The sequence below is a fragment of the Anomalospiza imberbis genome, chromosome 15 (assembly GCF_031753505.1).
Source record: "Anomalospiza imberbis isolate Cuckoo-Finch-1a 21T00152 chromosome 15, ASM3175350v1, whole genome shotgun sequence".
NCBI classification, from domain to species: Eukaryota; Metazoa; Chordata; class Aves; order Passeriformes; family Viduidae; genus Anomalospiza; species Anomalospiza imberbis.
Window position 1 is genome coordinate 15,155,309 of NC_089695.1, and position 541,130 is coordinate 15,696,438.

The 541,130-nt window shown below is 54.1% G+C and overlaps 42 protein-coding genes, 2 long non-coding RNA genes and 1 pseudogene across 100 annotated transcripts; 25 read left to right on the top strand and 20 right to left on the bottom strand.

The window, feature by feature from the left end:
• The first annotated feature begins 2,769 nt into the window (after positions 1-2,769).
• CPLX2 (complexin 2) lies at positions 2,770-18,320 on the top strand. Of its 3 annotated transcripts, none has more exons than XM_068206100.1 (4): positions 2,770-2,896; positions 15,957-16,067; positions 16,554-16,729; positions 16,901-18,320. In XM_068206100.1, exons 2-4 carry the CDS (start codon positions 16,037-16,039, stop codon positions 17,096-17,098), a joined length of 405 nt encoding a protein of 134 aa, XP_068062201.1. In that variant the 5' UTR covers positions 2,770-2,896; positions 15,957-16,036; the 3' UTR covers positions 17,099-18,320. The 3 variants fall into 3 exon arrangements, with proteins under 3 accessions (XP_068062201.1, XP_068062199.1, XP_068062200.1); XM_068206098.1 differs by lacking the exon at positions 2,770-2,896 and adding an exon at positions 7,339-7,442 and having other exon boundaries at positions 15,960-16,067; XM_068206099.1 differs by lacking the exon at positions 2,770-2,896 and adding an exon at positions 13,860-13,908 and having other exon boundaries at positions 15,960-16,067.
• A 1,006-nt stretch (positions 18,321-19,326) lies between these two features.
• Positions 19,327-23,034, bottom strand: THOC3 (THO complex subunit 3). 2 transcript variants are annotated; one of them, XM_068206091.1, is made up of 7 exons: positions 22,993-23,034; positions 22,288-22,446; positions 21,776-21,932; positions 21,063-21,267; positions 20,567-20,728; positions 20,377-20,477; positions 19,327-20,060 (listed from the first exon to the last, which is right to left on the bottom strand). In XM_068206091.1, the coding sequence occupies exons 1-7, from the start codon at positions 23,017-23,019 to the stop codon at positions 19,897-19,899; spliced, it is 975 nt and encodes a 324-aa protein (XP_068062192.1). In that variant the 5' UTR covers positions 23,020-23,034; the 3' UTR covers positions 19,327-19,896. The 2 variants fall into 2 exon arrangements, with proteins under 2 accessions (XP_068062192.1, XP_068062193.1); XM_068206092.1 differs by lacking the exon at positions 22,993-23,034 and having other exon boundaries at positions 22,288-22,510.
• Positions 22,521-30,993, top strand: SIMC1 (SUMO interacting motifs containing 1). 3 transcript variants are annotated; one of them, XM_068206081.1, is made up of 10 exons: positions 22,521-22,712; positions 24,081-24,788; positions 24,968-25,188; positions 25,837-25,906; positions 26,312-26,457; positions 26,919-27,074; positions 27,548-27,676; positions 28,631-28,787; positions 28,866-28,950; positions 30,222-30,993. In XM_068206081.1, the coding sequence occupies exons 1-10, from the start codon at positions 22,611-22,613 to the stop codon at positions 30,440-30,442; spliced, it is 1,995 nt and encodes a 664-aa protein (XP_068062182.1). In that variant the 5' UTR covers positions 22,521-22,610; the 3' UTR covers positions 30,443-30,993. The 3 variants fall into 3 exon arrangements, with proteins under 3 accessions (XP_068062182.1, XP_068062183.1, XP_068062184.1); XM_068206082.1 differs by having other exon boundaries at positions 24,971-25,188; XM_068206083.1 differs by lacking the exon at positions 22,521-22,712 and adding an exon at positions 23,209-23,356 and having other exon boundaries at positions 24,084-24,788.
• Positions 30,994-31,658: 665 nt separating this feature from the next.
• On the bottom strand, positions 31,659-38,615 carry KIAA1191 (KIAA1191 ortholog). The gene is made up of 7 exons (XM_068206093.1): positions 38,458-38,615; positions 38,190-38,380; positions 36,764-36,887; positions 35,467-35,591; positions 34,336-34,442; positions 33,897-34,033; positions 31,659-33,437 (listed from the first exon to the last, which is right to left on the bottom strand). The coding sequence occupies exons 1-7, from the start codon at positions 38,483-38,485 to the stop codon at positions 33,229-33,231; spliced, it is 921 nt and encodes a 306-aa protein (XP_068062194.1). The 5' UTR covers positions 38,486-38,615; the 3' UTR covers positions 31,659-33,228.
• Positions 38,616-39,181: 566 nt separating this feature from the next.
• Positions 39,182-41,481, bottom strand: NOP16 (NOP16 nucleolar protein). The gene is made up of 5 exons (XM_068206097.1): positions 41,322-41,481; positions 41,097-41,208; positions 40,428-40,497; positions 39,807-39,913; positions 39,182-39,559 (listed from the first exon to the last, which is right to left on the bottom strand). Exons 1-5 carry the CDS (start codon positions 41,426-41,428, stop codon positions 39,416-39,418), a joined length of 540 nt encoding a protein of 179 aa, XP_068062198.1. The 5' UTR covers positions 41,429-41,481; the 3' UTR covers positions 39,182-39,415.
• Positions 41,482-41,572: 91 nt separating this feature from the next.
• HIGD2A (HIG1 hypoxia inducible domain family member 2A) lies at positions 41,573-42,227 on the top strand. Its single transcript, XM_068206101.1, has 2 exons — positions 41,573-41,735; positions 41,922-42,227. Exons 1-2 carry the CDS (start codon positions 41,621-41,623, stop codon positions 42,086-42,088), a joined length of 282 nt encoding a protein of 93 aa, XP_068062202.1. The 5' UTR covers positions 41,573-41,620; the 3' UTR covers positions 42,089-42,227.
• A 1,420-nt stretch (positions 42,228-43,647) lies between these two features.
• Positions 43,648-50,103, bottom strand: CLTB (clathrin light chain B). Of its 2 annotated transcripts, XM_068206095.1 has the most exons (6): positions 49,789-49,972; positions 48,190-48,233; positions 46,952-47,069; positions 46,569-46,680; positions 46,144-46,197; positions 43,648-45,657 (listed from the first exon to the last, which is right to left on the bottom strand). In XM_068206095.1, the coding sequence occupies exons 1-6, from the start codon at positions 49,970-49,972 to the stop codon at positions 45,486-45,488; spliced, it is 684 nt and encodes a 227-aa protein (XP_068062196.1). In that variant the 3' UTR covers positions 43,648-45,485. The 2 variants fall into 2 exon arrangements, with proteins under 2 accessions (XP_068062196.1, XP_068062197.1); XM_068206096.1 differs by lacking the exon at positions 46,144-46,197 and having other exon boundaries at positions 49,789-50,103.
• Positions 50,104-50,765: 662 nt separating this feature from the next.
• Positions 50,766-65,096, top strand: FAF2 (Fas associated factor family member 2). The gene is made up of 11 exons (XM_068206102.1): positions 50,766-50,931; positions 56,745-56,813; positions 57,223-57,357; positions 57,846-57,922; positions 59,073-59,211; positions 60,502-60,587; positions 60,668-60,759; positions 62,170-62,347; positions 63,246-63,417; positions 63,573-63,716; positions 64,284-65,096. Exons 1-11 carry the CDS (start codon positions 50,869-50,871, stop codon positions 64,464-64,466), a joined length of 1,338 nt encoding a protein of 445 aa, XP_068062203.1. The 5' UTR covers positions 50,766-50,868; the 3' UTR covers positions 64,467-65,096.
• Positions 65,097-65,930: 834 nt separating this feature from the next.
• RNF44 (ring finger protein 44) lies at positions 65,931-84,022 on the bottom strand. 7 transcript variants are annotated; one of them, XM_068206085.1, is made up of 11 exons: positions 83,812-84,022; positions 71,856-72,036; positions 71,253-71,469; positions 70,577-70,744; positions 70,227-70,403; positions 69,881-70,042; positions 69,679-69,803; positions 69,425-69,512; positions 69,162-69,283; positions 68,971-69,070; positions 65,931-68,761 (listed from the first exon to the last, which is right to left on the bottom strand). In XM_068206085.1, the coding sequence occupies exons 2-11, from the start codon at positions 71,960-71,962 to the stop codon at positions 68,699-68,701; spliced, it is 1,329 nt and encodes a 442-aa protein (XP_068062186.1). In that variant the 5' UTR covers positions 71,963-72,036; positions 83,812-84,022; the 3' UTR covers positions 65,931-68,698. The 7 variants fall into 7 exon arrangements, with proteins under 7 accessions (XP_068062186.1, XP_068062185.1, XP_068062191.1 ...); XM_068206084.1 differs by lacking the exon at positions 83,812-84,022 and adding an exon at positions 72,158-72,359 and having other exon boundaries at positions 71,856-72,127; XM_068206090.1 differs by lacking the exon at positions 71,856-72,036 and having other exon boundaries at positions 83,812-83,968.
• A 1,229-nt stretch (positions 84,023-85,251) lies between these two features.
• CDHR2 (cadherin related family member 2) lies at positions 85,252-95,319 on the top strand. Of its 2 annotated transcripts, XM_068206059.1 has the most exons (32): positions 85,257-85,497; positions 85,962-86,020; positions 86,387-86,452; positions 86,544-86,683; positions 86,888-86,941; positions 87,142-87,231; positions 87,829-87,918; positions 88,214-88,336; positions 88,414-88,557; positions 88,685-88,760; positions 88,957-89,063; positions 89,143-89,373; positions 89,461-89,616; positions 89,842-90,009; positions 90,278-90,339; positions 90,423-90,663; positions 90,763-90,999; positions 91,278-91,347; positions 91,435-92,049; positions 92,292-92,363; positions 92,637-92,686; positions 92,800-92,951; positions 93,146-93,248; positions 93,328-93,416; positions 93,617-93,691; positions 93,806-93,883; positions 93,963-94,023; positions 94,131-94,255; positions 94,426-94,539; positions 94,650-94,727; positions 94,831-94,891; positions 95,104-95,319. In XM_068206059.1, the coding sequence occupies exons 1-32, from the start codon at positions 85,406-85,408 to the stop codon at positions 95,221-95,223; spliced, it is 3,999 nt and encodes a 1,332-aa protein (XP_068062160.1). In that variant the 5' UTR covers positions 85,257-85,405; the 3' UTR covers positions 95,224-95,319. The 2 variants fall into 2 exon arrangements, 1 of the variants encoding a protein (XP_068062160.1); XR_011004384.1 differs by lacking the exons at positions 93,963-94,023; positions 94,131-94,255; positions 94,426-94,539; ... (1 more) ...; positions 94,831-94,891; positions 95,104-95,319 and having other exon boundaries at positions 85,252-85,497; positions 93,328-93,394; positions 93,806-93,871.
• Positions 95,320-95,513: 194 nt separating this feature from the next.
• GPRIN1 (G protein regulated inducer of neurite outgrowth 1) lies at positions 95,514-100,717 on the bottom strand. 3 transcript variants are annotated; one of them, XM_068206061.1, is made up of 3 exons: positions 100,486-100,714; positions 99,002-99,095; positions 95,514-98,800 (listed from the first exon to the last, which is right to left on the bottom strand). In XM_068206061.1, exon 3 carries the CDS (start codon positions 98,758-98,760, stop codon positions 97,372-97,374), a length of 1,389 nt encoding a protein of 462 aa, XP_068062162.1. In that variant the 5' UTR covers positions 98,761-98,800; positions 99,002-99,095; positions 100,486-100,714; the 3' UTR covers positions 95,514-97,371. The 3 variants fall into 3 exon arrangements, with proteins under 3 accessions (XP_068062162.1, XP_068062163.1, XP_068062161.1); XM_068206062.1 differs by lacking the exon at positions 100,486-100,714 and adding an exon at positions 99,997-100,389; XM_068206060.1 differs by lacking the exon at positions 99,002-99,095 and having other exon boundaries at positions 100,486-100,717.
• Positions 100,718-108,776: 8,059 nt separating this feature from the next.
• On the bottom strand, positions 108,777-113,265 carry SNCB (synuclein beta). Of its 2 annotated transcripts, none has more exons than XM_068206065.1 (6): positions 113,244-113,265; positions 112,474-112,601; positions 110,991-111,029; positions 110,522-110,640; positions 109,666-109,755; positions 108,777-109,519 (listed from the first exon to the last, which is right to left on the bottom strand). In XM_068206065.1, exons 1-6 carry the CDS (start codon positions 113,246-113,248, stop codon positions 109,487-109,489), a joined length of 414 nt encoding a protein of 137 aa, XP_068062166.1. In that variant the 5' UTR covers positions 113,249-113,265; the 3' UTR covers positions 108,777-109,486. The 2 variants fall into 2 exon arrangements, with proteins under 2 accessions (XP_068062166.1, XP_068062167.1); XM_068206066.1 differs by lacking the exon at positions 113,244-113,265 and adding an exon at positions 112,747-112,917.
• Positions 113,266-113,672: 407 nt separating this feature from the next.
• Positions 113,673-115,250, top strand: EIF4E1B (eukaryotic translation initiation factor 4E family member 1B). 2 transcript variants are annotated; one of them, XM_068206063.1, is made up of 7 exons: positions 113,679-113,780; positions 113,934-114,019; positions 114,129-114,224; positions 114,340-114,403; positions 114,589-114,702; positions 114,805-114,944; positions 115,061-115,250. In XM_068206063.1, exons 1-7 carry the CDS (start codon positions 113,763-113,765, stop codon positions 115,173-115,175), a joined length of 633 nt encoding a protein of 210 aa, XP_068062164.1. In that variant the 5' UTR covers positions 113,679-113,762; the 3' UTR covers positions 115,176-115,250. The 2 variants fall into 2 exon arrangements, with proteins under 2 accessions (XP_068062165.1, XP_068062164.1); XM_068206064.1 differs by having other exon boundaries at positions 113,673-113,780; positions 114,589-114,944.
• A 9,208-nt stretch (positions 115,251-124,458) lies between these two features.
• On the top strand, positions 124,459-137,611 carry UNC5A (unc-5 netrin receptor A). Of its 3 annotated transcripts, XM_068206072.1 has the most exons (16): positions 124,459-124,631; positions 132,711-132,932; positions 133,072-133,215; positions 133,292-133,395; positions 133,507-133,687; positions 133,801-133,968; positions 134,157-134,321; positions 134,408-134,596; positions 135,012-135,311; positions 135,403-135,490; positions 135,570-135,738; positions 135,816-136,049; positions 136,145-136,294; positions 136,389-136,553; positions 136,638-136,813; positions 137,022-137,611. In XM_068206072.1, exons 1-16 carry the CDS (start codon positions 124,517-124,519, stop codon positions 137,179-137,181), a joined length of 2,730 nt encoding a protein of 909 aa, XP_068062173.1. In that variant the 5' UTR covers positions 124,459-124,516; the 3' UTR covers positions 137,182-137,611. The 3 variants fall into 3 exon arrangements, with proteins under 3 accessions (XP_068062173.1, XP_068062172.1, XP_068062171.1); XM_068206070.1 differs by lacking the exon at positions 124,459-124,631 and having other exon boundaries at positions 132,353-132,932; XM_068206071.1 differs by lacking the exons at positions 124,459-124,631; positions 133,801-133,968 and having other exon boundaries at positions 132,350-132,932.
• Positions 124,640-126,171, top strand: LOC137483179 (uncharacterized; annotated as a pseudogene).
• A 63-nt stretch (positions 137,612-137,674) lies between the features above and the next one.
• On the bottom strand, positions 137,675-143,087 carry HK3 (hexokinase 3). 2 transcript variants are annotated; one of them, XM_068206067.1, is made up of 19 exons: positions 142,984-143,087; positions 142,704-142,856; positions 142,533-142,584; positions 142,297-142,459; positions 141,831-141,979; positions 141,525-141,674; positions 141,120-141,411; positions 140,858-141,041; positions 140,533-140,688; positions 140,180-140,413; positions 139,787-140,091; positions 139,570-139,709; positions 139,307-139,426; positions 139,127-139,222; positions 138,905-139,004; positions 138,599-138,782; positions 138,370-138,525; positions 137,968-138,201; positions 137,675-137,847 (listed from the first exon to the last, which is right to left on the bottom strand). In XM_068206067.1, exons 1-19 carry the CDS (start codon positions 143,085-143,087, stop codon positions 137,706-137,708), a joined length of 3,114 nt encoding a protein of 1,037 aa, XP_068062168.1. In that variant the 3' UTR covers positions 137,675-137,705. The 2 variants fall into 2 exon arrangements, with proteins under 2 accessions (XP_068062168.1, XP_068062169.1); XM_068206068.1 differs by lacking the exons at positions 140,858-141,041; positions 141,525-141,674; positions 141,831-141,979; ... (2 more) ...; positions 142,704-142,856; positions 142,984-143,087 and having other exon boundaries at positions 141,120-141,224.
• A 1,593-nt stretch (positions 143,088-144,680) lies between these two features.
• Positions 144,681-184,529, bottom strand: UIMC1 (ubiquitin interaction motif containing 1). 6 transcript variants are annotated; one of them, XM_068206074.1, is made up of 13 exons: positions 184,305-184,529; positions 179,776-179,933; positions 171,730-171,817; positions 166,597-166,721; positions 165,094-166,251; positions 161,542-161,606; positions 158,971-159,059; positions 157,980-158,059; positions 154,590-154,758; positions 149,070-149,148; positions 147,433-147,553; positions 145,618-145,681; positions 144,681-145,169 (listed from the first exon to the last, which is right to left on the bottom strand). In XM_068206074.1, the coding sequence occupies exons 2-13, from the start codon at positions 179,923-179,925 to the stop codon at positions 144,916-144,918; spliced, it is 2,442 nt and encodes an 813-aa protein (XP_068062175.1). In that variant the 5' UTR covers positions 179,926-179,933; positions 184,305-184,529; the 3' UTR covers positions 144,681-144,915. The 6 variants fall into 6 exon arrangements, with proteins under 6 accessions (XP_068062175.1, XP_068062174.1, XP_068062176.1 ...); XM_068206073.1 differs by having other exon boundaries at positions 184,189-184,528; XM_068206075.1 differs by having other exon boundaries at positions 171,730-171,814; positions 184,189-184,527.
• A 45-nt stretch (positions 184,530-184,574) lies between these two features.
• ZNF346 (zinc finger protein 346) lies at positions 184,575-193,027 on the top strand. The gene is made up of 7 exons (XM_068206094.1): positions 184,575-184,732; positions 184,904-185,007; positions 185,094-185,189; positions 186,988-187,138; positions 188,624-188,863; positions 191,351-191,444; positions 192,713-193,027. The coding sequence occupies exons 1-7, from the start codon at positions 184,672-184,674 to the stop codon at positions 192,816-192,818; spliced, it is 852 nt and encodes a 283-aa protein (XP_068062195.1). The 5' UTR covers positions 184,575-184,671; the 3' UTR covers positions 192,819-193,027.
• A 606-nt stretch (positions 193,028-193,633) lies between these two features.
• On the top strand, positions 193,634-203,694 carry FGFR4 (fibroblast growth factor receptor 4). Of its 2 annotated transcripts, none has more exons than XM_068206079.1 (17): positions 193,634-197,683; positions 198,641-198,910; positions 199,015-199,104; positions 199,227-199,393; positions 199,478-199,601; positions 199,883-200,073; positions 200,186-200,324; positions 200,408-200,601; positions 200,856-201,001; positions 201,144-201,265; positions 201,365-201,475; positions 201,607-201,797; positions 202,203-202,325; positions 202,402-202,472; positions 202,744-202,881; positions 202,949-203,054; positions 203,141-203,694. In XM_068206079.1, the coding sequence occupies exons 1-17, from the start codon at positions 197,611-197,613 to the stop codon at positions 203,285-203,287; spliced, it is 2,403 nt and encodes an 800-aa protein (XP_068062180.1). In that variant the 5' UTR covers positions 193,634-197,610; the 3' UTR covers positions 203,288-203,694. The 2 variants fall into 2 exon arrangements, with proteins under 2 accessions (XP_068062180.1, XP_068062181.1); XM_068206080.1 differs by having other exon boundaries at positions 198,698-198,910.
• Positions 203,695-210,115: 6,421 nt separating this feature from the next.
• NSD1 (nuclear receptor binding SET domain protein 1) lies at positions 210,116-272,286 on the top strand. 4 transcript variants are annotated; one of them, XM_068206103.1, is made up of 23 exons: positions 210,116-210,722; positions 212,007-212,650; positions 227,595-227,727; positions 230,642-230,814; positions 232,734-235,323; positions 238,708-238,829; positions 238,972-239,266; positions 241,025-241,134; positions 242,204-242,273; positions 242,603-242,721; positions 246,338-246,481; positions 246,896-247,019; positions 247,825-248,025; positions 249,419-249,598; positions 249,968-250,124; positions 250,419-250,624; positions 251,176-251,288; positions 253,765-254,034; positions 255,310-255,426; positions 256,601-256,742; positions 257,139-257,245; positions 260,370-260,574; positions 263,512-272,286. In XM_068206103.1, exons 1-23 carry the CDS (start codon positions 210,131-210,133, stop codon positions 265,815-265,817), a joined length of 9,120 nt encoding a protein of 3,039 aa, XP_068062204.1. In that variant the 5' UTR covers positions 210,116-210,130; the 3' UTR covers positions 265,818-272,286. The 4 variants fall into 4 exon arrangements, with proteins under 4 accessions (XP_068062204.1, XP_068062205.1, XP_068062206.1 ...); XM_068206104.1 differs by having other exon boundaries at positions 232,734-234,684; XM_068206105.1 differs by lacking the exon at positions 210,116-210,722 and adding an exon at positions 210,838-210,997.
• An 81-nt stretch (positions 272,287-272,367) lies between these two features.
• RAB24 (RAB24, member RAS oncogene family) lies at positions 272,368-275,080 on the bottom strand. Of its 2 annotated transcripts, none has more exons than XM_068206108.1 (8): positions 274,899-275,080; positions 274,454-274,522; positions 274,254-274,332; positions 274,056-274,123; positions 273,858-273,957; positions 273,446-273,496; positions 273,282-273,345; positions 272,368-272,848 (listed from the first exon to the last, which is right to left on the bottom strand). In XM_068206108.1, the coding sequence occupies exons 1-8, from the start codon at positions 275,013-275,015 to the stop codon at positions 272,713-272,715; spliced, it is 684 nt and encodes a 227-aa protein (XP_068062209.1). In that variant the 5' UTR covers positions 275,016-275,080; the 3' UTR covers positions 272,368-272,712. The 2 variants fall into 2 exon arrangements, with proteins under 2 accessions (XP_068062209.1, XP_068062210.1); XM_068206109.1 differs by having other exon boundaries at positions 272,368-272,777; positions 273,283-273,345; positions 274,899-275,075.
• Positions 275,081-275,124: 44 nt separating this feature from the next.
• On the top strand, positions 275,125-276,928 carry PRELID1 (PRELI domain containing 1). The gene is made up of 5 exons (XM_068206110.1): positions 275,125-275,300; positions 275,557-275,782; positions 275,862-275,975; positions 276,199-276,277; positions 276,661-276,928. The coding sequence occupies exons 1-5, from the start codon at positions 275,209-275,211 to the stop codon at positions 276,795-276,797; spliced, it is 648 nt and encodes a 215-aa protein (XP_068062211.1). The 5' UTR covers positions 275,125-275,208; the 3' UTR covers positions 276,798-276,928.
• A 149-nt stretch (positions 276,929-277,077) lies between these two features.
• MXD3 (MAX dimerization protein 3) lies at positions 277,078-278,515 on the bottom strand. The gene is made up of 5 exons (XM_068206111.1): positions 278,285-278,515; positions 278,184-278,213; positions 277,966-278,080; positions 277,701-277,866; positions 277,078-277,618 (listed from the first exon to the last, which is right to left on the bottom strand). Exons 1-5 carry the CDS (start codon positions 278,476-278,478, stop codon positions 277,509-277,511), a joined length of 615 nt encoding a protein of 204 aa, XP_068062212.1. The 5' UTR covers positions 278,479-278,515; the 3' UTR covers positions 277,078-277,508.
• Positions 278,516-278,854: 339 nt separating this feature from the next.
• Positions 278,855-284,054, bottom strand: LOC137483213 (lateral signaling target protein 2 homolog). Of its 3 annotated transcripts, XM_068206137.1 has the most exons (12): positions 282,570-284,054; positions 281,956-282,096; positions 281,743-281,880; positions 281,447-281,649; positions 281,275-281,364; positions 281,076-281,165; positions 280,856-280,957; positions 280,315-280,772; positions 280,127-280,240; positions 279,872-279,970; positions 279,622-279,737; positions 278,855-279,542 (listed from the first exon to the last, which is right to left on the bottom strand). In XM_068206137.1, exons 1-12 carry the CDS (start codon positions 282,951-282,953, stop codon positions 279,411-279,413), a joined length of 2,067 nt encoding a protein of 688 aa, XP_068062238.1. In that variant the 5' UTR covers positions 282,954-284,054; the 3' UTR covers positions 278,855-279,410. The 3 variants fall into 3 exon arrangements, with proteins under 3 accessions (XP_068062238.1, XP_068062237.1, XP_068062236.1); XM_068206136.1 differs by having other exon boundaries at positions 278,855-279,734; XM_068206135.1 differs by having other exon boundaries at positions 278,855-279,737.
• A 126-nt stretch (positions 284,055-284,180) lies between these two features.
• FAM193B (family with sequence similarity 193 member B) lies at positions 284,181-292,186 on the top strand. The gene is given in 11 exon segments (XM_068206133.1): positions 284,181-284,449; positions 284,451-284,658; positions 285,895-286,134; positions 286,799-287,021; positions 287,204-287,413; positions 287,698-288,112; positions 289,043-289,238; positions 289,630-289,866; positions 290,379-291,384; positions 291,480-291,555; positions 291,816-292,186. Coding segments are annotated over 11 exon segments (3,162 nt in total). The 5' UTR covers positions 284,181-284,195; the 3' UTR covers positions 291,913-292,186.
• Positions 292,187-292,248: 62 nt separating this feature from the next.
• On the top strand, positions 292,249-298,415 carry DDX41 (DEAD-box helicase 41). The gene is made up of 17 exons (XM_068206147.1): positions 292,249-292,416; positions 292,502-292,600; positions 292,691-292,850; positions 292,931-293,005; positions 293,338-293,398; positions 294,092-294,228; positions 294,391-294,463; positions 294,639-294,792; positions 294,888-295,024; positions 295,200-295,362; positions 295,451-295,582; positions 295,757-295,828; positions 296,048-296,144; positions 296,470-296,619; positions 296,744-296,815; positions 296,923-297,033; positions 297,243-298,415. The coding sequence occupies exons 1-17, from the start codon at positions 292,393-292,395 to the stop codon at positions 297,377-297,379; spliced, it is 1,854 nt and encodes a 617-aa protein (XP_068062248.1). The 5' UTR covers positions 292,249-292,392; the 3' UTR covers positions 297,380-298,415.
• DOK3 (docking protein 3) lies at positions 297,993-301,015 on the top strand. The gene is made up of 5 exons (XM_068206154.1): positions 297,993-298,128; positions 299,431-299,724; positions 299,826-299,919; positions 300,005-300,177; positions 300,259-301,015. Exons 1-5 carry the CDS (start codon positions 298,072-298,074, stop codon positions 300,973-300,975), a joined length of 1,335 nt encoding a protein of 444 aa, XP_068062255.1. The 5' UTR covers positions 297,993-298,071; the 3' UTR covers positions 300,976-301,015.
• Positions 301,016-301,100: 85 nt separating this feature from the next.
• Positions 301,101-318,063, top strand: PDLIM7 (PDZ and LIM domain 7). Of its 5 annotated transcripts, none has more exons than XM_068206141.1 (22): positions 301,101-301,277; positions 302,519-302,625; positions 305,967-306,118; positions 306,427-306,457; positions 308,064-308,080; positions 308,677-308,831; positions 309,167-309,203; positions 309,795-309,833; positions 309,938-310,092; positions 310,438-310,474; positions 311,117-311,155; positions 311,270-311,424; positions 311,771-311,807; positions 312,280-312,318; positions 312,448-312,593; positions 314,411-314,447; positions 315,367-315,425; positions 315,510-315,744; positions 315,821-316,001; positions 316,157-316,277; positions 316,751-316,866; positions 317,146-318,063. In XM_068206141.1, exons 1-22 carry the CDS (start codon positions 301,163-301,165, stop codon positions 317,230-317,232), a joined length of 2,097 nt encoding a protein of 698 aa, XP_068062242.1. In that variant the 5' UTR covers positions 301,101-301,162; the 3' UTR covers positions 317,233-318,063. The 5 variants fall into 5 exon arrangements, with proteins under 5 accessions (XP_068062242.1, XP_068062244.1, XP_068062245.1 ...); XM_068206142.1 differs by lacking the exon at positions 301,101-301,277 and adding an exon at positions 301,406-301,874; XM_068206143.1 differs by lacking the exons at positions 312,280-312,318; positions 312,448-312,593; positions 314,411-314,447 and having other exon boundaries at positions 301,113-301,277.
• A 2,695-nt stretch (positions 318,064-320,758) lies between these two features.
• Positions 320,759-332,024, top strand: DBN1 (drebrin 1). The gene is given in 16 exon segments (XM_068206146.1): positions 320,759-320,964; positions 325,113-325,168; positions 325,269-325,381; positions 325,555-325,629; positions 325,708-325,854; positions 326,013-326,090; positions 326,175-326,326; positions 326,480-326,543; positions 326,668-326,727; positions 326,883-326,997; positions 328,111-328,248; positions 329,298-329,429; positions 330,459-330,961; positions 330,963-331,022; positions 331,096-331,198; positions 331,280-332,024. Coding segments are annotated over 16 exon segments (1,953 nt in total). The 5' UTR covers positions 320,759-320,878; the 3' UTR covers positions 331,351-332,024.
• Positions 332,025-332,129: 105 nt separating this feature from the next.
• On the bottom strand, positions 332,130-336,902 carry PRR7 (proline rich 7, synaptic). Of its 4 annotated transcripts, none has more exons than XM_068206161.1 (3): positions 336,582-336,894; positions 332,891-333,537; positions 332,130-332,788 (listed from the first exon to the last, which is right to left on the bottom strand). In XM_068206161.1, exons 2-3 carry the CDS (start codon positions 333,192-333,194, stop codon positions 332,373-332,375), a joined length of 720 nt encoding a protein of 239 aa, XP_068062262.1. In that variant the 5' UTR covers positions 333,195-333,537; positions 336,582-336,894; the 3' UTR covers positions 332,130-332,372. The 4 variants fall into 4 exon arrangements, with proteins under 4 accessions (XP_068062262.1, XP_068062263.1, XP_068062260.1 ...); XM_068206162.1 differs by having other exon boundaries at positions 332,130-332,761; positions 336,582-336,893; XM_068206159.1 differs by having other exon boundaries at positions 332,130-333,537; positions 336,582-336,902.
• On the top strand, positions 334,693-382,005 carry LMAN2 (lectin, mannose binding 2). Of its 2 annotated transcripts, XM_068206155.1 has the most exons (9): positions 334,693-334,825; positions 377,939-378,055; positions 378,136-378,254; positions 378,337-378,454; positions 378,705-378,784; positions 380,271-380,432; positions 380,740-380,854; positions 381,249-381,368; positions 381,512-382,005. In XM_068206155.1, exons 1-9 carry the CDS (start codon positions 334,708-334,710, stop codon positions 381,670-381,672), a joined length of 1,110 nt encoding a protein of 369 aa, XP_068062256.1. In that variant the 5' UTR covers positions 334,693-334,707; the 3' UTR covers positions 381,673-382,005. The 2 variants fall into 2 exon arrangements, with proteins under 2 accessions (XP_068062256.1, XP_068062257.1); XM_068206156.1 differs by lacking the exon at positions 334,693-334,825 and having other exon boundaries at positions 377,882-378,055.
• On the bottom strand, positions 338,212-353,778 carry GRK6 (G protein-coupled receptor kinase 6). 2 transcript variants are annotated; one of them, XM_068206152.1, is made up of 16 exons: positions 353,646-353,778; positions 350,593-350,688; positions 347,983-348,095; positions 347,600-347,677; positions 347,298-347,398; positions 345,971-346,063; positions 345,623-345,686; positions 344,882-345,022; positions 344,029-344,219; positions 343,233-343,270; positions 343,006-343,095; positions 342,711-342,919; positions 341,790-341,927; positions 341,430-341,567; positions 341,156-341,290; positions 338,212-339,637 (listed from the first exon to the last, which is right to left on the bottom strand). In XM_068206152.1, exons 1-16 carry the CDS (start codon positions 353,695-353,697, stop codon positions 339,587-339,589), a joined length of 1,728 nt encoding a protein of 575 aa, XP_068062253.1. In that variant the 5' UTR covers positions 353,698-353,778; the 3' UTR covers positions 338,212-339,586. The 2 variants fall into 2 exon arrangements, with proteins under 2 accessions (XP_068062253.1, XP_068062254.1); XM_068206153.1 differs by having other exon boundaries at positions 338,212-340,386.
• LOC137483201 (alpha-2Db adrenergic receptor-like) lies at positions 356,140-358,541 on the bottom strand. Its single transcript, XM_068206114.1, has one exon. It carries the CDS (start codon positions 358,064-358,066, stop codon positions 357,038-357,040), a length of 1,029 nt encoding a protein of 342 aa, XP_068062215.1. The 5' UTR covers positions 358,067-358,541; the 3' UTR covers positions 356,140-357,037.
• On the bottom strand, positions 358,880-363,119 carry SLC34A1 (solute carrier family 34 member 1). Its single transcript, XM_068206112.1, has 13 exons — positions 362,950-363,119; positions 362,622-362,741; positions 362,298-362,480; positions 361,817-361,945; positions 361,596-361,739; positions 361,375-361,486; positions 361,088-361,283; positions 360,794-360,889; positions 360,579-360,678; positions 360,182-360,349; positions 359,911-360,027; positions 359,639-359,763; positions 358,880-359,533 (listed from the first exon to the last, which is right to left on the bottom strand). Exons 2-13 carry the CDS (start codon positions 362,725-362,727, stop codon positions 358,979-358,981), a joined length of 2,031 nt encoding a protein of 676 aa, XP_068062213.1. The 5' UTR covers positions 362,728-362,741; positions 362,950-363,119; the 3' UTR covers positions 358,880-358,978.
• RGS14 (regulator of G protein signaling 14) lies at positions 364,937-372,228 on the bottom strand. Its single transcript, XM_068206113.1, is given in 17 exon segments — positions 364,937-366,072; positions 366,338-366,452; positions 366,670-366,728; positions 366,910-366,991; positions 367,296-367,422; positions 367,547-367,623; positions 367,721-367,924; positions 368,001-368,125; positions 368,212-368,332; positions 368,493-368,642; positions 368,803-368,946; positions 369,385-369,477; positions 369,584-369,738; positions 370,680-370,701; positions 372,023-372,088; positions 372,090-372,185; positions 372,187-372,228. Coding segments are annotated over 17 exon segments (1,908 nt in total). The 3' UTR covers positions 364,937-365,842.
• Positions 372,444-377,010, top strand: LOC137483204 (ADP-ribosylation factor-like protein 3). Its single transcript, XM_068206115.1, has 6 exons — positions 372,444-374,089; positions 374,448-374,591; positions 374,681-374,797; positions 374,892-374,942; positions 375,687-375,872; positions 375,951-377,010. Exons 1-6 carry the CDS (start codon positions 374,072-374,074, stop codon positions 375,996-375,998), a joined length of 564 nt encoding a protein of 187 aa, XP_068062216.1. The 5' UTR covers positions 372,444-374,071; the 3' UTR covers positions 375,999-377,010.
• Positions 378,578-394,585, bottom strand: NHP2 (NHP2 ribonucleoprotein). Of its 2 annotated transcripts, XM_068206166.1 has the most exons (5): positions 394,400-394,585; positions 394,226-394,295; positions 394,050-394,155; positions 393,399-393,556; positions 378,578-378,590 (listed from the first exon to the last, which is right to left on the bottom strand). In XM_068206166.1, the coding sequence occupies exons 1-4, from the start codon at positions 394,545-394,547 to the stop codon at positions 393,431-393,433; spliced, it is 450 nt and encodes a 149-aa protein (XP_068062267.1). In that variant the 5' UTR covers positions 394,548-394,585; the 3' UTR covers positions 378,578-378,590; positions 393,399-393,430. The 2 variants fall into 2 exon arrangements, with proteins under 2 accessions (XP_068062267.1, XP_068062266.1); XM_068206165.1 differs by lacking the exon at positions 378,578-378,590 and having other exon boundaries at positions 393,274-393,556.
• Positions 382,274-384,913, top strand: B4GALT7 (beta-1,4-galactosyltransferase 7). Its single transcript, XM_068206157.1, has 6 exons — positions 382,274-382,432; positions 382,604-382,957; positions 383,444-383,669; positions 383,892-383,975; positions 384,144-384,248; positions 384,412-384,913. Exons 1-6 carry the CDS (start codon positions 382,386-382,388, stop codon positions 384,565-384,567), a joined length of 972 nt encoding a protein of 323 aa, XP_068062258.1. The 5' UTR covers positions 382,274-382,385; the 3' UTR covers positions 384,568-384,913.
• Positions 387,347-393,059, top strand: N4BP3 (NEDD4 binding protein 3). 3 transcript variants are annotated; one of them, XM_068206150.1, is made up of 5 exons: positions 387,347-387,687; positions 389,758-390,201; positions 390,383-390,937; positions 391,126-391,383; positions 391,631-393,059. In XM_068206150.1, exons 2-5 carry the CDS (start codon positions 389,788-389,790, stop codon positions 392,201-392,203), a joined length of 1,800 nt encoding a protein of 599 aa, XP_068062251.1. In that variant the 5' UTR covers positions 387,347-387,687; positions 389,758-389,787; the 3' UTR covers positions 392,204-393,059. The 3 variants fall into 3 exon arrangements, with proteins under 3 accessions (XP_068062251.1, XP_068062250.1, XP_068062252.1); XM_068206149.1 differs by lacking the exon at positions 387,347-387,687 and adding an exon at positions 387,965-388,126; XM_068206151.1 differs by lacking the exon at positions 387,347-387,687 and adding an exon at positions 388,790-388,812.
• Positions 394,586-396,267: 1,682 nt separating the features above from the next.
• BRD8 (bromodomain containing 8) lies at positions 396,268-420,005 on the bottom strand. Of its 10 annotated transcripts, XM_068206122.1 has the most exons (27): positions 419,874-420,004; positions 419,503-419,599; positions 418,637-418,706; positions 418,326-418,375; positions 417,316-417,438; positions 417,106-417,186; positions 416,609-416,673; positions 415,900-416,036; positions 415,264-415,479; positions 413,876-414,017; positions 412,525-412,734; positions 411,833-412,113; positions 410,890-411,345; positions 410,451-410,544; positions 410,194-410,240; positions 409,638-409,852; positions 409,283-409,375; positions 409,037-409,105; positions 408,154-408,331; positions 407,413-407,517; positions 406,453-406,497; positions 400,602-400,874; positions 400,000-400,203; positions 398,611-398,756; positions 397,825-397,911; positions 397,436-397,504; positions 396,268-396,490 (listed from the first exon to the last, which is right to left on the bottom strand). In XM_068206122.1, the coding sequence occupies exons 1-27, from the start codon at positions 419,890-419,892 to the stop codon at positions 396,268-396,270; spliced, it is 3,795 nt and encodes a 1,264-aa protein (XP_068062223.1). In that variant the 5' UTR covers positions 419,893-420,004. The 10 variants fall into 10 exon arrangements, with proteins under 10 accessions (XP_068062223.1, XP_068062225.1, XP_068062224.1 ...); XM_068206124.1 differs by lacking the exon at positions 412,525-412,734 and having other exon boundaries at positions 419,874-420,005; XM_068206123.1 differs by lacking the exon at positions 406,453-406,497 and having other exon boundaries at positions 419,874-420,005.
• On the top strand, positions 398,755-403,280 carry LOC137483230 (uncharacterized). The gene is made up of 2 exons (XR_011004400.1): positions 398,755-399,405; positions 401,799-403,280. It is a non-coding gene; the product is annotated as an uncharacterized lncRNA (long non-coding RNA).
• Positions 405,247-406,028, top strand: LOC137483231 (uncharacterized). The gene is made up of 2 exons (XR_011004401.1): positions 405,247-405,371; positions 405,405-406,028. It is a non-coding gene; the product is annotated as an uncharacterized lncRNA (long non-coding RNA).
• A 571-nt stretch (positions 420,006-420,576) lies between the features above and the next one.
• Positions 420,577-430,851, top strand: KIF20A (kinesin family member 20A). Its single transcript, XM_068206134.1, has 18 exons — positions 420,577-420,775; positions 421,229-421,318; positions 421,439-421,558; positions 422,008-422,146; positions 422,242-422,429; positions 422,511-422,655; positions 423,366-423,566; positions 423,797-423,908; positions 424,005-424,076; positions 424,609-424,752; positions 424,835-425,000; positions 425,264-425,428; positions 425,997-426,136; positions 426,233-426,335; positions 427,000-427,207; positions 427,592-427,683; positions 427,948-428,085; positions 428,946-430,851. Exons 1-18 carry the CDS (start codon positions 420,620-420,622, stop codon positions 429,216-429,218), a joined length of 2,652 nt encoding a protein of 883 aa, XP_068062235.1. The 5' UTR covers positions 420,577-420,619; the 3' UTR covers positions 429,219-430,851.
• Positions 429,285-450,736, bottom strand: SFXN1 (sideroflexin 1). 2 transcript variants are annotated; one of them, XR_011004397.1, is made up of 12 exons: positions 450,578-450,711; positions 442,508-442,682; positions 441,736-441,906; positions 440,633-440,731; positions 439,247-439,322; positions 438,616-438,701; positions 437,271-437,398; positions 436,736-436,785; positions 434,983-435,091; positions 431,624-431,673; positions 430,936-430,983; positions 429,559-429,660 (listed from the first exon to the last, which is right to left on the bottom strand). XR_011004397.1 is itself a non-coding variant. In XM_068206163.1 (11 exons), exons 2-11 carry the CDS (start codon positions 442,669-442,671, stop codon positions 429,564-429,566), a joined length of 969 nt encoding a protein of 322 aa, XP_068062264.1. In that variant the 5' UTR covers positions 442,672-442,682; positions 450,578-450,736; the 3' UTR covers positions 429,285-429,563. The 2 variants fall into 2 exon arrangements, 1 of the variants encoding a protein (XP_068062264.1); XM_068206163.1 differs by lacking the exon at positions 434,983-435,091 and having other exon boundaries at positions 429,285-429,660; positions 450,578-450,736.
• An 8,517-nt stretch (positions 450,737-459,253) lies between these two features.
• Positions 459,254-468,061, top strand: DRD1 (dopamine receptor D1). Of its 3 annotated transcripts, XM_068206117.1 has the most exons (3): positions 459,254-459,375; positions 463,354-464,156; positions 464,877-468,061. In XM_068206117.1, the coding sequence occupies exon 3, from the start codon at positions 464,885-464,887 to the stop codon at positions 466,244-466,246; it is 1,362 nt and encodes a 453-aa protein (XP_068062218.1). In that variant the 5' UTR covers positions 459,254-459,375; positions 463,354-464,156; positions 464,877-464,884; the 3' UTR covers positions 466,247-468,061. The 3 variants fall into 3 exon arrangements, with proteins under 3 accessions (XP_068062218.1, XP_068062219.1, XP_068062217.1); XM_068206118.1 differs by lacking the exon at positions 459,254-459,375 and having other exon boundaries at positions 462,993-464,156; positions 464,829-468,061; XM_068206116.1 differs by lacking the exon at positions 459,254-459,375 and having other exon boundaries at positions 462,994-464,156.
• Positions 468,062-541,130: the final 73,069 nt, after the last annotated feature.

Sequence of the window (541,130 nt, forward strand, 5' to 3'; positions counted from 1 at the left end):
CCACAGTGCACCCTCCGTCTCTCCAAGCTGATATTCCCAACCGGAGGAAGCTCAGGGGTAGGGATGCTCATATGTGCATGGCAAAGCAGCCATCCCACAGCTGCAGCCTCTCCATCCCTCGGTTTCCACACTGGTGGCATGGAGACAGCCCCAAGAGTTCTCTGCCTGGCAGGGCTTCCTCTCTCGGAGCCCTGTGGGCTCCCATCTCGGCAGGGATGCTCTGTGCACACAGGCTCCCGCCAGAGCGACGTTCCTGTCCTGCTCCACATCCCCAGGGCTGACTGTCCTGGTGTTTCATGGGGCGCCCAGCCCTGGTGCAACCGGAGGAACGGGCTGAAAATTAGGGATTTCCGTCCTTCCAGAGGAGGATGCCGGCAGAGGATGAAGGCAGAACTACACTTCCCAGAGTGCTCCTGGCACTGCCGGGGGAAAGGCTGAGGGACCCAGACACCAGCTCCTCCCTGCTCCTATATTATTCTCCTTCTTGTTTATTTGTGGGTTTTCTGCACTTAACTGTCCGCCTCATCCACTTAATTGGGGGATTATTGCCACTACCTGCCCGCCCGCCAGAGCCCAACTCATTACTGGGGTTTATTTATTAGCAGCGAGGCAGCAGAAACGCACCCTGCAGCTCCCTCCTCTGCTCCTCGGGCACAGGCAGCTGGAGGCGATGGAGGAAGGCGAGCAGGAACCAGGATGGGCCAGCGACAGCGGCTACAGTGTGGCCAGGACCGGGTCAAAGCCAGCCTCTGCCACGCACGGAGGCATCGCAGCAGCCTCCTGCGGCGCCTGGCCTGTGCCTGGGACACCGCTGCTCTTGGCAAAGCAGAGCAGGAGGACCAAAAGCCTGGCTGCTCTTTAAAAGTGTTCCCTGAGCTCGGGAAAGGCCAGTCGCACAGCGCTGTCCTTCCGCTCGCAGCAGGGGACCCCTCACTCGGCACGGTGGCAGCTGAGTGACAGCCGTGTGGCAGGGCGATGCCATCGGCTCACCTAAGCCCAGGGCAGGGAGGCGACGAGGCCACTGCCCCCTGAGCCCAAGAGGAGCCAGCAGCGCCCACGGCTCCTCTCCAAACCGCTGCTCCCATTTCCAGGCGGGAGAATCTGGGGAAAATGTGGGACAGCAGGAGAGAGCTGCATATTGAGCGCTTTGATAAATAAAACATGTCGAGAAGGCAATCAGAGCTGCCCACTTGGCTGCAGCAGCTCTGTCTGCGGCGGCTGCATGGGGGGAATTCACAAGTGGTGCCACCCCGGCCGTCAGGTCGCCAGCCCCGGCGCTGCTCCTCTGCTCGCATCCAAGTTTTGCAGCCTCAGCACCGAGGGGGATTGATTTATTCATCAGCCTCTCCATCCCGCAGCAGCCCTGCAAGAAGGAGTGGTGCAGTGAGCTGCTGCGTGATGTGACGAGCAGCACGGCGGAGCAGGGAGGGATAACCAGAGGTGGCTCCCGGATGACCCGCATCTGACCCTGCCGTGATGCCTGGTGGAGAGAGGATTCCCCGGGGTGGGAAATGTGAGCAGCAAACTCCCCTGGGGCCATGGTGCTGGGCCCTCCCCGGGCATTAAGACACAGCTGTCTTGCACCCCCTCGTCAGGAGGTAGAGACAGGACACCCCCTTGTTCGGAGAACGATCAGAGATCCCAGAGGCCAAACAGATTGCAAAGACAAGTTGCAATGCAAGGAGCCCACCCCAGAAAGCAACAACTCCAGAGCATCTCCAGGGCTTGGTGGGAGCTGTTTTGAGCATCCACAAACCCAAAACAAAACGTAGGGGGGGAAAGGGCCTCAGCTGCCTACCAGGAACACGAGGGAGCAGCCTGTGGAGAGGGACTGGGCAGGGGGGGAATGAGTTCCAGCCTCTCAGGCCAGTGGGGATCTTACAGTCCTCTTGACCATGCTCTGCACCAATCCCTGAAACAGAGTTTTGGCTTCTTAAAGCCAAGAGGCTTGCATTTCTCACACTCCCTCCTCCTGCTGTTCCCTACCCCATGCAGCAGCACGTGGCCAGCCTGCCCATATCCCCATCCCATGGAGCTCGGCAGCTCCCAGAGCATCCCCTGCTCCAGCCTCTCCACCTCCTCTGCTCCCTCCTGGCTTTTCTGTGAGCCCTGCAGGCTCCAGCGGGCTCACGGCTCTTCATCATCCCCATCCTCAGGACACCCTGCGAGAGAACCTGGGCAAGGCCTCTATGCTACAGGGATCTCTGATCTGGGGAGCACTCCTGGCACCTGAGACACCCAGAGGTGCCCTGTCTAGAGACCCCTCCTCTGGAGGGGTTGGCAGTGCCATGGGAGAGGAATCACCAACTCAGGGGGCAGAGAAGCACCGGGGCCTGTGCGGAGAGAGCAAATATTAGAAGGAATTGCTGGATGGGGGGAAACAGACAGATCCGGGGGGTCCAGAGGGATGGCTGGGGAGTGGGGGGAATTGCTGGGTACTGGAGAAACGGGTGGCCAAGAAATGGGGTACTGGAAGACACAGTTACGTACCGGGGGTGGCTGTCATGGCACTGGGGGTGCAGCTGTAGGCACAAGCGGTACTGGGAGGGACGCCACGTACCGGGGGTGATGCGGGGTGAGGGGGGCACAGCCGGGTTGCAGGGGCGGATGGGTGAATAGCGGGGGAAGAGCATCTCGGTACTGGAGGAGCAATTACCGGGTACCGGAGGGAACCCGCCCGGTACCGGGGCGGAAGGCTGGGCCGGGGGCTGCAGCCCGGGGCGAGGGGCGGTCCGGAGGCGGGCACGGAGGCGGCCCCGCCCGGGAGGCCGTGCGGCGGAGGGGGAGCCAGCACCGGGCCCCCCCTGTGCCGCTACGGCTCCCGCCTCCCTTCCGGCGGCGGCTCCTTCTCCGCGCCGGGGGCGGACGGGGCGCACCGGAGCCGCGCCGAGCCAGCCAGCCAGGTGGGTGCGGGACCGGGCCGGGCCGTGCCGGGCCCGCCGTGCCGCAGAGCCCGGGGGGGCCGGGCACGGGCGCGGGGATCGGCCCGCCGAGCCTCCCGGGGCCGCCGGCTTATATAACGGGGCGGCGGCCGCGGAGCGGCGGGATGCGGCATGCGGGGCGGGATGCGGGGAAGGACGCAGGTGATGCGGGATGCGGGGAACCGTGCAGGTGATGCGGGGTGCGGGTGCAGGATGCCGAGCTGAGCGGCGCGACCCCGGGCTGCCCACCCGCAGGTCTGGGGAGGGGGGACACGCTGGTGTGCAGGGGATGGCAGGAGAAGAGCTGTCAGCCCCGGACCGGGCTTTGGATACCCGCTCCAGACCTTCTGTGCCTGGCCATGCCCTGCGCGGGGGCTCCGCAGAGCGGGGCTGTGGGCAGGGAGAGGATGAGACCTGATCCCGCCGTCACCCCCTGCCCGCAGCCGGGAGGCTCCGCGCTCCTTTCTGCCGTGGGGATCTCCGGTGCCTGCCGGACTCTTCCCATGCCTCCCCATCAGGGGCTCCCTCCTCCACCCTGCTCTCCACGGCTAAGTCCAACCACTCGTGGAGCATTCCAGCTTCACCGTTCCCAGTCCCCTGGGATTCATCCCCTCTCCCCTCTGCACTGTCCCTACAAGGCACCTCCTAAGCCCCACACTCCAGCCCCTCTCCCCGCCGTGTCCCCAGCACCACGGCTGCAGCACACGGGCAGGTGGCTGCCGTGATCCAGGCCTTGGCAGCACGCGGTGGCAGTGCCACCCGCATGGCACGAGCGTGACCGGGCAGCCACTGCCCGAGGCTGGCAGTGTGGTGAGTCAGAGCAGAGAAGCAGGGCTGGCACCGTCGCTCAGAACAGGGCTCAGGGCTCAGGGCTTCTCCCTGCAACCAGCCAGGCTCCGTAGTCAGGCTCCACCAGCTGCTGGCCAGGGCTGGTGAAGGAACCGGAGTGATTTGAGTCAAGCTGAGGTGCTGGGTTTGACAAATCGAGGATGAGGAAGGATGGGCTGGGCTCAGGGAGCAGAAAAGTGTCCTCCCTGCCAAACCTGCCCTTGTGCCTCAGAAGCTGCAGGACCCCGAGGGTTGGCAGGACAGGCTCCAGTATGGAAACAAAGGAGCTCAGTCCCCATCCAGTAGCACTGTTCACAGTGTCTTACCCTCACCCTCCTGGGGAAACTGGAGACGGCTCAGCTGAGACAAACTGGCACAGAAAAATGTCTCAAAGTCTCACTTGGCTGTGGGCCGAGTGTTTGTTTCTTCGATTGCCTTGCTTGATGACATTAGTATTGAAATGACCCTGAGCAGACAGAGCTCAGAACACCTCACAGCACTGGAGGATGATTGTGGTTCACACCTTGGCTCTTCCCTGGGTTTCTGCAGAGGCTGCTGCCAGGCAAAGCCCACCAGGCCCATATCAGGAGCCAAGAGGAGCTGTGTTGAGTTGCCCAGCCTGGTTTATGCTCTGGAGATGAGAAGTCCCAGCAGAGGTCCAGTCCTGGGGAAGAGGCAGTGATCACTGGCAGTATGGCACATCTCCATTCCTACCCCTGGGCACCAATGTTCCCCTGTGGCCTGGAGCTCTGGAGGTCTGGTATGGCAGGAGAGCATGGTCACTGCAGCCCAGGCTGCTGCCTCTCCCACTGGCACTAAGCCCAAGCCCTTGGGCATCACACACTTCCCCAGCAGCCAGGGCTGGACCCAGAAGATCTTCCCCATGGCCAGAGGATCTCTGCTCTTGCCCACAGCCTCTGTGTTCCTGGCCAGGCCTTCCCATTTGTTCTTATGCCAGCATCATCCTGGAGTTTAAATGATCCTTCTCCCTCCCCGGTGTTTATTCTCCGGGTGTATTTATAGAGAGCAATCAGGCCTGCTCAGCCAGGGTAAACAAGCTGTGCTCCTGCGGGCTGCTCTCGCCTGAGCGCTCTCTGCTCGCTCGTCCCAGGAGCTTTCCCCTCTGCCTCTCCTGGTCCCACGGAGCCTTCCTGCCTGAAGAGACCCAGACCATCTCCCTTGTCCAGCTGTGGGCTCTCCAGGCTGTGCCCAGGAGCCACTGTCACCTTTGCTGTGTTGTTCTGCACTACCCTGCTCCTCCTGCACGCAGCCCGACCAGCAGGTCCATCCGTCCCTAACTGGTGTCACCAGCCCCTCTGTGACAGTCACCAGAGGCTCAGAAATATTGCTTATCTCAGTCAAATCCCAGAGCCCCACAATGGTGTGACCCAGTCTGAGGCAGGAGAAATTGTGCAAGAGGTATTGAGATGTTTGAGGCTGAGGATCTCTGCTTTTTGAAGGCAAGGCAGGTCAGCTCAGGTACAGACCTCAACTGGGGAATGCCTCTGGGGGCTGCCCAGTGTGGCATGGCACAAGCAGTGCTTTCCCCAAACACTGTGACTCTGAACCCTCCTTCTCACCTGCTGCCCAGACAGGAAACTGCTGCCAGACCCAAGGCAGGTCCCAGGAGCATCTCCCTTAGGCAGGAAAGTGCTTTGAGATGTGCCCTGAGTTTCTCAGCCCATGCACCTCACTGCTCACCCTCCTCCTTCCCCAGCCTCCCCTCCTCTCAGACATTTGGACAAACTCAGCTATTCACACAGTGTGCTGAGAGCTGGATGTGACAAAGCAGAAGAGCTGTGGACTCACTAATGTCTCATCTCAACCATTAAGTTTTCCCTGGATACTGTGTCTTATGTCCAGACTGGATCAAAACATCCCTGCCAGCACCTGGGGACACTGCTGTCCCTGGAGCTGGGGGTGTTCTGGCACCATCACCCTGCTCTGCTGTTCCCTGTCCTCTGCCTTGGCTGTGGTAGGTGTCTGGCTGCCTGGACAGACAGACAGACTGAGCTGGTGCAGCTGCCCAGGTGAGATGCATCTTCATGGTACTGGCAGGTTCTGCCTATTGCAAAGGACATAAAAAACCTCTTTGGTCTGGCTGAAATAAAAAATACCCTGTAGGGATGGGAGCAGCACCCCTCAGGGATCTCTGCATTCTCTCAGCTGCCTGGGCAGGGTGTTCCTGCTCTTCCCACCCTCTGGGGTTTCAGCAAATAAATCTCTGCTGATCTGCACCCCAGGCCATGGCCAGCAGAGCCAATCTGATTCTGTCCCAGCCCAGCTGTCTCCTTGGCACGGCGCTGTCTGGAAAGCAGACGCCCCCAGGAGCACATCCCTGCAGCTCTCTGCAGCCCATCTCACCCTGTTCCAGAGCCTTCTCACCTCCCAAAGGAGGCAGTGGTTGTCCCCAGCAAAGGTCACCTTCACGCTGCTGCTGAGCCCTTTCCAGGCTGAGCTCTCAGCACTGCATTTCCCAGGGCACCAGTCACCATTCTGGGGTCTCCTCGGAGGTCCCACTGGGACCAACCTCCCCAAACCCTGTTCCCAGGGGCTGTCAGTGTCTCCTGCTCCCAGGGCTGAAATGAGGCAGCCCTGCTCTGTAAAGCTTTTAAAAATGCAGGCTCCATCCACCCCAGCCCCTGCTCCTGCACAGCGTCGGTGTTTGCCTGTGTTTCCCCTGACTCCCCTGGGTCATTTATTTATCTCCAATTTGCCAAAGCCTCCCTCCTTCCCTAGGGTGGAGGAAAAGCCTTTGCTTGAAGTCAGGATAAATTTGTCACTTCCCCAGGAACCTGCTCCTCGAGTTGCAGAGGAGAAATCATGACAGATGTCACAGTGACATGAGCCACACCACAGGGACAGCCCACCCCAGAAACTGCCAGCGTGGCACCCAGAACCCTGGTACCCAGGTACCCTGCACAGCCCCTGCCCAGGCCAGCATCCCCCTGCATCTCCCCAAGCATCACAGGGGGATTTCAAGGACATTTGAGGAGGGATGAGATCCTCAGACAGAAGTTTCCTGAGGTCCAGCAGGAGTGGGGAGCCCAAAGCAACATCAGGCTTCCTCCAGTTGCTGAGTCTGAGCAAGGACTTTTGTCTGGTGGCTTGTTTTAACTTGCCATTATGTTCTCCAAAGAAGAAATTCATCATGTGCAACCTAAAGAAGGCAGAGCTAATGTGAAATTTTAAAACCCTTGAAGAGTTGAGAGCCCTCTAAATTTTTAATGAAGGCATCTGAACTGCCAGGTACCTGCAGAGATGGCCAGGAGCCCTCTGCCAGCAGCAGAGTAGGTACCCCTGATCCAGGAGAGGACCAAAGACTCTGATGAGCTGCCACCTCCTGCAGCCTTTCACCCTCTGCACGCCCTGCTGGGCTCCCACCTGCAGGGAGATGGTGGCTCTGGGCAGCAGGTTGCTCCCATCCTTGGAGATCGGGATGCAGGGAGCACACAGACCCACCCAGGTGGAGGAGAGGGCAGCAAGGAATGGTGTGCTCTGTCTGCCCCCCATCAAGTGGTTCCACTTTCTCTATGCCACCGGGTGCTGTGGCCTCTCCACGGCACTCATGCTCTCGCTGTCGGTGTCTCTGCAGGCCCTGCTCTCCCTGCGATGCCCAGCCACCCCCACGAGGTCCTTGTCCCCCTGCGTTAGGTGCTGAAGCAGCAGACTCCTGGTGCTGCACACACCAAGGTAGGCAGCGCTGTGGCTCTTGGGGGGCTGGGGGGCCATTTCACTCCCCGTGGTATGGGGGGCACAGCACAGCCATGGGACGGATGGGGAGGATCAGAGGTACCACCTGGGGCTGCCTCAGTGGAGCCAGTCAGGTCACCCAAGATGGGGGGGTCTCATCTTGGTGACACTTTGATGCAGGCAAGTGGCACCTGAAGCAGCTCACGACCAGGCAGAGGCCGTGGGAGTGAGGACCAGCTCAGGCTCTTGGCAAATGCTGGGCACGGTCCCACCTGGAGACCATGGCAAGTGATGGTGACTGTGGAGGTGGCACAGGGCCAGGGGTTTTTTTCCTTTCTTCTTCTTTTTTTTTTTTTTTTCCATTTGAAAGCCCCCAGATGGGAAAGGTACGAGCCAAACCCCTCTGAAAGCAGCCAAGAATGAATTTTCTGGCCCAAGCCCCAGCAGCTCTTGGAGCAGCACGGTGCCTGTCCAGCATCACACCACAGCAGAAACCCAAACCCCGAGCACAGGCAGGCTGGGGGAAGTCTCAGCTGGGTTGAGCAGCAAGCCCCACACCCATCCCAGCTGCTCCTTGGTGTCCCCACCTCCCCAGCCAGGGCAGCTGAGGCTCATCCTGCTCCCACCGAGCTGCAGCTTGGCCTGAGCCCAGCACCCAGATGTCCCCCGGCACGCTGCCATGGAGCCCCCCACCATGCAGCCATCTGCTGCCATCAGGGTATTCCCCTTCCCCTTACCCAGCTCTGTTGTCCAGGCCATGGGGCATTCTGGGCTCCCAAATCACCCCTCTCACGGGATGCAATGAGCCCTTCCCCCACAGAAGGCAGATGCTCTCCCAGAACCAGGCTGGGAGTTTGGGTCAAGCATCCCCGCTCTTCACTTCCTCCCACTCCCCAGCACTGGTAGTACAGAGAGGGGTCAAAGCACCCCAGTCTCTGTCCTCAACTCAGGTGCCCCAAAGAGCCTTCAGGATCATTGCAAAAGCAGCACTCTATCAGCATGAGGCTGAACCTCATGGGGGGAGCAGTGCCAAGGGTCTCATTTTTTAGGGTGTTTTGGCTGGAGAGGGGACAGGTGGGGGCTGCCATTGCTCTGCTGTGACCTGGATGCCCAGCCTCGAGCCGGTCACACCCTTGTCCTTCATGTCTTTTTCCTGTCAGTGAAATGAGGGTGGGTATAACCACTTTGAGCCTTTCTGTGGGGAGTGGGTGCCCAAATCCCATGCTGACACAGAGCCAGGAGATGATCCTTGTGCATCCACTACCCACACAGTCCTGACCACCTCAGTCACTGGTGCCTGCACGGGCCCTGTCAGTGTGGCAAGGATGAAAATCCATGTGTGCGCAGGGTGAGGCGCTGGAGAGGCAGCACAGGGGCTCAGGGGGCTTTTGTGTGCTTCCCAAGCAGTGTCTGGTGTGCGGCGCCCAGCTCGGCTCCGCACCGGCCCCTGCAGAGCTGCGCGGGTGTGCGTGCCTGCCATAAATATTGATGGGGTGGACTCGGCGCCAGTGTGCCCTTGTAGAGGCAATGGGGATGGAAATGCTGTACCTGCTGCGTGGGCAGGGCAGCGCAGCCCAGGTGAGAGCACCAAGGTGAACGCAGTGTCTATTCCTCAGGGAGGTGGGATCCATCCTATACAGGATGGGGGCTTGGAAGCGGCCAGGTGAGTAAGGCCAGGGGTCATAAACCTGTTTGGGGTGCTGGCCAGACCTGCAGTGAGCTTTAATCTGGCAGCTGAGTCTGCAGCAAGCCACCACAGCCTGTCCCCACACAGCCACACCAGGATAAACAGCGAGGGGCTGCAGTGCCTCTGTTTAATAATGCACGGCACAGAGGCACCGGACACACGCTGGGAGTCAGGAGCTGCGGGGATCAGGAGTCACCACTGCAGCATTCAAGTGGCAAAGTCATTCCAGCAGGGTCCCCCTGGCACTCACAGGTCCATCCCAGCGTGCCCCAGCGCTCATGTGGACTCCTTGGGGTTCTGTGTGGCTCTGAGACCGGTGCCGGGTGAGCAGAGCTCCACATCACAGGACACAGAGCAGCGGTGGCAAAGCCAAGGTGCTCGGTCACACCGTGGCTGACATCCCAGCCACTCTGGAGTCTTCTTAGCTGGAGCCTGGAGCTGGGTCCCTGTCCCCTTGGGAGGTCTCGCTGGGAGATTCATCCCCTGCATCACTGTGTGACCCAGATGTAGGCGTAGATGGCAATTTTGGGGAGCTCTGGAGGGCTGAGCAGCACTGGGAGCACCCCTCTCTCTCTGCTGTCCTCCTGGGACGCCGCCATGCTGGGAACAGCTGGAAGCCACGGGCTCAGTCCTCTCCTCAGCCCATCCCTCCGTCAGTCAGCCGCAGCCTGCCGGCTCCAGGCGCGGCTGGGACCAGCAGGTGCGTGACGGGGCCCACAGGCGCCCGCTCAGCCGGCTCCTGTGAATGACCCCCCCGGGGACAGCCCTCGTGGCGTGCAGATCCGTGATCCGGCCCCACCGACCATCTGCTGTGGCAGCTCCCTGCCACCCACTGGCTCCCCAAACCACACTGCACCCCGCGGCACGGAGAGGGGCAGGGATGAGCTGGAGGTGCCCAACGCACCCCGTGTCCAACGAGGAGAGGGCAGGCAGCTCAGCCAGAGTGACAGTGACAGGGCTGTGGCAGCAATGCAGATGGGCAGTAATGCAGATGGACCCGTGTCGTGATGCAGGGGAGCAGCAGCAGCCACAGTGTCTGTCCAGAGCCCCTCTGGCTGCAGGGGTGCACAGGGTGGGCAGCAGGATCCCCCTTCAAGCCAGCCAGCAAAGCCCAGAGCCAGGGAGACCTTCAGGGCTTGGGGCTAGCAGAAGTTACCCCATAAGGGTGGTTTTTGCCCATTTGCTCTGTCCCTCTCTGGTGAGGTCAGGGGGCCCTGCCACCGCGCTGCTGCCACAGCTGGGAGCTTCATGGTGGAGCGGGGGTCAAGCTATGGCATGAGCCCACCTCCCTCCCCACCAGCCCCAAGGCTCCTGGTGAGTGCTGAGCAAACAGTGAGACCACATTCGCACCCCGTGTCTGCCATGGGTGTGATAACAGCTGAGTGGGTGCTGGGGTCTCTCACGTGTGCTGGGGGGGTCTGTGACTTGCTGCGGGGGCAGAGTGGTGGCCCCGGCGTCCCCAGGGACTGGATGTGGGTGGCTCTGAGCAGCACAGACTCTCCTCGCCCTGAGCACAGCATGAGGGAGTGACGCCGGGTCCCCCCTGTCCCTGAGCAGTCTGTGCTCAGCCGCGGAGCTGGAGGGGCTGTCTGCAGACTGATCCCACAGCACGGCTGTTGCCTGTCCCTGTCCCTGCCCCTGCCGGGTGCCAGCCCCAAGGGACCAGAGCTGCTCTTCAGAGGCTGCAGCTGCTGCATGTTTTGTGCTGCCTCTTCCTCTTCTCCCCGCTGCTGTTTTTGTTTTGTTTAAGAGGCTGGGTTACGAATTTTAAACAGGCTCCTGAAAAACCCAATTACCTCCAGAAGACAACCTGATAAAAGCTGCCTAAGTGGCACTGTGGAAATCGCCTTGTGCAGCAGCTGAGGGAAAACCAACATAACAAAGCCTTTGGAAATGGAGTTAACCACTTTTAATCCCTCGGTGCAATGAGAAGGACCAATAATTATTTTCTGCAAAGATGTTGTGGGGTGAATAAGCGAAATAACTGCCCAGGGCTAATGGGTGACAGCAGGCTAGGCTGGCAGTGCTGCAGGGATGGGTGCAGGTATTCCCTCTGCCTGGGAGCTTTGCAAGGGCCCACAGAGGCTGTGACCTTGCAGGGTCCCCATCTGGCTGTCAGGGGACAATGGGGACGATGCCAGCAGGCAGGTGCCACTCAGGCATTGCTGACAGCAGATGCTGTGGCCGACGTGGTGGCACCAGCCAGCCCCGTTCCCTCCCTGGGCGCCAGCATGGAGCGGAGCACGGAACTGCTGGGGCCCTGGCACCTGTGCTAACTCCACAGAGGCGACTTGCAGGGCTTGGCGGTGCTCAGAGCTTCCTCCTCCATTTGGCTACGGTGCTGTTACCCAGCCCCTCACACCTCTCCACATCCCTTCCCTTCCTGCCTCCCCCAGCAGCTCCAGGCAGCCACCCAGCAGGTGACACTGCCCAGGATGATGCCAAGGAACAGCTGGGCCCAAAGGAGTGCCCGCACTGGGCACAAGCACCAGGAGCATCCCCCAAACACCAGCCGGAGCTAGCTCAGCTCTGGGACTGTGGGGCTCCCCTGGATCCATCTCTGTCCCACAGCAGGGGTGTGCAGGGCAGGAGGCAATGCCCAGGGCTGCTGGCTGCTCTTCCCATGGGAACCTGGCCAGCAGGGCAGAGCAGGGTGCCCACCAGCCCAGCAGCTGTGGATGCACTGCCGGCACTGGCAGCTGGAGCTCTGGGGCGGGTGGCCTCAGCTCACACGAGCCTCGTGCTTCCCGCAGCAGCAGGGACGGGGGCTGCTTCGCCCACCTCCCCCTGGCCACCCCACACCCCACGTGGGGACAGTGCTTGGGGACAGTACTCCAGGCCCCTGACTCCCAAGAAAGGCAAGCCTGACTTAGCACTGGGCATTGGCACAAGGGATGTCCCTGCCAGTTTGGCCCCAGCTGATACTGGGAGCAGTCCTCTCTGGCACACTGGGATCTACTGGAGGAGGATGTGCTTAATGAGCCGAGGCATCTCCAAAGATTGAAAGACTCAAGGACCCATCCCAGGAACAAAAGGAGGCGTTTGTCAGGCGCTGAGAGACGGGCTCGTTAATTCCTCCTGGCTGTCACACTTATCTGTAATGAATTTGTGCTCCGCTGTATTATTTTTAATACAATAGGAGCGGTGCCGCCCGCCCACCGCCCGGCTGCCGGGAGCGCTGACGTCAACGCCCGGAGCAGGGCTGCCGCAGGACGGACGGACGGACGGACGGACAGACGGACGGGCCAAGCACAGGCCTGTCTTGCCGCCCACATGCCCGTCCCACCAGCTGCCAGCAGGCAGAGCGGTGCTGGGCACGAGGGCAGGAGGCTTTTTTGCCTTGGATGTGGAAAAAGGAGTTGGTCAATGCCAGGCTGAGGGCTCGGGGCTGGTGGAGATGGATTGTGCCAGGGGGTGTTTCTGGAGCAGTGAGAGCGGGTGAACAAGAGGGACAAGTCTCTGATGTGCTGTCCCTGTGCTGAGAGTTGTCCGGGGGAGCCGGTGCGTTGAAGCTGGAGCTGGCAGCGGGTGCGCACACAGATCTGTCCGTGCATCTCTGTGGAGGTGGCACTTGCAAGCCAGTTTTGGCCCCCCTGGCTGCGAGATGTCCCCACATCCTGCATCATCCCCAGCCTTCCCGCAGCAGCCCCAGCAGCACTGGCAGCATCTCCACAGCCCACCCCAAGGGGCTTTTGGGGGCAGCTGCAGCCTGTCCCAGCTCCCTGCAGCCTTCCACGTTTAGGGGGGGACATCCCTGAAAGGACCCCGAACCCAGACCCTCTCCAGCACCCTTCTGGGCCCCCGCAGGCTGCTAGTCCAGAGCCTCACTCTTAAACACCAGCTATCCCAAAGCCCGGCTCCAAGTACCACTAATGTGATTCGCACAGGGCTCATCTTGTCTCTAAGATCCCAGAGCCGGATTAATTAATCAGGAGGCACCGGCTGCCATTCTGAGGAGCACACACCGTCCCTATGCATCGGGACAAAGGAGCCGGGGAGTCCAGTCCCGCACTGCAGGGGAGGAACACAGGAGGGGCTGCAGGAGCCCACCTCCCTTCGGGCAGGTGCAGGGGGGCCAGGCGGGGTGGTGCACCCCATTTCCTGCCCGGGAACCCTTCGCTGAAGGGGGTTCTGAGCTCCGTGGGCATCATATCTTCGATGCCACCGTAGACCCCCTCGGGCATCCCCTCTCTGAGCACCCCAAACCTGCTCTGGGAGCTCCGCGGGGGGAACAGCACCAAAAATCCAAAGCTAGGGCCCCCGAGCGGCAGCTCTTGGCGGAAGGGGGAGGGAGGGTGACATGATTTATCAGGGACTTTAATTAAACTCCCGCAGCCGCCCCGCATCGCTGCAGAGGAGGGCCGGGGAGCTGGGGGTCGGGGGCTCGAGTGAAGGAGCCGGGGGTTGCGGGACGGGGGGACACCTCCGGCTGATTATTGCCTCGTTTCGCCCGCTAATTGCCGCGGCGGTGAATCATTAACCCCGCGCAGGAGGCGCTTGCCCCGTCCCTCCGCTGCGGGAGCGCGGGGTGCTGTCCGAGGGGGCCCCGTCCGCACCCTGGCCAGCGGTGCGGGGCTCCCCGAGACGTTTCCCGGGGGTCGTGCGGCGTTTCCCGGGAGGGGTCCCTCATCCCGCCGCCCCCGCGGGGGCCGGTCCGCGCGGTGGCGGGGGGTGTCGCTCCGGGCGGGCCCACGCGTGCCGCCGGGGGCGGGAGGGGGCCGGGCCGCGGCGGGGCGGGGCGGGGCGGAGCGGCGGCAGCGGCGAGCGGCGGCGGAGCCGGTGAGTGCCGGTGCTGAAGGGACAGCGCCGCCGCTGCGGCACCGGGCGGCCCCGGGCGGCGGGCGGGGCCCCGCGCCGCAGACACCGGGATGGGGTGGGGGGAGAGGGGTCCCCGCGGCACCGCGTCCCCGGCGCGACCCTCGCCCCCCGCGCGGTCCCGCCTTCCCCGTGTCCCCGCGTTCTCCCTCCTCCCTGGTGTCCCCTGCGGCCCCGGTGCGTGTCCCCCGACCCGGGTTCCCCCCTCGTCGTCCTTGTGCCTGCGCCCCTTCCCCCCTCCCCCTCCACGGCGGCGCGCCCCCCGGGTCCCGCACCCCGCTGCGGTCCCGGTGTCCCCCGCATGCTGGGTGTCCGCTATGTCCCGTGTCCCCGCTGTCCCCCGCCTTCCCGGCGCCCCCCCGTGTCTCCTGCGTCTCTGCAGCCCGTGTGGCCCCGGTATCCCGGTGCCTGCCGGTGTTCCCCCCGTTTGCTCTGTTCCCCCTGCGCCGCCCTGCACCTCCCGATGTCCCCCAGGTACCCCGCTATCGCTACGAGCCCCCCCCCCACCCCGCGGCGCGACCCCAGTGCTCCGGTGCTCCCCATGATCCTTGCACCTTGCCTACGGCCCCCGTGTCCCTGTGTTCTCCGGTGTTCCCCCGTCCCCGGTGCCCCCCAAGCCCCCACTGCAGTCCCAGGGCTCAGCACTATACTGCCCAGAGGAGACCCCCGCGTTGTCGCGGGGTCCCCGGGGCTGGCAGCACCAAACTTCCCGGGGTCACAGCTCGTGCAGCGCTTCCAGCCCCAGTGGGGTTCTGGGGAGCCGGGGTGGGGGTACCCACTGGGCTGCGGCACCCACCGGGCACGTACACACACAAACACACACGCTGCAAACTGCACCCCCAGGCTCCAAGCACAGCCTGCAGCACCCCACTCACACGGGGCACGTGGGGGGGCACGGGCACCCCCCCACATACACCCTCTGCCTGTAATCCCCCGCATGCACACACACACGGAGCACACAAGCAGCCTGCAACACCCCCACACATACACACACGCGACACAGTCTGCAAATTTGCGTGCACAGCCCCCTGTGCAGCCTGCAAACCCACAGACCTGCACACACAATCCCCCCACACTCACACTAACACATCCTGCAGCACCCCCCGAGTGTGCAAACACACGCACACCCGCAGAACAAACACCCAGCACACAGACACAGCCCACAACCCTGCGTGCACACACATCCGCAGAGCCCGCAGACCCCAAAACCCGCACACGCTCAAAGCTTGCACGCAGGCTGCAAACCCGCACATCACGGGGGCACACGCGATCTGCAGCCCCACAAACTTATGCACACACGTGTGTGCACGCACCCCGCATGCAAACACAGCCAGCAGGCACCCGCAAACACACCTCTGGAGCAAACACAGCCTGCACGCAGAGCTCACACGCAGCGTGCGCACCCGCTCCGTCCTGCACAGGCAGTGCCCCTGCACGGTGTCACCCACCCGCAGCACCCGCATGGATCACACACACAGTCACAGGCTGCTGCCTGCAACCCCTGCAGCCCCCAAGCACTGCCGCAGCCCGCCAACAGGCTCTTCCCCATCCCTCTGCAGAGCACTCGCACTGCCGTAGACACACACGCACACACAGCACCCCGGGTCTGGCCGTGCCACGCTGGCACCCCCAGACAAGGTCTGTCACCCCCTCCTGCAAAGCAGGGGCACACAGTGCATGGTGGCATGGTGGGTCCCCATCCCACCAGCCCCCAAGCAGCACACCAGGGTTCCTGGTGCCACACCAAGGGCAGAGCTGAGGTGGAACACCCCTCTGGAGTGCCTGCCTTGGTGCCTCCACAGGTCCTCAAGGCCAGAAGGGATGTAGGGAGGGGGCTGAGTGGAGCAGGCACAGTCACTCTCTGTCTGCAGACCCCAGAACCTCCCTCTGCCCATCCTGGAAAGCATTTGTGCTGAGGATGCAGAGGGTGCAAAGTGCAGCCCCAGAGATCATTCCATCCCTCAGCCTGGGCAGCAGAGAACCTTAGAATGTCCTGTCCTTCTCTGCCTGCACAGGTGGCCCAGGTCAGCAAGCCCGGACAGCGGTGGATGAGCGCTGGGCACTGGCCTAGCCACACGCACACACCGGCACCATGGACTTCGTCATGAAGCAAGCGCTGGGCGGTGAGTGGGAGCTGTTCCCCCCTCAACAGTCCCCTCTGCCAGAGCAATGCTGGCCCAGCACCCCAGTAGCACAGTGGGAGGGACATGGCAAGGGGACAGAGTCACACAGAGAGCCACCGGCAGTGGGGAGCTGCTGCTGGACCCCTCCAGGTTTCCCATTTCCAGTGCCGTCAGCGGCTGCCTGGGGAATCCTGCCTCTTCCTCCACGAAGTGGGATTCCCCTGCAGATCCCCTGGGTACTGAAGGAGCTGCTGGCATCTCCCCCAGCTGACACTGAACTAGGGCAGAACAGCCAGCCTGTGGCACTCCCCATCCCCACTGCCTCCCGAGCGTGCCTGCAGCCCGCTTCGACACAGGTGGCCCTGGGGATGTCCCACGTCCTCCTTGCCAGGGGTCTTCTTGCCCTCCCTGCTGCTGCAGAGGCTTTGGCAGCAGCACCAGGCTGCAGCACCCTTGAAGACCAACAAAGGGTCTCGTTATGCACAGGGGCCACCAAGGACATGGGGAAGATGCTGGGGGGCGAGGAGGAGAAGGACCCCGACGCGCAGAAGAAGGAGGAGGAGAGGCAGGAGGCCCTGCGCCAGCAGGAGGAGGAACGGAAAGCCAAGCACGCCCGCATGGAAGCGGAGCGGGAGAAAGTCCGGCAGCAGATCCGTGACAAGGTGGGCACACACCTCCCCTGTGCCCGCCCCTGCCTGTGGCAGCCGGGGTGGGGCTGGGACAGGGAGCCGGCATGGCCGGGAGGAGGGTGGCCCAAGTCGGTGGCGATGGGCACGGGGCACAGCGCAGGCAGTGCCCACTGCCTGCCCTGCTGAGAGCCTGTGTCCTCTCAGTACGGGCTGAAGAAGAAGGAGGAGAAGGAAGCAGAGGAGAAAGCTGCTCTGGAGCAGCCGTGTGAGGGCAGCCTGACGCGCCCCAAGAAGGCGATCCCGGCAGGCTGTGGGGACGAGGAAGAGGAGGAGGAGGAGAGCATCCTGGACACCGTCCTCAAGTACCTGCCCGGCCCACTGCAGGATATGTTCAAGAAGTAACGGCACCGTCAACCCTGCCATAGGGTGCTGGGGCACGGGCGCCCTCTCTCCTACAACTCCTCCATCAGTTCCCTCGGCCCCGGAGAGGGGGTCCCCACACCCCCTCCCATCCCCTCCTGCCCTGTCCCCCAACCAGACCAAAAGCCCGCCCCGTCCCGTCCAGGCAGGGCCCCCCCACCACGCCAAAGGGGAGCAGCCCTGGCCGGACAGGGCGAACCGGGACCAAATGCACTGATGTAACCTCGCGGCAGGCTAGGCCCTACCGGCTCCCCCGGGGTGGCTCCTCGTGCCCCCTGCCCTGCCCCTTCTGTTCTCCCAGGGGACCCCAGCAGGCGTCTGCTCGCCTGTCCCCGTCCCCAACACTGCCATCCCCCTGCCCCCTCCTGCCCTGGGCCAAGCCCAAAGCACAAAGCCAGGCGCCCTGCCCGCAGCTCCCCCATCCCCGATCGTCGGGCACGGGGGTCCCCCGGGGCTGCCCGGTGTGCCCCTGCATCGGGGGGTTGGAGGGGACCCCCCTCCCCGCATCTCTGGCCCCATAGTTAAAGCCATATCAGTTAGACTGCAATACTTCAGCACCGGGAGGAGCGGGCGCCGCGCTCCGCCAACCGTGTACAAAGGCACGCGCGGGGCAGGGGCCCCCCTGCCTCGTCCCCCCGTCCCCGCCGCTCGCTCGTCTGTGTCTTGGCCCCGCTGGCCCCCGTTCTCGCATTAGTGTCTCTGTGCCAGGGTGTGCCCCGTCGCTCCATGCGTCCTCGTGTCCGCTGCTCAGACTCCCACCCCCGAGTCCCCACTGTCCCCGGGGGCCACCCGCGGCGCCCCTCGCCGTGCTGCTGGGACCCCCACTCTGCCTCCTGCAATAAAGCCAGCGCGGGGCCGAGGGCTGCCGAGCCAGTCCTGGGCTGGGAGTACCCGGCTGCCCTCACCTGATGCTGGACACGTGCGTCCCCAGGCCTGGGAAGGGATCCCTGGGCAAGTGCCCTGGGATGTCCCAGGAGCCGCTGCTTGCACCCCAACGGGGGGAGGCAGGGGCACACCCTCATCCCGGCCCGTCTCTTGCCACACCGTTCTCCCCCTCCCTGTGCTTCTTCAGCCACGGCCCCCAGCCGCTCACCAGGGCCCTCCCGGGAGGTGGCGGGCAGCTCGGGGCCCCACAGACATGCTGTGACCATCCTGCTCGAACTAGTCTTTGACGAACTAATAAAATAAAGGGATTTGTACATTGCTCCGGCCTCTTCTCATCCCTTGCTTTCCTGGCCCCCACGTCAGCTCCCTCACCCCCCCAGCCTCAGGGTTGAAATGTGGCAGCTCATCACACATGGGCTGGCCCCCAGCCGGGCCTCTACAGGTGCAGGAAGCAGCCACATGTGGCTCCCAGAGTCCTGCTCATTCCTGCTGCCTTCCTACTCCACAGGCATCTGTCCTCTCTGGGGTTGGGACAAGACAAAAGGGATGTCCCACAGACATACCATGAGGGTTTCTCCCCCTTGCCTCTGACTCCAGGATTTCCCTCAATCAATGACTGGGGTAATACCCAGGGGTCCAAGGGCTGTTTCTGATGGGTCACAGCATTCCGCCACTCCAAGAGAGGAACATGAGGCTGTGGGCATGGTTCACCTCATACCCCCACACCAAGGCAGAGGCCCTGGCAGTGCCCAGGCTTGGCACAGCTCGGGAGGTTTCAGCTTGGTGCCAGCCTCAGCTCTGACTGATGTGCCATAATTTACCAGCAAAGAGCTCAGCTGTTACCCAGGCAGCATCAGCAGAGCAGTCACCCAGAAAAGCTTCTGTCAGAAGGAAATATGAGGGTAGAGAACAGCAGAGATCTCACAGGCAAGGTCTCCATCACAGGCAGGCTGTGCCCTGTGACCCGGCACGATGGTGCGGGCAGGGAGAAATCCCCACAGCCCTCCCTGGGCAGTGGGGACAGGGCAGGGGAAGGGCTCTGCCCGGGGCTGGTGGCCGTGGCGTGGAACCTGCAGCGTCCTCCATGTCCCGATCTGAGCAGTGTCCCCGCTGTCACCTGTCCCCACCGTGGGGACGCAGTGCCCCCTGGTGTGGTGACAGCGCAGGACAGGCCACACAGAGAGCGGGGACAGGCAGCGGGGACAAGAGGGACAATCCTCGACAGACCCCTCTGCCAGGGCCTTGCTATGGCCAAGGGAAGGAGGCAGGGGAAGGGAGAGCAGCTCAGCACCCCCCTTCTTCCCCTTCAAATAGCCACAGGCACCTTCGTTAAGGAAGAGGATTTATCAAAATTAGAAAAAGACACCACAAATATTTTGAAAAAGTCCCAGCTGGGAAAACATCTACATGTTCAAACCCCCCACCCTCCCCTCATTGCCCCAGCGCAGGGAAGGGACATGGGATATCTGGGAGGGGGAGAGGCAGGTTGTGCTCCCGGGGCTGCCCTTGCCTCCAGGCTTTTGGGGACAAGGGGACAGTCACGTATCTCATCACTGCTGGGGAGCCTGGTCAAAGCAGAGCACCTCCCATGGGAGGCTCCTCAGCAGCCACCTTCAGTGAACTGATTTTCTTTGGCCACTTGCCTTTGGAACAAGCCCCCCACGCCCCAGAGAGGAGGTGGCAGAAGGGGACCTTGCCAGAATCCCCCCATTCTCCCCAGCACACAGCTGCCTGTTTGTAAAAGCTCCCAAGAACAAGACACACCGAGCTGAGCCCGAGGTCACAGCCCTGCCAGGCTGGCAAGGAGATGAGCCAGCTCCTTGCACCACCTATGCTATCTAAGCTCCCACCCTCAAGGGCAGGCAGGTGTTGCCTCCCTGGGTGCAGCAGCTTCATCAGGAGTCGTTGGGGAGCCCGAAAAGCTTGACAGTGCCGGCCTCCCGGCTGCTGTCATATTTGCCATCTTTGTCGTCACAGGCGAAGGCCAGCAGTGGCCTCTTCGGGTGCCAGGCCACTGTGAAGGTGGGGGACTCACACTGCACCTCCCAGAGCTTCTCTCCTGCATGGAAAAGGAGCCACGTCAGCCTGGAGAACCTCCAGCCCCCTCTGCTGCTCACCTCCCCAGAGCCAAGCACCTGTTGCTTCCCTCAGCGAAGGGAAGAGGCAGCACAAACGCTGCTCCAGCGCCTTTTAGTCACCCAGTGACAAGGTACAGACATGACAGGCATGTCTGCCACAGACTACTGAGGCAGAGGCTCCCCCTCATGGCGTTCTGCTCTGCACAGGAAAGCTCTTCCTTAGCAGATGGATTCTCCCGGTGTCCTTCCAGCTCTACCAGCACTTCTCCATCCAATTCCCCAAAATAAAACCATTACCTGTCTCCACCTCAGCAATGTCAATGAAGTGATCTTCTGATGCCGAGGCCAGCATCTTCCCATCGTGGCTGAAGCTCAACGTGCGCACGGGCCAGTCGAGCCTGCAGCAACCGAGGGGAGCACACAGTGAGGCACTGACACCACAGTCCCCAGAGAGGGGGGAAAACAATTTTGGGACAGCTCTACCTACCTGGAGAAGCACCTCACACACACCAGCTCATCCACATCCCAGAGGCTGACCAATGCATCAGCACTGCCTGTGGCAAAGTACTTCCCCATGGGATCAAACTTGATGCAGATGCAGTTGGAAGGATGGGCGTTGATGGACTGGATGGGTTTCAGCTCTGGGTAGCTGTGGAGGTGAGGGAGAGGGCAGAGAGCAAGTGAGAGAAGCACAGGGATTCCCTAGAGCAGGGCAGGCATGAGGCACACCAGGACTGGAAGCAAACCCTGCTGAGGCAGGAGACACTGAGCATCCAGTGAATGAGGCAAAGCATCAGGGACCATTTCGGGGAGCTGAGCCAGCCCCCAGCTATGGCAACCTCAGCTCCAGGCAAGCTCATTCCCACCACAGGGCAGGGGATTGCTGTGATGTGGGGCTCAGGTTTCCCAAAAGCAGCAAAGGCACTTGCAAATGACTGCAGCCAGCCCAGCCAGCCGGCCCACCAGCAGCCACGGGCACCTGCCTGAGGATGTTGATGCAGCCATTCCCATTGGTGAGGAAGAACATGTTGTTATCGTTGTTCCAGGAGATCTCGTTCACCTCAAACTTGAACTGTTCCTCAGCTTTGGAGCGATGTGTCTTGGCGTCAATGAAGGTGACCACATCATCCTTGTTCCCCACGGCAATGGTCTGTCCATCAGGGCTCCAGCAGATGTTGATGTTCTCACCTGAAAGGACAGAAAGGCAGCAGGTCCCACTTCCACTCCAAACCATTCCCAAATGGGAAAGACTACCAGTTGTTCAGTCTGACACACAAACCCTGCACAGTAACTATCCAGCAAAACCAAACTTGTGAGAAGTACAACTTGAAAACAATATGCCACACCCCATTTCAGCCAAGATGGGACCACAGTAACCATCACACAAGGTCATGCCAAAGATCTTCTGAATCCAGTCATCTCTGAGATCCAGAAAAAGCAGAAGACAAAATTAAATACTTTTGAATAAACATAAGAACATGGCAAGTTGCTAGCACCATATTTCAGCAGTTCTACCAGTCCTGACCCCACAGTAAATCAGCCCTCACATGATGAGTGTAATTCATATATAAAGCAGTTAGCAAAGATGTCCCAACCAGAAATAACCACAGGAAAGGTTCAAAGCTCTGTGCCACTGCAGATGGGCCCAACACAGCTGAGGTCCTGCCAGGACCCAGCCGGGAAGGCAGGGACTCACCTTTGGTGTTGACAGTGGCGATGCACTTGGTGGTGCGGACGTCCCAGATGCGGATGGTTTTGTCCCCTGACGCTGTGACAAACAGGTCAGGGTTGCTGGGGTGCCAGCAGAGCTGATCCACGCTGTCCCCGTGGCCCCGGTAGTTGTTCTCCTTCACCTGGAGGGAGAGGGCAGACGACGTGAGGGTGTGCCTAGCTCTGCTCCCACTCCTGCCACATCCCTGCACGCCGCATTCCCCGCTGGGATAGATCAGGAGCCGCGCCCGGGGCCGGCCAGGATGGGGAACCCCGCCAGGCACCAGCTCCTTTCCCGGCCCGCAGACCCGGCCTCCGCTGTCCTTGGCGATGCTCCTGTTCCGGCGCACACCGAGTACCCACCCCCAGGCCCGGGACCGACCACCGGGACACACTCCCGCTTCCGGACCCCAGCCCAAGCAGCCGCAGCCGGGGTACCCAAGGGCTCCCGGTAGGGATCCGCACCGCCCCCGCCCGCCCGATGCCGGCGGATCTCACCAGCCGGTCCTTCTCGAGCACGAAGACGCTGGCGGTCTTGTCGAAGGAGCCGGAGGCGAGGCGGCGGCCGCAGCAGCTCCAGGCCACCGAGTGCACCTTGGCGCCGTGCGCCGGGAACTCGCGGCTCCGCGTGTTGGCGCGGAACAGCTCCTGCATGGCCTGCACGTAGGGCGACAGCGCCATGGCGGGGCCGCCGCCACCGCCACCGGCACCGCGACCCCCGCGCGCGCCCCGCCCCGGCACCGCGCCTGACGCCACTTCCGCCGCCCCCCCGCGCCCGGCGCGGCCCCACCGGCGGAGCGGAGCCGCCGCCCGCCGCCCAGATGGATAACAACGTGGTCCTCGTCAGCGATTCGGACTCGGAGGGCGCCCGCTCGCCGCTGCTCCAGCCCTGCCGCTCCCGCCACTCGCTGCCCGCCCCCGCCGTGAGTCCGTGACTCCCGCCGGGAACGGCGCCACTGCCACACACAAGATGGCGGCGCTGCCATGGCGGGCGGGCACGGGAGGGGCGCACGGAGAAGCAGCCTCGGGGGCAGTGGAGGGGGTGGGCGTGAGTTCCGCGGCCCCGTCCCGTCCCAGCCGCGTCCTCAGGGACCTCCCAGCCTCTTCCTGGCCGGGCTCGGGTCCCCCGGGCCCCTCCTGTCAGCAGAGCCCCGTTCCACAAGCGTGCTCCCCGCAGGGGTCCCAGCCTCCTCGGCCATATACCTTTAGAAAGAGTCCGGTGCCTGCCATAGCGTGTCGCGGTGCCCTCGCTGCGCCCCGAGAAGGATCCGGCCCTGCAGGGCCCAGCGCCCGGAGGGGTCCGGCCGCGGGATGCGGTGGGGCGGTTGCCGCCCCTGTTCCCCGTGCCGTTCCTCTGCCCCGCTCCGCCGCCGGGTGCGGGGCCGGTGAGGTCGTGCGGCGGCGGTTCTGGGCACGAAGCTCGGGCTCGGACGGGGAAACGGTCGGTCCTCAGCCCCGCACCGCTGTCCCGGGTCCTGAGGCGGTTGGAGCCCTGCAGCTCCCTCTCCCCGCAGCCCGCTGGGCTTTGCACTCCCACTGGGGAAGGCAGCAGCTTTGAGTCGGGAAAGTGGATTTGAATTCTCTGCTAAACGTGTTCCCTGCTTTGAGGTGCTGAGGGCCATGTTTTTCCCAAGAGCAAACAGGCTCTGACCCCTCCTGGGCCTTCCAAAAGCTTGGGAAGTGCAGTGTGTGTCCTGCTGCTGGTGCAGGCACAGCTGCCTCCCCTACCTGTTCCTGCTGCCCCCTGGATCCTGCATCGCCCAGCGAGGCCTGGATGGGAATCCCCACAGTCTCAGGGCTGCTGTAGCTCCGACTGGTGCTACAGGTGTAAAGACAGCTTTGTTTCCTGCCACTCCTGTCCTCCAGAGCAGGGAATGTGCCATAGAAAAGGTGGCAGGGTTTGGATCCAGTGCTGTTCCTGCCAGTGCCTGGGTACAGGAGAGCTCCCTGTGCTTCCATTGCCCTCCCTGGACATGCCAGTAGGTATGGCATTTCCCTGTCATGGGAAGGAGCTGAGCAGGCAGCCAGGTCTGCTCTGAGTCAAGGCACAAGGACATGAGCCCTGAAGAGAGTGGGGAAGAAGAGCCTGGGTTGTGCTTAGGCTCAGCTGTGCTGCCAGGGGAGGCTGATCCCAGAGCTCAGGGCCACAGGCCCCTTGGACAGGCAGAAGGGTCTTTGCCCCTGTTTTTCTAGGCTGGTGCTCTTTTCCCTCTTGGACTGGGACTACAGTGCCATCATAGCAGAGGCTCCTGGCAGGACAGGACATTAACACTGCTGCTCTGTCCCCACAGGAGATCATTGACCTAACCTGCGAGGATGCAAACACAGACCCAACGCCGACGAGCAGCCTCACCTTCATCGATCTGACCAAGGACATGTGCAGCCTTCTCCACTCCACCCTTGGTGCTGCTCAGAACTCCAGAAACGCTGCCCCAGCAGCACACACGTCCCATCCCCAACTCTGCCCTGCTGCAGAAAAAGAAATGCAGGCAGTGCCAGAGCCGAGCCCTGCACCAGCATCGCACAACACTTCTGTGAAGCTCAGTTCCACCGTGGTCACAGCAGAAACCATGGAGAACCGCAGCTGCCTTTCTCCTGTCTCTAGGCACCACAGCTGGAGCTCGGAGCAGGATTACAGCACTACCGCCTTTAACAGCAGCTTGGACTCAGACTGCCTGTCCCCATCTCCCCCCAGCCTGGACAGCAACAGCAGCATGAGAGTTGATGGCCCAGAGGAAGATCCTCCCCAGCCCTGCCAGGAAAGGAACCTCCCCCCAAGGCTGAGCCCTGCCCCAGCCATTCCTATAACACCAGGAAAGCCCCAAAGGTCTTTGCCAGAAGCAAGTAACTTCCCACCACACCAACCAATCCAGCAAGCCACCCCAGCCAGGACTGATGCTGACAGCAAGGCCTTGCTGGACAAACTGCACAATTTCAGCAGGAGTGGAGTCCAGCACCTCTTCCTCCAAGGCATAGCACCCAACAGGGAAACAGAGAAGGTAAATAGGGTTTGGAGCAGCCCCTGTGGTAGAGGATGGAGCAAGGGCAGCCCCTGCTCTCGTTTGCCAGGCAGTCAGGGGCTCTGGTTATTGCAGTTCCCTTCACAGTGGGCCCCACATCACAGCTGGGTTCCTCTGTGTCTAGGGAGCTTTCACCCATTGTCTTGCCTTGTTCACAGCAGAAACCTGGGCTCATCCCCAGCGGGAAGCTGAGCCTGGTGCACACCACCATGGAGGAGAACAGCCTGGAGGGCACCTTATATTTCCTGAATGAGTTTGTCTCCTGCCAGCACTGTCCCCCCAAAGAAATCATGTGCCATCTGATCAAACAGATGCTGTTGGACACCCACGAAGGGGAGATCCTGAATGACATCTACACACTGCTGATGAAGATCCAAATGTATGTGTTCCCCTTGTCCCCTTGTGCCCCCCGCCGGGGCCCTGGGGCTGGCTAGGTGTTCCCAGGGGTCTGCCCAGCATAAGGGTTATTTCTCTGTGGTGTTCACCCACAGAACAGGGAGTGATTTCCCCTATAACCCAGGATAATCCTCATGCGAACACAAGCACATTCTAGGCTCTCTGAGGGTGGGTCAGGGACAGCTTGTGACACATGGGAGCCCTTGGGGACAGAAGAGTGTGTTGGCCTTGCCCTGAGGCACAGGTCTCATTCTTTACTGCTGTGACATGGCAGAAGGGCCTTCCCTGGACTACAGCAGTACCAGCAGTGGCTGGAGCAGCTTCCTTAGCTCCCTCGGGCCTCCCATAGAGCACAGAGAGGTACAACGTTTTATGAGGCCACAGGCCTAGGAGTCCTGGGCATCTCCTTGAAGTATAGCCCCTGTCAGGTGCTTCCAAAAAATTAATGTGTTATGGGGAGGAGAAATGGTGAGGGCAAAGATGGAGAGGGGAAGGCAGGGAAGGCACCTGAGCAAGTGGGGGTGGGAGTGGCTGGGGAAGGGCTAAGGGCTGGGGAAGGGCTAAGAGGCTGCCGTGCCTCCAAGCAGATGGTCAGGCAGTTCAGCACAAATGGACATGGCTGTCCTTGCAGGCTCCATCCAGCCAACATCACCACGGTGGGATGGGACTGGACACTGGTGAAATTCATCATGGAGCACCAGGTACTTGGCACCTTGTGTGTCACATGGGGCAGGGATCATCCAGCATATGCTGCTTGAGGGTGAAATATTCCTAAGTGCTTCCTGTGGCTGTGCTCTGCTGCAGAGCTGGCCAGTCCAAGAGTGAGTGCCAGCTGGGAATCCCACATTTATCCACAGTGCTCCCTTAACCCTTTGCACAGTTTTAGGCAGGTTGTCCCACTGAGGAAGGCACAGATAAACCCTCTCTGGGTCACAGCACTAGTGCAATGCCCAGCAATGCCCTTCAGGGTCTTGCATGAGCCAGGCAGCTCCTTCTACAACTAACTCCTCAGTATGTACATCACTACACTCTCAAGACAGCCAGCTTCCCTGGTGTTTCTAAGCCTGTGGCCCCACCACACTCATGTGCTCTCCATCTGCCCCCAGGAGAAGCCCCCTGGCTGGCTCCTCTTCCTGCAGTACGTGGTACAGACCCTGGAGGATGACTTCCAGCACAATCTGAAGTCACACCAGCTGCAGAAGTCAATTGCCAAGAAAATGCTTTCATGTGACTTGTGCTTCAGCAATGTCAAGTAAGGGACACCTCCTTGTTCTCTAACCAGAAGCTGAGAGGCACGGGCTTAGGGAACACTTGTCAAGACGACAGTCAGACTTTCAGACTTTCCAAGAAGCAGTCTTGGGAGACAAAGGGAAGTGTAGGGCTAGCTATAGGGACTAGGAAAAGATTTACAAAAGCAAACCACCACAGATAATACAAGGCCTTTCCAGTCACAACAGAATGGGCTTTTCCCAGGGATGAGATCAGATTTGCATTGCTCAGGACAGGACTAAGAAGGAGGCAGTCTTGTAGGCAAGTGTACAAATCAAGAGAGCTCCTCTGTTGAGCTGTTCAACAGAGGTACTCCCTAACCTGTCCAAGTGGGTGGAACATACTCTTCATTCTCAAGGCCTTTCCTCAAGCTCCAAGTGGATCTAAAGGCCAGAACGCAGCAAACGAGGCACATCCCCAATAAAATTCTTGTTTCTGTTCCAGGGAAGTGGTCGAGTGGTTGGTGGCAGCAGTTACAGGAGTTGGGTTCTCCCAGCCCCGGGAACAGCTGCAAGAAGCCAGGGCTGAACACAGCTCATCTTCACCAAGGCTGGCCGGCACTCAGACAGACCAGGCCCAGACAGCTTTCTTTGCCCAAAAGTAAGCTCCAGAATCCCAAACTCCCTGCTGGCACTATCATGGACCCAAGTCAGGCAGAAGCCAGAGTCACTCTCCTGCTGTCAGTTCAGGGAAGCCAGGCTGTACCTGGGACCAGCTTTGCTGGTTCTTCTTTGGGTTAAAGACTTGGTGAGCAAAAGACTCTCACCTGGTAGGAAACTGGCTCAGTGTCATCCTCTTGCATGTAGTGCAAGGCTGGAGCTTGTGTCCCACAGCTCAGGCAGCCCATACTGCTCCAACACTCAGGAGAGCCACCAAGACCTCCTGAGGGTCAATCTGGGGATGAGCTTTGCTTGCAAAACCATCAGATTCAGAAGCCACCAGGAGACACCAAACCTGGCCCACTGCATTCCCATACCCCTCACCGCACAAGGCTGAAGCAGGGGCCACCCCAAGGCTTGCTTGGCAAGCTGAGGGGCAGAGTCCCCCTGTGCTGACTGTCCCCTCTCACCCAGGACGATGCTCCTGCTCCAGCGGATGTTGTCCATGGCAGTGGAAGTGGACAGATCTCCCACCTGCAGCTCCCGTAAGATTGCAGACGACATATTCCCGTTCATACTGAATATCCCCCTGAGGAGCCAAAGGTGAGACAAGGATGTGCAAGGCAGCATTTGCCTGGGTGAACAATGGTCTTATTCCCAATTCACATCCAAGTCTGGATGCATAAAGTTTTACAGGGTATAAAAAGACAGGCCAGCCATCAAGATCATGGCTGTGTCTCCCATGGAGAGGCAACATCACCAGCTGAGCAGATGATGTGTTGCTGGAAACACGCTCAGGTGGTGTTTTGCTGAGAACAGTCAATTCTCCCACTTGTTAAAGTTGTGACCTTAAAACTGTAAAGAGGGTCTGAAAAGCAGTACTGTGCAGCACAGCCAAGCACTGGCAAAGACATCACTGATTCCCATGAGCAACCAGGTAGTCAGAAATATAATGCAGTTCCTACAGCTTTGCCTTGACATCCTTTGTTTGCTTCTTTAAGAAATGCAAATGTGAAGCCAAAGCACAAGGGCATGAAGAGACCACTAAGCCCCCAAGCATTTCAAACCCATATTTCAATGCCCAGCAAGCAGCCCTTCACACCCTTTCAGCAGACCTCTGTGCACACACCAGGTATAAACCAAGCCAAACTGACTCTAACAAAAGCTGTCACTTTGCCCAGGACAGATATAGACTGTCTACTCCTGACCCCACCCCCACCCTTGCTTGGCTGGGCTCCCTGCAAGTCAGCAGGAACGAGCCATTGCCACACAGGCTGCTGGGCAGGGTGAAGTGAAGCAGCTCAGTTTGCTTTAGAGACTGTACTCACCTCCAGCTGCTGCAGGCCACACCTGAGGATGAAAACATGGCCATGGCCAAGCTTCATAACAAATGTCTCTCACCACATCTGGTGGTCTTCCTTCCAGGGCATGGCTGGGTAGCCCCTGCGGTCACCCCACATCTGCACTAGGTCAACAGGACAGCAGGAGCATGCTGGAACAGTTGTCTCTGGTCAGGCTGTGCTGTGTCAACCAAAGTAAATTCCTTTTGTGTTCCAGGGAAGCTCTATTAAACACCATGGAGAGCCAGCTCCTGCGCTGCAGACTTCTAGAGCTGTTATTCCAGCATAGTTGTGACGTGCCCACAACATCATCCATGTCTCTGGACAAGGTCCTGTACTTCCTGAGCCACTCCTCTGTACTGCCACAATTCCAGGTATTCAGTCCAACCTCTCCTTTGACTTGTTTTCCTCTGAGAAAACTTCTAACAACCAAATACTGTCTCCTGTCCTAGGATGAAACAGCAACATGGCAAAGGTGGGATGAGATGCTGCAGTACTTGAGTTTGCTGCTGCTGAGTTACCATGGTGTAAAACTGGGTAAGCAGTGCTTGTTCTGGCCCTAACAGTCTCATCAAGAGGCTGCAGCAGAACAGCCAAATTCCTCTTCCTCCTCTCATCACTATTGGACCCATGCCCACTGAATCTTAGAAAGACAGTGTGCCTCCATCCATGATAGTAACTATTCCCAGCAGTCAAAGAAGTGATTTTGCATTAATCAGAACACCCACCTTGCTTTGCCAAGTTTAGCCCCTGCAAAATAGCCTTCCTAAAGGAAGGAAGCACTTCCCAGCACGGGACAGTACACAAGAGGGTGTTTTATACCCACTGTTGTCCAAGTTGCTGCACAGTGGGTGGAAGAATAGCGTGGTTTAGGAAGAAAAGCAGAAGGTGGAGGGATCATAGAATATCCCAAGTTGGAAGAGAGACACAAGAATCATTGAACTCCACTCCTGGAGCTCTGGCAGCCTTGGAGCCTTGACTGTCCCCTGGGAAGCCTGTTCAGTGCCCAACCATCCTGTGGGGGAAGACTTTTTTGCTAAGAGCCAACCTAAATCTCCCTTGGCACATCTCCAGTCATTCCCTTGGGTCCTGTCACTGTCCTACAGAGCAGAGATGGGAGCTGCCCCTCCCTCCTGAGGAAGCTGTAGACCCCAGTGAGGTCTGATCTGTTTCCTCGAGGTTGAACACAGCAAGTGACCTAAGCCACTCCTCATTTGGCTTTCCCTCTAGACCCCTCAGCATCTCTGAAGCCCTCCTTTGGGCAAGCCAGGACACTTTCAGCACTTAGTAAACTCTGTAGGGAACACTACCCACAGCAGCCATGGAAACAGCAGCAATTCTGACCCCAGGAGAGTGGCACAGTCACAAAACACTCTGTAAAACTCTGTATTTTGCCAGAAGTCTCTTCTAACTTCATGTGCTTTAGCCCAGGGTTAAGGCTGTCAGGAATGAATGCAGAGGAATCCACCATCATATATGCAAAGTCTCACTCTCCCTGAAGTCCTAGATAATAATCACTGCTGTTGAGCTCTTTGGAGACTCCTTTGCAGCTGCCCATTTTGCCATTCACACAGAAGACAAGGATTATACAAGCCTTGCCCCTTCCCCATTCCCTGGGCTCTCTCTGCATGCCAAATGAGCTCCAGGAGGGACCAGTTCCTTCTTCCCAAAGCCTTGTGCAGAACTATCAAGGATAACAAAAGGGTCAGTCCCATTTCCAGCACTGCCTGTGGCACACTGGGGTCCATCCCAGCAGCTCAGGCAGCCCTTTGGGTGTTGTCTATCCCCACCAGTATTTCCTCTTGCAGAGCACCTGCGGACCTCTGTCAGTGACCGGATGAAACTGATTGCTCAGAAAGCCAAGCCCAGGCTCCAGGACAGTGATGACATCAGCCAGCTGGACATTCAGCTGAAGATGAATGACTTCATCAGCAGAATGCAGAAGACCCTGGGGGAGCCTTTTCCCCCACAAATCCAGGAGAAATTGTTCATGCTGCAGGAGTTGTTCTTAATTGTCACTGCTGCCTGATGGAGACAACCACTGCAGCAAGGAGGACAAAACTTTGTGTTCTTAATATAAAACCCCCCCATCTCATGCTGCAAGCTCAGCATCATGGGGGTTGGTTTATACAGTTCTGTTGAAAGACGTTTGGTTTACATTGTCTCAGAATTGCCATTCAAGTTTGCCTTGTTATGCATTTTTACAAAGCACTTTGTACTTTAAAAAATGAGTTTTTCCATGTTTGCTAAGACACTTTTGTCTTGATGCCAGCACTGCCCAAAGGAAGTCTTTTCCCCCACAAATCCAGGAGAAATTGCTCATGCTGCAAGAGTTGTTCTTCACTGTCACTGCTGCCTGATGGAGACAACCACTGCAGGAAGGGGGACAAAACTTCATGTTCTAAATATAACCCCCCATCTCATACTGCAATCACAGCATCACGGGGGTTGGTTTGTACAGTTCTTTTGAAAGATGTTTGGTTTACATTGTTTCAGAATTTCCGTTCAAGTTTACCTCATGCAATTTTACAAAGCACTTTGTAGACTTTAAAAAATAAATTCTTTTCATGTTTGCTAAGACTCTTTAGTCCTGGTGCCAGCACTGCCCAAAATCCAGAGCTCTGTCAGATCACACCACAAGGCCACACTTTAAACCCCAGCCTTCCCAATCTGTGAGATTCACCTGTGTCATCAGAACCACAGCAGCAGTCTGTACCTCAGTACCCGAATCTGTTCCATGACCTTGAGCTCAGCTTACACTCCAGGAGCACAGGGAACTCCAGCATTCAGAGCTCAGACTTCCCCAGCCCAGGTGAATCATGTGCTCCATCAGCAGTACTTTAAAGGGCAGCTAAGAACTCTACAACACCAAACCACAACTTCCCAGAGGGGAACTGGACATCTCTAGAGAAACACCAGCCTAGTCCCCACACCTGTGCCCACCTCCACAGTACAGGTGGAAACCCAGCACACAAGAAACAAGAGACAAAATCTCAGGAACATGAATTTGGATTGCTCAAGAAAACACAGATTTCATGTTTAGTTTCATCTGCACAAGCCCTAAGGCAGAACTGAGCCTGGCAGTAAACCCAGTCTCCCTGTGAAACGGGAGTTTGTGAGCAAATATTTCACCCTAGTGAGGTGCTGCCAGAGCCTTATCCACCAGAACCTTGACCTCAAACTCACTGGACAGCCCCAGATTTCTCCCACAGATGCTCTGCCAGCACCAACACACACTGTGGACCTTCATTCCACTAGGATTTTATTGTCCTGTAACAAACAAAACAAACATACACATTAGGAGACATGAATACAGTCAAAAATAAATTAATGTCCAATGAGAGCCTGATTGCCAAGGTGCAAATGAGTGGTGACAGAAATGCTCGTTTGGGTGGGGGACTTTCACACAACACATCACTGGCAGTGCTGCTGAAGGTTGAGAGAAAGCAGTGCTACAAAATGTGCTGCTTCAGACGGGCCAGCAGCCAGCCAAGGGAACCAACCCTGTCTCACCCTCCAGGGAGAGCGTTTGGTTTAAGAAGTCAGAAACCCTGGAGCTCAACAGTTACCACCTGTTAAGTAACCTCTGTATAATGTCCTGGCAACAGAGAAGCTTCCACTTCCAGATGCAAGGCTACTGCTGGCTGAGGGACTCTGCTGCACAATCGTGAGATCAAGAGCAGACCTGAGGAGACCCATTTGCCACAGCAAAGGTGAGGATTACCGAGCAATGCTGCCTATCATGCTTAAGGGATTAGATGGTAGGCAGGAGTTCCTTCCACTTTTCCTGAAAGTCGGTGTTAGCTGTTCCTAGGAACTGGTTCAGACTCGGTCAAGGATCACATCCAGCTGCACCTTAGCAGGGAGGAATGTTCAACCTTGGTCTGCCCTCAGTCCTCCCCAGCCCTGCAGAACACACTTAATGCTGATAAAACAAAATACCCTGTCTGAGAAGCGTTTCCAGTGTCTTATACATTCTACACGGTTCTAGGGAAAAAAACAAACCAACAAACACAAATCAAGCAGCATCCAGAGTGCCAGAACACGTGCAAATCTGCTGTCTAGAACACAGGACCGTGCTGTTTTGCAGAACGAAGAGAGGAGGATTACTTGTTCAAGCCACACCAGCTTTGATTACTTCCACCTTCTTAGAGGAACATAAAGAGTTGGAGGAAAAGGAATCCTTCCTCATTGCTTCCAAGCTCCATTAGATTCTGCTCCCTGCCTTTCCAATGAGAACATCTTAGAATGGTCACTATTCCCTTTTCCCTTCAAAAAACATTCCAAGAACAAAAAACATGGTCACACTGGATAGTGAGGGAGTGCTACATTTATACTGACCTACCACATACCCCATCTTCCTTCTGGCAGTTAATGGTCCAGTTTTCAGTCCTTGCTTGTTCACATCATTTTCTGCTTGACCTCTTGACAGAACCAGTCCTCCTGTGGGTCCTTCAGCACTGAGCAGGACAAGACAATCACATTCCAGGTATACAAGCCAGGTGCTCACACACCACATGGAATCCTGTCCAAAATAAACATGGTTCAGGGTTTCACTGTGGTGTTGTGTACTGGGAGGCACATCCAGAGCAGCCTGGCAACCCAAACCAGTGCAGTAGACAGGATGGTTTACATTGGTGTAGGACTGGTGTAGGAGTTTTTCCAAGACTGGCTTTAGCAGGACAATCACAACTGTTTCTTTTTCTGACATGAAGAGCTGGAAAGGGAGACTTTCCTAATTTACTGCAGCACACAGGACAGGGAAGCAGAGCCTAAGACACCCTGTAGCCTGCTAAAGACACTGGAAGCCTTCCTCTAGAACCCAGTGGGAGTGAGCACGTTCAAATCCCGAGGTTTGATATTGTGGGAACGTGGAGATTGTTTCCTCCCATCTGTGCCTGGAATGTCCATTTTGGGTGGCTTGAAGGTGACTGAATCCTCTGTCATCCTTGTAGCCTGAGCACGCATCAGCTCCATTGGGGATGGCTTCTGGGCACCCTTATAGGACTGAATGGTAAATCCTCCTGATGAAAAAAAAAACACAGTAAGAACTAGGAAAAAAAAATGCCAAATGCTTTTCCTACTGCTGCCAGGATTGAGCAGTGTCACTGACACTCAGCACCACAGACAGCCTATGCAAATTCCAGCAGCTTCATATCATCTGAAGCCTATTCCATATCAGGGGTTGGCACTTCCAGTACTGGTTACATCACATATCAGAGAAAGAGTAAAAAGCTGTCACCTTCACACCCTGCCCCTCCCACTGCAGCTCACCGCAACTTATTTCTACTTCCAGATCCTTGGCACAGGTTTTACCCAACTGCTCTATATTTAGGCAGAGAAATTATATGACTAACACACATTCCCAAGGTGGTCCTGGAGAGTAACAAGACAAGCAGGATAAGACTCCAGAAAGAGCCAGCAAGTCTGTTGTGTGACAGTTCCCCCCTTGCTCTTGGCAAGGCAGATTTTCAAGGACATACCTGCATCACTGGTCGACTTCTGGACAGCTCTGGGTCCAAAAAAGCTCCATCTTTCAGATGGCAATCTGTCCCCACCACCTTCCATAGCAAAGTCCGAGCCAGTGATAGAAGTAGAGGATCCCTGGCTAAACCAGCCCCTAAGGAAAAAAAATAATTGAGATGTTTAAAACATCAGAATAAATACTTCAAGTGACTCCACTATGCCAGGAACTTTTCATGTAGTCAAAAGGGGCAATTTAAGAAATCTTAATAGGTTTGTTACCACCCAGGATAAGCTATGCATGCTCAAGCTCCACAGGCTTCCAACATTTGGATCTACCCAACACAAATCCTCATCAGGCTCTAAATTTCACCCTGTGCAGTCCCTCAAAGGATACAAAGGTTATTTGTAGCAGCTCCCACCCCAGCAGCCTGTAGGAAACCAAAGGAGGCAGAGTACCTGTTTCTGTGCCGGGGGGAGGAGTGGGGGGTGCTGCTTGGAGTGGACTGAGCAGAAGAATTCTGTTTGTCATCTTTTGCTGTCTCTCCATTCTGCAGTTTTAGGTTCTGCCAGGAGAGGCAAGAGAAACAGAAGCAACACAGCTTAAATACTGGACATAAGGAACAACACCCAGTTTTTTCACCAAAATCAGACCATTGTTTCTATCGCAGGTGATAAAGAATAACCTAAAGTTGTATCCAGTATTACAATACCTACATATACTCCCTTAAGTTTCTCTCTCCACATCAAATATTAGCATTTTTAGCATTCACTTCAGGCTACAGAAAGGAACAGCAGCACTCATAGGTACAAGATCAGAGATACCAGACCCTGTAAAGCAATTAGTGTACATCAGGATGGAAACACTGCTCTGGAACAGAAATGAACCTGGGCACAAAATAAACAGGAAGTGGGTGTATGCAAACCACATTCTTACAAGCTGGACAGTACAAACTGAACTTTGAAGAAGTCATTTGAAGGGTAGTTACAGTTCAAACACAAAATACACAGGGTACCTTGTAATGTTTCCTGTGGCTATTCAAGCCACACTAATGCAATTCATGGACGCAGTTACTGAAACTTTGGCCTCGTGGGAGGACACTGGAAGGGTTGACTATTTAACTCCAACTGCAAATTTTTTTTTAAGAGCTCAGCAGCCCACAGTAACATCTTCATTCAAGACTTTTGTTTTCTGTAAGATACATCTGGTAATTTCCACAATGGAAATGCACAGTTTAAAAGTTCTCTTTGGACACATAGTTGCAGAATTCAACTGCAGGGAACCATTCAAAAGTACAGCAAGAAATCAGATTGTACAGGGTTGTCCCCACTTGGAACGACAAATGTCATAGTTTGATATGACAGTGAAATGTGACAGATTTGAGAAAAAAAAAGCTGTTTAAAAACTACAAAGGCTAATGTTAACTTTAAAATACAACTGGGTAAACTTTTCTACACAATGAGCTAAAAGCTTTCAGAGGAAGCAGCTTAAGGAAAGTTTTGGCAACACACTCCAAAAGTAATGTCACCAGGTAAATGTTAAGCCAGACACATCCTACATAGAGAAATCCAATGAAAAACAAGGCTTACATGGACTGCCTCAGCCACTCGGTGGTACTTGGTCTCCTCAGTGGTGAGGCCTTTGTGGGGTGTGTAGCCAGCTTCCCTCAGCCCTGCCTGCTGCTCAAAGCGCTGGATGCTCTCCTGAGTCTGCTCTGGAACACACACGAGCACAAATTCAAACTGAAATGCCACCACAAGCAGTTCCAGCAACTGAATGCAAACCCTTTTTTCATCATTCACACATTGTAACAAGCTGAGGCAGAAATATGAAGCAGGTGAGATATTCTGACTTGAAAACCACCCTGAGACACAGGGCTAAGTCAGATGAGCAGTGATTTGTCCCAAATCACCAGACATATCACAAATGCAACACCTGTAATTAATCCCATCTCACCCCAGACACTGCATCATTCCTACTCACAACTTCATCAATCTAGGAGAACCCAGTAAGTTGGACACTAAGTGTCCCATTGCATTCAAGGGAGCCTTGCAGGTCATGTTTTAAAGACTCCCAGTGATGTGATTTTAGAGCGGGTGAAATAAGCTATTTCAGCCAGACACAGAGCCAGCATCTACTACACTCATATCAACTTCAGTTCTGAAAAACAATCACTTCCTCCAAACCCCAGCATTAAGATGTTCATTCCCAAGTGGAAAAAGTCAAAAGTAATCAGAGCACAAAAAGGTTAGCGGAAAAGCCCATTGTCTTCTTTAAAACAGATAACACTTCCCATCCTAAAGTTATTTTCAGATCCCTGTTTTTTGTAGCTGCTGAAAGAAGAGGCAGCGAGGCCAGATTAACACAGAAAAAATTCATCTAATTGCAAAAGGGCACATCACCTCTGCAAACATAAGTGACCCAATTTTATTTTAAAGCATCATTATTTGTGTTTAGAAGTGCTGCAGTTAGCAAGGCAGCTGCTGCTATTAACAACATCAATGCCAGCAAGTGCTCCATTAGCACAGTGTGTCAGCTCCCCTCACTACTTGGGTTAATGGTAGAGCTCTGCCTGTCATTCAGAAATAACGAGTTAATAATCAAACAGAGCAGCAGCAGCCTCTGCACTCCAGTAACATGTACTGCAGTGTCCTGTCAGCAAACAACAAACTCTGCACTCCTACCCCTGGAAACACAGAAACACCACATGTGGCCTATTCCCCAGTTCCTTGCTTCCTTCTAGAAACATCCTCTGAAGAAAACAAACACAGCACCAGCGCAGAGCCAGTCTGAACCCAAGAGTTCTTCAGGAATTACCCTGAGACATCACCAAGGCATCACCAAGTGCCCAACCCACACACGAGAGCATGAGAGGTGAGTTCTTACTTGTGATGAGGGAGTTCATGATGATGTGAGTGGCCTTGGCCTTCACCACAGGCACCTTGTTCACGCTTTCTGTGGACGACGAAGGAGTTATGACAGGCTTCATGTTGGCATCCCCTTCCTCATCCTGTGGGGAAGCAGCAGGGGACAGTTTGAGATGGGGAGGTATCTCAGCACCTGGCCAGGACACATCTCTAACTACACAAGTGAGACAAGGCCATGCTGCTCTGGCAGCCAGCCTTCATCCCATGGGAGAAATCCCTATGCTGTGCACACTGCAGCCCAGGAATGGTCAGAATCTTACACTCATGAATAAGTGACTTGCATCCAACATCTGACATCTACCAGGCTCACAGCAAACAAGTTGTTAGTCCAAGTACAAAAAGGTCAACAGGAAAGAAACCAGAACATCTGTTCTGCTCCTAAATGCAAACTGTATTTCAAGGTCAACTGGGCAAAAGCACCAAAGAGCACCTTCCACAGGCAGCTCGAGCACCAGCTGTTCACAGAGTGGCAGTCACAGAGCAGAGCCTGGGGTGAACAACTTGTTTTCCCACCTCATTCCTTATGTTTCTTGCTCACTGTGTTGGGTGGTCATAGTTTGACCACTGACCACTAGACCCCAGCAAAGAAACAGAAAAGAAATGCTAGAAAACAAAGTATCCTGTGAAACACTGATTTCCTCCTCCCAACACAGGAGTTCCCTACTGGAGAGTCTACTTTTTGTACCAAACCACAACTTCTGGTTGCCTCCCACAAGAGATTTAAAAACCAAGGAGGTATAAAGCAGAGGTTAAGCTCAAAGGGATACAGAATTAAGCTCCTCCATCCAACAACATTTAGCTTAATTTCAAACTTAGAAAACACCTTTTAAATGTAAAAGGGCTGGTCCTGCACTCAAACCATAGAATCCCAGAATGGTTTGGGTTGGAAGGGATCTTAAAGATCGTCCAGTTCCAATCCCCCACCATGGTGGGGGGACGCATTCCACTAGAGCAGCTCGTTCAGAGCTCCCACCAACCTGGCCTTGAACACGTCTAGGGAATGGGACAGCCACAGCTTCTCTGTGCAAACTGTGCCAGTGCCTCACCCTTACTGTAAAGGATTGACATCCAAACGAAACCAGCCTTATGCTCTAGTTTAATTACACCTGGTTGCTGGAATTTTCTTAACCACAAACACGGAGGAGACGCTCAGCACACGCTTGTCCCAGCCACATCTCCATGTGGCCAGAGCAAGGCCAGGCAGCAGTGCCGGGCTCTGTCCCCAGCCCCTCCCGAGGGTCCTGCTGCGAGGGCAGGGGGGCAGCGCCAGTCGGGCAGGAGGGGTGTAAGGACGGGGGGAATGCTTGGGAAAAGGGGGATGCCAGGAGACGTGTGCCAGAGCTGCGGGGTACCCCAGGACATGCCGGGGCCAGCCGGGCCCGTACCTTCGAGAGCTCCTGGTACTTGCGCTCGGGGATGACCGGCTGCTTCCAGAGCATGCTGGCGCACAGATCGGCGGGCGGCGGCGTCATGGGCGCCGTGTCCTCCAGGGCATCGTCGTAGCTGAAGGCGCGGCGGGGAACGCCGAGGGGCAACGACATCCTGCCCGAGCGCGGCCCGCCGCCCGGCTCCAGCGCTGCGGAGAGAGCGCAGCACTCAGCGCCCGCCGCCGCGCCCGACCGAGGCCGGCGGGGAGCGCGTGGGGAACCTTACCGGGAGCGTCGGGCTTCCCAGAGCTCATGGCGGGGGCTCAGCGGGGCTCGGCGAGGGGCAGCAGGGCCAGGCCCGGAGCGGCCATAGCGGCGCCTCCGCGAGCCGCCTCAGCCGCAGGGTGGCGGCGCCTGCGGGGGTGCTCTTATAGGGGCGCGGTCTCGCGAGACGGGGTGGTTTCGCGCGGGGCACGCCGGGAGGTGTAGTTCGGGGGGAGAAGGCGGGGTTTGCCGGACACGCGGGTCCCCAGCGCACCCACGGCACCCACGGCACCCACGGTGGCGGGGTTGAGGTCGTGTCCTGTCCTCCTGCAGACAGCTTGCTGGGTCAGCCCGCAGCGCTGAGTCCTGGAAAACCAATCCTGGAAGATGGCAAGCCCATCAGGGAACGGGAGTACGTGGCAGGCAGTCTCACTGTGACAGCTTTTCTACAGCTGCTTCTCCCTCCATCAATGAAAGGTGACCTCTGTGCTGCCCTCCAGTTCCTCGGCAGGGAAGAGACCCCAGCCTGCTCTCCTCCCAAGCTGCAGGCACAGGGGAAGGCCGCAGCACATGGCCCTGCTCCGACTTACACTCCCTACCGGACAATCGGCAAAAGTCCGAGCGCTGCCCGCACCCAGCCCTGTCACCGCAGGGCAGGACACGTTCCCAAGGCCAACATCACACAGGCTGGCACCGGGAGCTCTCCAAAGCAGGACTGCACCAAGCAAGAGCCCACAAAGAAGACATTCACAAGCAGCTAGAAAGAGTAGTTTATTTTAGCAAAGCTAAAGAAATGCTGGCTGCCACACAGAAAGTGAGCAGAACAGCACAATCAGAGCCGGTGCCAAAAGAGTCTTTCATGGATAGTTAAACCCTCTCTGCCTAGTGAGGGTTCTTCCTCCATCACCAGAGGCTTTTTCAGTTTGGAAAATATTCATGTCAAGCCTGCACTTGTAGGTAAACCTGAGGAAAAAGAGCAGTCACTGCACTTCCATTTTTTCTGGCTTGAGTGATGCAATGAAATCCTTGTACTCCTCGGGATAGAAATTCTTGTACACATTGATCTTCCTCTTAATCTGTTTGGGAGTATCCTGGTAGTAGTTCTTCTCATCCCGAGCCATTTCCTGTGACAAAGGAGAAGGTAGGTCAGAGGAGCAGCCCCGAGAGCAAACACCAAACCAGCCCACCCACACCAGTGTGATCACTGCCTGACTCAGACAGGGAACTGGCCACAGTTCAAAGCATCTTTTCCCTTAAGAATCAGCTGACTGCAAAACAGGATCCAGGACAGAGAGGATTAGCAGTTCTCATGCTGCTGATGGGAAGATCCAGGAGTGAATCACTCCAGGTGCTCCTTGCTCTGGAATGTACCTTGTAGTTCTCCCCGTGGTTCTGGATCATGTATCGCACATAGTCAATGAGGTCTCGTGAGAGCGTGTTCGACTTCTTCTCAGGGAGGCTGGCCTCCAATTCCATCTCTAGGCAGAGGGCAGAGGTAGCATGAGGGAGGGGAAGGAAGCAACAACACCTCAGAGGTCCCCAACCTCCCCCTAAGGTCGATTCTAGCCACACAGCTTGGCTGCTGGTGCACGCAGGGACGTTTCCCAGCATGTTGGTGCAAGAAAATGGCCCAGACAACAGCCCTCTGCTCGGGCTGCAGGCATCCAGGCCTGCACTGCAGCTCTTCTCCAGCTCACATAGGAGGAGCAGAGCCTTTCGGCCCAGGCTGCAGAGTGTGACTGCTCAGAGCTGCCCAGCCCACCACTGAAACACCAGGTACTGCCTCCATGGCTTCTTGTCGCCCTGGACCCGCGCACCAGCTCATCTCGCAGTGACAAGAGCCCTCTTGAGGCTGCAGGGACAAACACTGTGGAAAAGACATGCTCCTCCACAAGACTGGATAAGAAATAACACCCTTCCCTACCCCTGGCACGGCACAGGAGGACAAAATAGCCCACAGGGGCTTAGGAGAGCCCCAAATGCAGCACTGACCATTCACCACGTACGGCTTCCGCACTATTTTCTTTCCTGGCTGTTGTCCATCGCTTTCCACTTCCATCCCCTGAGTTATAGCAGAGAAAAGACAAATGAAGAAAAGCCCAATTGGAAGAGTGCTGTGTCCCCACACATTGTTCCCAAAACTCCAAACTGCTTCTACATGGCTGCAAGGGGCAGGAAATCCCAGCTGGCTGAAGCAGAGCCTTACTTGTGCCATTAAAGCGGCTTGTGGGTAAGGCTGTCAGCTGAGAAACGCTGTGTGAATGGAGACAAATGGCAAACAAGGTCATTCCTACTTCTTCTTTGAGCTTCCTGGGGCCACCTTTCACCTGAAAACATTGCCCTCTTACGTAGATGGGCCAGGCTAGCACTGCTGTACACAAAGAGCCCTTCTTTGTTATCAGGAGCAACTTGGCTGCAGCGTTCCCAACCCCACCTGTCTCTGGCAAGTCCCAGGACTGACGTTTTTTATATTTATTCTGAAGTCCATTATGTCCCCGGAGCTCTGTAGCTCGTTCCCACGCCAGGATCTTGGTGAGATAAGCGTGCAGATCAAGATAAGAAACGTGTCCAACCACCAGCGACTTATCCAGAGCCACCTGCCCAGTGCCGCGAGGATACCTCCCCCCACAGAGGAGCGGTCCCGGCCAAACCCTTCCTTACCAGCAGCTTCTTCGGGATGGGGACAGCCTTGTTGGGATCCTCGGCCAGGCCCATCTCGGCCAGGTTCTGCGCCACCGACTTGTGCGGGTCCCAGGCATGGCGGATGTGCGAGCTGCGCAGGGACAAGCGACATCACGGCTGTGTCCCCCTCCCCACCGACACGTGCAGCGGCTCCCGGCCGCCCTGCCCCAGCCCACGCTCGCCCCCCGCGTCCCCGGCGCTCACCAGGCGATGCGGGGCGCGGCGCGGCGGCGGGCGCTGCGGTAGAGCCGCTTGCGGTTGAGCTTGTAGGAGTATTTGTGCCGCCGGCTCTTCCCCTTGGCCTTCGGCATGGCGGACACGCGCGGGCTGGCCACCGGGCTGGCCACCGGGCTGCCGGGCGCGCCCCGGCGCACCACGGGAAGTGTAGTTCCGAGACAGCAGCGCGGCGCGGTGAGTGAGCGCGTCGGACTGCAAGCCCCGGCATACACTGCTCCGGAGGCGGGGCTACGGCAGCCGGAAAGGGCCTTGCTGTCACCTTGGCCATGGCGACCGGGCCTCCCCCGCCGCTGGAGCCCATCCCGCTGCCCACGTTCCCTGAGGAGGGATTCACGGAGAAGTTCCTGCGCAAGACCCGCGAGAACCCCCTGGTGCCCCTCGGTGAGGGTGGGGCGGGGGGTGGCGGGACGGAGGCTGAGTGAGGGACGCGGGCTGGCGCGATGGCCGCTGGTGAGGGGCCGGTCCCTCAGCCCCCGGCCGGCTCGGGTTTGGGAGCGCGGTGGAACCGGCCCGCAGCGCTCAGGCCCGGGGACAGCCGCGCCTCACAGTCCCCGTCCTTCCCCGCAGGCTGCCTGTGCACCGTCAGTATCCTGGTGTACGGAATCATCTGCTTCAAGAAAGGCAACACTCGGCGCTCCCAGCTGATGATGCGGGCGCGTGTCATAGCCCAGGGCTGCACCTTCGCCGCCCTGCTGGGGGGCATGGTGGCCACGGCTATCAAATCCCGACAGTGACATCGGACAAGCGTCTACCAGCAGCCCCGGCTGGCAGGGTGGATCCTGGCCGCGGATGGAGTTTTCTGAGAGATTTTGTGATGTCTCGGTAGAGCCAGTTCTGGAGCACTGGAAATGGGGTGAATACATTCTGTGATTAACATGTAATTTAGGCTGTGGCTTTTTTTTGTTTGTTTGTTTGTTTCCCCAAGAGCTCACCCTCCTGCAGCACTACATGTCACTAAGGCTCACCACCCCTGTCAGACTTCCTGCTTGATGCTGTCACAGGCTGATGAAATTGTGTCTTCTTGGTCATGGTCTGAGGTGTGGTTGTAATCAGGCAGTGACCAGGACAGAGTCCCTAGGCAGCGGGGGAGGCACTTTGGGAGGTTTGTGTGACCTGTTCAATTGAACCTGGTGAGTAATAAAGTGAATTGCAGTAAGATTCTGACTGATACTGGATTGCAGAGCACTGAGAAGCCATAGCAGTAAACAGTGCAGGGAGAAAAAGGAGTAGACATGGCTATCATGAAGCTGTGGTGATGTAAGAAGAAACAAGACATTAAACTCCCTGTAAAAACAAGCAGAGAACTCACATTTCTGAAATGGGGTCTGGCTGTGTTCTCTGTGATGTGCTGCCGCTTCGGGTGTTCTTGCCGGGGAGTCAGCAACACCTTCTTCTCCAAAGGACATGCACTGCCTGTGTCCTGACAAACATGGTGCCACTGTTGGCTTTGGATCACACCAGGGGGTTTGGTGATCCGCAAGGCTTTGCTCTCCCATGCCAGGGCCATAGAGCTGGGAGGGCATGGGGCCACAGTCTGTGTTCATTGCACTGTGGCTGCAGCAGCTCATACCTGCAGGGGAAGGGGCACAGACACCTCTGTCTGTGCTGAAACACCTCACCAAGCAGCCTGGGCTGTTCCCAGGTGTTGTTCTGTGAGTTGGTGCCTGTGCCCAGAGTCCTTGTAAGGATGTTCTGAGGGGTAAACCCTCTATCTGCAAACAAGCATGTGGATTGTCCTGTCTAGAGAATTGTGTTGGTGGGCTTTGGTAAGGAGAGAGGGCAGGCTCTTGCTCACCAGAGCTGATCTCTGAGTTGTAAGAGTGGGCAACAAGCCATCGCCAGTGCTGAGCAGGGTGAGGTCCACCTCAGCACGGGGAGCCCAGGGCCTGTCTTCCCTCTCTGGCTGCCTGCACTGGACATCTTTCCCAGAGGAAACTGCTTTTGGCTGCCTCACTGGCACTTCCAGCCCAGCCAGCTTGGGGCAGGGGTGTGAGGAGCAGCAGGTGGGCAGATCCATGAGCAGCTGGAGAAGGGCACAGTGGACAGGGGAGTAGCTCAGCCTGTTTGGACAAGCCAGAGCTTGCAGTTCCTTGGGGACAGAGCCAAGCCCCAGGTCCTGCTGCCACTGCTTTGGCCTCATCCGAACACAAACCCTCCAGCCTTCCCCTCACTCCTTTCTTTTCCTGTAGGATGTTTCTCCTCCAGCCCCCATCCTTTCCACACAAGGCAGTGTGGCTGTAGGTTCTCCTAAACACAGCATACATCCCTAACGCAGAAAGACGACAGTGCCCTGTAGGATTGGAGATGTTGGTTTATTGTAACAGGTAATTTGGACAGTCACAGATACCAAAGCCGAGGGGATGTAGAACAGCTGTGGGCATGGCTTCCCGAGAGCTGCCCCAGCCTGACATGGAGCACATGGCAGCTGGGGCACCCAGGGGCCCAGCTGCCTGCAGGGGCTGGAGGGACAGAGCACAGGGGAGGCATATTGCACCCCCACAAGTAGCCAGGGGTGCTTCCCGCTGCTCTGCAATGCAAGGCTGAGGCAGGCAGCCGAGTCCCCAGGTGCCCTGCAGCACAGCAGAGCTGCCTACACATGCTGGAGCTCAGGGGGCCAGGCAGGAACGATCAGCCCTATGGGCAGGGGGCACAGTCCCAGCACACAACACCGAGTGATTCCCTACACACCCATTTACCTTCCCAGCCCACTGGTGAGACCGTGCCCAAGCACCCCCCGACAGCTACAGCAACAAGACTGGTGGCATTCAGGCCCTGGAGCCACAGCTGCAGGGCGGGAGAGCTCTGCACACTTGATTTCCAGCTGAGCAGGGCTCTGCAGAGGGGCTCAAGTGAATGTTTTGTGGGCTCTGCTCTGTGTTCCCCAAAGCTGCTGCAAGCCCTTCCCAAGCCCTCAACAGGCCAGACCCAGAGCACCAGCTCAAGGCTGTCCCTCTTCTGCTACCCAGAAGTTTTGCAGGTTCCCAGGACTGGTGCCATCCCTGCCAAGCAGAGGAGAAGTTCGAGCAGGGAGCAGGACTGAGGCATCTCCCCACACTGCCTTAGGTGGGCAAATCCAGGGGGCAGAGCAGCTGCAGACAGATGTGCAGGTTGTTCTCAGGGCCAGTACAAGCCCCAGCACCAGAACTCTGCCCAACCCTGCTCGGGGCCCCTGGGTTAGGAAGATGGGGGTTTGACCTGCCCAACAGCAGCTGGACCTTCCTACCTCCTTCCCTGCAACTACACAGCCTCCATCTCCCATTCTGGTAGCAAGGGAAGGAGCAGAGCAAAGGCAAGGGTCCCCCAAAGCCAGGCATCCCACATTCCCAACTGCTGGTGTTCATGGGGGAAGGACAGGAAACATCCTGCACACTCCCCCCATAGTCCCTTCCCAGTGGCCCACACCACTGTGCTGCCAGCACTGCAGGATGGATGGAGCTGCAGCAACTTTTCAGGGCATAGCCAGGCTGGGCAGAGTTCTGACGGGCTTGGGGCAGCCGCTGGCAGTCCAGGCCCAAGCTGGGCGCCTGTACTGACATTGCTCAGTCCCTGCCAGTCTGGCAATGCCATGCTGCAGCCATGCTCCCTGCAGGACCCAGCAGTGTGGAGACAAGCCAGGGCTGTTTCTCCACCCTCCCAATTCTGCTCCAGCTCTGCTCTAAATCCCATGGGAAAGGCAGACAGCAGCCCGGGATCCCATTGGGATCCCTGCCTCAGGGCTAGGACTGAAGCCTGGACATGGGGCTGCCAGGACGGCTGCAGGCAGGTTTATTCCCAGCACAGGGGTGAAGTGGGGAACACAGGATGGGCTATTCCCTGCTCATTTAGCCAGGCTCTCAGACATAACCTCCTGAAGAGCGTGGGATGGGCCTTCCCCACTAACTCAGCTCTGCCACCCAGTGCCGCTTCCCGGGGAAATGCCACAGTGATTTATAAATAAGTGTAAAAAGAGACCAATGCACCTTTTAAGCAAAGGAAAACCATGGGGAGAGTTATACAACCAGTGACTCGAGCACAGCCGAGGCGCAGATCAGGGAGCAGGCAGTGGGAGGCCTTTCCTGGGCCAGCCCCTGAAGCCACCTGGCTCAGTGAGCCCAGCCATGCCCGCTGTGCTCCCAGCTGTGCCAGGCACAGCTAACGGGACAGGGGCGTCTGTTTGAGGGAGATGAGCACCGAGCGCATCCGCGAGACATCCTTGCTCTGCTTGCTGCTCTTGGGGTTGAAATCACACAGCTGGGCCACCTTCTCCCACTCAGAGCCTGGGGTCTCCTCCTTGGACTCCTTCAGAAATGCTTCCTCCGAGGCCCTGCAAAGATATTGAGGGTTGTCACTGGCAGATCCCTTTCCAAGGAGGCTCTTCCTTCTGTCTTAAAAACCCCTGTGTCCCTGCTTCCTGTCCCTTTACTCCAGCTGATGAGCTCAGTGTCCTCTGGGACCGAGAGACACACATTGCTCAAGTCTGCCTTTGGATGCACTCACCTAAAACATCACTCATCCAGGGGTGCAGCAGTATCTGCCTGCTCCCAAGACTTCACCCCCACAGAGCCATCCCCAAAAAGGCATAAGAGCCCACAGCTTTGCATCATCAACCAGCACCCACAGAGGCATTTCTAGGCGCTCCACTCATCTAAAACTCCACCATTTGGATACACTCAGCTGCATCATCCTCCCTCTGGTACCTCACCAGCCCAGTACCTCCCAGCATCCCCCCTTCCCTTGGCTGGACAGGCAGTGCTGGAGGTGGGACCCCCAGAGCTTGCGGGGCAGGATATGGTCTGTAAGAGGCACATACACGTAGCCAATGACATCGGCGTCCGGCTGCTGGTAAAAGGCTTTGTCAGCGATCCTAGCCCCGGGCACAGAGAGAGAGAGAGTGGAACGGAGGCAGGCAGAGGGTTAGAAAGAGAGAACAGAGGGGGTTAGTCCTCCCAAAGAGTGACCCACACACTTCAGCACACCAGGAGAACCTGGAGCCCAACCCTGCCCCCCTGCAAGCCCCCTGCAGGGGCAGGAGGCACCAAGATCCCAGGTTGATCCCAGTGTGGTTCCAGCCAGAGTGGCTATGCACAGCCACCAGAGCTACTCCAAGACCTGGGGTCTCTCCCCTTGCTTGGCAATGCTCTGTCCCTGCAGGGCTGGACCCCACTCTGGGGAAAGAGGCTCTCAAACATTCCAGGAAGGCAGACAGTCCTTTTGACCATGCTGACCCTGACACACCTGTTGTTTGCTCGGTTCTTCTCCATCTGCTCATTCTGACGCAGGTTCCACTCCTCCAGGTCCTTCTTGGCCTTCTCACGCCATTCCTGCTCAGTCACCTTTGATGCCGCATCTAAGGCCCGAGTGAGACAGAGCCCATCAGCCACACTGGCACCTGCTGGATGTACTGAGCAGCCCCTCGGCAGTCAGGACAGCTGCAGCCCCTCAGACCTGTCCCCAGTCCCCACCAATACCGACCAAAAAGCACCACTGCCCTAAGGATAGCAGATCTTTGGCAGGGGCACAAGACATCTCTCTGGGATACAGCAGGGTCACCAAGAAGTGAGGGACCCCTGACTGCCATGTCACAAGCACAGGGGGCTACACATGGCCTTGGGTCTCACCCAGCTCCTCCAGGCGCTTCTTCTGCTCCTCCCTCCACTTGCGGATGCTCTCGGGTTCCTGGGTCAGCCGGTCGGCCTTGGCTATGGCTGCGTAGGCATCCGTGGGGCCGTTGGACTCCTGCAGCACATGAGCACCTCACCATCAGCACCAGTGCCTGCAAGAGCCCAGCCCAGCCACCTCCAAGGGCTGGCAGCAGTCGGGACTCCACACTCCCAGCACTGACAAGCCAGGATAGGAGGTAGGAAGGGTGACAGCTTGACACATGTGGGACAGTGTTCCCAAAGTGCTGCTCAAGCTGCTCTCCCAGCCTCAGGCCCTGTCGCCTAAAGCCTTCCCAGCATTTCTCTCCTTGACTTGCTGCTCGCTGCCACCGCAGCTGTTGTATCCTCCAGGCAGCCCCACTGCACAGGGCAGACACTGGCCTCGGAACTGCTCCCCAGGGACTCCCTGGCCCTCACTGGGGTCCAGGCAGCTCCGGGACCGAGCTGCTTCCCTCATGTCTGAGCTGAAGGCCCTGCCAGGCCCAGCTCCTCCCCTAACACCTTCCACTGGCCAGATGCCCAGTCTGACACCAAGCTCAGCAATGGGATTACAGCTTTTTTCCAAGATCCTCAATCTAATTAAGTCTGTCCCATTCCTGATGCGATTATCATCCTGTAAACCAGGCATGGGCAGTGCAAATGCCCCACTGCTGGGCACCAAGTTGGGTAAAGGGCTTGTGAGATGCTGGCACTGCTGACAGCAGAGCTAGCCTTCAGGCTTCCAAAGGGATCTGAGACCCAGGTGGGTCCCCCAAAAAGCACCTGGCCATGGGGCAAGTGGTATTCATGGGAGATCCAAGCCCCATGGCAGCCCTATCCTGTCTCTGACCTCTGTCAAGAGATGCTCCTGCCTGCCCCAGAGGCCTCCAGAAGCTAGCCAGGCTGGAGAGAGGGGACCTCTTGGGGAATGGACGATTTGTCACCTGCTCTTAGGGCCCAGGCATTCCTTCATGGCACAAGCCACCTGCAAACAGATGTGGGGCAGACCATGGCAGGTGAGACACATCTTCTCTTCAAAGAGAATGGAGCAGCCAGGACTCCCACAGGAGACCCAGACCTTTCCAGGAGCACCGGAGCTGTTCTGCAGCTGGATAGCAAACTCCAGTCAATGCTGGGGGCAGAGCAGCAGATTGCTGGCCTCATACCCACCCAATCTTCCTTAGCAGCCCTGGGCCAGCAAAAGGCTGAGCTCTCACCTGAAAGACATCTCCATTGACAGTGGCTCCTCCATTCTGGAAACCTGTTTGAGAAAAAGGAAGAGAGAAGGAAAAAACACAACTATGGCAGCTGCAGGTAATCCCAGATGGGCTGGTGTTCATGAAACTACATCAGATCAACTCCTGGGAGTTTGTCTGTGCATTTTTCAGCCCAGCACACCCATGGCACAATACCCTCCCAGTGTCCTGTCCTTGATGGGATTCAGCAAGCACCTCTCCCTCTCCCACACGAACTTCTGCAGGCGTTTACATCTTTATGGTGTTTTCACTGGTGTTTAATCTTATCTGAAGATTAGGGAAACTGCTCCAGCACAAGACTGACACAGGCTGCTGCTCTGACTGTAGAGACACAACCTGACCAACCCCAACCTGCAGAGGCTGCAGGACACAGCTGATCCAAGAGCTGCCAGCCAAATGCCAAGGCAACTCTCCAGGGACATGGTCCATGGAAATTCTCCTTGTGCTCCACCAGGACAGGAGGGCATGCCTACAGGCCGAGGTCCTTAGGAGCCCACCTGGGATGAGCTGCAAGGTCAGGGTTGGTAATGAGGCACCCATCCGCCCACACAGCCCCAGAGAGCTGCACACCTGGGTCACAGAGCCAGCCCAGGCAGGGGGCTTTCTGCTGCCAGGAGAGAAGAGGCTTTGAAGGAATCACACTCCAGGCCCTGAGCTTTCCCTAGTGACCAAGGGCTTCTCCTGGCCAGCCAGCTGCAGGCACAGACACAGTGCAGCTCAGGCCAGCACTGCCCCCAAAGTGCTCAGCCCCATGACTACACCCAGCTCCAGCCTGTCTAACTGCATTTATCACTGTGGCTGTCAACACCTCTCCAGGCCCAGATCTGCCTCCATGGCCCTGTGTGCAGAGCTCTGAAACCACTGCTCCACACACAGCATGAGGAGACTCTGTGAGGCTGGGTTAGGGAAGGAGTCAGAGCCCTGTGGCAACAGTGCCCCCATGTCCATACAGAGAGCAGACGCCAAAGCCCCTGCAGACTGGAGACAAGAGAGCAGAATTAGCACATTCTACCTGCAGGGCCTGGGACCACAACGTTCCCAATGGCAATGTCTTCCATTTTACATCCCAAAGGGCTCTCCTGTCTGTGGGGACAGTGACAAGGCTGTCATTGCTCCTCAGTGCCGCCTGGATGCCTTTTACACTGCCATAGCTAGGAGCACTGAAACATGGAGTCGGGAGTCCATCCAACCCGGGAAACCCAGTACAAGGGGGAGAAATCGCCCCATGGCTAGCACATCCCAGCTCAGGATTCACCCCACATCCTCGAGGCTCGAGAAGCCCTTCAGGCACAAGCACAGGCCCAGACGACCTTCGCTAGGATGCCAACCTGGCCCACAGGATCAGCCCGCCACCGGCCCAGGAGGGGCAGCATAGACCCCATCACCCACCGGGGATGCCGTGCATCCCCCGGGGACCCCAGCCCCGCGTGGATGCGGCCCGGAGGACCCTTCCCCCCATTCGGGGCAGAAGGGGGCACAGCCCTCCGTTACCCCACAAGGTCGGGAGCCCGCCCGCACCCGGCGGGAGCGCAGCCGAGCGGCCCCCGCGGGCGTGCTCACCCTGTTCCGGCGGGGCCGCCTGCCCGCCCGGGGCGGCGGCCGCCTCGCCGTCGGTCGGCCCGAAGCCCTCATCGTTCTCGATGCCCGCGATCTCGCTCTCCTGCTGGGCCAGAAAGGCGGCGGCCGGGTCCTCCTCGGCGCCAGCGCCCTCAGATGAGGAAAAGAAGCCGAAGTCGTCGGCCATGACCGGCCCGCCCGCGCCGCTCCCGGTCCGGCTGCGCGGCTCGGCTGGGCTGGGCCCGACTGCGCCCGGGCGGAGCTGTCGCTGTCACTGCGGCGGCGGGCGGGGCAGCCGCGCTGACATCACGCCGGGGCGGGCCCGCGGGCGCGTCCCGCCTCCCGCCAGCCGCAGCGGGCACGGGGAGCCGGGGCTGCCCGCCTGCCTCCCCCGGGGCTCGACTGGCCGCGGTGTCGCCGCGCCGACCCCTCAGGCGGGCGCTCGTAGCTGCGGGTGGGAGCGGGACCCCTCACAGCCTCCTCCATCTTAGCGGCCGCCGCCATCTTGGGCCTGGCGCACGGGCGGCCCAGCGGAACGAGGGGTGCCGGGCAGGAGCCACCCGGCGGGATCAGAGGTAGCGGGCAGGACACACCCGACGGGACCGGAGGTGCCCGGGCAGGTCCCACTCGGTGACCGGCAGCCCCCGCGGTGACGGGAACACAGCCAGTTCCCGGGCGTCTTCGGCTCATATCTCCCCCGCCCCCCTTGGGCTCAGGGCCCGCTCCCACAGCAACAGGCTGCCCGCTCATCCCCGGCCTGTTCCGGGAACACCCGAGCAGCGCTTGGCACGCTTCGGAACCCCTCGTGTGTCCGCCGGGAACACCCGAGCGCTGCTCGGTACACTTCGGAGCTTTACGCGTGCCCGCCGGGGACACCCGAGTGCGGCCAGCGCTGCCGATGGGATTCGGGCATCTCCGGACAGGCCCTAGAGCACTTCGGCTTTGTCCGGAATGCGGCCCCGCAGTTCCGGCAGCGGCCCATAAACAGCCATTGGCCGCGCCGCGCGGGGCTGGCGTGGAAGTGTGGGCGGGCGACGTCACTTCCGGAGAGTGACGGAGCGGCGGGTCAGAGGCGGCAGCAAAATGGCGGCGCCTGAGGAACGGGAGCTGACGGCGGAACAGACCGAGAAGCTGCTGCAGTTCCAGGTGCCGCGTCCCGGGGGGCCCGTGCCGGCCGGCGGGAGCGGGGGAGGCGGTGCATGGACACGGAACGGGCTGAGCTGGGCCCGCCCCGCCGGCGCTGGGGGGTACGGGGCTCACAGAGCCGGATAGGCCCGTCCTGGAGCGGGGTGTCGAGCTGGGCATGAGGGGTCGGTGAGAGGAGAGACACCTGTGATCCCAGTCCTGGCCGGGGTGAGTGAGATTTCCGTGCCCCTAACACTTTGTCGGGGCGATGTTCTGTCGTCGCTGATAGGGGAGGCGAGAGGTGGCTGCTCAGTAAACTCCATGCAAGAAAAACTCCTTGGTAACTCCCGGCCATTTTAATTAGTCTGAAATTTTTCCTTGTCGTAGCTGGAGAGCCTTTCCTGGCACCGAGGGAGAGTTATCCAGTGGGTTTCTGTGGAACATAGTCCCTGTCCCTCACGAGTGGGTAACGCCGCTGGAGACTGTAATGATCTAATCTGTGTCTGCTACACAGCACAGGCAAGGTCGCTTAACCTTTGGTTTGCGAGGCCTGGGGCTGTGTGGCAGATGAGTGATCATAAACACAGTCTGAAGATGTGGTTTACTGGGGAGAAAACAGTGCTGGGCAGCTGAAATTCTTAGGGTTGCTCAGTGATGAGTAACTAAATGTGCTGAGCAATGAAAATTACCTTCAGGTGTCTTGGGTTTGTTTCTGAGCTGTAGGGCATCATGTGGCATCCCTTGGATTGCAGTTCTTTTACAAATACCGTGATTACTTTTAAGAGTGCTCTGTCTCCTTTTGTTCCTTTACATTATTTTTTTGAAGACTGTGCCTTGGAAGTTTGGTGTGATGTAACTGTAGATTTAAAGGGACTCCAGGGGCATCTGACCCTGCCTTCCCCAGCTGAGACAGTGCAGGTGTTCATCATTCCACACATCGACTTCCCAAGCCTTCACCTGATTCACAGCCCCCTGACTTAATTACCATGCTCAGGTGTTTTCCCATGACTGGACCCATGAGGAAATTTGCTTTACAGATGTCCCCTCTAAAATCTACTGCAAATGGAGCTGTTTGGGCAGTCAAATTAAACACAGACTAAAGGTACAGAGCAGTGTTAGTCATTGCTGTCCCTGTGCTGCCTGGTGAGTAGGTGAGGGGTTTGCACATAGAAATGTCCCATTCTCTTGCTGTGAGATATCCTGGTTTTTGCTCATCTGCTTGGTCTGGACAGGTAGGACCAGCTGCTCTCACTGCTGCCTCTGCTGCTGTTTTCAAACCCCTGTGGGTAGCTGTGAAGTGAAATAATCCTGTTTCCCAGTGCTGCCTGGTGTTGTCATGGACAGAGGGCTGCCAGGGAACCAGGAGGAGGGATTCATGCTTTAGTCCAGCTTCCTGCCAAGCTCTGGTTTGAGGTACAGGGAAACACTCCTCAGGCTGTAAAGGGGAGAAATTTTTTCAGTTAGACCACTGCTGTGCAGAGCCAGATGTGAAAGCTGTGGTCCAGAAGGCTTGGACACCAGCCAGAATCCTCCCTCTCGTGTCATCTGGGGTGTGTTGGATCAGCTTTCTCCAGGGCTAATGACAGACCCCACTGGTGATTCCTTCTCCTCTGATATGTCACATCTAGCTGAGAAGGGCTCAGGTGTGAGTCCTGCTGCTTCCTCAAAAGTAAATCAGTCCACTTGGAAGAGATTTTTTTCTCAGACTCTAATAGGAAGAATGAGGTGTTTGGAGAGATTAGGTTAAGTGTCATTAAAATAATTTGTACATTGCTACAAGTCAGCTTGGAAAGCCTTCAGGGACCCCTGCTGAGTTTGCAGGGAACAATTCAGTGTTTTCAAGGATAATTTCACACTTTGTGATGTGCCATCATAAGTAGGCTGTACAGCATTCCATGGTGACAGAGCATTGCACTTCCACAGAAGGTTATATCCCACTGCACTGTGAATAGAGCAGCAGAGCAGACCAGGAAAGAAGGCAGGATGACAAGGATGAGGTAAGGAATAGTAGAAGGCCCTCAGTGAAATAGAGAGCCAAAGGGAGGGAAGCATTGAGCAAGGACTGCTATTCACCTAGTAAAAAGCTGGTTGGGGTGAAGGTGCTGTTGCCCTAAACTGTTTAATGTCTGCTGGAGAATGCACCTTTCCAGGCAGAGGTGAATGTGCTGTCCTGTCCTGGCCCGAGCTGTTGGGCACAGTTCTGTGTTAGTGCCTGCTCTGCATTAATTCCACTGATGTTTGTGTGGTGGGTTCTGTAGTGCTCATACAAACAGCTTTGCTGGCAGAATGCTGAAACCAGCAGCTTCCTTCTTGTGGGCAGGGCTGGAACAGGGCAGCTCTCTGCACCATGCTGGGGCAGGTCAGTAAAGGAAAAAAATCAGTAGAGAGAACTGGGATAAACTTGAAATGAAAGCAACGAAGCCTCTTGTGTGCTTTCAGCCTCCCATTTACTGCCAGAGAACTGGCTAATAAAGTAAGAGAATAAAAGCATCTAATTTTTTCATCTGTCAAGACCTCGCTGTCCTGACATTTGGAGAGAGAAGTTTGTTGTGAACAGTTTAGGAAAGCTGTGGAGATGTGGTTCATTTGGGAGATGGAAGAAACGGCAGAGCAGCTTTTGTAGGATCTGGATATTGATCTGTGCCCATTACACTTGGGCTGATGTCTGATATTGTAATGTGCTAATGTAATGTAATGGAGTGTTATTTTCAAGAGAGTTGGCACTCATATAATCTCTGACTTCAGCTGGGGAAAACAGAATGCTCAAGGCTGGATATGGCTCTGATTTAGGGGAAGGAGGAAACATGAAACTCCAGGCAGCTTTCCCACTCAGTATATCCATCAAAACCCTCAGAAAGACATTTGCTGTGATATGCAATGAGAACTCTTGGTTAAGGCATTTTTCCAGTTAGAACTCAGATGTTCTTTACCGTTGGAAAGTAATTCTCTGGAATTTGGCAGTGGGTTGGGAAGCAAGAGCAGTGCCAGTTAGTCCTGTGGATTTGCATCTCCTGTGCTGTGTTTCAACATCAGAGCGTATCTGTAGAGGCGACGGTTTCGTAAGTCCACTTTACAACCTTTGTCCACTCAGGGGTATTCCTTCTGCTTTTGAAGCATGAAATTGTACTTTCCGCTACTTCAGTATTGAGAAGATTCTGAGCGGTCTCAAAGGTGAGAGATACAAATAATTACCTCCAGCAAAAGCTTCCTTATGCTTTACAATAACACTCTTGCTTTGGTGGTTGAGAAGCCACTACTGAACTTTTCTGGCATTTGTGGAATTTAATATTTTGTTTATTGAAATACTGGCCACTATGTTGAGCTTGGATTTATTTGAAGGTTTGAGAGTGCTGGTGTAATGGGACTAATTTTAACTACTTATTTCTGTAAGATCCGTGCTCTTAAAGGCAGCTAATAAGAGATCAGAGCAGCAAGGCTTGAAGATGCTGGTCATTCTCTTAGCCCTGATGATACTAAGAATGTGCTGGTGTGCCATATGTATAAGTTTGCGGCTGAACAAAGCTCACCAGAGATGCTGAGGCAGTGGAAATAATGGGGAGTTTCAAGTTTCTGATCTGTTTCCATGACTTGGTGATGCAGGGGCTGTAGGAATGTCATGAGGGTGATAATGACGAGTATCAGTGTTTGCCAGCAAGAGTCTCTGAAGTGGCGGTTGAACTGTGGTCCTGCCATTCCTTTCATCGGGCGGGGGTCATTCTGAACCCTGCTGTGTCTCCAGAACATGGTGGAGCACATCAGAGTAACAGACAGCAAGGTGTTGAGTGTGAAAAGCTGCCTTTGCCAGGCAGTTTTTTCTGCAGTGTTTAATTGTGAAGCCTCATTGATCAGACAAGTGGCAGGAGCGCTAGGCACTGTCCTGCTTGGAGTGGCTTTGTCACTTCTGGTTTGACTTGAGAGCAGCTGAATTAAAATGCTAAGGAAAAAGAAATAAAAGAAAATTCACCTCCCTGGAGAGCTGGTGTAGAAGACTGAGAAGTGACTAGAGCTGCCTGTCACTGTGGTGGTGGTCAGGAAGGGTGAAGTTGGCTGGCTCTGGTGTCTTTGTGGAACTCAGGTCTTGCAGATGCTGCAGTGATTCAGTGCTTATTAAATGCTCGTTGATAGCTCTGCTGCTTTCTGACCTAAAACTGCAGAAGAATTTTGCATAATTTAAAAAGGAGGGAATGCTCTTAGTGCTCACAGATAATCCAGGCATTTAGAGACAAAGGTGTAAATGAGTTTCTGAATCTTGTAAACTTTGTAAACACCAATTTCCAGGGTATTGAGGAGTGGTGATCAGAAGACTTTCATGGCTCTGGAATAAACACATTGTGACTCCACTGTAAAATCAATTCATTGAGTAGGTTGCAGGTGCCTTTAATGGTGTCCTTATAAAAAGACAATGAAGTGCCTGCTGTAGGAATTCAGGTTGAAAAAATAAAGCCAGAATGCGAAACAAATTGAATAAAAAAATTTAAAAAAATAAAGTCAGGATACAAACCCTAGATTTTACTCTGTGAAGCACATCTTTAAAAAAAGATAACTAATCTTAAACATTAAATGATGAATCGGAGTAATAATCAAAGGTATTCTAGCAGCAACAGCTGAGTTCACTGAGCTTTATTTCTTCTATGAAATCCAATTCTGCAGTGTTCCCTTGCGAGGCTTGCGGCAGACTTACTTTTTAATAAATATTTATACACCACTGAACAGAGACTTCAAGTGCTTTTTTTTCCTGAAGTTCTGCAGTCTCAATGCTTTAAACAGTCTGATTGGTTCTGTGCAGCAGAATGAAAATGATTTTTGCCCAGTAGATTGGAGAGAAGGTGATGATCTGGAGACTTAATGAGAAAGAAGCCAAGAAATGCTGAAAAGTTTGAACTGAGCCCAGAGATTGAATAGGGCATTTGTCCACAGTGTTTGTTACTTGGGTGGAAATGGCATGTGGAATGTATGAATGGGGGCAGGGAGGGGAATAGATGCACCATCCTTCTCCAGTAAAAAAACAATTCAGTGCATTCTTAACTGGTCAGCCTGTCAGGAGTGCATCAGGGGCTTTTCAAGGAAGTAAGGAAAACATCTGCTCAGACCTTAAAGCAAGGGCAAGGGGGAGAGGTGTTTCTCTGGCATAGTGACAGGGGTGTTCCCTTCAGCAAACGTTTGTCCCTGTTCAGGAGGCATTCATGTAGCTTCCTGTAATAAGACACAATTGTTTGATCTCCTGTGCAGAAATTCTGATTGGCATGGGGCTAAAATACACCCAGTGGCTTTGAGGTTTGTCGGTGTGTTTGGACTGTTTTCTGTTTCAGGCCCTGTGTTGGACTGTTCCTGCTTTTTTTACTACACTGTTTACTATACTTTTCTTACTTCCCCTGTGATGCTGGGAACATCACCTTCAGTAATGCCTGGCTCATTTTGGTTTTAGTTTCTGTTTATGCTGGCAGTGAGTGGAGTAACAGTCATCTTGAGTTTTCAGAAAGGCTTTGTCTGTATTTTGAGTTCAAGGTGATGTTTGAGGACATTGGCCTGGCACATCTTTTCAGAGTGAAGCCTGTGGGCAGTATTGTGTTCAACCCTTGACTGTGCTGAGTGTTGTTGTAGTGACAGACCTTGGGCACGCTGGGAGTTGGCTGGTGCTGGAAGGGTGCAAAGGCCTGTTTGAGGCCTCCTGTGTGTTTATGGGTCACTCTGTTCTTGAACTCAGAGCAGGGCACTTAAAAAATGGGCATTGTGATAATGTGCTGTGGTAACTCCCATCTGTGCTCGTGCATCGTTAAGAGCAGTCAAAATGCAGCCCTTCCTGGCACTCATCTCCTTTTATTCTCCTTCTTTAGGACTTGACTGGCATAGAGTCCATGGACCAATGTCGCCACACACTGGAGCAGCACAACTGGAACATAGAGGTACCACTGAAAATGCTTGTAGCAGTTTCCAAGTACCTGGATTAAATGCAGCCCTCTGTGGGAGTGGGGGGCCCTACCAGTAAGATTAATCTGTCCCCCCCTGGATTTAACCGAGTAGCTCTCAAGAGCTGTATCTCCACACCTCTGGTTTCAGCCAAACACAGCAGAGTCATTATGGCTCTGAACAATCCCTTGACTGGCACACCATGTGGCCTCCCATGGAGCCTGTGTGCTGGCTGCCATGGAGAAGGCTTTCCACATGGAAAAGAGCACTGGTAGTTGCTGTTTGTCAGGAGTTGTGCTCATCCAGTGCTCTGGGGCTGTGGACAAGTAATACCCACTGTTACTGTCCAAAGTATAAAAACCATAAGATGCCTGAAACCTCCCTTTGCTCTTCCTTATGTCAAAGGCAGCTGTGCAGGACCGACTGAACGAGCAAGAGGGTGTCCCAAGTGTCTTTAATCCTCCTCCACTGCGGCCGTTGCAGGTCAATACAGCTGACCACAGGATCTACAGCTACGTTGTCTCAAGGCCACAGCCAAGGGCAAGTTATCTTACAGTGGATTTTCTCCAGCTTCTTGGCTGACTATGAATACAGAGCTTGCAAGCAGGGAAAGAAATTGTTTTCTTTGCATGCTATTACCTCCTTTCTAAATATTTTGTCTTACAAAAAAAAAAATGTAGATCTGTTCCTTCAGTTTCTGTTACTGCTGTGGAGATTTTCTCCCTGCTGTGATTCACAGTATGAGGGCTTTTTTTTTTTTTTTTTTTTTTTTTTTTGTCGTAGACTGTCTTGCTGTGGTGTAGTGAAGTCTTTTGATCAGTTGAATTGGAACAAAGGACTGTCCCCTCCATGTGGCAGTAATAATGTTTTTCTTTTTTGAGCCCCCCTTAAATGTGTATTAACTAGAATACAGTATCAATTACTTTCATTAATGTTTTACAAACAAATTTGCACAAGCACCTGTAAGATTTGATGCTGTTAGTCTTTTTGTAGAGTTAAGAAAATTAATTCCATATTTGTAATTGCAGGGGCTGTTAGGATGGGGTTACTACTTCATAATGCTTCCATTCCGATTTACCTATTACACGTTACTTGATATATTTAGGTAAGTCCTTGTTTGTGCTGACTCACTTCTTGACTGCATCAGGGAACACACTAGCTCGGATTTGGCTGGATCTCTTGTCACATAGATCTTTAAGCCTCATGGCAGATTTTCCATTTGTTTGCTTAACTGGCATTATCTGTAGCCTTGTAAAGTTCCTGTGCTGTTTAGTAAGAAATAAATCTTGTCGCAGAAAAAAGAGCACCTTGCAGCTCTGTAAATGAAATGTTTAATTGGATCTCTAACTCCACTCAGCTTTACAGTCTGAGTGCCACACAAAGGGGTTGCAAAACAGTGTCCAGATGTTTGGTATTCTTGGACAAACACCAGAATCATGTCCCATTGGGGTGGGCCACAGGTTAACCTGCCCTAATTCCTGGATGTTATTTGGCAAAACCCAAACTGTAACCACCTCTGTTTTATTCCCTTTGGTGTCTTTGACTCTTCTCCTTTACTGCCCCAAAGCACTAATTCTCCTTGTCTCCTTTACAGCATTGAGAGAGGGAAAAGGGAATGGCAGTGGCGGTAGATAGTCAGCAGTCCTGCCATCTGCCCCAGTTTGGCAGTTTTCCCTGTTGTATTACATTTTTTCCCCATTAAAGGCATTTCCAAAGTTCAGTGTATCTTCTGTGCATCAGTAGAACTAAACAACACTTACATCTGCCTTGCAGTGAAGCTTTTTCAGCTTCAGAGGAATGACAGTTTCATAGGACTCGTAGTGTAATGTTCTCTTTCTGCAACTCTTTGTGCATTGAAATTGTTAGTTCTGGATTAGCAGAAATGCAGTTTTCAAAGTTATCTGGCCAAAAATGTGTGGCTTTTAACAGCCCATCTTTGACTAAATTCTTCAGACCTCCTACTGTTGGTGTGGCTTATGCTTGATGCTTCAGAGGAAGCTGAAACTGTTTAATCACACAGAATTCAGATCCTTACTGATCCCTGGCATGAGATGAATCTTCATTGGGGGTTGGTTCTGTAGCAGTGTTATCCGTTTGGAGCGGATATCAGTTTAGGTCCAGATTATAAATGTTCAAGGGTTTCAGCTATGACTTTTTTCCTCTTTGTGAATCCCAGTGACTACCTGTAGAAAAGAAAACCTGTGCCTCAAGAAGTCAGTGAGCTGAATTTCCAGTGTCCTTTGCTTCCTTCCTAGGTTTGCTCTGCGTTTTATACGCCCTGATCCTCGTAGTCGGGTCACCGACCCAGTGGGTGACATTATTTCATTTATTCATATGTTTGAGGAAAAATATGGGAGGATACATCCTGTCTTCTACCAGGGAACTTACAGCCAGGTCAGTGTCATGTGTTGGTGCCTAGATCCTGAGGGGTGGTGATTTTGCCACATGGTATCAGGGCCTACTTGGCAAAATTGCTTTTCATCTACAAGCCCAGTGTTTATCCCCAAACTCACTTAACAGGGTAATGGAGAGCTAGTGAACAAGTGTATTGGGAAACCAGTGTCTGCCAGGCTTGATGATTTGCCAAGCCTGCAAAGTTGGAAAGCAAAGCTACTCTGGCTGTTCTTCGACCGTCTGTGTGACTCTGTAGCTGACAGCTTTTCTTTGTAGTCCTGCCTTTGTTTTTATAAACTGGTGTGCTGTGCCAGAGTCTGTCCTTCTGTTCACCAAACTGGGATTAACTGCCTGGGCTTGTATCACAATGCAACTTCACAACAGTTCAGGGCCTCAAAACTGAGAGGGAGCCCCTAAGAAATTATGGGAGGTGAGTGTTCCATATATCAAATCTGAGGGGGCTCTCTGTAGAAGAGGAATATCCCCATGGACACTGCCTCTTGCACAGCTTCTCTCAGCCTGGCCAAGGGAAGGGTCTCCTGCAGAGCATCCCATCAGACCATTGGATCAGCACAGCTTCCCAAGCACCCGGGGAAAAAAGTGTCAGTGCCTGTCTGCTCCACACTGCACAGTGATGGAGCTTACTGCCTCTGCAGCTCTTTTAGGCTCCTCTGTCATTCCTGGAATCCAGACTCAAGTAATTGTGGAATGGTTAGGCTACCAAATCTCAGTGCCAGTAAAACAGCATATTGTGCACTTATCCTGTGGTCTTGTTAAAAACGCTCTTGGGTGGGTGGAATCCAGACACTACAGATGTGCAAAGGGAGGGATTCTTTTCTTTGTTGTCTGTTTTTTTGGGGGGTCTGCAGCATTATTTATTACCTGTTTTAGTAGAATTTTCATTTGGTGTGATATGAAGATTGTGTCCTGTGCAGGCTCAAGGGAGAGCTCAGCCTTGGCCATTGTGAGTCCAAGGGGTGAAGGAGGTTCTTCACTGCTAGCTGAGTCTGGTGAGGCAGCTGAGGTGTCAGCCCGTGTCATTGCCTACCCAGTTTCACTCTGAGTTCAGTGTTCCCCAAAGCCACACCCTGAGAGGATATGAGAGAACACCACTGTAGCCCTCTTAAATAAAGGCTTATTTAGAAGGTCTGACAGGTTCATCCTCTGCTGCTGCTTCACTAAAACCACTCTAGTGGCAGAGTAATGGCCTAGGTCACACAAGCCTTGTGGGTGCTGCATTCCCCTTGCCCAGAGACCAAGTAACTTTACCTCCTCTGCTCTTATGCCAAGGCACTGAACGATGCCAAGCGGGAGCTGCGCTTCCTGTTGGTTTATCTTCATGGAGATGACCACCAAGACACAGATGAGTTCTGCCGGTAGGTAGGAGAATTTCCCAAATAGTTGTCTTCGCACTTGAAATGCAGCTTCCCTCACATGGTTTCTTCTCATCCCCCAGCAATACACTGTGTGCACCTGAGGTCATCACCCTCATCAACACTAGAATGCTCTTCTGGGCTTGCTCAACCAATAAACCAGAGGGATACAGAGGTGAGTGTGTCCCTCCTGGGCTTTACCTGTCCCCTCCTGTCTCTGGAACAAGCCAGATGCTGTTTGACAAATTTACACGTGTGGAACACTCTCTTGCCTACTTGCACAAAATACAACAGATTTCAGGATTGCATGGGAAAATAGAGGTGTTGGTTTCCTGGGATATCTCAAAAGATTTGGATGCCAAGGAAATGCATTCTGATCTTCACCTCCACCGTTCTGTGTGTTTCTGGGCAGTTGTAGTTCTGTGCTTATTGCTGTGGGCTTTTAGGCTGCTTTCAGTGCCTTGGCAATGGGAGTTCGTGGGTGTGTGCTGGGGATAAACTGAGTGTAGAAACAAGTATCCAACTAGATCTGTCCTTAACACTGGCTCCTGTGACGCCTGAGGCCAGGAATGACTTGTTAGGTGCATTCTTTCCCTTTCTGAGACAGTCACCTTAATCCACACCCAATCTCTGTGTCTCCTCAAAAGCCCACAGTGTTTGAGAGCTGTTGATACCTGGCCAGACAGCAGTTTGGTAAGGGTTTGCTGCAAGTGGAGCCTTTTCCCAAAGTTCTGTTCATGGCTCCTGTGTTGTTTCCACCATTTCCGTTTCATGGTCAGGAAAACGCTACATTTGGGTCACTCTTGGCTCCACAGTTCTGCTCCCAGTTATCAACAACTTGAGAGAACAGCTGTCTGAGGAGACAGTCTTTGACTTACTCCTATTTCGTTGCTGCAGTGCTTTGGAGTCACAGCCTGGGAAGCAGAGCTGGAAGGGATCATGGCCTTCCATTTAATCCCTGAGCTGCTCTGATTTTGTTTGGGAGGCTCCACTGGTAACAGAGGCTCCAAGTTGCATGATGTACCATGTGTTTTAAGGAGGGCATCAACAGCCATATATGAACAGTAACTTAAGCACATCATCTGTTCCATTCCCTGATTCAGACAGAGCCTGCCTCCAGCAAAGCCAACCTAAATTTGTTCAGAAATGTTCAATGTGGACATACTGCCGTCTCCCCCATGACAGTTTCTTCCTGAGTCCAACCATCTCCAATCACCTGAGCAAGTGTTTCCATGTGCTTGTCCTGTGTTTCTCTTCCTGCATTTCAAACCCATGGCTTTGTCCCATTTTGAATGGACGTTCAGAGCCATTTACTTCCTTCCTGCTTGAGTTAAAAGAGCCTTTTTTGGTTACTTGAAAGCTTGTTTTTTTTCCCATCAGTCTTTGTGCTCCCAAGCCATTTCCTCCCTTTGCTAACTTACAGGGTTTAATTTTCAAAATGGAGCCTGAGGCCTTTTTTTTTTTGCCTTGGAAGAGAGAATGTCTGGGGAAGGTGCTTTCCTTGGCCTTTAGTGATGGGAAACATTTGTGCTGTACCCTTGGTGGCCCTGGTGGGTGGGGTGGTGACGTTTGTGCCTGTTCCCAGTGTCCCAGGCCCTGCGGGAGAACACGTACCCGTTCCTGGCCGTGATCATGCTCAAGGACCGCAGGATGACCGTGGTTGGGCGGCTGGAAGGCCTCATCCAGGCTGATGACCTCATCAATCAGCTGATGTTCATCATGGATGCCAACCAGACATACCTGGTGTCCGAGCGCCTGGAAAGGTAGGGTGGGACCAGAGCTCCAGTAACAAAACCATGTTGAGGCAGGCTCTGCTCTGTCCCCTTCCTCCCTCCAGACACCGTGTGCAGGCACATAGCTCAGCACCTCTGGTTCTGTGACACAGCCCACGGGCTCTCCTCCCTCCAGGGGGATCATCAGTCCATAAATTCAGGCCATCTTATAGCCAGGGAGCCAGATGTGTTGCACACACAATCCCACCACTGAAAGGTGGATGTGAGTACTCTGTTCTCTGCAATTGGAGCACACTTTTGGCTTGCTGGAGCTTTGCAGGGAAAGCTTGGACAATAGCCAGTAGGATCCGAGTGGGAGCAAAGGCATTGCAGGCAGGAGAGCTGGTGTCCATAGCCAGCTGGTGACTGTGTGCTGCTGGCTGGGCTGAGCTCTGGCTGCTTTTCTGGTGGGGCCTCACAAGTCCCTGGTGACTCTTAGGGATGAACAGGTTGCATCCAAAACAGGATCCTACAATTTAACTTCCTGTCTGTCCCTCCTCTGCCCCACACTGTGTGTGAGGACCCAGTAACATGTTCCAGTTTATGAAATGTGCAAGGAGTTACCTGAAGGAGATGAAATCAGGAAGAGTCTCAAATATGAGTCAGGAATCTTGGGCACTGTTCTTGTGCTGTCTGTCAGCTCTGTCAAGCTGCAGGACTTCAGAAGCCTTTTGAGTCCAGCTCTACCCACCCTTGGGAAGCAGTTTGATTGTGAGGGACTGTGGGGACCTGGCTTGGCCTTTTGGGAGCTTGTGGTACCCCAAGGCATTACCTGCTGTGTGCTTCTATGAGTTGGAGGCTGTCCCTGCACCCTTGGGTCTGCCTTCAGCCTGCCATCCCCTCACTTTAGGGCCTGTTAGACCTGACCACTTCCCACTTGTGTTTGCAGGGAAGAGAGGAACCAAACCCAAGTCCTGAGACAGCAGCAGGACGAGGCATATCTGGCATCTTTACGTGCAGACCAGGAAAAGGAGCGCAAGAAGAAGGAGGAAAGGGAGAGGAAGAAGAAGAAGGAGGAGGAAGTGCAGCAGCAAAAACTGGCAGAGGAGAGGCGGCGACAGGTGAGAGCAGAGGGATTGCAGGAGGGGCTGCAGTGTCCTGTGTGTCTTGGCCTGCAGTTGGAATTGCTTGTCTTGCTTGGGGCTTGAGCATCCTTCGAGGCACAAAGGTCAGTTGAGTGCACAGCCATTGCTCCTGCTCCCTCCTTGCCTTGCAGACCCTGCAGGAGGAGAAGGAGCGGAAGTCGGAATGCCTTCCTCCAGAGCCGCATCCCGACGACCCAGAGAGTGTCAAGATCATTTTCAAACTGCCTAACGATTCCAGAGTGGAGCGGCGATTCCACTTCACACAGTCACTGACGGTGAGCTTGGGGCAGAGCTGAGGGCCTTGCAGAGCAAGGGGGTGAAGAGACTTGCAGGTGGCTCAGCAAAGCTTTTTTTCCCTTGGACTTGCCAAATGGTGACCTTTGCTGAGAGCCTTGGCAGGCAGAGCTGCTCCTTGGTAAGGAGAGTGCTGTGGGGCCTGGTTCTACCAGCTTGGAAGAGGACAGAAAATGGAAGAAGCTTTCTTGGCTTCCTGAAAGGCTGGAAGGTGTCTCTGCCCATGACAGGGCAGGGTGGGACTTAGATGATCTTTAAAAGTCCCTTCCAACCCTTACCATTCTCTAATTATATAGAATATATATATATGTATTCTATTATAATTCCACTGCTCCCTATGAAATAAAAGTGTAGGAAGAGTCAGAAACAGTGTCTGTTCTCCTCCGTGCTCTGTGCCAAGCCCGGGTTCACGTGTTCCAAGGAAATGGCTGTCTCGGGTCTACCGTGCAGTGATGGTGCAAATTTGGGAGCCTTCCCCACATCAGGGATTTGCTCTGGCTGTGTCACTGCTCCCCCAGCTGGCAGTTATTTCTGTGCTTCTTTCCCAGGTGATCCACGACTTCCTGTTCTCCTTGAAAGAAAGCCCTGAGAAGTTCCAGATTGAGGCCAACTTCCCTCGCCGTGTCCTGCCCTGCCTCCCTACAGAGGAGTGGCCCAACCCCCCCACGCTGCAGGAGGCCGGACTCAGCCACACGGAAGTCCTCTTTGTGCAGGACCTCACGGACGATTGACACTTCTTTTTGGTTTTGTTTTGTTTGTTTTGTTGTTTCGTTTTTTTTTTTTTTTTTCCAGAAGACACAAAACGGAAAGAGAAATTCATATTATTATTATAATACAATATTTTTTTTAAAAGACTGTGTACAAACGAGGGATCAGAGACCACATGGCCTGTGCCAGCTGTGCTGCGTGTGTGCGCTGGCGAGAGGACGCGTGCGCACAGCCATCCCCTGCACCGGGGGGCACGCAGGGGGAGCTGGTGCTGCCCCTCTGCCCTCCCTGGGGAGGAACAGGAATGGCAGCTCTTGGTAATTATTGCTTTTATTGATGACAATAATAATAAAACCCCAGCAACCCAACATCTCGTGAAGATTTGATACTCTGCTGCTCCTGAGAGACACAAGACCGAGCACCGGAATGTGCTGGGAATGGGGTGGGGGGAAAGGGCTGGACAGACTCTCTTCAGCTTCCCTCTGTGTATAAATACTGTTCTTTTAATATTTCTCTTGCTTTGTAATGACCAAAGGAGATTGGGGTTGACTATAGTATTAACTTTTTGATAAAGAGCTGGTTCGATTCTTACCCATGTGGGGCCTTGCCCAGGGTTCTTAGCCTGCGTAGTGTAATAAACTCTGCCTCTAGCATGTCTGTGCTGATGCTTTCTGCCCAGGCCCCAGGGAGGGGGTGAGCTGCTGCGGGACTTGTGGCTCCCAGAAGTGCGGGTGCACTCAGCTCCTGGTCTCCCACTGGTGATTTTGTGCCCGTGGAGCTGTTGCGTGAGAGGAGGGCGTGCCCAGCGCAGGGGCTGGCGGGGCTGGGGCTGCTGCTGTGCCACCTCCTGTGGCATCAGCTCTGGGCTGAGGGAGGGAGGGAGCTGATGGGGCTGGGTCACCCCGCGTGGAGCAGGCGGAAAAGGGAGGCGAGTGTAAGGCTGGTCCCTGCCAGAGGTTCAGCCAGGGCTGGGGAGCTGTGCCATCAGCTGCCCAAAGGCAGTGGTAGCAGCCTGTTCCTGCAGTGACCTGCTCTGGAGCCGAGAAATGGTTGGGGGTGGAAGGAATCTCAAAGCACATCTCACTCCACGCCCCTGCCATGGGCAGGAACACAGGGATAGCCTCTTCCCTGGCCCAGCACGGGAATGCTGGAGGGTTGGGATGGAGGAGAGGTGGAAGGTGTCCCACTGCTGTGGCTGGAGCCACCCAGGGAGCTCTGCTGTCCCGGGGTAGCAGCCAGGAGGACTTTCCCATCTCTGTGCAAGCGGTGAGGGGTCGCTAGGTGAGAAGGAGGGAGTGTGTGGTGCTGCTCAAAACCAGATCCTGCTGGGGCAAAGCATCCAACCAGTCCCTGCTCCCAGCCTCGGGCCCTCCTGGGCTCTCCTCCAAGCCTCTCTCCAGGGCCCTTCCAGCTGCAGCAGCTCCTTCCCATCCCTGGCCCCCACACTTCCCCTCAAGCCCCCATGGAGACAAGAGCTGGGCCCAGTGTGTTGGTATACATCATACATTTATTAGTGAATATCCCTCTCAAAATCAGCCACAACATTAAAAAAAATAATGATTGCACTACTTGGTCAAGCAGAACTAGCAACTTTCATTTTAAAAAAAGTACAAATCTGTTAAAAATTTCAATCAGTATAATACACATATATATAATACAACATACTAGTTATGTTAAATGCTACAAAACCAATATGATTCCAATGGAATGGAAAAAAACAAACACTTTTAGAGCTTTAAGAACCTTTTTTTTCTATATATTAGCCTTTTTTCAAATACATACATGGGAAAAATGAGGTAACTGTAAAATGTGCAAGTAACAGAGCAAAAAAAATTATATATATATATTTATATATATATATATATATATAAAAACTTTCTAACACAGAACACACGTCCTAGCACCTTCCGGGGAGCCGCGGGGAACGCGGGGGTCCCACCGGAGGGCCCGGGGACTGGTATAATAGAACAGTAAACAGTCCACTATCCCACCACAGGAATTCATTGGTAAACAGTGGTATCTACAGCGCAGTCAGCAATCACAAACACCCTAAATAATTGTTTTTTAGTATTTTTTTTTTGTCATTTTTTCTTTTTGTTATTTTTTTTTAAATGATACTTTTAGCTGCTCATTGGAATAAATTCTGCAGCACACGAGCTGTGAGCTTTCGAGTCGCCGTCAAAGGACCGTAAGGCTTTCCTGGCTCCCTGGGCACCGCGAGGGCGGGAGGGGAGGAGGGGGCGTCTCCGGGGGCGCGAAGCCGGGGACTCCTTTGGTTATCTGTCACTGAGTGAGGGACGGGGAAGGGGCCGGGGTCCTGCCCAAGGGGCACCGAGCCCAGCGGTGCCGGCACCCGTGCCACGGCAGAGCAGGTGGCGCCGGGCCGGGGCCCTTGGCCTCGATGCTCCGCACAGAGGGCGGCCGCCGGAGAGGTGGGAAAGGGCAGCGAGGGGGAGCTGGCCCGTAGCCCCCCACTGCTCGCCACCCCCCGCGCCCGACCGGGCAGCGTCCGGGGCCGGCCCACCGGTGGCTGGCACTGCCCTCTGGCCCTCAGCGTGGGGAACACCACCGTGCCCAGCCGTGTGCCAGGCGCGGCCCCTCACCTCGCACCCGGCCGAGCCACCGCCGGGGGCCAGCCCCGCGCCTGCCCCCCGCCCCGCGGGGAGCCGCCCCGTCCCACCCCGGTCCCTTGCACACGCCGCCGCCGCGGGCGCGGACCCCGCGGGGACGGCCCTGAAAGTCTCACGGTCCTGCTGTGGCGTTGCGGACATGTGCAGTACAGTGCATGGCAGTATCAGCTGAGCACAAAAACCCCTCTCCCCACCCCCCTCACCCCACAGCCGGCTAGACGTAGCCAAGACCACGTTCCAAGCTGGTCAGACATGCATGCATATTTGTGAACATTTACATAGGGCTGGCGTCCGCTCGGAAGCTCCCAGGCGTCAGCGACGCGCCAGGAGGGGAGGGCGGTGCTCTCACCACCACCCCTGCCACCGCCTCCCGTCACCCTCCTCGCTAATTAATCATGCAAAACAACGGCCACGCGGGATTGATGGAGCCGGGCGGCGGCGTGGCGGCTTCTCCCCCAGCGCCTGCATGGGCCGGGGGGATACGGTGGCAAGGGGACCGCTCACAGCTTCCCCCGCACCAGCCGGGCCAAGGCCAGGGTAGCACTGAAAATACTCCACGAAGTTATGAATAAACCCCCCCCCGCTCTGGGGGCCGCAGCCCAGCCGGCCCCTCGCTGCCCACCGGCCGGGGAAACCACGCCGTCCAGCCAGCAGGACGGGGCACGGGGCTACCTTGATTTACGTTGTCGGGACAGAGATACGAGCAGGAGCCGGGGGCCGGGCAGCACACCGGGGACACCACATGCCCAAAGCCCTAGGGATGAGGCTGGTGTCCCCTCCTCAAGCTTGGCTGCCTTGCGGGATGCCACATGGCCTGGCCCCGGGAGCGGCGCTGGCCAAGCACAGGGGAATGAACAGGGAGAGGGGCCAGGGCTGCGCCAGCACCATCCTCCCACTGGCGAAAGACCCCAAGCAGCCATAGCCCTCTGGGGCTCCCCCAGGGCAGCCGAGGCAGGAGAGAGGCCGTGCCAGGCTGCGCACAGGAGCAGGGACAGAGGCGTTCCTGCCTTTCTGCCCCAGCCACGCTGTGGGGTTGCTGGTGTCCCACCTTGGCCACACTCCGCCAGCCACCTCCTCCAGTTGTCCCCGGGGCCGGGGTGCTGCCGGCATCAAACCCCCAGTGCTCCTTCCTCTCTCCTCCCCTCGTCCTCCGAGAGCAACGCTGAGGGAAAGCCGCCTGCGTGCCCCTAGGGCAAACGGCCAAGGAACCAAAAACATGACAGAAATGAAAAGGAAACAAGGGGGAAAAAACCTATCGTAAAAAAAAATAGTGACAAAGGGAAAGACCACTAATTCCCTAGGAGAGTACAAAGACCTGGAAAGTGATGGAGCAACAACAGCGTCTTTGGAGCGCAGAGGGCATGGCCACGCACCTCCCACCTCCAGCACAACACGATTCGGGGCCCTGGGAGCGCAGCGGGCAGGCGTCCGGCTGAGTCCGTGCCCCGGCGGGGAGGAGGAGGGCTGGCCGGGAGCCCAGAGTGCTCAATGCTCACCACATCTGAGGAGAGGCTTTGGGGAGGGGGGGTAAGCGCAGGGTCAGGCCCTAGCAGCGGGCAGCAGCCCCCGCCCCAGCCCGGCGTCCTTGTCCTCTAGCGAATTGTGCGGCACAGCGCCCGCCAGCCTCAGTCTGCCTCCCGCTGCACCTCCGACGCATCCGCCCGGCAGATCGGGCACGTGCGGTTTGCCTGTGGGCAACGAGAGACGGGGGCAAGTGAGCGGCGCTGCTGGCAAGGCTGGAACCACATCCCAGGAGTGCCTCATCCAGCCCTGCACAGTGCTCGGCCCCAGCTCCCAGTGCATGCAGGGCACTGAGGCCACCCACAAGGCAGCAGCACCCTATACCCACAGCATCCCGAGAAGCCACTGCACTCCCCAGAGCGGGCACAGGCAGTACCTTTAACCATTTGTCGACACACTTGGCGTGGAACTCGTGGTTGCAGGGCAGGACGCGGAGAAGCTGCCGGGCCTCAAAGTCACTGAAGCACACAACGCACCTGGGGGAAGCAGCCATCAGTACAACCCCACTGCCGGCCACGGCCCCTGACCCCCGTCAGGGCCCCCCACGTGCACCCCGAGCTCACTCACAGGGTCTGCTCAGACTGGTGGCTCTCGGGGTTGAAGCGGTAGGACGGGAGGTGCTCGATGTCTGCTTTGGTGAGTCCCCGTGGCTTGGCCTCCCCCAGCCGCTCGGCCAAGTTCAGCAGTGCCTGAAGGGAGATGCAGAGGCCGGCTCAGCTCATCTCCTGTCCTGGCACAGCATCCCTCCAGGCTCCCCCCTCCCAGCAGAGCAATCAGCAAAACCCCCAGCTCTCCCATCCCGTCAGCATGAGGAAGCCAAGCAGACGCACCTCATAATTCTCCATCTCCACATCATCCACGTCCAGGTCTAAGCTGATCGTGGGCCCCACGGCTGTTGGCGACACAGGAAGCATAGAACTGGGGGGGAAGGACAGGGCAGTCAGCATGGGGCCACAAATCCCAACGTCCACCCTGGCACGCCACAGGGTGAAGAGCCCCCTGTGCCAACACAGTGCCACTGTGGCCCCCATCCACAGTGCCACCCCTGCCCTACGCATCCTAGAATATCCCCACCAGTACTCACAGGAAATAGGGCAGGAAGCTCGGATAGTAGGGAGGAGGTGGCGGAGGGGGTGGCGGTGGGGGCAGCGCCTGTTGCAGCCGGTACCGCTGGGTGTTCAGCCGTCGGGGCATCATATGGGGGTATGGCTGCAGGGAGACATGGGGCACTCAGATTTATGCCAGCCCCACAGTGTTCCCAACCCCTCCCCTGGATGGGGACTCACCACGCCAAATGGCAGTTCTTGGTGCAGCGGGTCGTGGGGGAGGTAATGCAGCGGCATGGAGGGCGACAGCGTGGGAGCGTGGTGAGACGGAGGGTATGTGAAGCCTGCGATGGGGTGCTGCTCCCCTCGCAGGTCCACGTCATTGTCTATCCTCTGCAGAGGCTGCGGGGAAAGAGTCAGGCTGGGAGGAGCATCCCAAATTACACCTCCCCAACGCTATGAAGACAGAGGCACCCTGGGCACCCTGCCCACCACCCCCAGCTTAAACCCCCAGGGTTGCAGAAGGACAAGACCCTAGGGTGGTGGGTGCATCACGTCCCCAGTCGGTCCCTCCACCCCAACTCACCATACGTGGATGCTGGGCTTGGAGAGGTACAAACTGCCCCAGGGGGGCCATGTGGGGCGGCTGGTGGGGGGGCACTGGCGGCGGGGGTGGGTGTAGGATGTAATGGTCGCTGGAGATGATGGGGGGGAATGTCTGGTAGGAGACGGGAAGTTGTTGCATGGCACATGCCTGAATCAGCTGTGGGGAGAGATGGAGAGAAAAACAAGGGTCAGACACCCCTGCCCCCTCCCCAGGGCCTCCAAAGGACCCTGTGCTCCCAGAAACTTGCACTACAGTGGGCTTGGGTACCCACAGGACCTCTGGGCACTCACAGCCCAGGCTGTCCCCAGGTGTCCCCTGCTGTGACTCACCGGGGGTGGGAGGCAGCAGAGCGGGTAGTGCTGTCCGCTGAACATCACTGAGCATGCTGGGAGCTGCTGGGTGCTGCACCCAGGGATGTGCTGGCCAGCGTGGATGGGGAAGCCTTGCGTTGTTACGGTGGTAACCGTGTAGGAGAGAGGGACAGGTCCCTGGTGCACCTAAAGACAAGGTGCCAAGGGCACAGTCAGGGTACAGCCCTGTCTGAACTGTCCCTGTCCTGACAGGGTCACAGCAGGACACCGGGCACTCAGCACTGGGACAAAACACCTGGCATGCCTATCCCACTGGTGTGGCCAGAGGGACGGGCTGAGTGAGGGCTCAACTTGAGGGAGTTTTGAGCCCTTCTTTCCTCCACACAGACAGGCTGACACAGCCTCCAACACATCACCATTACCATGGATGATGATGACAGTTGTCACATGAACAACCCTACAAGGGGACTGTCCCTAGACCCTGGGAGAAGGGACCACCCTGGACATACCCACAAGGCAGAGGAACCCCAAGATTTAAATCTCGGAGAACCAGAGCACCAGCAGGCTTAGGGCTGGGTGATCCCAGCAGCAAGTGGCCAGAGGGGACCCAAGGACATGTCACCACTCCAGACAACAGCCCAAGGAACACCACAGGATCACACTTAGGAGCGGGGTTGGGGGCTGCAGCACCTACCTGGTCATGCAGATCCACCATGAATGGGTTCTGGTGGGGTGGGTGAGCGGCTGGGTGAAGCATTCGTGGCGGCGTGCTGGGAAGAGCGTAGGCGCGGGGCTCATCTACAGGGATGTGCGGCTGCTGGGGGAAGGCAGGGTGCACCTGGGGCTCATCCTGGCCCAGCAGGGTTGCCAGAGGTCGATCGCGTCGTCCCCACTGACGCCTGGCAGAGGGGCTGTGGGGCCACGGCAGGAGAGAAACAGAGCAGGAGTGACCCCCCAAGCCAGAGGGGCACAACAGCCCCAGGCAGGATGGCTACAGGAGGATCAGTGCCAGCCCAGAGTGAGATGCTTAGGGCATTGTGCCAGGCCACGTCAGGCCGGACAGCTACAGAACCAGCTTCTCTGCTCACCCTGCGAGTGCCCTGTCAGTGTCCGCAGCATAAAAAGGACCCCTGCTCCCCAGGGACCCCTCATTTGGGCCAGGTGGATGTGCTTCCCTGTCAGTGTCCCCCCAAGCCCCACTGGGAGCCGGTGCCTTGCCCCAGCAGGACCAGAGAACCGGTCCCACAACCCCGTGTGCCACAGGGGACAGGGCTCCACACCACCCTGCAGCCCGTACCTTCGCCGGAGGTGGTCGGGGCTGCTGCAGGGTCCCCCCGAGAAACGGCGCTGGGCAAAAGGGGCAGAGGGCGGCCGCCTATTCACTGCCAGTTCCCATGGTCGCATTGGTGACGTCGGGAGGCGGATGGGCACACGGGACCTCAGGCTCCAGGCAGGGCAAGACACCAGCACCTTGAATTCTGCAAGAGGGACAGCGGGTCATGGCACTGTCCCGCCACCGCTCAGGCTGCTGCTCCATCCTCACAAGGATGGTGATGCTCATAGCTGGAGCTCTTGCTGCTCCTCCACCTTGAGCTGCACCCACCCCATCTCCTGGGCCTGGATATGGCCCTGAGAGGGGCTAGGAAGAGCCTGTCCCCAGCTGCCTTGTTACTGTTCCTCCCCTTCATGGCCAGAGTCACCTCCCATGCACAACACAAAGAGAGAGAAAGACTTATTTTTGCACTTATTTTTGGCACAGAGGAAAGAAAGTGATGAAGAGCCCTGTGGCTGTGGCAGCATCCCAGCCTGCTCACCGGCCAACAGGGAGCCTGAGCATGGCATTGGGGAGTTTCCAGCAGGTCCTTGATGCTGCTTTGGGGGGTGCTCTTTGTTACTGAGCTCCTGCACATCCCACTCCGGAGTGACACTGCTACCCCAGTGACCAGCACAGGGGCTGGTGGTGGCAGCAGGGCTCATGGCCCTTCTCTGTCAACTCCCTGCTGCAAACAGGGCACAGCCACACATCCCTATCGAGCAGGGAACAAGCATGGGCTGTGCTGAAGCCAGGGAGGCAGCTCTGCTCCCCCAGATGCTCCCCAAGGCAGTGGGCAGTGGGACTGCCCTGGCACTGCCCCATCTCCCCTCCTCCACCCAGCCTGACTGGTGTTCCTGCACCAGAGCTCCCAGGACACAGCTCAACCCCTCAGCCCCAATGAACCCTGACACTGCACAGAGGAGACATCTGCATTTGGGGCTGGGCTTCCCCAGACTCCGCTTTCCCAGGTCCAAAACAGCCTTCCTTGCCTCCATGTGTATCCAAGATCCTCCCTGGGTACCCTTCCATTGCCCAGCTTCCTTCGGCCTCCACAGCATCAGGCCAGCACACGGCAGCAGCCATGGCCTTGGCACCACACACACGCCCCTACATCCAGCTCACTGCAGGCTGGTGAGGTCCCCCCCAAAGCAGCTTCTTCAGCTCCACCTCCTCCTCAGTGCCCATGGCAAAGACACACCAGGGACAGGAAAGACACTCCGGGGACCTGGAGCCAAGGGAATGCTGCTCAGCAGGGGGATCTCAGCCCAGCAGGGAGAAGCTGCAGTGTCACTTTCGGGTAATGGCTATCAACAACCACTGGGACAAGTCCTGTGCCACACACAAGTCTCTTATTAACCTCACCTTCATTTCCACACTACTGTGGAAGCGGAAAGCAAATTTCTCTCTTTGTTTTGGTAGAAAAAAGGAAGAAGAAAAGCAAAAGCCACAGGCTGAGCCCTCCCAGAACCTGTGACTGTCACCAGGGAAGGGGGTGTGCCTGACCAGGAGGTTCCTTCCACAGCGAGTTTATTCTGCCCACCTTGAAGCTCTGCCCAGCTGCAATATGCCCCTAAGTGGGCTGGGAGCCAGAATGCAGCAACAACCCAGGTTTAGCCCCACTCTGAAGAAGCCTCCCTGAGGTGCTACTGCTTCCAGTTCCACATCCTCACTCTTGGAGCACACGTGGTGCCAAGGCCCTGTGTGATCCAGCGGGCACCTTCCAAACCAGGCACCACAGGACTGGGCTTGAGGATGGGCAGCACGCCCGCAGAGGAACACTGAAGCCATACAGGGGCTTGCCTGTTCCTGGGACCTCCAGAGCAGAGGGCTGCCTGCGCTCCCGGAACCCCACAATGGCATCCCGAGGCAGGACGGCACCCCGGACTTGCAGGACAGCGCTGGCCTGGCCCTCGTCCTGCCACAAGCAGCACCCGTAAGGTGCTTACCCACCTTACCCACAGGTACCTCCCGTCCCAAGCGGGCACACCCGGCTCCCTCCGCACCCGTGGCTGGAAGCCAGCGGCCACTCCGAGCAGGGTGACCGTGACCCCGCGGAGGCCACCGCAGCTCCGAAACGAAGGGGATCGCGGTCCCGCAGCCCCTCCGAGGGGCGGGGGGAGGCGGCTCCCGAGCCCCGCCGAGAACAAAGTTAGCAGCGCGCCAGCGCTCACGCCCGGTGCCATCTGCTCGGGCACAGCCGGGCTCCGGGGCTGCCGGCGGAGCCGCCCGCCCTGGGGATCCTGCCACCCCGCTGCCACCCACCGCCGGCTCTGTCCCGGCACCCCGAGCTCTCCCGTAGCCCCTTCCCCGCCGTTCCCAGGCGGACGCCGCCAGCTCCCCCGGGAGCGGGGTCACCGCTGGCTCCGCCGCACCGGCAGCCCCTTCGGAAGGACGACCTCGACTCCCAACCCCACCCCCAGACCCGACCCAAGCCCGACCCTCGGTGTCCGGGACGGCGGCGCTCGGTGGGGCGAGCAGCACAACCCGGAGCGCACCGACGGAGCGCCCCACCGTGCAGCACCCCGGGGAGGCACCGCGGCCAGCGGCAGCCGGGAGCGCACCCCAGCCCGCGCCCCCCGCCGCGGAGCTCTGCCGGTGCCGGTGCGGATCTGTGGCTTTAAGAGCGGCCGCTCCGGGGCCATGTGCTCGGCGCCAAACAAAAGCAATAACAAAGGCGGCCGCCGGACCCCACCGCCGCCGCCCGGGGCAGGTGCCGTCGGGGGTCCGGGAGCGGCCCCCGCCCCCGCCCCGCTCCCGCCCCCCCCGGCCCGCACGTACCTGCACCGATAGCCTGGGCCGCCGCTCCGGTGCCGCTGCGGCGCCCCCGCCCCCTCCCTCCCGCCGCTCTTTGTTCGCCGACGCCGGGCCCGGGCCTGCCCCCCCCGCCGGCCCGCCGCCGGCCCTCCCCTCCCTCCCTCCCGCCCGCCTCCCGCCGGGCCGGCCCCCTCCCCGCCGCCGCTGTTTCCGGTGCCTCTTTGTTTTCCGCGGCGCGGGGCGGCCGCGGCGGGCCGGGGTGCGCGGGGGGTGCCTGTCCCTTTAAGAGCCAGCGGGACGCACCGGACCGAGTGGCAACGCTCGGGGGCACCGGGGGCGCGCGCGGGGGCACAGAGGGGGGGACAGAGGGGGGCGCCCGGGGCACCGGCGGGGGGGGGCGGCGCGGCGCGCGCGCGTCCCACGTGACCAGGCGTGTCACGGTCCGCAGCCATCTTGGAGCGCGGGGCCGCCACGCGGGGCAGCGACCCCCGTCCGGAACCACCGAGGTGGGCCCAGAACGGAGGGCACCGGGCATCCACCGCCCTTCTCAAGCGGCCTGGTGACGCTTTTACCGGCCACCTCGCCCCGCTGGGATAAGCCTTAATAAGGGCTGGCGGCACCGTACCTGCGGCTGTGCCCCCGCATCACTCCCGGGCCCCTGCTCACCGGGCTGGCAGCTCCGTGGGCCCGCTGGGCCGCGGGGACGGCAGTCGCGTGTGCTCGGAAGTCGCCGTGCTTCTGTGCTGGTGGACAGAAAAACCCGGGGGTGGGGAAGCAGAGGCTCAGCTCCCCACCGCCTTCGGCGCTCCGACGGGGGCATGGAGGAGCTACTCCCCTCCCGCTTAGGACATCGAACCCTTTGCCCGCACCAACAGCTCTCCCAGGGCATCTGTAGCCAGTTCAAACTTTTACGCACCAGAAAAGCCCCTTTTGCTTCAGAAAAGCCTCCTATTCTCTCACATTAATTAAGCAAGAAGCTGGAACTCCTCGGACCATCTCCTGCACCTCTGCAGCTCACCTGAGCGAGTCACCCGGCTGGTGGCTAACGCTGAGAGCTGGACGCCGAGAGGCAGAGCCACCGGCTCTCCGGGAGTTGCACACCAAGAGGCCGAGCCACCGGCTCCCCGTGTGCCCCAGCAGCACCGTTCAGGCACCAGTCAAATCCCCGTGCTCAGGACAGCACATCGCAGCAGCTTCACTGAGCGCCAGATGCTGCATCAGAGCCAAATTTCCCCCGGTTACAACGCACACTTAGAAATTCCCAGGTAGGCGAGCGAGCCAGCCGGCAGCCCTGATGTAATGCCTATAAACCAGCCCTCCCCTGACAGCTGGGCTTTAAAGTGCTAACAACCAAAAGGGAGCTAATTAATTTGTAGCATCACCCCTTTCAGAGAAAACCTCAGACTGACGATTTAACAATTCAGTAGCTCATTGCTGCGATGAGCAGACGGATTCAGCTTTACTAGATTTCAGCCCTGTGCCCAGGTCCCTCCAGGCCCCTCTCAGGGCTCTCACCTCTTCACCCCAAATCCAGGCGTGCAGGAGGAACTACACCAGGCTCAAGGATCTTCCGGGACATACAGCATTCTGGGGCAAGATCCCTCTACCATGACTCTCAGTAGCACCACGGCCAACTGCTTCTGTCCCCATGGTAGGGGACACACAGGACAGGAAGGCAGCAGAGCAAGGCAGACCTGTGATGGTGTCAGAGCCACGCACTCAAGCAAGAACTCCAGCAGGAAGAGCCAAAGCACTGAATCAGCCCAAACCTGAACAACCACCCTCCAGGTCTGTTCCACTACAGCCTCTTTGCTTCAGGAGCTGGGGACTACACGGAAGCGAAGGAAAACAGCACTCTGTCCTTTGACCTTGCTATTGTTTGTAGGCAGAGGTAGCACTTCACAGGACTGCCAGGACACGGTCTGATCCTGGGCAGAGCACCGGCAGCAGGCAGAGGCCACAGATGGTGGATATCTGTGCAGACACTCCCTCCAGACCCGTTCCAGCATCAGCAGCTTCCCCGTAGGCAGCAGCTATTGATGTCCTCAGGACGGCATCAGGAGAAGCCATCGATGGAACACAGCTCACACGCTGCTCATGCTCCCTGCCCAGTCCGGCTGGATCATTCCCCTGGCACAGCCACACTGCACAGGGCTGTGCCCAGTGAGGACAGGGCACCACACGTCCAGCGGCAGGATCAGAGTGTGGGGAAACAGCTCTGCCCACACTGTCTGAGGGACACAGCCATGCACACAGACTCCAACATCACACTGCTCCAAGTACAGAGCTCTGCCTGAAAAGCCATGTGAGGGGCCCAAAGGATGCTACAGCAAGGCTGGTAAGGCTGGTCAATGCTTCTGGGCCAGGACAAGGGATCCCAGTCCAGCCACAGAGACTTGTGACACCCCTGGGACAGCCCATAAGCTTTAGATAGCTCTCTACATGCAGGGGCTGCTCAGGCTGAACCTGGATGCTCTACAGCTGACAGGTGGCCCATCCTTTCCTTCTGGATAGCCAGGGGCCAGCAGGATGAAGTCTCCCTGAGCCCAGGCTCTTTAAGAGACCATCTGCTGCCACAGACATGCCACCTCCCTTGCCCCATATATAGGTCAGGTCTGACACAGGATTACCAGGGTGATCCAGTGGTGAGAGCTCATCTCCCACTGGAGGCTTGGTCTGCCCTGTGCTCTCCCCAACACTCAGCGTGCCAATTCTTCACCTCCACATGCTCCTGGGCCTCTCACACAAGTCCACGGAGAGAAAGAGGCCCCAGATCCTACTCTTTTCTCCCCAGGGCCTAGGAAAAAAGCATGAAGAAACTGGCACCACAGAAGCCCTCAGACTGCAGGGAGGGAGGAGCAGCGGGAGTGTCCCTACCCTATCCAAGGCCCAACACAAACACCAGAGGACATGGGACACCCCAACATCAGCAGGGTGAAGTGCTTCTTCACAGTGGAGATGGGGGAGCAAGGAGCTCCCTCCCTGCTCCACACTCCCGGTGGAGCTGAGTTCACTGGCAGTGGAGGCAGGACGCCTCCGCCGTGATCACACGCCACCCACTCCCACCCCCGGGCTGACAGCACTCCCATCAAACGCCTCCAGCCACACACACGTGGAGGATGCTGACATGAGGAGCGAGTAGCTGCACAGGCAGCGGAACTGATAACGCCCAGTTTCCTGTCGATCTCTCCCACGTGGATTCTCTGATGTCTAATAGCATGGCTGAGCTGCACTGCAGAGGGAGAACTAGCAGCACCTTCCTCCCCAAGAGCCAGAGCCTGTAGCAAGCCAAGACCTCAGAGGCAGCATCCACACCTGACACCTACCCCAACTGACACCATCCGGCAAGTTCAAAGCCAAGTGAACACAGATAAACAGTAAGCTTGCAACAAGCCATCATTTCCTTAGGACAGGGTAAATAATCTGCAGAGATCTCCACCTTCCTTCATTTGCCCTAGAAACACCAGCACGACCTGAATAGCATGACCAGAAGGCTGCAGGTGCAGCAACTGGATCCAGCTTGGCCACCTCTGTAGTTCAGCAGCATCAAGGAATGGGCTGTGTCCTCCTCTCCCCTGGGTGGCCTCTTTTCCCCTGAACAGAAGCATGCTGAACTACACACACCTCTGTCTGCCCAGGCATCTTGCAGCAGCTACTTACAACAGCTCAGTTGCACATAGGTGGAAGAAAAAGAGCAAATGCCACTATGTCCATCCCCAACCTGCTGCCTGGCTAGCCTCCCTGGTCCTTCCTTTCCTTCCTACTATGAGACACTGCTCTTCAGGACTCTATACTCCTCTGCCCTTCACTTTTAGTTCTCATTTCAGACAGCCCTTTCCTAAACCAGACCCAGTCTCTCCTGGGACAGAGCCAGCACAGGGAGGAGGGATCACTCATCTTTCCCTTCCCCACACAGCATCCCTGAAGTCCCTAGCTCATCTGTCACCTCTCCACAAGCATCTCTCTGAGTCCAGCCTGCTGTCTACATGCTGTGGACAGTGTTAATGGCATGTGCCAAGTGTGCCAAGTGTTAATGGCATGTGCCGAGGGCAGGAGGGGCCAGGCTCCAGACACCTTCCCCACTGCTCTCCACTGCGCTCAGTCAGAACAGCTCCTGCAAAGGGATACAGGCAGAGCCAGGACCTGGTGGATGGCAAAGAGCAGTTTCATTACCACTCAGCAAAATGAAGCATCTCTTGAAAGTGCTAGTGACAGTCAGGAAGTTAGGCTGGGTGGTTTGTTTTGCATTTTAAGAAGCCTGCAGGGACACCAACAACCTGCAACGATCATTTTCAGAAAGGAGCTCAGAGAAACTCATGATTTTCAGCAACCATTTACCCTCCCTTGTCCTTGATTAAAAATTTGCCAAGAGGCTGCTTACAAGATGCACCAAAACAGGAAGTGACCACTACCCTAAATGCAAAGGAGGTTTGCTGCAATATGTCCCCGTACATCACTCAGAGAACCCCACACCAGTGCCTGAGGTTGGTTTTAAGAGCAAAAACATGACTTTCAAGCTGACAGCCGCTGCACACAAAGCACAACTGTGGTGATAAGAGAGCAGCCTGGGGCACAGGAGCTGCCTGACCTCTGCTACAGCTCTCAACGGCAGATTTTTATTGTTCGCCACTTTCCCAAAGCACAGGCATGGAGAGAAAACCAACTAAGACACTCAAAATGCAAACGCAGCTAGGGAGCCCCAACAGCACAGCAGGGAAAAGACAACCTGCTGGAGGGGACCATGCCTCAGCATTGCCAGGCCTGGGGGAAGAAGGACCATAACATGGGCCCTCCCTTCCCAAGGGCAACAGCAAGAGATGCCAGAGGCCTGGATCACCAAGACACAGGCTCTCACAGGCTGAGAGAAAGCAGCTCCTAACACACTGCATGCCAGTCCTCTGCTCTGCATAGTTGAACTAAAAACCGTCATCCTGCTTTCCAGGGTAGCCAAGGAAGACCCAGAACTACAGCTCTGAAGCCAGTGAGAGCAGGTCTCCAGGGACCAGCCTGCAGCTGGAAAATAACATTCCCAAGGCCTGCAACGAGCACTGCTTGTTGGGGACACTGCTCAACCTCATCCTCTGCCATGCACAGAGCAAAGTGTGGACCCCTCCCAAGCCACCCCACTCCAGAAAATCCATATATGCCACACTGGACATGGGACCCATGGTCTGCTTGCGCCCTCCAGGAAACAGCTCCTGCCCTGAAACACTGAGGATTTGCAGGTGCAAGGGTGGAGGAAAGGATAAGCACCATGGTGCAGCTCTGCTGCCCAGAGGGTCAGCAGGCTCTCAGTCAGCAGCCAGCCAAGGCTGGCTTCTCCCAACACCCTTGTGAGCCGACAGCACAGATCCACACCACTCCCCTCTGGAACTGACCTGTCTCAGGCAGCCACGCAACATCCTCATGGAGCTCCATGACCGCAGGGCTCAAGGCTTGGCTCTCCCAAGTTCCTGCATCAAAGTCAGAGGGCTCTGGGAGAGCTCCCCAGCACCAGCAGCTTCCTTGGATGTTTTAGCAGCCTCTGGACACATCAGACTGGCACCCTACAGGCTGTGCCTGCAAGGTGGGTTACACAAACCTCTTGGCCAACTAATTACCCACACACGGCAGGTGATAAACCATGTTTCTCCAGACTGGTCCAAGCAGGGAGCCAAGGGATGATGGGAAAATGTTGTGCCCCAGCTCCTCAATAAAGAGGTGAAAACCCCAAAAGCATCCAGAAGCCAGGCTTTTCTGCTGAAGACCAGCGCCGTGCCGCCTGCCACCACCACCACCTCCCGAGCCGTGCCCTGCGGCCGGCCTCACGTGACAGTGGAGTGGATGCACACAGGAGGAGTGGCTGTAGTGACAGCGTTACAGCTTGTGTCCAACACACAGCTGAGCCCAGCAAATCCCAGCGCTCTGCAGCTCTCCTTTACAAACTCCACACACTGCGCAGGTACATGAGCGTCAGTGAGAGCTCAGTGCCCACAGCCCCAGGAAAATGACACCTAGAGAGAGACAGCCCAGTGAGTACAGGGCTCCTGAACTCTCTGCTGTCCACTAGCACAAGGACTGGCCCACACCAAGCCCCAGGGACCAAGGATGGCGTTTCTTACACCAGCCCTTACACCAGAGGGGCCAGCCCCTCTGCTACTTCAGCACACATACTCCCAGCAGGAAGCAGGGACACCCAGCAGGATAAGCAAGACTTCACCCCACCTAACTCTGCTCCGAGTGACTTTATATCATTCCCCACTCTACCCTGGGTGGCAGGACTTAGGCAGTTCTGCAGACAACCTGGGAGAAAAGTGCTGCGAGCTGAAACCCAGCCCTTACCTGCCAGCTGTTATTTCATTCCTCTAACAGGACCATAAACCAAGGATAATTAAATCTCTCCTAAACTCTCTTCCATTTAAAATAAAAATCTATAGTTCCTATTTCATTAGCTGGCTCTAGGTTTTACAGCTTGATCAATTCCCCTCATAGGGCCCTTGTCCTGGACAGGCAGATGCAAACACGCAGCTTCCATGGTGTGGATCAATGGGATTCGCAAAGTCTCCTACCCCATTCCTTGTTCATCACTCACCAAAGGGAGCCACACAGCCCAGAAGGTAGGGCCAGTGTTTCACTGCTCAGGGGAACACCACTGCTATGCATGGCTCCAGAGGTCGGAGTGTGCACCTGGCAAGAACAGAGGCAGCAGCGACACTCCCTCTCCAGTGAAGGGCCCCAAGAACGCAGCCATGACCCTAAAGGCGAAGCAGCCCAGCAAGGCAGCAGGGTGACATCTCCCTGTTTGCTCCACAGTGAAGAGGGACAGGGCTCAGCTCCCACAGCTGACAGCTGGAGTCAGAACCCACCACAAGGAGCTGGGAACCAAGAGCAGCCACCACCTCTCTGACCTCCCTGCACACAAAGCGGAAGAGACTCGTCACTGAGACCCAGGCACACGGGCTCAGTGTTTCCTGCCCTTCCCAGCCCTCTGCTGCTGCCCTGCCACACAACACCTTCCCCCTGCCAGCCTGCCAGCCAGATGGCTCTCGCCACCCCTGCAAGCCTCTCCCTCCACGGCAGCAGGAGCTTCCAGTGCCTGGCAGCAGATGGAGGGACCACAGCAGTAGCCAGAGTTGCACCGAGAGCATCTGGGCAGAACCCACGGAGTGGACATCAGAGTGCTGGGCAGCCCTTGGCCAGCACCCAGGTGCCCCCCAGCACCTATCACATAATTTCCCTCTGTTCCAGGGGCATATCCCTTCCTCCCTCCCACCTTTGCACAGCCAGAGCGCAGCAAGTTGCCACAGTCTGAGTCCCGTCAGTACCAGGACACACTTTGGTGGCTGCCACAGAGGGAAGGTCTGGCAGCCCCAGTGGCAGTGAGCTCTGCCCTGGCCACACAATGCCAGTGATGGACAGACCACACCACCAGGGCCCAAATCCTGATCTGTACTAAAACCAGCTGGAACTTGCCAGGGGATATCAGGACAGAATTCTCTCCACCACTTGGAGAGTGCCTAGCTCCAAGCCAGGCTAGGGGAACAAAGCCTTGCCATCCCACTGAGACTCCTTGCATGGCTGCGTGCAGGGAGGTGGCACTGGAGCCTCCCAAACACACACAGGTGCCTCCTGCCTCACCTCCCATGCCAATAGCTGCCCTGTCTCCACTGGCACCGTGTCCCAATGTGGGGGGGGGGAATGGAGGGGCCACATTTCACCTGCTAAACGTAACCCACTGCTCGAGGGGTGTGACACCACCCGGCCAGCCCCAGAGCAGACACCTAAAGGTGACAAACAAAGGCGCCCAGCAGGCACTCCGCATTAGCAGTATTTTTAGACACCACTATGGAGCCGGCCTTATTATTTTCATTGCAACGTGCATAATTACCCACCATGCACCGCAGTGACATCAGACGCAGCCGGCTCTCCTCCGACAGCTGCTCCTCCTCCCGGGGCTCCTGCCTGGCCCCGGGGACCCACCTGCCCCGCCGGGCTCTGCCCTGCGCATCTCCCAAGACCCCACCTCGAGGGGGGCCTCGAGGTCCTGGGGCATCAGAGCCGACATGGGCACAGGTGATAGAGGGACAGAGCAAGGCACTGGCACAGGACAGCGAGAAGGCAAGCCCAGGGATGATGTCTGGAGCTGCAGGCACACACAGCCAGTTGTGCTGGAGCACGGGGCAGGTGCAGAGCTGGTGGACAAGGTACCAGCACAAAACAGAGCCACGCTCCTGGGAAGAGGGGTTGTCCCCAGACAGAGGAACAGCACCTGCCTAGCCACAGAGCTCAACTCCTGCCCGGGAGAGCAAACCCTGGAGTGCATCCCAGCTGCCCACAACGTGGTCCTACACGTCCTCCGTGGGACAGGGCTGCCATGGGCCCACACACAGCCCACGCTGCCAGCACAGATCCTGCCGGGCCGGCGGCACGGCTTGTGCCACTGACACCATCCCCGGTGCCACTACCCCCACCCCGTCACCTCGGGCTCATTTGTTTCCTACCTCCTCTCCAGGGACAACTTTCCGAAGAGTTCCACCACTTCCCCTCCCGTCCCCTATCCCACACCGGAGCTTGTCCCGAGCTGGCACAGTTTACCGGTCCGGGGTAACGGCGGACGGGACACCGCGAGGTGCCAAGCGGGACGAGGACACAGCCAGTCAGAAGCCCCTGACTGAAGCCAACCAGCCTCAGCAGAAGCCCCTGACTGCCGCCCAGCCGGCGTCGCGGGAGACCCCAGGAAGGGGCTCCGGCCGGAGCAGGCTCGGAGAGCCCCCATGGGCAGCGGCGCTTCGGCTCCCTCCCCGCTGCCCCCCGGTCCCCGCGGGGCTCCCCCAGCGCCGGGGGCTCCTCCCACCGCCCTGCGGCTGCACCGGGCCTGGCTGCGCTCTGCGGCCGCTTCCCCGAACCCCAATACCCCGGCAGCCGCCACCTCCGCCCGCGCCGGCCATCCGCCCCCTCCGCGCACCGGGCCCGGCCCGGCCGCCCCGCCGCACCGGGCCGCGCTCGCTCCTCCGCCCGCCGCACCGGGCCCCGCAGCCCTGCATCCGCCCCATCGCTCTGGGCCCTGCCCGCCGCCCTCCCAGTCCCGCTGCCCCGAGGCTGCCCTCCCCCTTCCCCCAGCCCCGGGCCCTGCCCGCCGCCTCCCCCTGGCGCCCCGGCCCTGCCCCGCACAGCCCGGGCCTGCGGCCGCCGCCGCGCCCCGTACCTTCGGGAGGCGCGCCCCCGGCGCTCGGTGCCGTGCCCCGGCGCTGCCCGCCCCTCAGCCCGCTCGCATGGCGCGGCGGCCGGGCCCGCCGGGCTCCGTGTCCGTCCCGGTGCCGGTGCCAGTCCCGGTGCCGCTCCCGCTCCGGCCTCAGCCCCGCCTCATGGCGCCCCCGCGCCCGCCGCGCCGATGGAACCGGCCGAGCCGCGCTGCCCCCCCTCCCCGCGCAGCACCGCCTCCTCCCCCGCGCCGCGCCGATGGGCGCGCCCGCCGCCGCCTGCCGTAATGAGCCCAAGAACGGCGCCGCTAAACTGCGCGGCGGAGCTCTTCGGCCGTAATGCTCCGAGTGGCAGCGCAGCCAACGCCACCGGGACTGAGCTGGGGAAGATCACAGGGATTAGAGAATCACGGAATCAGTTAGGTTGGAAAAGATCTCTGAGATCATGCAGCCCAAACTATGACCCAACACCACCATGTCAACTAGACCATGGCACTAAAGTGCCACATCCAGTCTTTCCTTAAACATCTCCGGGGCGGTGACTCCACCACCTCCCTGGGCAGCCCATTCCAATGCCTGGCAAACCTTTCCGTGAAGAAATTCTTCGTGATGTCCAACCTAAACCTTCACCGGTTGCTAGGGGGAAAAGGTCGACTCCCACCAGGATACAACCTCCTTTCAGGAAGTCGTGGATGTCTCAGGACAGCCCTGGGAGTTGTGGAAGTGCCCCAGGACAGCAAGGAGCAGTTTGCAGAACAGTGTCCAGCACCAGGCCCAGGAGTCTCGGGGGAGGCACCTCGGGATAGCCCTGGGGGACTCTGGGGGTAACCCCAGGCAGCTCACGGGGTGTCTGTGAGAATGTCCTGGAGCAGCCTTTGCAGGAGCTGGGGTGGTCCTGGACCAGCTCAGGAGAGGTTTGCTAAGGGGTGGTCACAGCCTGTGCCCTGTAGCCCCTTTTCTGGGGGTTCTCTGGGTGTAGGGTGAGATGGGAACCTCAGAGCAGGCTGAGTGTCTGGGAAGACTCCAGAGTTTCTCCAGTGTCCAGGCCCCGTGGGTTCCCCAGGGAATAAGGCCATGGACGCGGGGGTCCAACAGGCTGCCGTGCCCCCCCACCGCCACCTCCCAGCCCTTTTCTGCCTGAGCAGAGCTGGACAATCCACCCTTGTCCCTAGCGGGTCTGAAGTAGGTCAGGGAGGCTGGGCCAAGCTCCTGGGGAGGGGAGTGGGTGGCAGGGGGCGCAGAGGGCCCCAGGCACCCGCCCCAGTGGCCATACCACAGGATTGGTGCCCACCCCCTGTCCTGGTAGGACCCCAGTGTCCCCAGCCCAGGGGATGCAGGGCATTTCCCTTACCCCCCTTTGGTCTCCTGGGGAGGTTTGGGATCCCTCTGCATCCCTGCAGGCTCCGCGCCCCTTCTGGGAGCTGGGGTCCCATGGATGCAGGTTGGGGTGGCTGAATCCTGAGGGACAGCACCCAGTATGGACACCTGGGGACTTGGTTTTGGGGAGTGAGCCTGGACCTGAGCTGGGTGGGAGCTGTGGGATGAGAACAAGGAATACGGAAGACAGGAGAGGGATTTCTCACCCCTTAATTGCAGTTAATGATTGATGAACATGTTTACTGCAGGAGGCAAAGGTCTGGCAGTGTCAAGATGCGAGTGCAGAGGCAGCATCCCCAGGGACACAGCCACAGGTAAGGGATGTCAGCCCCTATCCCGGCCCCCACGGGCACCTTGCTGCATGGAGGGGAGGTGGGGGTGTCTGTCAGCTCTGGAGCTGCCCACAGACCCTGGCACAAGGAGGGAGACACCGTGGTCGTACCATGGGTTACTCTTGGACTCCAAGCACTGCTTGGAGAGGCCCCATTGGGCACGAGCAGTGGAGCCTCCAGCCATGCCCAGGACAGGCTCCTGGGGTCCCCCAGGCACACCTAAAGTCTCCTCTACCTGGAGGTCAACCCTGTCCTCGCATGCCATGTCCTCAGGGAGCCCATGCCCAGGAGTGCAGTGTGGAGCCTGGTGTTGGCTCACCAGCCCGGCTCAGCAGAGGGGACTGTCCCCAGCAGCACCTCTCCTGCCCTGGTGGCTGCTCCCCAGGAGGGATTTGGGGGGCAGGCCTCAGTCTCTCAAGTGCTTGTTCCCTGGTGTGTGCCCACAGGCATCCTGGCAGGATGGCATGGCGCTCTTTGGTGCTGCTCCCCTTCCTCCTGGCAGCAGGTAAGGACTCCTCTTGGTGATCTGGCACGGGTGGGTAGGAGGTGTTGGAGCTGCTTTGAACCCCCAATACTCTTTCTCCATTCCCTGGGGGAAGCTGCAACCCCAAAACAGCTGCCTGCCCCACTGGAGATCAAGGGCAGGGCAGGGCTGGACAGTAGGGAAAGCGTGGGGGCTGCAGCTGGAAGAGAAGCGTGGTCTGGAGGTGTGGGATGAGCACAGGGCCGAGAGGGCTGGGGGTTCCCCTGCCTGCCGTGGAGACCCAAACCACGGCTGGGAGCTGGGGCTGGAGCTGAGGAGGTGCTGCCAGACGTGGGTCTGCCAGCAGAGCCCGGCACGGTGATGGTGCTCAGCTCCTCTTCCCTGCAGTTTCCGGAAACACAGTCCCCATCATCAACGTGACCATCTTCTACGTGCCTGAGGACCTGGAGCTGGGTGAGTAGGGCGGTCTCGAGAAGGGCCTGGGGTGTCAGAGGAGTGACTGGGGGGGTTCTCGGGCAGGGGCTGACACTGCCTGTGCCCCCAGGCCAGTTTGCTTTCCAGCTGGAGGCTTATGACCTTGACAACGACCCTCTCACCTACCAAATCGGAGGGACAGATGCCTTCTACTTCTCTGTTGACTCCAAATCAGGCAGAGTGACACTGAGGAACTCCCTGGACCGTGAGGTGCGGGCAGAGGATGGGGTCAAATGTCCCTGCCTGAGTGGGAGTGTGGGGGTATGGGGATGGAGGGCAGAGCCTGTGGGTCACTCCCTGGCCTCAGAACCCAGCTCCTGGAGGGGCAGTTGTCCTCACAGAGGTTGGGGCTTAGCCATCCAAGGATTGAGCTTCACATTGGCCCTGACCAAGTCCTTCCTTGTGTCCCCTCAGCTCCAGGCCAGGCTCACCATCATTGCCAGAGTGTCGGATGGTGTAAATAATGAGGTGAGTGCTGGGGCAAGGGCTGGGTGGCTGCAGGGGGAAGGGAGCCCCCATGGACAAGGCTCAGTGGGAAGGCAATTGGAAGCGGGTGGGTGATGCTGGCTGGCTAGCCAGGGCGGGCATGGGATGCCAGAACTGCATCCAGCTCTGCTGGCCACCATGTCCCACACACCCATCCTTGTGCCCTCTCTGACACCTGGTAGGTCTCAAAAAAAATCACCATCATCGTGGAGGACCGCAATGACAACGCCCCGGTCTTCCAGTACCTGCCATATAATGCCATCATCGCTGAGGTACCGTTCTGGGACCTCCCAGCCCCCACGGGCAGCAGGGCAGGGGTGCTGGGTGGCTCTTGTGGCATGGGTGTGCCAGCAGTGGGACAACAACAGGCTGGGAACAGTGTGACCCCACACCTGGGTGTGTGGTGACAGTGTGCCTGGGTGTGGGGTTGTCCATGGTGCAGCCAGCACCTGGGAGCACTCTGTCACCAGGGCAATTCCCGATGGGAGCCTCTGTGTCACCCTGAGACGCTGGAATGTGACTGGGACTCTGCCCTTGCAATGAGTTCAGGGTGTGCCCAAGCTACCTGTCAGCCCAGGACACCGTGACACTGGATCAAGGTGTAGATGGGGCATGGGGCTGAGTCCGACCCCCATCCAGCAGCTCCAGGGCTGGGGTGTAGCCTCTGCTCCCAAGGGACCCCAGGGAGGGTAGCGAGGGGGTCCAGCCTCTGCCCAGCCTGAGCAAGGGCAGCAGCTCGTCCCTGTGTGTCCCTGGCACTGGGCAGTGCCTGCAGCTCTGCTGGGCCACAACATGCCAGGGCAGGGCTGGCAGGGTCCAGGCCCAGCATCAACCCCTGCTCTTCCACCACCACCCCGCTGTGTGGCCAGAACACGGGCGTGCACAGCATCGTCTACACCGTGTTTGCCAACGACAGCGACACTGGGAACGCCTCCAAAGTCAGCTACGGCATCGAGGAGGTGAGCACAGAGCACTGTGGAGTGGGTCACACCATAGCCAAACCCCACCCCTGGGCCACCCCTGTGGTGCTGAGGTGCTGGGGGACACGGCCAGGGCAGACCCATATCTCTGGGGGTGCAGGGAGGTTTTGGGCAATGGGTGCAAGGTGCTGAACAGTTTCAGGCTGGGGATGAGCCAGGTGGTTGGGGGTCCCCATGGATCAAGCCTGGCAGAAGGATGGGGACAGAGCCCCCATCTCTGCTAGGACACCTCTGCTCCCTGCCTTGGTGACATAGGCTCATGTCCCCTGCTCAGGTGATCCCAGACAACATGAACAATCTCCAGCTCTTCTACATCCTGACCAATGGGAGTGTGGTGCTCAATGGTTCCCTGGACTATGCCAAGAATACTTTCTACCAGATCAAGATCCTCGCCCAGGTGGGGACCATCCAGGCTGGGGGTGCAGGGTTGCCAGGGAAGGGGGCTGTGTGACTGCCAGGTGCTCTGCTCCTCAGGATGGCGGGGGATTGCTGCACAACAATTGGACCGTCCAGAAGAGCTTTACTTACCTGTCCCTGACCATTAAGGACGTGCCCAACCTGGACCCACGGTTCCTCAATGAGCCCTACTCGGGCTCTGTGCCTGAGAATTGCGACCTGGTCAGGAGCCTGCCTGCCCCAGTGTCATGTCCCTGCCCCTGTCCCTGCCCCTGAAGTGTCTGGGCCACCAGGCCTGTGGGCAGCTGGAGATGTCATAGGTCCTTCCCTGATGGCCATGTCCCCACAGGGCACCATTGTGCTGACTGTCACCGCCATGGACCAAGACACAGGGGTGAATGATAAAATCTCCTACATCATCACCAGTGAGTGATGGGGCAGAATGGGTCAGGCAGGGGATGACACAGTGGGATGAGCAGGAGGGGTGGTCAGGCAGCAAAGGGTACCCTGGAAACTAGTTCTGGGCAACCAGGCTCTGCTAGCCTGACCTGCTGGCAGAGAGAGGGCCAGGCCTGCCATTCCCAGTGGCTACCACTGGTTCTTGCTGTCCCCTTGTCCTAGATGCCAGTGTTCCTTTTGTTATCAATAATACAACGGGCACCATCACCGTGAGTGAGCCCCTGGACCGTGAGCAGCTGCCAAGCGAGGAAGTGCTGCTGGAAGTCACAGTGAGTAGGGGATAGCAAGGGGAACCCCATCCTCTTCCTCTCCCTGGGCCCCTCCAACCTGCTCTCTCCTCCTCCCCAGGCACGTGAGGAGCACCTGGATATCCACGGCAAGGTGGCCCAGACCAGCACCCTAGTGACAGTCTTGGTGACTGATGTCAATGACAACAAGCCCCAGTTCTACAACTGCTCCCTGTCCAGCTGCAACTTCTCCGCCAGTGCTCAGAACCACTTCACGGGCAACATCATAGAGCACTCCTCCACCAGACTGCCTGTGTCCAACCTCAACATTGTTGCCTATGACCCAGACAAGGTAGGAGCCTGTCCATGGTTCTGGGTTGTGGTGCCTGTGTCTGTCCTTGCTGCGCCACTCACCCTTGCTCTTGTCCCTCCCTGGCAGGGCATCAACAGCAGTTTTGAGCTGAGCCTGCAGGGTCCGAATGCCAACGCCTTCACTGTGTTCCCCACAACGATTGTGGGTGCAGGGGAAGTCCAGATCCTGGTGCAAAACTCATCCTTAGTGGACTACGAGATAAGCCATGTCATGGTGGTGCAGGTGGGACTTGTAGGGCTGGCCTGCTCTGTGGAGGCAGTTCCTGCTCCCTGCATCCATTGGGGCACAGTGGGGACACGGCCCTTGGCTTGCAGAGTTCAGGAGCTAAAGCAGAACAGGGCTCTGCCCTGGCAGTTTGTTTGATGCAGGGGAGCTGGGCGGGAGTGTGACAGGTCTCTCTAATGTTTGGGGACTCATGTGAGACACAGTCCCTTTTCAATTCTGCAGGTCATTGCTAATGACACGGGGAACCCTACAGACTGCTGCTCCACGGCCACCGTGACCATTGACCTCATCGACAGCAATGACCATATCCCTGAGTTCCCCCAGAGCACCTACACCCTGAGTGTGATGGAGAACAGCCCCGATGGCACCGTCATCTCCCCAAACATCACGGTCGGGCACTGAGCAGGGAGTGGGCACACCTAATACCCCCAAGCAGTGCACTGGTCACACCTAGCACTTCTAGTATAGCTTGTGCTGAGGGCACTGATCTCTCCATACACACAGGAAGGACTCAGGGCTAGTGGGTACTCAAGGGTGGGACCCCTTGCCTATCAGGGCCACATTTTTGGGGTGCTCACTGCCAACAGCCACTGCCCCAGACTCATCACTGCTCTGAGGGCTGAAACAGATTGACCAGATGGTTCCTTCTGTCTTTTAGGCCTATGATCCAGACAGCGGTGTCCTGGGCCAGATCACCTACCAGCTGCTCCCCGAGACCATGTACGTAAGAGCAGAGCCAGCCACAACCAGGGCATCTTCCTGGAGAGTGGGCTCCAGGCCTAAAGGCTCTGTGTATGCCACAGCCGTAACATCTTCACGGTGAATGCCACCACCGGGGCACTGCTGGTGCACAACGGGAGCTTGCTGGACCGGGAGACTCGCTCCATCTACTATGCCAACCTCCAGGCCAAGGATGGGGGCAACCTGGTGGGCACTACCGTGCTGGAGATCACCGTGCTGGATGCCAATGACATGGTGCCCGTTGTCATTGGCTCCTACTTCATCTCAGTGGAAGAGGGGCAGAATGTTAGTACACAGATCCAGGTATGTACCAACAGAGGTGGGGGGTTGACAGGGCTGTCAGAGGGGAGGCACTGTCCCCAAGGTGCCCGGCAGCCCTGTTCCAAATGCTGATCTTTTCAGGCCATCGACAATGACGAGCCTGACAGCCTCAACAGCAAATTGGGCTTCATGATCTTGCCAGGACTGTTCAGCGACAACTTTACCATCAATAGAGACACAGGTGAGATGCACAGCAAGGAGCCACTGGACCGCGAAGCCTTGGAAGATGAGCGTGGACAGATGGTGGTGACAGTGATGGTGTATGACCACGGCAAGCCACCGCTGAACACCACGGTGAACGTCACCATCACCGTGGGGGTGAGCCCTGGGCACAAGCAGGGACATGCTGGGGCAGGCTGGGGCTTGGAACTGGGATGGATGGGCAGGGTGGGGCTGTGGAATCCCTGGCTGTGGCAGAGGTGCCATGTCTCCAGGCTTTCTATGGGGGCAGAGTGAATAGCTGATGCAGGGAGGCAGGAGAGGGCTTGTGTAGCTCCTGCCTGTGGGCAGGCAGGTGCCCACAGTCCTGTCCCCAGCTGGCTGTGGGGAATCCTGTTTCCTGGAAGGGCTACAGCCACGGGCTTTGTCTTCTGCAGGACCTGAATGACAACATTCCCGTGTTCCTTAACCAGTCCTATGAGTTCTCAGTCTTTGAAGACTCTCCAGGTAGAAGTTGCATGGCCAGGTTTGTGGGACCAGCAGTGGCCCTGGGTCAGTGCCCATTGCCCACTCAGTGTCTGTCTCCACCTGCAGGGTCCTTTGTGGGTGAGGTGGAGGCCACAGATGCCGACCGGACAGAGATCAATTCCCGCATTTCATTCCGACTTGAGAGAGGCAGTGGCTCCAGCAACTTCTTAATCCGCTCAACCCGCCTGGGGCCGGGGAACTACAGTGGGCAGCTGTCCGTAGACCCTGAGATGTCCCTGGACTATGACACGCTGCAGCAGAAGTTCTTCACCCTGGCAGTGCTGGCAGAGAACACGGCTGCCGACAATGCAGGGGACAAGGCCAACGTCTCAGTGATAGTCCACATCCTCGATGTCAATGACGAGTCCCCCACCATCCTGCCAGACTCACTGCAGGACGCGTCGGTGGCTGAGAACGGGACACAGCAGGGTCTGATCCACACGCTGAAGGCCTTCGACCCTGACACCAACCACTCGCTGGTCTTCGAGGAGCTGGCAGTCGCCTGCTTCAAGGGGGACAGCAGTGCTGAGGACGTGTGCTGGGACTGGTTCGTGCTGGCACCCAATGGCTCAGTGCTGGTGAACAGCTCGGACATCGACTACGAGGTGTGTGACAGGGTCCTACTCACACTGAGGGTGGAGGACCTGTACACTGAGAAAGGCAACCGCTACAGCCAGAACGGTACGGCCCCACTGCCCGCTCCTTCCACCACCACCAGGCATGGCAGGTGCTGGGACCTGCCTCTCCCACCTCCCTCGAGAAGCTGTGGGCAGCGGGGCGGGAGCTGGGTGGCTTGGCTACAGAGGGAAGGTGTTCTTTTGACGTGAGCCTTTTGGGAGAACAGAGCTCCCACAGGAAGCAGAGGATGGTGCTGCAGGGCTGTTCTGTTGATGATCAGAGTTCTGCTTTTGGGACATTTGCAGAAACCCTGAGGATCATCATTATTGATGTGAATGACAACGTGCCAGTCTTCGAGGCCATCTCAGAGACTTTTGGTGAGCAGCTGGGGTTGGCACATCATGTGGGCTCCTCGCTGCACCCACACATGCCCTGCCACATTCACCAGCAGCAAGGATCTTCCCCAAGCCCGGGGCAGAGCTGAGCAGTGCGGGGGCCAGGCTGGGGTTACTTAGTGCTTTCCATGAAGGCTATGGGGCCAAGGGCAGCAGTGGGTGCTTGGAACCCTGGGACTGTGTGGGCGTGGGGTCTGCAGCGAGTCTGGCTGCTCACCAGCATGACTGCACCATCCATTTGTCTGTTCCTGGCAGTGGTTGTCCCCGAAATCTCTCCTGTGGAACTGCAAGTGGCTACTGTGAAGGTGAGGAGCTGCCTACCTGTATCTGTCAGTCCGTGGAGCCTTGTTCACTTGTCCCCACCATTAACAGGCCAAGGCCATTCCCACCCACGCTCCTGCCATGCCTATCCCTGCAGGCCACAGATGCTGACTCAGGGCTGGGGGGAACCATCACCTTCTCCATTGTCAGTGTGGTGCTTGTGGAGGACAACGGGGTCAGTCGGCCCTTCGAGAACCTCTTCGGGGTGTCCACAACACCTGACAAGGGTGCCTACATCGGGAGTATCCGGTGAGGCCATGGGTCTGGGCTGGGGTGGGAGGAATGCAGCTCAGCTCCTGCCTGCTGCTGGGCCAGCATGGGCTGGAAAGGGGACGAAGCCTTTCTGGAGTCCTGCCTAGGGATGGAGGTAGCATGGAGCTTGAGGGATGGCAGGGGACATCCTGTGCAGTGCAGTGGGATCACTGATGTCCCTGTCCTCACAGAGTGGCCAGCAACCTTGATGAATCACTGAAGGGGCAGTACAAGGTGACGGTGGAGGCTGAGGATGGTGAGGAACCGGTGCACAGAGCACAGACCGTGCTGAGTGTGAGTGTCACCCCCAACCCCCAGCCCAGGACACCACGCACCCAGCCCAGCTCTGCTCACCCCTGGTCCCCCCACACAGATCTTCACGGTGGATCAGAGCTACCGCGTTCGGCTCCAGTTCGTGACAACGGTGGAAGAAGTCCAGAGTAACTCCGAAAATATTAAATTGTAAGGGGTGCTGGGCCGGGGCTGGGGGTGCACGGCTGGACCCACCAACTGTGTCTCTCAGCTTCATGGACTGTGAACAGGGTGGGCCAGGCAGGTCCCCACCAGCGGAGGGGGCTTCAGGGGGTCCATCTGCTTCCTGTGCCCATGAGCAGAGCAGCAGGATGTCCAGCCCAGCTTCCCCCCTTCTCTCTTGCTCCTAGGGCCCTGACCACCGTGACCAAGGCAGCAGTCTACGTGGTGGCCATCCGAAGCATAGAGGATACCCGTGACACCCAGTGAGTGGTGGTGGGGAAGGGGACATGTTGGTGGCGTCAGGGGTGTCACTGTGGGGCAGGGCACTATGCCCTGCACCCCAATACCACACTCCCCCCATCTCTGTGATTCTGCAGTGTGGATGCCAAGTCGGTGATGGAGGCCTACTTCGTGTACAGCAATGGCACTGCCCTGGATGTCAATGACCTGAGCATGTGAGTGCTGGGGTTGTGCACGGGCACTGCCACGTGCTGGAACCAGCCCAGCTGCTCACACCTTCGCTTTCCTTGGCAGACTCATACAGTCCGATCCGGTGGGCTTGGCTGAGCTGGTGAAACTGGGCCTGGCTGTCATTGTGAGTGGGGCCAGGCAAGGGGCACGGGCAGAGGGCAACAACCCCTTTGGGGCTGGCTGGGGGGTTCCACTGGCTGGAACTGTGCCCTCACCCCTGCTCTGTGCCAGGGCCCCGGGGAGGTGACAAAGCCCACCAAGGAGGTGGAGCTGATTGGCATTATCGCAGGACTGGCAGCATTCCTGCTCATCTTCATACTCATCATGACCCTGGTTTTGGTACTCACCACCAGGAGGTACTTCACTGCCCGCACCCCCCCTGCCCCCCATCTACCACCCCCCACTGCCCCCACCCTCACCAGCACCCCCTGACCCATCCCTATCCTCCAACCCGCTTCTGCCCACCCCATCCCACAGCCCAGCTCCTCCCTGCCCCTCTCACCCACCCCATCCCTGGGCTTTGCAGCTACAAGAGGAAGCTGAGTGCCATGAAGGCTCTGAAGGTGGCCACAACATTCAACCCTGCAACAGCACAGCAGGGAGCTGGCATCCCCGGGACCAACCAGTACAACGCTGAGGGGTGAGTGGGGGGCTCCCTGCAGCAGGTGGGGAGAGACCAGGCTTGTCCCCACATCCAGGGGCTGCAGTGCCCCAAGGGGCAGCACTTACCTGCCACCCATCCCTGACCAGGGCCAACCCCATGCTGAACCACCCGCTGGATCCCTCTCACGACCTGGGCTTCCACGAGGACTCCATCTCTGTGACCAGGTGAGCTCTGTGGGCAGGTCCCAAAGGCCACAGGCTGTCACCTCATACCTCACTTCTCCAGTGCCTGGGTCCTTTTTAACCTCCCACCCTCCATTCTCCACAGCACTAATTCCCTGGATGAAAATACAGTAAATGCACCAGCAGATGACAACTTTGAGGTTGAGGTACGTGTGCAAAGAGCTGCCAGTGCTTGGCACCTGGGAGTCCTGACAGAGCACCCTGCATCTTCTTCTCTCTGCTGTGGTCCCCAGGGCCGCATGGACCCCTTGTGTCCTTTACTCTGCACCCCTCAACAGCCCTCAGCTCCCGGGAAGGACGGGTGTCCCTGCCCTACATCTCTGTCCCCATCCCTCCTGACCACACTTTCCTCCTGCAGCAGGTCAAAATGCAGCCAACAGACCCCACAGACAAAGAGGTGCTGGTGGCTGCCCTGAACCTGAAGAAGCCCACCAAAACAGCGTACCTCAACACCACCTTCACCACCACGGACTTGTGAGCGGGCTCACAGGGTGCAGCGGGGCCAGAGCCGGACTCAGGCAGCTGCTTCAGTGTTGATATGTTCAGTGTCTGGCAATAAAACTGTTCCACAGGGGTCACAGTGTCCTGTGGTCATCAGCACAACTGCCTGGGGGGCTCAGTCAGCTTGGAGTCATCTCTCCCAGCATGAAGTGCTGGTTTTGGGCCAGCTGGTGCCAGAGGGGAGGTGCCACTGTGCTGCTCAGCCGGGCTTCTTGTCCCCAGGACCCTCTCTGCCCCGGGGGAGGGAGGTGCAGGCAGCCCCTCGAAGAGGTTTGTGCAAGGTTTTATTACCCAACATCCACATTGACAGACTGATCCATTGATCCTCCCGCCCCTTCCTCCCCCCGCCCCACCCCCAAAAGAAATGAAGAGGAAAAAAAGAAGGAAATAGGTGATGAAGCTGCAGCACTGGTGTGCCACAGCTTGGCAGTGTGGGGCTGGAGGTGAGCACGGCCTGGGGCAGGGTGGCAAGGGGATGCCCCAGGGCTCCTGGTCTTCCTGGCATGGCCATGGCACCGGTCCCACAGCCCAAGGCACTGAGCAGAGCCAGGTCCCAGTGAGTGCCACGGCACAGAGTGGGCACTTGCCACAGCCCTGGCTGCCAGCTGGCACTTCAGCAAGCCCTTTGCAGCCCCACAGGGACAAAACAAGCCCAGGATGTACAGTGTGGGTTTAGGTGGGCAAGACTTCACCTTAACGAGGGAAAACTGTTGCAGTGGTGACTCTGGCACCTTGAGCCCTCCTGCACTTCTGCCCAGAGGAGATGGTGCAGCTCTCCAAGCACCCCTTGTTTGCAGCCTCCTGCCCATCAGATGCTGGATTCAGGCCTGGGCACCCCTTGCCGCTGTGGCACTATGGGGCTGGTCCTCTGTATGGGGCCAGGCTGGGGGAGCCAAGATCCACGTCTTGGCAGGACATTGAGGTGCTGCCAGCCACAGGGATGTTGGCCCAAGCACAGGGATATTCACCCCCCTGCAGACTGAACCTTCACTCCCAATGCTCTTCAGCCTAGCAGAGCACAGGCAACGTAGGAACAGCGTTTGAAGAGATGGACTCAGCCCCACAGGCCACCGTGGGGGAAGTGGCTCCAGGCAGGATGTTCACGGCTGAAAGTGTCTCTTAAAAAGCTCCAAAAATGCAAACACAGTTCAGTAAAAGCTCCCCTCCCCCCCACCCTGTAAAACCCCAGCTGTAAAAAGTGGCAGCGTTTTGCAGTCGGCGCGTCCCCAGCTGCCGTCGGAGAGGAGAAGCCAGCGGGCCCAGCGGGACACGTGCCCATGTCCCCAGCACATGGGGCCTTTCCAGCACCACTGGGGCAGCTGGACAGGCCTGGAAGCAGGGCAGGCTTCATGTCCACCACCAGCCGTGGTGAGGATGTGCTGCTTCCAGGCAGGTGGAGCTGGGGGCCATGGGGACAGACTCCCGAAGCACCTCCAGCCATGGTGACAGGGATGAGCAGCTCTGCATCACACACGTGGCTGGCCCCTGTCTCTCTCACTTGAGATCTGTTCCTGGTGCCTTATGTGGCCACATCCTCCCAGCTCCAGGGCACCCACAACATGGCAGTGGGTGAGAGAGAACAGGGAAGTTGAGGGATTGGTGCTTGCCATGGGTGGCTGTGGGGACCCACACATGCACAGCCACAGGCTTGTTGGAGTGTGGCCAAGCCCTGGACAGGCAAAGCAATGGCAGGGCGATGCACCGGTGTCTCTCCAGCATCGGAAGTGATGCTGCTGCTGGGGGTGCCAGAGTTCAGGGCAGCCAGCAGCACGCACCCTGAGCCATCTTCAGACCTGTGCCACGGGCAGGAGACACACAGGAGCAGCTGCCTCTGACTGGAAAGAGCCACGTGCTTCCTTGTGCTGAAAAAAGCCACGAAGCACAAAGACAGGGCACCAGTCTCATGTCCCAGGGCACCTCCATGGGGCTACACTCATGGGGGAACCCCAGGCTGACAGGGAGGACCCCAGGAAAGGAGATACCTTGTCCCAGTGTGCAGTGCTCCATCACCACCACAGCCCTGCACACTGGCACCGGGTGTCTCAGGACGCCAGGGCAGGGACCCATCCCCATTTCCTCCAGAGAAGCCCCGAGGCACCCCCACCCTGCCAGCATAGGCAGGAACTCACTCCATGGCAGGGCCGGCGCGGGAGCAGCACCGGGGCCGCCGGACGTTCTGCAGCAGAGCCCGAAAGACACTGGGCTGCCTCTTGGCCTCGCCTTTGCGGGGCCCTCCCTTGACGGAGCCGGTACGGGTGGTTTGCGGGGTCACCACCACCTGCCGCCCGTGTTCCTCAATCTGCTTCTCCAGGTGCTTTTGGATGGCCATGCCCAGGACCTCCACCTCCATGGAGGCCCCATACACCTCCCACGTCATCCCCTTCTCATCCCAGCTCACCTCCCGGATGGGCTCCGGAGGCTCCTCCTCCACCACCTCCGGCACCGTCCCCTTCACCTGCACCTCAGGATACGAGGTCTGCGGGGACTTGGCCACTGGTGTCATCGGCCCAGTGGCCACTGAGCGGGTCTCCACAGGCATGGACACCTGCATCTCCGCGTCCTTCTTGGAGGGCTCGAGGCGTGGGGCTGCAGAGGCTGTCTCTCTCTTGGGGAAGGTGAAGGCAGCAGCCCCACATGGGGGGCTCATGGGGCTTAAGGCCACCGACACCAAGGACACACGGCTGTCCACTTGCGTCCCCATGTCTTGTGTCCCAGTGTCCTGGGGTGGGGTCACTTCAAAGGAGTAGGATTCACAGAGCTGCTTGGCTGTTTGGGGCTGCTGGCTGCTCCCAGCACCCACATCCTGGACTGAGCTCCTCTCAGCTTTGCCCTGGCCACGAGCAGTGGAGCTTGGTCCTGCCTCACTTCGACCCCCAATCCCCGCAGTGCTGGTGCTGGGGGGGTCTGCTGTGCATCCCTGGGGGTGCTTGGGAGCCTCACTGCTCTTTGTCTGGGGAGCAGCACCCAGGGATGTCCCTTTGCTGTCCTCGGGCTGTTCCTGGCTTGGAAGCTCAGCTGTCCCAGTGCTTGCAGTGGGCTCCACAAATGCCACATGTTTGGCAAGAGCTGGCATGCTCCCCGTGTCCTCGCTGGTTGCCTGGAGGCAGGGATCAGAAACAGGGGAAGTGGGGGCTGCATCCTCCTTCTGGGTGTTGGGGACCCCCATCCCTGTGGGACCACAGGCAGAGGCAGCACTACTTGGTCCTCCGCAGCTCCCTGTTGCTACTGCCACACTCTGCTCTGTGCTGGTGTCCTGGAGAATTGTGCCAGGAGTTGGTCCTGCTGGTGATGGCACCTTCTTCTCTGCCACTGAGTTGGCCTTGGTGCCCTGAGACTCTGCCTCAGCCACGCAGCAGGTCCTCATGGCACGGGCTCCCGCAGCACAGCCGGAGCCGGGCAGGCACTCACCTGCCACTGGGCAGCCAGGGGAGCTGGCACTGGGCTCACAGGCGTCCTCGGCCCCAGCCTGGCGGCTCAGCACCTGCAGCCCCTCGGGCTCCTTAGCGCTGCCCATGCCCAGGGAAGGCTTCTCCCATGCTAGAACCGCCACGGGTCTGCAAGAGAGAGGATGGGGCAGTGAGGAGCCAGCAGCACCTGGACCCGCATTACAACTCAGCTGCTGACTGTTTTCTCCATGCCACCCCTGACAGCAGGTTGGGTGGCCACCTGGAGCACTCACTGTCCCTGGCACAGCCTGTGTGGTGGCACACGGTGCCCAGGCGCATGGGAAGGGAGCAACAGTGGTGGCTGCCTACCGTAAAAGTCAGCCTTCTCCCGGCGCAGCAGGACCGGGAGCGGGATCCAGGCGTTGCTGTGGCTGGTGGAGCGGGGGACGCGGTGCAGGCACCCCTACAGAGAGAGCGTTAGCTGGAGAATGGTCCTGGGCACCAGGCTGAGAACCGGGGGGCTCAGCAGCCCCCTCCTATCAGTGGGAAGCTGGGCGCAGTGAGGGGTGAGAGCAAGCTGGGCCTGGGGTCCAAGGGAGGTTGTAGAGAAGGGCAGGAGCACAGGGCAGCCCAAGCCCTTCCCTCTCCACTTGAGGGGAACACGGTCTAGCGTCACCTGGCTGTCCCCAAACCCTTCCGAGCCCCATGTGGCAGAAGCAGGGCAGGAAGCCCCAAAAATTCCGAGAGCTCCCCAGCTCTGGCAATGCCAGGGAGACCCTGCAGAGCATACATCCCGCAGGCGTGGGGCACTCCGTGCCTCCGGATACGGCCACTCGTGGGTCCCGAAAAGGGCAGAGCCGAGCGCAAACAGCTGGAGCCGAGCGAGTTCCCCCAAAGGGAGGCGACAAGAGCCGGGAGCAGGCGGTCACCGACGTCCCCCAGCAGTGCTGAGCCCGGAGGCGATGATCCCCGCCCCGTCTGTAGGATCCCAGCACCCCTGCCCCGACAGCATCCCGATCCCGCGGGATCAGCACCGTGCCCGGTACTGAGGCGCCGCGAAGGAGCTGCGAGCCCCGGCACACGCGTGTGCACACGCACGGGCACGCACACGCCAGCACATGGCCACGGGCACACCCGCACGCACGGACACGCGTGTGCACGCCCCGGCCCCTCTTCCCCGGCCGAGCCCCGGACAAAGCCGCCCCCGCGGCAGCCCCGGCCGGGGGAGGCCGACCCGCCCCCGCCGCCTGTCCCGGGGCTGCACACCACCCCCAACCCCCCCCCCACCCAGGGGTGCCGGTACGGGGCGGGCGACGGCAGCGCCCGACCCGGTCCCGCCACGTGCGCCCCGGAGCCGCCGGTACCTGCGGCGGATCCTCCCGCCCGGTCCCGTCCCGTCCCGTCCCGTCCGGCCCCGTCCCGCTCGGCTCGGCTCGGCGCGGCGGCGGCAGCGGCGGCGAGCATGCGTAGGGCGGTGGCGGCGGGGGCGGTACCGTGCCCCGGGCCGCTCCCCCCGGCTGCCGCCCGCCCCGGCACCCCCAGCAGCAGTGGGGAGACGAAGGACAGCCGGCTGCCGCGTGGGGAGTGGGGGTCCCGGCACACCGCATGTCCCCCGGTGTCATCGCTGTCACCACAACGGCCTGCCCTGGGAGCCCCCCACGGTCCCACAGCCCCCCCGGTACCCCAAGCATCACCACGCCGAGCGCCCCAGGGACGAGCATCCCGGCACTCCCCCCTGCACTCGGGCACAGCAGGACACACAGCCGGCACCGGCAGAGTCAGGGGATCCCAAACCTTAGCGTAGGTCCCGCGGGTGGGAATGACAGCAACACAGAGCCCAGTCCCCCTCCTACCTGGTGATGGAGACGGCCGCTTCCCTCCCGGGCATTACCGGGGACGGGGCTGCGCCCCAGTCAGCCCCAGGGACCGGGACAACGTGCCAGCGTGGCGGGATGGAGATGGGCTCCCGAGTACCCCTCGCCGGAGGGTGGGGGAGGACGGGGAGGGAAGAACGGCCCCGTCTAGCTCCCGGCAGCGCTTGCCTCTGCTCCCGGGCTCAGGCTTTGTCTAACTCCTTCCCACGCACTCCCGCTCGCGCTGCGGGGGGGAAGGCGGCCTGCTCGCCTCACCTGCATCCTTGCATCCCCCCCTAAAACCTCCAGCATAACCCCCAAACTTCCCACTGCCCCTCATCACCCTATGGGACCAGGCTCCCCTCCCCGACCCAGAGATGTCAGCACAGAGACAGGAGCTGTAGATCTATAGGGTCCGGAGGGGTGCGTGCTAAGGTTAGGCAGGTTTCCCCATCTTGGAGATAATGTTAGCACCAGTCCCCCAGCCCTACAGATCTATAGGGTAAGGCTGGTTCCATGGGAGCTGGCACACCTGGTTGCTTGGAGACAAGGGAGGTTGGAAATGCTTCTTTCAGTAAACAGCCAGCCTGGAACAAAAACCCGAAGGCTAAAAATAGGGAGGCAGGATATGGAAATTAAATAAAAATCCTTGCCCCCCTCCCTCTCTGGGGCAGAGCGAGGCACCGCAATGTCACCAATGGGCACTCCAGTTAGATGGCTGGAGAGAGGCTGGAGTGGGAAGTGTATCCCTGCACCCATTAATGTGTCCCCTCCTCAAGGTGTTTGTCCCCACACCCGGTCCTGCGTGCTGGTCCCAGTCCTGCAGCATTGACTGGACCCTACTGCATGCCTGCAGCGGTGGGGGAACTAACTCACTGTGAGGCACAGGTGTGGGGTCACGTCCTATGGTGCCCTGTATGGAGTCAGACCCAGTTCCCAGCACATTCCTTTTCGGGTCCAAGGGACACCATGGGCTGGGGCAAGTCCTGGCAGAGGAAGGGACAAACGCCCCCTGGCCTCTGGCTGGGACTTTACTGCAGGCAGGAGGCTGCGGGGTCACATCCTGCTGCCATTTGCTTCCACCTGCCTCTCTAAGCTCCGCCGGCAGCGTCTCTCCCCATCCCCATCGGCATCTTGCCACCAGCGTGTCCCCATCCCAGCAGAGCTGGCTGGGGGTTGGGGGGAAGGGGGGGTTGGCCATGGGAAACATCTTTCCCTCCCCGCAGGCAGCCTTCATCCCAGGCTGGCTGCCTTCTCCTCCTCCTCTCCCCGCCCGGGCACCTCAGGGCTGGCAGGAGAACAATAGCGAGGAGGATGAGTAAGATGGTCCCCATTGCCTTGGCAACGCACTCCCGCGCTGCCGGCTCGGGAGGAGCCAGGCAGCTGCCTGAAAAGCGCGTTCTCCCTCGGCGGAGGGGGTGCTGGCGCAGGTAGCACGGCACCCCCTCCCTGGGCGCCGTGGCCCACCTCCCACGCCGCACGGGCAGCGCCACGTGAACGCACACCGGGCTCCCCCACAGCCGCCGGCGCCCGCACACGCCGGAGCGGGCAGCACACGCGTCCCGCGCTCGGCTCAGCCCGAGCTTGGCTCCACGGCCTCCGGCTCTCCGGTGCCCGGCTGTGCCAGGGAGCGGTGGCACACAGCGGGCAGGGTCTGGAATGTGACCCCTGCGGCAATGCCCGGCAGCAAGGAGAGGGGTTCCCACGGCCTCTTCACGGCCGCGTCACCTTCACGCACGGCTGCCCACGGTATCGGCGGGCAGAGGTGTCGGGGGTGTAGGCGGTGGGGCGTTCGCAGATGGCAGTGGCAGGGGATGCCCAGGGGCACCAGGATCCCATCTCCAGGCACAGCCATGTGTCTCGTGCTGTCCCCCAAGTCATGTCACCAGCAGGAGGACCCTCAGCGTGCCCAGAGCTGTGAGTGCCTTGGGGTGACAAAGATGTTAGCCAGAGATCCAAAAGCACCAAGCACCCTAAAACCAGCACTGTTTTCCCATCTGCCTTGGTATGGATATGCTGGGGGGGGATATCTGATCCCTGCTAGCACCTCATGTCCCAGGTGCCCCAAAACACAGCCCCTGCCACAGCCCCGTGGGATGGGAGAACACTGCACCCAGGACACTGCAGCCTGGTGGCTAAGAACATCATTCAGGAAGCTCCTGGGTACAGACAGGGATATGGCCCCAGGGCCAGCTGGGGGCAGAGGCAGGGACAGGGGAACAGAGAGGCCCAGCTCTGCCAGCTGCTCTGTGCCACTGAGAGGGACCCAAACATGGCATCAATCAGCCAGAGCTGGGTGGTGACACTGGGGAACAACCTAGCCACACATTTCATCTCTCAGCACAGGATGAGGGAGGGCTCTGGAAAAGAACCAGCACAGAGAATCATGTAAGCAATGAATGGTTTGGGTTGGAAGGGATTTTAAAAATCATCGAGTCTCAGCATCCCTGCCATGAACAGGGACACTTTCCACTAGATCAAGTTGCTCGGAGTCCTATCCAACCTGACCTTGAACATTTTGAGGGATGGGACAACCACAGCTTCTCTGGACAACCTGTGCCAGGGCTTCACCACTCTCACAGGGAAGGATTTCTTTCTAATATTTAATCTAAATCTATCCTCCTTCAGTTTAAAGGCATTCTCCCTTGTCCTATCACCCTTGTAAAAAGTCCCTCTCCAGCTCTCCTTAGGTACTGGAAGGAGCTCTAAGGTCTCCTCAGAGCCTTCTCCAGGTTAAACAGCCCCAGCTCTCCCATCCTGTCTCCACAGCTGAATGCTCCTGCCCTCTGATCATCAATACAATCATCTATTGCAACCAGATGCTGCTATTCCAGAAGAGCAAAAGCCTTTCCTACAGTGCCTCTGTGCCTTTGTGGTAGAGAGGCAGGGACTCTTCACTTCTTCTCTCTCCTTTCACAGGGGTTCATTTCAGCAGCTCAATCCACGCCGATGAAGTGAAAGCCCGGGCTGCATTAACAGCACACAAATGCACTGTAGTGGGTAAGTACAAAGGGAGCATAGAGCACATGGTGACTTGGGCATGGGATGGGGCCACGAGTCAGAAAAGCTCATTAGGTTCTGTGAAGAACAGCAAGTCTTTGGAAGTGCAGGGTGCTCCTCTGGGCACAGACGAGTGAGGGCATGTCTTGTTGCAGAATACACCACTGGCAGCCTGGAATGCTGGTGTTGATCAGGAAGTGTCAAGCATCGTGCTCCTCAGATGCAGTTGCTGTGCCTGGGTTGTCATGGATTCAGCTCTGGCTGGTGGCATTTGTGGCAGGCTCAAGGTCCATATCCCATCCTGCCTGCAGCTCTGCTCTGCAGAGGCTCCATGGCATTACCAGGGAGCCGTGTGTGGCATGGGGAAGCCGTGGCCCCTTGCCTGGATTCACCAACACGGTCACGATTGCCAGAGTCACTTCCTCCCCCTGGGGAGCAGCTGAGCTGGCAGAGAACATCTGTCTGCCTTACCCAGCCTTTTCCAGATGTTCCTTTTTGTGTTGCCATGGTGGGTGTGAGGATGAATCCAAGGAAATACTGGGTGAGTTCACTCCTCGTTTCCCTGCCGACAGCCCATAACTCACGCTCCATTTGCACAGCCCTCCCTCTCCGGTGCTGATATGCTCTGACGAGTAGGGGGAGATGTTTGTAGTGAGTAACACTCACCCAGCGACTGTGAAAAGCAGCTTGGGGAGGGAGAGGGGGGTGAACTCTGGTTTATGGGTCGGTGCATCTGACCGGAGACACGCTGAGGGAGCCTGGAGTGGGGATGCTCCCACCACTGCCTGCTGTGCTGGGGGAAGGGGCAAATCAGCAAGGGCTTAGAAGGGCAGTGAGCAAAGGGAGCAGGAGTTCACACATCTCTTTTTTCCATTCCTGGGTCCCCAGCTGCTGTGACTAAACTCCCTGGAGCCATTAGGCGGGGCAGGACAGCTGCTGGATGCTATACTGAGGCTCTGTGATTTTTCCTGGGGCCTGTAGTAACAACTGTGTTATGCTGTTCTTGCACAGGAACACGAGCTTAAGAAAACAACAAGGCCTTTTACTGTAGAAAAGGCCAGGAAGGAGTTTATAGGTGGTGGGTTTGTCCTGGCTCTGTAAGCAGTGTGTGCTGGCAGCCAGGGGAGCAGGCAGCAGCTGCCTGGCCAGGGAGATACAGAGGCTCCCACCGTAAGTTCCTGTCACTGTCCCAGTGCTCCACCAGCCCTTCACACCTTACTTTGCCTGCACTGAGAATCTGGAGTAGAGGGACCCTCAGGCTGGTCCTTCTTCTGGGCAGGGGCCTCACTTGGACATTATCCTGTACTCCCACTGGCCTGCTCAGACTCAGGGAGGAGTGAAGGTTTCTCCTGCCTCAGCATGTGAGAGAGAGTTCAGTGAGTGCAGATCACAAGGCAAAGACCTCTATATTCCCTCCTGGTAAAGGCCAAGGCAAAGACTCTGTGAAAGCCAAAGCCATTCACGCCTCAGGAAATCTGGGGTGGCCCTGGGATATGGGCAGCACCACACTTTGGTCAGGGGACTCCTTGGTGTGTCCAAAACCATGACCAGCCCGTGGAAATCACCCAGTTCTAGACGTGCTTTGGTTGGAGCTCAGCAAATGAGTTGCAAGACAAGATGTGGCTGATTTTTCTACCTCCACAGGGCCTGGGATTGGTGTGCTGGCCCCTGATGTCAGTACTTGGGGAGTGGGAGATGGATAGCAAACATCTACACCCGCTCAGTAGGGCACTGGGTAAACTGACAGCACCGGTTTGGAGCCTGAGAGCTCGGTGGGACCCTGAGAGTACCAGCACTGCATTTTCTCCTCTCCTCCCAGGAAGGACCTTCCTCCTCTTCCCTGCAGACCAGGTCCAGCTCACAACTGCGGTGAGGTGCTTCCCCCTGCTGTAACTCCAGGAGCTCCTGCTCTTGGCCAGGCGCTGCTGCTCTGATCCAGCGCCCGCAGCTGCCCATTCCTGAGGCAGTTGACAGGGAGGAATAAACTGGAAAACACACAGCTGAAGTGCTGCTGGCACTCTGTGTATCCCTCCAAGCCCTCTCTCCTCACAGCAGTTCCCTCCCCCGTGGAAGAGGCTTTGAACCAAGGCTGCACCCTGAGCTGCTGCCCACAGTACCCTCGGGAATGGCCCTGTCTATGCTGATTCTTTTTCTTTGCACACATCCTTCTGCTTCGCTGATACAGCTGATACAGCAGAGAATGAGACAGCTGAAAACCTTGACTACTCTGTGGATAGCTCTGCTGAGTTTTGGGACTCGTTTTGCAGTGTCAGTTTTGCTTTTAGGAGCTGTACCAAGCTGGTAAGAGCTTCGGGGCAAACAGTGGAAAATCCTCTGTGCCAGTAAGGAAAGTTGATCTCCCCCATGGCCCTGCTCTGTGCTGGTGCTGTGGCAGCCAATTGCACGGGAGTGTGAGGTGCAGGATTGCTCAGATTGTGCCTGGATGCTGCGTGGTGCCCACCAAGGAACTGTTTCTCTCTGTATCTGTATTCTATCGGGATTGGCTCTTGGGAGCTGAACAGCATGCTGTGCTTGGAACACCATGTCCAGGAGCTCTGGAGGTGATAAAGACAGGATGAGCTGGAAGGTGAGCAGACTCTGCTTTTCACTACCCTCTTACCAGAGATCTCTATCCTGCCAGGTCCTACTCTCTATCCAGCCAAAACATTCACCAAGAACAGCTATGCTGGGGTTTCTATTTGTGCTTTGCAGCAAAAGCTCCTGAGAGGGAGCTGTTACCAGCACAGAGGGTCAGGTTAAATGTTTGTCCCCACAGCTTCCCTCTCTCCACACCCCACATCTCTGCTCTGTGTCACTGTAGGGCTTTGGCAAAGTGGGCTGAACACCTGCACAAGTCTGGTGCCTGCTGTATTTGTGTGGGGGACACAGATAGAGCCATCTACGATTCCAGAAGGATCAGCACCAAGGCCTTATAAGAATATGAGCAGGTGCGTTGAGTCCTTTCATCCCAGTCCATTCTTTAAGGGGTGGTGGTCAGTGCCTGTCTCTGAAATGCCCACAGAGAAGGTGGCTGTCCCTCATGTCCTACAGACCCAGCTCTGAGAGCTGTGCTTAACACTGTCAGGCTGGGAACAGGACTGTCCTGCACATTCCAGGACCACAGCACCATAGCTGGCTTCCCAAAAACAGATCCCTATGATAGCAGCATCCCGGAGATGTCTCACAACACCCTCATCCCTGCCACTGTTGAGAATCAGCTCAGAAGGGAGAACACATCCCAGAGCAAGCAAATGTACAGACCACTTGTGCCACATGCTCCTGACAGACCCTGCATTGGTGTGTGAGTGCAGCAGCACAGCTGAACTTTGGCTTTAGGAATTCAGCAGCCCAGGAAGGTGCCATTTCACCACACTGATACCTTGCCTGCCGTGCCAGAGGGATGGAGCATGAGGTGGAGGTAGCAGGTTACATAATTTGGGTGAAGGAAAGCCCAAACCCTTCCATTTGCTGGCAGGGAGCAAGGAACATTGGAATGAGCTTGGCTGGCTCTTCTGCATTCTCAGTCTTCATTGTTTTATCAGATCTTCCCAAGGGCAGAGGAGATGATGCTCTTGAAGGTACTGGGGTGTCACCATGTTGGCACTGAAAATCATGGGCAGCAGAAAAAAGTGAGCAAATTATATTTGGACAAATACCAGCTTCCTCCCACCACTGTGTGTAGGACTGTCCTACACCATGGAACAGTCAGCCAAGGTACCTGAGGGCTCTTTGCCTCACCCATCCTTGTTCTTGGGCTCTTTGTCTTGGTACAGAGACCTTGGCTGTATTTGAGGGGTTCCCACCCATGGCACCTCATCACAGCTCCTGGCAGGTCAGCACAAGGCCTGGGTTCAACTTCCCACAGTGACTCCATCCATCTCGGATAAAGCCTCATGCTCAGCAGTGCTCCTTGCTGTTGCTGGGTCCCTGTCCCTCTCTCTGGTCCCACAAAGCTGCGTACCCTATTTCCAGGGTTGTGCCAGGCTTGTGCCTGGTGCTCACACCTGTGGCACTGCCTGCATGGGGACCTCTGCCCCCCTCTTGCTGCCAAGCCCTCCTGGCAGACCTCACAGCTTTCCCCTCTCTAGAAAATGACAGCCATGACTGCAAGTACAGCCCAGGTGTGGACAGGGAACCCAGAGCAGGTGTTCACTGTGTACAATGAGGTCAGCTGCACCTACAGACACAGCACCCAAGGGAGCTGCCCTGGTGAGGGTCACATCCTGCTGTGCAGGGGCTGTGCACTGAGGGGACACCCTGCTTCCTATAAAGCGCTGGTTTGAGCAAGTTCTCTCCCCACTCTCTGGCTTCCAGCTCTCCCAGGCACGGGCCTGTCTCCCCCTACACTGCCTCTACCCCAGCCCCTTTACAGCCTCCCTGGCACTGGGGCAAGCCATGCTGCTGCTGGTTTGGGTCTGCTTGTCCATGCATTGCAGAATTGGACAAGGGAAGGAAAAAATGTTCTAGGGGAACAGCCAGCCAGCCCCCAAAGAGCTGTCTCGGTCCTTCCAATAACACACACAGTGAGTGCTATGAGCACTGCTGCAACCAGAGCCAGGGTAGGATTTGCTGGCGTCAGCAAACCTGTTGTGAGTCGGTGCTGACTGCTGCAGCTTCACTCCTCGCTGGCAAAGCTGGCGAGCCAGCACAGGTGGGGGATCTAATCTGATATTCATGGCAGGGACACTCAGCCCAGCCTCTCACCCCAGCTTGTGATGCAGTCAAGGGGCTAAAGGCTAGCTGGGGGCCCAGGCTGCGTTGGTGGTCCTGCCCTGGGAGAACTGAAGACCCAAGGACGGTGCTGTGGGGTGGGCACAGGACACCCTGCCATGGCAGACATCCCACAGAATGTGTGACGCCCACCCACCTGCCCTGAAGGTGGTGACACTGCATCTGAACAAGCTGTGGGTGACAACCATCTCCCTTGCCCCTGGAGGGGAGCAGGGGCATGTAGGGAGGGGTGAAACAGTGCTGGAGCCCAGGGCTCTGTCTACTCTGGCTTGTTGTTCTCAGCCCCACAAGGCCCCCTGCAGATGCAAAGCCCTGCAGACAGGCAGGTGGTATGGGGACACTGCCTGCACCCAAGTGTCAGCCAGAGTCTGGCTGGAGTCAGGGCACAGTGACCTGCTGTGATGCAGCAGCCAGCAGTCAGAAAGGCATCTTGTCCTCATGAGCAACCAGTCCTACCCACTCCCACAGCACCAGCCCCATTCCTCTTTCCAAAACTACCCCTGTCACCAAAGCACGGGGCCAACCCCTCCCCAGGGACCCCACAACCAGGACCAGGGGGCTACAGACAAGAGTTGGCTTTATTCACGGACACGGGGGCAGCTGTGTCACTGGCAGCTGCCCTCGTATTGCACATCCAGCGACGGGGGAATATCCATGCCACGTCACAACACAGCGTCGGCACTATGGGACCTCAGGGGAGGCGCAGGCACCGTCACCACCCAGCAGGCTGGGGAGCGGGCTGGGGCGCCAAGGGGTCACAAAGGCAAAAGACCCGTCCACCCATAGATAGAGATATATATATATAAAAAAAAATAGTTCCACGATGACCAGAGCAGAACCACAGGGACACGCGTGCAAGCGAAATGTACAGCAGCCCGCGAGCAGGTGAACATGCTTTGTACACACACAGACACGCCGGGACGCAGCCGGGGTTTATGGTGCTGGGAGGGAGACAGAGCCATAAACCCGGGCTTCACACACACACTCACACACACACACACCGGCCCCTGCGGGCAGCACCCACGGCTCGGGCACGCGCCGGGGCTTGGGGGCTTGGACACAGCGGGTGTTTCTCACTGCTAGACATGGTACGGAGACACGGACACGGTCCCTTGGAACGGAACTGGAGGAAGAACTCGTGAGCGAACGGGGCAGGGGCACCCCTGCTCCTCCCCGGCACACAGGCACCGGCCGGGGCTGGCTGGAGAGGAGCAGGGGGCTACCGGCGGTTCGTTGTGCTGCTGGTGGAAGAGGCAAGGATGGGGGTCCATTATGCCTCTGGCTCGTATTCCTGGTATTCCTCCTGTGGGATGGGAAAGGAAAGAGCCAGTGAGAGAGTTCAGGTGGGGCACAGAGCCCCTCTCTGCCTCCAGCCCAACACCAGCTTTGCTCTGGACAGTGTACTGACCACTGTCACACTGTGTCCACTGTGCCACCCTGTCCCCTCACCTGTGGGGGTTCCTCGTAGTTCTCCCCCTCTGGCTCCAGCAGCGGCTCGACCAGTGGCTCCTCCACAGCCTCCTGGGCCACCTCCTCTGCCTGAGAGTGAACCAGGAGGTCAGTGCCACACACGCACACACACACACACACACAGCACACCCACCCTCCCTGCCCCTGCCAGACCAGCAATGCACCCAGGATACAATGGGCGCCATGGAGAGCCAGTGGGACCCTGGGCAGCAGCCCAGCTGGCTGGAAGGTGGCATGCACAAGTCTGTGGGAGCAGGGGCTGTGTGTGTATGTCCCTGTATACCCTATTCCCAGCCCCAGCCTCGGGCAGGCAATGAGTGCTGCACCACGTGGGCCTCGACAGGCTCCAGGCGCTGGCAGGGCTGCGGGAGCATCCTGCATCCCTGGCAGGGGAGGGCGGTGCTGGGTAACCCCTCCCCGGGGCTGGCAGGCGGGAAAGGGGGGCAGCCAATCCCCCCTGTGCAGCAGCGGTGGCGGCGGTGGCCTCATTTCTTCAGCTGATGCTATTTTGGGCTAAGCTGGAAGCCAACGGCTCATGGGGCGGCGAGCTGGAACCCGCTGCCCCTCCCGCAGCTGTCAGGTCACCTCGCAGCCGCCGGAGTGATGCGCCGCAGGCCCAGGCCGCCGGCCGCCATGCCAGGCTCCACGCGCGCGCACGTCCGCAGACGCCGCGCACGCTCGGGGCCGCGATGCCCGCCTGCCCTGGGCACGAGGAGACCACCTGGGCACCCTCGTGGTCTCTGCTTTGGGACTGGGGAACAGCCAAAGGGCTCCTCGCCAAACCCGGGGATGTGCCAGCCTCCCCACGGGCACGGCAGTGCCTGGGGACTCTCACCTTCAGGTCTGCAGGGAACTCTTCCTTCTTCACCAGCCCGGTGGCCGCCGCAATGTTGCCAGCGCCGGAGAACGCTGCTTCGCCCAGCTGGGACGCCTGCTCCTTGGCTTTCTCAGCCACTGCAAGAGCCAGGGGTGCCCATCAGTACCCCCCCCCCATGCCAAAAAGGGTGCCCCAGCTGTGGCTTCATGCCCTGCACCACCCACGGGGGGAGCTGGTGGGGAGATGCTGGGCAGCATCAGGCTCTTCTCACTTCCTTGCCCTGGTGGGGAGGAGAGAGGGCCATGACACTGCTCTGCAGCTGGGCAAGGAGTGTGAGCAGCCGCTGCAAATCCTTGTTTGCCGGCCCTGTTATGTAAGAGGCTTTAGCAGAGTGACATCAGCCCCTCAATTAGCCTCTGATCTCGTTAGTGTGGCCACATTCTCAGGGCCAGAGCAGTACCGCGGCAGGATGACAGAGGGGCCGTACCTGAGGTTACGCCTTGCACCACACCTTGGGTTTTACTCCCTGGGGGTAGAAAGAGACAGAGATTGGGTTAGAGGGACCGACAGCTGGGCTCCAACATGTGCCAGGCCCAGGACCCTGGCAGGGCTCTGAGCCAGGGCAGCAGCCTGTCCACACCCCATGCCAGGGTACCTGGGGGGCTGAGCACTTGCCTGGCTCCCCTCAAGGCTCCTGTTGTCCCTGCAGGAGCCAGAACTGGGGCAGCATAGGGCCACCGCCACGTGCCAGGCAGGGCAGAGACCCCAGAGCCCAGCACTGTGTCTGGGCACAGCCAGGCAGGGTGAATGTGAGCCATGGTGCTGAGAAAACCCTTCCACAGGATCCAAAACCTAGGGCTGGTGCCAACAGAGCAGGGGAAGCCCCACACTGGAGTGCCCGCAGTTGGGTGCTGCTGCTGCCTGTGCTGACCCTGCCAGGCTCTCTCAAGCAGAGCAACACCACCCAGGATACCCCACGGAATGGGAGTGGGGTGTCTAGGATGGAAGGAAATGTAGGGGCTGGGCAGCTCCTGTAGGATGGGGCCTCAGGCTGTTCCTTGAGCTGCTGGACCCCAGTCCAGCAAATACACCCTAGCAAGGATGGGGGCCCAGGGCGGGCACCCACCACTGCCCAGGGGAACAGTTTTGGGGCCTCAGCTCTCCAACAGAGCTTGTGCTCTCTGGAGCAGAACAGAGCCTCAGCCCTGCGCTCTCCTCCCTCCCACTGCAAGCAGGGTTGGCCTCAGCTCCCTCCAGGAGCATTCCAGCACCACAGCCAGGCACACAGACTGCCCAGGAACTGCTCCTCCTGCCAGCCATGTCTTCTAGGACTTGGCTCTGAAGAAATCCCACCCTCAAGGGGCAGCACGGAGGGACCCCTCAGTCACCAGCCGGGTGCAGAGGAGATGCCGGTGTAGGATGAGCTCCAGGGCATTGCCTCTCCAAGGGGGACAAATGTGGTCCACACCCCCCTACCCCAAGAGAGGCACATCCCAACACAGAGGTCACCACCTCCACCTCTGCTTTCCTGCCCCAAAGCATCCCGGGCACAGAGCTGAGAGACCCTCAGGCTCAGACTAGGAGCTGCAAGGGGTCCAGCCCCCTAAGGTTCCATCCCTCAGCATGGGGACCAGTCCCCGACTCTACTCCTGCCTGCAGAGCCCACTCTCCTGCCCTGCAGATTCCCGGTGGGCAGCGAGGCACTGCGGGCACCGACCCTCTGCCCGGAGCACTCCGCCGCAGGGTGGTCGTGGCAGGGAAGGAGCAGGGGAGAGGGGAAGCGGGGCCGGGGACAGGTGGGGACGCCGGGGGGACGGCAGGGGGATGGGCAGGAGGACGCAAGGGCAAACGCAGGAGCAGGCAAGGGCGGGCAGGGAGGGCCGGCAGGGGCAGGCAGGGACGAGCAGAGATTAGCCGGGGGTGGCAGGCAGGGGGCAGGCAGGGGGCAGGCAGGGCAAGCCGGTCCTTACCGACATAGAGGACCCCTTCCTTGGTCTTCTCCGCGGCTTCGGCCACCCCCTGCTTGGTCTTCTCAGCTGCGGCGACCACCCCCTCCTTGGCCTTGGACAAGCCCTTCATAAACACCTCCATGGCGGCTCTGCGGGGAGAGGCCGCAAGGCTTCACCCCGCCCCCGGCCCCGCGCCCGTCCGCCCCGCGCATCCCGGTCCCGCGCATCCCTTCCCCGCGCATCCCTTCCCCGCGCATCCCGGTCCCGCGCCCCCGGCCCCGCCGCCCGCCCGACCTGGCTCGCTGTCGGCGGGGACGGGCGGGCCGGGCCGGGCCGGGCCGGGCTGCGGCGGGGCGGGCTCAGTGCGGCTGTGCCGGGGCCGCGCTGCGCTGCGCCGCGCTGCGCCGTGATGCGCGGGGGGGACCGCGCCGCGCCGGGCTGCGCCGGGCTGAGCCGGGCTGAGCCGTGCTCGGCCGTGCCGAGCCGTGCCCCGCCGCCCCGCACCGCCCGCACCGCCCCGCACCGCTCCGCACCGCCCCGTACGGCAGCGGCGCCCCCGGCCCTTCGCCGCCCCAGCCCCGCAAGCTCCTTCCCCGCACTGCGCGGCACCCCGGGACAGTCGTTCTTCCCATCCCCATCACTCATCGTGATCCTACCCCATGCTGTCCCCATGCTATTCTGTCCTGACCCCCACCGCATCCTATCCTACCCTCTCCCAGTCACATCTCCTCCCATTCCTTGTCCCCATCTCGTCCCGATCCCACTGCTTTCCATCTACAGGCTGCATTTACCCCATTCCATCCTTATTGCCATCCAACTCCCTCCACATTCCACCCTGTCTCTATGCCATTCCCATCCCCTCCTCCTCATGTCCTCTTCCCACCTCATCCCACCCCATTCCCATCCCACTACATCCAGTTCCGCACCCATCCCCTCCCCATCACATCCTGTCCTGACTCCATCCTCCCCATCCTATCCCTACCTCCAACCTGAAGCTATCTCACCCTCTCTGTGTACCATCCTGCCCCCACCCATACCACATCATGGGCCCCACACATGGTGCCAAACATACACAATTCTAGTCCCTCATCCTGATCCCATCCCACTCTGAGCCCCTGTCCTCATCCTCCAGCTCCCTGCCCTAGAGAGGGAACCCCCATCTCTCTGCTCCCCAGGAGAGGCAGACTAGCGCCGTCTCCCAGGATACCACCCTCCCACCCCACCAGCTGCAGCTGGGAAAGCTCCTCATCCCACCTGCCTGTGGGTACTTAAGAGCCAGAGGCTGGCCGGGAGAGCCTCTGCTGGTCAGGATGGCTACAGGGGAGCAGGTGGGTGCTCGCCCTGTGGGCTGGGGAGGCTGTAGAACACAGAGAGCCCTGCCAACTCTCGGGGTGCCCAGTCTAGGAGGTAGTGGAGGGGCTGCAGGCTCCCTGCTGGGCTGGTCATGGGGCTCTTCGGGGCTGTCCCACTTTCCCCTGCAGAGGCAGCAGGAGCGACGCCGGCAGAGGGCTCGGCAGCAAGAGCTGCTCCCGGCAGAGATCCTGGGCAAGCACCCCCTGCAGAACAGGTATGGGAGGCCTGGCCATGGACAGCCTCTCTCAGCACTGGGCTGGGTGTGGGGGGGCTGGAGGGGGCCTCTGGCACTGTTGAACACCCCATTTCCCCTCTGTCCCCAGATGGGCACTCTGGTTTTTCAAGAATGACAAGAGCAAGATGTGGCAGGCCAACCTGCGCCTTGTCACCAAATTCAGCACTGTGGAGGACTTCTGGGCGTGAGTGTGCAGTGGGTGGGCACGCCCGCTGTGTCCCTTCTGGAGATATTCTGGTGGGTGAGTCTGAGCCTGAGGTGCCTATTCTCACCTGCTTCTGTGCCTCCATCTAACACAGGCTGTACAGTCACATCCAGCTCGCCAGCAAGCTTACAGCTGGCTGTGACTACTCCCTCTTCAAGGTACGACACCCCATCCTCAGAATCCCCCCAGCACCCAGCATTATGGGGGTGCACGGGGTGCTGGTAAGGCTGTCAGGATGCCCTGGCCATAAGGTGGGAGGGGAGGTCTGGCTGGGTGTTCGCAGCTCCCCAGGCCAGCTCTGGCCAGTACTTGGTGCCCCTGACTGTCCCTTGCCTGCCTCTAGGATGGCATTGAGCCCATGTGGGAGGACAGCCAGAACAAGCGTGGTGGGCGCTGGCTCATCACCCTGGCCAAGCAGCAGCGGCACACCGAGCTGGACCGGTTCTGGCTGGACACAGTGAGTGCTGCCCCACTCGAGGGTCCTGGCTGTGGTGTCGCCCCTGCCCCAGGGCTGAGCCCCAGTGGGGACTGTCCCAGGCTCCCTTTCTCCTCCCAACAGCTGCTGTGCCTCATTGGGGAGATGTTTGATGAGTACAGCGACGAGGTGTGCGGGGCCGTCATCAACATCCGCACCAAGGGGGACAAGATTGCCATCTGGACCCGGGAAGCGGAGAACCAGGAAGGGGTCACCCACATTGGGTAATGCAGCTTCGGGGGAGACTGCACAGGGGAATAAGGGCTCCCCCTGCTTGGGGGAATAGGCCCAATGGGAGAAGTGGTGCTGCCCTGTTCATGCATCCCCTTCTCTCCTCCAGGCGTGTCTACAAGGAGCACCTGGGCCTGTCACAGAAGGTGGCCATTGGGTACCAGGCTCACGCAGATACAGCCACCAAGAGTGGCTCCCTTGCCAAGACCAAGTTTGTGGTGTGACTGTGGGGAGAGTGGGGAGTTGCCTACGAAGCCCCCATGTTATGTCGGACAATAAATTTCTGCATATGAGCATGATCTGTGTCGCCAGGGCTCTTGGCAACCTGGGGTGGCTCCTGTTTGTTGGGACACTTCCGGGGAGGGAGATGATGATGTGACAAATCCTGGCCCCTCCATTCTGGGTGAGTGGGGCCAGGAGCACAGAGCTGGCATCACGGTGGGCTTGGGACACTGCATGTGTCCCCTCACCTCCCCTAGAGCCTGCGACCAGTGTCCCTCTCCCTGAGGCTGTGGGGGTGTTTCCTGTGTTTTGGGGGGCCCTGGATAGCTCCCAGAAGAATGGTATTCTATCCTCCCCTGGCCAAGGCATGGGCACAGCTCACTGCCCTGAAAACCTGGGCATGGGAGGGATTACTGAGGCCCAGCTCATCTGTGTCAGCTCAGCCTGAGGAACTGGTCCACTTTTCTCCTAAGTCCCTGCACATCTGTGGGACAAGGGTCTGCCTTCTCAGGAAGATCAGTTTCCCAGCTGAGGGCTGGCAGTGTCCCTGCAGGGTGGGTGTTGGGCTGCAGCACAGCGTGGTCCCATGCTGCATCCCCTCCCACAGACACTTGCAGCATAGGTGCTATGAAGCTCATTTTCTTCCCAAGGTTTTGTTGGTGCCAGACCTGCAGGTTCACAACCTCAGTCTTTTGAGCCCTGGGACTTTGCTGGCTCCTCCTTTCCATGGCTCATGTCTTCTGCTGTCCCTTCTGGTGGTACTGGCCTCCCATACTCTCTTCCAGCCCCACCCCACACTCTGTCCTTTAATCTTGTATTTGTGTGTTTGATTGTTGTCTTCGTGCTTCCCTGCCCAGTCAGATTCCAGAGGTGGAGCTGTCTGCTCACCCCCTGAGAATGGCAGCAGCAGTTCTGCCCTCACTGCAGCTCTTATCCAGGATATCCTCCATCCTCTCCAGCAGCACCCAGTCTCCATCTCAGCCCAGGGCTGCACCTTGTCCAGGGCCACATGTCCAGCCTAACTGTGTCACCTCATCATCCCAGAGCCACGGTTGCTTGTCCCCTGCTGTGATGGCTCAGTGCTGCCCTGCCTGCAGACAGGCCCTGCAGAGACCTGGTCCTGCAGAAGGATGAGGTATTGACCGCTCTCTGCTCTTAGAGCTGGTTGTGACCCGTCTGGTCACAGCTTGACAGGCAGCCGGTGTGGCTGTGTCACCCAGGGTCTCGACTGCCTGCAGTGCAGCCTGTGGGGCTGAGCCCTGCATTACCCTGCAGCTGCCGTGGCTGCAGAGAGCTGTGTCCCTGGGACTCGGCTGCCTTTTTCCAGGAACATCAGCCTTGCAGCTCCCCAAGGGCAGTGCAGGGCCCTCCACCACCCAATATTACTCCTGTTCCAGGCAGAGGATGATGCTAGAGGCTGAAGACAGGAGTTCATCCCTGGCAGGTGCTGTGTCAGGCCATGTTCCTGAGTCCCTGCATCGTGTGATGGCTTTGGGTCATTTCTCTGTGCAGGTGCAAGGGCAACAGCACCGCACTGCCCTCCCTGGCAGGGCCACGGGGCTGGGGAGGCCTGCAGGCAGCAGGACTGCGATGAAGGGATGCAGTATGGGGGTCAGCACCCCAAACTTGGGGTGCTGCAGGCAGCAGGACTGTGGTGAGGGGATGCAGTATGGGGGTCAGCACCCCAAACTGGGAGTGCTGCGGGCGGCAGGACTGCGATGAGGGGATGCAGTATGGGGGTCAGCACCCCAAACTGGGGGTGCTGCGGGCGGCAGGACTGCGATGAGGGGATGCAGTATGGGGGTCAGCACCCCAAACTTGGGGTGCTGCAGGCAGCAGGACTGTGGTGAGGGGATGCAGTATGGGGGTGCTGCAGGCAGCAGGACTGCGATGAGGGGATGCAGTATGGGGGTCAGCACCCCAAACTGGGGGTGCTGCAGGCAGCAGGACTGTGATGAGGGGATGCAGTATGGGGGTCAGCACCCCAAACTGGGGGTGCTGCAAGTGGGGCTCTGCCCCTGCCCACGGGTCCCGCACGGGCATGGCGTGCCGGCAGCCCGGGTGCTGCCTGCGCTGCCTGTACCGCCGCGCCCTCGCCACGCGATGGTGCCGCTCGCCCAGCCTTGGCCGGCTCCGGCGCGGCAGGGACGGCAGCCTGCCCTGCCTGCGGCGGGGTCCCTGTCTGCTCTGCCCTGCCCTGCTCACGTTTGGGTCCCTGCCCAAAGTGGGGTCACGGCGCTACCTCAGCCCCCACCCCAGAATGAGATACAGGCAGGGCCACGCGTGGGGCTGGCAAAGCTGAAACTGGAGGAGGGCTTGCTGAGACCCCCTAAAACGCACAATTAATGCTCCTCCCAAGCAGTGACAATGTCAAGTGTGTGAGAGGCAGGGCATGTCTGTCCCTCTGTCCCTTCAACCTACTGCTCTGTCTCACATGGCCCTGTCATCGCCCCCCTCGTGGCTCTCGGGCACCCTGCAGCCAGGCTGTCCTTGTGCCCATACCTCATCGAGGGCGTTGTGCTCATGGGGTGCCCTTGCCCCATCACGTCACAAGGCCAAGGTTAACTGGAGCAGGAGGGGGTGCAGAGGCTGCTGCACTGCTGTGGTTCATCACCATTCTCATGTAGCCACAGTGGGATTTCTTTTGATTGGAAAAATAATAGGAGCCATTTATCTCCATGGTTTTATGGGTTCCCATCAGCTCTGCAGCCCAGCCAGGCTAGGGGGCTGGCAGTGCCCACCCAGAGCCTGCCCTCTGGGAACACAATGACCTTCATCCTCAAGTTTTGCACCCCACAGTCCCTGTCTGAGGGCCAGAGGGTGTGGGGGGGGGCACAAAGTCACCCCCTGGGTAGGCACAGCAGTTGCCAGGAGCCACACAGTGAGTACAGCAGTGCCAGGCTGCCCCTGGCCTATCTCATGCTGGGCAGCTGTCCCAGCTGGCAGCCGAGCTGGCAGCCCTGTCAATAATAATAATTAAAAATTAATACTAATCAAAAGGGAGAGGCAGATGGCAGCAGACATGCGGCAGGGCTGGAGGTGGGGGTGGGAGGCAGGGCAGACAGAGGGGCCTGCAAGGACAGGGGTGGGGGGGCCAAGAGTGCTGTGGGGTGTAGTGGGGATGGGAGGTGCAGGTCAAGGGACCCACGTGGCACAAGAGGGGTTGGGGATATGGGACTGGGGTTGCTGTGAGGCACAGCAGGAATGGGGATGGACTGTGCTGCTGCAGAGATGGGGTCCCGTGTCCCCCTTTCCATGCAGGGGTTGTGGGTCTGTGGTGCTGGGTGCCCATCTGGGTCACCTTGCCAGCAGCTGGTGTGCAGCCATGGCCAGGTACTGCCAGTCCAGCTTCTCCCTGAGCCACCAGCTCCGGCAACAAGGACAGATCCTGCCCCCGGCACACGTCTGGTGCAGACACCCATTCTTGCAACCAGTGAGTGCTGCAGGGTTAAAATCCCCCAGAAAACTGGGGAAGGAGCTGCTGGCTCCGTGCAGGGTGCGTGGGCCGGGGAAGAACAGGCAGCGCTGGCTCACCGTGGGAGTGGGCAGGCAGCGCGCCTGCCGGCGCTGAGGCTGTGCCACGCTGTTCCCGCAGTGCCTGAGCCCACCTGCCTGCCCCGTCACCCAGCCAGGGGCCACGGGGGAGCTCTGGACCTTGCAGGAGAGGTGAGGGCACACAGGGGACCTCTGTCCCTGGTTACCGCCAGCATCCCCATGCATTCCTGGACTGGAGCTCCCCGTGCCCTCCCTGCCAGGCCCTGGAAGGGCACAAGCTGCACCGACCCTCCATTCAGAATCACGGTGGCGTGCAAGGAGGGGTACCCAGGGTGAGGGGGGGGTACAGTGCACCGTTCCCATGACAACCTCCCGGCAGAGACAGCAGTCGGTGCGGGAGATGTGGGAGGCGAGGGGCCTGTGGACCCGCCGGGCATGGGCTCCCACGCCTGGCAGGACACAGTGGGGCACAGCAGAGGGGCTGCACCTCTGGTTCTTGCTCCCACGCTTGGGCTCTGCCTGCTCCATCCTGTTTCTTGCAGCTTGGGACAGGCAAGCATGGCACTGCTGGCGCTGGGCTGCTGCCGTCCAGCTACAGCTGCACGGTGGGGAAGTGGTTAAATGCCTGCAGGGCTGTCCCCAGTGCCAGCAGCAGAAGAGGCAAAGACGGGGACAGTATCTCCTGCCCTGCGCCTCAGGGAGCCTGTACCTGAGAAGGGTCCTTTGCTGTCACTTCTCATCTGGGTGGATACCAGGCTCTGCAACACGGCTGAGCACTCTCCTTCCCCGCAGGGACGGGTTGGCACTTCTCGCTTGGCAGAGGCAGGCGGGGGGAGTGGGCGGGTGGGATGGGGACAGGGATGGGGACAGGGACAGGAGCTGTGTGGCCACAAAACTGCAGGCATGTCTGCAGCACGGGGCTGTGCAGACAGTGCCACCACCCCTTTGGGGTGGGTTCTGCTTGTCCTGTGTCGTGGCCTGGGTGCCACCCAGATGGCTGGCACGTGCCCACAGAGCCTTTGCCTCCACGCGTCACCGTGTCCACACTGTCCCCCAGACTCTGGTACTGCCCCTGCCCCCATCCCCCTCCCTCAGCTCCCACAATGGATGCCGCCAGCTCCGAGGGACCACCCCGCACCTCCCTCAACACAGACGCATCCAAACATTAGCACCACCACGTCCTGCCAGCGTGGCACGGGGACCAGCCTCTCTCCCGGTTCACAGGGGAGCAGATGCCAGCCCTGAGGCTGCCGGGACACAGGGCACGTGGCAGTGCCGTCCTTTCCTTCCTGGCCCTGTGCAGCCTGGTGTGCCCTCACAAGGGGCTGCTGATGCTGCACCCACAGCCACCCCCTTTCGCGGGGCCGGGGGTGCCATGCTCCTTGCATGCCCCAGCTCCACAGCTCTGGCTGGGAGGGCTGGAGTTTCCCGGGCGGTCGATGTGCCCATCGATCCCGCACAGCTCTGCCGGCTGCTCTCCCACCGCCCTGCTAATTAATTGGCTGCTGCTGCTGCAGCTGCTGCTGCTGTGGGAGTGCTGGGTTGCTTGGGCTGCCTGCACCCTGCCCTGCCAGCGCCCTCCTGCCAGCACAGGGGCTTTGCCCAGCACCCACTTCCGACCCACCCCAACCCACCTGTACCACAAAGTGGGGGCTCCGTGTCAGGCTGGGCACGGTACTGACTGGCCCAGGGCAGGGTGAGGGGTACAAAGGATGGCTGGGGACAGCAAATGGCCACTTGCAGCCCACAAGCTGCCCATGCCCAGAACAACCTCACACTGCTCCCAGCTGTGACCTCCCCAGCCTGCCCCCAGCCTGGTGTGGGGACAGGGATGGGGACAAGGACGCTGCCTTTGTGCCAATCTGTAATGAGATTTCTGCTTGGCTGCCTGGATAAAAAATCCCACCCAGAGGATGCGAAAAGCCTCTCCAAGCCCCAGCAGCCTCCTGCCCCTGCTCAGCCCAGACCATACAGAGGTGCCCCTGCCCCAGCACCCACAGTGCCACCCGGGGGGCATCTACACCACCTCCACCCAGGAGCCCCCACTGCAATGCTGGGAGTGGGGCACCCATGGGATGTGCAGTCCAGGGGCTTCTCTACCTATTTATCCCTTTGCCCCCTGTCCCAGCCCATGCTGGCACTGGTGCAGCCTCCCTGTGCCCAGGCTGGGGGTGCCAGGCCCACCCTTGGGGACCCGAAGTTGCATGTCAGCACCGTGCCCACTGTCCTGTCGTCCTGGGTGCCAGCATCTGCATCCCAGTGCTGCCAGATGTCGATTCTCTGTGGTGAGGTCCTGGCACCCTGGTACTGTGTCTGCAGAACTTGTGTTTGCAGTGTGGCACCACACTGTGCTTCTGGCCACCTCCTTTTCCCCCACAGCAGCAGAAAATCCAACTCCTCAAAGAGTGGGGAGTGACTCTGTGGGTGCTCAGGGCTACAAGGAACAGGCTGTGCCCGATGGGCTTTGCTGCACTTCCTAAAGGAGCCCTTCCCACCCCCAGCACCGTGCGTCGTTAATCGACTCTTGCAAATGGCTAATTTTGAAAATCCTCTTATCAGAATTAGGTCCTCAACATCCATATTTATTTACTTTTCATTTTCATAATCTTTCTGCTCCTTGTGTGGCTGGGGTTGTTCTCACTGGCTCCATTTCTGAGCATCCCTGTGCAGGATGACACCTGGGATGTCCCACACCGTGCCACGTTACCCCAAGCCAAGCTGTCCCGTGCCATGCTGTGCTGTGCCAGGCTGTCACCTGTCTGTTATACAGCACACATGTTCCTCACACCTTTGGCTCTGCCAGTGACACCATCAGCACCATCAGCTGGAGCACCCTCTTGTCCCATGTCCCGCAGAGCCCAGTCCCTGCCTGGCGCCAGGGCAGCCACATCCTGCCCGTGGGTCCCTGCATTATGCATTGTTTATCCGGCAGCACCTTCCCTGTTTGTAACTCAATTAAGCAGGCACGGGGTTGCTAATACAATGGTGTTTAATATTCGGCTTCCTTAAATACCACAAATGGATAGGCAGGCAGCGCACGGGCGATCCATTATACATGAGCTCAAATATCTACTTAAATATTTGATGGGAGTTTAGAAAATCTCAGGGCTGGCCTTGCCCGTGGCTGCCAGGGCTGGGCAGGAGGTCGGGCACAGCACAGGCAGGGGTTTGCCAGGCCCTGTGGTGGTGGGAGCTGCCTCACCCCTGCTGGCCCAGACAAAAGTGGCACCTGGGGCATGCGGTGAGAGGTGAGCAGTGCCAGGGAGGTGACATCCCTACGGGGCTGGCAGCTAAAGCCCACAGAGTCTGGGTGTACCACTGCTCACCAGGTGATGCCCTCCCCCCACCTCCACCTTAATCCAGTCTTTTTCAGAAGAAAGCCCTGACACAATGGCTGTAGCACGTGGCTGAGCCATGACCGCAGAACACTGGAGAGGAGAATTAATTTTTAATTCCACCTTAATTACTCTGAGTAATAATCCATTTACAGCACCCAGTGGGACCAGGGTCTCTGGCGTCCCCCTGGGGCTTGCAGAGCACCCAGATGCTGAGTATGTGGGGTTGGAGGCACTGGGCCAGCCAAGCACTGCAATCTTCTCCTCAAAGCCTCTGATTCCCGTGGCTCCCCATGTGCTGCAGCCCCTCACACCACCCTGGCAAGTGGTCAGGGGTCCCAGATGCCCCCACGGGCATGAGCCAGGCAGACATTGACCCTTGGCAGCAGGACTCAGGGCTCTGGCAGCTGTAGAGCAGGATCTGGCTCATCCATCCCCTCAGTTTCTCCTCAGCAAGAGGGAAAGCAAGCGGAATTAAAAGTGATCTCCTCAATCTGTATTAATTAGAGTTTATTCATTCGTCAGTGCACCCTGCCACTTCTCCATTGATGACCCAGCCATGCTGGCCTGCAGTGCAGGAGGGACATTCAGGGTGACACCACACAGCCATGGCATGGCCCCTCCGTGGCACTGAGCAGGACCAGCACATGGCAAGGAGAGCTGAGAGAAGCAGAGGCTGGACTGGGCACCCCCAGCTGGGCACTGGGACAGGGAGGATGCAGTGGGTGCCCAGGGGGTGGGAGTGTTGTTGCTGGCACTGCCGGCACAGTGCCAGGAGCAGGAGCTGGAAGCCATCCCAGGAGAGAGGTGCAAGGAGCAGATGGGGCTGGCATCGCACGTGGGACCCCCAGCCCCCTCCCCACCGCGCTGCCCCAGGGCAGCACCGTGCTGGGTACCCACCTCAGGTGCCATCTGCACTGGGTACCCCCACCTCGCCCTGTCCTGCTGCTTGCCTGGGGGGTTTGGCCACCATGGGAGCCCGAGCTGGGGGTCCCAGCGCTGCGGGGGAGCTCGCCCCGGTTCCCATGGCAGCCCCCCAGAGCTCATGTGCAGAGCGGTGACTTCAGCAGGAGCAGATGGAGCCGCAAGGAGTAAAAACATCCTGTTTCCATGCAAATGCCATCAGTAATAACGAGCCAGCCTGAAGGAGGGCTGTTATTGCTGAGCCAGAGCTCTGCTTACAGGGGCTGGGGCTCTCTCCTCTGCCACTGGCCCCCACCATCGTCCGGGCAGATGTCCCGGGGCTCGTGGATCTGCTTGGGGCAGCATGGTGGGATGAAAATGGGCACCCACGGGTGTCAGCCCACAATCGCTGCCCTACATGGCTGGTCCAGGACTGCATTGGCACAGGAGGTCCCGGGAGGTGTTTGATGATGGGAGATGGCTCTGGACTCGTCCCAGAGAGGTGCTGGCAGTGGGCTCGACTCTGCCTGGCACTGCCAGCATTGCACTGGGGTGGAGGGAGGCCACAACACAGCTGGTGCCACCCGGGAGAGCTGTGCTGGCTTCACACATGCTTCAGCTCTTGAAGGCATCAGAGCAGTTGTTAATTGTTCCTGATGCCACTAATGAAATTATTGCTGCACGACACTGGGAGCCACTGCCCGGCCCCTGCTGCTGTGGACAGGGCTGCTCAGCACAGCTGCTGCAGGCTTTGGTTGCCACAGGGTTTGGGGAGCACCTCGGTGCAGCCTCAGCCCCCTATGACTTTGTCCCTTGCCCACACTGCAACTGCCCACTGGTGAGGCAACGCTGCGTGTGGACACCTTGGCAGGGTGCAGGGAGGGGACAGAGAGGGAAGGGGCCACATCCTGCAGCTGCATCCTCTGAGAGAGGCCAGTGTGACTGAGCACGGGGTACCGTTAGGCCAGACCGGCATGTGTGGCACTAAGGTGAGGTCCCACAGGTGACCCATGCTGCCGCAAAGATTGTGGTCCCTATTCTGTGACATTTCCCGTGGGGTGCCAGGCTGGGCTGGGGAGCATCCCTGGGCATCACCTGGTGGTGCAGCAGGGGCTTGGGGTAGAGTGGGGTTTGGAGGGGAGACGAAGCGTGCAGCAGGTGTGAGCTGCCGGGGGGTGTCCCGGGGGGTGCAGAGCCAGCGGGCGTCCCGGAGAGGGGAGTGACGCCGTGCCGGGGGATGCGCCGTGCCCGGGGGGGGATGCAAGCCGGGGGAGCGGCGCTGCTCTGCGCTCGGGGACGGTGCGGACCCCCCGTGCCGGCTCGGGTGTGTGCAGAGGCGGGGGGTGCAGTGCCAGCGGGGGGAGCGGTGCCGGCGTTGCGGGCGGGGGGCGGCGGCGGGGGCGCGCCCAGCTGTTGCGCCGTCCCTTCCGCGGGCGGGTCCGCGCTCCCGCCCCGCATTGGCGGCGCCCGGGCGGAGCGGAGCGGCGCGGCGGCGGGCGGCAGCCGCGGCGGGGCCGGTGGCGGTGGCGGGGGCGCCATGGCCCGCTGAGGGCGGCGCGGAGCGCGGCCCGCCCTGCTCCCTCGCCCCGCAGCGCTCCGCGGGGCGCGCCATGGGTGCGCGGCCGCCCCGCCGCCGGGCCCCCCCCGCCGCCGCCGCCGCCGCTGCCGCCGCCGCGCCGGGGCCGCTCGGTGCCCTGCTCGCCGCTGCCCTGCTCGCCGCCGCCGGTGAGTCACCGCCGCCTCCCGCGGGCACCGCGCTCTGGGCGGGAGGGGGGGACCGGCGGCGCGGCGGGGACCCGGCACCGAGACTGGGCGCCGGGCAAGGTCACCCGGGGAGCGGCGGCGGGTGGGTGTCCTGCGGGACGCCGGTGCCCTCACGGGGACGGCGGCCGTTCGTTCGCCGTGCGGGATGCCCGCTGGCTGTGGGAGGTTCGGGTGCTGGTGGGGCGCCCTCCCGGAACGGGGATGTGTCCCCCGCCCCGCGGCGGCCACTGCCGCCCCCCGCCCCTTGCCCAAGCGTGGCCGCACACGCGTGTCCCGCCGGCACTGCCCCGGACGCTGCCCGCACTCGGTGGGGCTGGCGCTTCCCGCCACGGCTCCGCTCCCCGGGGCCCTGCCAGCGCCGGGCAGCGGTGTCCGCAGCGCACCTGCCCCACGCGTGGCGTCCCTGCCCAACGCACAGCATCCCTGCCGCTGGCACAGTGTTCCTGCCGCTGCCATCACTTGGCCGGGACACGAGGGACCGCGGTGACGGGATAGCCCAGAGGGTGCTGTCACGCCGCGGGGGTGCGCGTGGGTGGTCGTGACGCGGGGAGTATGCGGGACTGTATCGGTGGTGCTGCAGACGCGGACGGTCCGGAGCACGGCTGCCCCCGGCAATGCTCCCCGGGGCAGGACCCGGCAGGAGCGGGAGAGGCCGGGTGGACCCCCGGGGCTTGGTCGCTCCGGCGGGCGGTCCGTGGGGTCGGCGGCCGGGAGTACGGTGGGTGCCCGGGGCTGGCGGCCGCTGGCAGGTGTCACGGCAGACGGGAAGTGGCGGCTGCAGACAAAGGACCAGGCTGGGGGCGGGGAGCTGCGAGAGGCTGGACGTGAGCTCTGCGGGGAGCCCGTGGGGGGGACGGGACTTCCCCTCTGCGCCCGAGGGTCACGGCCCCCTGACCCTCCACCCGCCAGCAAAGATGTCCCTTAGCGTGGTTTCAGTGCCTTGGTGGGCACGGCAGACACCCAGAGGGGGCTGCAGCCCCAGTGCTGCCTGAAACCGTCTGGGCATCCCCAGGGACCCGGCGTTCCCAGCATGGCCCCGTCTGCAGGAGGACGCTGCAGAGACGGCGCGGTGGGTGGGCACCTCTTGGGTGCAGTGGACCCTATATGGAGGGTGCTGGGGCACCCAGCTGGGCATGGACCGCGGCTGTCCTCACGGCACGCTTGGGAACTGTGAGGATGGATGGAGATGGGGGGGCAGAAGGGCAGGGGGTGCACCAGAGCACCTCACGCCAGCCCTGTGACAGGAGGTGTGAGGAGCCCGGAGGTGCCAGCACCGGCTCGGGCAGTGTGGTGTGGTGCCGGTCCCCATCGCTCGCTTGGCAGGCAGCTCACAGCCGGCCGCGGCGCAACTGAGCCCAGTCACCTGTGCAGCCACTGCTTGGCACAAACGGGGCAGGCTGGGCCTCTGCTCCAGCCTGGCAAGGCATGGCACAGCATGGCATAGCATGGCACAGCGTGGCATTGCACAGCTCTCCTCACCAGGGTCCTCAAGCCACGGGTTGGGGACCCAGGTGTCCAGGCAAAGGGCCCCTGCCTGCTGGTGGAGCAGCATCCCTGGTGGTGGGCTGCCCGCCCGCTGGTGCCCGCAGGGGTAGGGAGAGAACAGCAGCGAGGACTGGGGGCCACCCATGGGCAGCAGTGAGGGGCAAGCCCCCAAGGTGGGGAGCTGCCCTGCTCGGCTGCTGCACCGGCAGGTGGGCAAGGGCAGAGGGGCAGGGTCCTTCCCAAGAGCTGCCCCTGACCCAGTTGTGCTGTGGGCCCTTCCCCTTGGCATCGTTGCAGCCCGTGCCAGGCCCTAGCACATCTCCTGCCCCAGCCCCTCAGGTCAGGGCCATGGACTCTGCTCTAACCGCACACGAGCCACGTTGTGCTGCTGACTTCCCGGGGCTGCCAGGGACCCCTGGGCTCCAGCAGACAGCCCCCAGCCACTGCACTCCACAGCCTGATGCCCCACAGCCTGGCACCCCAGGTCATTGCATCATACATGACCCTACAACCTGTGCCTGGCTGGGCACTGGTGGCTCCATGGGGCGGGCAGGAGTGCAGGGTGGCAGGCAGGGCTGGAGTGTGCCGGGCGCCGGGAAGCTGCCGTGCCGGCTGTCAGCAGGAGCACGCGGCAGACGCAGCCTGCCCAGGGCTGTTTGTTCTGGCTCGGTGCCACGCGGGGCTGGCACTACATCAAACCGTGCGGAGCCTGGCAGGTGCTTGCGGGAGGGAACCGGGATGCTGACGGTGCCACCAGGGGCTGGGCACCCCCGGAGTCACCACGGGCACCTCATAGCCTGGCCCACTGGGGTGGCCAGCAGCACACGAGACCACCCTGTTATTGATGCCGGTGCCCAAGGGGTGTTGGCATGGAGACTGAGTGCTGTGCATGACCCACTGTCCCCCCTTCCCTGTGCCCAGGGGTGCACCCTCCATGCCAGCACTGCTCTGTCAGCACAATCGCTGGTCCATGTATTGCATGTCTGTCCATGGGAAGGCTGAGGTGGCCTGGCTCCAGACTGGGCACTCCGGGACCCTGTCCTCCTCCAGTCAGTCCCAGTTGCCCAGTACCCCTTGGCTCTGCCATCTGCCTGCTCTTTGGGTGCTGCTCCCGGGGCGGCGTCAGGCAGGTTGGTCCCCATGGGCCCCCAGACCCTGCTCTGCCGGGGCTCCTGCAGGATGGGGTTCTCAGGCCCCAGGTCCCTCAGACAGCTCTTGCTGCCAGACGGTTATGAGGTGCCAGGGCTGCCGTCGCCACTGGGTGACACCCGTGGGTGAGAGGGGAGACACTGTGGGGCTGGACACTGGCACCTGGGACTGTTGTCCCCTGCCCGTTCCGATGGGATGCAGGACTGAGGTGACCTTGACACTCCTCCCAGGGGGCCAGGGCTTGGACAGAGCTTTTGCTTTTCTCACTGTCAGTTAAAGGAGAGCCAGGAAATCCTCTCACCTTCCCGGGATCGAGACCCCAGCGACAGCTCCCACACGTTGCACCGGGCCAGTCTTGTGCCTTCCACCATCCAAGTGCTAGACTGGGTTGGGGGACGCACTCATCCTCCACTGAGCACGGGACCCCTTCCCCATGCCGTGCTGCTGAGAGGGGCTGGCAGGTCTTGGCACGAGTACTGCCGGCACAGGGGGTCTGGGGTCTGTAGGGCTCTTCAGCTACCCAGAGCTGGTAGGGAACATGTCCCCTCTCAGGCTCTGTGTGCCTGGGGAAGAATGCCCGGCACTGGATGCAGGGGCTGGTAGCCCTCAAGCAGGCAGAGGTGGTCCCTGGGGAGGGGCTGCCACCTCCGCCTGTCTTTGGTGGCACTGGTACCATTGTCCTCAGACTCCGGGCATGGTGCAGCGGGGTTCATGTGCGGGCACAGCCAGGGCGTGCAGCCCTGGGCGGGCGCTGGGAGCCCTGCCCGCCCTGGCACATGCTAATTGCATGTAATGGGGAGAGCAGTATCAGCTCAAATCCGTAATTAGGCAGCTCCATTGTCATGCAAACCCGCCTAATTCATTCACAACCAGCACTCGCTTCATCAGCGCCCAGACGCTGCCAGGCACTCACCGGGAGACAGACACCTCCACCCAGCCTCCCCCGTGGCCGTAGGGCTGGCACACGTGGGCCACACGCCTGAGGGGCCTGGACGATGGCCAGCTTGTGGGGACACGCCAGAAAATTGGGGACACGGTCCAGGGTAGGCGGGGGCACCCCCGGGGACACGGTGCCCATTGGAGCACGGAGGCCGTGTTGGCATCATGTGCCCATAGTCGCATCATCCCCAGTGCTCAGCACGCACCAGGCTGGCCAGGAGCCAGCTCCTGCTGCCCAGCATTGGCATCCGACCCTGCTGGCTCTCTGCCCAGCCGGGGCTGGCACTGGCACCCGCCTGGCATTACTGTGGGACTGTGTGGGGTGGAGGGGTGGGCGCAAGGGAAGTGTTTGCCGATGTCCTGGTGCCCCAGGTGAGGGTCAGAGCAGCTGGGCAGTGCTGTGGCCCATGGCTGGGGGGGTCTCCCAGAGACAACACCAGCTGATTGTGCCTCAGAGCCAGCCTCTCCCAGCAGCATGGTACCCAGCTCAAAGCCTCAGACGAGCTTTTTGATTGTGGTGACTTGTGCCAGTTCCCTTCTCTGCACCCTGCAGAGAGCAAAGTGCCAGCGACGGGGACCCCTGCGTGCAGGGTTGGCACCCCCAGGCTCTCCTGGGAACAGATGGGCACCCTCTGCCCTCCCCCTGATGCCCACCCTTCCCTCGTTAAGGCCGGAGCAATCAGCAGCAATTAAGGCTTTAATTACCTGATGCTGGGACGCAGAGTGCCAGCAAAGTGCAGGGAAATCTTTCATGTTAATGGTGTGCCAGGCCTGGCACGGCCACGATGGATGGGGCACCAGCTGGGAGCAAATCTGCCGGCCACAAAGCCCACGGGTATTCAGGGAGGTCCACCGAGGGGCACAGTGGTGGAGGCAGGTGCTGGCATTGAGGTCCCCACGCTGCTGTGGGGAACCCCAGAGTGGCAGCAGCAGGCAGGGAGCATGGAGAGGGTGGGGGCAGAGGGAGGATGGGGTGGGATGCCCCTTCGGGGGTGGCTGATGTGGTGGGCAGCAGTGTTGATACAGACCCATGCCATTGTCCCACTGCAAGCAGCCACCTGCTCCCTCCCAGGGGCAGCTGTGCCACGTGGGCACCCACCGGCCGTGCCGGTGCTGGGGCTGGCGCTGCCGCAGCCACCGGCGGGCAGCCTCTCCTCGCCAAGAACACGCTGACCTTCTCAGTGTCTCCCCGCGGCAGGCACAGAGGCACCCACCAGGCTGCTCCTGGCACCACTGGGGACTTTGGCACTGTCACCCAGGCAGGATCAGCCCCTTGAGGACCAGAGGGACCATACTGGGGCACCCACTGGAGCCTGGTGTGTTCTATCAGTGCCCCCCCACCACCACCCCCCCAAAATGGGCAGTTCAGTGTCCTGTGGTCTCTCCTTGACCAGTAACACCAGCACACCTGGTATTTCTGCTGCTGGGGTGCCCAGGTGGTCCGGTGAGAGGCTGTGTGACCACCTGGGGTGGCAGGAAACAGGAGGAGCTTTGTATATGGGGGGCAGGAGCAGCTGGGGGTCCCACAGTGCTGTGACGAAGGTAGGGGTGGGTTCCCAGAGCTCACAGCGGGTGTCCCCATCCCCTCTGCACCCTGAGCTGGGTGTGGCAGACTTGTTCCCCAGCCCACCATCCTTCCCCTGCGTCAGGCACCACTCGTTAGCCCACATGTTGGGGGGGATAATTGATATTAAAGCTCTGCTTAGTGCACCGACTTTACTGGCTCAGATTTATCGGCGCTGGAGCAAACTGTGCTCCCAGTCACTCCTTTGGCTGCAGGGAGAACGGCCGAGGCTGTGCCACGGTGAGAGAGGGGCGAGGGGTGTGTGGAACCCAGGGCCCCCCCAACCCCGTCGGCTCGCTCCCCGTCCCCGCCGAAGTTCCCCGGTTCCCTTTGCCAAGGTGACATAAGCATCTCGCCTGTTTCCATGGCAACGCAGCGGCAGGTGAGCGCGAGGCGGATGCGGGAGCCGGCACGCGCCACATGGGGGGCCGCTGCCCACAGGGCACCCACGCTGCGCCCGCACCCACGGGCTGGGGGTGGGGGCTGGGGGTGCCAGGCTGTGGGGGGACCCACAGGACGCGGGGGGCCCGCAGTGCATGGAGGTGGCTGCAGAGTGCGGGGCACCGGTGGGGTGCAGGGTGCCTGTGCTGCGGGATGTGTCTGTGGTGTGGGAGATGCCCACGTTGTGAAGAATGGCTGTGGAGTGGAGGGGTCCACAGGATATGGGGGGCCCACAGCGCATGGAGGTGGCTGCAGAGTGCGGGGCACCGGTGGGGTGCAGGGTGCCTGTGCTGCGGGATGTGTCTGTGGTGTGGGAGGTGCCCACGCTGTGAAGAATGGCTGTGGAGTGGAGGGGTCCACAGGACATGGGGGGCCCACAGCGCATGGAGGTGGTTGCAGAGAGTGGGGTGCCCATAGGATGTGAGGTGCCCACGGAGTGTGTGGCATCCACAGTGCATGAGATCCCCGAGGTGTTTGGCATAACTGTGACGCGTGGGGTGGCCATGGTCCATTGGATGGTCACAGGGTGCGTGAGGTGCTCGTAGAGCGTGCAGAGCCCACGGTGTGTAGGGTCGTCATGAAGGGGGTGCCTGTGGTGCATGGGGCACCCAGACCACAGTTCCCCTGCTCCCTCACAGGGCTCCAGGCTAGCTCCAGCCTCCTGGCTGTGCCACGTGGTTCCATCCATGCCCCACACCACAGCACAGAGCCTCACCAGTGCCTGGCACAGTGCTCAGCAGCAGGACATCCAGGGCTGGCTCTGCCGCTCACTGCACATCCCCACCTCTTTTGCTGTCCATGCTCCCCCCGCTCTGCCCACAATGCACCCAGCACCCCGCTTGGGTGAGCAGCTGCGGGGGCTGCATACCCATCCTGCCTCCTCCATGCCTTGCTGCTGGTCCCAGGCTTCCTGCGCCCCTCCACTCAGCCGTGATGGATAGACACGCAGCTCGGCAATCGCTGTACTCATTTCACGTGTGATTAAAAAGCTGGTCCCGCAGCACAGTTCAACCGGCGCGTCTGCTACAGCCGCCCGGGCGGGAGGCAGCCGCGATGCTGTGCAGCAGCAAACATGGCATTTCATAAATAAATTGGGTTTATTTACCCAGAGCCCACATGCCAGCATGCGTAGCGCAGTATGGGCACCCGGAGCGCCCGAGCAGCAGGCACAGCGGTGGGACCCGCGGGTGATGCAGCGAGCTGTGCCGCAGCCGGCACGGGGACAGCCCCGCGCCGGGGACCGCAGCGCCTGTCCGTGCCGTGACCCCCGGGCCGGCCCCAGGCTGCGGCTGGGGGGGTCGTTAAACCAGTGAAATATGAGACGCCTGTATATCCCCGACAGGAGTTTTAATTAAATTAATTGCCAGTGACATTGTAAAAGTGCTGATGGGGTAATAACCGGCGCGTTATGGTCGCCGTTTATCTTCCCCGCGTAAATTAGCTGCCGCACCTTGCCCGTCCCGGCGGGCATCGCGGCGGGCTCCTCGGCACCCACTCCCCGGCTCCGAGGGGCCTGAGCCAGCTGGGGGGAGCGGCAGGGCTTGGAGCCTCCCTGGGGGACTCAGGCAGGGCCCAAGGGACCCCCGTGTCGCTCGCGTTCCCGTCACGCAGGCGGCCGTGCCGGGCGGGAGCCAGCCGCGGTGGGCACAGGCAGTGGGGTCCCACGGGCACATGGGGAGTGGCTGGTGGTTGCCAAACGAAGGTACTTAATTACTGCGCATTCCATCCCATTTAATTGCTTATTAAATCCTAACCAGCCAATTAGCAGCAGCAATTACAGCTTCATTCAGTGACACAATCGCTATTTTATCGTTTGTTAATCAAATGCTTATTTAGGGCCTTGGTTTATTAACTCTTTCCACAGCAGGCACCGGCGGGGTGGGGGGGAGAAGAGACACCTGCCCTTGTCTGGGTTGGGGGATGTGGATATTGTGGGACTGTGCCATGTGTCATATCCCCAGCACTGCTGTCCCCCTGGGGGTATGTGTGTCCAGCACTGAGCCATCCTCACCACCCTGGGGACAGCCAGCCCCCATGTGGGTGTCAGTGGCACAGGACAGGGCACACTGCTGTGCTACCCTGCCCTGTCACCACGGCTTGTCCAGCATCCCTGTGCCACTCTGGGGTGCAGCAGGGCAGGATGTGGCCCCTGGTCAGTGCCTCACAGCGTGCTGGAGAAGGGGGTGGCAGGCGCCCCGGAGGCGTGAGCGATGGCCCTTGTTGGTCACACTACATTTCCTTTTCATTAGTGCTAAGCGTGGACATGAGGGATCGGCAAGGGTTCAGCGGGCGCAGCCACTGCGCGGCTGCTTTCCCTGATGGATGGCAGGGTGGGAGAGGGCTGCCGCACTGCTGGTGGAAGGGACAGCGGGAAGGCACAGGGCCACCAGCATGTGGCTGTCCGGCGTGGGTGATGTCCCAGCCAGGGCACGTGGAGGTGGCCGAGCCCCATCTCCCCACAGGTGCTCAGCAAAGCGCAACCGTGGCCAACCCAGCATCTGGCGCATCCTCGGACCTGCTGCCACACTTCCAGCTGGAGCCAGAGGATGTCTACATTGTGAAGAACAAGGCAGTGAGCCTGGCCTGCCGTGCCACCCCTGCCACGCAGATCTACTTCAAATGCAATGGCGAGTGGGTGCACCAAGGTGACCATGTTACGCAGCACAGCACCGACCGCAGCACTGGTGAGCGCCAGCAGGAGCGGCGGTGCCAGCCCCACTCCTGGGAAGCCACATGTGCCACTCTTGGCGGGGCTTGCCTGGGGCTGGGGCATCAGGGACAGCTCCCAGCATGCCAGTGTGACGTGCCACTGTCCGCTCCCAGGGCTGCCAGTGATGGAAGTGCGCATCGAGGTCACCCGTCAGCAAGTGGAGAAGATCTTTGGGCTGGAGGAGTACTGGTGCCAGTGCGTAGCCTGGAGCTCCTCCGGCACCACCAAGAGCCAGAAGGCTTTCGTGCGCATCGCCTGTGAGTGTCTGCAGGTGTCTGGACAGACTGCGGGGCGCTGGCCCCAGCCCCCCATCTCACCCCTGTGCCTCCCCAGATCTGCGCAAGAACTTCGAGCAGGAGCCGACAGCCAGGGAGGTCTCCATTGAGCAGGGCATTGTGCTGCCATGCCGCCCTCCCGAGGGCATCCCCCCTGCCGAGGTGGGTTCCTGCAGCTGGGTAGGACAGGATGTGGCTGGGGATACCCCTCACCCAGGGCGATGATGTGTGTGATCCCAGGCAGGCACCCTGTGACATCCCTGTGCCCTACAGGTGGAGTGGCTGCGCAACGAGGAGCTGGTGGACCCGGAACTGGATGCCAACGTCTACGTGACGCCAGAGCACAGCCTGGTGCTGCGTCAGGCCCGCCTGGCCGACACCGCCAACTACACCTGCGTGGCTAAAAACATCGTGGCCCGTCGCCGCAGCGCCTCCGCTGCCATCACTGTCTACGGTATGGCCCCTCCACACCAGTCCCCACCATGCTGCCCTGGTGTCACTCTCCCTGTCCTGTCCCTCCCTGCGTCCCCTTAGCGGCAGGGTGCTGACGGGTCCCTCTCCACCCAGTGAACGGCGGCTGGTCGACGTGGACACAGTGGTCAGGCTGCAGCACCAGCTGTGGACGGGGCTGGCAGAAGCGGAGCCGGACGTGCACCAACCCCACACCCCTCAATGGGGGTGCTTTCTGTGAGGGCCAAAATGTGCAGAAAACCGCCTGCACCACCCTCTGCCCAGGTACCTGCCCTGCCCGAGGCACCGCCACCGCCCCGTCGTGCCGATGCTGCACTCCCCACTGCGCCCATTGCAGTCCCTGTCCCCACCAGATGTCTTGTCCTCCAATTCCCCTATGTGTGCGTCTCTGCCAGCCCCGGGGCAGGGAAGGGGGGTGGCAGCAGGGCGCTGACCCCAGGCTGTGCCTGCAGTGGACGGTGCCTGGTCGGAGTGGAGCAAGTGGTCAGAGTGTGGGGCCGAATGCACCCACTGGCGCAGCCGCGAGTGCTCGGAGCCAGCGCCACGCAACGGAGGCCGGGATTGTCATGGCCCCGAGCTGGACACCCGTAACTGCACCTCTGAGCTCTGCACCCACGGTGAGCATGGTGGGGATGGCAGGGTTGTCCCCTGGGAGAGGGGACCGGGGGGGTGACCGTGTGTGCTGATGCCCTGCCCCACACAGCTGCCCCCGGCGCAGAGGATGTAGCACTGTACGTGGGGCTGGTGGCCGTGGCCGTGTGCCTGGTGCTGCTGCTGCTGGTGGGGGTGCTGGTGTACTGCCGCAAGAAGGGGGGCCTGGACGCTGATGTGGCTGATTCCTCCATCCTCACCGCCGGCTTCCAGCCCGTCAGCATCAAACCCAGCAAGGCTGGTGAGTGAGTGTTGCAGGGACAGTGCACCCACACTGAGACATGGTGTCCCTTGGACCTGCAGGTGGCCATACTTGCCAGGGGGTCTCTGGGCAGGGGCTGCCTGCTACAGGGCATCCCTGGGTGGGGTTCTGTGCCCTGTGGGGTCCTTGGTCTCGAGTTGATTCTTTCCCTTATGGGATCCCTGACCTAGGGACAGGAACTCTGCATCTTAGAGTCCCTGACTGTGGGGTCAGTGTTCTGTGCCACATAGGGTCAGATCCCCAGGGGTGGTGGCTGTGTTCTACGAGGTCCTCACTATGGGGCAGAGACTGTGTGTCCCATGCCCTCTCGAGCTGACTGTGCCCATGTACCATTGCTGGGGACCCCCTGTTTCCACCTTGCCCCGGCGCCACAGTCGCTTGCTCTGTGCTGCAGACAACCCCAGCCTGCTCACCATCCAGCCAGACCTCAGCACCACCACCATGACCTACCAGGGCTCGCTCTGCCCACGCCAGGACGGCCCTGCCAAGCTCCAGCTGCCCAATGGGCACCTGCTGAGCCCGCTGGGTGCTGGACGGCACACGCTGCACCACAGCTCGCCCGCCGCCGAGGGTGCTGACTTCGTGGCCCGGCTCTCCACACAGAGCTACTTCCGCTCCCTGCCCCGCGGCACCAACAACATGGCCTATGGCACCTTCAACTTCTTGGGGGGGCGGCTCATGATCCCCAACACAGGTACAGCGGGGTGGGGATTCCAGAGCACTGCCCAGGCCAGGCAGGGTCCTCATGGGGCTCACCTCCTGCCCGCACCCCCATTCCCACCCAGGGATCAGCCTGCTCATCCCACCCGATGCCATCCCGCGGGGGAAGATCTATGAGGTCTACCTGACCCTGCACAAGCAGGAGGAGGTGAGGTAGGTGCTGGGGCTGCTGAGGCACGGGGCTGTTGGAAGGGGTTCTGTCCTGACTCAGCTGCCCCCATCGCTGCCCCAGGCTGCCCCTGGCTGGCTGCCAGACGCTGCTGAGCCCCATCGTCAGCTGTGGCCCCCCCGGGGTCCTCCTCACCCGCCCCGCCATCCTGGCCATGGGGCACTGTGTGGAAGCCAGTGCTGAGAACTGGAGCATCCGGCTGAAGAAGCAGTCGTGCGAGGGCACGTGGGAGGTGAGCAGGGGCGAGGGGTTTCAGGGATGGAGGAGGGACAGCCACGGCTGAGCTGCATCTCTGCCTGGGTGCCGTAGGACGTGCTGCAGCTGGGCGCTGAGCCGTGCACAGAGCTGTACTACTGCCAGCTGGAAGCGCAGGCTTGCTACGTGTTCACGGAGCAGCTGGGGCGCTTTGCCCTGGTCGGGGAGTCCCTCAGCATGGCGGCTTCCAAGCGCCTCAAGCTGGTCCTGTTCGCGCCAGCCGCCTGCCCCTCGCTCGAGTACAACATCCGCGTCTACTGCCTCAGTGACACCCAGGACGTCCTCAAGGTACCGCTGTCCCCAACCTGCCCGTCCCGGCTTGGAGCGAGAGCTGTGCTCCTGGTGTGAGGCATCTCCTGCCTGACTGCTGCTTGTGCTGGCAGGAGGTGATCCAGCTGGAGAAGCAGCTGGGAGGGCAGCTGATCGGAGCCCCCCGGGTGCTGCACTTCAAGGACAGCTACCACAACCTGCGCCTCTCCATCCACGATATGCCCAGCTCCCTCTGGAAGAGCAAGCTCCTCGCCAGCTACCAGGTGAGGAGTCTGGCCGGTGTGTGGGGATGGGGATAGAGGTGTAGGGAGATGTCCCTGCCACTCTGACACCCCCAGCTCTGTCACCCCACTGCAGGAGATCCCCTTCTACCACATCTGGAGCGGGCTGCAGCCCTTCCTGCACTGCACCTTCACCCTGGAGCGCCTGAGCACCAGCACCTGTGAGCTGGCCTGCAAGATCTGGGTCTGGCAGGTGGAGGGAGACGGGCAGAGCTTCACCGTCAACTTCAACATCGCCAAGGTGAGGGCAGGACTGGGCCACTCCTGGGGGTGGCCATAGGATTGCCTCACATCCCTTTCCCTCTCTGCTTGTGGTCTTTCCTAGGACACAAGGTTTTCAGACTGGCTGGTCCCCGATGAGGTGGGCACCCCGGCTCTGGTGGGCCCCAGTGCCTTCAAGATCCCCTTCCTCATCCGCCAAAAGATCATCAGCAGCCTGGACCCGCCGGGCACACGGGGAGCCGACTGGAGGACGCTGGCACAAAAGCTCAACCTTGACAGGTAATGCAGACTGAGGATAGTGCTGGGGATGGGGTGGCATGGTGGATGGGGGCAGGGGTTCTGGCCTCATCCTGCACCTATGGATGGATGCTGGAATGCTGTGAGATCCCAGGAGAGGGCTGCTGAACAAGATGAGGTTAGCATGGGGTTGATAATGGGATGTGGAGCTACCTCTGTGCCCTGACGTGGTCCCTCTGTTCCCTTCCAGCCATCTCAGCTTCTTCGCCTCGAAGGCCAGCCCCACAGCCATGATCCTCAACTTGTGGGAAGCACGGCACTTCCCCAATGGCAACCTCTCCCAGCTGGCTGCTGCCGTGGCCGAGGTCGGCAAGCAGGAAGGTGCCCTCTTCTCCGAGGCTGAGTGCTGAGCATGGCGGGTCCCAGGGGACCACTACCATGGGGCTAAGGGGGCCCTGGCTGGCCCACCAGGCTCCTACTGCCCCACAGCACACAAGGAGGGCTACTTGGCCCCCTTGGGAGGGCAGGATGTACCTGCCCCATGGCAGTCAGGCCCCTCCAGCACTGTGGCAGCGGGACTCAGCCCAGCCCTGGGGGTCCCAGAGCCCCCAGATGGGGGACTGGGGGGGCACTGGGTGTGCGTCGTGCGTGCGGTGCCGTCGTGGTGTCTGCGTGTGGGGCCAGGCGGCCCCGGGCCCCGTGCCGTGTTGTGTAAAGCCCGTTTTTTTAATTCTGTATTAAGTGCATTCAAGTATTTACACTTGGCCTTATGTACATAGCGGTGCCGCGGGCGGGGGGTCTGCCGGACGTGAATGTAAATAAATTCGATATATATTGCTACGTGGGGCTGTGCCCAGCCATGCGCTGCCCCACGCCCCTCATGATCCCCCCAGAAGTTGGAGGTGCAGACCAAAGAGCTTTATTGGAGTGGTGGCTATTCCATGGCGTTGGCAGCGCGATTGGCCACAGCTGCCACGAGCGCGGCCCCTTTCCCCGACCCGTCCTCTGAGAGCAGGAAGGACACATTGCAGTTGGGTGCCAGGTCCTTCAGTGTCTTCTGGAGGTTGTTGGAGAAGCTAGGCAGGACAGAAGGGGAGGGTGAGGACTGCTGCTCCCACCCTATGCACACCGTGCCTCCCACCACAGACCCCTTCATAGGGCAAGGATGCCCCATGAGTGCCTGCCATCCCACTCACCATGGGTGCAGCTTGTACAAGGTGCCATCCACCCCAACAGTGACAGACAGTTCATCCAGGCCCCGGTTCTCCCGCATCTTCTCCACCACAGCAGCCAAGCCAGCAGCACAGAGCTGGGCCGCGCGCAGGGACACGGTCTGGCACACCTCCCGCATCAGCACGCTGTCCTCGAAGGTGGCATCGAGCTCCAGTTCGTTCAGGATGGCCCGTATCTGCCGCAGGGCCAGTCCATTGCTGCTCCGGACCAGTGCCACTGTTAGCAGCAGAGTCCCCAACCCCATCACTGTCCCCATCCCTTAAGCATCACCCTGTCTATGCCACATCAGTGTAACCTGGCTCCTCTCCTGGTGTTCTGATACCCCCACCCTGGATTCAGGGAACCCAAGGGAGCCCAATACTCACAGCTCGATCATAGAGAGGAACTTGGTCTTGAAGATGTCCTTGGTCTGGAGTTTGAGGCAGGGTTTGCCTTGGAACAAGAGCTCTTTCTCTGTCATTACCATCAGGATCTGACGCACAATCTCGCCCAGGTACATGCCGCTGATGAGCTTCTCAAACCTATCCAAGGCACAGCCTGAGCTAGGCACAGCCACCCGCTCCCAGCCCCCTCTGCCCCAGGGCCCTCACCTACCTCTGCTTGCCCGGGTTGATGGTGCTTTCGTCCACCACCTTGTCAAAGTGGGTGAGGAGATGGTCTAGGCAGCCGTTGTCCCCAAAGGCTCCCCACTCCATGTTGATGCACATGCGGCCCTGGTCCCCCTCCACAGTGCCCACGTTCCTCATCTCCTCCATGTAACAGGCATTGGTCCCGGTCCCTGCAGGCCCCATGCTGGTGTCATCCCCATCACAGTTCTGGCAGAGGCATGTGGCCATGCCACGTGGGGTAGAGGGGTGATGAGGAGACGGGGGACCTCCTGGATGCAGAGGTGCTCCTCACCCACAATGAGGCCGATTTCACATTTGGGGTCATCATAACCACAGGCCATCATGGTTCCCACCGTGTCGTTGACCAGAGCCACCACCTGCATCCCTAAGTGCTGCCAAATAGGAGATGGGGACACGTGGTCTAGTGGCACCCAGACAGCTCCTGGGGCTGACACTGCCTGGATGCAAGTCCCCCTACCCTGGGGACAGGGACAGGCCACCAGACATTCCCTACCCGTTTGCGCTTGGCAGCATCCCGCAGCAGCTGGACAACGTCCTGTCCCACGCAGCCTGAGGCACTGAAGCCTTTGGTCCAGGTCAGCAGCAATGCCTGCAAGAGTGGCAGATCAGGGGCCAGGGCAGCACACATCCTGAGGTCCTTCCCACCATCCTGGTGCTGGAGTCACCCCCTCACCTTATCCAGGCCCACTTGCTGGCAGGGGAAGGAGAAGGTGAAGCCGAGAGGCATCATCTGTGTCACCAGGTTCTGCTTCATCTGGAAGTCTATGATGCAGTCCATGATGTGGTCAAAGAGCTGTGGATAGTGGCCATTGTCAGCATGGCCTAGGCTGGGGCAATGCTGGGGGGTCTCTCCCAGCCCCATCATGGCCCCATGGAGAGCAAGTAGGGAGGCAATGCCCACACCCTCGCCCACTGGTCACAGGTCCTCAGCCTCACCTCCTCGCCAGTGCCCTGCATGATGGCAGCTGGGATGACGTAGATCTCGCTGGCCATGCTGATGCCCTCCTCTGTCACGCGAACCACCAGCACACGGAAATTGGTCCCCCCCAGGTCCAGCGCCAGGAAGTCACCTTGCTCTGCAGGGAGCCAGCACAGTGCATTAGCAGGGCCACAGCCTCCTCAGCACCCCATTGCCAGTGTCCCTGTCCCTTACCAGTGCCATCAGGTGTGTGAGAAACGTAAGTGGGCAGCATGCGGACAGAGGCAGTGGCATTGGTCTCCTTACACAGGCCGCGTTCCATCTCCTCCCTCATCAGTGCCTGCACTTTCTCCAGGTCATCGCGGCTGAGCCGTAGCGGGGCCAGCACCTCGTTCACTGCACGGCGCTGGGCTGCCAGGCGCAAAGCCACTGCTGTCACCATGGCCGCCCCCCGCCCAGAGCCATCTCTCGAGGGCAGGAGGGTGGCCATGCACTCAGGGGACAGTAGCCTTGACACACTCAGCAGGATCTCCTCAAACCTACCAAGGATGAAGAGGATAGCATGGGCTAGGTGTGAGGCATCCCACTGGGGTAGCACCCCACTGGGAGCCCTGTGTTCCTCATCACCTGGGGTAGCCCGTGAACAATTCTCCTTCCACCCCCACGTTGACCATCAGCGTCTCCAAATCCCGGGTCTGACACATGTAGCTGAGGATGGCAGCCAGCCCAGTGGCGTGGAGTGAGGCAGCACGCCCCATCACTGCCCGGCAGATCTGCTGCACCCGGCCGCAATCCCGCTCGCTTGGCTGCAGCCCCAGAACCTCCAGAATCCTCCTAACTTCAGTTATGCTGTCCTCATTGCTAGAAGACAGATCACAGCCTTGCAGCAACCTGCAGGTTCACCAGCCTGCAGCCAGGAACACCCATCCATCACGCCCCATCCTCCCACCCATAGCAGCTCCTGGTCCTCAGACACTCACTTGACGATCTCCAGAACATGCTGCATTGTGAATACTCCCTTCTCCTTCAGGACAGCAGCATTGGTCCCAGTGAAGATAGCTTTCTCAGCAGTCAGGGCAATCAGCGCGTGCCTGACAATCTCCCCTAGGTACAGGGTGCCCACCATCTTCTCAAACCTGCATGGGTTTGAGCCCACATGGGAGTCAGTCATGCCTCCCTAGCAGCAACCCTTGGCCCTTTAAGAGCACCCAGGAGCATTGCAGGGGAATGTGTGCTCCTGTTGGTGGAGCCTGACATGCTCAGGGATAGATGGGGAGCCTGTCCTTTCTGGGGGAGAAGGAGCACCTCTTCTCCCCAGGGTTGGAAGATTCCTCATCCACAGATTCATCATAGGGTGTGAAGACATCATTCAGGGTGCCGTCATCCCCAAAGCAGCCCCATTCAGTGTTGACACACATCCGCCCGCTGGTCTCGTCTGTTGTTTCCACCAGGTACGCCTCGGCCATGAAGCAGCAGTTGGAGCCCTTGTCTGCAGGAGCGATGGGGCTGAGCACCAGCACGGCCCCCCAGACCCACCACCATGGCACACACGGTGCCCAAGTCTCACCTGCAACCATGGCGACCTCACAGGCTCTCCCCTCCATGCTGCAGGTCATCATGGTGCCCACAGTGTCATTCATCAGGGCAACAACTTCCACACTGCACAGAGGGCCAGGAGTAGATTGAGAGGATTTCCTGCCCCTCCATGGGGACAGCCAAAAGCCACCCGTCTCATTGGCCTCCACCTCCTGCTTATCCTGCTTATCCTGCTTATTGATGGCTGACTGCAGCAGCTGCACCACGTCCTTCCCCACCACACCACTGCAGCTGAAGCCCTTGGACCAGAAGAGGAGTTCTGCCTGTGGAGAGCATGCGGCAGAGCCATTGACCTTTGGCACCAGAGGTGTACCACCACCTCTCCCCACTGCTGCTGTGCTGTGGTCACAGCCTGGGACAGGGCTCTCCCCCTCACCTTGTCCAGCTGCGTCTGCCGGCAGCTGAAGGGGAACACAAAGCCCAAGGGGAGGTGTAGCTCAGAGCCGTTGGTGTCAGAGCCGTTGGTGTCAGAGCTGATGGTCTCGGCCAGGAACTGGGACACGCATTGTGCAATGAAGTCAAAGAGCTGCAAAGTCATGACAGGGTAAGGGCTGCTCGCCTTGCTCAGTACCCAGGCTGTGGAAGGCAGCCTTGAGCTCCAACACCAGCCCGGAGCCCTGCCGAGCCTCCGTGATGCTGGGCAGCCCAGCACCAGCCACCCTTTGCCATGGCCTCCTCATACCGCTTCACCCTCGCCCTGCATGATGCCCTCTGGCATGTCAAAGATCTTGTACATCATTTGGGGGCTCATGTTTCCATCTCCATAGAGGGTCACCAACAGGGTCCGAACCTGGTTCTGGCACAGCTCCACCACCAGAAAGTTGCCCTTCTCTATGGGGGAAAAAAGGCAGCGTCAGGCAAAGACCTTCCTTGTGGCAGATCTCCCAAAATCTGCTCCTTGTCCTGTTCCAGGGACAGTCACTCACCCATGGGGGAAACTCCTGAGAGCCTGAGACTCTCAGAGGGGCCAAGGGAACAAGCTTCTGGCTACTGCCCCTTCACTGGGGAGTGGCAGAGGAGAAGCTTATGGACCTCATAACTAATCCAAGAGTGCTTTATCTCTCCCCAGCACCCCCAGGGTCAACTCCAGTGAGGTGTGCAGGGTTGCCAGCAGCAGAACATTTCATCCCCAGGCTGGGCTGCCTTACCAGTGCCGTTGGGAGTGGAGCAGATGTAGGTGGGCAGCATCCGCACTTTGGCCTGTGCATGTGTCTGGCGGCTCAGCCCCTTGCACATGTCCTGCATCATGTGGCCCTTCATAACATGCAGCCTCTCCAGTGGGATGCTGAGCGATCGCAGGGCTCGTTGTATCTGGGGATGGTGCATTAGGGCAGAGGTGCAGAGGCTAAAGGCAGGGAATGACTGGAGCAGGGATGAGCCTTACCGGTGTGGTGTGGGAACTATCACGGCGATGATTCAGATTGTTCCCTAAGAACCTGCATGGAGGGAGGCGGCATGTCACCCACTGAGCTCTGGCCTGCAGGACAGGAGAAATGCCTGCCCTTGCCCAGGCACACAGTGGGGCTGGGGGCCCTGTACCCAGCTCTGCTCCCACCTGCTGTCTACCTCCATGCTCCATGAGGGGTCCATACTTTCGTCCCTGTGCAGTATCTTCACACTGCCTCTGCGGTTGTGGAGGAGGCAGCTCTGCCCCATCACGGTCATAGGGCCGAGCATGGGGGCGGCGGAAGGAGAGGGTCCCCACAACCTGCAAGAGGCCAGAGGCTGATGTCTCCCCCCTGCAACAGCCTGAGGGATCCGGGGAACCTGCGCGGCCCCATCCCCGGCCCCACAGCGGTCTCCGCAGGGCAGGAGCCGCTCACCGGTCCACGTACCGGCTGTCCTGCTCCTGCGCGCCCAGACTTTGCCTTTGGTCTGCTCTGTCTGCCCCGCCGAACCGGCCATTCTGGGACCTGGGCTGGGTGCTGCGACTGCCCATGGCGGCGGGGCAGGGGCCGGTGTGTGGGGCCGGTGTGCGGGCCGGTGTGCGGGGCCGGTGTTCGGGGCCGGTGTGTGGGGCCGGTGTGCGGGCCGGTGTGCGGGGCCGGTGTTCGGGGCCGGTGTGCGGGCCGGTGTGTGGGGCCGGTGTGCGGGGCCGGTGTGCGGGGCCGGTGTGCGGGGCCGGTCTGCGGGCCGGTGTGCGGGACCGGTGTGCGGGGCCGGTGTGCGGGGCCGGTGTGCGGGGCCGGTGTGCGGGACCGGTGTGCGGGGCCGGTCTGCGGGACCGGTGTGCGGGGCCGGTGTGCGGGGCCGGTCTGCGGGCCGGTGTGCGGGGCCGGTGTGCGGGGCCGGTGTTCGGGGCCGGTGTGCGGGGCCGGTGTGCGGGGCCGGTCTGCGGGCCGGTGTGCGGGGCCGGTGGTGTGTGGGGCCGGTGTGTGGGGCCGGTGTTCGGGGCCGGTGTGCGGGGCCGGTGTGCGGGGCCGGTCTGCGGGCCGGTGTGCGGGCCGGTGTGCGGGGCCGGTGGTGTGTGGGGCCGGTGTGCGGGGCCGGTGGTGTGTGGGGCCGGTGTGTGGGGCCGGTGTTCGGGGCCGGTGTGTGGGGCCGGTCTGCGGGCCGGTGTGCGGGGCCGGTGGTGTGTGGGGCCGGTGTGTGGGGCCGGTGTTCGGGGCCGGTGTGCGGGGCCGGTGTTCGGGGCCGGTGTGTGGGGCCGGTGTGTGGGGCCGGTGTGCGGGCCGGTGTGCGGGGCCGGTGGTGTGTGGGGCCGGTGTGTGGGGCCGGTGTTCGGGGCCGGTGTTCGGGGCCGGTGTTCGGGGCCGGTGTGCGGGGCCGGTGTGTGGGGCCGGTGTGCGGGCCGGTCTGCGGGGCCGGTGGTGTGTGGGGCCGGTGTGCGGGCCGGTTTGTGGGGCCGGTGGTGTGCGGGGCCGGTGTGTGGGGCCGTTGCCGCCGCCGTTGCCGCCGTCCCCCTGGCAACAGCCGCGCCCCGCGCCGCCATTGGTCGCCCCGCCGCGAGCCGGCCCCGCCGCGGCCAATGAGCGGCGCCACCGCGGGCCCCACCCGCGGGAGGGGCCGCTCCCCGCTCCCCGCTCCGCGCTCCCGGCCGGCGGCAGCGCGGCTTAAGCCCGGGCTTTAATGAGCTCCGCAGCGGCTCGTCCCGTTAATGAGGCATGGGTCGCCCTCCTTCGTTCCCCGTGAGGGGATCTTGGAGCAGATCCCTCCAAGGCTCGGTGCGAGGCAGGCAAAGCCCCGCTGCCCCGGGGAGCGGGCGTACGGCCGAGGCGCCTGGGGACAGGGAAAGCCACCAAGGACACGGGGACACCGCGGCCGTGGCTCCTCCGGTCCTAGCATCCGCTGACTGCGGCTGTCAGCTGGCACCAAGGTGCCCTCTGCCAGTCCCGGCTGGGAATGTTAGTGCTGTGCTGCTGCACAGAGCACAGGCCACTGCAGCCCTGTGCCCTGAGCCCCCCCACCAACCCCAGCTCCAGGAGAGGCCCGGGGAAGCGTGGTTTGGGACCCACCGTCTGCTGCTCCCCCTCTCCTCCCACAGGTGCCCTCCCCTTCTCCAGAGAAAGCCAGCACAGCTCTGCCGTGGTGCTGCAGTTCCATAAAAACATACATAAATATATTTCCATTTCTGTAAGAGAGAGCAAAGCTGCACAGGCACCTATAAAACACACAGTCACTTCACCCAGCGCTCCCAGCACAGGTCATATAAAACATATAAAAGGGGAGCAGGAGACAAAGGCTGCAGGTGAAGCAGGGGTACAGTGCCAAGAAGACCCTCGCTGGGACACAGGGGGCTGCTGGGGGTCCCTGCAGCATTGCCACCCTCAGAACTTGTGCCTTCTCCGGCGGCAGCCTTTGGGCCGTTGCTGGCTGCCTGCATGGAGAGCCACGGGCAGATCTGAGTCCACCACACCATCCATGGCTTCCAAGGAGATGTCGGGTTTCGCAGGGGACACGTGGAAAGGAAGGTGCTGAAGGGAGATGGGGCTGTCTGCCGACGGCTCCCCGTCAGCGGCTGAGAGTGTGGGAGAGGACTGCTGGTCTCCTAATCCAGTGAGGGGAGTCCCCGCGTCAGCACCTGCAACAAAAGCACACATCAGCCCTCCTGTGTGAGCCACGGGTGCTGCCAAGAGCACCTCTCCCCCCGCTTTTCCTCCCATCCTTGGACCCATGGAGGGAAGCACTGGTGCGTAGACAGGGACAGCAGAAGCCTCCCACATCCCCCAGTAAGGTGGACATGTCTTAGTGCAATGGTTCAGAGTACACCCCGATTCCTGCAAGGGCTCTGTGCTCTGGTGTGGGTCCAGTGGGCGCACATCCAGTGGGTACTGGCAGGAATGCGTGCAGCCAGCTGGGGAATGCTGACAGCCAGCTAAGCCCACAGCCTCCTGCTCTGCTCAGAAAGAACAGACCCTTCCAAGGGGAATTTACTCTCCCAGAACAACCCAGGCTGAGCCAGGACCAAAAGGGAAGAGCTGGGAAAGAGCAGCCCTGACCCGGCCAGATTGGCATAGAAAGTTTTCCACCTTCAGACTTGCTCTCCGAGAGCTCCAGCATCCTGAGGAGTCCTCTTTCCTGCCTTCCAGTGTCCTGCCAAGGAGAGGAGAACCACCATCACAGCACTGCCACGAGGGAACCCCTTAGCCACGATGGCCTCGTGGGCACTTGTTCCCCCAGCCCTCAGGGTCAGGCTGGGGACAAGAGGGACTGCTGATTATCCAGGGCCTCCAGCCACCTGTGGGGAGGGCACTGTTCTGTGCCCAGCCCAAGTAGTGCTCAAGCAGAGGCAGCAGAGAGCAGGTAATCAAGCAGAACCTGGTAAAGAAGGAGGCCAGGGTACAGGATGCCAGCCTCAAGCCCAGCCAGCAAGCACAGGGCTGTGATAAATGGGGGCATCAGGGGCTCTGACACAGCTGGAACACATCTCCCAGCACTGCATGTCCAAGGGCAGACTCGTCCCACTCTGTCCAAGGGTATTGGTGCTTGGTGCTGGAGGGAAGGGCCTTCAGGGCACTGCCAGGCAAGGAACACACCTTGTGCCCTCTCTCTGCCCCTGGGAAGATGCAGCCATGCTGCTCACATGCTAGGGGAAGATCACTTGGCCTGGCTGCTTTGAGCCTCACTGGCCCAGCAAAGTCCCCTCTCCCCCAGAACTGCTCTGGAAGGCACAGGCATCCTGGCTGTGGCAATGGAGCTGCAAATCACCCCAAAATGGGCCATTGCAAGAAACTGCAAGCCCAATTGTGCCATTAGGAAGCTTTGCAATGGCCCAGCCAATGCCCAAGCTTCCCCAGTGAGCTGCCACCCCAGCAAACGACAGGGCCAGAGGTAACAGAGCCTTGCTGAGCCTTCCCAAAGAGCCCCCCGGCTTCAGCATCTTTCCCCCACACCCTGTGCCTGCTTGCAGGACCCACACACCAGCCAGCTGTGGGGCACAGGGACAGAATCAAAGAGCCCCCACAGAGCTGGTCACATGCAGGAGCAGCTATGCCCTGCAGTACTCCGAACCACACAGTGCTTGGCTGAATCCCAGCCAAAATCATCAACCAGAAATCTCATCATTTGCATCTGAATCCCTAAAGGGCTGAGGTCTGTGATGGATTTAAGGGATTATACAAAACTAAGACATCATGTTGCATCTTCATGCCATGAATCACATTTCTGAGCGCAGGCAAAGCTGCAGCACGAGGGTTTTGCCTGCAGGAGCCAGCAGGAAGGCCTGGAAGGAGACCCTCTGTGCTCCCCTGGGACTGCCACGAGCAGGAAAAAGCGCGGTGGGGGCTAACACCTGGTGAGTGACTGTGAGCCAGCTGCCACCCACGCTCCTGCCTCCCACCTCCTCTAGCAAGGCACGTTCCCCACACCCAGCACACCTCCAGCACACTCACTCCCCCACAATTCTCCTGGGATGCTGCTGTTCACCCCCAGCACTGAGCGATTTCCCCTGCTCTGGCTCTAAAGCCTTCCCCATGGGAATGGCCTTGTGGATACCCAGATAGGTTTGTCATCCTGACGCTGGCCTCCACTCCATCGACATCCAGCTGAGGAAGGCTGCAGGACTGAGGCGTGCTGGCTGGCAGCAGGACAGCCCTGGCTGCCTGCCCACTGGAGAGGCTGCTGGCAGCTCTGCTGGATTAGCTCACCCCTGGGACCCGTCGGTGCTCTCACAGACCGGCGTGGGAAGGAGGGCAGTGAGTTCTCTGTCCACAGTGGCCCACAGGGACAGGCAATCCTACATCAGGTCAGCTCATCCCTGCCAACCAGGGAAACAGCTCCTGCTGCCAACCCAGCCCCACACCCAGCGCAAAGCAAAGGGGATGGTGTGCAGGGTCGCCCCTCACCTTGGCTCTTCGCAGCCTCCTCGTTCCCTGAGCTTGCCTAGCAGCCTGAAGGCAGCTGTCCACGTGCCTCTGATACTGCAGCAGTGGCACCAGTGACTTACAGAGGTAGCACTTCTCACACCTGCCAGGCAGCAAAGGACAGAGCACTGCATTAGGATTCACCCTGCACCGGGCTCCCAGACACCGGTGGTGACTCTCCTCCTCCAGGCCATGCCGTGGAGAAAACGTGTCACCAAGTCCAGTCTTGCTCAGTGGGGTCAGGCCAGCACCAATTGCAAAGACTGAGTGATTATCAGTTTTCCCTGCCTGTTCCTCTGGATCCTGCTGCTGCAGCAGTGGGACAGTAATCAAAGCTGCTCATCTAACTATCTCAAACACCACTGATTTTTCCCCAGACATAAAGCACCCTGTCAAAATCTACAGAAATGAAGTGCAAGGGCTTTGCAAAGGGGAGTTAAATTCTGCCTGAAAAGTAAACCAAGTGTGTTAAATCAGAGAGACATTTTACCAGGGCTGGATGAACTTGTCTGACTAGTAAATCAAGCCTTTCTCTGCACTGTCTCCATTTTACATCATGCCATGCAGAGAGAGGAATTGCAGAGCACATGCTCCTGCTGGGGGGGTTGCCTCAGCCTGTTCCTCAAACCCCCTCGTCTGGGTGGAAGATGCTCAGGCTCACGCAGGACAACTGACTGTTCTTGGGAAGAAGATTATTCTGGGTGAAAGGAGATGAAGGTCAGGCATAGATTTGCACAGCTACACTCACTTCCACACCAGCTCTCAGCAGGGACTGAACCCTGCAGAAAAGGACACTGCCTCTTCGGGAGGGAAGCTGCATTCAGGAATGGACTATCTCCAAGAAGAGACAAAGGCCCCAGGGACCAGCCCCAGCAACATTGTGTTCAGTTTGATAGTGGTACTCTCTGAGTGAAACACCCCAGGCTCTAAAATGCATATGGAGAGCCCCCATCGAGCAAAACTCTGCAGCACTTTTTCCTGTATTTTCTTTCCAGTCAGTACTGATTACCCAGATAATGTGTCTAAACAGAAGCTGTCCTCTCTATAATTAGCCTAATTCCATTAGTGATGTTGCCATCCACTGTTTGTAACAGCAAAATTGCTTCCATAGCAGGGATTTTACTGTCAGATCCTCTCTTATGATGCTTTGTGTGGGTGGCAGGAGGAGGGGCTGCATGGAGAGAGATTAAACAAAGCCACTGCTATTCTGAAAGTCTAATTTAATTAAGAATATCACTACAGGTGCCATGTTGACAGCCTCCATGTCCTGGCCTCTTCTTTTCCTGGGGTTACCAAGCTCAAACCTCCCATCAGAAACTGGCTGAGTTAGCACCATTTTAGCTACAGCTCTCCCCCAGCAGCCATGCGCCCCTGACCCGCCATGGATTGGGCTGAAAGGAAATCAGCGCAAAAATAAACAATCTGAGAACAGCAAATTCCTCTTGCTTTGGTTTAAATATAGCCAGCACTGCAACAAGAGGCACTGAGGAAAAGCAATTTCTTAGGGAAACACTGTTATAAGGCCAACGGCCAGCATTTGTACAGGAATAAAGACATCCATAGTCAAGCTAGTACAGAAGCACAGAAATAATCTTGGAGGAGCAGGCATACCTACTTACTTGTCAATGTCTGAGGATGGTAGGCTGCTTTTACCACTGGCAGCTTTATTTCTTGCCTCTCTCTGACGCCGGGTGAGCACTGGAGGAAAAACAGAAAGGGTTAACAAAAAGGGTTACTACCATCCACCCCAAACTACCCCTATATCATGCTCAAATGCACCAAGTTTCCATCACTTCCACTCAAAGCTGCAGCAGAAGTGATGGTAGAGGTGAGGAAACAATGGACTGGGACAAGCAGGGTTTTCTTTCCTGCAGAAGAGGTTGTCGAACAAGTGTCCTTTTTTCCTGGGGGGATACTGAAAAATTTACCTTTCCCAGACTGGGGAGCCAGCTGACCACTTCACACCTAATTTGCCAGAAACAGCTGGATTGACAGTCTGTAGTTTACAGGAATTTCAGAGCTGATGACAGCAGTGTGATAGCCTGAGAGCAGCGTTACCCAGCTGCTCTGGCAGCACAGCCCAGCTCCCTGCCAAACCAGGCTCCAGTGCCTGCTGCAGGGAGGGACAGTGCCAGCTGTGGGCTCAGGGAAATGCAGAGCAGAGGCAAGGGCTGTACAGAGGCACCAGATCTTTGACAGAGAGCCTGGCTGGGAAGGGACACAGCTCACACTGGAAGGAGAAGGTTACAACAATTAGCCCACACTCATCACTTTCCCACTGCCCATGTGAACCACAGTGATCCTTGCTGTCCCACTGTCCACAGACAGCCCTGGCAGACCCCTGGATGAAGATCTCTAGCAGGAGCAGTGCTGCTCTCCAGAAGCTCCAACACATGGGTAGCCAGTGAGATCCCAGCTGAGCAGCTGATGACGGGTCCAACCATTTCTGTTCTCCCAGCAAGCCCAAGGAGCCTTTCCCAACTGGCTCTGCAGGCATCTGCAGGGAGCACGTTGGAGTGTTGTCCCTTTCAGTTGAATTCCTCTCAGCGTATTCCTGTTGACATACCACCAGCAAAGATCCTCAGGGAACATTTCAGAGCTTAGCTTGCTTCACCAGGGACGTTCAAGACTCCAGCTCCAAAACAGATGTCACAGTAAGCGCGCTCAGGCACGCTGGCTAAGGGGACAATGCAGGGAGCTGTTTTACGGCTTGGTGATGCTGCTTCCCATACTCATGAGGACAAAAGTCTGACTCCAAGGTATAGGCACAACAAACTTGTTATTGTTAGCACATCATCTGTGATTAAGAAAGCAAACCACAACATTTTGTGCGGAACAAAGGGAATTCTTCTGAGTTTTAGCAAAACCCCATTTCTAGAATGTCGGGTAACCTCAATATCTATCCATAATGCAACACAGCCTTTCCTTTAGCAGCAATCACTGATCTGCAGCTACAACCAGCAATGTAATGTGAAGTGCTCAGGAGCTGTTGGGGCTGATGGGAGACAACCATGCTGAAAAAACAAGTTCAAGCCTTCCTGGGATGTGGGTATTGTCTCATAGGCGATGACTGATACCAACAGCTCATCATTCATAGGAACTTAAGCAAATGTCTCTTTTTAACATAGCCTGGCCCAGATCTGAAGTGGCAGCCTAACTAGGAAGACTGGTAACAGTGGCCACCCCCTAGGCCATCCAGCCTCCCAAGAACACAACCAACATGTGTGCTTGACAGCATGGTGAGAACTGCTCTCCAAATCAGTGTGCGCTCGTTAATATTCCTTAACAAGCCTCATGCACCAGCTCAGGTGTTAATCAGTTCTATTTTCTTCCAAAAGCAGTGAACACATCTGGCATAATGGGCCCATTAGAGATGTCTGGGACTAGCTCTGCAGCTGCCCAGGAGGAGACCCTCAGCTGCATTGCTGGAAGAAGCAGCAGAGGAGAGAGAACAGAGCCAGCTGGTGAGGCATAACCCCTGCCAAAACATGCTGGTTGCCCCCAAGAAGGGGGTTCAGAACACAGAAAAATACTTGCCACAGGCAAAATCCCCACCACAGAGCAGTGCTGACCTGCTTGTGTGACAGGAGCCTTGTAACTCTCCCATATGCAATGCTCTTTGCTGGGTCAGACATACTCCATGGCCCAAGAACAACCTTCTCCCTCACTCGGCATTTCTTCTGGTTGACAAGTAATTCTTGGCCTGTTTGGCTCCAGCATTCACCCTGGGGAAGAGCAGCAAACCCTGCCCAGTACGGCCTTGCTATCAGCACACTCAGCCCGGGCACCTCCTGGGGCTGCCAGGTTTGGCTGGCACGTGGAGCTGCAAGGTCAGAGCCACTGAGCACCTTCCTGCTCAGCCCACCTGCGGTCCGATCCACCAGCTCCCTGTGCTCACTACCAGCTGTGCCACTTCCCTGCAGGATCTATTAGTGTCTGGCTCATGGCATCTTGTCCCTTCTCAGAAGCCACGCAGTTTTCCTCCGCACACATTTCATTACTCTTTCTGCTGTATCAGTGCCACTTCTACTGCTGTCAAGAGCTTTTTAACAGCACCAGTGCTGCTGCTGAAGACTGACAGCTGCACCAAGACTGCATTTGAGCCTTTGGGAGGAAGGGATATACCAAATCCTCCTTTTCCTGGGCTCACTTGGGAACTGAGAATGCCGGATGGATGTAGATGAAGGGTGAGAGGCATCGAGTATGTCACAAAGCCCAAGAGTATTTGCTGTACTCAGCTGCAGCCAAGATTCGCTTTCAGACCGAGACCAGCAGATCCCTGCATTGGCAGGAGCAGTGGGTGGTGGAAGTGGTGACTCCAGCAGAGCCCTCTCACACAAGTGAGCCCCTTCAGTTGAGTGCCTGAAGAAAGAGGGAGCTGGCACAGAAATTCCACAGCTCCACTCATTCACTTGGAATTAACACCAGTCACTGAGCTGGAAACCCAGGGCCTCATCCCTCCCCAGCCTGGTACAGCGGCTAACACAACATCAGGCTCTTCTTTTTTATTTACTCAGATCACAGGAAAGTGGAAATTCATTATAAGATTTTCATGCTGCCCAGGTATGTGGTGGTCTGGGCATCCAGCCAGGTTGACCATGTACGTAGGGGAAGCAACTGTAGCTCATCTTGCCCAGCTGCTCATTTGAAAACCTGCCCTTAGATGTCAGCCAGACTGAGCTGGCCTCCTAAGACCTAGGACTGAGAGATTTTGGTGCATGATTATAAGAAAGAAGAAGAGAAGTAAAACCAGCAAGAACTCATCCCTTTGTAGTATTAAAATGAAAATCACTGACAGCTATAGTTTGCAGGACTGCAATTCCAGAGACATCAGGAGTAAGTCTAATTAATAAATCTGAAGACAGACTAAGAACCCCTGATCCAGTGCACCAAAGGAAAACTGAAGCCATCTTTTCTTAATAGATCAGGGCATGGCTTAGAGGGCAGAACTTTGACTTCCTCTCACACAAGGCTGTTGCTGTGCTCCCAAGGAAGCCAGCAGCCAGCCAAGAGCACACAGTGCTGCAGCAGTAGAGAACAGCTTCTGGACCCACACAGGAGCTGGCATTTGCTTCAGAAGACAATTCTCTCACATGTTTTTCTCCCCATGCATTAGCTTTACCTGTGGATGTTGTGCTAGTGGTGGATGCCAAGGTAACAGCCCTGGAAACAGAGTCCTTTTGTACCTGCACAGCTGTGCCAGGCTACTGTCTGGCCTCTGCTCAGAGCTGAACAGCATCTCTGCCTATTCAACCCAAATCTCACTGATTAGCCCAGCAGCTGAGAGCCCCTTGGGTGACAGTTGCCTTCTAACAGATGTTGGAGGCTGGCCCTGAGGTGCCCCACAAGCCAGAGCCTCACAGGCAGGCAGGATTCTGCCCAAGACCGAGAAGCCCATGGTCTGCAAAGAGTCTGGGTGCAAACAACACAGGTGTCTCATACTGTTATGGCTAATAGAGCCTGGTCTCTACAGGGAAAATACTAGAATAACTGGCAATAGAAAACTCAAATTACTGTGATTTTGTCCCAGACCCATTGCTCTACTTACAGCCATTATTACAGAGCAAAATTCCTTTTATTCCAGGCTGGTTTCCTTACAGGGGGATTGTTCTGAACAAGCCAGAACAGCAGAGTAGCAATTCCAAAATAACTACCCTTACAAACATCCCCAAGGAGACTAGCCTGGAAGCAGAATGGAGAGGCCAGCCTTGAACTCTGTCCTGCTGAAAGCCAACGCCAAAGAAAAGAACAAATTCCCTTGCTCTGCTAAAGACTTCAAAGCCTTTTCCTGATCACAGTCGGAATTTCCCAGGATCAATGGACACACTCACAGTCCAGCCACACCAGGGACCAGAATACCACAAGGCCAAAGACATTCCTGCTAAAAGGCACACTAGAAATTCTGCTCCATTTTGTAACACAAATAAAACCTTTATCAGTCTTGAGGATGGGAGAGGAACTATGATAATTTGTGATTGCCTGAGCCAAATGCTTTGCATCAGTAGCTGGGTTGTGCCTGCAGAGAGAACCTTCCACCAAAATTAAGCACCAGCCAGTATCAGCCTTTACTCTGGCTCCTGTTATCTTGACAGGACCCATGTCATATCCCTAAAGATTTAGCATCACAGGAACTTTTTATTTTAAAAACTACATCAATTCTGCATTAAGATTACATGGTGAAACTCCCTCCTGCTAGAGGGATGCAGAAGTTACAGTTCTTGTACTAGCTATGATTTGCTCAAATTGCTCAAACATCACAGATTTAGGCTGCACTTAAAAAACCAGTATGTAACTGAAAATTATATATTCACAGCCTGAAAAGTTAATCTTATTACAAGCTACTACTTTGATATTACCTGACATTGTGCTAACACAGATTTTTACATTTCAAGCAGCAGCTAAAACATAACTTACTGAATATGTTGATAACCAACCAGTGTATTTGTTCACTTAAGCTCTACAAAGGTTGGCTATGGAAAACTGATATGAAAAAGACTACAAAGAGGATTAATATGGGCATTCTGACTGTGCTTCTATGCCTCACTCCTCACATGAAGGAGAAAAATCCACACTCCCAGACTCATAGTTATCATTTTGCAATTTTAGTGAAACAAGGGGGAAACTTTTCTGCAGTCCCTGCCACCTGAACAGGCCATTTTTGCACATAGAGATGTCAGACTTCATGCAGAGCACAGGCCATTCTTGTAGTAGTACAGAACATTTTCCCTTCTCAATAGCCCTGAAGGACGATTGCCCACATGGCTCAAGCCTTCCATTTTCTACCACTGCCACATTCTCTGCAGGTCCTCAACAAAGCACACAATAGACAAATCTCACAAGTACTGCTTGATGCATCCAGAACTAGATCCTGGGGTAATATTCAGGAGGTGAATAATGTGGTGAATTATTGTGTGAAGTCAATCAGAAATGATGTCTCTGTGCAGGAGGTGCTGGAAATACCAGAGCCTCCAATAACACTCTCCTGGGCAGCGTGGAGATGCAATAAGGCAGAGTGAACAAACCTCCCCGTACGCCAAATATCCTGAGAGAGACAAGACTGCAGCACCTGCCTGCCAAGTAACAACAGGGAAGGGGGGTGAGCACGAGGAGCAAACACGTGGAAGGAGCACTCGGCAGACCTGGAGCGTCCTCGGCAGGCTCCGGTCCCGCCGTGCCGTTGCAGTACATGGCGTGCACCTCGATCTCGTCAGCTGGGAAGCTGTGGTCACACAGCGGGCACGACACACGGGCAGCAGCTGGAGGACTGCACTCGGACACAGTCCTGCCAGCATCTTCATCCCCACCAACCTAAGGAAGAAGAAGAAAAATTAGCCAGACGGGGCTGTTTCTCTTACTTTGCTTAGGTGCAGAGCTCCATGCTCTCTGGTAGCTACTCACGCTCACACAGACTTAGATTTTCTTGATAAGTTTTACTCTTCCTTCATCACATAGTGCTCAGAAATAACACCACCGGCTGAACAAACTACGCTGCACTAATAACTAATTTTTCTTGCAAAGGCAACATGTCCTTCTGAATCATGGTGAAACTCCCTGCACAGCCATGCACACCGTTTAAGGCAAACATCACCTGCACTAAAGTGGAAAAACGGCAAAGCTTCCATTAATCAGGAAATCTCAGAAGCGAAACTGATGGAAAATTCATGGGGCAAAGCAAGAGTTCAACACCTGACTTGTGCTCATCAGTTTCTGGACATGATCCATGCTACACAGGCAGCATTGTCTGGGAACGCAGCTTCCCCCAGGATGAAAGGAGGCTGCTGTGGTGTTAGGAAGCCTGGAGAGATCACTGGAAGCTCCTCCTTTAGAGAGGAGGTGGCTGGAGCAGTCATGAGAGGGGACACCGATCAAGGAGAGAGGCAATACTATTAAAAATCTGTGTCACACAAAATTACTAGCAGAGGCTTTTCGCCAGGGCAGAATGTCACAGCTTGTGTACGTTCTCAGAGTGCCATTACCATTTACAGACACTCTCTTTTTGCATTGGTCATACAGCTGCAAAGGTGCTCCACTACCAACCCACAGAGATCCAGCCTGCTCCCTATGCCACTGACATTCCCAAATGCAGCAGACTGCAGCCATCTCACTCATAACTGCATCTCTGCCTAGTCAGGCTGGCTGTAAGATTTTTCCACATTAAGAAAAAACCTTCCCCTCCCCACGATGATTAAGAAAAGCTATTTAAATATTAACCATGTAGAGAAATCTATAGAAAAATAATATGGGAGAGGTTTCTGTTCTTAGAGTTAAGCTGTGACATGTGGACAGTGTGCAGCAAAACTGCTGTCTGCATCCCTCCAATAGTATCATTTCAGGGAAGCAGTAATTGGGGTCAGCCAAGATGCTCCGTGCCACTGGAGCGCTTTGCTGTATTACTCAGTTTATTACCTCCTTTCCCAAATGAGGATCTGATCCTGATTTTTATGTCCTAAAGGGAAGGAGGGTGCTTTGTTGACTCAGAGGAGCTATGACAAAAATTGCAGGACTGGGACTCAAACTGAGATTCCAACTCTCAAAACACATTTCGCCCCGACATCAGCTGAAAGGCTACGAAAGCAAGCCCCAGGAACATCCTTCATTCCCAGGGAGGCTCTCTGCCCTGAATTTCTGCAGAGGAGTTGCCACAAGAGTTCCTCCAGCCAAACACGGGCTGCTGAAGTACATCACTTACAGCATTAACACTTGTACCCCTCTCTCACATCTCAGTGTCATTACATCTTGTGAAGTCCTCACTGTGGGGCATCACACTGAAGAGCCATAAAATACAAGATGTGTCAAACTTGAATGATCAGATCAAACCTGCACTACACAGACAACACACATAAAAAATACGATGGGAAAAGCAGCAGGCACCGCTCCTTCTAGCTGCCTTTTTTAAAGCAATCTTAGGAGATCACCAATTCTGCACACCCTGCCCGCCTACATTCAGCAGTAAATTACTAATTTTAAATGGAAATGCAACATTCTGTAACAAAAGACTGCTTGTACAAAACCTTGCTGTAACAGTCTGGAAAACCTCAACTGCAGAACCAATCACCCCTGTCAGAGCCAGAGCCAGTTGCCTCTGCTTTTTAGCAGAGGAAATTGCCTACAAGACATAGTACTTGCAGCCAACAGCCAGCCAAGAGCAATGCTAGAGGCTGAGCTCAACAACAAGGCTCTTGTGTCCTGGCTCAGCATCTGCTAGGAACAAGTCATTCCCAGTGGTCTCTGCTTGGTTCCTGCAAACCACTGATGCCATGGTAGCTGTTTCTGCTGTTTTCCTGGAGGGCTGCAGCTCTGGTCTGGGACCTGCTGCCAACCATAATGATGTCAAACAATCCCTAGGAACCCACTCCCCACCACCTTGTGCCACCCAGGCAGATATGTGAGGCACAGGGCACCCTCTGCAATGCACAAGGGGACAGGGCAGTGTCCTGGCCACAGCCAAATGGGCCATGAATGTGCTTTGGTGGCCAGCCCAGGACCGCCTCTCTCCTTGCTGCAGTCCCTAATTGACTGAGCAGTGCTTGGAGATACCTGCAGAATGAAAGGCACACGAGAGCAGAAGATGGTTTATTAAGAGGCCTGTGAGAATGAGACTGGAACTGCAGACATGCTGTACAAGCTGCAAACCCCCAGAATGAGCTTTCCACAAATGAAGCCTCTTGTCAAGAGCTGTACGAATCTGTATTCATGTACCCTGCGCCAGAGGAGTACTTGGCAACCCCTTTGATATCGCTCTCTAAATTAATAGACAAAGGGAGTTTTATCAGAAGCAGGAACTGAAGTCAGATGTTGGTACAGTGACAGCTGCAAAGCAATTGCTGTGCAGGTGTGACAACACAGGGAAAGGGGCTGCACACAGCACACATCTGCAGCAAGAGGTAAAAGGATGGCCCTGCCACTGACTTACTATTGCTATTAACTATTACTGCAAAACGCAAGATTCCCAGGCTCAGGACACTCTGCTTGGCCTGAAAACCACCACCAGCTCTCAACATTTCATGCACATCTTTATACCAGTCTGATCTCTGGGTGAAGCTCTCCTCTTAGCCTCTTTGAGACGGTCTGTGGAGAGCAAACTGGAGTTCAGAGCACTGTAACAGGGAAAAGCAGGTGACAGCACAAGAGACTGAGGTTTACTTGGACTCCCCTCAGAGCTCCTGGGGTCCCTCTGCATTGCTGAGCATCACAGCTCGTACCCCTGAGCATGGGCAAGCAACAGCACTGCCACCCACGCTGATGGCATCCTCCAGCTCAGCAGCACTGGGATATAAAAGAACAGGCTGGAATTGATAACAGCTCTCCAGCTATAGGACTGAAAGGCTTCAGAAGCAGCTGCAAGCAGTCCCCAGCCAAAAGGGACTGGAGATACAAAGCAGTAGAGAAAAGCAAAGAGGGAACTGTTTGTGAGGATCCAAACAGCAGAAGTCCAAGCTTCCAGCTACCTAAAGGGAAATGCCAGCACAGCTCAGCTGAAGCGAGGTCTAAAGGTAGGATTGGAAACAGGACCCTTCAAGCTCTTTTACCTGCATAGGTGCACCTCTGCTTTCTGAACAGAGCTCTTCACTCTCCTCCTCAACAGCTTCCAGTGCGCTTGGCTGTGTCTCTGCAGAAAAGCATCTCCATGTCAGCACAGGTTTGCAGCCTCCAACTATCTCTTCACTTGTTGATGTAGCTTAGTCCTTAACGCTTTTTAAGAGTTTTCACAGTTTCAAGATATTCTTTAGACTTGCCACAAATGTTATCAGACAAAGTGCAACAACAGAGCCAGATGAGGGGTTAAAGTCACAGCATGGTAGTGTGAGGATAAAGGCACTGCAGCTGTGTAGCTTCATGGGGAGTGAGATTAGACACAGGGAAAGTGTGTGGGACACTTGCTGGGATGGAGACAAAGCAAGAATAGAGCTGCTCTCACATCATGACAAGCAGAGCTCCCATTCCATGGTCTGTCTCACAGTCACACCTCCTTTAGACCTCCACATCTTTGTTAGCAACAAAATATGCCTCCAAGCACCACCGTGACCTATCCTGCTACAGCTGTTCACGAAGAGGAGCAGCCTCTTCATTATTTTTCTCACTTAAAACCCAGGACCAGAAAATCTCAAACATGGTGGGAGAGACCAAGGAAGAAAAACTCCTTGGTCTCAAACATGTTTAATTAATGTAAGACAAAAATTATTTCAGCTCTCATGCTTTGCACATTGTCTTGACACTGAAAAATCTGAAAATATAATTGCATTGCAGACGCCTTGTTTTGAGTGATCCCTCCATGCCCAGTGCACATCCAGGAGTCTCGTCAGCAAGTCTCCAGCAATCCCTGCCACAGAACTGCCTTAGAAGAAATGGGTCCAAAACTAGAGGATCAAACTAAATTACCTGAATAATTTTAGCCTTGAAAAATGGAGATGGGAAAGAAAACTCGTTTTGTTCAAATAACTTGAAAATTCTCTTTTCTCTGAATTTCCTAAGCGTGTAACTTCCGGTACAAAATTCATAATAGTCTCAAGTGCCTCTTACCTGGGCAAACAGAGATCTCTTCTTCAGCAGAGTTTTCTGTGGCAGTATCTGGGCTCTTTTTACTGCCAAGTGGGGTCATTGTGGAGATGCTGTTCAGAACATAAATATAACATGAATCTCCAACCCAGTAGGAGAGAGGGCCACACCTGCCTTTCTCACACAGTTCAGAACAGCAGACAATGCCATAATTTCCAAGTGGTCAATACCTGACAGCCAGAAATGACCAGGATTAACAGCAAAATATGGGTCTAAAATGCCATCCTAAGCAAAAGCCCCAAAGGGAACATTTTTTTTTCTTCTAGAAAGGCAGAAAAGGTCATTATCTCTTGTCAAGGGAGCAAAAATACCTGCTCACAATTGTGGGACTCTCTGTGGGAGAAGATGTGGGAGTTGTGCAGGTACCAGCACTGTGCCTCTTTCTGGCTGGGGAAGGAGATCCTCACAGGGGAAAGAGAGACCTGCTTTATCCTGCATTATCCTCTCCCTCCTCACACTGCTCATTTCCTCCCTTATCCCTGTGCATGGCAGCCAGAAGCAGCACGGATGTGACACAAGGCATTTTCCCTGCAGCAAAGTCCTTACAGCATTAGTGCGGTGGTTCCTCGGAGCAGCACCCAGCACTGCTCCTCTCATTTTGACCTTCGGATTCCTCCTTCTTCTTTTTTTTTTTTTTTTTTTCTCCCACCTCACTGAACAGTGTCTTTCTGACACAGACAGGCATTGCTGAGTAAGTCTGGCACCCATGCTGACACACTCTGAGCCTTGCATGGCTCTCTGATTAGTCTGATCAAGTATGCAAGAACACACTTTAAAAACATGAATCCCCACACTGACAAACACAAGATTTATTAAGCTCAACCACAGGCCTTAGAGAAGAGAGAACAGCCACTGCTGATTTATGATAAATAAAAAATTCTGATAGGAAATCACAAGTGGCTTTTCTCTCTAAATAAAGCATCTCAAAGCATTTGTTATGAATCCAGGCTGAGCGTGTTTTACTCTGTGTCTAACATCAGGGCTCTCTTCAAAAGAACTCACACAAAACAACTTGCTATGACATTTATAAAATGGGCTAATCAATTTGAAGTCAAACCACATTTCTTGCTACACCAACTATCTCCTGGTAACAAAGCCTATAATCATTTATTAAAACCCCAGTCGTCCATGCTCTGTACAAAGAGTGGAACAAGCAGGGAGAGCTGCCCAGAGAAAGTAAAGCAATTTCTTCACAGGACTGGCACTTCCTGAACTGCTCCACTCCCTGCAGACAGCTCAGAGCCATGTGTTCCTATTAAGTGCTGCTGAGGCCAGCCAGTTGGGGTGCCTGAGCCATACCCAAGAGAGGCCTGTGCTGGCAAATTACCAGGAGCCAGATGGCAACACTTAATGTGCACAAAACTGCAAAGAGTGCAGCCATTTCTTGCCTTGCTGCTGATGTTCCAGCTGCTCGAGGAGGGGCCACCGCATCCAGGTGCATCCCACCCCGAAGCAGGCAGCCAGGAGCTCCTGGGCAACTTGGGGAATGTCCCAGACTAACCCCACCAAAGGAAAGAGGTTCCTCTCCTTTCATATCCTCCATATCCTGGGCTCTCAGGCCCTAAGCAGGCGGGAGGCCAGCGCTGCAGAGCACACACCTCACTGCCTCTACGCAAGCTCAGAGCTCAGCTGTCACAGGCTCATCAGCCTCAGCAGCAGCTGCAGGTTCTCCTGCTCCCCAAGGCAGGTTTTAAGCTTGTTAGAAAGGTGCAAGCAAGAGGGATTTTCATACTCTGCATATTGATATTAACAGCCAAATGCTGTTAGATCAGAGGAAAGTTGGCAGTTTTGTTGCAAAGCAGGTTTAAATTATAAAACCCAGCAAATTAAAAACATGACATTATCTGGCCTTTCTTTTAACTTGCTCCCTGAATCCTCTCCCATTTGTCCTTCTTCTCTATAGCCTGTGGAATTGCATCCCACAGGAAGGAGAGGGAAAAAAAAAGGAAAAGAGGAGTAGGCTTAAATCTGAAGAAAATCATGTTGACTTGCCCCACACCTGTCATCTGCTGAAGTGGCTTTTCTGGAGCACTGCACTCTATCTTTGGCTGATAGGCAGTGCCGTCTGGCTTCCTCCTCCCTGCTTTCCTCTTCAGCAGTAAGGCAAGAACATAAAAATACACACAGAAATCCAGTAAACCCTTCGCCGTGCTGCCTGTGCGCCTTCCCTGACAGACAAGTGATGGCATCGCTGTAACTCACCTCCAGCTCCCCATGGCTTTACTGCACCATGTCACAGGAGCTTCAGAGGGCAAGGAGCAACTCCTTCAACTTGTACAATAATGCACCTTGCACATCTTATACAGTAACAACAGCAACTGATCCCTTCTCCTCAGCTGTGCCCCACCTCTCCCATGCTGCTCCAAAGCCATCTCTTTCCAGGGATACTTAACAGCAGTGACTGCAGCCAGCCTTTCCAGCAAGCTTTGCAGCGAGCTGCGGTGGGACTGCACCCCAAAATACTCCAGGGAGAGTGGAAGAGCCCATATCACTAGAGAGAACTTGTGAACCCCACACTCTGAACACCCTACTCACCTCTGTGCAATTTGCATGAGTTCCCCATCTTCAGGCACATCCTCTGCAGGCAGTACCTGGGAGGGCTGGAAAGGAAAATTCTGCTGTTATATAAAACAAGGTGCACAGCTGACTGGGGTCTGCTGGGTCATTGGATTCTGTCCATGACATTGCACCCAGTCTGCTGTATATTTTTATCTAAAAATGGCTGAGTATCCATCCGGAACTAGTCAGCTTTTTCCCTCCATCCCTGCTTTTGGCAAGATACTCCCTGCAATAAAGCCTGGAAGTACTTTTTCTTACCTTGCTGCCTAGACATGTTCCTGGACAGTCTATGCCCATCCACTCCTTCCAACATTGCCATCATCTTCCACGCTCTCTGCCTGTTCTCGGCATCCACCTCATAGCTTTTCTCCACCTCCACCTGTGCTGAGCTTGAAACAACCCAAGGTTTTTAGTGTCCCCTGCACTCCCCCAAGTACCCTAACAGCCCTCACCTACTCCACTTTAAAACTTATTTTCTTGAGCCATAATGACCTCATTAATTGGTACAGCTGATGCCTGACCATGAGAAGCACTTTTCTGAAATTTCCTAAAGATAAAATCTGTTGCATTTTTCTTGCCTGGGAAATCAGCTGTCCCATCTAAGGAGGGGAACAGATTAACCTGCACAATCTACAGCTGGAAAATACGTCTGCATTTTATCCCATTTTTCATTTAGCTCTACGACTCCACTTATTCTTTCCTTTAAAATTTGCTCAAAAGCCTTATGCACTGCCGAGGTCAGGCTAACATGCCAGTCATTACCCAGATCCCTTTCTTCTTCTGCAGTGTACATGCTACACTTGCCATCCTCTAATCAGGTGGAATTACAACGGTTTATTAGCAGTCCTTGCAGTCAGGCCTACACTTTCTCATGCTAGGTCTCAAAGAAACCCAAGGAGTTTTCCTCCCCCTTCCTTGAGTCTATCAAACACTATGAGCTTGATTTCCACCAAAAGATTCAACTTTGATCAGCTCCACCCCTGGATATATACTTCCTCAGCAAGTTCCAAATCAAGGCCTCTCCTGTCAAATTTCCCTAACATAACTCCAACCCCCAAATATCCTGTTTTATCTACACTTTCTTTACTTCTTTGCAGCCTAACTCATCATTAACATAAAATACCACACCTCCTCTTTTATTTTTATTTGTCTTTGTCATGAATTGTGCATTTCTTAACAATGCCTCTGCCCTGGTCATGAACACTCATCTATGTTTCTGTTTTTCCTTGTACATCTGTTATAAAATATGGCACTAATTCAGGTCAGCAGACTCTAAATCTCCAGAATTTGATTTTTTCCCTTTGAATCTTTTAAACACCAAGAGTTCCCTAACCTTATCTGAAAGGCTCTGAAAAATTTGATTCTATTAGCACTGAAGTTTGTTAGTGCAGGTTCACAGGCTGTGAGATCTCCCGACAACCAGAATTTGCTCTGTGCAAACAAGCCCTGGCTGTGGGAGGCAGTGGCAGCAGTTGACTGCTGCCAGGGTGGAAGGTCTGTGCCATTCCAGGTGAGGGTTTCAGGGCAGGAGTACAGGCAGCCTCCCTCAAGTACATTATTTGCACCTTCATTTCACACATGGCATGAGGCCATGTCCTTTTTCAAGGACAGTTTTGAGTCCTCAGGGGTGGTTTCTACACTCAGCACAGCCTAAGATCTCCCACCAGCCCCACCAGCAGAGCAGCCCTGGTGGCACTGGGGGAGCCCCAGGGCAGCACAAGCAGCAAAGGGTCTCCAAGAGATGCAGCAAGGTGGAGACACGACAGCTCTGGGCCCCTCCTTTGTCACTGCCAGTGGAATTGTATTTGATAGAGGGAAAAAAATGGAGACAAGGCACAAGCAAACATCAAACATATCGATTTTGCAAGTAAATCACCTGCTCTGGCCTCAGTGTGCGACTGCACAGAGAGGCGAGAGAAAGGAGCTACCTCTCATGCTGGGTGTGATAAAGCAGATGAAAAGGCATTTAGAAAATATTTTCTCTCGTGTAAATAGAAGACTGGCAAATTTTGGGCTAGGGTTGAAATTGTAAAGTCTGTTCCCCCTCCCTTATATTTTCACCTTAAAAATATCAGAAAGGCTACATCTCTCAGCTATGGCTCCGAGACAGCTCCCATGGTCAAGAGGAGTAGGTTACAAGTTACCACTCAGCACCACTAAAATCTCTTTTCTCCCCAAGAATTAATTAGGTATTAGCATTAAACAGATACTATTTTAAAAAATGCCACACAATTTTCAGTACTGATTAAAAGTTCATGCCCTTCCCAACTGCTGTAGCTTCCCAAGGGCTTTAGAGTACACATCCACAGACCTCCAGTCACCCCAATCTTCCAGTATAATGACACCTTCATTTCCAGAGGAAAAGCTACAGAAAAAAAAAAAAGTGCAGTTTGCTTTAAAAACCTCTCAGGTCTTTTGTATCTATCCTAAGGAAATGAAAAAGGGCACAACTCAGTTCCTTTCCTCTGCAGATCACCTCTAAGGCTTGCTTAAATCTCCATCTGCTAAACCCGAGCCAAAGCACTGTCATGAAAAGTCACATTTCAGCACAGGCTGCTCTGCTCTTTTTCTGCAACCAGAAAATGCAGACATGACGTTTTTCCTAAGTGTTCAATATTACAAGACAGAATATAAATATCACAAAACAAGTTAAGTATCTTTCTAACACCAGGGTAAATGATCAAATACTCTTGAAAACAGGAACAACAGAGCCAAGGCTTCAGTCATAGAGAAGATAAAGTTATACAATGATCCGGGAGTGAAGTCATTATGAAAAATGAGGGTTGGAAAAGGCTGACACAAACCTAAAATACAGCAGTAATAAATACTTCATCTGACTAGCAATCTGTTTAAACTTAGCAGTGACAGAAAGCTGCCTTCCGCTCCAGCAGGAGAGCCCTGACAGAGACAGAGGCTGACACCTAGTGTCTAGCACGCCCGAGCCCGAGAGAAGGTGCCCAACACCAGGACAAGGACAGGGAGCACCACCATGGTGACAGATCACCAGGGCAGGCAGAAGATGCCTGTGACCAAACAAAGCCTCTCCCAGCCACGAGGGAGAAGAGCACGTCCAAGGCTGAAGCACTTATGGATGCAGATAAGCATGGAGAGGCAAACAGGAAAGGCTACACCACAAGGACAAACCCACATCTCTGTCTGCAAAGAGAAACCCAGAGCTCCCCACATAGCCACAGGTTTATAAACCAGAGTTGGTGGTGGTCAGCATCACCTCTGTGTCCTCTGCCTTGACGCACTGCCAGGCTGTACCCTTCTGAGAAGGATCAGTGGGATGTGTCGGTCTCTGGAGCACTAATGATGACTGCCAGGCTGCTCAATGGCCCTTATCTTGTGAGAGCTGGGTGTCAGCCTGTACACTTCTTTCCACAGTAACCTGTGTGGCTGGGGGAGGAAGTCCCTAAATTTAAGAGGGGCATTAAATAGCAATGCCTGCTTTGCAGAAGGGACTGAACCGTAACATGGACAGAAGGGCATGGCTGCTCAACCTCTGCTCAGTGGCAAAGCTCTTACCTGGCAGTAGCTGGTGGTCGGTTCATCATCAGAAGTGGAGTTCTTCTCGTCTTCCATGCTGTGCCCTGGACTCTCTGCGTCCCTCCTCTTTGCAGGGTGGAGCCAGGTGATGTTTTCAGACTCCTGTCCCTCGGTGTCTCCATCTTCTGTACCATCAGCAACCCCATTCTCCCTGCTTATCTCCTCTCCATTCCCAAGCTCATTTTGGCTCAAGGAAGAACTGGGCACAACTGGGTTACCAAACTCCTTCTTATGCAACAGCTGTCTCTGAGCCTGCTTCAGGCTCTTCTGATAAACCTCCAGCTGACACAAGATGACTTTGGTGTACTGGTTGGGGTCCACCCCTTTGGGGCAGAAGGGGATGCCCCAATAATAGTGCACTGTGTCTCTTGGCTCCTCCTGTTTGTGCTTCTCCTCCACCACAGTCAGCATGCAAAGATCTGGGGTACTGCCAGACCCCTCATTCTGCTCTGCTTGCTCTGTGGAAACACAGACCTTGGCAGTGTGCCCAGGCTGTGAGCTGTGTTTGGTACCTGCTCCTCCACCACTCCTTCTGGGGCTGTCACACTGTTCTGTGGTCCTGCTCTTCCAGAGTGTGGCTGAGCTCCCAGCACCAGCTTCTCCCACAGAATGGCCAGTGCAGGGCAGGAGCTGCTCTTTTGGTTCGTGGCCTGCTGCTTCAGAAGAGCTGGAGGGGCTGGAGAACAGTCTCCGAGGTGCCAATCTCCAGGAGCCTCCTGAAGCCACCTTGCCAAAGGTGGGACTCAAAGACATGAAATCCTCTCCCAGAGTGCTGGGTAACATGTTACTTGAATCACTTTTTGCTGGTGAGGAAGACTTTTCACTTGACCTTGTCACTGGCTGGCCCTTCCCCGGAGACACGATTATGCTGGATACTAGTGAGCTTTCAACGATTTCCTGGCTTAACCTCCTCAACACTACCAAGGGGCTCCGGGCGACATCCATCTGTCCATTCCCATCAGCTCTGGAGTTCTGTGAGTGGGAGCTGCAGTCAGAGGGAGGGGTGTCAGGGCAGAACGCCAGGCCTCCCAGGATCTCTGAGCCTTCTTTCTCAGCAGGCTGGCTTTGGCCCTGTGAATCTGGTGCTTCCACTGACAGCTGAGGAGAAGCAGTCGACGAGTCTGAGGGCTGACAGCTCTGAAAAACAAAAGGTTCACTCTCCTACAGATGTGTTCTCTATCAGCACAGCACAAACAAGGGCTCCCCCAGCACGCTGGCAGCCATCACCTGGACTGCAGATCCCCCTATCCCAAATCAGAACTCCGTACCCCAAAACAGGGACATCTGAGGTTAGACTTCATGTCTCTCTCACAAGGTAGGAACAGTACAAAGCAACTACTCTGCAGCTGCTGTCATTCCAGTTTGTGCTGGGAATATCTATGCCCCCCAGTAAAACTTTCTTTTGTGCAGCGTGGTAAAACAAGCACAGACAGCAATGTTGCTAAAGTACCCTAGTGGGCCTCTTCACAGAAGTGCACTTACACTAAGGCTCTCAGCAATGGCCTTCCTCAAGAGCTCCTCCTCTTCCTCTTCCTGACAGTTCACTTGTCTAGCCTCTTGCTCACTCATTTTCAGGGCCAGTGCAAATTGTTCCTCTTCAGTCATCTCTACAGCAGAAGAAACAGGATAATGTCAAGTCACAGCTGCAGGTGTATGTAAACACTCAGTGAATATCCAGCATGTAGGGAGAAATGGGTGAGAGTCCCACCTTCCCAGGAGGAATGCAGAGAAAATCATCTAAACCTCAGCTGTCCTGGAAAGGTGTCAACAAAACTGGAGCAGGCAACACTAAATGAGAAAGGTAACTCAGGTCAGGAACTTCACCTCAGGTTTCTACAACAATCTAAGCTCCCATTCCCCAAGTATATTAACTGCAACATGACATTTTATTTGCCATCAAACAACACACACTGCAGCTGCAGAATGCACGTTCAAGAAGAGAGGAAAAGGACAGATCTCTAAAGTGTGCTCATTTTTGCATTGGATAGGCTCAGCAGCAAGGCAGGACAAACAACACATCTTTAAGACACTTTTTTACTAACCAAGTAGCACACCTCACTGTCTTCTGACACAGATACCTGCAATACCACAGGAGACCTATCCAAGAGAAAAAGAGCTACATGTTTTTCACCCCGAGCCTCAGGTGGAAAGCTCTGTGGAGGATAATGTTACTTGCTTGGTGGTATTATAGAGCATATTTCACATACATACATCCCCCTTCTGCTCACATCACCACTCCACTGCATCACTAAGTCAGTCATGCATGGGAAACAGGTTTCCTACAGTTGTAACTGCTATTTCAGCAGAAAATTTATTCCTGAAATATTCCTCGCTCCAATCAAACCAAAAGTCTAGACTGGCTATGTAGAAAGCAGTTAGTTACTTTGGAAAACACTTATTTACTTAGATTCAATCCAACACTTTCACTCTGCTTAAAATATACAATGCCTGCAGAATGGAGTGCAGCTCGAAAAACAACTCAACAGCACTCTCAGGAGCTGAAAAAATACATCTCACTCGAAACAAATTGACAGATTTCCTTCAGAACCCGCTCCCTCCTCCAGGCAGAATCCTGCACGCGCCATCTCATGCATGAACCGAAGGCTCGCGCTCTCCGACGGGCTACAACATCTTTAAGATGTGCCATTTGAACAGGGAGGCTGCCCAAGCACAAAACATGCCTCCACCGCAGCCGGCTCCGGAGACAGGCGTTTCCCTGGATAAAGATGCTTTCACAAGTTGCAGGCTCCCATTTTCTGTCCCATCCTCTCCCTACCAGCTGCCACCCAAACACAGCAGTGCAGCCGTGCTCTAGCCGTACCACAGCCTGTCCATGACAGCTCTGCTGCAACCAGGAGCATCCACAGAACAGAGCTTCTCTGCCCTTCCCCCAGCTCCTGGATGATGGCAGCCTCGTGCTCCCCCACCCAAGCAGGATCTGAAGCATTTTTGAACTGATTACCTTCAGATTCCTTTATGTGTCCTACTAAAACAGCACTTAGCTTCAGGTTGTTGGTTTGGGTGGAATGGGGGATAATTCCTTTGAAAATTAAGAAAGAGGTTGAAGGGAAAGCAGACTGCAATACTCTCAGGGCTCGTGGGGATCTTTTGTCCTTGGACAAAGTCACTCTAAGATGTTACAGCCAGGAGGGACCAGGGCAAAAAAAAAAAAAAAAAAAAAAAGCATTCTTTAATGGAAAGCACAGTCCGGTGTATGGAGAAAGCTCCCAGCCGCAAGAACAGCAGCTTTAAACAGCATGTCACAGAGTCAATTAGGTTGGAAAACACCACTGAGATTGAGTCCAACCTTTGACCAATCACCACCGTGTCATCCAGACCATAGCACTTAGTGCTACATACAGTCTTTTCTTTTCCCATAACACCAAACACCTTCCAAGCATTCAGAAAGTGTGTGCTGATTTGTTTTTCTGCTCAAACCATCACAGCAATCAGGCTAGATCCTGTAAACTCAGACATGTGCAGGAAAACTGGTGCACATGATCAGCACCCTGCAACACACGACTTTCCACGTGCTTCAACAGGGGCCTGAACATTTGCCAGTTCAGGCTATCAACATCCATGAAGCTTAATAAAAAGAAACATTTTTTGGCGAATTACTGCTGTACATTTTGTTTTCTTCTCCCTCCCTGGCACAGCAATTTCCCCTCTGGGGACAGGGAATGTGCCAGACAAATGCTGCCTCTGGCAAAGAAACCAGTGACAAACAAGATGCACTTAGTGCACGTTCCAGTTGAGTAGGTGCTCTGGAGATGGGGAAAACTCGAGTTTAAATCCACCTGGCATTACTGTGGGGAGAGCAAAGAGCAGCTCTGCTCGTGCCTTCCAGCAGACCTGACCTGCTTTAAGTGAAGCTGACGGGTATTTCATGCTCCAGGACTGATCACTTCTCAGCACCGTGCGTTTTATTAAACTTGATGCTGATTGCAGCCGTCATAATTTATGATGATTAGAAACCCGGAGCGCCGCGTTAGCCCCCGACCACTGTGTGCAAACAGAGCTGGGCAGAGAGCTCAGAGCGTGTGGTGGGGGCTCCACAGACCCCGGGAGAAACGATCCCTCTCCATCTGGACCGATGCTCAGCCCACACTCACCACTCGCCTGCCTTGCAGGAGCCCATTCCCGGGGGAAGCACCGGCACTGGGAACTCAGCATCTCACACTCCAAAATCCTCTCATCACAGGTCCATCCCAACGCGGCAGGAAATCCCAGTGCCCTTCTGGGGACCAGGGCATCCCAGAGACCCGCAGATGGGATGGAGGGGTCAGACAGAAACGTTTTTAAGATACAAAAAACGGCAGCCCTAAACAAATTAAACCATTTCAGAGCCTTTTTAAATGCTAATACGGCAATTTGCAGAGTGATTTATGTTCCATTTTGACATTTGCAAAGTGAATTAGATGCAAAACCCCACTAGTTGTAGTTATAACACTTACTAATAAGAGATTTACTCAAAAATAACAGAAATGCGGGATCTCAGTATTTTTACATATCCAAAGTGCAATTACAGTAAAAACATTCAAATGTGCTTTAAAGCACTGATTTCCTCTGGAAAAAGAGTGAGAATTCTTTAGGGTTTGTTATTTCCATTTATCCTGTCAGGATGAAACGTCACAGATATATTTTAGTTATGGCTCTAGGTTAAAATGAATAAAACCACAACAAAGCAAAAAAGGGAGGATACGCTTTATAAAGAGTGCCTGCCAATATCCGAAATTTTCCAGTTTTGAGGAGAAAGAACTTGCTCTACCCAGAAGCACCCAATCTTTACAAAAGACCAATTTGCCTCACAATTCAAAGAATTTATTTAAAGACACTGGGAAAAATAATTACTACTTCAAATCTTAATTTGCCTAAAAGCAAACACCAAAAGTCTAATTATAGCTTCCCACAAATGAGAACAGCCCCACCATCACACGTGCCTAAATAAGCCCCTGCTCTCCGACCGTGCGGCACCAGGCACCCCCAAACTCAGACGAGCACACTAAGCAACAAAAAAAGGCAGCTTTTGCCCCAGGAAAAGAAAAACTATTATTAATAATTTCAACATCTAGAAACAAAGCAGAACTCCTCCGTTATACAACATCTGGAGAGCCAGCCCTGTCTCCTGTGGATTTTCTGGAGCACACTGAACACCTTTTGCACAGCAGCAGCTCCTGAAACCCTACATGTTCAATGATGCAACGAGGACATCCAACTTCAGCAGATCTCTGCTCTTAACACCAGATGCTTGGTCACATTTTAGTGGCATCTCCAAGGGGGGTTTCAGCTTTAATTTGGTGCTCTGTTTCCTTTGGGAGAAAAAGAAGGATAAGGAAAAGAACTCTTTCCCCATCTCTGACTTTGCTATCTTACTTGTTCAACACAGACATGCACAGTGGGTTGCAAAGAGCTGGGCTGTTCTGTGCTATGGCCTTAGGCCTCTATTAAAAACAATTTAATTCACACAAGCCCTGTGAGGACTGACAAGCCCAACTGCTGCTGCTTGCAGAGCACTGGCGTGCTCCATTTTGTTCATTGATTGCTTTGGGTTTTGCAGGAGGCAACATATCTCCCATTTTAAAAAGTCCTGAATTTTATGTGCTGCATAGACCACTGACTCTCAGAGCACAGGAACACAAGTGGGGACCCTCTGGGGCCTGGCTGCTGTAACATGTGGGGCTGAACAGGGAGCAGAAGTGTGCTGGCCATGCTCAGTGGGCCCTTCTGCCTGTACATTAGAATATGAGCAGGAACATCCCAGCCTTTAGCATCTGTTCACAGACTTATTGTCCATGAATGCATTTTATCCCTTATTAAAGCTGTTGATTCTGGCCTCTCCACAACCTCCTGTGACACAAACTTCCAGGAGTTCACCCCATGCTGTGTGAAGCATTAGTGTCCTTCACCCGTTTTAAACCCGTCTATTTCTTGCTGTTTCCACTGATACACCCCAGGAGCTGGTAAACAACAGCTCTGTGCTCAGCTGAGGCATTGCCTTCCCGATGGGAACTTTGATCCCACCGTTCTCTCCTAACAAAGCAGCCCCAAGCTTTCCAGACTCTCCTCACCAGGCAGCTGTTCTACCCCTTCATCACTTGGGCTGCCCTTCTCTGGATGCACCACTGTGTCCTTGCTAAGCAGAGGCCAGAACTGCACACAGCACTTTGACAAGGGTGCACCAACACTTTAAGTAACAGCAAAATGACATCAACCAAATCCCTGGTTCTTAACACCCTCCCTTATGATGCCCAACATTGCTGGTGCTCTGGCAGCCCCCACACTGTGAGCTGATGATTTCAGAGAACTGTCAGCTGCGACTCAGATCCTTCCTGAGCAGCAGCTGTCGGGTCAGAGCATTGTGATGTTTCAGGGACAGACAGGAGCAGTTTGTGACTGACGGCGCTTTCACATCAGCCTCAGACAGTTTTGAACCTGGTGAGGTACCAACACCCTCACACACTTATTTTGGAAGTGCAAAATTTAGCCCTGTGAAGGGTCTTTTCTGCATCCCCAGCCATGTCACACCCTTTCTCTGCAAGGGAAATAATGTCTAACACAAACAGCAGAACCTGCTCAGCACCAGAAAACGTCCCCAGCCCCACAATCAAGACATACGTGCAATTTTTCTTTTAGCAGCAAACTTTGTTTGATCCAGCTGCTTTGTTCTCTTCTTTTGCAAGCCACTCTCTTCCTTTGACTCCTGCTGCAATGGAAAAGAACATGGTGAGTGCATGCAATATGTAAGAAATACTACCAGCCCCCTCCCCCCAACTACTCAGGCACAAACACTGGTTCAAGAACAAGCATCTATTTGTGTGAAATTTGAATTTCAAACGTAATTCAAACACATTCTGTAACTATTAAAAGCTGTGTGATAAGCATAACGAGCAAAAAGAGTTACAGACTGACATAAACAGAGAAGTAGGAGAGACAATAGACTTCATGCCAGTCACCACCATGCACTGCACCTGCTACTCATGATTTCAGAGGGAATTTGTTTGGCCTTGCTAAAACACTGATATTTGTAAGCACTCAAAAGAGAAAAACAGAACCTTTTTATAACTGAGCATCACACACCTGCGAGCCAGGACTGTTTCCTGCCCTGCAGCTTCTAGTACTATGCCCAGGCAATTTCAGGTGATCCAAACTAGAATCCCTAGCCATTTTTGGCGACCCACACCAATGCACCCCGAGGGCAGGAGGGCCAGCTGTACTTCCCCCTCATGCTATTCTCTCATTGTATTCACAGAATCAGAGAATGTTTTGAGTTGGAAAAGACTTTAAAGATCATCTCATTTCAACTCTGCCATGGGCAAGGACACCTTCCACGAGATCAGGGTGCTCAGAGCCCCATCCAACCTGACCTTGAACACTTTGAGGGGCATCTATAATTTCTACAGCCAGTATTGCCAAAAGTATTTCATTTTTGAAACTTGAATACTTGATAAACTTGCTGTCTCAAGGCTCCCTGGAACAATACTCCCACTAACAACTGAAATGTGTGCTGCTTTAAGCACAAGGACTGCAGCACAAATGGGCACAGGCTTAAATGACACAAATTTCTGCAAGTTGCTGTCCTAACGGCTTAGGCGAGGGCACACACATTACCCAAGGCTGGCACTGGACCCCTTCCAATTTGTCTCTCTAAATCAGGTAGGATTAGAATCAAATCCAGTGTTTCAGGCAGAGACCCATGCCTGGCCAGGATGGGCTTTGCACTGCTCCCTCTGCAGCTACATTGAGTTTTGCTGCCCACAAAACACATGTGCCTCATTCCACCTCCTGTGGCAAGAGGAGGGTTCAAGGAGGGGGTACATGGCTTGGGCTACTTTAACACAAACAGATACAGTGATTATTTTCAAGTGTCATGCATTTCTTTTGTCCTTTGCCCATGTTCCTGAACCTGTGAAGTCCTTCAGACTGCTGAGTTTTGTTGAAGACATCTCTGGTTTTAGTGTTATCTGTAGACTTTATTAATCTATGTACACCACTTGCTCCCTCTTACAGATCATTAATGAGGATGTTAAAAGACACACAGACCTAATATTGATCCTCTTGGCCTCAGCTTTACATCTCCCTCAGATGAGCCTCTCCTTTGTTCATCAGCAGCTCTTACTGACAGTCTTTTAGCAGGATTCCAATCCAAGAATGTTGCTATCTAGACCAAATTAAATTATTTATCCAACTAAGATTTTGCAAGACATACTATTAGGTGGTTTCCTGAAACCTTAATACATTACAGCTTTTACATGCCCTAAACCATTCCTCACTTCCACTGACTTAAGAATCACCTCACAACACAGCAGCAATCATGCTTGGCAAGTCCACACACACTCATGCTTGTGCTTAAGGGTTTTTTCTGTGAGTGATTCCTTCTCTTCCCCACGCAGACTGATTTAGATACCCCCTTTCCACGATCTGCTACTGTGTCCCCAAAAGGCTGTTTCACATCCAGAGTTTCTCTTCCTTGGAGATGGATCCCAAGCTGCTGCTCAGGAGGTGAAATCCTCTCTCTTCCAGGGCCCTGGCATAGTGCCCCTCTCCACAATTTTCCATAAACCATGGGATCTCCCACCCCAAACTGCCCTGCCTTGGTCTGCAGCAACAGCCCCATGCTGACCTCAAGGGCTGCTCACACCTCAGGGGACAGGGAACAGTCCATGGGATTGCACCAGGATTATATGCTAGAGGAGGTTCAGCAATAGCTCTCCTGCCCTCCCCCAAAACCCTGCCTAACAATGCTAAACCCAGCCCAGCTTAAAACAGGGGAAATTTAATCCTAACAGGCTCTGTAAATCCCCAGCTCTTCTCTCTAGGTATCAATCTTCCCTTCATCACTCCTGCACTTGCTGGAAGGTCAACCCTGACACTCTCATCTGCAGCTCTCTTCCAGGGCACGGATGTGATTTATGAGCACACCAAACTTTCCACGGCTCTGAGTGCCTGCTCTGTGCACAGAGACACACTTACAACACACACCGCGGGACAACGTGGGGCTCAAACACCTCCAGGGCTTCCAAGAGGAACAGAGTGCCCGGCGCCAGACGCGCTGCCCGGATCCACGGCACAGCCGAGTACGTGCCTTAGTTCCTCGTGCTGGTCCTGAAGCATCCCGACATTTACATCAGTGGCAGGAGCAAAATTATTGCAGGACACGTGTTGTACAAAGCTCATACATTCGAGAAAGATGTTTAAATTGCTCAGCAGTGTTCTACTGAACAGCCACGGTACAGTGAACCGCTGAAGCAAATCCAATTAATCCTGATGGGCCAAAATACATACACACATCTCAATTCAAGAATTCTTAAATCTTCTTTATTTTTAAACCCAGAAAATAAAGCATACCTTTTAATTAGGATTTATGGCTGTTTGTACCTCTGCTGGGAGAGAGCCCCGCAGGCCCCAGAGTGCTCTGCATAAATGCAGGCAAGGATGGTAGAAACAGAAGGGGCCAAGAAAATTCAGAGAAGACAACAGGGCTTGCTCCTCCTGACCCAACCTTTTAATGCTCATCTATCTACAAGGATAATAGGAACTCAAGGGGCCTCTCAACCAACTGCCTTTCTAATAAGATCACTAGTCCAAAAATAATCTTAATCAATTAAAATATTCCCAAACTGCAGCCAATACTCTTAGTTACAAGGTCATCTCCAACACACATATCTTCTAAGGGAAACTAATTATTATAGTGGAGGCAAGGTAGGAACTGCACACCTCTGCTCAGTGCCAGCCAGGAGAGCATCCTTCCTCCTTTGCTGTCAATTCAAGGCATAATGGCCAGAAGGAACCCAAATTCTCTTTCTGTGTGTCAGGCTCTGCACTTTAATTTATGATGCTCTCTTATGAGCAATTTCACTGTCAGCATTGTACACAGATGAAGAAATAGACAGGTTTCCAAAGTCTTCCACACATTTAATGGAAGGCAGCCACTATTCTTCCCTGTTTTTGTAACCTGCTTGGTTTCACCAGACAGCAGGAAATCAAATTCCCATTTTAAAAATGCTTTTGCACATACTTAAGAGAACCTGAATCTGCCAGCAGAAAAAGATACAGCTCCACTAATTTCATTTCTAAAAGCCCATAAATGGAAGCCAGTAGCCAGCATCCCACATCCTGCTCCCTCAAATCCACATGATAAACCACAGAAATCAGCTTCTCCTGACTCAGGGAAGAAAAGGCTACAGCAAAATATCTCCACCCCTAACAGTGCAGACTGCAAAGTCAAAAGGTCTGGGTAATTTTACTGCTCAACAGCAGTTGGGACCATCTAACAATAGGGCACAGCCAAACAGCACACATCCTGCATAGGAAATATGCAGATGAAAACCAGACTAATTTATTTTTAAAAGCCAATTAGATGTTGGAATTACCATGTTTGGCTCTTGCCAAGGCTGCTGCTGAAATTAATATCACACCCTACTTTATTAGTCTCTGACTTCAGTTCAGAATCTGTTTCAGCTTTGCTCTTTCAGCTCATTAGAACAAACCTGCTGGAAGTGGAGATGAACAACAAGACACAATGGGGCTCATGCCAGGATATGCAGTTCCTGACACAGGGAGGGGGGACTGTGTAGGAAAAAGGGCTTTTGCTGGGCTGTGAGGAGCCTGGATTCAGATCAATCTGATTTTCAACAAGTGAGCTCAGCAGAGCCATGAAGCCTCCTCCAGAACCAACTCACATTGCACTCTCCTCTGGGAGATGGAGGCACTGGGTCCCTTGGCACCAGCAGAGCCCATGGAGACAGCAGGGCACTGCAGCAATACTCCCTTGCGGCTCTGCTTCGCTCTGATGGTCAGTGCTGTGAGGTGGTGTCCTGGGATTAAGTTATTTTTATTCCTAGTAGCTGGTGCAGTGCTGTTTTGGATTTAGTACAAGAATAATGTTGATGGCACACCAATGGTTTAGCTGGTGCCAAGCAGTGCTTACTCTAAATCAAGGACTTTTCAGTTTCCTGTGCTCTGACAGTGAGCAGGTGCACAAGGAGCTGGGGGAACTGGGCAAAGGGATATTCCACAGCACAGAACTCATGCCCAGAGTATAAACGGGGGGAACTGGCTGGGAGACACTGATTGCTGCTCAGGGACTGGATGGGCATTGGTCAGTGAGAGGTGAGCAACTGCATGGTGGCACTGGTTTCTCTTGGGTTTTACTCATAGAATCATGGAAAGGTTTGGGTTAGAAGGGACCTTAAAGCTTTTTCTCATTCCAACCCTCCTGTCCTGGGCACTTCCTACAAGACCAGGTTGCCCACTGCCTGGCCTTGAACACTGCCAGGGATGAGGCATCCACAGCCTCTCTGGGCATCCTGTTCTAGTGCTGCACAACCCTCACTGTAAAGAATTTCTTCCATATATCTAACCTCAATTTCTCCCTTTTCAGTTTGAACCCATCCCTCCTCGTCCTATCACTACAGTTCCTGATGAAAAGCAGTTCCTCTCTCCCTTCTTTTCATTACAATTATTCTTGATATTATCATTAGGATTATTAATAGTATTATTATATTTTATCTTGTTTCAATTATTAAGCTGTTCTTATCTCAACCCACGAGATTTACTTTTTTTCCCCACAATTCTCTTCCTTACCATGGGGTGGGAATGAGCAAGCAGCTGCCTGCTACTTAGCTGCTGGATGGGATTCAACTATGACAGGTGGGCACCGCCATCGTGGCTGTGACGTTTCCAGTGCCATCTTCTCCACAGCAAGATGTCCCTCAGGCCATGCCTAGTCCTGAGGTGAGTGTCCACTGCCACAGACCATGGAAACAGGATAGGGCAGTGGCTGGCTATTAGCCAATGCCTAAACACACCTCCCTCTGCACCACAGCCAAGATCTGATCTGAACATCAACACATGCTGCTGATTACCCTGACTGCGAGCATCTCCAAACACAGGAACACTCAGGCAAAGGGACGTTCCACACTGAAGGGAAGACAGGCCATGCAGAAATAGATGGCACCATCACCCTCGAGTCTTATCATATGTTCCCCGAGGGCTGGCAGAGCTGATGGATCTGGCAGAAAGAGCTTGTGAGACTTGATGCCAACGTTATAAATGGAGGCAGGTATTCTCATAGCTCCCAAAGGATCTTTCCAGGCAGAAGACCCTTCCAAAAGGTCCCAGACCAGATCAGCAGCATGTGAGGATCAACTGCACTAAAGGCTGCAGATCAGTCTAATAGGTCAGCACAACTTTTGAGCTGTGCTCAGAACTCATGATTGGCCAGGCCCTGTGCTGAGGAACAATCATCTTGAAGACATGGCTTCAGGGGTCAAACCAACAGCCCAATGCAAGCATGAGGTTCAGGAGACCAGGAATTGTCATGCTCAGAGAGAGCATTGTTGGGCACTACTTGAAATACTGTGTATTTGTGAATGAACATCCATCTTCTGGCACAGGCAACCAATTCCCTGTGGGATTAAACAGCCAAGGGAGATGGGAACCACTCTACTCATTCGGCATGTCTGCATTTTCAGAGACACAGTCTGCACAAAGAAGGTCATCTCCTCTGGTTTCCACAGAGCCAAAGAGAATGTTCTTATTTTGTCTGACCCTTTCCAAAAAAAGAAAAGTGTTCCCCGAATCCAGGATTATATATAGCAGAGATCAGAAAGCCTCACGTCCAGAAAACTTTTTTCTGATGCAGCTCTGCAGATGCCACAGCATAGACATGAGCAAAGAAAGGGAACTTGGCAAAAAAACATGGATGAGCTTGATAATCCAGCGTGACTGAAAAATTCCTGGGAGAGGCAGTCTGCCAAAGATCATCAAAAGTGAGAAGCTGGAGGCTTTCCAGGTGCAGCTGCTACAAGATCTGCTGGTCTGGAAGCAGAACTAGGGACTTGTTCTATAGATACCTGCCAAGAGACTGCCAAGGAAGAAAGCCATTGAATCAATGATGCCCAAATTGTCCTTGTAGCTTTTGATTCATAAGGAACCATGTCCTAACAGATGCAAGATTAATTGAGAATATATTGTTCTCTAAAATTGCTATTGATCTGAGCTTCCCACACCCCTTTTTGAACACACAACAAGGTCTTACCAGTGCAAGAACAACAGTTACAACGTCCAAAACTGAAATTCAACTTGATGTACACAGAAGAGCTGAGACAGTTACAGAAGGCAGACAGTTTGTTGTTTTTTTTTGAGATCCCAAGTAAATCAGTTCTGCGTTTGATTTTGCAGAAAACAACACGACAAGAGACTGTGACACTGGATCTGGAAGCTGATGACTCACAGAAAGACTGAACTGAATAAATCCACTCATTCAACTGACTGAACTGTTGTCACTTAAACAGAACCTAATTGGCTCTTTAACGGCCTCTCTGAGCATATCCTTTTCTGTAATATGACCGATTATGCCATCAGAATTTATTGTTTATAGACAAACTTACAGAACAGTGAGGGAGCCTAACCTTTTTATAGATGTGTTTTAAGAGACGTTTGTTTCCTCTTTTTCAGATACGTGCACATTGAGATGAATAATTGCAGACAATAACAGGTCCTGATCTTTTATGTACTGCAGCAGCTCTTATAGCTGCTGATTTCTTTTTTCCTTATAGGTTTCACAATAAAGGCCAGTGATGCAGCAGACATCTGAAGTTAACTTCGCATATTGCAGAGCTAAGGGTTTAACCCCACTGAACTATTACTGCCATATGTTCCATTTCTTTCAGGGAATTTCCCAATGGGAAAGAACTCAGACAATGTGAAGAAAAAACATCCAATATCGTTTGCCCTACAGCTTCTTACTGTTTATTTCTAGTGATTTTCTCCTCTTCACATGATAATCGTCTTATTGGAGAGCAGCACACTGCAGATGTGGGAGCAAAAGGGACCTGATTTAAGATCTACAGCTTGAGAGTGAACTGAAATGCTTTTGAAAACGGTGGAATTACAAAAAGCAGCTTAGGATCCCCAATCACCAGCAGGACAGAGCAAAGCCGTAAGAGCCGCACATAAAAACACCTGATTGTAATAACTTCCTCTCGTGTACCTTGCTCAGTCAGGCACAGGTTCTGAGGGCTCTGGGTTTCCCCCAGGCAGGAGTTCCCGTGCTCACGCCATCGCCGTGTAACCAACACAGACATTTCAATCTCGAGGGTAATGCTGATGTGCATAAGCTGACGCTGGGGATCAGGGATCTGAGCCTTGATGCCTTAGCCAGGCACTCCCATACCACATTCACCTTTACACCCTTTGGAGCTGGGTTACAGACTCAGGCTCCTGTAATTCAGAATCAGTTTACCAGACATTGCCTGTTTCTGAGCTACTCACAAGCCTGAGTTCTGAATCATTTTCTTATCTATTTGCACATAATACAGAATCATGTTGCTAAGGTTTAGCTGGAAATCAATCAAATAAAAATTATAAAAAAAAAAGATTTGTAAAGGGATTGAGGAAAGGTTACTTTTAAATTACATTTCAGATTCAGTTCTGAGAGGATTTGGTTATCAAATCCCAGACTCATAACTCACCCTCACAGAGCACACCATTCATTTCCTAGTCAAATAGGATTTGATTCATCTCATATGTAAGAAAAGGAATGGCACAAGACCCTCTGTGCAAAGCCTGACCCCAGCACGACAGCAAGGGCTGCTCTAGCACTGTCCTGCAGCAGCAGGGCCCAGCCCAGGCTCTGGGTACCCCAAACCCATCACTGACCTCTCCATCGCTGTCGGATATAACAATAAATGCATCCACAAAACTGCGCTTCTTCTTGGCATTGGCTGGGTTCCTCTTCTCTTCCTCCTCTTCCTCCGCATCCTGACCTCGAGACTCCAGGCCTTCTGCAGGCTTCTTCCTCCTCGGCATCCTTCACTCTGAAACAGAGGGAAAGATTAAAAGCCATTTGTTTCCTTCTGATTTAGATTTCCCCTAACAGTTTTTTGGTTTTTTTTTTGCTATTTTTAGGCAAAATACCCCAGGCACTGAAACCTTATTACAAAGCGTGGTGGATTTAGTGTTACTGGGAGCCACATGCACCAGTCACCACTCATCTAGTTAAGAACACTTTATTACAGCTGATTGCTAAAAAGGGGTTTCAGGGGAACAGCAACACAGACCGAAGCCACTCTGAATGCCTTGCTCCAAAACAATGAGGCTTTCCTCTAAAAGCCCATCAGCAAACTCCTCCACAGCATCACTTCACAGCGGGTCTCCCACCCTCCAACACAAGCTCCCCTCCTCAGCCCTACACCTTGACCAAAACAAACCAGGCTGTGGCAGTGGATCAAGCTGACATTTGCACACCAGACCAAGAAGCCACCACAGCACAGCCCTTTGTCAGCTTTTGTATTCGACAAAACCAGGGGGAAAGGCATTGTGCGATCAACGATGCTGTCCTGCCGTCTGCACAGCTCAGTGCATGGCTGCTCCAGCACTACAGACAGGGAAAACACAGGCAATGGCAGCAGGCAGGCTGGAAACAAGACAACAGGTTTATCTGGCTGTATGGATTTCTCAATGAGCAGCAGCCTCCGGAAGAACTCCATCCAGACATGCCCAAACCATCCGTATTAACGAAGGCACTTAAAGAGCAGCGAGCAACCTGCTGAGTGTTATTAGTGCAAACCTGAGTGCATGGAACCACTGAGAGCAGGTGCCCACACAATGCAAACTGGTACTTCAGCATCCCTTCCCTTGGCAGCCCACAGACTGATGGAGAGGGATGCACAGCAAGCATTAGCTGCCTGGATCCAAAAGAGCTCAGAGGAGAGGATTGGGAAGAGGTGTCAGCAAAGGAAAGCAGCAGGATGGCACAGAGTTAAATCACCCTTTCCTGCCTATGCTTGCTGTTTGCCTGGTAGCTCAACAATAACATTCAGTGCTTCTTGAACTGTGATGTAAAAGAGCCTTACAAAGCAGGCTGAGCATGACCAGCTCTGCTGAAGTTCAATTAAATATGTGCAGACAGAGGTTGAACAACAAGCCCCTCGTTCCACATCAGAGAACAGCAGAGCTGGAAATGCAAGTTAAGTTGGCCGGTTCCCAGACCAGTGTCCTTCCACAGAATCACTCTGCCTTCCTTCAAGATCACTGAAATAGCTCAGATGTGTATGGAGATCTAAAATAAGAGTAAGAGAAGATGCAACATAAACCCTACATCACCCAGGATAGAGCCAAACCTTTCTCTGTAACACCACAAAACTGCAAACAGCCACTGCATAGAGAAACACTAAGGGAGGCCAAAATCCCCATCAGCGCCGAGAACAGCAGTGCATTGCTCCATCTACAGTCCGAGCAGCAAGGTGAGGAATAACTACGCTCCCTCCCCACGATCTGCAGCCTTCCTTCTGCAAATACATGCACACACACGCCCAGAGACAAAAGGCGATTATCCTGGTGAGTCATGATTTGCACCAAAGGTTTGCTGAGCCCTCTGAAAGCAGAATGTTGCACAAATGGGCAGTCACGGTGCCAAAGTGACTGCAAGGACCTCTGCAGTCCTCCAGTGTTTGCCTGCTGAGGAATCATAGACTGGTTTGGGTTGAAAGGGACGTTAAATATCATCTCATTCCAAACCCCTGCCATGGGCAGGGACAGCTCCCACTATCCCAGCTTGCTCCAAGCCCTGTCCAACCTGGCCTTGGATGCTTCCAGGGATGGGGAAGCCACAGCTTCTCTGGGCAACCTCTGCCAGTGTCTCACAACTCTCACAGGGAAGAATTTCTTCCTAATATCTAATTTAATCCTGCTCTCTGTCAATCTGGAGCCATTAAAGGAAGGGAAAATAAAAACAAGCACTGCTTTTGGTGAAGCACTGGCTCTTGAAAAACAAAGCTGTTCAGCTCCAGCTAAGCTGAACTCCAGTGCTCTCGGAAAACCCTCGCTATATGTTCTCCATTTTTTTTATCTTTTGCTCCAAATGGTCTCTTCGCCCTCCCTGCTCAGGGAGATGAGCCAAGCCTCACACCCAGCTGCTGTGAGCTGCCCCCCACGAAGCACATCCCTGGTGGTGGAGAATGTTCCCTTATCTCTGGAAAACCACTCACTCATAAGCCATGAGGAGCACAGAAGGGCCCACACAGGGTCGCTGAGGCTTTGGAGAGGCAGCCTATAAACCCTATTACCCACACAACAAAAGCAACAAACAACTGCCGTGCTGCCTTTTTTTTTTTTTTTTTTTTAATCCATGCTGGTATCACCATCGCTCCTCTGACTCTGCGATACATCTTCTCCTCAGTGCTCTGTGCTAAATAAGAGATCACTGAGAAATATCAGCTGAAGTTATGATGAGTCACCTACCTTCAACATTTAAAGGAGAGAAAAGAGGAGATGTAAGAGATGTAACCACACAACTCCCACAACACTTCTGAAAATGAAGGGACTTGTGGCAAAGAGAGTCTCTGAAAACGTAACTAAGGGAACAAGACAAGTAAGAGATCACTCGTAGCTGTGCTAGTCTGAGGCTGTGAGTAGGAGAGCAGTAATAGCTTTTATTAGACAAGCTAGTGTAGCTAAGGGAAGACAACACGCATCAGAGCACAGACCTCCTCTTCAGGAAGCGAAGTTGAGCATATTTTGCTTTTAGCACTCTTGGAAAGGATAGTTGTGAGTGCCTAAGGGGAAGATACCTGCTTTCAGACCCAGCAAAAAAAAAAAAAAATTCCAGAGACTGAATTATCTAAAATTACCTTTGCAGTCCACTTTGCAGACTCATTTTGCAGTTATCCATATTTTTTTCCAACTCAGAATTTAAGAGAATTTCTTTGTAAATGCTCTGACAGCAAAGGTGACCTCCTGACAAGGAACTTGCACATGCCATGCTTCTCCAGTCACATTTTTAGGGATATCCTTGAAGATCCCCAACTTGTGATTATTTGTCATTTTCCCTCTCATCTATCATTTTGATGAATCAGAAAGCAATTACCGACAGAATAATTCTAAATCTTGACACTGCAGCTACAGACCTGCCAAGCTGTGACAGCTTGAAAAATGCTCGAAAAAACCAAGCCAAAAAAAAATGAATGACTCTCATCCCCGGATGAGTTCCTGAGTGGTTGGAGACACAGGCTGTCGCTTTGTAAACAACTCCCCCCACCTCGGGAAGCAGAGGCACGACGCTCCCCGAGCTCAGGCGGGTCAGCACCACATCAGCACCACACGCTTCCAGGGAAATAGCATCCCCAGACCCTCGGCTCGACCCAGCACGCAGAGCCCAGCTGATGCTCCGTGAGCAGGACACGAGGGCTGGCAGCGCCCCGGGGAGAGAGAAATTGTTTACAGGATTGATCCGTTGAGAGAGCTGGCTCTGCACACAGGGGACACGGGCACTGCAGAGGCCATGCACGGCCAGGCGCATCCCCGCAGGCTGCTGAGCTCTCGGGAGATGCTCCTGCTCCAATGCCCTCGAGTCCAGCCCGCAGCATCTCCCTCCTCCAAGGGCAGGGGAGGAAAACCTTTTTTCCCCCCCTCTACATGGAGGGAAAGTGATCCTCGCCCCAGAACCCACCGACGGTCTTTTTTTCCCTTTCCCAACCCACTGCCTTCGGGCACTGCATGGAAATTTACAAGGAAGGGGTCAGGGATATTCGACAAGCTGGAGAGAAGCATGGCGGGTCCCGGGCGGGACAGGGGTGAGCTCTGGGAAAGGGGATCAGCCGCAGGTGGGCAAACCTAAGGGAAGGGAGCGTGCAGGGGCTGTCCCGGGAAAAGGGGAGGGAGCCAGGCCTGGCAAAAGGAACAGGAGAGGCAGGAGCACCTCGATCTCAGGGGATGCGGCCAAGGCAAAGCTCCGGTTTTCGGGTCCTCTTCCCAGGGGACGGTCCAGGAGGAGTTCCAGGGTATCCCCAAGCACAGCACCGGGGTCCGCTCCAGGCAAGAGGCAGAGGAAGTGCCCCTAGAGGGAGACGGGAGGTGTCCCTTCCCCAGGGGACAGTGCTGGGGGCCAGTCCCGGGCCGCCGGGGACAGGGACCGGAGGTCATACCTGGGGGAGGTCAGCCCGGGGGCAGTGGCCGGAGAATGGCCCCCGGCAGGGGAAGGGGTTTCCCTCGCAGCCTCGGGAGCCCCGCGGCGGGTGGGCCCCGGGCGAGCCGCGGGGCAGCGGCATGCTCCGCAGGGCACGAGGTACTCACCGGGCCCGGGCCGCCCCGTTGCCCGCGGCCTCCCCGCCTGGCCTCCCGCACCGGCACCGGCTCGGCGGGTCCTGCACCCGCGCTCAAGTTGGCGGCGGAGGCCTCATTGCCCTCACCCAAGATGGCGGCGGCGGCTTCGCTGCGTTTCACGTGGTCCTCGGGGTTCTGAAGCGGGCAGCGCCATGTCCGTGGCTGGCGAGCAGCGGGCCTGGACGCATCGTTCTGAGGTGCTGGTGGTCTCGCCGTTTTCTCAGCCTGGACACCACTTCCTCAGGAGAAGGATGCGCTGCGTCGCTTAAACACCCACAACAACGGGGCGCCACGGGGCTGCCGCAATACACCTGTGCCCACAACCAACATGTCCGCCGCCGCCTCCCTTGGAGGGTGCGGTGCTCTCGCGGGAGACCGCCCCGCCGTTGCTAGGCGCGGAGGGGGCGCGCGGGCGGCTTCTCGCGAGAACAGCGTGAGGCGGCGACGGCGGCCATGGCGGACGGGGCCGGTAGCAACGGGGACGCTGCGGGGCCGCTGGTGGGCAAAGAGGCGGGTGAGGCGGCGGCACCGGGAGCGGGCGGGTGGTCGGGCCCCACGAGGTGCCCTCTAGCCCGGTTGGATCCTGCGAGGTGCGGGCATCTCGAACAGGGACGGCCCGCACCTCGCGGGGTCCCACCGGGCCGCTGACGCCCCCGTTGTGTGTCCCACCCCTCTCACCCCACAGTGGAGCGGCTGATCCGGGAGAACGGACACATTTTCACCGAGGCGCAGTGCAAGGTGTGCAGCGCCCTGCTCATCTCCGAGTCACAGCGGCTGGCTCACTACCAGGTAGGGAAGGGGGAGACCCCGCCTCCGCCCCAGCCCAGCCCCGGGCTTGGCGAGGCACCGAGCGGGGGTTTCTCTGCTTTCCCCAGAGCAAGAAACACGCCAACAAGGTGAGACGGTACCTGTCCATCCACGGCGGGGAGGAGGGTGCCCACGGGAAGAAGATGAAGCTGGAGGTGAAGCAGGTGAGAGGAGACGTGATCAATGTCGATAAGTAATGTCTACAATGTCTTAAAATCTAGAGGGTAAGTCTTGTGAAGAGCAGCTGAGGGAGCTGGGGTTGTTTCGTCTGGAGAAAGGAGGATCAGGGCAGACCATATTGCTTCCTACAACTCTCTGTTAGGAGGCTGTATCCAGGTGGGGCTCAGCCTCTTCTCTTGGGAAACCAGCAACAGGACAAGAGGAAATGGCCTCAAGTTGTGCCAGGGGAGGTTCAGGTTCGGCGTCAGGAGGAGTTTCTTCACTGAAAGGGTTGTCAGGTATTGAAAGGAAGGTGGTGGAGTCACCGTCCCTGGAGGTGTTTGAGAAATGTCTGGACATGGCAATCAAGTGCTCTGGTCTCGTTGACAAGGTCACGATCAGTCAGAGGTTGAGCTTGATGACCTTGGAGGTCTTTTCCAACCTTAATGATTGTCTCATCTGTGAATTGTCTGAAGGGAGGGTGTCAGAGGATAAACCAGACTCTGCTCAGGGGTGCCCAGCAACAGGGTGACAGGCAACAGGCAGAAACTGATGCCCAGGAAGTTTCACCTGAACATGAAGAACTTCTTACATGTGCAGCGACCAAGCACTGGAAGATTACCCAGAGAAGGTGTAGAGTCTCCCTTACTGGGGATATTCCAGAAAAGTGGGGTCTCCCTTACTGGGGATATGCCAGAACCATTTGGATAGACTCCTGTGCCAAGTGCTCTGAGGTGACCTTGCTTGAGCAGGGAGGCTGGACTAGATGAGCCACTGTGGTCCCTTCCAGCCTGACCCATCCTGGGATTCTGTGAGTGCTGGATCCTCAAGGGCTAAATACAGCTCTGAGGCACCTGCAGAGCTAAAGGAAGTTGCATAGTCTTGCAAGTGAACGAAGAAAATGCTCTCAGAAGGGGTTTTGTGAGAACTGAGAAGCTCAGTGGCAAGTGTTTCACCAGGCCTTGTCCCAGTTCCTGATGCCCTCCCTGCTCAGACAGCCTCTTTGAGCCTGTCCTCCCCATTTAAACAAATATGTGCTCCTCTTTTTGATAGTCTTGCTTGAAGTGACAGAGAAAGAACAGGAGCAACAGCTTATCAGGAGCATCGTTGCATAACATAACGCAGAGCACGTTGGGTTCACCATCCACAGGAATTCTCTTCCCAGAGCACTCTTTATTTTACTTAATTTAGGTTCCCTCAGCTGGTAGCTGGAGCCGTGCAGAAAAGGCCCCACGTTCCATTCAGCCATCTGTCTGCCCCGTGACTCCCTTGGGGAACAGATTCTGCTTTTATGATTGCTTCAGCTGTAATCCCTAACTCTGGCATTTGCAGGGAGCTGGGGGATAACAGCAGATGCCTTTGCACATAGTGTCAGGCTGAGAACTGCCTGCTGCTCCCTCCTCAGCTGGTGTTGTGTTGCAGATGACCCAGTTGATAGTGATGTTTGTGCTGCTCAGTTCACACCTTGCAGAGGACATGGCTGAGTGGTCCAATTTTGGCAGCCATAAGCTTAACTATGTCCTTAACCCAAACAGGCCGGGGCTGCCCCTCTGCCTGGAGTGTTTGCCATGAGGTTAAAAACAGTAATCTGGTGTAAAAACACTCTCCAGGGAGGGAGAGGGTGATGCTGCGTCATGGAGGTTCTACCTAGTCACACTTCATCAACTTAACACCCGAATGTCTTCGATGATCTTTTTTTAGACCCCCAAACCGTAGTGTTTCTCCTCAAAACCAGGAGGCTGGACAGGATGACCTGCAGAGGTCTTTCCCAGCCTCAGCAACTCAGTGGTTCTCTGTGCACAGGACAGCAAGCAGGAAGGCAGCAATGGGGAGGACAGGAACAAGTGTTGTCCCATCTGCAACATGACCTTCTCCTCTCCGGCCGTGGCAACATCTCACTACTTGGGCAAGACTCATGCCAAGAACATGAAGCAGCAGGCCCCCAAAGCAGAAGGTATGAGTGTCTGCAGCATTTTCATGTTGTCCCAAAGGGCTGTTGAGATGCTTGTTGAATCCCAAGTGTGAGCTCTTGTAAGAGTGTGTGCTCTTTGCCATGAAATAGAGTAAGCCAGCAGTGCACCTCCAGAGACCTGGCTGTTCCAGCCTGCTCAGTGGCCTGGCATTGGCAAGAGGTTGTGTGGTTTTTTTTTTTTTTTTTGCTTTGTTTGGGGGAAATGCAGCTGGCAGCAGTCACTGTACCCATCCCTGTATGCAGGGACCAGACGCGTTATGTTAAGATGTAGAAATTCCTGTCACAGGGTATAATCCCCATTAAATATTACAGAGACTGAAGTGACAGGTGAAACTCTGATATGGCAAATTCCCCAGGGCTGCTCAGCTACAACAATGTGGCCTCTGAGATTCACAGACATGGGAGCTGCAGATTGCTGGGGATTGGGAGAATACTGCTGGGAACACACCAGTATGTGCTTGTTCTCACCTTGTCTGCCCCCACACAACTGCCTGTGTGTCCCATGCCTTTGCTAGCAGCCAGAAAGGCCTGGTGGGTGGGGACTGACACTTTCTGTCCAGGGCAGGTAGGGGTAGCCATGGGCCAGGGGCCTGCAGCTGGTCAGGACGGGAGGAAGACACAGCAGTTGAGTGCACCTGCGGATGGTAGCTTGTACTATTTCCAAGCTGGGGACTTGTGAGTCACCCAGACACCTGACTCCTGGGATCTTCCAGGCAGAAACTGTCTGTCCCAGCATGTCTTCATGATTTTGCTAAAATGTGTGCACAGCAAAGCCACCTCCAGGATCTTCTTGTTCTTTGAAGCCCTTGCGTTTGGGTATGATAGGAGCCCGCAGAAAGATGTTCACTGAGCAGTCTGGTGTGTGCCTTTGGTGAGAGGAGCTCTCTGATCCCTAGCAGGTTACTCACTCTGCTGTTTGGCACCCTGGAGTGAGAGGGTGCAGGTTTCTCCACCACACAGAAGAGCTGCTTCCCTGTGTGGATCCACTGTGTCAGACCTAGTCCCATTTATGCTGTGTCTCAAGCAAGATGCCTTATGAATTCAGGATCAAGTCCTGTGGCTGCATGGTGCTTCCAGAATCCTTTCCAGAATGCCTTTGCTGTGCAAGGGCTTGTGCCTATGTTCTGTCTGGGAGATGATAACAGCAGGTGGAAGCTCATTCATACTCAGTGTTTCTTGAATATAGTCATGCTTATGCTAAGGAGAAATATGCAAATCTGTTGGATTTTTTAAACCCTGAAAGTTTTCCTGGCATACTTTCAGTTATGTTACCACATGTCTTTAAATTCTGCAGCGTTTAGGGCAGAGGTAGCAAAATCATTAATTTATTGAGATATCTTACATTGGCTAGGTTTAGGGTTTAGATGTAGCGTGTTACTGGTTTTAATGTGGGTTTGGGGGAAATAAAGTATCTGGTTTTTACCTGTGAGTTCTGTGACTGACCAGGAGTTTGGATTCACCCTACAGAAACGGTGCCCCCACAGAAACACCCTGCTCCCCACCCCACCTCTACTGCATCTTCTAATGAAGAGAACAAGGACATTACTGACCCGGACAAGTTCTGTAGCCTCTGCCATGCCACTTTCAACAACCCCCTTATGGCAAAACAGCACTATGTAGGCAAGAAGCACAGAAAGCAGGAGACCAAACACAAGCTGATGGCGCACTACGGCCGAACCCCTGATGCACCAGCATCATCCTTCATGGGTGAGTTCTCAATAGGGAGGCTGATAACCAGCTGAAGAGCAGGGTGGGAGAGAAGCAGAATGTGTCTGACAGGCCTTTGGACAATAGAGTCTGTGTGGAGGGAGCAGGGGAGTATTGCTTGTGGTGAGGAACTTGATTATACCCCCTAAGATTGATTTGGTTGATGTTGTAACCCGCAGCAGCAGATGTTTTAGGCTGTAGCTACTCGTGACAAGCTTTGGGTTGTGTTATGCGGTGGTGTTTAATCGGGGACGTGTCCTTTTTATTCTCTGTGTGGATAATCCAGGGATTTTGGCCAGTACTGTTTCTAGTTAGGTGATTGCATCCAAAATGGAAAGATAAAAGTGGCATTTGATGCTTAAAAGTCATCTTTGAGGGGACTAGCCAGAGATGGAAGGAATAGGTTTAACTGCACCTGCTGCTTCAAAGCACATGAAAGCCAGAAAGATTTCTCCCTGAATGCCTTTCTGCCTCTGTGTGGGCACTTCCATCTGATGAACTAATGCAGCTCTCTCTGGAGCAAGCAGGAATGTGGAAAAAAAAATCCCTGAGCTATTAAGGAGGAACTTTAGGCAGACAGTTAAAACTCTTTTGGTTTATGATCTGCTGCTTATGAGCACTTGTATGTGATGAAAGCCCTCTGAGTCCAGTGAAAGCATTAGGCACTCACAGAAAACTCCTTTGTTCCTCCCAGCAGCCTTCTGTTGGGCCAGGAAGTTTTAGTACCTGCTGGATACTTGTGGTAAATAATAAGCAGACAGATCATCTTAAAATCTTCATCAAGGGCTTCTTTCTCTGTCGTAAAAACCCACACAAGCAGAAGATTAATTATTCTAATTCTTTGCAGGCCACCTTTAGATACCGGTAGCACTTATGACAAATGAGGCTCAATTAGCCAAGTAATGTTCTCTCCCACATTGCATGGCCGTGTGGGAGATGGAAAAGGTGCTCAGTATCTCACGTTACCCATCTGCTCTGCACCTAATTAGTGGGGTCTGATGAATGGTTCCACTTGAGTGTGACTCAGGCGCTGACAGGGCACAAGCCCCAGCCCAGGCAGGCTGGGTAGGTGGGCAGTGCCATTGCCTGGGTAGGTGGGCAGTGCCCTTGCCTGTGTGATTGATGTGTCCCAGGAAGTGCCAGCAGAACAGAAATGTGTACAGTCACATCTCCGGGGCACTTCGGCTCTTCAGGAAAGGTTTCAGTGCCTGGGCTATGATCAGGGACTTCTCAGATGAGAAGGGCTGCAGTCAGGGATGTTTTGTCCCGCTCTCTTTGCCTGTGTCTGTGTGCCAACAGCCACAATTGTCCCTAAACTCTCTGCTGGGACCTGACTAGAGCAGATGAAGATGTGTTCTTTGCAAATGCAAAACTGAGCTCGTTCCCACTTAAAGTTCTATGGAAACAAGTGGTTTGGGGTTGAGGAGTGTAGTTTAGACAACTTTGTGCATGCACCTTTTGGATTGGTTTGTAACAGAGAATCCTTGACATTGATGGTACGGGGAAGCAGACCTGAAGGCTGTATCAACTCCTCTGGCCTTTACTGTCCAGATCCAGCTCCATTTTGAGAGCCAAATGTCCCACTGGATTCTGAAACACCTGAGGTGCAGCAGCCATGTGGCAAAGTGTCCAGAGTTGAGCTTCCCAATGATTTACTGCTCTGCACACCTGGGGTCCATCTCCTCTTTCACCTTAAGGAAATGTTTTCCTTGTGAGAGTCCCAACCAGAGCCCTTCCCCAGTGACCCCAAAATTCAGGAATGCTTCATGTCTTGAGGACAACTGCCAGAATTTTTCCCTATTAGAAAGTCCTGTGCTGCCATACTTGCCTGTTTGTGACCTCATGAACTTTCAGTCCAGCTGGAGTTGTCATGTTACACAAAACCAATGATCCTGTTGAGTACCACTATTGTTGGAAACTTTTTTTTTTTCCTGGCAGTTAACTGATCCACTGACTGTAACCAAACTGCTTGAGGACAGAGCTTAATATCCTCAGTTGGCACCTCAGCAAGGCTTAGCAAAATGCTGCATTGTGGAGCTGGACAGTGGGTGTAATCTCCTCTGGCTGCCTTTTTTATTGAAATGTTATAAGCTTACAAATTCAGTATCTTTTATTTTCTGGTTTGAGATGTCCAGATGAGCAGAAGTGGGACTATGAGGCAGTATAGCCTTTGGGGTTTCCAAATCTGAAACTTTTACTATGCCTGATACTATGAACTGTTTATAGGGAACGTGTGTGTTTTTTAGCGATGAACAAACCATGTTCTGATCAGGAAAGCCTTTTTGGCTTCGTGATTCCCTTGCAATGACTGGCTGATACACAGTGGGTAGTGGGATTCTGTGACCTTCCTGCCTGATCAGATTGTTGACTATTATGTGACTTTGTTTAGGGTTGTTTAATAAATCAGGTGATTGAGTATCTTGCTTATTTCTAGCTCAGGCACGGGGATTGGCTAGCTGTATGTGCTAACATTGCTGTCTGTTTCAGCTGGGAAGGGCTACCCCTGCAGCACGTGTAACATAGTGCTGAACTCCATAGAGCAGTACCAAGCTCACATCAGTGGCTTCAAACACAAGAATCAGTAAGTAATGTTCTCGTCTAAGTGTGTTTCCAGCCTCACTGTTCAAATCGATGGCCTAAATATAACCTAAAATGCAGTTTTGAGCACGTGTTTCCAGCTGACTTCTAAACAGAACAGCAGGGTCTGTGCAGGCTCTCTCTGTGTGTCCCGAGGCTGCTCCAGGAGCTCCCTCTGCAGACAGCCCAGTCGTGCTGCCGAGGTGGAAGTGCCTCCGGTGGCTTTTGGTTCCTAATAGTTCAGCTCAGCACAGACCTTTGCAGTGAACCTGATACCTATTAAACACAGTTTCTCTTAACAACTGAGATTTTAATTTAATTAAGGACCGGCTCAGTGGAGATCTGCTTGCAATTCTAATCTCCATTGGGATTGCTTGTTTTAAAATTTGGCATATAGTCAGCATGCTCCAGAAGCCTGGACTGTATTCCTGAACTCGCTCTTACAGCTGGCAAGTTAAATAATGGCATCCCTTGCATATATTATTAATTGAAAAAAATTATGCTGCCAGACGATTAATACCAAAAATACTTGTTCTGGAGACTGCCAATCTTTAATTCAAGAGCCTTTGCTAAAAGAGGCACAGTAATGAGCCTGGGTTGGTTAGAAAGCTTCTTAGAAGGGAGAGGTATTAGGAAATCCTACCTGAAGGGAGGGCAGGCTCCTAGCCAAATTCCCCAGAAGGGACAGGAAGAAAACTGGCATCTCTTGTTGCCTGTCTATGGAATAACAGCCTCCTGGTCCTTCAGCCCTGGGGAGTACTTGATGGGAAGACATCTTTCATCCCAGGGAAGTTCCAGCTCTCGAACAGCATAACTAGATTAGTGAATAGGAAGAGTCCCATTTTAGAGAGATAACATTGAGGATGTTCCCAACACACACATTAATGTTCTCTTTAAGGACACTGCTGTTGTTGGAGGTGTTGCAACCACACAACTCCCTTTCAGAATGCTGCTCTGGATTCAGCTGTGCAGTCCTGTTCCAGCTTCTGCAGCCTGCAGAGAGGCAGGATGCTTGCTTTGTAATGGGAGCTCTTTAGCAGTCCTTGAGCTCTGCCACAGCTAATTCTGCCATGCTAAAGGTGTCTGTTTACACACAGGCACAGAGAGCAAGGATTCACTTGGAAGATTTTCTGGCAAGTTGTTGCCTTGGCTGCAGTGGGTTGTTGCTCTGCTGACAGCCTTGCCTGCTGAGCAGTGATTGCAGCTGGCACATTTCAGAGCATTTGTGACATTGTCTCCTTTTTTTCCTTTCTTGCTCCCTTCAATGTGCAGGATGCCAGGAGCAGTGCCAGTTGTCGGACCGTTCCCGCCACAACAGTATGTCCGGGAAGAGTCAACTGGCCCGGGAGGCTACAGTTACTTCAGCCAAGACCTCTAGAGCAAGTTGCAGCACTATTCTTGGAGTTGTTGGTGGCCCCAGAACGCACATCCTTTGCCAGCCCACAATGGTTTCATTATCCCTCTGGATAAGCAAAGCCCTACCCTCCTGTATACACCCGTTGAGCAGAACGGGGACTGAATCTGTCAGGAAAAGGATCCAGCTGGAAGAGACTTGCTAGACAGCAAATACTTCACTCCCTTAGAGTAGTTTTCATTGTGTAATTGCTTCCTGTGAAGGTGGGTGCGGTGTGAGAGGAAGTGTCTATCTGGTGTAAGGAGGGTTTGGCAGCAAGCTGGTAGTGGCACCTTCTCCCTGTCCCCTCTGGGGGGCTGCCCGTTCCACTGCTGGACTGCTCTCAGAGGGATGCCAGCACCTATGGGCACACCCAGGATGATAGGAGGGGACCTGGAGCCTGGCTGTGTGACCAGAGCCACCCACATGGCCGGGAAGCTGAGGATGGAGCATGGCCCTTGTCCCTAGGTGTGCCCTGCTGTTGGTGTGCTGTTGGCCCAGCTCTGCTCCTCCCTGCCCTGGGCCACGGCTCTGGCTGCCTCGCCGGTCTGAACTCCATTGCCTTCTGGGCTGGCAGGCACGAGACAGAGCACAGAGCCACCCAGCAGCCACATCCTCCACAGAAGCACCACGGTCCCCTGCCCAGGCCGCAGCCAGCTCTGTGGAGCCTGTTGCTCCTCCAGCAGCACACCCAGGGTCCCTGCCTCAGCCGGGAGAAGCTCAGTCCTGGCCACAGCCCCAGCCACTGCCATCCCTCGTGGCCCCGCAGGCTCCATTGAGTAAATCAAGTGCAGATGTGGAGTCAGGACCGGGTGCCTGCTTACAATTAGGGGCTGGGAAGATTGGGTGGCCCCATTCTTGCTTTGCAGTTCCTTGCCATGGCTGCTGCTTTACCAGGCTGAACCCCCAAATGTTGTGCAGGGGACAGGGCTGGTGAGCAAAGCTCCTGCTTTCTTGGCCACAGATCAGCACTGTGGTGCCCAGCCCAGCACATGGTGTGTGCCCTGTTCCCACGGGGAGCAGGACACATTCTGGCCCTATGCACCTCATTCCCTGTGCCAGCTGCAGCCACAGCACTCCCAAACACAGCCAGGGCAGGAAGAGGTGGCAGGGCTGCAGCAGGACAAGGCATGACACTGCCCACCCTCCTGCCATATCACCCTCAACTTGTATGTTCCCCACTCAGCCTTGACTGCCCAAATCTGTGGATGCTCCTGTGCCATGCTGGGGGCTAGACAAAGCCTGGGCCCCTGGTATCCCTGTCCTGCAGCCCCTGCACTGGGCCCCACATTCTTGGCTCCCCAGAGGGAGCAGCAGGTTTATGTTTGCCGAGTTCTGCCTGGTTAAACCTTAACTGGGCTGGGTTGCTCCATCAGTCCCTCCCAGCCAGAGATAAGGATGGGCAGGCAAGGCCAGGGCCTGGTGGGACACACTGCCCCAAACCTGGCGGCTTGCCTCCAGGGCAGGAGCCAGCCCCTGAAGAGCATCCTGCCCAGTCTGGGGCAGCTGCCTGCCCGTCTAGTTTGCCCCCTCCCTTCCTCAGTGGGTCCCCACTGATACGAGGGCAGCAGGTTGTGGCTGGGGCTGGAAGCTACCGTGTTGAAGCCAGTGGGACTGGATGGAGCTGGAAGCCCTTGTGCTGGGGCTCACCCCTTGCTCCAGGGCTGACCCACTCCCTCAGTGCCAGAAGGTTCACATCACCCCAGCACATGGAATGAGCCTGCTCAGCCTCAGATCCTATGCACGTAGAGGGTACAGTGAGCTGGGGCTTCTGTGCCCCAAACAACAGCCGTTCAGGGGAGGCCAAGAGAAACTTCCAGGAGGAAAGAGCCCCCCAGGCTCCAGCCCCCACAGGAGCCACCGTGCTGCGTGGGCTCTGGCTGGCCGCAGGTGCCACCACAGCGGGAGTGGCGGCAAGTGCTGGGGCCAGGCACAAGGGGCGGCTGTGTTCCCGCAGCTCCGGCTGCCTTCCAAGAGCAATATTGTTGGCACCAGGCAGGCTCCCTGCACCGGCAGCACATACATGGGCCTTTCATGAGGAGAGTGGGGATGATTTACTGCCTGGGGGAAGGGGCAGGGGCGGGAGGATGGAGCCGCAGCATGCCGGCGCCCGGCCCCTTGTGCGTGCTCACTGCCGCGGGGCCCCGCACACGTAAGCAAGGCCAAGGGTCTGGCCAGGGGGTCGTCTCTCCCAACGGGACGTGGGGCAAAAGGGATCCCTCTGCGCCATCTGTGCCGTTCTGAGAACACACTTCATCTCTGGGCGCCCCGCTGTGTCTGAGCTGAGTAACCACGGGTCACACATCGCTTGTGCCACAGTGATGGGGGCAGCCCATGAGCTGGGGGAGACAGGGGCATCAGAGGAGGGTGCTGGGGCAGGGGTGCACCCACGGCGCAGAGTGCTGTGCTGGCACAATCCCCCCTTGTTGAGCTGCTGGCGTGGCAGAGGCCGTTGTGGTGCTGCCGGCAGCGGGTGGCAGGCGGTGGGGCTGGGCTGCTGTGAAGGGCTTTTTGTTTGCCGTCAGTTGCTGTTATAAATCAAGCCAGGCAGCCCAGCCCCAGCCCAGCACTGCCCCACGGCAGGGAGGTGACCAGTTCCCAGCTGCCTACAGCAGAGCGCCACCAAGCCCTGGCCTGTGCCTGGCATTGTCCTGGCCCAGTGGGGATGTTCAGTGTGACATTGGGCAACGTGCCACACTGGTCTGCTTGCCCTTCTTCCACTCAGCGCTGGGGAACCCTGGGATACAGGGAATCTTTCCATGTTCATCCCAGGCTGTGGCTCCCACAGGCTCCCCAGAGTCCCAGCTCTCCCTGGTGTTCCCAATACTGGGAACGTCCCCTTCTCTCTGGTGTTAATTTGGTTTTGGTTCGAATTGAGCTGAACCCAACATTTTTCTGTGCTTCCGGCACGCTGTGAACTCTGCAGGGGCGGCCGCTGCTCCGTGAAATTGATGTTCTCGTCCGCTTCACGCGTCAGCAGGAATGAACAGCTGCTGGGGGCTGCTGGCCCCCAGGACTGCTCTGTGCACCTCTGCACCCCAAGGGGACACCAGTACTCCAGATGGGGAGCAGCACGGGGTGGATGGTGCTGTGGGAGATTGTAGCACCAACCAGACCTCACAGTGAAACCGTGTCATGCTGGATAGTTTGGCACAGTGGAGCAGCATGGACAAGGCTGTGCCCAGGACTCATGGTGTGGCCCTACGAAATGAGGGGTGACAGTGACAGTGTAAAGATCCACGCCAGGCATGGGCAAGGCTGTGTGTGGGGCTCAGCACAACCCTGGAAGATCTTGCTGGAAAGCAGGTGGTGAAGCAGACAGCGATACAGGAAAGGAGAGCAGCTCTAGGGCCAGACCGTGGCCATGTACTGGGGGACACTGACCCCTCTTGATGGCAACAGGATACTCAGGGGACATTGTTCCTTGGGATCATGCCAGCTCAGAGTGTCTGAGACCAGGCTTCCCCCAGTGCCCAGCGGTCTTGCATGGGCCAACGAGCAGCAAGGCTTGGCCGTGGTGGGGTCTGCGTGCCCCAGCACAGGCAACAGCATAGGGAAGGTGAGGGCAAAGTGTTTATGGGTTGGATTAGGCCACTCCAACGCTGGCTCGCACCTTAGCCACGTTTTATGACACTCCGTTATGGGCTCCTAATGAGGGTCACAGCCACTTTATGGCACTGACAGCGATAACGCTACAACTAATTATGGCACAATTAGCCAATTAGCGTGTGGGCTGCTGGGCACCCAGCAACGCTCAGCGCCCAGCCCGGGCCACGACAGCTGCTTGGGGCTGGAGTGCTCCCACTCCCAGCAATCGGGGGGAAACAGGGGTGGCCTTGCCCCCTGTCCCATCTGCTGCTCCCCACGCGTGGGGTCTGCCTGGAGGACAGCACAGGGGAGCAGCCGCGGGTGTTTTGCAGCCCCCTGCGTTCCCCACCCGCGAGGGAAGGCTGTACCGGGGGAGCCGGGACAGAGGGGGCCGGGGGCCGCCTCTCGCTGCTGGGGGGGAAAGGCCGGTGCTACCCCCCCACTTCCCCCGTCCAGCTCGGCGGCAGGTCGGTTTGCAGGGATGCCGGAGAAGCGGGGCCGGTCCCCGTCCCCCCCCCTCCCGCCTCCCCAGCGCTCCGGGCGGGGCCGCTGTAACCCGAGCGCGTCCCTACAAAGTGCCCGCGCCCCCGAGGCGGCGGCAGAGCGGGGCCGGAGCCAGCCCTGAGGAGCCCCAGCCCTGCCCGCAGCCGGAGCCGTCCCGAGCCCGGAGCCAGAGCCGTCCCCGGCCCTGCCGCCATGGGGCCACGGTCTGGGGCTCGGCGGCGCTGAGCCCGCTGTCCCCGGACTTTGCCCCGGCCCGCGCAGCGCAGGCGGCTCCGCCGCGGGAGCCCGTCACCGCCGGTAACCACGCCGACCGCGACCCTCGCCCCCGGCACCATTCGGGCCCCCCCCTCCCGGGACAGTCCCCCCTCCCTGGGATCCTCCGCGGTCCCCCGCCCCCGGTTAACCTCCCCTAGCGCCCTGACCAGGCTGACGCTGGCTGGAGAGGTCGAATTCCCGGCACCCAAACGGGGTGTTCCCACTCTCCGTGCCCCCTCCCATTCCTGCCCAGGGACCCCTGTGCTCTGCCTCCCGTCCATGCCCACCCACCCTCGCGGTGACCTGGAGACCTCGCACTGCTTCTCCCCGGTGCCTCGGGAGAGGAGGGGGCTGGCTGCCCGCCCGGATCCGCTCACCCGACCCTGCCTGTCCCGCAGGGTGGGACCCCCGCGCTGGGGCGGCCTGGAAGATGCGGCCCCTCTTGCAGGTCGTGGCGGGGCTGCTGCTGGCGGTAGCTGCACGGGGCAGGGCGATGGAGCCAGGTACGGCTGCGGGGGGCGAAGCGGAGCTGGGGGCGGCGGGAGTGGGTTCCTGCTTTCTGAATACTTTCTCCATCCCGGCTGGGCGGCGACCCCTGGGCTGGGATGCGGGTGCTTGCCCTGGGCACGCAGCCCCACCGCTCTGCCTGCAGGACAGGGCTGGTGGGAGCTGGGGACGCGGCACAAGGACCAGCGTTTCCTTCACTGACAGGGGCAGGGTGGCTCCAGCCAGGCTGTCCTTGTGCTGCGGGAGCTTGGCTCGCTCGCTGGACACGCGTGGCAGAGAGGGGTTGTGAGACCGCTGTGGGCTGTGGCTGCTGTGTGTGACTCCTGGTGAAATGCGGGCAGTCCGTGCCTCGCAGTGGTGGGTGCGGGAGAAGAACGCATCCCCCGGGACCAGAGACCAGCTGCCCCACATCCCTCCTGTGCTGGCCATGCACTGGGCTGGAGCCACATTCGTGCACTCCAGGCTCCTGCACGTGGGCAGTCGGGCTGCCATGGTATTGCTGTGCTGGCGACCAGGTTGTTTCTGCCCTCCACGTGCACATGCTTCTGCTGGCCATCGGCAAGCTGGGCTCCACTGCCAGCCCGGGGACTGCCAGGGACAACCAGGCTGTAGGGGTCCCAACTGTGCTTGGGGCATGTAGTGGTCCGACGATGGGTGTCTGGAGGGCTTTGTTGCCCTCCTTCAGTAAGGCAGAGCAAGCTGGAGCACCCTGCGCCACTGGGAGTGGTGGAAGGATAGTGGCATGTGTGGCCTTGGCCGGGGACATGCCATTGGGGAAATCATGTCCCTGTGCTTCAGGGCAAAGTCCAGCCCTTACCTGCTTCTAGGGTGGCAGAGCCAGGCTCTGGGCTGTGTCACACCACACACTCTCCACAGTAGGATGGGCATATGGAGGGGTCCTGCTATCAGGGAGGGGTGAGCAGTGGGGGTGGGCGCTCACCACATCTCTCCAGAGCTATTTGAGAGCCCCTTGCTGGAGTCAGAAGATGAACATCTCCTACTGGACCCAGGCAACACATTGAAGCTGTACTGTGATGCCAACCAGAGTGGTGCCAGTGTGGTCTGGTACAAGGAGTCCCGGCCACTCGTCTCGGGGGGTCGCATCCATCTCCGTCAGAGACTGCTGGAGATCTCAGAGGTCACCTACCAGGACTCAGGGCTCTACGTGTGCCGGGCACGGGGAACTGGAGAGGTCCTGCGCAACTTCACCATCTCTGTCGTGGGTAGGAGCCCCGGCAGCACCCAGCTACCCCTGGGGCAGCAAGGCAGCCACTACCTGCCCAGCCCTGCAGGCAGGGATGACCTTCTCAACCGTTTCCCTTTGCAGACTCCCTGGCATCAGGTGATGATGATGAAGATAGTGATGGGGACAGTCCCCACGGAGACCGAAATGAGGAGTCGGTCTATGTGCACAGAGGTCAGTGCCACACCAGGGCACTACAGGAGAGGGCAGGTGGGGCAGAACTAGGGGCATGGGGCACTGCTGCCTCCTGCTACCTGCACAGGCCCCCTCCCACTGTACATCCTGCATGTCCCCAGCTCCTTATTGGACTCACCCACACCGGATGGACAAGAAGCTGTATGCAGTGCCTGCGGGGAACACGGTGAAGTTCCGCTGCCCGGCCTCAGGCAGCCCCAGCCCCAGCATTCGTTGGTTCAAGAATGGGCGTGAGTTCCGAGGGGAGCACCGCATCGGGGGCATCCGGGTATGGGCAGCTCCTCCCACCGCAGCTTCCCTCCCAGGATCCCTCTTGCCCAACTCACCTCACTGCCTTACCTCCCCTCTGCAGCTCCGGCACCAGCACTGGAGCCTGGTGATGGAGAGCGTGGTGCCCTCGGACCGCGGTAACTACACTTGCCTGGTGGAAAACAGGTTTGGCAGCATCCGCTACAGCTACCTCCTGGACGTGCTGGGTGAGGGTTCCTCAGCATGGTGCTGGTCTGGGCTTCCCCATGCCTGGTGGGGTCAGGGAAAGGGGTGGAGGAGCCTCTGTTCATGGCCTATCCACTGATGCAGTTCACATGTCCCTCACAGCCCAGGGACACGGGATGGAGATCAGGCTTGGGTTGTGCTGGTCTGTTTTAGTGCTGGGGAAGGGCTCTCTGTGGCTCCATGGTGGGTGGAGAAGGAGGGAGAAAGGAGCCTGTACTCTGGGCCACCATGTTGGTGACACTGCTCTGCTCCCTGTGTGCAGAGAGGTCCCCGCACAGGCCCATCTTGCAGGCTGGGCTGCCCGCCAACACCACAGCCCTGGTGGGCAGCGATGTGGAGTTCTTCTGCAAGGTCTACAGTGATGCCCAGCCCCACATCCAGTGGCTGAAGCACATTGAAGTGAATGGCAGCAACTACGGCCCCGACGGGGTCCCCTATGTGCAAGTGCTCAAGGTAACAAGGGCTGGAAGCACTCAGGTCCCAGATACCCATGCTAAAGTGGTGGCAGTGGTGCACAGAGCTCCCTGAGGAAGAGGGACACTGACCGTCCATCCCTCTCTGACAGACTGCAGATATCAACAGCTCTGAGGTGGAGGTGCTGTACCTGCGCAATGTGTCCATGGAGGATGCTGGCGAGTACACCTGCCTGGCAGGGAACTCTATTGGCCTCTCCTACCAGTCTGCCTGGCTCACCGTCCTGCCAGGTAGGGGTGGGGTTCTGGTGTGGGGTCTGGGATCCCCAGCACGCAGAGGCCATGCCTCAGGCCAACACATTCACTCCCTGCAGAAGAGGAGCTGGTGCGGGAAGCTGAGGCTCCTGAGACCAAGTACACAGACATTATCATCTACACCTCGGGCTCGCTCGCCGTGGCCATGGCCATTATTATTGTGGTGCTGTGCCGGATGCAGACTCAGTCGAGCAAGCAGCACCTGGAGCCTATGGCAGTCCACAAGCTCTCCAAATTCCCGCTCATCCGACAGGTGGGTACCAAACTTGAGCCCTACTAATGCAGGGGAACCTTAGGCTCCAGGAGTGACCAATAGGCTCCAGGAGTGCCACTTGTGCCTATCACACCTTACCCTGATGCCAGCCTTGGGGCTGCCCTTCCCAGTTCCCCCTGCAACTCCCTCACCCCATTGCTCCAAGTGAGATCTCTACTTTTCTTTTGCGCCTTTGCTGGGCCCTGGAACATGGGATGGGATGGATGGCTGAGGACCTGTGTCTCTCTCCACAGTTCTCCCTGGATTCCAGCTCCTCTGGGAAGTCCAGCACATCCCTGATGCGGGTCACCCGTCTCTCCTCCAGCTGTGCCCCAATGCTGGCTGGTGTCATGGAGCTGGACCTGCCCCTCGACGCCAAGTGGGAGTTCCCCCGAGACAAGTACGGTTCTGCACAGGGCAGGGACAGGGGCTGCTCTCCCCAGCTGCCCCAGGGACAGCAGCATGCAGGTGGTGGATGGGGAGGCCTGGGCCACCCTAAGGCCATCCCTCTGATCTCTGATGGTTCTGCTTGTCCCTGCCAGGCTGGTGCTGGGGAAGCCCTTGGGGGAAGGCTGCTTTGGCCAGGTGGTGCGGGCAGAGGCTTACGGCATAGACAGAGACCAGCCAGACAGAGCCATCACCGTGGCCGTCAAAATGCTGAAAGGTAATGGCTCCTGTGCCAGTGTCCCAGGAACAGAGGTGGCATCAGCACTGGGCAGGGGTGCAACCCAGCTGGCATCATGACACAGCCTTCCTTCCCTAGACAACGCCACCGACAAGGACCTGGCTGACCTCATATCCGAGATGGAGATGATGAAGCTCATGGACAAACACAAGAACATAATCAACCTCCTGGGAGTCTGCACGCAGGATGGTGAGGGGATTGTGCAGGCAGGGTTCAGGCAGGGCATGGGCGTGGACCGGGGATGTGGACTACTGGGGTCAGTGGCTAACTGGGAAGGGACAAGGCAGGTCAGGGGCTGAGCAAGTGGCCGCCCTTCCCAGGGCCACTGTACGTGATTGTGGAGTTTGCTGCGAAGGGCAACCTGCGTGAGTACCTCCGTGCCCGCCGTCCCCCGACACCTGACTACACTTTTGATGTCATGACAATGCCTGAGGAGCAGCTCTCTTTCAAGGATCTGGTCTCCTGCGTCTACCAGGTGGCCCGTGGCATGGAGTACCTGGAGTCCAAACGGGTATGGCTGGCATGGCCTGAGTAGACTACCTGTGCCGGGCACAGCCGGGGAGGGCATGGCGCTGACAGAGGAGCTGTGTATCCCTGGTGAACCCACTGTCCCTGAGGAAAGAGAGCCCAGCACATTCCCATAAGCTGTCCAGAACCTTCCAGCCCCATCCAGCAAAGTTCAAGGCAGTACCTCCCCAAAATTATGGGACTCAAAGCCTGACCCACCTCCCGGGGAAGTGTATGTGGCCCTCCCACTGTGCCTGTCACTGCAGCCAGCCCGATGACGGGATGACTCCACCACTGCAGAGATGCTGGGGGGTGCGTGGGAGGGAAACGGTGATTTTGGTGTTTGAAGGGGACATGTGGAGCTGGAATCACCATCTCACACCCCTGTGGGTGATGCTCCCCTTGGCAGTGCATCCACCGTGACCTGGCTGCCCGCAACGTGCTGGTGACAGCAGAGAGCGTGATGAAAATCGCTGACTTTGGCTTGGCCAGGGACGTTCACGACATCGACTACTACAAGAAAACCAGCAACGTGAGTGGGGGCTCCTGGGAGAGGGGCACAGGGACCCCCAGTCAGGGCCGAGCTGAGCAGGGGGTTGCTCTCATAGGGTCGCCTGCCAGTGAAGTGGATGGCCCCCGAAGCCCTGTTTGACCGTGTCTACACCCACCAGAGCGATGTGTGAGTCCTGAGAGGAACGAGGGTCTGTTGGGTGTGGGTTGAGGATGCTGTTGGTGTGGGACAAGGCAGCACTCTGGGGTTATCCATGTATTGGAGGGTCCCTATAGCAGAATGGGGATACTCTGGGGACAGCAGGGCACATATTCCCCAGGGAGGGTGGATCATCCACTCTCTCCCATCCCTGCTCCCACGGCAATGCAGCGTGCAGTGGGCCAAGCTGGGGAACAGCCCTAGGATGTATTTGACCCCCCTTTGCTATGTGTGATCCTAGGTGGTCCTTTGGGATCCTGATGTGGGAGATCTTCACGCTGGGAGGCTCCCCATACCCTGGCATCCCTGTGGAGGAGCTGTTCAAGCTGCTGAAGGAGGGGCACCGCATGGACAGGCCATCCAACTGCACCCACGAGCTGTGAGTACCAGCCAGGTGGGTGGGCAGGGGGCACAGTGAGACCCTGCTAACACCCCCTTCTTCCCAGGTACATGCTGATGAGGGAGTGCTGGCACGCCGTGCCCTCACAGCGCCCCACCTTCAAGCAGCTTGTGGAGGGGCTGGACAAGATCCTGGCAGCTGTTTCAGAGGAGGTGAGAGGACGGGAGTCTGGTGGGTGAGGGGTGGGCAGTGTGGGCATTGACAGCACTGGTGGTCATGGCACCATCCCTCCTTGCAGTACCTGGACCTCTCCATGCCCTTCGAGCAATACTCGCCCTCCTGCGAGGACACTGCCAGCTCCTGCTCCTCTGATGACTCCGTCTTCACCCATGACCCACTGCCGCTGGCTCCCCACCTCTTCTCCTACCCCAGTGTGAGGACTTAAGGGAGGGCAGGGAAGGGTGATGCTGAAGCCACCTCTGACCTTGCAGGGAGAGGGTCCAGGTTCCCAAAAGTCCCTGCTTTGTCCAGGCTGAGCAGTGGATGGGCAGGGCCCTGAGCCACAGCACCAGGGCAGGGTGTCCCTCTCTCTGGGCTCCTTTTGGGCACTGAGCCATCAGCCCTGGTTGAGATCTGCCTGGTATTGTGGGGCAGCAGGAGCTAGAGTCTCTCCATGTGGGCACTGCCTGGGATGCCCATGGCATTGCCCAGGGAGATGGGCTTTGGCCAGCGCTTCAGTGGAAGTGTCTCTGGGCAGGACCCCCCCTGCTGCTAGGCTCCTGCTGCATCTGTACATAGCCACAGAGATGAATATTTATGTACGTGAAATTTCAACCTGATAAATTATTTTTTTGGAATACACCCCAGTGCAGTTTCTGGGCTGCTCCTGGAGTGCAAAGGGCTCACCTAAGCTTGGAAGGCAGGTCAGGGTTTGCCTCCTCACTGCCTCCTTGCCCCAGCCAGTTCAGGGCCTGCAATCACTCCTGGGGGACACGGAGACAGTGCCACAGGTGCAGGAAGTGATGTCCCCACTCCTGTGCCTCCAGGCCTGCTCCAGCACAAAGCACCCTTGCATCTGTTCCCCATTAGCCACTGCTGCACTAAGCCACCGTGAACTCCGCTACCAGCATTGCCCTGAAACTGATCCCCCAACTGCCATGGGCTCCCAGGCTGGGAAAGTGCTCTGGGGCCCAGCCCCACGCACTGGGGACCCCCCGCACCCTCTTGCCTGGGCCGGCCCAGGCCAGCCCGGCACTCCAGATTAAAGTGAGTTATGGGCTCTATCTCCCCAAAGCCTGTGGGAGCACAAGCTGGGGGTCTCCAGCTCCTGCTCTCTGATGCCTGTTTTGCCTCCCCCCTTTGCCCTATGGTGCCCAGCAATGACGGCAGTGTGGGCAAGGAGGGCTGCAGCTGTCTCACCCCCTCCTGCCAGCCTGCTCCCTGGGTCTAGGGTTTCATCTAGGGCCAGGCTTTGCTGGCCATTAGTCCCAGGATCTGGTTTCCTCCTTCAGCTCCCAGCTGCACTCACAGCCCCCCGCCTGGAAGCTGCCTCTTCCAGCATGGAAGCTGGCTCTCTGGCACAGCCTGCCCTGAAACAGCCCAAGGTGATGGGGGCTGGCAGGTGCTGTGTGGCAGGACCTCGGCCCAGGGCAGCTGGAAAGGGAGTCCATCGATCCTGGCTGCTGCTGTGGTGGTGCCTGGATCTGGGATCACAAGAGACACAGAACTTGGGACTTGACACAGCCATAAGTGCTGTGCCTGCTGTGAATTGTATCTGCTGGGAGCCCAACAGCTTTCAGAGCCATCCTGGTGTCCCTTCCTTTTCACAGCCCCTCACTGGGCTGCTGAGGGATCCCACTCCAATGACATGCCTGCAGCCTCCATGTCCAGCCCAGCTCCCCTCTCTGTTGGGACGAGCCCCCACCTCCAGCACGGCGGGCAGAGGCAGACAGCCCACTGGCAGGTGTGAAACCTGCCTGTCCCGGTGGCCTGTCTGCCCGGGAAGGATCCCAGCTGTCCAGTAATGTGCCAGAACCAATGCATTTCACACAGCCCTGAATAGGGCATTCACACGCTGAAGGGCAAATTGCCCAAGCTGCCCACAGAGGCTGTCCAGATCCCGGCCGGGACTGAGACTGAACACGGAGAGGGGCTGTGCCCAGTGTGCCCCTACCTCTCTTCAGACCTGGGTCTCCATGCTGAGGGCAGCACAGAGGACAGGCAGTTCTTGCTCACCCTGCACTGCCCTTTCCCTGGAAAAAGGGGCCACAGACAATTTCACAGGGTGAGGCTTAGGTGGGTTTGTTAATGCTTAATACCAAAGGGAAGGAGTGGGGCAGAAGGGGACATAGCGAGCAGGGACCTGCTGTCCCCTGCCAAAGCCTCACTCACTCCCTGCACGTTTAAAAGGCTTGCCGCAGGTGCAGGCAGTGTCTGCTACCCACAGCCCAACAACCCACACCGGTGCAGCCCAGGGATGCTTCCGGAGTGCTGGTTGTGCCCAGCACTGTGCCCACCTGCCTGCCCCAACTTGGGGGGATGGCCATCAGCCCATCCCCAGGCATCACTGCATCCCCCAGCGAACCCCCAAAAGCTGCAGCAGTGGGTACACGGGCTGTGCCCGAGCCAGCTCTGCCAGGCACGGGGCAGCTGAGGCCATGGCTGGGCAGGGAAGCAGCCAGAGGCGCCCTGCAGCCCCACGACAACTGGAGGCAGTTTTTATTGTTTAACATTCCTGGTATTTTCTGTCAGGGCTGAACCAATTGTCCTTAATCCGCCAGGCTCTGCTGGCCAAACAAGTGTGGCTGAGCCACCAGCATCCTGTCCGCACGAACAGGCCCCTTTTGTGAGGGGGATTTAGTGTGTAGCCCAGTAAATCCTGCTGGTTTCCTGAGGCAGCGTTCCCACACCCCCCACCATTACAAACCCCCCTTGCCGCCTGCTCCCAGTCCCTGAGCCCCGGCACTGATCCCTGCCCGGCCATGCCCGCGGGCATCCCGTCTGCCCAAGTTCTGGGGCCATCTACCTGCTGCCCACCACCCCCAGAATCTGCCCACTCCGGGGCTGCAGATTCCCCTTGCATGTTTCTGGGATATGTCTCTGAGTCCTTATGGGATGTGGGGTGTTGGTGGGGCTGAAAAGCTTCACAGCCACCCCACTATGCTGCTGGTCCTTCATGGGATGCTGCGGTCCCTGGCGGGGAGTACTCTGGTTCTGGAGGGATGCTCTACTCCTGGAGCAGGTGCTGTGTTCCCCGGGGAAATGCTGAGCCCTAGGGAGGGTGGTTCTGGTCTGGGGTGGGGGAAGGGGGTGTGTGGGGAAGATGGTGAGTCCTGGGGGAGCTGCTGTAGTCCTTGGGGAAATGCTGAGTGCTGACGGATCTGGTTCTGGTCCTGGGAGGAATGCTGAGCCCTGGGGGAGTCAGCACCCCAGGGGCCGGGACACCAGCTGGTTCCTCATTCCAGCTCCGGGATGTGGCTCCGAGCCCCTGCCCGGAGATGCCTTCGCCTAACGACTCTGTTGTTTGGCCGGGAGCTGATGTTGTCTTTTCTCCACAAAACAAAGGCGACAGGATTTTATCTCTGGGGAGAATCTGGTTTCTGTGAGATGCAGAAAGCCTCTGCCCCTGGGCAGGAGAGGGGGCGGAAAGGCACCAGGCTGCTGTCTGCCCCACTGGTAGGAGGAGCTGGCACTGCCCCTCTGGCTGCTCCTGCTTGCCATAGCCCCTGTTCCACGACCTGCCCGTCATTGTCCCATGACTGTGCCCCGTGTGCCCAGGCAGCGAAGGGAGGGAAGAGCCCCCATGGGCCAGCAGGCAGAGAAAAGGGGCCCATGAGCACCCACACATCGGAGTAGAGGCTGAGGCATGACCCCATGTCTCCTGTGGAGGAATCCAAACATTGGATCCCGCAACAGGTCCTGCGTCCAGGGACACTTCACACACTGATGTAGGCATACACAGAGACGTAGGTATGCGCCCAACCCCCATATCCATACAGAAGCACCTGCACACGCACGTCCATGTGTGCACACTCCCACCACCCTGCACACACACCTCAGGCACACCCTCCAGGAACATCCCCCCATGCATGCATCCACTTCCAGCCAAGCACAAACACTACATCCCCCACAAAACCCCCATGCACTCTCATACACCCACACGCACCCGCTTCCATGCACACACTTGTACAGCACCATCCCTATCCACACACACACACACACACACACACACACACACATATACACACCTCTGCACCTCCTTTCACGCACCCCCCTCTCCCCCCAGCGGCAGAGCCGAGGCTCCAGCATTGCGGACCCCCAGCCCCAGCCGGACAGGCCAGGCTGGGGGTGCCAGCGAGGGTGCTGGTCCCATGCTGCGGGCCCCCCGCCCGTAGCCTCCCGTCGGCCGGCCAGACCCGCCGGTGCTGCGGGAAGCCGCGGACTCTCAGCCCCATCTCCCGGCCGGCAGGAGCAGCTGCGCGGGGCGGGCAGAACGGAGCGGGCGAGCAGCTCCCCCACCGCACACCCCCCGCGTTTTGGCTGGTGACAGTGGTCTTCGCGGCAGGACAGGCACGGGACTGTGTTGGAAGGCTGACAAACGCGACAGGGAAAAACGGTCTGCGGCATGGGAATGTATCCTGGCTCTGCTCTCCATCACTCACACCGATGGATGGGGCTGGGAGTGGGGCAGGGCAGGGGATTGGGCTGCAGAGCTATGCTGTGCCCCGGTGTGTATCCCGTTTGTATCCTTCCGGGTGACAGTACCAGTGTGGGGAGGGCACCTCATGGGCACTCGAGAAGCTGGCTCTACCTTGGATGGATGGATCAAAGCCCAGCGTGAGCTCAGCCTCGTTGCTCAGGGCTGAGAGCCCTGCTGAGAGACCCTAAGTTGAGAATGGGGGGCAACCTGAGGGCTGGGGAAGCAGGGCGGTCCCCGAGAGCAGCTGCAGCACCCAGACGGGCACCCTGGGCCTCGGCCCCTCGGGATTATCCCCATGCTGCATATGGCTGCTGCAGAGACCGGCCTCCAGGTGACAGTGCAGCGATAGCTCTTCGGCGCCGGGCGGATTTGCTCAGCAGTGATGGCTCCTGTCCCCTGCAGCTCGTGCCAGCGGTCCCGCCCGCACCCACCGCCCTTGTGTGTCCGTGGACTGCCCCCCGCAAGGTTTTGGGGGGCCATGGAAGCCCCTGGGCAGGGGGACTGCGAGGTGAGGGACCTGGGAAGCAGAGGTCACCCCGGCAGGAGGAGCGGCCCCGGCGCCAGGGACCCCGGGCCGGTGCAGCCGCGCCTGCGGGCACGGAGCCGGGCTGAGCCCCACCCATCGCCCCTGCTCCCGCCGCTCCATCCCCGCGGTCTCAAGCCACGCAAGGCGCTTCCTGGGGGAAAGGGGGCCCCCGGCAAACCCTCCGGGCAGGATGCTCTCCGCTCCTCTCCTCCTCTGCTTCCTTCCTCTCCCTTGGCCGGGCCAGCCCTCCCTCTGCCCGCCGCGACTCCTTAACCCTTTCGCCCACGCTCCCGGCCGTGATCCAGCCCCACGGCCACGGCTTCCAGCCACCGCCCCCGGCCCTTTGTGCAGGATCCCGGTGCTGCCCCCGGGGTCCGCGCTCCCCCCAGGCCCCGCCCCGGCGAACATCCGCGGCCGGAGGCGACTCGCAACCAGCCCATCCTGCCCACGGCTCCCGCGGGACCCGGAGGGCCCACAGCTCCCTCCACGCGGGGGTGTGGGGCTCCCCGCCGGCTGGCCGTGACGCCCTCATCTCCCTCGGGGGGAGCGCGCGAGAGCCCGCGGTGCGGGGCCGCGGTCCCTTCGGCATCACCGCGGCGGCGGGGAGCGGCCATGGCGGGAGCCGGGGATGCGCATTCCCGCCGGGCGCGGGGGCACCGCGCCGTTCCCGTGGGGGCAGCATGCGATCCGTGCGCGGGCACCGGGGCCTGCAGAGGGAGCCCGCAGTGCCGGGCGGTCCCGTGCCTACCGGCCTGACCGGCCATAGAGCCCCGGCGTGCACTGGGAGCGGGGCTGGGCTGGGGGGTGAGCACGATGGCGGGGTGGGGGGCTGAGGGCGAGCCCCGCGGTGGGGAGGCCGCAGCCACCCGCGCTGCTCGCTGCAGCCCGCAGACAAAGCCCTGAGGCGGCAGGGCCGGCCACGCTGCCCGCTGTGCCGCACATCCGGGCGGGAGCGGGAGGCAGCGGCCGGGATGCCATTTCCCTGTTCCTCTGCCGGAAGAGAAGGGCCGGAGCAGGGCCCTTCCTGCGGGCGCTGGCCAAGGCACGGGCAGAGGTGACACTGACACTGCAGATGGGAATTGCGTCTGAGGGCATCCCGCCACCACTGCCCTGCTCCTCCCTGCGCCAGTAACCACATGGCTGCAGGTGGATCACTGGCGGGCCCCACTGGGACAGCGGGATGTGGACATGCCGCGGGAGGCACAGAGCCGCCTGGGCATCGCTGCCCTGTACACCAGCATCCCATCGGGATGGCCTGTGCCGTATGCCCATGGAGCAGGGGGAAACCAGGCTGGGACGTGTCCTGATGGTGGCCCTGGCTCTCCACGGTCAGCCTAAGAGGGGGCACTTCAGCAGAAGGAGGGCAGCTGGTGACAGTGAGTGCCCAGGATACAGTTCCCCTGCTTGGAACAGCCCTAAACATCTCCCCAGGTGGCTCACCAGGCCTCAGACACCAGTCTCTGGGAAGACACCAGGCGTTCCTGCTCTGCACATGCCCTGCCTGCCCCTGGGGGGGCATAAATAAACCACTAGCTTTATTTTGGGAACGTGTCAGAAACGTGCGTGGCAGGTTGCTCCAATGAGAAAGGAGGAAACTTGGCTGTGGGGCCCTCTCCCAGGTGTGCCAAGCTGCGGCTACCAGTCGATCTCTGAGAGATGGACAATGTATTTCCCCCATTCAGGTGTAAAGCAAGGGATCCAGGCACGCTGGGTGATGCCCCAGCTCTCTGAAGGTGGGGAGAACTCTGTGGATACTGGAACTCAGTGCCAAGTTCATTCAGCACTGGGGCACAGCGTGGCCCCAGCTCCAACATGTCACCATGGCACATGGGCACGGAGGGAAAGGGCCTAAAATAGGTCAGGTGCCACCAGCTGAGCCCTGGGCTGGAACCTCGAAGGTACAAACATGTCATGAGTTCCCTGCCGAGTCACCCCACCCTCCGTGGGTGTGCTGGAGTGGCATGAGCCGAGCATGGCAGTCTCTCTGTGGTAGCAGCACACCAGTGGGGTGACAGTGGGGTGGGGACCTTGGTGTGGCTCCTCAGGAGCAGATACTGGGAGAAATGGTTGCTCCATCACCAGCCACAGACAGGGCAGAGGGAGTGCTTGGGCAAAGACCGCAGGGGCACCAGGACGCCAGGTGCCCTCAGTGGGGCTGCCAAGGTGTGCAGGCAGAGGAGGCAAGTCCTCAGTGCCCCGCTGAGGTGCCAGCCCGCAGCCGCTCCAGGACAGCGTTTCAGCGGGGAAAAGCTGCGCCTGCGGGGCAGCGAGGCCCGGGCAGCGGGCGCTCCCTGCCTGGGTGTGCAGAGCGGCTGCTCCGGGGCCCAGCCCGGCGGGGGGAGCGCGGCGCCAGCACGGCCGGGGGCTCCCGCACGGCCGGAACGTGTTGGGGGGGGGGAAACAAAGGGCAGCGGCGGGCGGGGGGAGCGGGTCCGCCCGGGCAGCGCCGCGCCGAGCCCCGCGGCGGCACCCCGGGGGGCGGCAGCCCGGCCCTGCCCCCCGCGCGGCCCGGGCAGCACCGCCCCGGTGCCACATCCCCGCGCTGCCCCGGCTGCCCCCCGCCCCGTGCCTGCCCAGCCGTGCCGGTGCGGCGGCGGCGCGGCGCGGCGCCCGGACCCGTGCGGCTGGCGGCGGAGACCCCGGCCCGCATCGGAGGTAGCGACGGAGCCGCCGCCCGCCGCGGGCCGGTTGCGGGGGGCGGCGGTGGCAGCCCGTCCCGGCGGAACGGGCGGGCGCGGGGCCGGTGCGCGCCGCTCGGCGGCGGGAGGGCGGGTGGGAGCGCGGCTGTCCGGGAGCGGCGGAGCCCGGCGAGGACAGCCAGGCCGCGGGCACCCGGCGCCGCTCCCCGGCGGGCGAGGCTCGGCGAGGCTCGACAAGGCTCGCACGGCTCTGCACGGCAGCCCCGCGGAGGGCGACGGCCCGGCCCGCCGGTGCGCGGGAGGGCGGCGGGGGAGCGCGGCGGGGGCGCCGGGCCGGCCCGCGGGGCGCGGCGGACAATGGCAGGGGATAACCCGAGCCCAGCGGGGGTGGGCGGCGACCCGCGCCCCCCGCCCCCGCTGACCGCCCGCGGGCACCGGGGCCGGGAGCGGTGCCGAGCGGTGCACGGGGGCCGGCGCCGCCCGGGTGCCCCACCGGGGCGCAGGGCCTGGCCGACTCCATTTTGTTGGCGACCGCTCCGCCGCCGTTCGCAGGCCCGCGGCCTGCCCGGCGTAACGGGGTGGGGAGCGGCGGGGGAGACACTGCGGGGCCGCCCCGTCCCATCCCGCCCGGTGCCCCCTGCCGCCGCCTACGATGGAGGTGCGGGCGGGCGGCGGCCCCGAGGCCGCGGTGCCGGGTGGGGGGATGCGGGGAGCGGGGCAGGCCGGGCCGGGGCGCGCCGGGCCGCGCCGGGGGGGGGCAGCACTGAGCGCCCCCTCCCCACCTCCCCCTCCCGGGATGGGGGGGGGCCGTCGAGGAGGGGGGGGGTGCTCGTGGAAGGGGGGGGGGGGGGGGGCCAGGCCCGCGCGGGCGCGCGCGCTGATTGGCCGCGGCCGCCGAACCCCGAGAGCGGGGGCGCGCGGGGCGGGCGCGCGCCCTCGCGGGATGGCGGCGGCGGCGTCGGGCGCGCGCATGCGGGGGAGGGAGGAGGAGGGAGGCGGCGGAGCGGCGGCGGGGCCTGGCCGGGCCGGGTCGGCGCGTCTCCCCATCCGCCCGCTCCGGGGGCAGGCGCCGAGCCGCCCGCGGCACCCGCAGGTGAGCGGCGGCCCTGCGGCAGCGCTCGGCAAGGGCGAGCGACCCCGGCGCCGGCCGTGCCGAGCCGAGCCGGGGTGGCCGGGCCGCGGCCTGGGGCCTGTAATCCGGCGGTGGCGGAGCGGGGCCGGCGGAGCCCAACGCGGCCCCCGGGTGCGGCTGCCATTTTGCGGTGCAGGCTGGGCTGACCCCATTGTGCTGTGCCCGCAGGTGGATGCCCGCCGCCCGGCATGGAGCAGGCCTGCGAAGTGAGCCGCCGCAGCTGCCTCGTCCCCTTCGGCACCTCGCTGTCGGCCGCCGAGCCCAAGGGCGGCCCCTTCGGCGAGGCCCGCGGCCCCGAGCCGCCCGCCATGCAGCTGGCGGCCGCCAAGCCCGGTTACGGCCAGGACCCGTCGTCCTGCTACATCCCGCTGCGCCGGCTGCAGGACTTGGCTTCCATGATCAACGCCGAGTACCTCGGCGGTGCCGCCGACGGCGCTGAGGCCCTGCCCGACCCTGGCTCGCCGGGCCCCCGCCTGCCCGCGGCGCAGGACCCTGCGGCCGAGGTGCCCCGCGGGGCCCGGGCCTTCCCCCTGCTCCTGCGGGACGGTGGAGAGGAGGCGCTGGAGGAGGAGGAGGAGGGCGCCGAGACTCCGGAGGAGGAGGAGGAGGACGACGACTACGACGACGACGACTACGAGGAAGAGGAGGAGGACGACGACGACGACGAGGAGGAGGCGGCGACAGAGCCCGGCCCGCGGAGCCGCGGCCGCTCAGCTCCGCAGCTGGGCCCCGACAGCCGCCTGCAGCCGGCCGAGTCCGTGCCGGACGGCGGCCCCGGGGAGCAGCCGGAGTCCTCGGCGGCCCTGCAACTCGTAAGCACCGTCGGGGCGCGGGCGGGGGGGCCGTGGCCGCTGCCATTTTGCGGTGCGGCCGAGCCGGGCCGGGCCGGCCGCGCTGCCTCCGTCGCCCCGGCACCCCGGAGGACGGGAGCCATCTTACCGAGCGAGGGGACCCTGCCGGGGCCGGCGCGGGCTGTCACCGCGCTCACCGCGCACCTGTGTCCCGGCGCGGCCGCCCGCGCTGCCCCCACCGCTTTTCCTCCCGTCAGGAATAAGAGGCATCATCCTTCTCCCCAGCGACTCGCTGCGGAGTTCGGTGGAGTTTTTTCCCCGATGGAAGGGGTTTTTTTGAGCGCAGTGCAGATGAGGAGGGCAGGAGGGAGCGTTCCCATCTCCTGCCGCTCCGGCTGAACGCTGTCAGAGGCTCTTTGTCTGGCCGGGCCTGAGGTTCCCGAGCTGTGAGACCTTGGTGGTGGCCGGGGAGAGGCCGTGTCATGGCCTGACAGACCTCACGGGCAGCAAACCTTGCCTCTTATTCAGGCGGACTTTTTTTTTTTTTTTTTTAATTAATTTCTCTCTGCACTCACAAATTCCTTTAATTATAATATAACTAATAAGAAGCAAACCTGATAGAACTGTAGTAGGAGTTCTGAAAGGAGATAGATGCATATAGCATTTTTTTCTGTAATTTGCTTTTGAATCCGAGTATAAGAGATGTTTCTCAGTGTAACATTTTGTTTGCAGCCATATATGTATATTTCCTGCAGTTTTTGGTTGTTTTGGGTTTTTCTTGTGTACTCAATATGTTTTTCAACCTCAAGGTTCCCTGCTGGAGGATACTCTGGACTTAAAGTATTGATGCAGGGTTTGAAGATTAGCTCCTTTGGTAGGACTAATACCAAAACCATCTTGCTCTTTAATTTTAGTAGAGCCGGTGATGCCGGACAGATCGTGCTTGGGAGGCAGGATTGTGTTCCTTTGGGAACACTCAGTGTTCCTGTTGTGTGCTCTGGGAGGTGGGGAGACCTTGTCACAGAGTGCCCGTGCGAGGGGGGATTTGAGGAAAATGCTGACAGCAGCTTAAGTTTTTTGTGGAACAGTTTACACTCTTCAGCGTTCCTTGGGAAGAATCCCTCGGTCTCTGGTGGTGTGAGGCTGCTGTGGGTCTGAGGTTTGTGCATCTCTTCAGCTTTGTTTTGCAGAGGAAAGCAGGGATCTCCCGCAGACATGTGCTCGGTGATGCAGTTGTGGGAGGGTCTCACTTTGTAAACAGAAGCTCGCAGAGGTACTTTCACAACAGTTGCCTTTACAACGTGCTCCACAGAACTGCAGCTGGTAGAGTGACAAAACCGTCCAAGTGACAGAGCCCGTTATTTGAATATGCAACGAGGGTTGACTTTTCAGTAAAACTGCCTTACCTGTGTGCTGTAGTTAGCCTTGCTGGGTTGTTCTGGTGACTTGAAAGCACAGCTGCATTCCTAAAAAAAAAATGCAAAGAAGAAAAGCATTTTTAGGCAGCCTAGGGTCCTGCTTTCCCTAAGTCTTGCATTCTCTCTTCAGTAAGTAAAAGCTTGTTGTCTGAGTGGTCCCTCATTTTAGCCCCACTGCTTGTGGAATGGGAAAATACAGGGCCAAGTGCCAAGTTACCTCTGAGGCAATTCAAATCTTTTAATGGTTGAACATGACGTAGTAGCTAGAAATATCCAGGTTTGCTCTCCAGGCCATGTATTCATTTAGGCATTTAATGCCAGTCTCATCTGTGTTTGATAACTGGAATAATTTTTTTTTTTTTTTTTTTTTTTTGAGAACTCGCTAAAACTTAAAAACCCACCCCAAAAAAAGCATCACGAATCCCTGGAAGTTCTGCACAGCTGTTTGTCATAGCTGGGCTTCTCTTACAGGTATCAGCTTTATGCTGCTTGTTGATGGGCTCCTTCACCTTACAGCATGACTGTCTCAGAGCTTTTATTTTTGAAGCTCATGGCTCTGAGTGTGCCACTGCTGCTCAAACTTCCTGTTTTGCCAAGAGGGAAGTGTGTGTGTGTATCTCCCATGTCCGTGTCTGCCCCTTGTAAGAATAGATACTTGCTTTGAATTGTCAAGAATGCTTGCAGCAGTAGGGCCAGAATTTGGTTTAGTCTTAAGTGAGATGCAAAGCATTTAAGTAATGCCTCTGGGCAGGAGGAGTGGTGGCAGGTATTGTTTTTCATGGGGATTTGTTAATAGCCCTGGCACCCCTGTTCTCAAACATTTCCCCAAACAGGGGAGGTTGCTCAGGTGCCATTCAGTTGTAAAGAGAGATGTGCATATTCTGAACTAAAACTATTTTAAGTGCCACCTTAATCTTCCCTTAAGGGTGTCTGGAGTTTCCAGCAGCTCCTGACAGATTTTGTGTTGTAGGAAGGAAATGATAGCATCAATTCTTGGGTCTTGTTCTCCAGAGGTGGTGATACAGTGACTGCTGGCAGCTCCTGGCTTGCTGCCTTGTGCACATGTTGGGCTATGGCCCTTTAAATTTAAATGGGTGGTTGCCCTTGGCTATCTCTGTTCTTTACCATCCTAATGTGAGTTTCTCTGTAGTGCTCTCCTGGCACTTCCAAGTTGCAGAGGCCCTGGGCAGCATTATGTGAGTTGGAGGGAGACAGGAGTCCAGACTCCAGTGCTGGGGAGGGTGGGTACAGCCCCTGAAGGTCTGAGTGCCATGGATACTGCTTGAATTTAGATGCTGAGGAATTCCAGCAAGGTGGAGTTGTTTCTTGCAGAGCTGTCATGTGAAAAATTTGCTCTTCTAATGTAACTTTTGATGCCTTCAGTTTGTTGGCTTGTTGGTTTTTAGTTACTACGCACAAAGTATCTTTGAGTCATTTGATTTGCAGAGTGGAGCGTTTGAGGAAGCAGAGAGTTCTTGGATTCAGGTACATCTGGGCCACTCCTGCTGTGTATACATTTTGCATTCTCAAGCTGTTTCCTCCATGGGGCTTCAGGATGTGCAGAGGCTTGCATGAGGCGCAATGTTGCTTTTTATCATTATTTCCTTATTGTCCTTTCCCACGATGCAGGAGTGTCATGTTCGGGTAATGACAGTGAGGAAGTGAGGTACAGGGAAATTTAAAACCAGATGTTTTATCCCTAAGAATGGCTGCTTCCAGAGGCTGGGTGTGAGGAATAAGTGAGGCATGTGTGTAAGGCTCCTGGAAAGTTTTTGCTTTACCAGAATCACATTCTTTGTACTGTGTTAGAAGTACTGAAGGCCAGCAGAGTCCTCTCTAGAATTAATCCATTATGAACTTGAGTTCTGTTCTGATTGGCAGCTGTGAGAGGGTACTTTCATTTTAAAGTGTTGGTGTTGTAAGTGTGAGAGTTACTCCGGTGCTTGGTTTATTAACTGATGTGTCTGGTGCCATTTCTTTCTCTGCTAAAAATAAAATGAAGGAACTGAAGCCACGTGATCCTCACTACTCCTGTAAACATTTCTGAAAGAATCTCCTACTACAGACTGTTGAGCCGAGGTGTAACTAACTACTGATAACATTATATCCCTGAGATACAGTAGATATGGCAGTGGTTTGTTTTAGCAGGGAACATAAATTTCCTTGGTCAATTGACATCTTCCTGGTGAAGAGATGAATTCTGTTTGGCTGTCAGTGATTCCTGCAAGCATCATCTCCTGCTCTGTGCATCTGGAGAGAGCGGGATCTTTGTGTGCTACTGTCCCCATGCCTCTGATCTGGCACACATCCCCCTTTGCCACTAGGATTTACACTGTTTGGAAGATGGTATTATTTCACAGAAAAGAGCCCGTAGCTGGATCTCGCCTTGCTGTGCCGCCTGATGGCACCCACCAGGCCTTGTACTGAAGGGCATTCCCGTTTCAAATAGCTCTAAACTTACCTATAAAAGACTTTAGTGAGTGTCCAGAAGAATGGGAATTTCCACCGTGAGGGCCCTGTCCTTGCCTGCGTTATTGCTTGACCATAAATTCTGAGGTCCTTAATGACTTCATGCTTTCACGGTGTGATGATGCTGCATTGCCACTTGGTCATGGTGGAGGGGTGTTAGGAGCTGCCATAGCAGGACTTGCAGTGTGTGAGGGTGTGAGAGCAGCTCATTCTGAGGGTTTTGAACAGTCTGTAGAATCCAGAGCTCTCCTGCACAGCAGGTTGGATCCTGGAAGTGTTTTATCATAGCATTTGGCTGAGATTGCCCTTCCTCTCCTTGTTTCATTGTATTTGTTCTGTGATTGCTGATTAGGTGTGAAATATCTGTTTGTGTATGTTGTGTTACAGGAAATGACTTGGTTTCTCTAGAAAATACCTGGTGTGCCGTGTGAAATTAGAATGACTGATGCCTTTGCGGTTCATGTTCTGAAGCTGAACCTGTTTGCAAATAGCAAAACCCGAGGTATTTTCTTGCAGATTGGACAGTTTTGAAAGTGATGTCTTACTGCATATAATGACAGAAACCTCTATAATTTCTGCTTTCCAAATTTAAAACTTTCTTTTAAAACTTGAGCAGAAGTTGTTCAGCCAATGTCCTGGTTAGTATACTGTTTGCAGTTGTAAGTCTGGCAATAGTAGCAATCAAATTGGCTTTTGCAGGTGGTTTTTTTGGGTTGGAAGCTGCTTCTCAGACCCTGCTAAATGACTATATGTGCTGGTGATTTCTTTTGGAAGAGCATGTTTCCCACAGCTTGAACCTTTTTTTTCCTAATGAATCTTAGGTTGTTGAAGGTAGTGATTCAAGTTTTACTGTTACTTCTCAAGCCTTGGTAAAATCAATGATAGTGGCTCAGTTTGATGCTATAGCAGTAACCTTTGACTTCAGAGCAGCATATTCTGCATGAAGTCATGGATTTGTTCATTGCCTCTTGCAATGTTGCAGCTTCTTGTCGTACCTTATTACACCCTTGTTCCCAGAAGTGGGGTTAAACTATGTGATGTGCAGCAATTATTAAGTGGGGTTTTTAAAAATTTCCCCAAGGTAACTGAACAAATCTGTAGCTCACTCTAAATATACTTGAACTCAATAAGCTACTTGAACCCCAAGAAAAAAACTGTATTCTCTAAGATATAATTGAGATTGTATTAAAAATATATTTGTAACTGGGAAATTTGTGGTATGGATGATGGTCAATTTTCAGTGCAGTTGCTTGGAATATACTTCTGCTTTTCTTGCCTGTGACTGACAGCTTATGTATAGTAATTTTGATTGCTTTTCAGATATTTGCTTTGACATTTAGAAAGGCAAAGGGAATAGAAACATTGTAAAGAAGAAATCAGACAGGGGGTTGTCCTAGGAGTTAAAAAATGCAACAGTTTAGGTGAATGCCACTTTTAATACCTAAATACTATGACCTGTGTTTTGTTCTGTCTGCACAGAGCCATCTGGTGAAGAATGGTAACACAAGGGAGTTTGTCATGGCTGCAGAGCTGTGGTGCCATGCTGTGAGGTGGAAAGTTTGGAGCCCCACTGGTTCAGTCCTGGGTAGGAGCACAGGCATTGCTTTGGCTGATCTGAGTGGGTGCTCCTGACCCCAGTGCCAAGGAGAGGGGAAGATGCTGTCATGTGTTGGAGCAGGTGCCAGCTGAAGTGCTCTGTTCTTGTTACATTAGAAATCTGGTTCCAGTACGGCTGCTCACAGTAGCTCTGCAGCAGTGATTGAATGTGTGACAGAGATAAAGATGGCCTGGGTGTGCATCCATCTCTTTTGTGTCCAAAAGCTTTGATGAAGCCCAGAGGAATTTCAGCAGTGTGTCTTGCCTCTACTGAAGGATGGTAAAGCACTTGTTAAAATTGACATGCTGACTCTTCGTGGTTACCATTAAGATTTATCTCACACGGTTCTTTGGAAAAATGGCAAAGAGAAGTTGGGAGAAAAGTCACCTTGTATATCACTTCTTTCTCTCTCAAGGACAGGCTGGTCCTGGCTGGATGCCTTCACTGCTGTCCCTAGCACAGCCAGGGCAGAAGGGTTGTGCTGAGTTGTCCCAACTCATCGCCTGGACTGGTTGTAGCCTTGGCAGTGCTGGAGCTGCACAATCCACAGGTGAATGAATGGCTTTTCCAGCAGCATCCCTGCTGTCCCTGTGGGGCTGAGGTGCTGCTGGGCTTCTGGGTGAAGAGCAAGGCTGCAGGTGGAAGGGGAACTGCATGAGTGGCATCAGGGAGGGGAGTGTTTTGGGAGTGCTGTTGGTGGCTGAATCACAGGGAAAGGGCAGCACATCTCTAGTCCTGGAGGCTTCCTCATGTGTTTTTCCATCCTCCTCCTCATGGAGTAGGCCACTGGGATAGGAAGAGTTGGCAGGAAAAGCTTTGAGTGAGTTCTTGGTAGGGGACTTGTTCTGTTGGTCATGTGCAGTAATTGGGACAGCTGTGGATGCTGCTGGAGCTAGCACATCCCACTGCTAGGCTCTTGAGGAAAAAAAACAGTTATACAGTAAAATAATTATACAATAAAATAGCAGGGTAATTTGTTTTAACCTGCAAACACTCTTCAGAAATAATGCACTGGGGACTCCTTTTATATTTTCAGGCATTGACTTTTGCATGTGAGACACCAGAAGGGTTGAGTTGGGTGGAGCAATTCAAGTGTTGCATCCAAGCCAGAGGATGGAATGCCTTTTGGTGTGGTAGTCTAGGAAAAAGTGAACAGTGAATTTCCTGCACAGCAGTATCTCAGCACACTGGCAACTGCCAGTTTCTTTTTCAGCTCCTGCAGTGCTGAGTGTGCAGTGAGGCTCTTGCCCTCAGCCCTGCTTGAAGCTTCCATGTTCCACTTGTTTTGGAGGAGTGTGTTCATGACTTTGCCCTCCCATTGTTGGTGGAAAGATAGAAACCTGCTGTTGCCTCACCAGAAGGGTGAGGAGCAGAGTGGTTATCACCCTTTTAATAGTTCCTCCCCTTGCCCTGATGTTACTTTGTTGTTTGGTTTTCCCCAAGCACCTGTTGAGACTTCCTACTGTTCTGGCTAATGTGATGACTGCCCACAGATTTCTAAATTACAGCAGTAAAATAAGTCAGGTTCCTCTTGGTTGTAGTTAGCGGTCCTCTCACAGTATGTTCACAATGCTTAGGAAGCTGGATTCATCACAGAAAGGTTTGGAAGCCTCTTGGAAGCATAAGTTTGTAGTACCTGGTGCCTGAAGCATGAACCTTCCTCAGGTCATGGCTTTGACTGTGGATATAAGAAGAAATAAAGAAATAAATAAGAGAAAATAAATGAGAAATAAATAAGCACAAGATAAATTTATTGCCCTGCTAGTGTTCAAAAATTCTGATTTCAGTTTTAGTAGGAACTCAGAAAAAGCAGTTGAAGTTTTAGGTGCAAATTCAAACTTAATTTTATATTAATAGAAATTAATATAAATAGAAATAGAACAGAAATATAAATAGAAATTGATAGAAATTTTGTTTCTTTTGGGAAAATGGTGTCATTGGGTAGGGGGACTTACATGCTGAGTGCCACCTCATTTTCAGGAGGTCATCGTTTTGTGTAAGAGGCATCTTTTTATTTGGACTAGCAAAGTGGGATTACCCCTTCCATTCCTGTAGGTAAATAAAAACTTCTGCAGAAAATGAGATTTGTAAACCCCCCCTTAAATGTTTGTTGCTTTTAAAGAATCCCATGAATTTAAACCCAAACAACATCAACAACCAAACCAAAACAAGCAACAAGCCAGTTAATTTAATTCAACCCAAACTCAGTTGCTAGCTGTTGAGGTTTTAGTACAGTATTCACTCTTTGCACTGTACATGTTGTTCTCTAGTTCTTCTTCACTCTGGTTACAGCTTAAGCTGTAATGAATTGAGCATACATATAAAAATTAGACTAGCCAAGTTTCATTTTGCATAGTTTGAATCTGTTTTTCATTTATTGGATTTAGAAACTTCATGTCTGAAAAATGAGCACTGTGTTTATCCGATGTCCTGCTTGTGAGCAATTTGATAATACATAGAGGAGCACAAAAGTTAGGCTGAAAAGGGGACAAATATGATGACCTGGTTTCAGTTTGTGGTTTTTTTGCTTGTTCTCTGACATAAGAAGATATTTGTCAGTAATTGATCTTTGTGAGAATTTGCAAAGTTTTGGTAATGCCAGCAGTTCCTTGCCCACTGGAACAATTAGTGCTGATTAAAAGAGCCAGATTTAAAGAGAATGTGGTTTATCATTTAAAATGTGTGCAGATAAGCAAGTATCAGAGTCTGTCCTCTGCTTCAGGCTCCTAGAAGTGGTCTGAAGTCTTCTGTGTGTTAGTGGATTTCTCTCCACAGGAGATCTGGGTGAGATCACACCCCTTCTCTCCCACTTCCTCCTCCTGCCTCCCTCAAACCTTGCTGTCAGGTGCCTTTCTGATAGTTAGGATGCTTAAGTGCCAAAACGTTCTCTTGCACTGCTCTTCCATCCAATCCATAAGGAAAACTATCTCCACTGAGTGAAACAGGGATGCTGTTACCCAGTGATCTTGGAGACTGAAACTTTGTGTTCTCTCTTGTAGGTACATTCTTTATTTAATATCTGTATGTGGATAACTCCTGAGCTTGGTAGAAATGCTTCAGGATGTAGGAATTCTCAAAGTAGTCCAATCTGCTGTCTTAATTTTAACCTTCCAGGGTGGTTCATTTGTACATATGAAAAACTGAAAAACTTTAGTACCCTGGAAGATGGTAGTAAAAACTGGCCAAAGACAACAAATACCTGCAAGCATGTTGGTAACAGAAGTTTGGTTTCTGTCATAATCTCTGCTGTATTTTTTGCTAGTGAATATTTGTTTAGTGAGTATTTAACACTTCTGGATGATAATCATCCAAGGTAAGAGGTAGTGTACTTTCTTAGACATGAATGTAGGTCAGATGCCTGTTTGCTTTTTGCTGCAGTGCTGAAGCTGAAGAAGACTGGAGCAGTTGGGACAAAGAGCATGTCCTCAGGTCCCCAGCAACACGGGCTGCCCATAAGCTTCCAGCAGGCTTCTCCAGCTACTTTGTTTCATTTGAAGCTTGCCATTAAAGTGCCAGTGTGATTATTACTTTGGTTTCTTCAGATATGCCATTACGTGCTGTGGTTTGGGTGGGGGTTTTGTCCATATGGACTCCAGTTGGGCCTGCCCCTTTCCCTGTGCAGGGATTGATTCCTGTAAATTTTGTCACAGGGAGTGCAGGGTCAGCATTGCAGCTTCTCTCTGTAAAGGCTTAAAGCTCCTGTGCTTGGTAATGGCACTTTATATGGAGGAAACTTTGGTGAACCCTGCTTGCTTCTTTTCAAATATTTCTTAAGCTATCAAGTATATACAATATAATTCTCTCTCAATTCTCTTGGGTTTTTTGTTTGGTTTTTTTTTTCCCAATCAATTTGGTTTTGATTTCAGAAAATGTTCTTTAAAACATGAATCTTTGCTAATGAGAATTTTTATTTCTGGCTTTGATCACAAGCAGTTACTGATTTGCTTTGTTGTTGTTCTTAGTCTCCTCCTCTTTACCTTTCCATGCAGCATTCCCAAGCAAAGGTTATTTCCCAATTCCTGTCTTCTCTCTGTGTCTGTTCATTTCTCAGTGCAGAAGTGTTGGGGCTGAGTGAAGTCATGAACCGTGGATCACTCAGACTTCTTTCCATTCTCCCTTCATTAAGAGCAGTACAGAGGTAGGAGTTGAATTTTAACTGTCAGCAGCAGTCACTGTATGGGAATGACTGCTTCATTTCTATGACCAGAGTTAAAGAATCTGGATCCCCTGGGACAGGAGCTCTATGGACAGCTCAGTGCTGAGGTTAAAACTGCTCTGGTTTGCCTTAAACTCTGCTACCTCAGTGAGATTGTGCTGTAGCTGGAGGGAAGTTCCGTCTCCTGCAGGCTCTTGGGGTGGCTTTAGCAATGCCCTTCCAGGCTTGTTCTGGGAGTATTTTAATAGGGAAAACTTGCCCCAGTTGCTACCTCTCCTGTGTGAGGGCAGAAGGTGAATAACCTGTTCCACCGAAATGGCAGGAGCTGGGAGTGGCCTGTCCTAGGCACAGGGCACCTGTGACACCATCTGTGGGGTTGGTTGTGTTGGTGGATAACTTCTTTATAGAATCACAGAATGGTTTGGGTTCGAAGGGGCCTTAAAGACAATGTAGTTCCAATGCCCTGGGACACCTTCTGTTAGATGAGATTGCTCAGAGCTCCATCCAGCCTGCCCCAGGGATCCAGGGGCAGCCACAGCATCTCTGGGCTACGTGTACCAGGGTCTCACTGCCTTCCCAGGGAAGAATTTCTTCCTCACATTTAATCTAAACCTAGTCACAGATTATGGCCTTTCCCCCTTGTCCTGTCACTCTGTGTCCTTGTAAGAAGTCCCTCTCCAGCAGACTGTCAGGCCCAGGCTATCCAGGTGCCCTTCAAATGTCATCTTTCCCTCAAGTTCATTTTTGTAGGGTTTATTTCTGGTAAAAAAGCTGTTGCTCTTCAGCCAGTTCAGCCATATCTGGCATTAGTGGCTCGTAGGAATTAGATGGACTTCTGATCATCTCATCCTTTTAGGAAAAATTAATGATCACTAAACTTAAAGGAATAAAAGGTGGTGGTGGGGGCAGGCTGTGGACTGATCCTTAGCAAGCTTCCAGTTTTAACTAATGAGAAGCAGGTATTGGGAACAACTTTATCCTGGCCATAGATGGAATGCAGGGAGAAGCACGAGAGTTGCTGGCCTGGGAATGAGAAGGTTTGAAGAGAGCACTGGAAGTTTATGGGGCAGGGTTGTTGCTGGTTTTGCCCGTGGCAGTGGTGTTTGGGCCGCTCTCCTGTGTGTGGGTGTGACTCACCTGCAGCTCCCGGCGTGGTGAGATCTGCTCAGGAGATATCCCTATCCCATGCTGCTGCTGCAGGGCCCTGGGCAGGTATCTGCTCTACACTCAGAGGAAAAGGTTATTAGTGTCATTGTGTTCACTGTATTGGTTAATTACCCTTTGGTTGTGGCCACCTCCTTTTATTTTCATCCTTGGCTTTGATTCTGTTCAGTTCGTGCCTGAAACAGGCTTGGCAGAATCTTCCTCCATTATTTTTGGGGGATCAGTGGCTTCTTTCTTGCTTTTCTTCATCGTCCTTACACACAGTCTCTTTTGCTGCCCCAGCCTTTCTGCAAAACATGTTCTGTCCCTGGCTTCATTGAGTAACATTGTTTATAATTAAGCCAGGAATAAACTGTAATAGGGCTTTTTTGGCCAAGTATTTCCACGATGGCTTTCCAAAGCAGGTCTGAATTGGAAGTGTGCAGGGCTACCATGGCTGCAGATCAGTGCTTGATCTCCGGACAGATGTATTTTTGGCTATATGAAATTGCTAATTTGAAATTGCCTGTAACAGCAGACATATCTCTGCCCCTTTGTGTGCAGTTCAGTCTTGCTGTGGCTCTGCCAAGGTGGTCACATCCCTGGTCACGCTGTTGGGGCACGTGGGGTGTCTGCAGCTGCGTCTCCAGCTGCACTGGAGAGGCTGATGCTGCTCTGATTTTTATTCAGAGATGTCCAGTGCTGCAGGAAAGGTGCACCCTGTGGCTGTCAGCATTGTCTGTGTTTGTGGGCTTCTGCTTTGTGCCACTTCGTCCAGCAAGATGAATGGATTGAATAACAGCTTCTAGTGACAGAGCCAAGAGTGGTTACTGGATAAGGGTTTACTTTTTCCACTTTTTAATGATGTGGTTATTTTCGAGGGAGGAAGATTAGTGAGGACAGTTGAGGACTGACAGTATGTTTACCAAAATAAAAACACTTGGAAATTTAAGCTTTCTTTGCTTGAAATGTTTCATTATTTGTGGTATGGTGAGAATTTCAGGAGGGTAAAAGTACTTGGCTTTCAAATAGAAAGCGTCCTTCTCACGAAGCTGAGTGCCAACGTTTGGTATTTCACTTAGTGAGTTGCAGACTGGTGTGTTTGGTTGGCCTAGTACAAATTCAAGAGGTGACTTTGCAGGTGGTTTTTGTGTCATCCTGCTGCTGAATCTTGGCTTGTGACCCCTTCCACAGTGATCGTTTGGGGTCTTTGGTGGAGAGGGTTTGATGAAAAACATCTGCAAGGTACAGTCTTGTTTTGTCCAAAAATAGCACAGAGGGATCTGAAATGCAGCATACCATCAGAGGTTTAGGCTGTAGCTTTTCCCATCTGAACAGCAAATTAATGTCAAACATTTGATAACAGTGTAGATAATAATGACTCCCTTGAGGAGAACATCAGACAATACAAAACTGTGTTGTTCCTTATCAATGGAGAAGGTCCTGTCCTTTCCTTCCTCATTAACCAAGGCTCTTACCTGGTTTAATTTCTTCAGTGTGTCTTCACTGGGTTACAACATGGATCATGCCCAATCTGGCTCACAAATTTTCTTGTTATTTAAATACGTGAATATTTCCATGCTCTGAAGGTGAATAGTGCTGTGATCAGATGAATGGGACTATATCTGAAGTTTATTTTTTAAAAAACTTTGGCTTTCCCTAGCTCACAGGAAAGTAGCTGTTACTGCAGGGCTAAATTTTTTGCCATCAGGATTTATCAACAGTTTAATCTTGGCATAGTAAATGCTAATTTTAATAGGAGTGAAATTTGTTGTATTCTGACATAAGAAATAATTATTTTTCTATCATGCTGCAGCGTTTAGAGAAAGAGACTTAACTGTACCTGGAAAGGACAATAACTGCTGCTTTTGCTCCTCTGCTGTTGGCTGTTCAGTGTTACTCGTTTTGAAAGTCCCCAGCAGATTTTTTTTTTTTTTTCCGTGTAAAGAAAAAATGTTAAGGCATCTCTGGCAGGTTGGTGGGATTTAGGGAGACCAGAGAGAAAAAATATGCAAGACCTGCTGCAGTGCATCCTGTCACAAGGGTTCCCTCAGGACATGATGCTTCCTGATCTGCCTGTGACCCACTGGTGGGGACTTTGGTGGGTGATGGTGAGTCCAACACCTGACTGCTAATGCTGGGGAAATGGGAGAGGAAACTGGGCTGGAATGAGAATAGCTGCTGACTTCTTGGAAAGAGGTTTAGGCATTGTCTGAATAGTTTCTTGAAAGGCACCGTTTCACTCGGCTGGGGTGTTGGAGGTTGACAAAGAGTTGATTTAAATGCAGACTTGCCTAAGGGCAGAGCTTGTGGATGTCGTTCAGGTGGATCAATGTGAATGGCTCTGGCAAACCTCCAGCGAGGTTTTACTGCTCTGTCCGGTGACCGTGCTCAGGTTATAGTTGTCAGTAAGATGCACATCTATTGTGTGGGTATGCACAGCATCGGAGATAATCAGCTGGGATATACATGTGCCACTCAAAGCCCAGGCTGGAAATCTGTGTCAAAAAAATTTGAGGCCAAAGTCACATTTACAAGAACTCAAGCCGGGGAAACAGACTAAATAAAGAAGGGGTTTGCATCTGAAAGTGCATCTGCATTTTAAAAGCAGCAGGCAAGGCAGCAGCTCCGGTTCCTGTGCTCACAGTTACAGCTGGAGACAGTGGCAGAGAGAGGGGCTGCAGCCCCCTGCCCCGCGCTCTTCATGTTCCTGTACCTGAACTCCTGCTCAGCAAGAAGTTATTGTGTGGCTTTTGATGAGTGAGTGAGAAGAATTTCAATAATGTAGTCTGTAACATCATTACGTGCCTTTTTTTCATGTGACAGGGTTTATTCTTTTGTGTTTTCTTTACCACATGAAGAAGACTCATAAAACTCAATGAGAAACGGAATATACCTTTTATTAGAGAGGTCTGTTGTGTTTTAGTTGCTGGGATGTTGAACTGGGTATGGCAAGAGACGTGCCTGGAGCAGGGTGGTTAGCAGGATGGAGAAGTGAAGCAGAAGGATGTGTGTTTGTGCTGTAACAACTCTAATGAGGAGCATATTGCTTGTACTTACTGGCAGGAAAAATACCTAGAGTGCTTCTTGGAGCTCTTAAAATGCTGAACCCACCTGGGACATGTTGGTGGGTGCTGCTGAACAGGCAGGATACCTCACAGCTGGGTGCGGGGACTCTTGTATCCTGTGAAAATCTATTGTATCTCGTCTTGGCTCAATTATTCCCAACACCAAAGCTCCTAGATCCTCTCCTTGGCAGAGGTCCTGCTGGTAAAGCGCATGCAGCCAGAGAGGCTTCGTGCTTCGCAAACAGCGCAGGATCTGCTCTCAGCTCTTGGGCAGTGACACAGAAATGGCATTAAACAGCTTTAGGGTTTGTGTATTGAGAGATTTTGGTGTTCTTGTGGCTGCTGCACAGCTCTGAGAAGCTGAGTGGATTTGGGTGACTGTATCTGCAGAGTTGATACTTGTGAGCAGCTTTTGGAGACAGGCAAGGTCAGTGTTGTGTCTGTTTGTGTCCTAGAGGGGGGTGACTGTTGCTATACTCCCTTTCTGCTACATAGTTATGGAGCAAAGCAACACCAGATCTGCTCATACTAGCTAAACATCAGTATAGTAGATTTTTTTGTGATTGTACCTGCCTTTGGTTTCAAATATTTTCTGGTGAAGCTTTTTTCTGAGCACATATGAGAAGCAGGAAAGTTACTAACTTGTTGATACCAACCTTTTTTTTTTTTCCGATTGATAAACACTTGCTGTTCTTACTGTATTTCAGTCAGGAAAATTTCACTGTCTCTTACTGCTACTTTTTCCACATGTTGCAACCTTTGAAATGAACAAACTGGTGTTGGTGAAATAATGGGGGTCTAGTAGTGACTCCAAATATTTACCTGTTCAAATGTGTGAAGTTTGAGTGCAGTCATTTACCAGAGGTCCTGTTACTTACTAAAAAAATAACAAAGACCTTCTCAAATCCTCTTATTGTTTTGTTCTTTCAGAAGAATGGGGAGAACCATTGTGTTCTTTGAAGGTGTAGGAGCCACTAAGTAAAATCAGGACTTTCTTTTTAATGTAAATGTCTCTGCTATCCCGCCTAATCTGCACACGGGGGGGGGGGAGGCAAATCTCTTCAAAAACATCTGGAGCTTTAGTGATTTCTTGTGTTCTGGTTTTTCCCCAAAGATCCGAGCCAAGAAGAAACCTCCAGTGAAGTATGAAGTTGGGGATCTTGTTTGGGCCAAGTTCAACAGACGCCCATGGTGGCCATGCACAATTTGTCATGACCCAGTGCTGGACTGTCACTCAAAAATGAAAGGTACTGTATCTACTCAGACCACAAAGTGGAGGTGTTGTGTGTGGCAGGATGCTGCAGTTTTTAATTAATTTTAAAAGCATTTCTGGCCTTTGAAAGGTGTGAAGAAATAGACTCTGCTGTGGAAAACAAGACCTGGATCCATAAAGTAGAGCTAAATGAGGGAGGTGGCAGGAAGAGGGGGGTGAGGGTGATGAATTGGCACAGATAGCTGTTGGACATTTAGGCTTTTCTTCCCAGACTGTAGGAAAGACAAAATAGCTGGGCTAAGCTCAGGGCAGTGCAGAGGAAAGCACAGCCTCTCAAAATAGTGATGCAGAGAAAAAGGAGATTGATCAGAGAAGTGTAACAGGTGAGGAAGCAGAGCTGGGAAGATTGGAGTGTGTGAGGACACAGAGAGTTGTTCTTGGAGACTAGGAGGCTGGAGAGGCTGAGGAGTGGAGTGTGGTGTAGTGCAGTGTAGCTGCTAAGTGCCTGAGGGTGTGATGGGAGCATGTGCATGGAAGTGAAATTTTTGGGTCTTGTTTGGCACAAAGAAGTAAGGGGCTGTTGACAGGAAAGTCCTGGAAGAACCAAGAGATGGAGCCACATATGTGAATGTTCAGGGTATAGTGTGAGGAGGAGAGATGGGCAAATATAACAGAGCTGTGTGTGCTTGACCACAGGAGAGAGCCAGGAAGGGAAAGAGAGTCTCAAGAGACCAAGACAGAGATAGGTGAGTGATGGAGAGAACAGAAGGGAAATGAGGAATTGTTTGCTTTTAGTGTCATACCAGATGCCACGGGGAGACTGCCACCAACAGGCTTATTTGTTCCTGGTTTCCCCTTCTGATTCTTTTTGTTCCGTGGGCAACTGGAAACCCCTTGATCTGGTGTCCTCTGCCACTAACAGCTCTGGACTGGGGAGGTTGCCACTCACTACTGTGTTTGTCTCCAGGCTTTGTCGCCCTTGCCAGACTAAGCACAAGTGCTGGGCATGAGTGGAGTTCTATTTGAGTGGCCATCAGCTCACTCTAGAGCTGTTTCTCTAGACTTGAAGTAGCTTTTCCTACGTGGTGCTCACATCATCCCGAAGCCTGGTTGCTGAAGTCTTCTTTCTTCACCTCCCCCTTCATCCTTTGGGGAGGCATTTATCCTGATTCTAGAGAATACTGAATGTGCTATTTTAAATAGTCTGTTTCCAGCTCTCAGAATCCTGTCAGAGATGTTTCCAAAAGATATGCTGATATATATTGTTCCCCTCACATCCCTCCTCATGAAGTTTTGGGCAGGATTTAATGTATATAGCTTGTCCAATATTTCCCTCTCAGCCTGTGCATGAGGATTGATAATAAAGGAATTCTGCAGGGAGGAAAAGCTCTGTCAGCAAGTTCCAGGAAGGCCTCATCTCCAGCCACATGATGGACTCTCTCATCCTTGTTTTTTCTGTGTTCAAACCAAAGGAGCTCAGGGGAAATTTGTATTTTCCAGCTGTGGCTGCATGTAATCTGCTTGTCCTCCCTTCCCAATGCCAAGGTAGCAAAGCAGGTGGATCTGAATTCTGGCACTTTTGGGCAGGAAGAGCTGGGCTCTGTGTGCACTGTAGGAAGCACAGTCCTACTGCCTTGGCTCTCCTGTTGCCAAGGGAACAAGCCCTTCTAAACAAGGCAGGTCGCTTCAACCTTGTCACTTGTGCTGAAAGCTCTTCTCTTGGGATTTGAGGAATGGTGTTTAGTTGAAGGCAGTTTACCTTTTCTCAGCAAGCTCTTGGCTTGGAAGATTTTTGGAGCTGGAAGGTATAGGCTCAGTGGCTTGAGTCCCAGAACTGTGAATGGGGTGGATGAAGCCTGTGATCTTTGCACTTGGTTTGATGTTGTTCTGGTCACTGTCATCCTTTCAGTGGTCTTGGTTAGAATCTCAATTTCAACATCACTTAAGGCCAGGCTGCCCCACTGTGCTGGCACCCTGGAAGAGGCAGCACAAACCAAGTGGGCTGGAAGTGTAATCTGCCTGTTCAGAGGGTGAAGGTGTTTCCAGGAGAAGGTTAATACATTGCAGCAAATTGCAGGGAGAAGTTTGTATCCCTTGTTTTCAAGTGTTGTTTGCTCTGTTCAAATGCTTGTGACATGTCCTTTTCCACCCAGTACTGATTCCGTTCTTATTTGTACCATGTGTGTTCAACTTTCTTGCATAGAAAGTACCTTTAAAGAATCTTTGAATGTGCCCCTATGATTGAATTTCTTCTCGTTCTCTGCACCTCTTGTGCCTGAAGTATGGAGAGACTCATTGCAACTAATGTTGTGTCATGTTGCACCTAATCTTTTCTGTGTGTGTGCATGTGTTTGCTTAAATGCTGCTGTTCATGTTTTATGTTGTAAATAAGACTTTGTTTGGTATTAAAACATCGAACAAGATGGGGTGTATTGTGATGGGGGAGGCTCAACCTGTGTGAGTAAATCCTATCCAGAAGGATGTCAGTTCTGGGTGTTGCCAGCACTGTTGTGTTTTCCCAACGGTCAAGTGTTCTGGACTGTTTAATCATTAATCAGGGAGTAGCAGAAAAGAAATGTTCTGCCTGGTGTGTTGTGTCTCTCAAGGAAAAAAAAAAATTAGATTATTTTTGCCTTTTTTTTTTTTTTGCAAGCAATCTTTGCTGTAGGAAAATGACAATCATAGGCGTGTCAATCAATTGTTTGTAAGGAAAAAAAAGCCCAAACAATTTAAAAATAGAGTAGCAATGTAGAATATAGACAACAGCAAACAAAGGGGTCTCCTTCAGTTGAGAGTAGAAATCCCCAGAACTGGCATCTATGTGGGAATGTTGTTAAGCAAAATGTAATTGAAAGTTACCTCTCAAATTGTTACTGTTTTCTGTATCTCTTTTTGTGTCTTTATTCTGTTACATACAAGGGGTAATTCTGTTAAATTTCTTGAAATAGTTTCCTGTGGGAGACCATACCGAGAGTACTATGTGGATGCCATAGGAGAACCTTCAGAGAAAACCTGGGTTGCTGGGAAAGCTGTTGTCCTCTTTGAAGGGAGACATCAGTTTGAAGAGCTGCCTGTTCTCCGGAAAAGAGGAAAGCAAAAGGAAAAAGGATGCAAACATAAGGTGAAAGAGGTGTTTTGTGTAATATGTGTTTATTTCTTTGAATCTGCACAGTACAAAATATTCCTTTATGCCTGGATTTGTACTTTGACAGCTTCTGTGAGACTGACTGCAGCAAGTCAGCCAGGGAAGGGATTCTTTGTGTCCTTACAGCAGCACAGTTTATAAACTGCCAGGAGTTTCCAGGCTCTCTTCTGTGCTGGGGTGTGACTGTTGCTTCTATTGCCCTGGACAGCTCTGGAAGGCAGAGGAATCTGGGATCTGTTCAGCGGCACAGCCCTCTCCTGATGTGGATTGCAGCACTGCTAAAAAACTTCTCTGCTCTCTGGCAGCCTCCTTTGGCTGATCTGAATCAGAGGTGGAGTTGCATGCTTCACTAGATCGCTGGCTGAGATAAAGCAGTGGGGTTTTTAGCACTGCTTCAGTAATTCTCTTTATAGAAACCTGTTAGGACTTACAATTTGACTTGGAAAATGCTTTGTCAGTGAGCCTGTGGGAATGAGTTTTGTGGCTCATCGCACCATCTCCGTTTCCAAACATAACAGCCCTGAGCAGTTGTAGCCAGTTAATGTAATGTGACACAGGGGTCTGGTCTATGTCTTTAGGAAGGTGACTGCAGAAATTAACTCGTTAGAATTGCTGAAGTGCAGAATTACAGAGGCTACTGTGTTACTGTAAGAGAGCAAATAGTTATACTAGGCAATGGTATCTGGTTTTTCTTTTTCTCTTACTCTAAAGCTTTATAACCTATGTTAGTGCAGAACCATCAGATTGAATGTGCTCTTGCAGATGTGAGTCCCTGGGGGCAGTGCCTTTATTTGGTTTTTCTTTTCCAAGGGCATGTTCAGTATCTTCTTTAAGGACTTCTCTCCTTTTGCTCTCAGCCCTTCCAACAGCTAGTGACATGCTCCCAAGTAACTTCTCTGGTCCTACAAGTGCTGCATGGCTGAAATCTCATTCTGTATGTAAATGGAGTGCCAGCATGTCTGCAGTAGAGGGAATCAAATGTTTGTTACTCACATAAATGTCTGGGTTTGCACCCCTGGAAGCCAGAATTGATGCAAAGCTGAGAGTATTTGGCTGGATTGCTGTCAGGCTTCGTGAAACTTCTTGAGTCTGCTGAGATGAGACTTTGTTGTTTCGGGTTTTTCTTTTGAAGAAAAGTGTCAGCAATGTGAGTTGTTCCTCCTGCCTTGGATTTGGTTTTGATTTTAGGAGCAGTTGTGAAGCTTTTGGTTTGCTGTTGTGCAGCCAAAAACTACACCGATAAGAAACAAGTTTCATGTTAATTTTGAGTATTAGCAGAGGTTCCTGTTAAGTGTGCAGAGAGCTTTCTGGTTTTTCTACAGATACAGAGTTAAACTGGGAGACTTCTCAGGAATGAACATTATGAACTTGATAGAGCACATCTTAGATGTGTGTGGATCTCATGTTAGTCCCGAGGTGAGTTGATGGAGAGGGCAGATCGTGCTCTGAATTCAGGGGATGCAGGAAGAATCAACAATGAGGACAGCAAACAGGTCTGCTCAGATATTTTGAGGAAAACAATGCTGCATTTGCTTTGAGAGGCTTGTTGGCTGTAGCTTTGCATTTCTGTGCCACAGATCCATGCCATATGCATTGTCCTTTACAGACTGTTGTGTTCAGGATGTGTTGGCATGCCAAGACATCTGATTCTTTGGAGACCTTTACTTGCCAGGGACCTTTTTACTGTTTTGGGAATGCACAGGTTCAGCTGGAATGCAGGGTGCTTACCCAGGAGCAGTACTTCCTGAGTCTGCCAGACGAAGTCCCAGGGAATCCATGTGATTGTCTTAAAGATGCAAAATGCAGGAATGTCATTGTGTTCTTTTATCTCTTTGGATACCTACTCAAAGTTTGTCCTTTTTTTTTTTTTTTTTTTTTTGTCTCCAACTTTTAAGGTTCCTCAGAGATTTAGGGCTAAATGGGAAGTCAGTGTTGGACAGGCAGAAGATATTCTTCTCAGGGGGCCAGAGTATCAGAAGTGCAGCCAGAACTCCAGCGAGCCGGACAGCGAGAAGGACGAGAAGGACGTGCAATTGGAATACTACACCAACGGCCCTGGAGCAGAAAGGGACACACAGCTGAACGGCTGCTTTAAATCCTTGGCTTTTGACTCCAGACATGCGGCCAGTGAAAAAGGAAAATTGCACATCAAGCCACATGTGAAAGCAACCTCTGAAAGCAGAAAAAGGACTAGAGTAAAAAAGAGTGGTGCAAGAGGGGAAGCATCAAGGGAGGAAATCAAAGACAAAACACCAGAGAGCGTAGTTAGAAATGTGATTGTTGGGGACCTACCAGAGAAACACGCATCTCATGAGCTTCGCCGGATTGCCAACAGCCTGACAGCATCCAGTAGCGCCAGGGAAAACCATTTGCTTTCCTCCTTCGGAGAAAGACGTTTTGAAAAGACACCACTAAAACCAGACTATGAGAATCGTAAAAGTGATGCTCTGAAAAACACCCTCCAAGGAGATTTGTTTTCCAGCCCATCTTTTGAGAGAGAGAAGAGCTCCCTGGGCATTTTGTGCAGTTCCAAGTTACAAATACACTATTCTGCATCTGATGCTGGTGTTGAGAAAAAACAAACTGAATCAGATTCATCTTCTTCCCTCTCTGATGGTGGGAATAGTGATGTAGATACCATGGACCAAAGTTCAGAGAGAGCCTCTAGTGCTCTTGAAGTTAGTGATTCTTCAGATAAAGTGGAGAAGGACTTTGCTATGACATCAAGTGGAAACATTAAACTTTCCATGTATCTTTCTCAGAAGAGCAGCAGAAGGGCCAGGAAGAAGTTGCACAGGGATCGAAAAGCTCTGGGAGGTTCAGTAACCAACAGACTTGATGCTGAATTTGCGGATGGGGAGCTTGAAGTAGGTTTGTCTGATGCTGAGATGTCATTGACACCTCTTGAGTGCTCTTCAGATGTGAGAAATTACAGTCTTTCCCTAGCAAACAAGCACACTACCCCCCAAAGTGTTTCCAAGGACAGCTCCTGGCCTGCTGTTACAAATCAAGCAATCTTGAAACCGAAGAGTGTGAAATTACCCCGAATCAGGAGTATAAAATGTAAACATAAAGAAAAGGTTGCTGGGTTGGAGCCTTCTCTTGCGGAAGAGGAGGGTGGTGTGAATCGCTCTTCTTCAGATACCAAAGGTTTCTCTGGCCTTTCAAGAGATTCTCTTCAGAGAAGTGGAAAAGTTGATGGTCAGAAACTGTTAAACAACATGCATGAGAAACCCAGGGATTCTGCTGAAATCGAAACAGCCGTGGTGAAGCACGTTCTGTCGGAGTTGAAGGAACTGTCCTATCGGTCCATGAATGACGATGCCAGTGACTCTGGCACTCCAAAGGCCACAGTACCTTTGCTTTTCGCTTCTACTTCTGGTCATGGTCGTTTGCCTATTGAACCAGATTACAAATTCAGCACCTTGTTAATGATGTTGAAGGATATGCATGACAGTAAGACAAAAGAGCAGCAACTGATGACTGGTCAAAATATAGTCCCATTTCGAAATACCAGCACAGGTGATGGTTCTGGAAGCAATTCTGCAAGTGGTCTCAAGTCTTTGTCTATTGTAGGTCCCCCATATAAAATAGAAAAAAATGGAGATTGTGTCCAGGAAACAGTAACTCCAAACTCTGCTATAAGCAACTCCTCATTTTCACGTGGTCCTCCAACCAAGTTGACAGGGATTGGTACTGGTAAAAGGGAGCCTGCGAGTGCTGCTGTTTCTGGGACAAACGGCACAAATTGCATGTCCAAACGCAACTGTTCAAAATCTAAGCAGTCATCAAAGCTTGGAGATAAAACAGTTTCAAACAGAAAGGACTTAAAACCAGGAGGGCCAAGTAAGTTGCTAAGTCGGTTACCCAGAGATTCAGGAGAACATGCATTCCGTGTGCACAGTTCGGTTACCAGTCCTCTAGGGAATGAGGCAGAAGATACTGAGAGGAAAGAGTGTATTGATTTAACAGAGCATTCAACTGATGAAGACTCTGCCTGTTTATCTGATGACAATTTAGGTCGTATTGGAAGGAGACCTGAAGCTGGTAGAAATAATGAGAGCTGCAATTCTGCTGAAAATGGGGAGAGTCCAGACTTGGATTCAGAGGCAAATAGTGAGAGCTCTCTTGGTGATGAGTCTAATGATATCAATCACGTAGCACCCAAAAAGCGATGGCAGCGTTTTAACCAAAGCAGTGCTAGATCTAATAAGCACATCAGTAGATCTAGGGAACAAGGAAACTTGGAGAGTGCCTTTGGCCTGAATTCTCGTGGCTTTTCACTGAAGGGAAATGAGTGCTTGGGACGTAGGCATTCCACTCATTCAAAGGTGCTTGAGGGAGACTTGGCAGTTCAGGACTTTGAGAATCGTTTAGACTTAGTTGATAAACGTTTGAATGTATGTGGTAAGCCAAACACCAGTGTGATGGACTCAGAAACAGAGCTTGGCAACTTTGCTCCCCAGTCTGAATTCTCTGCACAAGGTAAGGGAGCTGGACTTGCGCCAGAGTATTTGTATACATTTTACACTTTTTCATTTAAAGGATAAGTTACAGAACTTGGGGCTGTCTGACAATGTGAAGATGTCTACTTCTGAGCAGAAGAAAGTGTGGGACCTTGGTCTGAGTTCTCTGTAAGCAAGGAGAACAAAGGAGGCAGAGTTATTATGAGTTAACTCAGGTTATTGGTCACGAAATTTTGCACACATTAAAAATCTTCAGTTCTTTTGCAGTGAAAGGTAAAATAAGAATCCTTCTGAGCCTGGGATTTTTTTTTTAACTTGCACCTTCATAATGTGTTCCTTAGAGCCACAAACTTGGTGTTAGTGGGATAGGTCAGTGCTAGAAAGTTCCAGGAAACTGAGCCTCAATTGCTGCTCTGTTTTCTATCTTTCATAGTGCTGTTTGACATAGTTTGTCTTTGGTTTGTTCTGTAGGATTTCCTCAAGACGATGTGTTGGGAGTTTTTTGGGTTTTAGTGTGGAATTTTATTAGCTGCTCATAGTGACTTGTGGAGCCCCACAGATTTCCTAATTTACAGTTCTGGTGTGGCTGCCTGATGGGTGAAAGAAAGAACAGAAGAGAGAGAAGCTGCCAGAGAGGCTGGGCTGGAGGTGGGTCTGGAATAGGGCAGACAGAATAAGGCAGCAGCATTGGAGGGAAATGACCTAGGAAGGAGGAGGGTTCTGAGGACCAAAAGGCAAGAGAGCCCTGCCTCTCCCACAGAGGTGGGGACATTTGGGTAAAGCCAAAGGGAAAAATAAAAGGATGTGTGGAAGGAATAGGGCCAGCAGTACCATATTCAATATGTACCATCCTCTGGCTTCTGTAGGGAATCTGGGGAAACACACACCTTAATAAAACCAATAAAATTGGGATTTTGCATAGGTTTCACCACACTAAATTGCTCTAATCTAATTGTGATATCATAAAATAACACAACTCATCATAATTTTGAGCCTGTGTGCATTCTGTCACTTAGGTGTTCTTTCAGTGCACATTTTGATGTGTGTATTTTGCTTTTTGTGGTTGCTGGAGGTGGCCTGCACTTCTGTTTCAGTTGTGGCAAAGACAGCTGCTGGCTTGGTGGTTGTGGGACCTGCCCAAGGCAAGTTGCAGCATGCACAGAAAACAAGCCTATAGGGTGTAACACCTGGGGTAAAAGTTCTGGTTTTAAGTCATGACCAGCTTAATCATTCACTGACTCTGGCTGGGTCTGTGTGTTTTTGAGGACTGAATTCTCTTTAGAGCAGGGGAGAGGATGCACATTCTGGGCTGTGCTGTGGGTTCTTCCTTCACACTAAGATCCAGGCAGGTTCTTAGGGCTTCGTGGTGGTTTGGCAGTTGAAGCATCCCTGCAGTGATGCTGTGTGAAGATAAAGCTCTGCAGAGCTAGGGAAGAGGAGGTGCTGAGAGGCAGTAAAGTTGGGGGGTAGTGGCAGAGGAAGGCAGCGGGGTGTGACAGTGGAGAGGAGTGTACAGGGTCTTGGTGCTGCACACAGGGATGCTGCAGTCGCAGTCAGGGCCTGGGTTTGCTGGCAAAAGTGCCACATCAGCAACTGCAGCATAAACTAATTCCCTGCCCTAAATAGCACGTGAGCTCTGTGCACACCCACCCCCCCTTGGTACAGATGTGCTGTGGGGAGGCACTGGTGCCACTGTCAGGGCTGCTGTAACATTCCCAGCGCTGGTGGGACCGAGTAAACCGCTAATGCTGTGTTGAGACCGTTCCTTTATGTTGGGCAAGGCCCAGAAAGTGGAGAAACTGATGCTGGAAACTGGACTGCCTGCAGGGCTTAGAGATGTGACCAATCCTTGCCCACAGCAGGCAGCTTCAGTGTAAAAGATCAGAACAGATTGTAGTCACAACTGTGCCATTTCCACTAAGCTCAAACTGCATAAAGTCTTCATCATAGTTAAATGGCAGCATTGGGCATAATTGTGCCACAAACCTTGTACAGTGGTTTAGAGCAAATAAGGCAGACATGAAGATTGGTGGAATTGGCTGATGTAAACAATTTTTATAAATAGTAGTTTCATCGGGTCTGTGATTTGCCACTGTCAGTCTGCATTTGGGATTCTTGTATGGGATTCCTTTTGGGAACAAAAAGCAGTTAAGCCAGCCCTTCTGGCACAGTGCTGTGTACTCTGCTGCACGATTTTGGGGCTCTAAATAGTTGCCTGGTGAGGATACTCATCCCATAACTGCTTATGTGCTGAAATGTGTGTTTCACTCAGACACCTGTTCAGAGTGTTAAGAGAGGCTGAAAATAGCTGTGTTGGAGAAAGTTGTTTCTTTCTTCTCTTTTGGCCAAGTTTGACATTTTCATGCTTGTTTAACCACAAAGCCACAATAAAATGCAGCAATCTTGTCCAACATCCCTGTTCTGAAGTGTTGCATTGAAATGCTTCCATTCTAAAGAAGAAAAAGCCACCTCCTACAAATGAAATGAAGCAAAGAGAATATTTATTGTTTGTTCCAAAACTTCCAGGAGACCACAGGTGTTTTCCTGACTAGGGGAATGCTTTGGGCAATATTATTTAATGATTTTGAATGCTAAAAAGGAGAAAAGTCAGAGATATTCAGAGGTATTCTGGGAAGTGAGAAAAAGACAATTGTGCATCACCTTGCTTTTGCAGCTTGCTGAGAAGAGATGTTACAGCGTCAGGGTTCTGTTTTTTGGAGCTTGCCTTGCGTTGGCGTGTCGAGGTGGTGTAGCACGGGTGGTTGGGGTTGTGGTGAGGAAACACCTTTTACCTTGCAATGCTAACACACTGTGCCGAGACAAGAAGTGCCGCAGTCACTGGCTCCCTGATCTCATTGTGGAGCAAACAAAGCAATAAATGGGCTCACAGTAGCAGATGGGGAATTTGTAGTATATAAAAAAATGCCAGGGAGGAGGGGAAGGGAAGGGAAGGAATTAAGCTTACGTGTTCCTAGTGAAACTAGTGACTGAACTGTGTTATGGGAAAATGGTGTTTTCCTGTGCCCCTGCACTAAAACCAAAAGAGTTTGGGTAAACAGCAAAAGAGTAATGAGTTGCTAATGACCTTTGGTTCTGGTAGAAGTACTGCAGGCAAATTAGATGTAGCTTGTAGGGACACGTGGGGTGACATTTCATGAGCCTCTCAGTCTGATGTGTTTCGATTTCTTACCTGAACTGCTTAAAGTCCTTAAAAATCCCCCCTGCTAAGTTGGGACTTTGGAAAATAGGAAACTCAAAAAATTCTTTGGGCTGTCTCAAAGAGAGAATTATCAGCTCTTCCCACATGGAACCTCTGGAAGAGAAGGCAGGAACAGCTATTATCCACAGATGTCTTGTGATCATCTCAGAAACACAGTCTTGAAGCTGCTTTCCTTTTTCTTAGCACATTCAGAGAGGAAGCGCCTTAGAAAGCCAAGTAAACGGCTTCTGGAATATGCAGAAGAGTATGATCACTTGTTTGCACCCAAGAAAAAATCAAAGAAGGGCCAGGAGCAATTACAAAAGGTGGGTGAAAGCCAATGTACTCTTTGTGGTTATTTCTTCAGGGCTCTGGTCTGTGTGTGTTTGTTCTTTGTGGCTGAATGTTCTTGCTGTGTGCAGTGCCATGCAGAATGAATGTTTTCACCAAGATATTTCACCATGCCAGGTGAATTCTGTGGCGAGGTCTGATTTTGAAGGAGGCGTTCCTGCCCAATGCAGTCCTGACAGAGATACCCAGCGGGGGCCAAGTTCTTTGGTTTCAACTCCATCTTCAACCAAAGAGTCCCCTCCCGTCCTTGAAGCAGAGTGTTCCTTCTCAGAACTAGGATCCCACTCCACTGATCCCCCTAGTCAAGCTCAAGGAGGATCTTCAGATTTTCCAGAGGTGGTGGTTCTGTCTTCCTCAGATGTTTCTGAAGTTTCTGCTTCTCCAGATGCGGAAGAGGGATTCCTGAAATCAGGTAAGTGGCAGGTTGTGGGATGCTGCTTTTGTAAGTGAATGTAACTCAAGTTCAGTGAAAAATTATTTTTGGGGCAGCATGAAAAGATCAGTGGCTGTGGCCACTGTTTGTTCTTGCCTTCCTTCACTCACTGACTGTTACTGTGTTGAGAAGGGAGAGAGGGCAGGTGCAAGGGTGTCCAGTGACCTGGTGCTGTTGGCTTTCTGTAGACTGTGGTGGTCCTCTTAGATCCTTGCAGAGAATGCCTCTTTTGTCCATATGAAGGAGGCCACAACTCCTCCTCTGAGTCCTTGCTGTCTGTGCTTCCAAACAGTGACATTCCTTTAGCTTGATGGTCTCTTGCTGCTGTAAACCCCTTTGGATGGACATTACTGTGCTGAGGGTGATGCAGAAAGTCTGTTTCATTGCTCATTGAGTGATCTTTTGCTCTCCTAGGGAGCTCAGGGAGCTGTAGCACACAATTCCCTCTGGAGGAACTTCCTGCTTAATTGGTTCTAAGCATCTGTAGAATTTTTTTGGGGACTTGTGTGAGCAGCAAGCCAGGGTCTTGGCCTTCAGTAAGGCACGGTGTAGGAGGAGTGTGGTCTGAGGGGCCTTTTCCCTTTCCAGCAGTGTCAATCTCAGAGTCTTCTTTTAGTAAGTTTATTCTCTGATAGCATCTAAAGACATGTCCAGAGTTAAAGCCCTGGTGTTCTGGCTGTGCTAGCTCAGAGGGAACACTGTTCCTAAAGGGCTTGTAGTCAAAAAAAAATAACCCAAGCAGGCAGATTTATGGTCAGTGGGAGGTCAGTTAGCCTGTCATGTGTGAGGGAAGAGGGATTGCCTCTGGAGACTTGTGTGTGTCACAAGGAAGTGGTAAATTGGAGAGGATTAAAGGAGGAAAAACTAAGGATGTGAACCCAAGATTGGAGATGCAGGAGAACAGAACAGGCTGCAGCAGTGGGAGCAAACATCCAGTCTGCAGAGGTTGTGTAGCTCTTTTCAGTCATTTCCCCTCACCTTTTGCTGCAGCACACAGAGTGGGCAGAAGCTTGTCTTGAGGGTTAGGAGTGTGATGGATGAGCTGTGCCTACAGAGGTGTCAAAGGGCACAGCTGAGACTGTCAAAGCCAGCGGATGAAAGGGGTGGGATGGGTAACAGGCTGTGTCTGTGAAGTGTCTGCACTCAGCATCAGCATTTCCTGGTTCTAAGTGTATACTGTTGCCAAAATTAGTGAAGGAGCCCAAGTCTACCAACTTGCTACCTCCTGAGGGCCAGGATAAAGCCTGAGTAGGAAATAGTGCAAGTTACACCTAGTTTTGTTAGGGTATCTTCTCTTAAGTAGTTTTAACCAGGATTGTGATCTTCAGCCTGTTTACTACAGCAGCATGAATGCTGGTGTGAGGGGTGTGGGAGTGTAGGCAGGGCTGTGTCAGTGGTAGGACTGGATTATGCAGATCAAAGTGTTTGGGAAATTATGATGTGAATTGTGCTGCCAGCATGTGTTACCTGCTGGCAGTGAGTTCACAGCCTCTCTTCTATGGGTGGATTTTTATATTACATATTGAGGTGAGCCTGAAGGTCATGGCAGACTGAGGTCTGTTTTTATTGAAGTTGTACAGAAGCAGGTAATTGGCATCTCTGCCCTAGGAGCTTATGATCCCAAAGACAGGGTGAAGCAGATTATTTTGAACTGTCGGCTGATAGTTACTTAATGGTCTTAATCTGATTGAAGACAAGAAAACCCCTGTTCATCTGATGTGAAGAGTTTCATTGCAGGAAACTTCGAAAGCAAGCGTCAAAGGAAGCCCACTAAAAAGCTCTTGGAATCCAATGACTTGGACACTGCCTTTATGCCAAAGAAGGAGGAATGGACTCCCCAAAAGAAGGTACTTCCCTTCCAGCTCTTTTGAAAACCAGATAGAAAACAGGCCCAGACAGCAGATCCTGCTAAACAAGGCACAATGCAATGGGATGTGGTTTTTTTGTTGGCTGTGGCCCAGCAGCAAAGGTCCACCCTTCCCAAAGGTGGTGGTTGCTGTGTTATGATGAAATAATCTACTGTCCCACACCCCTCCCCACTCATAATGGGGATGGGACAGTTCTGGCTTAAAATCTCATTTTTTAAATTCATTTATATGGAAAAGGAGTCATCTGGATGCTGGCTGGAAAGGTATGAGCAGAAATGTTCTGTACAGAGGCTTTCTGTCATGTTACAATGTAGCTTGAACTTGAACCTAAGGCTTTGTCCTTTTGCATTTGATTTCCTCTGAGCAGTGTTTCCTTTGTTACCTTCCCCAGCGAGCTGGTGAATGCACGTAAGTGCAGAGCTTGAAGCAGGATGGAGGCTTGAGGCGAATGACACATAGGATACCTTGTTTGGTTCAGATTTTTAAAGAAAATGCTGCTCTTCTCCCATGAATAACTGTATATTCAGTGACATGGTTTGGAGAAATGCAACTTGTATTTATTTCAGATCATGTGCCTGCACAGAACTTGTTGCCACTATTCCTAAAGTTGATTAATAACACTTCTTTCCTTTTTCTTTCTCTGAAAGGCACAGTCTTGGTACAGTTATCTCCATTGCAGTAACGTAGAGGGTAGTGTATTTCAGTCTTAAGGTCTGTAAAAGTGTAAACTCAGAAGAAAATGTCTTTTCCCAGCACTTTGCAGAGTATTAGCAGCCTTTTTGGGAAAGCACAGGAAGCCGTGAATGGTGCTGATGAGCACAATACACATCAGACTCCATATTCCTCCCTTCCCAGAGACAGACTTTTACATGTGTGATTTCTCACACACACAAACCAAATATTTTCTTGTAAAATCTCTAATGACTGATGAATGCATGACCTGGATGGTAAGTTAGGTCTTGCAGTCATTCCAAAAGGTTTCATGGCTGAGGAGTGTGTCCCTCTGTTTTCATCTGGTGACTTGACTCTCTCTCCTGTGTGTTTGTAGGGTGCTGGCCCTTCAGAGAGTGACAGCTCTGAGCTCTACTCACCGGCCCACTTCCAGGAGCTGGGAGAAGGTAAGTGAAGGCAGGGAGAGCAGGGCAGACTGTTGTGATATTTGGATCAGTGCTTGTGGCACTGTGTGTGTGTGCAAGTGCTTGGTGCTCTGGATTCAGTAGCCCAGCAAAAGTTGCCTAAACCAGTATGAATTGGTGAATGGGTGGTTCTGTGATGGCTGCAGGGCAGAGTGCTCAGTGCCTGGAGGCTGGTATAACCCTAGCCCTTAGGCCCTCAAAGAATATAGGACCCAGCCTGAAGCTCTCAGGCTGCAGAACTTGCTGGTGTCACCTGCAGCAAGGGAATTATTTCTGCCTTTCCCTTGAATGTTTTTTCTGTTGCATCCCAGCTTCTGAAAAGCTCTTGGAGAAACAGCGAAAGCGGAAGAGACAGCGCCATACCTCTGCTGCAGTCCACTCCAAGAAGGAGAAGAATGAGGAGGGGCTGGGGGAGACCCCACACTCTGAGGTACTGTTGGATCTTCATGCTCTCATCCCTATAACCTGTTTGCTACTTCCCAGGGTACTTGGCAGAGCCTAAACCAGAGACATCTTTTGGCCTGTCATTTGACAATTTGTCCCACTGATGCAGCTGCATGAGCTTGGGTTAGGCTGAAGGTGCCTCCTTGATCTAGTAGCTATTTTATAATGATGCTTAACTCCTGTTCTGTTTTCAAACTGCTGCTCAGCTAATTCTCTGTGAGAGAGGCTGTTCTGAATTCATGGAAGCAGGTTTCACCTGGCATCCTGCTTTGTACCTCAGAAAATCAAACTGCTGTAAAAGGTCTTCTCTGGGGGCGGGACTCCTGCCCTTTTACAAACCAGTTTGAAGCACAAGCACTAGACTGGACTTCAGCTCCTGCTTGCACCTGAACGCCAGGATGAGTCAAGAACCCCATTGGAGGGGCTGGGTGGGACTGTCTGTGACTGCTCTCAAGAGCCTCTGATTGCATTCTGCCATTCAGCAGAAAGGGATAACTGGGGCAATTCCCTCTACTACATATTAGCAGGGTCAGTGTACAAATATCTCTGACAAGCACATTTTGCCTTTTAGGAATGAGCCAGTTATCAGCAAGTGTAGGGGAAGCAAGACTTCCTGGGAGAGGCAGGACACCTCTGGGCCTCTCGCCATCGCCTCTCACTTCCAGTGGCCCAGGTTCAGCAGCAGGCAGGATAGTCAGTATGTATTTCAGGAGCCAATTATAGATCAATATTGTTATATTTGTTGTTGTGACACAGTTTACAGGAGAACACAAACCTCACACCACTTTAAACAGTTCCAGCCCTCCTGTTGCATTTTGGAAAGGGCATTTGTGATAAAGTTAATAAATTGGGGTAATACCCTTGGTCCATGTAAGCTTTCCTGTGCTGATGTTAGCATTCTTTTTGAAATGTACTCAGCTGGACTAATGTTTTAAAACAGCCTGTACAAATACCTTTGCCAGTGCTGGGCAGGGGCAGTTAACATTGTCTGCTGTATCCACTAAGAGGCAGCAAATTCTCTGTGAAAAGAGGGGCAGCTCAGAGCAGCAAAGATCTAGGCCATGGCTCTGAATCCTGTACTCACCACTCACTCTAGAGGAAACACAGTCTTAACTGCCTCTAGCTGTAGACATTTGTATTGAGTACCAGAAGTCAGGTATGGTGTCAACCATGCCAAAAAAAAAGGTCAATGTGTGGCACCTTTGCCAGCCTCCCTTTCTGTGTAATTGTGTCTCTTTAGATGGTGTGGTGGGTGTTCATCTCCTGGCTTAGGTGAGTATTGGGATGCTGTGGAGATGCAGTTGTGCTTTCATGTGGAATTCAGACCATGGTAGTTCCTCAGTGGCTGCACACACTGGGCAAGCAACTCCACTTTGCTAGAAAAAAATACATTGTTTGATGATACAGCACAGTGAAGCCTTGGATCCAGCTGCCTTCCAAGGAAAAGAGGGCAGAGGAAAGCTTGACAGCCTGGGCTGAGCTAAGCAGCTTTCTCTGATCTTGCCCATCTCTGGAGCCAGGAGTGCACATTTACAACATCAGGGCAGTAAGAGACTGAAAGAATGGGATGGAAAATGCTGTTAAAATGGTTGTCAAGGTTGTGAGCCAAGGTGAGGCTGTGCCAAAGAACAGGTCAGGCTTTGGGATTGTGCCAGACACAGCAGCAGGGATGGTTCTGGAAGAAGACCTGGGATGAGCCTTTCTTTCTGCAGGAGGTATTTAGCATTGCATTGCTTGTGCTGGGCAGAGGAAGGAGGGGAAACAGTGGCAGATTCTTGAGTGGCAATGCCCTTTTCCATGTTCACAAAGGATGGGCTTTGCCCATCCTGCCTAGCTCTGACATCCCTTCCCTGGGCAGTTCTGGGAGCAGTGTTAGAACAAGACTGTACTCCGTAAGGTATGTTGGAATGGCAGTAGCCTGTGTTTGGGACTTGGCTTTTTTTTCTTTTTTTTCTCTCAATAAAGTCAGTTTATACCATTCATCTTTGTAATGTGTACTTCAGTAGACTCTCAGTGCATCTGTGCATCGTTGCTCCACAGAAGGCACATGGCTTTAAAGTGTCCCCAAATAAAGTCATACTGCTACATTCAGGGAATAGGGGAAAAACCAACAGTTCCAGGCAAAGAAAGCATCATAATCTGAGCAGAATACTAGCTCTGGGTTCTTCCAGCTTTAAACTTTAGAAGCTCTTTATGTCCTTTTTTTTTGCCCAGATTCAGAATGTTTTCAAAAGGCATTCAATTCAGCTTACAAGCTTTAGTAGCACCACAGCTCAGACTTTCCCATACAGAAGGTGGTGCAAAGCTCCCTCTCGTGATTGTTAGCTGGACAGGCTTGCACCAAGCAGGCCTAGAGGTGTGGGAGTGATGACTGCTGCTTCTGCCAGCAGTTTGAATTCCTCACAGGGTCTCTCAAGTGTACTATTTCTGCCTGGGTATACAATGGCTACAGCTTGGTGACCCAGGGAGGAACTGGCAGCTGTGCACTGAGATCACTCAGCTACCTGCAGTGAGCTGGCTTATTTAAAAGTGGCAGAGTCCTTAAAATGTTCTGGCTCAAAGCACATAGCTAAAGGCATCACTTTGGTGCAGTATTAGTAGTCCTTAAATTGTACCTACTCTGGAGTGGCAGCTGGGGCTGCTAAGGCCACTGAAGTGTTCCCTAGACCTCCCAGGTGGGCTGGAAGCTGGCAGGATGGTGTTTCCTAGTCCTTAGTTGCCTGTCCTGACAAAATCCGTGGCACTGCTGCCGGGTGTAGCTGCAGGACAGCCGTATTTTGTGCTAGGAACAAGTGTCTCTAGGATACTGGCTGTTCTTCCCTCTTAACAGTGCCTGGGCAGGTCCCATGCACACTGGGAAGCCTTATGGCAGGATACTTCCCTTGGCCCATGAGTATGTGGTTGGGCCTTTATCATTTGAAACCCATCCTCTCGCCAGGATGGGTTTTCACCAGTGGATGTTCTGGGCAGTGCTGTACGCTCGTGAGGACAGTGGGAGACTCCACAGCTCGGTCAGGATGGGGTGTGAATGCCCTGCTGTGCTGCTCCTTCTGGGGTTGGCTGACTTCGTACCAGCACAGGCTTTGAGTACCTTCGTGTCTCTATTTTACATGGTTTAGGACAAGCTGAGATAAGTGTAGAGCAAAAATGTATTTCATTTAGTGTATGACAGGTGCCTTTTTCCCCCCCTTTTTCCCCCCCTTTTTCCCCCCCTTTTTCCCCCCCTTTTTCCCCCCCTTTTTCCCCCCCCTTTCCCCCCCCTTTTCCCCCCCCTTTTCCCCCCCCCCTTTTCCCCCCCTTTTTCCCCCCCTTTTTCCCCCCCTTTTTCCCCCCCTTTTTCCCCCCCTTTTCCCCCCCCTTTTCCCCCCCCTTTTCCCCCCCCTTTTCCCCCCCCTTTTCCCCCCCTTTTTCCCCCCCTTTTTCCCCCCCTTTTCCCTTTTTCCTGTAAATCTTTGGTGGAACTGTAATGGGGGATGTTCTCTCCAGGGTGGGTAACACACAGATCACCTGCCAAACCCATTAAATGCTCAGTGACTGAATTTGTAATTTCCAAGTCAGGATAGGTGCTACTGACAATCCTAATTCTAGTTTTCTCTTTAAAGGGGGAGACATCTGTTCATGGGACTGCTGCAAGCCCCAAAGAGGGTCATGAGGAGGGGTCAGAGAATGACCATGGAGTGCCTTCGTCCAAAAAGATACAGGGGGAGCGTGGAGGAGGAGCAGCTCTCAAGGAGAATGTGTGTCAGGTAGTGTTCCTTTAGAAATACCTTTGAAACTATCCCACTGTAAAGTATTTTTGTGTAAGTTGTGGGACACGTTGGAGCCCTAGGTAAGTCCAGGTAGCCTCCAAGTGCTTATTGTAGAATTAATCAGCTTTTTGTGCTCTGTATCAAGCATTTCTCCTGCACTAGCATGTCTTCCTCTTAAAGTTCACAGAGGTTAGGGAGATGTGACCAGTGTAAGATACATTTTAGCCAATGTAGGGTATCAGGGAGTTGGATGGTAAATGACAGTGGTTATACACAAACTACTGAAATTAACTGAGACAGGGAAAATGTAGCATTTTTCCCTGGGAGGTCTCTGCTGGCAATACCTGCCAGCACGGGGTTTGCTGCTGGGAAGAAAATTGCTCAAGCTGATACTGTGTTTCCTTCCCGCAGATCTGTGAGAAGCCCGGGGAGTTGTTGCTGTGTGAGGCGCAGTGCTGTGGTGCTTTCCACCTGCAGTGCCTTGGGCTCTCCGAGATGCCAAAGGGCAAATTCATCTGCAATGAGTGTTCCACAGGTAGGGCAGCTTCTGTGAGTGCAGGACTGTGGGCTTAGCTGGTGCTTCCTTGACTGGAGTGATGTGCCTGCTGTAGGACTGCTGAGTAGCTCTCAGTCCTCAGATTATTGGTTTGATGTCTGATAATGACTTTGTAATTCGAATCACAGGGTGATTTGGGTTGGAAGGGACCTTAAAGATCATCAAATTCCACCCCCCTGCCACGGGCAGGAGCACTTTCCTCTAGACCAGGTTACTCCAAGCCCTGTCCAGCCGGGGCTTGAACACTTCCAGATATGAGGCATCCACAGCTTCTCTGGGCAACCTATGCTAGGGCCTCACCAGCTTCACATGGAAGAATTTTTTCCTAATGTTTAATCTAAACCTACTCTTTGTTGATTTGAAGCCATTAATAATGGCCTCAAATATTTACCAGCCTTACTGTCAATTCAGACTTGGTGTACAAAGAAGTGAATGTCCATGATCTTCTGGGAAAAAGAGGGATTCGTACCTGGGACTATGGAAAGGGGTCTGGTGAGGAGGAGAAGTCTTTTTCAGGCTGGAAAGGAGGAAATCTCAAAATAGGGTTATTGATTTTTTTTTTAATTTTGTTTTTTTCCCTGGCCTGAAGTCCTGGCTATAATAACATTTTTTTTGATGTGGAGTTCTACTGCAGCTTCAGGCCAAACCAGCCTGGTGCAGAGACCTGTGCTCTGGGATGGGTGCAGCAGGCTGGGAAGTTGTGCTGTGCTATTAGGCAGCCTGGTGACAGCATCAGGTCCTCATTTAGCCCTCCTGCGTGACCGGTGCGTTGCTCTTTCTCCAGGGGTCCACACCTGCTTTGTGTGCAAGAGCTGCGGGGAGGATGTGAAGCGGTGCTTGCTGCCCCTCTGTGGGAAGTACTACCACGAAGCCTGCATCCAGAAATACCCACCCACAGTCATGCAGAACAAGGGCTTCCGCTGCTCCCTGCACATCTGCATGACCTGCCATGCTGCTAACCCAGCAAACATCTCTGCCTCTAAAGGTACCCGAGTCCTCCAGGGTGGTCTGGGGGGTGCAGTCACCAGGTTTTTCTTTGTTTCACATCCACTTGGTTCACCAGTTCTTTGCACTGTTGCCTTTGTGTCCTTGCCACAGCACTGGCTGTGTTTGCTGAGGAGTAGCTGCTCTCAGGGGAGTGGAAGGGGTGGTGTCAGAGCGTGAGGCGTGGCAGCACTCCCCATGGTCGGCCATGGCAGCTGGAATGTTCTCAGGCTGTCCAGAGGCTCAGATTCCTGCACGCCCAGCCTTGCCTCAGGCCTCAGTGAGTTTTTGAGTAAATCTCTGGAGCTGTACAGACATGCTTGTGTTTCTCCCACCTGCTCCTCACTGTGCCAGTGCTGCAGATGGTGCCTTGCTTAGCAGCACGGGCTGTCAACACAGCGGCATCAAGAGCTGCACAGGGCAAACTATGATATTGTTCTACTAATCCTTTTTTTTCTATGTAAACTCTCATCTTGTAGTGGAGACACCCTTGGGCTAAGCTTCCCAGGCAAACATTTGTTTGAGCTGTTTGCAGCAATACCTTGACCTTTATCTCACATGATCAAACTTAAAACTTTTGTGATTGCTGTATATGTTGCTTCTAAGGCTGTCTTTCTTTAATCCTTGGCGTCTTAAGATGGGTGACAATAAGACTGGCTCTATTTTTATCCTCAGCATCTGTGTCAAAGTTGGCTTTTTTGCCCCCATTTATCAATATTTGGTGTAGAAAACAACGCCAAGGCCAAAAGCCCTCAGCCCATAGCCAGCCTCTTCCCTACTGAACATTTGTTGACTGGCTGCTTCTCAGTGGTCACATTTACCCCTTTTCTTCCACCTCTTCTTCCTGTTTATAGTCTTCTGTGAGGAACTGAAAATGGGCTCTTAAAAACCTCACATAAACTAGGCCTGTAGGGAAGTCTGAATTGCTTGGAAGTTCTGGAATTTCAGGGTAAAATCTGATAAACAAGAGGCAAGTGCGTGTGTTTTCAGAAGCTACATGGATTGATTTCATTATGTGCAGCTAAGCACTTGGAACACCCCATCTGCAATTATAGTCAGAGCTGATTTAGTAATTATTTGTGTATGATAGGAAACAGTCCCAGTCTATGAACTCTTGAACTGTTTCTGCACAGCACGCAGGATATTTTTCACTTGTAAATAATGTAATTTTATCTATAGTATAGGTATTACAGATTCTATAATTTTATATATATTTAGTTATATTAAATAACAATAGAAATCCAGTGAGCATATCATAGGTGCTCTATAAAAATTAAAGGTCAGCTTCCTTCTCCAAAGCTCATTTTGAGCTTAGGTATGAGTAGAGTCTAGTTGTAGTAGGAAGGAGAGGTGATCCTGCAGAGGCTGACTGTGTTGGGGCTGTTTGGTGCCAGGTCGCCTGATGCGCTGCGTGCGGTGTCCGGTCGCGTATCACTCCAACGACTTCTGCCTGGCCGCCGGCTCCGTGGTGCTGGCCTCCAACAGCATCATCTGCCCCAACCACTTCACCGCGCGCCGGGGCTGCCGCAACCACGAGCACGTCAACGTCAGCTGGTGCTTTGTCTGCTCGGAAGGTGAGGTGGTCAGCGCTGGGTCCCCTGGCACCAGGGAACGCCCTGGCGAGAATTCATTACAAAGGGCAGAAGCTTTTCCCATCCAGAAGGTCCCAATAGGAACTGCAGAGAGCAGACTGCCATTCTGTCTTTCCAGATTTATGTCCAGCTTCAGGCTATGATCTTTCCTGGATTCTTAGAAGGGTTCTTTTTTTACCATGAGTGGGGCCCAGCTTTTGTAAAAGGGCTTGCAGGAGACCATCATTCCCTTTTTCCAGGTCTGCCTGGAAACGGGGAGTGCAGGGCTTCTGCACAGTGACTGATAAATTCCTCCTCTTTCTCTTTGCTTCTGCACAGTGACTGATAAATTCCTCCTCTTTCTTTTTGCAGGGGGCAGCCTTTTATGCTGCGAGTCGTGCCCGGCCGCGTTTCACCGTGAGTGTCTAAACATTGAGATGCCAGAGGGAAGCTGGTATTGTAATGATTGCAAGGCAGGCAAAAAGCCACACTACAAAGAAGTAGTCTGGGTGAAAGTTGGGCGCTACAGGTAGGTGAAGATAGAACAGACTTGTCCCCATCCCTTCTTCATGCAGTGCTCATGGTGATGGAGGTGAGGAGCTGCTCCTCTCTGCAGGGTTCATTTCAGCAGGCCTCTGCGTTTTTTGCATGCACATTGTTGGTAAAATGTGGGCTTTCCTCCTCCAGTAGCCTCTTTTCTCCCCACCAGCCTTGCTGGTAAGCCCTCACACACTTTTTCCCATGTCTCCATGCAGTAGCATACTTTTGAGGTGGCTGGAAGTGGGGAAGCCAGAGGTTTCATCTGCCCTTTCCTGTGTTGTAGGTGGTGGCCAGCTGAAATTTGCCATCCTAGGACAATTCCTGTCAACATCCAGAAAATGAAACATGACATCGGCGAGTTCCCTGTGCTGTTCTTTGGCTCCAAGGACTACCTGTGGACCCACCAGGCTCGTGTGTTCCCTTACATGGAAGGTGATGTCAGCAGCAAAGACAAGATGGGGAAGGGCGTGGATGGCATATACAAAAAAGGTAACTTGTCTTCATCCAGGGAAGTACATGGTCTTACCCTCTTCATTCCTCTTTGGAAAAGTGTCATTCATGTAGCAGAGAAAAATGTCTTCTTATAACTGAAGTGAAATTAAATTTGTAGAATGAGCTGCTGCTTATGTGTCATCCAGCATGCTCAGAGTGTTTGTTTGACTCCCAGAGAGGGAGAAGGGTGTGCAGATCTCAAATCTTTGTCCAGCTCTGACATAGCATCTCAAAATTCAATTGAGCTGTTGCTGTGTCAGCTTCTTTCTGTGTAATACAGTCATTATCTTGATATAAACGTGCACTTGAGAGTTGTGGGTGTAGCTGCATGGCATCTCTGCCCAAGAGGGCAGGCAGAGATAGCCAACAGATGGGATGCTTCATCACCCATGAGCAGGCCCTTGACTGTAACTTCTGCATTTCCCTGCTGCATTGGCCTTTTCTTCACCCTCCTCTCTTGAACCTTCCGAACACTGGGTGGACAGTGGCTGCCCAGCTCTGTGTGAGCAGAGGGAGTTCCTCATAACAGAGCCTGTTCTCTCACTTAGCTCTTCAGGAAGCTGCTGTGAGATTTGAAGAGTTGAAAGCACAGAAAGAACTGAGACAACTTCAGGAAGACAAAAAGAATGACAAGAAACCTCCTCCCTACAAACACATCAAGGTGAGGGGAGGTGGTGGGGGGCAGGTGCGAAAGAGAAGTCTTGAGCTGTCGGTGCAGGTGATTTACAGGTATACAGAAACTTTTCTGATGTTTGGGTGTCTGGCTGTTCTTGAAGGTTCCTTTGATCCTCTTTCCGTCCTCAGCAAGCTGGGCTGCAGTAACAGAGGTACTCTGGTTTGCTGGAACAGACCTGGTCATGTCTTTGCTGTCCATGTCAGTTGTGTGGTCCGAAGGAAGTGTCTACCTTGGGAACTCAGGGGAGAGGGCTGGTAATGCTCAGTGTGGTCAAATGCTCTGTGCTGCTGATGGCAAGGTGGGCAAACCAGGTGGTGCAGGACAGGAGGTGGTCAGGGTGCAGTGCAGCAAGGCTGTGTGGAGGGTGGTAACTCACAGTATCTTCTGTAATCTGCTGTTGTTTTGTTTTATATCTCTTTCTGTATCAGTTGGTGACTGAACAGAAGTACTGAAGCAGGTGTACATGCTGCAATATCAGCCCTTTGCCTCAGTTTTGGGGAACTATTCACGTTAAGGGCTGTTAAGTATTATTATAAATATTGAGTTAGAATTGGAGCAGCACTAGCTACAGGATGGAGGTGACTTTAGAGGAGAGCTGGGGCCAAGCATGTGCCTGTGTCTGAGAAGTGGATCCTGACTGACGAGAAACCCATTGGCTCAGGGACTGTCTTCTTTTTTTACTGCTTCTGTGTGCTCCTTCCCTTTTTATTTGGCAAATTATGAAAGCTTAACTGATTTCTGGCACTTTTTATTTCTAGCTAGGATTTTTAGGCAGGCAGGTATATCCTTCATGAGTTACTGTGTGGTGTAAAGAGCACAACTGAATGCTGTGGCAGCAGTATGGGCCTTGCAGCTTCAGTGGAGGAAGTAGTTTCTCTTTATAGCTATTTTTAGGCTTCTCTGGCCACAACATGAAGGAACTTTGGAAGCAGTTTAGAGCCTTTGAAATACCCTTTTATATAAATAATGACGGTTGTGGTCATTAGTCGTGGCAGCTCTTCTGAGGTCTGGGTGCAAGCTGTTTGTCTCTCTGAAAGCAAAGCAGTTTGCAGGAGCAGATGGTGAACTGGAGAAAGCTTCAGGATGGAATGGCTGAAGCTGTTTTTGTCCACTCCTAAGGAGATCATCACCTTAAGTCCATTCTAAGGAACACCCACAGGAGAGGCTGCTGCAGAATGTACTTGGGATCCTTCATCACATCAGGCTTGTGATGAGTCCAAGCATTGCCCTGTTTTGGTTTTTTCCCAGCAGTGCCTCAGAGAATAGGGCAGGTGTGCTGGGCATATGTGGTGTGGAGTGGCAGTGCTAAAGCAGTACCAGTGGTGGATTGACCCAATCCTGTAAGTCTTGCCACTCTTGATGAGTCTGGGTAAGAGATGGGAAGCAGCAGAGGAGAACCTGAGTGACAAGGAAGGTTGGAGGTGGGGCACAGTTCTAGGAGGAAGGTGGGGGAGACTGTGTTGAAGTGATTAATGAGGATTTTCTGCAGGGTTTGTGTTTAAACAAAGGGGGATCAGGACTGGGCCAGCCTCAGACAGACTGTCAATGTGGAAACTCTGTGGGTGGGACTAGGTAACTTATACAGGGGCTGGAATAGTTTTGCTAAAATCCCTTCCTTTCATGTTCTGGGAGAGGAAAGTGAGACAATGATTCACCCAGGGAAAGAGCAGCAAGGAGCTTTTCTTCGTGTCTCTCTCCAAAGTCCTGACTTTCTGTTGCCTGCTTTTCAGCGTTTACTGCTTTAACCAAACACCAAGGACTCAGCTCATGCCACAGACACGCCAGTCTCTTCTCCACCTGGTGCTGCACTCTGCTTCCTTCTGGAGCGATTTTTAGAGAGCTCCTTGGCTTAACTCTGAGCTCCTCTTTGGGCCTTCCAACCCCAGCCTTGTCTGGTTTGGCTTCCATTTACATCTGCAGGACAGTTGGGTAGGGAGGTAACTGCATGGTAGGCCTTCTGTCACAGGTGTGACAGCTGAGAGCACAAACCAGCTTGAAGGTAACATTCAAAAAGCAGGGCAGTAAGATAAAGCTGAGGAAAAGCACCTGACACTCAGACTGGAGAAGGTGCAGTTTGATGCAGAAAATGGTTTGGTGCTGATCACAGTGATACTGTGTGCCCAACACGAGCAATGGGCTGGCCACCTGAGCTGGATGTGGGCTCAGTAATGATGGGAGGGGGACACTTGGCAGCCTTGAGCCCTTCCAGGGTCACAGAATACACAGCGCACCAGGTGATGCTAGTGGGGAACCTGCATCCTCCTGAGCTCTTTCCTCTAACCTTCTGCCTCTCAAAATAGCATTCCCAGAAGTACAGCAGTGCCTGTACTTGTGTCCTTCTGCCCCTCGCTGTCACTAAGTCACTGCAGCCCGTCAGCTCGTAGGCGAGGGTGGAGCACAGAAGTGCCTGTCGGGGTAACCTGTGGCTCCCAAGAGCTCATGTCCCTCGTGTGCATTGAAGGTGAACCGGCCGGTGGGGAAGGTGCAGATCTTCACTGCAGACCTGTCCGAGATACCGCGCTGCAACTGCAAACCCACGGACGAGAACCCCTGCGGCCTGGACTCCGAGTGCATCAACCGCATGTTGCTCTACGAGTGCCACCCCTTGGTGTGTCCTGCTGGCGAGCGCTGCCAGAACCAGTGCTTCTCCAAGCGCCAGTACCCCGAGGTGCAGATCTTCCGCACGCTGGCACGAGGCTGGGGCTTGCAGGCCAAAACAGACATCAGGAAGGTACCTACGCTCTTTCGGTGTCGTTTTCTCTTGTCCCTTCTCTCTTGATCACTCTTGGTTTGAAAACTGAGTTTGAAAAAGACTTCTTGCTGTAGAGTGCTTTTTAGAAACAAAATGGATGAATTTAGTTGTTCCAGTCTTGACAGCAGTGTTTTGGCTCAGCTGACTGAGAGAATGATTTGCATGGTGATGTCCCACAGGGTAAGGAAGGTGACTGCTTGGTCAGTCTGCTTGTAAGAACAATGGGATGGTGCTCGGGATTTCCAGATGGGGAACAGTGATTATTCCTCCCCCCCCATTCTTGACTAGCCAGGCTTATCCAGCATGAGAATCTTGTGTCAGAAACAGAAACCAGGGGTTGGATCTTAAAAAAGGGCAGTATCTTAGACATGGCTGTTATTACTGCTGAAACTGATTATCTCCACCTAAAATACTTGTATGTGTTTTTTTAAATGCAAAGAATAGCAATTCTTTGGACACACATCTGTGCTGAATGAATAAGGAGGAATGTTAAATCCAAAAGAACCCCAAAGCTAATAAAGGATAAAGTGAAACAGAGGACTATTAGCATAGTAAGAGAAGAATGTCTGAAAAGGGAGTAGTGATGACATACATGATAAGAGGGAGGCCTTGATAGAAGAGGTAAAATGTGAGTCTGTCCTGTTGAAAACTTTGCTGTCTGCTGTGCCATAAGTTAAAGGATATTTCTGCCATTCCATGTGCTTGTTTCACTTTAAGCAGACAGTCTGGAAACAGAAACAGTTATTTAGTGGGGGGGGGGAACCTATTATCCCCACAGGTGCAGAGCTAGGGTGCTCTTTAAAGGCTGGAGTACGGTCTCTGCAGTACTTGACCACAGGAGAACTCCTGGACTCACTGCAGGAGCAGGTGCTCCAGGTGCATCCTGCTGCTCCATGTGGTTGGTCCCCAAAGGGATATTGTTTTCAGCTGGAATGCAATTAGGGCAGTGCTTTGAGCTTTGCAGCAAAGTGCTGTTCTTGTGGATAACTTCTGTGCTGTCCCTGGATGCTAATTCTTTCTTTGGCACAAAGAGTAACCTGATGGTCACAGTTCTTTATTTAATTTATTTGAGCATGTGAAAGGTATGTATGGTTCAGGGCTCTTGGTGAAGGTTAAAGGCCAAACTGGCTGCAGAGCACAGGGAGAGATTTTTAGGAAGGAAACAGGAGCTAAGTTCTAGCACAAAGGTGGACATCCCTCCATCCTGCAGATAATTTGTCTTGTCTTATCAGCTTGTTGTTTTGTGTCTGGCAGGGTGAATTTGTTAATGAGTATGTTGGGGAGCTGATTGACGAAGAGGAGTGCCGAGCCAGAATCCGCTATGCTCAGGAGCACGACATTACCAATTTCTACATGTTGACACTGGATAAGGTATGTGCAAGGAATCTCTTGCCAGCATCCTGAACAGAAGTAAAAAGATGGGAAGGAAGGCATGGTACTCCATCTAGCAAAAAAGTGCTAAGCATTGCAGATGAGCTGGTCTGCATTTCCTCTGAAATGACTAAATGAATTAATGTGTAGTAGAGGAGCTTCAGGCTGGATTTCAGGGTTAGGAGGAAAAGTCTGAACAGGCAATTGCCCGAGTTTGTTCAGAAGAGGTGAGGACAGTTGTCTTAGGACTGTAGATCCTACTTCAGCATAAGAACCTGAATTTGGGAACATTGGGATCCTTTCCAGCAGCTGAACTTTGGAGGGCCCAGAATGGGGTTGGTGTGTGCCAGAAGAGACATGTAAGTTATAGGCACAGCAAGACCTTCATCTGAGTTCAGATCTTAGGTCTTGCTGTTCTCAGTACACTGATGGATTTAGTTACACCCACAGGGTCCCCAGTGGGTCCTGCGGGCCAAGTTGTTGCTATGAACTCTTGATTTTCAGAGGTTTAACTGGTTTTGTCAGCTGTTTTCCACACTTTGTCACTCAGCCATGGAAAGATGAGTGACATGAAAGCAGACATGGGGAGGAAGCAGTAGAGTGTGGGACACGATAACAGTGACTGCTTTCTTTCCCCTCATCCTGCTGCAAGTTCACACTGACTATATCTTGTTCTCCTTGGATGGCTGATGGGGCCGACCCAAGTGTTAATATCTCCCTCATCACTACAAAAGCAAATCTCAGCTGCAGCTTCCCTCTCCTCTCCAGCCCCATAACAGGCTGTGCACCAGTGTACCTCAGCTTACGTGCTCTTCCTGTTTTCCTTCTATACACTGATGGAAGAAACAGGAACTGCTATTTTGCTTTTAAGCAGAAGTTGGGGCCTGGAACCACAAGCACTGCCTTGGAAGTGTGCTGGGTTGGTGTTTCTCCAGTACTGATGCCACAGGGAGACTTTGTTTCCCAGAAAGCAACAGTGGCACTGTCCTGCCTGTTGGGGAGCCCCATGTCTTTGAGGAGAAGGATGATGTGCAGGAGGCTGTATTGCCGTGTGATCTGCCAGCACTGGCCAGAGGCATCAGAGCTGGTTGATGACAGCTGATTGAAATGAGGTTTTCTTGGTTGTTTTTTGGTTTTTTTTTTGTTTTTTTTTTGTTTTATTTTGCAATTCCAGGATCGAATAATTGATGCTGGGCCAAAGGGCAACTATGCTAGGTTCATGAACCATTGCTGCCAGCCCAACTGTGAGACTCAGAAATGGTGTGTGAATGGTGACACTCGGGTCGGGCTCTTCGCACTTGTAAATATCAAAGCTGGTAAGGAACACCCTGTTAATGCCTGCAGTAGCCTCGGGGGTTCTGTAATGAAGAGGGAGGGTTTGTAGCTCTCTGGAAAGGGATTTAATTTTTCTTTTCATAAAGAGCATCACTAACATAACAAAACACACACCCGTGGTATCAGTGGAGGTTGATACAGGGCCCTGCTACAGAATCAATGCCCCTTTTAAGCTGTGGAATGTGGTAGGGGTGAGGGGTTGCACTGAATTTTCAATCTACACAGATCATTGGGGAGATTAATAGTTTGGTGTCCTTGTGTAGTGGTGGCAGTCAGTTGTGACATTGTATTTTAAAAGTGCTTTTACTTCAGCAGTAAAACATTCTACTCTGTAATTAATTAACAACTTGCTGGGTTTTGATCTGCTTTTGTGCCAGGGACTGAGCTGACTTTCAACTACAATCTGGAGTGTTTGGGAAATGGAAAGACCGTTTGTAAATGTGGTGCCCCAAACTGCAGTGGCTTCCTAGGAGTAAGGCCAAAGGTATGATGCATCCTTTAAGCTTTTGTTCTTCCAGATTGCCTCTTTGCATAGATGTGTATCAATCATTGGTTGCAGAAGTTTCGGGTTGAAGAGATCATTTAAGTGTGGCCATGGGAACAGTGCTTGAAATGAGTTAAATATTCGAGTTTTCATTCTGAGAGAGCGAGTCTTAGTCTTCAGTTATCAGAGTTGTTATAAATAATGACAGGAAGCTTTATTTTACCCTGAAAGAATAAAAGAAAGAGCGTGGTTCTTTTGAATTTTTTTTTCAGTTTTCTACTTCTTATCGTGACATTTTCCATAGCACCAGAGGAGCAAAGGACAGGCATGGGAAAGACTTTATTAGATAACCAAGAAAACACAACTCGGCCCATTTCCCAAAGTAAAGGCTTGAGTAAATTGTGAGCATGCATGGAAGGCCAGCAAACTCGCATTCCTTCACACTGAAGTTGCTTTAGAACCAGAATGCTGCTACCTTACCATCTATTCTGCAGTAAAGTTCTTGGTTTTATTCTGGTTTTAATGAAATGACTGATTTTTACATATCAGACAGACATAAGAAATTTACCATATCTGTAGTTGGAAAACCACCAGCTTTTAGAACTCACTGAATTTTTGAGGGTTTCGATTTGTAACTGTAATGTTGCAGTAACAGGAATTGATTTCAATTACCTCCTTGTGTGAGCTGGTTCTCACTGGGAAAAGGAAATAACAGGAGCAGTTGGCCGAGTTCCCAGCTGTCACCCCCTAAATCTGTCTCAGCTGTTGGTTTGTTTCAAGTGCTTCACCAAATCAGTCTGTAATCCCTCTGCTCTGGCATGTGGATCCTGCCGTGCCCACAGTTAAGGGTTAAAAACTGCAGCAGCCCAGTTGTTGAGCCCCATCAATATATAGGGAAGGTTTTATGAATTCTCCAGAGACTAGTTCTTGAGAAAAATGAACTTACAAGAATAAAAGATGGATGTCTTCAGAAGCTGAGAGATGAGGGGAGTGGCACATCTGATGTATTTAGTTCTTTTTTGGGTTGCAATTTAAAGTTCAGTTGATTTTGTGCTGCCCCTGTGTTATACATGGTTTGACTGTCATTTTTGCCTTGAAATTGCAGGTTGCACGATGGAAATGAGAGAAAGGTGCCCTTTAGTTGGCATTCATGTTCCATTGTGATATCTGAGGCGACTCATTCCATCTTGATGAGATGGGCTAAGAAACTGTACCGAGAAAACAGTACCTTGGGGTGTTTTTTAAAAAAATTCTTCTCACAATAGATGCATTTTTAAGCTTCCTGAAGATACAGCAAGACAAAACTGATTATACTCAAGTTCACTCTTAAAAGTGCCTTCTAACCGAGAGTGTGGAAGAATGTTGGGGAGTCTATGGTACTGCTGGGAGCAAGTGGGAATCGCTTAGGCCAGCTGTTAGACTTCTCTTATACATTCAAATTAGCTGTGAAGGGATTTTCTTGTTCTCTTTGTAATTAGGTGGCCAAGGAGGCATAGTTTAGGTGGAGGCATTTCAGTGCCTGCATTTTCAGTGATAAGAAAGTCGCTGCTTGTCCCCATTGTCAGGGGGAATGATGGTATGAAAGCAGAAACATCCACATGTGAAGGGGAAGGAAACAATCAAGAGATGTAATTCCTTGGTGACAGGAAAGCTGGATGGCCAACTGCGGAGGTCTGAAATTGTAGGTCTAGAGACCAAGGTTTTTAAATGTTTTGGTGATGAAAATATTACGCACGATATTTTTGCAGAATAAAGGATGTAAAAATTGCTTCATAGGCATTGTCTCAGCACACAGATATATCCTCCATGGAGAGCACAGATTTGAACACAACGAGATGTAGAGAATGGCACAGAATTTAGCTCATGTCTCCTTAGATAAACTAAACTGATTGTGCTTTGATAAGGTCAGGACTGGGAGCAAGAAGCATCATCTTTGTGGAGCTGAGTGTTCCATACAATGGGAGGCTCAGCCTGGTTTGGAGGGGGAGTTGGAAGAGCAGGGTTGGAGGAAGCCTTAGGCCAGAGAAAAGAGCACTTGAACCATTTAGTTGCCTGTCCTGGGTCCAGTTGTAGTTGCTTCACTACACAGATAATTTAACTGTACTGATGATGCAGAGTTTGGTTGTCATTGGCACGGGAGAGTGAGAGGATGGGGCGGTTGCAAAGGAATATCTGCATATAGGGGGAGTGGAGATTGGATATTCCACAGTACACACCTGGAGAGGTTAACAGCAGAAACAAATCTACCATGAGAAGGTCATGGCTGGGCAGTCGTGGTGGAGAAGGAGCCACTGTGCAGCTCAGCTGCCACAGGACTGAGCTGTGGTGTGACACAGCTGTGGAAAAATCAAGTGGGGGCAGTGCTTTGGTGGAATTTCCTGTTCTTTTGGCTAAGTGTTGATGCCTTTGTACACTGCCTGTGAGGGGTTATCTGAGGTAGCATGTGTAATTCTGTAACTTTTGTTTGGGATAAATATACTCAATAAGGGCAGAGAAAAGCCACTGAGAAGACTGAGTGTGCAGACTGTGAAAGTTTCAGTTTGCAAGCAGGAGAGTGTGTCCCAGAGGTTTCTTCAGGGAGATAGAAAAGCTTCAAATGTTGAACTTGATGATCTTGGAGGTCTTTTCCAACCGTAAAGATTTTGTGATTCTGGTGCAAAAGAGCAGCATTGACATAAGAACAAAGGTCTAAATGGATGACAGATAAATTCAGACTGGAAATGGAGAGGGAAGTGATGAATGTGGAAAAGTGCAGGAAGGCCCTGGATAGACTCCTTATGAGTCATGTGTGCCAGGAGACCTGACTACTTTGACCTGAAGAGTCTGGGAGAGGTGGCACAAGCTCAAGTGACACCAGGCAGCCCCAGCTCCTCATTCTGCTGTTGCTAGTTATATAAATCCCATGTCCAGTCAAGCTTTGCTGCATGACTTCCAGGCTCTTTCAAAATAACAGGGAGCTCTTTGCTGTAGTAACTTGGTTGCCAAATACCGAGCAGCACCAGAGATGCTGCGCAGGTCTCAGGTGTAGCTGGCAGTGGGATTTGTGTCAACAGGGTTTGCAGCAGGAAAGGGAGCAGGTGGATGGGGCAGAGCCCTGCATTAACCAACATCTTTTCACCCCCAGAGCCAGCCCAGCCTCAGCGAGGAGAAGTCCAAGAAGCTCAAGAGGCGGCCGCAGATGAAGCGCAGGTCACAGGCGGAGGTGATGAAGGAGCGGGAGGACGAGTGCTTCAGCTGCGGGGACGGAGGGCAGCTGGTCTCTTGTAAGAAGTCAGGCTGCCCCAAGGTGTACCACGCCGACTGCCTCAACCTGACCAAGAGACCTGCAGGTCAGTGCTCTGCACAGCTGGGCTCTGCTTGGGTCACAGTGTTGTGTCTGGGTGTCCTGGATGCTGCTCGTGGCCTTGCACTCTATTCACAGCTTCTTAACATTTAGAAAAATCTTTCTCACTTGAACAGATCTTGTTGCCCAACCAACCCAGCCCTGGTTTGCACTCCACTGTGACTGCAAAAAGGGGAACTAGTTGCTGAAGGGGGAGCTGGTCCTTGCCTAAGATACAGTGCTTGTGAACTGACCCCATTCTTGGGGCCTGGCAGAGCGTACTCCTAACAATAGCTGAGGTATTGATCATCACACTGGCTGTTTTCCCAAAGTTGAAGACAGTTGTGAGTAGAAGCACTGCTGGGAAATAGGAGTTAGAAAAGAATCTCTTAAATGTCTGAATAGCCATGTTTCTCATACGTAAGAGAACAGTACCAAAGCATATTCTAGTTTGTAGTGAAATGAGGGCAAAAATTTGAAATAAAAATATACTCAAAAAGTACAGTCCAGCCTCCAGCCTGTTCACCTGCTTTCCATTTGCAAAGTCTCTCCTAACAGCCTGACTTAAAAACACAAAGGATTGCCAGCTCTCTGATACATTTTTTTATATAGTGGAAGATTGTTGTCTCAGTCCTTTTCTGGCTTGTACAAACATAGCCTGAAGTTTTTATTCTTGATCTACTCTGGACTGTGTCCCACTTGCCTACACATTTTTTAAAACTGGAAACAAGTATTTTAACAGCATTGCAGCCGAGGCCTTGCTTTATTCCAGCAGAAGAGAAAAATTATATTTTGTTTTTTACATAAAATGCCTTCGGAAATTGTGTTTTAGTTGTTTTGCAAAAAATAACTTATATTGATGTGATATTGATGGTTTGCTCTGTCCTTCCTGAGTTTTCATCTTGATACTTTTCTCATATTTATTTCTTCATTTTGCAATCCTGTTTTGCACTTGTCGTTATTTAATTACACCTTGTTGGTGCAAGAGCATTTGTCCAGTTTAAATTCTGAGCCTGTCCAACTGGATTGTTTTTCCCTTACAGGTTCAATGTTATCTACCTGTATCTGTAAGAGTATTTGCTGTTCTGCTTTCAGAAATTATAATAATTGTACAGATTAAAATACACTCCTGAAGGATGTAATTTGAAATGCCTCCTCAGCTTGCCACAAGACCATTAATAACTGTTTTTTGAGAATGATTTTCAGTCAGTTAGAACAATTTTACTCTTTTTACACATAGGCAGTGATTTTCATGGCCTGCTCCACAGAGTATCAATCAGGACATGAAAGGTTCAGCACTTTCTACTTCAAATGTTTCCTCTGCCATGGGCATTGCTGTCAAGTAATTGGAATTTCCTGCTTGTTTGCATGTTTGCTAATTGTGTGATCTTACTTCCAAAAGCTCCAGGCTGTCCCTAGAGAGGGTGCTTATTCGTTAGACCTTTTTATCCTGTCAAAGACCATGAGAGTGGTTTGATAGGATTTATCCTTCCTGCAACAAACTAGCAGGTTTTGACTTTTTAAATTTTCCATCTGTACAAGTGACCTCTATAAGAATGGTCCCAGGGTCTTTGCAGTGTTGTGTGGGTCTCTGGGATGCTGCTGGTGCAGGGGGAGCAGTGACAGCCTCTGCTGCAGCACCACGAGCCAGGAGCAGGGGAGACCATGGGAAGTGTTAAACATCCTCACTTGGAAAAAAATGCTGAAAAATTGGAAAAGACACATAAAAGCAGCATGCATATTTTGAGACTGGAACAGAAGCCTTGGACTGGCTTCAAAGGAGGGGAAAAACTTACTATGTGTTGCCTTCAACCCCAGGGGGAAAGCAGCGTGAGAGAGGGGAGTGGAGAGCTGCTGTTGCACAAGCCCAGGGAGCAATGCCCACAGCTGCTCAGTGCTGTGCTGCAGGAACCAGCCTCCCTGGAAAGGAGCTGGTAGCCACAGGTCTGTGGGTTTGGTTCAGGCAGGCTGGGAAGTGCTCTGGCCTGGCTGGTGTCCGTGGTTGCCCTCTGGCTCAGAGCTCTGTGTCAGGGCTGCTCTGCGAGGAGCTGCTCCCCACAGCAAGGCAGGGAGCAGGAGAGATGGGGGATGTGGGGTGCTGGGAGAGCACAGAGGCAGGAGGTGTATTTGGAAAAACATCTTTGCTCATCCTGTGGTGAGAGGTCAGGAGCTCAGCGTGTGTCTGGTTGTGTCCATGAACTGGAAGCGTTTGGTAGAGCCAGACACAGCCTTGGCTGAGGGAGCAGGAGGCAGAGCCAGTGAGGTCAATCACAAGTGAGAAAGGCAGCAGTCTCTGAAGTGTAACGTTGTGTTTTGCCTGCTGGTGGTATTGGTACTGATGGTCAGTAGGTTCACTGTGAAGATGGAGCTGCTGGGGGAGCAGCTTTGTTTTATCATGGCCATACATGGCCAGAGCTTAAGGATGTGTCTTTGGGTTCAGAGACAATAGAAACTTAGCCCTTGTGATCACTGCTCTCTCACTTCTTCTTTCTAAAAAACAGGAAGGGAGATTTTTGACCCAGAATTAAAAGATGAATCTGACATGTTTGCTTTAAAAGTCCTTTGGGTGTTGTGCACAGATAACCTGTGCCATTTTCTATGAAAATTAGAGCTACAGAGATGTGAAAACTGGGGATGTCTGCTCCTCTCGAGACACCTCTCTTGGTTAGGACACCTCTGTTGCAGGAGCCAGATGGGCTTTTGGTCTGAGCTGATGTGGCTTGTGTTTGTCATGATTACCATTGCCCTTGCTGCTTCTGAGAATGCAGATTTGTGTTAATTGCCTGTCGAGCTAAGGCAGAAACCGAAGAGGACAATGCAGAATTGTATGTGGGTATTACAGGAGTGTTCTCACATTCCCCTCAACTCCCTTTGCAGCAGGCCTTTGTCTCTTGCCCTTGTCCTACTCCTAAGGTGTGTCTTTTCTCCCATGTCCGTGCTGCAGGAAAGTGGGAGTGCCCGTGGCATCAGTGTGATGTGTGTGGTAAGGAAGCAGCTTCGTTCTGCGAGATGTGCCCCAGGTCCTTCTGCAAGCAGCACCGGGAAGGAATGCTCTTCATCTCCAAGCTGGATGGACGATTATGCTGCACAGAGCATGATCCCTGTGGGCCCCACCCTTTAGAGCCAGGAGAAATCCGTGAGTATGCGCCTGCCATAGAAGGCCTGACTAACGGCGAGGACACCCAGCCGCCAGAGCAGCTGCCTGCAGACACAGAGGCAGACCCAGACCTGAGTGTTCAGCCCCTGGACAACCTACCTCAGTCTGTGGCCCTCAGACTGCAGTCACCAGAAAAGCCCCCTGCTACCCTAGCGCTCAGGCTGCCTTCTTCAGACAAGCCCCCCACCACCCTTGCCCTGAGGTTGCAGCCATCAAACAAGCCCCCCACCACCCTGGCCCTCAGGCTACCTTCACCAGATAAACCACCTGCCACCCTGGCTCTGAGACTGCCACCGTCAAATAAACCCCCCGCCACCTTGTCACTGAGGCTGAAGCCATCCAGCAAACCCTCCACCACCCTCTCGCTCCGGCTTCAGCCTTCAGACAAACCTCCCACCACCCTGTCGCTCCGCCTGCAGCCATCAGACAAGCCCCAGGCTGCCCTGTCCCTGAGGCTGCAGTCAGAGAAGCAGCCCATCATTGTAGCGCTGCGGCCTCAGCAGCCCGACAAACCTCCCAGCAACGCGGTGCTGTGGCCGCTGGACGAGTCCTCCAGTGACGCCTCGCAGCCTCAGCTGCCGAGCAAATCTCCTCTGGGATCGCCGCAGTCCCCGCTGGACGAGTCACTTGTTACTGCTGGTGACCTGCAGCTCCAGCTGTCAGATGAGGCTCCTGATGCCCCCGAGGTTTTGGAGTTATCGGACAAGTCCCTCATTGACAGCAGGGCCCAGCAGCCCGAGCTGCTGGATGAGTTCCCTGTGAAATGCCTGCATCCTCCCCTGTCTGACAGACTCCTCACCACGGTGGGGATGCTGCAGTCCCGGCAGGAGGATGAGCCTCCTGAGGCCGATCAGCTCCAGCCGCTGGACGACTCCTCTGCCCAGAGTCCGCAGCCGCAGGCTGTGGAAGAGGCTTCCAGCTCTGTGGTGCCGCAGGTCCCAGCGTTGGAGATGGCTTCCAGTCCTGAGGTGCTGTGGTCTGTTTCTGTTGAAGAAGTCCCAGACTCCCCAGTCTCAAGGATCCTGCCCTCAGAGAAGGCTCCTGGATCAGCAGTACCACAATCCTTGCCTCTAGAAAAGGCTTCCTTCTCTGGGGCAGTGCGGGTCCCAGACACAGAGAAGTCTCCCAGCTCTGGGTCACCCTGTCCCGTGTCTCCAGAGAAGGCTGCTGATTCGGGTATGCCTCAGATCCTGCCCACAGAGAAGGCCCCTGGCTCCCGGTCACCGCATGTCCTGGCCACGGAGAAGGGTCTCAGCTCAGGGGCCCTTCGGATCCCGCTCACACAGAAGTCTCTCTCCCCTGGGGTGCTGCGACCCCTTCCTCCAGAGAAGGCTCCTGACTCTGGGGCCCTGCGGGTTCTTCCTTTGGAAAAGGCTCTCAGCTCTGGGGTGTCTCGGCCTCAGCTCTTGGAGAGGTCTCTCGCTCTTACAGCCCCGTGGCCTCAGGCATCGGATAAGCTGGCTCCTGCTGTGGCTCCTCGGCCTCAAGCCTTGGACAAGCCTCTAGCTGCATCAGCTCCGAGGCTGTTGCTGTCGGAGAAGGCGCTGCGTCCTGTCGACCAGAACGCTCAGCTGAAGGAGAGAGGAGCCCCAGCCATGGAACTGAGTCCCCAGCAGAAAGAGAGGACCATGTTAGCTGGGGAGCAAATCTCTTGGTCTGCTGGGAAGGTGGTGACGCAGGTTGGACAAGTACCTTGGCCTACAGAGAAACTACAGACGCATGAGCAAAGCCACTGGTCCACCACGAAAACCCTGACGCCTGCGGAGCAGCCTTCCCGGACAGCAGAGAAACTACCAGAACCAACCCTTCAGCCCAGCTGGGAAGTGGCCTCAGCCCCCTCGGAGCAGACCCCGTGGACATCAGAGAGATTGTGTGCATTCGAGCAGACCCCTCGGCCAGCCAGGGAAGCGCCGGTGCCCCCCGAGCAGATGCAGTGGCTTGTCACGAACGTTCAGACAATTGATCAGATTGCTTGGCTGAATGGAAAAGCACAGACTCCTCGGGGGCAGGACCCTTTGCCTGAACAAAACACAGCGCTAGCCCGTAACCAGGATTCTGTCTGTCGTGAGTTGGCTGACTCAGAGCCAAAGTGAGGTTGGTGAATATGGGAGGCAGGTTTCAGTCGTTTAATGTTTAGGGAGGGGGAATCTTTGTTTTGTTTTTTTTATTCACTTCCCTGAGCCCAGCCCCTAACCCATGCACATCCCATCCATATTCTCTTGTGACACGAGCAAGGACATTCTCTTAAATCTGAGTCTGGCCCAGCCAAAGGGAGAGAGCATCCGTGACCTTTTCCTCTTCCTTTTACAAATGGTAAAGCTGAAATAAAGAGTCCACTTTGGGTAAAAATCTCCAATTCCATTGAAATGGTCACATTACTGATCCAGTGTGTTCAAGCTCCAGGTTTGATTTGTAGGTGGGTTCCTAGGCACAGCCAGAGGCCTTGCTCTTGTAACTGCATTTAAATAAGATGGATCAGTCAGGCTGCCCTGGCACTGGAGATGTTTCAGGGATCACGCGGTGAGCAGTCAGGTGTGTGTCCTTGCCAGACTCCAGAAGCAGGGAAGGGATTTTATGTCACCTGCCCAGGTCTCTGTCCCTGCAGGGCGTTGCTTTACGAGGTTTGTCCGTGTGTTTACCGGGACATGCTGTGTGTGTGGTTTGCTCAAGGACAGGGATCATCTCCAGTGAGATGGGAGAGGAGCTCCTGCACTCGCTCAGTGCAGTTTTCTCCAGCAATAGGCAGTATCCATTCAGGCTCCTTTTCTACAGAGCTGCGACCGGCCAGGCCCAAGAAGCGGGAAATCTGGAGGAAGTCAGGGAAAAGAGAGATCTTGGAAGAAGTCATCTGGGAGTTTTTTCGTTCTTGGGTCTTAATCCTTTAGTACAGGACACGCGGAGTGTTTTCCTGCACTTGACAACGTAGTGACCCATAAAGCAGCAATAGCAGAGCAGAGCAGAGTGGCTTCCTGGAGGTGCTGGGCACTGCCCTGCCAGGGGGACAGTGCTCCCTTTCAAATTTCCATCCAGTCTCTTCTAGACCTCTGTTGTCAGCGTGAGCCAGCGGACTGAGCAGTCCTTTCTCCCTTTGCCTCAGATGTGTTCAGAACGTGTTCCCATCACGCCTGGTGTTGCCAGCAGCAAGCCAAACCTGTCCCGCTCGCTGCACAGCGCAGAGGCAAGGGTGTCGTAGCTGGATCAGGACCCATCTCAACACCTTCCCCTTGTGTAGCTTCTGGCTTAACTCTTCTACAACCAAAGGAGACTTGAATTAACTGGACTGTGTTGGTGTGCATGTGTGTGTGCGCGTGTGCGTCCATCCAACTGAATTGTAGTTCTCACACTGGAACACGGTGGGCTCCAGCAGCTGGCTGGCTTTCTTTTTCTCTCTTCTCCCTTTTACAGTGAAGGCGATGTTTAGTACCTGGTGGTCATCGGGCTGGTGTCCAGACTAGGCCTGCTGAAAGCCGTTCACTCAAGCGTTGAGGCAGAAGTTGGCTTGGCTGTGGTGCTCGTGGGGCAGGCAGTAGAGTCCCAGGGACCTGCAGCATCTTGTGACCACCGGCACCCTCGCAGGCAGGAGGAGGACAGACCTCCTTTGGTGGCACTGCCTGGCCTGGATAGGGTTGGTGTCCTGCCGAGGAAACGCTGCTGACCAGCTTTTTCCCACTCTCACAACACATTACCTCTGTAATTACCTGAGCTCCACCAATCTGGGGCCGCAGCCTCAGATCTCCGTGCCGCAGCCAGACCCTTGCGCAGCTCCAGTGTGTGTATCCTTCTCCTTCCAGGCAGATCCACAGGCCCCTCCCCAGGAAGGGAGAGTTCAGCCCCATGCTGACCTCCTTCCTCCAACATGGGAGCAGGTCCTTGTTCCCACCTGGCTTGCAAGTGCCTGCTGCTCCCAGAGCAGACAGTCGTGAGCTTTGTAGTTTTCTATGAAGGGAGGCAGACACGTGTACCAAGACAAATCCTGATCCGTTCTCCTTTCCTGATGTGTGCACCCTGAGACAACATTCTGCTGTAAAGGCCGGGTGTGCTGGGCACAAGGGGACATTACCAGTGCTATCTCTTCTCTAGTCCAAATCATTTCAGATGCTTTGTAGAATAGCTCACCACTTGGAAAAGCTTTATGGCTTATGGAAACTTACTTGTTTAATGTTGTTTTTTTCCGGGAAGACTGGCAGGTCAGTTCCTGCTTGCTGCTGAAACTAGGGGAAGTGCAAGCAGCTTGCATTTCTGCGTGACTCCTCCACAAAGGGAATCAGGACAACTCAGATCCATTGAGAGAGAAGATAATTTTATGGGCATTCATTAAGGTTTTTAAACAAAAATGAAAAAAAAATTACGGCGTTCAGTATATTAAGTATTTATCATGTGTGAGAAGGAAAATAAATCTTGAATTTACATTTATAAGCCTTCCCATGAGCTGGACTTAGTGATGTAGATTGTGTAAGTAGGATTTCCTCAGTGCCAGCACCCAGCTAGCTCCCACTGTAACCAGAGAGGTCTCTGCACTGCTCTGTCCACCTCCGCTTCGCATTGTCATGTGTTAACTAGTTACTTGTTTCATGAAAAAATAAACTGTGAATATTTTTGGTGCAGGCTTTTTTAAATCTGTAAAATGGAGAAGTTCTCAGTGAATTCTCACAAGAGCAGGTTTGAAAAAAATCACTTCTATAAATCGCGGGCTCACGTAGCAGGGTGAGGCTCACGGCAGCAGCTGCCTTTCATGCCAGCAGGTGCTTACCCAAAAGCTTGTTTGGAGCAGTGAACATGGATTAAACCTTTGCATGGCGTTTTCCACAGCCTACTTTGTTGCAGCTACTGTAGCCCGTCTCTCTTCTTGTCTCTCTTTTCCACAAGGATCCAGGTTTTTGGCTTCTTACCTTGCAGCTACTGTTGGAAAGTTGAGTTCAGCATAGCTAGGAGACTGCTTGGCAAAACTGGTGTTGAGGAACATCATTGAAGGAGGAAGCCAGGAAGCTGCTCTTCCCTCTTCACCCTTGCTGGAGCCTGGGGTGATGCTCTGTCAGATCAGAAGGGCTTTTCAGAGGAAGTAGTGGTGCTTTTGGGAGTCTCTGGGCTTTTCTGGGTCACGTAGACAAGGCCTGACCAGCTGTAGAGAGAGGTTCCAGCAGCCCTGCCTTTGTCCAGCCTGCCCTCATTAGGGAGCATGAGCTGGAGAACAGCTACAGGCAGCAAAACCCTTGTGAAGGAAATGTGGGCATCTTCTGTACTCAAGGTGACTCACTAGTGGCAGCTGGCAGCACTGCCTTGGAGGAGGAGAGGGACATGTCTGTGTTGAAGCAGTTGGGTAAGTTTGCTGACATTTGTTACTGCCTTCAGAATTCAGCCAGTTGGAATCACGGGGGATTTTAAAAGTAAAGGGTAGAGACAAAGTAACCCATACCCCTGGCAGACTTTGTGGGTGAGACACTTCTGCAGCCTCCAGCCGGGCTCAGACCTGTGCAACAGCTCCATGCCAAGGTTGTGATGCTCTCTTGCTGTGTTGGAGGGATCCAGTCACCTGGTCACTTAGTCCTGGGGCAGCCCTAATTGCACCCAAGGTGGGTGAGAGGTGACTCCTGTGTTGATTCACTGGTGTGGAGCACTGTAGAAGCAGAATCAAGGGTGTAATTATCTCTGTCCCTTCCCTGGTGTCCCACGATGGCTCACAGGAATTTTCCAGACTCATTCCTGGTAGGAGTGGCTCCCTCTTCCCATTTCTGAAGGGGATGCAGGCTCTGCTCCTGTGTGAACACTTTGCTGGTCAACATCCCTGCTGCCAGGATAACTGCTGCCCCTGCTCAGAGCAGTGGGCTGGGGTCAGCAGTGGGCCGTGGCCTCCACCCCACCCAAGTGGGAGGACCCACTCTAGTGTTGGATTTCCTGTGGGCAGGAGAGTCCCAGGTGCCTTTTGGTGACAGAGGAGCTCTGATGGGGGGTAGCAGCGTGGTCAGGGCTTTGTGCCCCATCGGGAGGAGGGTTGCAGAGGAGGAGCCGCCACAGCATGTGTGGATGTGTGGGCAGGAGGGGAGCATGCACAGGCCACTGTTCTGCGTGGCTGGTCCCATCCTCCCCTGTGCCCACTGTCAGCCAGGGCTCTGGTGAATCTAGCAGGAGAGTTAGCACTGTCAGGAATAATCACCTCACCTACTGCACGTCTCCAGATGCAAATTAGCTCATGGTAGCTTGCTTTATTGCTGTTCTCCAGTTAAACTTTTCCTATTTAACAAAAAAAGCTCCACAGGAACCAGAGTCACTTCAATACACAAAGCATCTGGGTGGTACTGTGGGAGCACACGTTAATTCAGGGTTAAACCCCTGCAGGCAGAGGCTCTGAAGGTGTGGCTGGTGTTAAAGTTTGGGAGATAAGAGAGATGATTGAATGTAAAGGACATTAAAGAACTAAGGTGAGACAGTGCATTTGCTAGAAAAGCTTCAGCTTAGTTTCACAGGAAAAAAAAAACGGAAGAGAAAGAAAAAGCAGCCCTAACCTGGATGCTCTTGGCAGTGTGTTAGCCCTGAGCATGCTCTGGGTGTGCCCATCCTATCTGGACACCACAGCCAGTGTTGTGACACTGGAGGGCAGGGGGAGTTTGAGAAACTTCAGACCTTCAACACCTTCTGTTTATTTTTAATTTCAGCCTTAACTTCTGATTTTGCTTGATGTTTGGAATAACCATAATTGTAACATGCTTGTAATGTGCTTTGCCCTAAATTACTGATGAGGCTTTTGGCCTTTACTAGCCAGTGAGTGTTAAAGCAAAGTGGCAAATCGTGCAGCTACTCTGAAAGTATGGGGGGATGCTGTGTTTATCTCCCAGGCTTTGCCCGCGCTAATTGCCCACCCTCCTGTGATAGTGATAACGCCGGTAGCAGCATTTGCAGCCGAGGCTGCTCCTCCTGCAGCAGCACAGCTGGGCTGATGGGTGCTTGGGGCTCCCAGGGCCTGGGACACGGGACACTGGAGCTTGGGGACTGCTCTGCCACGTACCTGGCTTCAGCAGGAGTCTCAGCTGTGGGGTGGCAGTGCCCTTGCTTAGCAGGAGATGGGAGGATGCAAGATTCCTGCTCCGGGTCCTACAAAAGTGATGTAAGCAAAGTTTGGTGCCGGGGGAACAGGACAGATTGTGTGAGCTCGGGCTGGAGGAGCAGCAGTGATGGACAGTCCCTACAGCACTGAATCTACCTCCTAGGGAAATCTGAGAAATGGGTGTTGCTATGGCCTATTTCAAGGTAAAGTTTTAATCATGTTTGCCCTTGGCAAAGCCCTTGGGCTATTGTGGTGCTATTGTAAACCGTTGGCAGCTTAGCACAGTAGGGCTGGACTCACGGCTCCTGGCCCTCGGGCTGGGGCTTCTTGGCCAGCTGATCCCATCCCCCTGGAGCTGAGGCCGGGCTTCAGCACGTGTGACTGAAACAGGACAAGGAGCGACTCGGTTCCTTCGGTTTCTGGTGGTTTTGAGACTAAACCAGTGTGCCACTGAGCCCCGTGGGGAGCCCGTGGAGCCACGTGAAGCAAGCAGGCATCCGCTACTGCATGTTCTTCGTGTCCGTTTGGTACTGAGCTGGTTTCAGTTTTTGTTTCTTTTTCTGATGTTTCCGAGTTGTTGACTTCAAGGAACTGGGTTTTGTGTATTTTTTTGTAGACACTGGGAACTTGTTAAAAGGAAAAGCAGCAAGCACACCGGGAGGCTCAAGGTGGAGCTTGGCTGGAGCTGAGGGTGGCCCCGGCTGGCGGAGCAGGTGGGGAGTGGCTCTGCCTTCGAGGGGCCATGGAAGCCTTTCTGCAGTGGCGCTCCCAGCCCTGCGTATCCGTGGTGCCGAGCTCGCTGCTCTACCAGCCTGCTCACCCCCCAAGACACTGACCATGCTGGGCACTGGGCCTTGCTCTTAACGTCCCCTGCCCCCCTCCAGCACTGTGTGCCCTAGCTGGGGTCCTGGCTGCCAGCTAGCCAAGGGCCCTGGGGAGGGTGGCTGCCCACTGCCCCTTCCTCACTGCCCGGGGACATGGGGGACCACTCATGGCAGCAGCGAAAGTTGTGCTGGAGCCACGAGTGACAGGTTTGCTCATGGGAATAACCTTGGTGTGAGCAGCCCCACGCTGCCTCCCTTCCCCTCCGAGGTCTGCTGCCCACAGGGTGGCAGCAAACGGGGGTCCCCCACAGGGTCCTGTTCTGCAGGCTCAGGCAGAGGGAAACACAGCAGGAGTCAAGGATCCCAGCCAAGGCAGAGGCCAGAGCCGGAGCACTGCAGGGGGGACAAAGGGGTGCTCAGCCCTGGCCAGGAGTCGTCTGTCAGTTGTAAGAAGGAATGTCAGAGCAGGTGAGAGTAAACTACATATTTCCAGCATGTATATTATTTTTAGAAGAGGGAGAGGGGAGAGTCTTGGACCATTGATTACTTTCATTTTGCTCCCCTTAGACTGTTGGCTGTGTATGTGAAACTTATCATGAAAAGAGGGTTGCCCTGCCCAGGTGCTCCCAGAACATGTACTGTAATTCTTTGTATATAGAAGAAAAATTACTGTAAAGTAAAGTTTAACTTTACTCTCGATGTCCTCTTGTGGTTTGTCTTGCTGAGTGGGGGGAGGCAGGGAGGGGAGAGCCCTGACAGCCTAGCGCGCAGGGGTACGGCTCAGACCACAACGCGTTTTATTTACATTGTACACCTCGAGAGAAGACGCTTAAATAAATCTGCAAAGAATCGAGCATCTCTAAGACAATAAGTTACTGGCCACCGCTGGGCCACCACAGCTCCCACAAACACCACAGGTGGCAGGGAGGGGGTCCCCAGAGTGACAGTCCATGATTCCTGGCACTGCACGGCAGCCCTGTGCCGCTCTGTGTGCCAGGAGAGCAGTCCGGAGGCTGTGCTGCAGACAGGCCCCAACAGCTAAAACACGGCAGGTAAAAAACCGGAAGAGTCCGGTGCGCGCCAGCTGCCCGTTCGGCAGCAGCAATTCCCTTTTGGCACAGGGGCTCAGTGGTGGCAGCAGCTGTAGAAGTAGGGACTGTTCCTCTGGCCCAGGTTGACACCCTTGTCCTCTGGAAGAGAGCAGGAGCAGCAGGCTGCTGGCACGTCCACGCCACCAAAGCTGCTGGTCCCAGGTGTGGGCCCCGGCAGGTCCCCTGGGGAGGGTTTGGTGCCCGGTGGAGAAGCGGCGAGGTTCAGGGTCATGGCACAGCTCACACAGCATGGGTTCAGGGTCATGGCACAGCTCACACAGCATGGGCCAGCCCAGGGCGGGAGGCACAGCCAGGCTGAGCATGCCTGGGCAGGGCTGGTGCAGAGCTGAGGCAGTCCTGCAGCCCAGCAAGGCTCCTGGCTCCCGGCTGCCAAATGCCACCGTGAGCCAGCTGGGCGGGTGTGCTGAGCCTGGCCTGAGCAGGCATGAGGTTGCTGTGACAGAACTCAAACTCCATGAGACAAACCCTGGCACAGAGCCACAGCAGCCCCCAAGGGAAGCCTTGTCTGACCCCCAGAGCTCATGCTCTGCACCCAGAAGTACAGGGTAGGGTGCCTGGGAAGAAACAGGTCCTGCCTACTCACCTGTCATCACCTGGAAGGCGGAGAAGTTGACATAGTCCTCGGCGACCTTTTGGAACAGCTCATCTGGGGGGAGAGGAGGCAGGGCAGCTGTGGGTGCCCCCCTGCCAGCCAGAGCCCCCAGCCCTGCTCAGCCAGGACACGGCCCCAGCAAGGAGCTACTCACCCACGCTCTGGCCCGTTTTACTGGAGGTCTCAAAGAGGTCTGCTTTGATCTCTGAAATGAGGGCCCAGGTTGGCACTTGCTGCTTGTGCAGCAGATATGGCTCCACGGGCTCGTCTGCCCCCAGAGTCACCCCTTGGGCACAGCTGCTGACAGCAGGCTGGCAGGGACCCAGGGCAGGGCTCCCAGCCCCTTGGCCCAGCTGGCCACGTGCCTGTCCATGTCAGGACATGCTGTGCCCAGGGAGGTCCCTGGCAGAGCCGGTGCCTCACCATACAGGGAGCCCAGGTGCCGTCGGATCTGCTGTGGGCACGGCAAGGGCAGAGCTCCTCGAGTGGTCGCAGCAGCTCAATCCTCCCTCACTCCCCACCCACTCGATGATCACGAGCCCGGGAAGGGCCAGCACTGGCCGTACCATCAGCGTAGTCCTGCACATCGTGGAAGTCAACCCCCCGCTTCCTCCTGTCCTCCTCCAGCAGGTCGCTCTTGGTGCCACACAGGTAGATCCGGCAGCCCTGCGGCAGGAAAAGGGTTGGGAGGGGTGCGCCCGCGTCCCCACCACCAGCGCCCCTTGTCCTGCGGGGAGGCTTCACAGCCCCCGGGCCCCCCGTACCTCCTCACAGTTCTGCAGCTCGTTCACCCAGAACTTGGCTCGCTGGAAACTGCCACTGTCGGTGAGATCTGGGGAGAGGAATGGGGGTCTGCTGACGCTGCTCCTCAGTGCCCGACCCACCGGTGCCACCACCACCACCCCGGCCCGGGCCCTTTGCAGCCACCAGCTCCTTCCCCTTCCCATTCTCCGTGCCCTTACCATAGCAGACGACGGCAGCCCGGGCTCCCCGGTAGTAGATGCGGCTCATGGCCTCGTAGCGCTCCGAGCCCGCCGTGTCCTGGGGGCGACAGGGAAGCGCTCGGCAGGTGGGCAGGTGACAGGGGTCGGAGGGTCCCAGGGTTAGGGGGTGGCCAGGCATGTCAGCGGGCCGCTGGCACGGCCCTCGCCCCTGCACTTACCCAGATGCCCAGCGTCACCGTCTGGTCCCCCACGGTCATCACCTTGGCCACAAAAGCGGCTCCGATCGTCTGGAAGCGAAGCAAGAGGAGCGGTGGGAACCGGCCCGGGGATGCGGGGGCATCCGGCCTGGGAACACGGTGGAAACCGGCGCAGGGACACGGGGGAATTCATCCCGGGCCGTGCGGAAAGAGGGGGACGAAACGAGGGGACCGAGCCGCGGGCGCGGGAGGGATGCGGCGGCTCCCAGCCCGGACACGGGGGGAACAAGGCGAGGGGACGCCGTGCCAGAGACGCGGGTGGCAGCATCCCGGGGACACGGCGCGGAAACGGGGTGACCCCGCACGGCAGGAGGCGGGGGTGCCACGCGAGGGGCTCATCGCGGGGAGGCGAGGGAGACGCGGGGGGCGCCGTCCCGGGGCCGCGAGGTGCCGGCGTGCCACTCACGTTCTGGTAGGGCCCGGCGCGGAAGCGGCCGTGGGCGCAGCGCTCCACGAGGCTGCTCTTGCCCACCCCCTCCTGCCCCAGCAGCACCACCTTGGCGTCCACCCGCCTCCCGCTCATCCTCGCGCCGCCGCCGCCGCGGGGCGGGGCCGCACCGGGCGGGGCGGGGCCGGAACCGAGCGGGGCGGGGCCGGAAGCGGGCGGGGCGGGGCCGGAAGTGCGCAGTGCGGGGCGGAAGCGCGCGGCGGGGCGGGGCGGGGCGCGCGGGCCGCATGGCGGCCGCCCAGCAGGCGCGGGCCTGAGCGGCGGCCCCATGGGGAAATACTGCGCCAGCCTGGGCGTCCTCAAGGGGCCCTGGGACCAGGTGTTCGCCGCCTTCTGGCAGCGCTACCCCAACCCCTACAGGTGCGCCGCGGCCCTCCCCGCCCGCCTTCCGCCGCTCGGTCCCAGCTGGGCTTGGTGCCGCTCCCCGTGCCCGGCCCAGCCCTTTCCCCGGGGGTCCCGCGGGCTCCAGCCGGCGGGGAGGGGTGTCCCGCACCCCAAGCGCCCAGCGGGCAGTTGGTTCCTCCCTGCCTGCCTTAATCCTTCAGTTCCTGGCGATTCCCAGCCCCGGGGGAGTGTCGGCGAGGAGCAGGGCGTGATGTTTTCTTCCCCATTTCAGCAAACATGTCCTGACCGAAGACATCGTGCACCGGGAGGTGACGCCGGACCACAAGCTGCTCTCTCGGCGGCTCCTGACCAAGACCAACCGGATGCCGCGCTGGGCAGAGCGCTTCTTCCCAGCCAATGTCGCCCACTCCGTCTACATCCTGGAGGACTCTATCGTGGACCCCAAGAACCGAACCATGACCACATTCACCTGGAACATCAACCACGCTCGTCTCATGGTAGGCGCTGCTGCTGGGCGGGTGCGTGGGGGGTGGAGGGGCCCCAGCGGTGCCCACGGCCGGGCTGTGCCTCGTGCAGGTGGTGGAGGAGCGCTGCGAGTACCGGGTGAACCCCGAGAACAGCAACTGGACCGAGGTCAAGCGGGAAGCCTGGGTATCTTCCAGCCTGTTTGGCGTCTCGCGGGCCATCCAGGTGAGCTCCAGCAGCAGAGCTCCTGCTCGCCCCAGCTCTACCCTTTCCTTGTGCTGGTTTTTACACCTTTTCCCGTTGTTCCCCCCCCCCCCCCAATCCTTATGAGCTCTTGAGGCACCCAGAACCATCACTGTGAAAGTCACTGTGACTTTTCAAGCTGGGACAAAGCCCCTGGGGCTGTGTGTGACAGGGCTCGCACCTTCACTGACTTTTTTTCTTGCAGGAGTTTGGTCTGGCCAGGTTCAAAAGCAACGTGACCAAGAGCACTAAGGGATTTGAATATGTGCTAGCAAAAATGCAAGGTGGGCACCAAGGGCAGGCTGGGGCTGACCAGGATGGGTCTCTTGGAGTTAGAGGTCACTCTGGGAACACTCCAGTCCATGGGCAGGTTGTTGCTTGAACTCATCTGACTGTGAAATCCTCACCCCTTGCCTTTGGCCCGTGTCTTGGCACTGCCTGCTCCTCCTGAGTGGATCAGGCCAGCAGTGATTGCAGGGCCGGGCAAGGGTGGAGTGCAGGCAGGAGGGGGTGGAACATGGCAACAGTCACGTGCGTGTGGTTCCCCTTCGCGACGTGCTGGGGTCAGGAACGCCGGGCTCATCTTCCTCCCTGTGTGGGGAAGTGCCTCGGTGGCAGGGCCGGTCTAGCCGGCACTCCTGTGGGGTTAATAGCTTCCATGTTGTAGGAGAAGCTCCATCCAAAACACTGGTGGAGACAGCCAAGGAAGCGACCGAGAAAGCCAAGGAAACAGCTCTGGCTGCTACGGAGAAAGCCAAGGACCTGGCGAGCAAGGCAGCCACCAAGAAGAAGCAGTACGTGTGAGGGGCCAGCTGCACCAGGACAGATAGGAGACTCCTTAGATTTTATATTTTTAAAGAAACTGTATAAGTCTGACAATCAGCTGCTGCTTGACCCTTTCTGAGATGTAATTATCATTAAAGAATCTACTCCCACCTCTGATTTGGCTGAGGCTGGCCTGGCTAGAGCAGAGCCCAGTGCCGCTCTCCACTCTGGGGGTCCAGCCCTCTGTAGGGAAGACACAGGCCAGGGTTTTACCAAGTGCCTTTACTATAAAAGTGTCGGGTCTGTACAAGAGAGCGGGGTGGCTGCAGGAGCATGAAGGCAGGTTGCTTAATGCTCTTGTTTCCCTTTCCTGGCTTTCCAGGGGCAGGAGAGCCTTCCTGTAGTCGTGTCTGCAGCGGGCAGCACCGCCCCATACCCACGCCAGGCAGCCCCCAGACTGCCCGTGGGTGCACAGGGGGAGGCAGGAGGGTGTCCTCAGCGACAGCTGGGCCTTCTTCCAGCACCTCTTCCAGTGCCTTGTGCACAGCAGGTGCCACAGCACAGTCCAGCCCCATGCACCCAGTGCCACAGCCAGTGCCACAGCCAGTGCCACCCAGCTGTGGGGGGAAAAGCTGGCCTCTTGCTCCCATTTGTGGCCCCGTAGCCTGGCAGCTGTGATGAGGCTGGCTGGGGCTGGGTTCCCAGCAGGAAGGAGGCAGGCAGGCAGTGCAGGGAAGGCAGCAGGCACCGTCAGGACGCGGGGCTCTGGGGGCTGGAGTAGCTGTGGTCCCTCCCGGTGCCAAAGCTGGGCAGCAGGTCCCCGCTGAACACCACACCATCCACCTCTACCTCGGCATCCTCTGGGCACGGGGGAAGGCCGGGTCAGGCCCTTGGCTGCTATCCCTCCCTGCCCACCCTCGTTCTTTCTTTCCCCTTTCTTACCTTCCTCGGAGGGCTCTGAGAGCCGGGACGAGTCCAGGCTGTCAGCCCGTGCCCGTTCCCCATCAGCGGGCAAGAGCAGCGATTCCAGCCGCCGCTGCAGGCTCCGCTGCCGGTCCCGCAGCCGGTCCTTGGCCCTTCGTGCCCTCAGTTCCTGCTCCTCCAGCCTCTGTGGGGACCCGGTGAACCATGAGCGGCGGCCGAGCTGGGCAGCCCTGTTACCATACAGAAACCTCCCGAGCGATGCCGGTGCCACCGCCCCCCTCACCTGGATGTGAAGCCGGGCACGGTGCAGGAGGCTCAGCGTGGTGGAACGGGACGGCCCCGCGCCCACCGGTACCTGCTGCTTCAGCCGCTCCAGGCAGCACCGGAGCTGCGCTCTCCTGCGGCCGGGCAGGGGAGGGGAGCAACACGGGGGTCAGCCACGGAGAGGCACGGGCTCTACCATGCCCTGCCCCGCCGCTCTCCCCCCACGCACCCCCGTACCTGTGCTTCTCCAGCGCGTTGTGCACCGACCTGCGGGAGAGACCCGGGTGATCAGCACCACCGCCGCCGTCCACCCACACACCCACTCGCCCACCGCTTACCTGACGCTGCCCACGGCCCGGCGCGGCGGCGCAGGGCAGAGCGCGGCGTAGCCGTGCTCGGCCTCGGCCAGGCCGAGCGGGTGCCGGTGCTGGCGGTGCTCCAGGAACTCGGCCGCCTGCAGCAGCACCTGGATGCTGCTGGCCGCGGGCTCCATGGCGGGAGGGTGGGGGGGGCCCGCCAGCCGCGCGCTCATTGGCTGCGGGGCGCCCCGCGCCGCTGACGTCACCTCGGCGGGCAAACAAATTCAGGCGGGAAAGCGCGTGCTTCAAATTTGAATCGGCGGGAGGGGACGGCGCGGGCCACGCCCCCGCGGCGGCAGGCCACGCCCCCACCCCGAGCTTGGCCACGCCCCTGTCGGCGGCCAGCTATTTTCCACGCCGGGCCACGCCCCCAAGGCCACGCCCCCGGGAAAGGCGCGCCCGCCCACGTGCGCGCCCGGTGAGCGGCGGCGCGCGGCTCGCCCGCGTCCGCCCGTGCGAGCCGGCCGGGAGCGCGCACGCCCTGCTGCCCCCAGCCCACCGAGTCCACGGGTGTCCCCACACCGGCCGCGCCCACCAGCCCGCCGGGGATCGCCGCGGCTCAACGCCACACGGCCCAGACTGACGGGTTTATCTCTTTATTAAAATCCATGGGGTGGAGGCGATAGGGAGGGAAGGGGAGCGCCGGGCCCCAGCTGCCGGGCACGGCACCGCACGGGCGGCCCCGGGGCACCCGCTGTCATGTGAGGGCTGTTTGCACCTTCTCAGGCCAGGCCCCGGGGGGAGACTCTGCCCCGGGCCCAACAGCAGCCAAAGTTCACCTGAAAAAAAACCACCACGAAGCACATTTCCAGCCGGGGGGCAGGTGCGCGGCAGCAGCAGGCAGCTCACCCAAAGCAGAGCAGGCCACGGTGCACCAGGAGAGGCGGTCCTGCGCCCACCATCACTCCACAGGGGCTGCCACCGCGTGTGGGGTCCTGCCCCTGTGCATCGGGGGAAAGCCTAACACCAGGTGGGGGGGTCCTGCCGCCATGCCCACCAAGCTCTGAGGAGAGTCACGGGGCCGAGGTGCTGCCCAGCAGCCCCAGAGTGGCCCTGGGCACCCAGCTGTGCGGTCTCCTATGATGCAGGCCTGGCAGAGGGGCTCTCACTGGCTCCGGGCACAGCGGGATGTGGGCGGGAGGTGTGTGCTGTAGCAGTGGGTGCAGACACGTACGGGTTTGGTCTGGCCATAGTAGGGCAGCACTGCGGTGTTCGGTGAGCAGCGGGCACAGAAGATCTGCCGAGAGGCCAGAGAGGGGCTGAGCAGAGCTGGGTCCCTCGGGGACCCCACATGCCCCATTCCAACCCCGTCCTACCTTCCCACAGCTGCGGCAGTGGTGCCGGCGGCGTAGCAGGGTGAAGGGCGAGCGGCAGGCAGAGCACTGGCTGCATGTGCTGTCGGGCACCCACTCGGGCAGGTGGCGGCCACCTGCTGGGCAAAGCACATCGGTAAAAGCCCCTCAGCCTGGCTCCCCTCACAGCCAGACCCCCTAAGGCAGAATGGGGCAGGAGCAGCCCCAGCCTCACACCCTGCCCCAGAGCCACAGCACCTGGGCAGCCCCTCACCTGCCCTCTGGAGCCCGGCAGCCTCTGCAGGGCTGGAGCACAGTGGGCAGTCAGCCACGCGAGGAGCATCTGTCCCACAGGAGTCACCATCTTTCTCTTCTGCGGGGACAAATGTTGTGGTCCAGCCAAGCTGGAGCTGGGCGGGCACGATGGCCACGTTTTTCCCAAGCCTAGGGCTGTGGCCTTGTCTCACCAGGGATGGGCGATGGGCAGGGCAGAGAGGAGCAGTCCCCCATGTCCCTGGGGATTACTCACTGCTGTAACTCTGCTCCTCCGAGGGCTCCGCCTGCGAGCACACGATCTTGAAGACCGTTTTCAAGATGCTTCGCATGTCACTGGCAAAGTTGGTCTGGAGCTGATCAGCCACCCCTGCACCGGGAGGGTGGGGGGTCAGGGTGCTGGGGCGATCAGGGTGCTGGGGGGCTGGCTTGGGGGTCACTCACCCGAGATGCAGACGAAGAGGGTGTGCAGCATGTCCTTGGTGCTGCTGTAGCGGGAGCGCAGCTCCGAGCAGCGGGCACCTGGGGTGGCATTGACCCCCATCCCTGGGCCGCTCCCAAGGGGCTGGGGACTGCGCAGGGGGGAGGTGACCATTACGCCAGGGACGGTACGAGATGTGCCATCTTGGCCCTGTTCCCTGCCCACCGCACACCCCTGCTGCCAATCGGTGCCCAGGTCATCCACTGCACTGGGGGGTCCCAGTTGCGTCGTGCAGGTGGGGAGTGGCTGGGTGGCATTAGGGACCTCCAGAAGACTGAAGGGAGCAGGAGGGTCCCCACTGGGCACAGCTGCCCCCCAAGCTGCGGGGGCATCTGGACTGCTGGGATCCTCCTGTTCGGCTGTGCACAGGCTCCTCTCCAGCAGGCAGAGCTCCTCTGCTGACAGCACCCACAACAGGTCCCTGTGGTGAGGGGTTGGCATCAGCCCCATGTCACGGCCCCATTGCTGCCCCACTGCCCCGCCCTTCGCCCCCTCACTGCACACCTGATCTTCTTCAGGAGGCTGTAGAAGGGGCTGAAGACCCGGGACATCTCCTCAGGGCTCCGCTCCAGGCTGAGGGGACCCTCAGGGTAGATGAGGAGACCGCTGTGAGGAGACAGAGCCCAACTCATGTCAGGGGCAGCCTGGGACCCCAACTCCCCATGAGGAGAAGGGACTGGTACAGGGCGGGGAACATATCCCCTTCTCCAGGGGCTGCACCCACCTGATAATGGCCAGGCGAGGGATGGTGAACATCAGCAGTGGTTCATAGCCATCAATCATCTCCTGGGTCAGGTAGCCCAGGTGCAGGGCTCTGGGGACACACAGACACCCTTACAGTGGATCTGAGCCTAGGGATGCTGCCCGTCCTTGGGGCTGGAGTCCCTGCAGCTCCCACCTGACACACAGTGCCCCTCACTCACCTCTCCACTGTCTCACAGAAGAGCACGATGATCTCCTGCTGCCTGTAGATCTCATCAGGAGACTTCACTGCCACCAGCGAGGACACGTAGCTGGAGAGATGGGGAGACTGTGAGGCCCCTACAGTCCCGGCACAGCCCACGACGACCCCAGCACCCTACCCCTGCCCCTTACCTCAGCTCAAACTCTGCAAATAGCCGGTCAAATTGGATGAGCACAGCCCGGACAGGCTCTGGGTAGGAGTTGGGTTGGCTCAGGCTTTGCTCCCGCAGCACTGTCCGGACCAGCTCCAGGCTGCACAGCAGATTCCTGGCCTGGGGCCGCAGCTGTGCCCCATCTGACTCCTCCATGTCCAGGAAGGTCCCAGCCAGGAGGCACTGTCGGGAAAGGCACTGTCAGCAGCCAGCACCAAAGGCAGTGCCTAACCCCAGGGTCAGCTCACGGTGGGGTGTCCATCGCCCCGGGCTCACCTCGGCAGCAAACAGCATGTGGTTCCCCAGGTTGTCCACCAAGAGCTCCTCGGGGAACTTGACCAGGTAGTCACGGCTGTGCCGCTGCGTGGGGATGCACTCCTCCATGATCCGCTCCAGGACGGCCAGCAGGTGAGCCTGGGAACGGCAGGGGTGTCACCCGCGGCTTCCCGGGGGGACGGAGTCACCGCGGGGTCCGGGCTGCCCCCGTACCTGGCTGAGGTGGAGCTGGTTGAGGAGCACCAGGTACTGCTGTGGATCCACCTCGGCATCCAGCCCGTTGATCTCGGCCACCACCCGTGTCACTCTCTCGTCGGCAAAGAAGAACTGGGAGAGCAGGCGTGGGTCGGAGCGCTGCGGGAAGAGCAGGGGGGTGATGGTGGAGGCACCCCGCATCTGCATGTGCTGCTTCAGCGGGATCCCAAACCTCCCATTCCCACAGTCGCAGAGGGATCGGACCCCACGGATCCACAAACACCTATTCGGGCAGGTACGTGGGACCTCCCACGGCAGCTTTGGCTCCTCCCGGGGAGCGCCGCCCTCCCCACCCACCCGTGCCTCAGTTTCCCCGGGGGCAGAGCAGGATGAACAAGCTCAGCCGCATCCCGGCAGCTTTGGCACCGATCCGTGCGTGGCTCTAAACACCGGGAAAGGTCCTCCGGAGTCCCCCCGCTTCCTCCTCCCGCTCCACCACGAGGGACCCCGGCCACCCCCACTGCTCCCGCGATCGCCGGAGCTCCTGGATCGCCCCGACGGGGATGGTCCGGGGGCTCCGCCGGTCCCGGGCGCAGGGAGGGCGGCCCCGGTGTGCCCCCCCCCGGTCTCACCTTGGGTCGGCGGAGCCATCGGCGGAGGGCAGCGGGCAGCATGGCGCGTCCCGCAGCTCTGCCGCCGCCCGGCTCCCCGCGCCCGCCGCTCGCCGACGGGGCGGGTCGGCACCGGGCACCGCCCGGGGGCGGATCGGAGCGGTGTCCGCCCAGTCCCGGCACCGGGACGACCCGTCTGCTCCTCGACGGACCGGTTCTCTGTGATGGGAAGGGTGAGGGTGCGTCTGCCGTGGGGGTTTCACCGCCGGCTTTCCTTCCCGGTCTTGGTTCCCGTCTCAAATTCCCGACTGCATCCCCGGCTACCCTCCCCCGTTTCCTCTCTCTCCGCAGCCCAACCTTCCAGGGACGGGGACACCCCAGCGCTTCCCGCAGCCCGCCGAGCATTCCCGGAGTGATTGGGAACACCGGGAGAAGCACCCGCAGGCATCTTCACTGTGCAGGGCATGGGGTGCGGAGCGGGATAATGCAGTGGGAAGGGGGTAAAGTGGCCCCTCGGTGGGACAAAGAGGAGCCAAGTGGCCAAGAAGAGGTGCTGGGGGGTACTCGGGGTGTTGGCCACAGCAAACCACCCCAGCTGTGCCAAAGGACGTGTTTGCTCCAGACCTGGCACTGCTGGCCCCAGGATGTGGGTGCCGATAATTCAGGTGGCTGAAAGCCTAATGGGGTGGATTCATGGGTAAAGAATCCGTGGAGGATGGCTGAACAAACACGGCAGTGGCACGTCCTCGGCTTCAGGAAGTGCCTGAGTCATGGCAGTGCCCAGGCTGTGCCGGACGGGTGCAGGTGTGGGACTGGCCCCGGTGTTGGGGCTCCCTGTGTGCCCCACAGACTCCGGCTCTGTTTCCAGCCATGTCCTGGTTCCCATGGATGGGGATCCCTGAGCACACAGTGAGACTGCAGCCCTGCTTGTCCCCGCAGATCTGGGCACCACAATAAAAAAAAAAAATAAAATAAAGCTATTAGAGAGTGTCCAAAGGAGCCTGCAAAGAGTCTAGAGGGGATGTCCGATGAAAAGCTGCTGAAATCCCTTGGTCTGTTCAGTCTGGAGAAGTGGAGACTGAGGAGGGACCTCATTATGGGCTGCAGCTTCCTCAGGAGGGGCAGCCGAGGGCAGCTCCAATCTGTTCTCTGTGATAGTAACCGGACATGAGGGAATGGCTAGAACTGTGTCAGGGGAAGTTTAGGTTGAATATTAGGAAAAGGTTCTTTGCCCAGAGGGTGGTCAGGCACTGAACAAGCTCCCCAGGGAAGTGATCATGGCCCCGGGGCTGACAGAGCTCCAGGAGCATTTGCACAATGCTCTCAGTCACAGGGTGAGATTCTTGGGGTTGTCCTGTGCAGGGCCAGGAATCACAGAATCATAGAATAGTTTGGAAATGACCTTAAAGATCATCTCGATCCATCCCACTGCCATGCAGAGGGACAGCTTTCTCTAGACCAGGCCGCTCCAAACCCTGTCCAGCCTGGCCTTGAACACCTCCAGGGATGGGGCAGCCACAGCTTCTCTGGGCGCCTCACCACCCTCACAGGGAAGACTTCTTTCCTAATATCGAATCTAATCCTGCTCTCTCTCAGTGTGCAGCCAAGGGGCTGCACTCTGGTGATCCAGCGGGCGATACGATCGCGATGCGGCCCCGATCTCGACTGAGGCACCGGGGCCTTGAGGGCCCACGGGAGCCGCGGCGAGCGGGGCCGGACTCGAACTCGCGGCGCTGCCGCCACTCCCCCTGTCCGCCAGGGGGCGCGGCGCTGCCCTCTCGCAAGATGGCGGCGGCGGCTTCACCTCCCCGAGCGTTTCCCCCCTCCCTCCCTCCCTCCTTCCCGCGGGCAGGGGCCGGACGGGCCGCGCCGCCATATTGGCTGTTGTCCTGGCTGCGGCGGGCTCGCCATGACTCGCCGGCGGAACAAGGCGGCAACGGCGGCCACGGCGACGGCAGCGGCGGCAGGCGGCTCCGGGCCTCGCCGTGACAGGATGGCGGGTCCCGACGTCGGGCCTCCCCCGCCGCCGCCACCACCGGAACCGCCTGCCCCGCCTGAGGTGGCGGCGGCGGCGGGCAGCGGCGGGGAGTCGGGCAGAGGCAGCGCGCAGGTACCGGGGTAGCGCTGCGGCGGGCGCGGGGCTGGCTCCGAGGGGGGTTCGGCCTGGGCGGGGATGGGGCCCTGCCCCTTGCACCCCATCCCCCCGGGCCCTGCCCCATCCCCGCCCCGACCCCCGGCTCGGAGCATCCCTGCGGATGGAGCTCGGAGCGTTCCCAGAGCGCCCCGCGGGAGGGCCCAGCCCTGCCCCAGCCCTGCCACTGGGCGATGGCAGGTGGCTCCAGCATCCTCCTTCAGCGCGCTTCTCTCTGCTGGACACACCTGGCTGCCGCCACCTGCTCCGGGTTGTGGGCAGGGAGGCGGGGGTGGGCGCCGGCTGTGGATATGCTCGGTGGATTGGGGACAGCCGTGGTGTCACCAGCCGTGGTGTCAGCAGCCGTGGTAGCTGTGTCAGCTGGCACACGGGGTGGCCCGGTTGCTCCCCCCTCACCGTGGGTGGGCAGGGGGCCTGTGCCCCCACTCTGCTCTCCTTGGCCTCTGACCTTTGCTTCACCTTGAGGCTGCAGACGCCATCTGTTTGGCAGCAGCAGTTCAACGCACGGCTCATTGTGGCAGGGCCCCGCTGCGCCGGCAGACAATGGGGGCCCCCTCGCCCGCGCCACGCCGGGCTCGTCACGGCTGTCAGGGCTCCAGCGAGCCCGAGGGATGCAGCCCGGCTCCTGCAGGGAAGCCCCAACCTGGCCGTGCCTGTGCGGGGGGAGCGTGAAGCAGCACGGGGGGCTGCACCCCACCCTGGCGCATCAGCACCGCTGGCTGTGCAGAACAAAGAGGCGGGAGAGAGGGCTTGGGGCTCTTGGGTGACACAGTGGGGGCATCTTTGGGCGAGGAGGGAGAGCTGAGGCTGTCGGACCCACCCTTCACATCCCTGCGTGGGATTTCTGTGGGTCTTGCTTTGCCATGCAGGTACCCTCAGTCTCACTGTACCAGAGGTGATGGTGGGAGTTGCTGATGGCTTCCCAGCCTTGCTTGGTGGCAAGGCTGTCTCTTTGGCGTGCTGTGATCTTCCCAGAAGTCCAAACACTCCCAAGCTAGCACATGGCAGGTTGGCAGCAGCTGGTCAGCCTGAGGCTGCTCTGCTCCAGTGGGAGAAGGTGTAATACCACATGTAGCCTGTAAGAATTTCCTTGGTTTGGTGTCAGCATCCTGAGGTCTCCTTCACTGTCTCGTCTGCCCCATATCTGCGCCGGATCACACCTGGGTGACTCACAGTCTGTGTGTCCTTCCTTAGGTGCTGCCCACCACCAACCAGTCCGTGCAGACGTGCTGCCTGCTCTGTCACCGGGAGCGCAAGGACTGGGGAGGGCCGTCCCACAATGGGCTGGTTTCCCCAGGCGAGAGGCTGCCACCAGACTTCGTGCCAACGCTCGTGCAGAATCTCCTGGGAGAAATGCCACTGTGGATCTGCCAGAGCTGCCGGAAGAGCGTGGAGGAGGAAGAGCGGCGGGCGGTGCAGGAGCAGGCCCTGGCGGTACGCGGTTACGGTGCTGGGGTTTGAAGGCTGGGGCTGTAGCTGTAGGAATAGGGCACTGACCAACCTGTGGCACTGACTGGGTGTGTGGGTCCCATCCTCACTCTGAGCTGAGTGTCCCAGACATCCCAGCCTTCACTTTCCTGACCAGGGCTGCCTCTAGCTCAGCAGGGACAGGCCCTGTTGGGGCAGTGTGTGGTGCTGTGGAGGTTCATCCAGCAGCTTGCCATGGCTTGGAGCTGCCAGGCTGGCAAGGCTTGACAGTGCCACTGCTTTCCTGCCAGCCCCACTCTGCTGCGCCTTGTGCCGCGTCCCCCAGCCCCAGGGCTGCTCCCTTCATGACGCAGAGAGAGGCAGCAGCTGCCAGGGCAAGTGCCTGCCTGTGCATGGGACTCGGGTAGAGGAGCTGGCTCCTGCCTGGCTTTATTTAAGCCTGCCCTGGTGTGAGTGGGACCAGCACAGGCATGTGGCCCTTGGCATGGCCCAGCCTCTGTGAGCCAGGCTGTGTTGGTGTTGGATGGAGGGGGTGTTTGTCACTCCCAAGACAATGATAAAAGTGGTTCACATGAGCTGAGCCCCTGCTGCAATGGAGGGAGTCTTGATGCCGACACCTGAGGGCCGAGGGTGTTCCCTCAGCCACTTCATTCTGTGTTTCCTTTGATAGGTCTCACTATCCCACACATCCTGCAAGTCGCAGTCTTGTGGAGGTGGCTCACACTCCTCTTCCTCCTCCTCCTCGTCTTCTTCCTCCTCGTGCCATGGGAACTCAGGGGACTGGGACCCCAGCTCGTTTTTGTCTGCTCACAAGCTCTCGGGCCTCTGGAACTCGCAGCACACCAATGGGACCATGCAGGGCAGCCCCCTTGGGACTCCCCCAGCTGCACTAGGTGAGCTGAAGCCAGCTATGGGGTTGAACAGAGCTTTCTGCCCAGTTCTTGGTTTAAGTGGTTACCTAGTGGGCAAGGGTGGGCAGGCTGGGCCTCTGAATCTCAGTACCAGCAGCATATTGGGCCCCTTTGAAAAAGGCACAGGGTGCTGGGATTCAGCCCCAGCTCTGCTTTTCCCCCAGGCGACAAGCTCCCCAGCCTTTCTCTGTTTCCGGAGTGCACCAGCCAGGTGTCGGCCACGGCGCCAGGGCTGAAGGCCTGTCCCTACAGCCACACGGCCTCTGCCACCTCCAGCAACGCCACACCGGGCTCGCCTCTGCCTACCTCACTCGACTTCTGCAAGACGCTGCCGAAGCAGTTCAAAAGCTTGTGCCGGAGGGCCACCCCGCCAGGTACGTACGTGCCCAGGGACAGCACCAGCCACAGCCTCCCGGCTTGCTGCTCCAGAGCCTTTCCTCTTGCCCTGTTCTCCATGGGGCAGGGCTGGATCCTGTGGGGGAGGCACACTGACCCCAAGGCCCTGTGTGAGCAGGGATGGCTTCTATCTTCTATCCCGAGCACTCTGATGTCTGGGAGGAGAAACAGCTTGTGCAAAGGTGGTGGGTGGCTCTGAGCGTGGCCTTGACCCGTGCAGCACAGCCAGTGTCTGACACTCTCTGCTCCTGCCTCTCTGCAGGTGAGGCCTTCCACTCCTCAGAGCATCATCAGCACTCCGACCTCACTGCTCCTCCCAACAGTCCCACCGGCCTCCCCTCCCAGCCACCGGCGCTGATCCCCTCCAAGCAGACACCTCCCCATCCGGGGCCCTTCAGCTCCCCACCGCACATCCCGCTGGGCACCTCCTCGCAGGCCGCGCTCTTCCCTGCTCCCAGCGCGCAGGCGGCGGCCCCCAAGCCGGTGTCCGAGTCCCCTCCGGCCAGCGCGGCCTCACACAGCCCAGGGCCATGCAAGAGCCCTCACTTGCCCCCTGCCAATGTGCCGCTGCTGAAGATGCCGCCGCCGCTGTCGGGCTGTGCTCATCCCTGCAACGGGCACTGCAGCACTTCACTCATCCCTCCTCCTGCCTCCCACCAGCTGCCCAGCACAAACAGGTGAGTAGAGGAACCCGGCCTGCTTCCAGCCTCCTTGCGGGGCCACATGCCTTTTCTGCCATCCTTCACCTTGGATACACTTCTCCCTGTGGAGGGACTGACCGCCCTGGCATGGTGGTGCAGGAAGCTGATGGATTTGTGGGCCAATTCCACTGCTGCAGACAGAAGGTGAAGCTCTTTCTCTCCCAGCACATGTTCCTCCTGCGGTTGTCCTTTGGTTCTGGGGTGCAGAAGAGGCTGTGCTTCTCCTCCAGCTAAAACACCCAAAGGAACATCCTGATCAACCTGCACTTGGCCAACAGGACCTATATCAGTGAGACCAGTCAGGCAGCTGTGGCACTGAGCAAAGGTCCTCGAGAAGATGAAGCCTGTGGACTTGTTCTGCTCACCTGTTTCTCCAGCACTCTCTGGGCTGCTTGTGCCCTGGAAGAGAGCACATTGGTTCCTCTCTGCTAATTAGCTCTTTCTGTGGAGAGCCAGTCGGGTCCTGAGCTGGATCTTGAGGAATGACGCTGTGGGCTGTGCCCTGGCCTCCCTGTCTCCGAGCTGGGTAGCCTTTGCCCTTGTAAGCCGGTCCTGCCTCACATGGGGATGTGTGGCAGCTGCACAGTCCCAGTGTTCCTCACCTGTGCTACCTGCTACCCCCAGTGAGTACCGTGCCCTGCCCTGCTCCCAGCCCAGGGCCTGGCTCGCTGGGGCTCTGATGCACCAGCCTCCGGCTGGCCAGAGGCCCTAAGGGCTGGGAGTGACAGATTGCTGCTCCTGTGGGCTCCTCAGGCATCTTCCCCAGAAGAGGAGAATGCAGGGGAGGGGGTTTGTCCTGCAAATCCTTCTGCTTGGGCACAAGCTTCCCCAGGAGGGCTGTTCTACATGCATGGGCCAATTTTTGAGATACCCTGACGCCTGCTCACCTCTCGCCCTTCTCCTCAGGGACCCCTCTTGCAAAGGGCACAAATTCCCAAACGGTACCAGCTGCCACCCGCCACAGCCCTGCGAGGCAGACGAGGGACTCGGGGAGGATGAGGACAGCAGCTCAGAGCGCAGTTCCTGCACCTCCTCCTCCACCAACCAGAAAGATGGGAAGTTCTGTGACTGCTGCTACTGTGAGTTCTTCGGCCACAACGCGGTGAGTGAGGGGCTGGTCTGCTGCCACCCCTGGTCCTTGCTTTGCGTGGGGAGATACCACTCGGTCCCTGTGCCTAGAGCTGGGAGGTGGGCAGGTCTGGCCACAGCTGTTTCCTGCAGGCACGTACGTCCCCCACTTCCTTTCTACCCTGCTTCACCAGCCTGCTGGTCCCTTGCTCCCGACTCGCAGCCGCCTGCCCAGCCCCAGGGCTCGGAGCAGCCAGCCAAGCCCTGTGGCTTCACGGTGGAAGAGCTCAGTAGGGCTGTGCTGACTTGTCCCTGAGACTGCAGGGAAGGGAGTGGCTGGAAGGTCACGGGGGCTGTTGGGGGAGCCAGGGCTGCCTGCCCCTCATGCTGGCTGATGCCTGGCTGACAGCGCTTGCCCTCCACAGCCCCCGGCCGCTCCCACGAGCCGCAACTACGCTGAGATCCGAGAGAAGTTGCGTTCTCGCCTCACCAAGAGAAAAGAGGAGCTGCCACAGAAACTTGGACACAACAGCAGCTCGGGAGAGCCCGCTGTGGACCATCGCAATGTGGACGAGCTGTTGGACTACATCAACAGCACAGAGCCCAAGCCCTTGAACAGTGCCAAGGCGGCCAAGAGGGCACGGCACAAGCAGAAGAAGAAGGTGAGGTTGGGCAGGGGCTGAGGGTCCAGGAGGAGGGCCAGGCAGGGCTGTGCTGCTGGTAGGGCTTTTCCTTCTCTCCCTTGCATCCATTTGGGTACTTGAATTCTGTGTCACGCTCACCCAAGGTGGCAGCAGTGCCTGTCCCCATGTAGGACTCCCCCTGCCTCTGTTCCCACAGAGGGTTGCCCAGCCCTCCTGGGTGCTTTGGGCTGCACTATGCACTCTGCTTCATGCCACATTCTGACACCATGCATCTCTGGTAGGGAGAGGCAGTGCCATGATGGCTCTTTCTGGTGCCTGGTGCCCAGTGCAGTGTCAGGTGTGCCATGTCCAGCTGTTGCAGTGCCCATGGGGGAAATGTGACAGTTTAGGGGCTGTGGAAGATGTGGCGTAGCTGTGCTGAGCAGCTGCCCTTGAGTTTGCTGTCAGGCAAAGCTGGAGCAAAGCTCTGTGTCCTGCACCCATGGTTCTGTGGCCCAGCCCAAATGATCCTCATGGCACCTGTATTGCAGGAGAAGGAGAAAGCCCAGCTGGAGGCGGAGGCCCAGAAGCGGGCAGAGCGTGCCCCTGCAGCCAGCCAGGCCAGGGAGCCGGCCGAGGAAAAGCTGCTGGAGTGGCCAGAGCTGGAGCTGGAGCGGGTGAACAGCTTCCTCAGCAGCAGGCTGCAGGAGATCAAGAACACCATCAAGGACTCCATCCGGGCCAGTTTCAGTGTCTACGACCTCAACCTGGATGTCAATGACTTCCCCAAGAAGGCAGCTGTCCTGGAGCAGAAGAACCTGCTCTCCAACCTCAACGGGTCTTCTGACCTGCAGGACATAGACCTGGCGCTGGCCCCGCTCAGCCTGGGCCCTGCCAAGAGCCACACGCTGCTGCGGGGTGAACTGGGCCCCCGATGGGGCGAGGGGCCAGGGGAGCCCCCGCCAGCCCCACCGGCCGAGAACGGCGTGGTGAAACGCCTCAGCGCCGTGCCCAGCCTGTCCCGCATGATCTGGGTGCAGTCCAAGGCTGCGGACTCCGCTGCGGACGGCAATGGGCTGAGCCAGGAGCCCAAGGAGGGGCTGCAGCCCAAGGGGCCGGAGCCGCCAGAGTCGCTGCCTGCGGGGAGCCGGCAGCGGAAGAACAAGCGGCAGAACGGGCAGGCAAAGAAAGGGGAGGGCAGCACGCCTGTGCCCAGCGGCCAGGCCCGGCTGGAGAGCCCTGGCGTGAAGGGGCAGGTGCTGGGAACCAAGCACCCTTCCAAGGCCAGTGCCCCGGAGCCACAGCGGGCGAGCGGCTGTGCCGAGCCTGGGGAGAGCAGCAAGGGGCAGCCTTGGGCCTGCAGCAGCGCTGCCAGGGCGGAGAAGGAGAGAACCAGCGAGTGGAAAGGCCGGAGGGGAGAGGGCAAAGCGGAGCTGCCAGAGGCGCCGCAGCAGCCACCTGCCCTGGGCACCCACCTTGCCCTAGGAGGCTCCCCCCAGCCCAAGGGCAAGGGCAGGAAGAGCCGAAACAAAGTGGAGAAATCCAATACCTCTATCGGTGAGTGCTGGGAGCACCGTCCTGGAAGTGGCCCCTTGCCCAGCTGGCAGCCCCTCCCTGCCCTGCAGCACTGACCCTCTGCTCTGCTTTCCCAGATGATGTGTTCCTGCCCAAGGACCTGGATGGGGCAGAGATGGATGAGACTGACAGAGAAGTGGAGTATTTCAAAAGGTGAAGGGAGAACCACGCCGGGCTGAGCTCTGCCAGCAGGGCTGGAGGCGTGAAGGGGTTGGGAGCTGACCGGGGCTGGGGTCACGGGGGGCTGGGAGCTGACCGGGGCTGGGAGCTGACCGGGGCTGGGAGCTGACCGGGGCTGGGGTCACAGGGGGCTGGGAGCTGACCGGGGCTGGGAGCTGACCGGGGCTGGGAGCTGACTGGGGCTGGGGTCACAGGGGGCTGGGAGCTGACCGGGGCTGTCCTCTCCCTGCCAGGTTCTGCCTAGACTCGGCCAAGCAGACGCGGCAGAAGGTGGCCGTGAACTGGACCAACTTCACCCTGAAGAAAACCACTTCCAGCGCAGCCCAGTGAGGTGCGGAGGGGCCACCCCCACCCACCCACGGCCGCTCGCCTCTCCTCACTGTGCCCCCCGCCTCACCTTGGTGGGGTCCCCTCCTTCGCGGGGGGCCCCGGTGCTCTCCTGCCCCGCGGGGACCCCCGGGGCTCCCTCCATCCTCCCGCCTCTCCCCGCGGGGTGATCCCGGCCGTCCCGTCCCCCTCTCCGCGGGCACACGGCTCCCCGTGCCGCGGGGAAGGACCGTGCTGGACCCAATAAAGAACTTTTTAATTTTTTATTTTATTTAAACCCCGGTGTCTCCTGCTTTCTGCCGCGCCGGGGAAATCGGGGGGCGGGAGAGGGGAGGTGTAGAACGCATTCTGGACAAGTATGGCCGCCGCGGGGACCCGTCGTGCCGAGTCGCAGCTCCCGCGCAGTGGCGGCCCCTGCGCGTTGCTAGGCGACGGCGCTGTGCGGGATGACGTAACTTCCTGGCTCTCTTCCGGGAAGGAGCCATGGAGGCCGTGGCGGAGCGGAAGGTGCGAGCGGGCCCGGCCCCCGGTACCACCCGCTCCGCGCTCCCGGTGCCGCCCTGGGCTCCCCTCACCGCGTGTCTCCCCACAGAGGCAGCGCGAGGAGCCGGCGGACACGTCCGATCTGTCCGGAGAGGATGATGACGACTACGTGCCCTACGTGCCCGTCAAGCAGCGCAAGCAGCAGATGGTAATGGGGTAACGGGGCTGCCCGGGGAGAGCTCCGAGCGGCCCTCCCGCCGCGAGGCTGCTCACTCCGCCTCGACCCGCGTCCTCCCAGCTGCAGAAGCTGCTGCAGATGCGGCGGAAGGTGGTGTCCGAGGAGGAGCAGCGGGACAGCGGGAGCGAGCAGCGCGGGGACGAGGATGACATCCCGCTGGGGCCCCAGTCCAACATCAGTCTGCTGGACCAGCACCAGCACCTCAAAGAGAAGGCGGAAGGTAAGGGAGGAGCTGGTGGCGGCACTGGGTGGCTTTCAGGGGACAGCAAACCCCCTCATTGCTTCTTGGCTCTCCCCCAGCTCGGAAGGAGTCAGCCAAGGAGAAGCAGCTGAAGGAGGAGGAGAAGATCCTGGAGAGCGTGGCAGAGGGCCGAGGTGAGTGGGAGCTCTGTGTCTCAGACCTGTCTGCAGAGCTCCCAGGGCAGCAGGAGAGCTGTTCCCTGTCTTGGGAGTGCTCATAGTCAGGGGTGGGACGGGTGGTGACAGTGGGTGCCCTCAGCTGGCACTGCCTGCCTTAGCTGAGATTTGGCTGTGACAGGGCTCTGGGCACAGCAGCACTTGGTGTTCCTGTGCCAGAGGGGCTGTCAGTGCTGCTGCTTCTCCTCTTCTGTCTCCAGACATGATCTCCCAAACTGTTTGCCCAAGTAGCTCTCCGCGAGGTTGATGTGGATGAGGAGAGTTTGCTCTGATCATCTTTGTTCCTGCAGCTCTGATGTCGGTGAAGGAGATGGCCAAGGGCATCACCTATGATGACCCAATCAAAACCAGGTAAGTTTCACAGCCCAGCTCAGAAGCTGTCCTTCTGAAAACATCACTCTCTCATGGCTGAAGAGAATTAAAAGCTGCAGAGTCTTGCAGGAGCAGTGTGGCTCTGCAGCCCCTTGCCTGAGTGACTAGGTTTGTGTCATTTTCTCTAAAGTCAAATGCTGTTGAGTCACATTGGATGTTTTTCATACAGTAAGGCTTGATAAAGGACATTTATGTTAAACTGGAAGGCCTGAGGGTTGGTCTTTAGGTCTGGGAGGTCATTAAGCCGAAGAAAGTCTGGAGGAGCCTTTGGAGCCAGTGCTGCTTGAGGCAGCATTGTCAAGGTGGTGACTGATCAAATATTGAACTCGGTGATCTCAGAGGTCTTTTCCAACTTCAGTGATTCTGAGGCAGTGTCAGGGAGATGATTGAGGTGTGTCCAGGCATTTCTGGCATGTTCCATCCACCATCCATAGGCTGTTCTCAGCTGTTAGCTTAGCACTTCTCACTGAGATTTTGGGGAAGGGTTTAATACATGGAACTGCCTCAGATCTGCTCCGGCGCTCACTCCATGGAGCCCCTTGGGGTTACCTGTTTAATCTGGGAGGATATTGGAGCCTAACAGGGAGTTCCCCTGAATTCCTCCATGGGAGCTGCTGGTTCTGGAGCCCTGGCCTCATTCTGCACCGTGACCTGTTTGTGTTGCTTTCACAGCTGGAGAGCCCCTCGCTACATCCTGGGCATGTCGGAGGCACGGCACGACCGTGTACGCAAGAAGTACCACATCCTGGTGGAGGGGGAGGGCATCCCACCCCCCATCAAGAGCTTCAAGGAGATGAAGTTCCCAGCAGGTAGGCCAGGAGTGGATCCTGGAAGGGATCCCACCTTTCTCCTGGCTCTTGGCCTGAGGGGTGTTTGTCACTGGTGGAAGAGCTGCTGCTGGGACCTGAGTGGGAAAAGAGAGGAAATAGTTCAGGTCACGAACATGCGTTGTCCCTTGCTCTCTCTGACAGCTATCCTGAGAGGCTTGAAGAAAAAAGGAATCCAGCAGCCAACACCCATACAGATCCAAGGCATCCCCACAATGTGAGTGCTCTGTCCCCATCCCGGAGTACAGAGCGCTTGTTCCCGCAGCCCGCTCAGGGGTGCGGACCAGGCGCTCTTCCCTGGTGACAGATGCACCCCGTCACCTTGCTGAGCCCTGGAGGTTTGAGCTGTTCCATGATGTTCCTCCTCTCCATCGGCCCCGTTTCTCTGGCAGACTCTCAGGAAGGGATATGATTGGCATTGCATTCACTGGTTCTGGGAAGACCTTAGTGTTCACCCTCCCGGTGATCATGTTCTGCCTGGAGCAGGAGAAGAGGCTGCCATTCTCTAAGCGAGAGGGACCCTATGGACTCATCATCTGTCCCTCGGTGAGTGCCAGGACGAGGCTGTGATTGACTTGCAGTGGCAATCCTAAATTCTGCCTGCACAGCGGTGTAGGAATGAGCTGGTTTTGTCTCCGTAGCGGGAGCTGGCCCGGCAGACCCATGGCATCCTGGAGTACTACTGTCGTCTGCTGCAGGAGGATGGGCTGCCCCCGCTGCGCTGCGCCCTCTGCATCGGGGGCATGTCTGTCAAGGAGCAGATGGAGACCATCAAACAGTAAGACCTTCTGGGGCAGTCTGTGGGGCTGGAGCTGCTCTGTTTTCTGGCAGGGGGCTAAGGGGTGGCACCCTGGCTTCAGGACACTGTCGGGGTGAAAATGGTGTGCCAGGGAGGTGTCCTGCATGGGGCAGGAATGCCAAGGGCCTGACTGCGGCCTCCTCTCACCCCACAGTGGGGTACACATGATGGTGGCAACCCCCGGGCGCCTGATGGACCTGCTGCAGAAGAAGATGGTGAGCCTGGACATCTGCCGGTACCTGGCCTTGGATGAGGCTGACAGGATGATCGATATGGGCTTTGAGGGGGACATCCGTACCATCTTCTCCTACTTCAAGGTACTGAACTGCCACAATAGGAGCACCCTGAAGCTCAGTCCTGCATATGGCAGATTGGGTGAGGACTAAAGGCTTCTTCCCTGTGCAGGGCCAGCGGCAAACCCTCCTCTTCAGTGCCACAATGCCCAAGAAGATCCAGAACTTTGCCAAGAGTGCCCTGGTGAAGCCCATCACCATTAACGTTGGGCGAGCGGGTGCTGCCAGCTTGGATGTTGTGCAGGTGAGGTGTTTGGGTGCTCCCTCATGCCTGTGTGGCAGGCCAGAAACATCCATGAGGGCACTTAATTTCTTCCTCTGCCAGGGAGCTGGGGTTCATGGCCCTCCTTCCCAGTTAGGGGATACTAAGCAGTGGCAGTTTCTCTGATGCCTGACCCATGTCTCTGCTTGTTTCTAGGAGGTGGAGTATGTGAAAGAGGAGGCCAAGATGGTGTACCTGCTGGAGTGCCTGCAGAAGACGCCTCCACCTGTGAGTATGCTGGGGACAGTGTGGTCATGCTGGGGTGTGGGGGGAGTTGGGAGGAGGGACCCCCTGTGCAGAGTGGGCCTGTGACTGAGCCCTGCTGGGGATCAACAGTGCTGTGTGCTCTGCTCAGCAAGAGGGAGTGGGCTTCCCCAGGGGGCTGTGCTGGTGCCAGCAGTGCCAGCCTGCAGAAGGGGCCCTGATACGATGCCTGTGCTGCCGCAGGTGCTGATCTTCGCAGAGAAGAAGGCAGATGTTGATGCAATCCACGAGTACCTGCTGCTCAAGGGTGTGGAAGCTGTGGCCATCCATGGAGGGAAAGGTCAGTGAGGGTCCCAGATAGGGCTGGGCTCCTGGTGTGACCCCACTCCTGCCAGAAATGTGTGTGGCCACGGAAGGTCCCAGCCTGGAGCAGTTGTTGATGGTGTGAGGAAGGGCTGTGACAGTGTCAGGAGTGAGCTTCACGTTTTACATAGCAGGCATAAACACAGTGCAGGTCCCTATGGGATGTAGAGGCCCCTCTGCTCCCTCACTGGGAGAAAGGCTGCCTGAGGAAGCGATGCTTGATTCTGAGGCCACAGTGTTTGGTGCAGTAGGTAGGGCTGGGAACTCTGCCATCGCTGATCTTCTCTGCTGGGCCTTTGCAGATCAGGAAGAACGGACAAAAGCCATTGAGGCCTTCCGGGATGGGAAGAAGGATGTCCTGGTTGCCACTGACGTCGCTTCCAAGGGCCTGGACTTCCCAGCCATCCAGCACGTCATCAACTACGACATGCCAGAGGAGATTGAGAACTATGGTAGGCCTTGTGGGAGGGGTCTGGAGGCCAGCAAGGCTCTGTGCCTGTCTCTGCAGTGTCTTGGGGTAGGGATGGTGTGTCACACTGTGCTCACCCGGGGCTGATCCTGTCCCTGTCTCCACAGTTCACCGCATCGGGCGTACAGGCCGCTCAGGCAACACTGGCATTGCCACCACCTTCATCAACAAGGCCTGTGGTGAGGAACGGCACGGGGCTGGGGGCTGGAGGGGGCAGCTGGGCAGTGCCAAGGGGGTGTTCTGAGCAAGCAGGATGGCTTTGCCTGACCTATGTCTCTGCCCCCAGACGAGTCAGTGCTGATGGACCTGAAGGCTCTGCTCCTGGAGGCGAAGCAGAAGGTGCCACCGGTGCTCCAGGTGCTGCACTGTGGGGACGAGACCATGCTGGACATCAATGGTGAGAGACCCCAGGCTGACACAGGGACCCCCGTGGGGCTGCTGCAAAACCTGGGCTCCAGATGGGACCCTCCAACTCCCAGTGCCACAGCATTGGGAAGACACTGGTGTAGCCCCTTTGCTCTGGGGTGGGGGCTGCTGTCCTGGTGTGGCACTGTGCTGTCCTGGTGTGACATTATCCTGGCCCTGATCCCATCCCTCCCGTTGCAGGTGAGCGGGGCTGTGCCTTCTGTGGCGGCCTGGGCCATCGCATCACCGACTGCCCCAAGCTGGAGGCCATGCAGACCAAGCAAGTCAGCAACATCGGCCGCAAGGACTACCTGGCCCACAGCTCTATGGACTTCTAGCCTGGAGAATGTGCTGCCCCTGGGTGGGCCTGGGCTTCCTTTCAGCCCAGGGGCCTGTCTTGCACTGCTGTGGCCCCTTTTCCAGAATTTTGGTCACTGGGACTTCTGCCAGCTCAGCCTGACGAAGTTCCTGCCCCGGAAGGAAATGTATGGAGCTGTGCTGCAACAGCCCGTTACATCAGCGGTGTGTTGGGCAAGCAGGTAGCAGTGCCTCAGGGCAAGAGAAAGCCCCAGGTGGGGCGACTGGTCTGCTGCCTGCTGCCTCTGCCAGCCCCCTGCAGTGGTGAGGTCAGGGTCTCGTGTTGCTCCTCACAAATCCACCCAGTTTCTCTGGGCCCTCACCTGGATTTGTGCATTCTTGGGTGGCTGTTCCTGTGTCCCCAGACATGCTGGGAGGATGCGGCCAGGGTGAGGTGGAGCATGCTGTGCTCATGTCAGGCGCTCCCCGAGGTGCTTCCTGTGCTCTGCCCCCGCGTTCTGCCCCACTGCCCTGCTGTGAGGGGGAGGGCGGGCACATGGACACCTCCTGTGGCCCAGCCTCTGCCCCCCATCCCACACCCCAAAAAGGGGAAGTCTCTGTGAGACGGAAGTCTGCCCCATGCCTTTCCTTCGACTGCAGCAGTCACATTTTCTCCGCTGTGGGTAGCCCGAGTCCCTTATCCTTGCGCTGGCTGCCCGGGTGAACTCGGCCCATGGAGAAACCAGTGAAGGATGGGATCCTTTATGTACAGCACACCAAATTTGGAAAGGTAAAGGGTGGATTTGGGGTTGGTAGAGGGTTTGCCCTGATTTGTCATGATCTGTGTCTGGGCCCTCAGCAAGCCTGAGAAGGGGCGACCGCAGCCAGACCTGTTGGAGCTGCCCTTGGGGGAGCCCTGAGCTCAGCAGCCCCATAAGTGGGGTTTTCCCGTGGGGCTGAGGGGACTCCTCTGTGTGGGCACCCACTCTGACTCGCCTGTGTGTTGGGTTCTTCTTGCTTGGTCACCGCGTGAGTCTCAATGGAAGAATAAACACGCGTTAATACGGCGCAGCTCCAGCATCTGTTTGTGTGTGTGTGTGAGCAGAGCCCTGGGCCAGCACGTGGGACGCGTCCCTGTGCCCCCCATCGGCCTGGCCCTGTGGGGCCAGCACCATCCAGCAACACCCTCATGGCTTGGGCTGCTCCTCTGTGCCCTTGGAAGGGGCTCTTAGTGCCGCAGCCCTCGGGGCAGGGTACGGGTGACATGGTGAGAGAACCTGGGGTCGGGCCAGCTCCAGGGAGCTGTCGGGTGTTGGCAAAGTAGGTCTTGCTGGCACACTGGTCACGCCACGGCAGAGTGGCCATGTCCTGTGGGGGTCTCAGTGGATGTGTGGGGCTGCAATCGCACTCCGACCTCCCTGCTGAACAAGAACCAAGCCCTGAAAGTGCAGCAGGCAGCGTGTGTGTGAAGAGCTGGTGCCCTGCCATGGAGGAGGCAGGTGGGCTGGAGGCGGTGGGTATTTTGGGTGCTTGGCTGCATCTGGTTCCTGCAGGGCGGAGGCTCTGCTGCACTTTTGAGGTACATGATGGCATGCGCCCCCGCTATCCCATGACAGACTGGGAAGGTGCTGGTGCTACAAAGGCTCCCCTGGGAGGAAGCAGGCTGCTGAGCAGATGTGAGGCTGCCAGCAGGAGCCTTAGCAGCTCAAAATGGCTTTAATTTGCATCAGGGTCTGTCCTGAGAACAGCTTGAGAGCTCAGCTACAGGTCGGCAGGCCAGCACTTGCAGCAGGGAACAAAGAGCAGGACCTGGTGCTCAGGGAGCCAGGAGTGAGTGTGACTCATCCAGTGAGCCATGCCAAGCCCGCTCAGGGCAAGGCCCCCCTCAGCCCAGCTTTGGGACTGCCCTGCCCCACAGTTCAGGGGTCTGTGCTGGCCCCTGTTCTCTGTGCCCTCCAACAGCATCTGGCGGGTGCAGGCCAGGACTCCCCTATGCCCCTCATGCCCTGTATGGAGGGCAGTGCTGCCAGATGAAGCAGCCAGCTCTTCGCTGACCCATTTTTTCCCTGCCTTTGCCCTTTCCATGCATTAGAGGTCCTGGAGGAAGATGCGAGCCCAGCTGTTCGCCGCCAGCCCATCTGGCGTGGCCCGCATGGAGAAGTTTGATGTGCGGGATGACGGCACGATCCCAGAGAAGACATCCCTGCAGCGGTGTGCCCGCCGCGTGATCCGCCTCTCTGACTGCGTCTCTGTGGGCCCGGCGGGCACAGAGAGCTGCCCCAAAGCCACCGCCGCCTTCTACCTCACCACCACGGAGAAGAGCTATGTGCTGGCAGCCGAGCAGCGCGATGAATGGATCACCCAGCTCTGCCAGCTGGCCTTCCAGGTACCAAGGGGTCTGGCAGAGCTGGGAAGCTCCAGGGCAGGTAGGGGGATTTGTCCTCCCCACCCCTTGTCCCAGGTCATACTCACATCCCTTTGTTTCAGGGTGCAAAAGAGACAGTGCCGAGTAGTGCCAGCACCCAGCCTGGCCCCGCTGTCCCCATGGAGGAGAACTCCCTCTACTCGTCCTGGCAGGACCGTATGTGCAGGGGTGGTGAAGAGGGCTGGGGTGGGCTGCAGCTCAGTCCTGCGGTGCTGACCCCTGGCTTGCTTGGCTCTCGCAGTGACTGAATTCTTGGTGCTGGTGGTCCAGACAGACGCAGCCACCCGTTGTGGGCTGCAGGGGCACTACCTGCTCTCAGCCCTTCCACAGAGCCTGACGCTGAAGGACCCCCAGTCTCGCCAGCCTCTGCTCACCTGGCCCTACCCCTTCCTTCGCAAGTTTGGCCAGGATCAGGTGAGTCCCCCACTCCCTTCTTGGGGCTGTTGCCTGCCCAGGGTGGGAGGCAGCCCCTCACCCTCCCCTCTGACCCTGCAGGCTGTCTTCTCCTTCGAGGCTGGCCGCCGCAGTGACTCCGGCGAGGGCACCTTCACCTTCAGCACCCCACGGGCCCCTGAGCTCTGCCGGGCTGTGGCTGCTGCCATTGCCTGCCAGCAGCAGGGGAAGGACACCCTGGACCCCAGACTCTTCTGTGTCTCAGAGCCCCAGCTCTTTGCGCAGGGCCTTGAGCCCCAGCCCTGGGGGTCTGCAAATGATGATCCCCAGCCCAGCTCAGCCCTGGGGGGGAAACAGCCTGCCTCCCACCCCCCTGCCAACCTCCTCCGCTTCACCCCACCAGAGCCAGAGGGCTCATGCCCCATCATCTATGCCTCCATTGCCCGGGGCCAGCAGCCGCTCTTTGTGTCAGGGCAGCCAGGCTCTGGGGAGCCCTGGGCCGTGGGGAAGCCGCTCCCTGAGCATCTCTACGAGAACATCTTCACTGCAGAACCACATCCAGCCGGGGCCCAGGAAGAGGAGGAGGACGGGCAGTGGGAGCTGGGGTGCCGACAGGCCCCCGAGGGCCACAGCAGTGAGGGGGGGCCCGTCTATGACAACCGGGCCGCCATGGCACAGAACCCCCGGGCCGCGGGCTGGGGGCGCGGAGGGCAGGTGGCGCTGTCAGGGCGCTCCGGGCACAAGCCTCACAGCACCCTTCGGGCCAAGCTGGTGCGGCTGCTGAGCCGGGAGAGCCCCGGGGCGCGGGACTGGGCTTGATGTGGCCGGTGCCGCTCGGTCAATAAAGGCCCTGCCCGGACTCGGCTCCGCCGCTGCTGCGAGGACTGGGGGGGGCGGGCGGGGGCAGCTCGAGCCTCCCCGCTAGGGGGCGCCGCCGTGCCCGCCCCGGCAGGCAGGGGCGCGCCCGGTGATTGGCCGAAACGCCCGCTGGCTCCGCCTCCCCCCGATGCTATATATAGTGGGGCCGGGCCGAGCGGGGGCGGTGCCCGGGTTCGAGTCCCGCGACGGCCCGCACCGAGCCGCTTCCTCCCGCCCGCTTTGCCGGGCCCCGCTGGCCGCGGGTGAGTCCGGGGAGCCGGGCCGTGGCGGGGGGCTCCGTCCTCTGGCGGGGGGGTGGGGGCGTGAGGGGTGGAGGGCTGAGGCCTGGCTTAAGGGGAAGGCGGGTGGTCAGGGTCGGGCCCGTGTGGGGCAGAGCCGGCGTCCCCAGCCCCTGTAGGGGGGCGGCGGTGTGGGATGGGGAGGGGTCCCGAGGCCCCCCGCGGGTAAGGGTGGGGCTTCCCAGCAAGAAGCGGGGCTGCCCAGCCTGTGCACGCTGGGGACCCCCGGTGCAGTCGGGTCCCGTCCCGCCGGGGAGGGGTGTGGGGTATCCGCCCGCTCCGGGCCGCCCCGTCCCGGCGCCTCGCTGGGGCTTGCGCGGCTCCCGGGCGCCGGGAATGCCTGACACGCAGCTCTTCCCCCGGCCCTCCCGAGCGGGGAGCGGGCTGGTGTCGTCTTACACGCCTTATATAGACCGCACCGGCCCGGGGAGAGCGGGGGCACGCTGGCCCCCGGTCCTGCAGCCGGCCCGTGCGAGGCGTGGGCAGCCCCGCAGCCGGCCCTGTCCGCCCTCGGGAGGAAGGTCCTGGGGCCGTTCGTAGGGGTCTGGCGGCTTCTTCCAGGTAAAAGGTGACAAGAGGCTGGTGCTGGCCCATCTGTCCGGAGCCTTGGCCGGCTGACAGCTGTCAGGCAGGGGAGTGCTGGGATTCCCTCCTGCCGAAGCCCCGGAGATGGGCTCGCTCCCAGGGAGCATCTGCTCGGCCGGCTGCCGGAGCGCCAGCCTGGCTGCTCTGCCAGGTGCCTCGGGTGGCATCACGCAGCTCCTGTGCTGCTACTGCTAATTCATCCGGCAAAAATGCTTCTGGTTCCTATCATTCTGTACCTGCTGTTGCTTCTCTGTGGTCGGAACAGCCTTGGCTCTCAGCAGCAGGAGTTCCTGGGGTGCTGCAAAGGAGAGCACATCCCAGGTTTGGGAAGAGGGCAGAGCCCACAGACACTCCACTGTGGGTGGCAGCAGGGCTGTGCCTGGCTCCCTGGCACTAGTCAGTGTTAGCCTGGGCCCCTCAGCTCTGATGTTGCTGGAGGAGATGCTGATGGATTTGGGGTGCGTCTCTAACCACAGTGTAGGATGATCAGGGTGGAGTTACAGCTGGAAACGTGACCTGCCTCCTGTCCTACCCTGCCAGACACCGAGCCCTCTCCTCGCCTGCTCTCCCTGCATTGTTTCCACATACCCTAACTGGGATCACACCCTCTTCCCTTGCAGGGATGGGCGACATGGAGTCCTACAAGGTGATGCTGAATGGGCCGGCACCCTGGGGCTTCAGGCTGCAGGGAGGGAAGGATTTCAGCATGCCACTCTCCATCTCCAGGGTAAGAGAAACCAAGGCTGGTGACACCCATCCTTCCTCCTGCCTCTGTGTGAGGGAGGCCGCAGTGGCTGAGGCAGAGCAGTACGGGGGATGTAGATGAGCTGGGGCCCCGGGAATGCTGCATCCTGCCCTGCCTGCCTCCGCGTAGCCTCCTTGGTCCCTTATCAGCTGCAGCCCAGCACGGGGGTGTTCCGGGCAGAGAGCTGCAGGCAGAAACGTGAAATTCTGCACAGCCTCTGCAGAGGGGGCAGGGGAGGCCCCTTCCGGAGTGTTCCCACCACCGCAGGAGGGGATCTGCTCTCTGAGATGTGGGACTGGCTTCCTGGTCTGCACCCCAGCACTGGGCTTGGCATCCCAGGACTTAGGCAGTGCCCTTCAGTACCGTCCTTTCCACAGCACAGTTCCCAGCTGTGTGGCTGAGGTCACTCCTGAAATGGGCAGGGTCAGGAGGAAGCTGCACTGCTGCCTGCACAGGGATGTGACTCCGTCCACAAAACTCTCCCGTTTCTCCAGTGAGAGCCATTGTGCCACAGCTGGTTGTGCCCGTGACCGCTGGTTTGAGCCTCTCCTGTTGCAATGTTCCCGGGTCTGACCCTGGCTGTGTGCAGGTCCCCATCCCTGGGCGGGTGCTGGCCACAGCTTTGGCCACGCAATTGCCTTATAAGCCTTGGAATGTGACTGCATCGCCTGTGCCGCTGGCGCTTGGGCAGCTGGCACGGAGGCTGCTTCTCAAAGGACAGCTTTGCTTGTGGCATCGAGTGCTGCGTGGGGACCTGCTCCTGGCTCGAGCTGGGCACTGCACACCTGCCCCAGAGGGCACAGATCTCCACAGCATCCCAGCATGGAGCGTGGCCCCTGAGGGCACTGTGTGAGGCTGGAGTCGCCTGTGCCGCTGCCCTGGGGCCTGCTGATCTCTGCTGAGCACGCAGAGACAGATTCAGCGAGTTTATTCTCTAAAAAATGTTTCTCTTGGCTGCGAGCCAGTTCTTAACAAAGGGTCTGGTTGGATGGAGGAGCCTCCCAGAGCCTGGGGCAGGGGCCTCGTGAAGCTGTTCTTGGTGAGGCTTGGGCAGTGCTGCTGTCCTGGGCAAGGCAGGAGCAGCAAGGATATTCCCAAGGGATGCAGCCAGCTTTGGGGGCTCTCTGGTGAGGCTGGGTTGCATGGCAGGGCGGTGTGCTCTGATGGGAAAGTGTGAGCTGTGCTGCTCTGCACTGCAGAGGCATCTCCAGACCCAGAGCTCCTGCCCAGAGCATGCTGCTGTCCTTGGCCACTGCTTCCCGTGAGCTGGCCCTGCTGCAGCAGGCTGGAAGGAAGCATCCTGCCGTAGCTTTGTGGGCTGCGGTGGGGCCCTGCTCTGCAGGTCTGCGAGGATGGGCAGCACAGGACAACGCTGGTGTGTCCATTGGCTTGACATTCAGCTGTGTCCATCACTGTGGCACTCCAGGGTGAGCAGTGAGGCTGTTTGAGCTCACTGATCACACAAAGAGGTGCCACCATGGTCCTCTGACGTGTACCTCCTGTGGCACGGGGCCCTGCTAGGGTGCTGACACCCTGCCTAGGTAGGCTGTAAACCATGGTCCCTGGGCTGGAGGTGGGATAAGGACTGCAGTCTGGATAGATGGATGCTGCATGGCACATCCTGGCATCTGCCAGGTTGGAAAGAGGAGAGACACTTGGATGCTACTTGCAGGAAAGTGCTGAGGGATGCGCTGAAGGAGGCTCTGTCCTGGAGGCCTCTGGACAGGGCAGTAGGTGAGCACGTCTCTGGATGTGATGATGGAGGTGCAGGGAACAAAAGACTGGGTGGAGAGGGGAGGAAGGAAGCCCTGGTTAACGGGTCTGGGTGGGAAGTAGGAAGGCTGGCACTGCCGTGGCTCCTGGCTGAGCTGGCACCTGTCAAAGGGGTTTCCTGCACGTTGGCATGGAGGGGGACGGGAAGTGCTGACTGGGCTGGGTGAGGCTTCATGACGCAGCCTGATGGGCTCTCCCCTTCCTGGGCAGTTGTGTGAGAACCTCTCCCAGCTCCAGCTCCTGCCTCCAAACCCACGCAGCTGCCCCGTGCCTTCCCCAGCCCTCCAGGGCAGCAAGCTGGGGCTTGCAGCAGCATGGCCAGGAGCTGGGGGCATCACTGCTGCTGAGGGCACCCTCCTGTGCCGGGCTGGAGAAACGGGAGGGTAGTGTGGGGATACGGGGTGGGGGTGCCCATGTCCTGCTGGGAATAGCAGTGGGATGCAGGTGGAACTGGGCCACATCCAGCCCATATGTGGTGTTTGGCCTCGCATGGAGGGCTGGTGTTGGCCTGGAGAAGGGATGTGTGGCTCTGGGGCGAGCCGGGTTCTGCAAGGAGGGGCCGGGACTCTGTGGCAGGGATTTTTCAGCCCTCTGACAGTGCTGGGAATCTGGCTCGCTCCTTTTATGTTCATGTCGAACAGGACTTGAGGAAATACTTGGTCTGGGTCCAAGTGCCTTGAGTTCTTCCATGCTGGAGGAGCAGGAATGGCTGCAGCCTGCCCACGTCTGTCTGTCTGTCTGTCAGTGCCTGGGAGCTGTGTGTGGTGCTCCGGGCCCTGCTCGCCTCTGGCTGCGCATCCCTGGTGGGAGGGGAGGGCAGCCTCCACTTCCCAGCCCAGGGTTGTACAGCCGTGCCATGGAGCCATAGCGGGGGCAAGGCGCATCCCTGGCACTGTGGCCAGGAAGGGAAACCTGTGGCTGTGCTCCCCAGCAGGGCAGCATGGGTGGGGGCGGCGTCTCCCTGCCCCGGCAGGGCTCCTGCTCCTCTGTGGGAATGAGGTAATGTCTGTGCCTGGTGGGAACGGGAGCGCGGGCGGCTGGGGGGAGTGCCCAAGGGGTGCCTCCCCTGTCCTTCCCCGCCCCAGGCGAAGGGCTGGACATGCCTGTGGTTTGCAGTGAGATGTGGGCTGCCCAACGGGCCCTGACTCACTGTGCTCTCTTCCTGCCCCGGGACCACAGGGATGACTCCAAGGAGTGGCTGGGCTTCTTGTCGAGGCTGAGGCAGCACTGCCTCCGTGTTTGGCGTCACGGCAATGAGACCCTGGGGTGCTGGCAGGGTCCCCAGGCATGCCAGAGGGCAAGGGCTGGGCAGTGCCCTGGAGAAGTGCTTTGCCTTCTGCTGCTGCCAAGGGGAAGAGGCTGCTCTGGGCTCGTGCACTAGGCAATGGGGAGTAATCTGGGAGTCCCCACTTTCCCTGGGTCGGGTCTGTGTGGTGTACTGTGCTGGGCATCCTGGGCCTTGGAAGCCCCTGCCCTCACGAGGATGTCCCTCTGCTCCTACGTCACTGCTTGGCTGTTCCAGCTCTCCCCTAACTCTGTCTGTCCTGCAGCTGACTCTGGGTGGGAAGGCAGCCCAGGCCGGCGTGGGAGTGGGCGACTGGGTGCTGTACATCGACGGGGAGAGCACCAGTGCCATGACACACATCGAGGCCCAGAACAGGATCCGTGCCTGTGGGGACAGGCTCTGCCTCACCTTGAGCAGGTAGGAATTGAGAGTCCATCAAACATGGGGTTCTGGTATGACTGGAGTATAATCGGGGCCCTCTGCCTGGTGCTGCCTCCTGGTGTCACCATCCCCCAGCATCACTGCTCCTTACTTAGAGCCTGGAAGTCCCAGGCTGTGTCCAAGGGCTCTGCTTGCCTTGATAAGGCTTAACCTGACTGCAAGCCACGGGGCAGTGCCAGCTGGCCATGTTTCCCCTCGGTTGGGTGCTGCATCCCTGAGGCACCAGCATGCTGGTGGTGTCTGGACCAACTCCAGTACCTGCCCATCTGTCTCCTCTCTTGCAGAGCCCAGACCCAGCTGGGGAAGCCGCAGAAGGTACGTGTTGCTCCTGACGCCGCAGTGGCAGCTCAGCCTCATCTCAGGGGAAGGGAATCTCAGTGTAGTGAAACAAGTGGACTTTGCTCTTGGGGCTTTTAGGGGGCTGGGGTGTGTTTGAAGGTCTAGGAAGCCCAGCTGGAGGAGCAGCTCTGACCTCTGGCACTATGGAGGATCAGAGGGAGTAGGATCTGCACAGTAGGTGCCTGGGCCCACATTGTCTGTGCCCCTGCTGGTGCTGGGTGTGGGCAGGGATGCAGAGGGGCCAGCACAGGGGAGGAGGCTGGGCAGGTGCAGCACCATGTTTGCTAGTGCTGGGGAGTGCCTTGGCACAGGGAGGCAGGGCTGGGGCTGGTGACTGGTGGCTCCTGGGCAGAAGCCACCTGCATGTGTTCAGCTTTGTGCCATGGGACGGTTGCAGTCGGCGTGTGTGCATGCACCGCCCTGCCACAGGCAGCAGCGAGTGTCCGGGGCACCTACTAATCTTCAAATGACCCTCAGGCTGGGTTTGTGACCTGCTGTTGCTGGGCCAGGTGCCCCGTGGAGTGAGTGCCAGCCTGGCAGAGCCCGGTCTCCAAGGTGCACGTACTGTCCGGCTTTCCTACCTGGCTGCCTGCTGCTCTGCCTGGCCCAGGGCTGCCCCTTGCATGCTGCTTGACGTGTGAGCCTGTGTCTGTGTGTTTTGTCTCGCTCAGGACTCACTCCCCTGCTCTGAACCCCTGAAATATAACTTCGCTCCCAGCACCGCCCTCAACAAAACAGCTCGGCCCTTCGGGGCCGGCTCACCTCCGAACCCACGGCCCGGGCTGGTGACGAAACCCGTGACGTACGCGCCCCTGGCGCCCGCCTGCACCCCCCAGCACAACGGGTATGTTGCTGTCCATCCTGCTCCCTGAGGATCGGGGGGAGCCTGCTGCCCGGCCCTGCTGCGCCTTGCATGCCAGGCACCCTGGGTGGGAGCGGGTGACAGTGCCCGTGCCGGAGTAACCAGTGGCTGGTGCTGAGGTGGCACAACAGAACTGTCTCACACGGGGACACACGGCCACGCTCGTGCCGGTCCCTTGCTCAGGGATGTGTCAGCCTGTGGGGACTCCTGCCAGGCTTGACATGGTGGCTGTAGCAGGACACTGGCTGGCATCTGCAATGACAGGGAAACCGTGGCTGTCTGTGACCACCAGCCAGTACCTGCCTGGGGAAGTCCTGCTGTTCCCCTGGCTGCAGGAAGGGGCTGGGCAGAGTGATGGCCTCCAGCCCTTCCACTCTGTTCCCCAGCTCTGCTGTATGTGTGCAGCAGCTGCTGGTCCCTGCTCCTCCTGCCAGAGCTGCTGTAGTGCCAAGGAACTGGGCAATGGGGCAGGATGTGGTATTGACTGCCCTGGGCATCCAGGCCTTTTCTGGGGGCTGAGGGAGCACAGTCTGGTCTGCTGGCATCTGCCTCTGTGCCCCAGTGTGCTCTCAGCCCTGGGTGAGCTGGGTGTGAGACTCAGGGATAGGGGGTAATGCAGGCCATAGGTGTGCTCTGGGAACTTCTTGGGTACTGTAGGTCTAATTTCACCTTCCTTTTTCTTTCTTTCTCTCCTCCCTTTCTCTTTCCCTCTCCCTACAGGTGCTGAGCCTTGACAAGTCAGTAAGCCTTTTACCTGCTCTCTCTATCCTCCCTGCATGCTCCTTGCCTGCCAGTGCCCCGTCCTTCTGGGCAGGGCCAGCCTGGGGATGGGCATCAGGCACTGCTCTGCCCATGTGGGTGGGTCACTCCTGGCACCAAGCTGTCCCCACTGTAGAGGGGACAGCTGCCTATCTCTGCCAGCTGCTGGGGCCCTGGAGTGTCCTTGTGTGTGATCCATTCCCTGTTCCCCAAGATGTGGCTGTGCTGGTCCAGGGCTGATGGGCTGTGCTGGGCACTGTGCCCATGGCCAGGTGGCACTGCCATAGACAGCTGTGGTGCAGCTTCCCTGATGGTGTTTTTTGACCTTGGCTTATTCTTGCTGTTCTTTCTCTTTCTGGCCCTTGGCACCAGTTTCAAATTGCCAGGAATGGTGGTGGTCATTCCAGAGTCAGTCCTTCACAGGCCCAGCCTTTGTGAGGGAGGAGTTGGGGAGTGGGGAGTAAGACAAGGTGTGGCGTCTCTGGTACTGGTGTGCTGTGATTCTGTGCTGGGGAAGGTGGGGGACAGCCCCAGGAGATCTGTCAGATTTGACAGATGACTCTGTCACTCACAGGCAGCCCCCACAGCTGCTGGAGTCCCCCAGCACCCCTGTGTGTGACCCTGTGAAGCTGCGGATGTTAGAGGACATTGACGACTCAAAGCCCCACAGCTGGACCTCCCAGTCCCGTTCCTTCCGCAAACTGTCCCGCCTGGTGGGCGCAGACGCCAGTGAGTTCCCACGGGGGCTGGCCCTGGCTGACTGCCCAGCTTTGCTGGGGAAACTGGAGCTGGATAAAGGCTTTGGTGCCTCCTGAAGTGTTGGTTTTGGCCATATGGGGCAGTTAAGCCAGGCGGAGCTGCCTGGGGCTGTGTAGGCTCATGGTGGTGCCGCTGGGCTGGGGCCGTGCTCTGCCCCGTGGCCAGGCAGGGTTGTGTGTTGGGGCAGGTGGCAGTGGGAGGAGAGGGCCTTTTCCCTTTCCTGTTCCTTTTCCCCTTCCGCTGTCTCTGGGCCTCAGTTGCCACAGACTGACTCCATCTCCCCCTTTCTCTCCTGCTGTGCTCAGTGGAGGATGGTGAGGACGAGCTTGTTAAAAAGCCCAGGTAAGGGGAGCGTGTGCTGGAGCAGCAGCAGGAGCCACAAGGTGCCCACCCCACGCTCAGCCCACATGCCTGGTTCTCTTTAGCTGCTTGCAGTCACTCAGGGGAAGCTCTTTGCTCTGTTGCTGTTTTTTCTCTCTGTCTCTAAGAGTCGAGCTGTTGGTGGAGCTGCAGAGCTTGCCCTGCACTCACCCCACAGTGGGCACTGCCAGAGCTCTGCCACTGCTCTGGCCCATCACCTTGGGAGGGTCCTGCCAGGGCACCCACTGGCCAGAAAAGATGTCCTGTGCTGGGTAGGACTTGCTGGGCACTGCTGGCACCAAGCTGGGGAGGCCAAGCTCTGCCATCGCTTCTTGAGGAAAAGGGGTCTGGAGAAGGTTGGAGCAGTGAGAGCACCTTGCTGGGGGTATTGGGAGGTGCCAGGCAGTGACAGCTGGACAGTGTGCTGTGAGCCTGGCATGGGGCTGCCGGATGGCAGGGCAGAGCTGGCTGAGTGTCTCCGACTTCTCCTAATTCTGGAGTGCATTTGTGAGGGATGGGCTGTGCTGTGGTCACATACTGAGTGTTGTGCTACCGTTCTTTTCAATATCACAGGGATGCCCATGGGTCCAGCTGGGGCACAGTGGAGCAGTGGTGAGTGCCAGGGTCTGGTGAGGGCACATTTGGCAGCACTGCCCTGTGCTGAAGCAGGGTCTGTGCTTGGTGCTGGCTGAGCTCCTGCCCTCTGTCACTCACAGGCAGCCCCCGCAGCCTCTGGAGCCCCCCAGTACCCCTGGGTGTGATCCTGGGAAGTTGAGGATGTTGGAGGACGCTGAGGACTGGCAGCCCCGCACCGGGACCTCCCAGTCCCGCTCCTTCCGCAAACTGGCCCAGCTGACGGGCACAGATGGCAGTGAGTTCCCACAGGGCCTGGCACTGGCTGGGGATGCGGGACTGTTTTGGGGGTAACCAGAAGTTGGGAGAGGCAGTAGGGTGATGTAGCACCCGGGAGTGTTGGTTTTGGCCACAGTTAACTCCCTGAGGGCAGCTGAGCCAGCGAGATCTGCCCAGGGCTGTGTGTGGGCTCCTGGTGGTGCCACTGGTCTGGGGTTGTGCTCTGCCTTGTGGCCAGACAGGGCTGTGCAATGGGGCCAGGCGAGTGGAGAGGTTGGTTTTCCTCCTTTCCCTTCCTGCTTTTCCTGGACCTTAGTTGCTGCAGACTGACTCCATCTCCCCCTTTCTCTCCTGCTGCACACAGTGGAGGATGGTGAGGATGAATTTATTAAAAAGCCCAGGTAAGGGGATCGTGTGCCAAGGCAACTGCAGGAGCTACAGGGTGCCCACCCTGGGCTCAGCCCACAAGGCTTGTTCTCTCTCACTGCTTGCAGTCACTCAGGGGAAGCTCTTTGCCCTGTTGCTGATTCTTCTTTCCTCTCCTTATCCTCCACCCTCTAGCCTGTCCTTTCCTTTTTCCTAGAGCCAAGCTGTTGGCAGAGCCACAGGCTTGCCCCACAACAGGCACTGCCAGTGTTCATCCACTGCTCTGACTCACCTCAGGAGGGTCCTGCCCTTACACCCACCAGCCAGCCAGGCTGTCCCCACATGAGGTGTCCTCATGCTGGGTGTGCAGGCAGGACCTGCTTGGCATTGCTGGCACCAAGCTGGGGAGGCCAAGTGTGCTGGACACAGTGGGCAGGGGTGGCTGGTGGCACTGACAGCACCTTGCTGGGGATGTCGGGAGTTGCAGGGTAGGGAACTAGACCAGACCTGGGGCACAGTGTCATATGGGGCCAGGGAATGGCTGCAGGGCTGATGAGGAGTGAATGCTGTCAGCATTTCCACAAGGCTCATGCGTCTCTGGGGTTGTGGATGCGTATGGGGAGGGATGGGCTGGTCAAACACCGACTGTTGTGCCACCATTCTTTCTGATACTACAGGGATGCCCATGGGTCCAGCTGGGGCACGGGGCAACATCGGTGAGTGCCAGGTTCTGGCAGAAGTGTTGGCATGTGCCAGGGCATCTTTGGGGGTGCTTCCCTGTTCCAGAGCAGGGTCCAGTCTTGGTGCTGAGCTCCTTCCCTCTGTCACAGGCAGCCCCCACAGCTGCTGGAGCCCCCCAGTGACACTGTGTGTGACCCTGTGAAGCTGCGGATGTTAGAGGACATTGTCGACTCAAAGCCCCACACCTGGACCTCCCAGTCCCGTTCCTTCCGCAAACTGGCCCGGCTGGTGGGCGCAAACAGCAGTGAGTTCCCGCAGGGCCTGGCACTGGCTGGCTGCCCAGGTGTGCCCAGCTTTGCTGGGGCAGCTGATAAAGCCGTGGTGTGTTGTTAGGGCAGGGCATTGGTTTTGGCCCCATTTGGGCCCTCTGTAGCAGCTGAACCAGCAGGAGCTGCCGAGGGCTTTGTGGCTCAAGGTGGTGCTGCTGGGCTGGAGCTGTGCTCTGCCCTGTGGCCAGGCAGGGCTGTGTGTTGGGGTAGGGGGACAGTGGGAGGAGAGGGCACTTTTCCTTCCTTTCCCTTCCTGCTGCCTCTGGGCCTCGGCTGCTGCAGACTGACTCCATCTCCCCCTTTCTCTCCTGGTGTCCTCAGTGGATGATGGTGAGGATGAGCCCGTTAAAAAGCCCAGGTAAGGGGCAGCAGTGGGACCCACAAGGTGCCCATGCCAGGCTCAGTCCCCACAGGCACTTCATCCTTGCTGCTTGCAGTCACTCTGGGGGTGCTCTTTGCACTGCTGGGGGTTCTTCCCTCCCTCTCTGTCCCCTCTCCCAGACTTGAGGTGTTTTCAGAGCTGCACAGTGGGCACTGCCAGCAATCAGCCACTGCATTGACTGTCACCTCAGGAGGGTCCTGCCCCATGCACCCACCTGGGTAGGGGTGGCTGGTGACAATCACAACACCTTGCTGGAGATGTAGATGTTGGGAGATGCTGGGCAGCAATTGGTCTTGGTGCTTTGCATCCCGTGCAGCTGTGGAGCAGCTGCAAGCAAGGCTGCTGGTCAGTATTTCCACGTGGCTTGTGCCTCCATGGGGCTGTGGGTGCATATGGCAGGGATGGTCCAACAGTGACTGTTGTGCTGCTGTTTTTTCCAATGTCACAGGGATTCCCTTGGGTCCAGCTGGGGCATAGTGGAGCAGCGGTGAGTGCCAGGGTCTGGCAGAGGTGTTGCCATGTGCCAGGTCACCTTTGGCAGCGCTGCCCTGTGCTGCAGTGTTGGGCAGGGTCTGTGCTTGGTGCTGGCTGAGCTCCTGCCCTCTGTCACTCACAGGCAGCCTCTGGAGCCCCCCAGCACCCCCGGGTGTGATCCTGGGAAGCTGCGATTGATGGAAGATGCTGAGGGCTGGCAGCCCCGCACCGGGACCTCGCAGTCCCGCTCCTTCCGCAAACTGGCCCAGCTGACGGGCACAGATGGCAGTGAGTTCCCACAGGGCCTGGCACTGGCTGGGGATGTGGGACTGGTTTGGCATAGCCAGAAGCTGGGAGAGGCAGTGGGGTGATGTGGCATCAGGAGTTTGATTTTGGCCACAGTTAACTCCCTGAGGGCAGCTGAGCCAGTGGGAGCTGCCTGGGGCTGTGTGTGGGCTCGTGGTGCCACTGGTCTGGGGCCATGCTCTGCTCCATGGCCAAGCAGGGCTGTGTGATGGGCGAGGGGATGGTGGGTGGGGAGGTTGGTTTTCCTCCTTTTCTTTCCTGCTTTTCTTGGGCATCAGTCACTGCAGACTGATGCCATCTCCCCCTTTCTCTCCTGCTGCACTCAGTGGAGGATGGTGAGGATGAGATTGTTAAAAAGCCCAGGTAAGGGGAGCATGTGCTGAGGCTGCATGTCCCAGGTGTCTGAGCACTGCTGGCTCTGAGCTGGGGATGCTGAGCTGCACTGTAGCCCTTTGGGCATACAAGGAGTGGAGGAGGCTGATGGCACTGGGAAAACCTGGCTATGGGATGTTGGGAGGTGCTGGGTAGTGTCTGCACCTGGGGCATGTTGTCCTGTGAGCCTGGTGTGGCAGAGCTGGGTGAGTGCTGCAGGCTCATTTCCCCTCAGCATCACTACTTCTCGTGACTCCGGGCAAACTCTTTGCCCTGTTGTGGATTCTTCTCTCCCTCTTTGTCCTCTCCCAAAGCTGAGGTGGTGGTGGAGCTGCAGAGCTCACCCTGTGCTCACCCCACAACAGGCACTGCCAGTGCTCAGCCACTGCTTTGACCTTCACCTTGGGAGATTCCTGCCTGGGCACCCACTGGCCAGTTTGTCCCCAAATGGGTGTGCAGGCAAGACTCGCTGGGCACTGCTGGCACCAAGCTGGGGAGGTCAATATGCAGCACGATGTGTAGGGGTGGCTGGCGACACAACACTTTGCTGGGCATTTTTGGAGTCACAGGGCAGGCGCCCTGTGCCTGGGGCACGATATCATGTGGGGTCATGGAATGGCTGCAAGGCTGGTCAGGAGTGAATGCTGTCAGCATTTCTGTGAGGTTCTTGTATCTCTGAGGTTGTGGGTGCATACAGAAAGGATGGGCTGAGCCATGGATCAGCCACTGACTGCTGTGCCACCATTTTTTCTGATGCCACAGGGATGCCCATGAGTCCAGCTGGGGCACGGTGGAGCAGCGGTGAGTGCCAGGGTCCGGCAGAGGTGTTGGCATGTGCCAGGGCACCTTTCGGAGTGCTTCCCTGTTCCAGAGCAGGGTCTGTGCTTGGTGCTGGCTGAGCTCCTGCCCTCTGTCACTCACAGACAGCCCCCGCAGCCGCTGGAGCCCCCCAGTACCCCCGGGTGCAGCCCCGGGAAGCTGCGACTGATAGAGGACTCTGAGGACTGGCAGCCCCGCACCGGGACCTCGCAGTCCCGCACCTTCCGCAAACTGGCCCAGCTGACGGGCACAGACAGCAGCAGTGAGTTCCCACAGGGCCTGGCACTGCCTGGGGGTGCTGGCCTCTCCCTGTGCTGCCAGGGTCCAGCAGAGTCTGGAGTGGCACTGGAGTTTTGGATTTGGCCCCATGTGATGATCCCTGTGGGGTGGTTGTGTCGGTGGAAGCTGGTGGGGCTGTGCGTGGTCTCATGGTGGTGACACCGGTCTGGGGTCTTGGTCTGCCCTGTGGCCGGGCAGGGCTTTGTTTTGGGGCAGGGGTTGGTGGGAGGAGAGATTGGTTTTCCTCTTTGCCCTTTCCCTTCTTGTTGTGTCTGGGCCTCTTTCTGTGAGGACTGACTGTTTCCTCCTTTCTCTCCTGCTGCGCTCAGTGGAGGATCATGATGATGTGTTTGTTAGGAAGCCCAGGTAAGGGGAGTGTGTAAGCAGGAACTGGGGGCTGCACGTCCTGGGCAGAACCCCTTGGGCATCACTGCCCCTCAGCTGGGAATGCTGAGCTGCGCCACGGTGTCCCAGAAACAGTGGGTTGGGAGCGGCTGATGGCACTGGCCAAATCTCACTGGGTTCTTGTGATGTTTGGGCAGCATCTGGACCTGGGGCACAGTGTCCTGCAAGGCTGACGTGGGGCTGTGGGACAGCTGAGCTTGTGGATGTCACCAGCTTGTCAGGGTTGTTCCTTGCTCTGTGCAGCCAGGCAGGGGGGTGGACAGCACCCCACTTTTTGCCTTTACCTCCCTGTGACACCTCCTGCCCTGGTGCTATGACCCTTGGGTACCAGCTCTGTCCAACTTGCTCTGACACAAATAAAAGTTGGGTTTGTTGCCATCTCCTTTTTGAATTTGTCTTGGAAAAGCACAGAGCCACTGGCTCTCCCTCTCTCCCTGTCCCCCTTCTTTCACTGGGCTGTGCCTCTTAGCCCTGGCTTGCCCTGCCTGTTCTCAGTGTTGCTGAGCTGGATCCTGGGGCTCCCTGCATCAGATCACGTCCAGGTCCCCCTGCAACCTAATGAGACTGGGGTTGATCATCACATATTAGTAGGCAGACAAAAGTCAGTGTGGTCCCTGGGGTCCCTGGTCAGTCTTGAGAAGCCCAGAACCTTCCCTCCTGCCTCTTCCCAGACCACCACAGTGGGTACCGGAGACCCTGTGGATGCTGTGTCTTGGCGGGACTGAAGGCCCTTGGCTCAGTACTTCATCTCTAAACCAGTTACTGCTGGGCATGGGGGCTTGACCAGCTCCCTCCTGCTTGTTGGAGTGAGGAGCCCTGCCTGCACCCCTTGGGCAGTGGGGGCGAGCAGGGCAGGCTGGATTAACTGCTTGTTCTGTAGCCAGGTCTCCGTGCCGGACCCGTCCCCAGGAGCAACGATGAAGACTGAGCCAGGACTGGGTGAGCAAAACATCTCTGGGCTTTTTGGGGAGGGGCTGCCGAGGTATCAGGAGCATTCTCCTTAAGACTTTTGTGTGTGTGCAGCCCCCAGGACCCCCAGTGCCACCCCCAGCCCCACCAGCCGCCCACCCTGGGCTGTGGACCCCTCGTTTGCTGAGCGCTATGCCCCGGACAAGACGAGCACGGTGGTGAGCAAGCACAGCCAGCCGGCCACGCCGACCCCCATGCAGAACCGCAGCTCCATCGTGCAGGCAGCCCAGCAAGCCCCCGAGGGCCCCGGCCGCACCCCCCTCTGCTACAAGTGCAACAAGGTCATCAGGTGAGCCCCGGCTGCCACCACTGCCACGCCAGCGTCTGGGCCCCGGCGTGGCTGACGTGGCTCTGTCCTGCCACAGGGGACGGTACCTCGTGGCGCTGGGACATTATTACCACCCCGAGGAGTTCATCTGCTGCCAGTGCAGGAAGGTGCTGGATGAGGGCGGCTTCTTCGAGGAGAAAGGCTCCATCTTCTGCCCCAAGTGCTATGACACGCGCTACGCACCCAGCTGCGCCAAGTGCAAGAAGAAGATCACTGGGGTGAGTGTCCCTCAGCCTGCCCTCCATCTCCTGTCCTTGTCTTCTGCTGTGCGTGCCTGCCTCTGTCCCTTCCCACCTTAGTCCATCTCAGGGGATTCCTTGTCCCTTCTTGCCCTTGGTGATCCTGCCCCTGGCTGACAGTGGCTCCCCTCCAGGAGGTGATGCACGCACTGAAGATGACCTGGCACGTGCAGTGCTTCACCTGCAACGCCTGCAAAACTCCCATCCGCAACCGAGCCTTCTACATGGAGGAGGGACAGCCCTACTGCGAGAGAGGTAGGACCCAGGGACCCCATGTGTCACCTCATGTGGCCCTGGGGCGCCATTGCGACTCGGCAGCTGCGCACAGGGCTGGGGGCATGAGCTGCCTTGCTCTGCAGGGTTCCCCTGGGCTGTGGAGAGCACAGAGACCCCAATTGCACAGCCCTGAGCCCTCCATTCTGGTTCTCCCTAGCTGCAGGGTAGTGCCATAGCTCCTATGTTGCCATGGCGATGAGGGAGGATGTACATCAAAGCGAGTGCTGCATCCTGGGAGATGAGGTTCTCCTCCTCCCCCTGGAGCCCTGTGGTGGCTGTGCCACCCTGCACCTTTCCCCGGTGTCTGGGGCATTATCTCACCTGGATGGGGGCTGGCAGGGTTGTCCCCTGGCTGTGCCTGTGGGATACTGGCCGAGCTGCAGCCCTGCTCCCCTGGCATGAGCAGCTGTAGTGCATGGAAGTGCTGACCTGGGCTCTGCCTTTCCTCACAGATTACGAGAAGATGTTTGGCACCAAGTGCCGCGGCTGTGACTTCAAGATCGATGCTGGGGACCGGTTCCTGGAGGCGCTGGGGTTCAGCTGGCACGACACTTGCTTTGTCTGTGCGGTGAGCAGTGTGCCTCCCTCCCCAACTGTTGCAGGGCCTGTGCCTCTCCCCGACAGTCCTGCTCTGGGTGGGGTACACCAGCAGCACAGAGAACCTGCTGCCACAAGATTTTTCCCGCTTGCCTCCGTTCTGGAAGCTTGGGACTCTGCTCTGAGCCTTCTGTTCCCTCGCAGTGCCCCAGGGCCATGTGGAGGTCCCTGTGGGACACCAGTGCTGTGCTGTGGGGGACCAGAGGCTGACTCAGCCCCCCATCCTGACCGCCTGTACTCTCCTCCCCAGATCTGCCAGACCAACCTGGAAGGGAAGACATTCTACTCCAAGAAGGACAAGCCGCTGTGCAAGAGCCATGCTTTCTCCCATGTGTGAGGGGTGGGAATTCAGCTGTGCCCACACATGCCCCTGGCCCTGCATGCTCCTTTCCCCCTGCCCTGCTGGCCCCGGGGAGCCAGGCTGGGCCCTTGGCCCTTTCCCTTGCTCCTGCCTCTTTCCTGGCAGCTCCTGGCTCAACTTCAGCCAGATGCAGTGCTGGGTCCAGAGCCTTTTATAGCTGGTTGGCTTCTTACATGCTTCTCAACTGGCCCTGGGAGCCCTGGGAAGGGGATACTGCATGGATCTCCTGCCCCTGAGCCACGCAGCATGGTGGGTACAACCATGAGGCTGGAATTGGAGGGAGTCTGCCACGGCTGGGCTGCTCCCTTGCTGCCTGGCAGCTCAGTGCTGGGGCAGGGATACTCCTTACACATCCCTGAGTGGGTGAGGACCAGCTCTTGTCTCTCTCCCCAACCTTCCCTGCTGTGTGCTTGGGGCTGGAGACCCAGCCCTGCTCCCCTGCTGGGGCCCTGCCCATGACAAGCCACCGGCCACCCCTCAAACTGCTGTGGTGGCTTCCTGCCCCAGTTGCATTCCAGGGGTGTCTGTGCCTCATGCCCCCCACCCTGCTGGCCCACCGCTCCCCTGGGGCTGGCAACACCCCCAGCCTGGCGTGGCCCAGCTGTGGGCTGGCAGTGTGTAATGATGGCCAGCCCAGCCAGGCGGCTGCTCCTGCAAGGCTTGGGCACAGCTTCCTACCGAAGAGCTCTCTGCCACTGCCATCCTGGGGCCACCGATGCCTCCCCCCAAACCACACCCTCCGGTCGGGCTGCACTGATGCAGCCACGGTGCTTTTAGTGCCTTTAATAAACACATCTCTGCAAGTGCCAGCTGTCTCCAGGCCAGTGGTTTTGCCGAGTGAGGTGCGGCCGGCTGGGAAGGTCATGCTCTGCCCTCATCCTGCTCCCTCTGGGGCCTGACTCAGCTCCCTCCAGCTTTCCAGGGAAACTCTTCGCCTCAGATTTCTCCTCCTCTGCCCGCGTCAGCCCGGGCTTGACCCCATGTGTCGACTGGGTCATCCCTCTTGTAGCAGGCAGGACCGCTAATGGGGGCAGTAATTAATCTGGGGGGCAAAATGCAGCAAGGAGAGATTGGGAAGGGGTCAGACCTTAGTGGGGGTCCTTGTATACCTGGCAGTGTCCTCTGGTCCTTATGCCTGAGTACTGTAGAGGGGTTGAGGAGTCACGGGGCACGCATGGGCCACGTGCACCAGCTCTGGGCGTTCTCCAGCGTGGAGCAGCCAGGCGTTCGCTCACGCGATGCAGCTGCTGTCCCGAAGGACGGCTGTGAGGCCACACCGGCACCTCCAGCTGGAACGGGCTGGAGGGCAGTGGGTGTGGGGGAGTGGGTGTTCTCCTCCCTCTCCACTCTGACAGCTGGAACGGTCATTAATAATTGCAGCTCTTGCCACGATGAGCAATTGTGAGGAAAATTGTCTTGCTCATCTACTGGAAAGTTCTGCCGGGGGCAGGAGCTGGCTGTGGGAAGCCAAATGCCTCCTGGCATCACCCAGATCTGGGCTGCGGTGCCACGTCTTCTCACTGCCAGTTCCAGGAGTGCAAAAGCACATCAAAGATGGGGCAAGGAAAGTCAAGGCATAAAGACAAGCTGGGGCTGGGCCAGGCGCTCTGGCTCGGGCACATGAGAGCAATGGGATGGTCACACTGAGAAGCAGCAGGACATGGCACAGAAACAGCTGGTGCCTGCCTGGCAGGGCTGGCAGGAGCAGGGCTGAGTGCCCGCGTGTGAGTCCCAGCTGGGCAGCCAAGGTCAGAGGAAGCACAGGGGAAGGTGAGGTGGCTGTGGCCCCACGTGAGCGGGCCCTGAACCAACCCTAGCTTGGCTGGACAGCAACCCGTGCGTGGAGGGTAGGAAAGGGGCAGGGGCAGGCAGTGGTGCGGGACGGAGCCTGCTGGGGTAGCATGGGCTGGGAACAGGTTCTGCCAGATCAGCCCCGCGCTGCCCAGCTATGGAGCAGGGCCAGTGTGCTACAGCCAGCCTGCCTCTCCCCTGGGGAGAGCCAGGCATGCCCTGGGGCCGCTGCAAGGCCTGTGCTCATGGGGGGCTTAGCTCTGGTTGGTTCTCTGTTGACTCTGGGCCCTCCCGATGACGCCTCTACCACCCAAGGTGCCTCTGCGCTTTGCCAAGGGCATCTCTTGCCCACCAGCTCTGCGCACCATGTGAGGAGCTTGAGCACAGGCAGCGGAAGGAGGGTCTCGGGTGGGCTGCGGAGGTGGAGCCTGGGGAGGGGCTGCAGCCTCGCTGCTCCGAGAACAAAGCCTGGCGGCGGTAGGCTCAGAGCTCCCACCACATCCCTGAGCGGGGTCCCACCACTTCCACCCCCAAAGCCATCTGAGCCGCTTGTGGGGCGCCTGCCCCGGCCCCAGCCCCCGCGCTGGCCCCGGCAGCTGCTCCACAGCTGCTCCCAAACTCTCACAGCCTCTTAGGGCGGCTCCGGCTCTGGCCTCGCTCGGAAATGCTGGTGTGAGGAGGGCGTGGGGGGAGCGGGAGGCACCGCCAGGGCCCTCGGCACCCTGTCCCACGTCCCTCTGGGGTCATCCACGGGCTGCCTGAAGGGCTTGTCTGGGGACGGGCCACTCCACCAACATCCCCAACCCGCAGGAATCGGGTCCTGCGCGCTCTCCATTGCTGCTCTGGCACAGAGACCCTTCCAGCGCGGTGCTGGTCCAGGCTGGGGACAGCGCCGGGGACAGGGAATCGCTGCCTGTCCTGGCAGGAGCTTAGCACCTGGCTGGGAGCCCCTGCAGAGCCCTGCGCGGGTCAGTGCAAAGCCAGCTGTGGGCTCACACAGAGGCAAAACCTCCTGGGAAAGGTGCTTCGGGATTCTGAAAGGACCGGGGGCTTGGGAGTGGTTGGACATAGAGGAGCAGATGGGCGGCCAAGAGGCCCCCAAAAAGTCTGTGTCCACTGACCCCTTGTGCAAGCAGTGAGGGCATGGCTGGGTGTGTAGGGCAAAGCCTACGGTGCTGTGTCCTTGGAGAGGAAACCTTGGACACGGGGGCTCGGCGTAGGGCAGTGGAGGGCACGGGAAACCAGGTGTGCCACGTCTCCTGGGTGTAGAGGACGTGGGGCAGGGGAGAATATGGGAATGGAGAGGACCACCCATCACGAGAGGTCTCCAGAGTGCAAGTTCCCAGGAGGGGCAGCACAGCATGCGGGGTCCCCAGGGCGGAGGAGAGCCCGGGATGCGAAGTCACCCGGCGTGCAGGTTCCCAGGAGGAGCTGAGCCGGGGTTCAGTGTCCCTGGGGCTGGGGACGGCCCGGAGCGCGGTGTTGCGGGGGCAGAGCAGAGGCCAGGCTGCGGGATCCCGGAGGCGAGCTGTGCGCGGGGGCGGCCCGGGGCGGGGGTGATGCTGCCCGCACCCCCGGGGTCCCGGCTCGGGGCCCGGCGGCGCGGCCGGCGGGGTGCCCTGGGGGTGCCCCGGGGGCGCGGCGGGGGCGGGGGCCGGGCGGGGGGGCGGAGGGGAGGGGAGGGGGGCCGCCGTTCGCGGCGCTAGGACCGGGCGCGGCGGCGGGCGGAGCCTCCCCGCCGCTCGCCCCTCCGCCCGGCCGCTGCGGCAGTGTCTCGGAGGCGGGCAGGCGGCCGGTCCCTCCGGTCCCCCGGCAGCATCCCGGCCCCGCCATGGCTGGCGTCGGCTTCGCGGCGCACCGCCTGGAGCTGCTCGCCTCCTACCAGGACGTGATCGGCGAGGACAGCCCCACCGACTGGTGAGCGCGCCCGCCGCCGCCGCCGCCCCTTTGTCCCCGCCGCCGCCGCCGCCCTTTGTGCACGGAGCCGCCCGGTAACACCGGCCGCGCCCCGAGCTGCGCCCCCCGCCGTCCCCGGGAGCCCCGGCACACAAAGGCGGGCGGGGCGGCGGGGGGTGTGCCCGGCTCGCCGCCCCCGGTGCCCGCACCTGCCCGCCGCACCGGGCCGGGGCGCGGTCCCCGCTTTGTCTGCGCCGGGCCGGCACGTGCGAGCGCCGGGACCCGTCGGCCCCGGGAGTCCCCGGCAGGGCCCGGTCCGACCCCCAGCCGGGCAGCGAGAGCGGGGAGCGGGAGAATTCGCGCACGGCGGGGAGGGCCCCGTGGGGATCCCCGGTGCTGGGCCCGGCACCGGTTCCTCGCCATTGTCTGGAGCTGGAGCCGCGGGCAGGGGCGCCCGGGGAACGGGGGATGGGGAGGGGATCGGGGCGCCCGCAGCCCGGCCCCGCTCCCGACCGGTCCTGCTCCCGACCGGCTCCACCGGTATTCCGGCAGCGGGCGGTCCCGCTGCCCGGCGGAGAGAGGCCTGAAGCCGCGGGGGCACCGAGCATCTCCCGCCGCTACCGCTACCCTCAGATTCCCCCAAGCTCCTGGGCTGCCACATCCCTGGGGGGTCGTGGCGTGTCGGCCCGGGATTGCCCCGCCGGGCTGGGGTTGCTGCTGAGTCGGGGAGGGGAGTGGCTCTCTCCGCTGGGACCCCCGGCTTCTCGCGCTGCCCGCAGCCCGGTGCGGGGCACCCGCTGCCGAGGCCGGCTGGATCCAGGCCCGCTGCAGGGAGCATCACCCACTGCCAGCCCACCCGCATCTCCCAGCCCAGCCGGGTGCCGGGAGGCTGGCTGGGGCCATCCGCCCCGCCATCCCCTCCCTGCCCTCCAGGGTGCCTCTGGCATGCTGGGTGGGAGCGCTGCCGGCACGCTGGGGCGCATCGCGCTGGACAGTACGGAGTGCTGGGTGCATGCTGTGCATGATGCTTTTGGTGGGAGGCGGACGGAGGGCAGCTACTGTGCACCCACCATCCAGCCAAGGGCATCCACCACCCCTCCGGGATACACCCACCACCCATCCGGGGACTCCCACCTCCCAGCTGGGCTGCACCCACAACCCAGCCGGTCAGACATCTGTCTCTAACCAGGTCCTTGCTCTCAGGACAGGGCTGTGTGGGCCTGGGCAGGTCCGGGTCCCCGCCAGTCCCCGGGGGTCTCCGGAGGGCCCCACAGTCCCTCTGTCAGCCCAGGGGCGCTGTGGGCAAGCGCCGTGTGTGTTGCCGGCCAGGCGGCAGCTGTCAGCCCTGGGTACATCTCGCTTCCCGGCATCCGCTGCAAAGGAGCCGTCCCTGCCAAAGCTGCTGAGAGAAGCAGAATCGGTTCCCGGGAAGGCGAGGGCCGGTGGCGGCTCCCCCCCACACACCTCCAACGCTGATCCCGGCCAGGCAGTGATCCCCTGCCATCCCCATCCGTGGGGCTGACTTTGCTCCATCGTCCCCAGCTGCTCCATCGTCCCCAGCCACCCCATCCCATTGTCTCCGGAGTGCCTGGCACTCAGTGCCTGTGGGAGCATCATCCCCTCTGCAGGGCCCGCTGCGGGGGTGCTGGATGGGGGGTGATGCTGGTGGGGCTGCATCGGGCAAGGTGATGGGGACAGTCCCACGGGGAGGAGGGTGCAGACTGCCTGAGCCAGGGAGCTGCCTGGGAGGACACTGTGCCAGAGGCAGGCCCTAGGCCGGTACCGGGGAATGCCACGCTCATGTTCGCCCGGGATCCCTCTGTTTAGTCTGGGATTTCCCCTGCTCCAGCCCGGTCCTGAAGGGTCCGAGCATCCCCTCCCCCTGCCCGGCCCCGCGAAGGCTGCTGGGGCCCATTACTCGATCGGAAAGGAATTTGGTGCTGCTTTCTGAGCACGCCGACTCCCTGGAGCTCCCAGCCACATTGGAAACACATGTGCCGGGGCTGGGGCGGGAGGCTGGGGCGATGTGACCCCTCCCTGGCCGTGGCACGGGGGGTGGGCTGCGGCGGGAGCCCCGTTCTGGCAGCTGGGGATGCTGCTCTGCCTACTCCGGTGAGCAGCGGGGCCATGCGAGGGCAGCGGGGCTGTGGTCTCTTTGGCTGGGGTGATGAGGGGTCCTCAGTGGAGACCCCCGGCTGCGGGGAGCCCCCCCACTGGGCTGCACAGGGCATCTCCACCCACGGGTGACCCACATACCTGGAGCCCGGGGGGTGGGAAAGGGCTGTATGGGTTGGGTGGAGGCATTAAAGCCCATGGAAGCGGGGTCAGCAATGCATGATGCTGACAGCACCCGCTGTGACACAGCTGGTCCCCACTGCCAGGGGTTGTGGTGATGCTGTTGGGCTGTGGGGCCCTGGGGGCACCCCTGGGGATGCTACTGGCCCCAGCAAGGCTTCCCTGTCTCCTGGAATGGAAACCTCCATCCTGGCATGGAGTCAGGCTGTGCTGCTGAGCTGTGTCCACAGCAAGCCCCATCTGCCCTGGGAGCACCCTCGGGTGCAGGCAGCAGCCTGGTGCCCACATACCACCCAGCATGGCAGGGTTCTGGAGAAGGAAAGCAGGCAGTGGGTGCCCCCAGCACCCACAGGGCTCCCCAGGCAGTGATGCTGTAGCTCTGCCCTACTTCTTTTCTCCTGTCTGCTGCCAGCTGCATCCCACCCTGCCAGCTTCCAGCTCGCTGCCCTGGGCTCCCCCAAACTGCTGCCATCCTCCCCCATTCCTGGGGGATTAGGGGCTGCATTTGCCACCCTTCCCTGTCACAGCCATCTCAGACGGCACTTTGCAGCTGTTCCAGGCCTGGAAGCTGGCGCCGGCTGGGGCGGCCGATTAGCGGGATCGGGATGTGCGGATTAAAGTCAATCTTGTTTGGTGCAATTATCTGCGGCTCCCTGCCAGGGGCTCGGGGGGCGGCGGGTGCTGGAGGCAGAGGGAGGCCCTCTCCCTCTTAGGCACCTGCCTGCCTTCCCCTTGCTTTTTGGCTCCAGCCACGGCTCTGTGTTGGGGGTGGCTCTGCCCGTAGGGACCCTCAATTCCCGTTCCCCAGGCTGTGGATTGAAGCTGCAGGCTTGAGTGAGGACGGCTTTGCTCGGCACAGCGGGGATTTTGGGGCTCTGAGAAGCGCCGTGCGGGCACCACCAGCCGAATGCTGATCGGCAGAGCCGCCCACCCGCGGCGGAGCAGGGATGTGGGGGATCCAGCACGGGCGGCCCTGGCTTTCCGGGTGCGCGTGACGGTGGCAGGCAGGTTTGGGTGCCTGCCAGGCCCCGCAGGTCCCCACTGCCTGCCTGCCTCCCCCGCTCCCCTCCACTAATCACCTCGTCATCGGGGCGAGCTGCATCCCAGCTGGGATGGGGGGGTTGCCATGGTGATGGAGGATGCTGGTTGCCTAGCGACATCCATCCCCTCGCCCACCCGCCCTGGACCAATTTGGCATGCGTGGTCCCCCCTCCATCGCTGGCTGTGTGCCTCTGGGGAGGTGCTGGCTGGTGGGGGTCCCCGCGGAGCCCCCAGAGGGGCTGGCCAGGGCACGGTGGGAGCGACAGGGGGTTTCCCATCCGCTGGGAATGGTTTCCAAGGAACAGTCTCCATGACGGCCCCATCACACTCTGGCGGCTCATTGATTTGCTGCTGCTGGTGCTCCGGCGTCCTCCCCCAGCCTGGTGCCTGCTGGGCTGGTGGCTCACGTAGCCGGGCACGTGAGTGGACCCGGGTACTTACTGGGGCACAGGGTTGTCCCCAAACCTGGTCGGTAGATGGAAGGGTCGTGAAGGGACAGGGATGGGCGAGCAAGTTGCTGTGAGACTGTGTGGGCTAGCAGCACAGCAGTCGGTGAGTCCCTGTGCCCAAGTGACTGTCCCCAAACTTGGGACCCTTCCCCACAGCTGCCACCAAGGTTTGGGGAATAGGCCCTGCCCCACATCCTGTCTGCCTTGCCTGGCAGTCTGGCTCTTGGTGCTGTTGATGCACAAGGGGTTGTTGTGGCTGTGTGCTAGTTTTGGGACAAGCAGCCAGACCCCAGGACATGCCCTGACCCAGTGTAAGCAGGATGGGGAGGTTGGGGGCTGCCCCACACTCCTCCTGGCTTTGGCTCACCCATGGTGTCTCCCCAGGGCCCTCTACACATATGAGGATGGCTCTGATGACCTGAAGCTGGCAGCATCAGGAGGTAAGGTCCTCTTTCCCCTCCTCCAGCTTGCCTGTGCCGGTGTTTTCCCTGTCACCAGTTCCTGGTGCTGGGTGCACATGGGCTGATGGTGCTGTGCCAGGTGGAGGTTTGCTGGAGCTTTCCGGCCACTTTGAGATTCAGAAGGTGATGTATGGCTTCTGCAGCGTCAAGGACCCCCAGGCCGTGCTCCCCAAATATGTCCTCGTCAACTGGGTGAGTCGAGGGGCCATGCTGAGGGGGGGCTGTGCTGTTCCCACAGGGATATGGCTGGGTGTGAGGGAGCTGGCAGTGGCGGGTGCCCCACAGTCCTGCTGCCCTGCTAAGGTCAGTGGGGTGGGGGTCACCCTGCTGCCTCTCTCAGCTCAGTCCCTCCCTGGCTGCCACAGGTGGGTGAGGACGTGCCGGACGCCCGCAAATGCGCCTGTGCCAGCCACGTAGCCAAGATTGCCGAGTTCTTCCAGGTGGGTGACGCTGGGGAGGGGGAAGATGTTGCCAGGGCACTGATCCTGAACCCTGATGGCTGCTTGCTCCCCCGCCAGGGTGTCGATGTCATTGTCAATGCCAGCAGCGTGGAGGACATTGACCCCGGGGCCATCGGGCAGCGGCTCTCCAACGGGCTGGCCCGTGTCTCCAGCCCGGTGCTGCACCGCCTGCGGCTGCGCGAGGACGAGAACGCCGAGCCTGTGGTAATGTCCCCATGGCAGCGCCGGTGATGCTGGCGGGACTGGGGCATCCCACCCGCCCAGGGTTCCTGTGTGCCACAGCCCCTCACCCCGTGTGCCCCTTACTGTTGCACCCCTCGCTGATCCCAGCCCCTCCACCCCCTACCTTTCCTCCGTCCCAGGGCACCACTTACCAGAAAACCGATGCCACCGTGGAGATGAAGCGGCTCAACCGGGAGCAGTTCTGGGAACAGGCAAAGGTGGGTTACGGAGGGACACCCCAAGGAGCGGGGTGAGCTGCTGGCTGGCTGGTGGGCAGCCCCCTCATTGATCCCCCCCACCAGAAAGAGGAGGAATTGCGTAAGGAGGAAGAGCGGAAAAAGGCCCTGGACGCCCGGCTGCGGTTCGAGCAGGAGCGGATGGAGCAGGAGCGGCTGGAGCAGGAGGAGCGGGAACGGCGCTACCGGGAGCGCGAGGAGCAGATCGAGGAGCACAGGCACGGCTGGGGTCGGGTGGGATGTGGGTACGGGATGGCTGCGCTCGTGCTGTGAGTGGCTGGATGGGCACATGGGTGTCCCTCACAGGGTGGGGTTGGGGCAGGGACTGGCAGGAGCCGATGCCCAGCGCCTCTCCCGTTTCCCCATTGCAGGAGGAAGCAGCAGAGCTTGGAGGCGGAGGAGGCCCGGCAGCGCCTGAAGGAGCAGTCCATCTTTGTGAGTGCCACGGTGGGACTGGTGCCAGGATCGGAGCCAGAGCTGCCACTGGCATTACCCCCAGGGAAGGGCTTTCCCCAGCTGGGTGCCCGGGGCTGGGAGGTGATGCTGTGTCTCTTCCCAGGGGGACCAGCAAGAGGAAGACGACAGGCAGCAGTTTAGGAAATCGGAGTCAGAGGTGGAGGTGAGTGTGGTGATGGCCGTGCCCGGTGCTGCTCCTCACTCCCCATCCAGCAGTGCCCACAGCTAGATGGGAATGAAGCTGTGGGATGTGTGGAGGGTGGTCCCACAGCCCCACGCCACCGGGGCGGTGGGGCTCAGCCTCCTCCGTCCCCACAGGAGGCTGCTGCCATCATCGCTCAGCGGCCTGACAACCCCCGGGACTTCTTCAAGCAGCAGGAGCGGGTGGCATCAGGCAGCAGCGATGCTGTCTCGCCGGGCAGCCACAGGACAGGTGAGGGGCTGCGGGGGGCTGTGGGCACAGGGGTGGGTACCAGGAGACCAGGGCACAGGTGAGTGCAGTGTCACAGCTCAAAGGATTGCGGTGGGACTTGGAAAGGCCAGGGATGCAATGTGGGGAGGGGGTGTACCCTCTGCCATCACTGGCACTGTGGTTCTGGGTGCCAAGGGTATGAGGATGGCAGGGGACATCCTGCTCTGCTGTGCCACCATCACTGCCACCATCACCGCCACTGCCACTGCACCTCACGTGGCCCCTGCAGCTGGGGCAGCTTGTCAGGGGCTGAATGTCAGGATGTCTTCAGCAAAATGGGGCTCACCTTGCTCCCTGCTGGGTGTTGTCCACTCGCCTGTCGTAGCACTGGGCCCGCAGCCAAGCTGGAAGCGTGGTCGGTGTGTATGGGTGGGCAACTGGAGGTCCAGGGATGGCTTGGGACTACATCCCATGGTGACAGCTAAAAGGGGCAGGAGAGAGTGAGGCACATGTGGGGTGCTCAGCGTGCTGCCAGCTGGCAAGGAGTGCCCCATGGAGAAGCTGAGCTGCCCCACAGTCTGGAGTGCAGTGCAGTGCTGGGACTCTTTTTGTGAATCTAGGGAAGGACTGTCTGTCCTGGTGGGTGCCTCCAGCCATGGGGCCATGTCGTGGTGCTGTGCTGGGGGGCTGTGCCGTGGGCTGTGCTAGGAGGGAGCCTGTGACGCGTGTTCTTGTGTGGTGTGCCATGGGTTGTGCCATGGGCTGTGCCGTGGTGCTGTGCCTCAGGGCAGTGCTGTGGGGCTGTGCCGCGGGTCGTGCTGTGGGCTGTGTGTTCTGGCCATGCCGTGGGTTGTGCCACGGATTCACGCTGTGGGGCTGTGCTGTGGCTGAGCAGATAGTTGATCCCACGGCCGTGTCCTGGCCTCTCTCCCCCTGCCTCACGTCCTTCTGTCCTGCTGCCTTTCCATCCTCTTGTCCTGCCATTCTCCCACCATGCTGCCTTCCACCCTGCTGTGCTCCCATCCCGGTGCCCTGGTGCTCCAGCCCCGCCATGACTGCGCTGAGCAGGGACTGACCCATCTCTTTGCTCTCTCTCTCTCTCCGTCCGTCCGTCTGTCTGTCTTTCTCTCACAGGTCGTCTGCACTGTCCTTTCATAAAGACAGCTGACAGTGGGCCACCTTCTTCCTCCTCCTCCTCCTCCTCCCCCCCACGGACCCCCTTCCCCTATATCTCCTGCCACCGCACTCCAAATCTCTCCTCTTTCTTCCCATGTAGGTAGCTGGGAGCTCCCGGGCGCGCAGCTCCGGGGGTCGAGCCATGGGCAGCTGCCCCACAGCCCACCCAGCCCCACGGCACACCGGACCGGCAGCGGAGGCAGCACGGGCACCCCGAGGGGGACTGGCACCCTGAGGGGGACGGGCACCCAGGCGGGGACCATGGCCCTGCTGGGGCCGACCCCATGCTGGTCCCTGTGCCCCTGGGAGGGGGGGACATAGGGCAGGCTGTGCCCATGGGTCAGATGGGGACAGGGTAGAGCTGTGCCTGGGGAGGTGGTGGTCCACAGTGGGATGGGATAAACTGTGCCCATGGGGTAAAGCGGGCACGGGGCAGGCTCTGCCCGTGGGGCAGCTGTGCCCTGGATCATGCAGGACTGTGCCCGTGGGGCAGGGTCAGGCAGCGTGGAAAATGCTGTGCCAGAATCACGTGCTGATGGGGCAGAAGGGAAAGGGACATCTCTGCCCTGGACCACGCAGGTCTGTGCCCGTGGGGCAGCATTAGGCAGTGTGGAAAAGGCTGTGCCCAAGATCATGTGAGGCTGTGCCAGTGGGGCAGAAGGGGATGGAACAGCTGTGCCATGGACAAGAATGCAAGACTGTCCACAAAACAGCGTGGGATGGAAAAGGCTGTGCCCAGGAATGTGTGGGGCAGAAGGAGCCAGGTGGTTCCAGGGGCCATGTAGGGCTGTGCCCCCACAGCTACAGTTGACAGGGCATGGAGCCTTGCCCACAAAGGCTGTGTCATGGGCAGAGCCCGTGCGTCCCACGGCAGGTATGGGGCTGCCTGTCCCCTTGCCCAGCAGACGCGGGGGCTGAAACTCATGGGGGTGGAGGGGACACCTGGAGGGGACATGGTGGTTGCTGCAGCCCTGGAAGCCTCCACCCCACCACCCAGGAGGGGACGACGTGTTGGCAGATACACAGTGATGTGCACTTGGCAGCTCACAGCTGGGTCGCTGCGGGGCAGGAGCAGTGCTGGGGTTCTGGTTCCCCCCGTCAGTGTGGGCAGCCCCCCCACGCCACCCCATCTCCCTTGTCTGCAGGCAGCCAGTCGGACGCCTTCCGCAAGGCCTCGGCAGCGGGCTGCAGCCCCTGCGAGTCCAGCCCGGCCGCCACGCCGCCGGGCGAACCGGGCACCCGCGCGCCCGCTGACCAGACGCCGGCAACGCCCAAAGGTGGGCGCAGGGCTGGCGCCGCCTCCCCCTGCCCAGGGCTGCCAGGTGCATCCCCACTGCAGCCCCCTCGGCCCTGCTGCAGCCCCGCCAGCCGCGCTTGCATGGCTCAGTGCATCCGCGCTGTCCCGTCCGCATCCCCCGGCACATCCCGCCTGCCTCTGCTGTGTCCCACAGCGCATCCCTGCTGCAGCCCCTCGGCTCTGCTGCAGCCCCCCCAGCTGCCCTTGCATGGCTCAGTGCATCCATGCTGTCCCGTCTGCATCCCTCGGCACATCCCCACCATCTCTGCTGTGTCCCCCAGCACATCCCCGCCGTTCCTGCTGCTCCGTGCCGCTGCATCCCCGCCGTCTCTGCTGCATCCCCCAGTGCAGCCCCACCGTCATTGCTGTATCCCTACCGCCTCCAGTGCATTTTCTAATGCCAGGGCATTCCTGCTGTCTCTGCTGCACCCCACGCCATGCATCCCCTCATCTCCAGTGCATTCCCCCAGCTCCGTACATGCTGGCCCTCCCTGCTGCACCTCCCAGTGCAGCCCTGCTGTCTCTGCTGGGTCCTCCAGTGCGATGCTGCCCAGTCTGCGCCGTCCTGCCGTACGTCCTTTCCAGGGCTGCTGAATCCCTTTGTGTGTCCCCTCTGCCCCACTGCGTCCCCAGGGCACCCCAGCCAGCTCTGCTGCTGTCACCACGTGTCCCTGCTGCATCCTCACTGGCCCCTTGGGCATCCTCTGGTGCATCCCAGCTTTCCCTTCTGCATCTTCCCAGGGAACCTCTCCTGTTCCCTCCACAGCCCTTTCTGCCTCCCTGCCGCTCCCCAGGGGATCACCTTGTCCCTCCCTATGTCCCCTCACTCCCCAGTGCATGCCACAATCCTCTCCCTGCCCAGCCACCTCCACCCATCCTTGCAGCATTCCCCACACTGTGCCCAGTCCAAAGGACTCCAAATCCCCCTGAGCTGCATCCCTGTCCTCGGGTGACCCCCAGCACTGGACGAGGTTGTCTGTCCCCACTGACTCCTGTCCCCTCCTTTCAGAGTCCCCCAGCCCCAGCGCACAGGAGCCCGGGCCAGCCACGCCCGAGCAGCACTGGCCCTTCCCGGGGCCCGAGGACAAGGCCATCGAGCCCCCTGGGGACGAGCCCAATCCCAGGCCAGTGTGGACAGCGGGGGGTGATGCCCTGGGGGACCTGGTGACCCTGGAGCCCACCGAGCCCTCCCTGCCACCCGTGGCTGACGAGCCCCAAACTGGGGAAGCCCCCAACCCTGAGAGCCTCATCGACCTGTGGCAGAGCGACGGGGTGACTCCCCCAGCTGCCTGGCCCCTGCCTGCTGCCCCTGTCCCCGAGACACCCCCGGCCATGCTGCCCGAGGAGGGGGCCCTGCTGAGCCTGGAAGAGCTGCCTGAGCCCCCTGCCACCTTCTGCGATGCGGAGCAGGAGGATCAGGATGAGGAAGAGGCAGCTGGCGAGGGGGACCCCCAGTCCCAGGATCTGGGCTGCCAGCACACACCCCAGGAAGACACCCCGGGCCGAGAGACGCCCCCCCATCACCAATGGGGAGATGGCCCACAAGGATGGGACACCGGGTCGTGGGGAGCAGGTGAGCATCACTGTGGGGAGAGGTGGGTGATGGGGGGCTGGGGGGGTCCTGACAACCTGCCCCCGCCCCCCAGGCCAGCGAGGGCTACTTCAGCCAGTCCCAGGAGGAGGAGGTGCCCCCCACCGAGGAGCTGTCGGCCAAAGCCCCCCAGCCCGTGTTCTACAACAAGCCCCCAGGTGAGTGAGGACAGTGAGGAGGGGGAGCCTGTCCCTCTCTGGGGCACCCCAAGCTATCCTGCCCCTCTCCCTGTCCTCCAGAGATCGACATCACGTGCTGGGATGCAGACCCTCTGCCCGAGGAAGAGGAGAGCTTTGGGGGGGCCCTGTGAGCCCAGGCCCCGCTGCCGGCACAGGCAGCCCGCCCCGGCCGGCGCGGGGCACGAGGGGGCTGCAGCCGGGGGCCGGGCCCCCCTCACCCCTCTGGGGCCCCGCAGGATGAGGCCTCCAGGTGGCGGCCGCCCCGCTGCAGCCCCGCCCCGGGGCACCTTTTACAGCCCCCCCTTCTCCCCCTCTCTTTTTTAAGTTGTCGGTAGGAGCCGTGTCAGCCCCCCAGCCCTCCCTTAGCAGCCCACCCCCCGATACCCCAGCGCCCTTTTGGGGGGGACGACACACGCTCGCATCCCCTGCCCGGCTGTGGGACAGGGTCCTCGTTCTCTTCGTGCCCCCCCGGGAGCCCCCCCAGTACTTTGCACGAGTTCAAAGAAAAAAAAAAAAAAGAGAAATAATAATAATAATAATAAATGAATATGGCAATAAAGTGACCCGACCGAGGCAAGGCTGCAGCCAGCGGCGTCCCCCCCCACCCCAAACCCCGGCAAGGAGCTGATGTGGGGCTTTTACCCCTTCCCCACTCCTTCTTTGCTGGGAGCCCTGTCCTCCTCTGCTTGGCCCCTGCTTGGCCCCTCTCCCCCCCCCCCCCCCATTCCCCCCAGAAACTTTTTGGAAAGCACAAGTTCTGTACCGGCGGTGTGCTCATGTCTGTTAATAAATAAAGCGTCTCCCATGGGGGCTGCAGCCTGCTGGGGTGGCGGGGAGGGCTGGGACTTGGGGGCTACGGCTGCCTTGGGGAGGGGGCAGTCCCACCATGCCAGCCTGCCAGGAGGCAAACCCGAGCCACAAACTTTTATTCTCAAACTGTAACAAACAAAAAATTTAAGAAACAGAGCAGAGTCCGGGTCCCCAGCGCCCCCGGCCATGGGGGGGCCAGCGGGGGCCAGACGGGGAACCAGCCCCTTCCGCGCCGGCGGCGATGGCCCGCGCCGGGGCGGGTGTCCCTGGGGTGACACGAGCAACCGAAACCCCCCCACCCCCCAGGTGCATGGCAAGGTCCGGGCGTCCCCCGCGGCCGCCGTTAGACAGCGGTAGTCCTGCCGAAGAGGGGCATGGAGACCGGGAGGTGCCAGGGTCCCGTCTCGTAGGTGTCCCTGCTGCTGAGCTCCGAGTCCGTCCAGCTGGGAAACATGCGTGGGGAGCACTCCTGCTGCAGGTAGAGGTCCGGGCAGGCAGGGCCGGGGCTGGCTGAGCGGGGCAGGTGCAGCGCTGAACCGTAGCCGGCGTCCAGGAAAAGGGGTTTGTAGCTGGGAGGCTGCTCCTGCTTCTCCAGCCGCTCATGGCTCAGGAAAGGGGCGTTGATTTTGCGGTAGAGCCCCCGCGTGTCCATCAGCACCTCGCTGTATGGCGGGGGGGGCTCCGCCATCAGCAGCGCCTCCTCATAGCACGGCGGCTTTGACAGGTCTGACTCTGCAAGGCAAAGCCCCCCCCGGACCCCTGCTGCCGTCAGCGCTGCGCCCCGGCTCTCGCGTCGTATCCCCCCCAAAACAGGGGGAGGCACGTGCTCCGGGGATGCGAGAGCCCCTCCCTGCTCCTTACCGTGCCGGCAGCTCCAGGGCCGGGGGGGTGGGATGTGGTGGGGGTGATGATGGTGATGGTGGGGCTCGAGGCGGAGGCGGTGGGGAATGGCGATGCCGGGGGGGCTGCCCCCGTAACCCTCGTAGTGCAGCGGCTCCATCTCCAGCGCGCGCAGGCTCTGCTCCCGCAGCCGCTCCTCCTGCTGCCGCTTCACCCGCCGCCGCAGGTAGCTGCAGAAGCAGCACAGCAGCACGATGAGGCCCCAGATGAGCCAGAAGCCCGCGAAGCAGGTGAGGAAGGTGTAGGTGCCCTGGGACATCACCATCTTGGCAGCCGGCCCCGGGGGAAGGCCCCCGCCTCTCCCTGCCCTCGGGATGGGGGACGGGATGCTCAGGGCGGCGGCAGGGTCAGGGAGGACCCGATGCTGTCAGGGCCGCCGAGGGCATCTCCCCGGGCCGTGCCCGGCGCCGTCTCCTCTGGCCCGCGGGCGAGCCTGCCGTCAGGGGTCCGTCCTCGCCATGGAGCTGGGGGGGGCTGGAGCGGGTGGGTCAGGCCTGGGTGCGCCGGGCGGGCGGTGGGGCGGGGGGCCGGCGGGGCGGGCGGCGGGGGGACGGGGCTGCCGGGGTCCCGCTGCCCATCGCTGGGGGGGGACCGCCGGGGTGGGGGCCCTGCAACGAGACAGACGCGAGCGTGAGCGACACGGAAACGTGGACGCCCCGTTCCCATGGTGACTCGCTCCACATGCGCCGCAGCACCCGCAGCCAGGGGGAACCGTGCCTGGCACCCCATGCACCCCCCACCATCACCCCCATGGATGCAAACCTGCACAGCCCCCCTAGAATCGCCCACGGCACTGCCGGGCACCCTGGGGTGGGAGATGGATGCTGTGGTCCACGCTGTGGTCCACAGCATCATCTTCAAGATAATGGGGTGTCCAGTGGGATCCCCTTCTCCTGCCCACCCAGTGCACCTGAAGATGTTGCTGAGCCCCGGCAGCTCATCCCTGTGCTGCCATACAGGAGGGTGACCTGGGGAGAAGGAGGGACAAGCAGAGGTGCCGGTTCCCTGCGGCACGTGGCGCTCGCAGGAACACGTGCACCAAAGCCATCGCTGGCCTCGCAGCCACTGGGGATGGTGGCACCCCAACACAGCAATGCAGAGCCAGGGGTGGTGGTGATGGGAGCCATCACCTTCGCCCTTTAGGCAGGGTGACAGCTCGGTCACATCCAGCCAAGCATCAAATGTCAAAGGTGTGTGCCAGGGGCAGGTCTGCTCCTCAGTGAGCGGCGAGCAGCACCCATGGGTGCTCGCAGGCAGGCACGTAAGCACCCGTCAGGATTCTCATTATCGTGGTGTGGGAAAAAACGGGCTCGGCAGCAGGGAGGAGGGTGAGCCTGAAGCGACGGCAGCCGAGGACTGGGTGATCACGGTGACATTATCACTCCCTCGGAGTAGGGCGAAGGGGCGCGGGGTGCTCCATCCCCCTGCGGCGCAGGGCCACGCTGCTGGCCAGGGATCACGGCAGGGCCACCGGGGCTGAGGGTGCCGGCGGGGCCGGAGGGCCGAGCCCGGCGGAAGGAAGAAACGATGGGGAAGGAAGGAGCCGGGGGCCCTGACCATGCTCCGGCGGGCAGCGGGGGCTGCTCCATCACGCAGACAAACGCGTGGGCTGAGGCAGCGCCGGGATCTGGGTCTTTGGGGAGGGGGTGCCCTGGCTGAACCTAGCTCGGTTCGGGCAGCGCTCGCCACATCGGCTGCAACAGGCTCCTCGTCGGCAGCCTGGGCATCCCCGGGGAGGAGAGGTACCGTGCGGGAAGGGCCGTGGGTCGAGCCCGGGGATGACGGCCGGGGGAACACCGGGAAGCGGTGCAAGGTGGGCTGGCGGCGCCGCGGACCGGGGGCGTTCGCAGCTGGGGCGTGCGGGGGGAGCGGGGCTGCCGAGGACGTGCGGGCTGGGGGAGGAGCGGGGCCGGGCTGGAGACACGCCGGGCGGAGAGCGGAGCGGCCACCGAGCCGGGCCCCGCCGGTAGCCCCGGGCCGCCCCGCTGCCCCCGGCCACGGCCTGGGCCCCGCTGCCCGCGTCGCATCCCTACCCGCTGCCTCTGCGGAGAGGGTGACACCCCGGCGAGGAACCTCCCCGCTCCCCGTGCCGGGCGCGGCACCCCTTCCTCATCCTCCTCCTCCTCCTCATCCTCCTCCCCCGGGGCGCGCGCCCGACGGGGCCGGACCGGAGATGCGCGCCCCGGTACGCGCCGCGCGCTCCCGCCGCGGCCCCCGGTGGCGACGGCCCCGCGCGCCCCCGCCCCGGCCCCGCTGCCCCCGCACCGCGCAACAGGCGGAGGCGCCGCGCCCGCTCCCTCCGCGGCTCCCGTTACCGGCGGCGGCGGCGCACGTGGCTCAAGCGGCGGGCGGCGGCTCCATAGGGCGGCGGGGGAGGGGGCCCGGTGCGCGCCCGGTGCGCGGCGCCGCCGCCGCCTCCCGGCGCTGCCTTTGTCTCCGGTGAGCGCTCCCGCGCCGCCGCCGCGCGCCGCCCCGCCCGCCCGGGCTCCCGCCCCGCCGCTCCGCCCCGCCCTCGGCTCGGGGAGGGATCCGCGGGCTCCCCGCACCCCCCGCCCCGGGACCCGCCGCCGCTCGGGGGCTATCGGCTGGGCACCGGTGCTGCCAAGGGAATCCCTCCCGCCCCGGCCCCTGGGGAACGGCGGCGGGATGCCGGTGGCGAGAGGGCCAGGGCATCCCCGGGGATGGCCGCGGGAGCCCCGAGAGGTGGGGGGGGCCGGGGATTCCCGGGTAGTGGCTCCCGGTCCGGGTAGGGTGAGGGCCCTGCGATGCTCGGTGGGGTGGCGCCACAGGCTCCCACGGTCGGTAGCCCTGCACTCGCCCTGGAGGTACCCTGTGGGTGCTGCCACCCGTTCCCGCAATGCCATCCCCAGCCTCCTCAAGGGGTGACAACAGCGTGCTCCCCGGGGTGACGGCCAGCACAGGGCCACAGCCGCTGGCAAGACCTTAACAGCCCCTGCCACAGCCCACCTGGCCACCGCAGTGAGACACGTGGCTCTGCAGGGCAGGGGTGCCAGCCTGGCCCCCCGAACAGCGAGGGGCCAAAATGGCAGTGGGTGTCCTGGGGTCACCCCACTCCCTTGGGTGCCATAGCCCCAAGCAGAACCCTCACCAGCCTGGCCTGGGCAACTGTCCCTGAGCTAGGGCTCCCCCAGCCATTGCCAGCCGGTGGCTGTCACCAGCTCTTCTCTGCTGTAAACGAGGCCAGTGGCCGTGGCCCCCACGGGACAGCCCTCTGGCTCCTTCGGACTGCACCAGGCTTGGGCTCCAGTCCCCGCCGTCCCTTCGCTGCGCTGGGGCTGTGCCAGGAGCGGGGCAGAGTGGTTTTGGGGCGGAGATGCGCCAGATGCGGGTGGGTGATGGGTGTGGGTGCCCCACGCAGGCCATGACCCCGTCGTCGTTTCCTCCCTGTGGGCAGGGTGGCAGGCGCCCGCTGCGGCTGCACACACGGCGCATTGTTCTGCCGGGGGCCAGCCGGAAGGACTTCCTCCATCCCGGCCAGGGCATGACCTGGGCAATCCGGGTGCTGGCAGCCCACTCCCACCACAGCTGGGCATAGCGGCTCCGGTGCCCGGCCAAGCACGACCACCTCGCTCGCAGCAGGGCCGCAGTGGCCACGTGTCCCCCGCCTCCCTTGGCTCTGGCCCCGACTCACCTTGCTGGAATTCGCCTCCTGCGATCCGACCTCACAGCGCGGCCACGGCAGTCGGGCACTGCCGGCTCGGTGTTTGTGCGGGTGCCCCAGCAGCACCCAGGGCGGGCAGGAGGCTGCGGCCATGCGGGGGGGCCGGGGTGGTCCCTTGAGGCATGGGGACCGTAGGGACGGGGGGCACGGTGGGGCCCACGGGCATCATCAGGTCAGGGCAAGGGCGGGCGAAGGGAGCTGGGCCTCCGGCCCCGCCAGCGCCGGGGGCCGGGAGCTGCCTTCCCCTTCCCCTTCTCCCCAGCAGCGGGGGGAGGCAGGCGGGGGAGCGCTCCCCGAGCCACATGGTGGGCTGGAGGAGGAGCCGTTGCCCAGGCAACAGCTGAGAGCATCCTTCACCCCTGAAAATGGTGTGCAGAACTGCCGCCACAGCCCCACAGCACTGCTCAGGACCCCACAGCTCACCCGTGTCCATAGGGTCCAGATCCACCCACCCCAGCTCTGGACATACACCAGCATCCCCTCACTTGCATGCTGCTACCCCCATCAAGGACAGAGATGGGGAGGAGACACCCCCAAATGCTGAGGCACCACTAGGCAGGTGCAAACAGGCAGCACCACTTCCCTGCCCTGCTCAGGGCTAGCCACGGCTCTGTTCACACTCCAGCTCTGCCCCAGAGCCACCCTGAACATGTGACAGACACACGAACGCGCTGGTGACCCCAGGACCTTGGTGCCAGGGTGCCATTACCCAGGCAGTGCCGGGAGGGCAGCACAAGCATCCTGCCTGCTGCGTTTGGAACAGCAATGCCCAAGCAGTCCCCATCCCCCCGCCTGCCTGCCTTCCTTCCTTCCACGGCTGCAGAAAATGCCTGGATTTTACCCCAAGATGCCCCCTCTGAGTGTGAGAACTCCTCGGCCCGCTCCCATAGCAACTGTTCCCTAGCTACCCAGCCGCACTTGCTATTCTCATCCCAGTGCAGCTGCGTGTGGCCCCCCCGCGCTGCGCACGAGGCTGTCGCCGCTGCCGCCAGCCCCGGACCCCAAACCCACCCTGTGTCCCCCACCAGGCTGCTCCCCTTTGACTGCTTCCCCCTTGGTGACCGTCGTGACCCTCACCCCGTGTCGCCACGCAGGGTCTCCCTTCGAGGGGCTGTTCCTTGAGCGAAGGAGCAGCTCTCTGTGCTGCCACAAGGTTCCCATTCATGGTGGCCCCCCTAAAGCAGTAATTCACAGGGATCAGAGGGCAGCAGGACTGTCCCGGCCCCACAGCACACCTGGGACAGCCCAGGAGGGGCTGTGCTGGGGATGGACACACCCCAGAGGGGGCCACAGCTGGCACAAGCATCCCAACAGCACAAGGCCTCATACCTGTCGTGCCCTGACGCTGACTCAAAATACGCAGCAAAGACACCGAGGGTCATCTGTGATGCTCAGGGCTCAGCCAGCATCAGCCTTTTTGCCCTGGCAAGCATCCCCAGCCCTTCCCTGCAGGACAGGAGCACCAGCAGAGCCCATGGCAGGCCAGAAATGAGGTCCCCACTCCCTTCTTACAGCCACCAACCCTGTATGGCCCGGAGCAGGCTCCCCCATGACACGAGAGCAATACAAGGCACAGGAAATCTTTACACTTAACAAAAGGTTAAAAATTTAAATACTCTCCAACTTTAGTGCAAGGCAAGCAAATGATACCACAGGTCCAAGTAGGTGCTCAGCCCCCCTGGGGGGCCTGGCTCAGAATGAGCAGAGGCAGCAGCACACGCACGCACGTGTGCACACACACACACAGAGAAGGGACAAGTTATTGCTCAGGACACAGCTGGGACAAGTGTACACAAGAGGGGACAGGACAAGCTGGATGGAGAGGTGGGCCGATCCCCACGCTGCTCCCCGCAGAGGGCTCCTGCCTGTGGGTGCAGGAGCTGTGCTGGCTCCCCAGAACCCCTGGGGGCACACACTAAGCTGGTCCCAGCCCATTCACTTTTGGGTCACTGCTTCACACGACCCTGGGAAGGGACATTCCCTTTATCACAGCTTTGCTCCCTGAGAGCAGGGTCCTTTGTGTCTGCTCCTCCACCACTGAGCTGGGCCTGGGGACAGCCACATCTCTGGAACGCACAGGTCCAGAGCTGGTGGAACGACACTGCCACTATCCTGCAGCGTGCCAGGATCAGACCAACCCTTTGGCCACAGCAGCAGCAGGTACCCGGGAGTGGCTGTGTCCAGCTGTGCCAGTGGTCTGGAGAGGGGCTCGGGATCAGCTCACTGGAGCTGGCAGCACGTGTGAGACGAGGCAGGAGGCAGCAGGCTCCAGCAGACAGGGACACGAGGACAAGGCAGTGACGCTCTGCTGCCAGGACGCAATGGGAGACGCTTTGGCACAGCACTTTCCTGTGCCTCGAGGCTGAGCAATGGACTCCGCTGGAGCCAGGACACCTCAGCATGGCCAGAAGGTCCAGGAAAGATGATTTAGACACCTCAAGGCACAGAAGGCCTCTGTCCAGGACTCCCTGGAACAAAGCTGGCACCGTCACTCCTCCCATAGGAGGACGTTTGTGCCTGTGACAGGGTGGGGGCAGCGCAGGCCCCCACCCATAGACTAAAAACCAACATGTGATATGTACAGACCAACATATATAAATATACATCAAACCTGCGGTGCCGCTTCGGCACCGTGGAATGTGTCAGCAGAGCTGCTCCAGCCTGGCCTCGGCCCACGCCGGCACGATCCCTCCCTCCCACCCTGGGCCTGGGACAGGAGCGGCAGCAGCACCAGCACCATCCCAAGCGGCAGATTTGGAAGCGTCCGGGTTTGTCTCAGGGCTTGCCCATGGTCAGAGGCACCTCAACCCGAGTCGTGTGCGGCTGCCAGCCTTGGAATCATCCTCACAGTCTTCACATACAAACGTATAAAACTGTAAACAAATCCACCTTGTGGGGCCACTGCGACCGTGTCCTTCAGGCTGAGCACTCAGGAGAGGCAAGAAGGTCCCAGGGGCTGGAGAACAAGCTGTGCTCTACAGCCGGGTGGGCTCTTCCTCGCTGTCGCTGCAGTTTCCACAACAGTCCTGAAGTCAGAAGGGCAAGGAGAGGGAGGAGGGAGGGAGAGAGGAGCACAGCAAGCAGAGGGTGAGCACGGTCACACAACCCAGCCTACAGCTGCCCTCTGGCAGGGATGGGCCAGGTTCCCTCCCAGCCTGTGTGCGGGAGAGTTACATGGAGGCAAGGGGCAGGATGGGACCCCCAGACTGCAGAGAACAGTCCAGCTGCATCTGGAGGTCAGCCCCTGGCAGACAGACTGGTGAGCACACAGCTGGCTAGCTCAGAAGCTGTGAGGAAGCTGGGCTCCAGGGACTGCAGCCACACAGGGACACAAGCTCAGTGCCAGCACAGACGCTCGGCCCCGCTCAGGGCTCAGCTGGCCACGAGAGCAGCTGAAGCCCTTATTGCTGAAATGGGAGTCTGAGCATGGGGCAATGCCAAACCCTTCACAGTTTCTCAACCCTTCTGTGTGTCCCAGACATCTGGAGAGGAGTGAAGGAAACTTCCCACAGCCCCCGGGAGGAGAACTCCCAGCAGCGGCAGTGCAGGGGCAACTTCGGCTCAAGCTGAGGGCAAGGCCTCCCCCACAAAGGCAGCAAGAGCAGGGATGCTGGATTAGTGGCTCAGGGGGCAGTTAGAACAACAAGCAGGTTGTGCTCTGCCAGGGGAAGGGAATAGGCACTGAAGGATAACACTCCTCTTTCCCAGATCTTGCCATGTCCGTGGGCCACCGGGTATTTCCCTGAGCAGAGCAGCCAGGAGTGACTGCTCACCTCTGGAAAGAGAAAACACGTGGGAAATCACAGCTCAACCCCTTCTACAAACAGCTGCCCATCCTCTGGCAGGTCCTGGCTGCCTCGGGAAGGGCTGGGTATCCTCAGAGCTGGCTCTGGCTTGGGCAGCCCACTGAACTGCAAAGCACAACTCGGGAGCTTGCCAAGGAGCAGGAGTCAGCACCAGGTGGCTGAGTGGGTCCCGAGCCAACCATGCTGGAGTCCTACAGCTGCACACAGCTGCTGGGAGGCAGCAGCCCAGGCTTTGCCAGGCCTGGAAAGAAGGCAAAGACTGTCCCAGGCAGAGGAAACAGGCAGGCAAGCAAGCCCACAGCAGCTGCAAGATGTTTCTGTTCTCCTCATCCCTCAAAAGAGCTGCTCTCTGCCTGGCTCAAGATCTGGCAGAAGTGCTCTGGGGAGCCCAGACAGCCCACTCCAAGAGGAAAGACTTGTTCAGGGATGGTATTATTCACGTACGAAAGAAGATGACTTAGTATTTTAGAGTCTTCAGCATTCCTCTGCCTGGGTGATTCCAGCATGTTTAGCCAGGACACTCCTTTCCAGCCCCCTTGACTCCCCCAGCATGGGGAGTGCCAGCCAGGCAAGGGCTGGCTCCTTGCAGCCTTGCACGGGTGCCCCTGAAAGCTCTAGGGGAGACTGCTCGCTGCCCTCTCGTGCCCACCTCCCTGCCAGACCTCCCTGGCACAGGCAGGAGCAGGGTCACTGTTGCTGGGAGACTGGCTGGGGAGGAGATGCTGGGCAAACCCTTACCTGTCTGCTGAACAAGCGCTGGAGTAACCCTTTTTTGGGCTGTGGAGAAGGTTGCCCTTTCCAGTCCAGGTCTGGGGGCACTGTGCCATCTGTGCTAAAGACATTCAGCTCCTTAAAACACTCTGTCTCGATCATCTGGAAGAGGGAAAAGAAGGCTGCAGCAAGTGCCACATGGAGCCCATCCCCGAGGGCCCAGCAGAGCATGGGAGCAGTGGGGACAGCACAGGGACACTGCCCTCAGCCATGGTGGGCACAAGCAGGAGCAAAGACCCACCTCGTTCTGCCAAGGAATGGGCACACTTCCTGTAGCAAACTTCTGGTAAAAGTCATTGTCTGTGGGCTCCAGCTCCACTCCTTTCACCGTGGAGAACTGCTCGATGTCCAGAACATCCTTGCAGTAGATGGCCTGGGGCTATGCAGCACAAAGATTGCTCTAATGCCAGGCTCCACCTTGATGCCACCACCTCCAACTGTTGCTCATGGCTAAGCCAAGGCCACCTCTCCCTGCAGCCCAGAGCTTGCTGGACCCCTGTTCTGCCAGGGAAGGGGATGGGCCCCATCTGCCCATGCCAGGGCTCCCTCTTCCCTTGACAGCAGCAGTGACTGAAAAGGTCAGGAACAGATGGGCACTTACATCTGGCTTGAAGGGAGGGTCCAGCATGCCTGCTTCCAGCCTCCTGAAGTTGAGGTGCTTGAAGAGAGGGTGTTCCTTCACTTCCTTGGCCCCAGCTCCTCGGCACCCCAGGCGCTCCAAGGGGTCTTTGCACAGGAGCTGTGACACAAAGGAAACCAGTGTCCTGGGTGAAGGGTGCTCTGTGCAGGAGCAGCCCTGGGTTCCTGCAGTGTGTTCTAGGGAGAGCACAGGCCTGCTAGGTAGTTGGGCAAGGAATGAAGGCACTTTGAATCCTCCTGTGCTGCCTTATCAGAAACAAGGGTAGCTGGCTGTCACCTCTGCAGGGAGCAGCCCTGGTGTTCTGCTGCTGCATGCACAGGAGTGAAGGGACAGGGCTGCACAGCTGTACCATGGTGCAGTGGGAGTGAAGGGACAGGGCTGCACCAGGGTGCAGAGGGAGTGAAGGGACAGGGCTGCACAGGAGTACCACGGTGCAGAGGGAGTGAAGGGACAGGGCTGCACAGCTGTACCATGGTGCAGTGGGAGTGAAGGGACAGGGCTGCACCACGGTGCAGAGGGAGTGAAGGGACAGGGCTGCACTGCTGTACCACAGTGCAGAGGGAGTGAAGGACAGGGCTGCACAGGAGTACCATGGTGCAGAGGGAGTGAAGGGACAGGGCTGCACAGCTGTACCATGGTGCAGAGGGAGTGAAGGGACAGGGCTGCACCACGGTGCAGAGGGAGTGAAGGGACAGGGCTGCACTGCTGTACCACAGTGCAGAGGGAGTGAAGGACAGGGCTGCACAGGAGTACCATGGTGCAGAGGGAGTGAAGGGACAGGGCTGCACTGCTGCACCACAGTGCAGAGGGAGTGAAGGGACAGGGCTGCACAGCTGTACCACGGTGCAGAGGGAGTGAAGGGACAGGGCTGCACAGCTGTACCATGGTGCAGAGGGAGCGGGCGCAGGGCGAGAACTTCTCCGAGTACTCCTCCTGCACTTCCTTCACCAACCGCTCCACCTCCTCCCGCTTGATCTTCTTCTTGCGCTGCTGGAAGGGGGACTGGCCCTCGATCATCTCGTACACCAGGCAGCCCAGAGCCCACCAGTCCGGGCTGAACGTGTAGCGCTCGTTCTTCACCACCTCTGGAGCTGCAGAGGAGCAGGGGTGAGGGATGTGTGAGGGCAGGGAGAGCACATCTTTTGAACGACTTTTTGCTTAAAGCAGGGTGACTTACCCATGTAGCCAACAGTCCCCACCCGGCCCTTGATTGTTTGGCCCTCTGGCACATGCACAGCTAGTCCCAGGTCTGAGATACGGATGTGACCTGCACAGACGAGGGGACAAGTTAACAGGAGAAAGTCAGGGGGCAGTGTCTGAAGCTGCCAAAAACACAGAGTAACCCTGGTTCAAGCAGAGTAAGAAAAAACTCAGGCTCACGGCTCCTCTTGACCCTGTACTCACCATGGTCATCCAGTAATATGTTCTCTGGCTTCAGGTCCCTAGGATGGAAGGGACTTGATTAGCAAGAAGCCTGTTGTCAAAGCAAAGGACACAAGCAACAGCCACATCTCAACAAGTCACAGATAAGCAACTTTAGGATGCAATGCCCCTGGCCTTGGGCACAGAGATAACCTTCCTCTCACCTTCTGTTTCAGAGCTGACCCTGCAAGCTCTCCCCTCCGGGGCAGAGAGGTAGAACACAACAACCTTCAACCCTCAGCAGTGAGCCTGAGGATGGTTCCCTCTTTGCAAGTGCAGAACTCAGTATGGAGCAGGCCACATAAGAAACAGAGGCTTCTCTGCTTATCCTGCCCCAGGGCAAGGAAGGACCAGAAGGGACTTCCTGGCCAGTGTTTAGCCATACTTTACTAACACTGCATCACGCCCTGTGAGTACAGTCAATCGACTTGTTTTCCCTCCTCCCCAGCTCTTGAGCACGTTGGGGCAGCCTACCCTCCTTTGTTCTAGTGTCAATACTGCCCAGGGAGCTCAGTGCCTGCCTTGAGACATTCACAGCATGATCACATCCTGTTCTTGGCGATCATTTACCAGCACAAGGAAGCCAAGCTAAGGTCTCCCTTTCTCCCACAAGATCAGCTCTCTGTTCCCGATTCCTCTCACTCAGCTCTGTGCTGCTTTCAAGGCTGAGCTTATTTTGTTGAGCAGACAGACCCAGCTGGGCTGGTAAGAGCAGCAGGAACCCTCTTGCTGCTGCAGACCCTACAAGTTCTCCCAGCAGGGACCAGGCAGCACGCACCTGTACACTATCCTCTCCTGGTGCAAGTCCTCCAGGCCACAGCAGATCTCAGCAGCATAGAAAGCTGCCCGGGGCTCCTCAAAACCAGCCTCTCCCATGTGGTAGATATGGAACTTGAGGTCCCCTCCATTCATGAGGGTCAGCACTAGGCAGAGAGCATCTTTAGTTTCATATGCATAGGCTAAGCTCACCTGCAATTCAGGGCAGAAAGGCTGTTAGAAGACACAGCTGGAAGAGGGAGGTGCCCACACTCCCATGGACACTTTGCCACCCAAGCAGCCACTCACAGGCTCAGGGCTGGGCCTTTGCCAGCAGAGGAGGAACTGTGCAAACCCAGGGAGGACATGGCCCAGCAGTCCCAGCACATCCCCAGCTTTCCTTGGACAGGGAGGACGCTTTCCCTGAGCCAAAGCTGCTTCCCCCCACAGGCAGGCAGCACTCAACAGCAACATTGGGGCAGCATCTGATGAACTCTCTGCAAAGGGAGGTTCAGGCTTTCCACACCTCAGTGCACCAAGGCAGAGCTCCCAGTCACACAGCTCAGGGCTGGGCTTCTCCCCACCCCACTGTCTGGAGAGACAGTTCTCACTGTTTACTTGTGCCCCAAAAGTCACAAAGGTGCCTGTAAAACCAGATGGATGTTTGGAGCTGTTTTACTGCATATTGTGGAGGCAGTAAAGATCCTGCCAGACCACAGCCTTGTGAGAGATGTGCAGCCACCAGGACCCTGCACCATGGGCAGAGCCTGCTCCTGCCTCTGCACACCAGGTGAGGAGCACAGAGGTGCCAGGCTGGCTGGTTGGAGGAAGAATTCAGCATTGCAGCAAAGTGAGAGCAATTCCTATGTACTTACTACAAACCTACTGTTCACTTTTTCCAGGATCTGTTTTTCATTCAGGGCCATGGCTTCTCCCTTCCTCTTTTTGATCCGTTTCTTCTCCAGTTTCTTGCAGGCATACATCTTCCCTGTGGCACGCACTTGGCAGGCACACACCTGGAGGGAGATAAAGGCTCAGCACCCTCCCACTGCCATTTTCAGAGTGGGGGTCTAGGCTCTGCTCTCAGGAAGAGGCACAGGAAGGCAAAGAAGCCCATTGTCAAAGCAAAGACACAGGTAACAGTGACAGCTCCAGGTGTTACAGAGAAGCAGGGGCCAGCTGTAATGCCTCTAATGGCTTTAGCAGCACCATGGCTGGTGCACAGGAAAACAGAAGGCCGCTCCATAAACAGAAGGAAGCCTGGCAGGAAGTTTCCAGGAGTGCAGTTTGCCCTGTTGAGACACAGGGAACTGACCTGACTGCCCAGTTAGCAGTAGGCACCACAGGGCTCATGCTACCAACCCCACACAGCACCTCCCACACCTCCAGCACCTGGAGAGAGATGAGCTCCTGCCTCTCAGGAAGAGCTGACAGGCCACACAAGACCCAAAACACAGCCCAGCACAGAGCCCCCACAGCCCACCCAGCCAGCAGCACCTGCCTCCAGGTGCTGGAGCAGCTGGTGGCACCCTGATGGCCAACCCAGGTCTGCCTCTGGCAGCAGGGAACAGTGGCTGCCTGGTACCCTGAATGCAGAGGAAACAGTGGTTACTCACCTCCCCAAAACCGCCCTTACCCAGCACGCGGTACTGGCGGAAAGTGTTTTTGGTCACTGGCTGCCTGTGAGGGAAAGGAAACCAGAGTGAGATGTCAGCAATGAGACAGCTCCATGCCCTGGCCTGACAGACTGTGGCTCACCCCAAACCCCTGCTCAACCCAGCCTTGCTTCCCCACGAGGCAAGCAAGGCTGGGGATGCTGCTGGTGCCAGTGAAGGGCCCTGAGGGACAGCAAAGGCCAGGCTCATGGCTCCTTACAGGGCCCAGAATGGGAAGGAGCCCCAGGGACCCCTCAGGCAGGCCATGTGAGGAGGGTGCAGGTTTCCCAGAGGTGAGGGGAGCGTTACCGTTCCAGCCATTTCCACTGCAGGAAGCGGTTGAAGTACAAGCTGTCGAGGTAGTCGGCAAAGGGAGCCACGCTCAGGTAGTCATGGATAAGCCTAGGAGAGAGCAGAGCCAGCACGGTTCCTGAGAGCTGGTCACAGCCCTGGAAAAAGCCAGCAGCCCCAGGAAAGAGGAGGTGAAGAGCCCCAAAAGACTTTGCCATCCCTCACCCAGCCTGGTGCTGAACCACCCGCACAGCCCTGGCCCAGAAAGCCCCACTCCACGCTAAACCTGATGCAAAAGGAAGGTGCGTTGGAGGCACCTCTGTGACAAATGCAGCACCCTGGGACCCGGCTGGCACTGCTAATTGCGGCCTCTTGGCATCAGCCACGGCTGCAGGACAAAGGGGGACAATGGGACTCTGCAATTGTCCCTCTGCTCACAGGGCAAACGTGCACACAGGCTGTAATCAGCTGCTAGCAACATTTAGCACCAGGCGCTGAGCTGTTCACTATCAGATGAATATCCAGCACAAAAGGCCACAGGGGATCCTGCACCAGCGACCTAACTGCCTTGGAGAGCAGTGCCAGGGCTGCCCAGCGGAGTGAGGAGCCTTAGACACAGTGTCTAGACTGGAAACACGCATCAAGGAGAAGCGGATGGGCTCTCCCCTTTCAGAGCTTGCCAAGAGCAGGCAGGGCCCAGCCCGGAGGCTCTGCATTCAGACACGACACTGGTTACCACACACGGAGCTAACGCTCCCCAGAAGACTGCAGCAAATGTGTTGCCACAGCCCTGCACTCAGTTAGGCAACACGCTCCAGCTACTGTGCAGGCAGGGGTGAGGCTGCAAGCCCAGTTTGCCCAAGAGCTTCCGCTTCACACCCGGAGCCGGGACCTTGGCCACTGCTTCTGTGATGGGAACAGAGGTGACCTTAGACCCCTGCAGCAACAGCCAGAGTAACCCAACCACAACAGCCGCTTCTGCAGCAGGCAGGACAGGACAGCTGGCACAGAATGCAGCTATGGGCTCAGCTCAGCAGAAGCCTACAAGATCCTGGCACAAAACTGGGAATAACATTGGTACAGGGTCTTCCCAAATGGCAACTCTGACTGGGAGGGCTGACGGAGGTTTCTGCAGCAGCTCGTGGCTCCCAGAGCACAAGATATCCTTGTGCTCACTTTCCTGGAGCTGGGCTACAAACTGCTGGCCCAAAACTCTACAGACCCCAGCCTTAGCAGCGGCTCTCACTCTCCCAGAGGAAGGGACCATGAGGGACAAGGTGAGTCAGCTGCAGATCATCCCCGTGTCATGTGTGACCTGCAGGCACAGCCCAGCCCTCCAACTTACTTAGTGCATTCCTTGAAGAGCTCCTTGGAAGGCTCCTGCTCCAGCCTCTCACAACAGGCATCCACCAGTTGTGAGGGAACTTCAGGCACGTGGTCCTCACTCTGGGGACAAAGGGATGGAGTCAGACATAGGGAGCAGAGCACAAGGGTCCCGCTTTAGGGTCAGTGGACAGAGCAGTGTGGCAGCTTGTGAGGTGGTGTGGTGCCTCGGCATGTTGGCTGTGGCAGGATATGGGCAATGTCAGCTGTTGGCTCTCCAACTGCTCTACCCTTGCGGGCAGCAAACACAACCCTCTTACTCACGTTTGGCTTCAAGTACTTTTCAATCAGGTGCTGCCCACATTCCTTCCTCTTCTCATCTGGAGCCACTTCGTACCCTGCCTGGAGAGAGCAGTGTGAGTGGCAGATCCAGCCAGAAACCCAGCCTTGCTACTGGGCAATAGCTGTGGAGCAGCAACACCCTCTGCCCAAAGTTTCCCATGCTTTCCTTGAAAACCAGATCTCCAGCAAACATCTCCCTAAGCAAAGGTCCAGCCCTATCTGGGCTCTGACTCACAGGTTTTTCCTACAGGAAAACCCAATGTGCCCAGAAGTACCTGCTGGAGCACCCAGCCAACCAGTTTGTGCCCAGGGTGTCAGGAACATCCCTGCCTCCCCCAGTGAAGCCTGATGGGCTTTGCTCTTACCACAGCATCCAGGAACTTGACGCAGCGTGAGAGCTCGGGGCGCGTCTCGCAGAACTGCCGGAAGAGCATGTGCCCAATGGGCTGCTTCTCGCACAGGCTGTGGTAGTCCCGCTCTGCAAACGAGGAGAAGGTCACCCTGCCAAATCCCTACGGAGCAGTCCCAGCCCAGGGAGCAGTGGGGGTACTGTGACTCCTCAGCTGGGCTGCTGACAGGTCCCACCAGACTGGGATTCCCAGGAGAGGGCAGTGCACCAGTGGGACAAGGGACATTGCTGAGGTTTTACATTCCCCTATGAAAGACCCTCTTCCCTGAGAGAGGATTGACCTGAGCTGCTCTTTTCAGCCTGAACCTCTTGTTCCTAGCAAAAAGGACCTCCACATCAGCTGCTTGCCTAAAGACTCTCTCCTCTCTCCATAGAGATCAACCAACTACTCTAGACACACAACTTTCCTTGGAACATGAGGAACACAACAAGCTTATCTCAAGGCAGATCTTCCAGGCCAAGAGTTGTTCTGATGACTCCTTCAAATCACTTGTGTTCCCAAAGGCCCTGCTGGAAGCAGCAGCATCAAAATGGGAGGCACCACTCCCGCAGATGCCTTGCTGATGTACACACAGCAGTCAGAACTCCCCTCTCCATGGGACAGCCACTTGCTTCTACATCAACTCTTGCAGATTCCTCCTAGCCGTGTCTGAACTCTGGCAGCCCACGCACAAACGCCTTTGACTACCCAGAGCACTTCCAGCTCTCTGCCTTTATCCTCCCCTTCCACTCACGAGACGTCTGATCGCAAGCCAGAACACATTTCTGTGACAGCCACTGCCACCGAGGGCTGCGGGCTGCCTGCAGAGCAGATGTGCAGCCACCCAGGGGATCCCAGCGCTGGGTACTCCCAGCCTTCCCCTCCCTGTGCAGCAGTTTCTCCCGAGGAAGCTGCAGCTTCCTGAGGGTGCAGGAGAGTGCAGAGCCAGGCGGGCTGTGGTGGGGGAGGAGGTGGCCTCACCAGCTCCGCCGCACCAGCCGGTTTCCTTGTGTCTGCAGGGGAAGGAGTTCCCTTCAGCTGGGGAGGACCAGAATTTTGCTGTCGGTGAGATCAGAGGCTTTCAGCTGCCCTGGTTGCTGCCCAGGCTCACACGAGGTTACTCCCTGTGGTCAGGGCACAAAAAGCTTAATTCTGCAATGGGCAACCAGCCCACCGTGCCCACAGTCCTGCCAAGACTCTGGAATAGGAAAGAAATAGGAATAGGAAAGCTTTCCAGCAAGCAATGAGGTGAAAAGAATGACACCCAGCCAAAAAGTGCCTAAGCAGAAGGAACAGGGTCATCTCTCCATGGGAAAACCAAGAGAAGCTGCTGCCACCTGGGTCAGAGCACTTCTCACGTGCCTCTCCGTGGGGAAGTGAGACACGGGTGGTGACAGCCTGTGGCTGCGAGGGACTTGCTTCCCAAATCTTCACAAGGTCACTGTCCTGGATAGCAGGACAGCAGACACAGAGACCACCAGCACTCACCACTGGCAAATGGGTGAAGTTCAGTGCTGAAAAACATCATGACAGCCACAGGAAGAGTGGCTGCAGGCACAGGATGGACAAAAGCTGGGGGAAAGCTCTGCTGAGGGCATTGCAAGTCAAAGAGGCAGAAAGGGTTTGGATAGCCAAGATGGGAGCTGCAAGGAGAGCCCAAGGCAGAGCCCTGTTCAGCCCTCAGACCTTGCTCCAGAGAGGCAGCCAGCAGCAAATCCAAGGCTGGAGTCACCATACAGTCACATCTGGCTGTGAAGCCAGCCCTGAGAGATGGTGCACGGTTTGTGTGGCAGAGGGAGGTGGGGACAGCCTGCACTGGGCTGCTGTGAACTTGAGGGTTACAGTGTGGATGAGTGAGGTTGAGTTTCTCCAAGTATTACAGTTCCATGGGGCCCAAAGGACTGCCAGGACTGGAAAACCTGGGCAGGGCAGAACTGGGAATTTGAGCTGCAGAAACCTCCCAAACCCATTTGTTTCAGCAACACCTGCTCTGAAACAAGGCCAGCGCTGTGCCACTCTCCAGCTGGCAGACGAATCCGGATTGAAAACTTAAACAAGCTCTCCTCTTCCCAGGAAGCAAAGCACTTGCACCTCTGTGCCTCAAAACAATTTCACATGATCTCAGGACCAAGCCTGCTGCACAAACAACATTAAAACCATGAAGAGTACAAAGTACAGAATGAAAATGACAGGCCAAGCCCTGCTCAGTGCCAGTTCTCATCCACTCCACACAGCAAAAACCCAGTTTGCCTGGGAAGAGCTACTGCTCGAAAGTTAGAAGCTGAGGTCTATGGAGCTGAGCTGAATCCAGTCAGGGAGAACAGAGAATGTTAGCAGGACCTTTGCTATTTTTGCAAAGGCACCCCAGAGTGACACTCCAAAACTCTGCAGCATGGAGCAGGTCTGTTTGCACACAGAAGCTCATCACAGCCTCGCAGGCGTGTGGCTACATCATCAGCCACTTACCTACCCATTAATTCTTCCCTATACTCTCAACTCCAAGTAATCCTGGCTGGGATTTGCCCTGTTATATGTCCCTGACTCTCAGCTTGGGGTTCACGACTCCCACCAAGCCCTGCATCTCACCCAGGGTTTGCCGAAGGTCCTCGCAGAGGCTGATGTGGGGGAACTGCAGCATCTGGCGCCATTTCTTGCTCTTGCCTTTCCGGTTTCCTCCACCACCTGCAGGGCACACAGAATCAATACCATGAGTCAGGAAGCAAAGGTGTCTGACTGCACCCTAGCCTTGCCTCTAAGTCCAGGCAAGGAAAACAAGACCGAAGTGGTACCACCATCTCCTGGTGGGACAAAAGTGTTGGAGCCCCAATTGGAAATGGACAGACCAACCTCTGGCTGCGGAACAAATCCCAAACAAGAACTTGAAGACCTTTCATGATGGGAGGATCCCACCAAGAGCAGGAGTGTCCACAGCCACAGCAGTTCTTGGCTCCCAGGCCTGTCCCCAGCACCTCAGCATAACTAATCACCCCTCCAGGCCATGCCTTGCTTGGTGTGAAACTCTTCCTGCAGCAGTAAAGACGTTCATGCCACCTACTCATTCCAGATTGATTGCTTACTCCAGGGAGGGGCTCTCAGAGGGAGGACAAGAAGCTGGGAGACAGGAATTCCTGCTCTAATCCTGGCTCCACAGACAACTCCCTGCATTGCCTGGGGCTCATCGCTTCAGTTTCCCACCTGTGAAGTGGGGACACTCCCACCATTCTCCAGAGATAAGGCAGCCTCAGAAAATCCAGATCCAAAACCCAGGTTTTATTCCAGCTTCAGCTGCTGGAGTAAATGCCCAGTGCTGTAGGACAGGGTGGGAAAGTTTCTAGATAGACCAAAAAATTTACATCAGAGCAAGCACTAAGTATGATTGCTGGGATCAGCCAACCTCCAGGGATTGCTTTCCAGTGCCAACACACACAATTTCCCACCTCTCTTTGGAAATGCATTAAATCACCCTGCCAAAGTGGTCGGGCCAAGAGTCGGGCCAGGCCTTCTGAAATCACACAGGGGTTGAACATAATTTATCAACTCTTGAGAAACACCCTCATAACACTTTCCTCCACTGCAGATGCAGTTCAGCCCCAAACCCTAGACACAGCCCCCCGGGCATCCGGCGCCCTGCGCCGCAGGAGAACCAGGTGGGATGGGGCCATCCTGGTCAGCCTCATGCTGATGCCAGCCCCAGGTCCGAGTCCCTGGCACGCCGCGGGTCCCTGCCCTGCATCTGCCCCGCACCAGCAGCTGGGCCGCACGATTGTACAAACTCAGGAAGGAAGTGACTCAAGGGTGAGCAGGGCTGGAAGAAACCAGCGGCGCAGACACCTTCTTGTCAGCCACAATGAAGCGGATGGGGGCAGCGAAAAGAGGGCAGGGGAGGACAGGCCATCCTCACCCCAAGAGAGCTCAAAGAAAGGCAGAGCAAAGCCCCACAGCACCCCGAGGTTGCATTTCCTCGAGTTGTTTGCTTTGAAAGGAGGCTCCAGCGCCCTTCACGCGCGGTTCTCCCCCACCCTCCCAGCACTGCCGACAGTCCAGCGGGGAGCTGGGCTCCTGCACAGGCACCTCCCAGCACCCCTGGCTTGGGGATGGGGCAAGGGGTGGGCTGCCTCCAGCCAGAGCTCACCAGGAGCAAGCTTCAGGGCTGGGTGATGGATGAGAGCTGGTCTGTTGTCCTTCTGTCAGAGCAAGGGGGACAAGGATCCTTCACGTTCCCTGGGCCAGACCAAACACAGGGCATGGTCGTGCTGTGGCAGCAGCTGAAGGTGGCTGTCAGCGGCCCCATAGCACATTCCAGCTCAGCTCTGCACTCCCACACCAACCTAGGAAGGTCCAAAAAGGCTGGGCTGGAGCTAAGAACCCAGCCCTGTTGGTTCTGGCCTGCAAAGCAGCTCTGTCCTGTCACAGAAGCTGTCTGAGCTTATCCCAGCAGCCACCACGACCACTCAGCCACAGGTGGGAGAGCCATGGACAGGCAGCATGGACACCTGTGGCTCTCACCTGGCACAAGTGGGACACCGGGCTGTTTCTGCCTGCAAACTGCCTGCTGCTGCCGAGGGACAGGCACCAGCGGAGCACCAGGAGCAGCAGCCGTCCAGCACCTCGTGCTGCATCGGTGCCAAAACTCCATTCCCCAAGGGCACAACAGGAGCCAGTCTCCGGGTCACCCCGTGTGAAGCTGGGCCTCGTGCCTGGAGGTCACAAACCCTGCTGCTTGGTTTTGAACCAAACCTTGCCATTGTGAACCCGAACGTCATGGTCCACCAGGGTCACTGTGCCAGGAGTACTTACACTTAGCCTGGTTTTCAAGCAGCTTGGAAATGTTTCTGCCCGTGCAAATCTAATTTTGCTGCTTTTTGCTCCCACAAATCTAATCTCCAAAGCCCTGTAACTGGATTTCAGCGGGTCTCTCAGGCTCCAGGATGGCTCGGTCTGGCCAAGTGCACACCACGGGGCAGGGGGGACTGCACTGCCCCGCCACACATGTGATTTACTGAACTCATCGATGCCTGGATGGAGCGGATCTTCTGCGCGAAGGACCAGGTGCCTGCGTGAGACTTCCCATGCCCTCCCGAGGCTTCTCCACGCAGCTCTCCCGCACCTCCAGGACAGCCCCGTTGCTGCCAGGCTGCATCCCGCACGGGGGCTGGAGCTCAGCGCTGTGGGGCCGCAGCAGAGCTCCGGGAGCCCCGCACATGGGGCCGGGGCTGCGGTGAAGGCGGCGGACGGGTGGGGTTCCCCGCCGCAGTTTCGGGATCGGCCCGTGTGTGCGAAGCAGCAGTCTACTGGACTGAAATCAACTTTTTTTTTTTTTTTTTTTTTGTCGTACGGTACCGGTACCCAAAGCTGCCTCTCCCCCGTGCCGGAGGATCTGGAGCGATCTGCACCGGAGAGGCGGCGAGGCCGCCCGGGAGGGAGCTCAGCACCCCCGGAGCGAGCACAGCACCGGGCAACCCCCGCGCCGGGCGGGGGAGCCGAATGCCTGTGCCCGGCTCGCACCGCCGCCTCCCCGCTCCCCGCCAAGGCCGCGATGCCCCGGGAGGGACCGCCCCGGCCGAGCCCCGGGGCGGCACCAGCGGGGCCCGCAACCCGGGCCTGCCGCCCCGCCGACTCCGGTGCCCGGCGCCGCTCACCTTCGCGGGCCTTGAGCAGGACGGTGTTGGCGACGATGTTCTCCAGCTCCATGGGCCCGCGGGCGCCGCCGCCTCCCGCCGGCTCCGCTCCCCGCGCTCGGCCCGCGCCCGCCGCCCGCCGCCCCCCGCCGCCGCCGCCGCGCCCCCCGCGCCCCGCCCGGCCAATGCCTGCCCTCGCTCCTCCCGCGCCGCGCTGCCATTGGCCCGCCCCCTCAGGAAGCCCCGCCCCCTCCGCACCCCCACCGCCCTCCAGTTGGCCCGGCGAGGTGCGGCGAGTGGGGCGGGGCCAGATCAGTGACGTCATCCGGCGGCCATCGGCGATGCGCTGCCGGGACGAGGGGACGGGCGCTGATTGGAGGGCGAGATGTCACTCAGAGCGCGCCGCGAACGGATTGGGAGACAGTCAAGGACGCCCACACGAGGAGCCCCACCTCCCACGTCATCTGATTGGGTGTGGAGCTGTCACTCAGCCGCAGCGCGAGTCGTGATAGGCCGTTCTTTGGTGGGAGGGGCCGATCTGTTGTATATAAATAAGCGCCGGAGCTCAGAGCACGCCGTGAGGGGGTCCCGGTCCCGGTCCCGGTCCCGGTCCCGGTCCCGGTCCCGGTCCCGGTCCCGGTCCCGGTCCCGGTCCCGGTCCCGGTCCCTCTGGCGGCGGTGTCTCCCAGGTGTCCTGCGCTCTCCTGGCAGAGCCAGTTACGTGTTTAGGGGAGCCTTCGCAGCCTCAGTGAAGTCCAAGCAGCCACGCGTGTTTCCCCGGTGTCTCGGTCAATCCCGGTCAGCGGGTGGGTGACCCAAGCTCCGGTGCTGTGCCCCGTTTCCGTGGTCACCGCTGCCCTGGAGGTTTGGGTTTTGTCATCCCCCAGTGCAGCTGACCCTGACAGCTCATGTGCTGCTCTGGTGTTTGAGCTCCCGCCCGTTTCTTAACTCCAATTATTCTCTCTAAAAACCATTATTTCAAACTTACACCAAAATTAGCAGCAGCGTTACCCTGTCTGAAGAAAAGCTGTGCCATGGGAACCTCTCCCCACCTGACCCCAGCAAACCAGTGGCTGATTTTCCTGCAGAGCTGGCCTGTACTCGAGCACCCCTCGATGACCTGTCAGCCCCTCGGCTCACCTGCCCATCTCCCTGCCTCTCCTGGGCACAAAACCACTCCTTAATCTTCTTAAACCGAGCGGAGTCTGCCCTGCTTTGTGCTGCTCCTGGCCTGGAGTGAGGACATCGCCTCTGCCTTCCCACGGCTTCTGTCGCTCGCTCCAGCCCGCAGGAGATGCCTCCTTCTGCCCCAGGTGTGAGGCCGGTGCTGGCCAGGGCATGGAGGAGATGATGGGCAGGTCCCTCGACTGGTTTCTGTTAATGGCAGCCTGGGCCCATGGCAGGAGAGATTTTGGGTTCATGTCCTCAGGCTGTAGTGAGGATGATAATAACACAAATTACTCCAAGCACTCCCTGTCCGTGCAGTCGGTACTGCCTGTGGCTGCTGTGCTCCTCAGCGTCCTCTGGAAATCAGATGTCACATCTTCAGGGTATGAATCTGCAGCGATGAGAAGGAGGAGGAGGATGCTTTGCCCTGCCACACCTTGGGGGTAATCTCTCTGTCACTGCCTGGAGGGATGAGCTCATGGTGCGAGAGCTCCTCTTTTAGAGCTGCTTTCTTTCCAAAGCTGCCGCATGTTTATTTTGAACTTAAAATGAGATTACTCTGTTTCCATTCATTTCCAGCATTAACCCTTGGGTTGCTATTTTCCGTTTCCTCCCACCTGGCATTTTGCAGCACCATTCCCGTCACTGACAAGACTCAGGGACAACGGGAGGCTGCTGGAGCAGCACCAGTGTCCAGAAGATCCTGATGTCCCCATCGGATGCAGCAGCAGCTCAGGTGGTGGAGCTGCCACTCTGCTTTTTGGCTCTGTGGAGGGAGCTGTGCGCTCATGCCCAGGAGGATGGACAGTACCTGGTACCCTGGTTGGCACCAGGGTGCGTGGCCAGGGCACTGTGGAGCCCTGGGGTGCTGCCATAGGGCTGGTGTCCCCTGGGAGAACTGGCCTGGCTGGGTCCCCACTAGTTGCCCTCATCTGAGTATTTTTAGAAGCAAAATGTTGTTTAGTTGTGAGAAGGAGAACGGTGGCTGTGGGAGGGGAAGCTGGGTGGCAGTGATAGGGTGGCTCCTTCCGCAGGCAGTGCCCGTGCAGCGCCAGCCGCTGGGGCCAGACGCCTCCGAGAGTCAGCTCGGGGACCCATCCCAGCCTGATTCCACTTGGAACCTCTGCTGACTCCAAAGCTCACACCATGAGCCTCCCCACATGGGGCCAGCAGGCACAGTGATGGCCCAGGGAGCCTCACTGCTGCGAGTGCCCCCGTCCCATCCAGCCCCCCCAGACCCCAGCTGAGCTGCACCCACCCTGACGGGGGCTGAGGGGGGCTGGTGGGGGCCAGTGTTCCTTGGGTTCCAGCTCCCAGGCGCCAGCAGCTGTTTTTAGCCTAGAGAAAGTCCAATGTTTTGAGATTTTCTATTTTGAGCAGCAAAGCTGAAGAAGTGGAGCAGCCCCTGACCTCCGGGTGTCTGTGCAGAGCGAGGCAGGCAGCCAGGCAGGGTGGGTGTGGGGCGGATTCTGCCCCCCAAGGGGGATGTGGTTGTCCCCAGGTCTTCGCCCCACAGCTGCCTCTGTGGCCTCTTGCACGTCAGGCTGTGCCGGAGCCTGTTCCCATGCGATCCCATCTCTGACACTCTCCCAAGGGAGAACAGCCTTTCTGGCTCTGGGATATCATTCCTCCTTTCCCTCCTGCAGCAAAATCCCAGTACAGTCCCTGAGCAGGACGTGGGCTGTTGCACGCCAGACCTGCAACCCTTGTACCCCAGAATGGGTTCGTGTGTGCCCTCACAGAGCCCCCGTGACACAGCACCGCTGGTGTGATCCCAGAGGGGACAGCCCTGGCAGAGAGGCACAGGGCTCGGACTGGGCTGCTGTGGTGGCACAGCCAGCTGAGCCCAGTGCTGGTGACGCTGCCATGGGGAGGGTTTTTTCTCCTCGCAGCAGCCATGGGGTCCATCCCTACACAAGAGAGTGCTAGGGGATACAGACATTCATCTGGGGAGGGCTGGTACTCACTGGAGCTGCCATAACAAGTTGTCACCACCACTGCTGCAAGGCATACATGTGGGGTGATGCGGGTGACAAAAGGTGCTGGCAGTTGGTGCCGCTTTCTGGGCTCCCTGGAGGCAGACGCCAGCCGCAGGCACAGGATTTGGTCTCGTTTTATTCAATCCTGCGTTTCCAGAAGCACCTTGAGCTGCACACTGGCACTGCCATCCAGGGTCTGCGGTGTGGCCAGGTGCTGTGAACGCTGAGCAGGGCTGGGGAGCATGTCCCTCGTGTCCCAGCGGGTCCCTAAGTGCGGTGCCGGTGGGGGACGGCAAGGAGCCGGCGGAAGGCAGCACGGAAGTCCCGGTTGAAGAGGGTGTAGATGAGGGGGTTGACACTGCTGTTGCAGTAACCGATCCAGAAGAAGAAGTTGAAGAGGGGCTTGGAGACATGGCAGCCCTGCCCACAGAGAGCTCCCAGGCTGTAGGTGAAGAAGAAGGGGAACCAGCACAGCACGAAGGCGCCCATCACCACAGCCAGCACGACGGTGAAGCGCCGCTCCCGCGCCCGCACCAGCCGCCGGCGGCACAGCAACACACTCTGGTGCTGGCTCCGGCGCCGCCATCTCAGCATCCCAACACCCGACACCTTTCCATCGCCGCTGGCGGGGCGCGGGGAGCGGGCAGCGAGCAGGGCGGCCGTCCGCTGGGCAGTCAGGCGGTAGATGCGGCAGTAGACGGCGACCATGACGAGGCAGGGGACGAAGAAGGAGGCGGCGCAGGAGGCCAGCACGTACCAGGTCTCCTGGCTCAGCTGGCACTCCCGCCCGCCCGGCCGCGGCCGCAGCAGCGGTGGCAGTGCCACCAGGGCCGCCGCCGCCCAGACCGCCCCGATCATGCCCTTCACCCGCCGTGGGCTGCGGCGCAGGTTGAGCCGTGCCGCCCGTGTCACGGCCCAGTAGCGGTCGAGGCTGATGGCACAGAGGTGCCCGATGGACGCGGTGCAGAGCAGCACGTCCAGCGCCAGGTACAGGCTGCACCACAGCCCACCAAAGTACCAGTAGCCCATCACCTCGTTGGCCAGTGAGAAGGGCAGGACGAGGACGGCCACCAGGATGTCTGCCGAGGCCAGGGACACGAGGAAGAGGTTCTGGGGGGCTTGCAGGGCCCGGCTGGTGGAGATGGCCACCACCACCAGAGCGTTGCCCACCAGCGTGGCCAGCAGGACAGACAAGGCCGCCAGCAAGATGAGGCCCGTGGCTGCGGGTGAGTGTGGGGCACTGCCAGCGCCGCTGTCGTTACCGGAGGTGTTGGGAAGGGCGCTGGCTGGCTCCATGCTGGCCCAGCCCCTCAAGCAGATGAAGCCCCATGGGGCTTTCCCCCACCCTGCTCACCGGTCCTGAAGCGGCTGCGAGCGCAGTCCCAGCATCGCTGAGTCCCCGGGGGGTTCTCCTGGCTGCCACCACTCCTGCACTGTCCTGGTCTGGTGGTGAGGTCGTCCTGGCCCAGTGGTTGCCCGGCTGGGCAGGCGGGACAGCGGCGGTGCCGGGAGCACTGAGAGGCTCCCACGGCAGCGCTGCTGGCTCTGCTGGTCCCAGTCCGGAGGAGGGCGGGCGGGAAGGAGGGAGGGAGGGAAGGGTGGGCCGATATCACTGGCAGGAACCCAAACATCTGTGGGCAGTGGGAGAAGCTGTTATTGCCACTTAAAGGGCTCCCTTCAGGGTCACCACGGCAGGAGGGCTCCAGCCACAGGTGCCAGGGTGCCTGGTGGTGCAGGGGCACGGCCCAACCATGCCAGGTCATCATCCTGCTGATCCCAGCTCAGCATCATCTCAGCAGCCCAGGACCTTGCTTGGCTGCCCCGTGGTGTGTCTCACTCACTGATATGCTGCCGTGGCACACAGTGGGGCACCACGGACCCTGCCAGCTCAGCCCTTTGGGGACAAGGCAGGGGGAAGAAGATGCTGCCTGTGACAGCTCAGTACAGGTGGCTACAGAGCTCGGGGTTTAGCTGTGCCATCATCACCATGTGCCCCACAGCACGAGCCGAGTGTTTGGTGTGTCCCCAGCACCAGCTGAGCTGAGCAATGGTGGTGTGGGGGGTACCTGTGACAGCAGGGTTTGCAGAGGGAGGACCCAAAGAGACACACACAGGGGCGTCAGCGCTCCCCCTTTATTAGACACCAGCTGAGCAGGGACAGTGGACACCAGCGGCTGCAGGAGCAGCAGCCCGGGTGTGCACTGCCAGCTAGAGCCGTGTGGCACCGTGCGGGAGCGGGCGAGGGGAGCCCACCCGCATGGTGGGGCTGGGCATCTCCTCGGGGTACGAGAGGGCGGGGTTGTCCAGCCCCAGCCTGGCCTTGTCGCGGGGTGCACCCTCGTGTTCTTCCCAGCCCTCGGGGCTGCGGCAGCGGTCGGTGCAGCACAGCGTGGCCTGGGTGATGACGCGGTCGAGGGGCTGCAGCGAGTGCATCCAGGCGGGGAGGAAGTCCCAGGTCTGCAGCCACTTGGGCAGGCGCCCGGGGCTGTGAGCCTGCAGCGCGTTCACCAGCCCCACGAAGAAGAGGAGGCCGAGGAAGGGCGCGCCCACCCCCACCAGCGCCCGCCAGCCCGCCATGGAGATGCCGAAGATGAGGGAGGGCAGCAGGAGGAAGCAGATGATGAGGTACAGCACGGCAAACCAGCGGTACTTGGCTGTGCGCTCGCCCAGCGCCTTGGCCATGCGGATGGGCAGGCGGGTGAAGGGCAGAGGGTACCACAGCAGGATGCCCGAGATGTTGAAGAAGAAGTGGCACAGAGCAATCTGCAAGGATGGCATCCCCATCAGGCCGGGCACGTGGGCTTCCCCCAGCCCCTGCCCTGCCCGGTGACCCCATCCAGCCCAGCCATGGCCCCGGGCTGACTGTACCTGGAAGGAGCTGGCCAGCTTGTCCCCTGGACTGGCCAGGGCAGCCAGGATGGCAGTGGTGGTGGTGCCAATATTTGAGCCCAGGGTCAGTGGGTAGGCACGCTCAATGCTGATCACCCCCAGGCCTGTGGGAGAGGCACCCTGTCACTCCTGGCAATGCCATCCCCATGCTCTCCCAAGGAGGCACAGCTCCTTTTGTCCCTCCAAGTGCTTTAGCACCCACAGGCCAGGGGATGGCACATGGCAGGGCATGAGGAATGGCCGTGACTCACCGATCAGGGGTGTGATGGCCGAGGTGAAGACAGAGCTGCTCTGCACCACGAAGGTCATCCCAGCACCCACCACCATGGCGAAGTACCCAGTGAGCCAGCTGAGCGGGTGTGGAAGGTCTGCCACAGCATGGCCACGGGCATGGACACAAACAGGGACATGGCCATGGCCACATCAGGGTTGGGGGTCAGGGGCAGCCAGGGGCAGGTCTGAGGATGGCAGGTGGAGATGGGCATGGGTGGCCGTGTGGCATGTGGTCCCCATCCTACTCACCAGTGTTGATGACCTTCTGGATGGCTTTGGCCACCTGCCCCTTGAGCAGGGAGTTGAGGAGTTTGACCAGGAGGATGAGGCAGGTGCAGAGCACGACAAGGGACCCGGCCAGCAGCACCAGCCCCACGGCCAGGTCGGGCAGTGGTGTGTCGGTGAAGAGGTGCTCACCTGCCCCACAGCACGGCTGGACAAGGGGCTGGGGCTGGCCCGGCCCCGCTCACAAACCTGCCCCCACAGACAGCCCCACACCTGGACCCCAGCACAACATCTCCCAGCCCTGCCCCACATCATGACTCCAGCATTCCTCCATCACACATACAACTCCCAGCCCCACTTGCACCTCCCCAGCCCCATGCCCTGTGCCCCAGCCCTGCCCAAGCCCTCCACATTCACTCACACTTCTGTCTGGTGACATTGTGAAGGACCTGGATGCCCTTAGTGCTGCAGTGGCCAGGGGATGTGCAGTTTGGGGGGGGCCCAAGCCCCACAGTGGCCATCTGCAAGGAGAAGGTGGGCTACAGCTGGCTCCACAGTGTCCTCCGCCAGCCCTTGCCCACCACCCATCCTCTGTGGGAGTGTTTGGTGGCCCCAGCAGGGCCACGGGCCCCTCACCTGTGGGGTTGCAGGTCCACACCAGATGCGGATGAGGCTCCGGTTGCGCAGGCTCTCGTCCCCTGTCGCGATGCCTGTGATCACAGACTTGTCCAGCTGCAACAACACACATGTTGGAGAGGGTACCTGGGGGCTAACAGCACCCACAGGCTGGGGACATCTTCACTGGCATGGGGACACCACTGCCAGCCTGGGGACACTTGGATACAACCGCCATCAAAGGGACACCAGTGCTGAGGACATCACCACCAGCCTGGGGCATACCACTCTGGCATACATAACAGCTGAGGAGACCTGGATGATGAGCTTGGTGAAGGGCTCTGTGATGATCTTCAGCAGGTCAGGGGCATCTTTCCCGCTGCGGATGTTGAAGGTGGCCACAACCAGGCGGGTGACGTGGTGCAGGTACCCACTCACCACCTCCAGTGGCAGCAGCACCAGCACTGACAGCCAGTTGAAGCAGTCGTGCACTGTGGCACCAGCGAAGGCCCTGTGCAGAATGAAGGAGCCCGTTGGCGTCAGGTGGTCCTGAGGAGCAGCCCCCAGCCCCACAAGTGTCCTCCCACCCATCCAGCTCTCACCGTTTGAACTCACTGCGGTCGCCAGCCTGCATGAGGGCCACGATGGTGTTGGTGACCGAGGTGCCGATGTTGGAGCCCATGATGATGGGGATGGCAGAGCGCACCTCCAGCACTGGGGACAGAGAGACCTGCTAGCCTTGCATGGCCCGGCTCAGGGTGACCCCATCCAGCCATCCTCTCCCTCAGCCTCAGGTCCCCAGCAGCCTCATGGGCACACTCACACCCTGAGGAGACCATGCTGACGATGATAGAGGTGGAGGTGGAGGAGCTCTGCACCAGCACGGTCACCAGGATGCCCACCACCAGCCCAGCCACTGGATTGGAGAGGATGGCGTTGTCCTTGAAGATGTCCCCCGCCACCTTACCTGTAAGAGAATGTGAGCGCAGGCTGCTGGCACTGCCTTTGCCACCAGGTTCCCAGGCATCCCTGCCACCCTACTACCTCCAGCCAGCTGGAAGGCAGAGCTGAGCACGTCCAGAGAGCACACAAAGAGGTACAGGAACCCAAACATCAGGGGCACCTTTAGAAGGGAGACACAGAAGGACTGGACCCTGGCCCAGCACCCGAGCTCTGTGCAAGACAAGAGAGAGTGTTAAACTCCTGCTATGGCATGGCCCTGGCTCCCCAGGCTCCTACAGGCTTATGCCACTCTCATGGCTCCTGGCAGCACAGGGCTCATGTCCTTAGCTATGCCACCTGTCCCAGGATCCCCTTCATCTCCTCCCACACTGCAGTGACTTGTGCCAGCTGCCCCATTGTCCCTCAGCTCTTCCCACATCACCCGGTGTCTCCACCAGCACTCTCCTCCCAACCTGGCACCCCACTGTCCTGGCACCCCCAGTGCCCCAGGTGCCTCTGTCAGATCTCTGGGGTGTTCCCCAGGCCAGGTGCTGTGAGACCCCCACCCCCTGTGGGGTCTCACCTGGCCTCTGCAGCTCGTCCAAGCCCAGTCGGTGCCCCTGCCAGGACAGCGCGTCCAGCTCGTACCGCTCCCGGCCCTCGCGCAGGCGCCCCGGGGAGCCGGGGCAGGGGAAGCCATGGTCAGGGCAGGGCACAGCGCTGACCGTGAAGGGGCAGCTGTGGGCACCCGGCAGCCGGTGCAGAGCTGGGGAGAGAGGGCACCTACGTTACAGCCTTGTCCTTGCAGGGACCTCCCTGCAGAGGAGAGCCCAGCACTGCCTGGACCAGGGTCTGGCCAGAAGCAGAGCTGAGGAAGAGGAGGAGGAAGAGGGCTGGGGGCACCTACCTTGGGGGCTGGGGCAGTAGGCGAACTGTGGCCCGTGCACAACCCTTCCTCCCCGCACCGGGCAGCGACCGGGCAGGACCGGGCTCTCCGTCCGGTAGGGCAGCATCGCTCCTGCTGAAGCTGAGCAGAGGTGGCCACGTGTCACCAAAGCTGTGCTGCACCAGCTGCCACGTCCCCCCAAATCTCTGCAGTGCTGGCACCACTGAGAAGCACCATCCCATCATCTGTTGGTCCCCTGGGCCACCAGCTGCTGCTGTGCCACCCCAGCAAGTTCCCAAAGGGCAGGCCGGGCAAGAAGGGGACTCCTCCTGCCCAGGGCCCAGCTCACCTGGGGCTGGCCGGGTACTCAGGGCAGTGCCACTTCCACATGCCACATCCACGCGTCCCTCCAGCGGAGTGGCCCGTGGGGCACCACGGTCCTTTATACACACGCCAAGAGCAAAGTCTAAGGAGCCCCGTGTCGCCCCTCGCCTCCGCTCGCTGCTCACCTCCTCCCCAGAAATTCCTGCAGTTAATGGGTAACCCCCACCACATCCCACGTCAGCTGCGGCCCCGGGGCGGGATGGGGCACGTGCCCCGGGGTACCGCGCCCCCGGGAGTGTGGGGCACGTGGCCCGGGGTACCGCGTCCCCGGCACTCCTGCCTCGCCTGCCCGGGGTCTGGGCGAGCAGCAGCCGCTGCGGTGATGAGCAGAGCCGGGGCACTGCTGGGGCCCAGTGCCCGAGAGGTGATGCTGGAGGAGCCTCAGCTCTCCATCATTTGGTGCCAGGTGGTTCATCCACTGCACGAGAGGAAGAGGAGGAGGAGGAGAAGGGCTTGGTGCTGGTGCTGCTGGGGCATCACAAATGAGAGATGAGGCCATGCTCACATCCAGCACCCTCAGTGCCATCACAGCATCAGCCATGAGGGATCAGCTCTGCCCAGGGCACAATGTCCTCACTCCCAGGGCATTGGAGATGGCTGATGCCAACACGAGTGTGATCCCTGTGTCCTGCCACTGGTGGTGACGGTAGCACACAGCTGGGCTCTGCCCGCGCCAGCGGCTCACTGTGGGGCAGCCAGCAGTGCTGAGGGCTGTGTGGGGCACAGCCTGCATCTCCTTGGCACCACACCTCCCCAGCATGTGCGGTGGGTGAGCAGGAGAGGAGTGAGGCCAGCGCTGCTGTCACCACCTCCTTGGCCCTGTTTATCATTACCTGCTGCTTACACACCTCCAGCCAAGTTTCCATCCACCCACAGGACACCTAGCAAGCTTATGTGCACAACTGTCCAGGGGAGAGACAGTGGCCAAAGGCTCCTCCAGCCCTGTGCCTGTGGGAGTGGGCACAAAGAGGTGATCAGTTGCCACATCCCCATTTCCCCAGGATCAAGCACTGTCAGAACCCATCACCATGATGAGCCAGGTGCAAATGTAAGGGAAGATCCCTTGGGTACTCAGGGACAGCCTGGGGACACCTGTGCCACTGCTGGAGCATCACTGAGCCACCTACTGATGGAGCTGAATGCCCGGGAGGTGGCATGACAGGGGACATGTTCTGCCTCCGCAGGGGCTGGGGACCCTTCTGCCCGGGGGGTGCAGCCAGTGTGCAGGGGGCTGGTGTCCGCACTTGCCCCGTGCCCAGGGGCTCCTGGCCAGCTGCCCCCTCAATCATTAACCCAGTGAGGCCCTGGCAGCTCTGGCTGTCACTCATTGACAGGGTCGGGGCTGAAGTCCTTGGCCATGCCGGCCCTGCAGCTTCCCCTACTCCATCAGCAGTGATGGGTAAACAAGATCCTGGCACTGCCCCTTGCTGCCAGTCAGGGTGGCACTGGAGCTGAGGGCTGGTCCCAGCTCTGCCATGGCCCTAGGAAGGCTCTGTGGGGGAGAGGGGGGTTGAGGGGACATTGCTGCAGGGAAAAGCACCATCCAGCCCTGATGACAGAGGAAGGGAAGACGGGTACATCCAGGCAATGCTCTTTATTTCCCCTGGTTCCACACCACAGACAGAACTGAGCAGCATCACAGAGACACAGGGGGGCTCTGACTAAGGCCACAGGGCTGCAGCTGGCTGTGGCAGCATAGGGCTGGGTGGCCATGCCCCCATCTCTGGGCAAGCCTGGGGGCCCTGGGTCACCCCTCTGCCTCTGGCCAGGCAGCGGTGATGAGTGGTTACCCAAGGCACGGCCAGGAAGGGCTCTGGCACGTATGGACTGTGGAGGGGTCTCCTGGGAAATGTCTCCATCGCAGATTCTGTCTGGGACCACTGGGCATGGGAGCCAGCAGTGCACAGCCAGGACTGGATCGGGACTCAAGGCCACAGCCCAGCACAGCCACTGGCAGGAATGACAGGCTGGGCACGCGCTGGGGACCTGCACACCAGGCTGAGGTGCTCAGCACCCGGGGGTGCTGCATTCTTCTGGCACCAAGCAGAGCTGTCCTGGAAGGCTGAGCACCCACGCCCTAGTGGGGATGGGGCAGGGGGGATATGGGGGTTTGCTCCTGCGTGTCCCTCAGCAGCCGCCCATGCAGGATCTCCGGCGGGGAGGAGGAAGGCTTTTTTGGCACCATCTGCTGGCTCTGCCTCTGGCTGCCCGGGCCAGGAACCGTGTGCCCTGCTCCAAGCAGTGCTACTGTGGCAGGATCAGGCCACACTCACGCAATGCAGACGTAACAACCTGCACAGGGCACAGCCTGGCACGGCCATGCTCACCCTCCCCAGGAAGGGTGGACTTACAAATCAACAACGGGGCAGCCCTGTTCCCACGGGGCCAGCGACTGGATCTGGCTCTGAGCTCCGGGCACATGTTCTCCTGACCCTGCCTGCCCACAGCACTGGAGTTCAGGACTGGAGCCTGCCTTTCCTCCCCACCCACCCTGTCTATCCTGCACACCCTGCAGTTGGAAGGGAGCGTGGGGCTGTGTCAGCTTGACACGGGCAGGATGTGCTGGGCAGGCAGCTCTGCTGCAGGCAGAGGCACTGGGCAGGACAGTGCCAGGGATGTTGCAAAGTGCTTTGCAACGAGGGTTTGAACTATGTACAAGACTCCCTTGATGTGCACCGGGACGTGGCCCCACAGAGGGGCACGGCAGCTGCTCAGCCACTCACAGCGACACGACATGACAGCTTGGGACAGGACGTGGATGGATCTGCAGTCCGGGCAGTGTCAGCGGTGCAGGGCAGGGGCTGTCGGGCCCCTGTTGAACCCCCGCATGGCCTGGGGGTGCCACGCACCAGGACTCATCAGAGCTTGTGGTCGAACGAAGGCTGAGCCAGCGCAGGCTCTTCCCGAGGGCAGCTGCTTCCCTCAGAGCCAGCCTGAGGGGCACTGGGCTGATGTGACCCCTCACAGGCACTGTCGTCCCGCACGGGGAGCTGGAGGAAGTCAGGCAGGACCAGGTCCTCCTTAGAGAGCAGCCCACGCTGGTCGTTGGCCCGGCAGCTCTGGGCACGGTTCAGCAGCTCCACCAGCCCTGGGGAAATGCAGGTCATGCACCTGAGCCAGGCACTGGGGCTTTGTCCTAGCACCTCAGCTGCCCTCTCCACCTGATATGCCCCTGAACGTGTCCCAGGCACAGCGCCGGCACCTTCTCCCTGCTCCATGCCAGACCCCAAGACCCCACAGCCCATTCCCAGCTTCATGGGACCCTGCCCCCATCCCCAGCACACCAGGAGCTCTGCATCCCTCAGCCTGTGTTTTGCCCCAACCCCTCAGGATTCAGACACGCCAGGTCTCACCTTCCAGGTCGTACGTGCGGCGGTTGAGGTTCATGGCAGCTGAAGACTGTGGCCTGGAGAAGGAGGAGGGCACCTCCCATCGTGTGTCAGGCTCTGCTCCTCTTGGGCTTCCCTCCTGCAATGAGCAGCCCAGGCCTCAGCCATGGGGCAAGGAGGCAGCACTCCCCTGGGCTGTGACCCCATCACCCTCCCACAGCCTGGCTCCTGCCTCAGCACCCACTGCCCAGCCCCGTGGCAAGTGCTGGGACCACAGCAGGTCCCAGCTTCCCCGTGGACCATGACAGCAGCTGTGAGGGCATCTCTAACCAGGGCTGGTGGGATTTGATGCTCACCTCCCTCCGGAACAGAGAGGGGGCAGCCGCAGCCTCAGCGCTCCCCATCGCTCGCACGTCTGCAAGGGAAGTGATGCTCAGTGCCCCATTCCAGCACCCTGGTCCTGGCCAGGCAATAGCAGGATGGACCCTGTCCCAGGGAGTGGGAGCCATGGCCAGCAGAAAACAGCCTGACCCTCTAAGTGCTCTTCATGGTGATGTGGCTTGAGGGGACATGGTTTGGGAGGGAGGACACTTTACCTGCTGGTGTTTCCAAGACAAGTTTCTGAGCAGACACTGTGCTGACCAGCTTCTCCAAGTCCAGGGTGGCTGGCTCACCTTGCTGCAACAGGAACAGCAGCCAGTGTCACACTCACTGTGGCACAGGAAAGGCAGCCAGGCTGAGGACCCGCTTGGCCAGACCCCGCTGGGCCAGCACAGGCAACACCCACTGCTCCTTCCCAGCACACAGAGGGATGTCCCAGCCCATCCCAAAACCAGTGATTCTTGGAGCCCACAGGCTGGCCCTGGCACGCACCACGGCTCCCCACTACCTGCTCAGAGCCAGCTGCCCGTGCTCAGAGCCCCAAACCCAGGGCTCCCCCCAAAGCACGGGGCTGGCCGTGCCTGCCGAGGCCCAGGCTCACCCTGCGCAGCCGCGCCTGCTCCACGCTCACGCCGTACTTGCCCAGCACGGGCTGCAGCGCTTCCCGGATGCGCTTGGTTGACTTGGCTGTGATGCGGATGGTCTTGTTGAGGGAGGAGATTTCCAGGCTGCAGAGGGGGAGAAGAGGTGGTTGCAGGCAGGAGCAGATCCAGGGCACTCAGCACTGCCTGGGGGACTGGCTTTGAGGCACTGTGGGTGGCCAACAGCATCAGCCCCAAAGCTCCCACTCACTCAAAGCTTATCCTGTTCTCCAGCTTCACCTCCTGGTCTGCCAACACAGAGCACTCCTGGTCCAGCACCAACGCTTTCTGCAAGAGACAAATCATCAGGAGAGAGCCAGCATGTGGTCCTGGCACAGGGTTGGTTTGGCTGGCAGAAACCCTGCTCCCCCCTTGCCTGCCCTACCTGCTCATTCCCCACCAGGAAGACCTTGATGTCAGGGAGGCTGAATCCACGTTTCTCACATATCCCTGCCAGCATGTCCCGGATGGAGTGGCCGGGCCGGACAGAGGCCAGCGAGGCCGTGCCGTCAGGCAGGTACACGCAGCAGTACTTCATGGGTTTGGCTGGCAGCTCTGCCTCGCTGCCCCCCAGGCTCTTCTGCTGGCCCTGAGGGAGGGATGTGGTAGGATGAGCCCGGCCAGTGGCAGCATCGTGCCGTGGGATTGGCGTGGTGCCCACTCACCTCCGTCCAGGGGCTGGCGGCTGTGCTGGCTGAGGACAAGAAACCCAGGTCCAGGCTGGCTGAAGAGTTGAGTGAGCCCTGGGACTCCCTCCACAGCATGGCACTCCTGCTGCCTTCTCCCCCCTCTAGGACAGACAGAGGGACGGTGGTGGGGATGTGAACACCCCTCAGGGTGGCGTGGCCCCTCTGTCCTGCTCAGCATAGCACCCACCTGCCCAGGACGGCTCCCGCCGCTCTCCCTTCCTGAAGGAGCGCTGAAGGCTGCGGTTGGCACTGCTGCCTGCTGTCTCCACGCCCAGTGGCAGCGACTTGCCCAGCTTCAGCTTTGTCTTCTGGGGTGAATTGAGCAGCATCTCAACATGGCAACGCCTGAGGTTTCCCCTTCCCTTTCCCTGGTCCCCTGACTGTCTGTCCTCAGCCTGGGGTTGAGCAGCAGGGAAGGGACCCAGCACCATGGGGACAAGTCCCCATTCCCCTTTCCCCTTCACTCACCTTGCTGAGGTCAGGAGGGGGGCTGCTGCTGCGGGAGTGGGGCCGCAGGTCAGGCAGGGGCTGGCCCTGGCTCTCTGCCCGCAGGCAGGCCTGGTAGAGTGGGGATTTCACAAATCGTGTGTAGCTGTCAAACTTCATCAGGTTGAAGATCTGGAAAGGGAGGATGTGTGTGCTTAAGGTCCCTGCACACCTACAGGCTCCGGGCACTGCCTCATGGCACAGCCCCACGGCGACAGCAGTGATGCTGGGTGACATGTGGGGTGGTTCCACAGCCCCCCATCCTGTGGGTGGAGCTCAGGTGCCGCCATACCTGGAGCTGCTGGATGCGAAACATGTCTGGGGAGGGGGTGGCCAGCATGTCCTCCCCAATCCAGGCCTGCTTGTCAATGTTCACAGGACTGACCGAGTGGCTGGAGAGGAACTCATCGTAGATCCGCCGTGCCTCCTGGGCCAGCTGAGGGGACAGGAGGCCAGGCTGAGACCAGCAACCCCCTCCTCTATACCACACCAGAGGAGCCCCCTGCTCACCCCACAGAGATACCTGGTCCCTGAAGAACCAACCTGCCCCAGGACCAGCTCAGTACCTGGACTCTGTACCTGGCTGTGCCCCATGATTCCCTGTCTAGCTCTGCCCTTGGTCTTGTTTGTCCCCCCAGAAACACTCTCCACCCTCTGGCAGACCTGGGCTGGGGAAGCACATCCTGCTCTGTGGGGCAGGCAGCCCCAGCTGTGGCTTTTCAGATGCACATCACATCCATCTCCTTCTTCCTTCTGCAAGAGCCTCCAGCTTGCTCATCCCCCCAGAAAAAGGGTCTGCCAGGACATGCAGCTGGACAGCTCTGCCCACATCCCTCCCAGCAGCTGTGTGAGCAAAGCTGCACGGAGCTGGTACCTGCTGTGTGTCACTGGCTGGGATCTGCTGGAAGCGCTCACATGCCTGCCAAAAGTAGACGTTTTCAGCACTGAACTCTTTCTTGAGGAACTCCTGCAGGGCAGAGAGATCTGCTGGTCTGGTGGCACTGTGGCTGTGGGACAGTCGGTGTCCAAGAGTGGACGGGAGCAGGGGCTGAGCTCTGGGCTGTGACACTCACGGTGAAGTAGGTGACAGCCACACGGTCCTGCAGCAGCGTCTCGAAGGATTCGGCCCAGCTGACCACAGAGCCCTGGGTGGATCCACATGAGGCTGGTGGGCCCGGCAGGCTGTTCACACTGTGGTTGCTGCCACGGGCCCGGGAGGCATTTAACTCTGAGAGAGAAAAAGGGTCAGTTCTGGCTGTCTCCCTGCCCCCTAATGTCACCTCCACATGTGACTCATGTGACTCATCTCCTGGGGTAAGACAGCCATGGGAAGGCACCCAGCCAGCAGGGAAAGCAGAGTGGAAGGGGACACAGAGGGCACACAGAGTGGAGGGAAGTTTGGAAGATGGGCAGAGGTGCCTGAACTCACTTTCTCTATTCCTCTGGCCAAGACAAGGGACAAACCCAGCATGTGGAGGGCACAGAAAGTGTCATTTCCAGCTCCCAACCCTGAGGAAACCCCACTTCGGGGAAACCCAGGGTGACCATGTGTTCAGAAAGATGGAAGTTCCCAGGGGCAACCCCAGCTTTGGAACTGGTTTGACTGGTGTGCCGCTGGAAGCAGGGGCTCATTTGCAAGAGAAGGTAAGGGTATAGAAGCAGTGCTCTCGTGGCAAAGCTGGCAGGAACAGAGGAGGTGTGTCAGGCTGCTCCTTTGCCAGGCTCCCCATACTTATCCTCCTGGTGGTCTAATCCACAAGTAACTGGGGCCAAGACAGTTAAATAAACCATCTGAGATATCCAGTGCACAGTAAGACTGACAGACAGACAGACAGACAGACAGACTCCATCAGAGAATCTGGGGCTGGCTGGTACCCAGGTTCTCCTTGCCCCAGGAAACCACTCAGCCCCCAGCACCCAAAGTGCCAGCTGAGCAGCCAAAAGGAGGGACAGGCACCAGAGGCTGTGTGGGAGGGATGGGGGGACAAGGCCACTCCTGGGCAGAGGGCTCAGCCCTGCACTGCGGGGGCCCTGCCACCTGCCCATGGCACAGCCTGTGCTGACGCATGACCTCGCTGTCTGCTGGCTCCCTGCCCCTGGCACCAGTGGGCTTCCCCCTCCCCTGAAGATGATGCTGGCCTCTTGTCCCAGGGCAAAGAGCAGCCTTACCTCCATCCGACACGGCCGGGCCCTGTGGGAGTGGAAAGAAGAGAGGTGAGAGGGGCTACATGGCATCTGCTGGCCTGGCAGCAGCACCAGGGCAAGCCCAGTCTGAGCCCAGAGCAAGAGACACTGTCAGCAAACACTGCTCTGGTGTTACCTGCCCTGTGACAGAGGCAGGACCCAGGACTTCCAACCCAGGGCAGCGAGGAGAGGGTTACAAAGGGGGTGCAGCCTTTCTCTTACCTCTCCATGGCCTAGGGCCAGGCCAGCAACTGGGAAAGGGCAGCTGCTATCAGATGTAACCCTGCCACCCCAAACAAAAAGGGTGGAGAGAAGCAGCCTCCACGGCACAGGAAGAGGAGGGGAGGAAGGGAGGGAAGGAAGGACAACCACAGCCCCAAGCAGGCAAACTGCCGGTTCCCTCCTTCCTTGGAGCCTGGAGCTGCCGGAGGGCAGATACCCAAAAGCAGGGACCAGGTGCTGCCAGCCCAGGGCACAGCAGGACAGGGTGTCCTGCAGCACCTGCTGGGCCACCCTAGATAGCAGCCCTGGGGATGGAGTAGCCAAGCAGGGAGATGGGCAGAGCCTCTGTAGCCAAAGCCGAGCCACGCAGTCGCTGCACGGTGCTGTGTCTCATCACCTGCTTGGGGTCACGCTGAAGTGGTGCCCACATTTGAGTGATGCCCTTGACCCAGCCGGCCCGTGCCCCCCAGCCTGCCAGCCCCACACAGCCCCTGAATGTCTCCATCCCAGGCCCACTACCCCAGCCCTGCCTTTCCCTGCTACGCCACCCCACGTTCCTCTGCCATGTCTCTTACCCCAGTCCCACGTCCCTCTCTCTTGCCAGCTCCTTGCTCCTCCCCATCCATCCCTGCTGCCCACACCCACACAGCCCTGCCATGCCTGCGCCGCCCAGCCCCACAGACACCAGCACTGCTGGCTGCTGTGACCCCATCCCCATCCGTCACCGCTTGTCCATTACCCAGAGCCACACATCCCCTTACAATGCTGTCCAAGCCTCACGGCCCCCTGCTGCTCACTGCCCCGGCCCCATACGTGCCTGTTACCCAGCCCCAGACACCGCTGCCTGCCCTAAAATCCCTCCACAGCTCCTGGATACTTTGGAGGAGCAGGGCGATCCTGCCCCTCCTGCCCAGAAGCCCCACACCCTCCCACCTGCCTGTTTCCTGACTCCATACATCCCTCTGTCTGCCCGGTATCCACTCCACACCCCCTGCCCGCCCGGTCTGCAATCCCACACATCACCCGCCTGCCCGGCACCGAGCTCCCCGCCGCGCCGCCGGGCGGGGCAGCCCCGGCGGATGGGGACCGGCGCCCCGGGCACTCACCATGCGCCCGTTGTGGACCACCAGCAGTTTGCCCTTGCCCTGCATCCCTGGCTCGGCCCGGCCCGGCCCGGCCCGGCGCGCTACGGGCGCGGCCCGCGGCCCCGCAGCATCCCCGGCCGGCGGCGCGGCTCTCCCGGCCCGGCCCGGCCCGGCGCTCCCGGCACCACCACACTACCGCTTTCGGCTCCCACAGGAAGTGTCACCATGGGAACCGAGACCGCAGCGGGGGGAGCGGGGCCGCCCGCCCGCCCCGCGCCGCCGGCACCGCCCCGGCGGACACCGGCTTCGGCTCCGGGCCAGGAGCCGCCGCGGCGCCGCTGCATCTCCGTCCCTATCCCCGTCCCTGTCTCCATCTGCACCCACATCCGTTATCCCATTCCCATCTGCATCCCTGTTTCCCATCCCCATCCCATTCATTCCCCATCTGCATCCACATCCGTGATCCCATCCCCACCTGCATCCCTGTTTCCATCCCCATCCCTGTCCCTGTCTCCATCCACATCTACATCCGTGACCACATCCCCATCTGCATCCCTGTTCCCAAACCCATCCCAGTCTCTGTTCCCAGCGCGGCTGTGCTGCCCTGGGGTCACCACCCGAGTCCCCCTCCTCCTCCCGGCCATCACATCACCCCAGGGGGGGCAGGGGGACATCAACAGGCCCAGCACACGCCGCCACCAGCCTGGTGCCACTTGCCCTGGTCACAGAGGGTGTGGGGCTGGCCCCAGGGCCAGCGTTTGGGGAGGGCTGCCTGTGCTGTGCGTGCCAGCAGAACCTGGCAGAGAGGAGCAGTGGACGTGCAGCTTGGAGTCACCAAACTGATGCCTAAGCAGTTTTGCCCATCTCCTAAGGTCGGGGTTCCATGTTGATCAGCAACCACAAACCAGTGGAGGATATTTTAGGTTATTTGTTAGGAAATCTCAGTAACTAACAGCGCAGGATAAACCGCAGAGCACCATGGCAACCCGCTCAGGGAAATGCTAATAACGGGGATGTAAGGTGGGTGATTAACCTATCAAAAGCAGAACCCTCACATTAAGTTGGGTGCAGATCTATGCAGAAAAAAATGAAGCTTTCCCACCATAAGCAGGCAAAAAAGCAGAGCACCACAAGCAGCCACAGGGCTGGCAGGGTCTCTGGGTGGGGGGAACAGTGGGTTCTGGCTGCCCCTCTGCCCCCTGCCACTGCATGGAGCAGCAGTGGGATGAGGGGTGATTGTGCTGCTCCCCTCTGCTTTGTTGGAGTGTGGCTGTGTTGTTTGGCTTGGCTTTGCCACGAGAGTTATAAATAAAAATGTCTCTCCTAGAGTGCGTGACTCACGGTCCTCACCACAAGGATAACCTCTCTGATGGGAAACCTGATCTGAGGACGGAACTGCAGCATGCAGGAATCAAAGACATTGCTTAATTAATGCACTTAATCCAAACGGAGAACAGATGAGCCCCTCACCCCACCTGGGTTGGGGGTGGGCTGCTGGAGAATGTATCTGAGTCCCTCTGGACCCCTGTCCTGTGTCATCCCCAAGCTCCAGCTGCTGACAAACCAGCCCTCAACCTGCTCCAGGGCCTGGTGGTTCCCTTGGGCAGCAGTGGGGAGCTGTGGCAGTCGCTGACGTGGCCTCAAGCAAGATGAGCAATTTCTTCTGCCACCCTGCAAGGGGACAGCTTGTGGGTGCTGGTGTTGCCTCAGCGTGAGGTATCCCAGTGTGGGAGGCTGTGCCAGCCCTGTGCCTGGGCACGGCATCCTCCCAGCCTGGGAGCCCTGCCCCATGGGGAGAGGGATGCCCTGTGCCCCAGTGGCCCAGCCTGGGGGGACCTGGTTTATCCCGGGGGTGGGCGACGGCGGGGCGACAGCTGGCTGGAGGATTTGCCGAGGGCATTATTTAATGCTGTGGGTAAATGGAGGAACAGCAGCTAATTCCGGAGCCCGTAATCCTCTTCCTCCCCCGGGGACGGGGAGCGTGCCAGTCACGAACCCGCCGGCGGGCCCTGGGGACGAGCCCCTGGCAGCTCCCCAGGTGGTGCCGCGGGCCAGAGCGACTCGCAGACCATGGGTGATGTGCAGAAGGTAAGCGGGGTCCAGGGACATCCCACCGGCTCCAGGGAGGAGTGCAGCACCTGCTCTCAGTGGTGGTGCCAAGAGGGCTGGCAGAGCAGGGCTCTGCCTGGGGCATGTCCCCACAGGAGCTGGGGGTGGTCCCAGGGCTGGGACAGCACACCCGATAAGGGGGGAATTGGGGCTGTGCAAATCTGCTGTGGGGCCACCGGGAGCCTGAACACCTTGGGAGCTGGGCCTTTATGCTCGCTCAGGACATAAACACAAGGTACTCGAAGCCAACAGCGCGCCCAGTTCCCCCCTCCCAAACAAGGGTGCTCTGCAGCCACCTGGCACCCCACAGGGCTCCCCTAGCACCCCCTGCCCCCAGGGGCTGCTCTCCGTCATCCAGAAGCTGAAGGGTTCGCCGGAGCAGGAGCTCCGCATCGTCCTGCTGGGGCTGGATAACGCGGGCAAGACGACGCTGCTGAAGCGCCTGGCGTCCGAGGAGGTCAGCACCATCACCCCCACACAGGTAGGAGCTGCTGGGGGCCACGGGTGGTGGCGGAGGGCGCAGGTCCCACCCATCCCTTGGGTGACGTCGGGGTTTGTGTCCCCGCGCAGGGATTCAACATCAAGAGCGTCCAGTCCCACGGTTTGAAGCTGAATGTTTGGGATATCGGGGGGCAGCGCTCCATCCGCCCGTACTGGAAGAAGTATCTGGGCAGCACAGACCTGCTGGTGAGTGGGGCAGCACCCCCAGGCCTGTGCACGCTGTGTGGGCCCCAGCTGGGCAAGAAGGAGCCCCTGACTGTCCCTTTTGTCCCCACGGCAGATTTATGTCATTGACAGCGCCGACCAGAAGCGTTTCGAGGAGACAGGGCAGGTATGAAGGCTCTGCTGAGGGGTGGCTGTGGGGTCCTGGGGCTTGGATCTGTGTGGCAGCAGCTCTTTGGGGATGAGGGGGAAGCAAAGCTGCTCTGAATGATGGGGCAGTGCTGCAGGGGGGCCACGCTGTCCCCAGAGCTCTGTGGGAAGGCTCAAGATCTCAGCAGGCAGGGATACACCACTCCATGGCCCAGCAGCTCCCCCTGAGCTGGGATGCTCCAGGGTGCCCAGCACAGGGGTGACAATCCCTGGTGAAAGTGACCCCTCAGTCCCCAGCGCTCATCCCTCCCACCCCCCAGCACCTGGTCAGTGACACGGCCAAACAAAGGTTTACGAGTAGCAAATTCAGTTACAAACCCTGGGAATGAAGCTCTGAGAGGGGAAGGTGAGACTTCAAAGTGCCAGCCCCGGCTGTTCCGGCAGCAGACGGCGGTGTGGGTGTGCCAGACAGCTCGGGACTACCAGGAGCCTCCTGCAGCTGCCCTTTGCCCAGGGCTCTCAGTGCTGGGAGGATTTCAGTCCTCAACTAGCCCTGCATGTGGATCCTGGGCTGATGGAGCTCCAGGAGGTGAAACTCCTTTACGAGATTCTCTCCCTTGGAATGTCAAGACCTCAAAGCTTCCTTATGTGCCATGAGCACCAGAGAGGAGGGATGAGGCATTTGGAGGGCTGAGGTGTCCAGCCCATGCTGGGCAGCTCCGTGGAGGAGCAGCAGCCCTGGAAGAAGCTTCTCTCTCGGCAGGAGCTGGCAGAGCTCACGGAGGACGAGTCCCTCACAGGGGTCCCGCTGCTGGTGTTTGCCAACAAGCAGGACCTGGTGACTGCAGCACCTGCAGCCGAAATCGCAGAAGGGCTGAGCCTCCACACCTACCGGGACCGGGAGTGGCAGATCCAGGCCTGCTCGGCCCTGTCTGGGGAAGGGGTGCAGGTAGAGATGGGGGCCGCTGGGCTCTGCAGAGCTGGGAGAGGGCCCAAGGGCCTGCGCTCACATCCTTCTTCCCTCCAGGATGGGATGAACTGGATTTCCAGCCAGATCATGAACAGGAGGAAGTGAGAGCTGCAAAGTGCCAGATGGGACTGAGCTGCAGGTCCCTACGCCACGGCCAACCCCCCTGGTCCCTCAGCTTCCCCCGAGCCTCGGCTGGGCCCTGAGCCTCAGACTGCCACGTTCGGATGATTTTCCCACCCAGTCTTCCACTAATCAATCGGCTTCCCCTCTCCCTGCCTCCTGGGCTTCCACAGGCTCCTCACACCCCCTGCCTCCCCTGCAGCCCCCGTGCTGTTGGAGGGAAGCACGTGTCCCACTGTGTTGAGGGCTTGCACACCTCCAGCATGAGAACCTGCCCAGGACTTGTCCATCCACGCCGCTGTCACACCCTGGGCACCCCAACACCGCCAGGCACCCGAGTGCTGCGTCGCCCTGAGCTCCCGCAGGACGGGACTGGTGCTGCCCCAGCCGCGGCCGCTGGCTCGGGAAAGCCTCCGTTCGGCACCTCTCGCTGGCCAGAGGAGCCCCATGTGCGCACAGGACTCGGGACAAGCACGAACACAGGACAGTCACCAACGGAGGGACCTGCCCGTGCCAGCGGGGGCTGCTCTGTGCCGCCGAGGGGTCCCTGTGCCCCTGGGTTGGTACCACACGCGTTCTGAGCCAGCCGGGGCTGCTGTCGCCGGGCTGGAGGTGCCCATCCGGAGGGCTGGGAGATTCCGCTCCCTGGCCACCACGGCTGCCGTGGCGGAGGGATGGGGGGAGACCTGCGGGAGCGGGCCGGGGGCTGCCCTCGACCCTCAATAAAGCTGCTGTGACCTCCACGCGCCTCGGCCGGTCCTTCCTGCTCTGCGGCGCTGCTGACCCGCGGCTCCCGGGCCGTTCCCGAGCCCATTGTTCCTGAGGCCGGTCCCCGAGCCTATCCCGGGGCTGTTCCGAGCCCATTGTTCCCGAGGCCGGTCCCCGTTCCCATCCCGGGGCTGTTCCGAGCCCATTGTTCCTGAGGCCGGTCCCCGTTCCCATCCCGGGGCTGTTCCGAGCCCATTGTTCCCGAGGCCGGTCCCCGTTCCCGTCCCGGGCCGTTCCCGAGCCCTTTGTTCCCGAGGCCGTTCCCCGAGCCTATCCCGGGGCTGTTCCGAGCCCTTTGTTCCCGAGGCCGGTCCCCGTTCCCATCCCGGGGCTGTTCCGAGCCCCTTGTTCCTGAGGCCGTTCCCCGAGCCTATCCCGGGGCTGTTCCGAGCCCCTTGTTCCTGAGGCCGTTCCCCGAGCCTATCCCGGGGCTGTTCCGAGCCCCTTGTTCCTGAGGCCGTTCCCCGAGCCTATCCCGGGGCTGTTCCGAGCCCATTGTTCCTGAGGCCGTTCCCCGAGCCTATCCCGGGGCTGTTCCGAGCCCATTGTTCCTGAGGCCGGTCCCCGTTCCCGTCCCGGGGCCGTTCCCGAGCCCATTGTTCCCGAGGCCGGTCCCCGTCCCGGGCCGTTCCCGAGCCCATTGTTCCCGAGGCCGGTCCCCGTTCCCATCCCGGGGCTGTTCCGAGCCCTTTGTTCCCGAGGCCGGTCCCCGTCCCGGGCCGTTCCCGAGCCCATTGTTCCCGAGGCCGGTCCACGTTCCCATCCCATCCCGGGGCTGTTCCGAGCCCTTTGTTCCCGGACCCGTTCCCGTTCCCGTTCCCGGGACCCGTCGGGGCCGGTCACGTGTCCCGCGGGCGGCACGAGCCGCGCACGTGAGGCGGCCCGGGGAAGGCGGGCGGACTACATCTCCCGGCACGCCCCGCGCCGCCGGGAGGCCGCTCGGCCCCCGCCTCCCGCCTCCCGCCGCACAATGGGAGCTACGCGCCCCGCTGGCCCCGCCCTTCTCCCCCGCCATAGGCGGACAGTGATGCCGCTCACACTTGGGGGCGGGACCGCAGGGAGATCGGGTTTCTAATTGGCTGCCGCGGTTGTGAGGCGGGGCAGAGGGCGGGGCGCCGGAAGGCGGAAGCGGAGCATGGCGGCGGGTGCGGGCGGGCTGGCGGCGGCCGCGCTGCTGTTGGCCCTGGCCGGGCCGCGCCCGGTGCCCGCCGAGCTCACGGATGGCAACAACGAGCACCTGAAGCGGGAGCACTCGCTGATGAAGCCGTACCAGGGTGAGCGCGGGGCCGGGGGGACGCTCAGGGCGCCCCGCGAGCGGCCCGGGCTGATCCGCGCTCTCTTCGCCCCTTTGCAGGCGCGGGCTCCGCCGCGATGCCGCTGTGGGACTTCACGGGCAGCACCATGGTCACCAGCCAGTACGTGCGCCTGACGCCCGACGAGCGCAGTCGGGAGGGCTCCATCTGGAACCGCGTGGTGAGAGCCCGGGGCAGGACGGGCGGCGGTCGGGGCGGCCCTGCCGCCTCACGCCCTGACGCCGCTGGGGTTTCTCCCACAGCCCTGCTTCCTCAAGGACTGGGAGCTCCACGTCCACTTCAAGATCCACGGAGCCGGCAAGAAGAACCTGCACGGGGATGGGCTGGCGCTGTGGTACACGCAGGAGCGCCTGACGCCAGGTCGGTGCCGGGAGCGGCTGCTCCGCAGCACACGGGGCCTGTCCCGCAAGGCAGCGGGCCACGGGCAGCTCTGAGCTCCCCGCTCTGGTTTCACTAGACTGGGGTGACGTGTCCCGTGTGTTCTGCCCGGGCACAGGTGCCCTCAGCCACCTGCTTGGCAGTGAACAGCTTGTACTGCTCAGAACTCTCTGAGCGCAAATTCTCACTTCCTTCTGTCTCTTCCTCTCTCCGCTCCTCTGCCCTGTTCCAGGTCCTGTCTTTGGCAGCAAGGACAACTTCCATGGACTGGCTATTTTCCTTGACACCTATCCCAATGATGAGGCGACGGAGGTGAGTGGCCCAGGCAGCTTGTGCAGTGCTGTTCCCTTCCTGCTCCGAGTGCTTCTCACCTGATCCAAGGAAAAGTCTCTCCCTAGCTGGGCATGGTCCGCTCTTCCTGTCCTGTGAGTTGGTAAAGAGAAGAGTTTGTGTGCATTAATGGAGATAAGAAGCTCCTAGCTCTTTTCTTGTGCTGCTCTTGGCTGCACGGATGTTTCCAAGGCATCTTCTCTTCTGCACAGGAGAGCAGGCACAGAGCTGGTGTAAACCCAGCACCACCTGCTGATATTCATCCTGGGAGTTATTACCTGACCTCTGTGCTTTGGATACTCATCCCATGATGTTTCTGCCCTTAATTTCTCTTTGCAACCTGTGTGTCTCTGAAAGAAACTCCTGGGCTGCCTTTTTGCTCCAGAATTCCCCATGGCCACGGGACAGATCAGTCCTGTGAGGGCTGGGGATCCTTTTCTTCTGTCCTGCTCTGTGTTTGTGGATCTCATTGTGGCACAGTCAGAAAACAAAACTGTGCTTTGGGGTCTGTACCATCAAAACCATGATACTTAAGTGATAAAGCACCTGGAAATGACCCATCTCCCTGTTGTCTTGATGCTCACGGGAGGTGAATTCCTGCCTCCAGTTGTCCTCTCCTGGTGTAGGTAATCCACTGATCACAAAACCTTGTGTGTAGTTTTGCTGCTTTTGTAGATTTCTGTCCGTTCTGGGTCTTGTGCTCTGTTCTTACACTTCTTGTGTTCAAGGAACGACTGGATGTGGCACGCAGGGCTAGCTGACAACGTGGGGATTGGTCACAGGTTGGGCTGAATGCCCTCAGAGGTCTTCTCCAGCCTAGATGATTCTGGGATTTTTACCCAGCCACTCTGCAAGTGTGGGACAGTCTGGTTGCCCTGGCCATGGCGTACAGGGTGGGTTTATTCACAGAATCACAGGATGGGGGTCTTGTCACTGTTCAATAAGAAATGACAAAGAGCAGTCAGAAAGCTGAGTGGCGTTAGCGCGTGTCTTTGCTCCAAACCGCTTCTTTTACACACTGCTCCGATACAGGGGGACCTGACTGCTCATCTAATCAATACATTTCACCCGATTGGCTAATTAACAAGATGCCCGTTTATTAACAATCTTATGAGGGTAACAAGAAAACAGATATTAGGAAAACAACACCTGCAGGTTGTTTTTAATAATTGGCTATCGTTGTTTATCTCCAGCTCCCTAAAGTCTCCCAGGCCGATTTTGGGAAAACTTGTCTAGTTTTCTTGCTCTTTGACCAGGTGTCACGTCCGCAGGGGTCTGGAAATGGGAGGTCAGAAAGGGTGGCTCTGCTTTAGGCAGCTCTGGCTTGGTTCAGAAGCAGCTTTAGGTGGAGCAGCAGCCGTGCACATCCTGACCATGGCCCTGCTGCCGTGCCGTGCTCCCACCTCGCTCCCTCTGCGGGCTCTGGCCGTGCCCCAGGAGCTCCCACAGCCTCTGTCTGTCCCCACAGCGCGTGTTCCCCTACATCTCAGCCATGGTCAACAACGGCTCCCTGACCTACGACCACAGCAAGGACGGGCGCGGGACGGAGCTGGCGGGGTGCTCGGCTGACCTGCGCAACCAGAACCACGACACCTTCCTGGCCGTGCGCTACTCCCGGGGCCGGCTCACGGTGAGACCCCCGCGGGGTCCTGCTTTTCAGGGGGGCAGGGCTGGCTCTACCAGGAGCTGGGGATGGTATTCCAGGCTCAGGCACTGCCTCTCTGGCACCTCCAGCTCCAATGGGGTGCAGCCAGGCAGGATAGTGGCATGCCAGAAGTGATTGTCTGGAGAGGGTGTGGAGTGTCCCTCACTGGAGATATTAATGAATCATCTGGACACAATCTATGTGATTTGGGATGGCCCTGCTTGAGCAGGGAGGATGGACCCTGTCCCATGGTTCTGAACATTCCTGGTGTGACCCTCTCCTGGTTTTGCAGGTGATGACTGACGTGGAAGACAAGAACGAATGGAAGAACTGCATCGACATCGCAGGGGTGCAGCTGCCAACTGGGTACTTCTTTGGTGCTTCTGCTGGCACTGGAGATCTCTCTGGTGAGAGGGGCTTTCCCCAGGGGAACACGTGGTGGTTGGAACCTGGATTAGGTGACCCTGTCTTGGCAGGGGAGTTGGATTTCTAGAGGTCCCTTCCAACCCTAAAAAAAACTGTGATTCTGTGATTGTAACACTGGATGCACTGGATAGTTTCCATTTCTTCCTTTCTCTGAATTGTTCACCGGGCTCTTGAAACCCTCTAGGGACTCATGCCTGGGGAAAGGAGGCACCTGAGAGCTAAGGAAGATCTTTGGATTGCAGTTTGATACGTTGGGATGAGGGTGGCTTGGGAGGGAAGGAGACTGGCCTGGCAGAGGACGGTCTGAGGGGTGCTCTGAGTGTGTGGACATCTCAGAGCTTCTGATGGTGTTTGGTGCTCACGGTTGTTCCTCAGACAATCACGACATTATCTCGATGAAGCTGTTCCAGCTCATGGTGGAGCACCCTCTAGAAGATGACACTGTTGACTGGACCAAGATCGAGCCAAGGGTCAGCCTCCTTAAATCCCCCAAAGGTGAGCCTGTGGGCTTTGGAAACTTTCCATGGGGGATTGGGATGTCGGGGCTGGACTCTGGAAGCACTGACGGCGTGACACCTGGCAAAGCTCCAGAGGAGCCGAGGTTATGTTGGTCTCTGTAGCTGTTGTTTCCCTCGCAGACAACGTGGATGACCCGACGGGGAATTTCCGGAGCGGGCCGCTGACGGGCTGGAAGGTGTTCCTGCTCCTGCTCTGTGCGCTGCTGGGCATCATTGTCTGCGCCGTGGTGGGAGCCGTGGTCTTCCAGAAACGCCAGGAGCGGAACAAGCGTTTCTACTAGTGGAACACCTGTGCCCAAACCCATCATTTTTTATGGGGAGCTGTAAAAAAACTGTGGTTTCTAAATGCTGTTTCTGAGAAATACCAGAAGTATTTTCTTACCTGTCTGTTTGGCTGTAACCCCTGCCTGGCCCTTGGCCTCCCGTGGGTTGGACTGAGGGGGGTGATGCCCACTGGCTCCCCAGAGCTGTGGTGTGGGAGCCTGGAGGCTGCTCCCCGGTTTTTCCAGCGTTCCCCCCACCTTGCTGGGATTTGCTGTGCTGCCTGGGGCAGGTGTGAACATGAGGGGCTGAGGGGAGGGGACTGCGAGTGGGGCATTAAAGGACTGACACCAGCCGTGGCTCTGGCTCTCTGTGATGGGGAGGCGAGGGAGGGAGGGAGGATGGGAAGTGCTGTAGGAATGGGAATTGGGGGGGGGTCTCAGCTTGGTGGGGGTGCAGGGAGACAATCGTGGGAGCATCCCAAAGGCCCCGCGGGCGCGGATCTGCGCTCACCGGCCCCTGCCGGGGATGTGCTGAGCCGTCCCCGCGCTGTCCGGAGGAGCCCCTGGGGGACCGGACGGGACGGAGGGGATGTCCCCGGCGGCCGGTCCCGCCCCCGTCCCGCCCCTCCGGCGGAAGAGAGCGGGGCCGTGTTTCCGGGGGAGAAGGGGGAGCGGCGGGCGCAGCCAGCGTGTCCCGGGGCCGGGGCCGGGGCCGGGGCCGGGCGGGCGCCATGGGCCCGGCCCGCCGCAGGGACGCGCTCCGGCTGCGCGGCGGAGGGTGAGCCCGGCGGCACCGGGGGGTGGTGCCGGGGGCTGGGGGCACTCGGGGGATCCTCTCGCGGTGTGCGGGGCGGGGGTCCCACCGTGGATCCCACCGTGGATCCCACCGTGGATCCCACGCGATCCACTCGGGGGTCCCACCGTGCGCTGACCCCGCGCCATCCCGCAGGTCCCCGCCGCTCCTGCGGCTCTTCCCCGGCCGCCTCTCCGCCTTCCCGCTGTTCCTGCTGGCGCTGCTGCTGGGCTTCGCTTCGCTGCTCTGGCTCCAGCTCAGCTGCTCGGGCGAGGGGCCGGCGCCGGGCGGGCAGCACCGGGGGGTTCCCCGGCAGCCCTGCCCGCCCCCCGCGCCGCCGCAGCCGCCCGAGGAGGAGCCGTCGTGGGGGCCGCACCGGCTGGCGCTGCTGGTGCCCTTCCGAGAGCGCTTCGAGGAGCTGCTGGCCTTCGTGCCCTACATGCACCGCTTCCTCAGCAACAAGAGGATCCGCCACCGCATCTTCATCCTCAACCAAGTGGATCATTTCAGGTAGCGTCTCCCTGTGCCGAGGGCGTGCTTCCCGAAGCTCTGTGAGTGCCGGGAGGGTGTTGCAGAGAAGCGGAGGACCAGGGCAGCGGGATGGCAGGGCCAGTGTGTGATGCTCTCCCCAAAGCTGCTCATTCTAGAGCTTAGAGGTGGACAAAGTGGTGGCTTGCTTCCTTATTCCTTAGCAAGAATAGAATCTTAGCATAGACTCCTTTATCCTCGGGTATTTCAGTTTTCTCCCCAGTGTCACGGGTCTGCAGCAGCAAACATATGGGGACTCTGGAAGTCAAAGACAGGCCACAGGGTGTTTGGAAATGCTGTCACCCCCAGCTCACTGTGCGGGGGTGCAGTTGCAGGATGGAATGCTGTGTTTGCATGTGTCCCTGTTTGGGGACCGCTCAGACATTGGGCACTGATGATTGTGGCAGGGGGATGTGTGGGGACAGTGGCTGCTGTGCGTGGCACTGAGAGCCCCCAGTCCTGTGGCAGGTTTAACAGGGCATCCCTGATCAACGTGGGCTTCCTGGAGAGCGGCAACGACACCGACTACATCGCCATGCACGACGTGGATCTCCTGCCCCTCAACGAGCACCTGGACTACAGCTTCCCAGAGGCAGGGCCCTTCCACGTGGCATCCCCCGAGCTGCACCCGCTCTACCACTACAAGACCTACGTGGGCGGCATCCTGCTGCTCACCAAGCAGCACTATGAGTTGGTGAGCTCCTGGGTGGGATGTCCTGGACAGCTTGGAGCAGGAGCTATGACATTATCATGGTGAACTTGGGAAGTGGGGAACAGGAGTCAGAATGGTTTGGGGACAGAGCCTATGGTCTGAGCTGCTGGGGGGCAGGACAGGGGAGGCTGGGCTGGTGTCTGCTCCTGTGAGGCCGTGGAGTTGTGCTCAACCTTGGCTGGTACGGTGCTGCTCTCGTTCCAGTGCAATGGCATGTCTAACCGCTTCTGGGGCTGGGGACGGGAGGATGATGAGTTTTATCGACGTATCAAAGGAGCTGGTCTCCAGGTAAGGGGTGTCTGTACCCTCCTGGCTTGAAATTGCCTTTTTTTATGTTTCTTCACCTGGCCCCCACTGTGGCTACCCAGTTTGGGGTCTGGGGAAGGCAGCCCTGCACTCCAGCCGCAGGTGTGGGAGTTTTCCAGTAGCTTTATGGAAGCCCTGCTCTTCTCCCAGGTTCGTCGTCCCTCTGGAATCACAACTGGATACGAGACTTTCCAGCACCTGCACGACCCAGCCTGGAGGAAGAGAGACCAGAAGCGCATCGCTGCGCAGAAGCAGGTGAGACCCGTGGTCAGGGGGAACCACAGGAGATTTGGGCTGTGGTCACCAAGTGCTCTGAGCCCTCCTTGCTCGTGTCCTTCTCTGCCAGCTCTGGCTCCCTCCCTGGGCACTGGGTGCTTCCTCCTTCCAGCCTGGGCCGAGCAGTCTTTCTCTCCCTCAGGAACAGTTCAAGGTGGATCGGGAGGGAGGCCTGAACAACGTGAGGTACCGAATCGAGTCACGGACAGATCTGAGCGTGGCAGGAGCCCCTTGCACCGTCCTTAATATCTTGCTGGACTGTGACACAAACGAGACCCCCTGGTGCACGTTTGGCTGAGCCCGTCCCCGCGTGCCAGGCGTGTGCTCTGTGCTGGTGCCAAGGCTCCCTGGCTGCCGTGCAGCTGCCTGGAGCAGGCAGGGATTTGCAGCGGATGAGCAGTGCTGGCGAGACACAGAGGAGCAGAAGAGGCTGAAAACTGGACTTTGCTGGGAGCAACAGAAGAGGCTGAGAATGGGACTTGCTGGTGTCGCTGCAGGCGCTGGTGCTGCCTCCCAGGGCAGGTGCAGGAGGTGGCTTTCCTGTGCTGGACATGGCTGAGCTGCCATGCAGCTCAGAGGACAATAAAGAACTGTCAGGGCACCTGTGAGTTGTGAATGCCCTGGGCTGTGCTGGCACTACTCCATTTTCCTGTTCCCTTCATCTTCCTTCAGCACACCTGTTCTGGCTTGGCCCCAGCTGCTCTCTGTGTGACAGGTGAGCTCTGAGCTGCTCTGGCTCGGAGGCCAAGCCAGTCTGAAACGGGCTCTGAGAGAGATGCTGCCTCTTCCAGCTGCCAGGTACCCCCAGGGCTGGGCTGTTGGCATTTCACTGCAGGAAGTGGTTGTGGTTGAGCCATGCCCGAGCCCCACATCCACAGCACTGCTGGATGTCAGCACTTGTAGGCCAGGGCCTCTCTGGGGTGAGGAGGAGAGTTCTGGCTGTGCTTCCCTTTCCTTGCCTGCCTTCCTGTGGCATGTGCTGCCTCAGCCTTTCTTGGGGGGTTGGAAAATCGGATGTCTGCCCCGGGGTCTTGGCACACGTTTTGGGTGCTGCTGCCTCCTCAGGCTGGGTAGACCCAGCTGAACAGCCAGTACCTCTCTGTTCAGCCCCACCACTAGCACTGGCACCAGGCCCTCTGCGTTTCCTGGCCCCTTCTGTCCTCGTCTTCTGCCTGCCACTTCCTGGAGTGGTTGCTTTCCATCCCCAGAGAGAAGCTGTTGCCATCCCGGAAAGATGAGTAGCTCCAGAGAGGAGGGAGGGAAAAAAGCATCGGAGCCAAGTGTGGGGCCCACGTACCCTGTAAGGGCTTGGGATGGGGTGTCTGGTGGGATCTGGTGCCTTCTGCTCTCTGTGCTGCTCTGGAGCTGGGAGAGGAGTCTGGACCCTTGGACAGAGTGTTGGGGGCTGCCTCTGAGGCAGGGATTGAGGTGCTGGTGCAGGGTGGTTGGGATCTGCTTTGCATCATGGAAGCAGCAGGCTCAGCCTCGGGGCGATGCAATCCAAGAGCTCCCGATGGCCTGTCCAGCCTGGTGGCTCCAAAGCAGCTCTGGTATCTGGCATGAAGGTGCTGGTGAACTTGGACAGCAGGTGCACTCCTGCACAGGTGTTTCCAGGACCAGTCATGCCCTTGCTGTGGGCAGCCAGAGGGAGATACTGGCCCAGCAGCCTCGCTCCTGCCTCTCCATGGCACGGGTTTGGGATCAGCCATCTGTATGGCAGCCCCTTCCTGGTGCCTGAACCGCAGCCAGGGCTGGTGGAGGCAGATCAAAGTATTCCTCTGTGCCGTTCAAAATAGATGACACAATTTGGGGCAGGTTTCATAAAGACGAAGCTGTGCAGAAACAGAGAGCATATGTGCACCTCGCGCTTTGCTCAGCGCTCCAGGCTCCTCTCCCGCTGCCTGGCAGCTATTTCTCAGCTCTGCTCGCAGCCCCCTCATCCCCCGGTTGCTTTTGTGGAAGAGGCACCCTGCTGGAGACCCGGCTTCCTTTTATAGCCCTGAATGTGACTCGGAGGTCGCTCGGCTCTGCTCCCCCCACACGCTTCGGTATTGGCAATGGCCCAGCTGGAGGGGATGAAGTTTTTCCCCATTGCCTTTCCACAGATGGATCACACCCTGCCTGCTGTCCCAGGAGCCCTGCAGAGCCGAGCCAAAAGCCTCCCAGCGTTCTCATGCTCTCAGCAAGCCTGAGGAGAACATCAGGATGCTCAGGGGCAGAGAGGGCCCCTGGAGGCCCAGCCCTGCCCCTCTGTGACCCCCCTTCTGGGGTCCCAATTACTGTTAGCAAGGCCACATGCAGGCACAGCAATCGATGGCTTTTATTGCCAGGTTGTTATAAAGTGGATTGTTCCAAAGCTGTTTGCTGGTGGACATGTGAAATTGCTGTAGTATCTTAAAGGGGGGCAGTGGGGGTGAGGTGAGCAAAGAGAGGGGACTGGGGAAAAAGAGGAAGCTGAAACATCTCTGCCTGGAGAAGGTGACATCCTTGGCTGCTGGAGTGACCCGGGCAGGGCCGGGCTGTGGAAGTTGCTATCCAGGCAGACGTGCTTGGGGCATGCAGCTCGCGGAGGAGCAGGAAACGGGGCAGACGGGAAGGAGGGGTGCGGCCGTGACCAGCACCCCGTGCAGCCACCCGGCATCACTGCAGCCTGCCCGCTCCCAGCCCCGTGGGATGATGCCAGTGCCCGCGGGCTGCCGGGGCGGCTCTTTCGCGACTGAGCTCCAGGCAGAGGGCCAGGGCATGGCAGACACATTCCTGAGGCCAGCAGGATGGGACATGGCACCGTTGGGAAGGGCTCTCTTGTCCAGAGGCCACGCGTGCTGGTGCCGCTGGGCACAGGAGCTGCGGGGAACGGGGGCTGAGGCCCGAGGGAGCGGAGCGTGCCTTGGCAGCGCACCGAGGACACTGCCAGCATGTGAGCCCGGCGAGCAGGGACCGGGGACAGTGTGTGTGTGTGGGAGAGCACTGGCAGCACAGCTTGAGGACTCGGGTGTGCGGCGGAGGGAGCTGGCAGCGAGCGGGGTGCGAGCACACCGACACGCCGGGCTGGGGACGGGCGGTCCCTGCCCGGGGACAGACGGGCACCGCGCCGTGGGACGGAGCAGGGCTGCGGCAGGTGTCCTGCTCCCAGAGGAGGCCGGGACACCGGTGACCAGGTCCAGCCCGTGCCGGGATCCTCGCTCCCTGCGGCTGCCAAAACCGGCTCCAGGCCAGGATGTGATTCAGAGGGATGAAGCGTGTCCCGTCTCACTGGCGCCAGGCCAGGCGAGAGCCCCACGGGGGTACGCCGTGTCCCCCGGGCTTTGTGAGGCTCCTGCCCACCCGCGGGTGCTGTAAGCGGGGGACACGGGGTTGTCCTGCTAGAGATCGGCACAGAGAGTGTCCCATGGAGTCGAGACCCCTCTCCACGCCGCAGGTACGAAGCCAAGTATTTCTCTCCGCCCTTGGTGGGCGATACCCGGGAATACCAGCCCGCCTGTCAGGCGGTTGCCGGGATCCGAGCGGCGCCGGTGCTGCCGGTCCCGGAGCTGTAGCTGGGGGGATTTGCGGGGCTCTCCCCGCCATTGGGGGGGTTCCGCGCAAGTGGCGGCGCCGCACGCAGCCAGCGCGCCCTGCCCCGCCCCGCCCCGCCGGTGGGCACGGCCGGGCCGTCCCCCTCCTTCCTCCTCCTCCTCCTCCTCCTCCTCCTGCTGCTGCTGCTTCCCGCCCCTCCCGTCCCACCGCCCCCGCGCCGCGATTTGCCGGTGCCGGCTCCGCCCGCCGCCCCGCGCGGCCGCGGCCGAGGGGCGCGTTCAAACGCGGCGAGGGAAGGAGCGCGGAGCGGAGCCGTGCGGGACCGCAGCGCCGCCGGCATGGTGAGTGCGGGGCCGGGCGGCCCCCGCCGCGCCCCATCCCCCTCCCCCGTGCGCTGCGGCCAGCGGGGCTTTGTCCCGGGCTCGGCCCCGGGCACCGACTGCCCCCTCCGCCTTCTCCGTGCCGGAAATTCCGGCGGGGCTGCGGGGAGGCGCGGAGGGGCTGCGCGGGGACCCGCGCCCGCCTCCCTCCAACCCTGCCGTTCCCTCCCGGGTGGAATGGGAATGGGAAAAGGAAAAGGTTCGTGGCCGTATCCTGCCTGGGCACGGCTGGGATTGGGAGCAGATCGCGAAGGAGCCAGGCTGGCCGGACCGGTGTTTTGCCGCCTGGAGGGTGATCCCCTCCCTGCCGCAGGCAGGACACCTTCGGGCTCCCCCGGCGTTTCCCAAACCTCCCACAACCTGACCTACTTCCTCGGCCGCCTGTGCCGGGAGGAGCCGCTGCGGGGCTCGGCCGAGCTGCTCCCCAGTGCCGGGGGCTGGATGTGCATCCACGTTCCCCCCCCACCCCCCAACCATGGGAACATCCACGTCCCCTCCCTATCCCCGTGCGCGCCCGGTGGCACCGCAGGCAGCCCCGATCCTTCCAGAGGGTCCATCCCTGGTGCCCTTCGTGGGGTGCCGGTGCCCGGAGCAGGTGTTGGGCTCACAGAGGGAGGTGACAGCGCAGGCCGGGAGCTGTCAGACAGGTTTGTGCGTGGCAGCAATTAAAAGCGGGGTGTTTGTTTACCCGGCGCGTGGTGCTGAGAACCAGGGCAGCTTCCTGGGTGTAACCCGGCCCCGGAGCCCTCGGCGAGGCTGGGAGCGGTGCTGGGGGCTCTGCCTCGCCCCTGCCACACTCTCTATGTCCCCTGTACTGGTGTGAGGCCATCGTCCCCTCCCTAGCGCTGGGGAGCCAGAGGCGAGGCCGAAGGCATCCTCTCATCCTTCCTCCCCCGGCCACCTGCGCAGGAAGCTGCATTGTCCCGTCCGCATCCTGCCCCTTCCCACCGCCCTCACGCCATGTCCGGCCACGGGGTCCCCGGCACGCACGCAGCAGCTGGGCTGTGGCCGCCTGGTCCCTGCCTGGTGCTGGGGAGGGAATGCGTGTGGATGGCAGGGGCCGTGTGGAGCTCGCCCTGCGAGCTGCAGGAGCCCGTGCCGCCCATGCTGTGCGGGAAGTGTCCCCGTGGTGCCGCAGAGGAGCCCGTCCCGTGCGCACCCCGGCGAGGCCAAGCTGATGGGCATCCCCAGGGGCATTTTGGGGAGGTCTCCAGAGGTGTCCGGAGCCCGAGGTTCCGGCGGGGAGGTTGGGTGCCGCCGGGCCGGGGCTGGCGCCAGGCCTGGGCAGGTGCTGCCGGCTCCCGAACTCGCCCGCCTGGCTGGGCGGCAGGTGCCTGTTCTGGTGGCGGCCCCGGCCGCGGGCGGGAGGTGGGGCTGGGTGTGGGAGGAGGCGCTGCACCATGGTGGGGGCAGCGGCGGGGAGCCCCCGCCCCGTGCGTGCTGTGCCCTGTGCCCCGGGAAGCTGCACGGGACAAGGCAGATCCACCCCAGTGCCACGAGCCCGTGTGGGCCCTGGGGGCTGGCTGGGCCAGGGGGTGCCGGGGGTGTGTGCCGGCTTCCCGGCATCGCTGACTCTGTCTCTTCCCCGGCAGTGCTGGTTCTGGGCTTTTCTCTAATTCTCCATGGCAGCAGCACAGGGTCCTGTGACCTGTGAGCCCGACACCCGTGTCCTCGGCACCTACCTCTCCTCGGAGCCCGTCGGCGTCGTTGGCAGCATGGGCAGCGTGGGCAGCCTGGTGGAGAAGCAGGATCTGTCCCCCCTGGAGCTGCGGGCCCCGCTGGGCGGCTCGCGGGGGCTCCGGCAGCCCGACGGGTTGCTGCGGAAGGGGCCGAACCAGCGGGAGCTCTTTGGGTACCTGCACGGGGCCAAGAAGGAGACGCGTGCGGAGCGGAAGCACCAGACACCGGGCGCCTGCTACAAACGGGACTACGAGAGTGACCGCGAGAACCGGTCCCCCGAGCGCTGCTCCCGCGAGCATCACCGTGGGGCTGACTTCTCCAAGAGCTCCCTGCCGGAGCGGGGCCGCTTCGACAAGGTGAGGCTGTGGGGGTCTGAAATACAGCCTGGTCTGCGAGAGGATGGGGATGGAGCAGGATGATTTGCACCCCCCTGGATGGGGTGTGGGGATTTGAGGATTTTCAGGGATATGAAGCTGGGAGTGGGGGGGTTCTCTCTGGCTGTAGAGGCTCATGCTTGACCTTGCTCTTGTTTTTCAGTGCCGTATCAGGCCCTCGGCCTTCAAGGCAGTGGCTGGGAAGGGGCTGGTCTCCATGCAGGGCCTGTCCTCGTCCAAGGGACAGAAGTTGTCCAAGAGCAATGGGAGCCTGCACACGCTGCTGTCGCAGAGCAGCACGGCGGCCCCGCAGCACGGCCCGCTCCGCACCCACCTGCTCCACGCCATCAGCCTGGATGAGGCCTCTGACTCCAGCCACAACTCCATCCAGAGCTTCCCATCCTACGGCTCCCGCCTCAAGCCTGCCCAGAGCCAGTTCAGCGCCTCCATGGGCCACATCAACCACATCGGGGGCTCCTTGGACAGGGTTTCCCGGAGCCCCAGGGATACCCTGGCCCCTGAGAAGATGCCCCTGTCCTGCAAAAGCATGGCCACCCTGAGCAGGCTGCAGAGCCCCAGTGAGCCCCCACCGCCGTACGAGTTCTCCTACTCCCTGGAGGACGCGGTGAAGCAGCTGGAGGACCGGCTGCAGGAGACGGGAGGGGAGCTGCGGCAGCTCAAGAGGAGCCTCAGCGAGACTGAAGACCCCTTCACACAGGTGAGCCGTGGGGCTGGGGCAGCGCTGGGTGCCCCGGGCAGGGATGTGGGGGTGGAAGGAGCAGTGAAGGAGCTGCTGTGGTGGGTGATGGGCTTGGAATGCCCAAGTATGGGAGGATCAAATATCACAGGATCTCTTGGGGTCCCTGGGGCTGCAGCCTCTCACCATTGTCCACCTGTGCTTGGCAGGCGTTTGAGGACAAGCAGCGGCTGTGGCTGGACGAGTTGGAGGACCTGAAGCAGATGTACATGGCCCGGCTGCAGCAGGTGATGCAGCAGGCGCAGCGCGGGCAGCGGGCGCTGCAGCTGCAGCTCTACAAGGCGCAGCAGGAGAAGAAGCGGCTGCAGGAGGAGCTGAGCCTGCAGCAGTGCCAGTGTGAGGAGACCAAGCTCCGGCAGCCCCAGGGCGAGCATGGCAGCCCCAAACTGGAGGAGACCAAGTGGGAGGTGAGTCTCCTTCCTTTCCTTCCTTTCCTTCCTCCCTTCCCTCCCTATTGCCACCCTCCTGGCTGTGGGGCCAGGATGGGGACAGCAGTTCTCAGCAGTTCCCTGCCCTGGTGTCACTCTGGGTCACAGTACGGGAGGGATGAGCCACGTCTGGTGCTTATGGTCTCCATGAGGACAACTTGGGGTCCTGCCACCTCTGTGGTCCTGCTCCCCCAGCCCTTCCTCACTGCTCGCCCGTGCCCTGCAGGTGTGCCAGAAAGCAGCGGAGATCTCCCTGCTGAAGCAGCAGCTTCGGGACACCCAGGAGGAGATGGCTCAGAAGCTGGGGGAGATCTTCAGCCTGAAGACGCAGCTGCGGGAGGCCAAGGCAGAGGTCCAGGCCAGGGACTCCCAGCTGGCACAGCTGGCAGACTCCTTCCAGAGCCCCCAGGAGCCCAGCACCTCGCTGCCTCTGGGTGATGACCCCATGCCGTCGTGCCAGGACTTCCCTGGCTGCGAAACTGATGACTCCAAGTGCCGGGGCCTCCAGAGCGACTCGGCGGAGCCCCTGGAGCGGCAGGTGGAGTGGCTGTGGGCAGAGCTGCTGCGGGAGCGGCGCCAGGGCCAGCTGCAGGCTGTGAACTTTGAGCTGGAGAGGAAAACGTGGCAGGAGGAGAAGGAGAAGGTGCTGCGGTACCAGCGGGAGCTCCAGGCCAGCTACATGGAGATGTACCACCGGAGCCAGGCGCTGGAGCGGGAGCTGCGGCAGCTGCGGGCGGAGCCCAGGGATGTCAGGATCGATTCGCCCTGGATCGAGCGGGTGGAGTCCTCCAAGATCTGAGGGGCGGGATGCCAGTGGGACTGAGAAAGGGGAAAGCCTCTTGCCGCTGCAGTGGGACGATCTCAGGGTGTGCACAAGGACTGGCCCCGCTCGGCGCTGCCCTGGGCTGAAGGACTGACTGCCACAGGGGAGCTTCTCTTTCTCGCAGCACTTCAGGCCCTTCTGGTGGGGGTCTCTGGAGGGCGGGGGGGTCATCTGTGCCAGGGTGGGGGTCTTGCATGTGCCCCGTGCTCTGACTCCAGGAGTGTTTGCCCTGTGATTCCTTCTGCCACGGGGGCAGAAACCAAGCACCCTGTGAGAAATTCCCTGTCCCTCCTGCTCTGCTGCCCCTGTTCCTACAAACCAGTAACTTAATGTCTTGTGAGGAGCAGCTTAAGCCCTGTCCCCCACCCCACTGCCTTGCTGCAGGGGTTGCAGCTACTGTTTGCAGTGGCAGCCTTGTCAGCAGGGCCCTGGGGCTGGTGGTGCCTCTGGGCAGGCAGAGGAGGAAACCCTGAGGAGTTCTGGTGCTGCTGGGAGGGGGCAGCTGCCCCAGCCGAGGTGCTTCTCGTGTCCCCAGTGTGGAGCTGCTCTGCAATGGAGGTGGTTGGTGCAGCTTTCTTCGGGCTGAGATGGGGAAATGCCTTGTGCAAGGAGGGATGGGAACTGGTGCTCTGCCACACTGGGAAGAACGGGGGTAGGAGAGAGGACTGGGGCATGTGCCTGAGCTGGGGAAGAGGCTGGGGTCTCCCCTCCCAGGGGCGGTGAGGGGGTGCCCAGAGGTGCTGGAAAGAGCCCTGCTCTGTTTGTGTAACAGAACTGTGAAGGCCGGGCCCGGCTCTGCCCCCCGTTCCTGCAATAAACCTGCATTTCTCTCTCCTGGCCTCTGCTCTGCTTCCCTCGGGCTCGGGGGGCTCCCGGCCACGAGGGTGAGGGGGATGGTGTGGGGCTGGCCTGGGCCTGTCCAGCGGGCAGGGCATGGCCGTGAGTCACGACGGGCAGGTGGGCTCCTGGGGCAGCCTCACCCCCGCCCCTGCTGTGCTTTAACCCAGCCACGGACCCCCCAGCCCTCCCCCCGAGCACCAGGACCACTTTGTACAAACCCGCAGACACCTTTATTCACCCCACAGTGCTCAGCATCCCCCCAGCAGTCCCCTCGGCAGAGTCCCCAGAAACAGCCGTGTGGCCCCCGGGCAGAGGGACAGGGACCTGCCACGGCCCCGCAGGGCACAGCCCGGCCCCGGCTCTTCAGAGCGGCAGGGGAAGGGCTGACACCTCCTCCAGGCACTCGTCGTACGCCTCCTGGTACTCCTCGTGGGGCTTGATCAGGATGACACAGGTCGGGCGCTTGGAGCCCGCGGCAGCTCCCAGGTCCTGCGGGAACACAGGGAGGCCATGGGGGCCAGGTCCCTTCCCGAGGTGGGAACCTCATGAACCTTCTTCCCAGCTTGTCTCCTACAAGCTGGGCTGGCAGAAGGGACTGGCACACGGGCCACGTGCCATTATTCTTCCCCAGAGTGGGTCTGCAGAGCTGCCTGCACCGGGGCTGAAGCTCCAAAGACACCGATTGCCCACCCAAGTCCCTGTCTGCAGAAGAGCTGGCCCCACCCCAGAGAAGCCTGGAAAAGTTGTGCTGGCTCTGTCCCGGAGCTGCTGCAGGAACGCGATCATGACAAACAGCTCTGTGATTCCACAGTGCTTCCTACACCTCCCCCCCCGTCCCTTCCGTGCCTTGCTCAGGGACAAACACCGAGCTCTTTACTCGGGCACCGGATCTGCACCTCCCGGGAAGGTTCCGGTCACAGCCCGGGCTCCTCACCGGGTTCCCGGTCACCAGGGCCGGTTCCTCCCCCGGCCCGGCACTCACCGTTTTGGAAGGGACGTATGCGTACGGGAGGCTCCTATCCTCGCACATGATGGGGATGTGGCAGTAGACATCGATGGGCATCGTGTCCCCGGCCAGCACCGTGATCCTGCAGGGACAGCCTTGTCAGCGCCCGGGCCGGCGGGGCCGCGCAGGGCCGGGGCCAGGGCAGCACTTACCCCCTCTCGCCCTTGTTGATGAACTTCTGCACCTCCTTCACACCGCGGCGGAGCTGCTTGTGCTTGGTCGCTGCAAGAGAACCACGGCGTGAGGGGCTGAGTGAGAACCACGGCGTGAGGGACCGCACCGCGCCCCCGCCACGAGCCGGCCCCTCCCCGCCGGCGCCGCCAGACCTTTCCTGATGCACTTGAGCAGCTTTCGGGTGAGCTTGCGGGACGCGAGCGGCTGCGCGATGGGGTTCAGGAAGTCGAGCTGCTCCCGGTACGAGAGCTCCGGCGTCGCCTCCGCCTCGGCCGCCGCCTCCGGCTTCTCCCGCGCCATGGCCGCCCCAGGCCGCTTCCGCTTCCGGGGCACGCGCCGCGCCGCGGGCGGGACGCACGCCCGCGAGCTCTCCCACAGCCAATCGGCAACCGCGCTGGCAGTGACAGACAGCCGGGACGGCCAATGGCGAGCGGTGTTTGTACCACCCCGGCCACGCGCTCCGGCACGCGTTTCCCGGCCCCGGTCCCAGTTCTGGACCCAGTCCCAGTTCCAGTCGCGGTCCCAGTCCCATCCCAGTTCTGGACCCAGTCCCATTCCAGTTCTGGACCCAGTCCCAGTTCCAGTCGCGGGCCCAGTCCCATTCCAGTTCTGGACCCAGTCCCAGTTCCAGTCGCGGTCCCAGTCCCATCCCAATTCAGGACCCAGTCCCAGTTCCAGTCGCGGTCCCAGTCCCATTCCAGTTCCGGACCCAGTCCCAGTTCCAGTCGCGGTCCCAGTCCCATTCCAGTTCCGGACCCAGTCCCAGTTCCAGTCGCGGTCCTAGTCCCATCCCAGTTCTGGACCCAGTCCCAGTTCCAGTCGCGGTCCCAGTCCCATTCCAGTTCTGGACCCAGTCCCAGTTCCAGTCGCGGTCCCAGTCCCATTCCAGTTCCGGACCCAGTCCCAGTTCCAGTCGCGGTCCTAGTCCCATCCCAGTTCTGGACCCAGTCCCAGTTCCAGTCGCGGTCCCAGTCCCATTCCAGTTCTGGACCCAGTCCCAGTTCCAGTCACGGTCCCAGTCCCATTCCAGTTCTGGACCCAGTCCCAGTTCCAGTCACGGTCCCAGTCCCATTCCAGTTCTGGACCCAGTCCCAGTTCCAGTCGCGGTCCCAGTCCCATTCCAGTTCTGGACACAGTCCCAGTTCCAGTCGCGGGCCCAGTCCCATTCCAGTTCCGGACCCAGTCCCAGTTCCAGGTGCAATCCCAGTCCCAGTTCTGAACACAATCCCAGTTCCAGTCCCAGTTCCACTTCTGGACCTGCTCCCAGTTCCAGTCGAGATCCTAGTCCCAGTTCCAGTTCTGGACCAAGTCCCAGTTCCGGACCAAGTCCCAGTTCCAGTCCCAGTTCCACTTCTAGACCTGATCCCAGTTCCAGTCGCGATCCTAGTCCCAGTTCCAGTTCTGGACCCAGTCCCAGTTCCAATCCCAGTTCCACTTCTGGACCTGGTCCCAGTTCCAGTCACGATCCTAGTCCCAGTTCCGGTCCCAGTTCCAGTTCTGGACCAAGTCCCAGTCCCAGTCCCAGTTCCACTTCTGGACCCCTTCCAGTCCCAGTCCCGGTCCCAGTGTCAGGCAGGCCGGGACAAGCTTCAACACGGGCCTTTATTGGGTGTGGTCAGTACCGGTAACGCTGGACCCACCCGACCCAGCACAAGCTCACAACAACCTCAACACGGGAACGCTGCCGTGCCCGGTGTGCAGCCAGCCACCCTCAGGGGCTGCGCCTGCTTCATCCACCTGGCCACACACAGGATTTTCTCTCTTGCTTTTCATCCCAGGGAACTTTTCTCCCTGCAGGGCTACATTGCTGCTTTTCCCAAAAAGAATGGAGGCTTCCAACATGGTACCCTCCCAAAAACTGCTCTGAATCAACCCATCAACCAGCAGCCAGCACTGGGGAGAATGAGATCTACCCGAGGCCACGGCAGCACATCCCCTGAGCCCAGGAGATGCCCTGACCCATGGAGACAACGCTGCTCCAGCTGAGAGAGGCCCGAGGCAGGGCTGGTTACCTTCTGCCTCACTCCAGCCTGTCCCTGGACAACAGGAGGGCTTCAGCCAAGACCTGCAGCTGCTCCAAGACCTCTCGCTGCATCTCCACAGCCATGTGGAACACGTGGTGGTCGGAGCTGTTGTACATCACGGCGTTCTGGAACATGAGCATCACGTCACACTGGAACTGCATCACGGACTGAATGTGTCCCTTTGTCAGCCTCCTCTTTATGCTGCTTAAATCCATGGGTCTACAAAAGACAGAGAGGAGAAGAATGAAATTGCAACCCAGGGCCTGGCATCCTTTGGGATCTGCATGAATGTGCCTGCTCTCATTTCAGGGTGGCCATGAAAGCACAGCTATTTTCAATCAATTTTATTGCTCAAGACACACAGGGGGGAGTGAGAAAGGCTTTTCTTCCAAGCCAGACAAAAGTGAGTTCAGCCAATGCGACACTTGCTATCCAATCAACTTGGCAGGTCATTAGCAGTCACCTCTGGAAAAAATGGGATGCCGAGCTCCAGAGAAGGCAAGCAGTAATTAGTCTTCAGGAAGTCAGTCCAGGTCTTAGTGGAGAAAGAAAAGTTACTAAAATAGGTATCTATTAAATCCCCTAAAGATCGAATGGTGGCACCAGCAAAAATAGCACTGCTGGTAAGGGGAACATGATAGGCAATAAATATTACTTCCCTTATTCTGACAGAATGGGAAAATGAATGGCTGCAGAGAGGACAACTGTGACCAGAATAGAACATGATTCAGCTCTGAAAAAATGCCATTAATCTCTCTGGGAAATATTCTTATGACCCACTTCTGTGCTGAGAGTGAAACATCTGGGGCGCTCGCAGCGGGTGAGGAGGGGGCATCTCCCGAGGCACATTCCAGGCATGGGGAGAAGGGACTGCTGAGCTGCAGGGCCTGGATCCCCTGCCCAGGCACTGTGCCTGGAATGAGCCAGCCATGTAATGCCTGCACGGGGCAGGCACAATTCCCACCAGCTCAGAGTCAGTGCAAGCTTCCAGGTTCTAATTACCCAGAAGGGAGTTTTACTGAAAGGAATCAGTGGGAGATGCTGGTGACAGCCAAACTCTGGGAAAGGAGGGAGGAAACCATCCCACTGGCCCTTTGGAAACCAGAGAAGACAGAAAACAACCTGAGAGAGATCACCCAGTGAGCACTTCCTCCACAAACTCACCTCTTTACCACATCCCTGTATCCAGGGGCTTGTTTCTCTGACACTGGCTTCAGGAACGGGCTGCTGAACCTACAGGGACAAGGACAAGGAATGTTCTCTGCCTGCCCCTGCTCCAAAAACATGGAGCAGGGCTTGCCTCTCCCTGCTGGCCCTGATGCTCAGCCACTGTTGTGCCAGCTGTGTAGGAAGCAGCATTTGGGCTCTGCCACATTAAGCAGAGGAAATCAATATGCAGTGTTCTCTCCAGCTCTGCAGCAGGCAGCTGTTCCCAAAGTCCTGGAGAGACAGGCCAGCCCCTGGGAGGGGAGGACTGGGACTGGTGACACAAGAGCTGGGACTCAGGGCAATGTGTTTGGGACATGCTGATGCAGCCCTCTGCTCCCACATACCTGTGACTGGCTATCATCCTCCAGATGGACAGGAGCTTTTTTTTGAGGATCAGGTGCTGAAGGGGCTTATTCCAGCTTGGCTGCAGCCTGTGGAATGAAGATACTGCCAGATCATCACACTCGAGACAAAGTAGGAGGTGACAATTCTGCTGGCTCCCACCACATCCAGGTGCATGAAGCTACAAAAAGCCTCTGAGTGTGATGGTGGGAGGGTTCTGCATCAGAATGCACAACTGAACATCCAGAGTGCAGGAAGATGCAGGACGAGAGGTAAAAGCAAAGCTGAGATAAGGAGCAGGACCAAATTGGATAGAAAACCTCAAGCTGTTCTGCAGTTCAGAACTTTACTGAGGTGGTTTTTATGAAGTTTCTCTTCCCAAAATCCCACATTTTTCCTTTGAAAGGCAGTGCAGGTTATCACACGTGGCAGAGCCTGCATGTGACTGACACACCTGCACGTGCTCAAAGGGGTTGGTAATGCTGGGCTGTGCATTGCCTGACAGAGCCTGATGTGCAGCTCACACCAGGCTTATTTGACTTGAGAAAACATAAAACATTTATTTTCCATTTAATCTCTTAATCTCTACTCTTCTCACTCCGTCTTAGGATCAGTGCCCTATAATGCCAGCAAATCCAGAGACAGCACAAGTTACCTCCTTCCCTCCTGCTCTGCTTGGCTATCTCACCTTCCTGGATGTGACCTGTGCCATGCACTTGTTCTCACGTGTGACAAGGGGAATGGCTCTGTTCTGCTGCCGTTGCAAGAGTGCAGAACCAGCTACTTACAGGTGCATGTTGGGAGAGTCTGTGAAGTCCAGCACTGAGGCTGCAGAGGTGCTGTCACTGTCATCTTGATCCAGGGCCTGAGCACTCATCTCAGGTGGATGCAGCTCATCTAAAGGGAGTTCTCCAGGTGTCTCTTGAGTCTTGCCCTGAAGAGCACAGAGGGTACATCTAAAATGGCAGCACATTACCTGAATTCTTTATCTAGAAGGCAGCCTGCTGCATATCCCTTTCCTGCATCCAGGCTCAGCTGGGAGCTTGCCTGCTCTGTTACTCAGAGGATGCTGCTTGACCTCGCTCAGACCTTCCCAGCAGGAGCTGTGTTTGATCTCTTGGATGACATCCACCCCTGGCTGACACAAACCCTGGGGAGCTGAGTGGTGCCCAGTGTTGAGTCTGCTCTCTGGGAAGAGTCATGGATGTAGAGAGGGCAATCAGGAGCTGAGGTAAGACTGCCTCAGGCTTGTTAAAGCTCTAGATTCAGATAACAGGAACCCCTAGAGTTCAACAAGGTTGTTTCTTCACAAACTCCCACATTAAAATGACAGGGAATAGACTCAGCCAGGAAGGAGAGTGGTGCTGCTGTTGTAGTGGTTTGCCAGTAAAATGCTCAGTGGGATTTCATGCAGGAACACCTCAGAATCCTCAACAGATCTGAAGCACGAGCAGACTTCTCAGAAAGAAACTGTGCACTGTGTGTTTGGCTGTGACCACTGGGAGAACAGCGAGGGAGTTGCTGGGAGTAACAGCAGTTAAGAGCAGAGTAACTGCTGGGAATACACTGTCCTGGCTGAACAGGTGAAATCCTGGAGCTTATTTGTCTCCAGTGTCCTGAGTTTGCAAGAGAACAAGTGTGGGAAAATGGCCCTGTTCCTCCACTGCTGTGTTGCTCTCCCAGGAATACCCAGCAGGCTGGTGGGAGCCCACAGCCCCCAAACACAAGACTGATGCAAACCCAGGCTAGACAGTGCCTGCTTCTAAGACATGACAGTCCCCAGGGGCAGATGGTTATTGCTGGCACAGCCTCGTGGGCCTGGAACCAGCCAAGCTGTACTGCAAAACACAGCAATTAGAACCAGGCAAGTATTCCAACCTTGCCTTAAACCTGAGAGCAGCCTGCCAGCTCTCATGAGTCACCTTTACACTGCCAAGGAGCAATTCCTCCAACTCACATCTGAGGGTTTCATCTGTAACAAGCTTCCTGTTTATAAAGATACACAGCCATACATAAAAAACACCCTTCCCTCATACATTTTTTCTGTGTTCTCCTCCTGTGTGATTTGTCTCCTCTCTCAGAACCTGGGGCTCCCCATCTCTTCTAGAACTCGTTTCCTTCACTCTCTCATCTCTTATCCAGGGCCAGAGGCTCTTTTAGGACCATCACTCTCCTACCTCTCTTCCCAGGAAGTGTTCTTCCTCATCTTTTGCCAGGATGTGCAGTTGACTTTCCTCTGCTCCTGAGATTGCTGTTCCTGTGGTCTTTTCCTGGCACATCACTTCTTCCCCGTCACTCTGCTTCCCCGAGCCACAATAATCCCACGGAGTCTGCGATGACTCTGTGCTGCCAATGCAGAAAGATTCCAACATCTGGGTTACCTGCAAGACAGTGATTTATTACTTCAAATTGTGAAGGCAAAAGGGAGAAGAAACAAACAGCAGAGATGCTATTTTTGCAATCGCTCACGAACGCCTTTCCATTTTTAGGAATCCTTGCAGAATCTGATGAAGCCCTGTGTTATTATTACAGTGTCAGCTCTCTGACATTTCTGTGCTTAAGGGTGAACTGTGTTTTGGCAAAACAGCTGCCTGCGTGCAGTGGGAGCTCCAAATGGGAGGAAAGGCTGGACATGGGCTGGGGAGAAAGTGAACCCAGAGCTTCTGCTGTGCCCCCAGACTGTTTCTGTTGGTATGGATGGTGCAGGCCCTGAAAACCCCAATGTTTCAGGAGGGCCTGAACTGTGCTGCCCATCTTCCTGTAATCCAAACAGCCCTACCTCCAAGAGGAACTGGAAAAGACTGTCACTTTCACATGGCTTCTCTGCCTCGTGGTAATCTTCACTATCATCTTTCCAGAGAGGCTTACTCAGCTCCATCTCATGGTCTGCCTCTTGGCTGCTCCCCTCTAGCTTCCCCATGGCCTCCTCTGCAGTATTTCTCCAGCTCGTCACATCCAGATCCAAGCTTGAATCCGAGTCGGGAAGAGACTGGAAATCACTGTTCCCTGACTTGATGGGAGATTCCAACTCAGACTTCCAGACATGGCCCATCTGCAAACAATGAAAATACAGCCATTTCTTTGTACCCTGATCCTGAACTGCCAAGCTCAGCTCATTTCTTGACACGCTTGGAGGGCCACAGCATGGGAAGGACTCTGAGGTGAGCAGCCTCCCCCTGAACTCATCACACCGCACATGGCAGGGCTGCAGCTCTGCAACACAAACTGCTGCTTCAGAGCAGCTGAATTTCAGGTTTTCTGGTGCTTTTGCTGTGCTCTCTCCCTGCGCTGGGCAGTGGATCACTCTGCTCAGGGCATGCTGAGCTGTCTGGAAGCACATGGCTTTGCTGATGCTCCATATTTCAGGTGCTGAAGGCATCCAGCAAGCTCAGACCGGGCCCTCGTGGGGCTCCTCAGCTGCTGAGTGCTGGGAACAACTGGTGACTCCAAGGACAACTCACTGAAATTCCACTTGCTGCCCCCTGAGAACTTTTTATACTGGAGATAACTTACTTTCAGGACCTTACAGACACAGTTTTGAAAGCAACAGGTGTGATTTATCTGGATGGTGATATCTCATGTACCTGAGCCAGAAGAATTATAACCACAGTCACACACCGACAGGCACAGTTTTATCCACTGCAGAAAATTAAGAGAATGCCAACTCTCTTAAGAAGGAAGAAACCACTAATTTAATCTCTGTTCATTAGTCCATGCCTAAATGTCTTCTACTGCATGAGTGCACTCTGAGTCCTCTAAGCTTGGGGAATTGATTGCAGAGTCACAGTACAACAGTAATGGGTGTCACAAAATCTGCATCTTGCCACTGAATGGAGCTGCCTGGATGCTGCACCTATGGAGAATTCTGTGCATTAATTAACACTGTCTTTAGAGTCTTCAGTTAATTATGTACAACCTAATTTTTTCAGAGTTTTGAACAAGTATGTTTCTCACAGATTGGCTTTTCCATTCTCAGTACTCCGAGCACAGCTCCAAATTCAGCTTATGGTGTTATCATAACTGGGAGAAATACAGAATCCACTGGGTCTGAGATGAGAAAACTGCTTTGCTTGAACTTGCAAGCAGAGTTGGGATCTGGAAGCCTGTCCCTCTGAAACCTCTTTCAAAGTTCACTTCAGTGGCAGCAGATGAAATTTGATGAGGTAGGAGATAACATTACCTGCTCTCAGCTTCCAGGTGAGGGAGTTGGGCAAACTGAGATTCCATCTGAGGAGAAACCCTGTGCCTGGAGCTCTCTCCTGCAGCCTCAGCAGAGCTGCCACACGCAGAAGCACAGAAAAGCCTCAGCCCGGGGTAATCTGATCACTTGTGATCATCCTTCTGTGCTCCAGAGGGATAAATGTTGAAAATCAGGAAGTCCTGGGAACTTGGGCATAAGATTAAAGAGATCTTCAGCCTTATGTTCAGTTTTACCCAATCTTGGAAAACTCAAGATGCCAGAGAGCAGAACAGCAGTGTTAATGCAAGACATGATGAGTGAAATAATCACAGACAGCTCAGCTCCACACCAATTCCGGACAAAATGACACAGACTTGAACTTTTAATTAAGAATTGCCTGGCAGTTCTTAATTATGCTGGCTACATAAGTCACTAGCAAGGAACCTCTCTCAAATTGGAAAGTTTTAGTTCACTTTGCAGAGATCAGATACTGCACAACCCTTGCTGTTCTGGGAGAAAGCTGTTAGAAATCAAAAAGACAGCCTTTAAAAAGAACTTACATGTCAAAACAAGAAAAATGATAAAAGCCTGAACTCTAATAAATGAAATGTAGAATCCACATAAAGTAGGCAAAAAAAAAAAGGAAAAAGAGAACAATTTGCTAAAGACATAAAAGCAAATAAAAACAAAAAACCTCATCAAAAACATCAGAAGCAGAGAGCTGCCAGATGATCAGTGGGGATGACACACGATCAGTGCCAAACATCTCAGTAGAAAACAGGGCCAGTTGGAAAAACCAAATTAATCATCATTATCAGCAGTTGCCACAGAGGAACTCACATGAGACCTTCTCTTGGGATGGGTCTCAGACGATACCTAATTAAAATGTCAACAGGGGAGATTTTAGAACAATTTGAGGGAGTGAATAAACCTTAGAACCCACTGGGATTCATCTGTGAGCCCTAAAGAAGCTTAAATATAACGTGACTGAGCCTATGCTGTGTAACTTGTCATTTAAGAAGAAAACCAGAAAGGGGTGACAGTTGTATCTGTCTGTAAAAGGGTGGGTGCTGGGAGATGCAGCACAATAAAACATCAGCTCTGAACTAGACAGATTAGAACAAAGTATTAGGAAGAAGAGAATTAATAAGTAGTCAGAGCGTGAGATGATAAATTGGGAAAGAGGGAATGAGGCTCCATAGAGAAAATCCTATCCTGGAATTTTAAAGCTCTTAAGTATCATTAAAGACTATTAAAATGTCATGGGACAAGAGAAAAGGCTGAGAGAAAGACACCTGGTTAGGAGAAGAAACCAAGGGTAGGAAGGAACAGCAATGCTTGCTATGATGAAAGCAAGTTACCAGAGCGTCTGATAAAGGTCTTCTCCTGTGCTGCACCTTCAGTTTTCCAGCAGAGACAGTGGCAGGGCAGAGGTGTCACAGAGATGGAGCCAGACTCTTCTCAGAGCCCAACAGTGAAAGGAGACAGGGATGACAAGTTGCAGCACAGGAGATTCTGACTGGGTGTAAGGTAAATATTTGAAGCTGGCCCTGCTCTGAGCCGCTGAATGAAGTAAAGGAATGCACAGAGATTTTTTCCAACTTACAATCATGGAACAGGTTGGGCTGGGAGGGACCTTTAAAGGCTGCCTGGGTCCAGCCCCCCGCCCATGGGCAGGGACACCTTCCACTATTCCGAGTTGCTCAGAGCCTTGTCCAACTTGGCCTTCAACACTTTCAGGGATGGGGCATCCACAGCTTCTCTGGGTAACCTGTGCCAGGGCCTCACCATCCTCATTGTAAAAAAAAAAAAAAATCTTCATCCAGTCTAAATAGGCTCTCTTCTAGTTTAGAACCATTACCTTGTCCTGTCACAACAGGCAATGCTAAAATGTTTGTCCCTAACTGAAATCACTCCATAAAATGCATGAAAGACAAAGACCCCTGTAACTTTTTGTGCTATGAACTGAGAACAATAGAAATTCAAACCAGAAATTTGCTCCTGGGTTTAGCAGTGAAAGACAATTAACCAATCACCAGTCCAAGGGAGTTTCAGCATTTCCACATCAGTAAGGTGACTCTTGGTGAAAATTCACCTCAGCAATACACAGGACTTGACACAGCAGGCACGGCCAACTTCAACACTGAACTTGTGAAAATTGAGAGCTCTTACTGGATAAGGGAACAATGCCTCTGGTCTTAATCCCAGTGACTCAGTTTCCTGAAACCTGTCTACCAGAAAGCTGCACCCTGGATATGCTGCACGGAGTGCAGAGCACTCCCAGCTGCTGCAGCAGTCAAGGATGGTGTCATTCTGTTGTTTTCTTTTCCCCCATGAAAGGCTGTGTGGGCAGAAAACATTCAAGTTTCATCTCAGGTCATATGAGCAAAAAAAGTGACTTGGAAATTCTCACAGAGAACTTAAAACCTTCATGTTGCTGAGGAAAAGGACTGTAATTCCCAGTAGAAACAGTGCACAAGCTCAGATGTGAAACCAGGTACTGGCAATCCTGCCTACGGGTGCTGGGATCACAGATTTTAACTCTGACTAGCGCAGCCTCCCCATATCTCTGGGGAAAGAATGTCAAGTCCTTTTCAATGCATTTTCACCTAAGGAAAGCTCCAAGAAGACTGCAGTATTTAACTTCTCAAGGTTTGATCTCCAGTGTCACCACAGTGGTGCCGCATCCTCACAGACTCAAGCAGGGAATCTTCCTCTCCATCCAAGCACTGTGCAGCATTCCCGTGATTTATGGATTGTCTCTAACATCAGAGCTCTGCCATGCATGTGTGCTACAGGGATAACTGGAAAAGAATTATATTTGCAGATATTCCAGGTGGGGATCCAGGCTTGTATCACAGGGTTCCTCCCTGCAGAGCTGCGGTGCTCAGTACACTGCACACGGGTTTGTTCCCAGATTTTAATATACATCACATTTACACATCACTAGTAAAAATCTGTACACTTCACATTACAGTACGTACGAGCCACCAGTTGCTAGCTAACACCAGAACACTGATGTGTGAAGCCCAAGATGACTGCCCTAAAACAGGCAGGGGGGCTGGTCTTCCCCTCTAGGGAAGCTTCTTTGGGTTACACATTCTGACACGACACGGCTTTCCAGAAGGGCAAGCGAAGGTGGTGAACCAGGTCCCAGAAATGGACCTGCAGCTTTTCTTCCTCCTCCAACAGCTGTTAAGAGTTGCCTGCTTGCACTCCAGCTCCGGATGCCTGGGATTCTGCTGGGATTTTGTGTCTGCAGCATCATTTCTTCATCTTCATGTCTGCCTCGATGGCGCAGCGCCGCCCTCTGGTGCCTCCGTCCTGCTCACAAGGCAAACAAACAGAGTTACACAACCCCACAGGAACGTCCCTCCAGCACCGCGGGAGGGAGGGAGGGAGGGAGGGAGGGAGGGACAGAGGGAATTCTGTATCTGGCAACAACTTTTCACGCCTTCCCAGCAGGAGAAAGGGAAGCTGTCCCTGCCAAAGCCTGCCTGCAGACCTAACTTAAGTTGGATCTGGACACAGCAGGGTGCTGGGCTTGGCAGCATCTCTGCACTGCTGGAGCCAGGGCAGAGAGAGGCAACACCTCTGGCCCAGACAGATGCTTTTGGAGCCTGGACAGTGCAGGCTTTCTCCTAAGCAGCAAATTCTAGCTTAAGGTGGGAAGAGAAAAACTGCTGACTAACCTACCTTATCAGCTGCTGATCCCTATGGGAAGTGCTCCTCCAGCTGAGTGGCCCTGGCACTAGCTCCCTAGTTCCTCCACACAGCTCCTTTCCACGAGCAGGTGAGCTGAGAGCTTCCTGTGATCCTCTCTCTGGCTGATCTGTTGCCTTTCCTGGAGTACTCCTCTGTCTTTAGATACACGTGAGAGATAATGACAGCTCTCCATCTTCCTCCTCTCTCTCCTCACAGTAACTCAAGAGACTTGGGGTTTCCCAGAGGGAATATTTTTCCAAACACTTCCAGATCACCACGGGCACAGAGCAAGATAATTCTGCAGAGTCTTATTTGCTTTCTGAACCAGGAAGGGATAAGGACACACAGCTGACTCCTCACTCTCCCAAGACCTTTTGTACTGCCTCGGACGTGTAGAAGGGGCAGCTGTGTAAACATGAGAGATGTAGGAACTACAGGACTGCACCACTTGGTTTGTCTTCCCACTTACATGGAAAGAAAGCAGGAGAGAAGTCATGGAAAAAAGCAAAAGCAGATGACAAAAAACACTTGGAACCAGAAGAAAAGACTGAAGCCCCACCCGCTCACCCATTTTGAGAGTAAGGGACTGAGATGTCTCTTCTCAGATCACAGTGGTGCAGCCCCCAAGTCAAACACATCCTGCTGCAGTGCTAAGGATGCTGTGACAGTGCAGCGATCACCCAGACAAGGAGCAGAGCACCTGGCAGCAGTACTGCAGAACCTGCTGGAGCCTTTCAATACTTACAAAGAGAGAGAGAAGGAAGGCAGGAGAGCCCATTGGGACACTGTCCTGTTAAAAGGCCAAACAGAAGGACTTATCAGGCATCAGCTACGGAAATGCACACACCACACAGAAGCACTGAGCCCACACACGAGCATAGAGGAACATGTGCCCCACTCCCCTTCCTGCAGGGCGTCAGTCTTATGCAGCAGGAACATAAAAACAGACAAAAAGAGGGATACTGCGAGAGCCAGAATGCCAGGAAAGGGATATTCCCTCCACAGCCACAGCAAGTTGTCCTGGTCTACCAAACAATTCCTGCTCGGTGCAGCTGTCACTAGAACTAAGCAGGCAGCCCCTGCTGTCACAGTGTTGTGTGCACCAGAGAGTGTCTAAGATCACTTCATCAAGTTTGCATGTGTCTTTATAGAAGAAAAACCCACAAATCTTCATTGCTTAGATCAGTGTGGAATTCAAAGGTTCTCTGGTGTATTTTACACAGCAAACCAGAGGTGTCTGATTCTCTAGCTCTAAAAACCTGACTAGAAAGTGAAGGATATGGCAATTCCCTTCACCTTTCTGCCATGCCATAGAATCACAGAATCTGTGGAGTTGGAGGGGAAACACAAGGATCACTGAGTCCAACTCCCTGCCCTGCAGGCCCATCCCCAAGAGTCACACCATGTGCCTGAGAGTATTCACACCTCTTCCAATACTGCTCACTTCCCTACACTTTTTATCACCTGTTTTTAAAAACAGGTAACAGAAGTATTTGGATTACAGAAAAGACTCATGAGACCTGCCTCTGGAATGCTGAACAGTTCCAGAACTGAAATACAGTCAATAGGCACATTTAAAGAAAAGTTGTTCATGTGAAGATGCTGGTGTGGGAACTTTTGCCTCCTTGGCGTGGGAACTTCATGCAGTATCTTGGGATTCTTCACAAGATCCCGAGTGCCCTTGCACAGGGTGCAGCATTCTCACCTTCTCCGAAGCATCCTGCTTGCGAGTGGAGTCTCGCCCCCGCAGGCTCTTTGCACTGATCCCTGACTCTGATGTTTGCATCATCAGTTGTGTGGCCAGAAATTGCTGCAAGGAAACCACACTCTGTTAAGATTGTCAAGCAAAACGAGCTCAGTAAGTGCATGTCAGTTATCTATCACAGACCACAGGCTGGGAATGACTGGGTCAGAGGCAGTTTCAGTTCCTTGTGTGCTGCTCAGAATAAGTTCCCCAATTTACCTCAGAAGCCACAAGTCCTGAGGAACTACAAAACCCCAATTCAAACTCAGCCCTGCCAGCTGGGACATTCTGCTTCAAAGGGTATTTTAAATAGCACAAATTCACAGGGCAGTTTCATGTGCACTTTGTATCAACATAAACCAGCACAGCCACCCAACGAAACCGCTGGGCCTCTGTCATTCACCGTTCTTGTTACTTGTTTCTGTTCCTGAACCACACCCTGGTTCTTGCTGGCCTAAGCATTTCCCTGAAGGAAATTACATTTGAAATTGGTCTGGGATTAACATATAAAAAAATTTGCTGCATTACTTTTAACTCACCCACAATCTAGTTCAACACAAACACCTGAGCTACCATGAGAAGCAGGGAAGGACAGGACCCACTGTATTCAAACACACTGGGAGTGAAACTGTGGTCTTACAGCCAAAGCTATGGACCAAGGCAGATGCTCTGTCCTGCACTGGCCTCAGCTCAGTGCTTTACCTGGATCTGCTCCAGGACATCTCTCTGCATCTCCACAGCCATGTGGTACACATCATGGTCAGAGCTGTTGTACATCACTGCATTCTGAAACATCAGCATAATATCCCGCTGGAACTCGGCTGTGGTTCGGATCAGCCCGTTCTCAATGTTCTTTTTGATGGTAGATAAATCCATTGGTCTGTGAAAGAAATGCAGGCAAAATTGCAACAGAAATGCTTAACTCTTTCCCATCTCATTTGGCAACAGCCCAGCTCTGTAACGTGTTTAGTTACAGTGTCTGTTTTATTTAGCTGAACAGGTTCTCCCCCATGGGCCGTGCTCCCCAGTACCAAGGCCTGGGTCAGAAGACCCAAGGTGTCGAGCAGTTACCTGGAATAGTAAAAACAGCCTCAGAGATCTCTCAGGAGAGGCATCTGCCTTCTCCAGGCACCACTGACAAGAGAAACTAAGGAGCTAGAGCTGCAGCCACTGAGCTTGAACTGTTTACAAGAGATTTCAGCAGCTAGTAGGGGATTCTGGTTAATTCTTCCAGAAAAGCCCACCATCTGGGACAGTACAAAATACTGATTAAAGAACAGCTTCTAGGAATTCCAAAGGTTAAATCCTACTCTTGGAGAGAAACTAGGAGAAACAGATCAGTTTCACCTTACTGATAAAACGTTCTGTGTAAGTCAGCGTACTTCACTCAGGACTGTGTACAGACACGTGCCTGTTACTGATGATGACTGTTCCTGGGGAAACCTGCTTCTGACTGAATCATGTCAGAAAAAGAATACTTTTCCAAGTCTGCACAGCAGGCAAAAACTACATTGTTCCTGCCAGAAATGCCTTACAAACAGGCAAACATACAGAATTCTAATGACAGAAGACTGCTGAGACTCACCTCTGCACGATGCTGTGGTAGCCTGGTGCTATGTCATCAGTTACAGGCTGTAAGAAGACATTGGCATACCTGCAGAGAAAAAGAGTCCACTCAGTGCCTGTTCTTGCTGCTGAATATTTGTTTCATGCTCTCCTGCTCATTTGTCTGTATGATTCACCATCTCCCAAGACAGATAAGCCTCTGAGATGGGAGAGTGGAAACTTGTCTAGGATTAGTCACTTCTTTCTGCCAAGACATCAAACTCACCTGTGATTAGCTGCTGCTCTCCAGACCAGCATGATGGCTTTCTTCCAGATCTTCTGAGCCTGTATCGCTTCCTGGTCCTCACTGCACACTGAGCTGGGAAGAGAAGAACATAATTCCTTCAGCAGTCTGATCACTGCCTCAGAGCAGAAGACTCATGGCTTGTTTTATCCTTGATATGCCCATGCTAATCCACACCAAAGACAGAAGGAAAAAGGGGGAGCTGGTACTGGAGTGCTGTCTGCACACTTGCCCTTGTAAGCAAGAACCAAACAAATCATCAACAAATTCTCCCTCAGGACCCACTCAGCAAACCAGAAATGGGAATCCTCTAGTCCCTGTGTGCCCTGACACTCACAACTGCGAGGAGGCCGGGCTGCTGGGGATGGAGTCGGCGAGCGCGTGCGACTGCAAGGGCGCGTTGTGGACGCTGAAGCCGTCGTCGCTCTCGCTCACCGGGGGCTCATTATCCATCTCTGAGAGATATCCCTCACCCTGGTCTTCTTCTTTGGGTTCCTCCAAACTGGCAGCCTCACTGGCACCGTCCTCATCATCCTCCTCACCCTGCCCATCCTGAAACACAGAGTCCATCAGCTGGCACAGCCAGCTACAGCAGCCACTCAGCACCTCCAAAGCAACTACGGTTCTGTGATCAAAGTGATTTTCTTGTGAGGCTGCTGACAACTGTACAGGCACTTCCACAAAATCCCAGTCTCTCCAGCCTGCCCTGCTTGTCCCCACAGACCCAGAAGCACATACACAAACACCTTTGCATTCTGAAGCAATCTCCCCTTCAGCTGCAGACTGCTCACTTCCCAGTGCAGAAAGCTGAATACAAGCTTTGCCTTTCAGCAGACAGCAGCACCAAGACGTTGCTAATAAGCTCAAGATGACTAAAACCAACAGGGAATTACCTTCATCTGACTCCTAAACAGGGCTTGGGCCTCCTCCTTCATTGACTCTGTGAAAGAAAGAAATGCAGAAAGATTGATTCTCCCAAGCAGCCTTTCCTATAAAAGCTCCTGCACCAACGCCTACTGTCCTGCAGTAATTACCACTGTTCCTACAGGTATCTTTTCTCCCTCCTCCCCAAAAAAACTGAACCAGATAACTAACAACTATCCAGCTAATAATGTTTCATGTAAAAGATTTCCTAGCTGAATTAAGTTACCTGACAGCTCAAATTTGTGCTGAACATCAGCCTGTGAGGAGTCTTCACTCACATTTGGGACTTGTGGAGGGGATGAATCATCATCAGGTGGGGTCTGGAGGGAAGAGAAATGCACAAATCTAGATGTTTGTGTCAGCTTACTTCAGTGAAGGTGTGGGCACATCTCACTCACCCTAACCTAACTCCAGACAATGAGGTTCACTGAGCACCTTCCCAGCAGCAATTCTGCCCATGGGTGGGGGGAGATACACAAAGGTACTGCCTAAAGCAGAGCTGCTCTGCACATCAGCAGCCTGACTCCCAGGAAAACAGTCAGTCACATTCATTGAAGGGTCACTTCAACCCAGCACTCATCCTTCTTCTAAACTTTGCTCCTACCTGCCACAGCTTCTCCTCTCTTTCCCCACACCAGTTCCAGGCAGCCTCTGTGAGCACATACCTCTGTCTTCACTGGATTGAGCACTGCATCTTCTGGCTGGGACGACTCTATCTTGATTTCAGAAGTCTCTCCTGATGTTACAGCTGCTCTTTGATCTTCTTCTATCTCTTGGTTTCTAAGCTCTGGTGTTTCTGTCACTCTTGCAGTTGCTGGTATGGTTTCTTCAGGGCCCAGCTGGCTCTGGTCCTGCTCTGCAAGTTCAGTCTTTATTTCTGACCCCAGCTCATTGATGCCCATTAGGTCTCGAATTCCCTTTGCCTCTGGCTCCTCACACTGCAGTCTCTCCTGCTTCACAGTCACAGACACTTGTGGCATCTGGGCCTGTTTCTCATGCTCCTGACGAATTGAATGTTCCCACGGGCCAGGAAGGGTCTGAGGGTCATCGGTGTCTTCACAGAAAGAAGACAGAGCAGCTTCAACAACTGCTGCATCCAGGACTTCAGGGTGGTCGTCTACCTTTATTGTCAAAACAAACACACAGCAGTGCAGACCGAGGTCAGAAAGAGGGATTAAAGAAAAGTTCATGTTATCTGGCACTGAAACAATTATGGAAATACCAGTCTACTCTGTTTACAAAGTTGTCTTTTTGTAGCCAGATTTGTATCACTCCCTGTGATGTTTCTTCTAAAGCTTCAGTTTCAGAAGTATGGCACAACTGGAAAGGATTCTGTGAGCAGTGCTCATCTGTCTGCCAGAGACATGACCCAAACCCCACCCTCCAAGGAAGAAAGACATTTATTTCTGTACTCTGAAAAGGACCACCAGTGTCAGACAGGCAGCAGTGGTGTCCTTTCCTGGTGATCTGGAAAATGATGGTGAGAATGTGCATTCTGGAATAGTTATTTCTTGCTTGTTTAAACTAAATTGGTGAACAGCAATCATTTGAGATTAACCCAACCGAATGTGGAGCAAAAGGCACTTGCACTCTGCTTTCCCCATTTACCTTGTCCTCAATGATGGCTATAATATTTCCAACCGTATCAAAGTCCAGCTCTTCCCCCGTATAGGACACTGCAATATCCATTTTTTCAGCCAAATCCAGATCTTCTTTCCCATCCATGCAGTGATCTTTGGAAGATCCTGCAGTGCTGCCAGCCCCAGTACCCAGGCACTCCTTCTTGATGGAATCAATGATCATTGATATTTCACTGCTGTCCATGGACACTGTCACAGTATGGGAATCAGAGACTGCCTCCATGGAAACACAGGCTTCTGGCTGGCTCACTGCACAAGGATGAGAGGGACAGTCAGAGACCAAGCTGGAGAAGTCCCCACATAAACAAACACTGCAGTGGATAAGACCAAGCACCAACCACAAGTATCCCAGGCCCATCCACCCCACCACAGCGTAGATTAATAAAAGACAAATACGGGTTTGCTTTCCCACAGGAGAGACAAAGTGAGATTCCAACCCTTGAACCGCAGTCCAGCAAATCACCAGCACCCCCACCCCACCCAGCAAACCCTGTTTAAAACCATCTGTTTACTCCAGAACCCAGCCATAAGCATCCTTTTTGGCCAGGATGGCGAGTCTGAGGTGATAAGGCCCAGGTGAGAGCTCGCAGGGCGCGGACCCCACGGGAAGCTGCGCTTTCCAGCAGGACGCGACCTCTGAGTGCGTAGCTAGGAACGCACCTGTGGCTACGCTCTCTGCAGCTGCAGCTGGTGGCACAACGGCTGGTGCTGACAGCGTGGGCATCATGACAATAGTGGCCTGGGACACAGGCTCTACGGGGGGTGGCAGGAGCTTAGCTGGAGGCTCGCTGGCAACAGCGGAGAAGGAAGCAAGAGGTGAGGTGAACTGTGCAGGACCAGCTTCTAAAAGCCGGGAAAGCGTAGGAGCACCTAACAGAGAGTAGAAGGGAAAAGCACATGAGCAAGAAGCAGCCACCACTGAAGCCCAAAAAGCCACCACTGGGCTCTTCACTGTCTGGTGGCTTCTTCTGGGAAAAGACATGGAGAGACACCTATAAAGAGTCCCAAAAGCCGTACAGAGAACCTGCACCAAAAAATGCATGACTCCTGTTGTGTGTGCAGTCTGAGGCAGAATCATGCAGCTACAGAACACTGCACTCACTGCAAGGGCTGGACAGACTAAGCCACACATGCACAGAGATGCCTTTCCAAAGGCTCATCCCAAAACAATTATGGGAAATCTGAAAAACAGTGCTGAGAGAGCCACACAAGGTAAGCCAAGACAAACAGTCATCACAGGAGCTGGGAGGGAGTGGAGGGGATTTCCTTGCAGGTTTTTCCTGGAGAATTCCTCTTATATCAAAGGCTGCCATTCATCTTAGCTGTAACTTCCAGTCTGAATTTACTGAACTGTCTGGACCAAATTAACAGGTCTTAAAAACCCGGATGTGGATAAGGAAAGCAAGATTACTTGTATGGAATTCTGTATGAATGAATTATTTAAATTCTCAGTTGCAGGCAATGTGATTAAATCACTGGTCAGCAGGAGCTGAGAAAAAAATAAACTTCCTTAGGCAGGTTGTTCTGAAAAAGCCCAATGCAGAGTCTTGCACTGTTCCCCTTACCCCCACTCTGTGGAACTTCCTCTGGAGCTCAGCGGTCTAACTCTCAACAGATCTCTAAGATACAGCAGAGGGAAGGCACATGAGTTCTCCAGATTCACATGGAGCTGCATTTGACATGTTGGGAATCAGATCTAGACCATTTTTTCCCCAACTCCCTGTGAACAAACCCTTTCTTTCTACACTGGTGACAGCCAGTGCCAAACGCAGAAGACCAGACTGCATGGATCAGGACTGAATCAAGCTGAATTGTTTCAGTCACTCTTTTAAGGATTAGGGTCATCTTAAAAAGTAGGGGTGAGATGGAGAGGGCTACAGAAATAGGAATACAACTGATAGAGAAGCCCCCAAACCAGCCAGGTAGACATCATCCTTCCCCCAAGAAAATGCACAGAACAGTCTGAAGGTACATCTTAAGGGACAACTGTACAGGGAGAGGCCCGAGTTACCTGAAGCAGCTGGAGATGCAGGGACAGCAGGTGCTGACTGCATTTCCCCACTGTGCAGCACTGGAAGGACACTTCCTACCTCCAGCAGCACTCCAGAGCTGTTCATGTGACCAGAAGCCACTGCCATTTCGTTTTCACCGACCTGTCAAAGGAGGACGAGACTCAAGTTCCTGGAGATACCACCACACCAGTGATTCTCTGCCAGATGTGCACCTCCATGAACAGGACCAGCATCTGGTGTCCCAGCATTTCTTCCGCAGTTTTTGTTCAGGTTAGTCCCTGCCTGAGGCCCCTCACACAAGTGCAGAACATGACAGTCTGAAACTGCTGCTGTTCTTCAGCTGTAACACAGCTGCAGTGCTATCTTCCTTTGAGGTGAGGCCAAGTGCATCATTTGCTCTATCACAATTCTTCTGTTCAAGGACCTCACAATCCTTTACACATATGAGTCTCTCTAGACCCTGAGATGGCACAGAAATATCCCTTGTTTTGAATTAAGAGAAGCAGAAATATCAAGATGGAAAGAAACTTGATCAAGGTCACACAGTGAACCTATGGTGGACCTTCAAACAGATGCAAACCAGTCCTGTTCCTACAAAGAAAACTCAGCCTTCCACAGCCATTACCTTTCCCTGCTCCACTTTATGTTACATCTTGCAGACACAAAACCAATGGAACATTTACCCAAGCTATCAAATAGAAAAAACCCTAAATCTTACTACTAAGAAGAAAAAAGTCAACAGCAACACACCTACTCCATCACACAAGCACTAACCCAGGGAATCTGTGTCACAAGCAGGCTGATGGCTGCTGTTTTCAGACTGGGCTCTGAACAGTGTCAGCATCTCCTAAGACTTCCCAAGTCACTAACACCACAAGTGGGTTCTCATCACAGTGATTTTACTAACTGTCTACAATTAGGAGAGAACTGAAGCACTTCTGTATAGGTCATAAGTGCCATTCAAGGATTCCCTACTCTTGTACACATTAAAAATATTGAAACAGGGCTTCCTGACAAGGTGTAAAGAACCAGGTGAGCCCAGTGTAGGAATCACCAGGAACACCATGGAGGCTGATGGGGATGATGCTGACTAGTAAGTTCCCTTCCCTGAGGAGAACTATTTCCTCCAGCAAACCCTGCAACTCCAACTCCTTATGACTGAGGGGACAGCCAGTCCTACGTGCTGCACGAGCCCTGCAGTCCTGCTGGGAAAGGGGCTCACCTCTGCAGCTCACAGGGGTATTTATACCTCTCAGATTATCACTTCTGCTGGGACTCTCACAAAACTGCACATTTTAAAAAATTCTTTGCAGATCCCCCTTTTTCAGTGGGAGAGTCTGGAGCAAATTGTTTGTGTGCTTGCATATATGAGCAGAGAGCTCCATACCAGCCTGGGGCTTGTGGGCAGGAGACTACCCTTCTTCAGCAGCTCTGAGAGCAGAGGGGAAGGAGGCGGAGTTGCTTTTTGTCCTAGTATCTTTTTCTGGGGTGAATCATCAGTGACTGGGGTCATGGGGGCATCCAGGGGAGCAGAGCCTGGAGGGGTGTCAGGGATTCCAATGAAGGAGGCAACTGGGGTGCTGGGCAATGTCCCTGGCGTGACCTGAGAAAGAGAAAAACCACACTGTTCAAAGCCACACTCCACCACACGGACCAGCCCCACTTGCTGCTTCCCCCAAGAGCATTGATCCAGCACACCACAGACACCTACTCCATTCACTCACTGCCCCTACTCCAGGCATGTGCTTTCATCCTTTCCCTGCCCTGCAGAGCCTTTCCCAGGCACTCACAGACTGCCTGGCCAACCCACTGATGCCCCTACACGGTCTTTGATCCAGGCACTGGATCACCACAGACAGGGAAGAGGACATGGATCTCAAGCAGCACTGCCACCAACCACACTACAGCACCTGAAGGCTGCAAAGCAAGGCAAGGGCTTCTCCCCAGGCCCCTTCTCTGTGATGGATGCAGAGCCCCATGTCCCAAGCTGGGCTTTCCCTCCTACCCAGAGAAGGATCCTTACCCCTGGACTGGCCTCATCCCCAGCAGGCTGGGACAGATCTCCGAGGGAATAATCCCCGCCCGGGGAGGTGGAGCCAGCAGGAGAACGAACCATCACCCCCGTGAGCCTTCGAGGTGGGTTCTTAATGGCCTGGCGAGCTGGAAGAGAACAGAAACTGCAGTGAGATTCTGTGACTCCATCGTGGACAGTCCCCAAGAGTTACCTCTGAGGAATTTTAAGAGAACAATTTATGTTATAGGAATTTCTTGCACTCCACTAGGCCCAGTTCCCAAATAGTACTAACTTTGGATAATGCACTTCAGCTGTGGGTTTCTTTAGCAGTTGGGTATTTACCACCTCCCACCACCAAATTAAATGCCCCAAGAGTTATGAAGAACTAAACATTCAGAATAAAAGTTTCTTCCTCTTTTCTTCAGTGACCAGGGGAAAGTAAAGGTGTGAAAAGCCTGACATTCTAACACAGAGCTCCTTACTAATCCTGGTTTCCCTTGGATACACCATTCCTGAAGATTTTATTCCTTTTTCTGAAGCCTCTGCCTTTCACCCTGTTACAAATATAGTGCTGGAAAGAGAATACAGCCTCTCTCTCCAACTCTGGGGTCAAGGAATTCCTCCTGCAGATCTTAACAAGACTTCAGTATTTTCTAAATATTCTTATGAATATATGCATTGGTCTGAGGAAAATGAAGGCACCACATTTCCAGCTTACCCTGATAAGCAGCATCTGTAGCCTTCCTCTTGATTTCTGCCTCTTCCTCTTCCATTTTCTTCTTTCTGTACAAAGAACAAAAACCTGCTGACACAGGGTCTCAGTTCCCCTTAATTCCCCCTTCAAAATGTGTTTTACTGCTGCCCACCCTGTAATCTCCACACAACCTCAAACCACTCCTGTGGACTCAGGCTCAAATCCCCCAAGGCGAGCAGCAGAGCCAGAGAATGACACACTGGGCAGGGAAATTCACTTTCAGGTAATTGTCAGAATGGAGGCAGCAAACATGGTTCTGCAAGCCATGGCCAAGCTCTTTACTGAGGAGGATGTTCCACACCAGCTGGTATCCCCCAGTCCAAGCCAAGACTCCCCTCAGAGGCCAAAGCATCTGCCCAGCTGCCCCATTTCTCTTAACCCAAACTATGTGGAGCAAGAGATGCTGGACAAACAGAGTATCAGGAAACTACAGTCTCAGAAGAAACAACAAAATAACCCACATCATAATCTCATTGCACAGCTCCTCCAGTCTGTTATCCATGTGTCCGGCCTGGATCAGCTCTGCATCCTTCTTGAGTTGCCTGTAATCATAAAATCTTTTTACTTTTTGATCACTGGACACCTTAAGCACCCCAATCACCATCCCACCTGGACTACTTTTTCAGGACAAGACTCTCAGGTGTGCAGCATTTTACACCTCTGTCATGTACCTGTATTTTTCCTGTGTTTCTTTAATAATTTTCTTCAACTCCTCAACCCGCTCTGCAGTCAGTTTCCGCACAATAACATCTTCCACCGTTTCCACAACTTCTCCCTTCTCACCACGTTTTCTTCTACAGAGTAAGAGAAAAGAAAAACTCAGACACAAACCACAAGAAAACTGTTCCTCTTTCATAAATGGCTGCTTTCTGTCATTCATGACATGCTCATGCAAAAAAAAAAAAATTAACTTCCTCCAATTCCATTAAATTATATTGGAGAGCACAATGTTCAAACAATCTCTTCAGCAAATTTCTGCTAATTCACCCAGTGTTAAAGTCTTGAGGAACAGATCAAAGATGCAAGTCCACTAAAGATTCTCAACCTGAAAACAGTCCTTCCACTTCACTAGAAAATTCTTTTCTCCACAGGAAGAAACATCTATTTTTTTCTTCACTAACTCTACTAAGCTCTTTGATTTTGCAACTCTAGTGCTGAAGATCATTCACAAACAAATCAGTCGCACACAAATATTGCTTTTAAACATCCCATCTCTAAGTTAACATCCTGTGAAGTCCCCAAATAAAACGCCTGCAATTAGGAGCAGTAAATAACTGAGATCACAGAGTTGTAATGATAATGCTGGTTAGTAAACTGTAAGAAAACACTGCAAAATAGTGACAAATACAAAACATGGAGATGTTTTGTATTTCTTCTCACTCCTTCTCTTTTCTACTCCTATTCTGAATGACAAATTTATGTGTAAAGGGTCTGATCAGTAAGGCTAACATGCAGTGTTTTATTCCAGCCAAATAAAGATTATCTTTCCCATCTGACAAACCCTGATCCCACCGTCCCACAACAGTTATTCCACCTGAATTTTCTCATTCTGAAATGCTCCTTCTGGGAGGAGTTGCCTGGGGAAGAAAGTAATTTAAGAGTGACAAGGACTTTGCTGTAAGAACCCACGAGTCCCCCCTCAGCTGCTGCAGGCTGTGCTGGGGTCAGACTTGGTACTCACTTTGGGGTTTCTGTGGTCTCCAAGAGCTCTGAGTACTGAGATGCACAGTGCTGAGAAGAAACAAAGGAAGTCAGAGGACAGTTTGCTCGCCCAAACAGCAGGACACAACAAAACACAAGGACATCCACAAATTCCCGAGTCAAGGGATTTCACTGCTTAATCACATGCCTGGTGAAGGATCTCTTTACTTAGCCTTACTTAGTAACTGTGTACTGGATAAAGCATGGAACAACTAGTCCTAAATTCATCCTCAAGATGGCTTTTCTGATTGTGCAGATTTGATGTCCAAGATTCAAATGTCAGTGTCTTACCTTTTGGGAAAACCAGTCAGGTGGGCGTCCTGGCTCTGCAAAAGGTTTGATGGCTCTGCTGACTGAGACCCTGTGGGAGGGAAATGGCAAGTCACCATCAACTCACCTTCTCCCCCAAACAACACGAAAAGATGAAAACCTCTCTTTACATCATTTATTAATCCTGCTAAACATGACAAACTCACCAAGGAGTTGTACAAGTCTCAAAAATATTTACCTGCTTCTAATAAACTTGACTCCTTTGATTTGAAAAGCAAGTTTATTGGATCTGGTTACGTGATTACTTTTCCACAAAACTCTTGCTTTAGTGAGGAGAAAAATACAGTAAAACAGAGCTGTAGGTTCAGTGCACAGGAATCTGTTACCAAATATCTTTGTTGTCCACAACTCACCTCATTTAATTATGAACACAGAATGGGTTGGGAAGGACCTTAAAGATCATCTTGTTCCAACCCCCTGCCATTGGCAGGGTCATCTTCCACTATCCCAGGTTGCTCCAGGTCCTGCCCATGGACACTTCCAGGGATGGGGAGTCACATCACTTCTCTGGGCAGCCCTTTTCAGTGCCTCACCATCCTTACAGTATTTTTTCCTAATCTCAACTTAACCCTCTGTCAGTCTGAAGCCATTCCCCTTGTCCTGACACTCCATGTCCTTGCCCAAAGTCCCTCTCCAGCTCTCATCGCTCTTTATTTTGATGAACACACCACTTTTACACAGTAGTTATGAAGGCAACAAAGTGCCTGTCCAGGTACACCTTCAACACCTCTTACACCCCATCTGTTCTGAACAGAGGCAGCGGGGTGACAGCCCCGTGCCTTGCCCCGGTGCTCTGCACATGCCGCCCGCCTTCCCCGCTCCCGTACCAGTTCTGGTCGCCGCTGCGCATGACGGAGGAGGCCAGGCAGAGCTTCTCGCGGATGGACCAGGGCTCGGTGGGGCCGGCGCTCAGCAGCTTGTGCTCTGCGGGACAGGGCAGGAGTGTGCGGGGGCAGCGCCCGGGCACACCGGGACTCGAACCCGGGCCGCCACGGCTGGCCCCGCCCCTCCCGGGCTCTTTGGCCCCGCCCCTCCCCGGACCCATTGGCGCCGCCCCACCCCGCGCCCCCGTTGGCTCTTCCCGGGAGGATCCTCCGCAACCGCTCCGCTCTCCTCGGGCCATTCCCCTTCCCCTTCTCCTCCCCAGCCCCGCCGCCGCTCGCTCCCCGCCGCGTCTCCCGCCCAGCCTCGCACTCACTCCCCGGCCCCGCCGCCATCTTCCCGCCCGGCCCTGAGGGCGGCAGGGGCGGCACCGCGCGCAAAGCCCGCCGGGAGGCGGCCGAGCGCCACCACGCCCCCCTCGCCGTGTGCGCGCGCGCGCGGGCGGCCGGTTGCCCGGGCCCCGCCCCCTCTGTCCCAAGGGCGGGCGCTGATTGGTTGAGGGGCGCTCACGCCGGGCTCCCATTGGTGGAGCGGGCGGGCGGCGAGGTTTGAAACGCCGAGCGAGGGGCGGCGTGAGGGGCAGCGGGGCCGGAGCGGCGGGGCCGGAGCGGCGGCAGGGGCGGCCGGCGGCGGCTGTGGGGCCCTGTGCGTGCGGCCAGACCCCGCGTGGTGCTGGGCTGTGGAGGGGGAGGAGCGGCGGCGAGCTGCGTCTGGGTTTGGAGGTGACCCGTGTGGGGGTTGGTGTATGCATTAGGTCTGTTTGGTACCGCGTGTTAAAGGGGTGTCTGTGTGCATGTCACCTTTATGGTGTCCGTATGTCCAGGAGGTGGGTTTGGAGTCCTGGGTAGTGTTTGTGTGTGCACGGGCTGTGTCAGGGGTCCTGTGTGGTTTCCCCGAGTGCAGGGGGTGTGTTTGTGTGCACGTTTGCATGCAGCGTCGTGTGGCAAGGGAGGGATCCCCGCGGGGACGCGTGTTCGTGGGGGACTGATGGATGTGGCAGGGGGCTGCTGTAACATCACCCTGTCCTGTGCCCCTCTTTCCCCAGGAGCCGTGTTTGGCACCATGGCACAAGCACTTGCCTCCCCAGGGCTGTTTTCTGACGATGAGGCTGCAGCCTCCCCTGTGCTCGAGTCCACAGCAGCGGGGTTTGGGGCTGACCTGCGCAAGGACCTGCTGCCCGAGTTCTCCGCCATCTCCCCAAACCTGGAGGGCTCTCAGGTGAGGTTGGAGCTCTTCTGTCACCGACAGGGCAGCGTTTTCACTCGTGGCTGCTGTTCTCTGTACAAAGGTGATGTGATGCAGAAAAAACAGGAAGCCTTCAGAAGGGCAGGAACAGAATGCTGCATTTTGGGGGAGCAGTTCCTGGGAGAGCAGTGGGCAGCGAGTGCCTCTTGGGGTGATGCTTGGTTTTGGTGTTAGACCTTTGCCTTGTTAGTCTGATCATTAGGTAAATAAACAAAACAAACAAACAAAAAAAAAAAAGCTGGTGTGCTTGGAAGTACCTAAGAAAGCATCTGGCATTGTTGGTGATTTTGGGACCAGAGAAATTCCTCAGCACTAGCAGCATAGCCAACATGTGTCTTCCATATTGTGGTTCCTGTTAAGTGTTCCCATGAGGGGTTGTGTGCTGCCTCTCTGGCTGCCGTATTTAACTTGTGCTGATTCTTGCAGGCTGTAGCTGAAGACAATAATGGAAAATTAAAGGTCTACCTCAGAGTTCGACCTCTGAAATCTACAGAAGTAGAAAAGGGGGAAGACCAGGTGAGACACTGAATAAAGCAGAGTCTGAGCTGCCTGTGCGCCTGCTGGGAGATGCTGTTGTCCTTTGCTGTCTATCCTCCTGTAAGCCACTGCAATGATGGATTTTTTGGTGTTCTTTAGGGCTGTGTCTGTATTGAGAACTCAGAAACCCTTATTCTAAAAGCTCCAAAGAATTCCTTCACCATGCGGAGCACGGAGCGAGGAGTGGGACAAGCAGTGCACAGATTCTCCTTCACCCGGGTAGGTAGCTGGGACAAACAACCCATCTGGAAGTGATTTGAGCTTAAACCAGCCCTGCAGCTTGAAAAGCAGCTTTATTCAAATCCACTGACCCCAGGGTGCTGCCTGAACTCTGCAGTCTCGTGCAATCAGGTTACTTCAGGTTTTAGTTGCTATTTTATTAGTTTTTTTTCTTTCTAAGCTGTTTCTGACAACTCTTTTTTTGTCAGCAAATGGCAAGCTCCTGTTCATGAGGCTGTAAACAGACTAGGGCTGCAGTGATATGAGATGTTATTGGATTGAACAAATGAGCAGCTTATTTTTGTAGGGAGCTCAGCTGGAATTGCTGGTGGGGTTCTTGCTCATGGCTAGTGCAGGGAACAAAGGACCATGTAATATCATTTGAGCAACCATCAGCAAAGGATAGGAAAGATCTACACAAAGCCATTTTTCCTGTGTCTTGTTTGTAGATTTTTGGACCAGAGGTGGGGCAGAAATTGTTCTTTGATGAGACAATGAAGCAGGTGGTAACGGATGTGCTGAGTGGGCAGAACTGTCTGGTTTACACCTATGGCATCACCAATTCAGGGAAGACTCACACGATTCAGGGTAAGGAAAGCACCAGGTGTTGTGGGGCCTGTTGAAGGAATTGTTTTTTGTCTTCTGCCTCTGAATCCTCAGCTTTGCTGCTGTTCTTGCTGTAGGCACCACCCAAGATGGGGGGATTCTGCCTCGCTCCTTGGCAACCATCTTCAACAGTGTTGGGGACCGGCTGTACCAGGCCATGGACCTGAAGCCTGCCCTCTCCAACGAGGTGACCTGGCTGGACAGCAGGCAGGTGCGCCAGGAGGAGACCAAGAAGCAGATGATGCTGCAGAGGGGTCTCTGGGAGGTAAGCACGGGGCCTCTGGGGGATCAATAGCAAGAGGTAAGGGGTGGTGTCATGCTACCTGCATTCCTTGTTTCCTTCAAGGAGGAGCTGCTAACGCCGCTGAAGAGGAGTCACAGTGCTGAATCTCAGCTCCAGGCCACCACCAGTGGCAGCTTTGACAGTGGAGTTGCTGGTCTGTCTTCATCCAGCCAACTCACCAACCGCTCAGACCTCAGCCAGACAGAAGGTATTTCTGGAAGCCTGTTGTGTACTGCCTGCTTCTTTTTGCTGGAGGATGAGGGAAGCAAAGGGTGATGGCTGTTTGGATGCTGTGTTATGGGTAAGGGAGCAAAGGTGCTGTAGCCTCAGATTTTCCCTATGAAAGATGTCGCGTCAGAACTCTGCATATATTTTGCCAGTATCAGAAGAACTCACCACTCCATAACAACCAAGCCTTGTGAAATGAGAAATTGCTTGACTTTCACTCACTTCATTCTAGGAATGTGGTTATTGAGCAGCTGATTGCTGTGAGATGGGGATTGCTGGGAAGCAGGATGCCAAAGTGGCAGGCTGCACTGAGTACGTGTGCTCTGTCTACCAAACCCAGCTACTTAGATATCCAGAAGCACGGAGTGATTGAGATAACAAGGACTGAAACTTCAGTTATGCCGGGAAGAGTTCATGTTTGAAATATCTTGTAATTCTGGAATCAAAACTGAGTGTATAAAAGTCCTTACACAGAGCAGGTGATACTGTTAAAGGAAACTTCAGGCTCTCTCACTGGGGACAGGCATTAGAATAGATGCAAATGGGAGGAAGTAAATAAAAGGATTTGTGTCTGAGGTGGTTTTGCTTGCTGAAGGAAGTATCTTGCTCTAGAGCTAAGCCATTTTGGTTGGACCCACAAAAAGCAGCAGTCATGATTTGTTTTCCTTCCTTCTTTCTCTTTTTCTCCAGAACTGGGCCCTTGCTGGGCTGACTTGGATCGCATTTCACTCACCAGCACAGGAGATGTACAGTTCTCCATCTGGGTCTCTTTCTTTGAGATCTACAACGAGTTAATCTATGACTTGCTAGAACCAGCTCTACCTGGGCAGAACCGCAAGCGCCAAACGCTGCGGCTCTGCGAGGACCAGACTGGCAACCCCTATGTGAAAGGTAGATTTACCTGCAGGAGAGGTTTAGTGGCCTGCTAGGAAGGCTTTAGGGCTGAGTGGGTGGGTGGCTTAGCAGTGATGTGCTGGAGAGCCCCACAGAGAGCTCTGATGTTGGGATTACAGGATTGTCAAATTTGTTGATGTCAAGGATATGCAATGGTGAAGTTTGGGCTGAGATAAGTTTTCTGCCAGTCTCCCAACTGCTGTGCTCAATGCATGCTTGCTTTCCAGATCTGAACTGGATCAATGTCCGGGATGCTGATGAGGCCTGGAAGCTCCTGAAACTGGGTCGGAAAAACCAGAGCTTTGCGAGCACCCACATGAACCAGAACTCCAGTCGCAGGTCTGAAGGGAGAGGGATTGTTTAGGCAGAAATACAGTTCTGAGGGGCTTTTAAAGTTGTTTGGTTTTTTTTAAATATTTGCATGTTTCTTTACAGTCACAGTGTGTTCTCCATTCGGATTCTGCACTTGCAAAGAGGTAGCAGTGAAGTTGTTCCCAAAATCAGCGAGTAAGTTTCATGTTTTTTGGGATTTGGGTGTAATCTCAACTTTCTTGTCTCTTTGGCTGAGGGCCTGTGGTATGGGAAGCATCTTGATGATGGTGTTGTTGAAAGTACTTGGAAGGAATAAATACTAAGTCTTGGAACTGACAGGAGTTTGAGGAGTACTGCAAGGTACAACTTGAGGTAATTCTCAGGCTTTTTGAGTAGAGGTAAATGTGAGCATCCTTACCCTTGCAGCAGGGCTGATTTGAGTGCTGCTGGTCCCTGTTCCTGGGATGTATTTATCTGGAAGGTGGCTGTTCTGAGGACTGGCAAAGGATTTTTGAAGTTGACACTTCAAAGCTCATTTTCCTGTTACTTTATGTAACACCTACACTTAGGGCAGGCCCTTCATCCATCAACAGCCCAGGCACCCCAAAAGAATGGTCTGTGCCCTTATGGGGAAGCTGGGAAGGTGACTGCAGGGTGTCTGAACTGTAAAGGTGATGTGGCAGGACAAACCCTGGAAGTGATGTGAATATCACTGTGTTTCCCTCAGGCTAACCCTGTGTGACCTGGCGGGGTCTGAGCGCTGCAAGGACCAGAGAAGCGGGGAGCGAATGAAAGAAGCCAACAACATCAACACCTCCCTGCACACCCTGGGCCGCTGCATCGCTGCCCTCCGCCAGAACCAGCAGGCCAGGTGAGCATCCACCCCTCCAGAGGGAGGGTGTGGTTTTTGGTTGTTTTTCTGCTTTCCCAGCTTACTGCTGTCTCTCCCACAGGACAAAGCAGGCGGTGGTTCCCTTCCGGGACAGCAAACTGACCCGCGTGTTCCAGGGCTTCTTCACGGGGCGCGGGCGCTCCTGCATGATTGTCAACATCAACCAGTGTGCTTCCACCTATGATGAGACTCTGTACGTAGCCAAGTTCTCAGCCATTGCCAGCCAGGTGAGTAACACACACCAGGATCATGGCACAGTCAGGGTAGCTTGGGTTTCTCCTGCTTCTGTGGGACTTGGCCCCTTCCCACCACAAGGAGAAGGGGCATGCTTGTACCACATCCCTATGCTTCTCCAGTGGTTATCACCTCCAGGGTATTTCCAGATTCTGCTAAACTGAAATGGCTGACAGGTTGCCGAGAGGGGCTATATTTAAAGACTACACAACTTCCAGGCTTTGCAGATTGATAATGGTGGTCTTTTCCCCTTCAGCTTGTTCAGGCACCTCCCACAAAGCTGGGACTTCCATCCTTAAAATCCATCATCAAAGAACACAGCAGGCGAATCAGCCAGGGTCCAGAGGCAGAGCCAGAGGAAGATGTGGAATCGGAAGAAGACACTGAGGATGAGGCAGATGTCTCTATGTATGAGAAGAAGGTGTGTTGTGATTTGTTTTACAGCCTTTATGTGGATGCAAGGTCAAGAACGTGCCTGTTAGCTTTGGCCCGGGGAGCTGGGATTGGAGCTCAGACAGAGCCAGCAGAGATGACAGAGAACCTCAGAAGGAAAAAGGATCCAGGAAATTGGGAATCCTTGACAAAAACATTCTGCAGTTGGTCTAAATCTGACACACATGCTGAATTTGAAAGCACTTTGTCATCTAGGGAATAGTGGCAGTAACAGTGCAGGTGCAGCCCTGTAATTCCTTCTCTTCAAGGGAAATCTACAAAACATGCAGAACAGGAATCTAAATGGGGAAAAAAATAATAAAACTTCCTAGATAAAGCAGGCAGCAGGGATAGCTGAAAGATCAAGATGGAGTCAGATCCCTACAGAGACTCAAGCTGTCATGTGTCAAGGTAGCAAACCCTGGCAACTTTTCTTTCCAAGTGACTAAACCCTTAAATCTAGATCACTGCATCCTGCAGACATGGGTTCACTTAGTTTACCCCAGGTCTTAACTCTGTTGTGCAGTGTGGGCAGCAGAGCTGTGTCCCTCTTGCAGGACTTGCTGTGCGCGGTCGAAGCTGCACGAGAGCTGCTGGTGCAGGAGCGGCAGAAGAAGCTGCAGCTTGAGATGCGCCTGCGCGAGGAGATCTGCAACGAGATGCTGGAGCACATGCAACAGAAGGAGCAGTGGTGGAGGTACAGCCTGTGCTGGTCTCCCTCCCTCTGCTCAGGATGAGCTGCAGCACCAAGAACTGCCAGATGCTGACATGGAATTGGTTGTTCTTTTTGTAGCCAGCACGTGGATGCTCAGAGAGAGCAGCTGGAGGAACTGTATGAGGGTAAAATGACCATCCTGAAGGAGTTACTGACTGACCACTACCAGGAGGAGATGCAGGTTTGTTCAGGGCAATGCAATGCCATCAGGAAAGTGGCAGTGGGTTGGGAGGGGACTCTGGGTACTTGAGTCCAGGAAGATATTTATGCAAAGTGAAAAGAAAGATTTTGCTTTCTGAGGTTTTTGTGGTGATATTATTTCATGTATTAATCCACAATTTTTGCTCCTTGTCTCCTACTTTGTGGCCCACTAAGCTTCCTAATTTTGAACAGTCAGTCTGGAAGCTAATGTACCACTGTTCTGACTTGTCCATTTGTTCAGCATGATTCTCTCCCCACCCTTACCCTTTCCACTGGTGGCTTGATTTGGGCTCTTCAGATTCACACAAGCTGTGTGAATTTCTCTTCTTGCTCTCAGTTGTGATGATGGGTATGGACCTGTCCATATTTTCATGCCTATAGCATTTGAGTGACCTCTGGGACTTGCAGACTGCTCTGAAGATGCCAACTCCTAAAACAATCCCTCTTCTTTAGAACCTGTAAAAAAGTGGTTTAGGCTCCCAGGAAGTGAGTTTGCTGTACTTGCTTAAAAGTAACCTTGAAGGCTGGGTTCAATGTGTGAAGTGTAGGATTGAGAAATTCTCCAGGAATAAAGACATAGAACGTTTCAGACAAGTTGTGCTATGAAAATCATGTTGACTCTCTGAACAAACTTCCTTTCTCAGGAGCGTGATGAGGAGATTTCGGAGCTCAAAGCTGCTCTGCAGGAGACCAAACAAAAACTGGAGAGCCTGGATGCCAAGCAAAAGGACTCGGAGCAGATTGTACGTCGATCCAAGCGAGTGGCCACCTCACCTGCTCTGCAGCAGGAGCTGGCAGACACCAAAGCCAGGCTGGAGCAGTGTCAAAAGGAGTTGAATTCCACAAGTGCAGGTACAGCAGCAATGCTGCACTGGTTCTGAACCGTGCTGAGAGATCCCTGTGCAGGGTTAGAGAGACTTTCAGGGTACATTGGATTTAGACACCCTCAAAACATTATTTGACTTGTAGGTGACAGGAATAATGTGCTGGATGGACAGTTTCACTTCATTTTCACAGGAAAATGGAGTTTAGGACGGGATAATCTTTCCATTCAAATTCTTAAGCCCCTTTGTCTAAGTGAATGGGCGAAGCCTGGAATGTTTGTGCCTTTCTGCACAAACTCAAAAGCTCTTTCCAGCTTGCCTGTGGCAGCTTGTCTCAAGGGAAGCCCTGAATTTCAGGAATACTGAAAGCTGATCAATGTCCTGTTGCTCACTACTTTTTGTCTGCTCCTAGAGTTGCACAAGTACCAGAAATTAGTGGAGCCACCTCCCTCTGCGAAACCCCTCACTATGGATGTGGACAGGAAGCTGGAGGATGGGCAGAAGGTAACTCCAGTTCTGTGTGTTACAGAAAAGAACATTTGCAGGGCAAAGTGGTTGCCAGCTTAAAGCCGAGTTTGGGGCTGCTATTTCCAGGTTTTTAAACAAATGAAATGGGTTTGTTGAACTTAAGGGAGTTGTTGAAGGTTGTAGTATCTGGTCACTCAGATGGCGTCCTCCTTCAGTGCTGCTTGTCTGAATTACCTTGGAGTGGCTTTGTTTGCAGAGCAGTGCCAAAACCAGCTGTTGCATTAAACCCCTCTCTTCCAGAACGTCAGATTGCTGCGTTCAGAGTTACAAAAAATTGGGGAGTCTCTCCAGTCTGCCGAGCGGGCGTGCTGCCACAGCACAGGGGCAGGGAAGCTGCGAGAAGCCCTGGGCATGTGTGATGACATCCTGGCAAGACAGGTGATGTGTCTGCTTTGGTGTGGGTTGCATGGGGGAGAGGGGTTCAGTCTGTGTGCTTTGCCACAACAAGAGCAACCAAAGTTCTTGCTGCTGCAAATAAAAATGATTTATTTGCTGGTACATATTTTGTGAAGGGAGCTCTGTGGCTGATTATTTTCAATGGCTGAGTTAGTTGTACATTTACCTCTCCACAGGAGACCCAAAATGTTCCTGTTCAGTTAACTGACAGCCTGCACTTAAAGTAGGAGAATTCAGAGTTCTCATTTCCTTATTCACTCCATCTCAGCTGCTATGACAGCATATTTGCAGCAGGATGGAGTCAGCTTTGTCCCACCCTTACTGTTCCTACGTGTTGCTGAACTGCTACACTGTTGACAGTAGAAGCTTTTATGCATGGTCTTATTTAGCAGAACAGTTAGTGAATTTTGGCAAAAGGCAGTTTATCCTTCTCAGTTCACAGTAACCAGGGAGTTAAGACAACTTGTCATTGTACCTGATGGGAGCCTACAACAAAGCTGGAGAGGGACTCTTTTTGTAAGAGCAGAGAATGACAAGACAAGGGGGAATAGCTTCACGCTGAGGTTTAGATTAGATATTAGGGAAAAAAATTTTACTATGAGGATGCTGAAGTACTGAAAACACATTTCCTAGAGACGTTGTGGCTGCTCCATCCCTGGAAGTGCTTTAAGGCTAAGTTGGACAGGGCTTGGAGCAAGCTGGTCTAGTAAAAGCCGTCCCTTGTCCACAACAGAGAACAAATGGATCTTTAATCCAGTCAGTTCCAACTAGGAATGGGCTTTTCTTTCTATGATTCGATATTTTTATATTTTTATATAAATATCTTGCCTTGCCTTCCTCAGGACCAGACCTTGGCAGAGCTGCAGAACAACATGATGCTGGTGAAGCTGGACCTGCGCAAGAAGGCGGCCTGCATTGCTGAGCAGTACCACACGGTGCAGAAGCTGCAGGCGCCGCCAACGTCCACCCTCAAGAAGCGTTTCTGTGCCAACAGGGAAAACCTGCAGCCCAATCAGCCTCCTGGCAAAAAGCCCTTCCTGCACAACATCCTGACACGTTCAGCCACCCGTACTGTGGCTACCAGAGGCTGGCAACTTCGTTCAGTTGCTCTATGACTTTTCAAAAGGAGGTCCCTGCCCTGCTATTACTGGAACAGGTGGCAAATCCAATATAATAGCATCTGGTTTTCATTGTGCGCTTCTTTATTGTTATTGTAGCTGCTTGAGACTTATGTAAACATCTCTGGATATGTATGTTTAAAGTTTCAAACAATACCAAAGTGGACAAAGTGACCTTATGTAATTTAAACACTATACTGAGGGAAGTCTGTAAAATAATGCAGATTATCAATATTGTTTAACAAAAGGACAAGATAAAGGTGTGTTCTTGTCTATGTTGGCACACAATTCCAAAAAAAAGTTCATAAGTTTCTCCTGGAAAGATACTTTGCCTTCCTTGAATTATAATCCTTTATTGAAGTATACACGTTCTAGGCCAGGGCTGCTGTCTCGGATCCTGGCTTGCAAATCTGGCTCCAAGTGCGACACCGACATCGAACTGAGCAAAAGAAACAGTGATGGGGTTACAGCAAACAAGCATCAGAAGGGAAAATGAGATGGACAATGCATCTACTAAAACTTCCTACATTGTCAAAAGAGTTTTCAGATCTTGTTTAAACATCTTATCCAGAAGCAGGCTCACAGACCAGGGCACGTGAATCCCTGCTCCAAGGGCAGTGGGGTAGTCTGTGGAGTCAGGAAATGGCTGTTGCTATTACCATGAGGGTAAGGATCCACTTCATTGCTCAGCTTGTTGCTGGCAATAGAAACTTACCTTCCTAAAAGGGTTTTTATTAAATGTAATGTATTTGCCTATTTAACTTACTGTGTGATTTTATACAGTTGAATACAGGGTTTGTTTTTATGAGAGCTGGTTCACAGTAAAGTGAATTAAGTTGCTAGATCATTTGAACAGCTGCAATTTCCTGAACACAGTTCAAGGTCTAATCTTCCTCTGAACTGGAGAGCCCTGGCTGAAATCAAGAACTGTAGCATGTGTGCTGGGTTGGTTTGTCAAGTCATCTCCAGGTAGCCTAGTGACACTTGTTTACCACAGTTCTCTGTCCTAGGCCAAGCAGGGAGACAGATGGTGTCAGCTTTGTTGTACTCAAACAACACCGAGAATTGGCTATTGTTTTCTGGAAGTCAAAAGCTGCCTTAGTTCAGCATTTTAATGGACTCAGCTCAAGCTTGGGTTGTTTAAGGTACATCTGGCAGCTAGTTAAGACAACCACTATTAAAATGAGAGGGACAGCTGAATTTAAAGCCCTGTCCATATTACGTACCAAAGTGAGCAAAGGTTTTTGTTGAATAACTCATTCAGATTTCATAAGTATTTCAGCTGTAATGAATATTGCTTCTAAGACTGCTTTCAGTACTGAGCTACTTCTGTATTGATGAAAAAGTCTGGAAAAATATTAATCAAATAACAAATGAGCACAGACAGTCCAGTGCTGCTCTGTATAAACAGAAGAGTTTCCAGCTGAAAATAAAATGGGCTCTGACTGTATTTAGTGCATCCATAACCTTACTGGACAAGAATATATTGTATAGAACTCATCTTGAGCTACTGGGGTTTGTAAACAACTATTAAATATTACTGATGAATAACATAGTTATTACTTTTCTGTATATTCTCTTGTTTATCACCTTTGTTATATGGGAATTAAAACTGTGCTTGAGCAGGCAATGACCCCGTGTTTGTGTCTGTGTGCAGCACCATGACTGGATCTGGAATAACACTGAAGTAAGAATAATTCACAGCAGTACCCACCTTTTCTGAGGAAACAGTGCACAACACAGGGGAGTTGCAAACACGAGACTAGAGGAGACAAAACCAGGTTTACAATATTTAGGGTGCTAAAACAGAATTCAAAAATCTTATGCATGATTTAGTTAAAAAGCTTTCTTGTTTTCTGTACACAGTGAGATAAAGTTCCACAAAGTGCTATATAACTTTTATTTCTCACTGCATTGTACCTTATGAAATCATTTACCTACAAATAGCACTAAATGTTTCAATATCACACTCCTAAATTTGTCTAAAATTACCATTTGATGTTGTTACAGTGTTTTACCTTTATGTGCATGCAGAAAATGCCAGAACACAGCAAATTAAACCCTATTAACCAAATGTTTCCAGAATTATCAACCTCCAGGATGAGATTCCACTGGCTATTTAGAGGTAGCAGCCAATGCATCCTTTGTAATCAAGCTGCCACATTCCTTTTTTTGCCACTCCCTTTTCTCTCTCCCTCTGCTTTTCTCGGCATCTTCTTCCCTGCTAACAGCTTTTTTGTTTTTAACATGATATTTTATCAGTTACAGAGATGGAAATAACTGCTGTGCCCTCAGTAACTCTCAACCTTTTTCTCTTAAAAAAAAGGCAAATATTACTGCATTCTCAAAACCCCTACAAGTATCTCTTAAGATAGCAGACCCAACCCAAAGAAACCACTTACCAGATTCCAACTAATCCAACCTGAATGGGAGCGCTCATCCAAGGAAATCTCTGTTGAAAATAAAACCACACACAGTGAGTGTGGAGTCTTTTCTTTCTGCTTCCTACCTTCCTGGAATTCTTTTAAGAGACAGATTTCACCTAAAAGACTCTGAGATGTGAAGGCAAAACCCTGACCAGCGTGGCTTCATGCTGAGCTCCACTTTGAGAGCCAAATCCCCTTGGAGAGCAGCAAGGAAATTCCCGGGGGAATCAATGTACACAGTGATCCTGACTAAGTGTCCCTTAGAAACTCCAATGAGTGAGTGGCTGTTTGACTCAGGACCTGCTCCTGGGCCTTTGCTTTGAGTCTCACAAGCCCACAGTAGCAACAGAGCTGAAACTTGGAAGTTTCCAAGTGGTGCTGCCACACCTCTGCAGGGCACCTAATTTTGCCCAGGCATTCCAAGGGAGAGCTCAGTCTGGTTACGTTCTCTTTGGTGGCATCAAATGGTTTTAACCTGCAACTAGAGCCAGCAGCCACAAATAAGGGCAACGTAAATCTGCCTGTCTTAGCCCTTTCTCCTGTCATATGACTTCCCCTGATGTGCAGGAACTTGTCCCAGTAGCAACACTCCAGTTCTGCAGGAGTTCACCTTTTATTGAAGGAAAGAAGGGTTTGAGGACTGGGAAAACAAAGCTGGAAAAGCAACACATAACCCACATGCCTCATTAATTCTGTAACTTTTTCAGAACTTGAATATATGCCAAGTTGGTTTTTTTTTCAGGCTTTTAAAATTATTTAGGAATTCACTCTCATTGGTAGAATTGTAGTTGAAATTCATTACTAATGAAGTAAACCCAGAGCTGTTCATTGGACACTGCTGCCTCTTGCTCCCTTAAGAGCAGAACACAGCTGCCATAAGGACACAAAGGGAATTTTAAAACAAAATAGCTCATGAGGTAAAAATCACTCGATAGAGTTGATGAGGTTTTCAGTGAAGAGGGAGTTTGTTTCTGCAAGAAGAATTTCTTGAGATACAGAAGTTAGAGGGGGAAATGGTGAACAAAAGCTGGACATCGTTTGAGAGTAGAAACAGGCAGAGGAAACGTAGAAAGCTCAGGAGGACAAAGCTCAGGGCTGAGGGAGGTCACAGTGTCTGAGGCAGGGAAAACGAGCCTGTGTGGAGTAAAATTTCTCCAGAGCCTGAGGGAGAAGAAACAACATAGAAGACTGCTTCTCTTTTATTTTTTTTTTTTTTTCATGGAGTCAATCTGTAATGCAGAAATGAGTGCAGGAAGAACTGTGCAATTCAGCAATAACCTGCAACAAGAGATAACAAATGGGAACAGAAAACAACAGCAAGAAGGGTGAAGAGTGAAGGCAGCAGAGCTTTGCTGTTCTGGCATTCTCTAAACACCTCTATCTGACCCTCAGCTGAGATAAACTCACCCCAGATTTTCATTTTACGCCCTGGGAGAGTCCATGCCAAGAGGTGGTGAAGACAAGCCAAACCTTGCACTGTCTCTGAGAAGGGAGGGAGGGATGCTGTGCATTGCAGGGGAGTGTGGGACCCAAGGTATGCAACAGAACAGCCCCAAATACATTTTTATAACTGAAAAGGCTGTTGGAAGGTGCCCTGAGAGGAATGAATGGTTTAATGCCTTTGTCAGAGTTGGTCACTGATCTGACAGAGGTGTCTAATACAGACTCTATAAAGAACGTGGAGTTTATGTGCTGGAACATTTTTTGCCAACTTGATCTGAATTCCAGCCTTTATTTTTCAGAATATTACCAAGCTGCACTAATACAGAAAGATGGTGAGAAAAAGTAACACTGGGAGGTCAGAATTAAGAATTGGAGTTGCCAAGGGAACAACGTAAAACAATAAAATTCAAATGCAGGCTGCACACCCCCACAAAGAGAGAAAATGGAGAAACTACAAGAGAAAGAGCAGAAGAATTCACTGTGTTAGAGAACTATCATTTAACTCCGGAAGAAGGCAGCTCCCAATGAATTAGGATTTAATTTCCAGATGTCTTTATGACATCTTAGTGGTTAGTGCAAACAGAGAAAATGGAAAAATGATAATTAAGCAAACAAAAGCCATAAGGAGAATCAGCTTTTCTCTAACTGCCTCCTTTCTTTCTTGGATATAAAAATCTGTCAGCTTTCCCAGGCCAGCTATGTCTGTTTTCAAAAAAATAAATAAATGAAATGACAGTGAAATTAGGAATGCATGGAGGACTTCAGGGCATAAGACATTCAAGAACAATGCTTGAAGGAAAAGGCCCTCTGTTCTGGTTTTGTAACCGTTTTGAACACAGATTTTAGCTGCAGGTTAAAAGATCCCAAGGAGCTTGTTTCAAAGAAATGTGTGAGGAAAACTTCAAGGAAAACTTCAACTTCCATGTTTCAAGGAAATGTATGAGGAAACTTCTAGAATCAACTTGGATGTTAATACAGTTTGCAGAACAGAAGAGAAACTGTAGCTAAAGCTGTGTAAGAGCAGTAATATAAACTAAAACTTTGGTGTTGATTGGAATTTTCATAAGTTTATATGGAAAAAACAATTTATTTCTTTAGGAGAAAAGTTACCTGTAAGTAAAACCTATAAACCCTGTGCCTCAGGGCAAGGCTCTTTATGGGTCCTCCTGCTGCAGCAGGTAAAATAACCTGGTTCTGCACAGAGCTGGTCAGGAGTATGGCCATAGGGATAATGAAAATAGACATTATGCAGCCTAATCAATTACTGCTATGCTGCATAATTACATAAACAGGCCCCAAAGCTGCTGCTGAAACCAATGGCAAAAAAAAAAAAAAAACTACAGATAAAAATACTTCTTCAAGGCAGCCTCTTTTTGAAGCAGTAAATACGTGCTCGTGTTCCAAGAACATTCTTGAGGCATCTTCGAGCAATAACTTCTGGGAATGTTGTTAATTCACACCAATGTCTTGGTGCAAAACCCTCTGGGAATGTGGGGGATGAGTTGGGCTACATGACCTACATCTTATCCCAAATACCAGAGGGTGACAGGCTGCTCTGAGACCAACATCCCAGGAGCATTTCCTTCTCTCTGTCTTACTGCTGACCAGCTTTCTAATTTTTTTAATCGTTTCACAACCATTTTTCTATTTTTTGGCCTTGTGTGTTGCTCAAGAGGCTTTGGCAAGCAGTCAAGAATTATTTCCAAGAGTGGTGGTGAAGCAGAGGCCAAGGGTAGTGAGTTAGTAAAGCAGTGTGGGGATGGTGGTGGAGTGCTGGCATGGGATGGTGCTTCTCAAACCCCATGAGGACATGCAGAAGCTGCTTGTTAAAAATGCAGCTCATTCCTTAATGGGTTTAATACTAATCTCTACCAGGTGTTACCACTGGCTACCTGCAGAGCAGTGTTTCACCTGGATTCAGTCTCTGAGGCTGAGGGAGAGGACAGGATGGTACCAGAGACCACTGAGTAGTCACTGCAGAAATCGCTCATTTTGGCTGATCTGAAAAATTCACAACACTCTTATGTTGATTACACCACACAAAAACAACAGGTATTTGTCTCCAGACCCTGAGGATTGCTGCAATTTCTTCACAAATGTCATGTATTTGTCAGCTGAGGCAATGGTTTTGTGACATGTCCCACATGTCAAATACACACAAAATATTTTTTCCCTAAACTTTTTTAACAAGGGTTAACTTTCCAGGCAATACATTCTCAAGAACATCACAGTATCACAAGTTGTGGTGTGTTTGGATGCCCTGCAGGCTCACTTCTTCCAGGAGATAAAAGCAGCACACACTTGATTTTTACCGTGAAACTCAAATGCCACATTTCCTGTTTTTACACTGTGAGCAAAAGTGTTTTCTGTTAACAAGTGGGAGGGAAGCAAAGCACTTTAGGGAAAAAGAAGTTTTAAGATTGGAAGACAATCACAGAATGGTTTGGGTTGTAAGGGACTTTAAAGATCATCCGGTTCCACTCCCTTCACTGTTCCAAATTGTTCCAAGCCCTTTCCAACCTGGCCTTGGACACTTCCAGGGATGGGGCAGCCACAACTGCCCCAGGCAGAATACCTGGCAGTTTGTTCCTGCCTTATAAATACAGAAACACTTTCAAATGGGGTGTGTAACTGGGTAATCTCACCCTGCACAAGAGACACAAAGGGCAGAAACAGACAGAGATAAAATTTAAACACTTTAGAAAGCTTTATCTTAGACAAACAAAACCATTCCAAACAAAATCTTCCCCTGCTTGTCCTCCTTGTCCCCACACAAACTTTTCCAAGGCAGGGTCTGGAGACTCAGACCATGATTTTTTTCCTATTTTTTCTAACAGGAAGCAGACAGATTTTCTTAAGTTTCTTGGGTGGGTCTCACAAGCGGAGGCCTTGCCTGGAGCTACCAAGTAATTAAATCAGTGATATCAGCAGTGAGGATGAAACTCCCTTTACTGGTAAAAAATTAAAGGGTTCCTCACCTGAATATTATTTCCCTTGTGTTAGACAACCCTGTAACTAATTCCATTATTGTTGTTTACCCTCTCATGCACACAGAGTGCAGAATGTTGATGTAGGTAATGGATTTACCAACACCAGGGGTTTGACTTCACACTACATTAGCATAAAAAGAATACAGGAAATAAGTAATCTTTGATAAAGATTGCCCATTCTATGCCTACCCTGCACTTTACACCCAGTAAATTTTAAAGGATCATTTTCAGGAGAGGTTCTTACCATTATTTTTGTTTACAAACTCAGATTGCTACTACACCAGGTAAGCAAAGCCTCCTTATTGCTATCTTGAGAAAACCAGTATTATTAAAATGTTCCTTTTTTCCCCCAATAAATTGTATTCCAAGACTCAGTACAAGGAAGGTTTATTTCACAGGAGGAAATGTGCATTCTAAGAACAATTATAAAAGTAACAAGAATGTTCCTATTTTCTCGATGTTACCTTGCACTGTAACAAAAGGAACCAAATTGTCTTTAGGAAAGGCAGAAGGAGACAGCTGCAAAGCAAGTTCTACAGGGCTGTCCTCCCACAGTGTTTGGGAGGCAAATATGAAGATTCAGGAAGTATTTAAAATTCATTAAAATATTAATTTAGGATATGAAATACATAGAGATAGATTATCTAAGACTAACCTTTAAAAAGGCTTTCTTTTCCAGGGCATTCATTATGAATGGAGGAATTGCTGCAAATAAGATAAAAAAAAGGCATTAACCTTGGAGAGAAAGGCACTTTGCTTTCACTTTCTGTTTAGCTGAACGAACATCACAATACAATTTTCACAGCCTTTTGTCATTCACTGAGTTTTCATTTCACATTGCCAGCTGGATTGGTATTTACAAAGGTGAATTCTCCCAATAAGCAAAAGTGGCAATTTCACATGTAACTAACCTGAGCTCAGTCATTTGGCACTGGCAGAGCACCTAAACCAACTCCAAGCAAGTGGAATTTGCTCCCATTCCTTTGCTCTCCGTATCTTTTCTGCACAAGCATCCCAGGAGCTTCCCTGCTGCAGTTCAGTGAAACACACTGAGGATGTTTCCACATTTCCCTGGGGAAGTTCTTAACAGAAAGGCAAGCACTGCCTGGGGAACTGTAAGGTAATTTGAAACTGAATCTCCTTCTCACAGCAGGAGCTGATAATCAGGACTGCACAGGACTTATCCTTACCCATGCCAGGAGAAGCCATCAGAATCCTGGATATCACCACCTGGGCAATTGCCTGCTGAGCTGCTTTGGATGAATCACCCAGTCTTTTTCCATCCTCATCCGTGACAGGAATTCCAAACTGGAGCTCCCTGTTGAATAAGGGGTAAAAAATAAAAGCACTGATGGATGTGAAGTTATTTTTTCACCATTTTTTGTCACCTTATCTTTGTCCCTTAAAATCGTCAAGTGTAAGAATGATGTGGTTTATTTTATTTTCTAAGTGAGTCTGTTTGTAACACTCCTTGGCACAAAAAAAAATTAAAAGCAGAGAAAGATCAAGGAAAAATATGTTGAGAAGTTACCAACTGAATATTTGTAACAGCAATCTGCTGCTTGAGTCTGGTCACAGCATTCCAAGGGGGAAGAAAAGAGATGTGCTTGTTCTGTGTTCCACAGAAGGGAGAGGTCCCTTTACACATTAATTCAGAAAAGTGGAATTTTCTGGACTGCTCTGGAAGTGGAGCCTGTCCTGTCTGACAGCTCATGGAACACAGGAAGATTATTTTCACTGAGTTGAAACAGAAGGCTCTGTGAAATCTTCCCCCTGGCATTCTAGTCTGAGCTGTCATTTCAACCATGAAGAATATACTTGAAAGTGTAAGAGGAGGTACAAAATAAACCATGTTTCTGTAACTGCATTATTCTCTATTAAATCTTTTGCTCAAGTGCAGGACTAGGTGTTAAACTCACACTGGGAGAAGTACAGGGAACAGCAAATATCCTCAGGACTGCCTTTATTCTTCTCCTTGGATTTTAGAAAAGATAAAATACCACAGATCAACTTCCATTGTAAAGTAGAAATATTCCCTTTTCTGCCCTTAACCTTGTTCATAATAGGATGATTTTGCTTTTCCTTACTACTATTTTTATTCCTAGTCAAATCACAACACAGAAAAAAAGTTTGTTTCTGACAAACTGCATCTTTTTGTCACCTCGATGATTAAACAGAACTGACTTCTATGACTAAGTTCTGCAGCTGGGATTTCAAGCACCATTTTTGAAATGACTGTGTTTTTCCAAATGTAGATGGTATTCAAAGGTCCATGTGAGCAAAGTTTTGAAGGAACCAGTAACTGGTTTCTGAGATCCAAGACTGAAGAACTCTTTGGATATTTATCTGAATAGAATGATTATGTTCTATTTTATACCTGTTACAAACAACCAGTCAAAACCTCATGCATGAGATTCCTGCAAAGTACTGAAACAAGCTAAAGATACAAAATGTGCTTTATTTAGTAACTTGCTGATCTACCAACCCAACAACATCTTTTCCTCCAGCATGAGTGATCTTTGTTCTTTTTCCTACCTTTGTCTCATTAGTGGAATATTGATGCAGTTGGCAGAAGCAACAGCAGCAAAAGGAACAAACCTCCCTATAAGAGGCGAGACGCGCTGGAAAACAGAGAGGGGAGAAAAAAGGAAAATAAAAATGTACATAATCGTTGTCTTTATTGAAATGCTTCATCTGCTAATGACAGACCAGACTTATTTCCTTTACATTAAAGTTCAGTGAAAACTCACTGGTGGGGCAGAAGTAGAACAAGCTTCAAACAAGAAGTAAGTCATAAATGCTTCTCTCCAGAGTGAGCAGTGGCAGGAGAGTGGCAAAACCATTCTGAATTTAGTAGCATCACAGGGAAGTGTAATTACAAGTCCAATTAATTTTCAACTGCTTCTCAGATGCCTTGAAAAATGAAACTGGGGAAAAGGCACCTTATTAGATAGTCTGCAGGAACCAAACATGGGCTGTTTGACAGATATCCATAAACCCATCTCCATGGGGAAAAAATAAAGTTGGGATCTAAAGAAAGGAGCATTCATAACAACTCCACAGTGGGAGCTGTGCATGACACAGATACACCAGAGGAGAAATGAGCTGTGAGCTTCTCACAGGACATCACAGTTTGGGAAGAACAGAAAAAAAATACCAGCAATACCTTTGCTAGTAAATTAAGTCCTAAGGCTGTAGCGACAGCACCTGTGGTGGCAGAAACATAGGCTGTTCCCAGCTGCCTAAAACAGAAATGAAAATGTCTGCACATGCACAGCTACACTGGTGTCACTCTGAAAAACAATTACATTTTACACATGTAGTTATGCCCCCCCAGAAGTTAAATAGGCTTTCTTGTGCTACTGCAATAAGGTGGGGATGGGAGATCTAAATGGGACACTGAATTAAACACTTTGATTTCAATAGCAGTAAAAATCATATTCAAGCCACACTGTAATAGTGAATCAGGTTCTGCTGGTTGTGCACTGCTGCCTGTTCAGCATTTTCTCATGTAGCTGAATGAACACCTTGAAGGGTTAGTTCTTTATTTAATTTCCTAATTGCTTAACCTAGTAAAATCAGTTTGGATTTCCGAGGCCATGTCTACAATAGTAATTAAAACCAACCATACCAAACCCCATGCACACAGACCAGCTATGCTGCAAACATTCAAATCCAACCCAACCTGCCCCAAACCACACTTTACATACTTCCCAGCTAGGAGGTGTCTCTATATGCTGGAATCCAAAGTGTGCTCCCAGACATCTTGAAGCAAGTCAGCCCCAAAACCAGAAAGTCAAGTACTGCAATTCCAGTTTTCTATGCATAGAATCATAGAATGGTATGGGAGGAACCATAAAGTTCATTCCATTCCACCCTGCCATGGGTAGGGACACCTTTCACTATTCCAGGTTGCTCCAAGCCCCATCCAGCCTGGCCTTGGACACTTCCAGGGATGAGGCAGCCACAGCTTCTCTGGGTAACTGTGCCAGGGCCTCATCACCCTCACAGGGAAGATTTTTTATGTTTTTCTAACCTAAATTTCCCCTCTTTCAGTTTGAGATTTCTTGCTTTCTGTATCTATTTAGTCTCTTTTTTAGACATCAAGTAGAAACAAGCACAGACCAGTTGAAGGAATCTCTTTTTGTAAATGAACCCTCAGTGTGGTGTGTGCTGGCACTGAGAAGGTGGCACGGCGACACAACTGAAGGCCCCCACAAAACATCAGCTTAGAAATATCCTGATAGGACACCGAACTGATGAGGAAAACTTGCAAATGGTTGACTGAGCCCTGAAACACAGACTCCCGTTAAATCCTGCACTGTTAAGTGCTCTTGATCAAGGTGCTCAGGCTTGTCTTTAATGGCAGAGATGGAGTTCTCAGCTCTGCCCTTCTCATATCAAATTAATGCCCTTTGTGCATATCAAATTAATAATTAGAGGAGATGGAAAAACTCATCCCTGTCTCGCCTCAAACTTTAATGCCCACCCATGTTCAAATACACCAGAGAGCTACTTCTATTCATCAGAATTATGAGCTTCAGTGTCTGACCTGACAGTGATTGGGGCATCCCCGCTCCTGTTCGTGTAATTTACTATAGCATTGAAGGACTGGTTGACCCACTGCCAGAAAAGCACTGCTGGTGTCGTTCTTGAAAAGAGAAACAATTGTAATTATTATTATTAAACTCACAGTTGAATTAACAGCACAAGAAAATGATGACAAATCAAGAAAAGCCACTGCAAGCAGTAACCATGCAGAAGTTCTTGCTTATTTGAATGAAACAATACAGTCAGTGAGATACTGATACTTGATAGTCAGAGTTATTTTAGAAGAAGAATTTAAAAATCACCTAGTTTTGAACCTGAATAATAATGCAAAGAAAAGGTAGAGAGCTTCTCTAAGTGTTATAGACAATAACAGAACAAGCAGTTAACAGGAGGCAGTGCTTGGGAATGGGCACCTGTCCTGGGGTTTTGATTCATACTCTTGACTGCAATTTAAAGCACACACATGTTTTATAAACACGATCCAAAACTGGGGTGTGTGTCAGGAGTTTGTACAATCTCAGCATCCAAAAGGCTGCTGCTGCTTCCTTTGAGCTCCCATCAGTTCCTGCATCCTGTGTCAAAAAGTGTTCCTAGCATTGAGGCTGCTAAGAGAGCACTGGCTCTGCTTCAGTGGGCTTCACTGTCCTGGAGATTCCAGAACCACTGAGGAAATGCAGGAATCACAGGGGAGCTGCAGAAACTCCACAACCTGTGGCCATGTCTACAACAATAATTAAAATCAACCATACCAAACGGATTGAAGCATTCCGAGTACTCACGGGGCAGACAGAACATCCTGCATGCCAGTAAGGCTGGAAACTCCCAGGGATCTCCTTCTCTTTGTCCTCCACACAGATGGGATTTTGGAACATTTCCCAGTTTGAGGGAAAGTGGGATGGTGAAGGAGAAGGGCTAAGGGCTTATCTCAAAACTACTTCTCGAAAGAACCGTTAATCAACGTGAGGGAATGAGGAGAGAGAAGAGGAAAAGGAAGCAAAATTTCACATTTAAAAATATTTACAATAAATCTTTTGACAATAACATTGATTTTCACTTCTCTAATTAGCAGGCAAATGTTTTATGTGTTTTACTGCCATGTCTCACCTGTAAAAGGTCATCATACAGCCTGTGATAGTCATGTTCATGGGCACCTGGGCGGACATTCGGCCGATCACGAACATCTTCTCCCCAGTGTCTGGGTGAAAGGCTGAATCATAGACGTATTTTGCTCTCCACAACTCATCTTCTGTCAAGCCAGGTGCCACGATACCTTGTCTTGGGACGGGTTAAGAGTTAAGACAACAGCAAGAAGCAGAACTGTTATAAAATGCTGCAAACGCCTGTGAGGAATGTGAGGATTTGGGGATGTTCACCCTAAGTTAATAGAGACTCTCAGACAGCTTGTAGAGATTCGTCAGCTTTTAAATGGATTGGTGAAATAAAAAGAATTAAAACTCCCAGCAGTGGTTATGTTGGCTGAGTCTATCTACTCAAAGCTGCACTAGGCTTTAGTGCTAAAATGTGGAGACAAAATCTCTGAGGTCATTAGTGTGAAACTATGAAAATTCACTTTGAGAGTATTTAAGAAACCAACTGCTCCAAATGCTACACATAAGAGGAAGTTTTAAGCTTTGCTGTCATATTAACTACTTTCAGAATTAGACTCTTCTGTATTTCAGAACCCTTAAGAAGGGCATAACTTCACCATCCATTAGCAAATTTGATTAAAAATAAAAGGGTTTCAAGCTCTGAAGTGAGAATAAGAAGTGTTGCAATGAATACAGTGTTTTAAGTATTTCCTTTTAGATATATCACCATGTACTTATCATTGACTTGGACTTTGTGGGGCCAGTGGTAGAAGCAGTCAATGCCATACCTGTAATCATGCACAATCTTTCTTGCATTTTCCAGTTTGGCATCAGATAACAAAATATTCCTGGGGTCTGTTACAGTGAAGAAGTGATTGGCTCGTCCAACAAAAGTGCTTTGATCCCATCGGGGCTCCTTGATATTAATATTTAATGGGATATCTGGTGCCATCTTCAAAAGCTCTGCCAAGAAAACATCAACATTTGCAATTCAAAATTCCACTCAGTTCCTAATGTATCTAGAACCTGCAAGATGAAAAGTGGCCACATTTAGAATAAAACACCCAGAGAACAGGCACCAAAGAATTTGCAGAATAAGGGTTTAAAGGGGTAAGTCTGCAGAAATGCTTCTGTGTCCAGTGCCCCAAAATGTTTACACATTATTTATTACATTTGTACAAATACCTGAGGATGAGGCAGATGCAAAGGAAGCATAAAAGCTTATTAACAAACAGACATACTAAACAATAATATATTAATCAGAAAGTGCTTTACTTCAACGATGAATTAGTATGTTGAAAATAATGTGCTGAAGGGAATGAGAAATCAACTATTTCAAGAGATTAAGTGCTATAAAGTGCAGTGACAGATGAAATATTTAATAAAATCCAGTTAACTTCTCTGGCGTAGCAAAACAACCCAAAAATTAGGAACACAAACCCACCAATTTATTTTAATAAATGTTGTTTCTCTAAATCTGTGGTTTGACAAAACAGAGATTATGTAATGCAACAATTGCTACATTATGAACACATGACCAGATCTCCTAATGATACTTCAAAGATGGTTAAAGAACTACAGCGAAAGACACCGAAGAGTTTTGCATCTATGGGGCATAAAGCTCAGAAAAGTAAAAATTACTTCAGGATGACTAAGTTAACTTCAACATCTAATGAAAAAATGGACAGTCTCTCCATAGCACAAGTATATGGATTTTAAATTTCTTATAAGAAATTTCTACAACATATTCAACAACCAGTGGGAAAAAAAAACCTCCTTCAAATAATGCTTGTTTCAAATGGCAGAAAGAAATTGAATCTATAAAAACCCATTTTTATATATTTATAAATAAAGATCCAATTTTAGATGATCTTTAAGGCCCCTCCCAACTCAAATCCTTCTGTGCTTCTATGATACCAGAATGCTAATAGATCTGGTACAGTAGGGAAAACAATCTTTTCCCCCTTTCCCCCTCACATTTCCCTCACTGTTAAGTTCATTGTTGTGCAGCACTGTTTATTAGCAGGATTATTTTCATGTGTGCATCTCTCAACCAGGCACGATGCAGGACGTACACAGATCATGGAAATGAAAAAAAGGCTCAGGACAGATTTGGAGAACAGATTTCTCACACACAGCATCTCAACAGGAGATGCTCCTTAGATTTCTTTTCCTTTTCTTAGTACTTTGCCATTAAAAACACCCTCCTGTGAACAGTGCTGTGTTGTGAATTAATAGTCCATCTTCTGGTCTAAAATGGGAACTGCTGGTTTTGCAAAGCCCTATGAAAGCAAGTGCACTCATTTATTTAAACCCTATTTTCCACCAAAACAAAGATAAAAATCAGGACATTAGGGCTGGTAACTTGTTCTGTGACTGCTTCCCTTATTTGCAGGAAAGTTCAAGTGTGAATTATTTTCTAATTAAATGATCTGTTTCATTAAGAAAGATTAAAGCTGCTTTAGGATAGCTTATGATAATCTGGTTAAAGCTGTCTAATGCATGCTGAATAAAGCAGTGCATCCATGGAAGCTTTTTTTCTTTCTTTTAATTCTGGATAATTCTTTCTTTTTATCCTGATTAGAATATACATGACTGGGTTATCTGGGAATTCCCTTTATTTACTTCTGATACCTCTGTTCACACACCCACATCCCTCAGTAGTAAGAAATCCAAACATTAAGGATCTGCCTTCACTGCAGATGGTTCAATTCATGCCAGTTCAACTCATGGTTCAATTCATCCATCCTGAAACAATTCAGGATTGTTTCAGTCTGAAGCAATCATTAAAGGTGAACGCACAGAACACAGGAGATTAAACACTTTCACATCCTGTCTTTATCCCCTCCCCACTTTATCTACTCTGTGTCTGCTCTGATGTTCCTTGACCCAGGTGAGCTGATGGAATTTACTACCTTGGCAGGAAACTAATGAAGCAAAAATGCTGTACTGGAGGGAAATAAACCCCTTCAGCTGCACAGCTGAGGTGACCTGCTGGAGAGCAGCTCCGGAGTCCTGCTGGACAGTGAGCTCTCCATGACCAGCAGAGTGTCCTGGTGACCAAGAATGCCAACAGGATCCTGGGGTGCATTGGGAAGAGCATTTTCAGCAGGTCAGGGAGTGATCCTGCCTCTCTGCTCAACCCTTTGAGGCACCCCTGGGGCGCTGCGTCCAGCTCTGGATCCTCAGGACAAGGAGACCTGGAGCTCCTGGGGCCAGCAGAGGCTGCGGAGCTGAGGAAGGACCTGGAGCTCCTCCATGCCCAGGAAAGGCTGATGGAGCTGGGGCTGCTCAGCCTGGAGAGGAGCCCTCAGCCCTGGGTGTCCCTCTCTGTCCCTGTGTGCAGGGAGGGCAGAGCAGGGCCAGGCTCTGCCCTGGGGCCTGGCAGTGGCACCAGAGGAACGGGCAGGGACTGAGCCAGGAATTGCCCCTGCACAGGAGGCACAACTCAGACCTGGGCAGTGCCTGAGCCCTGGAATTTTCCCAGATGTTTCCATGCCATTCCTCCTGCTGTTACCCATCCTAGCCAGACTCAGCTACCAGAGACAGGTCAGCACAGGTTTGGTCTCTCTTTCCCCTTGTAAATCTACAAAACATGCTTAGTGCTGCTGCGGCAGCAAAAAGCAACCTAGCAGGAAGATGGAAAACATCCATTAATTCATGTGCTACAAGAAAAAGTCATGCTTGAAATGTCTGTGACTGTTTAGAAAGATGGGAACAGAGAACATGGACTTCACTATTACTAATCTTAATAAAAGACATTAAATCCTGCATAGGATGGGGGGTGGGGGTGGGACAGCTGCCCACCCTGCAAAAGGGTTAAATCTCCTGAAAAAGGGGTTTAAATTTTAGGTGACAGCTATTTACGTACACAAACCCATTTTCTTCTCTCAATGATGTGGCTGATTTGCCCTTTTAGCAGATAAATAGGAACAATGCTGTTCTAAAGAACTTAAAATAAACCAGACAGACCACCAATGCCCACAGAGAAAGAGCAGATGTCACACACACAGGGGAGTGTAAAAATAATAAGTTGAGAATAATATGGTTTGGAGACAGGTAGAACTTGCAGTGAAGTAAAAAAGGTGGCTGAGTTTGCCAGTCACGGGACTCTGAATCACAGACCTGTAACAACAGTGCCAAAGAGAACCGGGCAATTTCTGTCTTGAAAACTTAGAAGTTTTCCAGCAAAATATTTCTACAACAAAAGCCCCTTTTCTTGTTTTAAAGAGACTGCATGATGCTACTCATGACTCATCAGGTTCCATTAGTAAATGCTGAAAAGGGAAATAAATCCCATAAAGCAAAAACATAAGCTAGTAAAGTGCTGATATACTTCAAAGGGATCCCTTTATAAAACAAATTGTCCAACTATAAAGTAAAAGTGGCAACTGCACAAAAAAGGTTTTATCAATATATTGTCTAACAGCCATAGTCATCATCATAAATTTGATGGATTTAATTTTTATTTTTATTTAAACTGTAAGAAAGAAGGGCAACACCCTCAATTTAAGTTGCTGCAACACTATTTTTACCCACCTCTCACCTTAATTTCCAGATACAATTTCAGAGGGGAGCTGCTGTTTGCATAATCCATTCAAATACTTAATAATAAAAGCACTGTAATAAAACTACTTAAGATTTAATTATTATTTTAACTACAATGCTTTGTCAAGGGTGGAACTCCACTACTTTCAGTGATCTAATTTTCCATCTGTACTAAGTCTGCCCAAGATTTAAGTTCTCATTATCCCTAATAGAATTGGGTACAGGAAAAATAAAGGACATTAGGATTAAATAAAATTTAAATAAATCAAGATGAACCTTGAGATAAACAGAAAGTTTGCAAGGGAACTGGAAAGTAAAAGCACAATAAAGACAAAGATAAAACTGTTTGCTTTGTTACAATCAACCAATGAAGGCAAACTACCTAACCATTAATTAATTAATTAAGGTGCCCACATATGTAAACACCTGAATTTATTGTTCCCACCTGCTACTACGCAGAAAATACCAACTAATCCTGAAATAGGATAAAATTTCAATCAACAGCACCTTTACTTTTAATGTGGAAGCAGCAAAATTGCCCAGGCAATTGCTCTTCTCCACACACAAAGCCATGAACAGAGGATTTGGGAAACAAAATGAATTTTACAAACACATCAGTTGTTGTAATAATCCGTACTAAAATGTAACTTTGAGGTTATGTTCACACAGGAGGATCAGCAGTACTGGAAAGGATAAAGAATGACATCATAAAGCAGTCAAACAATTAACAACTCTCATGGAAAACATGCAGTAAGGGAGAAAATCATCGTATTTTCACTATTTCACATAACAGAACAATTAGGAAGGTATTTAGTAGAACCACTTGTACCTGGAAACCCTGCAGCTGTTTTCCCCAGCAAATTAAATCAGCACTGAAGGCTGGACTATGCTCTCTGGCACATTCATATCACTAAACCCTTTCAGTTTCCAAACTAGAGCAGCGTATCCAAACTGCCCGTGGAGAAGAGCAGCTAAATCCTGCCTCGTGCTGCGGGATTGTCTGGCTGAGCATCAGCTGTGCTGGGCAAACCCTGGCCCCCTGAACAATACCAGGGCTGGCATTCCCAAGACCAGGGACATTTTTTGGCAATCTCTGTCTCCCCAGCACTCACACAGAGGTTTGATTATCCCTGTGCGGCTATGTACCACGTTTTCAGTGTCATAACTGATGGTGAGCTCATAAAGTTTTTCCCCAACACATGGCTGTGTTCTCCTCCAGTGAGGAAAAGCTGAGAGAATTGGGAATGTTCAGCCTTACTGTGGCCTTCCAGTGCCTGAAGGGAGCTCACAGGAAAGATGAAGAGAGACTTTTTACAAGGGCCTGGAGCAACAGGACAAGGGGGAATGGCTTCAAACTGAAATAGAGTAGGGTTAGATTGGATATCAGGAAAACATCCCTCCCTGTGAGGCTGGTGAGGCACCCAGCGTGCCCAGAGAAGCTGTGGCTACTCCCTGGAAGTGTTCAAGGCCAGGTTAGACAGGGCCTGGTTTAGTGGAAGATGTCCTTGCCCATGGCAAATTTCTTGCCCTCTCTGATCAGATGGAATCATCTGCCAGCTCATGATCTAAAGTTTAATATTAATATCAACTGTGGGGAATAAAGGGCTTCAGAATAAGTGAGAGTGGCTTGCCTTAACATAATAATTACATACAAAACCTGCACAAAGTCTGATCAACAGTTTTGGTACAAAGGCTACATTTAGATTTTCCACAGAACTAGCAACAGCAGAAGACTTTAAACCTTGTTTAAAGGTTAACAACAGCAGTTGCAACAATTATACAAAATGCAGATTCAGGAGTTATCAGGAGTTCAACTCTCTGCTGCTCCTTTACAAAGTTCATCTTTTAGACATCACATTTGAAGGTCATGCAACCACTTTTCAAACCAAAGCAACAGTGAGAAGAATAGCAATGACTATTTATTTCACTCAATTTTAAACAACCCAGATATTTGATCACTTATTTTAATCTGTGTTACATGACTGAATAATCCAGATGGGCAAATGATCTGGGAAATTCTGGGAACTTAAACTCATGCAGCCATGCACAAATGATGAAATGAAGCTTTGCCACCTTCCTTGGAGCAATTTATATTTTCTTATGTTACTGACACCTTGTATTTTAACCCAAGCCTTGAAAAACTCCACTCCAAAATTAAGAATTTTCGTCAGTTTCTTTACAGTATCAGCTAAAACTGGGACTAGAGTGACAGAAAAGGAAATTTCATTATGATGTAAGTGCGAACCCAGGGAGAAGTCTAAAGAGAATTCTACATCCAAAAGCAGAGCAGATATAATTGTGATAATGCTCACTGAGACATTTGACTTCTTGGTGCCCAACTCCCAACCTGCAACCTCCTGTTACAAAGCATGGGATGAGCTGGGTAATCCAGTTTAAAACAGAATTCCAACCAGCCCGCACAAATGCTGAAAGATGTCACTTTTGTGATGTCCTTTACCAGGACTTAGACCCATAAGTTCTCGTGAGGTAAAGGTGCTCAGGTCAGATAATGATTCATAAAATTTTCTAGAGGCAACTAAGAATTCTTTTTTTTTAAAGAACAAGAGTGAGGCTTTTCCCTGAAAACCCAGTAAAAATAGAAGATAACTGCAGAACCTCTTTCTTCACAGAATCCTTTAGGATTCTTTAAAATAAGAATAGTTCAAAAGTTAGAGCCAGGTGCTGCTGATACTTCATGTGCACTGGGAGAGACAAAAATAAGATTTGACACACTTAGGCCCCATAATCTCCATTCTTTAAAGCAGTCCCTTAACAACCTGATGTCCAGCTGTCAGTGCCTTGTCCTGGGAAATGAGATGCAGCCTGGAAAATCTCGAGGTTGAGAAAAGTACCTGCTGCTAGAAAATGGGGAGAACAGATTCTCTTCTTCCTTCTCTTTGTAAATCAAAGTGCCCAAAGCTGCTTGTTTTTGCAGAGCTGAGTTCTTCTGAAACATTTCCCATGCCACTTTGATAAATACTCCAGAGTCCTGCTAGGTCTCTTTATTCCTAAAGTAACACATTGTTCCTTTTTTGGGGCTCCTTTGTCTGAACAAACTCAAGATTTTTCTTTTCCAATGCCTAATTTTCCACAATGCCCACCCAAAGGGCTGCTGTGTTGGCTTAGGAGAAAACACAGGAAATAAACCTCCCTCTGATTAAGAAAAAGTGACCTGTTCTACTTTAAAACTAAAAAATATTGGCAAAGCAACAGTGGAAAGGCAAATCCATGTTTTAATTGCTCTGGCAAAGAAAGGAACACAAGGCCTTCTCCAGGGATGTCAGTCATGGCAGTTAATTAGTTCAAATGGGATGAACTAATAGACTTTCTGGGGAAAAAAAGCACTTTTGTGTGGTGGCAAAAGAGCACATGTGAGACTTATCAGGATCTGTAAGCAGTGGTGCTCCTCTATTTGCAGTACATTTGCTGCCACAGTTTGAAATAAGCAGCACAGCTGATGACTGTGAGTCTGATGCAATGTATTTACACCAAATGTTAAAGCCACTTGCCAAGTTTTTCTTTCTCAAAGCACCTTCCACCAGTAAAATGCCTACTTAAATCACCAGGGGGAAAAAAAAATCATCTTTGTCTGCACTATGATTTTTCCTACTGCAATCCTAAATGGAATGCTGGAGAAGGCAAAGCATGGCAACACTACAAGATGCTTGGTTTTTCTTTTTATTTTTTTATTTTTTTTTTGCTTATAAATGTACATCCCACTTGTAGCCTAGCAACAAAAGCAGCAGCCTGGGTGAGTTGAGCTTGCTGCTGCTGGGGCTCTCTCCTCAAAACAGGAGCCATCTTTGGCGTGTAACTTGACCAGAGATTTCATCATTCTGCATTAAAGCCAGCTCCAGATGTTAGAGGTCCCTGCAGCCAGCTCAGCTCCGTCAGCTTTGCTTTGCCACCTCCTCTCCCACTGCATGAGGCACGTCCAGAGACGCCACATGTGTTCACCTCATCTCCACATCCAGCAAAATAAACCTCCTTTGATAACCAAGGTTAGTGCAACCTCTAATTTCAGTCCTGATTGCTGCAAGCTTGTTTCTGCTCCTCGTGTTTTAACCCCCACCAATAAACTGCAGTAGCTTTGGCTCCACCCCAGGTGTGTTCATGGCTCTCTTCTGTACTTTTTCACTGTTTCATATATCTTCTTCCATCCAGGTGATATTTTAATTGCACATTGGTACAAAGCCAATCTTCACCCCGCCCACCAGTATAATAACAATAGATTATTTAAGATGCAATAAATTAAAAAAAATATTAATACTCGTATTTAAAATTCTGTCTCTGACTATCACGTGTCTGACCTTGGAGTCTTTTGGTGTGTTCCTCCCCTGGAAATGATGATCCTGCAGCAGGGAGGCTTGTCTCTTGCAGGCCTGGAATCTGTGCCGCTGTCACGCAATCCCTGTGACACAGACAGCGCTGCTCAGGGGACAGCGAGTGGTCATGGGCAGGTTTTGGGAGCGGGTGGGGAAGCAGGGAGCTGTTACGTGTGCAGGGAGGAGTGGGCTGTGACAGCCGCACACTGCCAGCGTCCAGCTTCCACAGGGACAGGCTGGCACACGGGGCTGGGACCCTGGGGAGGGGACAGGGGTGACACACAGAGCTAGCGCCCTAGGGAGGGGATGGGCTGACACATGGGGCTGGACCCCGGGGAGGGGACAGGGCGACAAAACAGATCAGGGGCTGTGCAGGGGAGCGGAGGTGACACGGAGGGCTGGTCCCCTGTGGCAGACGGGGCTGGGTCCCTATGGAGGGGCTGGAGGAGCAGACGGGGCTGGGTCCCTATGGAGGGGCTGGAGGAGCAGAGGGGGCTGGGTCCCTATGGAGGGGCTGGAGGAGCAGAGGGGGCTGGGTCCCTATGGAGGGGATGGGTCTCTATGGAGGGGCTGGGTCCCTATGGAGGGGATGGAGGAGCAGAGGGGGCTGGGTCCCTGTGGAGGGGCTGGGTCCCTGTGGAGGGGATGGAGGAGCAGAGGGGGCTGGGTCCCTGTGGAGGGGATGGAGGAGCAGAGGGGGCTGGGTCCCTGTGGAGGGGATGGAGGAGCAGACGGGGCTGGGTCCCTATGGAGGGGATGGGTCTCTATGGAGGGGCTGGGTCCCTATGGAGGGGATGGAGGAGCAGAGGGGGCTGGGTCCCTATGGAGGAGCTGGGTCCCTATGGAGGGGATGGAGGAGCAGACGGGGCTGGGTCCCTGTGGAGGGGCTGGAGGAGCAGACGGGGCTGGGTCCCTGTGGAGGGGCTGGAGGAGCAGACGGGGCTGCACCCCTGAGCAGGGAGGAGAGCTCACAAACAGATCAGGGCCTCTGCAGGGGTAACAGAGGTGACAAATGGGGCTGGGCTTCTGCAGAGGGGCCGAGGCCACACGGGGGGCTGCTCCCCGGTGAAGGGGACAGCGCAACACGGGGGGCTGGGTCCCTGTGGAGGGGACTGAGGTGGCAGATGGAGCTGGGTCCCCGCCTGGTCAGCACAGTACAGCACTTGGGAGTGCCGCCGGCTCCTCCGCCCGTCCCCGGCCGCAGCCCATGCCCGCGGGGACTCCCCGGCCCCGGTACTCACCCGGCCGCTGGCCCCGCTGCCCGGAAGAGCCTGGCTCGGCGCGGCGGGCGAGCGAGGGGCCGGGAGCCGGCGGGGCCGCCCCGCTCCGCCTCGCTCCGCCCCGGCGGGGCCGGGCCGGGCCGGGCCGTGCGGGCAGCGCCCGGGGCCGCCCGCGCCTCCCGCGGCCCGCTGCCCTGGAGGCCCGGCTCGGCTCGGCTCGGGCTGGCTGGCGTTTCTCGCACAGTTACTGCCGTTAAGTATTTCATGGAATATCCTGTGCTGGGGGGGACCCGCTGGGATCGTCAGGGTCCCACTGCTGGCCCCCCACTGACCCAAGAATCCCACCCTGTGCCGAGAGCGTTTGTCAAACGAACGCTCCTTGTGAGCTCTCGTGGGCTTCCCTGTGGAACCCAACCACCCTTTAAAGAGTGAAGAACCTTGTCCTGATTTTCTCCCCTGGCACAGCTCCAGCGGTTCTCTCGAGTGCTATCACTGCTCACAGAGGGCGGAGATCGGTGATGCCCCTCCGCTGCCCCTCCTGAGGAAGCTGCAGCCCACAACATCACAGAATCACGAACTATTCTGAGTTTAAGGGAACCCCGAGGATCATCGAGTCCAACCCCTAAGTATGGCCCATAGAGGGACCGTGGTGAGGTCTGCCGTCAATCTCCAGGCTGCCCTGGATTGGGATTGTTGTTTCAGGGTTATTACCAGAAACCCAAGCCACACTAACGCCCCCAAACCTGGCGATGAGGGACAGTAAATTGCCATGTGTGAGGACAGCACCGTCAGCTCAGGAGGCTGCTCTGAAGGTCGCTCAAGTACGAGGCTTGTCACAGCGCCCGCACCTGAGGGAGGAGATAAAAAGTGCATTAGCAGCCAGATAAGGAGTATCCGCATGTCACTGTCATCCTCTGCTCACACACATCCCTTCCTCAGCCGGGCTCCCAGCCCGTAACCCTGGTGTGAGGTGTGGGCACTGGGAAGGCAGCAGTTCGCAGGGCAGGTTGTGTCTTCATCTCTATTTCAGCAATTCAAAGCTGCTGGCATCCAGAAGTGATGTTCTGGATGCAGCTGTGGAGGAGGAAATCGACACAGGGACAAATGAAGGCTTCCTCACTGTCATTTTCCTTCTTTCTGTTATTCCCAGAATGGCTGGGCTGCTGCGACAGTAGAAACACTTCAGAATTCCAAACGTTTTGCTTTGTTTTTTTTCTTCCCCTGAGGTTCCCATCTGTCCTGTGCAGCCTGCTTGGTCGTGCCCGGGGTCCGCTAATTCCAGGTGTCCTGGCAAGTGACACTGTCCCCGGGATGGGCGCAGGGGGAGCACCGTGATGGGAATCTTTGGGATTGGTGGGGTCACAACCTGAGACGGTACCGGCCGGGGGCCGGGCCTGGCTGAGCCGACCCGACCGGTGCGGACCGGACCGGACCAAGACTGGGCCCGACGTGACCCAACCTGGCTCGGCACAGTCAGGGCTGACCCGTGCCCTGCCCGAGCCCAGCCCAGATGAATCCGAACCCGAACCCGAACCCAATCCCATCCCATCCCATCCCATCCCATCCCAACCCATCCACATCCCATCCCATCCCAACCCATCCCAACCCATCCCATCCCATCCCATCCCTGGTGCTGATTCCCCTGGGAGCAGGGGGACACGCGTGCAGACTCCGCGGTGCTGCAGCCCCTTACAGCCCGCGAACTGAGCTCGTTCAGCTCTTTTGTGGACCAGAATAACACAGAGACAGATTGCAAATGCCATCTATAGCCCAGCCCAATTCCTCTGTTGAAATTGCCATTGTAAGATCAGTGCTCTGTCCACAGGTCTCATCCCTGGAGGAGTGGCAGCTGTGCAAGCAGAGCAATCCTACTCTTCAGCTCTTTGGATATGGGACTGACTTTCCTCTCCCTGCTCATTGCAGGATACTGAATGAGAATTTTATATTAAAAAGCCATGACTCTACCCAGGTATTAAGTGTTTGTGGAGTTGCACTTCCTGATGAAAGCTTTGCTGTTAATACTTAACTTCTATGAAATTATATATATATATATATATATACATTTCATAAAACAGAATTGTGTAGGCTGGAGTTTGTTTTCAGTTTTTTAACTGAAAGCCAACTCAGTTAATGATTTTTAATAAAAAACTAACAGTCAACCTTCATTCTGACACAGCCACATCCAGTCTCAGATGTCTCCTGTTCTATTTCCCCTGTGGCTCCACAACTTAAATCTTAGAGATATAAATATGTCAATTGCAGCTGCAAATATACCAAGTGAGAGTCCATCATTAAAGAATAAAAAAAAAAACCTGTCATCGATATTCTTGCACTGCACAATAAAATTTGTGCACAATTTATATATTTCCCTGCTAATATCTAATTCTTTTTAATCTTGTCAGTCAGATCCCAGTCTCCATGACCACTGACAGATCCAACACTGTTACATCTGTGGTGGTATCTGGCCATAACACTTGTTGCTAAAAAAACATGACAATGACTGAGCAGGAAAAACACCTTGTTTGGGAAATGGAAATAGCTGGATGTTGTGCAGAGAAATAAATTAGTTGTTGTTGGATATAACTGGGGTTGTTTTGTATGGTTTGCATTCTGAGGACTGATGTGTTCTGCCTGTAATTTCCTTGTATGCCAAAGGTACCAACTTGTTAATCTGATTTAAAATCACACGTGGACTTTTCTTCGCATCACAATTGAAATTCTGCTTGCAGAGTATTTAATGTGGATGTATGAATACCTAAATTCTTTCTCTGAGTCACTACGTGCAAAGCTGCTTGAGTTAATAGTTTGCTCTTTGCTCTGTGCTCAGTGCAGATGGTTTTGAGCAGCTACTTAACTTCTCTTTCACTGGACGAGTCATTTTTCCCATTGCTGAGTAACAAATCTGATATTTTTCCTTGAATCCTGAGAAGGCTCGAGATGGCTCTGAGCAATCACCACCAGTTACTCATGAGCTACAAAATGAAAGGCAAATGGGTGAATACATGTAAGCACAAAGAACATCTGCCCTCTGACTCTAGGTCTTTTTTCATCTGCGGTAATTTTCACACTAAAATGTTTTTGTCTCTATTAAAAATGTGTTGGGATTAATCAAATATACCCCACCCCAGCTCCTTTTGAAGCATTCCTTGCAGTTGCCTTGTTTCCTAAGGGATATATTAATAAATCCTGCAAACGGCCATGTATATTTGTTGAACTAGGGATGAATTTGACCATCTGCATGTTTCCACCTGGGAGAATTCCCAGACTGTTACAGAGCAAATTCTTCCCCACACTGACCAGAAAAGGAGGATTTCTGTTCCTCCACAATTACTGCCTCATCTAAGAAATAGGCTTTATTGTATTTGCTTTCCTGGATTACTAAGTGAACATCGGTGTATTTTATGTTTTTCTCCATTTCAGATTAGCCCTGAGAATCAAATGAGTAAATGAAGAGCTGCTGCACATACTTTTATGAACAGAAATGTCCAGTAAGTGGCACTGCAGGACCAGGAATTTCAAACCCTGGGTCAAAAACAGTGCAGTCAGAGTGAAGGGAAGGAAACGCGCTAGATGTCAAGACTTTTCTGCTCCATGAAAAAAAGTAGTTGTAGAGCAGTGGGGAATGATGTGATGATGCTCCCAAAGGCACATGCAAGGATCTGGGGTGTTTGCAGCGACTGGCTCTGGAATATGATGTCAGGAGCTGGCCTTGGCACCAAGCTGGCTGTTATCAGGGGTTTGCCAGAAGAAACCAGCAACATTTCTGGGAATGATTCGTTAGCACTTGATGGGAGGTGCCTGTGAAGGTTCTGTTCTGGGTTTTGCTATCAGGAGCAGAATGCTGGGCAAGGTGAACCACGTATATCCAGCATCTCCTGTGGTTTCCTGACGTAATATACATTAATTTTATGTGGAGGATCCAAACTTCAGACTGGGACATCGGCACACTCTGAGGGAGTTCAAGGATTGTTTTTGTAAATGAGCCAGCGATTTCTGCGAGTCTGTGTCAGTACATCAAAAACCACCACCCTGTTTTCCCAGTCTCAGCTGATAAAGAATAAACTATTAGCTTGAGAAATTTGATCAAACAGGCAAGTAACACAACATTTTTTGGCAATATAAATTGTAATGAATCTCTTATGTAAGCTGATAGAGTGTTACTTATAAAATCACTTAAATGCTTTGGCTCCATCTGCAATATTTGAACTCAGTTCTAGGTTACTCATGCTCTACTGTGCCAAGCTAAATTAATGCATCCTCAATTTTCCTCTCTCTAGATGCACAGTTATATTGGATAAGAATGGAAGGGAATGAAGATGAAAAGCCAATCTGCATTTAGAAGGGACATAAAGCGGTGCTTAAAGGGATAAACCAGCCTTTCAAGGGGATTAGGAAGCCATTTCCTCTATGATGTGGCTATTTTATAAATGTCTCTTGTGGGATCATTGCTGCCATGAAAGATCCATGACAGCTCTCACAGCTCCTTCAAACAGACCTGACAATTTTTTTTCATCAGCACCTAGGGACCAGATGTTAATTAATCCTTTTACTTTCACCTCCTGAGCCTTTCCCATGGCTTTATAAAATAGTAAAAAATATAAGAATGAGGCGTGTCAGCACAACAATGACAAAATCTGTCGTATATGACAAAAGAGGACACCACAGGACAACTGAGCATATCACAACACTCAGCAGCACAACCAGCATGGAAAAACTGCCACAACCTGGTGGATACACCTGAAAGCAGACAGAAGTGCCTAGAGAGCAGTCAGAGATTCACAGCAGCAGGAAATTCCTGGAAAGGTATGGAAAATGTCTAGAAAAACATGGGAAAGTCCTAGAAAATTACAGGGAACTCATGGAAAAATTATGGGAAATCCTTAGAAAGGAAAATTGAATTCTTAGAAAGCTGTGGGATAACCCCAGGAAAGCAAAATGTGAGTTATGAAAAAATTGCCTACAAATTCCCAGGAAGCTGGAGGGAATTTTGTATGAAGTGAGGAGGAACTGCTATAAGGCAGTGGAGAAATCCTAGGAGGAAATGCACAGCTCTTAGAAAGCTGTGGGAAATTTCTAAAGAGCAGAAGGGAAGTTTTGGAAAGCAGAAGGGAATTCCCATGAATAGTACACAATTACTGGGAAGCACCAGGGAACTTTCTACTGACATGGAACATGTACCTGGAAGACATCCCTACTTTTAGCCACTCCTAAATGGAGAGGGCTGGTTTGATGGACTGAGAAGAGACTCTGGATGCCTGGAGCTGAGGTGGGAATGGAGCAGGAAGAAATGTCTGCCTTGGAAGGCCCCTGACCTTGGGACAGATGTTGACAAGTGGATAATGAACCTCAGGGAACATTTCCAGCCTGGGAAAGTGCAGTCTGTTAGAGACTGTCCCAGCAACAGGGCAGGGAAAAGCCAAGGACATCAAAGCAGGATGCAAAGAGGGAGAAGTTAATCATGTCAGGGGGAAGAAAGAGTTCTGCCTGATGTGGTGGGCCAGGCAGAGAGGCTGGGACAGGACAACAGATCCAGCTGAACAAGGGTGAGAGTGGATTTGGGATAATATCATAGTTTGGGGCAGTTGGATCACAGGGTTTTTCAAAGGTGTGCATGAAAGTTGCATCAGGAGGAGTGAAGCAGCCAAGGCTTAGACCTTGGTACAGGTTCTTGTCTGGAATATTGTTCCAGTGTTTTATTGAATTTGGTGGGATGTTTCTGACTGCTGTCAAGCCCAGACTATGTGATTTGACTTTGACAAGGAGCCTGGGAGAAGAGTTTAATCCCAGAACCTGAAGGTGGAACTGCAACATTGCAACAACAGCAGGTTTGCGTGGGGAGCTGCAGATGGGAAAATGCTGTCAACAGCAGAGCTGCATGACTGGCACATTTGGAGTAGTCTGGTCCTTGCTGGACTGATCCTGTCTGCTGTAGCTGGACCTGCTGTGCTCCATGGGCACCATGGGGCTGCTCCCCTTGCAGAGAGCTCTGGCTGGGCTCCTGTGGCTCCCTGTGGAGCAGCTCTGAAATGCTGCTGCCAGTCTTCACTAGAAGAGAGCAGTGATGCTTCTGCTTTTTTGGTAAGTATTAGTTTAGTCATCTTTAATTCAAGGATTTGTAGCCTTCCAGTGGCAGGGCTGTGGAGCCTGACCACGCTGGATGTGTAATAATGTGGATTTAATAACCAAATGTAGGGCAAACTATTGTCTACTTGCTGTGGGTACCAAGCACACACTTCTTCATCTTATGTCCTGCACCAGAAAACCAAAAAATCTGCAGTTAAACAGTTCTGTTAAACATTTCTTCTCCATCCATCAGTCAGGGGCTGGGCTGGAATATGGGTAAGGATCTATTTGATGCTGGCACGCAGCTCAGGAGTAAATCTCTAAGAGCAGCTTAGGAGGGAGAGTGCCACCTACCAAGCCATCTGCTGAGAAAATTGTATTATCTGCAGTCTCATCCACTGCTGCTAGAAATCACTGTCACTCTCATTGCTGAAGAGTTTTGCTGCTAATATATCTATTTGTATTCTTTTTCTCCATCCCCTCAGAGTTAATTATTCCTCAGATTAATTTCATTCTAATGAATCATTCGGTATCACTGGCTTTATTTCATCTCTGAGATGCAATTAATATGTCAAAGTCATCTTTAACATGAAAAGTGCTGTCATTTTATCCATGACTTTTCTTTTGATTCACATATTCAGGTTTTTTTTTTTTTTTTTTCTGAGGACCTAAAATGTCCAGTGTGGAGTGAAAGAATTAAAGCTGTACAGTAGTAAAAATATGCATATGCAAAAAAAGCCTAAATTGGGAGGCAATGGCCCACTCTGTATTTTTGTGCTGACTTACTACTTTATGAGCCATTTCATAGAGTAGGCCCTTAGCAGTCAGCTAAGGTTTTTATATACGTGGACTAGAATATAAAATTCAGGGGTACATCCAGTCTCTACACTTGTCAGTGAAATGATCAGAAATGTTGAGGTTTTCCACATTTGTTGGTGTAGATTAGGTTTTAAGGAAAGAGTCTTGTTAGTTTGCTGTGGATTTCCTGGCACTGTTCTGCTGTGCTGCAGGGATGAGGCAGTTGGAGGATGCATTTTCCTTTCCTTAGAGCTCTCCTCTCAGCCATAATTTATTCTTATCATCCTCTGCAGTTTGGCTCTCTACCCACTCTGAAGGGGAGTGTTGGTAGGGCAGTAATCCCTCTCCTGCCCCGTATCTCTGGCAGATGGAAATGCCAGAAAGAAAAGGGGAGGATTTTTAGGTTTCCCTGCTTGAGTGATTTCCAGGGCGATAAAAAATCCAGTAAATGGCCTTTGGATTGGCAGAGCAGGTCGAGCTGCAAGAGGTCACTCCAAATATTCCTTGTGGAAAAATTTTCTTTCTCTAATCCTGTGGGAGTGAATGGGTGGAACTGGAAAAACCCCATAAAAAGTCACTGCATGAGCTCTGCAGATTAAATAACACAGTTATTGGCAGCATCACACTGAGTTTAAATTACCCACAGCTCCTGGGGCTGGGGACTGTGCAGGTGACAGCTTCTGCTTGGATCCCTGGCAGCAGGTTTGGTACTTCTCTGTCTTTCCTGTCTTCCTCACCTCTCCAAAAAGAGCCATTTTGTTGTAAAATCTGGGGGGGTTCCAGCTGAAACCTGCTCCAGGGACATGAGAGAGGGAGCACTGGGGAGGGAGGGAGGGAAAGGGGAGGAGAGCTTGAACAGGCTCTGAGAAGGAGGGGGCTGGGAGGGGAAAGATGGAACAACCAGAGGATGGTTTTCAGCACTCCGAAAGCCTGTGGGTGACACGAGGCTGCCTTTTGAGAGGCGGCTACCTGATCTTCTGCAGAGCAGAAATCCTTTCTGCAGGTTCCATCCGCTGTGGCCCAGGGCTGGAGTTGGGCTCTCCTGGCTGTGCTGATGCATCAGTGCCTGAGAGGGGAGATGCCAGGGGAGCAGCAGTGCCTGGTCCTGCCTCCTGAGCACTCTGCAGGCAGTGCATGAGCTCCAGGTCCCAGGGAGCAGTAGCATTGCACAGCAAATCCTTGCCGTTTATACCCTCCTGCACTACCCTCTGTGTCCAGCCTGAATGAGCCCCCTCAAACGAGTCATTTCAATTCAGACTTTCATACATGGTGCTTCTCTCTGGGCTTTTTTGGTTTTCCTTTTCCCTGCCAGTGCTCAAATTTCCTCACATGCTTCACCAGTGACCTGATGCCAAGGGATGCTTCGTGGCTGCCACTGGAAAAATAGTTCACAAGTCAACGTGTGCTGATGTGCTTTTTGAGCACTGATGTGCTTTTTGAGATCAGCCCTGCTGAATCTGCCAGGCACTGAGGGCCAGCTGCAGTGATTATAATCTACAGTCAAAAAACAGTGCCCATGCTCAAATACTGAATATTTAGGCCTGAATATTTGTTGTCTGCCTTTGGGGACTAGAAATCGTTTCTCTCACTGATCTGTTCTCCCTGCTGATGGATCTTTCTCATTCAGGAGTGAGACTTGAGATCCTTGCAGATGTTAGCAGTGGTTTTTTTTTCTGCTGCCACACTTTGCTCTGTGATTCTGTGCCACTACTGTGTTTTTCCTCGTGGAATGCACAACATTATATCAATTTAAACAATATGCTTCACTGATCTTTAGAAGACTTCAGAGCTGCTTGATTTCCAGGAACCCTTGACTTTTTCAAGAAGGTTACAATGAGGCTAAATTTTTCTCAGCTTATTAGTATAACCAGTTATTTACAAATCTGACAGCTCTTTTAGACATTATTTCTGAGAATATGTCTCCGCTGATTTCATGTTTAGTAAATCTCATGCTTGCAGACATGAAAAGTCCTCCCGAGGGTGATGTGAGTACAATTTGTATCCACATACTACAATATATTTTGTAAATTCAGCTAAGCTTTCTCCAGGTCTAGCGTGTGCACTGTTTAGGTTAAAGAATGTTCATCTCTGAATGCAAGATCTGGGCTTTGTTCAGCTTGGACTTGGTCTTCCAGTAACTAATTTCTGCTTGAATTAAGATGATTTGGATCAATGTGCTACTCAGTATTTGTATTTTTAAGTCTTCATATGGACTAAGTAGGGCCTTCTCCAACCAGCATGTCCTGGGAGGAGCAGCTGGGAATAGAGGCACAAAATCTTTCCTTTGCTGGCCATTGCTTTGATTCCAGCAGCAGTTGGTAGTGATTGAAAAACATTAAATAAAGTTAAGCAGCTGTTTTATGTGGGTACCCAGGGAGAATTTAACAAGCTCTGTGCTTTTTTCTGAATCTCCAGGAAACACCTGCACCATCATCTTGTGGCTGACAGTTTCAGGCAAGCCCAGAGCTGGACCAGAGCTGATTCTGCTCTTGTGGCAATCTGCTGCCTAATCCAAGCATTAAATTTACCTAAATAATAATGTGGGTTTAGTGCATTTCACTTTTGTTCCTCACCTGGGTATGACTGTTAAGTCATGAACGTTTTAAAAGCTCATAAATTAGCAGAAGTGACAAATGAGTACAGCAGGGTACCCTGGATGAACTGCTGGTGTTTGAAACTGCTGAAGGGGCTTTGCAGTCAGGGCTGAGCCAGACCTCACATTCATCCCTGGACTGGTCACACAAACTTAGGGGAGAGACAGGAGAGAGGCTCTGGCTTCGGAAACTGATGCTTGAATTGCCAAAAAGTAAAGGCTGTGAGAGTCTTACAAGCTGCTGTAAGTAGTGATCCAAAAGGCTTTCTTTAATGTCAGATACAAGTGAAACCCTCACTCATATCAGCAGCATTAGGTTCTACCAATGCTGAACCCAGCCTCTTCCCCAGGAAAGGCCACTCCCTGGTAAAAACGAACTGAAAAGAAGAGTTCACTGGATGAGCTGATAAGCAGATGCTTGAGAGCAGACTTTTCTCTCCTCAGCAATGTGTACCTCAGTATTTCTCCCCAATATGCCTCAAAAAATTTGCTTTTTGGGCGATAGCAAATTGTGATTTCTCCTGGAATAATCCAGGATAGCTATGGTTGAAAGTCATTTTAGGAGAGCCTCTAGAAGTTATTGCAAATAAAATCAAGTGTGCTCAGTGGCTTCTTCTGTAGGCAATGTTCCTCTCAGCCCAGAGTTTCTATGGAAAAACAGGAACGTGCTACCTTTGCAGCAAATACTTATCATGCACTAAACCTCTCTTGTGTGGACCTTTAAGAACAGGACACAATAGAAAAAAGATCTTGAAAATAGAAAAAGAAAACTCAGAGTGAGTTTCATTAGAGATCTCGATTACCAAGCAGCACAGGATTCATTTTCTTGTCTATTTTCACCCTCCTCTGGGGATGGATGATGATTAAAGGACAGGATAATAAGCAGGGGAGGGCGGGATGAGAACTTGGTGAGAAGCAGTTACAATTTATAAAAAAAAGAAAGAGAAGGGGAAAGGAAAACAAGTGTTTCATTTAACTAGTCAAGGTTAGCTTAGCACTGTCTGCTTTAAGTGACATTATGAGAAATAGATGGCTCAAAAGCAACTTCTCAAGTGCTGGGTCCCACAGAATTTATGTTGACAACTTATTAAGAGTATTTGTTCTTCTAGTACGTTTTTAAACCTCCCTGTGATGTCTTGTATATTTATTTTCTGATTTTTGGGGGTTAAGATTCCTGTGCAAAGGTTGCAAATCAGCATGTTCCTCTTTCCCTGCCTGTCGCAGCTAAGGTAAGCAAGAAAAGACCCTTTAGTAGAAAGAATGATTTGAGTAACAACCGTTCCAGTTTTGGTGCTCACTACCCAACGGGACGGGGGAGTTTACCAAGAGGTTTTGGAAGGAGCTGCGGGTCTGCTCGGACGGGCTTTCCCTGCCCTCGGGGGTGCCCCGCTCGGGGCTCCGGCGGTTCCGCAATGTTTGTCCCTCTCCGGAGCCCGCACGATCCAGTGGGGACGCGGAGCCTGTCCGCAGCTTTTCCTCGCTCCCTGCCCGCAGGGTGATGATGCCGGCCGCGGTGTCAGCCGCGGGGCCGGGCTGGGAGCGGTGTGGGACGCTGCCCCCCGTCCGTGCCCACCCCCGGCGGGGCCGCGGCCGCCCAGGAGAGGGAGCCCGGCGGCCGCGGCTGCGCCGGGAGCCGGGGGCTGCGCCAGGCGGGGGGCGGCGCACGGAGCGCTGCCCCGGCCGAGCCCCCAGCCCCGGCCGCTGCCCCGCCGCGCCGGGAGCGGCTCCCGAGCGTGCTCCGGGCGATCACCGCTCTCCCGCGTGGCGGTGCCTCGCCCCGCGGCCCCTCCCGAGCATCGCCCGTCGCGGAGGCGCGGGGCCGGTACTCACTGTCCGCAGCAGCGCACCGAGCGCGGCTCGCAGCTCGGGCAAAGTAATCCCGGCCGCGCTAAACTCCACGAGAGCCGCTCCCGGAGCCCCGCTCTGCCTCTCTCCCCGGCTGCTCGGGACCTTATTCCCCAGAAAGGCAGGAAAAGCTGCCCAGAAGAAGCGGCGCCCGACCGAAGATGTTAGAGGAGGCGAAGGGGGGTGGCTTTTTGCCCGCTGCGTGCCTCCATGCCTGTCATTCCCTTGTCTTAATCCTTTAGGAAGGAGTCGCCAGGCAGACAGAGCGTTCCTGGAGGGGCGATGCTGCCGAGCCCTGCCCCGGGCAGAAGGAAGCCGGGAGATGCGCGGCCCGGGGCGGGCAGCGGGAGAGTGTGAGGAGCTGCCTCCGCCTGCGCCTTTCCGAGAGGGAAAAAGCATGGTAAGAGCTGGACCCGATCCCTGGAGCGCAGCCCCGCTGAGCAGGAGGTGGGATTATTCCGGAGTAGTTATGGAGAGCTGTAACTTGGCAGCGGAGTGTTAAAGCGACTTGTTCCTGCTGGAAGAGGAACCCACTGCGGGCATCGCCGGCGTGGTGGCCGAGGGAAGATCACTCGGGTCCTTCTCCTCTCGCCTTTTTCTTCATTCGGCAAACGACCGAGGGAAAAACTGGTAATCGGCTCTTGCCAGTGTTGGGAATACCGTGCCTTTTGCCTGGGATGATTTGCCCTGATGTGCCGCCTCAACGGGATGTACAAAGTGCGTCTGGGACTGATCTGGCCAACAAAGTTTGCAGAGTGATTAGCAGGGGCCGTGGGATGGAGGGAGCTGGGCACACACCAGCAGGGTCCGTCACGCACGGTCCGACGGCACAGACCTGCTGCTCCCTTGAAAACTAACTCCTGGTGGTCCACTCTTACTTCTCCCCTGCCAATTTGCACTTTCAGGGAAAAAAGCCCACATACACGATGCGAAATAGTGTTCCTGTGTTGGTTTTGTATATAAGATTTGCTATGCAATTCCAAAATTAAAACAGGAGGAGAGACATCCCCGCATCCCAGAGCAAACAGGGAATCAGAGGTGAAAGGTAGGAGCCAGCATTTCTTGTTTAAGTCAAACTAAATAACCTGAGCTACTTCTTGCTGAAAACCTTTAAAACACACCTACTGTATGTTTATTTATTTTGTCTTGGAAATGTAAAACAGTTTGAAACAAAGCAAAGATTTGCTTTCTGATACTGCCAAGAAACAGAGAGAGAGCTGGTGCATTTTGTAACACGAATGTACCAGGGAGGAAGGATGGAGTGTTTCATTAGTGAGATATTTTGGGAACTAGAGAAAAGGCATCTTGTCTGATACGCTTCAGTAAATATGAAGGGCTGGTGCAGTGGACACTGGAAACACTCGATCAATAGTTTATTTAAGTGGGAATAGATGCAAGCATAGAAAGTGATTGCTTTGCTGTGTGTGGGGTGTGCTTGCAGAGGACGGCAGCAGAACATTTACAGGTGAGCTGTCTGAGGCTACTCCATGCCGGGGTGGTGCAGTGTGTTTCTGAAGGGATTGCTAGAAACCCCTGTTTGTAGGGTGGACTGTGTTTGTGCATTTTCAGATCCTGCTCACAGTGCTTTCGGGATGCTGTTCAGGATGATTCAAAGAGGGTGAGGTCTGTCTGGGGGAGAAGGGACTGTAGGAAAGGACCTTTGCTTGGTTTGGTGATGAGTAATTAGTGGCCGTCTGATCTCTCTGATCTCTGCAAGGAGAGGAGTTGATGTCGTCATGAAAATCATGATATGATTTTCCCTCAGGAGAAACTATGACTTGGAACGAGACCACTATGGACGGGGAAGGGTTGCTGGTGGAAAGGGACTCCTCTTCCTTTCGGATCCTCACAGGCTGCTTCCTCTCGCTCCTGATCCTCTCCACGCTGTTGGGAAACACGCTGGTCTGCGCAGCTGTCATTCGGTTTCGCCACCTCAGGTCCAAGGTGACCAACTTCTTTGTCATCTCCTTGGCCGTGTCAGATCTCTTAGTGGCAGTTTTGGTCATGCCTTGGAAAGCTGTGGCTGAGATCGCCGGTTTCTGGCCTTTTGGTTCATTTTGCAATATCTGGGTGGCCTTTGATATTATGTGCTCAACAGCCTCCATCTTAAACCTCTGTGTCATTAGTGTGGACAGATACTGGGCCATCTCCAGCCCGTTTAGGTACGAGAGGAAAATGACCCCCAAGGCAGCCTTCATCATGATCAGCGTGGCGTGGACTTTGTCCGTGTTGATCTCCTTCATCCCAGTGCAGCTGAACTGGCACAAGGCTGCAACCACGAGCTTTTTGGACTTCAATGCCACCTTAGAAGGTGTAAGCACGGACAACTGTGATTCTAGCCTAAACAGGATGTATGCCATCTCCTCTTCTCTAATTAGCTTCTACATCCCCGTGGCCATCATGATAGTGACCTACACCAGGATATACCGGATTGCTCAGAAGCAAATCCGGCGCATCTCGGCTCTGGAGAGAGCAGCAGTGCATGCCAAGAACTGCCAGAACCCAGGTGGCAACAGGAGCAGCATGGACTGCCAGCAGCCAGAGAGCAACTTCAAAATGTCCTTCAAGAGGGAAACAAAGGTGTTAAAGACCCTCTCGGTGATCATGGGGGTGTTTGTGTGCTGCTGGTTGCCATTTTTTGTGTTGAACTGCATGATTCCCTTCTGCGAGCCCACCCAGCCGTCCAAGGGAGCAGAGGCTTTCTGCATTAATTCCACCACCTTTGATGTTTTTATATGGTTTGGATGGGCCAATTCTTCCCTCAACCCCATCATTTATGCCTTCAATGCTGATTTCCGCAAGGCATTCTCCACCTTGCTGGGCTGCTACAGGCTCTGCCCCTTGTCTGGCAATGCCATCGAGACTGTCAGCATTAACAACAACGGGGCCGTGGTTTTTTCCAGCCAACACGAGCCCAAAGGGTCCAGCCCCAAAGAGTCTAATCTGGTTTATCTGATTCCACACTCCATTATCTGCCCGGAAGAAGAACCTCTAAAAAAGGAAGATGAGGAGGGTGAACTGTCAAAGACCTTGGAGAAAATGTCTCCAGCACTGTCGGGTATCTTGGATTATGAAGCTGATGTTTCTTTGGAAAAGATCAATCCCATTACACAGAATGGGCAGCATAAAACCTGAACAGTAAGGTTTAGTCAGCAAGACCTAATGGTGTATATTGTAATAACCTTTTTGGGGAAAAAAAAAGATATACAAGATATTTTGGTAAGAACCTAAGCTCTAAGGGAGAAAAATGCACATTTACACCAAGCCCAGAATTAATTTTCCTGGCATTCAGAGCAAATTTAACATTTCAAACATTTAAATAAACAGAAAAAGATACTGGAAATTGGTTATAAAAAAGGATGTTAAACTGTACTGTTCACACTGAGGAAAAATCTACAAATTTAGATACAGTGCAGTTACAAAGAAAATGTTGCTTCTTCTCTGTACAGAGAAACCAATTTCTAGCTAAAAGTGAGGCAAAAGATAAGTGTTGAGTATTTAAAGATTAATGTTTACTAGAAGTTAAAAGATTGCTTTGTCTTGTGACAGTGGGTGTTAACAGGTCCTAATTAATGACTGAGGGATTGTAAAGGTAGGTAGATGCCTTCTTAAAATTATTTCTGACAAATAATTGAGCCTTATAATGAGAATGGTTATTTTTAAAGCTTTGGGAGGTAATATGTTGATACTGGTTTTATTTATTTCTTGTTTTAAATTGATATTTTTCATATGTTATAAACAGATCTAGCTTTATTTATGTTATTTAAGATGTTTAAATAATGGGATATTTTTGGAGTGTCATAACTGCATTTTGACCAGTCAACCAGTCAGCACTTTATTACAAGCTCTGATAGTCTGGAGAGCTGGCAAGGGGAACGGAGGAATGTTACGGAGTTCAGCAAGAAATGAAGGAATCAAGAGAACTGATGCTGTATGGAGTTGGTTTGCTTGTGGGCTTTTTTTATCTTTAAGTGGGATTTCTTTCAAAAGATAGGACCAGAGTTGACTGAGTTGAGAATTATCTTCCCTTACAGAAATAAAAGAAATTGCTGCTATTTATTTTTAAAAAGATTCATGTTACAGAGACTTTGCCAGAATGTCAAGTTTGTGGATCTGTAAATACCTTAAATATGACTACAACCTTAAGAAGAATCCAGTTTGGGAAGGAAAGCTTCTTAGATAACAATTCTTAGTATAGAGTGTTTTGTATTTATGTAAGATAAACAGCTTTCTCAGACTTTTCTTATTTCAAGTCTTGGATATCTTTTCTGAACAAACACACTGGGTTATAACCTTGTTATCCTGCAGGACCACCTGGACCCTGCTGTCTGTCTGCTCCTCTGTCACAGTCAGATTTAAAACCTGAGGTCCCTGGTGCTTTACCCCGGGAGCTGGGAGGACATTGCAGTTTAGTGATTGCCATGTCAATACTCCAATCGATAAGGAATAGTGGCCTCATTACCATTTTGGATTAAAACATTTCTAAATACGGGTGGAACCGCAGCCTCCATCTCGAAATGCTCCTGTGAACTCCAAAAAAGTTGCCAATGTTTAATTTAAAAATCCTGCTACTTTTCCACTGTCCTTCCCTACTGCTTTCCCTCTGTAATGCCAGAAGCAATCAGTGAGCATTAGCAACAGGAACATTGGGTGTTAATATTCAGCAGCATTCAAAGGAGCCCATTTCTTTTCTAAATGGGAGAAAATACCCTTTGGAGCAACTTTTACATAACATATATCAAAACAAATGTGTTGTCAGAAAAAGAGAACTGAGAGGAGAAAAAAAATTAAAGTCTAACAAACTATATACATCCTGCATCAGGTCTGTGTATTTATGTATTGTGAATGTTTTCATAATTTTATTGCCTGTATGCTGCTTTCATACATATAATAAAATTATTTTGTGAACAGAAGGCCAAATAAAGCAATTTACATTGCATTTATTAAATACATGCTGGTTTTTGGCACTTGTATTGATTGTGTTAAAAGGAAGGGTGGTTCCTTTATTTTCCCATTTGCCCTTATTTGGGATCACACCCATGAGGCAGATGGGAATTTCTGTTAAAAGCAGAGAAAAACCTCCTTACTAGAGACCACTGAGCCCTTGCTCTAAACTAGGATTTGAAAGCAGTAAAAGCAATTTGGAAACAGCCACTCTCTGCTTTAAATGTGTAAAGCTCGACCTACTGGTGACTTTTATTTAAAAGATTATTTTTTTACCTTGGTGTAACAGTATAGTAAATTTGGTTTATAACATGTTTTTATTGTTTTTCTTCCGTTTCTTTTGTCTTTTTTTTTCCCTCCCAAGCTGTGGAGTACTTCTCAAAGCCTGATACAGCCCCACTGCTGGTGTGGTTTTGGAGCAAAATGAGCCATTTCAGCAGTGAGGTGATGATGGGTACAGCTGAGGATCCTTCTGCTCCTGCCAGCCCTTTGCTTTTGCCTCTGTCAGCAGATTCATTTTGAAATGAAGAAACAAATCTACACGGTCACCTCTGCCTCGAGCAACACCAGCATGACCAGTCCAGCAGCTGGGACTGGAGCTGGTGCAGGAGCTGTGGGAATGTCCAGGTCCCCCTCCCTAGCTGCTCCTGGGGCTCAGTGAAGCAGCAGGTCTGAGGCAAACAGGGCAACCTGGCTGCCTCCAGCCTGTCTGGGCTCCTTTGGGAAAATTTCCTAATGCCTGATTTTTTCTGGGGGTACCTTTTAGGAATGACTTCATTTCTTTAAAAGTACACAGGCCAAAGAGGAGGTTCTGTGATTTCTTTCTTATTCTCAAAACTCCCAGCAGTCTGATACAAAAGCAAAATACAAAATGTGATTTATGGAGATCGTGTAAAGCAAGGTGCTGTTTTTGCAGGGGTTCATAGGGGATGATTTGTATTCTGTAATAAATGTTTGCTCTGCTTGACCAGGAGCTGTCACAGAACCTCCCTGCTTGCAGAAGGATTTGAGTTTCAGGGGGCTCTGTGAAGTTGGTGAAGTGCTGCTGCTGTTGCTGGGAGTGTCCCCTAGGTGTGAGAGACTGTGGAGACCCTTGAATGACTTTATTTTATTGTTTTTTTCTCTCATTTGATTTAACTAATTTTTGCTTCTGGCTCCTTCTCCTTCCATTTATTTTAAAATAACATGAATTTGCCTTGATCCTCATTTACCAACACACCCCATTTACCCTTTGTTTTCCAGCCTTCCCAGCAAGTGCCTCTACCTGTCCTCTCTGCCTTTCCTCTCATTACTACCAGAGCCTTTCTGTTGCCTTATTTTTGCTTTATTTGCCTTAATTACCCCTTGCTTGGAAGAAAGTCCAAATTAAAATCCTTCCCCCCAGCACAGCCAAGAGTCCCCTTCCCACATCCTGCTCCCAGAAATGCCTCCCTTACCTGTTGCAGAGCCTGGACACCAGTGTCAGGGTGGCTAGCAGGGACAGCAGCAGGCACTGCTAACTGCTTCTCTATTTATGTGCTGAATTAATTGCTCAGAAGCTGCATTCATTACCTGCTCTGTGCCTGCTCCCTGTCTGCTCAAAACCAGTGGTCTGCTGGAACTACTGGTCACACCAATGTCAGGGGACACCCCAGGGGATGGAGGAGTGCCAGGCCCTCACTGGGCTCTGTGGAGCTGAGAGCAGGGAGTTTGATGAGGTTTGACTGATGAGGTTTGGCTGGAGTAGCCTGTGAGTAGCCTGGGAGGATTGCTGGCTGTTCCACCCTGGCAGGCAGCTGCTGCTCTGGAACTCATTTCTGAGAGTGTCTCCCCTGAGACAACTCTGGCCACTTTGGTGGAACACCTCCCCAGGAAAGTCTTTTCTCACCACGTGCTGCAGTGAGTGGCTGGGCAGTGGCAGAGCCACAGAGAAGCAGTGAAGTGCCAGGACACTGGGATGTCACTGCTCCCACCAGGATGGTCCCCACGTCTATTCTGGGGAAATCAGGCAATCTTCTCCCTGCCCTGCTCACACTTTTTCCCTGCCTTGCTTGTGCTTTTTTCCTGCCCTGCTCACATTTTTCTCCCTGCTTTGCTCACACTTTTCTCCCTGCCCTGCTCACAGTTTTTCCCTGCCTTGCTCACACTTTTTCCCTGCCCTGCTCACACTTTTCTCCCTGCTTTGCTCACACTTTTCTCCCTGCTCTGCTCACACTTTTCTCCCTGCCCTGCTCATGCTTTTCTTCGTGCCCTGCTCACACTTTTCTCCCTGCCTTACTCCCCTCCAGCAGTGTTTTCCCCCACAGAGTGAATGTCACAGTGTCCCTTTCCCATGGCAGGACATGAATGTAACTTTACTCAGATAAACCAAGGAGCCTTTTTTTCTCTTTTTGCTTCCTCGTGACTGAAGGTATTTTTCTGTTTGTGGATGGAAGAGGTTAATAATTCACCTGATGGCCTTGATGAAGGAGTTGTTGGCAACAAATGAGCAGCAATCACCAGATTAAATCTGAATATATTTCTCCTCTCATCAAGAATTTTGTGCTGATTTGAGTTTCTAACTTAACAAAGCGTGCAAAAGATAGAGGATGGATAAAGAAATGCTTTTGCTGAGGTAGAGGTATCATGACACAGTTACTGGGAGCCAATCCTGGATTTTTTTTCAAATCAAGAGCTTTCAGAAGCAGCGAGATCTGACTGAAATTTCAAAAACCTCCTATGATTAGTATCTTGAAAGGCAGATTATTCCAGCATTTGTTTTGGTTTCTAGTGTAATGACAGCAGAGTGTGTTCCTAGAGATGAACACGTGGCCTATGTGGCCACACAATGAATGTGACTTAGACAAGGAACACTGTGGTATTTATTTCATAGCTTTTAAAAGGTGGAAACACAAATCCAAGGTGTTCTTGCACTGGTCTGTGAACCAAGTGTTGGTCTCTAATCTTGGTTCAGGTGATGATCCTATCTTTGAGAGAGAATCTCGGGCTCCTGCCACACCCCAGATCTCAGAGTTGGGGTTGCATTGTGGCACCAGCTGTTCCCGAGGGATCTGCTGAGCCCTGTGCTGCCCCTGCCCAGCCACCACTGCCAGCACCCTTCTACAGAGGTGATTTTGGGGCTGAACGTGTAAATCGAGTGTATAATGGTTATATAACAGTTGTTTTCATGTTGGTTGTTGTTACAATCATGGTCAGAACCAAACAGCAAGTTTCTGCCATGCTTTGTTTGATTTGATTTCTAGGAAGAAGTTCTGGGCAATGACACAGGAGAGAGCTGCGGGCCCTGCTGTGCTGGTGGCCATTGCTTTTCTATCACAATTTCATTTCCCTTTTGGTCGTGGCAGGCTGTTCCTCTCTTTTTCAAGAGGGAAGTCCCCGTTGGCTTTTTGGTGAAGGAGTTTCTTCAGTGCCTGGTGAAGGATGGGAGGAGGTGCAAATCCTGGTAGCCACCACGGAGAGCTGCAGCCACACACTTGGACCCACCAAAATAATGTGATTTGTGCCAGTGGCCTGGCTTCAGTTCCTCTCTCTGTGTGGGGCTGGCTTCCCCCAGGATGGAAATGGGATCAAAGGAATACCCTGGGTCTGGTTCATTATCACCCTCTGGAGCTGCTGACATGGATGGTTTGGGGTTGAAGAGGCACAAAAGAGAAAGGGGCTGCAGGGTTGGCTGCAGGGGAGCGGGGCCGGGGTGGTGGCACTGGGCAAACCCTGTGCCCACGTGCCCTGCCACAACCCTGGGCATCCAGGGAGAGATGAGGGAAGAGCCCAGATCCGGGCCAGACCCAGGGACCAAACCAGGGACCAAAGCAGCTCCCAGTCCCTGCATCACACAGGAACAGCTCAGCAGGGAATGAGCTCAGGGCTGTGTGTGGCACAGCCTCCAAACCAGTTGCATTTTTTTCTGTTTGAATAGTTCCCACCAAACAGGAATAAAAGAGTTAGTGGGATATTTCAAATAATGAAAACAAAAACCCAACCCAAACTAGTTAATCAGAAAAAGTGTTGTTTGTATAAATAACTTTTTACATTTTCAAAATGATTTTATTTTTGATGTACTTAACTATAGAGTTTGCAGTGTGAGATTTTAGAACTCAGATCTCTGGTTTGAATATACTGACAAGCAACTTAAACACTAAAACAAAATGAAATAAGTTAACATGGCTTGCATTAAACAATTGGTTTGGTAAAAACCATTTCCTGCTCCCAACCCTTGATTTTCAGATAATAGAATTCCTATTAATGTCACGTTTTCCTAAGACAAGAGAATGTTTTTGAGATCTTGAAAGAAGTGAATGAGGGAAATATTTGCTTCCCAGATTTTCCTTCCACTGAAGCAAGCAGAGGAATCAAACATTTCCCTGACCTTTGCCACCATTGCAAAGTTTCTCTTAATTTCAGAGGGAATTCTGGGTTCAGACACCAGGCATTTCCCCCTGCTCCCATTTTATTTCTGTTAATAAAGGAATTCTCAGTGGTGCCAAGTTCTTAATGATTTGAATGCCTCTCTGTGTCAGTACCAATAATCTATTTGCATGTGCATGTTTATCCATCATCCTCAATTCAAGGATTCATGGAGCATGTGGAAGGGACAAATGGTGAAGTTAAATGAAATTTCTTTGTTTCAGAAGCAGGAGATGAACCAGGCCTGCATCACCTGCATTAAAAGGACAAACCTGTCAGGACTGACAGATCTTCCATGCCAGCACTTTGTGCCAGAGAGATGAAACATTTTAAAAAACTGTGAAAATACACTTTGAAATTGCATCCTAAAAGTGCTTTAAATAATAATAAAAAAAGATTTAATGATACTGTAATTTACTTTCTCACTCTCTTGTTTACTAAGCTTTTGTGGCAATTCCTGTAATGATTTCAGAATTATAAGTGGGACCATCCAGTTTCTTTCTCTTTGCTCTTCTGTGCTGGTATCAGAATTTGATGTGGATTTGTGTTTTCAGCTGAACAGACTCTGCTCCAGCAGCTCCCGCAGCCTCCTGGAACCCTGGATCCCACCAGGTCTCTTGGGATGTGGGACAAACAGTGAAAGGAACCCTCTGGAAACAGCTGGTTTTGAGCAGTGGGAAATTGCTTTTGAGGAAAAAAAAAAAAGAAAAAAAAAGGAAAAAAAGCATTTTCTGTTGGTATCTGTTGGTATTGTCATGTTTTTCTGGATTTGTCTGCAAACAGTTTGAGTTAATGTTTGCAAAAGCAAGATTATAGCTTAAAGAACAGCAGTATATTTGAAGTGAGAAAGATTATAATAGTTAAAATTTCAGAAAAAAAAATTAAATATCATCACGATCCTTATAAAGTAGAACATTTTCAATGCATTTTATGCATGTATGACAATCTTAAAAAAAAAAGGAACAATTTCTGATTAGAACAGAACTTCCAGTCATATTTCTTACTTGCTTGAGAGGATACAATACAGTGATAGGGAGCTTTGGGACGAGTTGTGGCATGAGTAAAAGCCTTTCTAGCAAAGAGTATAGGCAGTCACATTTAGACATTTAGTCATTTTGGTTGTGCTGTTTAGTTCCCCTCATAAAATATTGATTATATTTTAAAAAATTGATTAAATGAGAATGTGAAGGTAACTTTCATTATAATAAGTGTGATTAATTGGCCTTTTGCTGGGAGTCTCTGTGGACTTTTACCTCTGTAAGTGGCATTTTTGTACCCAGGCTGCAGCACAGGAATTCCTGCCCTTTGTGACTGTCTTGCTGCTTTTCAGCAGGAACAAATTCCTTCTTCCCCCTTCCCTGTCTCTAATGCATGTTCACTCCTTCAGCCTCTTTATCCTTTACTTATTGAGATAAAGTAAATTGTGGCAGTGTGATGTGAAGGTGATTTCAGCAGCGTGTTTGTAGCCCAGGCAGGCACGCTCTGACCCCTGGGACACCCCTGGCAATCCCAGCAGCATCCCAGGATCCTGCTTGTTGGGATACCTCCCAGCCACATCCCCAGGGGAATGCTGCTCATTTTGGGCTGGGACAGGGAGAGTCCCCTGAATGAATTCACTGAGGCATTCTCAAAAAAAAAAAGCCAAAAAATCGAGGCCAAAAAAAAGGCCAAAAACTGCTGCTCTCCAGTGCTTCCTGCCCTTCCCAGCTCAAAAACCACTTGCAGAAACTGTTTTTATTTTGCAGTATTTATCCAGCTCTGCTGTGCAAACACCCTCAATTCTGACATGTGGTTGAAGTAATGACCCGGCTGCACGATAAAAGCAAAGAGAATATAAAGTTATCAATCCTGACACCCAGGAAAAGAAAAGAACCCATCAGTGAAGGGCTGGATTCCCACCCCACTGATGGGATGTAAGGGAGGGAAAACACCACAAAACTGTGCTGAGTGTGAGTGAGGAGCCCCAGCAGGATCTCCCCCATGGCAGTACCCATCCATTCCCACTCCATGAAGGAAACACTTTGCACACCACGGGCTGCAATCAGTGGATTGCAGTTCAATATTTCCTTCGCTTCCCTTTTCAAAATGACTGGTGATTCCTCTCCCCGTCCATTTGCTGCCTGTGCTCAAAGTCAAATGTAGGAAAGAGTCACCAGTAAAAGCCTCTCGGGTTTACAGTTCAGCTGGAGGGGAAGCGTGGAGTATCTGAGGAGAAAATACACTTTTCCCTAAAACCAAAGAGCTTCACTGCTGTTTTAGTTTATTGTTGAATTTTTTTATTCTATTACATTTTATAATGTGATTTTATTTTACTGCTTTTCATTGCTGACACAAAATCATTCCTGAATGCTAATTTTCTCTGTGTCTTATGTAATATTTTTAAGCTTACAAATACCTGTAGGTAATGAAGGCCAGCTCATTTTTTAGGGTGAGCAAAAACAATGCTCCTGAAACACTGCCCGGGGAAACCTGGAGTCACTGAGCTGAAGAGAAAGGTAATATTAGGAAGGAGGACCTTCCTCTCTGAGAAGCTGTTTCTGCCCTATGAAGTGAGGATTTCCCTTGCTTGGACTGAATATCTTGTTTTATTACAGAGCACTAATTTAATTTGCATTGTCTTGTAACACTGCTGCTTTTTTGTAGCAGCGAGTCCATGTTTAGTTGTATCCATAACTCAAGGGCACTAAATAGACTGTAATTGTTTCAGCTGAATTAATCAAAATGCTCCTTGTATTTTAGTTCCTTAAGGAAAATAAAAGGATGGCATGTAATGCTGCAGGGTAGTTCCTCAGGGTTTAATTTCCCTCTCAGGCACTTGTGGGTCAAAGCCTGCTCTGATGTGTGGGCACATCAGGTTGTTGCTGGTATAGACAGCTCATGGAAAAGCCAGATAGGAAGAGACACAAATAAATGGGCCTTGTGGTCACCACAGACAGGTCAGGGGATATCCACAGGGCCAAGGCTTGAGTGCTTCAGTGCTTCCTGTGGTTGTTAATCCAGCCAGCACCCCGTGAGGAGCTCGGATCAGGGAGCAGCGGGACCGCTCGTTCCTGCGGGCTCAGGGGGTGATGCCATTTCATACTTTAATTCCAGCTTGTTCCCATCTATCACATCTGTCTCAGTGGGAAGCTGAGATGGGAGGAACATCCACGAGGAGGTTTAAGTGTTGCTTTCAGAGAGTCATTATCATTTGTCAGTCTTGGAGGAGCCGCTGTTGTCACACAAGGCCTGGATTTGAGGGGCTGGGAGACCCTGAGTTCAGTTTGGTCTGAGGATCATCACAATACTCCCCAACTTACCCGCATTACAGCTGTCATGCTGTGCCCCTTGCTTCCTGCATGGACAAATAATGATGGGGGAATCGTTTTAAACTAAAAGAGAAGAGTTTTAGATTAGATGTTAGGAAAAAAGTCTTGCCTGTGAGGATGGGGAGGCCCTGGCACAGGTTACCCAGAGGAGTTGTGGCTGCTCCGGATCCCTGGAGGTGTCCAAGGCCAGGATAGACAGGGCTGGGAGCAATCTGGGATAGTGGAAAGTGTCCTTGCCCATGGCTCTGAGGTCCCTTAGAGATGAGCTTTGAGGTCCTTTAGAACCCAAACCAATCTGTGATATGTTGGCATGCCAAACAGCTTCTGCCTCCTCTGTTCCTCTCAGAAATCAGCCTCCCTCATGAAAAAAAAGAAAAAAAGAAGGGCTGCCTGCAGCAATCCTTCAACAGGCAGATTCTTGGGACAGGGTCAGCTAGTCCTGAATGCTCCCTTTTGAGGAGATGGAGCCATTCCCACCCAGCTGCTGTGTGAGGACTGAAGTGCGGGTGCTGCCAGATCAACCTCCCCCTGCTCCCTCCCATCAGGAGCTCCAGGAGCAGCTCCCATCCCTGGCAAGAAACCACTGCTGGGAGCTGCTGAGGGATGAACGAGCCTACCCGGGTGCATCTCGGCTGGGCAGAGATATTTAAAGGAGCGTGGTGATTTCAGGAGACAAATGTTGCAGATCCAATCCCTCTACAGCTGCCCTTGGGATGCTCAGCAATGCTGCCTCCCTCAGCACAGAGCCCTGATGGTGAGGGCACCCACAGCCCCTGCCCCAAAATCTGCCCAAACTTCCTCCCTGGTATCTCCCTGCCTGCAGCTACATGCTGGGATTTCAGTGGAAGCCTGGATTTTATTCATTTTGCAGCCAAAATTAGGCCAGCAATGCTGCCAAGAGGCACACTTCTTTTGGTTTGATACGTGGAGAATGCATTTTTAATGCTCTAAGTGCTGTTCTCTGCCACTGGACTCCCATGTGATGCAGAGCTGCAGTCAGAGCCATGCAGTAAAACAACATTTTCTTCCAAGCATGATGGAGAAAAAATACAGAAAATGTTTTTTCATTAAAAGTGAAAAATATTACTTCTAACTGGACAGCTTCTGAGCTTTCTCAGATCTCAGCTGCCAAATAATAATTCTGTCTTGTGAGGTCAAAACTGGAGTAAGAACAATTTTCTAATCAAAACCAATGTTCACCACTGCAGGAAAATTTGTGTGTCTAGACATGGCCACCAAGCTTTCAGTTAATATTGAGAAACATGATTTTATTTTCTTTCATTGGGGTCATGCTGAGAATTTCTCCTTAACTGGAGAAAAGACTTGTGATTAAATGTGCAAGCTTCAGAAATCTTCATTCTGAACTAGGCAAAAGAGTTTCAATACTGAAAACGACCCTCCAAAAATCCCAAACTTCCTCCCCACCAATGCAGAACTCGCTGTGAGGTGGAAACAAACATATTTGATTTGGGACATCTGTGATTCCTTTCAGCAATGGCTATGAAGGTGAGACATTTTCTGATTGATTTCCTGGTCACACCTCGAAAGGTCAATCATGAGCCAAGGAATTAATGAGTCACCTGAAACAGAGTCACATCAAATGAGGATGTTTGCTGGACAACAAGGAGATAAGCAAAATGTAAGCAGTGAAAGCATTCACTTTATTGTGCTTTTTGTTCTCCTCAGCCAGGAGCAGGAGGAGGGAGCAGTGCTACTGCCAGGACACAGCACACGGACATTCAAATGGACAATTCCAAACTCCAGTCTGTGGTGAGGGCTGGGAGCAGCTCTGCCCTGTGGGATGGGTGTGGAGAGCATCTGGTTAACCTGACTGTGTCATCTGGAGCTGGATTAGAAATGAGCTCAGGCAATCCCTGCTCTGCCCGGGGGAAAGAAACGGTGCCAGATGAGCAGCTACTTAATTCCTGGTGCATCCTAGAGCATACAGGAGGCAGGGGGCATGGTTATGAGGATCTGGACAACTGGTCTCTCTCTGGATTAATGCAAAAGATGTTTCAGGAGAGAAATGCAGAGGAATGAAGCCTCTTGAGCTCTGAGGAATCTCCCATTTTCACAGTCTGAGTTTATTGTGTTTTCCATGTGAAGGCACGGTTATATATCTGTGTTTGTTTGAGACAGGAGCCTCTGTCTTAGGGAAATTGTACATTTGAAATTCTCCCATCAAGCAAACTGCAATTGGCTTCTTCCCCTGTTTCCTGCTTAGGAGAACAAACATTCCCTCCTGTGGGGATGCATTACCAGGGAGGGGACTGCACACATGGGGAAGAAATGCTGGAGTCACTCGGGGACAAATGTTGATCTCTTCCTGCTGAGTAAACCCACAGTATTATCATTTACTCCCTGGGATTTGCATTAGATTTAGGAGATCACAGAATCCCCCTACTGATTAGCACTATGTGGTTGGGGTGAGACCCAGACCACCTTAAGGCTGTCTGATCTCTCCCTCAGAAGACCCTTTTTTCAGTCACTTTTCTCTTTTGCTGAGCCTCAGCCTTTGCAGAGAGATTTTTCTATGCTGGATCTGTGCCTCAGGCAGACCTACAAACTTTTAAAGTGTCAGTCACAGCAGTGAAATCAGTGCAGTGTAAGAGAACAGGAGAAAAGGAAAGTTGTGTCTCCCACATGAACATTTGGGGCTGTTGTGAGTGGAAGCTCGAAGGTTGCTGTGTTTTGGAGCGAGGGCAGACAGTTCTGCAGGTGGCTGGGTCTAGAGGCGCCTTCTGTTGGATTTTGCTGTTCCATCAGGGAAAAATACACCTGAACTTCAGGAATTTAGGTGTCCCTGAAACTAGCTCACCTCCTGTGTGCTTGGGACTGTGTGGGCACCTCACAAAAAACCCCACCACTCCACCAAGTGTGCTCCCTCTCCTTCCAGGCTTACCTCCACTGAAGTTTTGAGCTTCACCTAAGACAAAGTCTCCAATATTAAGCATTTACTATTAAATGAAAACAAAGAGGGAGAAGTTTCATTTGTGCTTTTTAGATCTTTAATAAAAGGATAGAGCAGAATGTGAGAAAGGGAAGATACTGCTGATCACTTGCTTCCATGTGCGTGTTTAATGAACAATTGTGCGCCCAAGGTGATTCCAGCCCTGTCATCCAGGAAAGGAGATCAGCAGAAGTCTTTCCTATTAAAGCTGGCACAGCTTGAGTGGAATTAAGCAACAGAAATAAAAAGGAAAATGGGAAGCTGGAGGTTAAACTCACATTGAGGCAAAAAGATGGGAAAGAGACACGGGGGATTTGGTGAATTTGCAAAAAAAGAAAAAGAGTCGTGTCCCACTCACAACGTGCTGCTGACAGCACAGACCAATGGTGGGGAGCTGCTGCTCCCACTTGTGATGCCCAGACCTGACTCCAGAAGGTTTCCTTGTGCAGAATCGTGGGGGAAAATGATCCCCACAGGGCTGTCAGCCTGCTCTGCTGGAATTCACACCGATTCTGCCTCACTAACAGCATATCCAGCTCGTGTTCACCATGAGAGTTTCAGCTGTCTGGCAGGAATTGAAGCAGGAATTTGAAACAGGAATTGCTGGCAGCAGCTTTGCAGGATTGCACGGTTGTGCAGAATGTTGTACATTTAAAATAATCTGTGATATTAAGACACAAAATCTGCCCTGTATGAGTCTCCCTGAACAGGAGTTCTGATGATGAGTACTGTACAAAGTGTTCTGAAATAGAAGCAAGCTGCATTCTGGCTCTGTGCTCCAATTAGACATGGCCTTTCTGAGGTACTAAAGTGAGTGTGGAGAGGGGTAAAGAATTGTTTAAGTTATTTTTTATGTCTATAGACATCACAGTTACTTTTCCCCCCCTTAACTGACTGGAAAAAACCCACTTACATGACCCTGTTTTCCTAATGGTTCCATCAGCTTTCCAAACCCAAGCTTAAAGAAAGCAATTAAATTGCTGATATTTATCTGAGCCTAAAAAAGCAGAATCGTTACAATTCCTGTGTCACAGGAATTGAGAGGCAGCAAAAAACACAGCAGCTCCATAACTTGGTTTTGCTGACATGCTCAGGCAGTGAGCATGACATCTTGCAGGATCAAAGAAAGATTTTTATTTCCAAAACTGAATGACAAATCCAGAGCTCCTTTACACGATTCATTTCCATTTCAAGTATCCAGGGCTTTTGATGGAGCTGATGGAATGGAGAAAGACAGGACGTGCTTAGATTGAGGATCTAGGCTTGTCTGAAAGAATCTAAAAATGGATTAATTTTCATTTCCTGGAGAATCTCAGGAGGAGCTGGCATGTCAGTGCACAGAATCACAAATCACAGAATAAGCTGAGTTGGAAGGGACCCACAAGGATTGAGCCCAAATCTTAGCCCTGCAGAGGACAACCCAATAAATTCCACCATGTGCCTGAGAACACTGAGTTCTTTTGTCTCTAGATCCTAAAAGTATTTCTTCTCTTTTGCTGATGTATTTTACTTTCTTCCTGACCAATTTCCTCAGTGTTTGAAGATTTCTACAGAAAAGAAAGACTGGAAGATCTACTCCACTGACACATGTGCAGGATGACCTCACGAAACTATTTGATCAACTCAAACATGATTTTCTTCTCTAGGCTAATGCTGGCTTGCTTATTTCATCCTAAAGCTCATGGAAAGCTTGGGAAGGGAGGGAAAAAACCCATCCAGGCTGATGGAAAAGCTGCAGCTCAAAGGAAAGAAGTGAGAGGGCTCTGTGGGAGCATTTCCCATCAGCTGGGGTGAATTTCTGAGTCCCATCCTGTGTTGTGGCAAGGCTGTGACAGCTGTGGAATATCCTTTTCTGGGTGATTTGGGTGAAGCACAAAACCTTGGCCCTCTCCCTGGTCCCTCCAGCAGCAGGCACAGCCCTGGGTTTGTTTGTGCCTTGCTGTCCTGCCTGTGCTGGGAGCTTTAAATGCCTTGGGCAGAGCTGACAGGCTCCAGATGGTTGGGATGGTACCTTCCAGAAGAGTCAAATCATAATTTTAAAAAGCCACATGAGTGATTTTGAAAGCAATAAGGTAATGTTGCCATAGCACGAGGGACCTGGGATCAGAAAAGCAATCACTTTTGGATAAGTCATTCAACCATTTAACCTTCTTAGCATCTGAGAAATCCCCTGTAATGGACTCGTGGTTATTCAGTAGCTCCCCCATCTGTGAGGCAGACACTAATATTGTAATTGTTTTATTCCTCTTCATTCTGCTGTCAGCTAACCACTGTTTCCTCTGCTAGGCAATAATAAAGCTGATGTGAGTTTTAGCTGTGCTCTGATACATTGCTCCCTAAATGAGAGGAGATAACTTCAGCTGAATGTCAGGCTGCAGTGAAGGAAGAAATGAACATGAAAAGCAAATAGCCCCTTGAAAGAATAGCTCCAAAATCAGAATTTATAAGTGCACAGTGCCTGCCCATTTTTCACCAGTGTTTTGTACCGTCACGGTGCATTAGATAAAAATTGTCACTTAACAGTACTGCACTCCAAACTGGCACCTTGTGTTGAAACGCTGTGGAATGAGTTATATTTAAATCTGGCTGTGAATATCAAGAAATTGCAGAAGAGAACCTTTTTGCTGAGGCTCTTGAGCTTGCTGCCACATCTCCTGTCACTCTTCACCTCTTTTCCTGACAAAGGGAAGCTGCTCTCTGCTGAGAGCTTGCTCCATTGCCCAGCTGCCTGTGCAGACAGCATTGCCTTCCCTTCCATAGTGTGTTTTTAAATGAATTCACTGTTTTAACAGCATTGCTACAGCTTGTGGGTGGGGATGAGGAGAAGGTCCCATCTTAGAGACTGGTTTTGCTCCTGCTGTGCAGGAGCTGCTGTGGTTCCTCTTCTCCTCCTCTCCTGCTCCTGCCGTGGCCCAGGGAAAGCTCAGGAAGGGTTGCTCTCAGTTAATGCAAAAAGGCTGCATGGGCAGTGCTGTATTCAGAATTTCAACCTGTATTTTCATTTTTCTTGTTTTCTTCTTTTCTTGTTCTTGTTTTCTTGTTCAATCACTTTTCTTGTGACTGACAACTTTTCTTTTTGTGTGCCCTTGCACCCTCAACTTGCCTAACAAGATGTGTCTGCACCTCTGAATTTATCTTGAACTGTCTTTCACCTTACACTATTCTATCCATTATTCAGATAGAAATAGTTAATTCTTCAGGGGCTTTAAAACAAATGAAGAAAAACAAATTCTCTGATTGGAATAAATTGCTTGTTGTCTGTTTATCTCCAAGAAATGGCTGTTTTCAGATTTGAAATATAAATGTTAACATACGTAGACTAAGGGAAACATCTAAAGAAAAAGGAGAGCAGCTTGTGGCTGGGCACAAGCAATAAAAGAAATTTCAAATTTAGCATCCTGTTTTGTGTAATGTGCTTCTGCCCTTCTCTCATGCTGTGATCAGTCCTGGGGGCTGAGTGCACTGGCTGAGAGCTCAAATAACCACAGAAGGGAGAATTTCACCACAGGACAGTCCAGGACCTCTGTTCTGACATGGATTTAAGGAGCTCAGGTGTGGCTACAGGCTTCATTTCTCTCCAAAATACTCTTCTGAAGCCTTTTCTTCAGCTGGTGCACGTCTGATGGATGGCTGTCTTCGGACAGGACCAAGAGCTTGAAAAGCTAACTAGGATGTCTGCTGGAAAAAACACTCAACAAAAACAGCAATTTGTCTCTAGAACAATTTGGTGTTTGCAGTGAAGTCCTGGAAATCAGAGTAAAAGACAGGAAAGGAAGCTGGAGAGTGACTCCTCATTAGAAACTGTAGTGATGGCACAAGTAGTGATGGGTTCAGACTGAAAAAGGGGAAACTTAGATTAGATATAAAAAAAGAATTCATCCTGTGAGGGTGGGCAGGCCCTGGCACAGGCTGCCCAGAGAAGCTGTGGCTGCCCCTGGATCCCTGGAGGCGTCCAAGACCAGGTTGGACAGGGCTTGTAGCAACCTGGGATAGTGGAAGCTGTCCCTGCCCATGGCAGAGTGTGGAATGAGATGAGTTTTAAGGTTCTTTACAACCCAAACAATTGTGTGATTCTGATAACAGAGGAGAGGTTTTGTTTTGTGTGTGTAGACAAAAATATGTGTTTACAAAGGGCTCAGACAGCTGAAAATGCAGGAAATAGCAACATGCAGTGAAGGAATTCAGGAGGAAGGGAGAAGTGGATCAAGACAAAAAAAGGTACTACATTTTCCAGAAAGGGTCATGGGCAGTGAATCTTGAGAGAAATTAGAAAATGGCCTGAACCCAAAGAAGTCCAAGGAGGTGATGTGTGAGTCACAGGCTCAGCCACAAGCCTGAGAGGTAGAAAGTGAGCTCAGAGCTTCAGCCATCCTCTCCAGGCAGCAGTGAGTCAGGCGAGGAGACATTTGAGGATGCTCATTCCAGAGAGGAACTGGAAAATTTGCAGCAGGGAGAAGAGCAGCAGCCGTGTGAGCTGTGCAGAGCATGGGGAGAGCTCAGCCTGGGGCTGCTCACCCAGGGGAGCTGCAGACAGAGGGCTGAGGGCAGAGTTCTGGCTTTTCCAGCCTCTGCTGTGCTCTCATTAGGAGGGCTGGGATAAAATCCTCATCCAGATGTAACTCGTGTTGCTCTGGCCCTACCACAATAATTAGACTGTTGTGTAAATAAAGAAAAGAGCATTCTTGTGTCTTATTACTTGCTCCATGCTCTGCTCTGGGTCTTTTGGTGTTGGTTTGGAGCTGATTTACTTTGTGGCTCTCCCAGATTTGGCACAGGGGATGCTCGGTGGGAGCAGCTGCCTCTGGAGATGCACTGGGGGCAGCACCTCAGCGATGGGCAGGTGCTGCTGCTCCGACCCTGGCACCTGCACAGTGGAGCCTGGGGGTGGGTGGGTGTGCAGGAGCTGTTATGCCCATCCTTCAGGGAAGACTGGAATAGAGGAGGCTGCTTTGGGAAAATAAAGGTTTGGAGCTGAGCGCGGTGAGTTCTCTGAGCTGAGCTGTCTGCTGCCTGTGTCTTTGAAAATGCTCAAAAAGGGAGTAAATGGGGCTCTTTGGGATATGGTTCAATGTCCATGGTGGAACTGGGTTGAAGGTTGGACTTGATGATCTTGGCAGTCTTTTCCATCCCTGAGGATTCCATGAGCATGAATAAACAAAACCAAAGCCACCGGGGGTAGCTCACAGGAGTTGAATACAAACCACAGGCACACACCTGGGCACACCAACACAAGTCCTGTTTGCCACCAAAATAATTAATTTGCAATAATTCTGGCTACTGAGGTAATAAGATACATGTCTAGCATCAAACACTAGTAGTTTATCCAGCCAGGAAGTACATGATGAAGTAGATGACACAGCTGGTGATAAAGAATTAGCTGTCTGAAAAAGTAAGGTCTGCTAACAACAATGACAAAACATATTAAATCTGATTCAGCCACACCTCTCTGGGTGAAAAAGAGAGCTCCAGGCTAAAGCAGGCAGATGTGGCTCCCCACGGAGGTTTAGAAGTGCCCCTGCAGTTTGAAGGGGACAAGGTCACACACAGCCGGTGCCCAGGGACATGTGCCTCTGTCCCTGGCAGTGCCCGGTCCCCAGACTGTGAGGCTGGGTAGGGAGAGTTCTGCAAAGGTTTCAAATGAAACAAAAACCTCTGTCTCAGCCCCCATTTGGTCCCAGGGCTCTGTGCTTCCTGGTCACAGCATGGGGAGGTCCAGCCTCACCTCTGAAGGCAGCAACTTGCCCTTGCCCTTCTCCAGAGGCGTTAGGTGCAAGCAGAACTAGAGCTGTGTAACCCCTGAGATGCCTTGTTAACACTTGCAGCAAATCCTTCAACCCAAACTACTTGCAGAATTTCCCCTCATGTCAAAGTAAAATAAAGATTTAAGGTTCCTTTTAAAGTAAAGGTTTCCTTTCCTTTTCCTTCTTTCCCCCCCACCCCTTTATCTCTTTTTAAGTGCCTTAAATATGCTACATTGCATAACACCTGCTGGTTTTATTTCAAATATTAAAAGCCACCAGGCAAAGTGATGCTAGTGAGCTGGGACTGGAGAGAGATTTAGGTTCTGAATTAGGTGATCCCAGGGCTGGGAGGTTGATATCCAACCCCAGGCTACCAGCAGCAAGAGATGCTCTCCTTTGGGCTCTGAGCGTGAACCCCCTGGTTCTGCAGGGGCTGGGGCATTTTCTGCTCATTCCACATCTGCTCCTTCCTCCCCTTTAATAAGGACACATCAAACACAGCTGGATGGGCTCTGGGTGGTCTCAGCAATCCGTGGTTTTCCTCTTACACAAGCAAAACAACCATAAAAAAACGTAATTTCCTATGTAAGCTACCCTTACCCCTTCGGAATTTCTTATGAGATTCCAGGCTCTGAGTCTGGATGAGGATCTCCTCCTACAGAAAAATTAAAGATAAATGATTTGATTATAGAAGCACGAATTCTTATTTAGTGTGAATATTCTCCTGAAATAGAAGAGAGAATTACAAAACCTTTTGTCTTACAAAATGAAGGTCTTTTCTCAAAAGCAGAAAGGCTTGGGATTGTTTTTTTTTTTAAGTATGTCATGGAAATCATACAGTAAAATGCAAAATACCTGAAATATGGGCCTTTTTGAATGCCCTGAAAATAGAGAGCAGGGCTGGTTTTGTGAGATTTTCAGTTGGAAGGTGATATTTTCCAAGCAATGCTTTCACAGGACATTTTTTAACCTGTTTGTGTGTCAGCGTGGCTTTTTGCCCAGAGCACAGATTCAAAGCTATATCAAGCAAAAGTAAAACCTCCAGAAGTTGAATATGTATTTAAAAATAAAAGGAAAAGAGCCAAAACTGAACAGTGAAAGAAGCAAAATCTTACACTTTCAGAGTAGCATAAGATTAAGGTAGGTTTTATCACGTTGGATAACACCTAGGTTATTCATACATCAAATATAAAAAGTGGGCTATTTTAGAGGTATGCTGAAGGCTTGTTAATGACAGTTTTTTTTCACTCCCTTTCTGAACAACAGCATCTTCTCAGTTCAGCTCCTTTGCCTGTGTTGCCCACATCCATTAAGCTTTATCAGCCAGACCTTTGCTTTGCTGCCCCAGAGCTCTGCTGTGCACACACAGCTTCTCCCATCCCTTCCCTGCCAGGGAGATTTAAACCATCTGTATTTCCCTTTTCCACGAGGGAGCTCTCCTGCTGTGCTCAGCCTGCTAACAGGGCCAGTTTGGCAGGACATTTTCCCTGGAAATTCCCGTTGTCAGATGGAGGCATCACAGGGAATCACCCCCTCCCCAGGGCTCCAGGAGCTCTGTGGCAGCCCTGCATCTCCGACCTCTGCTTCTCCCATTAAATTAACGCCCAGGATTTGCTGTAATTGTGTTAATAAACCCAGGGAGCTGCCTCTGACTGCTCTGCTCAGCAGCATCCAGCCACAGTCCCATCCCTCCTCGGGTTATATTCCAAGGCTGATTGCAGTATTTGTTGGGGAGGACTCAGCTCAGACAAAGAACATGGCTTTTAGTGACATAGATCATTAAAATCTGGACAAGGAACAGCCCTGTCAGGGTTGATTTATTTCTAAAAAACCCCAGTGATTCCTGAATATATTGAGTGCAATTTTGTCCTCTTTAACTGAACAACCAGTATCACAATATGTTTTTTTTTTTTTATCTCAGAACATCTTGAGGACAAATTGCATCCTAATATACTTTTTTATTGTACTTTTCAGTGCAGTTTTCAAAGAAACTGTCTAAAAAATCATCCTTTTATCCACCAGCTCCCTGCAGCCCCTCCTGGGCTGAAATAACAGTATTTTTACAATGTACATCATTCACTGCAGACCAGCTTGGGGCAAGAAGGGAGAAAATATGCTGCATCTATTACCTTTGAAGGAGAATTTTAGGCAGAAGGCAGTTAATTGCTCATGCAAATATTCAACAGAACAGAATTCTTCATAGCAATTGTTGGATCTTTTTTATTTTCCTGAATTTAATTGCTGGATTTTTACTCAGCAACGAGAGCCAGATCTTTGCTTTTCTGTCTTGCTCACATAAAGAAGCCTAACACCGCCTGCCACTGAGATAAAATACGTGACTGTCACTAATTTAAGCAGTGAGCAACAGAGTTTACCCTCCCTAAACTGCAGCTCCACGAATTTTCTTTAGAGGTCTGGGATCTGTGACAGATCCAGCAGGATCCTGCTTGAGCTGTGGGATTCAAAGGAATCAGAGCCTGTTGTAGGCAGCGTGAATGGGTGAGGCTGTAATCAAATATTCAGAGATGCCAATAATGAGTGATGCCAGTGATGGCAGTGATGATACTGAAGTGACAGTGTAGAAATGCCACCATCTTACAAATTAAAGCTGAGCTGCATCCTAACAACTTCCACAAAGATGCTTTGATGCAAATTTTATTTTTTCCATTAAATAAATGGCGTGCACTCTGCTGCCTGCAGCTCCCCAGCTCTCCCCATGAAGTCTTGGAGGATGAGTTCTCCTGAGCAAGTCAACACACAAATGAAGCCTGAATCTAAAATGTCAACAGACTTGCTGGGATGGGTGGTTTGCAGTAAATAACAGGTCTGTAGGAGAGGAGTCACCCAGCAGGAGGAGGCCATCCTGTGAGCAGCTCATGGGGGGTGTCTGGGGGCATTCCCCAGCAGCACCCCCAGGACTGAGCCATGAGACTTTCGTTGCTGTCCATGGCTCTGGTGTGCCCAAAGGCATCTTGACTGCAGAGAGCTGCCCAGATATTTGGGAACTGCCACTGTCCTGTTATTAACTGCCATGCCTGGCCATTCTCTGGATTTATATTGCAAGGCTGATTCACCTCTGATTTACACCAATGTGTCTCTGAAGTCTGCTAATGATTTCCTTGCCCAGAAAGAGGCTTGCTCCACATCTGTCACCTGACACGAGCTGACACAGGGGACCTCATAATCACCACCTGCAGCTCCCCAGAAGATGTATTTGCACAGACACTGAGTGCACCCATTTCTTTGCAGAAATAATGTGTGGCCAATATGAATTAGGGAGCAAACTCACTCTTTTATCTCACCTGTAATCAATGCTTCTAGGGAAAGGTGGGATCATTGCTGTGAGTGCTTGTGCTAATAACCAGCCTGCCCTGTGCAGAGTGATGCTGTCAGATTTCAATATTGCTACACAGATTGATTTTGCACATTTTATTTTTAAGGCAAAGTGCAGCCAAAAACTCAGTGATTCCTGGGTTTTCAAGATTCCTGGGATTTCAAGAATGAAATGTTTCTGCTGCAGAGGAGCCAGCTGGCTGGGCCAAGGCAGCTCCTGGGAACCACCCTAGTGTGAGGGCTCACGGTGGGGCTCCACATGTGGATGCAGGATGGGAATCAGGAATTCCAGCCACAGGCTCTGACCTCATGGTTTGATTTGCAGTTCCCCATCACTTCTCTGGGCTCTGGACTGTGGCAGACCCTGCCTGTGGCCTCTGGACTCCCTCAGTTCTTGTCAAAGCACTGGGAGGCTTCATCGGCTCTAGCTGGGGATGCTGCCCTGCTGTCATCCTTGGTCCTGCTACCCTGTCCCCTGCAGAACAATCTCCTGGCCCCTCCTTGGCTCTGCCATCCCCACTCTGTCTGCAGCCAGGGCAGCAAGGAACCCTCAAATCCTGGGCCAAGGAGGGAACAACAACAACAACAATCCTTGTTTTCCAAATGCATGGTTCCTCCAAGTGCAACTTTTTCCTCTGCACATATGGCAGGAAGAAAACACAGGTTAGATAAGAAAACACGGGTTAGAAATGTGTTGGTCCTGAAGGATGTTAGTCAGTTCATAGCCAGGAAAAAGGCAATCTATAACCCATGTCTTGGTGACAGTGTTCTTGGCAAGGGGAAAAAAAATTGCATCAAAAATGCTGCACATTTTAAAAATCTGCCCCTGGGAAGAAGAGATGCAGAGCAAGCACACAGCTACAGAACTGGGAAAATGTGATTTTTTTGGGGGGCTTTAGGAAACTTAACACCTTGTCCAAAGCATTTGGATGTCCCTATTTCATCCAGAGTGTGTTGCATGGCTGGGTGATCTGGCAGCACAGAAATGTGCTGTCAGGGATATGGAAGCACCAGGTGGCAGAAGGTGCTTACAGAGGGTCTGTGAGCAATAATTTGGGATAAAACCAGGAAACAGCTCTGGCCAGGCTGCAGGAGCTGGAGGCTCTTCCCCTGGCGGTGCTTAACTGTGGTTAGAGAAGTTAACAAGGCAGGAGAAATGAGGCCTTGGTCTGTGATTTTCAATGCTTTGCACCTTTGGGAGATATAAAAATAGCCTGTGCTTTGCCAGCGGGCAAGAGAGAGGAAAGATGCTTCAATATGAGATTAGAATATAAAGGGCAAGTGAGGAAACAGAGCTGTGAAACGTGGGGGGAGCAAACAGGGCATTGGTGTGATGAGTTTTGGTTGGAGAAGGGGAAAAGAAGTCTCATGGAAAATTGTTCCAGGTAAAAATGTCTTCTTCTGCATGAGCAGCTCTGAGCGAGTCTCTGGCTGTTTTGAGGAAACCAAAACTGGTTTCTTCTTCTGTTATCTTTTCCTTTGACACTCCAGCCTAAGGCTTAGATTTTCATGGAAGTCTTTGCTCTGTGGGAGGCTGGAAGGCTGATGGCAGACCCTCCTCCTCCTCCTCCTCACACCCCAGCCTTCCTCCCCCTGGCCCATCCCTGCTGCCAGCTCTTCTCCCTCCCCAGGGCTTGTCAGCTCCCTTCCCTTCCCTCCCCACGGGCAGAGTGTGAGATTGAGCAGAGCCTTCCAGGCAAGCAGCCCAGGAAATGTCACAGAAGAACACCAACATTTTCCCCAGCAGAACTGAACGTTTCAGGCAATGTTGCAAGAAAGAAACCCAAACCACCTCGAACCCAACAAACCACGGGAATGGTTTGCTCAAAAGGGAGAATTCTTGACCTAGTAAAGTCTAGGGGGTGAAGTGGTGGGAGGGGGTGGGAGGTCCCTTTTAATGCCATGTGCCTGAACCTGCTCATTTTTTTCTGTTCCCCCAAGCAATATAAATTTTTATCTTGAGTGAAACTTTAAAATGAAAAAAAAAAAAAGAAAAAGAAAGCAAAAAAAAGTTAGAAAAATGCTACACCATCACTGTCAGAAATTTTTCATTTTTTCCCCCAAGGCCACCCCAAATGCACTTTTTACATTTGCTTTTGAAACATCTGCATTCAGAAACTGCTTCAGCTCAGCTCTGTCATTTCAGCTATTAAGTGCAAATCATTGCTTAAAATGTTAACATAAACTAACTTCTTTTTTTTTTTTTTTTTTTTTTTTTTTTTTAATCATAGTTAGAACTTTTTCCTGGAATTTATATATGGATCCTTTATTTTGGGAAGAAGTGAGCATGATGGAAAGGGACAAAGCAGGGGGTCAGAAAATTCTCCATGTGTTCATCCCTGATCAAAGGATGTTGGAAGGTGGGAAGATGCTGGCAGTGGGGAATAATTTCACAAAACATTCACTTAAGGCACAATCACTGAGAATGTGAATTTTGACAAGAATTTCAAAGGAATTTGGGACTCCGACACTCCTGGAGTTGTAAACTGATTTTAAATCCATGTAGATTCTGTCTGGAAGTTCTGTCTGTTCAGTTTTCAGATAATATGAAAATCTGTTTTTCAAGCAATAAATAAACGCAATTAAGATATGATTTGGCCACTTGCACTCAGAGGTGATGGTCCTCATATCCTGTCACTGCACCTCCTGGGTTCTAACTGACCCTGGTGAATAACTGAGCTTTGGAAAATTGCAAGTTTCTGGAAAATTTTGAAATTTTGGATGGGGAAAGATCCTGAGCATCCCAATCTGCTTTTGATTTCATCAGAGCTAAAGCAGAAGGTGCTGGAGGAGGAGAATTGACCCAGTCTTGGCTTGGAGGGTAGATCCTTCTGTAACCCTATCAACATGGATCTTGAGTATCTGAAACCTCACCTCTCATTAAAGTAGTAGCAAACATGTACTGAAAATTTGGGTGGCATCAATACACTTATTTTTATAGCTCAAATTCGATTATCACTTGTTACAAACAAGCTCCCAACTTTATATACCTAATGTAAGTGAAAATGAAACCATCTGTTGAATGGCTTCCCACTACAGAATAACAGATGCATAAAACATGTGCTGGTGGTGCATAAAATGGTGCTGGTGGCTTTGAACCTCCTGTGGGAGGCCAGATTGTTTTCAATCTCCTCCCACAGTGATTGATTACCCTGTGGGTATTGCTCAAGTGCTGTGTTCCTGTTCCACTCTTTGTCAGGCAAGAGGCAAAATCGTGAAGCTGCTGGGAAAAACTTGAAATTTTTGACCGGGAAAAATTCTGAGCACCCCAGTCTGCTTTTGCTGTCATCAGAAATAAAGGAGATTAAAGGAGAAGGAGAATAAAGGAGAAGGGGCTGGAGGAGCAGCAGTGCCCCAGCTTGGTTTGGAGGATGGATCCTTGGAGGGAGGTGTATTGTAAATGCAGGTGAACCTGGTGGAAGAAATACTGATGTCTGACTCCAGTTCAGAAGGCTGAATGATTTCTTTACTATAACTATGCTATAATACATTAATATTCTATTTAAAGGAGATACTAAAACTACAAACCTACTTGTTCTAACTCCCATATCTAACTCACTCACAACTCGTGACCCTCTCTGAGTGCAGCCACAGGTGGATTGGATTGGCCATCAGCTCAAACCATCCTCACCAGAACCCAACCAAGCAATCACCCCAGGTGAACAATTCTCCAAACACATTCCACATGGGAAAAACAAGGAGCAGAAATAGAAATTGTTTTCTCTTTCTTCTTTCTGTGCTCCTCTATGAAAAAATCCTGAGAGAGAGAAGAATGTGCCTGCCACAGAGGTGATTCTCCCCCTCTGCTCTTTAAGACCCACCTGGAATCCTGGACACGGGGCTGATGCCCCAGCATGAGAAGGAAGTGCAGCTGTTGGAGCAAGTCCAGAGGAGTCCATGGAGCTGATAAGAGGATTGGAGCCCCTCTTCTATGGGGACAGGGTTTCCTCCCCAACTGAGGAAGTTGGGTCTGTTCAGCCTGGAGAAGAGAAGGTTGTGTGGACACCTGAAGGGTCTGCAAGGAAGCAGGAGAGGGACAGTTCTTCAGGAACTGGAGTGACAGGACAAGGGCTTCCCACTGCAGGAGGAGAAAATGTAGGTTGAATGTACAGAATAGATTGTTCCCTGTGAGGCTGGTGAGGCCCTGGCACAGGGTGCCCAGAGAAGCTGTGGCTGCCCCGTCCCTGGAGATGTCCAAGGCCAGGTTGGGTGTGCATCAGGAGAACCAAGGTTTTGTTTGGCCACAGTTCTGAGAAGCACCTCCCCCCCCCCCCCCCAGCCCCACCAAAGATACAGACAGGATAATCTTATAATATTTTTAAAAATTGTTATTTATTTACTCACAGCTAGACCTGTACTTTGATTTTCATCTTATTCTCCTCTGACTTTGTCCTGAAATTTCTCCGGCTGATGCCACCATATTTTGGAAGAGTTTTGGTTTCTACTGCTTTAACTGAAATGCCCATCAGATAAATCACCTTTGGAGGTGTGAGTACAAACCACAACATTTCAGGATTATTTTAGCTGCTCTGCTTGCCCTTTCCCTTCATTGACAACATGTGGTGGAGAGGGCAGAGAACAAAGAGCCGCTGGTTTATCTCAGTGGAGTTTTAACTCTCTCACTATCTTGCACAATCAGCCCTTGAAGAAATTTAGTTTGACGTCATTTTGTGTTGGGATAGACAAGTATTTCTCAAGAGCTTCATAACAGGAATTCTTGGAACGTATATCACTTCTCCAGTCCTCTCATCTTTTCCTCTGCCCCTTTGTTCCTCGGTGAAAATACAATTTGCTGCAAATCATTTCTTTTCACTATCTGCAGACATGCAGAAACACCAATAATATTTCTTTTAAAGAAAATCTTAGGGTTTTATAAATATGTGAATACATGTAAGCGAGTTCTTTGAAGATCATTTTTGGTCTGCTGAGGCTCACAAAAATCACAGAATATTTGTAACAGCCACCACAACAAAAGGAAAGGAGGAAGATATCAAGTGTAGACTAAAGAAACTGTTTTAAAAAGATCTCAATCTCTTTGGTAAATGACTTTAAATGCAGTTGTCAAAGAAACCTTTGGGAGTTAGGTGCTCAAATTCCATTAAACTTCATAAGAACATAATAATCTGTCCCCTTGGTCTTCTAAATAGATACAAGACATATTCTGAATATTGGTACAGAAAGAAGTGTTTATAAATTAATGATTTGCACCTCTTGTAAAAATACAGGATAATTGGATTTCCTCCTCATGGGGAAGATCAGTTGTAGCTTGATCAGGTTTACAATGAAAAGCTTCGTGCAATGCAATGCCACCTCTGTACCCACCTGCAAATTCTGTTTGGGAAGAATTTCAGGATTTTTACATAGGACCAGGGCTCTAAATGGAACTCGAGCCCAGCTGAAAGGCTGAGGAGAGCAAAGGAGCTGCAGTGTGGCCAGGGTCCATCCGAGATCTCAGTTGCTTGGCTTGGGAAACAGGAGAGGGAAGGATGTGTGGGTGACCAGACAGAAAAAAAAGCAAATTCAGGTGATGCCAGGCAATGGATGTGGTGACAGGCAACCACGGGTCTCACTGCCAAAATTGTTTTGGGATAAATCCCAGCCTGAAAAGACCAAGTCATCACACCACTTCAAGAACCTGTCCTTGTTCAGGCATCACATTGTCAGGACCAGGGCTGCAGTTTGATCCTGATGCTGAACTCACCCAAAGGAATGAAGTGACTTTCTCAGTGGAGCTTGTCACAGTGCCAGCTCATCAGCCTGGCTAAATTCATTCATTAATTACGTTACAAATACGATTTGGATGAAATCAAAACCAGGGGAATTAGGTTTGGATTGAAAAACTGCCTCTCATTTGACCTTTTTACAGTGCATTCATGAGTTTGTTTCATTTAGGGATGATTCTTTCCTTTAAAGCATATTTAAGTTAATTTCTAAATGCAATGTTTTTCATATTAAAAAGCCCCTAGACTTTTCATTAGAGAAATGTCAGGACCAATTTTTTTTTGAGTTTTGAAATTTGTCTCTGGCTTTTGTTAGCCAAACCAATGAATTTGCCTCTCAGACTTGTGAGTGCTTTCAGTTGATGTAAATGAAGAGTTTTTTTCTTTGACTTGCTTTAGTGTTGAGTGGCAGATCTTATACAACATGGTCTTGATCTGATGGGTTGGGAAACTATTCCATAGTTTCACCTTTCATGTTCCCACAAATTTGGCAAATTTAGGGGAAAAAAAAATCAAGGAAATGGTTGATAGCAAACAAAAAGCAATACCAAGCACCAGTCCCCTCATGGAACAGTGACCTCTCCAAGAGCCTGGGTGGATGATGCTCTGGAGATGCTCTTTGTCAGAGCTGACTGGCTGAGACAAAATGTTATGTGTCACAGTCGTCTAAGATGAAACAAAATAAATCCTTCTCTGCTGTTTAGTTGACTTCTGTTTTGCTTGTTCTCATCATTTTGTGCCAAATTGCATGATGCCAGACATTGCTGTCAGAGCTCAGTACTTTCAGTCGTGCACATATATCAGTTTTGGCTTCCTAATCATCCTCTGACCTTTGTGGCTGCACAGAATAAACAAACAAGACCTCCTAAAGTTCAGGATTACATATATTTAAAATACATATGTATAGGTTATAACAGAACAATTGTATTAATCTGCTCTATTGGACTTGCACAAGGCTGGTATTTGAGATCCTGATAGCTGCGTCCCCTGGTACTTTCAGACCAGGATTTAAATTCTCCCTGTGATCAGCTTTGTACCATATGTTAAAAGAATCTGAATCCTTCCCCATTAAACTTTAGGGAAACTTTGAAAGCCAGTTTAGTGGAAGTTTTAAACTTTAGATTAAAATATTTCATGCTCCAAAAGTGCATTCTCTGAAAAATTGTTCCTCGAATTGGAAAGGGAGTAGGAGCTGTCTCCTACTTAACTTTCTGTAGGTCTGTCCCCATGTAACAGACATTATCCTTCTCACAAGTATAAATTACTTCTTTTTCATTCTTTCCTCTTCACCCCTGTCACTGAATTCATTATTCATTTTACTGACATCCACTAAATGAGCTGAGCCCTATTATGATTAGCTTCAAAATATGCTAATCACAAAGCCTACAGTATAAATATTTAAATTTCAGATTTTAGTAAACCTATCTTATTAAAAGTAGAAGAATGAAGTAACAGAGCACATGTATTATGTATACTATTATTATAGGAATGTATGAGAAAGCCTCCACAGAAAACCCTCAAATTTTTAATTAATTTTTTTTAAAAATAAGGGTCCTGTTGAGAAATGTTCTTGGTGTGAGTAGGTAGGCAGGCTGTACCTACGCAGGGATGGTGATGAGATGGAGCCTCGTCATTCTGACAGGCAGCATGGCTGTCCATCCATCCATCTGATCCGCTGGAACCAGCCCAGCAATACTTCCACACTGAACTGTCAATATCTTTAAAAATACATTTCACTGAATCTGCTTTTGGGTGACTCTCACCATAAAATCTCAGAATTGCAGAATCATTTAGGATGGAAAAAAACTGGAAGATCACTGAGTCCAAAGCCTTGTCAGTGATACCAGAGCAGCGAGTGCCACCTCCAGCTCTTCCTTGGACTGTCCAGGGATGGGGATCCAAACCTCCCTGGGCACTTCCAGTGCCTGAGCACCCTTTCCATGGGGAAATTCCTGCTGATGTCCACCCTGAGCCTGCCCTGGCCCAGCCTGAGGCCGTTCCCTCTCCTCCTGTCCCTGTCCCCTGGGAGCAGAGCCTGACCCCCGGCTGTCCCCTCCTGGCAGGGACTTGTGCAGAGCCAGAAGGTCCTCCCAGGTTTCCTCTTTTCCAGGCTAAACAACCCCAACTCCCTCAGCCACTCCTCACAGAATTTACAACTGAGCTGGGTCTGGTCCATTCAAGAAGGACGAGGACATTTTAGCAGCCATGAGCCACTTGGGAGTGTCTGTGGGTCAGGGTGGAAGGGCTAAAACCTGTCAGGGAGCCAGGGAGAAGCTTTCACAGAAGGGAAAAAGAAAGAACAGCGTCCTGAAAAACTCTCCTAAAGATGTTGATCTTGGCCTTCACTGGCTGATTGTGCTGGAAGGAAATGCTGCTCCTCCAGCACACTTTAAAAAGTCCTGGATAGGGGAGAAAAGTCTCTTGTTGAAAAGATGCAGCCTTCAGTGTGTTTGGTTGGTTGGTTTTGCCTCCAGAACTTCCCACAGTTCAATATTCAAATTCCCATTGATTTAAGTCCATGACCTACAGCTTTTGTTCACAGGGTGTTTTGTCAGCTCAGTTGTTGCTCAATTCTTTATGCTTTTCACATAATCAATAAACATAAATCCCCTTGGTCTGTGGCTGAGAAAAGACTAATTCTGAACCTCTGTTTAGTCTCATCTTTTGCAGTTCCAAAACGTTTGGGGTCTTCATGCATTGCTATTTTTGAATAGACAGAAAGGAGGAGGATGATGATGCCAAAATGATTGAATATTTTTCTTAATTGTAAAAGAGAAAGTTCCTATAGGAGGAGGAGTTCTGTGTCCCTTGCTGTTGGTGAACAGATGGAAAATGTATCTAGTAGAGGTTTCATTTCCATCAGATTATTTCCTTAGGAACTGCCATTACTGTGCAGATTAATATTCTTTGATGCTGTGCATTTTTTATATGTGACATCAAATGTTCTTGCGTATTTGTTTGAAATTGCTGAAATCATTAAAAGGAAACCAAAATCCACTCTGATTTTATTTTCCAGGAGTATTTCTACTACCAAGAGCTGTATTTTAAAAGCCACTAAGCAGCTGGTTCAACCCAGAAGCATGACATGCAGTGTGTTAATATGCTTTGTTTCTTCCAATAATATTCTTATTTGTATAAATCTTTCCAGAGCACACGAGAGGGCACAGAACTGCACATCCCTACCAACCTGAAATAAAAATATGCACAGCATGAAAATATCAGCAATCAATAATTCCCAAACTGGCTTCCATCAGTGGCTGTCCAAACTTATCCGACTGCCTGAGGACAATTTCCTGCAGAAAACCCAGTCTGAACCAAGCAATTACATGAACGAGTGATGATAATGTGCTTTGAAAGTTAAGCCAGGGGTGATTAAATGTCCGTGGGTAATAAACAGAATTAAAAGTATTTAGGAAACAAAGCATGGCTCTGAACACAACCAGAGCATAGTGTATCATTAGTGGTTCCAAGCAAAAATACCCCATTAATTTGTGGGACAAGATAATGGTTGGATGTGAGAATCTGTCCTGTTTCTCCAGCCCATGAGCTGAGTGCTGCTCTCAGCATTTAACATGCTCAATGGTACATTTATGTATTTCATAAATCCAAGTTGCTTCAATGCCCTCAAAGATTCTTTGGAAAATGCTTTTTGGAAAAGGATAATGCAGCATGAAGAAAATTTGGCTCTTTGCAAAATGTGCAACATGGATCATAGTGATATTTGGGAGAAGTCCCTGGGAGCTGGAACTAGAACATATCAGCTCACATTTTGATCCATTCACTTGTGTCCTATTTCCAGGATAATAATTTCTATCCTATTTCCAGGATAATAATCCTACTCCAATAAAGGATAATAATTCAAGATCTAAACTTTGATGGCTTCAATTGCTTAGCAACAGATTCACCAAACTCAAATTGTTTCAACTCTGAAATTCAAAGAACTTCTGGAATCTGGAAGAAAATGACACATCCATCTGCCTAATTTCATGATTTCTTTTGCCTTAATTGCAGGATAGCAAAGAGGTGAAATCCACTACAAGCAGTCATGCTAGGCAGTAAAAAAGTGAAGGGATTTGACCTTTAGTAAGCCATTAGAAAAACAATTTGTATTTTGAAATAAAAAGGTTTCAGGAAATAGTCTTCAGAGCTTGGTGTAGCCGTGCAGAGCACAAGGTTTCAATCAGCAGGTCCTTGTTGTTGTCAAACAGATTTCCCGATTAGTACTAAAAAAAATAATGAAAAAATTCTGTTTTGTGCCACTAGATAGAGTCAGTTGGAGCCTGGGGATTTTTGCTATAAATATTGATACGCCCCCGCAATCACTTTTCTGACTCATTCGCTTTCTCTTTCCTGTTCCCCTCTTTGGCTCCGCTTTTCACGCTAATGTTACACTTCTTACTCACCAAGTGTTACAGTCACTGCTGCCTCCAGCACAGCGCTAAAAGCCTTCCTTCCAAACCCTGTGGAGGGAAAGCACAGTCTGACAGATCACCTTTTATTTATCCTGCCTGCTTGGGAAGCCACCTGCCTTGGCAGCCAGGCTCGTACTGAGGCAGCACCTGAGCTGCAAGGCTGGGGAGAAGCTCCCCTCCCTCCTAAAGTGGGGATATGGCTGGCATTGGGTTTGTTGGGAGATTTCACCTTCCCTCTTCTCCTCCTGTCCTTCCACAGCCTTGCGCAAGTGCTGTTGGAATGGCCAGATGGAAAGATTTCCACATGGTAGAGTTTGCCTTTTCTTCCTCTCTGAAACAGGATGTTCTAAAAGGGCCCAAAAGTAAATCCCAAAGAAGCCACCAGAGCTTTCCCAGAGATGTTGGAACAGGACAAAGCGCTGTGGAAAATACATTTTCAAATGTGGGTTCAGTGAGCCTGCTTGTGACCAAAGGCTGGGCCAGCTGAGGCTGGAGGGGTGTGACCAGTTCTTTGGATAAAGGCATGCACAGATCGCACAGAGCTGTGGCTGATCGATGGTGACATCTGGAGGTCTGCAGAACCAGTGGCCACTCACTTCTCTTTTTCCAAGTTTAAATTTACCCTGCAGGTTTCCAAGGTGCTTCAGCTAACATCACCATTTTGTGGGAGATATGAATTACCAGTCTTGGCTTTCTGCCTTCCTTCGAGTCTGATTCCAGGTTTGATGAGATAAATTCTTTTCACTTCTGTGCTGAAGAACTGGGTTCTTCACCAGTTTTCTACCAGTATGGTGTTGTCACCTTGCATCTCAAAATACTCTGTTTTATTAATAACATTTTTTGATGGACGTTTTTCGAGATTCCCTTATCACCAATTTTTTTCCTTTCATTCATTAGCCAGGTAACTTCCCTAGACTAAATAAGCAGCATTCTCCAACAAACAGCTATTGTGTTTCATTTGTAACTCCTTTTGTTTTTCTGGTAGTTTTATTATTTTATCTCTTTCTATATTTTCAATCAACACTTTTGTACAACATTCAAACTCTATTTAAAAATTCCTGTAATCAAAGTGCTTCCCTTCAAAAGAAAGTTCCAGCTCTTGTGTGCAGTTTCCAGTTTCAGTATTTTCACTGACATTGTCATTAACTCTTTTTCAAGATCCTTCAGATCTCTTGCATGAATAATCTCTGGTCTAATGACCCCTGTCTGGTCTTTAACTAATTTATGTCAGTCACTGCCCCAGGCCTTTCCAGTTTATTACCTTGCTTCAATTGCTTTAGTAAACCATTTATCTCTGCTAGTGAAGTGACTCTTTAATTCTATATTCTATATTAGGAAGAAATTTGTCACCATAAGACACTGGCACAGATTTCCTAGAGAAGATGTGAATTCCCCATCTCTGGAAGTGTCCAAGACCAGGTTGGACAGGGCTTGGAGCACCCTGGGATAGTGGAAGTTGTCCCTGTCCATGACAGGGTTTGGAACATGATGATCCCTTCCAACACAAACCATTCCAGGATACAATTTGTAAATAAAAAGAAAGGATGGCTTTGTTTCATAATCGAGGTGTTATTGTCTGTTCTTGGAATTTAAAAAGAGGTTAAAAATAAAGCAAGAGCCTCTCTGAAATGAGATGTTAAGATATTCAAGCACAGCTGACAATCGAATCAACTGCTTGCAGTCTTGAAAGCAGGCAAGATTTCCTTCCCAAAAATGTAGCTGTGGAGATGGAGCCACTGCAGGCTCTGCAGGGTCAGGCTTGAGAAGTTTTTTCAAATTTTACCATTTCTCCTTGATCCCTGGCTTCAGGTGAACTTCTAACAAACTTTTTGCTCTGTGCTGAACACCACCCATGCCCCACACTAACTGCTGTATATCATTAATTATCTTTCCTGCTAATATCCAATCTAAACCTGCTCTCTGTCAGTGTGAAGCCATTCCCGCTTGTCCTGTCCCTCCAGGCCCTTGTAAAGTCTCTCTCCATCTTTCTTGTGGCTCCTTCAGGCACTGCAAGGCCACATTTAGGTCACCCTAAAGTTGCTCCAGGCTGAACAATCCCAGTTCTCCCAACTTCTCCTCACAGGAGAGGTGCTCCACGATCCCCCTTGGGCTGGGAGCACCCAAACACACAAGTGACAGAGTCTGACCGGGGGCTGCTCATCCCCTTTTCCATGGGCATCTCTGCAGGGAGAGCAGGACATCCAAAATCTGCTGCTCCCCAGGCAAGGCAGGGATGAGGCAGGGGAGGGAGGAAAACCAGAGGACATCTGGGCATGTGCCTGCCCTCCTCGTGCCTCTGTTTTCCCTGCTCCTCGGCTATAAATAGAGATGTCAATCTCCAGAGCTGTCAATCCCACATCCTCCACCCTCATGAAGGTAATGTTTAACAAGTGACACGGATTGAACATGTAAAACGCTCTTTAATTTTCATGTAAATTCCATCTATGCTCTCCTGAGACTGGAGGTGTCCAAAATTCGAGAAGCAGAAAATAGAAGACTTTAAAAGAAACATTGAGCTATTTGCCAGCTTCCCTGTATAAAAAGCATTTAAATGTGCAATGTTCCGAGTCTTTAAATACCAAGAACTGGGCTTTATATTCTCATTTTTTTTTCATGTTCTCCTCGTGATTCGGGTGTCAATAAGTTGAGCTGTTTGTTGTCTGAGCACTTTTGCTTTCTGTTCTGCAGAGTGTTATCCTTGCAGCTGGCAGCTCTACCATTCCCTGTGTTTGCCAACTCACCAGTTAATTACTGGTCACTGGGTTGTGCCAGACTGGTTTCTGTAAAGGTGCTGAGGCCCTGGCACAGGGTGCCCAGAGCACTGTGGATTCTCCATCCCTGGCAGTGTCCAAGGCCAGGTTGGACAGGGCTTGGAGCAACCTGAGATAGTGGAAGTTGTTCCTGCCCATGGTTAAGGGCTGGGACAAGATGATCTTTAAGATCCCTTCCAACCCAAACCATTTTCTGCCACCCAGCTGAAGTTTGAGCTAGAAAATTTGCTGAAATATTAAAGTGCTTATTTCACTGTATTTTAAGAGGAAAGGCACTGGGTACTGTAGGACAGGAAGATGAAAATCAACTGATATCCCTTTTTTATCTGTCCATGTCACAGCTCTGATCCTGTGAAGTCCTCTGCCTGTCTCACCTCAGCTGACATCACTGCAGCAAAACTGCTGTTCCTGGGAAGAGTACTTAGAGGAGATACAAGAGATCTCAGCAGGGTTTAGCACTTCATTCACATACTTCTGGTTGAAAAGAAAAAAATAGTTGCACTGGAGAGCAAAAAGATCAAGGCAGAGCTAGGCTGTGAGTGCCTGCAGGCAGAGCAGCAGAGACGTGCCAGACTTATTAGAGGTCCCCCTCAGATTTCCAAAAATGAGGATGAAAACCCATCCTTTTATCATCCCTGAAATACATTGTTTTATCCTTAAGGATCCCTGCTGTGCACACACACACACTTTGCCTGGGTCCACTGGCAAACTGGGTTATGAACAGTGTCCCAAACTATGCTCAATTTTTGCTCCTGGCTTAGAGAAATATTGAAATAAGATTAAGGCTGCTTCCAGTCAACTGAGGATCTGCTTCATTCTTGAATAATGAAAGGTGAAACTATTTACATGGGCTCAGAAGAATGAAACAAGGGGTGGAGCAGACTAAGCCTTGTGTTTGACTATGGGATGCACCAGGGACCCTGAGATAAAACAGAGCTGTGCAGACTGATGTGTTTTCCCCCCTGTTCTTCAACATTTGAATACAGAAGGAATTTCCTCTTAGAAGTTTATTCCTGGTTTTTCAGTGAGCCACAGAGGATGTGGGAATTTTGATGTGACAGGGCAGCTTTGGGGCTGTTACAGTGGCAAACTGGGGCTGGTGAATCCATTCAGAGAATGGAATACATCATTATTTATTCCAGCCTTTCTCCAATGACTGCTGATGTGCAGCGTCTTTTCCACATCATGCTCAGTACTGGGGGGGTTCCTCTGGGGTTTTCAAGTTACCTAAGGGGGCTTTGAAGTGAAAAGGTCCTGTGGTGAATTTTGCCTTTTTTTTCTGCTGCGAACTACGAGTGAGAAGATTATCTCCGATCTCAGAATTTTTTTTGTCTTTGCCTACATTAATTGAATGATTTCTGGAAGCAGGTTGGGTTTGTGACACCCTGTAATGATCCTTAACTGGCGTATGATATCAGGTGGTAAAACACTGCTTTTCTTACTGCACATTATACTCACAGAGTGTATTTTTCTCATTTAAATGGATTTATAAATATGCAGAAAAGCTTTCCTGGGGAATATCATACCATCCTAATTTTACTTTTGTTGAATGATGTCCAATCTCTGCTTAAAATTCCCTGTACTGATGAGTATTCCAGCTGGCAAACTAGAGCAGTCAGAGTAAATTCATTTCAAAGTGCAAATTAATATTTGCCAAGATGCACTCACTCTCTTTGCAGCATTCAATCAGCTCTCCCTGAAGCATAATGGGTGGAGAGAGTGAAATGGATGAGATACCTATTGCAATTCACATTAATGTTACTAATGGGAGTCGTAAATGAGAGTTGGATCAGGCACTAGATAAATTCATATGTCTCTCTAGTACTTAATTAATCAGTCAGTTTATCAGTAATTATGAATACAGCACTTGTGATCTTCAGGAAAAGCTCATCCCCCTCCCAGAAGCCATGCACAGATCTGATTTTCATGGCTGAGAAGTGAACATTTATGAGTTGCTCACTACAATTCTGTTTTGTTTGTGATTTTTTTGTGTTGTTTGTTGTTTTTTCTTTTGTTTTGTGCTTTTGTTTTTGTTTCTCCCAATGGAAAAATTTCTTGCTTTTTTCAGGTTTTACTAAATGAGCATTTCCATAGAAAGCACGTATTTCCACTGGAGAATTTATGTGAAAGCAGACTTTTAATCACCTTTTGTCAGAATTGTTTAAAATATAAACCAGCAATTTGCTGAATTTGTACATGCTGAGAGTCATGAATCAGTAGAAATGTTTGTGTCCAGATGTTTTGAGATGGCATTAATTTATTATAAGACTGATTTTTATACTGGTATTTAGTAGGAGATGACAAAATTAGAGACAGATTCAGTACAAAGAGTTTGTTTTGTCATTTGTGGGTAACAATCAACTTCCCCTGTTTTACTGGATGTAGAAGAGAAATAATTCCTCAGTACAATGTGCTCGAATCCTGCCACCTCTTCCATTTCAGGCGCTTACTTCAGTAAGGGCTCATCTGGAGAAAGAATGGCCCAAAACACTGATATTTTGAATTATCCTTGAAATTCAGAGGCAAAGACACTGCAGGAACCTGCTAGCACTGTGGGAATGTGAGCTGTGAAAAAGCAATATGGCAACAAGGGCATGAAGAAGACATTTGGGTTTCTGCCCAAAAGTGCTGCTGAGGTGCTTCAGTCCCACTGGTGGCTCTGGGGACTGGGGGAATTTAAGGTTTGGAGGACTCAAAACAAGATTTGTCCTGGAGAGATCCTGGACTTGAAGCAAAGCTTGTGTCCTGGTGCTTTGGCTTCCTGGACTGTGGTGATTGCATTGAGAACCCTGAGGGAAGGAGGAATGGAAAAGCTGGGCAGCTTGGAATTGCTTCTTTGTCTGGGACAGAGGTTGGGAATGGAGCAAATGAGCTTGAATGCGAGATGGGAAAAATAATCTGTGGAATTGATGGTCTTTTCAGCTTTTAAATCTGTATCTTCTTCACCAAGACATCAAACCACGAAAACCGTGAATGCAGCAAGGCCGAGATAATTAATTTTTAGGGTTTTTTCTTCTGTGGTGAGAGATTGTGGAGAGATTTTAAACAGTGGCTTCATCTTGGTTGATTTATGATGCAGATCTGTGCTGGTCTTTGTTGTGGTGGAGTATAAATCAGGAGCAAGAAACCCAGGAAGGAGTGGATTACAGTGCACTGGATTAAACTCAGAGCTTGTCATCAGCAGCTCTCTCTTTTGTGGGTGATTAGTGGAGAATTAAATTACTCATGTGCATAATTTGAATAAACATTCTGGGAGCTGGCAAACTGACATTTTTCGTTTGGCATTATTTTTTCCTTTCATTTTGTTCTCTTTTCTAACTTTAGTGTGCATTATTCACTTACAAAGATGGCTGTATTTTCAGTATAATATATATATTTTCTAAAAAAAGAAGAACAAATTCAAATATTTGTTTCATTTGAAAACTGGCATATTAGCTGTTTTTTTTTCCTAAACATTTTGTAGTGTCAGCTCAGTTTCAAACTTTTCAAATATATTAAAAAGATTGAACTTAAAGAAGCTAGCAGGATATATGGAGATACATATATATATGTATACATACATATATATATATATATATATATATCTCTAAAAATTCAATCCCTCCCTCAATTTCCATCTGTAGTGAGTTTAAAGTAGACTTGCATTAGGTAGCAGATTTTCACACACCAGTAACCTTACAGGCCATTCTCTTTCTATAAATACTGAAGATCATACTGAGTTTATACAGGAGAGCAAGAAGATTTCTCAAGGTGATAACTCCAAGGTGATTGCTCCATGCACTGATTTTCTGGGAATGTGGGGGCACCAAAATATTCTGCTGAAGCCATCCTAGTCAAGCTGGACAGTTAAACATGACAGTCAGAGTTTTCTTTCCTCTTTCTTTACATCCTTGGTGGCCTTTCCTGGTTGGAGTGGCACGAAATAAATCATCCCTCTCAGCCTGATGGGGAGCAGTTCATTCCAGTGGTGGTTACACCCCTTGATCAGGAGGGTGAGGGCTGGATTTTAGGGTTTTAACCATCTTCCTGTGTATTTCTGTTCTTTGAGTTGGTGGGCAGGGAGGGTGCATCACTGCAAGGAAGGTCACGAGCAGCTGAGGCTGAGGAGGGCACAGCCCTGGTCCTGCTCCCAGCTGGACTGGACTCAAGGACTTTGTGGCTCCAGTGCCCTGATGGTGGGATTGGTCTCCAGATGGTTCCCAGCATGGAGAAAAGATGGGACTAATCCACTCTGGTTGGTCCAGGGAGCCTGAGCAGAGCTTGGTGTACAAAAATCCCTCTCTGGCTGTGCGTGAACGCTCTCAGCTGATGCTGGAAATGTTCAATCGATATTTTCCCAAGGACAGCTTGAATTTCAGTGGGTTGGTGATGCGAGCTGTGGGGGATGCAGCCGCGCTCCTGACCCCACAGGACCTTTCACTCGTGAGCAGTTAACAACTATTGAATGACTGAGTAGTTTGGATGTTCGGCTAATGCTCCTTCCCTTGCTCCCTTGTAGGTCTTTTCCAGTTCCTTAAGCTTCCACTGCCTGCCTGAGCCGAGAGCTTTGCCATTTTAATGAGAAAGGAATGGCTCGCTGGGCTCGGGCATGAAGGTATTTATTTGCATTGTACATTGTGCAGGCTGGAAGGAAATCCTTTAATTAAAGACCTGAGAGCTCGGAGGAGATAAATGGGATGAGTGAACCCGACTCATTTCTCATTGTATTTATGAATATGTATGGATTCACGAACTGGTGAAAGCACAGGAAGTGTGATTCGTGCAGTGAAAATTTAAATCATGGAAAGGAAAATCCAGAGAGGCTTTTCTGCCTAAATAATCGAAGTGAGAACAGAGCAGAGATCAATTTAAAAAGCCCATAAATGACCAGACTCCCCTGTGTTAAAAACACCTCCAGAATCACTGTTCACTCATCAGAAAGAGTTAGATCTCTGAAAAGGTTTCAATAGTTTTAGAATATTTTTAATATATATATTAAATACAATAAATAAGAGGAAGAGGAGGAAGACATAGTTACAGAAATATGTGGTGGATAGTGCAAGGTCCTATTTACAAACTAATGATTTTGGATTTGGCTATTTTGGAGCCACCAAACCTGAATGGTATTTCAGTAATGAGGGATTCAACACGTCACAGGATCCAGGGGTCCTTCTGCCACTATGAAATGAAAAATTTGCAGTTGAAAAAAGGATTCCAATATAAGAAAGACAAGAAAGATCAACAACTTTAATAAAGTTAAATAAAAGACTGTCTAATTTATAATTTGATTTTTTTTTTGGTTGTTTTTAACGAATTTTATTTTTGTAATGGAAGATTTAGGTTCCTTCAGGTCACCAGTTTCTGACACAAGGTGCCACTCAGTGCATTAGGATAAGACATGTCTGATCACAGTGGAGAAGTTTCAATGTGGATGGAGAAATTCCAGAAGAAGAGCAGAGCTGCCCTGAAGCCTCCCTGCAATGAGAATTTGAGCCTCGGGACAGTGGAGCAGCTGTTTGCAAACATCCCTGCATTCAACTCAGAGATAAAGCAATGGGAAATCCTGGCTGCAGGGAAACCCCAGTCTCCCGTTAAGCAAATAACATTGTGATAAGGAGTGTACAGAGAGAGGAAAACTCCCTTCTGGAGTATAACCTGGGTATAACCATTTTTTTAACAACCCTGGTTTTGGTCATCTCTGCTTAAGGAAGACTGTGCTTGGTGGTAACATCGCCAGAATTCCCCCCATGATTCAGATAACCTGTATTAATCCCTTGATTCTGTGATTTCTCATTCCCACACTTTTGTTTCCCTGCCATTTTGGCCCCAGATCCATTCTCGTGTGGATGTTTTCTTTCAGTATAACCAGCATGGTGCTGATTTCTGGATCTACAGAAATTTGGCCCATCCTTTACCACTGCTTGAAAACTCTTCAGCTTCTTTATATCTCTCCAAAAATACTAAGCAGGTCCTTTGTGTCCAGCCCCATTTATTGCCTTCAGTGAATATGCTCTGTTGACTGGGGCAGCCTTTTCCCTGGGGCAGCCTTTCCCTGGCTCTGGGAGGCTCCCTGTGCTTGGAGCATCCCCCTCTGCAGAGGCTGAGCCTGCTGGTCTTGGTGCTGAACTGGGACCGTGCTTTGCTTCCTTTATTTATTTGTGTGGAATTCAAAGTACTTTGCATCAAAAATAATGACTAACTAGGGCAGGGCAGTGAGTTAAAAATAAGCTGTGACATGCTTCAAGCATTCTTTCGTGTCCACTTAGATCTGATTGCTGAGCTGCTGCAGTGACCACTGTCACAAACGTTTCCCTGCATCAAGAGAAGAGTGAATGCAGCATCTTCCTGACTGCTGGGCTCCAGGACTGGGGCTGCAGAGGAAAATGCAAAGCTGCACTTTCCCAACCATGGCACGTGATGAGAAATCATCTCTACTGGCAAATCCAGCTTTAAAACCCTGTTCCAAAATCATTGCTCCATTATTTAAGGGCGTGGGTGGAGCAGGCTGAGCACCAGCCACTGCTATTACTCTGTTACTGATGCTCTAAAAGTTTTGGAAGAAGACAAGCTGGAGTCATTCAGTTATTAATAGAGATGTTATATTTTATTCATTCTGAATGAAAAAAACATAGGTTGTGACATAAGATTCCCTGAAGTTGAAGAGCCACATGTTTTCAGTGCATGGATTCATTGAAGAGAAGTCAAGTGAGTGACATTAAAGCCTCAATTGTGAGGGAATCTTTTTATACAAATCTTTCACTGGTCTCCTCACAGCATCCAGCTAACCACACCAACTGCTCTCCAGGTCTTCTCTTCTTCATGGGGACTCTTGCAAGTGTCCCTGCACCCCATTTATTGTACAAATGATTTGATCACAGCCCTGCAGCCCTGCACCACAGAAACTGTGCTGTGGGATTGTGATTTCTGTCCTGCCTCCTGCCTGGATGGACCAAAGGAAGCCAAAAAATACAGGGCTGAGTTTTTGAGCACACATTTTGCCCTTGGTTTAGGTCAAAGTTCTGAACTCTGTGCCAGCATAGGGTGCAGGAGGAAAAGAGTAGCACAGACTGTTCTGTCTGAGCTGCAGAGCAGGACAGGTTGGGTGGTGTGAGTGTGGGGACAGAGTCTGGTGTGTTCATGAATTCCCCCTTGTCCGTGGATGTCTTAGGTTGGCAATGGAGGTGTGTATTCTATCCCCATCTGTTAAAGGTGGGGCCGTTACCTTCTGTTCATTGGGCAGTTTTCTTTATCTCTTCCACAACCAATCCTCCCTCCAGGAGATATCTTCTGTTAATGGGCCACTGAGTGTCTCTACATAAAATAAATCATGCTAGAATTAAAAAAAAAAATCTAAAACAAATTTTACATAATCCCCTTGTGAGAAGCTCTGCCCAGGGGGAGGAGCCAAGCATTCCTACCTGGATATCATCTGAGGTTTGGAACACCACAGCAGCCTTTTTCCACTGCATTCCCAGAGGAAGACCAGGCCCATCTCCACCAGCCCTGGAGCTTCAGAGGAAAACTCCAGCCTTGTGCAGGATCCCTGCTCCAGCAGAAGCACAGCTGGCACTGCAGGAGGGCTGAGCCACCCTGGGATGGGACTGCTGCCACCACCCTGACCCACAGGCTGCCAGGGCCTGCTCTGACTCTGGCAGTGGATTTTGTTTGTACTATTGCATTTGTATTTTTAGTTTTCCTAGTAAAGAACTGTTATTCCTATTCCCATATCTTTGCCTGAGAGCCTTTTCATTTCAAAATTATAATAATTTGGAGGGAGGGGGGTTTACATTTTCCATTTCAGGGGAGGCTCCTGCCTTCCTTAAGCAGACACCTGTCTTTCCAAACCAAGATAGTGGATAACTCAGCTGCTGAGTAACTGCACTGGTTTTACTGGGTGAAGCTTGCTCAGGACTGACAGCTTGGATGGAGCAGATTCCCACAGCCCGGGAACAAACTCAGTTCCTATTAATGCTCAGAGGCTGTGACAAGTGTAGAGCACTTGGGGGTTGACACCTGTTCAGTGCTGGTTAATCCTGAATTCGTCCCATTAAAATACAATCATGCTGTCATTTCAAATGTGGCTGTTTTCTGTACAGACATGCACGGAACTGAAAATCCTACCTTTTTTTTATTCCACTCCAGCTGCCTGGAGGAGATAAGTCCTGTCAATATCTCAGTTCCATGCTTTCTATCTACCAGAGGCAGGAATCCAATGCACAGATATCACTGAGCCATCCCCTGTTAATGAGTGGGTGGATATAAATATCACACTATGGACAGATGCATATTTTGTAATTCTCCTTTACAGATTTTATTAAGGTGAATTTGCAGGTTTCCTCCCCTGCCTTTTTTGTAACCATCAGTGGTATTGCTGCTCATTTGCATTTTCAGCCTAGCCAAAATCATCCCAGTTTCTCATTTATTGATTCCTGAGGGTTAATCCAGTACACATATTTTTCCTAAATGCTAAAGGCAAACTTTGTCTTGGAGGGAAAATAAATTGTGTCATCAGGTAAGATGCTGATACCAAAAATAACCTCAAAAATAAATGGAAAGCAAAGAAATAATGTCTGTTGGACTTCCAAACTGTGTCTTAATACAGAAGTTTTGCTATGGGATTATTCAGAAAGAATAAACACGTAGAAAAGGAAATGCCATAGCCAAAAAGTTACAGGACACACATGTTTTTAAATTAATGGGGACACCAGAACTTAATGATAAACCCCAACCTTTTCCAAAGACCTGCTTCAGGTCCCTGATGATTGTTAATGGAATTTTGCTGGTGGGGTTTGGCTCCCATTCTCCCAGCCATCTGCAGACTCACGCAAGGAGACATTAAAACTGGTACCATCTGTGGCTTGATAGTTTATAAGCCTTAATTAGTCAAAGTTTATCCTTACGCTGAACACAACCAGTGTGTTTAGCTGACAGTGGGCCCACACGTGTCAGCAAGATTTCCTCTGTCTCTGCCATCATCCGTGTCAGAGGAGGGGGGCTCCAAGGAGATGGCTACAAAAGGCTGCAAGGAGAGACTTTTCCCCTTGGCATTCCAAGGACAAAGTTAACACAGCCATTCTCATGTATCCCATGGGAAAACCAGCTCTGTAACTCTGTTAGCAGAGAGTGGAACCCTTGTGCTGGAAACTTGTAATGCTTCAGCTAAAAGGGGTACTTGGGGTGATGCCTTGGTGACATCTGTCATCGCCAGCACTGTCACACAGAAAGGCTCTAATGTCTAGAAAATCAGTTTTAACCGATTTTAGCCTTCTTTGAATTGTGAGCAAGAACCATCTTGGGCTAGGATTCCTATAATCTGATTTTAGGCAGGTTTGACAGCTATTTTAGCAGGGTTGTTGGTGATTGTCCCCATCCTAAGATAAGAGCCAGATGTCTGTCTCTCTCCTCTGACTGGAGGACTTGTTTTGATTCAACTTCTTCTTTCAATCTTAGGTGAGGGCAATTGTTTGATGTAGAGGTGCTTTACAATATTTTTTATTGCTTCCACCCTCACTCTGTCAGGATTTAGCTTCAGGTGTCTGGAATTAAATTCCAGCAGGGCAATCCTTAATGTCATTCACAGATCCAGTTAATGCATTTTTCTTGCACTGGTTCCACCCAGCTCTGCTCCAGGAGCATCACCAGAGTTAGGCCAGGGGTTTGCTCCAAGCAGCTCTGCTGGGGGAAAGGAGATAGCAGAGAATTTATCTCTAAAGTTAATCCTTCTGAAAGCTGGGGGATCACAGCACTGATCCTCATCTAAGAGAGCCTGAACTACGTCCCTCTTTCATGTTACTGACTGATAACTGGAGCAGAGCTGGCTCCAGTTTTGGAGGCAGATGCAAAACAATTCTTCCAGATGGAAGCCAGAGTGAAGCAGGCAAGATGCCATCTGGAAAGAGAGGGCCCTTGCTGTGCAGATGCACATTGCAAAAATGATAGAACTATAAAATTGGAAAAAATCCCCCATGTCTGTGGTGAATGGGAGAGTTCACTGAGTATCTTGCTGCTGGCTCCTGCCTTTCCAAAGAGTGCACTGTGTGCAGCAGCCTGGTAATAAAGCTGGGAGTAAGAATCTGTTTCCATATTTCTGGATTTAGCTTCATCTGTTTGGGTTTGGTTTGGGGTTTTAATTTCTTTTTTTCCCAGTCATTCTTTATTTTGTGGTGTGGCTTTAACCAGATTTTGCACCCATCTGAATGGATGCAAAATGTTTCCAAGAGCTGTTGGTGGCAGTGAGAGTTTTGGGCTCTGGCATTCTCCAGCTCCACACACTCCACAGTGTTTTGGGCCAGGAACTAAAAGGACAGACTGGAGGGTCTGCACAGTGAATAGAAAAAATTGCACTTTGGAGCTAAAGAATATTCTTACAAAGTGCTTTTCAGTTTGATAATGACTATGTTCTGTCAGAAGAATCTTATGGTATCAGAAAGAAAGAATGGACAAGGAGGAGAAGTGGGAAAGTGAGAAAGCCAGGATGGGCTGTCTGCTGAATATGGGAATCCTGAAAAACATCTCCCTCTTTGTGTGCCCAAGTTATCCACCAGGCTGTTTCTGTGCTGGGATTCAGAATTGATCTGTGGGCCAGCAAAGCTCAGGCAGTGCCTCTGGCAGTGACCTGTCCCGAGCTGGGAGGCTGCTCAGTGGCCACTGGCTGCCAGACCTTTCCTCTTCAGGGTGTGATGGGAACTCATCTGCACCTCACAGCCCCCTGGTTTGCCTTGCCAGGCAGATGGGCTGTGTTTTATCTCGAAATAGCCTCATTTATAGAGCATTAATTCATATCAATCTGAGGACTCTGGGTGTGAATTCATTACAGACTGAGGACAGTTTTCAGAGGCAGCTCCTCAGTGCAATCCTGTCTGCAGATTCCTGACTACATTTATGTTCAAGAGCCATCAAATCTCAGACAGGCTACATCTGCCACATCATTTCTCAAAAAACTTTTTGTCATGGGAACAAATGTGACAGAAATGTGTGAGAAGCAGAAATAACAACGAACCATTCCAGATTCTTCAAATACCCTCACGAATTCGAGATCAGACATGGATGGAGCCAGATCTGCTTGGTTGTGTGGCACAGCCCATCCTATCTTCACCTGGAATCAGGACTTGTTTTAGGACAATTTTCTTTCAGAGAGAACTGTGACAATGCAGAGCTGGCAGCAGTTCTCATTCACTCTCTGGGCTCTAAAGCACAAAACCTCAGGAGCTTCAGGTTTTTATCTCCTCTGGGATAGAAAAGCCAATAATTCTCCTGTTCTTATCTCTGAAAATTACAGCTACAAACACTGGGCTTCAGGCAAATTTTCTGCAGAACTTACTGGACTTAAATGATATAAATCCATTGTACCAGTTCATAACCAGTAGTAAATACTGAGCTGTAGGAATCTCAGTATAAATTAATGGAGATACACACAACTGCAAGGAGGAATTTTGACGGTTTAGAAAATCCATTTGAACAAAATCCCTGGAAAAACTCACAGTTTTTTATGGTCAGAGAAAACCAGGCTGAAGGGCCAATGGACTGAGAGCAGCTCTGAAGAAGTTGTGAGAGGGATTGTGATGCATCAAAAATCAGAATGAGAGTGCTGGGGGAAGAGATCTTGATGGATCTCCATGTGAAGGTATGAGGGAAATGCTGTTGTTTATTCTTGCCCACCAAAAGAGCTGCCCGTGGTTTGCAGGCACAGCCCCAGAGTCCTGCTGCTGTTTGAGACTGAGTGTCTGCAGTGCTGCTGGGCAAGGCAGAAAATTGGAAATGAGGAAATATCCCTGCTGTGGGTAGTTTAAGTGAGCAGGTAATTGGACGTGGGGCTCTGAGCTGGGAGCTGTGGGGTCCCACTGACCAGCTGGGGGATGTGTCCAGCTCACACAGCAGCCAGAGGTGGCCCAGGGCAGGGGAAAACGTGCCTTGGCAGCAGCTCACAACACTCTTTCCCCTCCTGGAAGGCTGTCTGCTGATGGGTTTGGTGGGTGAGGAGAAGGCAGCTGCTCATCCAAAAGCTGTTCAGAGACCCTGACTTGGCACTCTGAGCACTGGACCCCAGGTAGAAGGCATTTCTTTGCTGGTAAAACGGTGAGGTTTTGTTCAGATTAACCAACAACAACAACAAAATCCTGGGAAAGATCTGAGTGAGGAGTTTGGAAGCAAAGAATCCCTCTTAATGCTGTTTATGGGCTGGAACAGAGAAGTTGAGAGCAGCAATTCAAATTTTCAGCTTCTCTCCTGAGCCGTATTAATGAGGGTGAAATGTCAATTGACTGCACTGTGCTTTGAATCAGATTGTTAGTGCTGGACTGACACCTGACAAACTGAAAAAAATGAGCAGCTTTGCAAATTCATTCTTTATATACTGGCAAAGATGAATAAATCAATCAGGAGTAAGATGGAAACAGCAATATAGAACTGGAAGCTGTCACAATACTGGCCAGATGTACATGAGTGATGAAAGAATAAACAAATCATTAAGTGAAACACTTTCCTTCTGGTACCATTACTTATCTGAAGAATTGAAAAGTGTAGAGAGTCATTTAATAATTTCAAATTTTTGGTGTCTATAGCACTCTGAACATCCCATTTCAAAATATGAGCAATAGTGTAAGAAAGTGTAGGAAATGTCCCACTGGAACCATAAACATCCCAGTGCTTTCTATCCATCAGAGACAGCAGGAGCTGCTATTTAGGAAGGACACAGAAAATGGTCACATCTTCTGGCCCATTCCCCCTCCATCCCTGGCTCTCCCAGTTGCTGCATTTAGGATGTCTCTACCTGGTTGTCCAGCTATCCAAACAAACACCAGCTCTGCAGGAATTTATCTTATCCCTTTGTCATCCTGTGAATGCCGTAAGTGCCTGGGGCAGCCAGTTCCATTTGTCCATTGCTGTGCAGTTACATTGATTCAGCTCTGCAGCTCTGTATTTACTTTATTTACACCCCTTCTCTCCAAACTGAAGATATTTTTCTTCAGTCTCTTGAAAACAACTTCTTCCCCTTGGTCATTTTAGCTGCCCTTTTTCACCTCTCTGCTTCCACTATTTTTTTTTTTCTAGAGGTGTGGCTGATGTCTTGTGAAGGCTGACCTAGAACAGAGACTAGATGGAGTTAAAGAATAAAGCAGGGATTTATTAAAAGACCTCCATGGATCCGCCTTGGGCAGCACAAGAGCCCTGCCAGGGCTGCACCCAAGATGAACCAAAATGGTCACAAAATCCCCAACCGCTCCCGGGGGCTCTCACTTTGATCAGTTCTGCTCCATTTGCACATTGGAGTTCATTGTCCCATTCCAGCTTTAGTCCATGCAGTCCCATCCTGCTTGTTTTCCTCTCTCCAGCCCACGTTGTTTGTGCTCTTGGGCCTGAGGTTTGGATCATTTGTCCTTGGTCCCCAGCTGGAGCAGGAATTGTTTTGTCTCCCTGCTCTGTGCAGAGAGCTCACCATCCCCTGATGTGAAGCTCAGGCCCACACACTAAAGCAGCACAGAATGTGAAAATATAAAAACTAAAACCTGAGGTGTAATGGAGATTGTGAGTCCACACTTCTCAAAGACATGAGCACGATCAGCTTCATAGGGCTGCAGGATGCTGCTGCCTTGGCTGCTGCTGCACAAGGTCCTGATGGATCTGAGAAGTGCCACCCATGACCCCAGAATCTCTCCTCACGGGTGTCAGTGCCTGCAGTGATCTCAGCCCCATGTAGACATGGTTTGTATTCTTTTTGTGTCACCTAAAATTTATCTGTCTGGAAGTCCATCTGCCACTTTTGTGGGGCTTTGTGGGGTGTCCCAAATCTGCACAGTTTTGGTGCATTTGACAGTGAAATCCAGGCTCAGCTGGAGCTGAACCAGCACAGGTTTCCAAGGGCTATAAAATGGATCCAGTGGCAAATTTCAGGAAATACTCAACCCTCTCTGCCTCCTGGAAAAGTTGTCACATGTTGTAGCTCCACTTCCCAAGGGGATGTGCCTAATTTTACACCTATCAGAAATCTCAAGGTTGCACTCACCTCAAGTGGATTTCTCAACACCTTCCCAATAAAAAGCATTATCTGACAACCTGCTGATGTTACTCAAGCCCTTGACTGTCTCTCACACACACAGGTTTTGCTGGGTTGAAGGAAGATTTCTCCATGAGCTGCAAGGGATCTTCATCTCATCAGCACTGGGTATAACCAGCAGCTGATTTTTAGTGCTAAAATTAGGTTATTTATCTAATAAATAGTGCTGTTTATTAGATTATAAAAAAGATTATTATTATTATTATGTAGTGCTAAAATAGATTATTTAATATATTAAAATTAGATTATTAAACTAGAATATAAATTATATTCTGATTATAAATTAGAATATAATTATTATTATCTTTAGCACTAAAACTATGATTATTCCCTGGCTATGAATTTAAAAGACGAATTTAAGACTTCAAAACTGTAAAAGTCTTTAAATGTAAGAATTTAAAAGACATTTTTGCCAAATTTCAAAAGAATTTAAAATGAATAAATATATTTTATAGAATATGTAATAGAATATAATTAATATATCATAATATACAAATAATAAATAGAACTTAATAATTTAAAGATATTATTGCCTATTTTTTCGTTAACAGAATAATATTATCATTTTTGTTTTACTTTATAACCACACATATAGTCACAACCTGCTTGTGCACAGGAAAACAAGCAATTCAGAATAGAAAAATCCATATTCCTTCAGCAGCCAGCTCCACTTCAAAAATCCCTTCAGTGACCCTGTGCAAATTACTTTCTGAAAGTCATTTTTGTGGCTATTGGGTTTGTTTGCTCTTTCTTAGCAAAGCAGCTGCATAACTTTCTATTGAGAGATCTTAAAAATGTTTGTCATATCATGTCAACTGCTTCAAGACATGAGCTGGTGCAGAGCCTAAAAATAGCTCCTTGGAGATGACTGGCCTGGCCTAAAGCCAGGCTGGGATCAAGGAGGAATAAATGTGACTTAAACTCACTTTTGCTCACTCGTGTCCTAAACTCAGACTGAAGACTGGATGAAACCATTTCAAACGATGGGACTGTGTATAAAAAAGAGTGAGAACGAGAAGAGAGGGGAATTTTTACTCCAGTTCTCCTGTTGTTTCCTTCCCAGCAGCACAGTGGCCACGCTCGAGGCGCCACAGAGCCCATGAAATAAAACATTTGGCAGCCACTGGAGAAATCAGTGGAGGGATGTTTCCCCAAATGGAGCACAAGGGAAGGAGCTGCTTCCTGAACTGCAGCTCCACACGGGGTCTGTTCTGCAGTTGAACCCCTCTTTAAAGGGGTTTAAAACCCTCTTAGGGTTTAAACCCCTCTTTAAAGCACGTTGTGTTCTTGAGCTGATTGGACACATGAGTCAGGGGATCACTGGAATCACCACAGGGATAACAAACACCTCGGCTGGGAGAAACTCAGCTGCTCAGGATAGACCCCCAGTGCCCCTTAAATAGATCCTTACTTATCATTTGGGACTTGGAAATCTCCATGAACAGGAATCCTAATGAAGGAAATGCCAAGTAAAACCATCTCCCTGTGTGGCTGGCTTTGACATTTCCAGGCGTAGCCTCTCTCCTGGGCCATCATTTTGCACCCACACTTGTCTGACAACTTGCTGAAGAATTGCATCCAAACAGACAATGAAATGCCTGCGTGATTTGTGCAGGAGGGAAGTAAACAAAATATCACTGAGGATAAAATCTTTTCAAATGCAGCTAAAAAAAGCAGTATCAGACTTTTCCAAGTGCTGGAAAATTGCTTTTCTCGCTTCTGCTTGGCTCATTTCAGTTTGCTCTTTTGGGTTGAGATTTTTCTTGATTAGGTTTGACCAGACTTTGATTTAAACATCTGAAAGTTCCACAATAGTGGTTGTTAAGTATTTGGTGCAGTTAATGTTTGGAGAGTCGGCTCATCTCCATGGCACAGGGAGAGTGATTTTCTCAGAAATCTGCTGAGAATAAAGATCAGCAGTAAATTGGGAGGCCAGGGGAAGTGTAAAGTTCTCTGTCCTTTCCATTCCTCAGTTCTCATAATTGATGGTCACATTTGTGCCTGCTGCAGCTAGAAATTGTCTTGCCTGGAAAATTCACCACGCTTTTCCACTTCAACTCAGACTCTGACCTCCCCTCAAATAAATAATCAGTGCTAAGCTTTGCAATGTCTCTCCTTTTGCCTTTTCCCTTCATGCCCGTGTTGCTTCTCTCTGAACAACAAAACGCAAAAATGAAGTGCAAAGGGTGCTTTGCCCCATTTCACCCAGACAGGACGTCAAGAAGCTCTGCACAAAATCTGTGCTCTGCTGCTTAAACAAGTGACACATTTATTAGACTCAGCTGAGCACGGGAGGAATATTGAAGATGATGTCGAGACTGTAAACAGGTCACCTTCTTCAAGATAAAGTGGATTACTTCAATGCAAGACATAATTAAATGCAATTTCTTTTCACTCTCCCTGTTGTGGTTTAATTGATGCCTGTTTGGGAATGCCAGATTATTTTATAGCAGTTTGACTTTCCTACTTGTGGAAATATTTGGTCTGAATTCCATTTTTTTTTTTGGCTCCCAGGGAGCTTATGATTTACAGATAGGGATTTTTCCATGTGACGTGGAGTGACATCTGAGTTTGAGCAGACCTCCTGTTCCAAAAGAAAAGATTATGGAATGGAGAGCTCCCACTTGTGAAATGCAGCTCCTGATGAAGGTACTGATTTCTCCATTGTGTGACAAACTGATAATACACAATGGAAAATGGTTTGAACTACGTTTCAAAGCTGCTTTTTTGCAGAGAATTCCACCCCTATGGAATAGAGCCATCAGCCTAGCAATGGGCCAAGGCAAGTGAAATAATTTAAGAGGTGGGAATCTGCAAAACACTCTTCTGGTGAAAATGTAATTGTTTTGTTTTGAAAGTGCCTAATGATCCAAAAAATGGGTTGATATCTTTCAAAGCTTTCAGATCTGGAGATGCTGACAGAGCAAATTTAAGAGCGGAAGAAACTTTGGTTTTAGTGTCTCCTTTACCAGACTTTCTCCTGACAACCATTATTCATTAGCCAAGCCCAGGGAAAGGGGTAATGCTCTAGACAGTTTTCAACATAGCACAGAAAAGCAGAGGACAGAGCTGTGAAACAGAAGCATCTTGCAATTAATAAGCAGATAAAAGCAGATAAAAGCCTGCAGGGGTGCTGTGAACTGAGGACAGCACCCGTTTGTCCTTCCTGCCCTCCATCCTCCTGCTTTGCCTGTGCAGGGGGAAGCCGGGCAGCAGCAGTGCTGCTCCTCCTGGTCTTTTCCATGGAGGAATCAGCAGATTTTCAGCCATGGCATCGATACATCCTCACGATGTCTCCTGGCTCCAGGCTGGAAAGGATCCATCTCTTTGGGGTGCCCACACTGAGCCAGCTCAGCTTTGCTCTGGGGGATACACAGAATGGGGCACGAGGCTGATTCCCATCATGGAAACTGCTGAAAACAGGTCCAGAGGAGATGTGAAAAAACAAATTCATATTAAAAACAAGCCTGGTACTGCAGAGAAATCAAAGAGAGAAGGTTGAGGAGCAGCCCAGGGGGAAAACCCCAATATTCGGTGATTTTTTTCCAGTGTATGGAGGCTCTGAGGAGAAGCTTGGTGAGAGGATGCTGAGTGAGAGCACGTTCTGTGCTGAGGAGCTGGGGGTAGGGAGGGAGAGGCAGCTCCAGAACATGGTGGGCGGGACAGCTGATCCCAGCAGAGCCAGGACAGGCAAATTCATCTCAAGAGACGGTCACAGCAGCACTGCCAAGCCTTCACTTCACACCCAGTGCCTTGTCTTTGCCTGCATATGTAAATAACAACAGCAATTTCCAATCAAGAAAACAACATTCTCTCTTCAGAGGAAAGGAATCGCAGATCTGGGGGTGGAAGTGTCATCTGCACGGAGTGTTGAGGCTTCAGCTTCAGTGACAGGTGATTCCTGACTCCCCACAAGCCACGCAGGCACTCAGCCTGTTCGCATTAGGCCCTGGCATTTGTTTTCCTGAAGGATTACTCCAGTGAATCCTGCCATAAACACAAAAGCTGCACACTGAGGTGCTCTGCGTGAGGGAAACATGGGCGGGGGTATTTCAGTTCACTAAAACTGGCATTAAATTAATGCCAAAGTGAGAAAATGCTGAAAATAAACCCCCTGCACTGACAAATTCTCGTGTAACAGAATCACTCTTCCAGAGGGCTCTAATGCTAATACCTTTGAGGGTAAAATGAAGGGAGAAGAGGTCACAAAACAAGATGTTGGCCTGAACACGGAGCACTCAGGTGGGCAGAGGGAGACATGAGGTTTTTTGTTCTTGCTCAGAATAGTTCTGTGGGAAAAACTTTGCCTGGAGATGTCACACACCCCCATTAACCCAGTGCTGTGCACAAGCAAATACGTTCTGACTCAGAGAAGCTTAAAAAGCCTTCCCAGCTGGGCGTGTCAGGAGGCTGGAACTGCCTGTGCCCAAGTTCAGGTAGGAAAATAAACCTTTATGCATCCCTTACACACACATATGTGTGTAAAATGCAATTAAAATAAATCTGTGATGTGCAGACATCAAATACAGTTTGTTACTTCCACGTGCATTTTAAAAAATAAAAAGGCAAATTTTGAGTATGGTTTCTGAAGTTTTTGAGTATGGTTTCTGGAATTTCCTTGCCATTTAGAAGAGGGCAAAATGAAGGGGGCATTAAGAAATGACCTGAAAATCAAGGGTCTTCCAAGAAGAAATCCTGAGACACTGGGGTGTGCAATGCACTTCTCCATGCCACTAAAAACTTGATAGCTTCATATTTTTATGGTCCACTTCAGTTGAAAAGCTTTCATTTTTAATGCTGGCAGTCTTCAAGTAACAGCACTGAAATTGTTTTGCCTAATTAGGGCGATCACGCTGTTGTAATGATTTAATTTCAGATTTCGAGGGGTATTATAGCTGAGCAAGGCAGGTCTGGAGAGCAGCTTTCTCTGCAGCCTGCTATTAAATACCGGCAGGTGTGCTGGATTCAGGGAACATCCCTGGCATTAACACAGACACATGAAAGGAAGACTGTGTTTCCAAAGATCTCAAGAAGCCTTGAAGGTCAGGTGAAAAATTGAATAAACAGACATGCTTTAAAATTATCTTCTGATCTTCTCCAAATACTGTGCTTTTTTCCTTCAGAACCTTCACTTAATCTTTTAAATTAACCTCATAAAAATAAAGATGATAGAGTAGAGAAATGCTAAAATACAAGGTGAAAGACCCTGGCTTTTTAATTAACCAAAATGTCTGCTTACTTGCTAAAGGTTACAGTCTGTCTGGTGAACACCAGCACATGAAGGAGTCAGGAGATTGAATTTTTGTGCTCTGAATTAACAGAAAATGTGAGCTCTGTATTGGGCCCATTCAGGGATTTGATAAGCCATGAAATCTGAGTGTGCCCGGATGCCAAATCCTGCTTGTATGTGCAAATTTGGATCAAGATTTATGAAAACATGTGCCACGACTTATATTTCCAACAACTAAATAATCTACTCATTTTCTAAGGAATGTTTATGACTTTAGCAGTGACCCTCAGTTTTATCTCCATGAGCAGGGGAAGCTGTAATGGGAGCAGTTCAGTTGTTCAAATAGGGCCAATATTCTTTATAAATCCACTGGATTGAACTGTGTCTGTCAAACCTCATATTTTACTAAAACTGAGGTGCACAGAGATAGCACTAATTGTAATGGAACTTCTTTTTTCAGATATTTCCTTGGAAACAAACACTGGCTGGAGGAAATTGTGTCCTGGAGGTCATAAGGTTGTGGGGCTTAAAAGTCCAAACAATCCATCGAAGATCACACTTTAAAGAAAAATTGGTTTTCACTCTGCATTCCTGTCTTCCACTGCACTTAAGAAATTTTTAACATGGTTCACACAGGTCAATCTCTATGGAGCATTAAAGTTATTTTTTAACTGAAAATAAAATCCCCACTAAGAATGAGTCAGCAGGACTGCACTCTCTGCACTTGCATTAGCAGGAATTTTTATTTTGGGGAAATGCTTTAAATTTTTCCTCCTATTTTGGTGTCCCAAACTTGCAGAGCTGGGGCATACTTTTTCTTACTGCTGTGGGTAATAAAGGTTAGATTATCCTCCTGGCTTCTGAGGGAAACCTCCTTATTACTGGGCAGCTGTCACTGAGGGATGGTTTATGTTCAATTTGTTGGATTATGCAATTGTCCTGGTTCTGACACAACTGCAGCACCATCTCAGGGAGTGTAAACACAAAACTGCAGGAAAATCTGGGGAGGCAAAGAGAGAGAAATCACTTCTACTCTCTGTCCCTCCTGAAAACAGCATTTTCTCCTGAAAACAGATATCAGGAGTAAGATAAAATCCCTCAGTCAACACTATTAATGTCCATTTGAAAAGGGAATAATATTTGCTGTGTTTTATAATATCCCAGCTGAGATAAGAAAAAGATAGCAAGATGCAGGAATATATCCTGTATTACATAAAAGAACCATGAGATTAAAGCTGGCTGTGATCTTGTTCGCTCAAGATTTAAATTGATGTCTCTCATAGATATCAGTGGCTTTAACCTGCATTTACAATGGCAGAGGGAATATTTGGTCATAAAAGCTGAAGTCTGATGTGTTAAAGAGAAAAACTAAAAGCTCTTCAATATTTCTGCAACATGATGGTGTTTCCATTTGATCTTGACAAGTTATTTATTCAATTGGTACCTCGATTTCCCATCAATAAACTGGAAATAATTGGAAATGAAACTTCTGTGAGTGCCACAGGGCTACTAATTCTTGTGGAAGGATTTGATGGTCCGAATGATAAGCACAAATAAGAGATTTTTTTATTGACATTCTCTGCATGCAACATCAAGATATCAGCGTTTCTCTTCCCCTGTGCTAGTTAGAGAGAAATATTTGGCCATCTTTTCCCACTTAAGCACATTTATAGCTCTCTGAAGGGCCTCACTGTCTCCAGTGACCAACTGAAATTACATGGAGCGGCTCATTGGCATTTCCAGAACAACTAGTGAAAATCAATTGTTGAATTTAGCTACCACATTGTCAGTAAATAGGCCTTCTGATCCAATTTCAAGGTCAGCGCACACCAAGCTTAATTAAAATGGTGTGGTGTGTTACCCATAGCTGTTGAATGATTTTGAATATTCAAGAGGGCTCCAGAATTCACTGGAGTAACAGAAAAAACCACCATGAAGAAGACTAAGAGGACCTCGAGAGCTCTTATTTCTGCTTCCAATTCTCTTATTCCTAAGTTGCTAGGAATAATTAACGCAGAGACTTTCTTGATTAGGTTAAACTGGCTGAACCCAGCACTGTCACAGAAAGCAGGGTTCCCTTTTGCCTCCAAGGCATTTCCTCCTGCAAGTGTGAGACTCTGCTGGACCTTGGGAAGCCTGGCCTAAGTGAAAGCAAAATGGGAAACATAAATCCTGCACTTTAACTTCCTGTTAAGTGTGTAATTGCTTGAATTTTCTTCAAAATATCCAGATTGATTTTCATCTCTGCACAATTTTAAACCACTTAACATGTTACATTTAGTAAAAGCTACTTATTTTCATGTGAAGAAGAGAGATCAATATCTGCAGCCACTGTGTAATTTAATTACAGGAGAACACGGATTTTTTATTTTAGTTACTCTATAAAATGACCTCCTGAAGCACATAAAAAAGAAAGTACCAGGAAGGTATAAATTAAGGTGAAAGACACAGTGGGAGTCAGTTCTCTACTCCCACCTCTTGTTACACCCACTGAATGCAAGATTAATCCGAGTTTCCCTCCTTTCCCTTTGCTCCCACTGCCTCCTGAGAGTTCTGGGCTTGGCCTTTTATCTGACTCAGTTTTATTGGATGGGATATGACATCATTTAAGTAATTTTTTGGCCCGGTGGGACTCACTTTTCCCATCCACCGGCTCTGTTTGCAAGGGCAGAATTCCACCCACTGCTTTGAATTTCTCATCTCAGCACGTCAAAAACATTCAGAGGGCAGCATTATTCCTTTTCCTAATTAATAAGAATATGAGCAACTCTTCTGCTGTGAAATATTCATTGAGAATTTGCTAATAAATATTCATCAGTGTTAACAAATAATTTTTTCCTTTGCATACACCACTGACACTTATGAAAATGAGAATACACACACACAGAGAGCAGTGCTGTATTACAAACCACTGCTATTATGACATGCTGCAAATCTAATTTATTTCAGGAGCCTTGAACACAGATCATGGCAGTAAAATGTCTCCTTTATACACATCAGTGGTTGTTTGTGGCCCAACAGCACTTCCATGTTTTAATAATGTAACTACTCCCTTGAACTGTGCTTATTTCCTCAGTGATGGATCACACATTTATAGCAGCAGATGAAATGCTTGCAGTGACATTTTAGTGCTGGAAATCAGAGCATTTTATACCTGGTGTAAACGCAAAATTGTCTCTATTTTCCACAGCATCTTAGTACTAGAAAAGTCTTTCACTGGGGAAAAAAATAATTTTTCACTGGGGAAAAAAAAGTTTTATTTTAAATGGTAACTGCCAAGAGATGCTCACTGAAACTATGAATAGTTCAGATTATTTCCCTTGCTCTCTTACCTAAAATAGAGCCAACTGGATGATGACAGTTCATTCTGAGGCTCTCACACAGCTGATTTCTGGGCTCTTCACCAAGCCCAGCCCCAGTTTGCTGCCCTCAATTCAGAGGATTCACTCGACTCCTCAGTTTGGCAGCAGCTCCCCAGCCTCTCCTGGGGTCAGACTGGGACATTCTCCTCTTTCCATCTTTGCACCTCTTCAAACAGTTCCTAACATTTCCTTTCCTATGGGAAAGGCCGTGAGAACTGGGATTGTTCAGCCTGGAGAAGAGAAGGCTTTGGGGTCACTTAATTCTGGACTTCCAGTGCTTGAAGGAGCCACAAGAAAGATGGGAAAGACTTTTTCCAAGGGTTTGAAGTGACAGGACAAGCTTCAGCTGACAGAGATTAGGTTCAGATTGGATACTGGGGAGAAATCCTTCCCTGTGAGGGTGGTGAGGTCCTGGCACAGAGTGCCCAGAGAAACTGAAGTGCTTATTTTGCTGCAGAAGTCAAGGAAATGGAGGGATTAAAATGACTACATTTGAAAAAGAGCAGAGAGGTGTGGCCCCAGGCTTGGCCTGAGTGAGAGGTCGTGTGTGCTGCTTTTCACCTCTTGGGGCCAAATCTGGGATTTTTGGTGCCCCATAACAAAATGAGGTGACAACTGCTGTGGAGAAGGTCCAGGACAAAGAATCTGCAGCCCCCAGTTAATGAGATGTTTTTCACCAGCTTGTAGGTACTCAGGAGGTTTGGTAGGGATGGAAGAGCTCCTGTGCGGAGTGGGTCTAGAGCCTTTCAGGGAAGCATTAAATCAAAGTGACAGATGAGGCAGAGAGGGGAAGGTGTGCTCAAGTGGAGAGAGAATCACTCACCAGCAGGTTTGAAAGGGAGTATCTTCACAGAGAGTAATTAATCTTATTTGGGATTTTCGTAGGAGGGCTGTGAGCAGAGCGAAAGGGAAGGAGCAGTTCAGAGTGACTTTGTGCGTTGGCTGGTTCTATGTTGGCCACCCAGCTCTCTCAGGGAGCACGAAGGAATAGCTGGATTTTAACCCCATCTTCTCTGAGCTCCCATTAAGGGGCAACACCAACAGCATCTCCAGGAGCAGTCCTGATGACATCCATGTGCAAATAAGCAATCCCAAAGGCGAAAGCCTTGCTCTGGGGTTTATTACCTCAACAGATTAATTTGAAGTGTCTGACAAATGAACCATCAGAGAAAGCTGTGACTGTTACCCACCTTAGCAGGCAATTATTTCCCACACCTTTGGCTTGCTGACATTCACTGGAGGGTCGTTCCTGAGCTACAGAGAGATGTCAGCTCTGCTGTCACCATGGCTCTGGGCACTGCCCATGGCTGAAAATCAGCACAGCAAAGGATTTGCCACTTGGAGAGTCTGAAATTGCCACCTGCAGGGTCTTTCTCAGAAAATCAGCCACGAAAGGCTGGGGGAATCACCACCAAGTGATTTGCTGCAGAGGGGAGCCTCATCCACATTTATAGCTGAGGTATTTGGACTGATTGATCTAAGGGCTAAGCATGGCCAAAATATATCAATAAATCAAATTCAGAGTAACATCATGAAGACTGGAGTTCATCACAGTGCTCTGTGGGCTGGGCCATGCTCTATGCAACACCTATGTGAGTTCTAGGGGAGGAAAGAGCCAAAGATAAACTTTGGCTTCTGTTGATGGGAGGGAATAAACACATTACAAGAGAAAGAAGAAAAGAACAGAAGGGGAGGCAGTTAAGAATTTGAGCCTGACTTGTATCCTGTTCAGTATTCTTGCCTTTGCTGGGGGTTGAGCTTCAGGATGGACAGTATTTCTCAGTTTACACCCCACACCAACTTGCACCTGGCAGAGAGCATAAAAAAAATCAATAAAACCCCAGAAAGATCTTTGAGTTCATCACCACAGCCCTTGAATAAACAGCTCAGAAAACTTCAGGGTCTGCCACTGTGTTTTGTTCAGGTCCATGGCTGGAGGTTGCAGACGATCTTGTGTGTCTGGGTGGAGCTTTCCCTGTCCAGATGTGGAGGCAGAAGATGCTGAAGGCAGGAGGATGGCTCTGGTGTTAATCACCGAGCTATGGACATGCCATCCCTTCTCCTCCAGCCCCCAGGACAGCAGGTGGTTTGTCTTTCACCAGCTGCATAGGCACAGCCTGGAGGGGCTGGTGGCCAGGGAAGGAGCAGGAGGCAGCTCCAGACCTGCTGCTCAAAGCTGGGGAGGGCCCTGTAGAAGAATTTGGGCAAAAGTGCCACATAGTTGATCTGGCAGCCCCCATCCATGAGGTGGGAAGAGGTGACTTCTCCCAGATTTCTCTGGAGGTGTGTGTGATCAGCTCCACGCTGTGATTCCTGCTCTGCAGGCCGGCAGCCCTGTGTAAGTGCTCAGGAACCAAACAAAACAAGGCAGATACCATCAAAGAGAGAAATCTCAGTTTACAGAGAGCTGTGGAGTCAACAAAGCCCTTCCCCTCACCCTCCTGCTTCCCATGTACTCAGCCAACACCAGCTGTGGCCCAATTAAACTCAACTGCTTGCAGAAATGGATCTGTTGCAGACAGGCACACAATGGATTATGATCGTAATCACTTAAGAGGTCACAGCAGCTCAGTGCCAGTGTTTCCTGATTTCTGGGTGAGACACAGGACCGAAGTTCTGACCCACTTTGGGTGGCTACACACCCTCCTGCCCCTTGTTGCTTGTTAGGACGGTGAAATACCACTTGTGGTGTCAGCAGGCACATGCTGCCTCTTCACCTGTTCCAAAGGCAGGTGCTGCCATCAGGCCAAAGAGGAGCAGCAGACAGTGAGATTCCCACTTGCAGCAACAGTATGGTCCTAACTCCAGACTGTGAGCTCCAGTCAAATGGAAATACCTTGGGGCGGATGGGAAAAGAACCTGCAAACCCAAAGATCCTGCAAGGTGAAGCACTCTCAGTGGCTTTCCTTGTGCAGCTAAACCAGTGTCTCCCTGCTGAGGTGGGATGTGGCCTCTGCTGCTCTGTTTGACCAGCACCCTCCTCCATGGGGACACTGCTGCTCCCCAAAAAATGCTTCAAGGACTTCAGGCTCTACACCTGGAGGAACACATTCATGTGCAAGGTGTTTTACAGTGGCATTTAATAAGTTTCTCTTTGAGACATGCAATTTCCATCACGATTCACCCAGTCCTATCAGCTGAGGAAGCTCTTACAGACCCTGAGTGCAGCAATTTTTCTTCTTTTGAGATCATTTCTGAGGCTCTTTCTTCACTGGGGCTCCCTGGAGGCATTAGCCTGTAATCTATTATGCCATCTGCTTTGCTGGGCTGCAGCCAGGTCACTTTATGAAATCAGCAGGGAGTAATTGATGGCATTGTTTCCACTGGGGGACACAACAGTACCAGGGAGCAGGGGCAAAGGTGCAGAACAGCACAAGCATTTCAGTTCTCAGGGAGCTCAGCAACAAAAGGGGGGGGAAATGGGGTTCCTCTTCTCTTGGGGTACTTTTGGTTTCAGATATTATTGAGATCTACAAAACCACTGCTGCATGAGCAGCACCGTGGCAGGGGCAGCTTTGGGAAGTGAAAAGCCCAGCAGCACTTTCAGGGGATAGGGCTGAGGTGAGGAGCACAATGTGGAAATCAGGAGATATTTATTAAGTGTAAGAACCAGACAAAACCTCTCTTTGAGTAGAAACTTATTCCCATCTACTCCGTGCCTGGCCCTTTTAGCTAAACTTAACTTGTGGCTGCTGCTGCTTTGTCTGGAAAGAAAATCTGAAGTGACTGATAGGGAGGGACAGTTTTTATCAGACAGATTTGCTGGGAGGTGCTTTGCTCAGCTGCCTGAAAGGCTGCAAGAAAATATCTGCACCGTGGGACAATCCCAGCTCCTGCTTTACATACACATACAGGGAAAAAAGAGAAATATTTTCTTCTACTTAGACCAGCAGCCAAAACTTTTGCTTTAAAAAAACACCTGAAAGAGTTGAAAATTGCTTCCAATATCTTGTTAATTAAATCTTTTGTTGTTTTCCACCCTCTGGTCTGTATTTTGCTCATTTTCACATTGGACAAGGGGTTATTTTTATTCTTTTGATTAAATAAATCTCAATCAATTTTTGCTAGAGGTCTGGGCACGGCGAGGCTGGAATATGTCATTGTGCTTGTTAGTGGTGTGAATATTGAGCATTGTACAGAAAATGAGCAATGCTAGAAGAAATAATACATGATAAAAGATAATCCAGCAAATTAAAACACCACAACCACAATAATATAATAATAATAAAAAATAATGACAGTAACAACAACAACAGCAGCAAATAAAATGCCTGCAGGCTGTGACATTTATTGTATCTCAGAACAAAGCTGAAAAAGCACATATGTTAATATTGCCAAATAAAATTTAATATTTATACTGAACTACCTGGAATCTGTTTAAGGAAAGTCCAGGTGAATCTCTCTAAATGCCCAGGACTATAATGAGCGATCAGATGAAAAAATCCAACCATGAAAACACCCAGGCTGATGTTTACAGCCAGTGAACCCTTTTTAAGCACTCTGGTGACTGCAAAGTATCTTTTACAACACATTGTAAGAAGCCCCAAGGTTACAAGCAACTTTACAACATCAAGACAGCAATAAAACACCTTTCAACCTTTTCTGAGAGACCCAGGTCATGAATGCACTGAAAGTAGTCACTCACTAAAATATACAGGTTATTCCAAGGAATTTCAATCCTGCCGGAGCAGATTTTGTTCTTTGAGGTTAAAAATACTCCGAATAATACCAGCAAAATGTAAAATGTGCTGGAGAACCTCCCTTGGTATGAACTGACATGATTTTACTGGAATGACAGTCTGATGGAACCTGGTTTTGCAACTTTTCCTAATTTGCTTTGGGATATTTCAGCTTGGGAAACTCAGGAAAACAGTCATCTTTTGGGAAACACCAGACTTATGTCTTCAAACAGACCAGAAATGACTTCAAAGGATCATCTGTCATTGTTCTTTTTGCATAGCTGCTTCTGGGTAGGAAGTTGCAAGGATTCTGAGTGATAATTTCCTATTTCTTTCATTCTTTTAACTTTTAAAGGGGCTGGTTGGAACATTTTTGGTTTATGATGATGTAGTCTTGTGTTGTAACACATTCAGAGCCTCAGGACATGAGGACCTTGAGAATGAAGGGTGAGGAGAGGTGCATCCAACAGCTGGTTTTGTTTTGCATGCATCAGAGACCTTGTATAAACAACACATCTTAATATAGCTTTACCCCAAATAATGTCAGAATTGTTTGATTTGTTACCATTTTTCAAATATGTACCATAATTTTAATAAAAGCTGACAAAATCAGCTTGGATAAATGTGTTGATAGCATTGTGCTGCAATCTGATCACTTACTGTCATTAAGTTGGGAAATTCTTCAGCTTCAACAGATTCTGCAGTCAGCCTGAAAACTGAAAACTTCCAACACAAACCATCCTGTGATCCTATAAAATGGAGAAGAGGGAGAAAGAACTCCTCTTCTGGTGAAATGGACTACAATATAATATAGTCATTATTCATAATAATGTAATTATTTTTCTATGTTTATGATGGACTCTGAGATTTCAGGGCTACAGCAAGAGTTGCATGTTTCCCAGAGCAGAGTTCAATCTCTTTTAAAGCCTATTAAAGTCACAGGGATGCATCCATCAGTTATTACACTGAGGGAACGTGGTGACAGGAGACATCCTGAGGAAAGGAAGAGCCAAAGGATGGCAGGATTAGCACAGATAATGACACTCATTTGTCTGCACGGGGGACATCCGCTGAGTTGTAGGATTTTTAAATTGAATTGAACTTTGGATGATCTCCAGGTCTCAGGTCTCTAAATAATCCTTATCTCCAGGTGCTTTTCACAGAAGGTGGAGGAGCAGCTCCCCAGGGTCACTTATCTTGTGGAAGATGCCCTGCACAGCAACTCCTCTGTCACTGATTTGGCAGCATTTTCCCAAGGCCACCTGATTGCCAGTTCTTGATAACACCAAATTATTTTCCCGAGTCTTTTCCTCTATAAATTCTAAACCTCACCACTTAGGATTAAAACAGTGATGGATCAGAGTCCTTGCACACAACTTCATTTGCCTCCTGAACTCTTCCTTTAGTAAGGCTCCTGCAGGAATGGGAAAACAAAATCCCCTGTGCAAGAGCAGGGTCTGCTTCAGTGTTGGAGACCCTCAAAGACAGAGGCACACAAGGAACTTTGGGCCTTTTACCTTCTGAACTTTGAAGGTATGAAAACCTTCAGAGGTTGCTCCATAAATAGCCCCTTGTCAGTTAGTCAGCTGTGAATATTTCTGCTGTTATTACACAGATCTTGCAAGCTCAAGTCAGTGGCTAAAAAAAATACTGAGCACAATGACTTTTATTTCATTGCTATTCAGTACACATCTCAGGAGAGGTGACTAAGAGGTGAATGAGAGATTTCAAAATCTCTTAACTCTCTAATTTTGCACACAAAAAATAACTTTGGTGCAGAACATAGTTTAAGATCTGTCTTAAGCCCTTATAGGGAATGATTCTCTATTAAATCTGACCTTTTCTCCTCCTAGGGTGAATTTACAAAAAAAAAAAACAAAACCCCAACAAACCAATAAATGTTTGCTAACTGCAACTACTTTAACCCTATGCAAACACATTGGACCTTATGAGATATATTTATTTAGAAGAGTAACACAGCTCAGGCAACGGGAGCTGTAGAGCTGTGGGAAGTTGATGAATTTTTGTTGCCCCTCACTGAGTGGCTAGTTCTGATTGTTTAAACAAATTTAAAAATTCATATACGAGTAAACACATCAGTACAGCTAAGTGTTTCTTCTGAATATTTACAAGTTAAGATTAATTAATTTAAATTATATGTAGCACAAATTGACACAATATATTTCTTTCCTAGGTAAAGCCACATAAGGTATTTGAATCTAAAGGATTTAAAGGGTTTTTTTACCATATATTTGGGCTGGTTTTCATAATACCTGTCTTTCTCTGTATCAAAGCCAGTGCACTCAGCTCAGACTTTTAGCTGCTCTAGAATGCAGTCATGCACACTGATTCTCCATGTATTTGTCAATGTTTAAGTAGTTGTACTACAGTAAGTGTTGTAAGGAGATGACAATTCAGTTCAGTCTGCAGTGCTGTCAGAGATTTCATCCCTCTGTGACAAAAGAATGCCATAAATCACAGTGCCAGTGTCCAGAGAAGAATAATACACCACCAAATGCACAAATATTAATTTCTTTAGCACCTCCTTCAGGCTCTTTTCTTGCAGATTATCTCCTGTGTGTAAGAACAGGTTTCATTTGGCAAGCTTTCAGCTCAAATCAGCACAGCATTGTCTCATGAATATCTGCTCTGGGATATCTTAGGGAATAGCCACCTTTGATGGGAAGGCTCAATTTTGATACATCAGGTTTAAAGAACACAAAAGTGCTGCACTTACTGCAGGAATAAATCTCTTTTATTTTTCTCAGATCTCTGACTTTGAGCCATCAACATTTTATACTCAGAGTGGAACTCTCCTCTCCTCTCCTCTCCTCTCCTCTCCTCTCCTCTCCTCTCCTCTCCTCTCCTCTCCTCTCCTCTCCTCTCCTCTCCTCTCCTCTCCTCTCCTCTCCTCTCCTCTCCTCTCCTCTCCTCTCCTCTCCTCTCCTCTCCTCTCCTCTCCTCTCCTCTCCTCTCCTCTCCTCTCCTCTCCTCTCCTCTCCTCTCCTCTCCTCTCCTCTCCTCTCCTCTCCTCTCCTCTCCTCTCCTCTCCTCTCCTCTCCTCTCCTCTCCTCTCCTCTCCTCTCCTCTCCTCTCCTCTCCTCTCCTCTCCTCTCCTTCTGTCATTAATATCTTTATTGAATGAATCTGTTTCTGGGTCAATGACACTTTAGCACTTGAACAGTGCAAAATTAGGAGCTCATCCAAGGGACTTCAGGGTCTCCACAAGCACACCCACATATCAATGTGAGCTAAAAAAAACCCCATTTATTTCCTAGAAAAAGGCATGGAAGAAGCTCCAATATCCCAGCATGGGGTGCAGCAGGATATCACAATTTTAACAGGCACTAAGATGAATTTCCAATGTGGGCTGTTGGCAGCTCCTCTTTGGTGCCTGCTGGCCTGGCCCTGTCAGTACCACTGAGAATTTTTCATAGCTACTGGTTAGATTGCAAAAGAGAAATTGTCAGCAGTCTCACTCCAGAATATTGTTGGCATTTTATTTCCAAGCAATACATATGGACACAATTTATTGCTCCTTTCTTTTTATAATTCCCCCCCCCCCCCCTTTTTTTTTCCACCACTAAAGTTTTTTATGAGTAGTTTACTTTTCAGAACTCATTTTTCCTGAAGGAATATTGTTCTGCTCTCAGGATAAGGAAGAAGGTGATCTTAATTTGGGACTCCCATTTATTTCCTCCAATGCTACTGTATTTATTAGTGCTGGGAAATACAGTGAAGCAGGTTGAACATTATTTATAATCTTGAAGGATTGTTTTGTTCAACTTAGGGGGTGATAAAAGTTAATGGCGTTGAACTGTTTTCTCTCCAGATTCTAGCTTTTCACATGATTTAGGGAATTAGTTTTTCTCTTGGACCATATTTTTCTCCTAACACAGCCTACATTTCTCAAGAAGATATAAGAAAAAGTATTATGGATAATGAATATCCTTGGGGGCCCATCACAGGAAAATGCTTCAGGAACTGAAAAGCCAACTGTGATGATGGCCTTCATTTCTATGGTCTTTGGTGGCAGCATTTCTGCTTTTGTTACAATTTTATATCTATATTTTTCATTTCAATATAGATATCACTTTCCTGGCACTGTTGTTATGTCTTTTACTTTGGTCAAGGGAGCTCATCCTTTTAACACAGTGCTTAGATCAACTCAAGCTGAGCCCCTGGGATCTCAAATCTTTTTTAGGATGGCAGAAAGTAGCCAGGCTGGGAAAAGTGTCTTCCAGGTATGGAGTTACAAGAGAGAGAATGAAGCTTCCATTAAGAAGCAATAAATTATTTCCTTTTCAAAATCTCCCACAACAAAAAAAGAAAAAAGGTTAAATATATATTTTTACTTTTCATTGATTTAGTTGCTTTTGCAAAGTGAAGCTAACAAAGAGAGGCATTGCTGGAAACAAAAGGCAGTGATTTGTCACTGACAGTTCATCGTTAATTGGAATCCTGTTTGGTCTGAAAGATTGAGGGGAGAGTAATGAAAGGAGACTGAAATTAAGAACCCAAAGTGAATGCAGGAAAATACATCACAACTCCCACACACAGCCACGACTGCAGGAGGCAAATAACATCCTCTGGATCTGTGGGCGTGGAGCAGCCACTGACCACGCAGACAGATGCAGACAGACAAGACTATTTTAGTCCTGAGCTCTGGAAATTTGGGGTATCAGGTCTGCCTTTGTCTGGAAATACTCTGGAAATTTGGGGTATCAGGTCTGCCTTTGCCTTCTGCCTCGTGCAGGAGTGGAACAGCCCCAAGCCAGGATAAAGCCTCTTGTTACACATTTCCATGAGGAGAAAAGGTAGAAAGAGAAACAAAGGCAACATCCACAACCAAACTCAAGTAGGTGACTTGTCAGCTCAAAGTGTAAGAAAAGGTTTATTTTGTGAGGAAGGTTTGGCCGGGGTTGTGAGGGTTATCAGTCAGTGGATGTTTTATAATGGGAATAATGTGATTATGCACAGCGCTCTCCATGGAATGGGTGCAGATCCAAATGGAGGAGAATGGGTTTTCAGGACAGAGATCAGGTGTGTGTTGTATTGGTGCTGCTCCTGGAAGGGGACAGCAGGGCAACCTCCTCCTCAGAAAATCTGATTGTGCCCAAGAAACTGGGGAGCAAAGAATTATCTAAATCAGAGGTAGCACAGCTCCATCTTCAACAATTTACAGCAACAGAAGTTCAGGGACGAGGCAAGAGAATCACCCCTATTCCACAAACAGATAAATGGGAGCAAAATTAAACATCTTGCCAGAGGAGGGTCCATAAATTCACCAGGAATCCCCCTTGCCCTTGCCTCCATCTGTCTGCATCCCTAGGAAGGAGTTTTTGGGCGCTGTCTTTTCAGCTGAAGCGGATGCAGTGCTAAGGAGCAGACACTGTTCTGTCTCCCAGGGAGATTTGTTGTTCTCATGCTGCTTTTTCTGCTAAGAGGAAAGAACAGTCTATTGTTAATGAAGTCTTGTGGCTCTTGTTTGGATGCAGGGGAACATAATAAAACGGTCCAAGGTAAATGCTAGGAGCCAAAGCAGAAACCTACAGGTGATCTAATTATTCAAGGTTTGGCCAAATATTAAATTGGTGAGGATGGAGTTCAGCTGGTTCTGAATTATCACTTGAATTATCACAGCAGCTAGAAAAACAGTACAACATCATCTCTTGCTGTCTTTGATGAGCTATCACTTTGGAATATCAGGAAAAGACAGGCAGAGAGAGAAGAGAAAGGTCTGGGAAGGGGCACCAGAACAACAATCCACTCAATCTGAAGGATGTTATACCAGAGTCTGACACAGGAGCTCCATAACCAGGCAGCATCCAGCTTCCTCCCAACCACTGAGGAAGATAAAACTTTTAGTTTCAGCAGTTGAGCAAGCTAAAACTTCCTCAGATTTTCTGAATATCCCGCAGAGAGTCCTCAAATCCATCTCCAACCCAAAGACCCACACAGTGACTGCAGCAAACCTGGGAGCCAGCTCTCCAAAGCACCAACCAGACATCTGAACCACATAAGCAGGTCTTTCTTCTGGTGTGTGAAGAAACATCCCCCCTCATACAGAGGTTTAAGAATCACCAGGGTGACTCTGTGGTACTCACAGAGTTGCTATGGTAATTTCATTAACATCCCTGTAAATTCCCTGCCATGATCCTCACACAAATTAATACTTTTTGGGAGTGTGTTTGCATTTAGTCAGGCTTTGAGTTATGCTCTCACCTCATCACTCTGGCTGTAAGAATTTATGGGCCCCACAGTGAGGAATATTGCTGCAGGTGCTGTGTCACCCACGATGAAGGGGTGACACCAGGGCCCCTGGATCTGTCCCAGAGGGAATGTGTGGGGTGTGGCTGGGGAAGGGCTGTTCTTGTTCAAACCTGGAGTTAATCCCCTTCCAATGCAGCTGCTGAGCACCCTGAATAAAGAACTAGAAAACCACAGTGTGCTCAGACTGAGAGGCTCAAGCCTGTTGCAGCTGCACCTCATGGGCCTGGATGACTCAGCTCCAACAACTGGTGTTATCCTAAATTCTGTCAGACAGGGCTCTGATTGCTGCACTAAGCAGTGAAACTGCCTGGAACCCACAGAATCCCAGGATGGGTCAGGCTGGAAGGGACCACAGTGGCTCATCTAGTCCAACCTCCCTGCTCAAGCAAGGTCACCTCAGAGCACTTGGCACAGGAGTCTATCCAAATGGTTCTGGAATATCCCCAGAAAGGGAGACCCCACTTTTCTGGAATATCCCCAGTAAGGGAGACTCTACACCTTCTCTGGGTAATCTTCCAGTGCTTGGTCGCTGCACATGTAAGAAGTTCTTCATGTTCAGGTGAAACTTCCTGGGCATCCGTTCCTGCCCCTGCCTCTAACTCCTTTCAGTGTTTTGGATCATTGCTGCTTTGCTTCTCTTCCATCCCCCCACCCTTAACTGGTATCAATCCTGAGTAAGTTGCCTTCATTTTCACATTTTTTATTCTTTCTTTGTCTTTTATTTGTCATTTCCACTGGGAATCAGCCCCTGCTGTCCCTCAGGCTGCAGCGTCCGTCTGGCTTGATCACATCAGATTTTCAGCCAAGTGCTTCCCTGCTCCCTCCCACGTGGCTCCTCGTGCTTCAGAAGAGTTCACCAACGTCTACATCACTGTTTTTAAGTCTTCCAGTTGCTGGGATGCTCTGAAAAAATGTACCAGATTAGATATCAAGATTGCTATTTATCCCACAGATGTGATTGTGTCAACCTCAACTGTGCCCGTTAACTATTAAGACAAAAAGCCACAATTGTTCCTGTTTGCACTAAATAAGAGCTGACTTTCTGAGCAAGAAACTCGAGGAATGTGCACAAAGGAAAGAAAGGTTCTCCTGCAGAGAAGTTACAAAAGATATGAGAAGAAAGCGATTTGAGTGAACTGGCTTCTACACAAATGTATTGCTTAAATTATGAATAAAGGAGCTTTTGAATGGATGAGCTCATGGAAATCTAAAATTGCCATCCTTTTGCCTTTGCAGTGTTAGCGGGAAGAGACTACTCAAAATACAAGCAATTTTTCAAATGTGAAAAAGGAGGGAAAACATTATTTTGCTTTAATAAACTATCTTCTATTACCATTGTTTTTTGCTACTCTTGTTTACTGTCCTGTGTTGCAGCCCTTAAAACTCTACTGAAAAATCTCATTCACATTTTATAAGAGATTAGCCGGAGACACGAGACCTGCACTAACCTCCCTGCTTGCTGGTTGTGTTTCAGCTCAGGCTTTTTGTTCTTTCCACAAGGGAAATGCAGGCAAAAAAAAGCTGATCTGGATTTGAGTTTGAAGAATTGAAGTTGGCCTTTCTTCTTCCATCAGCCTCACAGTCAGGAGGATTTGAAACTGCTATGAGTGTGAGCAGAAGTGCCTCCAAATTTCCAAATTTGAGCAGCCTGAGTGGGTTTGAGCAGCCACCAATATTCAATGTTGTCCAGTGCAGCCAATTACATACAATTCTGCCTAAAAAAGCAGTGTTAAAGAGCAAAATCAGAGTAGTGTTGAAAATGTGTGTTGATCACTCCTACACTGAGATTCCAAGTCATCCAAGAAATGAGAGATTCAGCAGCTTTGCCTTTGAATCGCTGAAACCAAACCAAGAAAACTTTCTCAGGATAAGAAAAGAGCATCACCAAAGTTTCAAAAGTGACAAACAAGCACAGATTTTTCATTAGACTCTGCAGCTACCTGATGTAAATGTGCACTATATGCAAAGATTTTGCTGTATTTGGATGTTCTAGTGCCACATCCTATCCTCTTCATTAACAGATAAATAAGTCAGATCTCCTCAGGGGAGACTTTGGAGAATTGTGGAAATCAACTCACCTTTCCTGGAGAAGAATGGATGACAAATTTCTGTCCTTTCAGTCTGCAATACTCCATACAAAACATAGAGGTGTATGTCTGGAATCCCACAGTCACAGTCCTTTAACACTTGCAGGGTAATAAACACAGAAATTTTCCTTCTGCCATGGCTTGTACCTGTCAGCTCCCGGGCACCCACTGAGATGGCACCTGCAGGATCATGTTTTCATTGAACTGAATCTAATATAATTGTAAAAATATTATGTCAAAATCCTGCTCTGGTGCAGGGCAGCCTCATTCCCCTCAGTACTATCAAACCAATTTCTATGTGATCTGAGGAAAGGAGGAATAAGATCCTGTTTCTCCCCTCTGCTCCATGACATAATTGTGCTGACTTAAGGCAAAAATCTGTGAGTTTTTCTCCCAAAGTACCACTTAATTACCTGGGATGGATTCACTGTCCACTTGGATAAAAGGTGGGCAGAGAGGGATGGAGATGATTAAGGTCTTCAGGCAGAGGAGCCTGAATATCTGTAATCAGGGATATAAACATGGAATATAGATATTCCTGGTGTGTAAATGTAGGGATATACATACCCCAAAACATGGATATGTGTCACTGCACCTGCTCACTGCACACAACCCAGCTCCTACAACTGTGCTGGGGTTTCTTTTTCCCCATCCTCTGGATTTCTCTCCTTCAGGATCCCTCATTTGAGGAATATATTGTCCTGAGGCCAGGGTTAAAGGCTGCAGAACACCTTGGGTGATTAATTTTGAGCAGCAGCCTGAGCTGCCGTTGAGAGCTGCAGGAGGTTTTAAAAACACAACCCCCAAACAGACACATCTATAACATTCCCAGCATTTCTAATGAAGTCAGTGATGGAAGTAAATTTTGCCTCAGAGCTTGTTTCATAATAAAGCTCCAACTAACAGTGCTGCACCTTCCAAAATTTTCTACCATCTGAGAAAAGAAATGGTTATTAGAGGAATAGTGTGACCTTCAAATTTTTTCAGAGCTTTGCAATCATGAGCAGGAGTGTGCAAGGGTTCAGCAAATCTGCTCCTGCCTGTTTCCTGCTGCGCTGCAGTTTTGCTAATCAAGTGTAATTAAAATGAAAAAATAAAAAGAAGCAGCAATACAATACCATACACGTAGAAATAGTAATCAGGGTGGCAGCAAAGTCACTTTTATGCAGGGGTTTATTTCACATGCAGCACTGAATGCTCCCAAGCGGGTGCTCACATGAGTAATGTTCATGGAAACAATCCCCTGTTTTTTCTGGGATTACCTGGCTGAGGAAGGATCTGCAGAATCCTCTGTGAACACCAACAGACACCTGGTTCTGCCATAAATGCAATTTTCGCATTGTGATTTTTGTTACACCGAGTGACACTAAGATTTTAATTTCTTTGCTTCTTTTTAATTAGGTGACATTTGCCAGATGAGCTGCAGGAAAATTGGTGATTGTTGGTGGATAGCTGGTTCTGGTTGCTGATGAATTCCCATACAAAAAAAAAACCAACAAAAAAAAACAAACCCCATGAGCATCAATGAACACAAATGTAGCTGAGTATTTTTGGTAGAGTTTATTTTCCTTCAGATTTGCTAATAATACCAAATTACAATAATAAATATTTTAATTTAGTTGTGGCATTAATCATCACCTTCACCCTCATCTCACGTCAGTGGTGACATTCAAATAATGCTCATGATTTAGCAGAATAATTCTGGATCTACACTGACACTTTCCACTAAAACAGCTCTACTTCAATAAAATACATTTCTCGTTAAATCTCACTGGATGGAACCCTCCAGAATGGAAAATTTACTTGTTTTTAGGACATGTTATTTCTGAAACTTTCCTTTATTATGTGTGCAACCCAAAAAATCTCAGTGCTCAGTGAAGTTGCTTAATTAATAATGATTTCTGTTTCACAGTTTGAATTGTTTTTTTCTTTCTGTTATGGGTGACCACAGAAATTCACACAAAGAAAGCAAAGGCTTTAAAATAAAGGCTAATAAAGTAAAAAAAATTTCTAGAACTATATTTAAAATGAAGATTTCTAGAACTATATTTCTGTTTAATAGAACAGGAAAACAGCCTGCTAGATATTTACATTCTTCAATCAGGGTAGCTGTTTTGCTCTTAAAAAAAAAAAAAAAGAGATAAATTAAGCAGTTTTAATTAAGCTCATCTCATTTTCATAATCCTCCTTCTCACCCACACTCTGATGGAAGGTCAGAGAAGTAACTGCGGAGGAACACGGCACTGCGAGAATGAATTCTAATTATTGCAAAGGAAAGTTAAAATCTTTTCTTTTAAAACCTACTTTTTTTTTCCCTTTTCTGCTTAATTTTGGGAGTAATTTCTCACTGCTGTTCCTCTGTTTTCCCCCGAGGCAGTTTGTGCTGATGGATGGCACAAGGCTGGGGGATAACAGCAAAATGAAAACAAGCAGCGGGGTGCTGGCAAATGCAGCATTATCAATATTGAGAGTTTGCTCCCAGAATTAACATTCCCACTCCCCACAGACTGAAGTCACCTTATCCCAGAGCTGGGAGAAGTGAGCTCAGCCAGATCTGTCCTTTCCAGGGATGTGCAGCTTCAAAATCCCACTTTTTACCCCTATTCCACGACCCTGCAGGGATCTATGGGCACAGATTGCTGCAGGTAAATGGGCTACTGGCATTTCACAGACATTTAGCTCCAGGCATAAATAAACACAAATAAACCTGACTTCCCTGTATTTGGTGCTTTATTTATGAGGTAGTTTTTAATAAGTCTGTATTATTACAAAACATTATTACAGATAATCTTTATTATCACTCCAGCCTGTAATGTGAGGCTGTCTGGGCTCAGATTTCATTTCACAGCTGCCATAACAAAGACTGAAATCCTGATGTGTGCTCAGCACTGACCCCCTTGGTTTTTAAAGGGGTTATCAGAGGAGAAGGGCTCTATCCATCAGTCTGCCCTTAAAGGGAAACCCTCAGAGGAACTCAAATCCCTGCCTTTTCTGCAAGTCCAACACAGAATTAAAACAGAATTGAAATACAACTGACAGAATTAAACACAGACTTTTGTAGGTCATGGTGCTGAAGAAATCATTCCTTTGTTTTGTCTGATTTACCTCTTGGCTAATATTTTTGTTTTTTTCCCACATAAAACTGTGCTTTTAAGAACTCCTCAGGTGCTTAATTGTGTAGTTTTTGCGGAAGGATCAGAAAAAACCTGCCAGTGAGTAAGGAGGTGATGCCCCTTTTTGCAGTGGTGGATAAACCTTGCCTAGAAATGCCAGGGAACCCACGCAGGCAGAGGCAGAGGAGCTCAGGGGCAGCAGCTTAAAGAGAGAGCAAACCCAGGCAGCAGCTCTGGGCACCTGGATGAGGTGTGCAGGTCTGTCCCTTCCTTGAACTCACTTCAGTTCAGCTTTCCCCCCCTTCCTTGGCATCATTTCCTGCTCGGATGCGTCAGGTAACATCCCTGCCGTGCACACTTGGCAGTTCATTCATGCCACTGAAGTTGAAAGTTCACATGTATGGTTTTGTCTTCTCTGTGAGAAGACACTCCAAAGCTCGCAAAGTTCACTGCCCTCGTGTGCCCCTCTTCCTTTTTATCCAAAAGTAAGGAATATTTATTTTTTTTATGTCTCAGAAGACTGTTCAAGGTCTAGTGCACAATACAGACGAGTTTAAACCCACACAGAATAAGAAAAAGCCCCCTGCCTTGCTGACATTTACTCTGAGGCAGAGGATTTGAGGTAAAATAATTCCTGCATGCTTCTACAGCAGGCAGCACATCCTGAGCCCTCAGCAGGTCTCAAGGCTCCATTGGAACTGATCCTTCCTGACCACCTGGAACAGGGAAGAGCAGCAGCCCAACACAGAACTGAACCCTCCCTAGCACCAAAAGGATAATTGCAGGCTTCAAAACCATTGAGAGGTTGGGAAAGTTAACTCAGACATTCCAGCCATCCCTCACACAGCCAGGTCTTTTCAAATGTGCAATTCTTGAGCTCAGGGAAGGGCACGAGCCTCAACCAGTTTGTCAGTTTGTGTCACAACAATCCAATTTACTCCATGAGGCATCCAGGGCTTTAATACCTCCTTGAGTGGCAGTTTCAATCCCAATGTTTTTCCAGCGGCCAGGAAGCAGAAATAAGGTGGTGCAAGGAGCCCAGAGTGCTGGCAAGTTTTGCAGCAAGCTGTGTTTGCATTAGTGAGTGTAAATAGGTCTCTGGGAGGAGGCACCCAACATCGTGCTTGTGGCTTTTCCCTCTGCGCTTGCAATTAGCTGGGAGGGGAGCACAGATGTTCTGCAAAGAACTCCCATCCAAATTAAAGATACAAAATTGTTAGGGTGGCTCTAATTAATTTTTTGCCTCAGTTTAAATGACATCTTTATGTTGTAGGACTGTGCAGGAGGTTCTGAAGTGACTAGATCAAAATTGCTCACTGAATTTTGCTGCATGAAATTAATTTGGCCTGTTCTGAAAAGCTCATGTAGAGAGGATCTCATTTAATTGAATCCCCAGATAAAAAAATATTTTCCAGAAGACATTACTGTGAAGTCTGGTGTGATTCTGTTGTTTGATGCTGCTGTAATTTGTCCTAATTTATTCTCATTGTGCTGGTGGAAGATGGAGTGGTTTCACAGGCCCCATCACATCTGTAGTGTTTACAGGAGTGCATCAGCCAAATCGAATCTGTTTGGCCACAACAGAACAGAGCAGAAGTGTTTTAATCTCACTTTATCTCAGAGCTTGGTTTTACTGGTGAGTGGCTCTTGAGGCAGAACCCCTCAGAGTGCAGGGCTTGGA

Excerpts from the sequence above, each read along its gene's own strand:
- RNF44 (XM_068206085.1), bottom strand. The coding sequence starts at position 71,962 with ATGCGACCATGGGAACTGGCAGTGAATAGGCGGCCGCCCTCTGCCCCT. Across the intron at positions 69,284-69,424 it reads TGGAGATGGAGAATTATGAG|GCACTGCTGAACTTGGCCGA; the intron begins GTGCGTCTGCTT and ends ATCTCCCTTCAG. Across the intron at positions 69,071-69,161 it reads CACCAGTCTGAGCAGACCCT|GTGCGTTGTGTGCTTCAGTG; the intron begins GTGAGTGAGCTC and ends TGCTTCCCCCAG.
- PDLIM7 (XM_068206141.1), top strand. The coding sequence starts at position 301,163 with ATGCTATATATAGTGGGGCCGGGCCGAGCGGGGGCGGTGCCCGGGTTC. Across the intron at positions 310,475-311,116 it reads GAATTTATTAAAAAGCCCAG|GGATGCCCATGGGTCCAGCT; the intron begins GTAAGGGGATCG and ends CTGATACTACAG. Across the intron at positions 312,594-314,410 it reads GCTGACGGGCACAGATGGCA|TGGAGGATCATGATGATGTG; the intron begins GTGAGTTCCCAC and ends TGCTGCGCTCAG.
- HIGD2A (XM_068206101.1), top strand. The coding sequence starts at position 41,621 with ATGGCGACCGGGCCTCCCCCGCCGCTGGAGCCCATCCCGCTGCCCACG. Across the intron at positions 41,736-41,921 it reads GAACCCCCTGGTGCCCCTCG|GCTGCCTGTGCACCGTCAGT; the intron begins GTGAGGGTGGGG and ends CCTTCCCCGCAG.
- EIF4E1B (XM_068206064.1), top strand. Across the intron at positions 114,020-114,128 it reads AAGCACCCCCTGCAGAACAG|ATGGGCACTCTGGTTTTTCA; the intron begins GTATGGGAGGCC and ends CTCTGTCCCCAG. Across the intron at positions 114,404-114,588 it reads GTGACTACTCCCTCTTCAAG|GATGGCATTGAGCCCATGTG; the intron begins GTACGACACCCC and ends GCCTGCCTCTAG.
- SIMC1 (XM_068206081.1), top strand. The coding sequence starts at position 22,611 with ATGGATAACAACGTGGTCCTCGTCAGCGATTCGGACTCGGAGGGCGCC. Across the intron at positions 25,907-26,311 it reads AATTCATCATGGAGCACCAG|GAGAAGCCCCCTGGCTGGCT; the intron begins GTACTTGGCACC and ends ATCTGCCCCCAG. Across the intron at positions 28,788-28,865 it reads CTGTACTGCCACAATTCCAG|GATGAAACAGCAACATGGCA; the intron begins GTATTCAGTCCA and ends CTCCTGTCCTAG.
- KIAA1191 (XM_068206093.1), bottom strand. The coding sequence starts at position 38,485 with ATGAGCTCTGGGAAGCCCGACGCTCCCG. Across the intron at positions 36,888-38,189 it reads AGTACCAGGAGCTCTCGAAG|GATGAGGAAGGGGATGCCAA; the intron begins GTACGGGCCCGG and ends GCTTCCCCACAG. Across the intron at positions 35,592-36,763 it reads CATGAACTCCCTCATCACAA|AGCAGACTCAGGAGAGCATC; the intron begins GTAAGAACTCAC and ends TGTGTGTTCCAG.
- SLC34A1 (XM_068206112.1), bottom strand. The coding sequence starts at position 362,727 with ATGCTGCCCTACCGGACGGAGAGCCCGGTCCTGCCCGGTCGCTGCCCG. Across the intron at positions 361,487-361,595 it reads CAGCATGGTCTCCTCAGGGT|TGCTGGAGGTGCGCTCTGCC; the intron begins GTGAGTGTGCCC and ends CTCTGTCCCCAG. Across the intron at positions 359,764-359,910 it reads GGCCATCACACCCCTGATCG|GCCTGGGGGTGATCAGCATT; the intron begins GTGAGTCACGGC and ends CCTCTCCCACAG.
- NHP2 (XM_068206166.1), bottom strand. The coding sequence starts at position 394,547 with ATGGCGCGGGAGAAGCCGGAGGCGGCGGCCGAGGCGGAGGCGACGCCG. Across the intron at positions 394,296-394,399 it reads GCTCAAGTGCATCAGGAAAG|CGACCAAGCACAAGCAGCTC; the intron begins GTCTGGCGGCGC and ends GTTCTCTTGCAG. Across the intron at positions 393,557-394,049 it reads CATACGTCCCTTCCAAAACG|GACCTGGGAGCTGCCGCGGG; the intron begins GTGAGTGCCGGG and ends GTGTTCCCGCAG.
- DOK3 (XM_068206154.1), top strand. The coding sequence starts at position 298,072 with ATGGAGAAACCAGTGAAGGATGGGATCCTTTATGTACAGCACACCAAA. Across the intron at positions 299,725-299,825 it reads TCTGCCAGCTGGCCTTCCAG|GGTGCAAAAGAGACAGTGCC; the intron begins GTACCAAGGGGT and ends CCTTTGTTTCAG. Across the intron at positions 300,178-300,258 it reads GCAAGTTTGGCCAGGATCAG|GCTGTCTTCTCCTTCGAGGC; the intron begins GTGAGTCCCCCA and ends CTGACCCTGCAG.
- UIMC1 (XM_068206074.1), bottom strand. The coding sequence starts at position 179,925 with ATGCCGAGGAGGAAGAAGCCTGCAGAAGGCCTGGAGTCTCGAGGTCAG. Across the intron at positions 161,607-165,093 it reads CGACCACCAGCTACTGCCAG|CCCTCCCAGGTACTGCCTGC; the intron begins GTAAGAGCTTTG and ends TTTCCTTTCCAG. Across the intron at positions 149,149-154,589 it reads GCCTGCCGAGGACGCTCCAG|TGCTCACCCGGCGTCAGAGA; the intron begins GTCTGCCGAGTG and ends TTTTTCCTCCAG.
- LOC137483201 (XM_068206114.1), bottom strand. The coding sequence starts at position 358,066 with ATGGAGCCAGCCAGCGCCCTTCCCAACACCTCCGGTAACGACAGCGGC.
- GPRIN1 (XM_068206060.1), bottom strand. The coding sequence starts at position 100,520 with ATGCCCGGGAGGGAAGCGGCCGTCTCCATCACCAG. Across the intron at positions 98,801-100,485 it reads GCGGCCGTCTCCATCACCAG|ACCCGTGGCGGTTCTAGCAT; the intron begins GTAGGAGGGGGA and ends TCTCTCTTGCAG.
- LMAN2 (XM_068206155.1), top strand. The coding sequence starts at position 334,708 with ATGACGGCCGGGGGAACACCGGGAAGCGGTGCAAGGTGGGCTGGCGGC. Across the intron at positions 378,255-378,336 it reads GCTCCATCTGGAACCGCGTG|CCCTGCTTCCTCAAGGACTG; the intron begins GTGAGAGCCCGG and ends TTTCTCCCACAG. Across the intron at positions 380,433-380,739 it reads ACTCCCGGGGCCGGCTCACG|GTGATGACTGACGTGGAAGA; the intron begins GTGAGACCCCCG and ends CTGGTTTTGCAG.
- MXD3 (XM_068206111.1), bottom strand. The coding sequence starts at position 278,478 with ATGAGCGCGCGGCTGGCGGGCCCCCCCCACCCTCCCGCCATGGAGCCC. Across the intron at positions 278,081-278,183 it reads AACGCGCTGGAGAAGCACAG|GAGAGCGCAGCTCCGGTGCT; the intron begins GTACGGGGGTGC and ends GCCCGGCCGCAG. Across the intron at positions 277,867-277,965 it reads GTGCCCGGCTTCACATCCAG|AGGCTGGAGGAGCAGGAACT; the intron begins GTGAGGGGGGCG and ends GGGTCCCCACAG.
- FAF2 (XM_068206102.1), top strand. The coding sequence starts at position 50,869 with ATGGCGGCGCCTGAGGAACGGGAGCTGACGGCGGAACAGACCGAGAAG. Across the intron at positions 50,932-56,744 it reads AGAAGCTGCTGCAGTTCCAG|GACTTGACTGGCATAGAGTC; the intron begins GTGCCGCGTCCC and ends CTCCTTCTTTAG. Across the intron at positions 60,760-62,169 it reads TAAACCAGAGGGATACAGAG|TGTCCCAGGCCCTGCGGGAG; the intron begins GTGAGTGTGTCC and ends GCCTGTTCCCAG.
- ZNF346 (XM_068206094.1), top strand. The coding sequence starts at position 184,672 with ATGGCGGACGGGGCCGGTAGCAACGGGGACGCTGCGGGGCCGCTGGTG. Across the intron at positions 185,190-186,987 it reads TGAAGCTGGAGGTGAAGCAG|GACAGCAAGCAGGAAGGCAG; the intron begins GTGAGAGGAGAC and ends CTCTGTGCACAG. Across the intron at positions 188,864-191,350 it reads ACCAGCATCATCCTTCATGG|CTGGGAAGGGCTACCCCTGC; the intron begins GTGAGTTCTCAA and ends TGTCTGTTTCAG.
- LOC137483213 (XM_068206135.1), bottom strand. The coding sequence starts at position 282,953 with ATGCTCGGCGGGCTGCGGGAAGCGCTGGGGTGTCCCCGTCCCTGGAAG. Across the intron at positions 280,773-280,855 it reads AGCCTCCTGAAGAAGATCAG|GGACCTGTTGTGGGTGCTGT; the intron begins GTGTGCAGTGAG and ends CCCTCACCACAG. Across the intron at positions 279,738-279,871 it reads TGCCGGGCTCCAGAGGGCAG|CAGGTGGCCGCCACCTGCCC; the intron begins GTGAGGGGCTGC and ends TGCTTTGCCCAG.
- GRK6 (XM_068206152.1), bottom strand. The coding sequence starts at position 353,697 with ATGGAGCTGGAGAACATCGTCGCCAACACCGTCCTGCTCAAGGCCCGC. Across the intron at positions 346,064-347,297 it reads CTCTTCAAGGAATGCACTAA|GCTTATCCATGACTACCTGA; the intron begins GTAAGTTGGAGG and ends GCTCTCTCCTAG. Across the intron at positions 344,220-344,881 it reads AAGTGAACAGTAGGTTTGTA|GTGAGCTTAGCCTATGCATA; the intron begins GTAAGTACATAG and ends CCTGAATTGCAG.
- B4GALT7 (XM_068206157.1), top strand. The coding sequence starts at position 382,386 with ATGGGCCCGGCCCGCCGCAGGGACGCGCTCCGGCTGCGCGGCGGAGG. Across the intron at positions 383,670-383,891 it reads CCAAGCAGCACTATGAGTTG|TGCAATGGCATGTCTAACCG; the intron begins GTGAGCTCCTGG and ends CTCTCGTTCCAG. Across the intron at positions 384,249-384,411 it reads GCATCGCTGCGCAGAAGCAG|GAACAGTTCAAGGTGGATCG; the intron begins GTGAGACCCGTG and ends TCTCTCCCTCAG.
- UNC5A (XM_068206070.1), top strand. The coding sequence starts at position 132,389 with ATGTGGCCCCTGGTCAGTGCCTCACAGCGTGCTGGAGAAGGGGGTGGC. Across the intron at positions 135,739-135,815 it reads CGTGCGAGGGCACGTGGGAG|GACGTGCTGCAGCTGGGCGC; the intron begins GTGAGCAGGGGC and ends TGGGTGCCGTAG. Across the intron at positions 136,554-136,637 it reads TCAACTTCAACATCGCCAAG|GACACAAGGTTTTCAGACTG; the intron begins GTGAGGGCAGGA and ends GGTCTTTCCTAG.
- FGFR4 (XM_068206079.1), top strand. The coding sequence starts at position 197,611 with ATGCGGCCCCTCTTGCAGGTCGTGGCGGGGCTGCTGCTGGCGGTAGCT. Across the intron at positions 202,882-202,948 it reads TCCAACTGCACCCACGAGCT|GTACATGCTGATGAGGGAGT; the intron begins GTGAGTACCAGC and ends CCTTCTTCCCAG. Across the intron at positions 203,055-203,140 it reads TGGCAGCTGTTTCAGAGGAG|TACCTGGACCTCTCCATGCC; the intron begins GTGAGAGGACGG and ends CCCTCCTTGCAG.
- KIF20A (XM_068206134.1), top strand. The coding sequence starts at position 420,620 with ATGGCACAAGCACTTGCCTCCCCAGGGCTGTTTTCTGACGATGAGGCT. Across the intron at positions 424,077-424,608 it reads GTTGTTCCCAAAATCAGCGA|GCTAACCCTGTGTGACCTGG; the intron begins GTAAGTTTCATG and ends TGTTTCCCTCAG. Across the intron at positions 426,137-426,232 it reads CAGAAGGAGCAGTGGTGGAG|CCAGCACGTGGATGCTCAGA; the intron begins GTACAGCCTGTG and ends TTCTTTTTGTAG.
- RAB24 (XM_068206108.1), bottom strand. The coding sequence starts at position 275,015 with ATGAGCGGGAGGCGGGTGGACGCCAAGGTGGTGCTGCTGGGGCAGGAG. Across the intron at positions 274,333-274,453 it reads CGGTGACGCTGGGCATCTGG|GACACGGCGGGCTCGGAGCG; the intron begins GTAAGTGCAGGG and ends TGTCGCCCCCAG. Across the intron at positions 273,958-274,055 it reads AGCTGCAGAACTGTGAGGAG|GGCTGCCGGATCTACCTGTG; the intron begins GTACGGGGGGCC and ends TTCCTGCCGCAG.
- N4BP3 (XM_068206150.1), top strand. The coding sequence starts at position 389,788 with ATGGCAGCAGCACAGGGTCCTGTGACCTGTGAGCCCGACACCCGTGTC. Across the intron at positions 390,202-390,382 it reads AGCGGGGCCGCTTCGACAAG|TGCCGTATCAGGCCCTCGGC; the intron begins GTGAGGCTGTGG and ends CTTGTTTTTCAG. Across the intron at positions 390,938-391,125 it reads CTGAAGACCCCTTCACACAG|GCGTTTGAGGACAAGCAGCG; the intron begins GTGAGCCGTGGG and ends TGTGCTTGGCAG.
- CLTB (XM_068206095.1), bottom strand. The coding sequence starts at position 49,972 with ATGGCCGACGACTTCGGCTTCTTTTCCTCATCTGAGGGCGCTGGCGCC. Across the intron at positions 48,234-49,788 it reads GGCGGCCCCGCCGGAACAGG|GTTTCCAGAATGGAGGAGCC; the intron begins GTGAGCACGCCC and ends TTTCTCAAACAG. Across the intron at positions 45,658-46,143 it reads GCCGATGTCATTGGCTACGT|GGCCTCGGAGGAAGCATTTC; the intron begins GTATGTGCCTCT and ends ATATCTTTGCAG.
- LOC137483204 (XM_068206115.1), top strand. Across the intron at positions 374,592-374,680 it reads GCACCATCACCCCCACACAG|GGATTCAACATCAAGAGCGT; the intron begins GTAGGAGCTGCT and ends GTCCCCGCGCAG. Across the intron at positions 374,943-375,686 it reads GTTTCGAGGAGACAGGGCAG|GAGCTGGCAGAGCTCACGGA; the intron begins GTATGAAGGCTC and ends CTCTCTCGGCAG.
- PRR7 (XM_068206159.1), bottom strand. The coding sequence starts at position 333,194 with ATGGTGATGTCCCAGGGCACCTACACCTTCCTCACCTGCTTCGCGGGC.
- DRD1 (XM_068206117.1), top strand. The coding sequence starts at position 464,885 with ATGACTTGGAACGAGACCACTATGGACGGGGAAGGGTTGCTGGTGGAA.
- DDX41 (XM_068206147.1), top strand. The coding sequence starts at position 292,393 with ATGGAGGCCGTGGCGGAGCGGAAG. Across the intron at positions 292,601-292,690 it reads AGCAGCGCAAGCAGCAGATG|CTGCAGAAGCTGCTGCAGAT; the intron begins GTAATGGGGTAA and ends GCGTCCTCCCAG. Across the intron at positions 296,145-296,469 it reads GGCCATCCATGGAGGGAAAG|ATCAGGAAGAACGGACAAAA; the intron begins GTCAGTGAGGGT and ends GGGCCTTTGCAG.
- PRELID1 (XM_068206110.1), top strand. The coding sequence starts at position 275,209 with ATGGGGAAATACTGCGCCAGCCTGGGCGTCCTCAAGGGGCCCTGGGAC. Across the intron at positions 275,976-276,198 it reads GCGTCTCGCGGGCCATCCAG|GAGTTTGGTCTGGCCAGGTT; the intron begins GTGAGCTCCAGC and ends TTTTTCTTGCAG. Across the intron at positions 276,278-276,660 it reads TGTGCTAGCAAAAATGCAAG|GAGAAGCTCCATCCAAAACA; the intron begins GTGGGCACCAAG and ends TCCATGTTGTAG.
- CDHR2 (XM_068206059.1), top strand. The coding sequence starts at position 85,406 with ATGATTGATGAACATGTTTACTGCAGGAGGCAAAGGTCTGGCAGTGTC. Across the intron at positions 92,364-92,636 it reads GGCCATCTCAGAGACTTTTG|TGGTTGTCCCCGAAATCTCT; the intron begins GTGAGCAGCTGG and ends TGTTCCTGGCAG. Across the intron at positions 94,540-94,649 it reads AACCAGTACAACGCTGAGGG|GGCCAACCCCATGCTGAACC; the intron begins GTGAGTGGGGGG and ends ATCCCTGACCAG.
- BRD8 (XM_068206122.1), bottom strand. Across the intron at positions 414,018-415,263 it reads TGCCCACAAGCCCCAGGCTG|GTCGGTGAAAACGAAATGGC; the intron begins GTATGGAGCTCT and ends CTCCTTTGACAG. Across the intron at positions 406,498-407,412 it reads AGCAGGATGCTTCGGAGAAG|GACAGTGTCCCAATGGGCTC; the intron begins GTGAGAATGCTG and ends GCCTTTTAACAG.
- SFXN1 (XM_068206163.1), bottom strand. The coding sequence starts at position 442,671 with ATGGCACCAGATATCCCATTAAATATTAATATCAAGGAGCCCCGATGG. Across the intron at positions 438,702-439,246 it reads GACTTAATTTACTAGCAAAG|CGCGTCTCGCCTCTTATAGG; the intron begins GTATTGCTGGTA and ends TCTGTTTTCCAG. Across the intron at positions 437,399-438,615 it reads ATTCCACTAATGAGACAAAG|GGAGCTCCAGTTTGGAATTC; the intron begins GTAGGAAAAAGA and ends CTTATTCAACAG.
- SNCB (XM_068206065.1), bottom strand. Across the intron at positions 111,030-112,473 it reads GGAAGGGGTCCTCTATGTCG|GGAGTAAAACCCAAGGTGTG; the intron begins GTAAGGACCGGC and ends TTCTACCCCCAG. Across the intron at positions 109,756-110,521 it reads AGTTCCCTGCAGACCTGAAG|GCAGAGGAGGTGGCCCAGGA; the intron begins GTGAGAGTCCCC and ends GTTCACTCTCAG.
- CPLX2 (XM_068206100.1), top strand. The coding sequence starts at position 16,037 with ATGGACTTCGTCATGAAGCAAGCGCTGGGCG. Across the intron at positions 16,068-16,553 it reads CATGAAGCAAGCGCTGGGCG|GGGCCACCAAGGACATGGGG; the intron begins GTGAGTGGGAGC and ends CGTTATGCACAG. Across the intron at positions 16,730-16,900 it reads GGCAGCAGATCCGTGACAAG|TACGGGCTGAAGAAGAAGGA; the intron begins GTGGGCACACAC and ends GTGTCCTCTCAG.
- THOC3 (XM_068206091.1), bottom strand. The coding sequence starts at position 23,019 with ATGGCAGGCACCGGACTCTTTCTAAAG. Across the intron at positions 21,933-22,287 it reads TGCTCGAGAAGGACCGGCTG|GTGAAGGAGAACAACTACCG; the intron begins GTGAGATCCGCC and ends CTCTCCCTCCAG. Across the intron at positions 21,268-21,775 it reads CGCCACTGTCAACACCAAAG|GTGAGAACATCAACATCTGC; the intron begins GTGAGTCCCTGC and ends CTGTCCTTTCAG.
- NSD1 (XM_068206103.1), top strand. The coding sequence starts at position 210,131 with ATGGTTGCTCCATCACCAGCCACAGACAGGGCAGAGGGAGTGCTTGGG. Across the intron at positions 246,482-246,895 it reads TCAAGGAGAATGTGTGTCAG|ATCTGTGAGAAGCCCGGGGA; the intron begins GTAGTGTTCCTT and ends TCCTTCCCGCAG. Across the intron at positions 248,026-249,418 it reads AAACATCTCTGCCTCTAAAG|GTCGCCTGATGCGCTGCGTG; the intron begins GTACCCGAGTCC and ends GTTTGGTGCCAG.
- HK3 (XM_068206067.1), bottom strand. The coding sequence starts at position 143,087 with ATGGGCAGTCGCAGCACCCAGCCCAGGTCCCAGAATGGCCGGTTCGGC. Across the intron at positions 141,412-141,524 it reads GGCAGACGCAGCTGGACAAG|GCAGAACTCCTCTTCTGGTC; the intron begins GTGAGGGGGAGA and ends TGCTCTCCACAG. Across the intron at positions 140,414-140,532 it reads CATGTTCTGGAGATCGTCAA|CAATGAGGACAGCATAACTG; the intron begins GTGAGTGTCTGA and ends TCTGTCTTCTAG.
- NOP16 (XM_068206097.1), bottom strand. The coding sequence starts at position 41,428 with ATGCCGAAGGCCAAGGGGAAGAGCCGGCGGCACAAATACTCCTACAAG. Across the intron at positions 39,914-40,427 it reads GAAGCCGTACGTGGTGAATG|AGATGGAATTGGAGGCCAGC; the intron begins GTCAGTGCTGCA and ends CCCTCTGCCTAG. Across the intron at positions 39,560-39,806 it reads ACCACGGGGAGAACTACAAG|GAAATGGCTCGGGATGAGAA; the intron begins GTACATTCCAGA and ends CCTTTGTCACAG.